General features: G+C 38.3%; 2 protein-coding genes and 2 pseudogenes across 7 annotated transcripts; 2 read left to right on the top strand and 2 right to left on the bottom strand.

The window, feature by feature from the left end:
• Positions 1–39,451: 39,451 nt before the first annotated feature.
• LOC144308764 (thymosin beta-4-like) lies at positions 39,452–39,637 on the bottom strand (annotated as a pseudogene).
• A 40,528-nt stretch (positions 39,638–80,165) lies between these two features.
• On the top strand, positions 80,166–509,590 carry EDA (ectodysplasin A). Of its 6 annotated transcripts, XM_077890358.1 has the most exons (9): positions 80,167–80,873; positions 382,348–382,450; positions 489,785–489,808; positions 498,216–498,395; positions 499,801–499,835; positions 500,781–500,832; positions 503,499–503,629; positions 505,488–505,719; positions 506,599–509,590. In XM_077890358.1, exons 1-9 carry the CDS (start codon positions 80,490–80,492, stop codon positions 506,613–506,615), a joined length of 1,158 nt encoding a protein of 385 aa, XP_077746484.1. In that variant the 5' UTR covers positions 80,167–80,489; the 3' UTR covers positions 506,616–509,590. The 6 variants fall into 6 exon arrangements, with proteins under 6 accessions (XP_077746488.1, XP_077746484.1, XP_077746487.1 ...); XM_077890361.1 differs by having other exon boundaries at positions 503,508–503,623; positions 505,488–509,590; XM_077890360.1 differs by having other exon boundaries at positions 503,508–503,629; positions 505,488–509,590.
• LOC144308254 (SWI/SNF-related matrix-associated actin-dependent regulator of chromatin subfamily E member 1 pseudogene) lies at positions 176,692–178,381 on the top strand (annotated as a pseudogene).
• Positions 509,591–510,488: 898 nt separating the features above from the next.
• Positions 510,489–525,641, bottom strand: AWAT2 (acyl-CoA wax alcohol acyltransferase 2). Its single transcript, XM_077888228.1, has 7 exons — positions 525,455–525,641; positions 513,263–513,373; positions 512,819–512,889; positions 512,364–512,568; positions 511,960–512,134; positions 511,206–511,405; positions 510,489–510,985 (listed from the first exon to the last, which is right to left on the bottom strand). Exons 1-7 carry the CDS (start codon positions 525,540–525,542, stop codon positions 510,831–510,833), a joined length of 1,005 nt encoding a protein of 334 aa, XP_077744354.1. The 5' UTR covers positions 525,543–525,641; the 3' UTR covers positions 510,489–510,830.
• Between the last annotated feature and the right edge of the window lie 12,563 nt (positions 525,642–538,204).

Genomic DNA, 538,204 nt, shown 5'->3' with positions numbered 1-538,204 from the left:
CTTGCCCTGTAGCTGCCCCCTGAGCCCACACCCTGGTGCTCTCCCTTCTCAGGCAGACTCCAGATAGCCTCAGTCTCTTCCGGCTTCAGTATATGCAAGGAAGCGTGGGGGCAGTAGTTCAACAGAATCACCTGGAAAGCTATTGCTCTCCCTTCCCCCAGCAGAGATTCAGATTTAGTCTTCAGTATTGTTTAAGCAACTCCACAAGAGGTTTGAATGTGCATGTGTAGCCAGGCTTAGTGATCTCGATCTCGAGATGAAGAGGAGGAGGCTGAGGCTCCATGAAGTTCCTTGTCATTTGAGAATAAGTGGTGTTAGAAAGAGGCCACTTACAATTAACCCACTTGAAGTAGAAACCAACACTTCACAGTAGAGTGGGGGCAAAGGGGAAAAGGGTTTGACTGGGACTTTATCTGGAGAAATAAAATGGAAGACGTGGACAATACTTTTGATTTTTTGAAGTGTGTAAATAAGTGCAAATCTGTGCTAATTCTTAGAATGAACAAAGAATGACTCAAGCATGGGGGAGATAACATAATTTCCTGACCAAAGTGCATGGGAATACAATAGTGCCTCTTGCCACATCATCATAAACAGCTTTGTTTTGTTTTTCCAAAATTAGAGAGCATCTTCAATTATCCCAAGAACCTCTTATAATTTTTTGAGAGTTGAATCATTTGCTTTGAAGCCTTGATCCTGTTATTACCCAGGTCAATTTTCTCTTCTGCCAGTGGTAACTGTTCTACCTCTGCCAAATCACCATGTATCGAGGACTTCATATGACATTGGTGATGGTCTTTGACATCATTTTCATTGACTTCTTGAAACCCTGAATCTTCTTCAAAACTTGCAGTTTCACTATGAAATTCCTTTGCATCTGTGTAATGCTAACAAGTAACAAGAGGCTGAAAAGACCTTAACATACTGGGTACAGATAAACAATGGGCATGTGAAGTGGGGGAAGGAATTTATGTAGGACTTAAAGTCATGAGTATTTTGTGCTATGACAACTTGGCCTTTCATGAAGTCCCTTTCCTTTCTTGAGTTTTCAATCTGCTTATCTCTAAAACGAAGGAATGGGATTAGATGTTATAAAGATTAAACAAATTAAGTGAAGTAATATGTGTGAAATCATTGAGTGCTGTTCCTAACACAGAGGAGGGATTTATAATTCTGGCTTTCCTTCCCTCAAAACATTTTTAGAAGACGCTGGAGGACACAGAAGGGAAAAGGGAGAAGTATGTCAAAGTAACTAGAGGGACATGGGTGGCTCAGTGGTTGAGCGTCTGCCCTCTGCTCAGGTTGTGATCCTGGGGTCCTGGAATCGAGTGTCACATCAGGATCCTTGCAGGGATCCTGCTTCTCCCTCTGCCTATGTCTCTGCCACCCTCTGTGTGTGTCTAATGAATAAATAAATAAATAGTCTTTTTAAAAAAACAAACAAACAAGTAACAACAAAAAAGACCCAGAACTGCCGCCCCAGGCCCAAGTTTCTGTCTCAGTGCCACTCTCTGTTGTCACATTCTCTGTGGAAGGTCACAGATCTAGTCACTAACCAGTGAGCACCTATTAGACAAACTGCTTAGGGGGTAGGGTGGGAATGCAACCATCACTCAGTCAGGGAATCTACCCTCAAGAAGTTTCTGGGTCAGTTAGGAGGAAAAAACATGGACAGAAATCACTTAAGTGACTAGATTCTGACCATTTTTTCCCACCTCCATTGTTGCCACCTGGACCAGGCCCCCATCTCTCCTCTCTCTCTCTCTCTCTTCTCAACCTCTGTGATTGCCTCCTAACTGGTCTCCCTGCCTCCCAGTCTTGTCCCCTGCCTTCAGTCCACGCAGAGCTATCTTTGAAATGTGCAAACCAGATCTTGTGTCTCCGTGTCTCCTCTGCTAAAACCCTCTGTTAGCTTCCCATCTCAACTGGACTAGAATCCAAACTCCCTAACTTGGCCCACAAGGCCTTATATGACAATGAATGCATCCAGTACATTCCCTTCACCATCCTCCAGCAACCCTGCCTTCTTTCTTTTCCTCTCATATACTGAGTTTTTTCCTGTCTTGAGACCTTTGTAGGTGGCCTTCCTCAGCCTGAAATGCTCTTCCCCATGATTTTGCAAGGCTGATCGGCTCCTCTTCACTCTCCTTCAGAGATCATCAGATCTCAGCTCACATGTCACTTTCAGACAAAGGCCTTTCCTGACTACTCTACATAAGGTAGTCCCTTCTTGCCCCAGACACTCCATCATGCCACCCTGCTTTTCATATGATCTAAAGTTGATAACTATATGAAACCATCATCTTATACACTGGCTTTCTTATTCATTGCCTAGTTCTTCATTTGAGTGTAACCTCTGAGCCCACCAGGATCTTGTCTGTCTGTTCCCTATTTCCCCAGGGCCTTAGTAAAGGTTCACTGGGTAAACGGATATAGGTGGCAGTGAGGGATTTCATTTGCGTAGGAGTCAGTGGTGGTAGGATGTGTGGAGTAGATGGCAAAAAATTAAGCCTGAAAAACAGCCTGAGGTCCAACAACATGGAAGCCCTCGAAGGTCAAGCTAGGGAATGTGGGCTTTATACTGGGACTCCTTGGGAGCCATGGAAGAGTTTTGATTTTAAGAAGAATATAACCCGCTGACCAGGAGTAAGATTCATCTAGTGCCACGTGACAGATAGAATGGTGGGTGAAGAGAATGGAGGGGCTGGTTTAAGAGCCCATCAACTCCTGTGGACACCACCTTCATACTGGCCTCCAGGCCCTCCTCTGGGATCCCCGCTCCACTCAGCTCCCTCTCCTCTGGGGCCACTCAAGAGCCCTGACTGCCGTTCCCGGCCACCGGCCGCTGGGTGGCGCTGTGGCTCCTCCTACCCAAGCTGGAGGTACGGGGCGGGGGGAGGCGGAGACGCAGCCGAACCCCGCCTGGCGCGGGGGTACGTCGGCGCTCGCCGAGCGGGCTCTCCCCAGTCCGCCTCTTTCCTGCTTCCGCGCTTCCCGGGTGCAGGCCCGCCCCCGCCCCCACTCTGGCCCGTGTGGCCTGGTTTCCCCCGCCTCTGGCGGTCTTTGGCTTTCCGACCCGCCAAGCCGAAGTAGGGCCGAAGCCGGGGGGCGGGGGGCAGGGCGGGGTGCAGGGGCGGCTGGGGCAGGGTGGAGCCCTCCCTTTGCAGCCTATGCAGGCTTCCATCCTCCCTGGCCCCTGGGATGAGACAAAGCTTCCACCGCAGCCGCCCCCCTCATTCGCCCCTGCCGCCAGCCCCAGTCAAGTCTGAGCCAAGGCAAGGTCAGCGCTGCGAGGCCAGCCTTTTGATGAAAAGGGGCTACGGTCCTTAAGGGGCCAATTCACTGTGGGTGTGAATAGCCCTGCCTTTCCTCTCAGCCCCCGGTGCAAGAACACAGTTCTCTGGGACTCCTCCTTTGGTCCCTTGCACTCACTGCCCTACTGTATGACCCAGATATCCTGTATCTCTGTGTATGTTCTCTGTCCTAAACGGATCCCTTCATCCTCATTAGCTCCCCCTCCCCCCGCACCAAGTAGCCCACAGCCTCCAGCCTCCTGCCCTTGCAGCCCAGACTTCCCTGTATTGAGCCAGGAGCCTCCTGGAGCAGTGGCCTGGCATCCTGCCCCTGCAATGGTTTCCATAGCTTGGAAAAATTGAAAGCTGGTGTTCAAGACCCTCCATGCTCTGACCTCGCTATTTTGGCCTGACCCCAACTCACATCCAGAATAAAAGGCCTACCCTTGGTAGGCTGCCCTGGGTAAAGAAGGAGCTAGAACAGGAACTGAACGCAGTGGGAGGGCAGTGGGAGGCTCTGTGGGACTCTGTACAGGGCTGCATAGGGATCTATGTGAATAGTCTTTACTCACCATCACACTGTCACAACACTGGAGAAATACAGAGAACACAGCGCCTGCCTCCCCTGGAGCACAGGAACACACTTCTGTTTATTCCTTCGCCCTCTCCCTTTGTTTCCCCTGTCCCCTAGATCTGCTCTGCTCCACTCTGGTCTCCCTGTTCCTCCTTTCGTTGGTGTTGTCCACTCCCTTGTGACCCTCCTGCTGGTACATGAGGCTTATTCTCAACAAGGACACACCGTCCTTTCACAAAGTGGTTGATGACGTGAAAACCAGGTTTCTCTGTAATGTTAAGCCTTGCTTTCAGCCTGGTTCTTTTTTTCTTGAGAAGCCTAACATGCACAAATGTTAAACTATAGGTAGCTCTTTGTGAGCAAAGGTTTGAGACTTCTTTATTCAATTTAGCCTCTTGAACCCAACAGAAAACCTGTAAATTAACATGGAGAAGCATACAAATGAAGAAGAAAAGTCGGCACAGGCAAATGTATTGGCCAAGAAAGCGCTCATGGTTAATTTCAGGCTGCTCAGCCCGGGTGGCTCACGGTTTAGCGCTATCTTCAGCCCAGGATGTGATCCTGGAGACCTGGGATCGAGTCCCACGTCGGGCTCCCTGCATGGAGCCTGCTTCTCCCTCTGCCTGTGTCTCTGCCTCTCTCGCTCACTCTGTCTCTCATGAATGAATAAATAAAATTTTTAAAAAATTTCAGGCTGCCTTGCACCCTTGGACTCCAGGAAGCCATGCCCAGAGTTAGATATGTCTCATTCATGGCCTTAGAAGCAACCTGGTAGATGAAAGAGCTTGGGATCAAAAACAACCCTGAGAAGGGTGGGATAGGAAGAGACAGCACTTTCCCTGACTGGATCTCAGGGGTAGCTTCTTGGGGAGAAATGACAGCTTCCTATCCCCCAACCAAGTTCTACTGTTAAGAATATCCTCTTCCATTTGTACTGCACGTGCACAGTGTCGTGCTGCTCCTCGCAGTAATTCTGAGTGGTAGGAATTATTAGTCTGGATTTATAGATGAAGGAACTGAGGAACTGAGGAAAGGCCAAAAGACACCCCAGCCCAGACAAAATAAAAACCATCACCAAAATCGGCAGAGCAAAAGGCCAAGACTAGAAGCCAAGAATTCTGACTTCAAAACCAGCACCAGCAGCACCTTTTCACCCACAGTTTTGTGATTTGTTGAGGACCCAAAACTAGGCCGACTAGTTATCAAGAGCGATTGAGAATGCAGGGTATGTAACAGAAGCAGGGGAAAGGGCTTTCACCGGGCTCTTGGGCTGTGGTTGACCCCTGGCCCAGGTCTGAATGATGGCAGGGGGACTCAGTCAATGTTGAGGTTTGAAGGACCAGCTGAGCAACAATCAGCCTCATGCCAGATACCCTCCAGAGCTGAGGTTTCCAACCAGAGACTTTCAGAGACACTTTGTTTGGCTTGGCAGTATCGTTCTGTGCATTGCTTAAATCTGACTTAGGTTTCCTCAATACAAGACTTAATATGAGTGTTTACTAAAAACTCAACAAGAGAATAATCATTAAGGCTATGGCCTGAATTTGCATCCTGACCCTGCTACTTGTTCTATGTGACTCTGGGAAAGTTATTTAAACTCTGTGTGCTTCACTCTGCCCATTTGTAAAATGGAGGCAAACAATAGTGCTCCACCTCATAGAGGTACAGTCAAAGGTTAAGATATCTAAAGCACTTAGACCAGTACCTGGCACACAGTAAGTGCTCTACAGGTGTTTTTTTCATGTTAATGAGGCTAAATACAAAAAGGATTTATTTGATAAGACCAAGTATAATGATTTTTTTGGGGGGAGAGTTCTCTACGGGTGTTACAATTACTATCATCGTGGTATAGAAATTGGGACAAGTTCACCTAAAATCTGTATTTCCAGCTTCTTAAAAATTCAGAAGACCTGACAGTACTGGGCCCCATTGCCAGCTCAAACTGAATCTGCTGTCTTCAGATGGACTGTGTTTTCTCGTGGTCAGCCCCATCCCCACAACTCCCCATCCGGTTTATACAACTGAAGCTAGGTATCAGTTGCCATGTTCTGCCTTAAATGCAGCTGGTTTCATGGATTTCCATTTTCTGCCTGGTGTCTAAAACCAGTCAGCCATTTGGCCACTGCTTAAATGGTTCAAGGGGCAAAAAATGTCACCAAGGAAGAATTGCTAGCCAAGAAGGCACTGTTAACCAATGGGAGTTAAATTCCTACCAGTCCTTTTTTTAAAGATTTATTTATTTATTCGTGATAGACAGAGAGAGAGAGGCAGAGACACAGGCAGAGACACAGCAGGCTCCATGCAGGGAGCCCAACGTGGGACTCGATCCCGGGACTCCAGGATTGGGCCCCGGGCCAAAGGCAGGCGCCAAACCGCTGAGCCACCCAGGGATCCCCCCTACCAGTCCTTTGCCTACCTTCCTAATGTCCCAAAATGGTACTTGGTTGTACCAGCTTAAAAGTCAAGGAAAGCAACAAAGTGGTAAAAGAAGGCAGTTAGGCTTCTAAAGCATTCCAGGGTGTTCCCTCCTGCAGCCTCACAGGTGGGCTTAAAATCTGGCTCGAAGCATTCCAGGGTGTTCCCTCCTGCAGCCTCACAGGTGGGCTTAAAATCTGGCTCGAAGACTGTGTAGATATACCCACACCTCTACCAAATTATGTATGTTCAAGAATAGTTATGGGGCACCTGGCTGGCTCGGTCAGTAAAGCATCTGCCTTTAGCTCAGGTCCTGATCCCAGTGTCCTGGGATTAAGCCTCATGTTGGGCTCCCTGCTCAGCAAGGAGTCTTCTCCTCCCTCTCCCTCTGCCCCTCCCCCTCCTCATTCTCCCTCTCTCTCTCTCTCTCTCAAATAAATAAATAAAATAATTTTTAAAAAAGATGAGCACTGGGTGTTATACTATATGTTGGCAAATTGAGCTCCAATTGAAAAATATACAAAAAAAGAATAGTTATTGTAGCATTGTGAATAATAGAAATGATTAGAAGGAACCCAAATGTCATCAATAAAAGATAGGTTAAATAAATTGTATTGCATACATACAATGAAATACTATGCAGCTATTAAAAGGAACATGAAGAGCATTGTGTAAAGAATACTTCCATTTCTGTGGGAGGTCAACAAAAAACAGAAAAACACACATACCAAAAAAGAAAAAAAAGAAAAACACACATACATACAAATATATATTTGTTTGAATTTGTATAGATATATCTGGTATATAAATGTAGTACGGTTATAACATATCTGTGGAAGGATCTGTGTATCAAGAAACTGGTGACCATGGTTGTCTCTAAGGAAAGATATTATGTGACTCAGGAAAGGAGAGATACTTTTTTCCTCACTATATACCTTCGTATTCCTTTGGAATTTTGCACCATAAAACTGATTTTGTTTTCATTTTAATAAATTCTGCAGTGGATACAAAAAGAAAAATTAACAATAATCAAACAAAACTAACCAGAGTCTCTCGAGAGACAACCTGAAATCACCTGCCAGTCAAGGATAGCTGCATGGGAAGCAACCTGGCACCTGTAGTTCCCAATACTTTGTTTAGTAAACTGCTTCACAAAATCATTTCCACAGTCATATTCCATGTCCAAGTGTACTCAGATCAGTTTCCCTCTTCTCCTTCTTGCCCAGGCCACCTCCTCTACTCAGGCCAGCTTGGCTTTGCTCAACCTCTAAAAAACCCTGGTTTGGTCTGCCTTTTGGCACCCAGAAGTGAAACCTTTTAGAGACTGCAGCTGAAGTGAAAAGGAGCTTTACAGGAGTGATGTACCCAAAGACCACAACCTAAGCCCTCACTCTCCACAGGTGCTTCTCTCAGTCATGTGGGAAGGAGCTCTGAAGTGAGCAGAGCCCTTGTGTCTGAGTAAGGCACCCTCCCCACTAAGGCCCACCTCCTTTACCTGACAAAAGGTCCCCAGTTCAATCCAACACACTTCTTTTTTGGAAAATCTCTTCAAAGCCCCAGGCCAGGTGTCAAGGTCCCAAAGTACTAGGGACACAAGATAAAGGAGACAGAGTAGCCACCTCCTAGGGATACACAGTCTAGATTTTTAAAAAACCTGAGTTGGAAGAAATAGGGAGATAACTGAGGTAATAGCTTTCACTCAGAGTTCTATGGGGGCCCTTGAACTTTACAGAGGAACTTTAGGGGTTCTGTAAACATCAGAAGTCTTGGCAGATTGGCAGACAGCAACCAAGAGCTATGACCATTCATTTCAAACCATTGATTTGATCAAAAGAGACCCATCATTCTCATTGATTTACTTTACAATAAAGTAAATGACATAAATTTGAACTTAATAAACGCGTTTCTATTAACAAAGCAATTGCTTTTATCTGCTTTATACAGTAGGGTTCAGTTTAAGATCTCATCAAAAGGTGGTGGGGGATCCCTGGGTGGCGCAGCGGTTTGGCGCCTGCCTTTGGCCCAGGGCGCGATCCTGGAGACCCGGGATCGAATCCCACATCGGGCTCCCTGCATGGAGCCCGCTTCTCTCTCTGCCTGTGTCTCTGCCTCTCTCTCTCTCTCTCTGTGACTATCATGAATAAATAAATAAAATCTTTAAAAAAAAAAAAAAAGGTGGTGGGTTCAGCTGTTTCCAAAGGTTCTCCTTATTTGATAGAGGAGAAAACAGACCCAGAGAAAGGACAGGACTTGCCCAACATCACACAACTTAATGGAAGTAGAGCCTGGTCCAGAAGCAAGGCCCACTGACAACCAGTACTAGGCCATGCCCACTATACCTCTTAAGTATTGATACAAAATCTAAATGAAGAATTGAGTTGGGTTAGGAGCATCCTTCCCTGTGGGATCTTAACAGGGCTGGAACAGATATCCTAGGACAGGAGCCAAACCAGCCTAGCAAACCATTTTCTCCATCATATGATCCTCTATGGAGCCTGAGCTTTCAACAGGCTTTAGATCTAGGCTTTTCTTCTGTCAGAGGCACCACCCTCCTGCTTCTCTGTTCTCTGGTGCTTCCTGAGATTCCCTCAAGTCAGGGCCTGGGCTAGGAAAGCCAGAATTTATTACTTGCTAAAGTAATTTATCACTTGCTTGACTCCCAGAAGCTGGATCTGAGCTTTCAGCCTCTTGCCTGCCCTTACTGGGGGCTCACCTCCCTTGCCTTGCTCCCACTCATTTCACCCCCTCCTTCCCAGGTGTTCACTTGCTTCAACACTCATTTGCTGGCAGGCATTCTTGTGGGCCCTTCCCCTTAGTCACCACTCCTCCTGAAATCACTACTGCTGCCTCAGACCTCCTGCCTTTTATCTTGCCCCAGAAGCTGAGTGAGGCCTCCAGTCCTTTAATTGTTCAGGTTGCTCTTTTCTGAACTCACTCCAATTTAGGTCCATAAATTGAAGATAATTGGACTGTCTCACTCAGCTTATGAGCCCCTGGGGCAGTGTCTTCTTGGTCTGGTACAGCCCTGTCCAGAAAGGGGGGTGGGGGGAGGGAGAGGGGCACAGAGGAGGCCAGCCTAGGAGTCTGGCTCAGACCCCTGAGGAGAAGGCACAGGGTCACAGTCCAGACATTCCTCCACTGGCTAAGTTTTGCAGCTTTGATCTTTGCTGCCTGCTTTAGTGCTCACAGGTCAACTGTATGAGAGGCCAATCTTTCTCCACTGACAATGCTGGCAGCATTATCTGGTGTATTTTTTCAAATAGTGTCAAGGAAATTCTGTCAAGATTCTGGATAAAAGACCCTTATTTTAGGGCACCTGGGTAAGTCACCAGTGAAGAGCTAGATGCTTATGGAGGAAAACTAAGACTGAGGAGAATCCTGGGTAACTTGTCTCTTGGTGTACATATTCCATTCCACACAATAACATCTTCCCAAAGAAGTTTGTGCAGCTACCCATCTTGCGTACTGCTAAGAAGGTTGAGTTGGCCACATCCTAGGTATTCAGGGATATGGGGATAATTGCTGCTCTAAGGGATGGTTAGAGCAAGGAGTGAGCAGCTAAAGCAATAATCTTTTGTTCCAGACTCAGGATTTCCTCTTTGCCCAACATCTTATGATGTCCCATTGTCCTGGTGAAGCAGTGGGCCAGGACACATCCTGCAGCAGCTCTTTGGCCATCCTTCCTGGGCATGGGAGATGCTCTCTCCACTACCACCAAAGTCATTCTCCACAGGCATGACTTCCATTTCCCAATATGTCATAAGCTCCCATCATTGTCCATCAATACTCCTGAAGACAGTGGAGCCCATGATCATACCCTCAAGGCCTGGCATGGAGCCTGGCACAGAGTAAATTTTTGTTGAGTAAATGAATGAATTAATATATGCAAAAATTATTATCTGAATTCTTCCATACTTTAGACGTCTAAAGAATCTACCCCATTCCTTCCTTTCTGGATGTAATATCATAGCATTCCCTTATGGGAAGTGACAAAGGGAGGTCATATTGTCTGTCCTCTTGCCTCCAATTGGTACTGCATCCAAATGCTCCTAGCAGAAGGTTTTTTTAAGACTTTCATGAAATGAGGTTGAAAGGGCTGCTGGGCTATAGCTGATTCAAACTTGGAATCAGAAGACCTGTTGTGAGATCTGCTCTTGCACTCCCTAGCTAGAACCTAAATTGCAAGACAGAAAATGAGGCTGGAAAATAGAAAAGGCTTTGTATGGCACCCCAGGGAGCATTTGGACATCCATTCATTCAACGAAGCTTTGCTGTATCTACTATGTCCCAGATACTATTCTAAAGGCTTTTCATCACTCTGGCTATGGGATGAAGCAATCATTGAGGAGTAAGACTCCAGACAGGCTGAGAAATTAGGAGGCAGTAGGATCACTAGTCATGATGAGAAATAAAGACCTGAATGAAAGCAGTAGCAATGGACAAGAGCCACACTGGAGAGCCATTTAGGGAGTAGAATTAATAGAACTTGATGATGTGAGAGTTGAGGGAGAGAAGACACTCTAGATAACTACACCCAGGTTTCTGTTGTGACAGAGTGAGTGAATAATGGTGGAACTAACAAAGATGAAAATCACTGGGCTCTGATTTCATAGTTTGATAGGAGAGGATTCAGAAAGCCAGTGAACTTGTTTGGGGGCATGCAAAATTTAAGGAGAAAGAGAGATACAATAGATGATCTAGAATTCAGCCAAAAAGCTTGATTGGACATAGAGTTTTGGGAGTCCTCAGTATGAAGCTATCTAGGGAAAAGGCATATATAGAGAGAAGTGATGAGGGCTAAGGACAAGACTTTCAAATCTGCCAATTTTTGCAATACACATAAAAACCAATGAGAACTGAGAAGAAGCAATCAGAGAGATAAAAGGTGCAAATGGACAAAAGGAATCCCACAGCTAAAAAAAAAAAAAATCACAACTAAAAGAATTTTACCTTTAGGCTTCCAACACTGCTTATTAGCTGAATGTCAGTGACAGAATATGGACTCTGGTGAAGGTTAGAAAATAGACTGCGGGATCCCTGGGTGGCGCAGTGGTTTGGCGCCTGCCTTTGGCGCAGGGCGCAATCCTGGAGACCCGGGATTGAATCCCACGTCGGGCTCCCGGTGCATGGAGCCTGCTTCTCCCTCTGCCTATGTCTCTGCCTCTCTCTCTCTCTCTCTCTCTCTCTCTCTCTCTGTGTGACTATCATAAATAAATAAAAATTTTAAAAAAAAGAAAATAGATTGCAAGAGAGAATAGGCATTGCTGACATTAATTGGGCCTATGACAACCTTCTGCTCTGAGTTCGCTAAACCAAGCTCTATTTTAAAAGAAAAGATTCATGTAGTAGTGCCCTTCCTCCACCCCATGCTATACCTCACCATCAAAGCTATTTAGTTCAGATGAGGGCATCCAGCCCTAACTATGGGAAGGAATAACCAAATCACATTTTGCTTGGTGCTTAGCATATGCAGTGTACTAGTACCTACCATTGGCATGTACACATGTACCCATAACTGCTCTCAACTCTATATGGGACTTTCCATACCTGCCAATCCTCACTTGGACAAGACTCTAGGGCTAGGCCATTTCTGAAACCCAGGGGAGGAAAAGCTGGGTGTGAATGGTTGTTCCCAACATGTACAGAATTCTAGGATGGCACCCCCAATGAGCCACAAATCCTTATATAATTGCCTCCCTCTAAGTGTGGGTAGGATCATTAAATATGATGGGCTATCAATCCCATAACTATGATACCATATGGGAAAAGAGATGTTTCAAATATAATGAAGGTCCATATTCAGTTGATTTTGGGTAAATCAAAAGGATGATTATCCCAGGTGGGCCTGACTTAACTGAGTGAGCCCTTAAAAGAAACAAGAAATATTTTCAACAATTGATGTTGCTGTGTTTGGACATTCATAGGCAAACAAAACAAAACAAAACTTGACCTTATAAACTTTGTACCTTATATAAAAATTAACTCAAAGTGGGTAATAGATTTCAATATAAAACGTAAAACTATAAAACTTTTAGAAGAGGGACGCCTGGGTGGCTCAGCGGTTAAGTGCCTGCCTTTGGCCCCGGGCGTGATTCCGGAGTCCCGGGGTCAAGTCCCACATCAGGCTCCCTGCATGGAGCCTGCTTCTCTCTCTGCCTGTGTCTCTGCCTCTCTCTCTATCTCTCATGAATAAATAAGTAAAAAGTTAAAAATGAGGGAGGAAGGAATGGAGGAAGAAAGGGAGGAATGAGGGGGAGAAGGGAAGCCTCAGCAGATGCTCTCTTTTTGGCATTGTAGAAGCAAACAACCATGTTGTGAGCTGCCCGTGGAAAGAGTTGTGTGGCAAGGACCTCAGGGCCTCTAGGAGCTGAGAGTAATCCCTGGCCAACAGCCATTAAAAAATGTACACTTAAGCTCTACAATGGCAAGGAACAAAATTCTGCCAACAGCCAGTGCTCTTAGTAGAGAACTCCAAGCTCCAGATGAGATTGGAGCCCTGTGAACACCTTGATTTCAACCTAGTGAAATCCTGAGCAAAGAATCCAGCTAAGCTGTGCCCAAACTTCTGATGCATGAAAACCGTGAGATAATAAATTTATGTTGTTTTAATCCACTACATTTGTGGTAATTTGTTACACAGTAATACATAACCAAGCCACAGCCCCAAGAGTGAGATGGCGTTGAACAACTAGGAGTTTTGTTTCCAGGGGACACAGTTGGGACCCATACATTGTGACAAAAGAAACCAGCAACATCAGTGGGGAGGAGCCAGGCTACGAGTTAAAACAGATGCTAATGGTCTTTCCCCAAAAATATGTTTTTTTCAGTTTAGAGTCTTGAACTGCCTCCAAACCAACCCAGCTCTGCTGGCTGCTTGACCCTGCAGTCATCTGTCACATCCCAAATATGCTGCTCACATTCACAAATGAATTGCACATTGATGGCACTATGCACTTGCCCTGCTTCCTGCTTCAGATTTTCATCTGTAGCTAATTCCACTTGCAGCTTTCCTGGCCCTGCCTAGAGAGGTGGCCTCACACCCAGGGCCCCAGCTGTTCCAACAGCCCTGACCAATTACAGGCAGCTACCTTAGGCCAGCCTGAGTCTCAGAAACTGGTCCTTTCCCCTATCCTGCTAGTCTCCAGAACTGGGACCCAACAGGACACCCAGGGTGGCTCTCAGTGAATGCCAGAAAGGTCAAAGACCTAGAGTAGGATTGTACATATGAGGTGGGAAAAGAACTTTCTTTTGATCTTGCCTTCTGCTGCTGTATATTATGCACTCTCTTAGTCTACTCAGGCTGCCATAACAAAATACCACAATCTGCACAGTTTAAACAACAGAAATTTATTTCCCCACAGCTCTGGAGGCTAGGAAGTCCAAGATCAAGGTGCCAGCTAATTTGGTTCCTGGAAAAGAATGTCTTTCTGGGTTGTAGATGGCTGCCTTCTTACTACTGTCCTATTATAGCAGAGAGAGAGAATGCAAAAGTGAAGGAGAAAGAGAGAGAGAGAAAGCTTTGGGGTCACCTCCTCTTCTTATGAGTACAGCAGCAGCCTATGGGATTAGGGCCCCACACTTATGACCTCATTTAACCTTCATTACCTCTACACAGGTACTATCTCCAAATATAGTTGCATTGATGGTTAGGGCATCATCATATGAATTTTGGAGAGACAGAAACATTTAGCCCATAACAATTACCTTCCGCTGTGCAGCCAAAATTCACAAATACTATTCCAGTACAGATGGATAAGGTTGGGGAGAAGTGGAGACAAGAGCCATCAGTCATGCCCTCATAAGTGTGACCATCCTTATTTCCAGTATTGGAAGGTGCTATGGTATAGTGGCAAGAGCATGGACTTTGGTGTTAGGCACCTGTTTCCTCTTACTGGTTGTGAGATCTTGGAAGAGTCATTTAAACTCTCTGAACCTATCAACTGTAAATGAAGATTAGAATACATATTTTTCATGGGTGCTGTTAGATTTAATGAAATAATGCATGTAATACACCTATTAGCACCTAGTACATAGTGGGTATTCAATAAACACTAATGCTATTTCCCACTGGATCATCTCTCAGCGCATTCCCTATACCATCCACCTTCACCAGGTCCAATGCATGCTCTAGCTATTATACACACTGATTTCCTTTGTTCTGGGTAGATGATAGCAACATTCAACATTCCTGAATTAAAGATTGTGGTAGGTAGAATTTCTAAGAATGGCCCCAGGAGTCAATATTCTTATTCCAAGAACCTGTAAATGTGATGAGATACTGCTTTCATGGTTGTGTTAAATTATATGGTCCAGGTGACCTTTAAAAAGAGAGAGTAAGGGGTCCTGGGTGGCTCAGTGGCTGAGCATCTGCCTTCAGCTCAGGACATGATCCTGGGGTCCTGGAATCAAGTCCCACATGAGGCTCCCCACAGGGAACCTGCTTCTCCCTCTGCCTGTGTCTCTGCCTCTCTCTCTGTGTCTCTCATGAACAAATAAATAAATGCAGGAAGCCTGATGTGGGACTCGATCTCGGGTCTCCAGGATCACACCCTGGGCTAAAGGCGGCGCTAAACTGTTGAGCCACCTGGGCTGCCCAATAAAATGTTTAAAAAGAGAGAGAGAGAGAGAGAGAGAGAGAGAGAGAATGGATTATTATTATTCAGCCTTAAAAGGAAGGAAATTCTGACACATGCTATAACATGGATAAACCTTGAAGACATTATGCTAAATGAAAGAAGTCAATCACAAAAAAACACAAATATTGTGTGATTTCATTTATATAAAGTACTTAGAGAAGTCAAATTCACAGAGACAGAAAGTTAAAATAGTGGTTTCCAGGAGCTGAGGGAAGAAGAAATGGGTAATCATTGTTTAATGGATATAGAATTTCAGTTTGTAATGATACATAAGTTTTGTAGATCAATAGTGGTGATGGTTGTACAATACAAATGTGCTTAATGACACTGAATTGTACACTTAAAAATGTTTAAAACAATGCATTTTAAGTTATGTATATTTCTCCACAATTTTTTTTTAAAAAGGAGATTTTCTGGATGGCCCTAGTCTAATTACATGATCCGTTAAAAGCAGAGAACTTTCTCCATCTGGTGGCAGAAGAGGAAGGAAGAAGAAATTGAAGCTGACACATTGTCTCTGGTTTGAAGATGGAGTAAGGCAGATGAGAAGAAATGCAGGTGACCTCTCTCAAAGCAGTGAGCAGCCCACAAAGAAATGGGGTGGGCCTTAGACCTACAGCCACAAGGGAAAGTAGGTTTTGCCAACATAAATCAGTGTGGAGACTTACTCCCAGTCTCCAGATAGAGCCTAGGGCAGCTGAAACCTTAATCTTGATTTTATAAGACCCTGAGAAGAGAACCCAGTGGAGCCCATCCAAACTTCCAGACCAACACAACTGTGAATTAATAAATAGGTATTGTTTTAAGCTGCTAAGTTTCTATATACGTGTATGGCAGCCATAGAAAACTAATATTGAGGCTTTGGGATTTTAGTCATATGAGGAGGTCCCATCCCAGGCCCTACAAGTTTGTTGCTATAAGCCATATTCATCTAGATTTTTACACATACACTTTTCTACATATTTGTTGAGTGCCTCTTATGTACCAGACACTGCTAGGCCTTGAGGATATAGCAGTGAGCACAGACAAAGCTATGGAACTTCCAGTCTGGACCAGAGGCAGCATTCTCTCCCTCTGGCCAAATCTGATGCAAACACTCTGCCTTGTGATCAGAATTCCCTTGGGCCCTTCTCAGCACCTGCATGCTGGTGCCATTTCCAAATGGTTGTGATGGGAGTGGCAGAAAAGGGCATTGAGAGAAAGGTACAGGCTGGGAAAATCTCTCTGAGGCCCAGAGCCTGGGTACAGCAGCTCTGCTCCATACTATGCAGTCATTCTTCAAGGATGCTTGTGAAGCGTGGGTGGAGCTCTCAGCATCTGGGGACAAACTGAGGCCCAAACAACTTAAAATAAAGATTCTACCTGGGCCTCTGAGAGAGTAAGAGTAGGAAGGGGGGAGATGAAGTGAGTGTTATCTGGGGCCATTTTCAAGGTTCAGAGCAGGTATTTGGAAAGGAGGCCTGGAGAGGGAAGCATGTGGTGGTAAATATACTTGAGGAGTATTGGGAAAATGACTGGGAGCATTGAAATACTGGCAAGAGATGGCAGAAGTTCACTAGGGAGACCAGACTTGAGAAGCAAAAAGACTTGGAGTGGGATTCCAGGTGGAGAAGCCAAGGAGAAAGGGGCCACAGTGGCCACACTCAGGGCTTCCCTCAGCAACTGAGAGACTGGGTGGGGCCTGGGCTTTGGACACCCAATCCCTCTTCCAGGCCCTCCTGGGCAAAGCTGGGGCCTAAGTTTTGGGGGAATGCCAAGGGTGGGGCTGGGGACAGCTCAGCTCTCCAGCCCTTTAGCAGCCCTTCCAGACTCATTGGTAATCTGTTTATGTGTTTATTTACAAGATTGGTTTATGCTTCAGTGAAGGGGAGCTTGGCTGTCTGCTGTCAGGCCTCCAATTCTGAGTTAAACTCCCCTTCAGGGCAAGCTGCCTGCTCCCTGTTGCATTGGGCTGACTTTCTTCTGCTTTCTCTGTTCCTTTGGCCCCTGACTGGTAGACAAGGAAGTTTTAGGGAGCTGGTCTTCTTGGACTGGCTAGGCCTCTGGTTTCCTACAGACCCCAGACATCTGGGGTGGGGGCGGGTTGGGTCTGGGCAGGAACTCAGACTCCATAAGAACCCTGAGAAAATCACACTGAAATCCTGCCCAGGGAAATCTGCAGTTGTCCAACAAGAGCTTCACTTTAATACATGTGGTATTTTTGTGTGTGTATTTATTTAGACTGTAACAGCTGCAGAGGGAGAGGCCTGTGAAGGGGGCAATGAGACTGCGCTGGGGTGACAGAGTGGGGAGAAGGTAAAGACTAGGTTGCTACCAAAGGCCAGAACCTAGTTTAGGGTGAAGGGGAGAGGTACAGACAGTTGGGATGTAAGAAAGGGAATCATCAGGAAATGCAGAACTGTGTCTGAAGGGACAGAGGCAGGGGAGGTACAGTGGTAGCCAAGGAGTGTGGTGAGGGCCTGACTGGGGTGGCCTATGAGGTGGGGCAGGGGAAGGAGGGCATGAGAGAGCAACCCTTTTACTGTTGATGAATATTGGCTATTACTATAACTCAGCATGTGAAGTATTTTTCTATTGCAAAAATAGATAAAATTCTGGAAGGTCATTCCCAAGGATAGGAGAGGGGCACCTGAATGAATCAACAGAGAAACCCTGGGGAAGTGAGTAGAGTTCATAACCAGAACTGGGAAAAATCTGATAATTCACTGGGCTCAAGGTTTGTCAATCCTCTCTCCTCTACCAATAGACTAATGGGAGGGGTTCCTCAGACACTGGATCTCAGAGAGTGCTATAATAGGGGGAGTGGAGTGAGTTTCAAAACAGGAAAAGAAAAGGAGTATACAACTGAACTTTGAAAAGGCCTGATCTGAATTGTAGAACTAGGAAGGACCTAATGATCATATGATCCAACCTCTATTATTTTATACTCAAGGAACTAGAGCTCAGAAAAGGAAAGTGATTTGGCCAAGGTCACAAAGTTGTGATAGTGAGCTAGGCTAATGGACAGGCTTCAGAAAGAGACCATATAGGCTACCAGAGAGAAAAACTTAGAAAAGTTCTAGAAAAGGCTAGATAGGTTCTACAAATAGTTGGTATCACAGAACTACTACAAATACATAGTACCACTTAACCACTCTTCCACCTGTTGTGAACATTGCTAATTGGTCATTAGGACCCAACTTCAATGCTAACTCTACCTGAAAGTCCTTCTTAACTGAGTACTCTAGGCAATGGATCAACACTGACATAGAAATGAAAGCAATTTGTAATCTCAGGACTGGAAAAACAGCTGTGTGTCACAAAAGGGTAGAGTAGTACTAATGTCTAATCAGGTAGATATAATTATCTAAGGCTCTTTTGGTTGCAAGCAACAAAAGGAAGAGTTGTCCTCAGGAAGAGCAGGAACCAGAACAGCTCTGTAAGAAGTCTCTGACTCTTCCTCATTAGAACACTGCCACCTGTGGGATTCAGCTCCAATGACTGGTTCCAATGCTTTGTGTCTCCCATTATCAGTTTTAAATTCCCCAGAGTGAAGTTGATTGAACAACTTGGAACAGATTTCTAAACCTTGGAAAAATACATGAGGGAGGGAGGACAGGGTTATATAACATAGGTCCGACTTGCCACTGGGTCTGGGAATTGGGGCATTCCCAGAGATGCTTTCAGCTGCAATTAATAGAAAACATATCAAAAAGTGACTTAAGCTATAAGGGAAATCTATTGTCAATAAAATGTTGAGGGATATAGAGTTCTGGGAGTGGTTAATTCGTTATCAAGGATACAGCATATTTCCATCTGTTAGTAAAAGGAGTGTAGAAACAGTTATCAGGTAGACAATAAGTAGTGACTGTCACAGGAGTGCTGTTGTGAGCCCAACCACCATTCTCAGAGGTGTCTACCCCTGATATGCTTTAGGAAAACCAAAAGGGACCAAGAGAAACAGGCCGGAGTGAAGGTGAAGATGGGCTGTTCATGGACCAGAGCCATAAAGGCTCTATAAAAGGAGTTACAGAAACACCTGTAATGCAAGAAAGGCCTCTCTAGGGCTACCTGAGGAAGTGCTTTCATCACTCATTGGACCAGGAACCAGGGTATTTCTCTCAGGGGACCAGAAAAGCTACTTAGGACAAGTACAGACTTTCCCTGGACCAGGAGGCAATCTGGAAATGTTCCCCATATCACCCCCTCAAAGCTAAATTAATGAAGCAGGTTCTGGAAAAGACAGAAAATCCCACCAGCCCTAATGGTGGGATAAACCCAAACTTTCAAGGCAATGAGTCTGAGTAGTATGGTTGAGCATCCAACCGAGACAGGATTGAGGCCAAGAATAGGAATAGGGATTGAGTGCCCTATAAACTGTGCCAGCCAAGCCCATCAATGAAAAAAATCTGAGTTTCATTAGGAAAAGGAATCAATCTTCTGTAACCTCATTTATTTCTAGGGTTTTGTAATTTAAAAAAATTGTTGTGTTCCCCTTAGCTTCTGTGAAAAGTTCCTTTTGAAAACCCCCACCTTGTTTCAGATCAATTCAAGCAAAAAGGCAATTGGCCACAGATGAATCATAACACCTAGGAAGATTATTAATATCCTAAAGGGGAGAAATGGAGGTGGCCATTATGGGCCACTTGAAGTCTTGAGAAGATGAATTTGAGGTAGATCAAGAAGTGGTGTTTCTCTGAAGTTTAAAGCTCCTTCCTGGACTTTTCCCTCATGGAAAGGGGATAGAGATGACTATGGTCTGTAGACAGGACATAATTTGAGGGCTCTGAGCCTAAAGGTAAGATGAAGCTGGTGAGGATTCAGGTTGGGGCCCTTCTGAGGAAAGACTACCCCTAGGGAGATTCAATTCTTTTTTCTCTCTCTTTTCCCTGTGCTTTGACTATATATGGGAAATTGTGCATGTTACCAAATCTCAGTGCCAATTTCCTCGTTTTTAAGATAGAGATACCAGGTAGGGATTCTGTGAGGATTAAATGAGATCATATACAAAGTGTTTAACATTCTTGGCCCTGAGCAGGTGGTCAGAGTCAATAAAGTCAATAAAGCATACTTTTTTTCCTTCTTCAGTGTGTGTATCTTTGTGCCAGACACTGGACACTGGTCACTCAGTTAGGAGCTGGATATTCAGAGATGAAATTATATAGTCCCTTCCCTCAACTATCTTTCAGTCTAGGAGATAGTTAAGAAAACATCATTTCTAATAAAGTCTCTAGTAAAGATATACACATATAGGTTCATTGGGAATATGGGATAAGTGAGACCAAAGTTTACCTGAGGAATCCACAGAGGAGGTAGCATTTAATCTGGGCTCTGAAGAATGAGTAGAAATGCACTCAGAGTACAAGCATGGGGATAGTCTTCAAGGCAGAGAAAACAGCATGTGTAAAATACAGAGGTATGACAGAGCATACCTAATTTAGTACTCCTGGAGCATTACCTGTTACCATAGGTAACACAGAACGTAAATTTTTCTATTAAGTTTTTAATTTTAATTCCAGTATAGGTAATACACATTGTAATATTAGTTTTAGGTGTACAATATGGTGATTCAATAATTTCATACATCACCTGGTGCAAGTACAAGTACACTCCTTAATCCCTCACCATCACCTATTTCACCCATTCCCCTATCCATCTCCCCTCTGGTGACCATCAATTCATTCTCTATAGTGAAGAGTCTGTCTCTGTGTTTGTCTCTCAAAAAAGGTAAATTTAGTTCTACCGTCCAGGGCATCTTACTAAGAAATTTTGAGCATGAAAGTGGCTTATTACATTAGCAGTAATATTTAGGATGATTTTGAAGGATAGTGAAATTAAAAGTTAGATGAAAGATTACTGTTTTGGGCAAAATGAGACCTTACCTGGAGCATTGGGAAATGAAGATGAAGAAGAGGAGATGAATGAGAGAGTTATTGAGAAGAGAGGACCTTTAGAATTTGGTGATGAATTAGAATGTGAAGAATGAGAGAGGAAAAGAGACTGGTATTTGTCTGGTATATGGGCAACTGGATAGATTAGGGAGACATGCACTGGGATTGGCAACATGGGAGAAAGAGGAAATACAATAAGGGCAGGAAAGAGATAATGAGTTCCATTCTGAAATGTTAGTTTGACAAGCCTGTGGGATGTCCAAGTAGAGATGTGCAGTAGAGAAACCTGAGCTGGAAATGGAAATTTAGAAAATACCAGCAATAGTTAAGAGGAGAAGAGGTAAAACAACATTAAAAAGGTGGACAGCAGGGCAGCCTGGGTGGCTTAGCAGTTTAGCGCAGCCTTAGGCCCAGTGCGGGTTCCTGGAGACCCGGGATGGAGTCCCACATCGGCCTCCCAGCATGGAGCCTACTTCTCCCTCTGCCTGAGTCTCTGCTTCTCTCTCTCTCTGTCTCTCATGAATGAATAAATAAAATCTTAAAAAAAAGGTGGACAGAAAGGGCACCCGGGTGGCTCAGTGGTTGAGCATCTGCCTTCAGCTCGGGTCATGATCCCGGGGTCCTGGGATTGAGTCCTGCAACAGGCTTCTCTGCAGCGAGGCTGCTTCTCCCTCTGCCTATGTCTCTGCCTCTGTGTGTCTCTCATGAATGAATAAATAAGATCTTACCAAAACGGTGGACAGAGGCCCTTTGAAAGACAGACTGAGAGTTCTTCAAAAGGTTAGACATAGAGTCACCATTTGACCCAGCAATTCTGTTCCTAGCTATATACTCAAGAGAATGAAATATGTTCATGCAAAAACTTGTATATGAGTGTTCATAGCAGTACCATTCACAATGGCCAACAGTTGGAAACCATTTAAATGTCCCTCACTGGATGTATGGATAACCAAACTATGGCATATTCATACAATAGAATATTAATCAGCCAAAAAAGAGGAATGAAGTGTGGAGGCCGAGAAAATTAAGGCCATTCCACTTTAAATTCAGCGTTAGCACAAGTACAGCCATCCCAGGCCCCTGTGAATAAGAGCTGAACTTTACCTTACTTCAGTTACAGGAAGAAAACAGCATACAGCTTAAAGCCCTAGAAAGCCCCATTATTAGAATAAGAACAGAGCCCAAGCCAAGGGCAGGAAGCCCCATATTAGAGTAAGAACAGAGCTCAATGCCCTTGAAAGCCCCATATCAGAATGTAAACAGAACTTGAGAAATTCCTCCACCCCTTCTGGAGGTCCCCTAGACCAGCCCATAAAAACCCAGCTGTAACCCACCTCGGGGTCCAAGTCCCTGCTCCACTGTGTCGCTGTGTCGGGTATACTTGGACCCAAGCTCAAGCTTGTAAATAAACCCTCATGTACTTGCATTGGTGTCAGCTCCTTGGTGGTTTCTTGGATTCGCAATCTTGGGCACAACAGAAGTACTTACACATGCTACAATATGGATGCTAAGAAGCTAGATGCAATTACGCTAGACACAAAAAGCCATATATTGCATAACTCTGTTTATACATGAAATATCTAGAATAGGTAAATACAGAGGGATGGAAAGTAGATTAGTGGTTACCTAGGGCTGGTGAGGGTTGAGAAATTGGGGCGGGTGATGGCTAAGGGGTGTGGAGTTTCTTTTTGTGATAATGAAATGTCCTGGAATTAGTGCTGAAAGTTCTACAATTTGGTATATACACTAAAAGCCATTGAATTGTACACTCAAATGGGTGAGTTGTACAGTATGTGAACTATATCTCAAATAAACTGTTGCAAAAATTTTTTAAAGATAAGCACAGAGAGAAAGGCCGTCAGAGAAAATTATTTAAAAAAAAGAAGAAAAAAAAAGAGAGAAAAAAAAGAAAAAGAGAGAAAAAAAGAAAAAAATAATAATAAAAAAAATAAAAAAATAAAAAAAAGAAGAAGTCTAAGAGGTAGGATAATCCAGAGCAAGTGCCAGGGCAGATACATGGAAAATCAGAGCAGATCAAGAGAGTATTCCAAAACAAGGCTCAAAGGCCATGGATAAGCCATGTAAGATCACAACAAACTTTTTTCTTCCCTCCTTTTTTTTCTCCTGTCTGGATAAAGAGATGTCTCCACTATGGTCCCTAGAAGGCCAGACGGTCTGGGCCCTCTCATCCTCAGACACTAGGACCTGTATTTATGCAAAAGGCTAAGAGTGTATGAACAAAACAGAAACTTGTTTAGACAAAGACAATGATCATATGAGAGAAAAGGACAAGATCTTTACTAATGAGAAATATTAGGATAATCATCCACTGACCAGTTTTTTCCTGGAAGAAGTATGAATTTTGTCAGCTGCTGTTTCCACAAAACTAAGTATCTGTGGGGTATGGTATGATGAGCTAAAATGGCCCTTGAATACCTTTTACTTTGATAAAGTCATCATCAAAGAACACTGAATAAGTCATTTTCTATGCATGACTCTACATAAATTGTTTTAACTAAGTGGATCTTTTGCCTTCTATTCTTCCTTGAAAGAACTTACAATCCAAATCCATGAAGGATATGTGTACACTGAACCTTGAGTTCCATTACTGAGAAGATCACTTGTGGGGCATCAGGGTGGCTTAGTCAGTTAAGTGTCCAACTCTTGATTTCAGCTCAGGTCATGATCTTAGCCTTAGATCACACCCCGCATAAGGCTCCACACTCAGCATGGGGTCTGCCCCTCACCCTGGGCTTCTCTCTCTCTCTTTCTTTCTCTTTCTCTCAAACAAACAAATAAAATATCTATAAAAAAAAAAGATCACCTGTCATTCATTTCCTTATGTCCAGCATCCCACAGGGGACCTGACATAATATAGATGTTCAGTAACGATTCCTTAACTGACCAATTGACTGAATAGATAAATGAAGCAAAGTGACATACATTGACAAAACAGCAACGTGTGTAAAAGTTGGAAGATAGGAGAAATTAAATTCCTATGGTAGAGGGGTAAGGAAGTGAGGGAAGATAATGAAAGCTCCAGTTGTAATTGGAGAGCCTAATTCGCTTTGCCAGTTGGACTAGGCAGGAAAAATTCCTGAGTGTGGCTGACCTAATCTGAGACAGCAGAGAGTGATGGGCCTGGGGGAAGCAGAGAGGCATGCTTATTCCACAGGCACTCCGATTCCAACTTTTGAAAACATTATGCCCAACAAATAAAACTACAGGCCTAAGGGCATACTTTGTAACCTTTGGGAAGGCTTCTTAAGAGGAGGTGGCGGGTCGAAATGTTGGAATGAAGAAAGCAAGCAAGCTCTTAAATTGCAGGGAATGTGCATTAGAGGGTCGAGTTGGGACAGATTGCTCAGAGAAAGGAGTATTTGAGTTAGGGACACTGAGAGGCCATCCAAGGGAGCAAGAAGAGTCTGAAAAAATGAGGTTAGCTGGAGCTACTGGATAGGAGATAAAGTTCCAGTAAGGGAACAATGAAAAGCTATCCCAGAAGACAGAGGCAGAATTTTACACTCCCTCCACTGGACTCCAATAGCACTTACAGCATAATATCAAAGTTATTTGCTGAGGTGCTTGTCTTATCATAGACTTAGCACAGGGCCTTTGTCTGATTGTTCTGAGCATGTACCCAAAGGCTCTGAAAATGCTTGCAGACTGCATGAATGGTTGGATAAATGGATGACTGGATGAGAAGAAGAGGTGTATTTAATGTGTAGTTTAGGAAACTATCCAGAAGAAGAAAAAGCTCTATGTGTAAGGATGTTTATTGCAGCATTATCCATAATAGTGAAAAATTGAAAATACTTAAGTAAATGATGATGTATCCTCTCAATGGAATATTATGTGGCCATTAAAATAATTATGAAGATGCTGTAGCAGCACAGCAAATTATTATGATATAATAATGCTAAGTGACACAAGCAAAGTATGAAATTGCATCTATGCTATGATTGTATGTAAAAATGATGTACACATATGGCCAAGCTATGGAGAAGAAAGACTAAAAAATAAAAACAGATGACTGATTGGGTAGAAGGATTATCAGTGGATTGTTTTTTTCTCTTCTTTTGATTTATGTTAATGTCATTTAGGCCATTACAAAGGATAAAATAAAGTTGATAGTTAAGAAAGAAACTAAATTATGACCTTGAAAATTGGACAGAGAAGGCAGATACCAGAAACAGGAATCCCCACAAAATGATATTGTCAAGGTAAAAGATAGCTGAGGCTGAGGCTGTTGGCATAGAAAAGAAGGGGTGAGTTTGGGAAGTGTATATTGTTATTGTTTGCCTGCACCCACTTTTGCAAATCTGTGGCCTAAGCAGGCTGTACTTGTGCTGGAATCAAGAGAACAGGGCATTTGAAATCAGAAAACCAAAGTTCTACTGCTTACTAATTTTGTGATCTTTGGGGCAGGTTTATTAATCTCTCAGTTTGATAATCTGTAAAATGGAGCTCATAATCATTAACCCACAGAGTTCTTGTGAGGATTAAGTGGAAGAGAATGCATATGAAAGCCTTTTGTAAATGACAAAGCCTCTACAGCCATAAAGAGTTGTTATTACTGTTAACATCATCATAATAGTTCCTATTATGTCTCCCAACTTGGCCCGAAATTCCACCTTTAATTCCACCTTTAATTCCATCTTTAATTCCATTAAAGATTTATTTCCATAACAAGCAAATGCTTCTGGAAAAATTTGAAGGAGAAGCTCAGTCATTCAAGATTCTCAATAGCCTAGTCCAATGGGTCTCAACTCTGGCTGCTATTAGTATCACATGGGAGAGGGTTTTTTTTTTTTTCCTTTAATTGATGCCCAGGCCCCACCTCTAACAAATTAAGGCAGAGTCTCTGGAGGTGAAACCCAGACAGGGGTATTTTTTAAAGCTCCTAATTTGCAGCTGGGATTAAGATCTGCTGGCAAATGGGCCCGGAAGCCAGAGAGCCCTGACTTCAAATTCCAGTTAAAATTTTGTCTCCTCCATTTACTCAGTGTGTGACCTTGGAGTAGTTTGATAATCTCTCTAAACCTTACTTCCTTTATCTTTGAAATGGAAACAATAGTATCTACCTCAGTATGGTTGTGCTGAGGAGTAAATGAATTAAAACACATGAACCACTTAAGCACAATGCCTGGCACACAATACGTGCTATGAGGTGTTAGCTAGTTTTGTTGCTGTTTGTAGGCTCTGCTCCAACCTCATCCTGAAGAACAAATCTTGACCTTATCAAGGGAAAGAGAAACTACAGCATAGAGTCGGCTTCATCACCAGTCTTGCTCTGACTTTTTAGCACCAGGTTCCCAGGGACTAGCCTCTTGGCTCAGATGTTCTAACACCTGGGGCTTGGGTCCCTAGCAAATGACTTTTACAGCTGGCTCTCCTTAATGAAAATTGGCTTCCGCTGGAGATCTCACATGCCCATTTTTCTCAATATCTAGGCCTACCATGCATTATACACTCTGTAGTGCCCAAGATTACGTATCCAAGAAACCACCAAGGAGCTGACACCGATGCAGACACACGAGGGTTTATTTACAAGCTTGAGCTTGGGTCCAAGTATACCCGACACAGTGGAGCAGGGACTTGTACCCCGAGGTGGGTTCCAGCTTAGTTTTATAAGCTGGTCTAGGGGACCTCCAGAAGGGGTGGAGGAATTTCTCAAGTTCTGTTTACATTCTGATATGGGGCTTTCAAGGGCATTAAGCTCTGTTCTCATTCTATTTTTTTAAAAGATCTTATTTATTTATTCATGATAGACACACACAGAGGGAGGCAGAGGGAGAAGCAGGCTCCATGCAGGGAGCCTGACGTGGGACTCGATCCCGGGACTCCAGGATCATGCCTGGCAGGCACCAAACCGCTGAGCCACCTAGGGATCCCCTCTGTTCTCATTCTAATATGGGACCTTCTACCACGGGGTTGAGCTCTGTTCTCATTCTAATATGGGGCTTTCTAGGGCGTTAAGCTGTAAGCTGTTTTTTCCTGTAACTGAAGCAAGGTAAATTTCAGCTCTTATTCACAGGGGCCTGAGATGGCTGTACTTGTGCTAAAGCTGAGACCCACTTAATGTGGAATGGCCTTGGGATCCCTGGGTGGCACAGCGGTTTAGCGCCTGCCTTTGGCCCAGGGCGCGATCCTGGAGACCCAGGATCGAATCCCACATCAGGCTCCCGGTGCATGGAGCCTGCTTCTCCCTCTGCCTGTGTCTCTGCCTCTCTCTCTCTCTCTCTGTGACTATCATAAAAAAATAAAAATTAAAAAAAAACAAAAAAAAAATGTGGAATGGCCTTAATTTTCTCCGCCTCCACAACTCTAGAGTTGGTTGTTACTTAAATAACAAGCAATAGAGCTTGTGTGTTAGGCCACATCCCACCTGCCCACTTTCACCTAAGTCTAGCCCAGTCAGGTCCCACTCAACCCGAATCTTGCTTCTGAAGCATTTCTGAAAAGAAAAACTGCCAGATTTGTATACTCTGTCTTTCTGGAACAAAAGACAGAGATAAGACAAGTGACCTCAAATTTCTCATTTTCATAGTAGAAAGAAGCTGAGCATCTGTCTTCACTGTGTATAATTGATTGGTGACAGTATCTGCAATAACTAAAACTGCCGAACATGTTTTATACTTTATTAAATTCCTGTAGTTGCTATAACAAGTCACCACACACTTGGTGATTTAAAACAAAATACATTTATTTTGTTCACATATCTATAGATCAGAAATCCAAAATCACTCTCTCTGGGCCAAAAGTAAGGCATCAGTAGGGCCATGCTCTGTCTGGAGCCTCTAGGAAAGAATCCAGTACTTTCCTTTTCCAGTTCTGGTAGCTACCAGCATCCCTTGACTTGTGGCTACATCACCCCAATCTTTCCATCCCTGGTCACGTGGCATTGTGAGCATTTTCTCTGATTCCCACTTATAAGGATACATGGGATTGTATTTTAGGGCCCACCTAGATAGTCCAGGAAAATCTCCCCATCTCAAAATCCTTAACTTAATCATATTTGCGGTGTCCTTTTCTGCCATATATGATTACAAACATAGCTTCAGGGGGTTCAGATGTGGATCACTTCTAGGCGCCATTATTTAGCTTACCACAGACTCCAAGGTGCTTTCTCCTCAAGCCCTCTGCTGGTTCCCTTCTACCTGAGAAATGAAGCCATTCAAACTTTGTGGATTTTGTGTATTTTCTGTGTTTATGGTCTGTTTGCTTCCTGTTATATGTTTGAATGGCCACTGCAGGGCCCTGAGCACTCGGTAGCCTGGGAATTTGAGCATTTTTATAAGAAATTTCCTTTCTTGGGCAGCCCGGGTGGCTCAGCGGTTTAGCGCCTGCCTTCAGCCCAGGGCGTGATCCTGGAGACCCGGGATCAAGTCCCACGTCAGGCTCCCGGCACGGAGCCTGCTTCTCCCTCTGCCTATGTTCTGCCTCCCTCTCTCTCTCTGTGTCTGTCATGAATTAATAAATAATTTTTTTTAATAAATAAAATCTTTTTTTTTTTTAAGAAATTTCCTTTCTTTGGCCGTATGGATCTGGGTCTCACTGGGGTGGAATTTGAAGGAGCTGAAAGGTTTGTTTCTCTGAAGAAACTGGACAATTGCTAGCCTGCGACTTCCTGCACCTTCCTGAGTCCCATGCCCTATCTCTTTGATTCAACTCCTTCCTGTTAGTAACCACTTCTGAAGCATAGCCCAATAGCCCACTCTGTGCCATGCACTAAGGCTACTATGCTGGGGAGATAGATGAAAGATAGATAGATAGATAGATAGATAGATAGATAGATAGATAGATAAATAGATAGATAGATAATAGAATCAACAGGGGGAGAGAGAGAGTCAGCATGATGCTAATCCAGAATGCTGAGTATGATATAAGGAATCTTAAGGTATTATGACCCCACAGAGGAGAGACCCCCTGACCCAGAAGGAAAGTGTGTGCAGGTTATCAAAAATGCCTGAGAGGCCTCAAATAGAATGGGTATCTCACTTGCCATGATTCTCCCTGCTCTGAGATGCTCCAGGGAATAATACAAGTATAGACACTTGAAGTGGAATCCTGGCTTTCTCATTAGATTGTTGCATGACTTGGCCAGATTATTCTATCTTCTGAACCTCAATTTCCTCTTGTGCTAAAATTGAGAAGGGAACACTTACTAATAATAGCTATATTATCAGGCTGTTGTGAGGATTCAGTGAACAGTATATGTGAAGGGCTTTAGTAAATATAAAAAGTCATAACCTGTTCTAGTTGTTATTCTTAGTTCACAGTCTTTTCCTTCCTTCCTTCCCATTCTCCATCTTCCTTCAGGCTATTTAATGCTAATCTTTTGTTTTAGCTAATTCATTCCTGATTCTTTCATTGTTTCCTGACTCATTTCTTGCTCTACACACAACAGAGAACAATTTGTTTCTCACCTATTTTTCTGCTTTCAATCAATCTCTTGCCATTCATACATTAACATTTGCAAACAACCACATTTATAGAGAAGTACTACTTCAAAGGGGGTTATCGGCCTTCCAAATTTATGACCAGTCTAGATAAAGATTTTCTCTTGGGTTCCAGCCATTCATGCAGTCATCCAATACTATGTACCAGGTACTGAGTTAAGCACTATGGGCACAAGTGAGAATAAGAGAGTCATGGTCTCTGGCCTCAGGGAGCTCATAGACTAGTGAAGGAGTCAGATGAGAAAACAAGTGATTGAGGTTTAGTGTGAAGGGTGCTGTTAGAAGAAAGCACAAAGTCTTGTGGAAGCAAATTAAAAGGCAGCGGAACTCAGACTCAATGGGTAGGGGCAAGAGAAAGGGGGGGAGAGAATTTTCTGAGCAGAAGGAATGGCCTCTATTCTGGAGGAATTGAAAGAAGTTTAGTATGAGAGGAGTGTGGAGTGTGAGGAGTGGGCTGGTGGGTGGTGACCAATTGAAGATGGGCAGGAGCGAGTAGAAGCAGCCTGATTGTAAGGGTCCATATTCAAAGGCATATTTTGACTTTAATTCAAGGGAAACATGAAGCCATTAAGGAGTTTTCAAGGTTATATATCATATCTACATTTAAAAAATCCCTTTCACTGTTTTATAGAGAAGAGATTGAAAGGAAGCAAGAATTAGATGCAAGGGGACCAGTTAGGAGGCCCATGCAGGGAACCAGATGAAAGAATATGGTGACCCAGATAAGATAATGGCAGTGGGGCAAGAGCAAATTAGAGCAAGGCAAGGGAAATTTCGGTGGTAGGATCAACAGGATCTGCTGGGTGATCATTAGATATTGAGGCTAAGGGGCATCTGGGTGGCTCAGTCAGTTAAGTGTCTGCCTTCAGCTCAGGTCATGGTCCTGGAGTCCTGGGATCGAGCCCCACATTGGCTCTCTGCTCAGCAGGGAGTCTGCTTCTCCTTCTCCCTCTGCCCTTTCCCCTCACCTGTGCTCGCTCTCTTTCTCTCTCTCTCTCTCTCTCTCAAAATAAGTTGATAAAATCTTTTTAAAAAGATATCATGGCTAAGAAGGAGGAAGGAGTCAGAGTTCCCAGATATTTGATCCAAGCACCTAGGTGTACAACAATGCCACGCACTGGGATGGGGAGCACTGGAGAAAGGGCAGGTGCAAAGTAGAAAAAGTAATTAGAGTTTTGGACATATTGATTTAAAGTGTCTGTAAAACATCCAAACAAGGGGATCCCTGGGTGGCGCAGCGGTTTGGCGCCTGCCTTTGGCCCAGGGCGTGATCCTGGAGACCCGGGATCGAATCCCACATCAGGCTCCCGGTGCATGGAGCCTGCTTCTCCCTCTGCCTATGTCTCTGCCTCTCTCTCTCTCTCTCTCTCTGTGACTATCATAAATAAATAAAAATTTAAAAAAATAAAAAAAAAACATCCAAACAAGTTTGTGGATATATAGAACTAAAGATCAGGCAAGAGAGTTGTGGCATCATCTGAATAGGGCTGGTCATTGAAGCCATGCAGGTGAACGGGATGGCCCAAGGAGAGTATATAGAGAGAAATGAGGAAATGGGCTGAGGACAGAGTCTTCAGGAGCCCCAGTCTTTAAAGAATGAGGCAAAAAATAAGAGCATAGAAACTGCTTCATGGTAAATACATAATAAATGTTGCTGCATGAATGAAAGGAGACTGAGAAGAATAGGCTAGAGATAACTCACCCTCTTTAGGATGGGGAAAAAGAGAGACAAGGCTTCAGAAGGGAGGCCAGACTTGAGCTAAATTGGGAAGGATAACAAGGAGTTCACCAGGAAGATAAGGGAGAAAATTTTCATTTCAAGAAGAGTAAAGAACATGTTCAAAGGTACAAAAAACATAAAAAGTCATGGCCTTTGCAAATGGATTCCTCCAGATTCCACTCGTATCTTTTCCCCTTCTGACCTGGTTGTGTATATTTAATAAATCTTAACATCCTTAACAAATCCTTATAATAAATCTTAGCCATGAGTGTGAAAAGAAGTCATGTTGTACTCAATGAAGATTTTCTGATCTATGGTAATAGGTGTCTTACTTTTCTTTTAGACCTGTACTCGTGGCTCTCTCCATAACCAAAAGAACCTGGATTTTCAAGATAGTAAATACACTTGATTCTGTGCCCCAACTGAATGGTAGAGATTGCTTACAGTGATATGCTGAAAAGGAGTCTGAGGCTGCAAGTGGACTTAGTGGTAGAGTGCCATGATTGATTAGTGATGTCTGCCATGGATGAAGGATAAAGAAGTTGTAGTACGTGTGCCTTTTAAAAAGATTTTATTCATTTATTCATGAGAGACACAGAGAGAGAGGCAGAGGGCTGGGAAGGCAGGGGCCACCTTCCAGGAATTTAAGGTAGTAACAGTCTCCTTTGGCCACTTGTCAGAGACTGATCTGGAGTTTTCTATAGACCCAGAGGTGGGGAAAGATTGGCCACTGAAGGAAACTCCCAGCTAGGATTATGGGTGTCTGGGTGACTTGGCACATAAAGTCCTCATTCTACTTTGTCAGTCATGGCATTATTATTCCCTGGCCACATCCTCAGAGAGGGTCAAGGTATAAATAAGTATTTTCAAGACCTTGCTTTGGCAAAAAATGCAACAAGCTTTGATGCTATTGTTTAGAGGAGAGATGTGAAGAGGTAAGAAAATAGCTATAACTTTACAATAATTGTAGTTAATTATATTTTCAAAGCAATTTAATGAATTTAATACAGCTAATAAAATTACATTTCCTTATTCTACTCAGATCCTGGTGAAGAAGTTCAAATTTTTCAAATTTTTCAAATAAAATAATTAAGGACATTATGGTAGTTTTTTTTTTTAAGAAATTCATTCTCTTCTGTCTTCTAGAATGCCCCTCAGCCCCAGTTTCACCCTTATTCCTCAAAGATGAGTTACTATGGAGAAATCTTTTCGGATCCCTCCTAGCACCCAGAGTACTCTGTTAATACCTTTTATGGCAGGTACCCTTGAAAAGCACTATGAGTTATAAATGCCTGCTCTTGGGGCACCTGGGTGGCTAAGTTGGTTAAGTATCTGCCTTCACCTCAGGTCATGATCCCCGGGTCCTGGGATCAAGCCCCACATTGGGCTTCCTGCTCGACAGGGAGTCTGCTTCTCCCTCCCCCTACTCACCCTCTATCTCTCAAATAAATAAATAAAATCTTAAAAAAAATAAAATAAATGCCTGCTCTTCCCATTAGATGGGCACTACCATTAGTACTGATATAGATTTAAATATCTACCCCACCACCAATCAATTGCATGCCTTCCAGCTAGTTATTTAATTTCTCTGAGCTTCAGTGTTTCCTTCTGTAAAAGGATAACATTATTTATCTCATAGGGTTGTTGCAAAGATTAAATAAGATAATATAAGAAATCTTCTGCACACTGCCTGGCACAAATGGGTCTTTGAAAAATGTTAGTTGCCTCCTTTTCCCCCTTCTTTGAGGAAGGAACTTTTTATTTCTGGGTCTCCAATACAGGGTTTGGCACACAGTGTGCCTCAAGTGTTTATCAAGTTGAACTGTCAAAGAACCATGGTCTTATTGGAAGATGATATTAAACAAAGGATCAGTTACAATGACATGGTATAAAACATGGTAAACAGAAGTGGAAGCGAGCACAAATCCATTAGCAAAGTTTAACATAAGCCATATCCAACTCATCAATTTCTGTCTTTACTGGTTCAGTACTGTGGCTTTAAAAAAAGGATCTTATTTATTTATTTATTTATTTATTTATTTATTTATTTATTTATTTATTTATTTGACAAAGAGAGAAAGAGCAAGAACATACAGGGAGAGGCACAAGCAGACTCCCCACTAAGCAGGGAGCCTGATGCAGGACTCGATCATGAGAGCCAAAGGCCACCCAAGCACCCCATGCTATGGCTTTTATTCACTTTTTGTTCACATTGTACTACTGGAATACTTGTGTCTTAGCTATTGTCATATTATGATAAAATTATATATTTATACTTTCTCTCCCCCAGCTGAATTATAAATCCCTCAGGTATAGAGAATGTGCTTTATGCATCATTGTGTCTCTTATACCTAGAATAGGCACATTTTTTTTAAACAGTTGAGCTGTTTCACTTACTTCAACATACCTACCTTTGGTGACAAACTTCTCCCGAATATGCATTTTGTCTTTTCAACCAAATTGAAAGTTCTTTCAAGGTTGGAAGCCGTGTTTCTCCTATAAGGCCTAGTACAGAGTCAGACCCACAGTGGGTATTAATTGTGTATTTAGTTGACCAATGCATATTCTCTCACAATAGGCAGATGTCATTTCACATGATAAAGAACATTTCTGTATGAATTTAAGATATACAAGATTCTGATATGGCCCATTAATGTCATGCCATATCAGATAAAATTTGATTCCAATACAGCCAAAGAACAAACACAGTTTTCTTTCTTCTGAGGAAAGAGAAAGAAAGTGATATTACAGTTTTTATAAAAATAAAAAAGCAACAGATCGCCCAAAATTCTTTTATTTATTTATTTATTTTATTTATTTATGATAGTCACACAGAGAGAGAGAGAGAGAGGCAGAGACACAGGCAGAGGGAGAAGCAGGCTCCATCCACCGGGAGCCGACGTGGGATTCAATCCCGGGTCTCCAGGATCGCGCTCTGGGCCAAAGGCAGGCGCCAAACCGCTGCGCCACCCAGGGATCCCTTGCCCAAAATTCTACTGTCCATAAATAATCAGTGTTAATATTTTGTGAACATTATTTTAGATATCTCTCTATGTGCATATTCAGAAAAGAGATGGATGGATGGCCAGATAAAAATGATTGTATGAAAATAGGATCATAGTGTGCAGGACAGTTTTATTAAAAATATTCAATCTAATTTTACTTGAATCTAATAGAAGACTAAAATGAAACCAAAGGAATTGCTGACCTTTGGATAAATATTATTTCACCTCAAGAGATATTGACTTCACACTAGGAAGATAAGATTATCACTGTTATACCTCCTCTCATCTCTCTTCTCCAACCTCCAGATTTTTATTAGTTATATCATTACTCTGTCAATGTTATTAACTGTTACATCTTGCTTTGCCACCAGCATTACCTCCATTATTTACAGGGTGTATATGTAGTATAAATACTTACTTAAATGAATTCAATGCTCCACCTGTGTTCTTCTATCATGGTTTATCTGTTGCTTAATTTTTTAAAATTTTTATTTATTTATGATAGTCACAGAGAGAGAGAGAGAGAGAGAGAGAGAGGGGCAGAGACATAGCAGAGGGAGAAGCAGGCTCCATGCACCGGGAGCCCGACGTGGGATTCGATCCCGGGTCTCCAGGATCGCGCCCTGGGCCAAAGGCAGGCGCCAAACCGCTGCGCCACCCAGGGATCCCTGTTGCTTAATTTTTTTAATTTCATTTTTTTTCTTGGTTGGCTAGATTTTGTAGAAGGTTTTGTGAGTGCTGCATTCCCTGAGTTCTACATGTTGCCTTTTTATTTGAAAAGGTAGTTGGCTGGGTATGATATCTTTGAGTCTCAAAGTTTCTTTCAACATTTTATAGGCCTACTTTATTGTTTTTTGGTATTGAATGTCACTGTGAAGTCTGAAGCCAGGCTGATTTTTCTTTTATATAAATATCTTGCTTTTTTCTGTCTATACACCTGAAGAATCATTTCTTTATCCTTGATGTTCAATCAATCATTTCTTTCTTTCTTTCTTTCTTTCTTTCTTTCTTTCTTTCTTCCTTCCTTCCTTCCTTCCTTCCTTCCTTCCTTCCCTCCTTCCTTCCTTCTTTCTTTCTTTCCTTCTTTCCTGGAGCACAGTATGTCTTTTCTGTCTACAGATTTGGTTCTTCTATTATTTCAGAGAAATTATTCTCTATTATATTCCTAAATACCTTTTCTGTACATTTCTTTAATTCAGCATAGAAATTAGGAACCCTGGCCTGCCTAGATAGATTTTCTTCATTTTCTTTCTTTCTTTTTTAAGATTTAATTATTTATTCATGAGAGAGAGAGAGAGAGAGAGAGAGAGAGAGGCAGAGACACAGGCAGAGGGAGAAGCAGTCTCCATGCAGGGATCCCAGCATGGGACTGGATTCCAGGTCTCTAGGATCAGGCCCCGGGCCGAAGATGGCGCTAAATGGCTGGGCCACCGGAGCTGCCCAGATTGTCTTCATTTTCTATGACTTTTATCCTATAAGTGAATTAATCCCTTTGTCCTTTAGCTTTGATTCACTATGATTATCACAATACTTCCTTTCATATCAGTGATTCTATTTTTAGGTATGGCTATTTTGAGCTACATTGTTTCTAATTCATTTATTAGTTCTAAAGTAGTATTGTTTTCTCTCTTACTATGTTTCTTTTTTAAAGATTTATTTGTTTTTTAGAGAGAGAGAGCACAAGCAGGGGTAGGGGCAGAGGGAGAAGGAGAGAGAGAATCTCAAGCAGACTCCCCACTGAGTTTGAAGCTCCTGTTTTATTGAGTTCTAACATGCAAAATACTCAGAATTTTTTGTGTTTTTTGGTTATGTTTTCTTCCATGTGTTTTTATTTTAATTGAACTTTTTATGAAACTCATTGTAGTTTCACATGCACTTGTAAGAAATAATACACGGAGATCCTGTGCACTCTTTAGCGATTTATCCCAAAGGTAACATTTTGTATCTTACGGTACAAATCACAACCAGGATATTGACATTGATACGATTAGTCCATTTTATTCAGATTTCCCCATTTTTACTTATATTCATTTGTGTGTGTATACCTTTATGCTATTTATTGCATGTGTAAGTTTGTGTATCCACCACCATAGTCAGGATATAGAATAGTTCCAACATCAAAAGGATCCCTTGTGTTGCCTTTTTATAACCACACTCTCCCTCCTGACCTTCATTATCCCTAACTTCTGGAAACCACTAATTTATTCTCCATTTCTATAACTTTGTAATTTTGAGAATGTTTTATAAATGGAATTATATATATGTGACCTTTAAGGATTGGGTTTTTTCATTTAGCATGATTACCTGCAGATCTATCCGAGTTATTGTGTATACCAACAGTTTGTTTCTTTTATTGTTAAGTAGTATTTCATAGCAGGGGTCTACCATAGTTTGTTTAACCATTTGCCCATTGAAGTACATCTGGGTTGTTTCTACTTTGGAGCTATATGAAGAAAACTACTATGGAACATTTGCGCACAGGTCTTTGTGTGAATATGTTTTCATTTCTCTGGGATAAATGCCCAAGACTGCAATTGCTACTCCATATGGATTTAATCTCTTGTTTGCATGCTATATTTCTTCCCTTTTCTTCCTTTGTTGTAGTGGTATATTGGCATGGTAGCCATGTCATTTCTTTTCCCTTGCTTGTACTTTCATGATTTTGCCAGGGCTTCTATTTGCTTTGATATAATTTAATTGAGTCTTCCATGACAACCCTCCCAGTGTATCTAGGACCTTTTCACATACCTTTCCAAGATCTTGTTTGGAAGCAGAATGTTCTGTCCATTATTCTGTACCCTTCAGGTAAATTATGGAAAGGGGAAACTCAGCTAAAGTTGTGCCTTTCTTGCTGAGGGGCCTGGACTCTGATCGTTATCTTCTGATGTTTTATTGAATGTCTATACATGGCCCATTTAACCTGCCAGGAGTATATTCCACTCCCAAAGCTTTGGCTCAACACTCTTAAGATATAAGGAAGAAGGGAACCTCTAGAGAATGGCAAACTGATAGTACCCTCTTCCTTGGCTGAAATCCTACAGTAACATGCAGAAGTTCTTGAAGGTATATTCTGGACTTTTCCTCAAATGCTGTGTTCCTCAACCCTTTCATCTGCCCATTTCAAAATACTGTTGATTACTTGCCAAATTGGTGGGGTTTAGTGATGACTTACAAGATTTTGTCGACTTGCTTTTTCCCTAAGTGCAGTTTCTGGGGGTTGGAACAGTTAGGAATATTTTAGCACTGTCCCAAGATCTTCAGTTTTCTTCCTTGGCTGCCACTTTTGGAAATTTACATTTTGAAGTTTTACTCATTTTTTGAAGTTTGTTTATTGTTGCTGAAATTGTTAGTGTTTTTTAAAATCATGACTTATCTTTTTTCATTTTATTAGGTATTTGGCAGCAGTGATAAGAGATTGAGTAAGAGTCTGTAGGTCAACATTATTCTATCAACTTTCCCAGAAAATTTCAGATGGTGTTTTTTTTAACTCCTCTTTTGTGCTAGAGGGCCTCAGTCTGGAGAAGAACAGCACATTTGGGAAAGCAAGGAAGCATGACAGAGTTAGGCAGTCACTGCAACCAGAACTAGGAAGAGAGAACATAAGTTAGGAAGAGTTGGCATGGCACACTCAAACATGGAACTAACCTGGGATCCCTAAGTGTATATGAGCCTTCCTTTTCTTCACTCTCTTTACCCAACTCTTTCCAAGTTCTGTCAATTTGCCTCAAGATTTTTCTCATGGGTGTCCCTTCTCCATCTTATTGTCATTGCATTTTGTCAAACTTCATGTTTCTCCTGGATTTCTGCAACATCATCCTAACAGGGCTGCATGCCTCTAATTTCTTTCCCATGCAGGGTATCCTTCCCATACCGCCATTGAGTCAGTGTTCCCAAAACACTACTTTGTGTATACTGTCTCCATTCAAAGGCCATCAGAGACTTCCCAATTGCCAAAAAAATTTCAAACTTATTAATATTGATATGTCTAAAAGCAGCTGACATCTATATATTTCCTTAATGCTAAGAACTTTCTAGTTGATTTTTACATGAGTGATTTAATCTTCAAAACTTTGAGGTAGTTGTAATTATCTTCATTTTGCATATGAGAAAACTGAGGTAAGGGAGATCCATAATTTTCCTAAAGTCACACTGCTAGTAAGCTGAAGAAATGGGATTCAAGGGCTAGCAACGTGGATCCAAAGTTCATGCTCTTAAACCACCTCCCAAAAAACAAAAACAAAAACAAAACTATCTCACAATATTGCCCCCCTACAAGTCCCTTCATTGTCTGATATTCTAATGATCTTTGTAGCCTTATCACTGTCTGATTACCACCCATACATGAACTTTCTGAACTTGCTGTTCCTTGAACTAACCATATTCTTTTACACCTCTGTCCCTTTTCACATGCTGTTCTCTCCATGGACCACTCTCATTATACCCTACTAAGTCTACTTGGTAAACTCCCATTTATATTTTTTTCTTCTGCTATTTTTGCTAAAGTACAAATCTAATTTTGCAAAAACTGGTTTGCCCTTCGATGAGCACTCATTGCCTCCAGGATACACCCAGCCTTCTCAGTACAGTAGATAAGGCCCTACAAGATCCAGGCCCTGTCTATCACACAACTGTCACCTTTTCATTTTTCACTTCACACCTCAAACTCCACCCATACCAAACTACTTCAACTTTCCTAACCACACCATTCTGTTCTATGCCTCTGTGCTTTTTGTCCATGTTCTTCCTTCTGATTGGAACCCCCTGTCCACATGAAAGACTCCTACATTCGCTTCAAGACTCAGTACAATCATCCTCTCTGTGAAGCCTTCCCTTCCCTACCACACATGCACTCTTTTATTTTCTTTTTTTCTTCTCCCTTTTACCTTCTTTAAGCAGAATTGGCTATTCCATTCTCAGTGTCACCCATGCACCTTGTACATTCCTTCTATTGTAGCATTTATCACACCATTGCACAATTTTTTTGCACAATTATTTTTTATACAGCAGCCTCCTTTATTAACTTTCTTGAGGAGAATGCAGTATTTTTATTTTTTTAAGTTTATTCTAACTTGTACCTGGCACATAATAGACATTCCCAAAATATTTGTTGAATGAATGAATCTTTTTCTTCAGGTTTTAAAACTTTTTATTTGCATATTTTAAAAATTGTGCATTCTAATAATTAAAATCATTCTAACAAAAAAAATGACACTCTAATTAAACTACATTTTACAGCCTGCAGAACACCATGAACCATCTTGGTTTTTACTCTAGATTTCACTGTCATCCCACCCAGCTTCTTCCTTCACCAATATGCAAGTTCTTTTCCTTCTCTGCCAGCCAAACAGGTAGATGAGAGAGAAGGTATGGCTTGCATTGTCAGTAGTTCTTGATCCTTCAATGTGAAAAGGGGAAGCACAGTCATTTAAACTTGATTCAGCATCTTTGCATTTTGCAAAATTCAACAGCTAAAGAAGTAAAATAAGAAGGCAATGCTTGTGGAATGTACAGTGCATATAGGCAGTGCATGCCTCATTAGGATTCGCCTGCTTGCTTCTCCTGTTCAGTTGTTTCTTTTGAAGGCAGTGGATTTTTCTCTTGCATTTCTGTCATCTTCAATTTCAACTTTCTCAATCTCAGCCATATTGGGTTTGTCAGACATGGTTGCAGAGGAAGCAGAGCAAGGCTGGCAAGCTAGTGATGCCTGGTCTGTGCAGTGGCCACCGCCAAGTCATGAATGAATCTTAATAATATCCAGTGCCTACCACAGTTCTAGGACACAATAGGTGCTCAATAAATAGCTGTTTAATTAACAAATAAATGTTTATGCTCTTTCTTTCCCTGTTATGTTTTCCTTCCAGATATTCTCCTATTTCTTCAAACAAATCCTTTAGTGGGAGCTTCCAGTGTCTCAGAGCCAGCTTGTGGGTTTATTTTTTAGAGCCAAGGGTGACCTTGAAGAGAACAGCATGACCTAAGGAAGCATGGCTAGGGAATAGGGGCTGGGTCAAGCTGGGAGGAGTGGAGAAAGGTAGAATATGTGACAGGCCTAATAGGCTTGAGTGTATGAAGGTAGCTCTGTAGATATGGCTGAGTCTTTTTGGGGCAATGATTCTCAAACTTGAGTGGCCATCAGAATTATTAGAAAATAATTTTCCATAGATCTAGACATGTCTTGTAAATAGAGGCACTGACTGACTGCTTGTGCTCCAGACATTCTTTCTAAGGGTGTTAACACAGTGATTGTATCCCCTTCCAGAACAAATGACAAGGTTTTTTTCCTGTCACATATAATAAAGAAAATCTCTCCTTCTAGAATTAAGATCAGGCATACTTATTACCCATTATAAAAAAGATTAGGTTCTCTAAGCTTGATGTTCTCTTTTGTAACACAACTATGTTCTTGCATCACTTGGTCCTTCTTATACTATCCTGTGAGAATTAAGGTGTGGGAAACTGACACACATGCTGATACTCTGGCTGCAGGTATTGCTGAGTGATAATAATAACTACATAATAATAATAATAACAATAATAACAATAAACTCCTGTTTCTGACACAGGAATTTCATGTGTTCTCTCAGCATCCACAAAACCGTGATAAGCTAACTTGGTAACTTACAAGTAGAGTAAAATCTTACAGTTCTTGACAAGAATCACTAGAAGAACTTGTTTAAAATTCAGGTTCTTGGTTTTCCTCTAGTTATGATTTGATGGTTCTAGAATGAGGCCCAGAAATATGCACTTTGGATAAATGATTCTGATGTTAGAGGTCCTTAGACCTTCCTTGAGAAACATTGTTATCAGGATTATGCTAATATGTAATCTACAGATTTAGCTATAGACAGAAGATAACAATTTCTTCTTGCATACATAGAGGTAATCCTAGATTAGCACAGGAGCTCCTTTGGTAATTATTCTGGTTCAAAAGAAACTTAAGATAGAAAATGTCTGCTCACTATAAGCAATATATAAGAGAAAGTTAATGTACTGGCTAGAGTAAAGTTGAAAGAAATAGAAATGCAAGTATAAACTTGTACCTCTGTCACTTAACTCAATTGTTTAATCACTGTCAAAATTGAACTTGAGCTTTTCTTTCTCTTCTGAGAAAAAGTGGGAAACGGTTTTTCACACTTACCTCTATTGGACTGATTATTTCATTCTGAGTTTCGAAAAATGTTTAATGAACACCTATTATCTGTTGAGCACTATTTTAGGAGTCAAAAATACAGTGATAAATGAGGCAGGACACAGAAACTGATCTCATAGACAAATACCTCACATATTTTCAAATGATGAAGAAACCAAAATAGAGTAATGGGATAAAGAATAACATAGTGAGTCATTGGTGAATGTTGAGGGACATTTTAGCTACAATGATCAGAAAAGGACTTTCTGAAGAAGTAACATTTGAACTTAAATCTGATTAAAGGAGACATGTAATGCTAGCTGTCAGTGTCTGCCTACTAGAGAATTACCCATTTGTAGGAACTGAAGCTCTTTAGCCTTCATGGTCAGCTCATACATCTCCTGCCAAACCCAAATACATATAAGGAACTTCTCACTGGTGGCTTAAATTTGAAATAAGTTTGCTGCCTGAGGGATTGAAGATGGCAGCAGAATAGAAGGATCCTAGGCTCTCCTTGACCCATGAATACAACTAGACAATTATTGAATCATCCTAAATATCTCAAAAATTGACCATAAGACTGGCTAAAGAAACTCCACAACTAAAGCTAGAGAAAAGGCCACATCAAAGAAGTTAGGAAGTATGGAGATGTGCTTTGGGACAGAAGCAGATCATGGCTGCTATAGTGGAGAGGGAGCCTTAGTCATGGAGAAGGGCAAGAGACAGACTAGCACATATGAGAATCAGGGAAACCTTATCCCCATATCATTTGGCTTGGAAAATAAGAGGGGCCAAATTTTATGATGTCTGGCAGCCAGCAGAGCTTAAAGCCTAGAGTTTTAAAGGTCAGAGAGCTTGACTGGAATAGAGCCTAGCAGGCATTGTACTGCTCTTGGAAAGAAGGCAGGCAAACAATCATAAACATATAATGTGGAAACAGCAATCTGAAGAGTGCCTGGGGAACAGAGTGGGGAGGTTATTTGCTCATTTCAGAGCTGTCCCAGACAAGCAATGTTCACAGAGAAACCTCTCTGGGAGCAAAGAAACAAGCAGGCTCCATTTCCCTCCCCAATTCCACAGCATAAGCACAGAGCCATCTACTGGAACCAGTGCAGCACTGACACTTGCTACCTAACTTGCTTACACCAAGACCCACCCCCACAAACACTGCTTCCCAGTCATGCTTGCCTCAGTCCCAGCATGACAGGCTCCCTCCCCCAGAAGACTGTCCTAAAGCCCTGCTCACACTCATCCCCTGACATGGGAGTTTTGTGGAACCTCGGGTCCAGTGGTGGTAGCAACAGGTCTCATTTCACAAACATACCAGAGCACATCTAGTTAAGATGCACTACATTCAGGGCAGGGACCAAACACTGCCCACAACAGGCGAAGAGAGCCTCTGTTGACACCTGGTCTGAAGGATAAAACAGCCAGGACAAAATACCAGAGCACATTCAGCACACTTTGAAGACATTCTGGAAGCAACAGATCCTGAGGAAAAGGAGACAATATGTGGCAGGACACTACAAGACCTGTTCTTCATAAGGTCATTACACTCAGGTACAAGAGATGTAGGTGATGTTCCTAACACAGAGAAAACAGGCACAAAGACTTAGATAAAATTAGAAAACAGAAAAAATTATCCTAAATGACAGGACAAGGCATGGCCAGAGATCTAAGTGAAAGAGATAAAAGTAACATGCCTGATGGAATATTTAAAACAATGATCATAACCATACTCACTGGACTTGAGAAGAGTAGAAGACATGAGTGAGATCCTTTTTTTTTTTTAATTTATTTTATTTATTTATGATAGGCACACAGTGAGAGAGAGAGGCAGAGACATAGGCAGAGGGAGAAGCAGGCTCCATGCACCAGGAGCCCGATGTGGGATTCAATCCCGGGTCTCCAGGATCACGCCCTGGGCCAAAGGCAGGCGCCAAACCACTGCGCCACCCAGGGATCCCCCCCCCCCTTTTTTTTTTTAAAGAGAATGCATTTACAGTATTCTACTGTATGCATTTATTTTTTTTAAGATTTTATTTATTTATTCATGAGAGACACACGCACAGAGAGAGGCAGAGACACAGGCAGAGGGAGAAGCAGACTCCATGCAAGGAGCCCGATGTGGGACTCGATCCTGGGTCTCCAGGATCACACCGGGGCTGCAGGTGGCACTAAACCACTGCGCCACTGGGGCTGCCCCATGAGTGAGATCCTTATCAGAGATGAGGAATAACATAGAGATATAGGGCTCCATAAATGAAATGAGAAACATATTTGATGGAAGGACCAGCAGGTTGGAAGAAGTAGGGGAATGAATTAATGATGTAGAAGACAAAATAATGGAAAGTAATCAAGCTAAACAAAAGAGAGAAAGAATTAAACAACATGAGAATAGACTTAGGGATGTCAGAAACTCCATCAAACATTTGTATTATAGAAGTTCCAGAAGAAAGGGGGCAAAAAGTTTATTTCAGGAACTATTAGATGAAAATATCTATAATGTAGGAAAGGAAAGAGGCATCCAGATACAGGAAACACAAATAACTCCCATCAATATTAACAAAAGCAGATCCACACCAATCATATTCTAATGAAATTAGCAAAATATAATGATAAAGAAAAAAATTTATTTTATTTTTTTTTATTTTATTTATGATAGGCACACAGTGAGAGAGAGAGAGAGGCAGAGACACAGGCAGAGGGAGAAGCAGGCTCCATGCACCGGGAGCCCGACGTGGGATTCAATCCCGGGTCTCCAGGATCACGCCCTTGGCCAAAGGGAGGCGCTAAACCGCTGCGCCACCCAGGGATCCCAAGAAAAAACTTTAAAAAGAGCAAGAAAAAGAAGACAGTAATATACAAGTGAAACCCCATAAGACTAGCAGTAGATTGTTCAGCAGAAACTTTGCAAGACAGAAGAGAGTGGTACTATATATTCAGCATGCTGAATGGGAAAAACCTGCAGCCAAGAACACTATCTAGCAAGGCTATTATTCAGAATACAAGGAGAAATGTTTCCCAGATAAACAAAAACTAAGGAGTTCATGACCACTAAAGTAGCTCTACAAGAAATGTTAAAGGGAAGTCTTTGAGTGGAAGGGAGAGACCAAAATTGACAGTATAAAGATAAGAAACATAAAAGCAGTAAAAATTAATATTTCTATTTAAAAAATCTCTCAAAGAACTCATCAAGAAAGGATATAAAATATAATAACATATACCCAAAATGTGGGGAGGAGAGGAGAAAAGAATGGGTTCAAACTTAAACAACCATCAACTTAATATAGCCTGATATTTGCAGAAGAGGTTATATATAAACCTAATATTAACCAAATATTAAAAACCACTAATAAATATGCAAAGAATAAAGAGAGAGAAATCCAAATACATCACTAAAGAAAATCAGAGAGGAAGACAAGAAAAGATCAAAGAAAATCTTCAGAAACAACCACAAAACAAGTAACAAAATGGTAATAAATCTATACCAATAAATACATTGACTGCAAATAGATAAATATAAAAAGATATAGAGTATCAGAATGGATTTTAAAAATGAGACCCATCTATATATTGCCTGCAAGAGACTCATTTTAGACCTAAAGACAAGTGAAAACTGAGAGTGAGGGGATTGGAAAATCATTATCATACAAATGAATGTCAAAAGAAACCTAGCTTCTTTTGCAATATTTATATCCAACAGAATAAACTTTAAAACAAACACTGTAACAAGAAATGAAGAACACTATATAATAATAAAGAGGAAAATTCAACAAGAAGACACAATGATTGTAGGTATTTATGCGTTCAATATGAGACTACTCAAATACACAAAACAATAACAAACATAAAGGAACTAATCCGTAATAACACAATAATAATAAGAGACATTAACACCTCACTCAAAATAATGGAAAGATCATCTAAACAAAATAAATAAGGAAACAATTGCTTTCTATGACACACCGGAACACATAGACTTAACAGATATATTCAAAACATTCAATCCTAAAAGATCAGAATACACATTCTTTTCAAGTGCATATGGAACATTCTCCAAGATAGATCACATATTAGGTCACAAAACAGGCCTCAATAAATACAAAAAGACTAAAATCATAGCATGCAACTTTTCTGACCACAACTCTATGAAACTAGACTTCAGCCATGACAAAAAATGTGGAAAGACCACAAATACATAGAGGTTAAATGACATGCTACTAAACAATGAATGGATCAACCAGGAAATCAAAGAAGAAATTTAAAAATGTACATGGAAACAAATTAAAATGAAAACACAATGGTCCGAACCTTTATAATACAGCAAATGTGAACTTAAGAGGGAAGTATATAGCAATAGGGTCCAACCTCAAGAAGCAAGAACAAGCTCACTCAAATAAATGATCTAACTTTACACTTAAAGGAGCTAGAAAAAAGAACAACAAATGAAGACTAACGCCAACAGAAAAAAGGAAATAAGATTACAGCAGAAATAAATGTTATAGAAACTAAAAACAAAAACAAACAAAACTGTAGAACAGATCAATGAAACCAGGAGCTACTTCATTGAAAAGATCAATAAAACTGATAAACCTCTAGCTAAATGGATCAAAAAGAAAAGAGAAAGGACTTTTCAAAAATAAAATCACAAATGAGAAAAAAAGGAATAACAACCAACACCACAGATATATAAACAATTCTAAGAGAAGATTATGAAAAACTATATGCCAACAAATTGGACAACCTGGAAGAAATAGATAAATTTCTAGAAATGTATAAACTACCAAAACTGAAATGGGAAAAAGAAAAAAGAAAACTAGGACAGATCAATAACCAGCAAAAATATTGAATTAGTAATTAAAAAAAAAAGTTTTGTTTCCCAACAAAGTTCAGGACCAGATGGCTTCACAGGCAAATTCTACCAAACATTTAATGAAGAGTTAATATCTATTCTTCTCAAACAATTTCAAAAAATAGAATTGTAAGGAAAACTTCCAAATTCATTCGATGAGGCCAGAATTAACCTGTTACCAAAACTAGGTAAAAACACCATTAAGAAAGAGAACTACGAAGAGAGAGAGACAGAGAGAGAGAGAGAGAGAACACTACAGACCAATATCCCTAATGAACATAGATGCAAAATCCTCAACAAAATACTAGCAAAAAATATCCAACAATATGTTAAAAAATCATTCACCACAATCAAGTGTGATTATTTGTAGGTTGCAAGGGTGATTCAATATTTGCAAATTGATCAACATGATACATCACATCAATAATAGAAAGAAACTATACGATCATTTCAATAAAGGCAGTAAAAGCATTTGATAATATCCATTCATGATAAAAATTCTCAACAAAGTAGGCTTAGAGGGAACTAACTCTACATAATAAAGGCCATTTATGAAAAACTCACAGCTAATATCATCCTCAATGGGGAAAAATTGAGAAATTTTCCTCTATGGTCAGGAACAAGACAGGGATATTCACTCTCACCATTGTTATTGTTCATAGTATTAGAAGTCCTAACCACAAACAATCAGAAAATGAAGACATAAAAGGCATCCAAATCTGCAAGGAAGAATTAAAGCTTTCACTATTTGCAGGTGACATGATACTATATACAGAAAATCTGAAAGACTCCACCAAAAAACTGCTAGAACTGATAAAGAAAGTCAATAAGTAGCAGGATGCAAAATCAATGTACAGAAATCTGTTACATTTTCTATCAACCAATAATGAAATAGTAGAAAGAGAAATTAAGAAAATAATACCATTTACAACTATATCAACAATATTAAGATGCTTAGGAATAGATCTAACAGACCTGTACTCTGAAAAATGTAAAAAAAAATAAAAATAAATAAAAAACAATGAAAGAAATTCAAGACAACGTGAAGAAATGGAAAGACATTCCATGCTTATGGATTGGAAGAACAAATATTGTTAAAATGTCTATACTACTCAAAACAATCTGTACATTTAATGCAATCCCTTTCAAAATGCCAACAGCATTTTTCACAGAACTAGAACAAACAATTCTTTTTTTTTTAGAACAAACAATTCTAAAATTTGTATGGAACCACAAAAAACTTCAAATATCCAAAGCAATCGTGAAAAAGAAAAGCAAAGCTGGAGGCATCACAATTCCAAACTTCAAGTTATATTACAAAACAGTAATAATTAAAGCAGAATGGTATTGGCACAAAAATAGATATATAGATCAATAGAACAGAATAGGCAACCCAGAAAGAAACCCACAACTATTGGTTAATTAATCTTTGATGAAGCAGGAAGGAATATCTAATGGGAAAAAGTCCGTGTTTTCAACAAATGGTGTTGAGGAAACTGGATAGCAATATGCAACAGAAAGAAACTGGACTGCTTTCTTATACCATACACAAAAATAGATTCAACACATTTTTTAAGATTTTATTTATTTGAGAGAAATAATGAGAGAGAGTGAGAGAGAGAATGAGTGGGGGAAGGGGCAGAGGGAGGAGCAGACTCCCTAGTGAGCAGGGAAAATGACATGGGACTCCATCCCAGGACCCTGGGATTATGGTCTGAGCCAAAGGCAGATGCTTAACCCACTGTCCAAGGAAAATACAAATCAAAACCACAATGAGATGCCACCTCACACCAGTCATAATGACTAAAATTAACAAGTTGGGAAATGACAGATGTTGGTGAGGATAGAGAGAAAGGGGAAACCTCATACACCGTTGGTGGGATCGCAAGCTGGTGCAACCACTCTGGAAAACAGTATGGAGGTTCCTCAAATTTGAAAATAGAGCTATGCTATGACCTAGCAATTGCACACCTGGGGTAATTACCCCAAAGGTACAAATGTAATGATACGAAGGGGCACTTGCAGCCCAATGCTTATAGTAGCCATGTCCACAATAGCCAAACTATAGAAAAGAACCCAGATGTCCATAGACAGATGAATGGATAATGAAAAGGTGGTATATATATATACAATGGAATACTACTCAGCCACCAAAAAAATGAAATCTTGCCATTTGCAACAATGTGGATGGACTAGAGGATGCAAAGTGAAATAAATCAATCAGAGAAAGATAATTATCATATGATCTCATTCATATGTGGAATTTAAGAAACAAAACAGAGGATCATGGGGAAGACATGAAAAAATAAAACAAGACAAAATCAGAGAGGGAGACAAACCATAAGAGACTCTTAATCATAGCAAACAGGGTTGCTGGAGAGGGGTGGGGGAGCAGGTAACTAACTGGGTGATAAACATTAAGGAGGGCATGTGATATAAGGAGCCCTGGGTATTGTTTAAGACTGATGAATCACTTACTTCTACCTCTGAAACCAATCATACATTAAATGTTAATTAATTGAATTAATATAAAATTTAAAAATTAAAAAATAGATTCAAAATGGATTAAAGACCTAATTGTGATACCTGAAACCATAAAAATCCTAGAAGGGAAGACATGCAGTAACCTTTTTGACATCAGCTGTAACGATTTTTTTCCAGATATGTCTCCTGAGGCAAGGGAAACAAAGCAAAAATCAACTACTGGGGCTACATTGAAATAAAAACTTTCTGCGCAGTGAAGGAAATATCAACAAAATTAAGAGGCAACCTATGGAATGGGAGAAGTTATTTGCAAATAATGTATCTCATAAAAGTTTAGTATCCAAAATATATAAAGAACTAAACACCCCAAAAACAAATCATCCAATTAAAAGTGGGTGAAGACATGAAGAGATATATCTCTAAAGAAGACATACAGATGGTCAACAGACACATGGAACGATGTGAATCACCACTTACCATCATGGAAATACAAATCAAAACTACAATGAAATATTCTTTCACACCTGTGTGAATGTGTAAAATCAACAACAGAAGAAATGACAGATGGCAAGGATATGCAGAAAAAGGAACCCTTTTGCAGTGCTGGTGGAAATGCAAACTGGTACAGCCATTCTGGAAAACAGTATGGAGGTTCCTCAAAAAGTTAAAAATAGAATTACCCTATGATCCAGCAATGGCCCTACTGGATATTTATCCAAAAAATACAAAAACACTAGTTCAAAGAGATACATGCAGCTCTATGTTATTAGCAGCATTATCTACAATAGTCAAGATATGGAGGTGGCCCAAGTGTCCATCAACTGATGAAACTTGGTGCCCTAAGGACATAGGGGAAAATCATAATCTGAAGAACTTTATTTGATACATATACATGGTATATATACCTGTGTCAAAATTTGTTCTGGGCAGTGAGAATATGTCAGTCAGTGTGTACGGGACTCCAACTCTCTCAGGGCTTCTAAAAGTTTCTATGGCAATTGTGGATTTAAATTCCACCAGCATAGATCTTGCCTAGTCTCTATCCCTAGATTAAGAGGGGAACTTAATCATGTCATGATTCTCCAACTGCGAGTTTGAATATTCTCCAGATTAACTCCTGGAATTTAGAAACTTCCACTCAAATTTCTGTGATTATTACCAATACGTAAATATTATTGTTCTGGTCCACAGACTCCAAACTGGCTCTCAAAATCAACGCAAATAGGGCTTGAATTAGCCCCATCCCTTTGGAGTATGTGGTTTGGACTTTTATTCATCTCCCTTATTCAGGTTGGGCCCTATACCCCAGAGTTTTACTTTTCCCCATTACTGCCTGCCAGTCTGCCCTGCCCTTCTGCTGTTAAGGTTCCTTTTGCTGTGCCTGTACCCATGTTTGTTACAGTGGTTATGATACTAACTCCCAGAACTGCTTCTAGCTTGCTTGTTCATTGCCTGATGATCAAAGCCAAATGAAAACAAAGATGATGGAGGCAGCAGTGCCTGCATCAGCAGCTCCTCACTAGTGTAGTGCTCCTTCCAATGAGGAAGAGGTTGCTCAGGCAACCAGACTTCTCATTTCTAACCTACTCTAATCCCTATCTTATCAATTCTGATTACAAGTGAATGAGTTTTGTTTCATGAGATAACTTTCAACCATTTTTACAACCAGCTTTTTGGCACCAATTAGCCCTTTCTTAAAGGGAAAAAAAACTCTTTCTCTTTCGGAATGCTTTCCAATAATTATTTCAGTGTTTATTATATGCAAGGCAGTGTGGTGGACCTTGGTGGTAGATATAATAATGGAAATACATGATATATGGGAAAGGACACTTATATTTGGAGTCAGAATACTTGGTATTATTAAACAACTTTTAAAATTCATAGAAGTCATGGAAACACATGACCAAAAGCTAAAATAGCACAGAGAAGCATATAGTGAAAAACAAAAGTACTCACCTCTCCATTTCATTCCTCATATATAAGTAATATTTTTTGTGTTCCAATAATTTTCTGTACATATATAAGCATATGTTTTTCTTGTTTTATTTCACAAATAGGATAACTATAGTACATATCATCCTATTTTACATTTTGCTTTCTGTTTATTGATCTTTTTCTCCATCAGCAAGTATGTATCACATTCTTTTTAAAGGTTACATTGTATTCCATTGTATGGATGTATAGTCCCCTACTAATGATCATTTACTTGTTTGAATTACTTTTATTGGCAGCCCGATTGCCCAGCAATTTAGCACTGCCTTCAGTCCGGGGCGTGATCCTCGAGACCCGGGATCGAGTCCCACATCCAGCTCCCTGCATGGAGCCTGCTTCTCCCTCTGCCTATGTCTCTGACTTTTCTCTGTGTTTCTTTTGAATAAATAAATAAAATCTTTTAAAAATTTGCATTTCCCTCTTAGTAATCTTGTGCACCTTTTCATATAGCTTTTATCCATTTGTATCATATCTTTGCAAAAATGTATATTCAGGAACTTTGCACATTTATATATTTTATTTTTAAGTATTTTGGTGCCACTTAGTTAACATACAGTGTAATATTATATTCAGTTGTAAAATGTAGTCATTTAACACTTCCATACAATACATAGGGCTCATCACAAGTGCACTCCTTAATCCCCTTCACCTATTTCACCCATCTACCCACCTACTTCCCCTCTGGAAACCACCAGTTTGTTTTCTATAGTTAAGAGTCTGTTTAAAAAAAAAAAGAGTCTGTTTCATGGTTTGCCTTTCTCTATCTTTCTTTTTCCCTTCGTTTATTTGTTTTATTTCTTAAATTCCACATATGAGTGAAATCATATATATGATATTTATCTTTATCTGACCTATTTCTTTTTTTTTTAAAGGAAAGTTTTTTTTAAGATTTTATTTATTTATTCATGACACACACACACACACACACACACACACACACACAGACACAGGCAGAGGGAGAAGCAGGCTCCATACAGGGAGCCCGATGTGGGACTCGATCCTGGATCTCCAGGATCACACCCCAAGCTGCAGGCGGCGCTAAACCGCTGCGCCACCAGGGCTGCCCTATCTGACCTATTACATTTAGCATTATACTCTGTAGCCCTATTCATGTTATGCAAATGGCAAGATTTCTTTCCTTTCTATGGCTGAATAATATTCCATTATATGTATATATCACTTTTTTTTATTAATTTGAAATAGATTATTTTATTTTATTTTTTTATAAATTTATTTTTTATTGGTGTTCAATTTGCTAACATATAGAATAACACCCAGTCCTCATCCCATCAAGTGCCCCCCTCAGTGCTCATCACCCAGTCTCCCCCTCCCCACCCACCTTCCCTTCCACCACCCCTAGTTCGTTTCCCGGAGTTAGGAGTCTCTCATGTTCTGTCTCCTTTTCTGATATTTCTCACTCATTTTTTCTCCTCCTTTTCCTATATATCACTATATAAGCCTCCTTAACCAAGGAGGAAAAAAAAATCTGTAGACTGAAAACTATAAGATATTGATGAAAGAAATTGAAGAAGACAAAAGTAAATGGAAAGATATCTCATGTTTATGGTCTGGAAATTTAATAATATGATGCTTTTTTTGATGTGTCAATTTGGCTAGGCTACAGTTCCCAGTTATTTAGTGAAACACTGATCTAGGTGTTGCTGTGAAGATATTTTGCAGGTAAAACTAAAGCCTCTAATCAGTTGGCTTTAAGTAAGGGATTTTTCCCCTTGAATTATGTGGGTAAATTTGACTGAATCCATTGGAAGCCCATAAAAGCAGAGCTGATATTTCCCTGGGATAAAAAACAATTTCTACTTGTGGATCACAGCTTTGGCTGGTATGACCATAGAGTTCCAATGTGCTTATGATCATCTTTTCCTAACTGCCTAAAGACATTTGTTTCAGCCCGTGTCATGAGTTCTAACCTGCCTGCAATCTTCTTCTTCTGACTGCCTGTTCTATGGATTTTGGATCTGCCTAGCCTGTTCTGATAACTTCATAGTTGTGTTAGCCAATTCCTTGTAATAAATTTCTCTCTTTCTCTCTCTTTTCACACACACACACACACACACACACACATCCTACTGATACTGCTTTCTGATATCAGTCATCCCAAGTCATCCTTCCATTTGAGTGTAGTCAGACAGCTCTGCATATAATTTATGACTCCCTCCTCCTCTCTAACTTTTGAAATCCTCCACTATGCTTTGTGGAATTTATGGACAATCATCACCAAATTCCCTCTATCTGCAACTGCTTCTCTGTATATTCCCTTCATCTTCTTGCTTAACTGACATCAATCTGTCCTCTAAAGTCCTTAGTGTTCCTGAAACCCTCTTAAGTGGTGTTTGTTATCTTCTCTCCCATACCTCTAGCACCACACAGCCTGAAGGTGGAAAAGGTGTCTCTCTTGTCACTTCTAGGACAACTCCTCTCTCCTCAACCCCCCAGGTTGAATCTCATGTCCCTAGGTCGCTATCTGTCCTCAGGGTGATCACTGACCCTTGGATCACTCACTTATTCCTTGAAGATTTTAGCACCTCATTCACTGTTACTCCCTGTAATACTATTCCTGTATAATTCTTAGTTATTTCAGTATCTACATGGATGATTTTTATGATAGTCTGGCCTCTCAGTTCCTTGGCCTCTTCTCCCCTAAATGTCTTGTCTTTCACCATACATTATCATCCATTAACCCACTAACCACATGGCCAAACCATTGACCTTATAATTACTAAAAACAAAACAAAATTATTCCTCTCTTTTCTCAATTTCAAACATCCCATTCTTCAACTATCACCTTATTCTTTCTAACCCATTCCTTATCATTCCCCCACTCTAATAAATCTTTAGCCGCACTCATTGAACATACTACTTTCACTCCCCTGCACATCCTCACTACCTTCCCTACCCAATATAAATTCTGTGGTCAATCATTACATTAATGCCTCTACCTATACTCACAATTCCTTTGTCTCTCTTTCACTTATTCCAAAGGCCAAACCTCAAATCTGGTTAAATCCAACTCTCCACCTGTTATGCACCTACATAACTGAATTTCAAAAAACACATAGCCATGTTGACTGGTTTCATTTGATGTTCATGAGGAATATTTATCTGTAGTTTTCTTTCCATGTAGTGTCTTTGCTTGGATTTGGTATTAGGGTAACCCTGTTCTCATATTATGAGTTAAGAGATTCTTTTATTTTTTGGAAGAGATTGTGTATGATGATATTACTTCTTTCTCAAATGTTTAGTAGAATTTGTGAGAGAAACCATCTGGGCCTGGAAGCTTTTTAACTACAAATTAAATTTCCTTAACAAATATGAGACAATTCAGGCTTTTTCTTTTTGAGTGGGTTTTGTACTATAATTTGTACTATAAAGACATAAAGTTGTTTGTAGTATTTCTTTATTATACTTATAACCTCTAAAGAGTCCGCACCCATAATAAAACAAAGAGTTATAGCCAATAATCTAAAAAAGAAGACAAAATGGATAATAAAAATTATTTAAATAATCCAGAGGAAGGCAGAAAAGGGGGAAAGAGGAAACAAAATACAGATGGAACAAATAGGAAAAAAATAGCAAGATGGTAGATTTAAATCTAAGCACATATAAAATTATATCAAATGAAAATGACCTCAACATTTCAGTGAAAAGGCAAAGATTGGTAAATTGCATAAAAAATCAATATCCAACTATATTTGCTGCCTACAAGAAATACACTTTAAATATAAAGCTACAAATAGGTTTGTTAAAAGCAAAAGAGTAGGGAAAAAATACTGTGGTAACCCTGGTCAAAAGGAATCTGGTGTGGCTATTAATATAAGAGAAAACAGATTTTGGAGCAAAAGCTATTCCTAGGATTAAGAAGGTTGTTTCATAGGGCACATGAGTGGCTCAGTCACTTAAGAATCTGCCTTCAGCGGGGATCCCTGGGTAGCTCAGCGGTTTAGTGCCTGCCTTTGGCCCAGGGTGCGATCCTGGAGTCCTGGGATCGAATCCCATGTCGGGCTCCCGGCATGGAGCCTGCTTCTCCCTCCTCCTGTGTCTCTGCCTCTCTCTCTCTCTCATGAATAAATAAATAAATAAATCTATTTTAAAAATCTGCGTTCAGCAAGAGAAACAAAAGCAAAAATGAACTATTGGGACTTCATCAAGATAAGAAGCTTTTGGGATCCCTGGGTGGCGCAGCGGCTTGGCGCCTGCCTTTGGCCCAGGGCGCGATCCTGGAGACCCGGGATCGAATCCCATATCAGGCTCCCGATGCATGGAGCCTGCTTCTCCCTCTGCCTGTGTCTCTGCCTCTCTCTCTCTCTCTCTGTGACTATCATAAGTAAATAAATAAAAAAAAATAAAAAAATAAAAAAAAAGATAAGAAGCTTTTGCACAGCAAAGATACAGTTCACAAAACTAAAAGACAACCTATAGAATGGGAGAAGATATTTGCAAATGACTTATCAGATAACCGGCTAGTATCCAAGATCTATAAAGAACTTATGAAAGCAAAGAAACAAACAATCCAATCATGAAATGGGCAAAAGACATGAACAGAAATCTCACAGAGGAAGGCATAGACATGGCAAGCACATGAGAAAGTGCTTCGCATCACTTGTCACCAGGGAAATACAAATCAAAACCACAATGAGATACCACCTCACACCAGTGAGAATGGGGAAAATTAACAAGGCAGGAAACTACTAATGTTGGAGAGGATGCGGAGAAAGGGGAACCCTCTTGCACTGTTTCTGGGAATGTGAACTGGTGCAGCCACTTTGGAAAACTGTGTGGAGGTTCCTCAAAGAGTTAAAAATAGATCTGCCCTACGACCCAGCAATTGCACTGCTGGGGATTTACCCCAAAGATACGGATGCAATGAAACGCCAGGACACCTGCACCCCGATGTTTCTAGCAGCAATGTCCACAATAGCCAAACTGTGGAAGGAGCCTCGGTGTCCATTGAAAGATGAATGGAAGGGACACCTGGGTGGCTCAGTGGTTGACCGCCTGCCTTTGGCTAAGGGCATAATTCCAGAGTCCTGGGATCAAGTCCCGCATCAGGCTCCCTGCATGGAACCTCCTTCTCCCTCTGCCTGTGTGTCTCTGCCTCTGTCTCTAATGAATAAATGAAAGACGAATGGATAAAGAAGATGTGGTTTACGTATACAATGGAATATTACTCAGCCATTAGAAACGATAAACACCCACCATTTGCTTCGACGTGGATGGAACTGGAGGGTATTATGCTGAGTGAAATAAGTCAATCGGAGAAAGACAAACATTATATGGTCTCATTCATTCACTAAAAATAGTGAACGGGAATAAAGGGGAAAGGAGAAAAAATGAGTGGGAAATATCAGAAAGGGAGACAGAACATGAGAGACTCCTAACTCTGGGAAATGAACTAGGGGTGGTGGAAGGAGAGGTGGGCAGGGGGTGGGGCTGACTGGGTGACGGGCACTGAGGGGGGCACTTGATGGGATGAGCACTGAGTGTTATTCTATATGTTGGCAAATTGAACACCAATAAAAAATAAATTTATATAAAAAAGCACATGAAAAAGAAAAGAATCTGCCTTCAGCTCAGTTCATGATCCCTGGTCCTGGGATTGAGCCCCACTTTGGGCTCCCTGCTCAGTCAGAGTCTGCTTCTCCCTCTCCCTTTGACTTGCTCTCTCTCTTGTAGACTGCTTGTTCTCTCTCTCCTGCATGTTCACGTGCTCTCTCTCAAATAAATAAATACAATCTTAAAAAAAGAAGGCAGTTTCATAATTGTAAAGATTCAATTCATCAGGAAGAAATAACATTTCTAAACATTTATGCATCTAATGAAAGAGCTTCAAAATACATGAAGCAAAAACGGATAGAACTACAAGGAAAAAAAAAAGAACAAAAAAAAAACTACAAGGAAAAATAGACAAATCCATGATTTTGATTAGAGATTTCCATACCCCTCTATAACACTTGGATAGCAGAAAATCAGTTAGGATACAGAAGATTTGCACAGCACTATCAACCAATTTGAACTAATTAACATTTATGGAACACCACCAGATGACAGAAAAATCTCATTCTTTTCAAGTATACATGGTATGTTCATCAAATAGACCATAGTAAAGGCAATAAAAGAAAACTTAAGAAAATTAAAATGATTCAAGTCATACAAAGTATGTAGTATCACTATAAAGGAGTTAAATTAGAAATCAATAACAAAAAGATACCTGGAAAATCTCTAGATATTTGAAAGCAAAATAATACCTTTATAAATAACCCATGAGTCATGTGGAATTTAAGAAACAAAACAAATGAACAAAGGAAGAAAAGAGAGTGCGAGACACCAAGAAACACTCTTAATTATAGAGAACAAACTGATGGTTATCAGAGGGGAAGTGGGTGGGGGCATGGGTGAAATAGGTGATGGGGATTAAGGAGTATGCTTGTCGTGATGAGCACTAAATGATGTATGGAACTGTTGAATAACCATATTGTACACCCGAAACTAATAAAACAGTGTATGGTTTTTTAAAAAAGTAATTAGAACATATTTTAATCTTAATGAAAATGAAAATAGAACATATCAAAATTTGTGGAATGCTGCTAAAGCAGGAAAAAGGAGGAAATTTGTAGCATTAAAATAGCTATATTAGAAAAGAACATAAGGTCTAAAGTCAATGACCTCAGGTTTAACCTTAAGAAAGTAGAAAAGGAAGAGCAAACTAAAGAGCAAACTAAAACCAAAAAAAAAAAAAAAAAAAAAAAAAACCACAGAAAAATGAAATAATAATCATCATCAATAAAATTGAAGAAGACATGCTTTACTAATAGCAGAAACAAGAGGTGGACATCACTACAAGTCCATGAAATGCTAAAATGACAATAGAATATTATGAGCACCTATATGTGCATAATTTTGACAATTTAGATAAAATGGACAAATTCTTTGGAAAAAAAAAACCTACTAAATCTCACATAAGGAAAATTAGATAATCTAATTAGACCTATATTATTGAAATTGAACTGGTAGTTTATAAACTTCCCACAAGGGTATCCCTGGGTGGCTCAGCGGTTTGGCGCCTGCCTTCGGGCAGGGCGTGATCCTGGAGTCCCCGGATCCAGTCGAGTCCCCGGATCCAGTGGAGTCCCTGGACCCAGGGATCCCCTAAAAATTAATTTAAAAAAAAAGAAAGAAAAGGGCAGCTTGGGTGGCTCAGCGGTTTAGCGCCTCCTTCAGCCCAGGGTGTGATCCTCGAGACCTGGAATCAAGTCCCACAACGGGCTCCCTGCATGGAGCCTGCTTCTCCCTCTGCCTGTGTCTCTGCCTATCTCTGTCTCTGTGTCTCTCATGAATAAATAAATAAAATATTTTTTAAAATTATAAAATAAATTAAATAAAAAAAGAAAGAAAAAATTTCTAAAAAATAGACAAAAAGCAACAACCTTTCCACACTCACAAAAAAATGCAGTTCCCAAATTACTTCACTGGTAAATTCTACCAAAAATTTCAAGAAGAAACAGTACCAATTCTACACTACCTGTTCCAGAAAATTGAAGAGGAGGAACTATTTCCCAACTCATAACAACTGATAAAATATTTTTATATGGCCACCCCTATCTTGATACAAAAGTTTTCTAAACAAAATTTCATCATATTGAATCCAACAATATATATAAAGAATAATAATACATCATGATGAAGTAGGGTTTATTCCAGGAATGCAAAGATGGTTTAACACTTGAAAATTGGTCAGTAGAATTTGCTATATTACCTAAAAATGACAAACCACATGATCATGTCAACAAACACAGAAAAAGCACTTGATAAAATTCAATATCCATTTCTGATATAAATGCTTAGCAACACAAGAGAAGCGAATTTCCTTCAACCTGATGAAGAATATCTACCAAAAAACCTTACAGCTAGTATCATTTTTATTGGTGAAAGATCAGGAATAGGAAAAGGAATACTCACTTTTACCCTTCTATTCAACATTGTATTAGACATTCAAGCCAGTACAATCAGGCAGCACAAAGAAATAAAAGACATCACATTGGAAAGGAAGAACCAAAATTGCCTTCATTCACAGACATAGTCATCTGTAGGAAATCTGAGAGTTTTCATAAAATGTTTTTAAACCATGAAGTCCATTTATCAAGATTGCAGAATACAAGGTCAACACATAAAATTGTATTTTTATATACTAGTGATGGAAAATCGATAATCAAAATTAAGAAAACAATACTATTTACATTAGCACCAAATGCATAGTGATAACTAATCTGATAAGTAATCCAAAATACATAGGGATGAATCTGACAAAAAATATGAAAAATCTGAGCATTGAAAACTATAAAATATTGCTGGGAGAAATCAAAGAAGACCCAAATAATTGGAAAGCTATATCATGTTTATAGTTCAGAAAACTCAGCATTATTAATATGTCAACTCTCCCTAAATTGATATATAGATTCAATTGCAATCCCAATCAAAATCCCTTCAGGCTCTTGTAGAAATTAATAAACTTATTCTAAACTTCATATGGGAATGCAAAGGACATAGAATAACTAAAACCACTTTAAAGAAGAATAAAAAGGACTAATATTACTTGATGTCAAGGCTTCTTTTAAAGCTATGGTAAGGGACACCTGTGTGGCTTAGCATTTGAGCTTCTGACTGTGGCTCAGTGTGTGATCCCAGGGTCATGGGATTAAGTCACGCATGAGGTTCCCTCCAGACACCCTGCTTCTCCCTCTGCCTATGTCTCTGTCTCTCTCTCTCTCTGTGTCTGTCATGAATAAATAAATAAAATATTAAAAAATAAAGTTATGGTAATATAGATAGTGTGATATTGTTTCAAAATAGATAAATAGATTAATGGAACAAAATAAAAAGTCTAGATATGGACTTAAACATATGTAGACAATTGATTTTTGACAAAAGTGAGTATGCAATTCAGTTGAGAAAGAATCATGTTTTCAATTAATGATGTTAGAACAATTGGATGGATGTCTATATGAAACAAAAGAATGAACTTGCATACATACCTTGCACATATAAAAAATTAACTCAAAATGGATTATAAACCTAAATATAATACTTCTAAATATATCATAAACCTAAATATAAAACTTCTATGAGAAAATATGAAAAACTCTGAACTTGGGTTAGGCTATGATTTCTTAGATATGACACCAAAATAGAATCCATAAAAAATTGATAAATTGCACTTCGTAAATATGAAGAACCTCTGTTGAAGAAAATAGACAGTCCAGAGAATGAGAGAATGTATGTGCAAAGTATATATCCGACAAAGGACTTGTACCCAAAACATATAAAACAACTGCTGAAATTTATCACTAAGAAAACAAACAACCCAATTAAAAAATGGACAAAAGATATAAACTGACATTTTATCAAAGAAGATATATGGATAGCAAGCTTTAGCATATGAAGAGATGTTCAAACATCATTAGTCATTGGGGAAATGTTAATAAAATTTCAGTAAGATACAGACTATTAGAATAGCTAAGATTAAAAAATTTTTATTTTTTTTATTAAAAAAAATTTTTTTTTCATATCAAGAGTTAGCAAGGATGTGGAGGAACTGGAACTCTCATACATCACTTATGGGAATGAAAATGTTACAACCATTTGGAAAGCAGTTTGTCAGGTTTAAAATGTTAAACATACATTTGCCATATGATCCAGCAATAATATTCTTAGATTTTACCCAAAATAAGTTAAAGCATGTGTCAAAATAAATACCTGTATGTGAATGTTCATAGCAGCTTTATTTGTACTGGCCAAAAACTGGAAACAGCTCAAATATCCCACAACTGGAGAATGAACAAACAAGCTGTAATAGGCTCATATAATAGAATACCACTTGGCATCAAAAAGGAATAAATTATTCCATATGATTCCATTTATGTGAAACTCGTAGAAATGCAAACTAATGTATGATGATAGAAATCACATCAGTAGTTGCCTTGAGACAAGGCTGAATGGGGAGGGATTATAAAGAGGCATGAAGAAACTTTGGAGAGTGATGGATATGTTCAATATTTTAATTGTGGTGGTGTGTACATATGCCAAATCTTATTAAATTGTATACTTTATGTATGTACGATGTATGTATGTATGTTAATACCTAAAAATTGTATTAAATTGCAAATGAGGGCAGCCCGGGTGGGTCAGCGGTTTAGCGCCATCTTCAGCCCAGGGCGTGATCCTGGAGACCTGGGATGGAGTCCCACGTTGGGCTCCCAGCAAGGAGCCTGCTTCTCCCTCTCTTTCTCTCTGTGTCTCTCATGAATAAATAAATAAAACCCTTTAAAAAAATTGCAAATGAAAAACACTTACATTTTAGAAAATGTGAAAAATAGAGAAAAGTATAAAGAAGAAAACAGAAATCACCTAGAAGTCTGCTATTGTCATAGTTATACTTTCAGTCTTTTTCTATGGATATAGAGATGATAAATTGCATACTTTAAAAATGTGCGATTTTATTGTATGCCAATTATATCTTAACAAATCTGGTAAATTAAATGATCCAGCAAAGGTTTTTCTAAACATAGATAAAATTATTCTAAAATTTATATGGATTGGCACTTGGGTGGCCCAGTAGTTGAGTATCTGCCTTTGGCTCAGGTCGTGATTCCAGAGTTCTGGGATCCAGTCCTGCATCATGGTCCCTGCAGGGAGCATGCTCCTCCCTCTGCCTATGTCTCTGATTCTTTCTCTGTGTCTCTCATGAATAAATAAATAAAAGCTTTTTTAAAAAAATAAAATTTATATGGAAACACAAAGGACCTAGATTAACTAAAGCAATCTTGAAAAATAATGAAGTGCAAGAAATCACTCTACCCAATATTAAGGCCTACTAAATAGTCACAGTAATCAAAACAATGTGACATTTAAAGAAAAATAGGCACCAAACCAATAGAAACGAATAGAGAACCACGTGAATATGCTCAACTGAATTCTGACAAAGGCACAAAACCAATTCAACTGAGAAAGCATAAAATTTTTCAACAAATAGTGTGGGAACAATTGAACATACACAGACAGAAAAATGAACCTCTATCTAAACCTCACGCCTATATAAAATGAACTCAAAATGGATCACAGACACCTTTTACAAAATTAACTTATTCAATGATATGGATTACCACAATTTGTTTAATAATTCACCTGAATGCTATCTAGGTTGGTGAAAGTTATCTAAGTCATTTCCAGGTTTTCACTGTTATGAATAAAGCTGCTATGAACAGTAGTGTACAGATTTTTTTAAAAAATTGAGATGTAATTGAGATATAATGTATCAATTTTAGGTGTACATGATTTGGTATTTTTATATACTGCAAAACAGGATACTACTCAGAAATAAAAAGGAATGAACTATTGATACACACAACTTGGACAAATCTCCAGGTAATTATCTGGAGTGAAAAGCTAACCCCACAAAGTTATATGCTATCTTTTCTTTTTAAATAATATTCTTGGGATCCCTGGGTGGCGCAGCGGTTTGGCGCCTGCCTTTGGCCCAGGGCGCGATCCTGGAGACCCAGGATCGAATCCCACATCGGGCTCCCGGTGCATGGAGCCTGCTTCTCCCTCTGCCTGTGTCTCTGCGCCTCTCTCTCTCTCTGTGACTATCATAAATAAATAAAAATTAAAAAAAAAATAAATAAATAAAATAAAATTAAATAATATTCTTGAAATGACAAAACTATAAAGCCAGAGAACAGAATTATGATTGCCAGGAATTTGGAATGGGATGAGGGAGGGTGTGTGTAGAAAAGATAGTGTGTGTGATTTTAAAGAGACAAGATGAAACATTCTTGCAGTGATGGAAATGTTCTATATATTAACTTTGGTGGCAGACACAAGAACCTACATATGTGATAAAATTGCACAGAGGTAAATGGACATACAACTGAGTCCAAGTAAAATTGAGATACCTGAATACATTTGGTGGAGTGTATCCGTGTTAATATCAAGGTTATGATAGTGCACTATAGTTTTGCAAGATGCTGCCTTTAGGGGAAATTAGGTGAAGGGTAAATAGGAACTCTCTGTATTATTTTTACAATTGCATGTGAATCTACAATTGCCTCAAAATTAAAAGTCTAATTTAAAAAAGATCTGTGCTTAAAACACTTCCAAAAGAATTAAATAATAAAAGTTATGTAAAAGTGTCTGGCACATTTTACATACTTAGCAAATATTCAGGAAATGAATCAGAATCATTACAGATCATCCATTCAATCAATTATTTGGCATATATTTATTGAGGGTACGCTACATGTCAAGGATTGTCCCAGGCTCTGGGTTATAGAGCAATGAAAAAAATTAAAATGGTTATCTGCCCTTATAGAACTTACAGTCCAGAGAAAGAGACTGAAATAAATCAAAAAGAAAAAAAAAATTACAAATTTTGAGACATGCTCTGAAAGAAATGGACAGGATACTGTAGTAGAGAACAATATGGGTAGACATCCTTTTGACAGGGTACTCTGAAGAGGCCTTTATAAGGAGACAATAATGAGGCTGAGAGCTGAAGGGCGAGAAGAAGCTATACTCTCTCATATAGACAGATAGGGGAGAGAAGTGAAGGAGACTAAAGGGAAGTCAAGGCAGAGGGAATAGCAAGTGCAACAACGCCGAAATAAGAGAAGTTCTATAGAATTAGGGGGAAGGGGTACAGAAAGAAGACAGTTGAAGCAGAGGATATCACCAGGGAGAGGAGATGAGTTTAGAGATATAGCTAAGGTAAAGATAAGGTAGTGCCCTATAGACATTGTAAGGCTTTTGGATTTTATTCTGATTGAGATGGAAATCATTAGACAGTGTTACGGTGGGGAGCACCATGATCTGCTTTATATTTTAAGCAGATCATACATGCTGGTATATAAACAGAAGAAAGAAGAAAGTGGAAAGGCCAATTAGAAGGTTGCTGCAGTTCAGGGATGGTTTAGCCTAGGGTGAGAAGGACTTAACTCCTCACTTTGAGGAATGAGGAAATGGCCAATATTGTGGATATGTTAAGGTTTCTTTTTTTAAAGATTTTATTCATTTATTCATGAGAGACACACAGAAAGAGGCAGAGACAAGCAGAGGGAGAAGCAGTCTCCCTGTGGAGAGCCTGATGGGAGACAATCCCAGGATTCTGAGATCACGCCCTGAGCCTAAGGCAGACACTCAATCACTGAGCCACCCAGTTATCTCTATGTTAAGGTTTCTTACTAATAGATAGAAAAGGTGGTGGTGAATGTGAAATAGTATCAAGTACTTCCAGATGGAACTTTCCAACAGGTGGCTAGAAATCCAAGAGATCAGCATGGACTAAAGATATAGATATGGGAGTCATTATCATTAACGGTATGATTGAATACATGGAATAGATGACATCACCAGAGGAGAAGAGAGGCAAGAGTGCACATAGAAGACAAAGGGTAGAATTGGGGAAAGCACACACATATATATTTTTTCTAATAAAAGCTACTTTTTAAAAAAATTTTTATTTATTTATTCATGAGAGACACACACACACAGAGAGAGGAGAGACACAGGCAGAGGGAGGAGCAGGCTCCGTGCAGAGAGCCTGATGTGGGACTCGATCCTGGGACTCCCAGATCACGCCCTGGGCCAAAGGCAGGTGCCAAACCGCTGAGCCACCCAGGGATCCCCCATTTTAGCATTTGGAAGTATTTCTTCCTCCTAGGCTTTTCAGGGCATCCCCAGTGGTGCAGCAGTTTGGCGCTGCTTGCAGCCTGGGGTGTGATCCTGGAGACCCTGGATCGAGTCCCACGTCAGGCTCTCTGCATGGAGCCTGCTTCTCCCTCTGCCTGTGTCTCTGCTTCTCATTCTCTCTGTGTGTCTCTATAAATAAATAAACAAAATCTTTTAAAAAAATCTCCTAGGCTTTTCATATACATCTTTTAATTAGTGTGCATGTAATCTTAAATCCTATTTCCTCACTTAACAGTTTCAGAATAACCTACTACTGTAAATGGGAGAAGAGGCCCCAATAAAGCCAACAGAAGAAGTAGTTAGCAAAGGAGAATAAAGGAATAAGTGACATTCTATTTTTATTGGTGACCTTGTAGAGGAAATACAGATGTGTGTGAGATGACAAGATTTTAGTTTGGTGGCAAAAGGAAAGGAAAGAACAAAATCTTGGAGTGGTGACTGGATCTGGGGAAAGTTTTTAGAATGATAAATATCTGAGTATGTTTATAGACAGCGGAAGGAAGCAGAAGACAGGGAGAAATTAAAAATGTTGTTGACAGGATATAATTAATGGTCTCAGCCTCTACAGAAGTGGGAGGAGTTGGGATTAAAAGCAGGGAGCGAGACAAACTTCTTTCTCTCACATAGGAGGGAAGAAGAGACTCTAACATCTTCTAGTTTAGTTTCTCATTTATAGATGGGGAGTTGAGGCCCAGTTTAAGAGAGCTGCACCAATTACACAGATAGTAAGAGCTAGAGCTGGGATGTGAACTTAGATCTACATAAATCCCTGTCTGGTCCAGGGAAAGCAAGTTTAATGCTTTCCTTCTGATCTATCCCATAGGAGAGACATTCCCTCATCTAGTCAGACAGAATAGGCCAAAATAGCAGCAGCTTTATTACAACTGTCAGTACTCTCCAAAATTTATATATTGGCTTCCATCTTTCTAAGAGTCATCTTAGTGGACAATGCATGGTCTAGATATTGGAAAGCCAAGTACAGGCTTTCAAAAAGGTGGGGAGTTGGAAGTCTTTTTACCTTAATAAACTAGATAATGCTTCTTAAAAGAGCTTCTTTCTTCTTCCTCAGAATGAAAAAGAGGCTAGCAAAAAATTGGAAACAACCCAGGGTGACCAACCTTAGGGACATGGTTTAATAAATAATGATCCATCAACAGTAGGGAATACAATGCAGTCATTAAAATTATAACTAGAGGGAGCCTGGGAGACTCAGTTGGTTAAGCATCAAACTCTTGATTTTGGCTCAGGCCATGATCTCAAGGTCATTAGATCAAGCCCCACATTGGACTCCATGCTGATTGTGGAGCCCGCTTGAGATTTTCTTTCCCTCTCCCCACTAGCAGTTGCTTGCTCACACTCTCTCTCTCTAAAAAAATAAAATAAAATAAAAATAAAATAAAATAAAACTTTAAAATGATAGCTATGAAGACTATATAAATGAAAACATGTTTATGATATAATGGTAAGAGAAAACATAAGATTCAAAATAGGATGTGTACCATAATTGCAATATGTAAAAATCATATGCTCATCGCAGCTAACATTCGGAAAGGGAAAATTGTTTATGTGATAGAATTATAAATGCTATGATTTTTAAATGTGCTTTATTCTTATAACTTCTATTCAAATAAACATTTAGTAAATAAAAAGTAACTATTATGTCCTCTGCAAAAGAAATACTTATTTTTACAGTTGCTGAAAATAAATGTATTTTATTGTTGAATAAATATAAATGGAGGCACAGAGGAGAACCTATTCCATTGGAATGCTCAACTTCTTCAACATAGTAAACTGGGGCATTTAGCAGTAATAAATCTTGTGGCTGTCACAGGCATATTTTCTTGGGTTCCTCTCACTTAGCAACATTTAGAAACATTCAGAAAACTCCTCTTTTCTCCTTTTTCTTCCTGCAGGATTAGAAGCAGATGGTAGGAGCTGGTAGATCTGGAAGGACAGCCCAGGTAAAGAAGAGGTTCTAGTATTTGACCAGCACCAGTTTCATTTATTTATTTGCTTTAAATTTATTTTAAATTTACTTTTTAAACTGTACTCCAGGGTACCTGGGTAGCTCAGTTAAGCATCTGCCTTCGGCTCAGGTCATGATCTCAGGATCCTGTGATCCCGTCCTGCGTTGGGCTCCCTGCTCTATGGGGCGTCTGCTTCTCCCTCTCCCTCTGCCTGCCACTCTCCCTGCTTGTGCTCTTTCTCTTTCTCTTTAAAAAAATAAACTGTACTCCATTAATGGAAAAAGAAAGAAAGAATTTTTATCTGCAATCCCACTACCAAACACAGTTGTTTCTGGATATATGTTTTTATAAAATTACAATTGCAATTCATAGCTATTTTTAGCTATTAGAAAATGGCTATACAGTTGCATGTTTTATTTTTTCCTCTCAACGTCTTTTTTTTCAACCTCTTAATGTTACTGTATTTAAGCTTTTCTATTGCAGTCCTCAGAATTATGATTTTTATTGCCTACATAATATTCCATTCAATATATGTGTCTTAATTCACTTAATCAGATTTTGTTGGATATTTGGCTGTGACCAGTTTTTTTTAGATTATTCATAATGGCATATGAAATGTGTTTTGTATGTGTAGTTTTGTCTTTCTTTTGAATGATTACCTTACTGACAAATTTGCAGGAGCGGAATTACTGTGAGAAAGGGCGTGAATTTTTTTTATGACTTTTGATATATACTGTCAAATTGCCCTTCAAAAGGGCAATTCCTAATTTCTCCTACTATTGGAACACATGTAGATCTCTTTTCATCTTTTCCCTCCAAACCAAATCAACATCATGTTTGATAATATTTGCTACTTTAGTAAGTGTAATATGGTTACTGTTCTTTAGTATCAGTGTGATTGAATGTGTTAAATCACATCATTTAAGAACCAGGAATTTTAGATCTGGGATTAGATCTGGGTAGTTCCTGAATTATAATCAAGTGGTTTTCTTTTTCGTGTGTGTGTGTGTGTGTGTGTGTGTGTGTGTGTGTGTGTAAATCTGCCTCACGCCTTTTACAATTGCCTAATAGAGTAGGTTGTTGCTAGATGGGGGCAGGGGGAAAGCAGCAACTACGAAGTGTTCATATTACTCTGTGCCATATGTTGTTCTTTCATACTATCTAAGAGATGCCAGGATGCTGGGTATCTCCAGGCTAGTCGATGAAGGACTAAGAAAAAAGCTAAGTTGATGAGTATTGCCAAAAAATGGATAAAACTGCCAATGAAAAGACTCCAGTTTGCTTTTGATTTCTGGACCTCTACTGGTTTTCAGGCATACATATAACCAAAAGGTGTACAGGCACTTAATAGAAAATTGGTTACACAATACAAGAAGTGCTTGAAAAATTGGCATAATTCTTCACAATCCTCCCTAATGTGTTCCTGAAGTTTCCCAGTGGGGCTGCTCATGGGGATTGTATTTACTTGTACTTTGTTGCTAAGCAAGAATCAAGGTGTTGTATTTCAACCAGATGTCCTGAGTTGGGCCCTGCAAGATAGAGTAGCAAAGGGAGATATGTGTTTTGCCTTAAACAGACCTTCTCAGGCCATCACCATCTGTGTTCAGTCTCATGGGTGGATCTCTCCACTTGTCAGATTTACTAGCTCCTGAGGCTTTGGAAAAGCCACCTTGGTATCCTTAATCATTTAGTCATTGCTAATTCTCTTATAAGTGTCATATTACACTTCCAACAGTCTTCTTAGGCCATCCTCCTGGTTGCTTCCTGATCAGGGCCCCAAGGGTTATGGGGCCTGCAGACCTTAAAGCAGTCTGATTGCAAAAGTTCTTTCTAATGTCAAGGAAATTTTTGAAAGACTGAATGAACAAAAAAGATTACCAGGTTTCCTGACTTCTGTGTTGTGCTTTTCGTTGGCTTTGAGCTATTCAACAACTCTATAAATTGTAGAAAACCAATAGTAATGCAAAATATTCTTACCCATAGAAATGTAAATGAATTTTGTCAGGTGTAATGCAATTGGTTATTGTCCCATGGATATTGACCAGTTTTGCATCTATTTGCAAATTCATTCTAGCATTCATAATTGCCTAGGGGAATCTGTCCTTTGAGTTCTCCTTTAAACTGGTTTTAACATTCACTGCTTCCCTAATTAATTGAGATGAGTTAAATAAAATGTTTGACATGTGTTCCTTTTATATTTGCATGAGAGTCAAGATTTTAACTTTAAAAAATTATCATTTAACAGTAGTTTGGCTTTCTACGGGGGCTTTACAAGCGCAGATAAGTTTCTCTTTTTGCCTGTTTGTCTGAACTGGAAGCATTCAGCTCTGTTCACTATAATATTTTCAATTTAGCTTTTTTAAAAAAAATTTTTAGCTTTTTTTTTAAAGGAGAAGAATTCAAAACAACTATGTTAGCTATAACTGCAACCAATGCTTCCTCCAGCCAGCTCTTCTCAGAATTGTATTCTCTAGCTTTCCCAAAAGACATATTTGGAAGAAGCAAATTACTTTGACATCAAGTTTTTGGCCTCATCAGAATCTGCAGAAAGAAGTTCCCTGACTTATGCAGAATAGGTCTGATCACCCCCTTGGAGGTTGGGGCTTCTTATAACAAGTCAAGTGGTAATTTGCCAGTGAGGAACTTTCCAAAAGGGGAGTTTTATGTAGAAACCATTTGTAGCAGAAACTTTTCATTTCTTCCTCAAATTTAAAAATGTTAAGAGTATATTTAAGGAGCAGCTTAACAGCTACTTCTTCAAAAATAAATGCTACTAATTAAAGAATTAAGATGAGTTGCACAGTCATTTTTCGTGGGGGGATTCTGAGACAGTCAAGGTAAGATTAAGATTTGCATTCAGGTGAACACAGGAATAAGACTGGTTATAATGGAGGACTACCCCAAGGCAAAGTACAAACTAGGCAAATTGTTGGGGGTTGGTCCAACAATTCTCATAGGACTAGAACTCAGAAGCAAGACCAGTGATTTTTAGTCAATTTTTTGTTTCATACTTTGAATTCAGCAGAAGTTAAACATAAGTAATTCATGTGCTTTGAAAAAGCTTTAAGATTATCAGGTATAGATACATAAGCTAGTGATTTAGGGGGAAAGCAGGGAGGAACAATTGGTTCTAGTTTAATTAATTCATTAACTGATGGGCATGATTGTTGATCCTTCTGGGCTTCAGTGTCCTCTTCTGAAAAATGAATGGGTTGGACAAGGTGGTCTCCAAAGGGCCTTCTAGTTCTGACCTCTTAAGTCACCTGTACAGGCTGAGAAAAGAAAATGGTCATGATTTTTGGAACTGTGGAGGTTAAACAAAGTGAAGATATGCTAAACTAGGGATATCATACCTGGTCTTGCAGGTGTAAGAACTTTAGGCCCAAGGGTGGATAATAGTGATACTTAGGTCATCTACCTTCTCTGGGTTGCCACCTTCTTCCCTGTCAGAGGCCAGTCTCCTTTGCTAAGCAGTTTGGCACATTCCTAAGGAGAAGCTTCTTTCCCTCAGGCTAGGCTTGGTGTCCTAACTTCTGCTTATGTATCCCACTTTCTGTTGCTAGATAAAGCTCAGCTTCCAAACTCCTCCCCCAGACTCAGTTTGTAGATTTTATTCTTCAGTGGTCATTACTATAAAGCATATTTCAATCAAGCAAAACCTGTATTCCAAGAGTCAATCAGTGATAGGTTTCACAGGAAAAAACAAAATCCCTAAATTGACTGAGTTGAACTGAACATGTATGAAAAAAAAAGCGTTAAGATGGTGGTTAGGACTGCCACAGACCTATGAACTGCTGACTTAGGCCTCCTGAGTATTCATTCACTACTTCACAATGTTTACAGAAGTTCTGTGAGCTGTGAGTGCCTATAGCCAGTGCTCAATAACTCTTTGAAAGGTGGAAAGGTAAATGAACGAAGTAACAAATTACAAATGAAAGAATCAATACAAGGTCTTCTGGGAAGTTTCACTGACTGTGGTAATACTTTGCAGAACCCCTCTGCCACCAGACGCACCACCATTTGCCCTTGGTGTTCTGTCATCTGATCTCCTGAGTATTTTTTGCTGCTAGAGTTTTCTTATTTGGTTTTGTTATTTTCTTTTTTTTAAAGATTTTATTTATTTATTCATGAAAGACAGAGAGAGAGAGGCAGAGACACAGAAGGAGAAGCAGGCTCCTCACGGGGAGCTGGATGTGGGACTCAATCCCGGAACCCTGGGATCTCGCCCTGAGCCAAAGGCAGATAGATGCTCAACGGCTGAGCCACCCAGGCGTCTTGGTTTTGTTATTTTCAAGATCAGCTTGGCTTGGCTACAGTACTGTAACTTTCCCATTAAACTGTATGATTAAATTAGGATGAAGAAATGATACCACTATTATCTAATAGATTCCAGCTTGAAATTTTCTTTTCTTTTTTTTTTAAAGATTTTATTTATTTATTTAATCATGAGAGACACAAAGAGAGAGAATCAGAGACACAGGGCAAGGGAGAAGCAGACTTCCTGCCAGGAGCCGGATGTTAGACTCGATCCCTGATCCCAGGATCATGCCCTGGGCCAAAGGCAGAAGCTCAACTGCTCAAGGCGTCCCCAGCTTGAAAATTTCTGAAAAATTTACTTCTTGGGTTTCTGAGTGTGTAAAATATATTGTTTATTGTGGCATAATGGAAAGAATGTGGGCTTTTCGGTTAGGACAGACCTGGATTTTAATCCTAACACTACCATTTACTAGTTGGGGGATGTTAGGCATGTATTTAGTATTTCTTCACTTTTCTTTGGGTTTGGTTTTTTTTTTTTTATTTTTATTTTTATTTTTTATTTATGATAGGCACACAGTGAGAGAGAGAGGCAGAGACATAGGCAGAGGGAGAAGCAGGCTCCATGCACCGGGAGCCCGACATGGGATTCGATCCCGGGTCTCCAGGATCGCGCCCTGGGCCAAAGGCAGGCACCAAACCGCTGCGCCACCCAGGGATCCCGGGTTTGGGTTTTTTTTAAATTTTTTTTTTTGATTTTATTTATTTGACAGAGAGGGAGAGGGAGAGACCATAAGCAAGGAGAGAAGCAGGCAGAGGGAGAGGCAAATGCAGGCTGTCTGCTGAGCAGGGAGCCTGATGTGGGGCTGGATCCCAGGAATCTGGGATCACAACCTGAGCCACCCAGGCACCCCAGGCTTGTTTTCTTTTTTTTTTTTTAACATGTAGGAAAATAAGCAAATTATCTCAAAAAATTGTTCCTGAAGATTAAATGAGATAAACACATGTAACTTTGCCTAGCATAGTACCTGGCACACACTAGGGACTCATATAAGGTAGCTATTATTTTTTAAAAATATTTATTTATTTATTTATTTGAGAGAGAGAGCACATGTGCACACATGTGCACACATGAGTGGGGGGAGGGGAAGAGAGAGAAGCTTTAAGCAGACCCCTCATTGAGCACAGAACCCCATGTGGGGCTCCATCTCACTACCCATGAGATCATGACCTGAGCCAAAACCAAGAGTTGGATGTTTAACCTGATTGAACCACCCTTTTTTTGTAAATAAAATAAAAATTGTACTTGTGAAAAATAGAGTTCTTACTTTTCAATTATAAATTATATAAATTTTTTTTGTCCATTGGTTTATCCCCAGCATTTGGAATGGTATCTGGCATATAGCAGGCACTCTATGAATATTTGTTGAATGAATGTAATATTTAACCATGCAAATCCAACAGTACTCCTTCAATATAACCTAGTGGGTGAAGGAAGCTGGTGTAGGACTGGGAAATTTATAACTCTAAAGTCTTCCAAGTCCTGTCTCAGGTTGCTTATCACGGTGCCAATATTGTATGCCAAAGGTGTCTGACTCTCTTAGGCTCAGATTCCCTTAATCTGCTCCCTAATACTCATGATGAGAAAATGCAAATTATGAGCACAGTCAATAAACTCTTTGGCCATATCTACTAGAAAACATAAGTATAATGGACAAATATGAAAGTTTGTTATGAGAAAGGATCCTAGGCTGAGTCAGTTACCCTGACTGTGTTACCTTGGACCAGTCATCCTATCCCTTTTTAAATGAAGGCAAATGGCCAATCTCTACCATACATAGTTGTTTGGGGGATGTGAAAACCTGTAAAGACAATCACTGCCAAAGATTCTCTTAAAGCCCTACTCTGCCAAAAACTAAATCTGCGATCTTACTACAATCCTGATGTAACATGTAGCAATAGCTCTGTGGAATATGCAGCCTGTTTCTAGGCTACTTGGTGGCCTGAATGCTGAGACTGACATACATTGCAGGGGATGAATGCAAATGACTCTCTGCCAGCAACAAGGTTTTCTATTTTTGAATGAAAATTCCTTTCATGAAGTGAGAGCCTCCCCATATGCTCAGCCACCCATGAGTAGCCAAAGACTTTATTGCAAAAATGAATATTCCACCAAGAAGAATTTTTATCTCCTTATCATTGCTTCGTGGATTTCTGCAAACATTCCTACATCAGCCATGTCTATAGTCACTTCCTCCAACAAGTTAGAGGTCTGCTGCTCTTCCCCTTCTTCATTGCATGTTTTACTTTTTTTCAATATGAAATGTGCTCAGCATTCTATTTTACTCTACTTTCCATCTAGAATAGTTTTCTCTCCATCAGACCCTTCTTCCTTCAAACCCTTGCTTGAATTAATCTCTGCAGAGTCTTTAGCCATTAACAAAGATTTGGTAAGCACCTACTCAAGGTAGGTCCTATGGAGGCTAAGACAAGGTCCTACCCTTTGAAGAGCATTGGCTATAATTTGGGCGAAGTGAGACATTTACACAGAATGGTGGAAGGATTTGTAAGTGTGAGTGGCATATTCTGAGCATCAGAGATATATAGGCAAATTGTCCTGGTTGAGAGCACTGTGGGCAGGCAGGATGGGGAGGGAAAATCCGAGCTGGGCTTTGAAGAACATCCTGAGTTTATTTTATTGTTTTAAAAATATTTTATTTATTTATTCATGAGGCACACAGAGAGAGGCAGAGACATAGGCAGAGTGAGAAGCAGGCTCCCCATGGGGAGCCTGATGCAAGGCTCAATCCCAGGACCCTGGGATCATGACCTAAGCCAAAGGTAGACGCTCAACCACTGAGCGACCCAAGTGCCCTGAACGTACTGATTTTAAATGGCAAAGGGGAAGGTACAGGATATTGGAAAGAGGAAGGAGAGTAATGTCAGCAAAAGGTAAAAAGGCAGGAACATAGACTTTTGTTCCTGGACAATGAGACCTACAGTCAGGCAGAGACCACATTTTGTCAAGGCCTAGCAACAGTATGGCTGCAATGGTAGTTTAGGGCCAGATTGGAGGGCCTTGGATGTTAGGCTAAGAAGTTATATTACTGTTAAAGAGTCAAGGGGAAGTGAAGGATTTATTAAGGATTACTGTACAGTAGAATGACCTGATGGGCCCAGACTTAAGCACATTCATCTAATCAATAGTATACACAGTTGTCATAGAATTGGGGCAAAAGGATGGTTGTGAGCGGCAGCCAGGCTGGTGGGAGAAGAAACTCTGACTTACAGCTTGTTTATCACTCTGCCATTCAAGGAATCCCCCAGTCTCTGTATGTCCAGTTCTATGAGGCTGAATTTTGCATCTATCTGTCAATAGTTGGGAGGTAAGTTGGAGGCCAGAGTACGGAATTTTTGAGCCAGGCAGACCTAGATTTTGAATTCAGACTCCACCATGTAGTTACTATATGAATTTAGGCCAGTCATCTAACCTCTCTCTTAAATGCCTCAGTTTCCTTATCTGTGAAATGTTTGTAATACAAACCTCCCACAAAAGTTAATGAGAAAGGCTAGCACATAGGAGATAAATATTCAACCAAAGTTCCTTTCCTTTCTTACCCCCTCCTCTAGTTAGTTGTGTGATCTTTTGCATGTCTTTCCCTGGGGGAAGTTGCCTCATTATACAATGAGAGAGGTATTCTTTCTACTTCTATGCTGGAAGCAAAGTCCTTGCCTATTGAATAACACATCTGACCTGTCTTCCTTTCTCCTTTCTCTTACTCCACTAGGGGAGGAAGTCACCCCATCAAAAATATTTGTTGAGATTCTAGTGTGTGTTGGGTACTGTTCTTGGCCTAATAGATAAAGCAGTGAACAAAAACAGACAAAATTCTCTGCCCACATGGAACGGATATTCTAGCTGTGGCTTCACGGGAGTCACACAATCAGCAAATGCACATATAATATGTCATATGGTGATAAGTGCTAGGAAGGAAAACACAGCAAAGGAGGGAGACAGGGAGTGATGGGAAATTGGTCAGGGAAAGGTTCTCTGATAAGGTGACACCTAAGAAGAGACCTGGAAGAAGTAAAGGAGAAGTAATGTAGCTCTCTGGGAGAATAGCATTCCAGGCAGAAGGAAAGACAAGTAAAAAGACCTTTAAGTGGGAGCATGCTTTACAAGTTCAAGGAACAGCAAAGAGATCAATGTGTCTGGAGCAGAGTGCAAAGAGAATAGGAGCAAGAGAGGAACCCAAGAAGTTTCCATCAATCACATCATGTGGGACCAAGGCAGGGATTGTGTAGGAGGTGGGGAGCCACAGGATTTGGAACAGAGGATTGATAGGCTCTGACTTAACATTTTAACAGAAAGCCTCTGATAACAAGATAGAGAATAGAGTATAGAGAACAGGAAAAAAGCAAAAAGCATGGAGACCCGGGAGACTGCTAAAATAGTGATCCAGTGAAAAAACATGGGAGCTTGGACAAGGGTGGTGACAGGGAGGTAGTGAGAAATGGTCAGGTTCTAGGTATATTTTTGTTGTTGTTGTTGTTGTTGTTGTTGTTGTTTTAAGTAACCTCTACCTATTATGCTGAGTGAAGTAAGCCAGTCGGAGAAGGACAAACATTATATGTTCTCATTCATTTGGGGAATATAAATAATAGTGAAAGGGAATATAAGGGAAGGGGGAAGAAATGTGTGGGAAATATCAGAAAGGGAGACAGAACGTAAAGACTGCTAACTCTGGGAAACGAACTAGGGGTGGTGGAAGGGGAGGAGGGCGGGGGGTGGGAGTGAATGGGTGACGGGCACTGGGGGTTATTCTGTATGTTAGTAAATTGAACACCAATAAAAAATAAATTAAAAAAAAATTAAGTAACCTCTACCCCCAGCATGGGGCTAAACTCATGATCCCAAGATCCAAGATCAAGAGTCCTATGCTCTACTGACTGAGCCTGCCAGGCACCCCCTAGGTATATTTTGAAGGCATAACTGACAGCATTCGCTGACAGATTGGATGTGAGGTGTTCAAAAGAGAGAGGATTCAAAGGGTGCCTGGGTGGCTCAGTTGGTTAAGCATCCAACTCTTGATTGTGGCTCAGGTCATAATCTCAGGGTCATGAGACTGAGCTCCATGTTGGGCTCTCCACTGGGTGTGGAACTTTGTTGGGATTCTGCCTCTCCCTCTCCTTCTGTTCCTCCCTCTCCCCCTCTATGATCTATCTCAAAGAGAGATCTCTCAAAGAGAAAGAGAGAGAGAGAGAGAGGATTCAAGGATAACTTCACAGTGTTTGACTTGAGCAGTGGGAGGATGGACTTGACATATGCTGAGATGCATAAGACCTAGGGATAAGCACATTTTGGGGGAGAAAAGTTTTGGGTTTGGTTATGTTGAGCTTAAGATGTCTACTAGAGAGAATCCCTGAGGGGCTCAATGGTTTAGCACCTGCCTTTGGCCCAGGGCATGATCCTAGAGTCTCAGAATCGAGTCCCACATCGGGCTCCCTGCATGGAGCCTGCTTCTTCCTGCATGGAGCCTGCTTCTTCCTCTGCCTGTGTCTCTGCCTCTCTCTCTCCTCTGTATCTTTCATGAATAAATAAATGAAATCTTTAAAAAAAGATGTCTACTAGACACCCAAGTGAAGATGGAGAGGAGGAAGTCGGATACATGATACATGAATCAAGGGTTCAGGAGAAGGTGATGGGAATATAAGGGTCCCATCTCAACTTTTTGAATGCAAAAAGAAGGGGGCAGGCATTTGGCAAGGGCAAAGCACATAGATGCTTTTCTGCATTTTTATATGTTTTTGAGTACTGTTATATAGTTTCCCTCTCATTTCCTTTTGGTGGAAGTCTCTTGTATAGCAGGGATGAACATTTAGTGTGCATTTATTATGTGCCAGACACTGTGACATACAGCATCTCATTTAAGCACAGCTATCTCACAAAACATATGCTGTCATCTACATTTTACATATGAGAAAACTAAGGCTCTGTAAGACAGGCAAAAATTATCTGTCCTAAATCACACAGCTGGTAAATGAATATGCTGAGATTTAAACCAAGATCCACGTTGTAAGCCCATGTCCCCCCTTACTTTCTATCTGCTTATCATCAGGTGGGTCAGAGGGTCAACTCTGTGATTTCTATGTCAATGATTTGTTCTGTAGATTATCCAGAGGTAAGAGGTATTTAAAACCAGCCCTTGGCCAACTCCTTATGATATTCTGCCAGAGGCTGTCAACTTGTTTTGAATGTTTATTATTCAGGCATTGTCAACTATATCATTTTATTATTAGGCCCAGACAAAACTAGGAAGGTAAACTTGATGGGACAAAAAGCCAGTGAAGTATTATAAACCAATTATATTTGAATTTATAGGTCATTTACTTTTCTAGATTACCCACAACTCCAACAGTAAGTAGTACAAAAAAGGAGGATAATTACACAATTGTCATTTGGTTCAATTTCCTTTATATCTATCCATAATGTGTTACACAGTAGGTGCTTCATAAGGGGTACTGGCAGGCCTCCCTTGGCCCACTTCCTTTTTTTGAATTCTAGGTAACCTAGTTTACCATACCAGACTTGATGCCCCATTAATTTGATAAACAATACTGGTGCCTATATGTAATGGGTGCTGTGCTAGTTCCTGGGAGTACCCAAGTGGAAAGGGTGTGATTCTTTTTTTAAAAAATATTTTATTTATTTATTCATGAGACACAAAGAGAGAGAGAGACAGAGACAGAGACAGAGACATAGGCAGAGGGAGAAACAGGCTCCAGGCAGGGAGCCCGATGTGGGACTTGATCCCAGGGACTCCAGGATCATGCCCCATGCTGAAGGCAGGCGTTAAACTGCTGAGCCACCCCAGCGTCCCAAGGGTGTGGTTCTTACCATCAGGGAGCTCATAGTTTATTGATGAGAAAGCATGTGAAAAAAGAAAACTACAATGTGGTAAGTGATATCATTGAGACATGCTCAGGGTACTACTGTTAAAGCATAAAAAAAGTCTGCTTTGAGTGAGTTGTAGGTCTTCACCAGAGAGAACGTGTGATTTGATTCTTGAGGAAGTTATCAGGTGTCCAAGGTGGAAGCATTCAGGCAAAGAAATCAGTTTGTCCAAAGACACAGATGTGTGAGAAGTGTCAATGAATTTAATTTTGTGGGAGTATAGGTTTCTTGTCAGATGGTGAGAGATGAAGTTGGAAAGGCAGATTATGGATTATGATAAGGAGCTGATATTTTGTCTTCTGGAATTCATGGGGCCAGACAGGTAAGGTAATATGTGATAAGGGCAGTAATGGACACTGGAGGAAAGAGGTAGGGATGACTGTGTGGAACTGGATTGTTTGCACTTGTTTCGGTTCTAGTTGACTGTAGCCATATGGGAATGTGGGTTCAGTGTTAGCAGGTTTTTTTATTTTTCTTTTAGAGATACAAGCAGGAAATCTGATTTTTTTATGTGAAACGTCCTAATTTCTAAATGCTGGTAATTAATTTTTTTATTCAAAGTTTTAGCCAATACTGCACCAGACACATCTGTTTGTTGGATGTGGCCTGTAGGCTGTCAATTTGAGACCTATGCTGTAGGAGATGGGGTATTTATGAAAGCATAGAAGTGAACTGAAGTAACACTTCAAAACACTTTTCAAAAATAACCATGCATATCCCTCACTGGATGGCTCCATTTCAACATACCTACTGCATATGAAGACACATGTTCTTTCTCTGGGGAACCAAAAAGGGATTCTAGGTCAAAGTGACTTGCAGGTCTTCTGAGGGCAATGGTGCAACCCAGGATCTCAGTCTGGCTGTTAAAAGCCTGGTAGAAGAGGGTAAGCTGAGACCAGTAAGGCCTGCGACAACCACTACCAGGAGATGGCCATTACTTGTTTCCTTTTCACTTTAAGGAAATCAGGGGTAGTCTCTTTGAATTGTATATACAACCAAATCAACATAGCCAGCAATAACACAGACAAAACATGTTATAGCTGTTCAAGTCCAAACTCCTCATTTTGCAGTTGGAGAAACTAATGTTTCTGGCCAAAAAGTCACTGGCCAAAAAAACGTGAGTTGCTCAGAGTGACCCGGCAAACCAGTGGTAGGGTCAGGCCTACTGATTCCTATACTTAACATTCTTTCTAATAAGCTTATGCTGTGATAATTAAGGTAAATCAGCTCCATAGTTCCCCTAGCACCAGGAATTTCTAGACAGAACAAGCAGGACTTGAAATTAGCTTAGCTGGTAAGTGCCCTTTTAAATCTTCTCATGGGCATGGTGATGATATTCTTTGCAAACTTTATACTTCATGGTTAAGGACCAATGAGGGGACAAATAGATCTTTCTGAAGCACTGAGGTCATTCACAAAGTATCCGGAAGAAAAGTTGGCTGTGGCTAATATATGTAAGGTTTATGACTCCTGTGCTTTTTGGACTGACCTTTCCAGTGCATGTTTTGCTTTTGCTTCACAGTTTCTTTTCTATATCTCCCTATTCTTCTTCTTTCCCATCAGCCTAGGTCTCAGGCCTACCCTTGACAAGTCAATTAAACTGCTAATTATTTATAGCATGGGAATAGGAGTACATAGTGACCAAGAAGCACACATATTTCCCCTGCTATGGTCATTTAGCTCTCTATAATCTCAGACTAGTAACTCTTGTTGATTGTGACTCAACTAATCCTTTCCATACTTCATTTCAGGGTCTATTGTTCTGACATTTGTCTTTTTATTTTTTTTTTTTTGGTTTTTGCTCTGAAACTTTTTCTCATTGGTTCAGCTGTTGAAGATGCTGCAGTTGCAGCAGTGTACATCTGGAACAGTTGGCTGACTTGTTGAACTTCCCCCAGGGACTACTCCAGGGAGAGGAGGGGAGGGGAGAGGTGGAGAGGCCAGAACAGTTGCCTACAAACAGAGATGCCAATATTGCCTGGCCGGTTCTGTGGACCACCCTTGTAAAAATGCACCTCACCTGGCCCTCAATATCCCCATTTATTCATTGAAGGCACATATTCTCTGCTGAAAACTGGTTGCAGAGGCAGGCGAGAAACTCCTCTGGCTGTGGATTATCTCATACAGCACTTTCTGCATTGTAAAGGGACCCACACATATTTGTTGAATTAATTAATAGATCAAGAAATCTCAGGAGACTGTTTGAACCTGCATGGGGCAACATCACCTCAGCTCCACCTGGCTTACCTGCACTTTTCGGCCACTTAGATTGAGGCTCGAGACTCACTCCAGGAGTGGGGCTGCCTCATTTCCACCCCAATCTCACTCCCTTTGGCTCCCAGGCTCCTGGGTTTCCTTTTTCCTTTGGCGCGCCACAGGATTGCAAACACTGCAGGCATGGTTTCATTCCAAACCAAGAACTGTTTTAATTAGTTTAACGTCTGTTAAACGCTTTGAAGATTGAAAGCAACAGATAAGTGCTGGATGATGTTATTAACAACTGCAGTTAATTGCAAACATTTCTATTAATTCTAGGTTCTGCCTCCTTTTCTTTGCTCCACTTTCTTTCCAAGGTTCCCAAATTCTCGGCCTCCCCCTTCTTCCCTCCTCCTGCCGGTTTGGACGGTAGGGGGTTAAATTGGGGCGGAGTCCAGGCATGAACGACAGCGGCGGTCACCAACTGGAACAGGCGCAAGCGGGAAGAACTGGGTGGGGCAGTCAGGCAGAGGCGAACCCCCACGCCCCCAGGCCCCGCCCAGTGGCTGGAGGCCCAGGGTGGAATGGCAGGGGGCGGAGCGCCAAGGGCTGGCTGGCCGGTGGTTGGGCGTTCGGGCAGCCGCCCGGGGGATGGGGCGGGGTCGGCTTGGGCCACCTCCTTCATTCTCCCCTCAGGCCGAGCCGCCCCTCTCCCCCGTGCCTCCTCCTCCCTTTCCCACCCCTCAGAGTGGAGCTGCACATGCGGCAGCTCCCTGCTCCGTTCCGCCCAGCCTCCGTTGCTTTGGAACGGGTCCCTGCAGCCCCTAACCGATGGCAGGGCAGTAGCTGCCTGTCAGGGGTCCTGAACGGCTGAGGCAGACGCGGCGGCTCCAGGGCCTCAGAGAGTGGGTGTCTCCGGAGGCCATGGGCTACCCAGAGGTAGAGCGCCGGGAACCTCTGCCCACAGCAGCGCCGCGGGAGCAGGGGAGCCAGGGCTGCGGCTGTCGCGGGGCCCCTGCCCAGGCGGGTGAAGGGAACAGCTGCCGACTCTTCCTGGGTTTCTTTGGCCTCTCGCTGGCCCTCCACCTGCTGACGTTGTGCTGCTACCTAGAGTTGCGCTCCGAGTTGCGGCGGGAACGGGGAGCCGAGTCCCGCCTTGGCCCCGGCACCCCTGGCACCCTGAACAGCCCCGGTGGCCTCGACCCTGACGGTCCCATCACTCGCGACTCCGGGCAGCCATCACCTCAGCAGCAGCCGCTGGAAGCAGAAGAAACCGCACTCCCCCCACACTCCCGGGACGGGCACCAGGTGAGTCACCTAGTAGGGGCGGTGGCGGCGGTGGCGGCGGCGGAGGCCCCCTTCCCTTGTGGGCAGGGCGGGAGCCCTCCCCCACAGGGCCCTGGGGAGGACTCTGCCACCTCCAGCCAAGTTGCAGGGCCGGACCGGGGAGGAGGCAGGCGAGCCGGGGAGAGGTTGCCCCGGGGCAGGTTGCCCTCGGTCCTGGTCTAGTTCCCCCAGACTCTCTCAGGACCCCTGGACTTGGGAACCCTGGCAGGCGCCCGCCGCCCCCGGCTACCAGCTGCCTTGGGGAAAGTTGGCGGCTCTCCCGGCCGCGGAGGTGCGGACGCTGCCCCTCCGGAGGACTAACGGCAGCAGCTTAGCCCTTCTACTCCTGGTGAGATTCTCTGCCCGCGGTGCTTGTTTTTTCGTGTCCAGAGCTGATGCCAGCACAAGCAGGCTCTCCTTTGGAGTTGGAGCGGTAAACGGCTGTAGTAACTGCTCCCCAGTTGAAACAACTTTTAATCGTATATTTAGCGCGGGTCCTTGTACGCTGACCACAACGTGGGCTTGGTCACACTTACCTGCAATTTGAGACTGATTGTCCTCAGTGTTCTAGTGAGGATCAGCGCCCCGGTGGAATTCTGGTAGAAGTATGCCGTCTTGCTAGACAACTTTTGAACAGCAATTTAAAAAATCTATGAAAATAAAACTCACCCTTTGCATGCCGGTTCTGACTCTTGGGGGTGGGGGTGTGAATAGGGTAAGTGTGAAGTCTCTTCACTACTGCTAGTTCCAGAACAAGAATCCACTGATGGTATAATGAATTACTCAAGAGTAATCTTTCAAGAGCAGTTTTTGTTTTGTTTTGCAGTCTTTATAGTTGGCAAACTATTAGCTTTGGTGATTGTCTTCCACTTTTTCAGCTCTTTATTCAACTAACTTTAGTGCACTTAAAATAAGTATTCTCTTAACTGCCCTATTTTGTCGTGAAATTTAAAAGAGGCAAGTGTAAGAGAATCTTTTTGAGGTGGTTAGAGAATAATAGTGAATTTGTTCCTTTTGGGGAAGAGGGCAAGTTGTGCCAATAAGTTTCTTGAAATGAGGGACCCCGGATTTCTATATTTACTACCACATTCAGAGTCATTGTCATACTCTGTAAACATCATTTCTGCTCTTTGACTACCCATCCAAAGCTGGCATCACATTCATGACGAAACTGTAATGTTGGGACTGACATATATTCTACATTGTGCATTGTAAAATTACCCTGAGCCTAAAAATGTCTTGCTAGCACACTCCAACATACTTATATAACAGCTTATCAAAGAAGAGAATCAGTAGACATGCTTCTCATACTTGAAACTTTAAACACTGTAGCTAAATGATAATTAACTAGGATTCTGGCTCCCTTTATCTATCCACCCCCACCCCCACAGTGCCCAGTAGAAATACTTAACAGCTGAACATTGATATTCTGTGAAAAGATGAAGTAATTGAACTTCCTTAGTCAAATGGTAGCCAACCCTTTTCAGTATTTAGGATGGACAGACCTATGTTTATAGACTAAGGATTATAGCAGGACAGCTGCACTCTTCTGTGGTGGTATGGGGCTCTCACTGGTCTACAGTGGCATTTAGTTGCCTATTGTTTGCATGGCACTTCAAATAGTTCTGTCTAGATTTACATACAGCTCCTCATTTTCTGTCCTTTACTTCTGTTTTAATCTTTTTTGAGCAGTCACGACAAGCAAACTGGCTCTTTAGATTTGCTGGCATCAATTGGAGTCAGACACTTTTACAATTGTAAGGGGCCATATGAGTCCATTTTGTTTGATCTCCTTGGATAGCACATAGGTCCTGAGGGAGGGGAATGATTTATCCAAGGTCATTTACAGCTATGGTCAAGGGTAGATAGGAAGTTGGCCTCTTGACTCCCAGTTCAAGAAAGTTCATTTGTTCCCCTATAGCAGGCAACTCCTGGAACTTTTGGGAGAAAGTGGGATGGAGCTCCGTAGTACAATTCTTACAATGTACAGGGCTCAGGTTTGCGTCAATTTCTTTTATTCTACCTGCATTTTGGCCAGACTAAGTTTAACATGTATCTTTACTCTTCCTCACTGTTACTTTCAGGAGAATTGAAGTACACTTTCAAGGAATTTTAGCCCAGATTCAAATTATGTTTCTCTTGAGAATATTAGTTTTACTATACCCACTCTCCCCACCCCCAAAAGTTTGGCTATTAGACTTAAATTGATATGGCTAGATCTTGGGTAAAATTTCTAGTGCCCTGGTGCACCCTCTGCTGGCTTTGCAGGGACATTTAATTGCAGTATCTGCTGACAGTCAAGATTCGAAGTTGTGCTGACAGATTCTGATTCATAAACAAGGAAGTAAACAGCCTTGTGGGATTTGGCCACGTAGGTCATATTTTTATATTTTAGTTTTTCAACACAAACAGCTGCAGTTACAGCAACTCTTAGATGGAGAGGAAGAAAGATAAAAATATACACCCTTCAGTGGGCAGAATATTCAGGTTTCTCACCAGTTTGTTTGCAAGGAATAAAGACAAACTGGTGAGAATAAATTGCAGAAAGATCTCATGAGACCAAGTGGGCAAAGCAGAGTCAGTTCATTATATAAGGCTATACAAACCTATCCGTGTTTATGAGATGATGGGCTCAGTTACAACTCAAGAAAGGGATCTAGAGATCACTGAAGAGTGTCACTTGTATCCCTCAATTTAAAAACATTTAAAACAAGGTACAGAAAGAAATTAGGGCAGTCAGGATACATAGCAGAAAGATCAGCAAAGTTCTCCAGGGGAATTGTTAGAAAAGCCTCCCCAGTAGGGACGTTGTTAATGATAAAAAGTGAGAGGGTCACCTCAGATCTTTTGGAATCATAACTGTCTCCTTCAGCTGGAGTAGCCAAGGAGTACCTGTAGATTAATCTGGCAACTCGTTAGAGATTATACGAAGATCATCAACTTCTGATTTGGACAGTACACAATTTGATTGTTAAAGTAAAAAATAAAAGTCACTGTTGATCATTCTATAAAGAAATTAGCCCAGTTGTGTTTATGGTCCTCAAAGCCAATAATATGGTAGACATCAGCAGGATGGATGTTGAAAATAATGACAAAACAAAACCCTTATCTTTTCCATGTAAAAGACTAAGAGTAGATTTGCATCCATAATCATATAGAAAATTCTGGTTGCTGCTCCTCAAGAAAAACCTAACAGCTGATAAAAGCCCTTAGAAACCCAATTAAATTGATCAAAAGTATAGAGAGATTTTCTAGTTTTTTTCCCCTGTCTGGAGAGAGAGAGAGGTTAAAGGAAGGATATGATCAAAGTCTACAAAACCATGAGAGAGATGAATAAGGTTAATATATTAGTATAATTTAACAATTTAGCTCAATAAATAGCCTGACTCAGCCCGACACTATGTTAGGTATTAGATATCTTTTAATGCTTAAAAGATTCTTTTGGAAGAGAGGCAAGTAAAGGTAGTATCTCATTCAAATGATTGCCTAAGAGATAATCTAAATTGGAATTCTAAGATTTAGGAAGAGTTTAGGAAAATAGAAATGGGTAGATTAATGAGAATTTATTTGAGACTGTTGGGGATATTTGGAAAATGTTCCTAATTATTTGAGGTGATGACCTAGAAATCAACTTTTTTTTCACAAAACATCTCTTGGTTTAAACTATAGATAGAACATTAGTATATACTGATTTTACATTGCTTGTTAAGGCTGGTTGATCAAGAAAATGACTAGGAGTCATTAAATCAATAATTTTTTTTTTAGAGGAATGGGATCCAGATGAAACAGCCTTCTATAGGGTTTAAATCTAGTGTTTTCAGTTTGACATTGAAGGCTTTTGATCGACTGGCTCCATTATACCTATCGCATTTTCTCTCTCACTAATTCTACTCCTGCAACGCACCCACCATATCCTGTCTTGGGATCATTCTATAGTTATTATTGCTGTTTTTCGTTTAATAACTCTTGTGTCTTTATATAGAACTCCTCAGAAATCTGCCTTCTTTTTTTTTTGTCTTGTTCCACAGTACTAATTCAATGCTAGTTATAGTAAGGGACTTAAATACAAGCCTGCTTTCCTTAAGTCTTGCTAAGCCTGTGTCAGCTATGCTTAGGTGAGTAAATTGTTCCACTAGCAACGTTTCTGGTTTCTAGAGTTATTAGAAAGTGAAATAGAGAGGAGCCCTAACCACATTACCTTTAAAATGATGTAAAAAAGCTTTCTGTAATACATAATTTGATGTTTTGTTTTATTTTGTATCTAAGTCTCATCTCGTTCTCAGATTTTGTGAAAAAATAATCTATAATTTATCTGTAAATACCTTACAGGGAAGATCTCTTTATAATAGAGAAGCCATTAAATACCCAAGAACATTACCAAGAAAACCGTTTGCCTTGCTTGTTAGGGTGGCCCTCATAGAGGACCGACTTTATATCTGTTGTACTTAGTTGTTCATCCTCCCCCCTCACTTTTCTATTGAAGTATTGCATACATACAGAAGAGGTGACAAATTTTTTTTTTTTGGTGACAAATCTTAATTGTGCAATTTGATGAATTATTACACAGTGAACACACTAATGTTACCAGAACCCAGGTCAAGAAGTAGAACTAGCCAGGTGCCTGGGTGGCTCAGGTCATGATCTCCAAGTCCTGGGATGGAGTCCCATGTCAGGCTCCAGGTTCAGTGGGGAGTCTGCTTCTCCCTCTCCCTCTGCCTCTCCCCCTGCTCATGCGCACTCTTTCTCTGTATCTCTCTGTTTCAAATGAATAAATACAATATTTTTTAGAATTTAAAAAAGGAAATAGAACTAGCATCTCATAATCCCCACATTATGCTCCATTCTTATCACTGTACCTTCTCCCTCCAAAGTTAATAATTATCTTGACTTTTAACATCATAGGTTAGTTCTACCTATTTTGAAACTGATATAAATTAGTGTATATTTTGTAGGGGGTCTGGTTGTTTTTCTCAACACTGTGTTTGTGATATCCATCATGTTGCATGAAGCTATAGTGTTTTATTTTTATTTTTGTATATTATTCCCTTGTTTGAATATACTACAGTTTATTCATTTTATTGATAATGACTATTTGGATTGTTTCTTGTTTGGGTTATAATAAATAATGCTATGAATATTATGCATATCTTTTGCTTATATGTATTTGAATTTTTTAAAAGATTTTATTTATTCATGAGAGACAGAGAGAGAGAGAGAGAGAGAGGGGCAGAGACATAGGCAGAGGGAGAAGCAGGCTCCATGCAGAGAGCCTGATGTGAGACTCTATCCTAGAACTCCGGGATCACACCCTGAGTCGAAGGCGGACATTCAACTGCAAAGCCACCCAGGTGTCCCTGTATTTGAATTTCTGTTGGGTATATACCTAGGATTAGAATTTTTGGGTTGTAGGGAATGCATAGTTTCAAATTTATTGATAATGATAGTTTTTCTAAGTGATTATACCAATTTACATTCTACCAGCAGTATATGAGAATTCAAGTTGTTCCACATTCTTGTTAATACTTGTTATTATCATTCTTTTAAATTATAGCAAATCTAGTGGGTGGGCTTGTAATACTATCTCATTGTAATTTTAATTGACATTTCTCAGAAGACTAATGAAGTTGTACTTTTACACATGTTTATTTATTTGGATAGCTTCTTCTATGAAGTACCTATACAAGTATTTTGCTCATTTAAAAAAATTGAGTTATTGTCTTTCTCCTATAGGTTTGTAGGAATTCTTTATATACTCTGGCTATGAACCATTTTTTGTACTTTTTATGTTGTAAACCCTTCCCAAATCTCTTTTTAGTATTCTTTGAGGAACAGACCTTTTAAATTTTAATGTATCTAGTTTTTCAGTATTTTCCTTTATGACTAGTGTTTTTTTATGTTTCATTTAAGAAGTATTTTCCTATCTTGATATCATGTAGATATTCTTCCATGCTTTCTTCTAGAAGCTTTATGTTTTTGGCATTCACATTTAGATCTACAGTCCATCTAGAATTGATTTATGTGTATGGTGAGATATTAGGGGCCAAGCTTTATCTTCTATGTATAGACACTCAACTGATCCAGGCCATTTATTATAAGGAATGTCTTTTTTCTTCACTTCTTTAGTGTCACCTTTGTCATAAATTGTCTGCATATGTGTGAGATTGTTTCTGAACTGTTTGTTCTGTTCTATTAGTCTATTTGTCATTGTAACAATACCATAGCCTTAATTACTGGACTTTTTAATAAGCTCTTGATATCTGGTAAAGCAAGTCCTTCCACCTTGTTTCTCTTCTTTAAAAGTATCTTGGATGTTCTTGGCCCTTGGCATTTCTCTATGTATTTTAGAACCAGCTCGTCATATTTCACAAAAAGAATAATTTTAAAGGGAGTGATGTCAGCAGGATAGATTAGGAAGTCCTGAACCCTCCTCCTTTCCCCCCAACACACTCATTTAGCAATGATTCAAGGAAAAATTCCCTTTGTGAGAAATTAAGGGACTAATTCAAAGAATTCTATAACTGGGGTGAACATGAAACCAGACTCACTGATGCTAGCAGGGAGATTTGGGACACCCTATCACCGGCTCAGCACCATATGATAAGAGACCTTCTAGCATCCAACTTCTTCCAGAGGGGGCAAGGGGTTGGTTCACATGTCTAGCACTCCCGAGTTTTCAGAGGACCTACTTCTGTTTTGCCAGTCTTGAAACTCTGAGAGGCCTGCCTAGGAGAAAACAGAAACAGTGTCTTGGGCTGGTAGATATCCTAGATCATCCCTCCTGCTGAGCACAGAGCAAGAACAAAAAAATCCCAGCTGTCATTATTTCCTTGGGGAAGAAACGTTTATCTGTGCATCTGATGCTCCAGGGCTGCCCAAAGCACTGGCATCTGACTTGTCAGTCTAGAAGTGGATGGATTTGACACAGTTTAGTTTCAGGGGAGAACAGAAATGATGGCTAGGACTGATAGATGCCATAGATCCTCTCACCCTGCTCATCACAGAGTGGGTAGATGAAACATTTCAGCTTTGAGCTTATTCCTGGAGATGGAAGAATTGATCTGTGGATTCAGTGCCACAACTTCTCCAGGGCTGCCCAAAGAACTGGCATCTGTATTGCCAGTCTTGGATCTCTGATGGGTCAGGCATAGTCCATTCTCTCTGGAGGAGAATGGAGATGGCAGTTTGGATTGGTAAATGCATAGCCACTCTACTCTACACAGAGTACATAGAAAAAAGCCACAGTCATTTGCTTATCTTTAGGGAGGGAGAGAATTGATAGAAGCCCCCAGAATTGCTGATTGGTGAAGGTCTTATATACAAGACCAATCCATGGAGCTTGGAAGAGGTGCTTTTTTGTGTGTAATGTATAGACACCAACACAGTCAAATGAAAATGAAAAATCAGCAAAGATGTTCCACACAAAGGAATACATTATATGTCCAGATACCCTAAAGAAACAGATCTGAGATTTGACAGAAAATTAAAAATGACTTATAAAGATGCTCACCAAGATCAAGAGAACAGTGCATAAATAGAGAATTCTAACAAAAGAGACTGAAAATAGAACCAAATAAAAATCATGGAGCTAAAGAACCCAGTAGTAAAACTGAAGAAATCATGAGCAGGATTCAGCAGCAGATTAGGTAGAGCAGAAGGATCAGTGGACTAAAATTGGTCTTTGGAAATAATTCAGTCAGTGGAAAAAGAAAAAGAAAAATAGTGAGAAAGCTTAAGGGACTTCTGGTATACCATCAAGCAGATCATTATAGATATTGGGGAGTCCCAGAAGGAGAAGAGAGAGAGAAAAGACCAGAAAGTTTATTCAAAGACATAATGGCTGAAAACTTTCCAAATCTGGGGAAGGAAATGAACAACAAAATTCAAGAAGCCCAGAGATTACTAAATAAATAAACCCAGAGAAGCCCACACCAAGACACATTATACTCAAATTGTAAAAAATCAATAATATAATTTTGGAAGCATCATCAAAAGAAAACCTATTTATCATATACAAGGGAACTCCCCACTAAAACTGTCAGTAACATTTAAGCAGAAATCTTTCAGGCCAGAAGGAAGTAGGATAATATATTCAAAGTGCTGAAGGGAAAAAAACTGCCAACCAAGAAGACAATACCTGTCAAAACCATTCTTAAAAATAAGAAGAGATTCAGACATTCATAGAAAGATTAAAAGCTGAGGAAAGTCATCATCACTAGACCTGACTTAAATGCTTCGGGAAATGTATTGCTTTGAAATGAAAGGATACTAAAGAGCTATGTGATAGCATAAGAAAGTATGAAACTTATTGGTAAAACTGAATATATAGACACCTATAGAATACTGTATTATGGTAATGGTAGAAGATAAGTCACTTTTATTTCTAGGGTAAAGGTTAAATGGCAAAAATATTAAAAATAACTGTTAAAAATATACACTATGAAAAAACTATGGATGTAAAATGTGACAAAAATAATTGTGTATGGAAAATAAGAGTTTTTAAAAGATTTTTAAATTATTTATTCATGAGAGACACACACACAGAGAGAGGCAGAGACACAGGCAGAGGGAGGAGGCCCCATTCAGGGAGCCTGATGTGGGACTTGATCCCGGGATTCCAGGATCACGCCCTGGACCAAAGGCAGGCGCTAAACCACTGAGCCACCCAGGGATCCCCGAAAATAAGAGTTTTTATATGCAATTGAACTTAAGTTATCAGCTTAAAATAGACTTAGAAATTAAAAGATATCAACACAAAAACAAAATACAAAGGAAGACAGCAAGAGAGGAAATAAAGACAAAAGATTCTCAAGACTAACAGAAAACTGACAAAATGGCAATGGTAAACTCTTCCCTATCAATAATTATTTCAAACGTAAATATACAAAACTCCTCCAATCAAAGTTATATAGTGGCCAAAAGGATAAAACCAAGACCCAGTCATGTTTTCTACAAAAACTCGCTTTAGATTCAAAGACACAGATAGACTCAATAAAATATAAAAATCATATGGTATTTGTCTTTTTCTGACTTTCTTCACTTAGTGTAATACTTTTTACCTCCATCCTTGTCATTGCAAATGATTTCACTCATATGTGGAATTTAAGAAATGAAACAAAGGAAAAAAAAAAGTAAACCAAGAAACAAACTCTTAATTATAGATAACAAACTGATGGTTACCAGAAGGGAGGTGGGTGTGGGTGGGTTAAATAGGTGATGAGGATTAAGGAATGCACTTGTGATGAGCACTGGGTGATGTATGAAATTGTTGAATCACTATATTGTATACCTTAAAGTAGTATTGCACTGTATATTAACTACCTGGAATTTAAATAAAAACTTAAAGAATAGAAAAAGTTCATGCAAATGATAAACAGAGCAGAATTGGCTATAATTACATAAAAAGAAAAACTTTAAGTCAAAAACTATCAGAAGAGACAAGGAAGGACATATATTTATATATTGATATTTATATAATGATAAAATAGTCCATTCAGTAGGATGATATAATAGTTATATATGCACCAACATCAGAAAACCTAAATATATAACATAAACATTGACAGAACCAAAGGGTGGAATAGACAGCAATACAAAAATAGTAGGAAACATCAATGCTTCAGTTTCAATAATGGGTAGAACATCTAGACAGAAGAACAATAAGGAAACAGAGGACTTCAACAATAGTATAGATCAATTGGACCTAACAAACATGCAGAACATTCTACCCAATAGCAGTATAATATACATTCTTCAAAGGCACACATATCTTTCACCAGAAAAGATAACCTGTTAGGTCACAAAACAAGCCTTAACAAATTTAAGAAGATTGAAATCATGCCATGTATCTTTTATGAACAGATTAGAATGAAACTAGAAATCAGTAGCAGAAAAAAAAACTGGAATATTGACAAATACGTGGAAATTAAACAACACATAAACAACCATTGGGTCTAAGAAGAAATAAGAAATTCGAAAATACCTCACGAAAAACAAAAACAAAAACACAACCTACCTAAACTTATAGGATGCAGCAAAAGTAGTACTAAGAGGGAAGTTAATAGCAATACATGCCTACACTGAAAAAGAAATCTCAAAAAGATGACCATACCTTTAAGGAGTTAGAAAAAGAACAAAATCCAAAATTAAAAGAAAGAAGGAAATAAAGATTAGAGCAGAAATAAAATAGAAGATAGAAAAAAGAGTTTTTTCAAAAAGATAAAAGTGACAACCCCTAGCTGGACTAAATGCAAGAAAAAAGATGACTCAAAATCAGAAATGAAAGGAGACATTACAACTGATGGCACAGAAATAAAAAAGGATCATAAGAGACTACTATGAACAATTATATGTCAACAAACTGGTAATCTGGAAGAAATGATAAATTTCTAGAATAGAACCTACCAAGACTAAATCATGAATTAGAAAGTTTGAACATAACCTGTAACTAGTATGGAGATTGAATCAGTAATCAAAAAGGTCATAACAAAGAAAAGACCAGGACCAGATGGCTCCACTAGTGAATTCTACCAAATATTTAAAGAATACATAATACCAGATTTTCTCAAACTCCTCCAAAAAATTGAAGAGGAGGATACTTCCAAAATTATTTTATGAGATTAGCATTACCCTGATACTGAAGCAAGGCAAAGACAACAAAAGGAAAGAAAACTACAGGCCAATATCCCTGATGAATATGAGATGCAAAAATCTTCAGCAAAATACTAGCAAACTGAATCCAACAGCACATTAAAAGGATCGTACACCATGGCCAAATGGGATTTATTCCTGGGATGTGGGGATGATTCAACATATAAAAATCAATTAATGTGATACATTAATAGAATAAAAGATGCAAATTACATCTCAATAGATGCCTAAAATCATTTGACAAAATTCAACACAATTTTATTGTAAAAACTCAACAAAATAGAAATAGAAGTAAAATACCTTAGCATAATTAATATATGAAAAGCCCACACTTAACATCATACTCAATGGTGAAAAACTAAAACCTTTTCCTTTTAGATCTGGAACGAGGCAAGGATGTTCACTCTTACCATTTCTGTTCAACATAGTACTAGGAATCCTAGCTAGAGCAATTAGGCCAGAAAAAAGCCATTCAATTAGGAAGAAGTAATATTGTCCTTGTTTGCAGATGTCATGAATAAACAAATTCAGTAAAGTTGCAGGTTACCAAATCAACATACAAAAATCAGTTGCATTTCTTTTTTTTTTTTTAATTTTTATTTATTGATGATAGTCACACACAGAGAGAGAGAGAGAGGCAGAGACATAGGCAGAGGGAGAAGCAGGCTCCATGCACCAGGAGCCTGATGTGGGATTCGATCCCAGGTTTCCAGGATCGCGCCCTGGGCCAAAGGCAGGAACTAAACTGCTGAGCCACCCAGGGATCCCCTCAGTTGCATTTCTATAACTAAAAATGAACTATCTGAAAAGGAATAAAGAAAATAACCACAGTTACAATAGCACTCTGGAAAACAGTATGGAGGTTCCTCACAAAGTTAAAAATAGAGCTACTCTACAACCTAGCAATAGCACTACTGGGTATTTACCCCAAAGATACAAATGTAGTGATCTGAAGGAGCACCTGCAGCCCAATGTTTATAGTGACAGTGTCTACAATAGCCAAACTATGGAAAGAGGCCAGATGTCCATTAACAGATGAATGGATAAAGAAGGTGTGGTACACAACACACAGTGGAATACTGCACAACCATCAAAAATGAAATCTTGCATTTCCAATGATGTGGTTGGAACTAGAGGATATTATGCTAAGTGAAATAAGTCAGAGAAAGATAATTATATGGTCTTACTCATATGTGCAATTTTTTTTTCATATGTGCAATTTAAGAAACAAAACAGAAGATCATAGGGGTAGAGAGGAAAAAATAAGAGATCAGAAGGGAGATGAACCATAAGAGACTTGATCATAGGAAACTAAGAGTCCCTGGAGGGGAGAGGGTGGAGGAATTAAGGAGGGCATGTGATGTAATGAGCATTGGGTGGTATTATATAAGATTGATGAAGCACTGACCTCTACCTCTGAAACCAATAATATATTAGGTTAATTAATTGAATTTAAATAAAAAATTTAAAAATTACATAACTGAAGTAATAAGTGGAAAAATTCAGAAAAAAATGGGCTAAGGACTTGAATAGACATTTCTCCAATACATACATGAAAAATGTTCAATATCAATAATTATCTGGGAAATGCAAATCAAAACCACAATGAGGTATTACCTCACACCACCAGATAATAACCATGATTATCAAAAAGAATATAGGGGGGATCCCTGGGTGGTGCAGCGGTTTGGCGCCTGCCTTTGGCCCAGGGCACAATCCTGGAGACCTGGGATCGAATCCCACGTCGGGTTCCTGGTGCATGGAGCCTGCTTCTCCCTCTGCCTGTGTCTCTGCCTCTCTCTTTCTCTCTCTCTGTGTGACTATCATACATTAAAAAAAAAGAATATAGGGAAAAATCAGAACCTTTGTATGATGTTGGTGAGCATGTAAAGTGGAGCGGCCACTATAGAAAACAGAATGGAAGTTTCTTAAAAATAGAACTACTACATGATCCAAATTTTGGGTTTTTATCTGGAAGAATTGAAATCAGGATCTTGAAGAGATGTTTGTACTACCATGTTCATTGCAGCATTATTTACAATAGCCAAGATGTGGGAACAATCTATCCATCAATACATAAGTAGAGAAAGAAAATGTGTGTGTGTATGTATGTATGTACATATGTATATGATAGAATACAATTCAGCCTTTACAAAGAGGGAAAATCTGCAATATGTGACAACATGGATGAACCTTGAGTGAAATAAGCCAGTCACATAAAGACAAATACTGCATGATTCCACTTATATGAGGCTTAAGAAAATAGAATCATAGAATCAAGGAGTAGAATGATGCCTGTCTAGGGCTGGGGCTTGGTAGTGGTGGTAAATGTGGAGTTACTAACCAATGGGCATTAAGTTTCATTTAAGCAAAAGATGTTCTAGAGATCATCTGTACAACACTGTACCTATAATCAACAATGTTTGGTATGCTTAACATTTCATTAAGAGGGTAGATCTCGGGATCCCTGGGTGGCGCAGCGGTTTGGCACCTGCCTTTGGCCCAGGGCGCGATCCTGGAGACCCGGGATCGAGTCCCACATCGGGCTCCTGGTGCATGGAGCCTGCTTCTCCCTCTCCCTCTGCCTATGTCTCTGCCTCTCTCTCTCTTTCTCTCTCTCTCTCTCTCTCTCTCTCTCTGTGACTATCATAAAAATAAAAAAACAAAAACAAGAGGGTAGATCTCATATTATTATTTTTACTACAATAAAATAAAATTAAGGGAAAAAACCCTCCTGACATTTTAATTTTGATTGCATTAATCTAAAAATCGGTTTAGGGGCAACATATTTTTATAATATTGAGTCTTCAAATCCATAGAGATGCCACCTTTCAGGGCATCCCACATCCAGCGACTGACAATTAGGAAGTATAAAGGCTTGCCCCTCCCAGCTAAATCCAGAAAACTTTGAAGGACCATACCAGCTCCAGAGCTCCCTATGAGTTTGCCTAGGGCCTTTGGGGATTGCTTTTTTCTGTTCTCTTGCACATATGTTGAACCTCCCCAAAATTAGGAAATAAAAGTCCTGCATAGGGCAGCCCGGGTGGCTCAGCGGTTTAGCGCCGCCTTCAGCCCAGGGCCTGATCCCAAAGACCTGGGATCGAGTCCCACGTCGGGCTCCCTGCACGGAGCCTGCTTCTCCCTCTGCCTGTGCCTCCGCCTCTCTCTCTGTGTCTCTATGAATGAATAAATAAATAAAAATCTTTAAAAATTAAAAAAAAAATAAAAGTCCTGCATAGTAATTTATGTCTTCCAGTCGTCTGCTTCACAGGAAAACCAACCTGGGACCATATTTATTTTATTTATTTATTCATGAGAGACAGAGAGAGGCAGAGGCACAGGCAGAGGGAGAAGCAAGCTCCATGCAAGGAACCCGATGTGAGACTCGCTGCCGGGTCTCCAGGATCAGGCCCTGGGCTGAGGGCGGCGCTAAACTGCTGAGCCACCAGGGCTGCCCCATTGAGGGTCTTTGTATCTATATACATGACTGAGATTAGCATGTAATTTTCCTTTCATACAAGGTTTGGATAAGGTTACAATGTTCTTATAAAATTACTGAAAGTGTTTTTTAAAAAATTTTTTGTCTATAAGAGTTTATATAATATTAGTAATATTTCTCCCTTCAATGTTTGGTAGAATTGGTGAAACACCAGGGCCTGGAATTTTGGGGGGAAAGGAGAGATTTTAAACTCTAGATTTGATAACTTAATAGCTATAAGATTTTCAGATTTTGCTTTTACTTATGTCAGTTTAAATAAGTTTTATGTCCTAAGAATTTGTTTACTTCAGTAAAATTTTAAGTTTAATCACATGAAGAGTTTCATGATATCCTATCTGTTTAATGGTGGTAAAATATATGTAACATAAAGTTTACCATTAAGCCATTTTTAAAAAAGATTTTATGTATTTATTCATGAGAGAGAGAGAGAGAGAGAGAGAGAGAGAGGCAGAGATACAGGCAGAGGGAGAAGCAGGCTCCCTGCAAGGCGCCCGATGTGAGACTCAATCACGGATCCCGGGATCAGGCCCAGAGCTGAAAGCAGATGCTCAACTGCTGAGCCACCCAGGCATCCCCCATTATAGCCATTTTTAACTGTACATGTACATGAAGTACATTCACAACATTGTGTATCCATCACCACAATTTTCAGAACTCTTTCATCCTTCCAAACAGAGACTCTGTACACATTAAACAATAACTCCCTATTCCCCTTCTCCCAGTCCCTGGGAACCTCTATTCTACTTTTTTTTCCCCCTCTTCTAATTTGCATATTCTAGGTACCCCATATGAGTCAAATCATACAGTATTTATTTCTTTGTTTTCAATAGTTATTTTATGTCTTATTTTACTTAGCATAAGGTTTTCAGGATTCATTGATGTCACATTTATCAGAATTTTACTCTATGGCTGAATAATATTTCTGTGTGTATATATACCATATTTTGTTTATCAATTCATTTGTGATGGACACGTGGGTTGTTTGTAATTTTTGGCTAATATGCATAATGTTTTGCTTTGAATGCTTTGAATATTGGTCTACAAGTTTCTGTTGCAGTCTCTGCTTTTTAATTCTTTTGTGTGGAATTGGCTGGATCTTATCTTAATTGTTTTAAGAATTGCCAAACTGTTTTCCACAGTGACAGTACCATTTTACATTATTTTCAGCAATCCACAAGAGTTCAAATTTCTCTACATTCTCACCAACACTTGTTATTTTCTATTTTTTAAAAATAACTATCCTAAAAAAATAAAATAACTATCTTAATGTGTATGAAATATTTTCTCGTATGGTTATTACTGCATATTAGTTTCAAGTGTAGGATTTAGTGATTGGCCCCTTCATACACCAGGTGCTCATCACAAGTGCATTCCTTAATCCACTCACCTATTTAACCCATCATCTCACCCATCTCCCTTCTAGTAACCATTATTCTCCATAGTTAAGGGTCTGTTTCTTGGTTTTCCTTTTTCCACTTCCTATGTTCATTTTTTTTTTGTTTTTTAATTCCACAGATGAGTGAAATCATATGATATTTGTCTTTCTCTGACTTAATTTCTCTTAGCATAATATTCTAGCTTTATGGACATCATTGTAAATGGCAAAATTTCATTCTTTTTAAATTTATGGCTGAGTAATATTCCATTGTATATTATTTTTTTTATTTTTATTTATGATAGGCACACAGTGAGAGAGAGAGAGGCAGAGACACAGGCAGAGGGAGAAGCAGGCTCCATGCACCGGGAGCCCAATGTGGGATTCGATCCCGGGTCTCCAGGATCGCGCCCTGGGCCAAAGGCAGGTGCCAAACTGCTGCGCCACCCAGGGATCCCTATTCCATTGTATATTATACCATCTCTTCTTTGTCCATTCATCAGTCAATGGACATCCAGACTCTTCCTTAATTTGGCTATTGTTGATAATGCTATTATAAATGTTCTGGTGCATGTATCCCTTTGAATTAGTATTTTTTTATTCTTTGGGTAAACACCTAGTAATACAGTTGCTGGATCATAGGGTAGTTCTTTTTAAAAATATTTTATTTATTTATTCATGAGAGAGAGAGAGAGTCAGAGACACAGGCTGAGGGAGAAGCAGGCTCCATGCAGGGAGCCTGAAGTGGGACAATTTAAAACCCAGGTAATTTACATAGTTATAAAGTATGTGTATGCTTCTATCATTTTATGACATGAAAACTTTTGTAACCACCATTGCCATCAACATACAGAACTATTTTATCACCACAAAACTATCCCTTGTGCTACCCCTTATATTCACCTATCTTCTCCCCATCGTTTCGAACCCCTAGCAATGAATCTTTTCTCCATATCTACAATTTTGTCATTTTGAAAATAGTACATAAATGGAATCGTATAGTATGTAATATTTTGAGATTGCACTTTTTTCTCAGTAGAATGCCCTTGAGATTCACCCTACTTGTTACATTTGTTAACAGTTTATGTAGTATAGTGTGTTTAAATTATTGGCTTCTAATCTGTATGATCTGTAGTTTGGTCCCCTTTTCATTTCAATATTATTAGTGTGCACTCTTTTGGTTAGTCTTACCAGAGATTTATCAATTTTATTAGTTGATCTACACTATGGATTGTTTGTTTTCTATTTCATTAATTTCTGTTATCTTTTAAATTTTTGAATTTCTATTTTTTTGGCTTTATTTTGCTTAAAAAGATATAGTTGAGAAATAAAATCTTTAAAAAATTTTTTAAATTAAAAAGAAAATAATGATTTCAGTATTTGAGTGAAAGAGCATACACAAGCAGAGGGGAAGGGCAGGGGGAGAAGAAGCAGAATCCCTGATGAGCAGTGATTTTTTTTTTCCCCGCCCCCCTCCCCCAATGTGAGGCTGGATCCAAGGATCCTGAGCTGAGATCATGACCTGAGCTGAAGGCACTTGCTTAATTGGCTGACCTACCCAGGTGCCCCAATCATTCTTTTTCTTCTTTATTTTTTAAGAGATTTTTATTTATTTGTCAGAGGGAGAGAGTGTACAAGCACAAGCAGGGGAATTGGCAGGCAGAGGGAGAAGCACGGTCCCCACTGGACAAGGATCTCCATGTGGGACTCGATCCCAGAAACCTGGGATCATGATCTGAACTGAATGCAGACATTTAACTGACTGAGCCACCCAGGCATCCCCATTCTTCTTTTTAAAATGTGCATTTAAAAAAATATTTTATTTATTTATTCATGAGAAACACAGAGGATAGGGAGAGAGGCAGAGCCACAGGCAGAGGGAGAAGCAGGCTCCATGCAGGGAGCCCCACGCGGGGCTCAATCCCTGGTCTTCAGGATCATGCCGTGGGCTGAAGGCGGCGCTAAACCGCTGAGCCACCGGGGCTGCCCATAAAATGTGCATTTTAGAGTACAAATTTCCTTCTTGCAGGTCACATAAATTTTAATATGGTATGATTTTATTCAATACAAAGAATATTTTCTATTTTTCATCATGGCTTCTTCTTTAGTCATTTTAAGTGTATGCATTAATTTTCAAACATAATTTTCTAGTTATCTTTTTGTTATTTTTAGCTTAATTCCACTGTGGATATTGAATATCTCTATATGATTTAAAGTATTTGTTATTAATGGTGACTTTATGGCCCAGCATGTAGTCAGTTTTTATAAATGCTCTGTGTACTTGAAAGAATATATATCCTATAGTGTAGTGCTATTTATTTACCAAACAGGTGAAATTGTATTCTTCAAATAATTTTTGCCCTCTCTGATTTTGTTTACTCTTCTATCAGTTGCTGAGATATTTGTGGGAAAAATCTCTCATGATAACCATGTATTTATCCCTCTCTTTTTTTAGTTCTGATAATTTTTGATTCACATATTTTGAGATTATGTTATTAGGTGAATAAAATTTAGCACTGTTATATCATCCCTTTGAATGCAACCATTTATTATGAAATAGCCCTCTTTTTTTTTTTTATGATAGTCACAGAGAGAGAGAGAGAGGCAGAGACATAGGTAGAGGGAGAAGCAGGCTCCATGCACCGGGAGCCCGACGTGGGATTCGATCCCGGGTCTCCAGGATCGCGCCCTGGGCCAAAGGCAGGCGCCAAACCACTGTGCCACCCAGGGATCCCGAAATAGCCCTCTTTATAGTAATGCTTTTTACCTTAATGTCTATATGGTTTGATGTTAATATTGCTACTTTATTTGGACACCTTTTGCATGATATAATCTTCCATCTTTTAAAGTTTTAACCTTTCTATATGTTTTAAATACATCTCTCATACAAAGACATAGTTTTCTTTTTAAATTTAGTCTATGCAATTGGCACATTTAATCAGTTTTAAATTAATTCTATATTTGGATCTAAATATGCCATCATATTATTTGTATTCTATTTTTACCCTTTATTCATCATTTCTTCCTTTCTTCCCAAGTTTCAGTTTGGGATAATTTCCTTCTACTCTAATAACACTCTTTAACATTCACTTTAGTGTATATCTGCTGCTGATAATTTTTTTCAGTTTCTGTTTGTCTGAAAATACGTTTTTTTTTTTTTTTTTTGTATTTTCACTTTTGTCATTTCACATTTAAAGTGAATGTGATTCACTTTAAAATTTATTTATTTTTAAAGTTTTATTTATTTTTAAAGATTTATTTATTTTTAGAGAGTGAGTACGTGAGTGGGGGGGTAGGGGGAGTGGGCAGAGGCAGAGGGGAGAGAGAGAGAAACGGACTCCACACTGAAAACAGAGCCTGATGTGGGACTTGATCTCATGATCCTGAGATCCGTAATCAAGAGTCAGACACTCAACTTAGTGAGCCACCCAAGCTCCCCTCACCTTTATTTTTGAAGTACATTTTTTACTGGATATAGAATTATAGCTTAGTTATTTTTCTTTCAAAATTTTGAAGATATATCAATGATGAAAGCTCTCCATTATTTCTGTTGGGAAATCAGCTGAAATTTTTATATTTGTTTTTTTGACTTACTGATTTTGAGGTTCTCTTTAATCTTTGTATTTTATTTGGTTTGGGCTTTTAAAATTTTTATTTTAATTCCAGTTAGGTAACATACAATGTTATATTAGTTTCCGGTGTACAATATAATGGTTTCACAAATTCATATAATACCCAGTGCTCATCGCTACTATGCACTACAGTGTACTCCTTAATCCCCATCACCTATTTAACCCATTCCCCCCACCATCATCCCCTGGTAACTCTCAGTTTCTTCTTGTTTGTTTTGGTTCTTAAATTCCACATATGAGTGAAGTCATAAGGTATTTGTCTTTCTTTGACTGACTTGTGTCATTGCGGATGGCAAGATTTCATTCTTCTTTGTGGCTGAATAAGGTTCCATTACATATGTACTATATACATACTTTATATATACATATATATATACATATACAGTTATATACATATATTCCATTATAAACATATTTACAGAAACATATCACTTCTCCTTTATCCATTCATCAATCGGTGGACACTTGGGGATGCTTCCATAATTTGCTATTGTAAATAATGGTGTGATAAATATAGCGATGCATGTATCCCTTTGAATTATTGGATTTTTATTCTTTGGTTAAATACCAAGTAGTGTGTTTGCTGGATTGTAGGGTAGTTCTACTTTTAAGTTATTGAGGAACCTCTATAATGTTTTCCAGAGTGGCTACACCAGTTTGCATTCCCACCAACAGTGCATGAGTGTTCCTATTTCTCTACATCCTCACTAACACCTCTTGTTTCTTGTGTTGTTGATTTTAGCCATTCTAATAGGTGTGAGGTGATACCTCATTGTAGTTTTTATTTGCATTACCCTGATGGTAAGTAATGATGAACAGTTTTTCATTTCTCTATTGGCCATCTGTATGTCTTCATTGGAAAGATGTTTGTTCATGTCTTCTGCCCATTTTTTAATTGGATCATTGGGTTTTTTGGTGTTGAATTAAGTTCTTTGTATATTTTTGATACTATCTCTTCACCAGATATGTTATTTGCAGGTATCTTCTCCCATTCTGCAGGTTGCCTTTTAGTTTTGCTATTTGTTTTCTTCACTATGCAGGAGCTTTTTATTTTGATGTAGTCCCAATAGTTTATTTTTGCTTTTATTTCTCTTATCTCAGGAGACATATCTACAAAGGAGTACCTATGGCCAACATCAAAGAAGTTACTATCTCTGTTTTCTTCTAGGATTTTCATGATTTCACTTCTCACGTTTAGGTCTTTAATCCATATTGATCCATCTATTTTTGTGTATGGTGTAAGAACGTGGTCCAGTTTCATTCTTTTGCATGTTGCTGTCCAGTTTTCCCAGCACTGTTTTTTTTAAAGATTTTATTTATTCTTGAGAGACCGAGAGATCCAGAGAGAGGCAGAGACACAGGCAGAGGGAGAAGCAGGCTCCATGCAGGGAGCCCGACATGGGACTCGATCCCGGGTCTCCAGGATCATGCCCTGGGCTGAAGGTGGCACCAAACTGCTGTGCCACCGGGGCTGCCTCTCAGCACTGTTTTTTGATGAGAATATTTTTTTCCCATTGGATATCATCTCCTACTTTGTCAAAGTTTAATTGACCATATAATTGTGAGTTTATTTCTGGGTTTTCTATTCTGTTCCATTGATTTATGTGTCTATTTTTGTGCCAGTACTATCCTATTTTGATTACTACTGCTTTGTGTTATAATTCAAAGTCTGGAATTGGATACCTCTACCTTTGCTTTGCTTTTTCAAAATTGCTTTGGCTATTCAGGGTCTTTGGTGGTTCCATAAAAAGTTTAGCATTGTTTGTTCTAGCTCTGTGAAAAATGCTGTTGGTATTTGACACAGATTACATTGAATGTGTAGATGGCTTTGGGTAGTATAGACATTTTAATATTTGTTGTTCCAGTCCATGAACATGGAATGTCTTTCCACTTTGTGTCTTTTTCAATTTCTTTCATCAGTGTTTTATAGTTTTCAGAGTACAGGTCTTTTACCTCTTTCATTATATTTATTCCTAGGAATCTTACGGTTTATGGTGCAATTATAGATGGGATTGATCTCTCAATATCTCTTTTTGTTTCCTCATTATTGGCATATAGAAATGTAACAGATTTCTGTACATTGATTTCATATCCTATGACTTTACTGAATTCGTTTATGAGGTCTAGCCGGTTTTTTTTGGTGGAGTGTTTTAGGTTTTCTGTATATATTATCATGTCATCTGAAAATAGTGAAAGCTTTACTTCTTTCTTGCCAATTTGTCTTTTATTTTTGTTGTCTTACGGCTGTGGCTAAGACTTCCAGTACTATGTTATAGAAAAGTGGTGAGAGTGGACATTTTTCTTTTGTTTCTGACTTTAGGGGAAAAGCTGTCAGCTCATCCCAAAGATTTTGGATCCTTGCATTTTCACTTTCATTTGTTTTTATGTACCTTTTTTTTTTTGAGAGAGAGAGAGAGAGAGAGAGAGAGAGCGAGCGCTCATGAGTTGGGCGGGGAGGGGCAGATGGAGAGAGAAAGACAATCTTAAGCAGGCTCTATGCCCAACATGAACCCAACATGGGGCTTGATATTATGACCCTGAGATCATGACCTGAGCCAAAATCAAGAGTCCATCATTTAACCAGCTGAGCCCCCCAGGCGCCTCTCTATATGCTTTTTTTACTTCTTGTTTTATTTCCTGGTTAACCTATTCATTTTTTTAGTAGCATGTTATTTAACCTCCATTTATGTGTGGTCTTTTTTTTTAATTTTTTATTTTTATTTATGATAGTCACACACAGAGAGAGAGGCAAAGACACAGGCAGAGGGAGAAGCAGGCTCCACGCACCGGAGCCCGACGTGGGACTCGATCCCAGGTCTCCAGGATCGCGCCCTGGGCCAAAGGCAGGCGCCAAACCGCTGCGCCACCCAGGGATCCCCTTATGTGTGGTCTTTTCAGGATTTTTCTTGTTTGGTTTCCAGTATCAACATTGTGGTCAGAAGATATACATCTTCTTCAATTTGTTGAGGGTTGTTCTGTGACTTAATACGTGATTTATTCTGGAGACCGTTCCATGTGCACTTGAAAAGAATGTGTATTCTTCTTTTTTAGGATGGAATGTTATGAATATATCCGTTAAATCCATCTGGTCCAGTGTATCATTCAAAACCACTGTTTCCTTGTTAATTTTCTGTGTTGATGATCTGTTTATTGATGTCAGAGAGGTGTTAAAGTCCCCTATTATTTTTTTTTAATATTTTATTTCTTTATTCATGAGAGACAGAGAGGCAGAGGTAGAGGCAGAAGCAGGCTCCATGCAGGGAGCCTGATGTGGGATTCGATCCCGGGTCTCCAGGATCACGCCCTGTGCTGAAGGTGTTGCTAAACTGCTGAGCCACCCAGGCTGCTCAAGTCCCCTATTTTTATTATATTCTTATCATTTAGTTTCTTTATTTTTATCATCAACTGTTTTATGTATTTGAGTGTTCCTATGTTAGGTGCATAAATACCTACAATTGTCATATCTTCTTGTCTGGTTGTCTCCTTTATTATTATATAGTGCCCTTCTTTGATTCTTCTTTCAGTCTGTTTTAGAATCTACTGTCAGAAATAAATTTTGCGACCCTGGGTTTCTTTTGACATCCCTTTGTGTGATAGATATTTCTTTGTCCCCATACTTTCAATCTGCAGGTATCTTTAGGTCTAAAATTAGTCTCTTGTTGGCAACATATAGATGTGTCTTGTTTTTCATTAATTCAATCACCCTATTTATTTTGATTGGAACATTTAGGTCATTTACATTTAAAGTAATTATTGACATGTATTTATTGGCATTTTTATTATTTATTTTGTTGTTTCTGAAGATTTTCTTTGGTCTTTTTCTCTTTCATGGTTTGCCCATATTCTTTAGTGATATTTATGCATTTCTTTCTTTGTATTCTTTGCATATTAGTGTTTTTGGTATACGATTATCATTAGGTTTGTATATAAACTTTTATGCATATAGCAAGTTATATTAAGTTGATGGTTGTTTGAGTTTGAACCTATTCTTTCCCCCACATTGAGGAGTATGTTGTCACACTTAAATCCTTTATTCCTTTTTTTTTTTTTTTTTTTTTTTTACAGAAATAATCCTTTTTACTGCTTTTATGTTTCCTATTTTCATACTGTCACTTTTGGTCTCTCCTTGACACTCAGAGTCCCCTTTAATATTTAGTTTTTAAAATTTGATATTTCTTGCAGGTCCAGTTTAGTGGTCATGAACTCCTTTCATTTTTGTTTGTCTGGGAAACTTTATCTCTCCTTGTATTCTGAATACTAGCCTTGCTGGATATTCTTCCCTGCAGATTTTTCCCATTCAGTACTTTTATTTTTTTAAGATTTTATTTATTTGAGAGAGAGTGAGCACATGAGCAGGGATAGGGAAGAGAAACAGACTCCCTGCTAAGCAAGGAGCTGATGTGGAACTCAATCCTAGGATCCAGGGATCATGACCTGAGCCAAAGGCAGCTGCTTAATTGATTGAGCCACCCAGACTCCCCCTAATTGGATACTTTTAATATGTCATGCCACTCTCTTCTGGCTTCTAAAGTTTCTGCTGAAAAATCCCCTGCTAACCTTATAGGGTTTCCTGGTATGTTACTGTTGTCTTTGGTCTTGCTGCTTTAAAATTTTTTGCCTTATTGCTATGTTTTGCCAATTTAATTATAGTATGTCTTGGTGTGGATCTACTTTTATTGATTTTGATGGGGATTCTCTGTGCCTCTTGGTTCTGGATATGAGTTTTCTTGCCCATATTAGGAATGTTTTCACCTATTATTTCATGAAATAAATTTGTCTCCTTTTCTCTATTTTCTCTTGGGACTCCTATAATATGAATGCTATTGCATTTGATGGAGTCACTAAATTCTCTGTTTTTGTTTTAAAGAATTATTTTTTTCTCTTTTGGTCAGCTTGAGTACTTTGCGTTACTTTGTCTTCTAGATCATTAATTTGTTCCTCTGCTTCTTCTAGCCTGCTTTTCATTCTGTCAAGTATGTTTCTAATTTTATTTATTGAGCTCTTGATCTCTCCTAAGTTAAGGATCTTATCTCTGTATTAAGGGTCTCAGTCATATGTTTCACTCTCAAGTGTAGTGGGTATCCTTATGATCATTACTTTAAGCTCTCTGTCAGGCATGTTACTTATATCTGTTTTCTTAGATCTCTTGCCATGGCCTTGTCTGTTCTTTAATTTGGGATAAATCATTCTGTCTTCTTATTTTGTCTAATGAAGAATGGGTTCTGTCCTGCCATTTAGTGTCCTCTCTTCCACAGGGCCTGGTGCTTCCAAGAGTTTGTCCTGTGTGTGCTGTGTGTGCTCTGCTCTTTTTTTCCTGGCTGCCTTATCCTTTAGGCCAGTTGTCTCAAGGCTCTCTTTCCTTGTTATGGGCAGTGTTTAGTACCTGGGCTGAATGTGGTACATTTTAAATAGGTGTGCTGTGGTCAGTTTTTGAAATGAGACCCATTGCTAGTGCCCCTGGAACCAAGGCTCTACAAAATTCCTGCATTAGGAGACTTGTTGTGGGGCAGCCCTGGTGGCGCAGCGGTTTGGCGCTGCCTGCAGCCTGTGGTGTGGTCCTGGAGACCTGGGATCGAGTCCTACATCGGGCTCCCTGCATGGAGCCTGCTTCTCCCTCTGCCTGTGTCTTTGCCTCTCTCTGTGTGTCTATGAATAAATAAATAAAATCTTAAAAAAAAGAGAAAAAAAAGGAGACTTGTTGTGGGAAGAGGTTTGCGCCAATATTCTGGGGGTGGGGGCCTGCCACACTGGGGCTGAGGCAAGTGTGACTGGAATGGGCGATTCCACTAGAGCATGAAGAGCAGGGACTTGATGTCCATAAGTTAAGTAACAAGTGTCAGCACTGCACTGGTTCCTGCAGGTGGCCCTGTGCTTATGCTGAGGGGTGGGGTAATGAAATGACACCTGCCATTTCTCTCCATGAATGCTGGAACATACTGAGATGAGTAGATAACCTCCCTACTCTGTACCCCAGGCACTCTTCAGATCACCTTTTCCACCCTGTATGTCTGTGGGTCATTTGCCTGCTTTCTCTCCAAGAGTAGTATGATTGCCCTCCAGGCTCTATCACAGCCAAGCCTCCTGACTTAAAACTCCAGGCTCTGAGCCCTGCTGGTTGCAAGAACTCACAAAATTCACCCCTCTTACTTTCCCAGCCAATTGCTCTTGGGGTTTATTTTCCCCATGTGCTAGTCTGTGTCCTAGTCTGTTTCTCCCTTTTTCATGATTGCAGCTCCCTCCCATCACAGTGGGCACTATCTGTTTGCTAAATGTAGAAATGTGTTTCCACACTTTTTACCCTTTTTTAAGATTTATTTATTTACTTGTTCCTGATAGAGAGAGAGAGGCAGAGACACAGGCTGAGGGAGAAGCAGGCTCTATGCCAGGAGCCTGACTCGGGACTTAGTCCCGGGACTCCAGGATCATGCCCTGGGCCAAAGGCAGGCGCTAAACTGCTGAGCCACCCAGGGATCCCCTACTTTTTACCTTCTTCAGTGTGGCCTCTTCTCTACCTTTAGTTACGGAGTTTGTTCTGCCAGACTTCAGTTCAATTTCTGGGACATTAAGGTGATTTGATAGTTATCTACTGGTGTTTATCAGACAAGGTGACCCTAGTGTCTTCTGACTCTGCTGTTAATCTTCCAAATGAAGATCACTTTATTTTTACCTTTTAGTCATTTTTCTATGATATATTTAGGTGTGATTTTTATCTTCATTGGGGTTCATAGTACTTGAATCTGTGGCTTGATTTTTTTTGTCAGTTTTGAAATATTCCCCTTCTCTCTAAATGTTGTTCCTGTTTTATTATATCTCTAGGCTTCAGGTACAATTTTTTAATTTTTAATTTTTAATTTTTAATCTTTAATTTTTTAATGCATTTTCTCTTTATTCTTTGTGTCTCTCATGCACTTTTTTCTGTATTTTGCCCGTTTTCTCTCTGTGTCACATCCTGGTTATTTTCTTCTGACCTATCTTCCAATTCATTGATTCTCTCTTTAGATTTGTCTACTCCCCTGTGAACCTTACCCATGGTGTTCTTTTTTAAGTTTAATTAAAATACTGTATTATTAGTTTCAGAGATAGAATTTAGTTGCATTATTTGCATACAACACCCGGAGTTCATTACTTCAAGTGCTCTCCTTAATGCTCATCACCCAATTACCACATCTCCCCATCCACCTCCCTCCAGCAGCCCTGTTTGTTTCCTATAGTTAAGAGTGTTTTATGGTTTGCCTCCCTCTCAATTTTTGTCTTATTTTATTTTTCCTTCCCTTTCCCTATGTTCATCTTTTTTGTTTCTTAAACCCCACACAAATGAAATCATATGGTATTTGTCTTTCTCTGACTTATTTCTAGAATTTCCATTTTGTTCTTTTTTAAAAAAGATTTTATTTATTTGAGAAAGAGAGAGAGAGAGAGTGCATGTGCAAACAAGGGTTGGTGCAGAAGGGGAGGGTGATGGAGAGGGAAAGAATTCCAAGTAGACTCCATGCTGAGTGTAAAGTCCAATGCAGGGCTCAATCCCAGGACCCTGAGATCATGACTTAAGCAGAAACCAAGAGTCAGATAGCTCATTGACTGAACCACCGAGGCACCCCTACCATTTTGTTCTTTTTTTTTTAAGATTTTATTTATTTATTTATGAGAGAGAGAGAGAGAGAGGCAGGCAGAGACACAGGCTGAGGGAGAAGCAGGCTTCATGCAGGGAGCTCAATGTGGGACTCCAGGATCATGTCCTGAGCCAAAGGCAGACACTCAACCGCAGAGCCACCCAGGTGTCCTCTTTTTTTTTTTTAAGATTTTATTTATTCATGAGAGAGAGAGAGAGAGAGAGAAGAGCACATTTAATTTTGTTCTTTTTTAAATTAGTGTTCAGATCTTTGCCAAAATTTAGTTTAGTCTTGAACATATTAGACACAATTACTTGAAATTCTTCATTTGGCATCTCGATTATCTCAATCTTTTAAGGTATGTTTCTATTGTCTGTTGTTCCTCTTGATTTTCTATTACTTTGTCTTATTTGCTCATATGCCTGATTAGTTTTGAATGGCAGACAGTGTATACGATAAAATATATTAGAGGTGGTTTGAAGGATCATATTTTTTAATACTTATGCATAATGGATTTATGTTCACTTCTGGTAGGTGGTTAGGATGCTAGCAATTCCATATCACCTTAGTCCAATTTGAGATTGAGAGAATTTGAAGCTGGCCATGTGAAAGCTGATTTACCCTTCCTTTCAGTATTTGTCCTTTCTCAGAACCCAACATCTGAGGGCTTTTCTACAGTTCACCTCAGTGTTAGGTCCTAAATTCTAACTCTTGTTATTTTAGCTTCATGAGCCTGTTAAAAGCTCTGCTCTCAGCTGACTCCTGTGATCAACCAGTGACCTGAGAACAGAAATAGTCTGAGTTTTTTTATTTTGCATCTTGGCTCCATAATCATTGCCTTGTTAGATCTTAGATGACTTCAAATATATACTATTTATATCAATCTGGTTTTTTTTTGTTTTGTTTTGAGCAGGATATTTTGTCTGAATTACTTAGTCTTCCATTATTAGAAGCAGATCACTTTATCACTTCTTCAAGAAGCATTTATTGATCATCTCACATGTATCAGGCATTATACAGAGCAGTGGAGATATAACTATTGAACTGGTTAGAGAGGATTTTTGCCATCATGGACCTTACAGTCACATGAGCAGGCAGATATAATACAATGTGATAATGCAGTGTTAAGGTTAATCATAGGATGAGCTAGAGTATTAAGGAATACCTGACACAGGCTCTTTTTTTAAAAATTTAAAAAGATTTTATTTATTTATTCATGAGAAACAGAGAGAGAGAGAGAGAGAGAGAGAGAGAGGCAGAGACACAGGCAGAGGGAGAAGCAGGCTCCATGCAGGGAGCCTGATGTGGGACTCAATCCCTGGCCTCCAGGATCACACCCTGGGCTGAAGGCGTCGCTAAGCCGCTGAGCCACCTGGGCTGCCCCCTGACACAGGCTCTTGAAATCAATGAACAGTTTCCGGACAAAGCATCTTCTGAGCTTAGACCTGAAAAATAAGTTAGAGTTTTCTATGACAAGACTGTTTTAGGCACAAGGAATGGCCTCTGCAAAGACCTGGGGGTGAGAGAGAACATATTGTATTTAGGGAACTGAAAACTCAGTTTCTATGAAACTACAGTTGTTAAGGCAGTGTGGTACTGGTACAAGGACAGGAATATAAATCAATGGAACAGAATTGATTGCTAAGAAACAACTCTAACATTTATAGTTGATTGATTTTTTTTTAAATAAATATACCAAGACAATTCATTAGGAGAAGTAAGACTCTACTCTGTTCAACAAATGGTGCTGTGACATTTGGATATCCAAGTGCAGAAAGATCAACTTAGACCCTTGCTGTACACTATACCCAAAAAATAAACTCAAAATATACAATAGCTTTAAGTGTAAGTGCAAAAACAATAAAACAGAAGAAAATATAGGAGAAAATCTCCAAGACTCTGGGCTGGAGTCTAGTCTAGAGTACATGTGGTATCAAACAAGAGTTTGTTTTAAAAAAATACATACCAGAACACAGTGCAAAAAATAGTAAAATCAATAAACTGACCTCATTAAAATGTAAAAACTTTTGTTTTAAAAAATTAAAAATGAAATGTAGCAGATGAGGAGAAAATATTTACATAACACAAATTCAATAGAGAATTTTATCCAGAATTTTACAGAGGACTCTTGGAACACAATAAGATAACCCAAACACAAAATGGTCAAAAGATATAAACAAATATTTCAGCTCAGAAGGTATTCAAATTGCTTAATAAACACATGAAAAGATACTTGACATCATTATCCATCAGGGAAATGCAAATTAAAACCACAATGGAGAAAATTACCACATGATCTCACTTATATGTGGAATCCAACAGCAACAACAACAAAATCCAAGCTCATAGATATAAGAACAGATTGGTGGTTGCCAGAGGTAGAGGGTGGAGGGTGAGCGTAATGCGTGAAGGAAGCCAAAAGGTACAATCTTCTACTTATAAAATAAATGAGTCATGGGGACTTAATATACAGCATGGTGACTATAGTTAATAATATTGTATTTCATATTTGAATGTTGCTAAAAGAATAGATCTTAAAAGTTCTCATCACAAAAAAAATTTCCGTAACTATGGTGGCAGATGTTAACAAGACTTATTGTGATCATTTCACAATATGTACAAATATCAAATCATTATGTTGTACAGATGAAACTAATATAATGTATGTCAATTATACCTCAATAAAAAAAATAACCATTTTTAAAAACCACAGTAGTGATGCCATTTCATATTCACTACAGTGGCTATACTGAAAAAGACAACATGTGGAGATATAGAGTAATGAAAACCTTAAGAATTAATGGTGGGAATGTGAAATGATACAACTGTTTTTAGAAAACACTTTGGCACTTCCTCAATAAGTTAACATAAAGTGACCTCACGATCCAGCAATACTTATCCTAGGTATATACCCGAGATCAATGAGAGCATATATGGTCACACAAAAACCTCTAAAGAAATGTTTATAGCAGCATTATTCATGATAGCCTGAAAGTGTAATCAACCCAAATGTCTAATGGATAAATATAAAGTGGTATAGCATTTTGTACAATGGAACATTATTCAGTTATAAAAAGGAATGAAGTACAGATACATGCTACAATATAGGTGAACATCAAAAATAGTATACCAAGTGGAAGAAACCAGTCATAAAACAAATAATGTATGCTTCCATTTATATGAAATATCTAGAATAGGAAGACCTGGTGCCCAATTGGGTTTCTATGTTGTAAATGGAAATAGTCCCCTGGATTTTGGGACAAACAAATACGTACAGACAAATATTAGATCAGTGGATACTTGGGCCAGCTGGTTGGAATGGGAATTAAGTGAATATGGGCATGAGAGTTTATTGAAGGAACATCTTGGAGAGATTAAACTATTTTAAAACTGATTTACCACAGTCAGGGTGGTAGCAGTGAAACTAGAAGAAAAGAAAAGGTGCAAGAGATATCATGGTTACAGAATTTGTTAAAGTTACTATATATTTTTTAAGATTTTATTTATTTATTCATGAGAGACACACAGAGAGGGAGAGAGAGAAGCAGGCTCCATGCAGGGAGCCCAATGTGGGACTTGGGCTCCAGGATCACGTCCTGGGCTGAAGGCAGACGCTTAACCGCTGAGCCACCCAGGCATCCTGGTACAGTTACTATAAATCATCATTGAATTGTACACCTAAAATGGGTGAATTCTATGGTATGCAAATTTAATCTAAATCTGTTATTTTATTTTATTTTTTAACATTTTATTTATTTATTCATAGAGACACAGAGAGAGATGCAGAGATACAGGCAGAGGGAGAAGCAGGTTCCATGCAGGGAGCCTGATGTGGGACTCGATCCCAGGTCTCGGGGATCACGCCCTGGACTGAAGATGGCGCTAAACCCGCTGAGCCACCAGGGCTGCCCTAAATCTGTTATTTTAAAAAGTGGCACGTGGAATATGGTCTATAAATATGTAGGAGGTGGTTGTTTCTGAGTGATACCTATCTTTAGAGGATGAGAATCTTCAAGACTGTTCATCCCAATGACCCTCAGAGTTATCTCATTAATCAGTGTGCTCAGTATCCCAATATAGATTCAACTCAATTAGAAGCCTTAGGGGTGGAAGTTTAGTCATTTATAAGTTTTAATAGCTTTGTAGGTAATTCTGATGTGCACTGTTGGGTGTAAGAATCTGTGATTTATGAAATTGTGAATGGTTGGGTATGGTTAGAATCTAGAGTACATGTGGTGTCCAATGGCTTCTTGCACTAGAATGGGCATACCAGAAACAAGGATCTTGGCCCACAATGATCTCTGTCTCTCTGTCTCATTCTTTCTGATAGAAATATTCCTAGATTCTACTTATAATTTTTTCCCATAATTGTAGGGTTAAAATATACAGGACAGCCGGGGTGGCTCAGCGATTTAGCACCGCCTTCAGCCCAGGGCATGACCCTGGAGACCCAGATCGAGTTCCCTGCATGGAGCCTGCTTCTCCCTCTGCCTGTGTCTCTGCCTCTCTCTGTATCTCTCATGAATGAATGAATGAGTAAATAAATAAATAAATAAAATCTTTAAAAAATATTATACAAATTGTCAGTTGTGGTGGTTCTTAACCTCAGGTTCTTAATGCATGCATTAAGGATATTTTTCAAATGCACATGTCCCTGGCCATACTCAGGTATACATCATCAGAGCTGTTATAGTGGAAACATGCTTATATATTGTATGGGAAAAGAAAAGCCTTCTTCATTGATGCTGATGCTCATTCCATTTGAGAACTAATGCTCTAAAGGAAGAAATAAAGCAAGGAGTATAAATGAGATAACAATTGTTTTCCCATGCCTAACTTCGGTTCCCCTGTTATGGCTTATGTAGTCTTTATCATCATGATATTGGGACTACTTTTGAAGACCCTGGCCGTGATCTTGGTTTGTAGTGGATATTTAATGAACATCTTTATGGAATACCATTTGGGAAATCAACTTATAAACTCTGTATTTGGGGAGAGAGGGGTTTCAGTTGTTAGTTTCTGAGCTAGATGATAGTCCTGTGTGCTTGGAATAGCCAAAGGATGAGAGTGGTTCCCTGTCTCCTGTGGCTTCATGGAGACTTCCCTGCTGGTAGCTGCTGAAACCATTTTAAAATAATAGACTGCTGAGTAATCTTCTCTATGCACATCCATCTGTCAATGGGCCTGCACTTCAGAGATGAAGAGTAATTTTTATTGGAGTGATGGCATACAACAGGGGGTTGAAGCTAAACAGCCACAATGAAATTGATTTTCAAAAGGAGATTACTTCTGAATTTTATTTAGTGTTTTGTGGATTATTATTCTTGTTTTATTCTGTAATACCATTGGTTTACAAGGGCAACAAAATATTGAACATTAGTAGGGTTTTGGATCAATTCACAAGGCTCTGTGCCTAGAAGCATTGCATGCTTCTAAAGCACTTTTTGCTTGGGCTAGGGAAACTTTTGAGGGTTTGTTATGGAAGGAAGAATCTTAACATTTGTCATAGTCAGACTTGAGGAGAATGAAGAGGAGCAGAGCAGAGTTCAGGGGTTCCCTAGACTCAACCACCACTTCACTGAATGCCTCTTATGCACAAGGCACATTGCTAGTGGGGATTCTATTCCTCAAAGCTGATTTAGCTAACAAAGAGTCAACCAAGGAATGCAAAACTTTTTTTTAAGATTTTATTTATTTCCTCATGAGAGACAGAGAGAGAGAGAGAGAGAGGGAGAGAGAGACTCCATGCAGGGAGTCCGATGTGGGACTCGATTCCGGGACCCCAGGATCACACCCTGAGCCAAAGGCAGGTGCTAAACCGCTGAGCCACCCAGGCATCCCCAAACTTTTGTTTTTAATGACGTTAGACAAATCCTTTTGCTACAGTTTGTTGCTGCTTGGATTTCGAGCTGAAATCTCAAATCCAATAAATTAAAATTTACTTATCTCCATTCTTCCCACCTCCCACCATATACACCAAATTTTACAAAATTAAACTCTAGTTTCATTCTCTCATTCACTCAGGCATAAAGCCTTGGAGGCTTTTTTAAATTTAGCAATCAATTGCTAAGTTGATTCATACTTTGTGGAGTTGATTTATATATTTATGATGTCTCTTGCCTCACTCTCTTTCTTTCTTTTTAGTCCCACTGCTACTACTCTGGTTGTATTTGGCTTAGATGATCTTTACAGTTCTACCCAATCAAGAAAAATCTATGATTCTACCTTAGTTCCTTATTACCTCACTTCTGCAGTGGTTATCCAGTTGAGAGTTGCTTTCTTCTCTACTCCATAAGCCTACCTCAGTGAGATTGTTTTTTTTTTTTTTCAAGTGCTACTTTGTCCTGTCACCCCCTTCTCAGAAATCTTTTAGATCTCCCACTGCCATGTTCAAACTTTTTAAACTGGCATTTCAAGCCCCTCTGCAGTCAGGCTTGAGATTCCCTGCCATTCTTTTCGCTACTCTCCATATGGATTCCATCCAGATTGGTCTGTTCATAGACCTCCCACATTCTGGACTTGGTTTACCCATTCTTCAAAGTAGAATGTCCTTCTCAGCTCAACTTAAACCTTACCAGTTCAGTAAATTCTTCCTTATCCATCCATCTCAATACTTCACTACATGCCTCTTTTGCCTTAGTGTTGTATTGTGGGCTATCTTTACTTAGCTGATTAGCATACTTTCTCAACTAGAGAGAAGATTTTGAAGGCAGAGACTGGTATCTCCTATAACTATACTGATCTGTACTCTTTTAGTTAAAAATGAAAGTAAATCTTTTTTTTTTTTGAATAGGCCCCTCCCTCGGGCCTGATTTTTTTTTATAATAAATTTATTTTTTATTGGTGTTCAATTTACCAACATACAGAATAACACCCAGTGCTCATCCCATCAAGTGCCCCCCTCAGCCCGTCACCCACTCACCCCCACCCCCCGCCCTCCTCCCCTTCCACCACCCTTAGTTCATTTCCCAGAGAAACGAGTTAGGAGTCTTTATGTTCTGTCTCCCTAAAAATGAAAGTAAATCTTGATACTAAAACATTATTCTTAATATTGAACTCTAAAACACAGTTGTACATATTCATTGAGGGGAATATTATGCTACCTTAGGATCTGGTGATTTTTAATAGGATCTGTCACTAAAGCTTCTTTCCTTTTAGAGCCCTGCTTAAGGTCAAACACCCTCACAAAAAGCATATTAGACCCTAGAGCCTCCACACTCAATCTTTCCTCTTCTTTTTTAAAAAGATTTCATTTATTTATTCATAAGAGACAGAGAGAAGCAGAAACATAGGCAGAGAGAGAAGCAGGCTCCATGCAGGGAGCCCGATGTGGGACTCTATCCTGGGATTCAAGGATCAACCCTGAGCTGAAGGCAGGTGCTTAACCTCTGAGCCACCCAGGAATCCCAATTTTTCCTCTTCATTCAATTCTTTAAAAGACTCTCACTTAGCAGTCATTCATATTCCACTTTGACCTGCTGTGTGCTTCTTGATTTCCTCAATCTAGGAAGTCCTTGCCTTTACAATGCTTTTGTCATTAATTTTCTACACAGACAGTAAAGTTACCTCAATTTCTTGACCTTTGGATTCTAACGGATTTGCTAGGTCACTGGAGGCTCCTTACCCAAGTTTCCTTTAAAGTTGAAAGCCCTCCCCCATCATGCATCAGAGTTCCTAAGCTTCTTGTTTGTATTTTTAACAATATCTCATTTAATGTGTAGCTATAAGTAAATACTTAAGGTGTCTATATCTTATATAACACAAAATATGCCAATGTTCCAAATAATAAAGGCCTAAAGAAAAATCAGGGTTGTGGTTAGGTGTGTGTGTGTGTGTGTGTGTGTGTGTGTGTGCGCACACACACACATACTTGTGAGAGAAAGAGAAAAAAAGTGAGAATAGACTGTGTATACGTCTACTAGGAGATGTATTATATATCACAGCCCTGTAGGTAATATAATTTTGCCTTTTAAAGATTTTCATTTATTTATTCATGAGAGACACAGAGAGAGAGGCAGAGACACAGGCAGAGGGAGAAGCAGGCTCCATGCAAAGGAACCCAATGTGGGACTCAATCCTGGGGACCCAGGATCACACCCTGGGCCGAAGGCAGGTGCCAAACCACTGTGCCACCCAGGGATCCCCTGAATTATTAAATACATAGTTACTCTGTACCTACTATGTACCAAGAATTTCTGGGAGAGATGTGATTCAGTTAAAAACAACACCAAGTAGTAGTGCTATCTCATAAACCACCCTCTCACCCTTCCAATTAACCTATTTTCTCCTCAGTCCCTGCCTTTCCCTATTCAAACACAAAGCCTTGCTTCCACCTGCTAAACCAAAGTAATTCATGCTTGTTATTTCTATTTTGGAGATTTGCATTGTCCTGGAAGTTGTGGAAGGAGTACTGGAATGAGTTCTGGCTCTTCACATAGCCAATGAGCACATTTTAATGTCCTTATTTGCAAGATGGGAAGGGTAATACTTTCTCTATCTCCTTCATGGTGTTTTTCTAAGGGTCAAACACAAATATATGGGAACAATATAAAGCTGTGGATTGTCCTATTTTTAGAGGACTTATCAATTAAGGTGTCTCTTTGTCTTATTTGCATAAAATTTTTATTCTGATCATTCCTTTATATATTTTGTCTAGTTGTGCTGTTATCATAACTTCACAGAAATTGATGGTATTGCAATTCTTTAAGTTAAATGCCTTTACGTGTACTTCCTTTTTATACTTACAAATTCTTTCAGCAGGGCCATATGATAGTTTCTTTCCATGTATGGTAGAAGAACTAGGTTGAAAATTGGGAGACAGGGCAGCCCACGTGGCTCAGTGATTTAGTGCTACCTTCAGTCCAGGGTATGGTCCTGGATACCCGGGATCGAGTCCCAGGTCAGGTTCCCTGCATAGAATGGAGCCTGCTCTCCCTCTGCCTGTGTCTGTGTCTGTCTGTCTCTCTCTGTGTCTCTCTCATGAATAAATAAATAAAATTAAAAAAAAATTGGGAGACAGGGATTCTGGTCCCAGGTATAAATCTAGTTATTTTCCCCTAGTTAAGTTGGGTCAACTTAGGTAGGTCACTTCATCTTTCTGGTTCTCAATTTCCTCATCTGTAAAGTGTTAGAAATTGAAGTCAATGACCCGTAAGTCTCATAATGCTAGCATTTTATCCCCACAGCTAAATAAAAGCCCCATTGCTTTTTTCCTCCAGATTTTCTTACCCTGTTCCCCCCTTGAGAATCATTGGCCTAATATATATAGTCCAAATGTTTGAGCTGGCCATTCAAGACCAACGTCAATGTTGGTTTGCCAGCGTTGTCTACTGTTCATAATAGGAACCCCCACTTAGGTATATATTACTTTTCTTACTGCATATTCCTACCTTCATTGTCACTCCTATTAAAATTATCTTTTTGGTGGTGGAATACTTCTAAGGACAAGTTTAAATTTCACACTTTCCTGTGAAACCCTTTCTGATTACATAGCCCTTAGTGATTTTTTTCTATTTCATTTGAACTCAAATCAGTACTTATGACATGTCAGCTACTCTACTTGGCATTGTAGGGGATAGAAAGATTTTAAAAGTCCTTGACATTAGAGATAGCCTGAAATTGTGAATGAGCATTCTGAGCAGAGGGAATAGCATGAGTGAAGACTTGGAGACAGTATAGAAGAGAGTAAAGGCTTAGAGTCCATGAACCTTACTTATTTGGTCTATATACTATCTTTTTTTAAAAAGATTTTATTTATTCATGAGAGAGAGTGGCAGAGACACAGGCAGAAGCAGGCTCGAAATGCAGGGAGCCTGACCTGGGACTCTATCTATGCTGCTGTATAATATAAAATTATGGTTCAAATGTAACACTGTATGTTAACTAACTGGAATTAAAATAAAAACTTAAAATTATAGATTCATTAGTTATTTATTGGTCACCCAGCTTCCATCCTTTTCTTAATAGCACTGCATTTTCTTTTGGAGTAGTCCATATTATTGAATAGTTTTGATGGCATGAGGAATCTTGGTGCCTGCACCCCACAATAGAGGTCAAAAGGATCAGGTCGGTCTTTTAACTACCCCAACAATGCTGCAATGGTGGCCATGTGATGTAAGATCAACCAGCTTACATTCTCTTTTGAAACTGGACTTTTTACCTTACCAGTCTAGAACCTTTTATCCATTTCTCCAATTATCATCTTGCAGTTACTCTCAAGCCTCTTGGCTCCTTATTTTCAGTTCTTCCTGCCTTAACAGAACTCGTAAAATTGCAGTTATTCCATTCTCCTCACTCACTGGAATCTACAGGTTGAACTCCATTTGTACCTACCTACTCCTGTGCTCCTGTTTCCATAGTAGAAGTGTTTCTTTGGTCCAAGACCAGTCCTTTCAACCTGGGCTTTGGATAATCTCCCCTCATGCTTTTTCATGGTCCTTTCTCTGTCAGTCACTTTCATCCTCTCTTGTATCTTTTTTCCTGTCTCAGATGTTTTTTTTTTTCTTCTTAGCATGTAATCATGTTTATATCTCATCTTGGTGGAGGAGCGTTCTTTGAGCCAGTGTTCTGGTATTTATTTATTTTTAAGTAATTTCTTATTATATGCCTGTATATATTTTGTTTGTAATTTCTTATTATATGCCTGTATATATTTTGTTTCCTCAGTGAACATCCATTGCTGTTATATTTATTTTTAAAGTTATCCCTTAACTTTCTTTGACCCAGTATCTTCCTAAAACTACTCTATTTCCCGTTTTTCTTAATAGTCAAACTTCTGAAAGGAATGGAATAAACTTGCTGTCTACAGTTTAACAACTCATTGATCTTCCTATGGTTAGGTTTCTGTACTCCCCTCACTATTTAATCTTTTCTCTTAAGGTCTCTAGTGACTTTCATATTGCAAAATTTAATGGAACTCTTTTGTTATAATCATATTTTACTTCTCTGTCATGTTTGATATTGCCCAATCCTTTATTTTCTCTTTCAGCTGCTTTTTAAAAAATTGATAACAAGTACAGAAAGCTGCTTGATGTTATGAATTTACTGGTGACAGAATAGAGTTATTTCAATTATTAATGTTCCTTAGTGAATATATTGAATGTAAAGCTTAAATTATGTTTTGTTTTAAAATTGTTGAGAAGTAATTCATACACCATAAAATTTGCCCTTTTAAAGTGGTGGTTTAGTATATTCACAGAGCTGTACAACAATTACCACTGTCTAATTCCAGAATATTTTTATTACTCCCCCAAATATGTATCCATTGGCAGTCACTCCTCAATTTCTCATTTTCCCCTGGCCTCTATCAACCGTTAATCTACTTTCTATCCCTATGGATTTGCCTGTTCTGGATATTTCATATAAATAGAATAGTATGTGTCTGGCCTCTTTCATTTAGTATTTTCGAGGTTCATTCTTATTTTAGCATGTATCAATATTTCTTTCCTTTTTATGGATGAATAATATTCAATTGTATGATCATACCACTTTTATTTTTCCATATACCTACTGATGGACATTTGGATTATTTCCACCTTTTGGTATTATGAATAATGCTGCGAACAATATTGTACAAGTTTTTGTTTGAACACCTGTTTTCACTTTTAAAAAAAATGATTTTGTTTGAGAGAAAGCATGAGCAAGAGAACAGGAATGGAGTGGAGGGGTACAGGGAAAGGGAGAAACAGGCTCCCCACTAAGCAGAGAATTTGAAGAGACTGTCTTGTCCAGGACCTCTACCTTCAAGGAGGTGAAATCTAAAGCATTCATGACAAATGGTCATTCAACAATATGCAATGTGAATAGGATGAAAAAGTATAAAGAACACATATAAAAATGCAAAAATAGGTATACCAAGTAGTTTACAGTTGTACTTCAATATAGAGAAGAGATCAATTAGGAAATGACTATCTAAGGTACAACTTTATATCTAGAGCCCTGTTTTCTCATTGTCTCCCATTAACACATGAAAGATTTCATTCCTCAAAGAACTGAGCACTTTTTCTGGGGTGGGGTCAAAGAAAAGAAGAAATCAGAGAGCAAAGACAGACTCAAGTTGTTTCTAGGATATGGGCAATCCCAAGGAAGTGATCCAACTGCCTTGGGAAAGATACATGAGTTACACTGATTGGGCTGTTTAATTAATAAGATTGAATTCTCTAACTCATGAATATAAAATCTGAAGACTAGTTTAAAAAGGCATAGCAGCCCTATGTTTATTGCAGCATTATTTAACAATAGCCAAGATATAGAAGCAACTCAGGTGTCCATTGATAGATGAATGGATAAAGAAGATGTAGTGTATACACATATCTACAATGGAATATTACTCAGCCATATAAAGGATGAGATCCTGCCGTGGGTGACAACAGGATGGGCCTAAAAGGTATTAGGCTAAGTGGAATAAGTCAGACAAAGATAGACAAATATCATGTGACTTCACTTATATGTGGAATCTAAAAAACAAATGAATAAACAAAAGGACACACTCAAATACAGAGAACAAGCTGATGGTTGCCAGAGGGCAGGGTTTTGGGGGGATGGGCAAAATAGATAAGAGGAAGAGATACAGGTTTCCAGTTATGGAATAAATGAGTCAAAGGAATAAAAGGTACAGCATAGGGAATATATTTTAAAAAAATGTCTGAAGACTGAGGTTGTAAAAAGCGTTGTAAAGCATTGTAAAAAGACTTTGCATTCTAAGTGGTGGATTATGGAGAGGTAGTCCACATGGCATTTCAGTAGATGGACTTGGCAGCCTGAAGTCGGGATTTGAATCTAAACTCTAATTTCCTACTAGCCTTTTCCATTTCTTCATCTGTAAAATAAAAATATCTACTTCATAAAGTTATGAAAATCAGATGAAATGCGTATGAACCTTAGAGCATAGTGCTTGGCATGTAGTAAGTGTTCACTAAATGTTAGCTAGTAATAGTAGTAATAGCAGTAGTAGTAATGTGTTAATTATTATTGTGCTGTACGGAAGAAGCAAAGGGGGAAATATTGGTCATTCTTAAGTAAATGAAATTCTTAGTGATTTTGTGGTGGTAGTGCTGGTGATGGTGGCGAAGAAGAAGTACAGTATTATACCAATAATGTAAATGCCTAGAGAACCTTCTCATGCGTACCTGGATTCAATCATATTTCCAATACTAGACAACATTTGCCCACTATATGTGGGTTACAGCTATAACATGAGATTTAGCATAAAAAACATTTCCATTGTCTTAATACTTTAGACTCTGCCTCTCCTTCCAAAAATCAATAAAAACCAAAAAAATAACTGGAAACTCTATCTTACATTCTTTTTCTTAAGAAATAGGATACCCTCCCCAACATTGACACTTTGCCAATGAATTAAACAAAAAAGGAGAAAAGACTAAAAGAAATAATCATGTTTTACCAGAAGCAGCCATTGTTTTCATCTGATGGGTCTATGACTTAAAAGCAAGAGAAGTTCATGAATAGTTCAGTATTTGGAATCTGATTGCTAGATTGGGAAGACTCATGTAACAGGTTTTACACTCTTCCCTCTACTCCCCCACACCCCCATCTCACCTCTTGTTAGTCATTTTAAAAACAAGTTCCTGCTAATCATTTACAGTCGAGTTAGCTATTTTCCTATTTGTAGTACAAATTTTTATTCATCCTGGCTCATTTAAAATTGGTTTTCAGTAATGCATTTGGGGCTTGATAACTGCATAAATGGTTTTGTCAAACAGCACTGTGATGAAGCCAAGTGCTTCGTGTGCTTTTTATGGCTTCACCACAATTTTACATTTGAACCTGAATATGCTGAACCAAGCTTTCTCTGGGTTAGTCTAAGCAGCAATTCCTAGCCACTGTACAATAAGAGTTAAGAGTATAGACTGAAGAGTCATGGACCTGCTTTTTTGTTTATTTTTTTACTGTAATAAAATATCCATAAAGTTTACCAATTTAATCATTTTTAGGTATATAATTCAATGGCATTAAGTACATTCACAATGTTGTACGAACATTAACCGCTACCCATTTCGAGAATGTTTTCATCCTCCCAAATTGAAACTCTGTGCCCATTAAACAATAGCACTCCATTTTCCACTGCCCCCAACCCCTGGCAACCACCATTCTACTTTCTGTTTCTGAGTTTGGCTATATTAGGTAACCATTTTAGTGGAATCATACAGTATTTGGCCTTTTATGACTGGCTTATTTCACTTAGCCTGTTGTCCTCAAGGTTCATCCATGTTGTAACTTGCATCAAAATTTCATTCCTTCGGGATCCCTGGGTGGCGCAGCGGTTTGGCGCCTGCCTTTGGCCCAGGGCGCGATCCTGGAGACCCGGGATCGAATCCCACATCGGGCTCCCGGTGCATGGGGCCTGCTTCTCCCTCTGCCTATGTCTCCGACTCTCTCTCTCTCTCTCTCTGTGACTATCATAAATAAAAAAAAAAATTTCATTCCTTCATAACTTTGTACAATATTTCATTACATTTTGCTTATCCATTCATCCATCATTGGGTACTTGGATTGCTCCTACCTTTTGGCTGTTATGAATAATGCTGCTATAAACACGGATGTATAAATATCTATGCAAGTCCCTGCTTTCAGTTCTTTTGGGTATATACCTAGAAGTGGAATTGCTGGATCACATGGTAATTCTATTTTTAGTTTTTTAAGGAATCACTATTTTCCATAGAAGCTAAACCAGGTTACATTTCTACCAGCAAAACACAAGGGTTCCCAGTTTCTCCACATACTTCACAATACTTAGGGGTTTTGTTTGTTTGTTTGTTGTTGTTGTTGTTTTATAATAGTCATCCTAATGGGTGTGACGTGGTATTTCGTTATGGTTTCGATTTTTTTTTTTTAATGACCCATTGAGCATCTTCTCTTGTGCTTCTTGGTCATTCATTTGTATGTCTTTTTTGGAGAAATGTCTATTCAAGTCCTTTGGCCATTTTTAAACTGGGTTGCTTGGTTTCTTTTGAGTTGTATGAGTTTTTTAAATATATTCTGGATATTAAATTCTTTTTTTTTTGGATATTAAATTCTTATCAGATAAGTGATTTGCAAATATTTTCTCCCATTCTGTCGGGTGCTTTTTCATTTTATTGTTTCTTGATACACAAATTTTTAAATTTTTAATGTAGTCCAATTCATTTTTTTCTTTTATTGCCTATGCTTTTGGTGTCACGTCCACAAAATCACTGCCAAATTCATTGTTGTGGAGTTTTTTTCTCTTATGTTTTCTTCTAAAAATCTTATAGTTTATCTCTTTTATTTAGGCCTTTGCTCCATTTGAGTTAATTTTTGTATATGGTATATAAGGTAAGGGTCCAACCTTATTCTTTTGCATGTGGATATCCAGTTTTCTTATCACCATTTGTTGAAAGACTGTCCTTTACCCCATTGGATGATTTTGTCACCTTTGTCAAAAATTGACTATGTGGGGTGCCTAGGTGACTCACTCGGTTAAGTGACCAATTTGTGATTTTGGTTTAGGTCATATTCTCATGGGTTGTGAGATTAAGCCCCACATCAGCCCCACTCAGCAGGGAGTCTGCTTGGGATTCTCTCCCTTGCCCCTCTCCCCACTTGCTTGTGCTCTTTCTCTCAAATAAATCTTTTATTTATTTATTTTCTTTATTTAAATCCAGTTTGCCAACACAGTATAGTACCCAGTGCTCATCACATCACATGCTCCTTAATGCTTCCCTACCAGTTTCCCTACCTCCCTACCAACTCCCCTTTAGCAACCTTCAGTTTATTTCCCAGAGTTAAGAGTCTCTCATGGTTTGTCTTCCTCTCTAATTTTTCTTCATTCAGTTTTCCCCCTTCCCTTATGGTCCCTTGCACTATTCTTTCTTTCTTTTTTTTATTTTTTAAAAAGATTTTATTTATTTATTCATGATAGTCACACACACACACACACAGAGAGAGAGAGAGAGAGAGAGAGAGAGAGGCAGAGACATAGGCACAGGGAGAAGCAGGCTCCATGCAGGGAGCCTGACGTGGGATTCGATCCCAGGTCCCCAGGATCGCGCCCTGGGCCAAAGGCAGGCGCTAAACCGCTGTGCCACCCAGGGATCCCTCTTTCTTTTCTTTAAAGAAAAAGGAACCCAGGATCAAGACCTGAGCCAAAGGCAGATGCTCAACCACTGAGCCACCCAGATGCCCCAGATTGTTTGTTTTTTGGGTATTGAGTTTTTTTTAAATTTTTTTATTTATGATAATCATACAGAGAGAGAGAGAGAGGCAGAGACACAGGCAGAGGGAGAAGCAGGCTCCATGCACCGGGAGCCCGACGTGGGATTCGATCCCGGGTCTCCAGGATCACGCCCTGGGCCAAAGGCAGGTGCCAGACCACTGCACCACCCAGGGATCCTGGGTATTGAGTTTGATAAATTCTTTATAGATCTTGGATACTAGCCCTTTATCCGATAGTCATTTGCAAATGTCTTCTCCCACTCTGTAGGTTGCCTTTTAGTCTTGTTGACTGTTTCCTTTGCTGTGCATAAATAAATCTTTTAAAAAATTGTGAGAATTTATTTCTGGGCTTTGTTTTATTCACAGGCCTGCTTTTGAACCGTGGCTTTGTTACTTATGAAGTAGTAATCTATGGGTTACTTGGCCTCTCTGATATCTCCCCATGGTAGAAAAGTAAACTCCATGAGGGCAGAAATTTTTCCCCCAAGTTTTTATTTAAATTCTAGCTAGTTAACATAGAGTGCAATATTAGTTTCAGGTGTAGAATTTAGTGATTCATCACTTATATACAATATTTGGTGCTCATCACAAGTACCCTCCTTAATATCCATTACCTATTTAAGCCACTCCTGTCCCAGCCTCCCCTCCAATAACAATCAGTTTGTTCTCTGTAGTTAAGAGCCTGTGTCTTAGTTTTCCTTTTTCCCCCGTTCATTTGTTTCTTAAATTACACAAATGAATGAAATCATATTTTATTTATTTTTCTCTGACTGACTTATTTAGCTTAGCATAATAGTCTCTATCTCTGTCCACTTCATTGCAAATGGCAAGATTTCATTCTTTTTATGGCTGAGTAATATTCCATTGTGTGTGTGTGTGTGTGTGTGTGTGTGTGTATACCACTTCTTCTTTATTCATCAGTTAATGGATATTTGGATTCTTTCTATAATTTGGCTATTGTTGATAATGCTGCTATAAACATTGGGATATATGTATCTCTTTGAGTATTTTGTATCCTTTGGGTAAATACCTGGTAGTGCAATTGCTGGATCATAGGGTAGTTCTATTTTTAACTTTTTGAGAAACCTCCATACTATTTTCCAGACTGGCTGCACCAGTTTGCATTCTGACCAACAGTATAAGTGGGTTCCCTTTTCATTTCATCCTCACCAACACTTCTTGTTTCCTGTGTTGTTAATTTTAGACATTCTGATAGATGTGAGGTGATATCTCTTTGAGTTCTGATTTGTATTTTCCTGATGATGAATGATATTGAGTATCTTTTCTTGGGTCTGTTAGCCATCTGGATGTCTTCTTTTTTTTAAGGATTTATTTTTAAGTAATCTCTACACCTAATGTGGGGACTTAAACTCATAACCCTGAGATCAAGAGTTTCATGCTCTACAGACTCAGCAAGCCAGGTGCCTCAGCCATCTGTACATCTTCTTTGTAATAATGTCTATTCATGTCTTCTGCCCATTTATTTACTGGATTATTTTGATTTTGGGTGTTGAGTTTTATAAGTTCTTTATATATTTTGGATACTGAGAGGGTAGAAATTTTTATCTCTTTTGTTTACTATTATTTGTATATAGAGTAATCGCTATAAAATTTTTGTTAAGTGAATGAACAATAACCTCCCTCGGAAGGCTGTTACAATGGATGGAACTAGATAGAGGGTATTATGCTAAGCAAAATAAGTCAATCAGAGAAAGACAATTATTATATGATTTAACTCATATATGGAATTTAAGAAACAAAACAGGGGACCATAGAGGAAGGGAGGGAAAAATAAAATAAGATGAAATCAGAGGGAAACAAACCATAAGAGAGAAGACTCTTAACTATAGGAAGCAAACTCTGAAGGATTGCTGGAAGGGAGGTGGGTGGGGGATGGGGTAACTGTGTGATGGGTATTGAGGGCATGTGATGTAATGAGCACTGGGCGTTACATGCAACTGATTAATAACTGAACTCTACCTCTGAAACTAATGATATACTATATATTAATTGAATTTAAAATAAAATAAAGAAGGCTGTTATAAGAGTTAAATGAAATATGTAAAGCATTCAGCATACTTCCTGATAAAAAGTGTGTAAGAAATGATAGTTATTTAAAATATTTCAAATATATAACTTCTAGGGATTAAATGACTAATATCAAACAGATACTATACTTTGGTGGGTCTCTCTTCAGATGTAAGGCACAGGTTGTGGGTATGGAGTTATTTGACTTGACTGGCCCTCAGTTGGGAAGCACACAAGGCTCATCACAACTATCTTCTCCCCCTTCTAAATTGCTGATACCGACTCCCTTATTTCTGGTACTAGAGACAAAGGCTAGATGAACACTGCTTCTTGGATGTCAAAAGAGAAAATGAGGACTTTATGGTAAAGTGGAGGGATGAAAACCAGCAGCTCTTTAGGTCTGAAAGGACTGAAATTAGCATCACTATCATTCTGTAATCATTTTGTACTAACACCAGTCCTGGCAGGGGGATTAGAGGGATTTGGATCATTAAGGGTATTACTATGTTCTACATGTTAACCATTGGGTTAAGAGATTTATAGTTATTCTAAGGTATTCTCCACAATTTTTCTGCAAATTGGTTATTATCCCTATTTTATAGATGAGGAAGCAAGCTCTGAGAGATTAAATAGCAGTAAATAGCATAACTGGGGTTTAAACACACATCTATTTTGACTCCAAGGCCTCTGAGCTGAAGCAACATAGATTTTGTTTAGTTTCCTTTTCAAATTCCATCCCTTCTGGTAAGGGTGGGAACAGCTAATAGTAATTTTTGGACTCATGTAATGTATTATTTTGTTGTTATTCTGATACGTAACTACTTAGCTTTTACATTATCTTTACATCCTGGTCTTTACATAACTGGCAAGTTGGAGGTTGCAAAACTACTAGCAAACAGTTTTTCTGAGAAATGTAAAATTTTCTAAATTATAAGACTGTGCATTTAAAATTTTTTTAAATTTTTTTAAGCATTTAAAATTTTTAATTTGCAGTAGAACAGCATAAGTAATTATAAATTTATGAATAATAATTATTATAATTGTCATGTTATTCTGGTGCTAAGTCTTGGACCAGTTTGTTTTACTCTGCTTCCAAGCCAGACCAATCATTTTTATAAACTCATACTACTGTTTACCAGGTAATAAGGGCAGGAAATGTGGATGGTTCATCAAAAAGTCATTACCTTTGCCATAAGTTGACATGAAGGGATATCTTTCGGGGCAATTAGTGCCATCTTCATAGAAAGAGAGGCTTGGATGTATGCATGTATATATATTATGGTATCGTAGGAGTTATGCCAGGACTTCAATGAGTGCATTCCATCTGGACTGTAAGAACTAGTGCTCAGACTTCAGAGTTGAACTTCATGGCTTTGAATCCTTGTTTTGACCCTAGCTTTTGGGACCTTGAGCAGTTAACTTTAAGGTAACTGAGACTCAAAGTTTATGTGAAACATAAGAATAATAACAGGCTGTCCTACCCCATGGGGTGGTTATTAGAATAAAATAACCCAGTTGACCCTTGAGCAACATGGGTTTGAACTGCATGGGTCCACTTACATGTGGATTTTTAAAAGATTATTAATTAATTAATTCATTCATGAGAGAGACATACAGAGAGAGAGAGAGAGAGAGAGAGAGAGAGGCAGAGACACAGGCAGAGGGAGAAGCAGGCTCCATGCTGGAAGCCTGACTTGGGACTGCATCCTGGGTCTCCAGGATCAGGCCCTGGGCTGAAGGTGGCGCTAAACCACTGAGCCACCTGGGCTGCCCCATGTGGATTTTTTATATATATATAAATGTAGTACAGCACTGTAAAGGTAGTTTCTCCTCCTTATGATTTTCTTAATAACATTTTTCTTTTCTCTAGCTTACTCTATTATAAGAATACAGTATATAACACATATACAAAATATGTGTTAATGAGTTGTTTATGTTACCAGTAAGACTTCCAATCAACAGTAGTGTTACTATTTAAGTTTGGGGGAGTCAAAAGTTATACACGGGTTTTCAACTGTGTGAGGGGTTGGTGCCTTTAAATCCCACCTAGTTCAAGAGTCAACTGTACATGCAAATCACTTAGAAAAGTTCCTGGCAAAAAAAAAAAAAAAAAGAAAAAAAAAGAAAAGAAAAGTTCCTGGCTTACACTAAGTATTCAGTAAGTGTTAGCTTACTGTTGTTATTGTTGATTACTGTTGTTCTTATTACCATTAGTAATAGTAGTAGTATAGATACGTCACACATTGATAATGGTTGAGGAAGTAATACCATATATCCACAAAATTTTAGCTTTTGAGGCTGGAAAGCCTAAGTTTGATTACTGCTTTTACTTAGAACTTCTCTAATTATTCTTTCATTTGTAAATGAATACAATCATACTACTAATGTTTATGTTGGAGTATTGTGAACACCAAATTGAAATTACCTTATAAAAGTACTTGGTAAGGGAAATACTATATGTTATATGTGTATTTTACCATCAGCTAGTTTCCTTATAAAGAACCCAAAAGCATTGAGAATGACATTTAAAATAACAAAGCATTGATGCTGCTGCAATTAGTACCATATTAAAGATAAAACAGGCATACAAAACTTTGAGTCATTGCTTCTATACTATTTGTTGAGTATTTTCTTTGTACTAAGTACTATGATATACACTTTATAAATCTTTTTTTTAATAAAATAATTTTTTATTGGTGTTCAATTTACCAACATACGGAATAACACCCAGTGCTCATCCCGTCAAGTGGCCCCCTCAGTGCCCGTCACCCTACACTTTATAAATCTTGCTTCATGTATTCCTTGCAACAGCTCTGTCAACAGAAGGGTGAGGAAAGAACATCTCAGGAAGTGAGAACATGTGTGAAGGCCCTGGTGCAGGAGAGAGATGGCACATTTAAGTAGAATTGCAGATAAAATACTAAATGCTCAGTTAAATTTGCATAATTTTAAAGCAGAATTTATGTCTCATATAATATTGGGACATAATTCTATTAAAAATACTTGTTTATGTTCTGTTCAAATTTAGGTGAGCTTTCTATATTTTTATTTACTAAATCTGGTAACCCTAGTTTAAGAGACTGAAAGATTAGAATGGCTGGATTAGAGAAGGTAGGCAGACAGGAGATCATGCAGGCCTTTGAGAAAGCCTTGAGAAGGATTTTGGTCTTCATTTTAAGGGTAATGAGAAACTTAACGGTAGAAGAGGAAGTTGATCAAATTTGAAGGGTTTTTTTTGTGTGTATTTTTTTATTGGAGGTCGATTTGCCAACATAAGTATAACACCCAGTGCTCATCCTGTCCAGTGCCCCTCTTAGTGCCTGTCACCCAGTCACCCTATCCCCCCGCCCGCCTGCCCCCTTCTACTACCCCTTGTTCGTTTCCCAGAGTTAGGAATCTCTCATGTTTTGTCACCCTCTCTGATTTTTCCCACTCATTTTCTCTCCTTTCTCCTATGATCACTTTCACTATTTTTTATATTTCCCGTATGAGTGAAACCATATGATGGTTGTCCTCCGATTGACTTACTTCACTCAGCATAATACCCTCCAGTTCCATCCATGTCGAAGCAAATGGTGAGTATTGAAATAGTACTGTAGCTGCAGTGTGAAGACCTCAAAGAAAAAAGAACTGAAATTAAGAGGTTGATTTACCTATGAGCAACAAAACCAGTGATATGGTCAAGATTGGAATCTAGTCCTAATTCCAAACCCTATTCTTTTTTTTATGGTTCTATTTATTTGAGAGAGAGCACAAGCAGGGGGAGGGGCAGGCAGAGGGAGAGAGAGAAGCAGGCTTCCCACAGAGCAGGGAGCTGGAAAGTGAGGCTCTATTCCAGGACTCTGGGATCATGACTTGATCTTAACTAACTGAGCCACCCAGGAGCCTCAAGCCTCTTTTTGGAACTGATTGGAAGATGATAATGGGATGTAAAAAGATATTAAAGAAAATACTATAAAAGATGGAGTAGAAGCTGGACATATATAGAATTATTGAAGATAGTGTGATGTTGTAATTTATAATAAGAAATATATATTTGGTCTCTGTCCCAGTTCTTAGCACAGAGCTCCTAAAACCTTTGGAATTTCCTAAAAGTTGAGAGCCATCAAGTGTCTTTTGTTATGTTAATTAGGTGACTTTTGGAAAGCCCCAAGGTAACCTAAGGATGGAGGCTTATTGCTAGTGGAGCCAACCAAGGGATTAGAGGAACTTTAACTTCCAGTTCCACCCCCAGACCTCCTGGGAGGGGAGAGGGTCTGGAGTTCAGTTACCAATGGCCAGTGATTTAATCAATCATGACTAGGTAATAACACTTCCATAAAACCCCAAAATGATGGGGTTCAGAGAGCTTTGCAGCTGGTAAACCCATGGATATTCTGGAGGAGTGATTCAGAGAGGCCATGAAAGCTCCTCTATACCCTATGCACCTCTTCTGTCTGGCTGCTCCTGAGTTATATCCTTTTATTTAAAAAACAAACAAAATGGTAATCTGGTAAGAAAAGCGTTTCTCAGTTTTGTTAGCCATTGTAGGCAATTAATCAAACCCAAGTTTTAAAGACCTAGTTTATAGCTGGTCGGTCAGAAACACCAGTGACAACCTGGATTTGCAATTGGCTTCTGAAGTGGGGGATTGTTTTCTAGGATTGAACACTAACCCATGGAAATCTGATTCTATCTCTAGGTAGATAGTGTCAGAGTTGAGTTAAATTGTAGGGCACCTAGATCATGTCAGAAAATTGCTTAGTATGAAAAAAAAAAAAAAAAAAAAAAAAGAAAATTGCTTAGTATGGAGAAAGAACCTGCACACTGAAATTGGTTTCTGAGTTGTAGATTCCACAGATACCCTTAATAAATGCCTTTCTCCTTTTAGAATAATGCCTAGTACATAGTAGACTCTAAAGAAATAATAGCTATTACTTTTTTGTATAAAATATATTGAAGGGCAGCCCCGGTGGCGCAGCGGTTTAGTGCCGCCTGCAGCCTGGGGTGTGATCCTGGAGACCTGGGATCGAGTCCCGTATCCTGCATGGGGCCTGCTTCTCCCTCTGCCTGTCTCTCGCTCTCTCTGAATGAATAAATAAATCTTTATAAAAAAATAAAATAAAATATATTGAAACACATAGCAATACAAAGAGCTGGTTATATTTTGAATTCTTATGATATAGAATATTAGATAATGCATATGATAATTCCTGAAACTATAGTGAATTTTGTTTATAAATGTGAAACTTGCTAAATTATAGCCTGGCCTATTTAGTTCAATTGTCAGGGTCATCAGGAAAATGGTTAACTCTATTAACTTCTATAAACAATGAAATTGTGGTATCGATCTGGAGACTAGATACTGGGAACCTACTTAGTGACAGATTTAAGAGGTAGGACTATTGCTTCTTTACTTTTATTAGCTTATAGCAAGCTCCACAGTAGAATCATATTACATGCTATGAAATAAGCAAAGTGAATATCCAAACGTATTTCCTTTGTTTCCTTGTAGTATGTATAGTCTTTTTTTTTTTTTTTTTTGAGGGTCAGGAAAGAGGTAGTACTTATCTCAGAGAAATTCTTCAAAGACCTGAAGTTGAGGTTACCACATCTTTATGGAAAATGTAACTCAATGAATTTATTATAGTTTTTGTGTTCATACAACAAAGAACATTAATGTTTGGTAAAGTAGTATAAAACGAGAAGTTTTTTTTTTTTTAAAGAACATTGAATTTGGAGTTAGACGACTTTAGTTCTACTACTTACTGTGTGACTCTCTACCTATAATATGGTATATCACCTTGCTTATCTGATAGTATATTGGGAAAATCAAAAGGAAATGATGGATGTTTGTTAATATATTCCTTCCAAAGATATTATTGAGTTACTAGCTTATGTGAAGTGTTATGTATTAGATGTATATGGCAGTGAACAAAGCAGATAGTGTTCCAGCCTCAATGTAAGTTACAGTATAATGTCAGAGATAGCCAATATATAGGTAAATATATGTTTACAAAGGGGTCTGAAGTGTGCTGTGAGAGAATAACCAGGGAAGGCTTACTTTCATTGGAATTAACAGAGAAGGACTTGCTACTGATACTGATGATGAAGTTTTGGAATATAGGTGAGGTGCAGAGCCAACGACCAAGAAAGAATTCTTGAGACATCTTTGGCTTTTTGTGTCTAGCGTAATTGCATCTAGCTTCTTAGCATCCATATTGTTGCATGTGTAAGTACTTCTGTTGTGCCCAAGATTGTGAATCCGAGAAACCACCAAGGAGCCGACGCTGATGCAAGTACATGAGGGCAAATAAGCCCAAGCTCGAGCTTGGGTCCAAGTATACTCCATACAGCAGAGCAGGGACTTGGACCCTGAGACTAAGAAGCATAGTAGTGTTATAAGGGTCTGTGGCCAATGAGATTTTAACATATGTAGAAAGTTGCACAGTCATGTCGGTCCACACACAGGTGGCCAATTGAATTACGATTCACCCTATAGTGACCATTTGAACTAGCCTATTATTCTGGTTAGAATTGTTGTGCAGGTTTGGGAGGCAAAAGGGGGGGGGTTTCATTCCTTGGCGGTTAAAGGTCAGAGGTCCCGCATTCCTATTTGTGCTAGTTTCTGATAAGGGTGTGCTTAATATCTAAACTAGGGTGAGGGAGTGCCTTAAACAACAGGCAGGTCGTGTGGGGGGTTTTACATGAGATGGCGGGTGTAGCACAAAATGGAGTTAATCCTGCTCTGCTTGTCCAGGGGTAGGGGATTTTCTTAAGATCTGATGCAGGATTCTCTGCTGTGGGCATTCTGAGCTTTATTGTCTTTCCCATATGGGATTCCCTGCCTAGGACAATCTGCAGTTTTTCCTGTAAAGTTCAGCTCTTATTCACAGGGACCTGAGATGGCTATACTTGTGCTAATGCTAAACTTAGGTGGAATGGCCTTAATTTTTCTTGGCCTCCACACAAAATGGTGGTTTTATTAAAGCATGGGGACAGGACCTGTGGGCAGGAAGAGCTGCTGCCCAGGCCTGTGAGGGGTGGCTGATACCTGGGAGTTGGGAGGGTTTGAGGATAGCATACTCTCTAAGGAATTTTGGAAGCAAGGTTTCCAGGACCTTGAGGGGGCTAGATATTATTGGGAAAAGGTCACTTATTACCGTCTAATAAACCTGATTCATGAGATCCTTCAGATGTGTATTGGTGGGCCATGTGCTTGGAGGATGATTGCCAACACGTATCTTGGGGGTTTAGAGATAAAGGAAATTTCTAAAGGAATTTTAATATGTTACAGTAGACTTACAGGCTCCTGGGAGTTGGGCTAAGATTGCCGTCTGCCCTTAGCAAAGTATTCACATCGAGGCAGTTGAGTCCAGAGAGAAATGTCACTCTCCCTGTTTCAAGGACTTGTCAATGTGCTTTGTCTTCGGCCAGTCCTCTTTTCCCCCATCACGGAGACATAGAATGAGAAGAGGATTGGGAGGTCCTGTGTCAAGTAGTGAGAAAGCTTGTGTGGAGATTGTGAAACAAGGAAGGTCTTGGAATGTTGAAGGAACTGAAAAAAGAGCAGTGTGACTGAGAAATAGTGAGTTAGGTAGAAAGTTATGCAAGATGAGGTTGTAAAGTCAAGAGGATCCATATCTTCCTAGCCATAGTTAGCAGTTTGGATTATATTCTAAGTACAAAGTTCTGAAACAGGAGAGTTTGGCATGTTCAAAGTACAAAAGGATGCCAGTGTGATTAGAGCCTAGTGTGAGTGAGAGTTTGGTGGGGACAAGGAGTTTGGATTGTTTTATGTTAATGCCTGTGGATAATCTACAGAGCACGAAAACCAAAGAGGTCAAGTCTTGGAAAGATGGTGTAGGTGATATTTTTTGAATGTTGGTGAGGTTCAGAACTGATGGCAAAGAAGGAATTCTTGAGATGTCTTTGGGGCAAAAAGGTGATTTTATTAAAGCTTGGGGACAGGACCCGTGGGCATAAAGAGATGCTGCACTGGGATTGTATGGAATGGCTGATTATATACCTGGTATTTGAGAGTAAGGAAAAAGGGAGGTATCCAAAAGGACTTTCATATGCTAAAGAAGACCCTCAGAATATTGGAGACCTTGCTATTATCAGATTAAGGTTGTTTTTCCCTCATTAACATTAAGATAGTTGGAAGTTTCCTTCAAGTTAAGTTACTGATAATGCTGTTTTTTCTTGTAAATCACTAAGATATTTGTAAACTTGAGGAAGACTCAAGTCCTACAGGACTATAATCTCTAGAAGTTAACTGTGTTTTTTCCTTCCTTTAGATTTAGGGTAGCCAGGAGTGCCTGAGGAAAGTCACACATATCACACCTGGGAGTGGGGGGAGGGGATTGCAAGGTGTCAGCTTGTGCTTTGTCCTCAGCTTTCCTTCTGCTCCCTCATCACTGGGAGAAAATGGGATACATAGTACAAGTGGAAGGCTTGACCTTTGAGAGGAAGAAGAGAAGTGCATCTACCATAACAGGAAAAAGAAGAGAAAATGTGCGGATGGAGATCAGCTGACATATTTGGGGGTGGGAAGAAGGGAGTGCCCACTTCTGAAGGTACACTTCTCAGTGAAGTCTGGGGCAAGATCATCAGCGTATAGGGCAGAGGAGAGTGGAAGGAGAGGTTTGAGGAGAGAGAAAACAATTGTCCTGGAACAAATAGTTAACAGAGAAAAGGAGTAGGTTTCAAACAGGCAGCATTTAGTACTTGTCTGATGTCTGTGATCATGAATTTAAGTGTAACCTCTGAGCAAGATTGTGGGATATTTCTCTAGGAACATTCAGCTGCTCAGATGCAAAGTCAGAGCAGATAAATCCTTTATCCAGGATCAAGGATTTGCCAGACTAGTGTGTACTGACTGAGAGAGGGGCAGGGACGTTGAGGAAGTGATAATAATGGTAAGGCCATTGAATATGCTAGATAAGGAGTTGAGAAGACAGGAGGAGGTGAGAAACTGACAGGCTCAATATATTGTTATCTTAATGAAGTCTATCCATTTATTCATCAAAGCATTTGAAAGGTTAACATATACAGTAAACATAAAAATGGAAAATATTAAAAATAAAAATAATTAAAATTAAATATAAAAATAAGATGCATAATAATAAATATAAAGGATTACTGACTCCAAGAAGACAGAAAATATAATCCATAATATTGACCGCGGGAGTAAGAGGCAAGTAGAGGAGGTAAAGGGATCATTAGGGACAGCAGGAACATATTTTTTGGTGCAGCGAAAAAAACAAGCTTTTAAACTTCTCAACGTATTTCATACATGACTACATAATCTTTTATCTTGCCCTTTATAGTAGGCTTCCAACTTAAATATTACCAATAGAAAGTAGCTTCAGTATTCATAAAGTTCATTCCTGCTTTTGACCTTTTTGCCTCTGGCTTCCACGAAGCTGATCCGGGAAATAATTTTAGAATTAACACTTAAACTCTCCAACTGTCCTGTTGAGCTACTGCCAGTTCCTAACTATCTCCTAAGAAAGAAATAAGAGATAGTACTTAAAGATATGTATCAACATGTTAGAAAATTTTATATTGCTATAATTATAGAATCAGCTTTCATTTATATGAATTATTATTAAGGAGAAAAGTCCACATTGGATATTTGTGTAGTGTTCTTGGATATAAAATCACTTTCCTATACTCATTCACCTAAATATTCATAAACTCCTGCTATTTGCCAGGATAAGTGCTACAGATACACTAGTAAACAGGATAGTAAAGGTCCTTGCCCTCTGGAATCTTACATGCATATGCACAGACCTTATGATTATGTAGGGAGAGGTATGATTACTTTCTTTTCGGATAATGAAAGTGAAGCTCAGATTATTCAACTTGGACTAGAAGCTACATCTTCAGACCCACAGTTTTGTCTTTCTTCTACTCTGTATCATTTCCTTACTAGCATGATGATATCTACCTTTAGTGATCACTTTTGGGCAAATTTGGAGGATTTTTTACCACATATTTTCCCCATGGGTCTGAATTCATTGCAGTTGTGTGTATGTGCATGCAGGGCATCTTGAGAAATTTTTCTACCATCATTTACATTGTTAGAATAAATATTGTATTTTGTGATTTAAATTATGTTGCAAAAGGTAAGGGAGGGACAAACCTAATCATACAGAACAAAATACTTGCACCCCTGTCCATTTGTCCATTCTTCATTATTGATCCTGTCCTAGGAGCCCATCTGCCCATCTGCCTCTCTACCGTACTATCACTTAGGTGATAATCTACTCCATTGTCTACTGACATTGTCCACCATCAAATCTATTGCCAACTCAGGCAAAATGACCTTTGCCTTCCTCTCCTAATTTCCCTATCCCACTATTTGCTGGGAAGTTGCCAGGTATTTTGCCTTGTCTGCATATCTCAAGTGGCTCAGCACTACTTGAGGAAATCTAGGACTACTTCCACCTTTGCAGTACTTCGTGTGCAGCAAGTGTTCACGTGATATTGCCTGATTAACACCTATGTCAATGCATTTTTGAGCCTTTCATGCACCTTAGCTAAATCCTACCAACCTGGTCTTCAGAGAATCTCATTCTTATCCTTTTTTATTTCTACTGCCACCACTCTAATGCAGGCCCTTGGTCTTAACCCCCTTGCCTCTTCTCACTTATTTTATTCACTTGACAAAATTACAGTCCTGATAATTTTCTGCCTACTTGGTGCTTGTACCTATGTACTGAAGAGGCTGGAGAAAAGCACATGCCCACACTGCCTGGTCCTACTTTGAATTCATGACCACCGAACTCAAGTCAGACCCTTAGTGCTGTCCTCCCAGTCCATTTCCTCCCTCCTGTTTCTATAGTTTTTTTCATACTTTCTCTCTCCTTAAATCCCCCAAACCACTATCCCCATTCTCACTCTCAACTGAGAATTTTGCTTCCTATATTTGATAGTACTTAAAAGTTTACAAAGTAGTTTTGCATGCCTTTTCTGACTTAATATCTTCCCTCTTCTGCCCTAGGAAATGGCTACTTTGAGTAGCATTCTTGTTTAGAGCTAGGAACTCTTGGTCATTCAGTTGGTTCCAGTATTTAGTTTACCTGGCTACATTTCAGAAGTCCTCACCATTTAAGCCGCACAGATCAACCTGTGCCTGCATTTCTCATTCTGAAAAAGGAGGATCCTCATACCTGCCTTTTTCACTCACAGGAGCATTGCATGAGCATTTATCTTGTCTGCAAGATCCTTTTAAATCTTACAATACAAAGTAACAGACTTGCTATCCACATTTCTTTGCTAGATTAATGCACAGCATGACAAAAGATAACCACCTTGGACTGGAGATTCAGCGATTACTGTGCTTGGCTCCAAAGTATATGATCTGCAGTTTAATATTCCGGAAAAATACCATTCGCACTATAACCTAGACTAGCTTCTTACTTAAATCTTAGTGTGCCCTGTTTTAATGTCTCCATGTATTAAGTTGAAAATTTCAGAATAAAATAAGAATGAGCTTTATTTTTCTAAAAGTATTCCTTTCATTACTAAAGGGTTCATTTTAGGTTAAGCAGATCCTTGATAAATTTTAAATGACTTGACTGATAGAAATTCAGTTTGTACCACTTTTTGGGGACATACCTTTTATGAAAAGTGAGCTACATTGTTACAGATTGGTTCTGATTTTCACCACTGTGGTGTTCCTGCAAATGGTTTCATGAAATGGTCATATTTCCCACAGTAATAATATTATAACTGACACGTTGTGTTCCTGACCATAAACTCAGCCTCAAATAAATCATAGATATAATTGACAGTGTGGCATAAAAGCAAAGATACAGAAACTAGAAATCTCTAATCATTCTAAATACTTAAAAATTATGCTTCAAGTCCCATAAAAATGGACATAAATTTAGTATATGCGATCATGCAAAGGACACCCATGGATTATAAAGTATGCCTAAAGCTCTTAGAATACAACTCTATTGTATAGTAATTTTATTTTTTTTTAAGATTTTATTTCTTTATTCATGAGAGACACAGAGAAAGAGAAGCAGAGACACAGGCAGAGGGAGAACCAGGCTTCCTGCAAGGAGCCCGATGCGGGACTCAATCCTGGATCTCAGGATCACACCCTGAGCTGAAGGCAGATGCTCAACCACTGAACCACCACGCAAGCATTCCTGAAAAACATTTTAAAAGTAAAGAATGTCTTGAATTTTGAAAAGTATTTTAATAAGCCAGGACTAACTCCACATTTCTCTACTCACCCACTCCTATCTGTAGCTTTGAAAAGTCTCAGGGCTTGCAAGAAACACATGCTCTTACATCATATTTTTGGAGGTGGCAGTTTTTTGATAGCCATCAGAGTTCTTCACAGTTGATTGGGAAGCAATAAGAATCACTAGGTCATTAATTACTAGTCTTTTTTAAGGGGCTGCACATGTCCCCTATTAGAGATACTTGTTTAAAATCTTTTTCCCCTAGTAGATTGAAAGCTCCATGAAGGCAAAGACCAGGTCTCAATAGCCTTTATTCTCCCCCATAAATCCCAACACACAGAAGGAACTCAGTAAATATTTATTGAACCTTGAGTATAGCACCTCCCCCAGATGAGAAGACAAGCATCAGATGGTATTTCCTGGCTACTGTTTTTACACTCTTAAGAAAATCTTTCCCTGGACGGGTTGCATTCATAGGTCCTGACATGTCAACCTAAATTTTATTGCCATAGCACTTAGAGCTGGAGGACACTTAAATAATATTATGTACCTACCTCTTTTTTAAGAGAAGAAAAGTGAGGCCTAGAGAAAAGGAAGTGCTTTGTTAATGGTTATCATGTCAAGTTTTTCTTCTTTTTTTGTTTTTATTCTTTTTCCCCATTAATCATATATTTGAGTACGTGCTATGTGCCAGCCTTAAGGAGCTAATGGTCTCTTTCTTTTAGGACGTAAGAGGCAAGGTCATTTTCCCTTTAAAAAGGGATAGAATTGGAGGTTAGTACTGAGGAGAGTAAAGAAAATGTGAAAAAGCTATGCTAGAGAGTGAAAAAAATGTATTGACCAGAGAAACACAGCAAGATTTGTGAACATTGTTCAGGGCCCAGATGTAGGTCATGACTTTGGTTTTATGTATTGAAACCCATCTGCCTATTGTGTAACTTTGTCCCATAATTAGCTACTAGATATTGGTGCAAAGAAAGTGGATAGTATGAATGATCAGTGGTTGGACTTTGGCTATGTGAGTATAGAAATGTCATCATCCTCATCACAACAACATCATAATGAGGCAAAAATTTGTGATTTTGGCAACAGTGTTACTGCCGTGATGCACTATGGAACCTAAGCTGGATAAGGAAGGAAGTGAAAATTCTGATGAAGAGGGAGAAAATAGAGGAGGAAGAAGGATCAGTGAACTGGAGATCTTAATGAGCTCAAAAAAAAAAAAAAAAAAAAAGATGATAGTGGGAGTAGTTGAACGAGCAGCCCTGAAGGTTGTGGTCAGAGAATGTCATATTTGACTTAGTGATTTTGGAGGTGGAGTGGTAAAGGGTGATGATAATTTCCAAGGTGTGGAATGTGAGTGGCTGATGTGGAATGGAAGAGAAAGTCATTGGAGATGAGGAGGGTAAGGAACTGAGAGGTCTCAGTGTATTAGATGTGCTATACCACACTTTGATTAAATTATCTTCCTTTTAAATGGTAATAAAAATATACCCTAAATCCAGCAAATTTTTTATCTATTAAAAAATCATTTAAAATCAAAATTTGTGAAGTGAGGTGAATACATTCTATAATCTGAGGCAATTCATGAGAGCTATTAACATTCAGTAACTATTTTCTCCGCATTTAGTAGTTTTACTATGAAATTTATTATCTGAATCAAGTTTTCTTTTTTTTTTTTTTGGAATCTTGATTAGTGTTCGCAAGAGACGTATTTAAATGTCAGCTCTAGGACAGCTATTCTAGGCTATTCAAAGTCTATTCTCCAAGGAATTTGAAGAGCTCTCAGAATGGATATGTTAAATTAGCTGTGGCAGTAAGAAGGAAGTGTGGATTTTCAATCTCTGCCTCTCTGCTATCTCCTTTGTCTTGGCACAAACTCATTTCCTCTTCTGAAAAACATTTCCTCAAACCCTGCTTCCCACTCAAGCTACCCTGTCAATGCTCTTTTCATTGCTGTATTTACTTTCCTTTTTATTGAAAAGAGCTATTTTTCTTGAAATATACTGTATGGAAAAGAGCTGTAATGCTTCCATCATAACATACAGCTTTTGTCATTTGAGGATATACTTTTCTCTGCATGTTGGTATGTCTTTTTTCACAGTTTTTTTTAAAAAAGATTTATTTATTTTAGAGAGAGAGCATGTATGCACAAGTGAACCAGCAAGGGGGCCGGTGGGGGGGGGGGCAGAATCTCCAGCAGACCCTCCTGCTGAGCACAGAGCCAGATATGAGGCTCAATCTCACAACTCCCACAGAGATTGGGACCTGAGTTGAAATCAACAGTGGGAAGCTCAACCAACTGAGCCACCCAGGCACCCTGTGTCTTCAGTTTTGATCACAGACTGTTAGGTCTTATGAGGGTAGAAGACCTGTTTTATCTGCCACTGTATAGCTAGTATGTGTGTAAAATATTAGGAAGAGCTCCATAATCAAATGTCAAATAAATAAATGGTGTATACTTTAAATTTATATTTTGATTTTTTTCTATTTAACATATCAAACATTTCCTATTATTCTTAATATTCCTTATAATATTTAATAAGCATTTTATTGTTTTAATATAACATAAATTACTATTTTCCTATAGTTGGATATTTCAAGTGGTTTATAATTTTTTATTATAACTGACAACAATGAAATGTATATCTTCTTGTGTTCATGTATTTGTTTACTATTATTCTTTTGTTGAACCAGTTTTTGATTCCAAAGAGTGAGATTATTGGGCAAAAAACTAAGAGCATTTTTTTATTCTATTGAGCTTACTAAAAGAATTGTACATTTCTTAAATGCCTTGGAATTTGGCTTCTACCATTGCCACTTCAATGAAACACCACTTTTATTTTATTTTATTTTATTTTTTTTTAAAGATTTTATTTATTTATTCATGATAGTCACAGAGAGAGAGAGAGAGAGAGGCAGAGACACAGGCAGAGGGAGAAGCAGGCTCCATGCACCGGGAGCCCGACGTGGGATTTGATCCCGGGTCTCCAGGATCGCGCCCTGGGCCAAAGGCAGGCGCCAAACCGCTGCGCCACCCAGGGATCCCGAAACACCACTTTTAAAGGTCACCAATGGCTTCCTAATTGCCAAATCAACCTACCTGTTCTAAGAACCCTCTTGACTTCTTTTTTTTCCCCCTCTTGACTTCTCTTGCAATATTTAATACTAATGTGCTATCACTTTCTTGAAACTCTCTTCTTTCTTGGCTTGATGACATAGCATTATTTTGGTTCTCCTTCTGTCTCCCTGATTTTTTTGCTTTGAACCTCCTAAAAGTAGCCTTTCCCAAGTTTCTGTTCTATCTGCTTTAACACTATTATCTCTATATTAATAACCCCCAAATCTATATCTTTAGCTTTGACTTTTTTTAAGCTCTAGTCTTGCATTGCTTGATCTCTCATTAATGCCCCCATATCCTATGTTGTCATGTCTAACAATGAATTAATTTCCCCTCTCTAAAAAGTTTCCCCTAACAGTTTCATCTCTGATAATGCTACTGCCATCTCTGGAGTCTAAAAACCATGAAGATATTTTGATCATTTTTCCTTCCTTGCATCCATTGCATCATTTCCCCTGTTACATAAATTCTAATTCTGCCGTATCCCTTGTTTCTTTCACTTTGTTTTTCCTGAATTCATTCATTCATTCATTCATTCATTCAACAAATACTGAGAATTGTCATATGCCTGGCACTATTTAAAGCATCAAGGATATAAGCAGTGAACACAACAGACAAAAAGTTTGGGCCATCATGAATTTGATATTCTAGTGGAAGAAGACATACATATAGATGAGTAAAATATATAGAATGTTAGATAATGAAAGTTACTCAGAGAAAAATTAAGGAAGTTGGATAGCGAAGATTGGGACAGAGTGTGTATGTGTGCACAATTTGAAATGGTATACTCCAAGAGGACTAGTGAGAAGGTGACATTTAAGCAGAGATTTGAAGAAGGTCAGGAAAGAGCCAAATATGGGGGTTGGGGCACAAGTGGAGCATCTAGGCAGAAGGACTAGCAAGTGAGATGGGGGAGAACATAAAGTATTCCAGAAATAGCAAAGTGGCAGTATGAGGAAACAGAATGAATAAAACAGTCATTGGAAGTGTGGTCAGAGGGGAGGGGAGAGGATCAGATCTTGGCTTTTTTACTGTGAATGAAATGGGAAGCCACTGGAGAGTTTTGAGAAAAGTATCAACCCGATTTGACTTTTTTTTTTTTTTAATTAGTAGGAAAGCTCTGGCTGCTGGGTTGAGATTAAACTGTAGTGGGGAAAAGGTAGAAATAGGGACTAAGTAAACAGACTATTGAATTAAGCCAGGAGAGAGTTGATGGTGGCCTGGATGATGGTAGTGGAAGTGAAAGTAGTGAAAAGTTGTTGGATTCTGAATTTAATTTTGAATGGATGTGGGATATGAGAGGAAACAGGAGTCAAAAATGGCTCCAAGGTTTTGGACTGAACTGGGGGAGAATGGTTTTTATCTCATTCTTGGAACTCCCATAAATTATTATGTTGTCTGTGACATTATATTCCTTAATTACTTTTTACCTGGGCTATGTCAATAGTCTTAGTAAATATTCAGTGGTAAATCTGATCTCTCCTAGCCTTTTTCCTCACTCTAGTTCATCCTTTATAAAGTGAGGCACTAATCTTATGTCCATCTTTGATGACTCCAAATTGCACTTAATTCAGCAGGCAGATTCCTCTGTCTTGCATTCAAGGCCCTCCATAGTATGAGCCCAACCTAGTTCTTTAGCTCTGTTCTTCATTATTCCCTTATATATTTTAAGTAAACTGGCTTACTGCTCCTTGAATATTGTTTAAATTGACATCTAACATGTTATAAATCATATATATATATATGTTTACATAATGGTTAAGATCACAGAATCTATAGCATGGACCCCAGGTTTGAATTGTGGTTCCAATTTCTTATTGTGTACAGTTTATTTAACCTCTGTGTCTTAGTTTTGTATCTGTAAAATAGGAGTAATAGTAATATACTTCCTAGAGATGTTTTGAGGATGAAAATATTTTATATGTAAATCACTTAAACAGTGCCTGACAAAATTGTTCTAATGTTTTGGCTGTTATTGCTGTTATCATTTTTGTTTCTTCTCATTCTCCCCTCTCACTCTCTCCTCACCCCCACCACCATAATATCAGTTCTATGAAGGCAGGAATTTTTGTTGTATTTACTGGTCTATTGCCAGTAACTACAGTAGTGACACATAAGAAACACTCAGTAAATATTTGGAGAATGAATGATTGCAGTTTCCTCAGCCTGAGATGCCTACTATTATTGCCTCTTCCTCCTACTCTCTTTTCTTAAAAACCCATCCAACTTGTAAGACTCATCGTGAATGCTGTTTATACCATGGAACTCCTTGTTATTTTCTGATCCTTCTCCCCAAACTAAATTTAATCTCTTGTTTCTTTGAATTCTCATTGTTTATGCATTTCTTACATCCCTTACCTTTCTTTGCCTTTTATCTTAGTTATTTGTATCTCATCTTGCTTACTAGATAAGTTCTTAAAGCACAAACTGTGCATTTCTCATTTTTATATTTCCTGTAGTGTTTAGTATAATGCCTTGAACATGCTAGATGCTTAATAAACATTTGCTAATTCAATTGAATTTGTTCTATTTATATACTTCATTTTATATGAATTTTCAGATTTCTAAGGCATGCTTCAAAGTATTAAACCTCTGCAATTTATTTCTTAGGTATCCCACGTGTTCAAATTTTTAGAAAGACTATACTTTAAAAAAAAAAAGACTATACTTTTTTATGTTCCATTGCAGAAGAAACACATTTGCTTAATCAAATCTTATTTTAATTGCCTAAGGACTTTGTGCAGATCATAAATTGTTCTAATGGAAAAAGAGAGGGTTTATCAAATATGGTATCATACAGCTGGAATTCAGTGGTCTAGTAACTTCCCCTAAGAACTAGGATGAAGAAAAAAAGCTTTGTGAAGATAAAGTATGTGTCACAAAATCCATGCATTTAAGCTCATGTACTTTATAGGGTAAGCTCCTCAAATCCTCACTCATAATTTATTTACTCATCATTATGCCTAAATCATGATTATGGGATTTCCCAGCCAACAGCTGTGGAGAGGCAATTTAGAAATGTTAGAAAGGCTCATAGAAGATAGGAGGGAGAGACAGCTGACTGTAAGGAAGACAGTGGGGGGGAGGAGTGGGGAGGGGTGGTGTGGAGAGAATGAAAAACAGGCCAAGGACTCACAGCAATGTGGAACTAACAGCCCTATATTGCTTAAGTAGGCCTGGAGGGCATCAGTATGTTATAATATAGTACAGTAATTGAAGTTCATAATAATGACCTAAATTCATCAAAAAACGATTAAATTCTGATCACCATATTCTATTTATGAAAATAAGCAGCAAGAATTGTGTTTACATTCCTATCCATCATATTAAATTAAAAATGTTTTGTTTACATGGTAATAAGCCTTTAATTAGCTGGACAGTGTGGATAATTCATTCCTAAGAGGTTATAGATAATCAAGGTTTTCCTGCATTTAGTATATACCTTTTTTTTTTTTAGATTTTATTTATTCATGACAGACACAGAGAGAAAGAGAGAGAGGCAGAGACACAGGCAGAGGGAGAAGCAGGCTCCATGCAGCAGCCCGACGTGGGACTCCATCCCTGGTTTCCAGGATCACACCCTGGGCTGAAGGCAGTGCTAAACCGCTGGGCCACCAGGGCTGCCTTAGTGTATACTTTCTTGTTCAGGTTCTTCTAACTAGAATTGAAATATAGTGAGGAGGCCCCATGAGGCAGTAAATCCATAAAAATGAATTCTTCATTTACCCTACATTTATAACATAAGAAATACGATTATAGAGCAGATGTTGACTGATTGAAATGCTGTATGCTCAATCATGTTAGTGTTTATTTGATAAGGAATGCCATTTGTTTAGCTTTGCTCATTTATTCAGTGACTATGGCCTGAAATTTTATTAGGTGCTGTATAGCTGTACCCACTAGAATGCTGAGATTGAATGGGATTGGATAAGAACTTGGAACTCTTTAGCTTGGGAAATGAAAATGGAAAGAAGTCTTTAATTTGGAAAGTTTTCAATTTTAAACCTCTTGGTTTTGTTTAATTTATATGTGGGTACTGGAACACAGAAGCGACAAATAGTTTGACAATATTCATTACTTTTTAAGCTTTTTTTCTGAAAACTTGCATTTTCCTAAAAGTCCTCAGTGACTACCCAGGGAGAGAGCCAAGAAAATTTCCTGAAATGGAACCATTTACAACTAATGTGTTTCTGAATAATGGAGAAAACTAAAATTCAATTTTAAAAGTACTTAAATACTAAACAGCTCTTATATTTAAATAAATTATTCAACTAATTTTTTATTTTCCCTTGGAGCCAGTTAGCAAATATCTTTTGTGTTGTAGCAAGACTATAGCAAATGATTTCATGGGAACATTTATTCAAATGTTGTATTTTATTAGCTGGTAATATTTGGGCCTTTGTGATATAGAAGCAAGTACAATAAATATTTGAATAGATTTCGGACCTAGGGAATCCCTGGGTGGCGCAGCGGTTTGGCGCCTGCCTTTGGCCCAGGGCGGGATCCTGGAGACCCGGGATCAAATCCCACGTCGGGCTCCTGGTGCATGGAGCCTGCTTATCCCTCTGCCTGCGTCTCTGCCTCTCTCTCTCTCCTCTCTGTGCATTCTCATGAATAAATAAATAAAATCTTAAAAAAAAAAAATTTAGGACCTAGATAATTTGAAAGAATCATTTCAAAACTTGGATTAACTATGACATCTAGAACTAGCATTTTAGGTCATTTTGCAACATATTGTACAATTCAAGATACAGTGCAACAGATTTTAAAAATTAAGATCTTAAGCAATGTATTTTATTTTTTAAAAAGACTTATTTATTTTAGGAAGAAGGCATGTGCAAGAGTGGAGGGGGGAGGGGCAGAGAGTCTCAAGCAGACTTCCTGCTGAGCTCTGAGCCCAATGCAGGGCTCAGTCTCCTGACTCTGAGATCATGATCTGAGCAAAAATCAAGAGTCAGACTCTCAACTGACTGAACGAGCCTCCCATGCACCCCATTAAACAATGTATTTTGGAAAGAACTTTATTTTTAAGAATAATGTAAATAGGTTTCTAACACCTCCACCCCAATATTTTTGTGTATATTTTACACTCTTGAGAAAGGCAGAAGAGGATTTTTAATTGTTGCCATTGCAGGTCAAGATTTTTTAACCTTTACAAGCTACCCAACCAAACTGAAGTCAGTTCACAGGATGTGGCATGTTATACAAGTATAATATGTTATGCAGCATTACAAGTTTCTTATGATCTGTATAAGTAGCCTTTTAAAAATGTATTAATTTATTTAAAAATAACAATCACCCCAATGCATGTTAACATAAATAGCATTTTTTTTAAAGATGTATTTATTTATTCATGAGAGACAGAGAGAGAGAGAGAGGCAGAGACATAGGCAGAAGGAGAAGCAGGCTCCTTACAGGGAGCCCGACGCAGGACTTGCTCCCAGATCCCGGGATAACGACCTGAGCCAAAGGCAGGCGCCCAACCACTGAGCGACCCAGGCGTCCCTTATAAATAGCATTTTTAATGAAAAATAACTGTAATTTCTGTTGCTTCCTTAAGAGCATTCTTAAGTGAGATGGTATTTATTTTCCTGCAGGTGCACAGTGGCTGCTAGTGGGGCAGCCTGGGTGGCTCAGCGGTTTAGCGCTGCCTTCAGCCCAGGGCATGCATGGTCCTGGAGACCCGGGATTGAGTCCCATGTTGGGCTCCCTGCATTGAGCCTGCTTCTCTCTCTGCCTGTGTCTCTGCCTCTCTCTCTCTCTCTCTCTCTCTCTCTGCCTGTGTCTCTCATGAATAAATAAAATCTTAAAAAACAAACAATGGCTGCTAGTGTAGTTTGGTGCCTTGCCTTAATCCATGACAAGGTGCCAGCAGTTTTACTCGTCACTGCTTTTATTTTCAACAAGTTATATTAAGATATAATTCGCATACCATACACTTCACCCGTTTAAAGTGTACAGTGGTTTTTAGTATATTCACAGAATTGTGCAATCATCAAAAACCATTTTAGAGTCACAAAAAAGTTCCAAATCTGTAATCACTCCTATTTCCCTCTAATTTTCCCCTCCTCCAACCCCCCAAAACCATTAATCTACCTTTTGTCTCTATAGATCAGACTATTCTGGACATTTCAAATAAATGAAATTATATAATGTGTGGTTTTTATTATCTTTTTCACTTAGCATAATATTTTCAAGGTTCATTCATGTTGTAGCCTGAATCAGTGTTTTATTCTTTTTATGGCAAAAGAATATTCCATTCCACGGATTCTATATTTTGTTTATCTATTCATGAGTGGATGAAGGTTTTTGAGTTGTTTCTACTTTGGGCTGTTATGAATAATGCTGCTATAAACATTTGTGTACATGTTTTTGTGTGGACATTTGTTTTCAGTTCTTTTGAATTTATACCTAGGGGTGGAATTTCTGGGTGTATGCTAAATCTATGTTTAACTTTTTGAGGAGCTGTCAGACTGTTTTCAAAAGTGACCGCAGCATTTTCTGTTCTCACAAGGAACGTATAAGTGTTCCTATTTTTCCCCCCACATTTTCACCAACACATTATCTGTCTTTTTTTATTTTAAGGTTTTATTTATTTACTCATGAGAAACAGAGAGAGAGAGAGAGAGAGAGAGAGAGGCAGAGACACAGGCAGAGGGAGAAGCAGGCTCCATGCAGGGAGCCCGACATGGGACTTTATCCCAGGTCTCCAGGATCAGGCCCTGGGCTGAAGGTGGCGCTAAACCGCTGAGCCACCCCGGCTGCCCCCATTATCTGTCTTTTTAATTCTATCCATCTCAATGAATCTGAAGTGTTATTTTATTTGTGATTTTGACTTGCATATCCCTAAAGGCTAATGATATTAACCATCTTTTTATGTGCTTACTGGCTAATTGTATATCTCCTTTGGAGAAATAATCTGTGCAAATCCTTTGCCTATTTTCAAATTGAACATTCATCTTTTTATTGTTGTAAGAGTTCTTTGTGTAGTCTGGGTATGAGTGCCGTATCATATATATGTGACACAGAAATATTGCTTCCAATTCTGTGGATTGTTTATTTCACTTTCTGAATTGTGCCCTTCGTAGCACAAAACATTCCAATTTTGATAATGTCCAATTTATTAATTTATTCCTTTGTTGCTTGTGCTTTCAGTGTCATTTCTAAGAAACTATTGCCTAACCCAAGTTCACAAGGATTTTTACTCCAGTGTTTTCTTCTAAGGGTTTTGAGTTTTAGCTCTTACATTGAAATCTGTGATCCATTTTCAGTAAAAATTCTTGTATATATAAAAAAAAATTCTTGTATGAAGAAGGGACCCATTTTCATTCATTTGCAGGTGGGTATACACTTGTCCCAGCACCATTGTTAAAGACGATTATTTTTCCTCATTGAATTGAATTGTCTTCTCACCTTTGTGAGAAATCAATTGACTGTAAATGTCAGGGCTTACTTCTGGACTCTCAAGTCTATTCCATTAATCTGTTGTCTGCCCTTAGGCCAGTCCCATTGATAAATATGTCTATCCTTATGCCAGTACCACACTGTATTGATTACTTTCTAACTTTGTAGTAGGTTTTTAAATCAGGAAGTGTGAGTTCTCTGTTATTTCTTCAAATTGCTGTGCCCTATGGATTTCCATATGAATTTTAAGATCAACCTGTCAATTTCTGCACAGATTCTGAATGGGATTTTCATAGGGATTATGTTGAATCTATAGGTCAATTTGGAAAATATTGCCATCTTAACAATATTAAGTCTTCTGGTCTGTGAACATGGAATGTCTTTCCCTTAGATCTTCTTTCCTTTCTTTCAACAATATTTTATAGTTTTTGGTGTAAGTTTTACACTTCTTTTGTCAAATTTATTGCTAAGGATATTATTTTATTTCAAGCTTTTTTACAATATAATTGACATAAAATTATGTAAATTTAAGGTGTACAACTGATGATTTTATGTACATATATATTTCAAAACAATTACCATAATACGGTTAGTTAACACGTATATTACCTTACATAGTTACCATTTTTTGGTGTCTGTGGAGAGAACTTAAAAGTATTACTCTCTTAGCAACTTTCAAGTATACAAAACAGTATTGTTAACTATAGTCACCATCCTATACTCAGTCCCTAGAATTTATTCATCTTATAACTGGAAGTTTGGGGGCACCTGGGTGGCTCAGTGGTTGACAGTCTACCTTTGGCTCAGGTCGTGATCCTGGGGTCCTGGGATCAAGTGCCACATTTGGCTCCCTGCAGGGATTCCAGGATCATGCCCTGGGCCAAAGGCAGGCACTAAACAGCTGAGCCACCCAGGGATCCCCAGGTTTTTATTTTCTTAAAGAGTTTATTTATTTATTCATGACAGACACAGAGAGAGGCAGAGATGTAGGCAGAGGGAGAAGCAAGCTCTCTGCATGATCCTGGAATCCCGGGATCAAGTCCCACATCCAGCTCCCTGCATGGAGCCTGCTTCTCCCTCTGCTTGTGTCTCTGCCTCTCTCTCTGTGTGTCTCTCATGAATAAATAAATAAAATCTTTATTGAAAGAAACCTGGAAGTTTGTATCCTCCCCCCTCCCCTGGCCACCATCCATTTCTCTTTTTCATAAGGTCAGGTTTTTTCAGATTCCACATATAAGTAAGATCATACAGTATTTATCTTTCTTCGACTTGTTTCATTTAGCATAACACCCTTCAGGTTCATCCATGTTGTCACAGGTGGCAGGATTTCCTTTTTTTCATGACTGAATAACAACATTCTATGATATGTATAGAACATCCTATATTCTATATAATATTATACACACCACATCACATTTTCTTCATCCATTCATCCACTGAAGGACAGTTAAGTTGTTTTTATGTCTTGGTTATTATAAATAATGCTGCTGTGAATGTGGGGGTTGCACATGCCTTCGAGATGGTGATTTCATTTCCTCTAAATATATACTCAGAGTGGGATTCCTGAATCACAAGTTCCTTCTATTTTTTAAAACTTTTTATTTTAATTCCAGCTAGCTAACATATGGTATTATATTAGTTTCAGGTGAATGATAGTAATTCAGTTCCATACATTACCCAGTGCTCATCAAGTACACTTCTTTTTTTTATAATTTTTAAAAAATTTTTATTTATGATAGTCAGAGAGAGAGAGAGAGAGAGAGAGGCAGAGACACAGGCAGAGGGAGAAGCAGGCTCCATGCACCGGGAGCCCGACATGGGACTCAATCCCGGGTCTCCAGGATCGCGCTCTGGGCCAAAGGCAGGCGCCAAACCCGCTGCGCCACCCAGGGATCCTCCTCAAGTACACTTCTTAATTCCTATCACTTATTTCCCCCATTCCCCTAACCCACCTCCCCTCTGGTAACCATCAGTTCTCTATAGTTAAGAGTTTCTCTTTCCAGGTTTGTCTTTTTCTCTTATTTTCCCTTTGCTCATTGGTTTTGTTTCATTATATGTACATAAAAGCAACTGGTGGACACTTGGGCTGCTTCCATATCTTGGCTATTGTAAATAATGCTGCTATAAACATAGGGCTGCATGTATCCCTTTAAATTAGTATTTTTGTATTCCTTGGGAAAAGAACCAGTGGTACAATTTTGCTGGATCTTAGTGTAGTTCCATTTTTAACTTTTTGAGGAACATCCATTCTGTTTTCTAGAGTGGCTTCACCAGTTTGCATTCCTACCAGTAGTACAAGAGGGTTCCTCTTTCTCCACATCCTTGCCAACACCTGGTGTTTCAAATCCCATATTGGGCTTCCTGAATGGAGCCTGCTTCTCTCTCTGCCTATGTTTCTGCCTCTCTTTCTGTGTCTCTCATGAATAAATTAATAAAATCTTTTTAAAAATTAAAAAAATATAAAATAAACATTAGAAATTACCTTTTCTCCTAAAGTCTAAAAATATCCTTTTCTGCTTTATCTGCCTATCATAAAACCAAGTTGATTTTCATTTTCACTAAGACTCAGGGACACATCAATTTCTTTTTTTTATTTTTTTATTTTTCTTTTTTTTAAATAAATTTATTTTTTATTGGTGTTCAATTTACCAACATACAGAATAACACCCAGTGCTCATCCTGTCAAGTGCCACCCCCCCCCCCGACACATCAATTTCTGAATGTAATCAGGTGGAACAGTGACAGTCTAATATTAATCTGGATGACTCTAAAAGCACAGCTGAGGGTAGCCCCGGTTGCGCAGCGGTTTAGCGCCGCCTGCAGCCCGGGGTTTGATCCTGGGGACCTTGGATTGAGTCCCACGTGGGGCTCCCTGCATGGAGCCTGCTTCTCCCTCTGCCTGTGCTTCTGCCCCTCTCTCTCTCTCTGTGTCTCTATGAATAAATAAAATATTTTTTAAAAAAAGCACAGCTGAGATCCTATATAATAAATTATTATGCTCCATATTATTTTCATCTTTTTTCTCATTTCATTAGTAATTTCATTTTTCTACCAAATATCTATAGAGATAATCTCTTTCTTGAAGGGGAGCATCATCTCTAAGATAACTTTAACATTTTTGAGAGACAATTATGACCTTTTAATGAATTTTATGATAACTTATTACTGTTACAAAGTTATCAAAACTCCTTTCAAATTGTGACATATGATTTATTTAAAGAAAGGGAGCTCTGCAGTGGTGGCGGGGGGTGCTGAAGAAAGGTACCTCTGATCCAATTTTACTTTTTATTAAAAGTCTCTACATCCTGTTAGTAGAATTTGCATGCTGTCTTTCCTGAGTATCCTTTGGCCTAATCTCCTCCATATGTACGTACTCTCATTGCTTGCTAATAATTTGAGGAAATGACATTTTTCTTACAAACTTTGAGTCAATGAATAGCATCTTTAGAAATAGGAATTGAATGTTATTGTCACAAGTAAGAACTCAGTTTTTGGCCTAGATGTTTTACATTCTTCTGAAATGAGGAAGATTTGATAATACCTCACTTCACATATGTCTGGCTAGCTGTGGTAACATGTATATCATGACCTTTACCCTGTGGATAACCAACATAGCTGGAAAAATTGAATTGGAGAGCAGGGTTATGGTTAAATTATGATAAGATCTCTGTGGCCCACCCTGACACAGGTAGATCACAAAATGATCATGATTCTAGCACTGATAATAGGAAAGCACACTATCCCCTCAGGGCCCTTATCAGTAGAGTTCCCAGGAGCAAGTTCTCATCTCAATAGATCCCCAACTCCAGCCATAAGACATTTTTCTTCCTGTGGAATATAGATGGTGAAGACTCCTGAATGGTTAAGAATTCACTCCTAAGAGACTTCCCTTTTAGACAATTCATGTACTTTACTAGCAATGTGATCTTAGGCAAATTATTCAACTTCTCTGAGTTCAGTTTTCATATGTATAAAGTACAGGTGGTGATAAGAGGGTGGTTGTGAAGTTTTAAGAAGATGAGTGTAAAGCACTTAACCTAGTGCCCAGTCAATTTAAGGAATCTTTGTTAGAGCAGGAGGGACTGGAAGATTGTCCTATTCATTCTCTTCATTTTACAGAGGAGAAATTTCAACCTAATGAAGGTAGGTGGACAAGATCTCACAGGACTAATAGAAATTCTGTCCCATGGAGCCTGACAGAGTAATTCTGTTTCATGTTCTTTAGATCAGTACTTTTAGTGTTTAAGATAACTTTTATAATTTCTCTTAATTTTACATTTATCCCAAAATCCCCACTTTTTTCATTCCTTCTTTGTATGAATGATTTACAGGATTTGTATTACTCTAGAAACCCTACTTGGAACCTACCTTCAGTTGTTTATTTCCTTCTTTAAAATGGGGCACACAGAACTGAACCTCATACTTTAGAGGTTATTTGTCCAGCCCAGAGTACGATGGAATTATGCCTTCCTTTAATTCAGTCATTAGAGTTCTGTTAGTATAGACTAATATTAATGTAGTCTTTTCTTTTCAGCAGCTATTTTATGAATCGTGGCCAAGTAAAAGGAATCATTTCTAGGGCAAGAGACATTTCTGAAATCATGCTTCTGAACCTCTAATTCAGGACTTATTTTTTTCAGCACTGAATATCTACATGATGGTTTCATCAGTAATCTATTTGTCTACAGACTCATTTAGTAGAAAAATGATATAGTATTTTTTAAAGATTTTATTTGTTTATTCATGAGAGACACAGAGAGAATGAGGCAGAGACACAGGCAGAGGGAGAAGCAGGCTCTATGCAGGGAGCCTGGACTTGATCCTTCATCCTTAGGATCTCGCCCTGGGCCAAAGGCAGTGCTAAACCGCTGAACCACCTGGGCTGCCCTGATATAGCATTTGTAATTCTGTTTAGATATTTTATTTTTATACCTGTATATGCATACATTTGACTAATTTATATGCACCAACATTTTCCACATTTGCCATGGAAATGGACTTATCTAGATGGACTAGCTTATAGACCATTGACTTCTAATGTAATTGTGAAGCTAATTCTTATCTGAAGCCCAGGTGATTAAAGGCTATCTTTCCCAAACAAAACTACTGATACCCCTAAGTTAAATGAAAATGGCTTAATTGGAAACCTAGAGCATGTTTCCTCTTCAGCATTGTTTTCTTTGCTCCCTAGGAGGAAGGCAGAGGGTACTGTAGCCTGTGTGAAAAGATTGCAAGAGTGAGAGTAGCCCACCTACAGCTATCCTGGACAATATCATTGAAAGAAAAATAAATTGTAGAATGAAGACAGGATCAGTTTCGATTACACCTTTACTTGTCCTTGGATTATTCAAAATGGATTTTTAAAGAAGAAATCTGAAAGAATAAGAGGGAAGTACTAAACATTGAACAATTTTACCCCACTTTAGATGATATCACAATTATTTTGTTATGGGGCGCCTGGGTGGCTCAGTTGGTTAAATGTCTGACTTTTGATTTCTGCTCATGTCATGATCTCAGGGTCCTGAGATTGAGCCCCATGGGGCTCTGTGATCAGCATGGACTCTGCTTGGGATTTTCTCCTTCTCCTTTTGGCTTTCCCCCCACCCATGCTCGAATGCTCTCTTTCTAGTGCGCTCTCTCTCTCTCTCTCTCTCGCTCTCTCTCTAATGAGTGAATAAATATTTTTAAAAATTTATTTTGTCACATTAATGTTTTAACACGTAAATGTTTACTCATTGTACACAGAACTGTCATTTGCAAATATTTAAGGTTTTTTGCCTTTGAAAAACCTTAGTTCCCAAGACTATATGTTCTGTACCTCAATTTCCTTATTTATCAAATGAGGATAAGAGTACTTAGAATGCTGTCTAGCTTCCCAGTCACCCCATACAGAAATTCCTCTGTCTTTCTACTTAACTTTTCTACTGCTTCAAGCTACTCTCAGGAACTCACATATAAACTGTATAAATTAGGGATCCCTGGGTGGCTCAGCAGTTTAGAGTCTGATTTAGCGTCTGCCAGGGATAGATCCTGGAGTCCTGGGATAGAGTCCCATGTTGGGCTCCCTGCATGGAGCCTGCTTCTCCCTCTGCCTGTGTCTCTGCCTCTCTCTCTCTCTTTGTATCTCTCATGAATAAATAAATAAAATCTTTAAAAAATTGTATAAATTGTGGCTACATGTATATATGTTTTATATTTCCTGCTAAATTACAGCCTTCTTCAGGTCAGGGGTTAGTTGGGTTTTCATCTTTTTTGACCTTCATAGTTTCTGCTTTAGTGCTTATCTATTAAATACACTTAAATATTTCTTGTAATCATTTTAGTTGCCTTCTTTAGATTATGATTTTTGTCTTATCTTTTTTTTTTTAAAGATTTATTTATTTATTTTAGAGAGAAAGAGAGAGAGGCAGAGAATCCTCAAGCAGACTCTTTCCTGAGTGTGGAGCCCAGCATGGGGCTTGATCTCAGGACACTGAGATCATGACCGGAGTCGAAATCAAGAGTTGTCATTTAACCAACTGAGCCTCTCAAACACCCTTGTCTCAACTTTAGTAGAACACCAGGAATTTATTTAGGCATGTGGAGCAGCATAAACAAGAAACAAATAGGAAAAAAAGGAAAAAAGAGAACAAAATAAGTATATTTGATGTAAGAGAAGAACCAAGTTAGGAAGTAGACAAGGAATGAAAAATGTGTATGATTTAAATTTTAGGCAGAAAAGCATCAATGATTATTTTAAGGAGTCTGAGGGAGAAGACTATGTGACATTACTCTTAGTTATAAGTGAAAATCAACTTGATTAGGCATGATAAGAGTGTTGGAGAGGAGCAAAATTAGAAGCAGCGAGATGTGAATCACCAATGTGAGAGAGCATTCAAGTCATAGTTCTTTTTATCTCTATTAATTAGTAATAGTTTTCAAGTGCTCTGAGTCTGGAGAAATCCAAGGAAAGCAAGTGTTTTGAAATCAAACAGCCTGACTTTGCCACTTAGCTGTATGAACTTGGCCGAATTACTTAATTTTGTTTAGATTCAGTTTCCATTTAAATAAAATGAATTTTATAGCGTCTACTGCAGAGGATTGTTGTAAAGATCAGATAAGGGAGTATAAGTCTCAGTGTAATGCTGTTAAGCATTTAATAAACATCAATTGTTACTGGTTGTGTCATCATGAAGTTTATTTACAGTGGGGAAGTGAAAAGGAATAATGAAGTAGGAGGTACTATGTCAGAGAGCTGGGTGACAGAGAGAGAATGAAGTTGGACTGGGAAGAACTATGTGGAATAGTAATAATAATATTATGTAATTATTATTATTATTATTGATAACATATGTTTAGCACTTAATTTATAGTGTTTTCTAGTACTTTATGTCATTTGGGCGAAACTTCATTTTAACCTACTTGAAACCTCTAGAGATCTGATTGATTTTGGCATATGTGGGAAAGCTGTTATTAGACAAGATGGTTTAATAACCATCGAAAAGAGTAGTGATTATCAAACCTGTCACCTTCTCCTCCTCACCCCCTGCCCCATACTCATTGCTGTAATACCTATTATTAGAAGGGTGTTGACCTTAGTCAATTTGCTTACCAGAGGATGTAACAAACTCATTCACTTTTTCTCTTGGTCTCATTTTTGTAACTCACACACACCCTTTACTCTTTTGAGCAGCACTTAAATGGAGCAATGTTTTAGAGTTTACATGTGGAATATAGTCTTGGAGGCTTAGGTTTGAAACTTCAGTGAAACCACAAAGTAATCAGAAGCATAATTGAGCAGGTGGAACAGATTTTTTAAATCTGTTTTGTAGGAGCAAAAATCTGTTTTGTGAAAACAATAACTGGTTTTATTTATTTTATTTTTTAAAAGATTTTGTTTATTTATTCATGAGAGACACACAGAGAAAAAGAGGCAAAGACACAGGCAGAGAGAGAAGCAAGCTCCATGCAGGGAGCGCATTGCGGGACTCGATCCTGGGTCTCCAGGATCACACTCTGGGCCAAAGGCAGTGCTAAACCGCCGAGCCACCAGGGCTGCCCCAATAACTAGTTTTAAAGTAATAAATCAGCCTTAGGTTTACTGTTCCATAATCAGGGTGGGAACAAGGGAGGAAAGAATGTATAGGTTTTCTGAAGACATCTGAGAATATAAGTGTGCTCTCTATATGGCAGATTCCAATGGGGTAACAGAGGAACCTCTTCCTATTCACATCTAGAAAAACTGGGAAGTTTGTCATCAGTTCTACTGTGTGGCAGCTATGACTTCAAAAGAACCTGTTCACTTCATCTTGTATATATTTTAGTAGATAACAGTATTTCAAACTATCACAAAACAAGGAATTTGGGAGATTAAAGTCTAATATGTACTACATGGAGAGACATAATTTATTTTCTTTTACTTAAGATAGAACTGGACAGAGATATTTAGTATAGGACTCATTGGAAAATATAGATTTCCCCTCCTTTATCTAAAAAAAAGACCAAAAGTATCAGAATATATGTGTTAGAAAGGACATAAGATCATCCAGCTTAAGTCCTTATCTCCTCTGTAAATCCCCTCTACAACATCTCTATCAAGTGGTTGACACCCTAGGCTTGAAATATATCGGTAATGAAGACTATGTCCTCTCCAGAAATAGACTGCCATTTGCAGTCTAATCTAGTTGTTATTAAAAGCCTTTCTTATGTAATTAATACTGCAGTCAGTTACCCTGTGCCTCCCTTCTACAAACGCACAAACTCTTTTCCACTAGACAGCCATTCAGATAGAATACAGAAATCACCACATCCCAGTCAATTATCTCCCACCTGTTCTAGACTAAACATCTTCCAACTGTTCCTTTGTTACTTTGTTGCACTTCCCACACTGTATTGTGGTCATAATTTTAAAGCTGTATTGTCACACATCCTCTGAGTGGTGAGCTCCATAATGGCATGAACCATATCTTAAATTTGAATGTCTGTGATATCCAACAAGTATTTGAATGAGACAAACATGGTATTAAAGTCTTTCTAGCCTACTTTTGTTTGGATGTTCTCTGGTTTATTCTTCATTAAACAAATACTGAATACAACTATGCCAGCATTTAGGAATGTAACAATGAAAGAGACATAGTCCCTGACTTCCTGGAACTTAAAATCTATTATAAGATGTAGACAAGGACATGAACAGTACAAAATAAGGTGATAAGGCTGCAAAACAAAACACAGCACATGGCTTCCAACCAAGGCTTTTTGGGGTCAGAGAAGGCTTTTGTGTTTTATTGGGAAATAGTCTATTTTTCTATAAAATATTTTATAGGAAAAATATTCTAGATGTGATCTGAGCAGGCCTAATGATCACATTCTTCATCTGGATATGTCTGCTGTCATAGTTTTAGGTGATATGGGCCTTTTTAAAGCTACTTCATAGCTTTGGAATCAAACAGCCTGGCTGTTTGAGCACTTCATAGGGGCAGCCCGGGTGGCTCAGCTGTTTGGCACCACCTTTGGTCCAGGGTGTGATCCTGGAGACCCAGGATCAAGTCCCATGTCAGGCTCCCTGCATGGAGCCTGCTTCTCCCTCTGCCTGTGCCTCTGCCTCTGTGATCTGTGTCTCTTATGAATACATAAGTAAAATCTTTGAGAAAAAAAATAAAGCTACTACATATTTTTTCATTTAATTTATATTGAACACCCACCGTGTATGAGGAGCTGTGCTAGGAACTGGTACTACAGCAGTGATTAGAGGTAGATTTTTGATGAAGCCAATAAAGCTTAAGTTTTAAGGTTCCTCATTTGCAGGTGCCCCTTCTAAGGCCCTATAGCTAACTCTTTATTTGTAATTTTGTATTATTTTTCTTAAAGAAGATCTTGTAATTTGTACATACTTGAAGTCCAACAAAATCTATTATCTGTCTCTGGCTAGTATTCCATGGTATGGTTGTACCATAGTTTGTTTAATCTTTTACTTGTTGAAGGACATCAAAGTTGATTCCAGTTTTAGGCAGTTACAAATAAGGCTGCAACAAACATTCATGAACAGGTTTTTATATGAACATAAGTTTTCATTTTCCTGAGATAAAGGCCACAGAAGTATAGTTGCTAGGTTCTCTGGGAGTTGTATATTTAGTTTCCTTTTTAAAAAAGAAATTGCCAAACTATTTTATAGAGAGGCTGTACCATTTTACATTCCCATCAGCAATGTGTAAGTGATCCTGTTTATCCACATACTTGGCCAGCATTTGGTGTTACCACTATTTTTTGTTTTTGCTATTTGTATAGGTGGGTAGTGATAATCTTTTTTAAAAGATTTATTTATTTGTTTGTTTGTTTGTTTGAGAGAACAGAGGGAGAGGGAGAAGCAGATGTGGGGCTTGAGCCCAGGACCCTGGGATCCTGACCTGAGCCGAAGGCAGACATTCAACCAACTGAGCCACCCAGGCGCCCCATGTAGTGATAATCTTATTATGGTTTTAATTTTCATTTTCTTAATGGCTATAATATTGAACATTTTTTCAGGTACTTCTCTGTCATCTTTACATCCTCTTTAAGTGTCTTTTAAGTGTCATGTCTTTTTCCATTGTCTAAGAGGATTTTATTTTTACTGTTGAATTTTGAGAATTCTTCGTATAGTCTAAATATGTCCTTTGTCAATTATGTGGTTTGCAAATGTTTTCTCCCAGTCTGTTACCTTGTCTTTTTATCTATTTACATAGTTTTTCACAAAGCAAAAGTTTTTAATTTTAATGAGGTTCATTTTATCAGTTTTTCCTCTTATGGATCATGCTTTTGGTGTCATGTCCAAGAACTCTTTGCCTATCTCTAAGCCCCAAAGGTTTCAATGTTTTTTTTCTAAACTTTTTATAATTTTAATTTTACATGTAAGTCTATAATTTATTTTGAATTAGTTTTTGTGTAAGGAATGAAGAATAGGTCAAGGTTAGTTTCTTTGCCTGTGGATATTTGTTGTTCCAGCATCACTTGTTGAAAGACTATGCTTTCTCTATTGAATTGATTTTGAACTCTTGTCAAAAATCAGTTGAACATATTTATCCATTCCTATTTCTGGGTCCTCTGTTACATGGATCTATATGTTTAATTCTCCACCAATACCATACTGTTTTGATTGCAAGAGCTATATAGTAAGCCTTAATAAGTGGTGAAATAATTCATTCCACTATTTTATTCTTTTTGAAGGTTGTTCTAGCTATTCTAGGGCCTGTGCCTTTTCAAATAATTTTGGGTAAGTTTACCTGTCTACAAAAATCCTTTCTGGGATTTTTTTTTAAAGATTTATTTATTCAGAGAGAGCGTGAGAGAGGCAGAGACACAGGCAGAGGGAGAAGCAGGCATCATACAGAGAGCCTGATGTGGGACTTGATCCAGGGTCTCCAGGATCACACCCCGGGCTGCAGGCGGCGCTAAACCGCTGCGCCACTGGGGCTGCCCCTTTTCTGGGATTTTGATAAGAATTATAATAAAACTGTGGATCAATATGGGGAGAATTGACATCTTTACTATATTATCTTCCAATCCATAAACATACTATATTTCTCCATCTATTTAGGTATTTGATTTCTGTAAACAGCATTGTAATTTTCATCCTGTACATGTTTTGTTAAAATATATATCTAAGTAATTCCATTTTTTTCAGAGCAATTGTAAGTGGTATTGTGTTTTTTATTATTTAAGTATAGTTGACATAGAATGTTTCATTGGTTTCAGGGGTATAATATTGATTTGACCTCTGTACATTACTCAAGGCTCACCATGTTAAGTGTTGTCACCATCTGTCACTGTATATCGTTATTACAATATTATTGACTATATTCTCTAAGCTATACTTTTCATCTCTGTAGAGGAGAGGGGATTGCAGAGTAAAAGGGATTAAGAGGCATGAACTTCCAGTTATAAAATATGTCACAAGTTGTATTATGTTTTAATTTTGGTTTCTGCATGTTCATGTTAGTATATAGAAAAGCAATTAAATATTTGTATGTGAGACACCTAACTCTGGGAAACAAACAAGGGGTAGTGGAAAGGGAGGTGGGCAGGGGGTTGGGGTGACTAGGTGACGGGCATTGAGGGGGGCAGTTGACGGGATTAGCACTGGGTGTTATGCTATATGTTGGCAAATGAACTCCAATTAAAAAGAATAAATATTTGTATGTTGATTTTCTATAATGTGACCTTGACCTTGGTGAACTCAATTAGTTCTAGGAATATTTCTGTACTTTCATTGGGCTTTTCTACATACATATGGTATCTGCACATAGAGATATTTTTCTTTCTTCTAATCTACACACTTTTTTTTTCAACTTCCAGTACTTTGTCAAATAACGGTATTAAGAGCAGATAACCTTGCCTTGTTTTTATCTTAGGAGTAAAATATTCAGTCTTTCATCATTAAGTATGATGTTAGCTGTGGGATTTCAGTACATATTTTTATCAAATTGAAGTAAGTCCCTTCTATTCCAAATTGATAAGAGCATTTTCTTTTTTCATGAATGAATTTTGAATTTTATCAGGTATCTTTTCTGCATCAATTGATATGATCATATGATTTTCTTCTTCAGTATGTTGATTATGGTCAATTATTTTGATTGATTTTTGAACATTGGACCAGCCTTAGATAGTTGGAATAAACTCCACTTGGTCATGGTGTATAATGCTTTTTATATACTGTTGTGTTCAGTTTGTCTATATGTTGATGAGGAATTTTACATCTAAGTTCATAATATTGGCAAATTTTCTTTTTGTATTGTTTTTTGTCTGATTTTGTTTTTGTTTTTAAAGATTTTATTTATTTATTCATGAGAGACACAGAGAGAGAGAGGCAGAGACACAGGCAGAGGGAGAAGCAGGCCCCATGCAGGGAACCCGATGTGGGACTCGATCCTGGGTCTCCAGAGTCACGCCCGGGGCTGAAGGCGGCTCTAAACCACTGAGCCACCTGGGCTGCCCTTTTGTCTGATTTTGGCATCAAAATAATATTAGCCTCATGAAATGAGTTGGGTAGTGTTATCTCCTCTTTTCTGAAGGAGATTTCATAAAATTGAAATTATTTCTTCTTTAAATGTTTGGCAGAATTTTTAAGTGAATCCAGCTAAGCCCAGAGCTTTCTTTGTCAGGAACTTTTAAATTACAAATTGAATTTTTCTGTTGTTTGTTAGGCTATCTAGATTGCTTATTTCATCTTGGTTGAGGCTTAGTAGTTTGATTTTTGAGGAATTGGCCTGTTTATTCTCAGTTATCAAATTTATGACCATAAAGTTATTTATAGTATTCCTTTATTATCTTTGTAAAGACTGTAGATATTAGTGATATACTCCGTCTCATTTTTGACATTGGTAATTTGCCTTTTTTTACTTTTGTCAGTCTTGCTAGAGTTTTGTCAATTTTTTTTAGATTCAATTTGTTTGATTTTTCTATTTTGTTTTCCTATTTTCAATTTCATTGAATTTGCTCATATCTTTCTTTCTTTCTTTCTGCTTTCCTTAGGTTTATTTTGTGCTTTTTCCCTTTCATTTCTCAAGGCAGGAATATAGGTTATTCATTTGAGACCTTTTTTTATTTCTAATGATAGCATTTAGTGCTGTAAATTTATTTCTCAGAACTGCTTTAGGTGAATTCAATATTTTGCTATGCTGCATATTAATTTTCACTCATTTCTATGTAATTTTGATTTCTTTGATATTTCTTCTTTGACCCATGGATTATATAGAAGCATGTTGTATAATTTCCAGTTATTTAGAAATTTCCCATTGTCTATTATTGATTTCTAGTTTCATTCCATTATGATTAGATAATATAATTATTATGATTTTAATGTCTTTAAATTTTTTTTTAATGTCTTTAAATTTGTAGAAGTTTGTTTTATGTGTCAGGATATGGTCTGTTTCATTAGCATGTGAAAAAGATGTGTATTCTATTAAACAACGAGTTCTATATACAGAAATTAGATCCTGTTGGTTGTATTTTTCCTATCTTCTATATCCTTGTTAATTTTCTCTTTTGTAGTTCTATCATTTGCTGAACGTGGAATGTCTAAGTCCTTAACTATAATCCTGAATTTTTCTATTTCTACATTTATTTCTATCAGGCTTTTTTTCATGTATTTTGAAGTTCTGTTGTTTGTTACACACATTCAGAATTGCTACATCTTCCTGGTGGATTGGTCCTTTATTATTATGTAATATCCCTGTTTGTAGTAATTTTGTTCTCTGTGAAATCTACTTTATCTGATTAATATAATCGTTCTTTTTAAAATATACTATTTGTATGGTTTATCTTTTTCAACCATTTTACTTTCAACTTACTTGTGTTATTGAATCTGAAGTGAGTTTCTTGTAAAGAATATATCATTGCGGGGGCATCTGGCTGGCTCAGTGGTTGAGCATCTGCCTTTGGCTCCGGTCTTGATCCTGAGGTCCTGGGATTGAGTCCCCGCATCAGGCTCCCTCCAGGGAGCCTGCTTCTCCTTCTGCCTATGTCTGTGCCTCTCTGTCTTTGTCTCTCATGTATTTTTAGCTCCTGTGTAAGTCTTTGTTTTTTAATTGGTATATTTAGACCATTTACCTTTAAGGTAATACATTTAATAATGGTGCCTAAGCCTGCCATTTTTAATTTTTTAACTTAAACTTTTACTTAAATTCCAGTTAATGTACAATGTTATATTAGTTTCAGGTATACAGTATAGTGATTCAACAATTCCATACATCACCTGGTGCTCATCATGAGTGCACTCCACATGGATGGAGCTAGAGAATATAATGCTATGTGAACTAAGTCAGTAGAGGAAATCTTCCATTTTATTGTCCATTTTATCTGTTTTCTCTTATTCTTCTGTTTTTCTTGTCTTCTCATGGGTTGCTTGAACATTTTTAGCTTGATTTATTTATAATGTCTTTGAGTGCATCTCTTTATATAATTTTTGTAGTGGTTGGTCTGGGTATTACAATATACATATGTCATTAACAGTCTACTGGTAACATTTTACCACTTCAAGTGAAATTTAGAAACTTCATTTACTTTTAGGTCTCTTTACCTTCTCCATAGTTAAATATCATTGTCTAAAGTGTCAGATGATCTTATAATTTTTGTTTCAATTACCAAAAAAGATTTTTACAACTTGGGAGAACAAGGATAGTTTACAGTGTTACATATATTTCTGGTCTTTCCATTGCTCCTTTTTCCTTCCTAATGTTCCAGGGTCCCTTCTTTTATCATTTTCTTTGTGAAGGAAAGAAGGACTTCTTTTGGCCAGTCTTTTAGGGTAAGTCTGCTGCAATAAATTGTTGTTTTTTCTTCATCTGAAAATGTGTTATTTCCCTTTCCCTCTTGAAGATAGAAAATTCATGATTGACAGTTGTCTTCTTTCAGAACTTGAAAAATATTGTGACACTTTCTACTAGCTTCTGTGGTTTCAGTATAGAAAACCTTGGTCTTTAGATTGATACTTCCCTATAGGTAATCTGTCATTTCTTTCTTTCTGCTTTCAAGATTTTTTTTGGGGGGGTTTAGCTTAAAAATTTTTAATTATAATTTGTCCTGGCATGGATTATTTTTTCTTGAGTTTATCCTGTTTAGAGTTCACTCAATTTTCTGGATGTGTGTCCTTTACTAAATTTTGGAAGTTTCAACCATTATTTCTTCACATATTCTTTCAGCCCCACATCCTTTCACCTGTCTTTCTGGGACTCCAATGATACAAATTTTAGATCTTTTGTTATTTTCCCACAGGTACCTGAGGCCTTGTTCATAACTTTTCAGTCCATGTTTTCCTTGTTGTTCATATAGGGTGAATTCTACTGTTCTGCCATTACTATCCCTTATCATCTCCATTATTCTATTGAGCCATCCAGCAATCTTTTTTGTCCTCTCATTATATTTTTCAGTCCTATAATTTCCATTTGGTTCTTATAATTTCTGCTTCTTTGTTGATGTTTTCTATATTTTCATTTGTTTCAAGAAAATTTGTAAATGATTTTTGAAGCATTTTTTGATGGCTGCCTTAAAATAGTGTCAAATAATTTCAACGTCTGATTCAACCCAGCGTTGGCCTTGTCTTTTCTCTTTCAAGTCATTATTTTCTTGTTTCTTGGTTAGAGGAGTGATTTTGTTTTTACTGTATCATATATATAGATATGTATCATATTAGGAGACTCTGGATCCTATTTGTTTTATTTTAACAGCCACATTGTTAAGGTTTAGCATGAAAGTCTTGGCCTACTTTTGTGGGTTCCAATGGTAGCTTGGTTTTCACAGACTTTGTGGTATGATTTTGGTTTGCTTGGCTTATCTGGTGCTACTGGGCTCCCACTGGTCCCTGTTGGTGATACCTGATGGGAGAGAAAGGGTTTTCCCGGGCCTACCACTGGATGTCTCTGAGTGAAAAATGGGCACAGTGGGTTTCTCTACCAATGTCCCCTACCCTCACACTGATCCAATGTCTCTGGGCAGGGGAGGAGCTATTGGGTTTGTGAGATAGAGAAGCTTCCTGGAACTGGGGTGTTTCTTGTGACCTGAGTCCTAAGTCTGGTTCTGTCTTCCCTCCCAGTGTCTTTGGGTAGGGGTAGAGTTTTGAGCCCATAGGGACAGAGACTTTCAGACCAGACTGCCTGCAATAGCTAGGTCTTTCTTGTATGCTCTACCTGCCAGCCTCAGTATTTTTATGTGGGCAAGGAGAGTCTCAGGCTTGGTGCAGAGAGAGTGAGTACCTTTTTTGGCTACTTATTTCTGGTGAGGACCTGTGATTTATAAGGAATACATATTCAGTCACCCAGATGACTAAAATATAATTCTCATATACATTTGGTATTCATTTATGGTTCCTGGCTCACAGCTCCCAAAACCCTTGGAATTTCCTGAGTGATAAGAGCAATCATTGGGAGCATCTTTTGTCATAATATTTAGTCTCTTGTCTTTAGTTCCTGAAATTTCTTCAGAGCCATGAAGGTGAAATGGATATCTTGTTATTTATAACAAAGACCTTTCCACCACAACTGGATTTAAGTTAATGAGGTAACTTTTGGAAAGCACCTAGGGGTGAGAGCTGGTTGCCAGGATAACCAACCATGATTAGAGGATTGGAATTTTCAATCCCACCCCTTGATTTCCAGGAAGGAGAGAAGGGCTGGAGGTTGAGTCAGTTACTAATGGACATCGATCTAATCAATCATGCCTATGTAAAGAAACTTCCATAAAAACCCCAAAACAGGGGCACCTGGGTGGCTCAGTCAGTTAAACATCTGCCTTTGGCTCAGGCCATGGTCTCAGGGTCCTGGGATCAGGCTCTGCATCAGGCTTCCTGCTCAGCAGGAATCTGCTTCTCCCTCTCCCTCTGCCCCCTCTCATGTGTGTGTGCTCTCTCTCTCTCTCAAATAAATAAATACAAAGCAAAAGGGTTCACTGATGTTTTAGGTTGGTGAACACATAGTGATGTGGGGATAATAGCATGCTCAGGGAGGACATAGAAGCTCTGCATCCTCTCCCCATACCTTGCCCTGTGCATCTCTTCCATCTGGCTGTTCCTGGGTTATAACCTTTTAAAATAAAGCAGTAATCTAGTGAGTAAAATGCTTCTCTGAGTTCTTTGAACTTCTAGCAAATTAATCAAACCCAAGGAGAGAGAGGGTCACTAGAACCTCTGGCCTGTTGGTCAGAAGCACAAGTGACAACCTGAACTTGTGATTTGCATCTGAAGTGAGGAAAGGGGCAGTCTCCTGAGACAGAAACCTGAACCTGTGGGATCTAATGCTATCTCTGGGTAGATAGTGTCAGACTTAAGTTGAATTCGAATTCTCCAACAGGCTCCTGGTGTTGGAAAATTGTTGATATAAAAACACCCTCCTTCCCTACATGTTAGAATTAGGTCCAGAACCCCTTTAGCTCCCAACTGATTCTGTGTAGTGTTGATGTTGGGCTTGCCTAATGTTTTTAAGTGTACTCCTGTTTGATTCAGGAAGGAATGAGTCTACCTGGGCTGATCTCTTCCTAGAGTGGAGGATATGGAAACATTGGGTCTGAATGGCCTTTCTCTGTTGGGTGCAGGTATGCAAGACATCCTGGTATACTGTTCTCTAGTTCTGGAGCCCCACAACTGTTCAGTTTATTCTTACCACCTTTCAGAGTTCTTTTTTTTTTGTACCATGTCCAGGTTTTATTCTTGTGTTTAGCTAGGAGAAGTAGGGAAAAATACCATTCTACTCATACCAGAAGTCTTTTTCTGTAATAATGTGTTCCATTCAACTTGCTTAGAATTGAGATTAAATTCACCAGTTTACAAACATGACTATCTTTTTCTTTTCTTTTCTTTTTTGAAAATCAAGACTACATTTGCCTCTCTCCAGAATTCTCTCCCTCTCTTAATATGCACAATTCTGTCTAGACAGCAGTTTGAAAATCTTAGCCCAAGGTCTTTCCGGTATCCCGGAATGTGATTATTCTAGGACAACTGCTGCTTAATCTCTTCTCGTGTCTCTGTTTTCATTTTTTTCTACTAATATTTTAAGTACGCTTAATTGGTCTTCCAATTTTCTTAGAGGATACATGGATATAAGCAGGGATTTTTTTCCCTTTCTCTGTGTCACTTAACATTACATTTCTTTTTATTTCTGATGGCAATTTGAAATAACCATTTCTTATGCTCAGAGTATATCTCTTTCTAAGACTCAGGTTATTCTGAACCTTAGCTTTTTTAGTGTTTTGCCAGCTTGAGACTTGTGTTTGAATATTACCTCTACTTTTTTCTAGATGTGTGATTTGAGATTTGTTATTTAACCTCTGAGCTTTCATTTCCTCATCTGTAAAGTAATGCTACTAATAATAGGAACAACAACAATCCTATAGGATTGTTCTGAGGATTAAATGAGATAATACACTTTAAGCATGTAGCATAGTTCCTAACAGAGTAAATACTAAACAAATGCTATTGCTCTTGTTATATATTTTTAAAATCTAAGATTATAAGGAACTTTTATGGCTCTTTTGATACTTATTATTTTCTCCTTCTTTGCAGTTTTATAGTCAGAATTTCATTTTTGAAAGCCTTTCAGAGAGCCTATGTAAATTAAGTTCTCAGGGAATGAGATTGCATATCCTTTTAATTGTGAAATTTCATCTAATTTAATTCCAACTTGCATTCTTATGCTAGTACTGTGATGGTCCTCTTACTTGAGTAGTAAATGCAAATATTTCATAGCTCTGTCTCCATGCATTTGATGTGTAGGTGTTAAATTAGCCTTTCTGGTTAACCATCCATAAACATTTCAAAATACATACCTCATGTGAGTACCCAGCTTGCTTTTACATGCTACAAAAATTCTTGCTCGTTAGACGTTTCACATTATCATATGTCCTACCAGTATTTCTTGCTGTATTTTAAAAGAAGTTTATGGTTGTAGTATATTTTCATACTTCTCTGGTGAAGTATGAAGTTTATCAGACACTTAATTTGAGCTCTCTGAACAAGAATCATATCTAATTTTATATTTTATTCAGTGTCTATTGTAATTCAGGTGTTTCTAAATGATGTAGCAATTGTAAAAAGGTCAACAAATTGACATTATTATGAGTGTATTCTAATTAACCTGATTTTTCCATTGTGTTTTTCCCCTGAGTTAAAGTTGGTAATTATTTTAATCTTGATAAATTCCTTAGGTATCATATTTGATAGCTATAATTCTGGAACCTCCCAAAACTATCTTAATTAGAGGCATGTTGGAATGTGTTTGAAATTTTTCTGCTGCAGTTCAATTACTTAGGAGCAGTATTATGTAATCTTAAAGATGTGAGTTTTCTTCAGGGATTCAACTTTCCTGCTTTCTTCCACCTATATTTTTAGCTCTCCACCTCCTCCCCTGGCAAGAATAGGAATCCAAATTGTGGTTAGTCTTTTGGAGATGGTTGGAACTATGGTCTAGCTAACTCCAACCTTTGACTGTTTTAGATTGTTTTTGAGGGCCAGCACTGGTATTATGGCCAAATTCTAACTTGCGTATTTAGATTCTGGTATCAGAAATCTAATTGAAATGGCACAAGTTCTAGTGTTTTCCTTCTTGCTATCGTGAAATGGTGGTATGCAGTGGCAATGTACTATGCTTTCTCAGTGCTGTTTCATTGGTAAATGATTGGTAGATATAATTTGTTTAAATGCTTGTAGAGTGTTGTTGAGGCCTTTGTGGGGAATAAAGGATTGACTAGTAGTTGTTGGGTATGCTTATGTTAAGTTACAGAATTGTAACTTGCCAGCAAAAATATAGATTAAGCCCTTGGGCCTGAAATGAGGATGAGCCCTCTCTGTGCTTTCATGGCCCACTTCTCTCTTTCCTCATCTCTTCCTTTAGCCCAATCCATGACTTTGCTTTTCTTAGAGAAACTAATCTGGCTTCTTCTTTGTTCAGGATCCTCTTACTTCGACTGTTTTCACATTCATTTCCACGTTTCTGGAAAAATGCCCTCTCCTTTGTCTGCCAAACCCTTTTTGCTGCCGTCAGCCTGTGAGAGCTAGAAATCACATCTTCTTCATTAAACTCTGTTGACCTGAGTGTCACAGAAGTGACGGCACCCTGAGGCATAAATCATGTAAACACTTTTTCTTGTCAATTTATGCAGATGTTTGGTGTTTTTATACTGCTGTCTTGGTATCTTTGGGGGATAGTTATCTGTGTTGTCTGGTATCTTAGATTTTTAAATCCAAGGGGAAACTCCTATCAGACTTAATTGGGTATTTAGCCTCACAAGTAAGTAGGCATTAATAGATTGCTGTTTGATGGCAATGTCATTAAGGGCAATAGTTGACAAATAGCCTCTGAAAAATTAGAACTCTTGTTGTTGCTTGTTGAACTTTCTAATAGGTAACTGAGCTTATATGCTCAGGAATCATTTCAGTTCTTAGCTACGTAGTATTTACTACAGTGTTTCAGAATTTTTTTTTCTTATAAACTAGTCAGGTGACTCAGACTTTATTGCTTAGTAATCCTACTACATTGCTTAAGCATGATAATGCTGCCTTTGAATTTATAAGCCATTGACTAAAGAAGTCTTAAATTTCTGTTGTTGAGTTCTCTATGAATCTGACTGAACATGTGGTAGATTTCTACTTCTGGGTATTTCATTATCCATAAACTACCTAAATAATAACTTTTAGGGCAGAGACAGAGCCCTCCACAATCAGAAATCTGCCTACATTACCTCCTTTATGTTCTACCACACCCTATCACTCATCTGGTTCCAACAGTACCAAACTGATTGTAGTTTCCCATGTGTACTGCCATACCTTTACTCAAATGTTACCTCCTCTTGAAGTACCTTTCTTCTCTTGCTCCCACTCCTTAATAACCTGGCATATTCTTGACCTACCTCATATATCTTCTATTCTGTGATAACTGATTCCTGCAACCAGATGAAGATAGTTACTTTCATTTCTTCTTTATAGTATCTTCTGTACACCTCTAGTTGTAAACACTTCAGCATTGTATTTTCACTATTTATGTTGGTAGTCTTACCCCCACTGATTTTACTGTGAATTTCTTAAAGACAGGACTTTTTGTTTTCCCAGAGTTTTTTTTTTTAATTTTTATTTATTTATGATAGTCACACAGAGAGAGAGAGAGAGGCAGAGACATAGGCAGAGGGAGAAGCAGGCTCCATGCACCGGGAACCCGACGTGGGATTCGAACCCGGGTCTCCGGGATCGCGCCCTGGGCCAAAGGCAGGCGCCAAACCGCTGCGCCACCCAGGGATCCCTGTTTTCCCAGAGTTATCGACACCTACCATGTGCTTATTAATACATGTTGGAATGAGGAGATGAACCAAGGACAAGCATTTCAATGGAATTAGAAACCATGGATATGGGAACTTGTGCTTTTGGCTTTGAAAAACTAAATTGTATCAGGCTAAATATCCCTCAAGAAGAACTAGAAAAGCTGGATAAAATTATAAAATAGTTGTTTGAAAGCATCAGAAAGCTACCAAAGCAACTAGAATTCTAAATCCCAGAGAAGAGAGATGTACTGAGGTAAGCCCAACATTCTGAGTGACATTTCCTTTGAAGGCATTTGCCAATATAAGTGGTATAGGTAGAGAGACTGAGAAGCCAATCTGAAAGTAATAATTAAGAGACAAAAAGGATGAGCAGAGGTTTTAGCATCTCACAGAGCTTAGAGACAAAAATTGGAGTTCAGGGCTATCATAATGAAGACTTTGAGGGCCTAAGATGCCATAGATAGAAATTACAATAAATTTAGTCCAATATTTTACACTGCCTTTCTCTTGTGTCATTTGCTGATTTCTAGGTGGCATAGGGCAAAGGATTTGAGAAATTAAGCAGAAAGGGACATATCTGAGTAGCTAAGCAGGGCTTTCAGCAAGTTTCACAGTGCTGGAGAGTCAGAAATTGGAGTTTAGAGCCTGCCAAAGAGCAGGGACACTGGTAATTACCTCAGGTTTTCATTTGGGATCCCCAAAGGGCTAAACTCCAGGAGAAAGGATAAACTATAAAAATGCCATTCCTCACAAAGAGTAAAGCATAGCTTTGAATCAGCTCAATCTCATGCAGGATTAATGTGTTCTGTCCTTCACCACCTGGCAGGAACAAAAGTAAATCTTCTCTGAAGGAAGATAATATCATCCAGATCTTCTCCAACTTTTAATATGCAGTGTCTGGCATTTAATCAAAAATTACTAGGCTTATCAGTATGAGTTTTCTAGGACTGCCATAACAAAGTACTACAGACTGGGTGGCTTAAACAACAGAGGTTTATTGTCTCCCAGTTTTTGCATGCTAGAACCTTAGTGAAGGATTTATTCCAAATGTCTTTCATTGGCTTGTAGATGGTCACCTTTTACCTATGTCTCTTCACACTGTCTCCCTTCTATGTGTATCTCTTTGTGCAAATTTACTCCTTTTTATAATAATACAATGACCTCGCTTTAATGTGATTACTTCTATAAAGACTCTCCAAATAAGGTCATATTCTGTGATTTTCTAGGTCAGTAGAAAATATTTAGACTGAAGAAACAAGAGGAAAAAAGGCAAAAAATACAAAAAAAAAAACCCAACCCCCCCCCCCAAAAAACACAAACCATATCAACAATTCCTTGGCTTCATTTTAGTGTACTTGTTGGGAAGCCATGAAAATGTCAACTCAGCCTGTATAGTGAATAATAGATTTACAGTCATACAGACTTGGGTTAGAATCCTAGCTCTACCTCTAACTCTTTTACTATGTGGTGTTGGATTAATGATTCTCTGAGCCACAATTTCTTTATCTGTAAAAGAGGGACAATAAAACCTACGTGACAAGATTGTTGTGAGAATTAAATGAGATAATACATGTGAAAGTGCTTTGTAAATGCAGGACCACACATATGACAACATTTGCTCTTTATTGAGCATATTATATAACACTTTGGGAAATTTCTACTGTTCTGAGCAGAAGTCTACAGATGACTTATTTTCTAGAATCAATATCTGCCTTAAAAACACTTCAGAGTAAAGCTTATTCCATCTGTTGTACATACATGGTGAAAAAAGAGTGATGTTTGCTATGCTATGCCTTACTCCATCAGGTCTCATTTTATCATCTTTGTGAAAGGTTGATTCTGCTTAAGATTACTGAGATTTTCTGTTTTTTTTCCTAGTCCTAAAACACTTTATAGAAATACATCTTGTTTTAGTATGTTAAAGAATTTTTATTTGTATTTCATCTGTCAACTTATATTTTTGTTTTATTGCTATTTCTAATCTCTTAAATTCTACAGTTAACTCAGTAAACATCTGTTAATATACTATGTGCCAGGCACTGTGCTAAGTGCTTATGATAAAAGATGAATAATATATATAGTGGGGAAGTTAGATACATAAATACTTTTGATATAGTAAGATGAGTGCTATGGGGGAGGCATGTAAGCATAGAAAAGAGGTCACCTCTGCATGTGGTGACACTGAGAAGTTGACATTTGAGTTACGTTTCTAATGATTGGTAAAAAAAAAAACCTTGTTGAGCATTTCAGATAGAGGAAATAGTATGCACAGGGGAATTGAATGATTTGATGTATTCAGGGATCAAATGTAATTTGGCATGGCTAGGGTATAGGACGTAAGGCAAGAGAAGGACATGAGTGAAAGATTCAGCTGGAAAATTTTGCAGGTCCTTCAAGAGAAAAAGGAAAGGGATAATAAGGGTTTTAAGCAGGGGAGTTAAATACATTTCCATATCAGCAGTGGACTGGAGATAGGTGAGGAGAAAGGTCAAGAGATGAGTTAGGAGGCTGGTACAAAATCCCAAGTGATAAATTATGAAGGCCTCTAAACTAGGGCAGTGGCAGTGGAGATGGAAAGAAGAGCACAGATTTGAGAGGTGTGACAGAGCCATGCCTCTTGGTGTAGAGGTTTCTCCTCACAATGGAGTGGATAGTTTGTCTCTATTATTTCTCTTTCTAGTAAACTATAGAGTACCCCCCTTGTATGAGGATTTATTGAAGGAACCAGAGCAAATAGAGAGTGTAGCTGAATATATACCAGCTAAAGAAAAATGAATCCAACAGTAGGAATTTATGTGGAGGTGCTAGGATTTGGTAAAGTCAGTCACTGGATATGGGTCAGTTTGGTCAGAAAGAATATCCTTGGATGACTATTTCCTGGCCTCTTTTATCTCATTAAATCTTCATTGCATCTTTCCTTTTTACTCTTAGTTCCACATTTCTCCTTTCACTAAGAAAAGATAAGGCATCAGTTGTGAACCTCCAAAAGTTCCTACTCCTACACTTACCTACTTGCATCTGTGCCTGTTTTCTCTATCTTCTTTCCTGTTACTATAGATAAATTGTTTATGCTTTTATACAAAATCAACCCCTCCACTTATGCACTAGATTCCATCATCTCTTGCCTACAAAAGGACATTACTCCAACGTTTATACCCTAGGTCTCCTCTTTCTCTCACACTCCACAGCCACAGAATTTTAAATATATCCAAGCTGCTCCTCATCCTTTCCACTGCTACCAACCTGATATAAACCATTACCTCCGAACTAGATTATTTCAATACCCTCATAACTGATTTTTCTGCTTCCACCCTTGTATCTTTTTAAATTCTAATCTCCATACAACATCCATATGCTCCTTTTAAAAGATAAGTCGAATCAGGTTGCTCTTCTGCTCCCATTGGCTTCTTATCTAAATGGTCCTCAATATGGCTTACATAAAGCTACCTTTTGGACCACATCTTCTACCATTCCACCCCTTACTCTTAGTACCAAACATGCCAAGTATTCCTTGGGGTCTCTGCACTTTCTGATCCCTCTGTCTGAAATGTCTTTCTCCACCTCCACAGATAGGCACTATATGGTTTTCTCCCTTTTCTCATCACAAATATCCTTCCAGATAACCCTTTATAGCACACAAAAATCTCCTGCACACCATCCTTGTTTAATGTCCCTTCCTGCTTAATTTTCCTTCATATCATTTATCTACTACTTTACATGGTTTTCATTTATTTGTTTAGTGCATATTCTTCCCTTAAAATGACATAGTTCTTTGAGACAGGGGATTTTGTTTTGTTTGCTGCTGTATCCACAGTACCTAGATGTATTAGGTGCTTTATAAATATTTCTGAATGAGTAAATGAATTAGTGAATCAGGAGGGGAAGAGTCTTGAGGAATATTTTCAAAGCAAGAAGGGATATTACTTGGTGGAAAAGAGGAAGAAGGGCATTCCAGACAGAGGCAGTATCATTTACTAAGATAAGACTGTAAGAATGAGCTCTTGAGGTCTGGGAGATAGAAAACATTGTCTTTTACTACTATGAAATGGCTGTTAATATGTGACTGGGAGTAGGTAGCATTATCTTATTGCTTTTTAAATCCTATCTGGTCTTCAAATCCTGAAACTATACCTCTCTGGGGCCTCATTTGACACTACAAGTTTTACTTTCACAACTATACAATTATTTGGAGGCATGAATTTTAGTTAGTCCTGCCTTAAAATATGTGTGTGTGTGTGTGTGTGTGTGTAACGTTGGAAAAGGAAGGAGTGTTGTGAGTGCTTTAGTAAAAGAACGTGTCTGTGTTTTACGACTTTTGATCAGTGGACCATGAAAAATATTTATGAACTTAACCTACTCACTTTATTGCTTTATGTAAGGTAATGCATTTGAACATGTATAAACTCTCAGACATAAATTTTCTGCTTTTTATCCTGTAAGATAGTCATATATGTCAAACCTCATCAAATTATTCATTTAAATTGGTAGAACGTTCATTATAATTTAATTCTTCTATAAATATTTAGTAAAACTTGCCAGTAAAACCATGCCAACCTGGTGTTTTCTTTGTTGGGAGGTTTATAACTATAAGTTAAATTTATTTAGTTGATATAGAACTGTTCAAGTTACCTACTTCTTTTTGAATGGCTTTTATTATTTGGAATCTTTCAGACAATTGGTCTAATCCAACTCCATGTCAAATTTATAGAGTTATTCATAGTATCCCCTTTTTGTATTTTTAATGTCTGCAGGGTTGTTTTGTTAGCCCCACTTTCATTTCTCATGTTGGCAGTTTGTTTCCTCTTTTTTTTTTCTTGGTTTGTATAGCTAGAGGTTTATCAATTATATTCATCCTTTTAAAGAGTCAACTTTTTATTTCATCTGCTTTTCTTTTTTTCTTTTTTTTGTCTGCTTTTCTTAATTAAAAATATCATTGAGGCACCTGGGTGATACAGGTGGTTAAGTGTTGGACTCGGGGGATCCCTGGGTGGCGCAGCAGTTTGGCACCTGCCTTTGGCCCAGGGCGCGATCCTGGAGACCCGGGATTGAATCCCACGTCGGGCTTCCGGTGCATGGAGCCTGCTTCTCCCTCTGCCTGTGTCTCTGCCTCTCTCTCTCTCTCTCTGTGACTATCATAAATAAATTTAAAAAAAAAGTGTTGGACTCAGGTTTTGGCTCAGGTCAGGATCTCAGGGTCATGAGATTAAGCCCTGCATTGGGCTCCATGCTCAGTGCAGAGTCTGCTTGAGATTCTCCCTCCTACTCCCTCTGCCCCCTCCCACCTCTGCCTGCTTGTTCTCTCTGTCTCTCTCTCAAATAAATAAATCTTTTTTAAAAAAATCATTGATTTGTCAATGGAATTGAATTGAGATCCCAGAAGTATACCCATGCTTATATGGGCAATTACTATACAACAAAGGAGGCAAGAATATCCAACGAGAAAAAGAGTCTATTCAGTAAATGGTGCTGGGAAAACTGGACAGCTACATTTCAAAAAATGAACCTCAAAATGGATTAAGGACCTAAATGTGAGACCTGAAACCATAAAACTCCTTAGAAGAAAAAACAGGCAGTAACGTCTTTGACATCAGCCCTAGCAACATTTTTCTAGACGTGTTTGCTCAAGCAGGGGAAACCAAAGCAAAAATAAACTGTTGGGACTATACCAAAATAAAAAGGTTTTGTGCAGCAAAGGAAACCATCAACAAAATGAAAAGGAAACCTATTCAATGGGAAAAGATACCTAGAAATGATATATCTAAAAAGGCATTAATATCCAAAGTATATAAAGAACTTATACAACTCAACACACAAAAAAACCCCAAATAATCTGATTAAAAAATGGATAGAGGGCCTGAACGGACACTTTTCTAAAGAAGACATGGAGATTGCAAACAGATACAAAAGATGTTCATCACTAATCATCAGGGAAATGCAAATCAAAATCATGAGATACAACCTTACACCTGTCAAAATGGCTAGTACCCAAAAGACAATAAATAAGTTTTGGCAAGGATGTGGAGAAAAAGGAACCCTCATGCACAGATGGTAGAAATGCACATTGGTGCAGCCACTGTGAAAAACAGTATGAAGTTTATTCAAAAAATTAAAAATAAAATTATCATATAATCCAGTAGTTCCATTACTAGGTATTTGCCCAAAGAAAATGAAAATATGAATTCAAAAAGATATAGGCACTTCTATGTTTATTGCAGCATTATTTATAATAGACAAGTGTCCATGTATAGATGAATGGATAAAGATGTTGGGGTAATAAGGCCAGAGCTGTGGGTGCTTTTTCTGCCTGAGGTATCTCAGATTCATCCTTAAGGAACAGAGAAATTAATACCCCAAAATATCAAAGAGACCATCTTATGCCCCACCTCCCAACCCAGCTCCTGCAAACAAATGCTCAGCATACCATCCATACAGTCATCTCACATATAACTACAGGCTGGGAGGTAACCCAGGCACCAAGGCAGGTCATGGCATCCTCTAGTATTATGATTCCGAAACCCCCAAAGCCACCAGATAAGTCACTGATGCCCTACCTGAGGTACAGCAGAAAAGTCTGGGACAAAGTAAAAGCCTCCAATCCTCACCTAAATTTGTGGGAGATTGGCAAGTTTATTGGTAGCATTTGGCAAGATCTCACTAATGAAGAAAAACAAGACGATTTAAATAAAGATGAAGCAGAAAAGATAGAGTACAATTAATCTATGAAGGCCTATCATAATTCCCCCACATAACTTGCTTACATATATGCAAAGTCATGCAGAAGCTGCTCTAGAGGAAGAAAGTCTAAGAGACAGACTTGCATGGAGAAAAGAGAACTTTACATGAATATTCAGCCTGCTGAAGATCCAGGTGATTACAGTAATGGCTTTTCAGTGAAGCATACAGCCACAACTCATTTCCAGAGAAACCACCACCTCATCAGTGAAATCCTTAGTGAGAGTGTGGTGCCAGACTTTCAGTCAATTGTCACAACAGCTAGAATGCGGGTCTTCGAAGGATAGGACCAGTACTTAACAGTTCATCAGGGAAAACTAGAAGCAGAACTTCAAATAGAGGAACAACACCAGGAAAAATAAGGAAATTAGTGGAAAGTACAGATTCATTTAACAATAAACTTAAAGGTTTGTGTGGTTTGAAAGTAGAAGTGGATATGGATATGGATATTGCTGCTGAAGTTGCATAGGCAATAGAACAGGCTCAGAAAAGACAGGAAGAAAGGCGAAAGTGGCAGCAGAACAAGCTGAACGCTGAGCAGCATGGTTCCTGAGGAAAAGCAAGCTGCAGAAGACATGAATAGACATTTTTCCAAAGAAGACCAACAGATGGCCAACAGACACATGAAAAGATGTAAGTCATCACTTTCCATCAGGGAAATACAAATCAAAACTACAACGAGATATCACCTGACACCTGTCAAAACTACAATGAGGTATCACCTCACACCAGTCAGAATGGCTAAAATTAACAATACAGGAAACAACAGGTGTTGCAAGGATTTGGAGAAAGGGGAACCCTCTTACATGGTTGGTAGGAATGCAAGCTGGTGCCGCTATTCTTGAAAACAATACAGAGGTTCCTTAAAAAGTTATAAGAAAGATTGCCGTTTGCAATGACATGGGTGGAGCTAGGAACTGTCATGCTAAACAAAATAAGCCTATAAGAGAATGACAAATACCCTATGATTTCACTCATATGTGGACTTTAGAAACAAAACTGAACATAGGGGGAATAAAAGAGAAAACCAAGAAGGGAGACTCTTAACTAAAGAGAAAAAACCGATAGTTACAAGAGGGGAGGGTTAAATAGGTGATGGGGATTAAGGAGGGCACTTATTGTGTGAGCACTGGGTGTTTTATGTAAGTGTTGAATCAGTATGTTGTACACCTGAAACTAATATTATAATGTATGTTAACTGAAATTTAAATAAAAACTTAAATAATGTTTTTCTGAGTTTTAATGGTGTTATGTGGTTGTTTTATTAATATTTTTCTTGTCCATATCATACCATCAAAGGCTTTTGGAATATTTAGCATCATGAACCAAATGGCACCATCACCTTTTTTATGCCATTGTGAAGATAGTACTTTTCTTTGGGTTTTATTTCTATTCTTTTTTTTTTTAATTTTTTATTGGTGTTCAATTTACTAACATACAGAATAACCCCCAGTGCCCGTCACCCATTCACTCCCACCCCCCGCCCTCCTCCCCTTCTACCACCCCTAGTTCGTTTCCCAGAGTTAGGAGTCTTTACGTTCTGTCTCCCTTTCTGATATTTCCCACACATTTCTTCTCCCTTCCCTTATATTCCCTTTCACTATTATTTATATTCCCCAAATGAATGAGAACATATAATGTTTGTCCTTCTCCGACTGACTTACTTCACTCAGCATAATACCCTCCAGTTCCATCCACGTTGAAGCAAATGGTGGGTATTTGTCATTTCTTTTTATTTATTTATTTATTTATTTATTTATTTATTTATTTATTTATTTATTTATTTATTTTTTATTGGTGTTCAATTTACTAACATACAGAATAACACCCAGTGCCCGTCACCCATTCACTCCCACCCCCTGCCCTCCTCCCCTTCTACCACCCCTAGTTCGTTTCCCAGAGTTAGCAGTCTTTACGTTCTGTCTCCCTTTCTGATATTTCCCACACATTTCTTCTCCCTTCCCTTATTTTCCCTTTCACTATTATTTATATTCCCCAAATGAATGAGAACATATAATGTTTGTCCTTCTCCGACTGACTTACTTCACTCAGCATAATACCCTCCAGTTCCATCCACGTTGAAGCAAATGGTGGGTATTTGTCATTTCTAATAGCTGAGTAATATTCCATTGTATACATAAACCACATCTTCTTTATCCACTCATCTTTCGTTGGACACCGAGGCTCCTTCCACAGTTTGGCTATCGTGGCCATTGCTGCTATAAACATCGGGGTGCAGGTGTCCCGGCGTTTCACTGCATCTGTATCTTTGGGGTAAATCCCCAATAGTGCAGTTGCTGGGTCGTAGGGCAGGTCTATTTTTAACTCTTTGAGGAACCTCCACACAGTTTTCCAGAGTGGCTGCACCAGTTCACATTCCCACCAACAGTGTAAGAGGGTTCCCCTTTCTCCACATCCCCTCCAACATTTGTTGTTTCCTGCCTTGTTAATTTGCCCCATTCTCACCGGTGTGAGGTGGTATCTCATTGTGATTTTGATTTGTATTTCCCTGATGGCAAGTGATGCAGAGCATTTTCTCATATGCATGTTGGCCATGTCTATGTCTTCCTCTGTGAGATTTCTCTTCATGTCTTTTGCCCATTTCATGATTGGATTGTTTGTTTCTTTGGTGTTGAGTTTAATAAGTTCTTTATATATCTTGGAAACTAGCCCTTTATCTGATATGTCATTTGCAAATATCTTCTCCCATTCTGTAGGTTGTCTTTGAGTTTTGTTGACTGTATCCTTTGCTGTGCAAAAGCTTCTTATCTTGATGAAGTCCCAATAGTTCATTTTTGCTTTTGTTTCTTTTGCCTTCGTGGATGTATCTTGCAAGAAGTTACTGTGGCCGAGTTCAAAAAGGGTGTTGCCTGTGTTCTTCTCTAGGATTTTGATGGAATCTTGTCTCACATTTAGATCTTTCATCCATTTTGAGTTTATCTTTGTGTATGGTGCAAGAGAGTGGTCTAGTTTCATTCTTCTGCATGTGGATGTCCAATTTTCCCAGCACCATTTATTGAAGAGACTGTCTTTCTTCCAATGGATAGTCTTTCCTCCTTTATCGAATATTAGTTGACCATAAAGTTCAGGGTCCACTTCTGGGTTCTCTATTCTGTTCCACTGATCTATGTGTCTGTTTTTGTGCCAGTACCACACTGTCTTGATGACCACAGCTTTGTAGTACAACCTGAAATCTGGCATTGTGATGCCCCCAGATATGGTTTTCTTTTTTAAAATTCCCCTGGCTATTCGGGGTCTTTTCTGATTCCACACAAATCTTAAAATAATTTGTTCTAACTCTCTGAAGAAAGTCCATGGTATTTTGATAGGGATTGCATTAAACGTGTATACTGCCCTGGGTAACATTGACATTTTCACAATATTAATTCTGCCAATCCATGAGCATGGAATATTTTTCCATCTCTTTGTGTCTTCCTCAATTTCTTTCAGAAGTATTCTATAGCTTTGAGGGTATCTTTGGTTAGGTTTATTCCTAGGTATCTTCTGCTTTTGGGTGCAATTGTAAATGGGATTGACTCCTTCATTTCTCTTTCTTCAGTCTCATTGTTAGTGTATAGAAATGCCACTGATTTCTGGGCATTGATTTTGTATCCTGCCATGCTACCGAATTGCTGTATGAGTTCTAGCAATCTTGGGGTGGAGTCTTTTGGGTTTTCTATGTAGAGTATCATGTCATTGGCGAAGAGGGAGAGTTTGACTTCTTCTTTGCCAATTTGAATGCCTTTAATGTATTTTTGTTGTCTGATTGCTGAGGCTAGGACTTCCAGTACTATGTTGAATAGCAGTGGTGAGAGTGGACATCCCTGTCTTGTTCCTGATTTTAGGGGAAAGGCTCCCAGTGCTTCCCCATTGAGAATGATATTTGCTGTGGGCTTTTCATAGATGGCTTTTAAGATGTCGAGGAATGTTCCCTCTATCCCTACACTCTGAAGAGTTTTGATCAGGAATGGATGCTGTATTTTGTCAAATGCTTTCTCTGCATCTAATGAGAGGATCATATGGTTCTTGGTTTTTCTCTTGCTGATATGATGAATCACATTGATTGTTTTACGGGTGTTGAACCAGCCTTGTGTCCCAGGGATAAATCCTACTTGGTCATGGTGAATAATTTTCTTAATGTACTGTTGGATCCTATTGGCTAGTATCTTGTTGAGAATTTTTGCATCCATGTTCATCAGGGATATTGGTCTGTAATTCTCCTTTTTGGTGGGGTCTTTGTCTGGTTTTGGAATTAAGGTGATGCTGGCCTCATAGAACGAATTTGGAAGTACTCCATCTCTTTCTATCTTTCCAAACAGCTTTAGGAGAATAGGTATGGTTTCTTCTTTAAACGTTTGATAAAATTCCCCTGGGAAGCCATCTGGCCCTGGACTCTTCTACTGAAAGACAGAGTTTAAGTTAATTTAGAAAATGCCCACTTCTTTTAGAGTTATCCTTTGATGCTTCACAATCTATTCTTACAAATGCCTTTCTACAGCTCACCGGGGTGCTTTCCAAAGCGATAGCCATAAACCTCCCAGTTTCCATCAACAACTTACTGAAAGTCCCCTTTCCTGTATACTTCCACAAAGACTAGCTTCTTGAAAACATGATCATATATGAATATGTATTTGTTAGTTTACCCTTTTTAATTTAAATTCAATTAGCCAACATATAGTACATACTTAGTTTCAGATGTAGTTGTTCGATAACTTATCAGTTGAATATATAACACCCAGTGCTCAGCACATCACATGCCCTTTTTTTTCCACATGCCCTTCTTTTTTTTTTTTAAACATTTTTTAAAATTTTTATTTATTTATGATAGTCACAGAGAGAGAGAGACAGGCAGAGACACAGGCAGATGGAGAAGCAGGCTCCATGCACTGGGAGCCCGACGTGGGATTCGATCCCGGGTCTCCAGGATCGTGCCCTGGCCAAAGGCAGGCGCCAAACCGCTGCACCACCCAGGGATCCCCCCACATGCCCTTCTTAATGCCCATCACCAAATTACCCTCCCCACTCCCTTCCAGCAACTTTCAGTTTGTTTCCTATAGTTAAGAGTCTCTCATGGTTTTTCTCCCTCTCTGATGACTTCCCATTCAGTTTTCCTTCAGTTACCATATGATCCTCTGCACTGTTTCTTATATTTCACATGTAAGTGAAACCATATGATAATTATCTTTCACTGATTGACTTATTTCACTCAACATAATACCCTTCAGTTTAATCCATATCGCTGTAAATGGTATTCGTCCTTTCTGATGGCTAATATTCCATTGTGTGTGTGTGTATGTATGTGTGTGTATGCATGCCACATCTTCTTTATTCATCTGTCGATGGATATCTTGCTTCTTTCCACAGTTGGACTATTTTGGACATTGCTGCTATGAACATTGGGACAATTTCTTCAATAAATGGTGCTGGGAAAATTGGACAGCCACATGCAGAAGAATGAAACTGGACCATTTTCTTACACCATACACAAAGATAAACTCAAAATGGATGAAAGACCTAAATGTGAGACAGGAATCCATCAAAATCCTAGAGGAGAACATAGGCAGCAAACTCTATGACCTCAGCCAAAGCAATGTCTTGCTAGACACACCTTTTTAAAATTTTTTTAAATTTATTTTTTATTGGTGTTCAATTTGCCAACATATAGAATAACACCCAGTGCTCATCCCATCAAGTGCCCACCTCAGTGCCCGTCACCCAGTCACCCCCACCTCCCGCCCACCTCCCCTTCCAACATCCCTAGTTCGTTTCCCAGAGTTAGGAGTCTCTCATGTTCTGTCTCCCTTTCTGATATTTCCCACTCATTTTTTTCTCCTTTCCCCTTTATTCCCTTTCACTATTTTTTATACTCCCCAAATGAATGAGACCATATAATATTTGTCCTTCTCCGATTGACTTACTTCACTCAGCATAATACCCTCCAGTTCCATCCACGTCGAAGCAAATGGTGGGTATTTGTCATTTCTAATCGCTGAGTAATATTCCATTGTATACATAGACCACATCTTCTTTATCCATTCATCTTTCGATGGACACCGAGGCTCCTTCCATAGTTTGGCTATTGTGGACATTGCTGCTGTAAGATCGGGGTGCAGGTGTCCCGGCGTTTCATTGCATCTGTATCTTTGGGGTAAATCCCCAACAGTGCAATTGCTGGGTCGTAGGGCAGATCTATTTTTAATTCTTTGAGGAACCTCCACACAGTTTTCCAGAGTGGCTGCACCAGTTCACATTCCCAGCAACAGTGCAAGAGGGTTCCCCTTTCTCCACATCCTCTCCAACATTTGTAGTTTCCTGCCTTGTTAATTTTCCCCATTCTCACTGGTGTGAGGTGGTATCTCATTGTGGTTTTGATTTGTATTTCCCTGATGGCAAGTGATGCGGAGCCTTTCCTCATGTGCTTGTTGGCCATGTCTATGTCTTCCTTTCTGAGATTTCTGTTCATGTCTTTTGCCCATTTCATGATTGGATTGTTTGTTTCTTTGCTGTTGAGTTTAAGAAGTTCTTTATAGATCTTGGAAACTAACCCTTTATCTGATAGGTCATTTGCAAATATCTTCTCCCATTCTGTAGCTTGTCTTTGAGTTTTGTTGATGGTATCCTTTGGTGTGCAAAAGCTTCTTATCTTGATGAAGTCCCAAGAGTTCATTTTTGCTTTTGTTTCTCTTGCCTTCATGGATGAATCTTGCAAGAAGTTGCTGTGGCCAAGTTCAAAAAGGGTGTTGCCTGTGTTCTTCTTTAGGATTTTGATGGAATCTTGTCTCACATTAAGATCTTTCATCCAGGGCAGCCCTGGTGGTGCAGTGGTTTAGAGCCGCCTGCAGCCCAGGGTGTGATCCTGGAGACCCGGGATCAAGTTCTGTGTCAGGCTCCCAGCATAGAGCCTGCTTCTCCCTCTGGTTGTGTGTCTGCCGTCCCCCCCTCCCCCCCGCCTCTCTCTGGGTCTCTTATGAATAAATAAATTAAATCTTAAAAAAAAAATCTTTCATGCATTTTGAGTTTATCTTTGTGTATGGTGCAAGAGAGTGGTCTAGTTTCATTCTTCTGCATGTGGATGTCTAATTTTCCCAGCACCATTTATTGAAGAGACTTTTTTCCAGTGGATAGTCTTTCCTGCTTTGTTGAATATTAGTTGACCATAAAGTTGATGGTCCTCTTCTGGATTCTCTATTCTGTTCCATCGATCTATCTGTCAGTTTTTGTGCCAGTACCACACTGTCTTGAAGACCACAGCTTTGTGGTCTGAAATCTGAAATCTGGCATTGTGATGCCTCAGCTCTGGTTTTCTTTTTTAAAATTCCCCTGGTATTCAGGGTCTTTTCTGATTCCATACAAATCTTAAAATAATTTGTTCCAACTCTCTGAAGAAAGTCCATGGTATTTTGATAGGGATTGCATTAAATGTGTAAACTGCCCTGGGTAACATGGACATTTTCACAATATTAATCCTTCCAATCCATGAGCATGGATTATTTTTCCATCTCTTTGTGTCTTCCTCAATTTCTTTCAGAAGTGTTCTATATTTTTTAGGGTATAGATTCTTTACCTCTTTGGTTATGTTTATTCCTAGGTATCTTCTGCTTTTGGGTGCAATTGTAAATGGGATTGACTCCTTAATTTCTCTTTTCAGTCTCATTGTTAGTGTATAGAAATGCCACTGATTTCTGGGCATTGATTTTGTATCCTGCCATGCTACCGAATTGCTGTATGAGTTCTAGCAATCTTGGGGTGGAGTCTTTTGGGTTTTCTATGTAGAGTATCATAGACACACCTTTAAAGGCAAGGAAAACAAAAGCAAAAATGAAGTACTGGGACTTAATTAAGATAAAAAGGTTTTGCATAGCAGAGGAAACAGTTGACAAAACTAAAATGCAATCTACATACTGGGAGATGATATTTGCAAGTGACATCAGATAAAGGACTAGTATGCAAGATCTGTAAAAAAACTTATCAAACTCAACACCCAAAGAACAAATAACCCGAACAACAAATGGCAGAAGACATGAACAGAAATTTCTCTAGAGAAGTCATCCCAATGGCCAACATGAAAAAATGTTTCACATCACTTGGCATCAGGGAAATACAAATCAAAACCTCAAAACCTCAATGAGATACCACCTTACACCAGTCAGAATGGCTAAAATTAACAAGACAGGAAACAAATGTTGGCGAGGATGCAACAAAAGGGGACCCTCTTACCCGTTTTAATTTTTAATCAATATCAAATATAAAGAGTTGTGTTAAGGAATTGACTACAGCTCTGCGTGGATCAGAATGATTCAGAAGTAGTCTCCATAGTTAAGAGTAGTTACTACCTTATGAAGTAGTCATTAAAGTGAACATGGAACATACACATTATGTGTACTGCTTTTTGTTATAATTTATATTTAGTCTCCTTCTCCCCAGCCCTTAGCAATCACCGTACTATTCTTTGTTTCTATGAGTTGACACCTTATATACAGTATTGGAATTACGCAGTATTTGTCTTTTTGTGCCTGGCTTCTTTCACCTAGCATAATGTCCTCAATGTTTGTTCATGTTTTAAATATTGTAGAAATTCCTCCTTTTTAACAAGCTAAATAATATTCCATTGTGTGTATATACTACCTTTTCTTTGTCCATTCATCTGTCAATGGACATTTATGGTGGTTTTCACATCTTAGCTGTTGTAAATAGTGTTGCAGTGATTCACATTTTTACTTTGTCCTGTAGAATCCTGCATATATTTCAACCACAAAACTTTGTGCTTCTACCCAGTCTTCTTCCAACTCTAGACTTAATATATATGTGCATACACATACACCTCAAAATTAGCTATTTATCCATAATTCTAGGTACATAAATTAGAAAGTTAAATAAATTGATTGCATATCTAAAATAGATAGTATTGTGGTCTTGATGTGTTTACTCTTACTGAAGTTTTAAGCCAGAGAAAAGGCTTATGTATAAGTAATTAAGCCAAAATTTTTGTGCCTAAGATTGCGAATCTGAGAAACCACCATGGAGCTGACACTGATGCAAACACAGGAGGGTTTATTTACATGCTCGAGCTTGGGTCCAAGTATACCCGACACAGCTGAGCAGGGACTTGGACCCCGAAAGTGGGTTACAGCTGGGTTTTTTATAGGCTGGTCTAGGGGATTTTCAGAAGGGGTGGAGGAATATCTCAAGTTCTGTTTACATTTTGATATGGGGCTTTCAAGGGCATTGAGCTCTGTTTTTATTCTAATAGGGGCTTCCTGCCCTTGGCTTGGTCTCTGTTCTTATTCTAATAGGGGCTTCCTGCCCTTGGCTTGGGCTCTCTTCTTATTTTCTAGGATGTTAAGCTGTATGCTGTTTTCTTCCTGTAAATGAAGTAATGTAAATTTCAGCTCTTATTCACAGGGGTCTGGGATGGCTGTACTTGTGCTAATGCTGATCTTGAGGTGGAATGGCCCTGATTTTTCTCCACCTCCACAAAATGTGTTGATAAAGGACTGGCATGCTTTTGTAGTGTTACTTTAAATAAATAAGGAATATGATGTCACTCTAAAAAATAATATTTGGCATATACTAATAAGTTCATCCTTATTGCACAGAAAATTACTTTTTTTACTATGTTTTCCAGAGACTGAATAGATCACAAAGCTTAAGGAATTGAGTTTTTTTGCAGTGGACTATGTAACTTTAAAATGATTAGTTCATTCCAGAAAGAAAACAGCTGGGAGTTAAGTTCATCCACTTTAAATTGTTCTACAGTAATCAAACCATCCAAAACCTCTAGGCTCAGGATACCATAGATCAGAGCCTACTTTTTGATAAACTCTTAGTAAAGTCTTGGAGACTAGAAGCAAGATAGTTTGTCACACATATGCTTCCCAAAAACTAGAATAGATTTTTCCACTATAATAATAGTCTATCTGATGTTATATGTTTTTTTAAAAAGATTTATTTATTTTTATTAGAGCATTGAGTTGGGGGAGGGCAGAGGAAGAGAATCTCAAGCAGACTCCTCACCAAGCACTGATCCTGACACAGGGCTCCATCCACGACCCATGTGATCATGACCAGAGTTGAAACCAAGAGTCAGATGCTCAACCAACCAAGATACCCCAGCACCTCTGTTGTTATATGTTTCTTAAAAGTCCAAATGTAATAAGTAAGTGGAGAAAAAGAAGATGTGATCTATGTATACAATGGACTGTTATTCCCTCTTAAAAATGAATGAGATCTTGCCATTTGCAGCAATATGAAAAGACCTAGAGGATTTATGCTTAGTGAAATATGAGACAGGGAAAGACAAATGCTATATGGTTTTCACTTATATGTGGAATCCAAAAAACAAAACAAGTGAACAGAGAAACAAAAAGCAGAAACAAAGCATAAATACAGAAATCATGCTGATGGTTGCCAGAGGAGGGGAGACTGGAAGATGGGAAAATGGTTGAAGAGGAGTGTGAGATAGAGGCTTCTAGTTATAGGATGAATAAGTCTTTGGATTAAAATGTATAGCATATGGGGATCCCTGGGTGGCGCAGCGGTTTGGCGCCTGCCTTTGGCCCAGGGCGCGATCCTGGAGGCCAGGGATCGAATCCCACATCGGGCTCCCGGTGCATGGAGCCTGCTTCCCCCTCTGCCTGTGTCTCTGCCTCTCTCTCTCTCTCTCTGTGACTATCATAAATAAATAAAAATTTAAAAAAAAAAAAAAAAAAAAAAATAAAATGTATAGCATATGGAATATAGTCAATGGTATTGTAATAGTGTTGTAAGGTAACAAATGGTAGCTATACTTTTGGTCAGCATAGCATAATGTATAGACTTGTGTAATCACTATGCTGTACACTCCTGACAGTAATGTAACATTGTGTGTCAAGTAATATTTTAAAAATGATTGATTTCTTTATTTTTCATTTTACTTACTTTGAACTTCATTTGCTATTTTTTGTCTAGTTTTATTTATTTTTATTTTTATTTATTTATGATAGTCACAGAGAGAGAGAGAGGCAGAGACACAGGCAGAGGGAGAAGCAGGCTCCATGCACCGGGAGCCCGATGTGGGATTCGATCCCGGGTCTCCAGGATCGCGCCCTGGGCCAAAGGCAGGCGCCAAACCGCTGCGCCACCCAGGGATCCCTTGTCTAGTTTTATTAAAGTGAAAGCTTAGACTATTCAATTAAGATCTTTTGTGTTAAAAAAAAAGATCTTTTGTGTTTTCTAATGTAAGCATTTAATGATATAAATTTCCCCTAAGCACTGCTCTGTAGCTGTTGAATAGGAATGATAAGAATGCACATCCTTATTTTCTTCTTGATCTTAAGGGGGATTTATTAACTTTCTCAGTATTAATTATCTTGTTAGCTTTTGGGGCACCTAGGTGGTGCATTTGGTAAGGTGTCAGACTCTTGGTTTTCATTGAGGTCATGATCTTAAGCCCTGTATCAGGCTCCACCTTCAGCATGGAGTCTGCTTGAGATTCCTTCTCCCTTTCCCTCTGCCTCTCCCACCCATTCTCTCTCTCTCTCTCTCTCTCAAACAAATCTTTTAAAAAAGGTATCTTGTTAGCTCTAGCGTTTTCGTAGATGCTCTATTAGATGGACGAAACTGTTTTCTATTCTTATTGGTAAATAGCAAAAATTCAACTGAATAAATTTAAAGATCAAATTGGCTCCATTCCAACAATTCATTAATTGGACAGCATCACGTCTATCAAATAAAAAAGGCGCTCTATCGAGTTGCAAAAAATGAAAAAAAATTAAAGACAGAGAGGGAACAGAGAAAAAGAAATTATTAGCCAAGAATATTGTTTTAGGCAAGGTAACCCTCCCTAAGGAGAATCCTACCAGTGGTTACCTCTTAGTGCTGACCAGGAAATTCCAGGTTAGCTGGTCAAGGTTATATTTCTAGGAGAAACTGAAGCTGCAATTAGGTTAGGCATTAAGTCTTGGTGGGGTTTAACATAACTGTCTCTATTTAGGGCCTGCTGTCTCCTTTTTTTTTTTTTAATTTTTTTTTTTTTTAAATTTTTATTTATTTATGATAGTCACAGAGAGAGAGAGAGGCGCAGAGACACAGGCAGAGGGAGAAGCAGGCTCCATGCACCGGGAGCCTGACGTGGGATTCGATCCCGGGTCTCCAGGATCGCGCCCTGGGCCAAAGGCAGGCGCCAAACCGCTGCGCCACCCAGGGATCCCTGCTGTCTCCTTTTTAACACTAGTTTGTTTAATGTTTTTATCAAGAATAGATGCTAAAATTTATCAAATGCTTTTTTTGTCCCTGTGGAGATGATCATCTGCTTTTTCTTTATTCTGTTTATATGGTGAATTCCATTGATTAATTTTTGAATACTTTATTGAAGGTTTTTGCATCTCCGTTCATAGGTGATATTGGTCTGTAGTTTCCTTGTAATGTTTTGTTTGGCTTTGGTATCAAGATAATACTATTTTCATATGAAATGAGTTGGGACATTTTATCTTTTATTTCCTGGATATTTGTGTGAAATTGGTATTATTTCTTCCTTAGATGTTTGTTAGAAGTCACCAGTAAAGCCATCTGGGCTTAAAGTTTTTTTTGTTAAACGGTTTTAAACGACAAACTTAAAAAAAAATAGATATGTGACTATTTAGGTTATCTATTTCTTCTTCAGTGAACTTTAATAGTTTCTGGGTTTTTCTTAGGAATTGGTCTATTTTGTCTAAGTTGTCAAACTCCATAGGCATAGAGTTATTTGTAGTCTTACCTTTTTATCTTTTTAATGTTTGTGAGGGTCAGTAGTGATGCCCCCTTTTTTATTTCTGATATTGGTAATTTGTGTCTTCTATCCTATTTTCTTGGTTAGCCTGTCTGTGTAGGTTTATTAATTGTATCCATCTTTTCAAAGGACTGGATTTTGATTAAAAACAAAAATAACAGACAATTTCATCAATTTCTGCTACTGTCTATATCCTTCCTTCTTGCTTTGAGTTTAATTTGCTTTCTTTAGTGTTTTAATTTTAGAGGTTAGATTACAGTCCTTTCTACTCTTCTAATGTAAGCATTTAATAGTGTTATTTTCCTTGTTCACACTGCTCTAACTATATCCCAGAAATTTCGATACCTTCAATTTGCATATTCATTAAGTTCAAAATATTTTACAGTTTCCTTGAGAATTCACCTGTGACTTATAGGTTATTTAGATACATATCATTTAATTTCCAGATAGTTGGAGGATTTTTTTGCATAATTTTATGTTATTTCTGGTTTAATTCCACCGTGGTTCGTGAACATACTTTGTATGGTTTCAGTTCCTGGAAAAACTTTTTATTACACCTAGTAGGGTGGCTACTATCAAAAATAAAAATATTTAGTATTGGTGAAGATGTAAAGAGATTGGAAGTCTTGTGTAGTGTTGGTGGTATTGTACAATAGTGCAACCACTATGGAAATTAGTATGAGGTTTTCTTAAAAAATTAAAAAATAGAAATACCATATGATATACCAATTCCACTTCTGGATATATAACCAAAAGAATCGAAAGTCTTAAAGAGCTATATGCACATCCATATTCATAACTGCAGTATTCACAATAGCCAAAAGGTAGAAGCAGCCCAAGTGTCCATTTATAGTTATAGATAAACAAAATGTGGTATATACATACAATGGAGTATTATCCAGCCTTAAAAAGTAAGAAAGACCCTGTGGTACCTAACATTGTGTTGGTTTTGTAGTCCCCATGCTTATATTTAAATATGGTGAAATCAAAGTTTCAGAGATATGATTAGTTACCTGAGGATTTCACTATATTAGATATATTTGTTCAACTGATTTTCTAAGAAGCAGTAGCATACAAAAATTAGGCTGGGAAGCATACTAGCTAGATTTGAGTCTCAGTACAGATATTTACCATTTATAGTATATCGAAGATATTATTCACTAAGTTTGGTTTCCATGTTTATAAAACAGAGTACCTATTTTATAGAACTGTTGAGAGAATTGAGCAAACTGAAGCATATAAAATTACAAGCATATAATCTGATACACAGTAAGTGTCCAATAAAGGCAGCTCTTGTTATAATTATTGATAGTGGTGTTGGTGATATTACTGTTGAAATGTAATTGTGCATGCATATTAACATTCATTGTTACACTTTATCTCAGTTCTTTGGACCTATTGCTCAAATATATTTTGAATTTGGAGCATGTAATTTAGTTCCATTTAGCTGAGTCATCATCTTACAAAAGAAAAAAGGCAAAGAAATCCTGCTGTCACATGCTACAACATAGATGGACCTTAAGGACATTATGGTAAGTAGAATAGCCAGTCATAGAAAGACAAACACTGTATGATCCCACTCATATGAGGTATCTACAGTAGTCAAATTTATAAAAACAAAAAATAGAATAGTGATTACCAGGGGCCACAGGGAAAGGTGGAAAGGAGGAGTTGTTTAATGGATATAGTGGGTATAGAGTTTTGGATTTGCAAGATAAAAAGCTGGAGAACCATTGCTCTACAATGTGAATATACAACACTACTGAACTGTACCCTTAGAAATGATTAAGATGGTAAATTTTTTGTTATGTGGGGGTTTTTTGTGCTTGTCGTTTTAAATAATTAAACTTTAAAAATAGCCAAATTATAAAAAAATAAAATAAAAATAAAAATAGCCAAATTATGGAAACAACCCTAATGTCCATGGACTGATGAATGGATAAAGAAGATGTTGGTTTATATATGTACACACACACACACGCACATGCGTGTACACACACACTAGACTATTAGCCACAGAAAAGAATGAAATCTTGTTATTTGCAATGACATTGATGGGGCTAGAGAGTTATGCTAAGTGAAATAAATCAGAGAAAGACAAATATCATATACCTTCATCTGTGGAATTTAAGAAAGAAACCAATCATAGGGAAAAAAAAGAGGGGCAAACCAAGAAACTTACACAATAAAAAACTTGATGGTTACAAAGGAGAGGTGGCTGGGGAATGGATTAAATAGGTGATGGCGATTAACAAGGCATGTGTCTTGATGAGCCCTGGGTATTGAATGTAAACATTGAATCACTCTATTGTACACCTGAAACTAATATACTGTGTGTTAACTAACTGGAATTTAAATAAAAACTTAACAAAAAAAAGAAACATGGGAAGATTCCCTACAATTTGGGAGCCATTTAGGGAAGCAAATATTTACTATTAAGCAAAAAGCGTTAAAAATGGAAAATACTCAAATATAAGGAGAATGCCTGTTCAAGTCTTTGTGCATTTATATGAATGTGAGAATAAAAAGTAATTTAAAAGAAATCAAATCCAGGTGCTCACCTTTTCCTCATATGTGATCTCCTGTCTTGCCTTCATTTTGACTACATATACCCCTCACTACAGAGCTTCATCTGCACTGACCTGCTATTTCCAGCACAGCATGATCAGCTGACTGTGAAGCTATCTAGGTCCCATTCTATGTGGGTTTTTTTTTTTTAAACTACAACTTAAAAACCTTTTTGAAGTTTGTTTTATGGACCAGAATATGGTCTGACTCAGTAAATATTACTTGTGCAATTGTAAAGACTATGTATTTTGCTCTTGCTGGGTGGAGTGTTCTATAAATGTCAATTAGGTAGAGTTGGTTAATAGAATTGTGCAGTTCTATTTCCTTACCGATTTTCTATCTGCTTGTTTTATTGATTGCCAATGAAAGAGTATTAAATTCTCCAAGTATAGTTATTGATTTTCCTATTTCTCCTTTTCAGTTTTATCACTTTTTGCTTCATGTACCCTGAAGATCTGCTGTTAGCAGCATGCACATCCAGGATTATTACGACTTTTTTGTGTGAATTGATCCTTTTATCATTGTGCTTTGTCCCTATTTATCCCTGGTAATGTTCCTTGTTCTGAAATCTACTTTGTCTTCTTTTAGTATAGCTACTTCAGCTGTATTTGAATTATATTTCTTTATATTTAAAGTGGATTTCTTGTAGACAAGAACATGTAGAGTTCTTGTATTTTTATTTTAATTTAAATTCAATTAGTCTCAGAGGTAGAGGTCAGTGATGTATCAGTCTTATATAATATACAATGCTCATTACATCACATGCTCTGCTTAATGTCCATCACCCAGTTACCCAATACCCCCACCCACTCTCCTTCAGCAACCCTCAGTTTGTTTAAGAATCTCCTATGTTTTGTCTCCCTTTCTCATTTTGTCTTTTTATTTTTTCCATTCTTCCCCTATGATCCTTTGTTTTGTTTCTTAAATTCCACATATGAGTAAAATCGTATGATAATGGTCTTTCTCTGATTGCCTTATTTCGCTTTGGATAATACCCTATGGTTTCATCCATGTTATTCCAAATAGCAAGATTTCATTTTTGTTGGCTGAGTAGTATTCCATTGTGCACACACGCACACTCATACCACATCTTCTTTATCCATTCATTTATCAGTGGACATCTGGGCTCTTTCCATAGAGTTACTATTGTGGACATAGCTGCTATAAACATTGGGGTGCAAGTGCCTGTTTGGATCACATTTGTATCTTTGGAGTAAATCTCTAGTAGTGCAATTGCTGGGTCATAGGGTAGCCCTATTTTCAACTTTCTTAGAAACCTCCATACTGTTTTCCAGAGTGGTTCTACCAGCTTGCATTCCCACCAGCAGTGTGAGGGGGTTCCCCTTTCTCCACATTCTTGCCAGCATCTGTCATTTCCTGATGTTAATTTTAGCCATTTAGACTGGTGTGGGGTGGTATCTCATTGTCATTTTGATTTGTATTTCCCTGATGCCAAGTGTTGTGGAACATTTTTTCATGTGTCTGTTGGATTTGGAGGTCTTCTTTGGAGAAATATCTGTTCATAAATTCTGCCCATTTCTTGTTTGGATTATTTGTTCTTTGGGTGTTAAGTTTGATAAGTTCTTTATAGATCTTGCATACTAGCACTTTATCGGATATGTTGTTTGCAAATATCTTCTGCCAATTTCTAGGTTTTCTTTTGGTTTTGTCTGTTTCCTTTGCTATGCAAAACCTTATCTTGATGAAGTCTCAATACTTCATTTCTACTTTTGTTTCTCTTGTCTTCGGAGATGTGTCTAGCAAGAAGTTCTGTGGCCAAGGTCATACAGGTTGCTTCCTGTGTTCTCCTCCAGGATCTTGATGGATTCCTATCTTACATCTAGGTTTTTCATCTATTTTGAGTTTAACTTTGTGTATGGTGTAAGAAAACGTCCTGTTTCATTCTTCTGAATGTGGCTGTCCAGTTTTCCCAACATTATTTGTTAAAGAGACTGTCTTTTTTCATTGGCTATTCTTTACTGCTTCATCAAAGATGAGTTGTCCATAGAGTTGAGGGTCCATTCTGTGTTCTCTATTCTGTTCCATTGATCTATGTGTCTGTTTTGGTGCCAATATGTTACTTTCTTGATGATTACAGCTTTGTAATAGAGCTTGAGGTCCAGGATTGTGATGCCACCAGTTTTGGTTTTCTCTTTCAATATTCCTTTGAATATTTGGGGTCTTTTCTTGTTCCATACACATTTTTAGGATTATTTGTCCCAGCTCTGTGAGAAAAGTTGAGGGTATTTTTAGAGACTGGCCTAGGTAGCATAGATATTTTAAATAATATTTGTTCTTCCAACCCATGAGCATGGAGCGTTTTTCCATTTCTTTGTGTCTTCCTCAATTTCTTTCTATAGCTGTCTGAGAACAGATCCTTTGCTTCTTTGTTTAGGTTTATTCCTACATATCTTATTGTTAGTGGGATCAACTCCTTAATTTCTCTTTCTTCTGTCTCATCGTTAGTATATAGAAATGCAGCTGATTTCTGTGCATTGATTTTATATCCTGCCACTTTGCCCAATTCCTGTATAAGTTCCAGCAATTTGGGGATAGAGTCTTTTGGGTTTTCCACGTGGAGTATCATGTCATCTGTGATGAGTGAGAGTTTGACTTCTTTGCCAATTCAGATGCCTCTTATTTCTTCTTATTGTCTGATTGCTGAGGCTAGGATGTCTAGTACTATGTTGAACAACAGTGGTGATAGTGGACATCCCTCTCATGTTCTAGACCTTAGTGGAGAAGCTCTCAGTTATTACCCATCATGTAAAGTTCTTTTAAAATAGTTTGACAGGGAAGCCCCTGGTGGCCCAGTGGTTTAGCACTGCCTTCAGCCTGAGGTGTGATCCTGGAGACCCGGAATTGAGTCCCACATCAGGCTCCCTGCATGGAGCCTGCTTTTCCCTCTGCCTGTGTGTGTGTGTGTGTGTGTGTGTGTGTCTGTCATGAATAAATATATAAAATCTTAAAAAAAAAAACAGTTTGACAATCTTTTATCAAGTATATTTTGACAATTTACTTTCAGTGTAATTATTTATTTTAAAAGATTTATTTATTTATTTATTTATGATAGACAAAGGGGGGGCAGGCAGAGACACAGGAGGAGGGAGAAGCAGGCTCCATGCCGGGAGCCTGACGTGAGACTCGAACCCGGGACTCCAGTATCGTGCCCCGGGCCAAAGGCAGGTGCTAAGCTGCTGAGCCACCCAGGGATCCCCTCAGTGTAATTATTGATAAGGCTGGATTATATTCTAACATTTTATTATTTGTTTTCTGACCTCTTATTTTGTTTTCTATTCTTGCTTTCTTTTGGAATATTAATGTTTTCAGTGGTTCATTTTAATTTATCTATAGGTGTTTTGCTATATCTCATATTTGTATTTTGGTCCTTGCTTTATGGATGGCAAGTCACATAGCATTGTCTACTTTGAGTTAATATTGTACTACATCAAGCACAATATAGACACCTTACAATTCTATGGATCTACTTACCCTGCTCCACTTATATCACTGACATGTGTTAAATCTACATACATTGAAAATTCCACATAACATGAGTTTTGCTTCCAGTAATCATACAGATTTTACAGAACTTGAGTAAATTTTTAATATTTACCAGATATATACAATTTGTCACTTTTCTACCATTCTTAAAGTTTTAAGTTTTGTGTTATATCATTTCGCTTCACTTAGAAGAATTTCCTTTAGAGAAGATGAGCTGGCAATGAATTTTTATAGTTTTCCATCATCTGAAAATATTTTTATTTCACCTTTATATCTGAAGATTATTTTGGTATATATAGAAGTCTTGGTTTATAGTTTTATTTGTTTTTTTTTAAGATTTTATCCATTTATTCATGAGAGACACAGAGGCAGAGACACAGGCAGAGGGAGAAGCAGGCTCCTTGCAGGGAGCCCGACGTTGGATTTGATCCCAGGACCCCAGGATCATGTCCTGGGCAGAAGGCAGGCACTAAACCGCTGAGCCACCCAGGCATCCCTATAGTTCTATTTGTTTAGCATTTTACATTTGCTTTTTTGATGTTCTCTGACCCTCGTGGTTTTTTTTTTTGTTTTGTTTTTGTTTGAGAAATCCATGGTTCTTTGAATCTTTGTTCCCCTATATATAATGTTTAATTAAAAAAAAAACTGTTTTCAATATTTAAAAAAATCTTTGGTTTTCAGCACTTAAGTTATGATATACCTAGGCATAGTTTTCTTTGAGTTTATTATGTTTGGTGATCTTATAAGCCTGTCTTTTTGCCAAAATTTTGGACGTTTTTAATCATTATTTCTCTCATATATTTTATTTACCCATTTCTTTCTCTTCTGCAATTTTAATGACAAAGTTAGAATTTTTGATGTTGTTTCACAAGTATGTGAGCATTTGTTAATTTTTTTCAGTATTTTTCCTCTGTTAACTCTTGATCATTTCTGTTGATCTCTCTTAAATTTTACTGACTCTCTGTTCTGTCATTTATATTACACTATGAACCCATAAAGTCATGTTTTTAAAAGAAATTTGAGATTTTTATTTATTTCTAAAATTTACATTTTTGTTTTTATAGTTTCATTTTTTTTTCTACTGAAATGACTATCTTTCCATTCATTTAAAGTGTGTTTACCTTACTTCATGGAGCATAATTGTAGTAGCTGAATATTCATTTTCTATTGCTGCATAACAAATTTCCATGTTCTTAGCAGCTTAAAACAACACACATTTGTTATCTCTCAATTTTTGTGGGTCAGGAGCCTGGACATGGCCTAGTTTCTCAGTGGCTCACAAGGCTGTAATCAAAGCATCACCTGATCTATATTTTCATCTGGAGCTTTGGTTCCTCTTCCAAGCTTACATGGTTGTTGGCAGAATTCACTCCTTGCAGCCTATAGTTCCCCTCTCACATGACCCTGTCCACAGGTAGCTTACATTATAGCATCTTGCATCTCCAAGGCCAGCAAAGAATCTTTGTAGTCTGCTAAGACAGAGTCTTATATAAGAGGACATAATCGCTGAAGTGATATCTCATCAATTTATTATGTAATGTAATCTAATTAAGGGAGTGATATATTATATTATATTCTCTTGCTTAGAAGCAAGTCCTCGGTCCTGCTTGCACTCACGGGGAGAGGATTACATAAAGCTGTGTCTACCAGGAAGCAAGAAATCATTAGGAGGTCTTCTTAGGATCTATTTGCCACAAACTGCTTTCATGTCTTTGATAATTCCAACATCTAGATCATATAGGGTATGGCATCTGTTGATTGGTTTTCCCTTGAGAATTGGTCACATTTTCTTGGTTCTTTGTATGTTGAATAATTTTGGATTGCATCCTTGGTATTGTGAAAATTATGTAAGTAAACCGTATGTCAAACTATAATCCTCTAGATAATTTTTTTAGAAGATAGCCAGTTAGGGTCAGACCACATGTTTAATCTTGCTTTCTGTGGATGGAAATTCTAGTTTTAGTTCAGTTCTAAGTCATTGGTTTGCTATTTTATTTCTGTTCTGTGCATTTGCCACTTAGGTTTTTGAGTGTTGGGTGGTAGTTTATTTATTTTTTTAAAGATTTATTTATCTTAGAGACAGAAAGAGAGAGTGCATGAGCTGGAAGAAGAACAGAGGGACAAGCAGGGAGGGAGGGAAGAAAGTGGGGGGAGAGAGAGAGAATATGAATCTCAAGCAGACTCCCTGCACTGAGCAAGGAATCTGATGCAGGGCTTGAACTCAGGAACCTGAGATCATGACCTGAGCTGAAACCAAGAGTGGGATGCTCAACTGACTGAGTCACCCAGCTGCTTTTGGGGGGTAGTTTAAATCTTAGTTCATTCCTCATGCCTTTTAGTATGATCTTTTGAGTCTTTCCTGTACCTGTAGAGTTTCACAATGAGCACAGGACTTGTGTGGTTCCATTCAACAGAATTAGGAGATCCTTTTCTGTAGCTCTCTCCTATATAGAATTTCCTTTACAAGCCCACTCTTCAGGCCAAGATGCCCCCTTTCTTGGTTCCTCTGGCCAGAAAGACAGAGTATCCTTTGGATATTTGGTTGCTTACCCAGCCATCACTGCCAAACAACTCCTTGACTGGGTTGAGCTGCTAGAGAAAATAAAACTCAATAGAATTATATCATTTTTAGTTATTTTTCAGAAGAAGAGAGAGACTATAGTTGGCTTATTCTATTTTGGTCAGAACTGAAATTTGTCCTTTCACTTGGAAAGTATCTATATATTTATACTTTAAGTAGGTTTCTTATAGACAATGAACAGTTTGCTTGTGCTTTTTAAATCCAATCTGGCAATATATGGCTTTCAATTGGAATATTTATATGATTTTCATTTAATGTAATTATGGCTATGTTTGTTTGGGTTTGAATCTACCATTTTGGTATTTGGATTCTATTTGTTCTATTTGCTCTTCAGTTTTTTTTTTTTTCCTCTCTAGGTTGCTTCTAGAGTAATTGAATTGTTTTAATGTTTTCACTTTATCTCCACTATTGGCTTATTAGCTATACCCCTTTGTTTTTAGTGGTTGCATTACGTTGTTCTTATTTTAACCACTCTTAAAGTAATATTACACTATTTTACTTACAGTGTAAGAACCATATAAAGATGTACCTTAGTTTTGCCTTTTCCATCCTTTGTGCTATTGTTGCCATAAATACATTTTACTTTTATACATACTATAAACCCCACAATGGATTATTATTTTATTTTAACAGTAATTTATCTTTTAAGGATATTTTTTAAATGACAAAGGTATTATCTTTAGCATTTATGGCACCTTGTATTCCTTTATATAAATCTAAGCTTACTTCTGGAATAATTTTTCTTCTGCTTGAAGAGCTTCATTTAATTTTTTTATAGTGTAGTTCTGCTGTTGATTAATTCTCTCAGCTTTTGTTGCCTGAAAATCTCTTTATTAAGTACTCAATTTTGAAAGACAACTTCACTGGGTAAAAAAATTCCAGGTTGACAGATTTTTCTTTCATCACTTTGGAGATGTCACTCCACTGCCTTGTAAATAGTGTAGTTTCTGATGAGATGTTTATGATCATTCTTACTTTTGTTCCTGTATATAATATGCCTTAATTTCAATTCTTTTTGCATTTTTTCTTTATGACCAGTTTAATGGAATCAGATTATGGGGACTTAGTGTGGTTATCTTTGTGTTTATCTTGCTTGAGATTTGTTGACCTTTTTGAATTTTCAGGCTTATCATTTTTAATAAATTGAAAGAGTTTGGCTATTTTTTGTTTCTGAGAGTCTAATTACTTGTTTATTTTAAAATTTTTTACTCATTTTGCTATTGGTGCTTCATTTGGGATGATTTCTATTGCTTAGTCTTCAAGTTTACTGATCTTTTCCTTCAGTATCTATTGTTAATTCCATTCACTATTCTTTGTGTTGTAGATATCATATTTTTAATCTTTAGACATTCTATTCTTTATTTCTGTAAAGTCAGTAGTGATGTCCCCCATTTCTTTCCTGATCCTACTAATTTGATTATTGTCTCTCTTTTGCTTTGTCAGTCTAGCTAAAAGTTTTTCAATTTTGTACATCTCTACAAATAATCACCTTTTGGTTTTATTCATTTTCCCCTATTATTTTTTATTCATATTTGAATAATCTCCATTCCTTTTTTAAAAGATTTTATTTATTTATTCATTTGAGACACAGAGAGAGATAGAGGCAGAGACACAGGCAGAGGGAGAAGCAGGCTCCATGCGTGGATCCCGATGTGGAACTGGATCCCAGAACTCTAGTATCCTGCCCTGAGCCCAAGGCAGAGGCTCAACTGCTAAGCCACCCAGGTATTCCAAGTAATATCCATTCTAATCTTATTTCTTTTCTTCTGCTTGTTTTAGGTTTAGTTTGCTTTTCTTTTTCCAGTGTCTTAAGATAGATTATGGATTTGAGATCTTTTCTTTTTAAATAGAGTCATCTACAAATTTCTAAGTATTATTTTAGCTATGTCCCATAAGTTTGCTATGTCATGTCTTCATTTTTATACACCTCAAAATATTTTGTAATTTCCACTGTGATTTCTCCATTGACCTATGTATCATTTAAAAGGGTGGTCTTTAATTTCCATATTTGTGAATTTCCCAAATTTCTATTACTGATTTCTAATTTTATTCCACTGTAGTGAGAGAAGATTATTTGCATGATTTATGTCTTTAAGTTTATTGAGATTTGTTTTATGGCCTACCATGTGATCTAACCTGGAGATGTTCCATGTACATTTGACAAGAACATATATTCTGCAATTTTGGGATGGGGTGTTCTATCTAAGTCTGTTATGCCTATTTGGTTAATAGGTTTTTTCAAGTCTGTGTCTTGGTTGATCTTCTACCTTACTGTTTTTAGTTATTGTTGAAAGTTTAGTCATTGTTGAAAGTGTTGAAGGCACCGGCTATTATTGTTGAATCACCTGTTTTGCCCTTCAATTCTGTCAGATTCTGCTTCATGTATTTTGGTACTTTCTTGTTAGGTACATACATTGTTTATGACTTTTATGTTTTCGTGATGGGTTGACATTTTTATCATTATACAATGTCCCTGTTTATCTTTAGTAAATTTTTAATTCTTAAATCTATTTTGTTTGATATTAGTATGGCCACTCCAACTTCTTATATTTGCTGTTTGCACAATATGTATTTTTCCTTTCTTTTAATTTCAAACAATTTATAGTTTTCAATCTAAAATATATGTCAAAGTCAGCACCCCAAAGTCCAAAAAATCCACTCAAGAAATGGGCAGAAGCTTGAACAGACATTTCTCCAAAGAAGACATACACATAGCCAACAGACACGTGAAAAAAATGCTCAACATCACTCATCATCAGGGAAATACAAATCAAAATCACAATGAGATACCACCTCACCCCAGTCAGAATGACTAAAATTAACAACTCCAGAAAGAACAAATGTTGGCAAGGATTCGGAGAAAGGGAAAGCCTCTTACACTGTTCTTGGGAATGTAAACTAGTGCAGCCACTCTGAAAAATAGTATGGGGTTTCCTCAAAATGTTAAAACTAGAGTCACCCTACAACCCAGCAGCTGGGTATTTATATAATAGGTATTTATCCAAAAGATACAAATATAGTGACCTGAAGTGGCACCTGCACCCCAGTGTTTATAGCAGCAATGTCCACAATAGCTAAATTATGGAAAGAGCCTACATGGCCACAACAGATGAATGGATAAAGAAGAGGATATATATATATATATATATATATATATATATATATATATATATATATATATATACATGCAACGGAATATTACTCGGCCATCTAAAAAATGAAATCTTGTCATTTGCAACAACGTGGATGGAACTAGAGGGTATTATGTTAAGTTAAATGAGTCATTCAGCGAAAGACAAATACCATATGATTTCACTTATATGTGGAATTTAAGAAACAAAACAGGTAAACACAGGGGAAGGGAAGGGAAAATAAAAGATGAAAACAGAAAGGGAGGCAAAGCATAAAAGACTCTTAACTATAGGAAACAAACTGAGGGTTGCTGGAGGGGAGGTGAGTGGGACTATGTGGCAATTGAGGGATGGGTGTTAAGGATGGTACTTGAAGTAATGATTTCTGCGTGTTGTGTGCAACTGATGAATAACTAAATTTTACCTCTGAAACTAATAGAACAGCATATGTTCATTAAATTGAACTTAAATAAAAAATTTAAAGAAAGATATAGCGACACCTGGGTGGCTCAGCGGTTGAGCATCTGCCTTTGGCTCAAGGCATGATCCCAGAGTCCTGGGATCAAGTCCCACATTGGGCTTCCTGCATGGAGCCTGCTTTACCCTCTGCCTCTGTCTCTGCCTCTCTCTCTGTGTCTCTCATGAATAAATAAAAAAATCTTTAAGTTAAAAAAGAAAGATATAAAGTATATGTCCTGTAGATAGAATATAATTGAATCTTATTTTTTAATACAATATGGCAATCTCTGATTTTGGATTGTTTAAATAATATTTAATGTTGTTATTGATGTAGTTGAATTTATATCTGTCACTTTACTTTTGGTTATTTATATTTTGTGTCTTTTTCCACCTCTATTTGTATTTTGATTCTTTCATTTGATTAAAATAGTGTGTTCTAGCATACTATTTTAATTTTATGATTTTTTCTGCTATATTTTAGTTACTTTCCTGCTTGTTGCTCTAGAGCTTACCATTACATCTTAATTTATCATAATCTAGTTCATATTTTTACCAATTCAATTCCTTTGAGAGATGGATATCTTAACCCATGTCTCCTGCCTTCCCTTTTTGTTCTATTATTTGTTATACATCTATATGCTACAAACCTAACAATATGTTATATTTATTATCTTATAGAATTTATATTTTTAAAGAAGCTGAGAGAATAAAGACAAGGAAGTATATTTCTATAGAGTTATCATATTATTCTTTATGTTGCTGTTCTTATTTGCTTCATTTTTTCCTATAGGTTCAGGTGTCATTTCCTTACTTCAATACAGCTTGTTCTCACCTACCTCCCTGGTACTGATTTTGTCCAACTTATTATATTTCTCTATGTTATATTCCCAAGATTCCATAACACATGTATATTCTCATAAAAATAAATTAATTAAAAGAAATGAGAAAAATATACATTTCACTGTCTTTTATAATTATAGAATTATCTTTGTCAGTGCTCTGTGTTTTTTATTGTGGGATCAAATTACCATCAGGATCACTTTCTTTCAGCCTGAGTAAGTTCTTTTATTCAGTTATTTTATTCAAGTATTTCTTGTCAGGGAGATTTGCTAATAACAAATTCTCCGTCTTTGTTTTTCTGAGAATGTATTTTACCTTCATTTTTGAAAGATAATTTTTCTGGATAGAAGATTCTTGTTTAACAGTTTTTCTTTTAATATTTTAAAAATATCATCCTACTGCTTTGCAGCCACCATTGTCTTTGATAGGACTTCAGCTGTTAAGCTCATTGGGTTCCCTTCTGTGTGATAAGTTATTTTCCTCATGCTGCTTTCAGGATTTTAACATTTTGTCTTTCAACATTTTTGCTATTTGTGTGGGTGTAAATCTCTTTACCTTTATTGTAGAGTTTATTGAACTTTTTGTATGTGTAAATCTTTTCACCAGATTTAGGGAGTTTTTCAGCTATTACTATTTCTAATATTTTTCTGCTTTTTTTATGTCTCATTCTATTACTGTGTTACATATATGTTGGCTTATTTAATGGAGTCCTGCATTATGCTGATGTTCTGTTCATTTTGGTTTGTTTTCTCTCTTCTTTGGATTGTACAATTTACCAGTCTTTCCTCAAGTTCTCTGATTCTTACTTCTGCCTATAAAATCTATAAAAACCCCTCTACTGAATTTTTCACTTTGAGTATTATAATTTTAAACTCTAGAATTTCCATTTGGGTTTTTAAAATTCTATTTATTTAGATTCTGTATTTGATATGGCATTGTTTTTTGTGTTGTGTGTGTGTGCATTCAATTTTAATTTTAGTGAACATACAGTGCAATATTGGTTTCTGGGATAGAATTCAGTGATTCATCACCTATATACAACACTCAGTGCTCATTACAACAATGCCCTCTTTACTATCCATCACTCATCTAGCCTGCCTCCCATGACATGGCATTGTTATGATAGCTTCCTTTATTTCTTTAACCATGTTTTCTTTTAGTTTTTTAGACATATTCATACTGTCTGCTTTGATAATTGTATTTGCTAAGTCCAATGTCTGAGCTCTCTTAAAGACAATTTCTATTGCATATTTTTTCCCCTTCTGTATTAGTCACTTTCCTGGTTCTTTGCATGTCTTGTATTTTTTATTGTTTTTGAAAACTGGACATTTTAGGTGATTTATTATAGAAACATGAATATGGACTACAGCCCCTCTCCCGTCCCAGGCTGCTTCTTGTTGTCTTCTGTTGATTTGTTTAGTAACTTGGCTATACTAGTTTATTACAGTCTATTTCCCTTACATTGTCAAGCCTCTGATATTTCCTTAGAAGGTACAAGTTTGGTGTATGCATAGTCACTTTGGCATGGCAGTGATTTTAGCAGAATCTATTTAACAGTTTCTTTCTCTGGTTTCTCTGTTGGTTGTCTATTGGTATAATCAGCTGTTACCACCACTAATTGCTATCTAGTTGTTTTATTGTTTTTGATAATGTCCTACGGCATAAATTGTTCCATCTGATCCAATTAAATTCAGGCCCATTTGCAGGGGTAGTTTTTTATGATATTTATTTATTTATCTATTTATTTATTTATTTATTTATTTATTTATTTATTTATTTATTGTTTACTTATTTATTTTAAAAGATTTTACTATTAGAGAGAGTAGGGAGAGGGGCAGAGAGAGAGAGAGAGAGAAAGGCAGACTCTCTGTTGAGAAGCAAACTGAATGCAGGTATCAATCCCAGGACTCTGAGATCATAAACTGAGCTAAAGTCAGATGCTTAACCAACTGAGCCACCCTGGCACCCCTTATTTATTTTAAAGAGAGAGAGACAGAGAGAGCGAGAGACACACACCAGGAGAGGGAGGGGCAGAAGGAGATAGAGGGAGACTCTCAAGCAGATTTCATACTGATTATGGAGTCCAACTTGGGTCTCAATCCCAATAATCCTAAGATCACAACCTGAGCCAAATTTCAAGAGTCAGGTACCTAACCAACTGTGCCACCCAGGCACCCCTGCAGCGGTAGTTTTGAGAACAGTATTTGAAAAAAAATATTTTTTGACCCTGGGAAGCCTCTTCTTAGCTATGTCTTTTTCTGATTCTTCAGCTTCTAGCTCATGAGTGGTTTTGTTATTATGGAGCAACGAACCTCTCCTTAAGTACTCACTACTGAAAGTTCCATTGTTTTTTATAGTGTTCTGAGGTTTGAACTTCCTCATGCTCTGTTCAAAATAAAGTCAGTTCCCTTTGGAGGAGTTATAGAGTTTTCTATTCTTATGGTCTTCCTGTTCTGCTGGAAAAACATCTATACCATTTCTCCAGAGCTCGAGGTTAAGACAGTGGCCTGCTTCTCAGTTATATCCTTGCTTTATTCATAATGTTCTGGGTAAAGGTGATAGCTTCTGGACTTCTTGGCTTTCCTCTCTGGAACCTCATCTTATAAGCAAGCTAAGGTGAGGGCATTCTTGATCTGCCATGCCTAGAGTAGAGCTTCTGCCCTATGAGTAGTAGCTGCATAGAGAAAGGGGATCCCAGACCTTTCAGCCATGCTCACTCAGATTAGAGCTTCTGAAACACAGGGTTAGAGGATGATTAAAGTGTGTATCCTGCCACACTCCATGTGACATTGTAATCCTAGGTTTTGAGTTGGGGGGAAAACCCTGTGTTGTTGGCTACAATTGCCAAAGCAGCTTCTGTCAACACTGAATTGGGGAACTTGGGGGGGGGGGGGGCAGGGCCGAGGATGAATCATGTCTTAAATGCCACAGACTATCATCATTCTTACCAAAATTTAGATTTTCTTGAAGAAATGTTTCTTGGTTTGCTGTGTGTCCTTAGGACAATTTCCAGAGAGTTTTAGTGGTTGTTACTTTTTTATAATTTTCACCAATTATGATTCTTTACTGGGTTGTAAGTCTGTCAAACTCTTCATGCCACTATTCTATAAGTCATTCCTCCTATTCCTTTCTCATGGTTTTATCCCCAGCTATGAGTAACTTTCTCTCATGCATATGAAGATTCAATAATTAGCCAGAGACTCAAGGAGACCTCTTAGTACTATCTCTGGAGCTCACACACTCATGTCTGATACTTGAGTAAAGGTTGTTTTACTTGTTTTGTTTTGTTTCATTTTGTTTTCTAGTCACTTAAAGAAGTAGAATAAATCTAGCCCCTTTTACTCCATTTTGGCTGGAAGTGGAATTCACCTTCTAGTGCTCATCTGCTACTGACTTTTTGCATGGTGATTAAGAGCCAAAATTCTAGGTTTGATTTCTGACATTCTAGTGGTTAAGGTAGGTCACTTCACTTTTCTGTGCCTCATTTTTCTCTTCTACAAAGTGGAGATAATAAAAGTACTTCCCTCTAGTATTGGGAGGATTAAGTGAATTAATGCTTGTTAAGTGTTTATAATAGGATATGGCCAATAATAAGTTGAAATAAATTTTATCTACTATTATCACCACCACCACTATTGCTATTACTAATATCTTCATTTCCAACATATCCTTGGGGAAATTACCTAAGGAATTTCTTATGCAAGGGATATAGAAGAGGACTAGATCAAAATTTCTACTCGTTATTGCTAAATATTACACACTATATAGCAGCTGGATTTTTTGTATGAACTCTTATTTCAATTAATGTACAAACTTAACATGGTAGACTCTTATGGATGCAAGATATCATGTATATCAAGACACTTATTTTGCACAAAAATAATGTTAGACCTGTAGAGATGATTCCCTGAGCTAAGATTATATAAGTCAGTCTCTGACTTCCATTAAGTGCATTTGGTGTCTCACCATGATATTACTTGTCTTTTCTATACCTAATGAATTCCTTAATCACAATCCAAGCAAAAATGGTGCTAGCAAATCTCTAAAATTATGTAATTTAAAAAATGATGTATAACCAAAGATAGTGTTAATTGCCCACATGAAATCTTTGGGTAATTCACCCTAGGAGTAGGTGAATATGTTCAGTACCCAGGCATTAGCAGGATATCCATGGCCTGTTTCTATTTTAAGAAGATCTGGAAATCGTTAAGGTGGCTAATTTTGGAAATGTGTTGCATTTCCATATGGTCTGAATCAATGAACTTGATTGAACCTTATGCTACATGAGATAGAGACATTTTATTTTTTTAAGTTTTTATTTAAACTCCAGTTAATATACACTGTAATATTAGTTTCAGGTGTACAATATAGTGATTCAACACTTCATACAACACCCAGTGCTCATCACAAATGCAGTCCTTAATTCCTATCACCTATTTAAATCTTCCCCCTACCCCAACCCCACCCCTAGTAACCATCTGTTTTTTTCCCTGTAGTTATGAGTCTATTTCTTGGTTTTCCATTCTCTCTCTTTCTCTCTCTCTCCCCCTCCCCACTCATTTGTTTTGTTTCCTAAATTACACATGAGTAAAGTCATACGGTATGTATTTCTGTGACTTCTTTCTCTCTAGCTCCATCCACATTATTGCAAATAGTAAGATTTTACTCTTTTTATGGCTGAGTAATATTCCATTGTGTATATATACCAACACTTCTTTATCCATTCATTAGTCAATGGACAGTTGGACTGTTTTCATAATTTGGCTATTGTAGATAATGCTGCTATAAACATCAGAGTGTATGTATCCCTTTAAATTGGTATTTTGGTATTCTTTGGGCAAATACCTAGTAGTGCAATTGCTAGGTCCTCAGTTCTATTTTTAACGTTTTGAGGAACCTTCATTCTATTTTCCAGAGTATCTGCACCAGTTTACTTTTGTGGAGACATTTTATGAGACACCAGGTTTAGAGATTGTTATATAATGTTCCCAGAATCTTCTATTTCTGTTAGAAGTTTAATTACTTATCTAGGCACTGATAATGGGGTATCCATGCGATCTGGTGAAGAAAGCAAGTGAATGACTTGCTTTGAGCAAGTCAAACCTTCCATGTATAAATGATGTACTGTGTCAGAAGAACAGTGCATTTGATGCTATACTGTAATGCTCTTCACCATATCAAGGTGGTATTATAATAAAACTAACAATCTTATTGAATATCTGTGCCAGGCATCTTTCTATATCCTTTACATACATTATCTCATTTACTCCTTACAGAAACATCTGAAAGTAGGTGTTATGTTCCAGTTTTATAGAGGAGGAGACTGAGACAAAAAGATGATGTATCTTTTCCAAGATTACATAGCAAGCCAAAGGTAGATATGGAATTCTGACCCTGGGTATCTTACTCTGAAGTCCAGTGTGCCCCAGAAGACTTGGAATTATATTACTGTGATCTTTGGTTATAACACAGCTATCTAATACATGGCTCAACTGCATGAACTCTTAAAGGCAATGTTATAAAGATACTCCAGCTTTTCTTTGCATCTCCAAAGAATAACAGAGGAAAAAGTAATTAAAGGTTGCATGTTAGGTAAGATTTTGGTGAAAGAATGCAAGAAACTAAAGAAATACCATGAACTCAAGCTTTGAATGATATCCACCCATTGGTTTTACCAGCCAGCAGGTGACCTTCAAGGAAAGAGGATTGTAAGAGGCTTAGCAAAAGGAGTTTGTGGTCGTTGTGGTTGTAGGGGTGGGAGGATAGTGCTGCTAGGTGCTTTATATATTTATGATCTGCATAATAGTTCTTTAAAGTATGTTTTATTACCTCATTTTCAGATAAAGTACTTGAAACTTAATAACTTGTCTAAGGGCACATGCTGGTATATTCTTTTTTTTTTTTTTAAAGACTTTATTTATTCATGAGAGACATAGAGAGAGAAAGGCAAAGACACAGGCAGAGGGAGAAGCAGGCTCTATGCAGGGAGCCCGACGTGGGACTCGATCCCGGGTCTCCAGGATCAGGCCCTGGGCTGAAGGTGGTGCTTAACCACTGGGCCACTGGGGCTGCCCACATGCTGGTATATTCTTGTTGTATTATGTGGCTGTCATCCTCCCAGGTTCACCCACTCTACAGTTCATGTTTTTTTTCCTCCCTCATTCTGCCTAAAGTGGTATCCACATAGCACCAATCCTGTGAGTAGCCCCTCTTTCTCTCTGCTTGGGACTTCTGGATTATTTTTCAATGGATGGAAAGATGTGTTTTCCCATCGCTTAATTTTTTTTTCTCTGGAGAGCTATGTGGAATTCTTTAAACCAAACTTAATTCATCTGGAATCTATAAAGGGCAGGAATGGGGCTCTTTGAGTACTTTTATCATGCTAATTAGCATGTCCATTTTCAATGCTTTATCTTGGAATTGTGTCAACTTGTGATAATACTGAGCACAAGTTCTGATGGGTGGCTATATGTTTTCAATTGTTAAAATCTAAAGAATAATTAATTGATTCCATTTGTTTGGGAGGTTAGACCTTTCAGAAATTGAGTCCTTTGCAGGGGGAATAGAATTATTAAAAATTGATGAAAAGGTTTAGAAGCCACTGCACTAATAGATCAGATTGGCAATTCTTGTAGTTAATGCTATTTGAGATTGGTGATCTTGCCTGTTCTGCCTCCCGTCTTCCATTAACTAACTTTTAATCAGAGCTATCAAAAGGAAAAAAACCAAATGCATGGCTTTGAGCTCCAAAATCTTTTGGCTTTGGCTCTCCTGTGTTCTGGAGCATATAAGCAGTCTTTTTTTTTTTCTCATTAAAAAGGAAGGGACCCCACAAATAAAATACTAAAAGCCTCACTAATGGAATTGATTTATCAGTGTTCCAAAATATTGAGTGCCCCACAAACATCCAGTCATAAAAGCTACTCCCTCCCCTTCCTCTTCCCTTCTTTTCCCATTTCCCCTCTCATTGTCTTTGTTTCCTTTCATTCTTTTTCTTTTTTGTTCTCTTATTTTTTTCTTTCTTTGGTTGTCTCCCCTCTCATTCTCTCTCTCTCCCTCCCATTATTTGTATTATATCTGCCTCTCCTTTATGGAAATCCTAAGCAAGAAGTATGTTTGCTTCAGGTTGCCATGGAAATGTTGCAAGTAAGCCTTTTAAATAAACTGGCCTGTTCCATTAGTGAAATTACCCAGATCTTCTAAGGTTGGTAATTTAGGGACAGTTTCTACATAGAAATTACAGCTCAGAAAAAAAAATAAAAAAAAATAAATAAAAATAATTAAAAAAAAAAGAAATTACACCTCAGGACTCTGAAATTAAGCCACCTCTTCCAACTTGAATTTCTGTCCCGTTGCATAGATTTGGGTATAATTATATTAAGGGAAAGAGTGGATTTCTTCACGCATCTGTTATGGTTTAATTTTTCTTAGTCCACAAAACATCTTTTGTGACTTCCAGTATGCTCTTTTTCAGAACAGAAAAGAGGGTACCAGAAAAGAGGGTACAATTTGAAGTGCTGGGCATAGAAAACCTGGTTTGGAGTAGGAGCAAAAATGTTTTCCAGTGAGGAGAGGGAAGTCTTAACTCTCGTAAGGAAAGGCATATAGAAGATTTTTGCTGGGAAAAGGGGGTTCCTTTCCCATCTTTTGCCACCAGAAAAAAAAAATTGAAGAGAGGCACCAGCTTCTAAATGATGGGAAAAGAGATGGGCCGTTTTTTCCTGGCCTGTACAAATGAAATGAAGAGAAATACTTGGTACTGCTATGGCCCCAAGTGTGAATGGATTTGATGTCCAGTATAGCCATAGAGAAGGGCAAGCTCAGGAAAGCCCAAACTCCAGTAAGAAGTGTCTAATACCAGCACAGGTTTTCTCCATGCACTGCAATAGGCAGCTATTTCCTCACTTTCAAAAATGTGTTCTGAGAATTTAGGTACTGGAGATATAACTATGAATGGACATAGTCCCTACCCCCCTAGAATTTACAGGTTTACTGTTCAAGGGGGTGCAGGGAACAAATACCAAAAATAGTTTAGAAAATGTCAGATGGTAATCAATATGAGGAAGAATCAGCATAGTAAGATAAAGATAATGATGAGAAGTATAGTTAGGATAGGATAGTTAGAAGGCCTCTTTGAGGAGATAACATTTAAACTGAGCCTTATAGATGAGATGAACTAGCCACACAAAGAGCCTGGAAAAAAAGAGTGTTAAAGGTGAAGGAAAAGGTGAGTTCAAAAGCCCTGAGATTAGGAAGGGTTTGGCCTTTCTTAGAACCCAAGGGAAAATATGAGTGGTGTGACACATCAGCAGAGGCCAGGTTACTCAGATGGGATTTATAGGTCATGGTAAGCAATTTGGGTTTGTTCTGAGTTTAGTGGAAGGCCACTGGAAAATTTTAAGGAGTGTAATTGGTTACATTGTACTTTAACATGATTATTGTCTATAGAATGGACATTGGATTGTAGGAGGTCAAGAGTAGAAGCAGGGACACTAGTTAGGATACAACTACTTTTATCCTAGGGAGAGATAATGTGGTCTTAGATTAGTATGGTAATGATGGAGAATGGGAAAAGTAAGAAGTGGGAAGATTTGGGATATAATTTGAAGATAGGGTCAACATGGCTTGCTGATGGATTGGACGTAGAGCTACAGAAAGGAAAAAATTAAGACTGTCCTCTCTAGTTTTAGTATTTGGGGAACTCAAAATAGAGTGTTGGAAAGTTGGTGATCAGGAGTAGCAGGTGAGACAGTGATTTGAAAAATTGGAAACCGAAATGAGACAGTCAGAGCCCAGACATAGACAGACTAACAACAGTCAGTTCAATAGCTGCCATGCCAGTAAGGAGAGCAAAAGCAGCAGGATGAAAGGAGCTCTTAGAGGAGACTGGTGGTAGGAAGCTGCTTATACCACTCCTGTGGTTGGAGGAGCAGTTAGCAGGTACCTAAGAGATCCTGCATGGCCCAGGAGGGAATGGGAAAACTTGGAGATTAAGAATAGGGGGGATGCTAGTTTGATGTCTCTTGTCTTCATTGTCATCCAGATATCTTAATTTTAGCCCCCAGTCTACTAGGAGCCCTAGAAACACCTGTTAAATCTGTAATAGAAAAATCTTTGGACATGAAAAATAGACTTTTCTATTTATAAAATGAGTTGATTAGATAAAGAGATTAGAAATAAGGTGATTTTCAAGCTCTGGTTCTGCCCATCTCCAGGAGTGTGCAAGGCTTTATTACTAAGGACTGCTAAAAAGGCCTGTCATGTGATATGTTGTAATTGTGCATCATGTAAATGGTGTTAGGATTAGTGATGCTGATTGCCTTTAAAGACTATGTTTTAAAAAAGGAAAGCATGGGATCTTTAGGATAATTGGTAAACCAAGAACCATCATTTGTCTCCTTTGTGAAGACAGCATAGTATAGTAGCTAAAAGTGTGGACTTTTGAGATGTCTGGGTTCTAATCTCTGCTCCACCATGTATTTGCAGTATGATCTTTTGGTCAGTTAATTAATCTTCTCTAAGCCTGAGTTTTTATCATGTATAAAATGAGGATAATGTAACTTCTCTCATAAAGTTTCATCGATGATTAGATGTGTTGATATTTATAAAGTGCTTAAAACAACACCCATATTACTGTTTGTTAAATAACATTAAATAAACAAGCATTTGGATAGGAGGCTAATCAAAAAATGTAAGACTGGCCCAAAATATGGTCATTGAGTAGAGTAGGCAGGACAAAAAAAAAGCAATTGACAGGGAGTTCAGACAGATTTGGAGTGGCTCTGAAGTAGGATTGGGAGTGCCTGTTACTACTTGATTAGTCTTCTCCTGGCTACAAGCCAGGAGTTGATGTAGACCTCTTGAGGTCGAGAGATAGGTGAAGATTCCCTAAGAACACTGAATTATACACAAAAAATAGAAATAGTGCCATGCTGATATTAGCTCTAATAGAATCTTCGTCCCTGAAAACCAGTTTTTCCAAAGCTAAATGTAACTACTGTGTCCTTTTAGAAATGATTCCTCTTACTGAGTGCTTGCCCACGTACTCTCTCTCTGTCTACCCTCCCCTCCCCTACCCTCCCCTCTCCTCTCCTCCCCTCCCCTCTCCCTTCTCCTCCCTTCCCCTCTCCCCTCCTCTCCCCTTCCTTCCTTCCTTCCTTCCTTCCTTCCTTCCTTCCTTCCTTCCTTCCTTCCTTCCTTCTTGGAGGAGAGGGAGCTATCATCACTTTTGTCAGGAAAAGGGATGAAATAAACTTTGAGTTTATTTTTCTCTTGAAGTGACTTTAAATTTTTTATTGCTATACATAATTTGTTTACTATTAACCAAGACATTCCCTCTCCCTCCCATTTTATCCCAGTTATTCCCATCCAAAATACATATAATTGCATTCTTTATATATTATTTTTTTTAAGATTTTACTTATTCATGAGAGACACAGAGAGAGGAAGAGACATAGACAGAGGGAGAAGCAGGCTCCATGCAGGGAGCCTGATGTGGAACTACATTCCAGAACTCCAGGATCACACCCTGAGCTAAAGGCAGATGCTCAAGCACTGAGCCACCCAGGCATCCCTCATTCTTTATATATTATACTGAGTAGTACTTTATGAACATCAAATGGCAAAAGTCAGCCTCTGAGGATGGATAATAATAGTAATTATAAGTGGCACATTTATTTTATTCTGTCTGTAGAATACACAAAGTTATGACCCTTTTTAGAATTATAGGGCTGCATGGATTTGGAGAGATCTTATTCATCTTCCTCCATCTAGGCTCAATTCTAACTAAAACCTTTCTAGAAAAATTTTTACAGGGCCCTTGGGAATGAAATTTTGTAACCTCCTTCTAAGTCCTTTAAGTCATGAATATAGATGCAAAAATCCTCAAAAAAATATTAGCACTGAATCCAAAAATATATTTTAAAAAGCATACAATCAAATGGGATTTATTCCTAGGATGCAAGGGTGCTTCAATATTCACAAAACAATCGACTTGATATGGCACATCAGTAGAAGAATAAAAATCATATGATCATTTCAATAGGTGCAGAAAAGGCATTTGTCAAAGTATAACATCAGGTCATGATTAAAACCCTCTGCAAAGTAGGTCTAATGGGAACATATTTCAATAAAAGGCCTATATGAAAAACCCACAACAATATCAGACTCAATGGGGAAAAACTGAGAGGTTTTCCCCCTAAGGTCAGGGAAAAGACAAGGATGTCTACTCTTAACAGAAGCAAAACTCTCACTATATGCATATGACATGATACTATATCTAGAAAACCAAAAAGACTCCACCCAAAAACTGCTAGAACTGAGAAAAGTTGCAGGATATAAAATCAATGTACAGAAATCTGCATTCCTATAAACTGATAATGAAACAGCAGAAAGACAAGAAAGCAATCCCATTTATAATTGCACCAAAACAAATAAATATCTAGGAATAAATCTAACCAAAGAAGTGAAAGAACTGTACCCTGAAAACTATGAAACACTGATGAAGGAAATTGAAGAGGAAACAAAGAAATGGAAAAACATGTCATACTCATGGATTAGAGGAGCAAATGTTGGCCCAATGGGCAAGGTGGCAGAAGAGTAGGGTCCCCATGTCACCTGTCCCCACCAACTTACCTAGATAACTTTCAAATCATCCTGAAAACCTACGAATTCAGTCTGAGATTTAAAGAGAGAACAGCTGGAATGCTACAGTGAGAACAGTTTGCGCTTCTATCAATTACAACTTGTTTTTGGCCTCTCTGCACTGAGCAAAATTATGAGAAGGAAAAACTCACCTCAAAAGAATCAGAAACCGTCCTCTCTCCAACAGAGTTACAAAATTTGGATTACAATTCAATGTTAGAAAGCCAATTCAGAAGCACGATTATAAAGCTACTGGTGGCTCCAGAAAAAAGCATAAAGGATTCAAGAGACTTCATGACTGCAGAATTTAGATCTAATCAGGCTGAAATTAAAAATCAATTAAATGAGACTCAATCCAAACTAGAGGTCCTAACGACGAGGGTTAACGAGGTAGAAGAATGAGTGAGTGACATAGAAGACAAGTTGAAGGCAAGGAGGGAAACTGAGGAAAAAAGAGAAAAACAGAAGATCATGAGGATAGGTTAAGGGAAATAAATGACAGCCTCAGAAGGAAAAATCTATGTTTAATTGGGTTTCCCGAGGGCCCTGAAAGGGACAGAGGTCCAGAATATGTTTTTGAACAAATCCTAGCTGAGAACTTTCCTAACTTGGGAAGGGAAACAGGTATTCAGATCCAGGAAATAGAGAGATCCCCCCTAAAATTAATAAAAACCACTCAACACCTCGTCATTTAATAGTGAAGCTTGCAAATTCCAAAGATAAAGAGAAGATCTTTAAAGCAGCAAGAGACAAGAAATCTCTAATTTTTATGGGGAGAAATATTAGATTAAGAGCAGCCCTCTCCACAGAGACCTGGCAGGCCAGAAAGGGCTGGCAGGATATATTCAGGGTCCTAAATGAGAAGAACCTGCAGTGAAAAATCTTTATCCAGCAAGGCTGTAATTCAGAATAGGAGAGATAAAGAGCTTCCAAGATAGGCAGAAACTGAAAGAATATGTGACCACCAAGCCGGCTCTGCAAGAAATACTAATGGGGACTCTGTAATAGAAAGAGGAAGCCCGAGGGAACACTCCACAAAAACAGGGACTGAATAGGTATCATGATGACCCGAAATTCATATCTTTCAATAGTAACTGTGAACGTGAATGGGCTTCATGACCCCATCAAAGGGTGCAGGGTTTCAGACTGGATAAAAAAGCAAGACCCATCTATTTGCAGTCTACAAGAGACTCGGTTTAGACATAAGGACACCTAGAGCCTGAAAATAAAAGGTTGGAGAACCATTTACCATTCAAATGGTCCTCAAAAGAAAGCAGGGGTAGCCATCCTTATATCAGATAAATTAAAGTTTATCCCAAAGACTGTAGTAAGATGTGAAGAGGGACGCTATATCATCCTTAAAGTAAGTATCCAACAAGAGGACCTAACAATAATCAATATTTATGCCCCGAATGTGGGAGCTGCCAAGTATATCAATCAATTAATAACCAAAGTAAAGACATACATAGATAGTAATACACTTATACTTGGTGACTTGAATATAGCGCTTTCTACAATTGACAGATCTTCTAAGCACAACATCTTCAAAGAAAAAAGCACTTTAAATGAAACACTGCACCAGATGGATTTCACAGATATTTACAGAACTTTACATCCAAACGCAACTGTATACACATTCTTCGCAAATTCATATGGAACTTTCTCCAGAATAGACCACATACTGGGTCACATATCAGGTCTTAACCAATACCAAGAGATTGGGATCGTACCCTGCATATTTTCAGACCATAATGCTTTGAAATTAGAACTGAATCACAAGAAGAAGTTTGGAAGTATTTCAAACACATGGAGGTTAAGGACCATCCTGCTAAAAGATGAAAGGGTCAACCAGGAAATTAAGGAAGAATTAAAAAGATTCATGGAAACTAATGAGAATGAAGATACAATCGTTCAAAATCTTTGGGATAGAGCAAATGCTGTCCTGAGGGGGAAACACATTGCAATACAAGCACCCATCCAAAAACTGGAAAGAACTCAAGTAGAAAAGCTAACCTTGCACCTAAAGGAGCTGGAGAAAAAAGAGCAAATAGGTCCTACACTGAGCAGAGGAAGAGAATTAATAAAGATACGAGCAGAACTCAATGAAATAGAGACCAGAAGAACTGTGGAACAGATTAACAAAACCAGAAGTTGGTTCATTGAAAGAATTAATAAGATAGATAAATCATTAGCCAGCCTTATTAAAGAGAGAAAAGACTCAAATTAATAAAATCATGAATGAGAAAGAGAGATCACCACCAATACCAAGGAAATACAAAATATCTTAAAAAGTTATTATGACCAGCTTTACGCCAATAAATTAGGCAATCTAGAAGAAATGGACACATTTCTGGAAAACAACAAACTACCGAAACTGGAACGGTAAGAACCAGAAAACCTGAACAGGCCAATAACCAGGGAGGAAATTGAAGCAGTCATCAAAAACCTCCCAAGACACAACAGTCCAGGGCCAGATGGCTTCCCTGGGGAATTCTATCAAACGTTTAAAGAAGAAACCATACCTATTCTCCTAAAGCTGTTTGGAAAGATAGAAAGAGATGGAGTACTTCCAAATTCGTTCTATGAGGCCAGCATCACCTTAATTCCAAAACCAGACAAAGACCCCTCCAAAAGGAGAATTATAGACCAATATCCCTGATGAGCACAGATGCTAAAATTCTCAACAAGATACTAGCCAATTGGATCCAACAGTACATTAAGAAGATTATTCACCATGACCAAGTAGAATTTATCCCTAGGATGCAAGGTTGGTTCAACATGAGTAAAACCATCAACGTAATAGATCATATCAACAAGATAGAAAACAGGAACCATATGATCCTCTCAGTAGATGCAGAGAAAGCATTTGACAAAATATAGCATCCATTCCTGATCAAAACTCTTCAGAGTGTAGGGATAGAGGGAACATTCCTTAGCATCTTAAAAGCCATCTACGAAAAGCCCACAGCCAATATCATTCTCACTGGGGAAACACTGGGAGCCTTTCCTCTAAGATCAGGAACAAGACAGGGATGTCCACTCTCACCACTGTTAATCAACATAGTACTAGAAGTCCTAGCCTCAGCAATCAGGCAACAAAAAGAAATAAAAGGCATTCAATATGGCAAAGAAGCAGTCAAACTCTCCCTCTTCAAAGATGACATGATATTGTCCATAGAAGACCCAAAAGACTCCACCTCAAGATTGCTAGAACTCATACAGCAATTTGGCAGTGTGGCAGGATACAAAATCAATACCCAGAAGTCAGTGGCATTTGTATACACTAACAATGAGACTGAAGAAAGAGAAATTAAGGAGTCAATCCCATTTACAATGGCATCGAAAAGCATAAGATACCTAGGAATAATCCTAATCAAAGAGGTAAAGGATCTATACCCCAAAAAATTACAGGACACTTCTGAAAGAAATTGAGGCAGACACAAAGAGATGGAAAAATATTCCATGCTCATGGATTGGAAGAGTTAATATTGTGAAAATGTCAATGCTAACCAGGGCAATTTACACATTTAATGAAATCTCTATGAAAATACCATGGACTTTCTTCAGAGAGTTGGAACAAATTATCTTAAGATTTTGTGGAATCAGAAAAGACCGTGAATAGCCAGGGGAATATTAAAAAAGAAAACCATAGCTGGGGGCATCACATTGCCAGATTTCAGGTGTACTACAAAGCTGTGTTCTTCAAGACAGTGTGGTACTGGCACAAAAACTGACAGATAGATCGATGGAACAGAATAGAGAATCCAGAAGTGGACCATCAACTTTATGGTCAACTAATATTCGACAAAGCAGGAAAGACTATCCACTGGAAAAAAGACGTCTCTTCAATAAATGGTGCTGGGAAAATTGGACATCCACATGCAGAAGAATGAAACTAGACCACTCTTTTGCACCATACACAAAGATAAATTCAAAATGGGTGAAAGATATAAATGTGAGACAAGATTCCATCAAAATTCTAGAGGAGAACACAGGCAACACCTTTTTTGAACTCGGCCACAGTAACTTCTTGCAAGATACATCCACGAAGGCAAGAGAATCAAAAGCAAAAATGAACTATTGGGACTTCATCAAGATAAGAAGCTTTTGCACACCAAAGGATACCATCAACAAAACTCAAAGACAAGCTACAGAATGGGAGAAGATATTTGCAATTGACCTATCAGATAAAGGGCTAGTTTCCAAGATCTATAAAGAACTTATTAAACTCAACAGCAATGAAACAAACAATCCAATCATGAAATGGGCAAAAGACATGAAGAGAAATCTCACAGAGGAAGAAATAGACATGGCCAACAAGCACATGAGGAAAGGCTCCGCATCACTTGCCATCAGGGAAATACAAATCAAAACCACAATGAGATACCACCTCACACCAGTGAGAATGGGGAAAATTAACAAGGCAGGAAACCACAAATGTTTGAGAGGATGTGGAGAAAGGAGAACCTTCCTGCACTGTTGGTGGGAATGTGAACTGGTGCAGCCACTCTGGAAAACTGTGTGGAGGTTCCTCAAAGAATTAAAAATAGACCTGCCCTACACCCAGCAATTGCACTGCTGGGGATTTACCCCAAAGGTACAGATGCAATGAAATGCCAGGACACCTGCACCCCGATGTTTCTAGCAGCAATGTCCACAATAGCCCAACTGTGGAAGGAGCCTCAGTGTCCATTGAAAGATGAATGGATAAAGAAGATGTGGTCTATGTGTACAATGGAATATTACTCAGCCATTAGAAACGACAAATACCCACCATTTGCTTCAACATGGATGGAACTGGAGGGTATTATGCTGAGTGAAATAAGTCAATCGGAGAAGGACAAACATTTTATGGTCTCATTCATTTGGGGAATATAAAAAATAGTGAAAGGGAATAAAGGGGAGGGGAGAAAAAATCAGTGGAAATATCAGAAAGGGAGACAGAACATAAAGACTCCTAACTCTAGGAAATGAACTAGAGTGGTGGAAGGGGTGGTGGGCAAGGGTGGGGGTGACTGGGTGACGGGCACTGAGGTGGGCACTTGACAGGATGAGCACTGGGTGTTATTCTTTATGTTGGCAAATTGAACACCAATAAAGAATAAATGTATAAAATAAAATAAAAAATAAAATAAAAATCCAATTCCCTCCCCTCAAAAAAATCCTAGAGGGGAACATTGAGTGGGGTACTTGATGGTATAAGCCCTGGGTGTTAAGCCCTGCGTGTTATGCTATATGTTGGTAAATTGTACTCCAATAAAAAAAAAATAAGAGAAAGAAAAGAGAAGCAAGTATTGTTCAAATGTTATTACTACCCAAAGCAATCACACATTTAATGCAATCCCTATAAAAATACCAACATAGAAAAAAAAAAACCTAAGCTCTCATTTTTCAAACTGGAACAACCAATCGTAAAATTTGTATGAAACCACAAGACACTTGGAATACCCAAAGCAACACTGGAAAAGAAAAGAAAAGCTGGAGGCATTGCAACTCCAGACTTCAAGTTATATTACAAAGCTGTACTGGTCAAAACATGGGGTATTGGCACACAGATAGATATAATGGAATAGAATAGAAAACCCGGAAATGAACCCACTACTATATGGTCACTTAATCTTCAACAGGGGAGGAATGAATATCCAGGACAGGCTTTAAACAATGATATTGGGGAAACTGGACCCCCACATTCAAAAGAATGAAGCCAGATCTCTTTCTTTCACTACATACAAAGATAAACTCAAAAGGGATTAGGGTCTGAATGTGAGACCTGATATTAAAATCCTTTCAGAGGGCACCAGGAGTAATCTCTCTGACATCAGTGCTGTCAACATTTTTCTAGATAGGTCCCCTGGGGCATGGGAAACAAAAGCAAAAATAAACTTTTGGGACTACATCAAAATAAAAATCGTTTCTGCACAGCGAAGGAAATAATCAAGACTAAAAGGCAACTATTGTATGGGAGAAGATATTTGCAAATGACAAATCTAATAAAGGATTAGTGTCCAAAATATATAAAGAACTGATTCATCTCAGCACCCAAGATACAAATAATCCAATTACAAAATCGACAGAAGACATGAACAGACATTTCTCCAAAGAAGATATACAGATAGCTAATAAACACATGAAAAGATGCTTATAATCATCCTTGATCAGTGAAATACAAATCGATACTACAATGATATATCAACTTACAACTGCCAGAATGGGTAAAATAAAAGACACTGGAAACAACAGTGTGGTAAAAAAGGGAACTCTCTTGCAGTGTTGGTGGGAATGCAAACGGGTGCAGCCACTATGGAAAACAGTATGGAGTTTCCTGAAGAAGTTAAAAATAGAACTACCGTATCATTTAGCAATTGCATTACTGGGTATTTACCCCCCCCAAAAAAAAAACACATTAATTTGAAGGGATATATGTGCTTCTATGTCCCTATGCTTATTCCAGCATTATTTACAATATCCAAAATGTGGAAGCAGTCCAAACGTCCATTGATGAATGGTTAAAGAAGTGATTATATGTATATGTGTATATATATATATATATATACACACACACACACACACACACACATACATACATACACACACATACATATATATAATGGAATATTATTCAGTGGAAAAGAATGAAAATATTAACATTTGCAACAATATGGATAGAGCTAGAGATTATAATGCCAGGTGAAGTAAGCCTCGCAAAGAAAGAATATACCATATGATCTCATTCATATGTGGAATTTAAGATATAAATGAGTAAAGGGGAAAAAAAGAAACAGACAAACCAACAAGCAGACTCAACTCTAGAGAAGGAACTGATGGTTACCAGAGGGGATGGTGGTGGAGGAATGGGGGTAATAGGGGATGAGGATTAAAGAGTACATTTATCATGAAGAAAGTTTTAATATATTTTTTTAAAGAGTCTAAACAGATAACTCTGTAATTCCATTCTTAGGTATATACTTGAGGAATCAAAACCTATATCCACAGAAAAACTTGTACAAAGATAGTTATAGAAACATTATTCATAAAAGCCAAAAAGAGGAGACAACCTTAAAGTTCACCAAAAGATATCTTAGTAAACAAATTGTGATGTTACCATACAATTGATTGTTATTTGTATAAAAAAGGAAAAGTTCTGATATATGCTACAACATGGATGAGACTTGAAACATTCTAAGTAAAAGAAGCTTGTCAAAAAAAGACTATATGTTATATTATTCCCTTTATATGAAATGTCCATAATATATAAATTCATACAGACAGAAAAGTAGATCAGTGACTGAGGCCAGCACAGGGATGAGGGCTGCAGCAAGAATGAGGGAGGAATGACTGTTAATGAGTAAAGGTTTCTCTCTGGGATGTTAAAAAATACTTGGATATTACTTTGTGGTGATGATTGTACAACTCTGTGTTCTGAAAGCCACTGAAGTGTATAAACTATAAATAAGTGAATTTTATGGTGTATGGAATCTATCGCAATAAGAACTCTTTAAAAAGGAAAAGAAAAAGGAAGAAAAGAGAAAGAGGCAATCCAGCTATCCTACTGGAAGACTAAATGAAGAGGCCGCATGAAGAGAAGAAAGCCTGGAACTACATAGGGAAGGAGAGATGCCCAGCCTTACGAGTATTAAAATCAAGCCTTTAGATAACTCTAGCCTCTGCCATCAAGTACTGTAATTGTGCAAGAGAACCTAAGCAAGATTAGCAGAACCACTCAGCTGAGTCAAATCTACATGTGAAACTATGGAGACAAAACAAACCTTATTTTAAGCCACTTAGTTTGGGGGTAGTTGATTATACATCAACAGATAACCAGTACAGCTATTTGGGAAGAGATACCATAGACTCCAAATGAGTCAGGGTTTTTTTTTTTTTAAGATTTTATTTATTTATTCATGAGATACACAGAGCGAGAGCAATAGCGAGAGAGAGAGAGAGAGAGAGAGAGAGAGAGAGAGAGAGGCAGAGACACAAGCAGAGAGAGAAGCAGGCTCCATGCAGGGAGCCCGATGCAGGACTTGATCCCAGGACTCCAGGATTATGCCCTGGGCCGAAGGCAGGCGCTTAAACCGCTGAGCCACCCAGGGATCCTGAGTCAGGGATTTAAATGCAAAGGTTGAAGCAATACAAGTTTTAGAATATGGGTAAATTATTCTATAACCTATGTATAGGGAATTTTTTTTCTGATTGTGTCTCAAAATAAAGATGCAATAGAAGATTGATACATTTAATTACTTTAAAAAAATTGAGGTTTTGCAGGGCAAAAACTCTATTAATAAATAAATGGGGAAAAAATAAATGGAGAGACACTGCACACCTGGGACCTGGAACTGTTCAGAGGAGGTAACAGTTCTTCAAGCCTGCAATAAGAAAAGACTTCAAGCCTTCATTCCAATAAAACTACATTGCAAAAAAAAAAAATGGGAAAGAGACAGAATGGAAGGAGTAAAATAGTGAAAGAGCAGATCCTGAAAATTTTGTGGTAGAAAAAGTATTGAACTGACTAGTAGTGAATGGGAAGGTGGAGTATTTACTGAAGTCGAAGGGATTTACAGATACTGACAATACTTAGGAACCTGAAGAAAAATGTGATTGTCCAGAGTTAATTGAAGCATTTCTTAATTTTCAAATAGCTGGTAAAGAAAAACATGGTACAAAAACAAAATCTATATCTGACAGTGAATCTGATGACAGCAAATCAAAGAAGAAAAGTGATGCTGCTGATAAACTAAGAGGCTTTGCCAGAGGTCTTGATCCTGAATGAATAATTGGTACCACAGACAGCAGTAGAAAATTAATGTTTCTCATGAAATGGAAAGATTCAGATGAGGGTATACTTGGTATTGGTAAAAAAAAAAAAAGAAAAAAGGCAAATATGAAGTGTCCTTAAATTGTAATTGCTTTTTATGAAGAGAGACTAACTTGGTATGTCTAGAAGATGAAGGTCAATAATTATTTGTGTTGCTTTTTATATATATTATATGTATAATCTAGGTCTTGGTTTTTGGATTTATTAGTATGAGGAAATAACATTCTAATGAGAATCAAGTTTGATATGTTCGTTTTGAAGATAGTATTGGGGGAGTTGCTGGGGTTTTTTTTTTTTTGCATCTAGAACACTCGTTTTGAACAAATAAAAAATTTCTGTAGTTGCTTCCTTTCACAGAAAAGGATATATGAGATCATGGTATATAATTCTTCTGCATTAGAGAACACCTTTTCTAAATATTGGGGGAAATCTTTATAATTATTACTCAACCAGAATTTGTATTTAACTCCCACATGCCTAAGGACCATTCTTGGTTTTCTGTTTGTTTAGGTTTCTTGTGTGTGTATATATACATAAAAGTACACACATAAATGGTTTTCTTTCTTTTTAAAATATATTCACCAAAACAGAAATAGCATTTTATAATAATGGATAAGCCTGTGTTTCTGAGTTACCATCATTTTCACCAACCTAAGAAATCACTTAAAGTTGAATTGAAATTGTTCCTGAATCCTTAACCTTTCAAATTTTGTAATTAATTGGACACAATTTATTTTTTTAAGATTTTATTTATTTTTTTCATGAGAGACACAGAGAGAGAGAGAGAGAGAGAGAGAGAGAGAGAGAGAGAGGCAAAGACACAGGCAGAGGGAGGAGCAGGCTCCATGCAGGGAGCCTGACATGGGACTTGATCCTGGGTGTCCAGGATCACACCCTGGACTGAAGGTGGTGCTAAACCGCTGAGCCACCAGAGCTGCCCTAATGTAAAGAATTTAAAGTGGACAATTTTAAAGCAGGGCACATCAGAATCCATATCCCTATCTACAGTTATATAAATGCAAATTTGTTTGTAAGATCACCAAATGGAAAATTTTATCACTACCAACAACTTCCCCACCCAAATGAGAAATTTAGACAAGTCCTGGTGTTTTTTCATTAGGTAAGCAAAACTTAACTGAATATTTACAGTTCCTTTTCAAGAAGTTGAAATCCCTGTGTTTGGGATTCCTGGGTGGCTCAGTGGTTGAGTGTCTGCTTTTGGCTCACAGTGTGATCCTGGAGTCCTAGAATCGAGTCCCAGGATCAAGTCCCATATCAGACTCCTTGCATGGAGCCTGCTTCTCCTGTCTCTGCCTCTCACTGTGTCTCTCATGAATAAGTAAATAAAATCTTTAAAAAAAATCCCTGTGTTTCATTGATTAAAAGACCATGGTTGTCTAAGACTTTGTTCACGGAAACCTAATCATTGTCAGATCGTTACAGATGTTGGCAATTTTTAGGACCTACTGGAATAAATGGGTTAACAAACTTCTGTATTCTAAATTCTTTGACTTGCATGTTTTTCTTTACCCTAACTCATTCCTTACCTGTAGGCTCAATCTTCTTAGTATTTGAGTTACTAGTTCAGCAGAAACCAAGAAAAACAATAACTTTGTAGTAATCAGAATGTTATTCGACTATATATCTTTTGCAGTACTGTAAATAATGGTAAACAGTTGCCAATAAATAGTTTTTTGGGCTATTTTTTGTTTTGTTTTATGTAGGCTCCATGCCTAGCATTAAGCCCACTGTGGGACTTAAACTCAGGACCCTGAGATCAAGACGTGAGTTCAGATCAAGAGTCAGACACCTAATCAACTGAGCCACCTAGGTCCCCCAATAAATAGTTTTATATTCCTTTAAAATAATAAAGGGCCCTTGAGAATGAAATTTTATAACCTCCTTCTAAGCCATTTCTGTGTTTAGGACTTTTACTCTCAGGACGTCTTTCCTTTTATTCAAGTAAAATCTCATTACGGAGACAAAGATATTTCCATACTCTCTTGGAGGCTCTATCATAATGGTGCTTTTTTGCACTGACTATAGTGAACTACATTACTACAAATAAACCTATATAAGAAAATGCTTTTGGGGGGCTCTGATTTAGTAGCAGCTTGTTTATAATACAAATATCTGCTTTGTTTTTGTATCTGCTTTGTATGGGGAAGAAGAGGATAAAACTCTAGAAAAGGAGGTTTGTTTTTATATCCTTTCCTTGTTAATGCTAGGTTGTGATCATGTGGTAATTTACCATTACCATTCTTGTTTTCTGGTCCTATAGGTTGGGAATGTGATTTCTGCAATTATTTTTAAAAATTCTACTCACACCAAAGAAATGTGAGGGTTACTTGAGGGCAGAACAATTAGTTGTGAACTCTTACCTGCATTTAACATGAGTCTCCTTTCCCTTTCCCAGTGGTTCTTAGTCTCCTGGTCCTTTTGACTTCCTAATTTTTCTGAATGTAGCCCAAGAGAAAGTCCTGGTAGATCCTACTGAACTCAGAAGAAACTAGTTAAGCTAGTTAAGTCTCCTTAGTAATTAAAGAGAGTACTAACCAAATATGGCTGGTCAAGTGTTATAGCTCATAGTTAACATTTATTTAACCAAATTAATTTTAAGATTGAGCATGAAATCTCTCTTTTCTCTCTACTATACCTTATAGTATTGATTGTATGATCCTGAGTATTCAAGGTTAAACCATGTTAATCCAATATATCTCTTTTAGGAGGTAAAAGGTTATCTTCTGGTATACATTTCATTTATTGTTATTCATACTTCTTACCTTAAAACTGAAAAGATATTCTAACCTCATTCCAGCAGATACTATGTTAGCTGCTTAACAGAAACATGTTCATAAGGAAGAAAATCTTACACATTTAATTCTGCCTAGAGGGGTACTGCAAAGCATTACGAACAGAAAGCTGAAATTTCATAATTAAAGCCATTGTAGATAGAGTGTCAAGATGTCATTTTTATAATCCAAATTTTAATTATCTTGACTTTACCTGTCACATCATATTTTATTTTCTATTATCCATACACCTCTGAAATGCTCACTAAGGGGCATTGGTGATAGAATCTACACCTGTCTTGATATGTTTGCACTGCCAGGATTTGATGGATCTTTGTGCAAAGATCTACATATGGGCTCAGTCTCTGTGGAAAAACTCTTTATGTAGCTACAGATATGAACTTAATAGCATCTCTTGGCTCTGGAGTCATCCTTCTCAAGCAATTTGTTTGCATTTTTGTTGTATATCACTCTGAAGGAGGGTTTATATTGAAATGTAGTTTAAATGCTATAATAATTCATGTTTGTATCCCTCCAGTTCTACTGCCATATACTCTTGTTTAGAACTTTAAGACTACTTAAGAATGTCAGGTACAAAAAAAAAAAAAGAATGTCAGGTACAGTGTTTAGAAGGTGTCCATTTCCATCTATACAGAAAAAGTAAGGATTAGGCATTGTGATTCATCCAGATAATTGAGCATAAGCCAAAAACTCCAGTGGGGTGGAAAGTGAGACTATAGGCCGTAAATAGAATTAAATAGGGACCTTGTAGGAAGTGCTCCAATGATGTGGACTAGATTTTCCTAAAGAAAAAAGATTCAAATTGTTAGCTCTATGTTTTTAGAAAGAGATAGTCTGACAATCATGATTTATGGATTATTTTAGTGCGTTTGCTTCTCCTTTCATTGCCCACATTTGAACTTTTTTTTAAACTATTGGTTAAAAGAACCCCAATGTTTATGAATTTATAAAACAGTATTATTATTCAGTATTTATATTCAAATATTTTTTGAGCAGTAGTTTGAAACAAGTTTGTCAAAAAAAATAAAAGACCTCTTTTTCTCTCCATGTTGGTACTTATAAACCAATTGCTGAAGGGGATTTGGGATTATATCTGACTCCTGGTTCCACACAACTTATGTACCATCTGATCTGTTTATCCTCTATTGCATTTTTATTTTTAAAGTTTACTTCAGGTCATTAAATGTTTGTATTAATTGAAAAATGGAATTTATTATTCAGTAACTCTGTGTATCTTAGTTTCTTTCTCTTCTGTTTGTTTTAAGGAAATCAATGACTATTATTTTTTTTTTTTTTAGCCAGCATTGTTTCCCTGATACAGTGTTGTAACTAATGATAGCTGGAATATATTCAATTCCAAGTGGACCAGTGTCATTTTTCTGTACAGCAGGAGTAAATAAGATTATTTGTAGATTAGCCAGAAGGAAAATGGCTTTGTGTTTTACCTCTGTAGCAGACTCTTGGAAGGTATTTAATTCGATATTGTTATCTGTAAGAAAGAGAATAAAGCAGGATGAAGCATGTACATTCAAATGTGTACCTGATGGCATTCTTGAAAGCAGAAAGTGCTAATTTTTTACTTTTAAAAAAATCTGGAAGAGGGCCTCAAATAATTCGGAGGAAGAAAAATGATGCCCAAGTGAAATCACATGACTAAGTAGATAATTCCAGTGAAACCCAGGAAGAACCGCATTAGTAATAGTCTGTAAGTATACACAGTACTTTACAATAGGTTGATTGCACTAAACAAAGAAGAAAATCCTTTCTCTGAGGAGCTTACAATCTAAAGATACAAGTTGGTGCAATGCAATATAGAATGAGAATAATAAGTGAGCCCCATAGTGGGTGGTCTTCATAGTTGAAATGCTTCAAAAACAAATGCCTTCTTGGAAGGGTAGAGGTTTGAGAGGGAGTGGTCTGGGCGTGCAAAGAAATGGAAGGCTGTTCTTTGGGGGCTGGGAGGTGAGGAGAAGGAAGGGAGGGTTGTATTATATGTCTGAAAAGAGGCTCAATTTAAGAATGGGTAGAGAGATCAGACTAACATTGGCATGGTAGAGTTTGATGATTTAAAGAACAAGATGAAATATAAGTAGAGGAGGATTTAGAGAGAGGGGACAAACAACATACCATACAACTTTCTATTACAGCAAATACCACATCTTTAAAGACCCAGATATGGAGAATGCTGCTTGCAACAGCTTCTTGCCAGTGTGAATGGCTTCTACAACAGAATAGTCCGGATTGGTTCCATTGAGATACTGTATGTGAAAGGGCTTTGTAAGCAGCAAAGCAATACAAATGTAAGTCATCATCATATTCTGCTTAGCTTTAACTTCATTAAGTTTTTGTTTGGTAATGTATTTTAAGATAAAAGGTTAGCAGAACTATTTTCAGAGATGTCAAGAATAGATTTGTCATTATAAATGCTTCATTTTATTTCCCTGTTAGATTATTACAAATGCTCATAGTAAATGTTCATTACCTTATAGTTGTTGAACTAATATTTATATCAGTGAAGATCATTCTCATCCTCATTCTTGCTCCCTCACTTGCTACTCAGTCTTTTTTTCCACCTCTGTTCATATGGTCATGTATTTTTTTAGGCTCACAATATCATTTTATACTCTCCTTCATTCTAACAGGATTTGAGTTGGTTTACTGAGAAACTTAATACAGTAACAGGATGAACAAATTGATAGGGAATGAGTGCAAAGGGAAAGTAAATGTAAGAAACTGAAACGAGACCATTGTTAAGATTTAAACTGAGTACACAGTATTGGGGACTTTATAGCTGTGTCCTAAGTTTGACTCTGTGTGTCTTAGCAGACAGATCAAAGAGGGAAATATTAGCTATAAGATTTGCAGGGGTCCATGAGGTAAAAATGAACCAATTTCTCAGACGATGCAAGCACAGATTTTCTTGAGACCTGTGAGTAATTCTTCCCGTGGGTTTTTATGAACACCAGTTTGGTGAATTTGGATTTTATCCTGAAGGCACTGGAAAGAAAGTGAAAGCTTTTGATCCGGGGTATGACATACATGAAACTGTCTTTACAGCAGCTATAGGAAAGCTCAAATGAATTGGGGGAAACTAGATATAAGAAAACCAGTTAGAGATGAGCTCTAAAAAAAAGAGAGCAATGATCTCTAAGGGTCTGGACAAGGATGTATCAGAGTGAATGGAAAGCAAAGGAAAGCTATGTAGGAGGGGTTAAAATAGGCCAGGGTCACTGATTACATAGGAATGGAAAGGGAAGAATTAAGGATGTGTATAGAGTTCAAGTCTACCTAGAGTGATGGTATCATAATCTCTGGCCAATATAAGAGGAGAAGCATGTGTTAAACAAGAAAGCACAAAAAGTTTTGAAAAGAGTAAGATAACCACTATGGATTCTTAGAGTTGTATTTTGTAGAAAGCAGAGCAAAGTGAATGGAAAGCTACCATTTTTTAATACTTTATGTTTTATGAATTGCTTTTATAGACAATACATGTCTTATTTTGTTATTATGACAATCCTGTAAGGGAAATAGTAAGTATCCACATTTTACAGACAAAAAAATCTGAGATTTAATGATTAACTGATGTATCGGAGGCCATATGACTAGTTTTCTCCCCCCACTGACACTAACTCAAGAAGGCTTTCTGCTTGAAGCGGTTGGTGTAATACTGGATGACAAAATCAGGACAAGGTTAGAGTTTTGCCAACAGTATGAACCTCAAGTTTTTGCTTTGCTCTACTAAAACTGTTCCACTGGGACACTTGATATGAATATAGCTGCCCCTACACTAAACGTACCCAGACGGCTGTTCTTTTTAAATTTCATATCTGCTTTTTATAGTTCTTTAATCTCTTCCACTGCTGTCAGCTGTTACTACTTGATGTATTTGGTAGTTCCCCATTCCTAATTAGTGTGCTCCTGGAACCAGATAAATATGCTTGTTATTTTTAGACACAATTTTAAAAGTGGCTATACATTGAAGACACAGACAATCCTCTTATGAGAACCTAACCCTAATGCTATGTTTTGCTATAATTTTATGAGCAGAGAATATGCATCTTCATGCTTGGTCATTCTTAGAATGTATATTATTGGCTGTCTTCTAGATTATTGGCTAATTCTGTATAGTTGAAGGTATTGGATAAGTTACCTTGAAAGGTGAGGTGCTGGTGTGTGTGTGTGTGTGTGTGTGTGTGTGTGTGTGTGTATTTATTTATTTATTTATTTATTTTACTGTATAATCCCTGAGCATTACTTTTTTAAAGCAGATGCTATTGGTGGCAACAGCAAAATGTAGCAATGCTTTCTTTATACACAAGAAATTGTGTATTCTTGGTGCATAGCAACCTAGTTGCCAAAGGATTGAAATGACTACCCAATCCCTTTTATTTCCAGAATGATTTGTGGCTATTTCTCTCAGTTCCCACTGCCCTCTGCTAGAAAGGTTACAGACATTCCTTTTTGTTTCCAATAAGTCTTCCCTCCTGAAACAGCTACAGAAGCTTCTAACCAGCCCTCCCCTGATTCACTTGTCTCTCCCTTCTTTCTCTGTGAGGAAGGCTTTTAATAAAGATTTATTGACAATCCACAGGGGCATTGTTCCTATAGGAAGTACTGTACTCTTTAGTGTGAAATCTGTGTTTCCAACTGGCTTAATAAAGCATTTTGTGACACTTGGTACAGTGTGTGCAAAATTCAGATGTGTGGACTGTGAACAGCTTGGGCTTTATGAGTGCTCAGTCTACCTCCAAACACGAGGGATGTTTTTTCCAAATCTGCTTTTCAAATTAATTTTAAAGATGATGGACAGTTAGTAACAAATCAGTACATTCATTAAGAAAACTGGACTGGATGGAAATAATAGAGAAGGAAGAAGAAAGGTGATTTTCCTTTATATTCTACTGAAGGATGAAACTAATAAAAGTTGTTATCCTTTGAACTCAGCAAGGTCAATAACTAAAATTCTTGGCCTTTTAGACATTGATAGGTGAGATTGTATTGTTCATGGTGTTAGGAAGGGAAAGTGTTTATTTTTTTTGCATAGGTACTTTGGGACAAAGAAGCTACTTTTATTGTTAGCTAGAAATACCTGCACATCACTTGTGCTCAGAAAAGTGGGAATGACTTTGGATTTGCTTTGGCCTATGGAAAATACAGCTGTGATACTAGCATCTTATGGCTTGTAATTGGGCTTTGGTAGAAAGCTTCTGGTTTGATGGCTTGGGAACCCAAGACCACAGATAAGATTTACAAAGTCCTTCAGCATTGTTCTTTTTCTTTTCTTTTTTTAAAGACTTATTTATTTGAGAGAGAGAGAGAGTGTGAGTCAGGGAGGAGCAGAGGGAGAGAGAGGCAGAGAAGCCGACTACCCACTGAGCCTGAAGCCCAGTGCAGGGCTCAATCCCAGGATTCTGAAATTATGACCCGAGCAGAAATTAAGAGTCAGAAGCTTAAATAACTGAGCCACCTAGGTGCCCCACATTGTTCTTTTTCAAAACTGTTTTGGTTATTGTAGGTGCTTTACATTTTATTATAAATTTTAGGATCAAATTGTTAATTTCAGCAGACATTTCCTCTTATTCATATTTTATTTGTTCTTATTTTACTACTTAATGTAGAAAGCTGAGGTCATTGGTTTTAGAACTTTCACTTTTATTTATTTATTTTAGAGAGAGAGAGAGAATGAGTGAGGAGAGGGTCAGAGGAAGAGAATATCCTTAAGCAGACTCTCTGAGCAAGGAACCGGACATGGGGCTCAATCCTAGGACCCTGGGATCACACCCTGAGCTGTAGGCAGATGCTCAACCACTGAGCCATCCAGGCGTCCCAAGAATATTTACATTTAATGTGATTGTGGATATGGTTAGGTTTAAGCCTGTCACCTTGTCATTTGTTTTCTTTTTATCTCATCTATTCTTTGTCTCCTTTGCCTGTTTTTCTTTCTTTTGGATCAAATGAGTATTGTTATGATTCTGTTGCATGGGCTATTAAGTATAATTGTTTTATTACTTTAGTGATTACATTAGGGTTTATAGTACACACAATAAGAAAACAATTTTGCATATTTGTCAATGTAATTACCATTTCTGGTGCTCTTTATTCCTTTGGAGAGATCCATTTTTCTCTCTGCTGTTATTTGACTTTCTACTGAAGGATGTGCTGTAACATTTTTTATGCTTTGAGTATGCTGGTAATGAATTCTTTCAGCTTTTATATGTCTGAGAAAGTCTTTTAAATTGAAATTGCCCTTTTATTTTGAAATAATAGTAGATTGTGTGTACACATAAGAAATAATACAGAGAGATAATGTGTACCCTTCACCTAGTTTCCCCCAATAGTAACATCTTGCAAAACTGTAATACAGTATTAAAAAACAGGATGTTGACATTTATGCACTAAAGATACAGAAAAATTCCATTACTATAATCCTGTTGATTGCCCTTTTATTAGCCACACCCATGAAAACTTTCACTCATGATAATCATTAATCTATTCTTTATAATTTTCTCATTTCCAGAATGTTACATAAAAAGAACCATACAGTATATGTCCTTCTGAAATTGGCTCTGTTCATTCAGCTAATCAGTTTCAAGCTAATGTATATATCAATAATTTGTTCATTTTATTGCTGCAGTTTAACCATTTACATTTTTCAGAACATCTAGTCTTTTTCCAGTTTGAAACAGATACTGAATTAAACTGTTACAAACAATTGTACACAGGTTTGCGTGAACATAAGTTTTTATGCCTCTGGGATTATTGCTCAAGTGCAAGTGTTAGTTGCCTGGTTTACTTTTATAAGAAACTTTAAAATTGTTATCCAGGTTAGCTGTATCATTTTGCATTCCTACCATCAATGTATAAGTGATCCAGTGTTTCCAAATATCCTTTCCAATATTTGGTGGTATCATTGATATTTATGTTACCCATTTGAATAGGTATATAATGACAGCTCATTGTGGTTTGAGGTAAAAATCTTTTGATGTGTTTATTTGCCATCAGTACATCCTCTTCAGTGAAATGTCTCTCTCTTTATGTCTTTTTCTCTCATTTTCTAATAAGATTTTTTTAACTATTTCATTTTAAGAGCTCTTTATATATTCAACATACTAGTCTTTTGTTGGATATGTATTTGCAAGTATTTTCTCCAAGTCTGTAGCTTATCTTTTTATCCTCCTAACTGGGTCTTTTGAAAAGCAAAGTACTTAATCAGGATGAAGTCCAATTTACCACTTTTCTTACTGGTTCATGCTTTTGGTGCCAACTCTAAGAACTAATTGCCTAGTCTTAAATTCTGAGGATTTGTTTTTTTAAATTTATTTTTAGTTTTTAAATTTTATAAAATCCAATTTGCCAAGATATAGTATAACACCCAGTGCTCATCTCAATATGTACCCTCCTTAATGCCCATTACATTTACCCCATTCCCTCATCCACCTCCCCTTATGCAACCCATTGATTGTTTCCCAGAGTTAGGAGTCTCTCATGGTTTGTCTTCCTCTATAATTTTTTCCCCACTCAGTTTCCCTCCTTTCCCTTATGGTCCCTTTCACTATTTCTTATATTCCACATATGAGTGAAACCATATGATAATTGTCTTTCTCGGACTGACTTATTTCACTCAACATAATACCCTCAAGTTCCATCCATGTTGAAGTAAATGGTAGATATTCATCCTTTCTGATGGTTGAGTAATATTCCATAATGTGTGTGTGTGTCTGTCTATCTATCTATCATCTGTCTATCTCACATCTTCTTTATCCATTCATCTCTTGAAGGATATCATGGCTCTTTACACAGTTTGGCTATTGTGGCCATTGCTGCTCTGAATACTGGGGTGCGGGTATCCTGCTGTGTCACTACATCTGTATCTTTGGGGTAAATACCCAATAGTGCAACTGCTGGGTCATAGGGTAGCTCTATTTTTAACTTCTTGAGGAATCTCCATACTGTTTTCCAGAGTGGCTGTACCAGCTTGCATTTTCACCAGCAGTGCAAGAGGGTTCCCCTTTCTCTGCATCATCACCAATATTTGTTGTTTCCTGAATTGTTAAATTTAGCCATTCTCACTGCTGTAAAGTGGTATCTCATTGTAGTTTTGATTTGTATTTCCCTGATGACAAGGGATGTGGAACATTTTTTCCTGTGCTTGTTGGCCACGTGTAGGTCTTCTTTGGAGAAATGCCTGTTCATGTCTTCTGTCCATTGCATGACTGGATTGTTTGTTTCTTGGGTGTTGAGTTTGGTAAGTTCTTTAGAGATCTTGGAAGTAGTCCTTTATCTGATATGTCATTTGCAAGTATCTTCTCCCATTCTGTAGGTTGTTTTTTAGTTTTGTTGACTGTTTGCTGTGCGGAAGATTTTTATCTTGATGAAGTCCCAATAGTTCATTTTTGCTTTTGTTTTCCTTGCTTTCATAGATATATCCTGCAAGAAGTTCCTGTGGCCAAGTTGAAAAGGAGTGTTGCCTGTGTTCTCTTCTAGGATTTTGATGGATTCTGGTCTCACTTTTAGATCTTTCATCCATTTTGAGTTTATCTTTGTGTATGGTGTAAGAGAATGGTCCAGTTTCATTCTACTGCATTTGGCTGCCCAATTTTCCCAACACCATTTATTGAAGAGATTGTCTTTTTCCATTGAATATGCTTTCCTGCTTTGTCAAAGTTGACTTGACCATAGAGTTGAGTGTCCATTTCTGGGTTCTCTATTCTGTTCTGTTGATCTATGTGTCTGTGTTTGTGCCAGTATGATACTGTCTTGATGATCATAGCTTTGTAATAGAGTGTGATGTCAGGCATTATGATGTCCCCAGCTTTGGTTTTCTTTTTCAATATTCCTTTGGCTATTTGGAGTCTTTTCTTGTTCCATATAAATCTTAGGATTATTTTTCCAACTCTGTGAAGAAAGTTCATGGCATTTGGATAGGGATTGCATTGAAGGTGTAAGTTGGTCTGGGTAGCATAGACATTTTCACAATATTTATTCTTACAATCCATGAGCATGGAATATTTTTCTGTTTCTTTCTGTCTTCCTCGATTTCATTCATAAGGGTTCTGTAGTTTTTAGTGTAGAGATTCTTTACATCTTTGGTTAGCTTTATTCCTGGTTATCTTCTTGTTTTGGGTGCCATTGTAAATAGGATTGATTCCCTAATTTCTCTTTCTTCAGTCTCAGTGTATACAAATGCAACTGATTTATGTACATTGATCTTATATCCTGCCATGTTGCTAAATTACTGTATGAGTTCTAGCAATTTGGGGGTGGAGTCACTTGGGTTTTCTATATACCGAATCATGTCATCTGCAAAGAGGGAGAGTTTGACTTCTTTGCCAATTTGAATGCCTTTTATTTCTTTTTGTTGTCTGATTGCTGAGGCTAGGACTTGTAGTACTATGTTGAATAAAAGTGGTGAAAGTGAATATCCCTGTCATTTTCCTGATCTTAGGGGTAAGGCTCCCAGTGTTTCTCCATTGAAAATGATATTTGCTGTGGGCTTTTCATAGATCATAGATGGCTTTTATGATAGTCAGGTATGTTCCCTCTATCCCTACTCTTTGAAGAGTTTTGATCAGGAATGGATGCTGTATTTTGTCAAATGCTTTCTCTCCATCTATTGAGAGGATCCTATAGTTCTTATCTTTTCTTTAATATGTGATCTATCATGTTGATTGATTTACAAATGTTGAACCACCATTGCATCCCAGGGGTAAATCTCACTGGGTCCTGGTGAATAATCCTCTTAATGTACTGTTGGATTCTATTGGCTGGTATCTTGGTGAGCATTTTTGCATCCATGTTAATCAGGGATATTGGTCTGTAATTTTCCTTTTTGGTGGGGTCTTTGTCTGGTTTTGGGACAAAGGTAATGTGGCCTCATAGAACAAGTTTGGAAGTATTCCTTCCATTTCTATCCTTTGAAACAACTTTAGTACAATAGGTATTATTTCTTATTTAAATGTTTGGTAGAATTCACCTGGAGGTCATCTGGCCCTGGACTTTTGTTTCTTGGGAGGTTTTGATGACTTCTTCAATTTCCTTGCTGGTTATTGGCCTGTTGAGGTTTTCTATTTCTTCCTGTTTCAGTTTTGGTAATTGTAGGTTGCAAAGAATACTTCCATCTCTTCCAGTTTGTCTAATTTGTTGGCATGTAGTTGCTCATAATACGTTTTTAAAATCATTTTTATTTCCTTGGTATTGGTTGTGATCTCACCTCTTTTATTCATGATTTTATTAATTTGAGTCTTTTTTCTTTTCTTTTTAATAAGTCTGGCTAGAGGTTAATCTATCTTATCATTTCTTTCAAAGACCCAGCTCCTGGTTTCACTGATCTGTTTTATAGTTCTTCCGGTCTTTATTTTAGAGTTCTGTTCTAATCTTTATTATCTCTCTTTTTCTTCCTGGTTTAGGCTTAATTGCTATTCTTTTTCCAGTTCCTTTATGTGTTAGGTTATCTTGTGTATTTGAGATTTTTTACAATTTTTTGAGGGAGGCTTGTATTGAGAAGTGTTTCCATCTTATGACTGCCTTTGCTGTATCCCAAAGATTTTGAATAGTTATGCTTTCATGTTTGTTAGTATCCATGAATCTTTTTAATTCTTCTCTAATTTCTGGATTGACCAATTCATCTTGGAGCTTTAACCTCCAAATGTTTGAGTTCCTTCCACATTTCTTCTCATGATTGAATGCATTGGTGTCTTAAAATATGCAGGGTATAATCCCAATCTTTTGGTACCTCTCAACTGAGGTTGAGGTCTGATTTGTGACCCAGTATGTGGTCAATCATGGAGAAAATCCCATATGCTTGAGAAGAATGTGTATTCTGTTGTATTAGGAAGGAATATTCTGTATATATCTGTGAAATCCATTTATTCCAGTGTGGCATTCAAGGCCCCTGTTTCTTTGGTGATCTTCTGGTTAGAAGATGCATCATTGGGGCAGCCTGGGTGGCTCAGTGGTTTAGCGCCGCCTTTAGCCCAGGGCCTGATCCTGGAGACCCGGGAGCAAGTCCCATGTTGGGCTCCCTGCATGGAGCCTGCTTCTCCCTCTGCCTGTGTCTGTGCCTCTATCTCTGTGTGTGTGTGTGTCTCATGAATGAATGAATGAATGAATGAATAAATAAATAAATAAATAAATCTTTTAAAATAAAATAGAAGATGTGTCCTTGCTTATCTATGTATCTCTTTACTTTGGTTATTAAATTGATATGATTGGCTGCTGCAACATTAGGGACATAAATATTCATAATCATTAGGTCTTCTTGTTGGAATGACCCTTTAAGTATAATAGTTTTCCTCTTCCTCTCTTATTACAGTTTTTGGCTTAAAATCAAATTTTTCTGAAATGAGTTTTGCTACCCCAGCTTTCTTTTGAGGACCATTTGCATGGTATATGGTTCTCCATCCCCTCATTTTCTGTCTGAAGGTGTTCTTAGGTCTAAAATGAGTGTCTTTTTTGATAGCATATAGATGGGTTTTGCTTTTCTACCCAGTCTGTTACCCCATGTCTTTTGAATGGATCATTTATCCCATTTCTGTTCAGAGTAATTATTGAAAGATATGAATTTAGTGTCCTAATATTACCTATATAGTCCTGTTTCTGCAGATGTTTTTCTGTGCTCCCTCTTTGTTTACAGTTTCCCCCTTAATATATTTTGTAGAGCTGTTTTGGTGGTCACATATTCTTTCAGTTTCCATCTATCCTAAAAGCTCTTTATCCCTGCTTCTATTCTGAATGACAGCACTGCTGTATAAAGTATTCTTGGCTCCATGTATTTCTTGTTTAGTACCCTGAATATATGATTCCGACCCTTTTTGACCTGCCAGGTCTCTGTGGGTAGGTCTGATGTTAATCTGATCCTTCTCCCCATATAATTTAGGGATCTCTTTATCTCTAGCTGCTTTTAGGATTTTGTCTTTATCTCTGAAATTTGCAAGCTTCACTATTGTATGTTGGGATGTCAATCAGTTTTTGTAGATTTTGAGGGTGTCCTCTCTCTCTCTTGGACATGCATGCCTGTTTCCTTCCCCAGATTAGGGAAGTTCTCAGCTTTGATTTGTTCAAACATACTTTCTGGTCCTCTCTCTCTCTCTCCACATCCTCTGGATTCCCAATAATATGAATATTATTCTTTCTCAAACTGTCACTTAATTCCCAGAGTCTCTCCTCATGGGCTCTTAGTTGTTTTTGTCTCTATTCCTCAGCTTCCTTTCTATCAACTTGGTTTCTGTGCCACACATTCTCTCTTCTGCCTCATTAACCCTAAGTGTTAGAGCTTCCAGTTTAGACTGCATCTCAGTTAACATATTTTTAATTTTGGCCTGACTAGATCTCATTTCTGCAGTAAGAGAATCTGTAGAGTCTTTTTGCTTTTTTCAAGAGCCACCAGTAATTTGATAATTGTACTCCTGAATTGTATCTCTGACATCTTACTTAAATCCATATCCATTAGATCTGTGGTAGAGAATATTACTTCTTTTCTTTCTTTTTTGGTGAGTTCTTCCTTTTAGTAATTTTAGCCAGTGAAGAATGACTGTCAAAATATCAACTGCAACCTAAGTAAAGTACACCCTAGACAATTCCGAATTGGTTAGGGATCAGAAAATAAAAGAAAAAAGAAAAAAAAAAGACCATGAAAATGAAGAACAAATTTTAAAAAATAGTAAAAATTCAATAAGAGATGGGTGGAGGAAGTGGTGGGGGAAAGAGTATATAATCTCACACAGTGTACCAAGATGGTGATCCTCTTGCTTCTGAGTATATTTTGGTCTGCATGTTAGAGGATGCTAAATTCCAAATTTATATAAATAAGCAAAACTTACATAGAGAAACAACAGCAACAAGAAAAACAAAAGCAAGAAGTCAAAAGAGGGGCACAGAATGGGAAGGAAGAGGGAATATAATCTCACAGAGCGGGCCAATACGTGTTCCACTTGGTTTTGAGTGTATTTTCTTCCATATGTTAGAAGATACTAAATTCCAAAATTGTAAAACAAAGGAAAACAAAACCAAAAAAACCCCCAACAAATCCCCAAAACTTATATATCTACAAAAATCAAATTGAGTACGCTGAAACGAAGCCAAAAATGAAGAATGTGTCTCTGACATTCAATTGTAAAAATATGAAAGTCAAAAAGAAAAAAACACTTAAAAATGAAGAGTTGATAAAATGTAAAGGCAGGAAAAAAGAAAGAATATTGGAAATTTTTATACTGAATGATAAACGAATCATAAGGAAAAAACCTCAAGTTCTATATACTATTTTCGCTCAGTCCTTAAGCTTTCTAGTGCTGCTTTGTCAGTAAACTTGCTCTTCTCCTGTTCTTCCAGCTCTTTTGGGGGAGGGGCGTACTGTGGTGATCCTCAGGTGTCTGTGCCTTGGCAGAGATGCCCCGCCCTTGCCAGGTGGTGGGGCTCAGTGTGAGCTGTTTGCCCTGTGAGATCTTTGTTCCCTAGAGGCTGGGCCTCTCCAGGGTGAAAGGAGAAAAAAAATGGCAGCAGGCAGATCTCCAGCCCTGGAGCCAAGATCTCCCATTGTCTAAGTCTCTGAGTGGGCACTTGCTCAGATCTTCTTGGAGGCAGACCTGAGGGCACCGATTCCTATAATTTGAAGGGCATCAGGCATCTCGAGAGCTATTGCTGTCTTGTGCTTCCTGGCTCCAACTCTCCCAGATGCTCAAGGAGGGTTGCTGTATTCCATTCCTTTACTGGGACCTACAACAGCAGCAGTCCCCCTATCTAATTGCAGTTTGCAGTTTATGGCACAAGTTCAGCTTTCTCTGGGGCACCCCTATTCTTTCTGTGTCTCTGGGAATATTGAGACTTCACCTCCCTTCCTGCGATTCTGCCCTTTTTCAGCACTGAGCAGTTTTCAGACAGGGAGGACTCTCTCAGGAGCAGATTTCTAAAGGTTCCAATTGTGTGCTTTATTCCTTTCCAGCAGCCTGTGTACAGAGGTTCCCTCCTGTTGCTCTTTATCTTCCAATGATAATATTCCCTCCTTTTCTCTTCTCCACACTCCTACTTTTTAAGAAGTGATCACATTTCTATCTGTATCATTCCAGCTGTTCTTTCATCTCAGGTTGAATTCATAGGTGTTTAGGATGGATTGAACATTACCTAGCTAAATGTGGGCTACCAGATGAAATGAGGACCCCTACTCTTTCACCATCTTGTCTAGTCTCCTGAAGATTTGCTTTTTTTTTTTTTTTTAATTTTTATTGATTTATGATAGTCACAGAGAGAGAGAGAGAGAGAGAGAGAGAGAGAGAGGCAGAGACACAGGCAGAGGGAGAAGCAGGCTCCATGCACTGGGAGCCCGATGTGGGATTCGATCCCGGGTCTCCAGGATCGTGCCCTAGGCCGAAGGCAGGCGCCAAACCGCTGCGCCACCTAGGGATCCCTGAAGATTTGCTTTTATCATTTTTTTAATCTTTGATAATTTTTTCTCCTAAAATTTTTTTAAAAAATTAGTTAATATACAATGGTATATTTGTTTCAAGTGTACAGCATAGTCATTATTTTACATGTTACATTCATAGTCTGTATTGATGTAAGTTTGTATAAGGCTGAAGTTAAGTTCAAGACTGATATTTTCTAAATCTGTGGATGTTCAGTCGCCCCAGCATCATTTGTTGAAAGACAGTATACTTGCCCCATTAAACTGCTTTGCTTCTTTATCAAATATCAGTTGTGCCATAACAATTAATAAAATATTTATACATTTATAGATAAATTTGATCTAATCTTGGAAACATGCTAAGTGAAAGAAGCTAGATGCAAATGGCCACATATAGTATCCAATTTATGTGAATTCTTATAGTATTCAGTTTGTGTGAAATGTCCAGAATAGGAAAATCCATAAAGACAGAAAATAGATGAGCAGTTGCAGTGGCTAAGGTGCTAAAAGAGTGAGAAGTGACTATAATAGGGCATAAGATTTCTTTTTGGAGTAATAAACATGTTCTAAATTTAGATGCTGGTGATGGGTGCACAACTATGTGAATATAGTAACTACCACTGACTTATATAACTAAAAGGTGAATTTTCTGGTGTGTGAGTTATATCTCAATAAAGGTGTCATAAAAATAATTAGGCTTTTTTTTGTAATTCTATATGGGGTTCTTTATTCTCTTGTATTGATCTGTGCATGTATTGCTCTGCCAGTGTCACACTGTATGATGTTAGCTGTAGGTATTTTGTAGATGTTCTTTATCAAGTTGAGGAACTTCCTCTGTATTCCTAATTGCTGAATTTTTTCATATTTATCTATTGATATGGTGGATTACGATATTAATAATACAACCAATCATATTAATTGATTTTCATATGTTGAACCAGCCTTGCACAAATGGAATAAGACCTACTTGGTCATGGTGTATAATTTATTTTATACTATGTTATTTTCATTTTGCTAATATCTTTATTGAGGTAAACTTAATATAATATAAAACTCACTATTATAGGTATACTAAGGTGTACAATTCAGTGGTTTTTAGTACATTCACAATGTTGTGCATATATCACTACTATCTAATTCCAGAACAGTTTTATCCCCCCCTCAAATAAACATGGTAGCCATTAGTCATTTCCCATTTTCCCCAGCCTTAGGCAACCACTAATGTACTTTCTATATCTATAAATTTGTTTCATAGATGTTTCATATAAACAGAACCATGTAATGTCTTTTGTGACTGGTTTCTTTCACTTAGCATAATGTTTTCAAGGTTCATCCATTTTTTAGGATGTATTAGAATTCCTTTTTTTTTTTTGTATTAGAATTTCATTTCTTTATAAGACTGAGTTGTATTCCATTATTTCAAAATTCCACATTTTGGGATGCCTGGGTGGCTCAGTCAGTTAAGTGAAGACTTGATTTTTGACTCAGGTCATGATCTCAGGGTCCTGGGATCATGCCCCACACGGACTCTGCACTCAGAGGGGTTTCTGCTTGAGATTGTCTCTTCCCTCTGCCCATCCCCCTATTCACTCATGTGCTCTATCTCAGATAAATATATCTTTTTTTAAATGTCACATTTTATTTGTCCTTTTATTTATTCATAGTCATTTAGGTTTCCACCATTTGGCATATTTGAATAATAATACAGCTATAAACATTCACATACAAATGTCTATTTGAATCCCTACTTTTATTTCTTTAGGTTATATATCTAGGAGTCACACTGCTGAATCATATGGTAATTTTGTGTTTAACTTGTTGGGAAACTGCCAGACTTTTCCACACTGACTATACCATAAATGCACAGTGTTTCCAATTTCTCCATATCTTCATCAAAACTTATTATTTTCTGTTTTTTTTTTAATTTAAATTTTAATAATCATATAGCACAATATTGGGTTCTGGAGTAGAATTCAGTGATTCATCACTTACATACAACCCCAGTACTCCTAAGAGCAACTGCCCTCTTTAATACCCCTCACCCACCTATCCCAACCCCCACATACCTCCCTCCATCAACCCTTAGTTTGTTCTCCTTCATTAGCTGTCTTTTATCATTTGTTTCCCTCTCCTTTTTTTCTTTTTCCCCTTCCTCTTTGTTCATCTGTTTTCTGTCTTAAATTCCACATATCAGTGAGATCATATGGGATTTTCTTTTCTGACTTGTTTCATTTAGCATAATGCACTATAATTCCATGTATGTCTTTGCAAATGGCAAGATTTCATTTTTTGATGGTTAATATTCCATTGTGTGTGTGTACATACACCACATCTTTTTCATGCATTCATCAGTCAGTGGCCATTGGGGCTCTCCCCCACAATTTGGCTATTGTTGATAATGCTGCCGTAAATATTGGGGGAGAATGCAATCCTTTGAATCTGTATTTTTGTATCCTTTGGGTAAATACCTAGTAGTGCAGTTGCTGGAACATAGGGTAGTTTTATTTTTTTAAACTTTTTGAGAAACCTCCATACTGTTATTCAGAGTTGCTATACCAGTTTACATTCCCACCAGTAGTATAAGAGGGTTCCCCTTTCTCCACATCCTCACCAACAACACTTGTTGTTTCTTGTGTTCTCAATTTTAGCCATATGGACTGGTCTGATGTGGTATCTCCTTGTGGTTTTGATTTGCATTTCCCTGATAATGAGTTATGTTGAGCATCTGTTCATGTGTCTGTTAGCTATCTGGATGTCTTCTTTGGAAGTGTCTATTCATGTCTTCCCATTTTCTTAACTGGATTATTCTTTGGATGTTGAGTTTGATAAGTTCTTTATAAATTTTGGATACTAACCCTTTATCAGATATGTCATTTGCAAATAGCTTGTTCCATTCAATAGACTTTTAGTTTTGTTGATTGCTTCCTTGACAGTACAGATTTTTATCTTGATGAAGTCCCAATAGTTCATTTTTGGTCCAGAGATATGTCTGTTAAGAAGTTGCTACACCTGAGGTCAAAGAGATTTCTGCCAGTACTCTCCTCTAGGATTTTGATCATTTCCTGCCTCACATTTAGGCCTTTCATCCATTTTGAATTAATTTTTGTGTATAACATAAGAAAGTAGTCCAGGTTCATTCTTTTGCATGTTGTGTCCAGTTTTCCCAACACCATACTAATGTTGAACAGCTTCATGTATTTATTGACTATATGTCTTTGGAAAAATATCTGTCTAAGTCTTTTGCTGGTTTTTAATTGAATTGTTTGGTTTTGATGTGTTGAGTTCTAGTAATTCTTTATATATGTTCAATATAATTTTCTGGGTGCTAGATATTTTTGTATTCCATTATATATTCTTTATGTTCTGGGCTACAGTTAAATTTCTAGGAAATTGATCCTTTTAAGTACTGCTTTTTTAAGATTAGTTAGATGTGCACAGACTGAGCTCAATCTGGAACTACTTATTCACTACTCTTTAGGCAATGCCATATTCGTTATTCTATTCAGTGCCTTATAAATTATGACTTTTTCCATCCTAACTGGCATAAGCAGGCATTATTCCTGGGCTCTGTGTGATCACTAGGTGCTATTTCCTCTAATCCTTTTGGATGTTTTTCACCCTGGTCTTGGGTAGTTTTCTCACATTCATGCACTTACAGTGGTATCTATTAGACACTCAAGTGAGAACCTTTAAAATCTCCAGAATATTCTCCCTGTGCTGCTCTTTCTTCTTTCTGGTACTCCATCCTCCATCCTATGAATAAGAGTAAAATACCCTTTGCCTTCTCATATTCTCAGTTCTGTCTCCTCAATTTCAGTCTTCCATCCTGTAGCTGGGTTCTTCCTACACTGCAGTCTGGAAACTCTCATAGCACTAAGCTGGGGAAATCAGTGGGCTTACTTCATTTGTTTCCAGTCTCACCAGGACTATTCTCCTTTATTGTCTGATGCCCACAGTCTTGAAATCCTTAGTTTTATAAATATTGTTTTTTAAAAAATCTTTATTGGGATCCCTGGGTGGCTCAGCGGTTTAGCGCCTACCTTTGGCCCAGGGCATGATCCTGGAGTCCCGGGATCGAGTCCCGCATTGGGCTCCCTGCCTTGAGCCTGCTTCTCCCTCTGCCTGTGTCTTTCCCTCTCTCTCTCTGTGTGTGTCTCTCATGAATAAATAAATAAAATCTTTTAAAAAATCTTTATTACTTTGCTTTGGTTATTACTTTTACTCCATCTTGACCAGAAGTGAAGCTGTCATTTTGTTTTAAATTCTAAATATTTACTGGTATCTCAGAGAAATCTCTGACTCCAGTAGACCTTCCTAATATAATAGGTATAATAGGGAAATGAACCTAATCATCTCAATTGTTCTCTCCGTTTTCCAACTCTACTTATTCAATTAACTGGAAACCTCTGTCTCCTTGCAAGGTACCCTCTCAAATTATTATTTTTCATTGAATAATACTTATTATTATATATTGAACAGAAGTATGTGGAATGTATTGTAGAAAGGCATGATTGATCCTGCTGTTCCCAACCTCCCATGCTTTTTTTTTTTTCCTCCCATGCTTTAAATAAATTCCATGCCTCCTAGCTCTCCCAGCAAAATTCGGCTCCATTATTTGTCAACTTAAACCTTTAAAATACATGATTTATATTTATAATTTAAACCATCTTTTGAGAGTCTCTTAAGTTTATTGCTCACTGCAGGATGTATTCCTTCTGATTTTCTTAGTGTCTCCTAAATTGAAGCCTCTAAAATTTCAAACAGAACTCTATTCTTCTAGTATTTTTGACAGACATGTTTGAGTTCATCTCCCGCATGCTGTTTATGTTATGGTTTATGATAATATCTCATTTTGGTCATTATCTTTTAAAACTGAAGAGACCTCATTCATCTTTTTAATCTTTTATTACCAAATAGTAACCTTCCTTCCTGTCTGCATACTACTCCCTTCAATTTTTTCTCCATTTCTATTCTATATTAAGATATACCTCCCAGAACCACATTATAATATTCTATAGTATATCTAAAATATTTATATCATAGGATGACAGAGAAGAATAATATCCCACTTTTTCCCTTTCTTGAAAACTCCCATTATTTAAAAAAAAAGTTTTAATGTTTATTAGACATAACATAGATTTGATATCTTCTGAAAATATTCTCACATTACTTTTTTGGCTCATATGAGTAACTCAAAGCAATCATATTATAAGTTATTTATATTAATACTTACCAGGTTCATTTCATTATCTATGTAAAACTCATCTAATTGGTATAATTTATTATATATGCTCAATTTTTATCTTTTGGTATAAAGTCAATAAATTAGGGTAACATTGTTTCAATGGACACCAAACTGAAATAAGGAGATTATAGATGATAATTACATACTGTATCTGTCTCAGGACCTATTATATTTCTTTATTTTGGTTTCAGTGCTTAGTATGGAGAAACTCTTAACCCATACAGATAAATAACTAAATGCCAACAAATTTTAATAGTTCATCTTACAATCAAAGTTTATTACTTAGTTAACTAATCATGAAGCCTAAAAGGAGAGTACTAGGAACCATTTGCTTTGAAGTTGAATCATTAACTATCTGACTAGTGCTCATATTCTCTATTAAAAATGTAAGAGAAACATCCAAAGCTCACAAATAAGTACATTAATGATAATGCAGTGTATTAGCATCTTTACTTGTTATTTCACAACTGATTCTTATAATGTGAGAAAGGCATATATATGTTGGATAGATGTACCCAAGCTCAATTTGATGCCAGACAAGTCTTAGGCACATATACCATAGTACTGTACTTGCTTTAAACTTTATATGAGCAGAAATGCTTTGTCCTGAATAAGAGGGAAACTGAACTCTGGAATTAAACCTACTCAGAAGAATTTAAATAACTGTACAGAAATGGCAGGACAAGATTTATTCTGAAGTTTGAACAAACAAGTTAATAACTAGGTGGTCCACAACATTATATATTTGGTATGAAACCTAATCAGGTATTTCTGTTGATAGTTCATGATTTTTATTATAGATTTTAAAGTAGATAAAAATACTTTCAAATGATTTTCAATTAAAGTATTGGTGGAATCCCTGAAGCGCCTCTGAATCCTAGAGTTTTGGTGAATAGTTTTAAAACCAGTCAAAATATAAATATTTATTATTATCCTTTGTCTAACTTATTTTTATTGTTATTCTCAATAAATTCAAATGTTTCTAGTCAGGGATTATTTTTCTATACAAAAACTGTGAGCCTTTTCTCCAATAGCTTATGGCAGTGGTTTCTTTTATTCTATTTTTTTAAGGCAAGTTTTATAAACTTGCCCAATACGGAGGTTAAACTTGCTAGTTTATGCTTCTGTAGAGATCTCTAATGAATGTTGGAGATGGGTGGGTAGGTATTTTGTCGATAGTTCCTCAGCCATTTGGTATGATGCCCATAAACCATAGCAAGGTGTACTTTTATAAGTGGTAATTTTGGTTTCTCACCTGTGTTTCTTTAAAAATCTTGCATGAATGAGACCTCAATTATTTAAATTATGTGTAGTTTGTTGTTTTGAGGTTAGGAAATACCATTAGTGAATTTAGTACATCTAACCTGTGTGTTTCATAAGCCAATTTGGGAATAAAAGACTATCTAATATTCTCTAAGTAATGACTCAGAATTTTTGTTTAATCTTTCTGATAGTCCTTTTTTATCTCAGACTATCCTTTTCACTGTGATCTTCAAGTGGACCCATTTTTTTCTTGTATGTCATGTGGTAGGACCACAGCCATGTATCAAGATACACTACATTATTTTACCTGTAGCTGTAAGTGGAGAAAGAGAAGTTTCGTGAAACTACCCCCAAATTAAAAAAAAAAAAGAAACTACCCCCAAATTAAGCACAAGCCACTTCCATACAGCATAGTTTTGCACCATTCAGCATACTCACACAGCTACGTAAAGGAAGGAGCACAGCACTGACACTGGCTGATTAACTTACTTACACCAAGTCCTCCCCCCCCCCCCCGCAGTCCTGTGGAATTTGTCCTTCTCCATCAAGCTTGCATTAGTCCCAGCACAACATACCCCTTCCACAGAGGACTACCATAAACCCCTGCCCATACCACCTCTCCAAAGCTTGGAATTTTAAAGGTCAGTAGCCTTGACTGGGATAGAGCCAGATGGGAACTGTGTTACTTCTGAAGAGAAGTCAGGCAGAAAAATAAAAGAAGAAGGGAGAATTGACACAGTGATCTGAAAAATGTCTGGGCCACATAGAGGGGAGATTATTCCCTCTTCTAGAACACTTCCTTGAAAGACAGCACTCACAGAGATACCTTTCCAGAAACAAAGGAGCTGATAGTGCCACTTTTCTTTCCTGCCCCTCAACAGAAACACAGAGCCACCTGAGGGAAGCAGCTTTGCCCAGACACGGGCTACCTAACTTGCTTACACCAAGCCCTACCACTCTGTGCTCTGGCAGTACTACCCTTCTAAGTCCAGTTTGCTTCAGTCCCAATGTGGTAGGCTCCTTTCCCAGAAGACCAGCACAAAATTCTGCCCTGCTCACACCAACATTCCTAATCAGAGAGTTATGCAGGGCCTCAGTTCTGATAGAATTGCTGTCATGTCTCATTTCACAAGCACACCAGAACACACCTAGTTAAAACTAACCAAATTCAGACCAGGGACCAAAAGCTGCCCACAGCAGACAAGGAGTGCCCCTGCAGGTGATTGGCCTGAGGGAGTGAGCAGCCAAAACACAATACCAGAGCTCACACAGCATACATCAGAGACACCACCTGAAGTGCCAGACCCTGGGCACTATAGGACCCCTTCTTCCTAAAGCCATTATTTTTAGGAACAGGTCACTTAAGAAGCTTTCCTAACACAGAGAAGAAAACAGAGACTTAGACCAAATGCCAAAGTAGAGGAACTTAATCCTGAATGAAAGAACAAGATAAGACCACAGCCATATATCTAAGTGAAACAAATATCAGTAACATGTATGATGGAGCATTTAAAGCAACAATCATAAGGATACTCACTGGGCTTGAGAAAAGAAGACATCAGTGAGACCCTTCCCACAGTGATAAAAGAGTTCAATAAGAATCAGGTTGAAGAATATAATCAATGAGATTGGAAACAGGCTGAAGCAATGAACAGCAGATTAAAAGAAGCAGAAGAACAGATCAGAAGACAAAATTATAGAAACTAATGAAGCCTGACAAAAGAGAAAAGAATTATGGAACATGACAATAGACTTAGGAACTCAGTGACTCCATGAATAATAATAACATTCATATTATAGGAGTCACAGAAACAGAGAGAGAAAAGGGAGCAGAAATTTTAAGGAATAATGATGGAAAACTTCCCTAATTTGGGGAAGGAAAGAGTCATCCAGAATGAAGTAGAATGGAGAACTCCCACCAAAATCAACAAAAGCAGACCAACACCCAAGATATATTATAAGAAAATTTACAAAATAACAGATCTTAAAACCAGCAAGACTTATGAGGGAAAACCAATAAGGGTAGCAGGAGATTTCTTGACAGAAACTTGGGAAGCGAGAAGGGAATGGCATGATATACTCAGTGTGCTGAAAGGGAAATATCTGCAGCCAAGAATACCCAGCAAGGCTATCATTCTTAATAAAAGGAGAGATAAAGAGTTTCCTAGACAAAAAGAAACTAAAGGAGTTTATGACCATTAAACCAGCTCTCCAAGAAATATTAAAGGGGACTCTGAATAGAAAGGGTAGACCAAAAGTGACAAAAATAAGAAAGGATTGGAGAAAATCTCCAGAAACAAGAAACCAAGTGATAACGTGGCACTAAATACATATCTTTCAATAATTACTTAAAATGTAAATGGACTAAATGCTCCAATCAACAGAAATAGAGTGTCAGAATGGATAAAGAAAAAACAAGTCCCATTAGGAGACATCTTTTAATCCTAAAGACACCTGGAAATTGAAGGAGTGTAGAAAAATTTATCACACAAATGGATGTCAAAGGAAAGTTGGAGTATCAATAGTTACATTGGACAAAATAAAGATTGTAAAGAGACAAAGAAGGGTTCTATATAATAATAAAGAGGATAATCCATCAATAAAATCTAATAATTCAAAATATGCACCCAAAAAGGGAGTACCCAAATATATCATAAACATAAAGGCACACTAATTGACAACACAGTAATAGTAGGGGACGTTAACACTCCACTTACATTAATGGAGAGATCATCTAAAAATCAACAAGGAAACAGTGGCTTTGAATGACACACTGGAAAAGATTTAAGAAATGTGTTCAGAACATTCCATCCTAAAACAGCAAAATACACTTTTTTTCCCAGTGCACATAGAACATTCTCCAGAACAGATCACATATTAGGTCACAAAACAGGCCTCAACAAGTAGAAAAAAACTAAAATCATAACATGCATCCTTATTAACAATAATGCTATGAACCGAGAAGTCAACCACAAGAAAACAATTGGAAAGACCACAAATACCTGGAGGTTAAACAACATGGTACCTAACAATGAATGAGTCAACCAGGAAATCAAAAAAAGAAATTAAAAAATGCATAGAAACAATTGAGGATGAAAACAGTGTTCCAAAATCTTTGGAATGGAGCAAAACCAATTCTAAAAGGGAAGGATATAGCAATACAGGCCTACCTCAAGCGGCAAGAAAAATCATAACCTAACTTTACACCTAAAGGACCTAGAAAAAGAAGAGTAAACAAAGCCTAATGCCAGCACAAAGAAGGAAATAATAAAGATTAGAGCAGAAAGAAATGATATAGAATTTAAAAAAATAGAAAATTTCAGTGAAAGCAGGAGCTGGTTCTTTGAAAAACTGAAAAAAATTGATAAATCTCCAGTCAGATTCATTAAGAAGAGAGAACTTATATAAACAAAATCACAAATGAAAGAGGAGAAATAACAATTGAGACCAGAGAAATACAGCAATTTTAAGAGATTATTACAAAGAAAATTATATGCCAACAAAATGGACAACCTAGAAAAAAATGAATAAATTTCTAGAGACATATAATCTACCAAATCTTAAGCATGACAAAATGGAAAATTAACAGTCCAATTACTGGTAAGGAAATTGAATTGGTAATCAAAAAACTCCCTACCATCATAGGTGACTTCTTCTCAACTGTTATAAAAAATAGAAAAGGAAGGAAGTTAATTCTTTGAGGCCAACATTACCCTGATACCAAAACCAGATAAAGAATACACTAAAACAGAGATCCATAGGCCAGTATCCCTGATGAACACGGCTACAAAAACTCAATAAAATACTAACAGACCAAATGCAACAATATATTAAAAAAATAATTCACCATGCAGGATCAAGTGGGATTGATTCCTGGGTTGCAAGGGTGGCTCATTTTTCACAAATCAATCAATGTCATATACCACACTAATAAAAGAAAGATAAGAAACGTATTATCATTTCAATAGATGCAGAAAAGGCTTTCGATAAAGTACAACATCCATTCATGATAAACCCTCAACACAGTAGTTTTAGAGGGAACATACCTCAACATAATAAAGGCGATATATGAAAAACCCACAGCTAATATTATTAATGGGAAAAAAGTTAGTGCTTTTCCTCTGTGGTTAGGAACAAGACAGAGATGTCCATTTTTACCACTGTCATTTAACACAGTACTGGAAGACTTAGCCACAGCAATCAGAAGACAAAAATAAATAAAAGGCATCCAAATTGGCAAGGAAAAGTAAAACTTTAACTATACGCAGATGACATGATACTTTATATAGAAAATCTAAAAATACTCTAACAAAAATTGCTGGAACTGATAAATGAATTCAGTAATGGAATACACAATCAACATACAGAAATCTATTGTGTTTCTATACATTGAAAATGAAGCAGTAGAAAGTGAAATTAAGGAATCAATCCCATTTACAGTAGCACCAAATCCAACAAAATATCTAGGAATAAACCTAACCAAAGTGGTGAAAGACGTGTATTCTGAAAACTATAAAATACTGAAAAAGAAATCAAAGATGACACAATGAAATGGAAAGACATTCCATACTCAACAATTAGAAGAACAAATATTGTTAAAATATATATAATACCTAATGTAATCTACACATTTAATGTAATCCCTATCAAATACCAACAGAATTTCTTACAGAACTCGAACAAATAGTGCTAAAATTTGCATAGAATCACAAAAGATCCCAAATAGCCTAAAGAACCTTGAAAAAAAAAAAGGAAAGCTGAAGGCATCACAGTTACATATTTTGTTATGTTACAAAGCTGTAGTAATCAAAACAGGAGGATACTGGCACAAAAATAGACACATAAATCAGTAGAACAGAATGGAGAACCTAGAAATGAACCCACAACTATATGGTCAATTAATCTTTGTAAAAGCAAGAAAGAGGGATCCCTGGGTGGCGCAGTGGTTTAGCGCCTGCCTTTGGCCCAGGGCGCGATCCTAGAGACCCGGGATCAAATCCCACGTCGGGCTTCCGGTGCATGGAGCCTGCTTTCCCTCTGTCTATGTCTCTGGCTCTCTCTCTCTCTCTCTCTGGGTGTGACTATCATAAATAAATTAAAAAAAAAAAAAAGCAAGAAAGAATATCCAATGGGAAAAAGATAGTGTCATTAATAAATGGTTTTGGTAAAACTGGACAGCAACATGAAAAAGAAGGAAACTGGACCACTTTCTTACACCATACACAAAAATAAATTCAAAATGTAGGTCAGCCCCAGTGGCACAGCGGTTTGGCGCCGCCTGCAGCCTGGGCTGTGATCCTGGAGACCTGGGATCGAGTCCCACATTGGGCTCCCTGAATGGAGCCTGCTTCTCCCTCTGCCTGTGTCTCTGCCTCTCTCTTGCTGTGTTTATGAATAAATAAATAAAATCTTTAAAAAAAACACAAAATGTATTAATGACCTAAGTGTGAGAAAACTACCAAATCCTAAAGGAATACATAGGCATAAATCTCTTTGACATTGGCCATAGTAATTTCTTACTAGATATGTCTCCTGAGGTAAGGGAAGCAAAAGCAAAAATAAACCTTTGGGAGTTCATCTAAATAAAAAGCTTCTGCACAGGTAAGGAAACTATCAATAAAACTAAAAGGTGACCTATGGGATGGGTGAAGTTATTTGCAAATGACATATCTGATAATGGCTTAGTATCCAAAGTATACAAAGAGCTTATAAAACTCAACACGCACAAACCAAAAACTCAATTTTAAAATGGGCAGAAGACATGAATATACATTTCTTCAAAGAAGACCTAGAGATGCCCAACAACTGATCATCAGGGAAATGCAAATGAAAACTATAATGAGATATCACCTCAAACCTGTTAGAATGGCTAAAATCAACAACATAAGAGACAACTAGTTTTGGTGAGGTTGTGGAGAAAAAGGAACACTCATACACTATTGGTGGGAGTGCAAACTGGTGCAGCTACTCTGGAAAACAGTATGGAAGTTCCTCAAAACATTAAAAATAGAACTACCCTGTGACCCATCAATTGCACAACTAGGGATTTTACCCAAAGAATACAAAAACACTAATTCAAAGGAATACAGTGCCCTGATGTTTATAGCAGCATTTTCTACAATAGCCAAATCATGGAATCAGCCCAATTTTGCACTGACTGATGAATTTATAAAGAAGAGGTGGTATATATTTATAGTGGCATATTACTCAGCCATTAAAAAAGAATGAAATCTTGCCATTTGCAATGACATGGGCAGAGCTACAGAATATTATGCTAATCAAAACAAATCAGAGAAAGAGAAATAGCATATGATTTTATTCATATGTGTAATTTCAGAAACAGAATAAATGAGCAAAGGTTAAAGAAGAAGGAGGCAAACAAAGAAACAGACTCTTAACTATTGACAACCAACTGATAGGTACCAGATGGGTGGAGGTGGGGGGGATGGGTTAATAGGTGATGGGGATTAAGAAGTGTAATTGTTGTGATGAGCACTGGGTGTTGTATAGAAGTGTTGAATCACTATACCATACTGGAATTTAAGTAAACACTTAAAAAAAAAGATAAATTAACATTTTAGGAAATTTTTCCAAAAATGCATGTCAATGTTGAATGTGCAGCATATTAAAAAAGTTTATACCTTTTCTTGTTTAGGGAATGAATTTTACATGGGCCCCCAATAAGTAAGCATTCTTGTAGATTAATTCTTCTGTGTGTAATTTACAACTCCCATCATAAGAGATGCTGGTGGTTTTTTATAACAAAGCTTAAATTCCTATACTTGTCCAATCTATATAATAACCATATTTAGTTGAGTTTCTGAGGGTTATTTTTTGATACAAACCTTTTGTATAATCTTGAATGTGTAAGTTTTTCTCAGTGGCATTTAGATTTAATTATAGCAGCGTAGTATAAAAGTCAAGCTTGATATGCTAGGATTTTAGAAATGCTGACAATATTATTTTGCTTCCTTGATAATAGTTGAGGCTTTCATTAAACATTTGAATTCAAGCTGGTGAGCCAAAGCAATAATTTTTATAGCTACAATAAATGAAAGGAAGTATTTTATTATTAGTCCATAATATTATTGATTGAGGAAAAAATAACTGGAGGCAGGGTATGAATCAGGCTACTAAACAGTGATTAATAGTGATATGAACCTCATACCACTAAAGATTTAAGAGTCTGAAAGTCATGAAGTACTTGTTAAATGTCTCTTCCATTATGTATTTAAATGGTTCTGGCTTGTGTGGTCCCTTTATTTCCTTTCTTGAATATCTTGCTAAGTAAACCTTCTAAAACTTCTTGTGGTAAACCATGATTACATCCTATGGTTTCAACAATTGAAGGGTTCATTGGATTTTTATGCTGCTGTTAAGTACAATAATCATTAGTTCATACAAAGTGTAAGAAGTCTGGCTGTCTATTTTCCTTTAGTTTTAAATTGCAGTTAAGGCAGCCTCCTGTTTGAGCCTGCATCTTGCTGTTCCAAATTTTCTTGGTGATGAAATTGAGCAAACCAGTAATTGACCCGTGAACCTTTAGAATAATGCAGCAAAAATGCTGCCTACAATTTTCTGGCCCAAACTTCTACCTTAGGAATCAGGAAATATTTTCTCTAAAGGACGACATCATAAATGTTTTGAGTTTTGTGAGCCATAAAGTTTCTATCACAACTACTTGACTATTTTCTAGTATATACATAGCCATAGACAGTACATAAATAAATGAGTATAGCTGTGTTCCAATAAAACTGTATTTACAAAAACAAGGAGCAACATTTCTCCAAATAATATATACAAATATCCAACAACTACATGAAAAGATATTCAACACAATTATTAGGGATATACAAATAACAATCACTTTGTACCCCACTAGGATATATATAATTTAAGAAAAATGGAAAATAATAAATGTTGGTGAGTTTGGACAAATTAGAATCCTTTTATTTATTTTTTAAAGATTTTGTTCATATATTCATGAGAGAGAGAAAGGCAGAGACACAGGCAGAATGATAAGCAGGCTCCCCTCAGGGAGCCCTACATGGGACATGATCCCCAAACCCCAGGATCATGCCCCCAGCTGAAAGCAGGGCCCAATTGCTAAGCCATCCAGGCATTCCTAGAATTATATTGCTGGTTGGAATGTAAAGTAATACAGCCTCTGTGGAAAACAGTTTAGCATTTCATCAAAACGTTAAACATAGGATTATCATATGACCCAGCAATTCTATTCCTCAGTATGTGCCCCAAAGAATTGAAAACAGGTATTCAAATACTTGTACACAAGTGTTCATTAGAATTACTGTTCACAATAGTCAATGGGTAGAAAAGACCCAAATTTCCGTTGTTGGATGAATGGATAATGAAATAGTAGTATATCCATATAAAGGAATGTTATTCAGCCATAAAAAGGAATTAATCTCAAAAATATTCTGTCAAGTAAAAAAAAAAGCCAGACATAAAAGGTCATATATTTTATGATTCAATTTATATGCAGTATCCAAACAGATTAATTCATTAAGGCAGAAAGCAAAATAGTGGTTGTTAGGAATATGTGAAGGCAAGAATCGGGGATGACTACTTCATGGATATGGGGTTTCCTTTGGTAATGATAAAATGTTTTGAAACTAGTTACTAGTGATGGTTTTATAACATTGTGAATGTACTAAATGCCACTGAATTGTACATTTAAAAATGGTTAATTTTAAATTAATTTCACCTCAATAAAAAATGCAGAAGTCAGTGATCCTGATTGGCTATAGTTTGCTAATCCCTGCTCTATCTAATGCATAAATTCCTTCCATTTTCTATCACCGTGAATTATCTTCTTCTCTGATATCAGTTTTGTTACTTGAGAATATGTTGTGAAGTAGTATAAAAGGCTTTTATGGGCTTGGTGCAACTTGATTACCACAAACTGCCAAAGTATGTAATACCAAATTTTTTTTCTGAGAACTTCGTGAGTCTCTTTATTATTTGTTATTTAAAGATAGAAACAAAACTGTGGCTTCCGGTCTTAATCAAAAATATTTATTAAGCTACCTATGTACATATATGTGTGTGTCCCATCCCCTGACAACCACTATTCTGCTTTATATTACTATGGATTTGTCAATGATGGACATTTCACACAAGTGCAGTCATTCAATATGTGGTCCTTTATGACTGACTTCTTTCACTTAGCATAGTGTTTACAAGGTTCATCCGTGTTGTAGCATATATCAGTACTTAATTTCTTTTTATGGCTAATGAACAGTTCATTGTATGAAAGTACTAGATTTTATATATCCACTCATTATTTCATGAACATGTGGGTTGTTTTCATCTTTGGGCTATTACTAATAATGCTTCTGTGAAAATTTCTAAGTTCTTGTGTAGACCTTTGTATTCATTTCTGTTATATAATTGGGAGTAGAATAACTGGATTATATGGGAACTATTTGTTTAACCATTTGAGGAACTGTAGATTGTTGTTTTCCAAGGGGGGCTGCACCATTTTACTACCACCAGCAGTTTATTAGGGTTCCAATTGGTTTCTCCACACTCTTACCAACACTTTATATCTGTCTGTAAATAAAGTGTTATTGAAATAACACACTTGACCACACTTAGTCATTTACATATTGTCTATGAATACTTCAGAATACAGTGACAGAGTTGAATAGTTGTAAAGATACTGTATGGCTTGCATGGTTCAAAATATCTATCTAGCCCTTTGTAGGAAAAAAATGCCAGCTGCTGCTGTGGACATATTCATGCAATGTTGAAGTTCATCATGTTTTGAATATGTTAGCGACATTTGCTAATTAGAGGAATTCTCTAGTGCATTTCTTTGTAGGACTCTCAAGTGATCTAGAGAAATCTATAGTTGCTTAAAACAAAGTATACCTGAATAACAAATATCTAAGATATCTAGGGCAGCCCCGGTGGCACAGCGGTTTGGTGCCGCCTGCAGCCCAGGGTGTGATCCTGGAGACCCAGGATTGAGTCCCACGTCAGGTTCTCTGCGTGGAGCCTGCTTCTCCCTCTGCCTGTGTCTCTGCCCCTCTCTCTCTCTCTCTCTATGAATAAATAAATAAAATCTTAAAAAAAAAGATATCTAATTATATCTATTAGGCAGAAAAATAGTGATTCAAAAAGATAATTCAGTTTATTATCAAAAGCTTTGTGATAAAAGGTAAAAATTCTAGAAAATATTAGTATCAAAATATTAGATTATAAACATGATATCCCAGAACATGTAAAATAATTTTCTTGGAGTATCATAGAATAGGGAGAGCAAGGTTAAGTTTTTAAAGCGTGAATGATTTGGGGAAGGAATTCTCAGGGAAAACACATGTTAGACTTTTAAGGATAAGGCAGGTGCTAAATCTTAGAAAAATCTTCACCCCTCACTTGTTCCCAGAAGTAGCTACAGCCATGCACCCCTGCCTTGTTTTCCATTAATGGAGTCTAGTACATACTGGGGTAGCTGGAGATTTGGGAAGCTGCTATCTAGACCATTCCTGTTTTTGATAAAGGAAAAGACTATAAATTTAGGAGTACCACCAAGATGGAGAAGAGTGGGAATGGGGGAAGGAGTAGAAAGGTGAATCAGTAGCACAAAAAACTTGATTTCTTGACTCCTAAACAGTTTTGTTCACTTTCAATTGTGTGTAGACAAATAACATTAAATTTGCTAGAAAACATCAAACAGGAGCCTTGGACTGAAGGGAGAGGGAGAGGTTAAGAAGCCTTGCCCACATATTATTTTGTTCTCTGTGGCCACACACATATTTAGCTTAGCAACTCTGTTCAACTGTGAGGCACACTAGTAGTCCTTTGTGTGATTACGAAATGGTACTTGTTTTAAACAGAGGCAATATCATTGTACAGGAACTGTATTCCTGGAGGATTTGTTAATTGAGGTGTCCCAGTGATAGAGTTCTATCTCAAATATATTGTAAGAAATCACAGGCCTAGGGAGCAAGCCAATAAAGCACATGATACCTGGCTTCTCTGTTGTCAATTAACTGGTGAAAAGACCTTTGAAGCCAACCCAGGACTGGGAGAGCTTGACAACATATCTAGAATATAACCTGTCTAAACTCTCAAACTATTACAGGAGCGAAACAACATGTATATTCACCCTCAAAATGAAAACAGGTTTGAGTGACTGATATGGGTTATTTTAACTTCCCTTACTTGTACTGCAAAATTATTCCTTGTATAGAATGAAATAAGGCTACACCAACAAATTATTTTCTGTGGATTATTTACCAGGTCACAGAAATAGTTCTATAATTCAGAATTTAAATCTTGCTTTGATAGGCATAAAATATAAATGTACCTATAGATCAATAAAGAATTATAGAATAAGGAATTAACATCATTATGTGTCAGAAATAAGTTAAAATTAAACAGTGGGGTTGGGGTTGAACACACTATAGTCATTGGAGTTAAAAGTTTAAGCAAAGCAGTTCTCATTGGATGAAATAGGGATGGCTTCTGGAGAAGCTGAAAATTTATAACATTCTGGAATCTCAGAAGAGAGTTTTGGTGAGCCACTGGGGTGTATACAACCCAATCTTGTTTCTTAGCAGAACCAAAGATGGCAGCAGAATGACCAAATAGAAGGATTTGTGAAATTAACAAGGATATTGTGTGAAAAAGTCATCTCAGATTCCATGGGGGCCAATTTTTCAAATGAATGCTCTAAACTAGCTATCTCTATTTCCTCTCTACCTTCTTCCTTGATATTTTATAGTATAGCATCCATCCACTGTCACCATTCTATTACAACCAGTGTCAATGTAATCTCAGGCTACATTCTGAAACCTACTGGATTTTACTCAGTCCTTATGCTTCATGATCTCTTTGCCATAGTTAATGCAACTTCTACAAAACTAATTGTCTTGGTGATATTGTGCTGAGCTTTCCTTCTGCTTTTAAAAAATATATATTTCTTCTGTATCCCTCCGTATCTCTTTTCTCCTCTTTTTCTGTATTCATTCTCTTATACGGCCATCCACCTTTCAGTTTGTAGTTATATAGTCTTTTGTCATAACTTCAGAAAGTAGACAGATGATTTGTTACCATAGTTAAACATACCAAGCAGCTGATGGCACAGCTTTCCCAAATGAAGAGGTAGAAATCAAGTCAGATAAGTGCTTTGTATTTTGCTAAGTGTTAAAATAATGTATTAATGTTGGATCTAAATTGAACATGTTTCTGATACCCAGACCTGTTTTAGAGACCTTTAAAAGATAATTTTCCAGGTTTATTCTATTATCATCCTGATCATTTTGATCATCCTGAGCATTTTTGCTTATCAGTGGGGTGGCTGCTTGACTAAGTTATCTAATCCTTAATGTATCTTAATAGCTCTAATGAGTGAGTATTCAAATGAATTTGGTGAATGAAAAAGTATTTTTAAAAAAGCCTAGTAAGTCAATATGACCTGCACCATGAGAAAGCATTTTATGTCTTCTTTTGTCAGGAAGTGTGTGTGTGTGTGTGTGTGTGTGTGAGAGAGAGAGAGAGAGAGACAGACAGACAGACAGAGACAGAGAGTTCAGATTCTACTTTTGCCCATTAAGTTGCTTAGCTTTATAATTTATTTAATCCTAGTTCTGTTGATAGCACATTAATCAAGAAAGAATATTCAGTGTGAGAGCAACTCAATGACTGAAAATAGCCTGCTGCCAGGAGTTCCTTAATATATGTAGCATACTTTCTATATTTAGTACGGATATTTATGCTCACAAGTATAGCAGAACAAAGGATGAGTCACCTGGCAACCAACTTTTGTTGTTGTTGTTCTCAATTTTGTGTTATATTTTAAAATTATATGTTTAACATGAACCAGTATCTGACTCTTCTTGGAGTAAGTGGAGCAAAACTTCTAGATGGTTTGCTCCACACTATGATATTTAAACATACCACTAGTACCAGCTGTTCACCTGTATTCCAAAGTGCCTTATAGAATTTCTTGGATGATTTGTCAATTTTGGCAGCCAATAAATTTCTTGTTACTCATTTTTGGTTTACTTAGCAAATGCTCTAAAATTCAGCAAATGAAGTAGGGTGATGAGTGAATTAGAGTGTTTTGCTTTTCTTTTTCTTTTTCTTTCTTTTTTTTTCTTTTCATTTGAATAAAATATTGCCCTTTGAAGGGCATATACGCTTAATTTATGACAGGGAAGATGTACCTCATTTAAGCTTCTTCAATTTTTGTTATGGAAATTTTAAACATGTACACATAATAGTACAATGGCCACCCTATGTATGTATATACATCATAAAGCTTCAACAAGTATCAGCCCATGATAATTTTTTAAAAGAAAATTTGCATTTACAAAATTGGGAAATTAATTATGGATTCTCTATTTACTCTAGGAACTTGATAGAATTTAGAAAAAATTTGGAAAGTCCTGGAGATTAAAAATAATAGCATTTAAGTATTTGCCTATTGGTCCATGCCCTTTTTAAATGCTTTACTTATATAAGGTACTTAATTCTCAAAAAACCCCATATTACAATTTTACAGGTAAAAAAATCATCTGAGGCACAGAAAGATAATGTGTCTAAGGTACCCTACTTGTGACACAATTGGGGTTTGACCTCAGGAAACCTGGCTGAAGAAATCTATGTTCTCTGCCACAAAAGGGAGAATACAGAGAAGATAAATGTGAAATCCAATTGAAGGAGAGTCAGAAATGAAGGCTGTATTCTATGAAATTATAATGTATGCCAATAGGCAAATTATACTTTTATAAAAATTTGATTAAGTCAACTTTTTAGGGCTCTACCTGGTTCACAAAGGCATACCTGTAGATTGAAGGGGAACCCAATTAAGATGGCAGAAGTCATCTAATAGGAATTTTATTTTTGTAGTCTGCATTCTATCATGTTGTATCATCTTTATTAGTGATACTTTTGGCTATAAGAAACAGAAAATCCTCTCCACGTGGCCTTAACAAAATAAAGTATCTTTACATATATCTTGATAAGGGGCTCATTATTTATACTGTACCTCCTGTATTTTTTTACTCAACAAATATTTATTGACTGCTTTTCACTCAGAAATGTGTGAGTTGAAATCTGAAGGATGATGAATAGTAGTTAACCAAGCAAACAAAGCAGTTACTAGGAGAGATTTTGGACAGAAAAAATGCCCTGTGCCAAGACTCAGCATAAAAAAGCATGTTATTCAAGGGTCTTAAAGAAGACTGGTGTGGCAAGTACAGAGCGTAAAGGGAAGACTGATTTTTTTTTTTTTTAAGAATTAGGTTTGAGATGTAGGCAGAGGTCAGACTGCAGGGCATTGTAGGCCATAGTGAGGGTTTTAGCCTTTAGCCTAAAGGTTAAAGTGATCAGAAGCTATTTAAAGGCTTTAAGTAGGGGATACTGTGATCAGCTTCACATTAAAATTTTTAAAACTTTTTATTCATAAATAATTTAGACTAATAAGTTTCAAAAACAGGACAAGGAGTTTCAGAATACCCTTTACAAATATTACCCCGATGATAAAATCTGAAATAACCATAACACAATTATCAAAACCAGGAAAGTAACACTGGTAAATACTAATAACTAAAGTACAGACATGTTTTGTATTTCACCAGTTAGTTATAAGTGTTTAAGAGATCCTTCTGACTGCAGTGTAGAAAATGCTTTCAAAAAGTAAAGTGTATATGGGGAGACCAGTGAAGAAGCAAACGAAATTGGTGAGGTGAGATGATGTTAGCTCAGAATAGGGTGTTGGCAATGAAGATGTTGAAAATTAGCTTTACCAGATATTTAGGAGATAAAATAAACAAGACTACATGATTCATTTTATAGGATGTTGCAGGGGGGAAGTTAAGGATAACTTCTAGGTCTCTGGATTGGGGAGCTGGATAAAAGGTGGTACAATTCACTGAGATAAGGACTAGATTTATAGGGAGGGGGAAGTCAGAAGCTGGCCCTTGGATAGACAGAACTGCTCAGTAGGAAGTTGAATGTTCTGAAGCTCGGAAGAGGGGCTATGTAGTATTCTACAATATGAATGTACCATGACATACTTAGTAACTGTATCTTATTAGATATCAGAATTGTTTCCAAGTTTTTTCTTCTACAAACAGTGCTACAGTAAACATAATTGTAGCTAAACCTTTGTGTATGTCCTTAATAATTTCCTCAGGATAAACTTTCAGAAGAACAATTTTTGGGCTAAAGAACATGTACATTTTATTATTAATACTAATCATTAAAAATAGATACCTCATTAGCAATTTTTAAGCTAGAGTACTTAATGTGAGAAGGTATTGACAAGTTCTGGTAGACTGTAATATTGCTTCTAAGCAACAAGAGACATCATAACACCTCAAATAAGTGTCTGTGGAATAAGTGGGTAGTCAGGCATGGGACAAAATTCAGTATTTTAAGAGTGGCTAGAGGCTGATCAATAACAGAAAGGAACTGAGACTGTGGGAATTTGGGAAGATGATGGAGTAGGAGGACTCCGAGCTCTGCATTTACAAGTAGATATCATCCATATCAAAGTAAATAAAGCAGAGTGATCCAACAACTGACAGAACAAACTGCCACAACTACCTGTGGAGAAAAATCTGCATCTGAAAGGTTAGGAAGTTCAGAAAGGTGGAAGGAAGCTACCCACAGGAGGGAAGGAGCTGCACAAATGGACAGGGCAAAGAAATGGGCCCTTTCACCAGGGAGCTCACATGAGGAAGATTAATCCCCATAATGTTTGGCTTTGAAAACCAGAGAGGCTAAATTCCATGAGTTCATATAATCAGTGCGACTTGGAGCCTGGAGTAAAAAAGTCAACTGATTGGGTACCGGGTGAGCCCAGAGGGTGAGTGGTATCCACACCCTTAAAGAGACAGCAGCCTGTGTGGAGAGGCAACATAAAAAAAAATGCCAGTTTAGTAATGCTTGGAGCAAATAGGAGATATATCTATTCATACTGAATTTGGAACATGTTTGGGGACTTCCCCAAAATGAAGGGAGCTAGCAGGCAGCATTTTCCTACCCCATTGCCTGGTATAAACACAGGGCCACCAACAAGATGTAGCATTACAGACACTTGCTACCTAACCATCTAGCAGTGCACCATACCCATGAATTCTCCTGGGGACTTGTCCACTCCATGCCTGCTAGCCTTGGCCCAGGGTTCAGGGAAAACTTTGACAGTGCCCAGCTACCACCACACACTGCAGCCACTAACCAGATGCTCAGCTGCCACTGGACACCATGTCTAACCACATGCCACCACCCACCACTGCACACTGGGCTCAGCTGCACCAAGTCATCACTACACACAGTGCCCATCCTTTCACACCCTAGCTTCCCTGACATGCAGTCCATTGCTGTCTCAGGGCTTTGGGAGATCTGGGATAGGACTAGTGGCACAGCACAAATTTTGCTAATACCACCCTATTCCCAAGTTCCCTGCCAGGCAAACACCCTCAGAGCTGGCCTGCCTGGGTCCCACTGACATTGTAGAGAGCAAGCTCAGCCCATAACAGGCAGAGTCACTGCAAACAACTGCACTGAAAGGAAAAGTGACTCAGACATAATAACAGGGCAAAAGCAACACACAGGATACTCTCCTGATGTGCCAAGTTCTGGTGAACAAGGAACACACTAACACCTCTTCTTCACAAAGTTACTACTTTCAAAAGCAGAAAACATAGCTGAATTTCATAATAAATAGGAACAGACACAGAGAGGCAGACATGTTGAGGAGACAGAGAAATTTACCCAAATGGAAGAATAGCACAAGGCCATGGCCAGAGAGCAAAATAGATATCAGTAGCATGTCTCATAAAGAATTTAATGCAATGATCAAATATTCTCTGGATTTGAAAAAAAGAGTGAAAGATGTGAGTTAGACTCCTAATAGATAAGTAATAACATAGCAGAGATAAAGGCTCAATAGACAAAATGAAAAACACACTCAATGGAATGAACAGCAGACTAGAAGAAGTAGAAAAACAGAATTATGACCTAGTAGACAGTAATGGGAAGTAATCAAGCTGAACAAAATAGAGGGAAAAAAAGGTATTATGAGAATAGACTCAGTGGCTCCATCAAACATAATAACATTCATATTCCAGGAGTCCCAGAAAAAGGAGAGAAAGAAAAAGGGGCAGAAAATTTATTTGAAGAGATAATAGCAGAAAATTTACTAATCTGGGGAAGGAAAGAGACATCCAGATCCAAAAGGCACAGAGAACTCCTATCAAAATCAACAAAAGCAGGTCTACAAGAAGACATATTGTAACTAAATTTGTAAAACATAGTGATATACCTTTAAAGCAGCAAGAGATGTCAATAACTGACTGGAGAAAACTCATCGAACTACCAAAAGATTTTTCAGCAGAAACTTTGTAGGACAGAAAGGAGTGACATGATATACTAAGAGTGCTAAATGGGAAAATCTAAAATAATAATAATAATAATATAAAAAAATAACTAAATAAAAAATAAATGGGAAAATCTACAGCCAAGAATATGCTATCTAGCAAAGCTGTCATTCAGAATAGAAGGAGAGTGAGTTTCTCAGACAAACATTAAAGCAGTTCATGACCACTAAACCAGTGCTGCAAGAAATATTAAAGGGGACTCCTTGAGTTGAAAGGAGAGACCACAAGTGACAGTATAAACATAGGAAACAACAAAAGCAGTAAAAAAAATATTTCTGTAAAAAAAACAGTCAAGGAACTCACAACAAAAGGCATATGACACCATATGCCTAAAACCTGGGGATGAGAGGAGAAAAGAATGGATTCAAACACAAAGGACTATCAATATAGACTACTATATGCAGAAACCATCACATACAAACATAATGCTAACCGTATATCAAAAACCACTAATAAATACACAAAGAATAAAGAGAAATCCAAATATATCACTAAAGAAAGTCAGCATACCATGAAAGAGAAAGATAAGAAAGAATGTAAGTAAATCTTAAAAAATAAATGCAAAACAAGTAATAAAATGGTGACACATACATACCTATCAACAGAGATTTGAATGTAAACAGCCTAAATGCTCCAATCAAAAGACATAGGGTGATAGAATGGATAAAAACCAAGACCCATCTATCTGCTGCCTACAAGAGACTCACTTTAAAGACACCTGCAGATTGAAAGCAAGAGGATAGAGAAACATCTATCATGCAAATAGATTCAAAAGAAAGCCTTAATAGCAATACTTACATCAACCAAAGTAGACTTTGAAACAAGGACTATATCAAGAGACAAAATGGCTATATAATAATAAAGGGAACAATGCAACAAGAAGATAAAACAATTGTAAATATTTATGAACCCCACATACACAGAGCACCTAAATACACAGAACAGTTAATAACAAACATAAAGAAACTAATTGATAAAGATGCAATAACAGGGGACTTTAATTCCCCACTTACATTAATGGATAGATAATCTAAACAGAAAATCAACAGAGAATCAATAACTTTGAATGACACACTTTACTAGATGGATTTAACAGATATATTCAGAACATTTCACCCTAAAATAACAGAATATACATTCTTTACAAGTACACATGGAACATTCTCCAGAATAGATAAAAAATTAGGTTGCAAAATGAGCCTCAACAAATTAAAGATCAAAGTCATACGTTGCATCTATTCTGACCACACGTTGTGAAACTAGAAAAAATCTGGAGAGACCACAAATATGTGGAGTTTAAATAACATGCTACAAAACGGTGAATGAATCAAACAGGAAATAAAAGACGATATTTGTAACACTACATGGAAACAAACCATCATCATAACACAATAGTCCAAAATATTGGGGATGCTACAAAAGTGGTTCTAAGAGGGAAGTTTATAGCATTCAGGCCTACCTCAAAATGCAAGAAAAGTCCCAAAGAACGTAACCTTACACCTAACGGACCTAGATAATGAACAACAAACAAAACCTAAAACCAGCAGCAGGAACATTAGAGTCAAAATAAATGATATAGAAACCAAAATGCATTAAGTAGATCAGTGAAACCAGGAGCCAATTCTTTGAAAAAATTAAGAAAATTGATAAATCTCTAACCACACTTGTCAATAAAAAAAGAGAAAGGACTCAAATAAGTAAAATCACAAGTGAGAGAGGAAAAATGATGACGAATGCTACAGAAATACAATTAGAATTTTATGATAAACTATATGGCAACCCATTGGACAATCTAGAAGAAATGGATGCATTCCTAGAATTAAATTAACTACCAAAACTGAAACAGGAAGAAATAGAAAATTTAAACATACTGATAAGCAACAAAAAAATTGAATCAGTAACTTAAATTCCCAACCAGTCCAGGGCCACATGGCTTCACAGGTGAATTCTACCAAACATTTAAAGGAGAGTTAATACCTACCCTTCTCAAACTATTCCAAAAAAACAGAAAAGGAAGAAAAACTTCCAAATTCATTCTATGAGACCAGGATTATCCTGATATCATAACTGGATAAGGATACCACTGGAAAAGAGAACTACAGGCCAATATCCCTGATAAACATAGATGCAGAAATCCTCAATTTACTAACATGCTGAATTCCAACAATACATTAAAAAATTATTCACCATAATCAATTGGTATTTACTCCTGAATTGCAGTGGTGGTTTAATATTCACAAATCAATCAGTATGATACATTGTATCAATAAAAATAGTATAAAAACATCATTTCAATAGACACAGAAAAGGCATTTCACAACATACAACATCCATTCATTTTTTAAAAAGATTTTTATTTATTTATTCATTAGAGACAGAGAGAGAGGTAGAGACACAGAGGGAGAAGCAGGCTCTTCACAGGGAATGCGATGTGGGACTCGATCCCATGACGGGGATCAGCCCTGAGCCAAAGGCACTCAACCGCTCAGCCACCCAGGTGTCCCTACAACATCCATTCATGATTAAAACCCTCAACAGGGATCCCTGGGTGGCGCAGCGGTTTGGCGCCTGCCTTTGGCCCAGGGCGCGATCCTGGAGACCTGGGATCGAGTCCCACGTCGGGCTCCGGTGCATAGAGCCTGCTTCTCCCTCTGCCTATGTCTCTGACTCTCTCTCTCTCTCTCTGTGTGACTATCATAAAAAAAAAACCCTCAACAAAGTAGGTTTAGAGGGAACATACCTCAACATCATAATGGCCATATATGAAAAACCCACAAGTAACATCATCCTCATAGGGAAGAACTAAGATCTTCCCAAAGTTCAGGAATAAGACAAGGATGTCCATTCTCACGACTTCTATTCAACATAGTTTCTCCAAGTCCTAGCCACAGCAACCTGAGAACAAAAAGAAATAAAAGGCATTATAAGAAGTAAATGTTCACTATTTACACATGAGATGATATACTATATAGAAAACCTGAAAGACTCCTAAAGACTGCTAGGACTGATAAATGAAATCAGTAAAGTGGCAGGATACAAAATCAATGTACAGAAATTGGTTGCATTTCTAGACATCAATAATAAATTAGAGAAATTAAGAAAATAACCCCATTTACAATTTCATCACACGTAATAAGATACCTAGAATATACCTAACTAAAGGAGTAAAAGACCTGTGCTCTGAAAACTGAAAAACATTGATAAATGAAATTGAAGACCACACAAGCAAAGAAAAGGCATTCCATGCTCATGGACTGGAAGAACAAATATTATTAAAATGTCTATACTGCCCAAAGCAATCTACACATTTCATGCAATCCCTATCAAAATACCAACAAGTTTTCTCAGAGAAGTAGAATAAACAATTCTAAAATTTGTATGGAACTACAAAAGACCTTCAATAGCCAAACCAATCTTGAAAACAAAATGCAAAGCTAGAGTCATAATTCCAGACTTCAAGTTATATTTCAAATCTGTAGTAATCAAAACAGTATGGTGCTGGAACAAAAATAGACACATTGTTAAATGGAACAGAATAGAAAACCCAGAATTGAACCTATAAATATATGGTCAATTAACCTTCTATAAAGCAGGAAAGAATATCCAATGGGAAAAGGGCAGTTTCTTCAACAAATGGTATGTGGAAAACTGGACCACTTTCTTACAGTATACACAAAAGTAAATTCAAAATGGATGAAAGACCTAAATGTGAGACCTGATATCATAAAAATCCTTGAAGAGAACCCATGCAGTAACCTCTTTGGCATTAGCCATAGCATCTTTTTTCTAGATATGTCTCCTAAGGCAAGGGAAACAAAAACAAAGTATTAGGATTACATCAAAATGAAAAGCTTCTGCATAGTGTAGAAAATTAGGCAAACTGGAAGGCAACTTATGGAGTGGGAGAAGACATTTTTAAGTGACAGATAATGGGTTAATATCCATAATAAAGAACTCAACATCCAAGAAACAAAAATCCAATAAAAAATGGGCAGAAGACATGAGTAGACATTTCCCCAAAGCAGACATCCAGATGGCCAACAAACACATGAAAAGATGTTCATCATCACTTAGCATCAGGGAAATGCAAATGCAATGAAATATCATCTCACGCCTATCAGAATGGCTAAAACCAACAACACCAGAAAGAACAGGTGTTGGTGAGGATGTGGCAAAAAGGAGCCCACTTGCACTACTAGGGGGAATGTAAACTGGTGCAGCCACTCTGGAAAATAGTATGGAGGTTCTTCAAAAAATTAAAAATATAATTGTCCTATGATTCATGACTTCCACTACTGGATATTTACCAAGGAATGTGACAACACTAAAAGGAAGGGATATATGCACCTTTAGGTTTATTGTAGCATTATTTATAGGGACGATATAGAAACAGTCCAAGTATCCATTGATTGATGAATGGATAAGGTGTGTGTGTGTGTGTGTACGTACAGTGGAATATTATTCAGCCATAAAAAGGAATGAAATTTTACCATTTGCAACAACATGGATAGAGCTAGAAAGTGATAACACTAATCAAAGTCAGTCAGTCAAAGAGACAACCCAGAAACAGAAAATTATAGAGAAGAAACTAATGGTTACCAGATGGGAGAGGGGGGATGTTGGGTTAAATAGGTGATGGCGATTAAGGAATGCACTTGTTGTGATAAGTACCCAGTGATATATGGAATTGTTGTATCACTGTATTGTATACCTAAAATGAATATAACACTGTATTTTAACTAACTTGAAGTAAAATTTAAAACTTTAAATAAACAAACACATGAAACAAGGAAACTTAAGCCATCAAAGATTCAGTAATTTCTGTTCTTTTAAGATTTTTTTTGGTTGGCTGAAATAATTATGTAAAGCTGATACAGATACTAAGATTTCTGAGATGCATTCATACCAATACTTCTGTTAACATTCTCTGAATTAAATGCTTTTTGTCTTTTTAGCATCTCAAAAAGATAATTCAAAGATGATTTTTAAACTTATTTTAGAATTAATGGTTCTCATACCATGCTTGATAACTAACATCAGTGAATTCTGATGCTTGTAATCATCACTATCTTAACTTATATCATCACTATCCTTACCTAACTTATATCAGTTATAAAGGGTATGCTTTACTAGTATTTCTTTGATATAAAGTAGATATGATTTCTTATTATTTCTTTTGAGTTCTATGACTCAAAGGATCATTGAAATCACAGTTAAAAACACAGTTTACTCTGCTGACAAGGCTGAGGTTATGATTTAATTTGTCTCCACATCTATGAAGTACTATTACAAATGGATGCCAATCAACAGTTCTCTTTCTCTCATGTGGACAAAGCAAAAAGAAACAGGCTTAAAGTATATTGGGAATGTTAAAACAGGCTTAAATTTTATTGAACATGTTAGGTTATGTGTAAGGAAGAAATGCTAACAGGGCTTATTAAATACTTAATCAGTCAACCAAGGGAGATAGCTGAATCTCACTTCTGAGGAAAACCTTATGAAATAGGATGGGCAATCATCTTACATGATGGAGTAGTGGGAATGATGTTCATGTAACTATATGGTCTCTAAAGACTCCTTCCAAACTTTGGATTTTGTAAAAATAATTAAAATCTGTTACCAAAATAAATATGTAATTTTTAATAAAGGGTAGCATAATTTAATAAATTTATAGTAAGTGTTTACCAAATTCTCATAGAAATCTAGAATAACTTGAAGCCTTATTATAATGTTGTCATAGGATCTATGTTATTGATATTGTTATTAAGTTGTAACAGCATTCTAAGAGATGAGGAAACTACGGAACACAGGTTAAATAGCTTGCCTAGGTCATAATGTGGCACAAGACTAGAACGTACCTCCATTTTTACTCCTAATTCAGAGATTTCTGTCTCATTGCCCTAGTGACCCTGGACTTTCTGTCTTGCAACTGCTTTGAAATAAAGATTTCTTTTAACAAGGACTTTCTGAAACATCCTAATTTCCCTGAGAAATGCCTGGACCAACTTATTTAATGTCTACTTCTGATCTATATCAGAGCTACAAAAAGTGTAGAAGCAACCTTAAATTAAAAAACACTCTGGCTTTCTCTGCCTCTGGAGGGGCCTTTGCAGTTAAGTATAGTCAGCCTCCCCCACTACACTCAAAGGACCCATATCTGCTTTTGCTCACTATTGAATCTCCAGAGAAGATATTCAAGTATCTGTTAGAATGAGTGAATGTATATGAATTAAATTAACCTTTTTAAGAAAATTATTAATCAGACATGTATTGTGGTACTGGACCACTCACTGTTTTTAAAGTGAGTACATTCTCTCTTTTGTTTTTTCAAAATGCCTTGCCAAGATACATCATTTTTATTTTTTATTTTTTGCCCTCTGTGCTTATAAAAGTGAAACAAAGGTAAACTAAACTAAAAAAACTGTTTTATTTTTTCCCAGTTAAGAGCCTCCATGTTGGTTTGCCTTTATGATAAAGCCAAACTCACTACAACAATTAACAACACATGCTGTTAAACTCCGTATCAACACAAAATGCTTTAATTAAGCAAGCACCTGCCCAGGATGCTGGTTGAAATTATTATTATTATTTTCTAAGATTTTATTTATTTATGAGAGAGAGAGAAAGAGAGAGGCAGAGACAGAGACACAGGCAGAGGGAGAAGCAGGCTTCATACAGGGAGCCCGACCTGGGACTCGATGCCGGGACTCCAGGATCATGCCCTGGGTTGAAGGCAGGTGCTAAACCACTGAGCCACCCAGGGATCCCTGCTGGTTGAAATTAAGCAGCTGTGGTTCCTGCTTAAACTCAAACAATCCTGATCAGGACATGCTATATCTGCAAAGGTAATCAAAACTGTACAAATCACAAATAGGTATCCTAAATTATTTTCACACATATGTTTGACTTAGTATATAGTATGGTCTAATATTAGGAAGGCCCAAAACACAAAAATTTGAATTTTAAGATATACAAACCAAGGTTTAGTTTACAGCATAACTATCATTTATTGAGTAGCTACACTGTGCTAGACATTATGTTGGCGGACTCTGTGTGTTTTTTCTTTTCTAACTTTCACATAAACCCTGTATGATAGACATTATCCTCAATATTCAGACAGAGAAATGATTTGGGAGAAGTCAAGTATTAAAAAAAAAAAAAAAAAAAACGAAGCAAGTATTTACCCATTACCCATTTGGGAGAAGTCAAGTATTTTACCCATTTGGGAGAAGTCAAGAATTTTAGGCCAGGTTACCTCATTTGATAATGTATGTTTTTTCTATTGTACCATCTACCTTGTGTGATGTAGTAGAGGGAACACTAGAAATGTAATAAAAATATTTGAATTTTAGAACTTACTCTGCCTTGAAGAAGTCACTTAATCACTCTAGACTTTAGTTTTTTCCATGTATATAATGGAAAGGATAATTATTGTCAATGTGAGGGCATGCTTTTGGGGGCAGTATTTCCAAAATAGTCTTAACTTGTTCTATGAACAAGAGAGAATATATAATATCAACATAGCTAAGGCCCCTATTTTGATGGAAGTGCACGTTTGTTCATCCAACAAATATTGATTGAGTACTTAGAATATGCAAGGTACTGTGCTAAATGCTGGAATGGTGTGGAGAAAAAAAAGATCCTATCTTCACTGAGCTTGTAACAATTTAGGGGGAGATATACATCAGAAATCACCAATAGATGTAAAATTTGCAACCATGTTACATGCTTCAAAAGAGAGAAACATAATGCCATTAAACCATATGATAGCATGCCTTGATTCAGACATGACAGCGATCAAGACTTTCCTGAGGAAGTGATAAGAGTAACATCTGAAGGAAGAGTAAGAGTTAACTAGACTGGGAGGGGACTAGGTAAGAGAGTTCCAAGCACAGGAAATGATATGTGCAAGGTCCTGTGGTAGGAGGAAGCCTGGTGAATTTGGACAAATGAAAGGATTTAAGTATAGCCAGAGTAGAGAGGAAGAGGGAGAGAGTGAAGCAAGATGAGGCCTTAAGGATAGGTAGACCAAACCATGCCAAGACTCATAGGCCATGTTAAGAATGAGGTTAGGTTCTGTTTAAATCCAGCTTCCTTTGGACTTTATGAAAAAGAAATTATGCAATTTTTATTGTATACTTATGTTTACCCAGTGGTTTTACAGAGAAATCATTTAGTTATATGCCCTCCACACCTCAACCAATTAAGAGTAAACAGTAGTTGGAAATGTGACTGAGTAATGATTAACATGTCGTTGTAAATGAGAACAAGTAAGAAAATTCTATTTAGATAAAGGGAATTAAAATCCATGACACATAGTATTTTAAGAGGATTCAATGCACTAAGGAGGCAAAATATAAAATATGTGTTTTTTGAACAACTGTTATACAAGATACTGTTAGATAAGAAAAATAATACTGTGTATGATTAAGAGCTAAAGTGACTGGGAAAGAGAAGTGCTGATGGAAGCAAGAGAGAGAAGAAATGTCTATGGGCTAGCATAGTCTGAGTAAATATAATCAATATGATTGGATTTGAATTCAGCCCTGAATACTGGGTAGAATATAAATTACTAGAGAAGGGCACACTAGATACCTCTACCATGTCCCCAAAGCACAAACAATAAATTCAGATTTTGGAGCATAGAAGGGAATCAAGTGATTTCTTAGCCTTTACCTCTACTACCATAATTCACCCATCCAGACTAGATAATCTAAAGACAGTTGATGAGTTATTTCCCAGAACAGACCTTATGTATGTATCCCTATCAATCCGTTCTAATGCCAAACACTTTCAAAATACAAAATTTCCTTAGGTCTACTTCCTTAAATGAATAGATTGTGAAACAGGCTCCTGCCATGCATTGGATCAGGGCAACCAGTGTCCACCTATCTGATCATTAACAGAGAATACTCAGAAAAATAATCATTTAAAGAGGGAAGTGGTAGCATGAGAGCATCAGTGTAAAGATTGTGAACTTTGAAATCAGAAGACCTGGCTTCTCATTCCTGGTATTGCCAAAGACCTTTGAACAGGTCACTTATCTCTGAATTTAACTTTCTTATTTTTGAGAAAATCTCAAACAACCTAAACTTATACCTAAAAGAACTAGAAAAAGAAGAATCAAAACTCCAAACCAGTGAAAGGAAGGAAATAATAAGGATTACAGAAGAAATAAATGATGTTGTAAAACCTAAAAAAAAAAAAAAAAACAACAGAACAGATCAATGAAACCAAGTGCTAGTTGACTAAAAGATCAACAAAATTGATAAAACTCTAGCCAGACTCAAATAAAAAAGGGGGGGTGACTTAAATAAACAGAGTAATAAATGAAATAGAAATAACACCACAGAAATACAAACAATTATAAGAGAATATTGTGAAAAATTATATACCAACAAATTGATCAACTTATAATAAATGGATAAATTCCTTGAAGTATATAACCTACCAAAACTGAAACAGGAAGAAACAGAAAATTTGTATAGACTGATTTTCAGCAAGGAAACTGATTCAGTAATCAAAAACCTCCTAAAGAAGCAAAAGACCAGGACCAGATGTATTCACAGGTGAATTCCACCAAACATTTAAAGATGATTTAATACCTATTCTTCTCAAACTATCCCAAAATATAGTAAAGGATGGAAAACTTCCAAGTTCATTCTATGAGGCCAGCATTACCCTGATACAGAAACCAGATAAACATACCACAAAATGCAGGCCAATACCTCTGATGAACATAGAAGCAAAAATCCTCAACAAAATATTAGAAAACTGAATCCAACAGTACATTAAAAAACATTATTCACCATGATAAAGTAAGGTTTATTCCTGGGTTGCAAGGGTGGTTCAGTATTTGAAAATCACTCAATGGGAAATCAATAAGAGAAAGGATAAAAATCATATCATTTCAATAGATGCAGAAAAGGTTTTTGACAAAGTGCAACATCCATTCATGACAAAAACCCTCTGGCATAGGCTTAGAGAGAGCAGACCTCAACATAATAAAGACCTTACTTGAAAAACTCACAAATAACATCATCCTCAGTGGGGAAAAAACTGAGAGCCTTTCCCCTAAGGTCAGGAACAAAATAAGGATGTCCATTCTCACCACTTTTCTTCAACATTTTACTCGAAGTCCTAGCCACAGCAGTCAGACAACAAAAAGAAACAGAAGTCATCCAAATTGGTAAGTAAGAAGGAAAATTTTCACTACTTGCAAAAACCCTAATGACTTCAAAAAACTACTAGAACTGATAAATGAATTCAGGGTACAAAATCAATACATAGACATCTGTTGCATTTCTATACACTAATAATAGAGCAGCAGAAAGAGAAATTAAGAAAACAATCCCATTTACAATTTCACCAGACATAATTAGATACTTCAGAATAAACCTAACTAAAGAGGTGAAAGACCTGTATTCTGAAAACTATAAAATACTGATAGAATATATTGAAGGTGACACAAAGAAATGGAAAGACATTCCATGCTCATGGATTGGAAGAACAAATATTGGTAAAATGTCTTTACTACCCAAAGCAATCAACACATTTCATGCAATCACTATCAAAATGCCAATATCATTTTTTCACAGTGCTAGAACAACAATCCTAAAATTTGTATGGAATGACAAACACCCCAAATAGCCAAAGCAATCTTGAAAAGCAAAACTGGAGGTGTCACAATTCCAGACTTCAAGTTATATTACAAAGCTGTAATGGCATGGTATGGTAAAACTGTATTATACTGGAACAAAAATAGACACATAGATCAATAGAACAGCATAGGAAGCCCAGAAATAAATTTACAACTATATAGTCAATCTTCAATAAAGGAGGCAAGAACACCAGATGGGGAAAACACAGTCTCTTCAAAAATGGTGTAGGGAAAACTAGACAGCTACATGCAAAAGAATAAAATTGGACCATAATCTTACACCATACATAAACACAAAATGGATTAAGGACCCGGAGAGACTGAGTGGCTCAGTTGGTTGAGCATCTGACTCTTGATCAGGTCATGATCTTGGGGTCATGAGATCAAGCCCCACATGGGGCTCCACATTGGGCCTGGAATCTGCTTAAGAAACTCTCTGTTGGGGGATCCTTGGGTGGCGCAGCGGTTTGACGCCTGCCTTTGGCCCAAGGTGCGATCCTGGAGACCCGGGATCGAATCCCACCTCGGGCTCCCGGTGCATGGAGCCTGCTTCTCCCTCTGCCTATGTCTCTGCCTCTCTCTCTCTCTCTCTCTCTCTCTCTCTGTGACTATCATAAATAAATTTTAAAAAAATTAAAAAAAAAAAAAGAAACTCTCTCTCGGGCAGCCCTGGTGGCGCAGCGGGTTTAGCGCCGCCTACAGCCCGGGTTGTGATCCTGGGGACCCTGGATCGAGTCCCACGTCGGGCTTCCTGCATGGAGCCTGCTTATCCCTCTGCCTGTGCCTCTGCCCTTCTCTTTCTCTGTATCTCTATGAATAAATAAATAAAATCTTAAAAAAAAAGAAACTCTCTCTCCCCCACTGTCCCTACCCTGTCCCTCAAAAAATAGACAAGGACCTAATTGTGAGACCTGAAACCATTAAAATCCTGAAAGAGAGCACAAGCAGTATTTTTTGTGCTATGGGTCACAGCAACATCTTTCTAGACATATCTTTGGAGGCAAGGGAAATGCAATATTGGGACTACAGAAAAATAAAAGTTTTCTGCACAGCAAAGGAAACAACCAATAAAAGCTAATGACTGAGAGATGATATTTGCAAGTGATATATCCAATAAAGCATTGCTACCCAAAATATATAGAAATGTTACACAACTCCTCACCAAAAAACCCCAATAATCTAATTAAAAATGGCAGAAGACATGAATGGACATTTTAAAAAATATTTTATTTATTTATTCCTGAGAGACAGAGAGAGGCAGAGACATTAGGCAGAGGGAGAAGCATGTTCTCTGCATGGAGCCTGATCCGGGACTTGATCCCACAACCCCACAATCTCGACCTGAGCTAAAGGCAGATTCTCAACCACTGAGCCACCCAGGTGCCCAAAACAGATATTTTTCAAAGACCTACAGATGGCCAATAGACACATGAAAGGGTATTCAATATCACGCATCATTAGGGAACTACAAATCAAAACTACAATAAGATACCACCTCATACCTGTCAGAATGGTTAAAATTAATACAGTAAAAAAAAAAGATGTTGGCAAGGATGCATTTGTTCTCTACCATTAAGTGTCTTTTATATAAAAACGTATTTTATGGTTTCCTTTTCTCCTTTTTTTTTCTTTCCCCTTCCTGTATGTTCATTTGTTTTCTGTCTTAAATTCTACATATGAATGAGATCATATGGTATTTGTCTTTCTCTATTTCATTTAGCACAATACATTCTGGGTACATCCATGTTGTTGCAAATGATAGGATTTCATTCTTTTTGATGGCTGAATAGTATCTTCTCTCTCTCTCTCTCTCTCTCTCTCTCACACACACACACACACACACACACACACACAGAGCACATCTTCTTTATCCATTCATCATTCGATAGACATTTGGGCTCTTTCCATAGTTTGGCTGTTGTTGACAGTGATGCCATAAATATCAAGGTGCATGTACCCCTTTGAACATGTATTTTTCTATCCTTTGGGGAAAAGCCTAGTAGTGCAATTGCTGGATCATAGGGTAGTTCTATTTTTAACTTTTTGAGGAACTTCCAAACCATTCTCCAGAGTGGATGTACCAATTTGCATTCCAACCAACAGTTCAAGAGGGTTCCCCTTTCTCTGCATCATTGCCAACACCTGTTGTTTCTTGTGTCCTTAATTTTAGCCATCCTGACAGATGTGAGGTGGTATCTCATTGTAGTTTTGACTTGTATTTCCCTGGTCATCCTGCACCCCTATGTTTATTGCAGTATTATTTACAATAGCCAAACTATTGAAGCAGCCCTAAATGTCCATTGATAGATGAATGGGTAAAGAGGATGTGATTATATATATATATATATATATATATATATATATATATATATATAATACAGTATTAATCATATAAAAGAATGCAATATTAGGATTTGTAAGAACGTGGATGTTTCTGGAGTGTATAATGCTAAGCAAAATAAGCCAGTCAGAGAAAGACAAATAACATATGATTTCATTTATATGTGGAATATAAGAAACAAAACAAACAAAGGGAAAAAAGAGATACACCAAAAAAACAGACTTAACTATAGAGAACAAACAGATGATTGTCAGAGGTGGGTCGGTGCAGATATAAGTGAAATAGGTGAAGAAGATAAATATCTTTATGAGCACTGGATAAAATATGGAATTGTTAGATCACTATATATACACTTGTAACTAGGATAACACTGTTTACTGAAATTAAAATTTTTGAAAAATAGAATATTAAAATTCCCTCCAGTGTAAGAATAGGAATAAGAACAAAACTTCTTCTACCAATGGGTATAAGGAGCAAGTAAAATTATAACTAAAAGTTTTTATAGTATAAAAATATTTTGTAAATTATGAAACCTTATGCAAATATAAATTGCTATTGTGAGAGGATACACCAATCCACATTGTATAACCAATGACAGAAACTGTACTGACCTTAGTGTTGTATTTTGGCTTAATATTTTTTCTTCTCCCTATTTTAATTTCACTACTTTTATTGTTTTTATAGTGTATTTTTTTTTATAGTGTATTTTTTGTCTGTCATTTATAGAGGGATAGTATACAAATTACAACTAAAGCAAAAGACCCATATAGCAGAGTCAGGGAGGGCTCCAAACATAAAGCTTCCATTGTCGTAACGATGAGTTACCCTCCTGGCATCAATATGTATCAACACCAAGTATTGCAACCCGGGAAATCTCGCCTAAGTTTCTGTGCTGAGATTTTTTACTTGGTCTTCATTACATAGACCTTATTGATTGTTTGCTCATGTGACTGAACTCAGTCTTACATCATCCAATACTGCATGGCCCAAAGCCTCATCCTAAGTGATATGGTTGGTCTTTCTAGCACGGCCAGCTTCCATTCTAAGATTCTCAGGTATGTCATATCATACCTGCACTCCTTGAAAAAGTTGGATGCTATTAAGGTCTTGCTGACAAAGATCTTACACTGGGGCTATTGATGTACCCTATGAGTAGCCAGGTAAATGTGTATTGTATCTCTTTGAAAGTGAAGACAAACTGCAGTTGAGGGGATATTAAAATTGGTACTGAATATTAACAAAATCCATAAAAGCAAAATATTTTCCAGTTATTCCATCAGTAATTTTTATGTTATTGTGTGTGGTGGGGAGCTTAATTAGGAGTACTACGTCAGCAGGGTGGTAGTAATCCACCGTTAAATGTCATTCATTTTTATCAGGTATAGGCATTGGCCAAACTTGGATATTTAAAGGGAAGACAGTAGGAATAATGGCCTCTTTATCAGTAGATCTTGTGTAATGGGCTTAATTCCTGTAGGCCTTTTTAAAATCCTATTGGGCCATATTAACTATTTTAACTATGGGGGAATGGTCCTTTTGGTATGGTTTGACAAGCTTATTGTAAATGCTAAATAATTGTATTTCAGTATATTACTCTTTAAGTTAGAGCATCAATGTCCCATCAATATTATGGGATATTTTAGGCCAGGGAGCATTATGACCATGAGGAATTTAGGCAAGGTAAGAATTTCAATGGTTAAAGTGAGGCATACCTGTTTGTCCTCTATTTTATATTGGGTAATTCCCCTTAGGGGCACCTTGTTTCTATTTAGTGGGATCTTCAGGTATAATTACAACTAGAGATGCAGTATTGGTTAAGTCTATGATGATTTGCCAAGTGGTACATCCTCATAGATGTTAAAGTTAATTTAGAACCTGTTGTAAAGCAAAAGCCAATTGATACCCTGTTTACCTTTGTATTGCAGAAATTGCTTTCAGCAAGTTTTAGATTTCTAAATGTGGTAAAACCATGGACCTCTATTTTAGTTTGTTTCCTTCCCCTTTATGAAGGTTTTTGTTTGTTTTTGCCATTATTGGACATACTTTGAGGGGGAGGAGGTTCTGTCTGCCCTGATTGTATTTATAAGTTTGATTCTCCAGAGTCTCAATTTGGTAACACTAGGGTCAAGGGCCTCTTCCAGGGTGATTATTGATTTACTAGGGTTAAGTACCGTAGGCTTAATTCACGTTTGAATTAACCTCTTGGTGTGTTAATAGGCCATGGCACTCAACTGAACCAGACTGTTGTTCCCTTTTGCAGTTTTCCAATAGGGTGATGGTGTCCTCTGGACCTTTCAAAAAGGTGGAAGTAAAGCACCCAAGGCTGATTTGCATAATGACCTATGTCACTGGGTGCTGTGGTTTTCTTCTATTACTCTAAGGATCAAGATATTCTTTGGTAACATAGAAGCAGAAGCAGTGGCAAAGATACTTCAAACCAAACTAGTGAGCCATCTGATTTTCAGAGTAGGGACTTCAGCATGCCACATGGTGACTACTCTTTTTCACATTACCACCCACCTAATGATCTAGTTTTTCTCCTAAATACTTTATAAAATGAAGCACAATCTTCATTAAGACGTACAACCAATAGTCGTAGGGTAAAAGTCATTTCCTTGAGCTATGCCTTATGCTAGAATCAAAACACATGATTCAATATTAAACTCATAGATAGACCCTGGCTGATATATACAACCCAGATCTACTTTAAGGAGGGCCCCAAACCCATACTCCTATCCTTAAATGTCACTTACTGAAACTTATGCTTTAGGTTGGTTAGATCCATGACAGAGTCTCAGAAGTACTTGGTAAATACAGTATAGCACAGCACCACACACAACACAAGTCAGATGGCAGGTAATAGGAGTGCTCAAAGTGCACCCTGACCAGCAATTAGAAAGCCAAAAGCAAGAGAAGAAGGATTTCCAGGTGGTGATGGTTATTGCCTCAACATCCTGCTCATGGTACTAGTTGTCTTGTGTCCACTTATCTCAAATGTGGTTTAGGTGTCGTTGATGCCACATATACACTAAAAGACTATGAAAAGGTTTATTACTCATACAGTGAGGATAGCAAGCCTGAGTCCCAAGCCAGTCTGAAATGACTTGAGTAAAGGGAGAGGCAAGTGGCTTTGGTTTTGATGTTGGTTAGGTGATAGGACCAAGATGGAGTTTACTATGCTGACTATGATTTGCATGGTTTGAACATCCCTGTCAGCACCATGAGAAGGAGTGCTCAGGCCTTTCTTATTAGTTTGCCCTGATGTGGGGCAAAAAGAAAAGAAAGAGCGATGAAGCTCAAAAACTATCATTGGTTATACATAGAAAAGGGTGTCAGATTTTATTATGATTTCCATTCCTAAAAATAAAGTCCAGCACTACCAGTAGAAGGCAGAGTTGAAGCTTGCAAGCTAAACAAAAAGGCTAGAATGAAAATAAAAACATGGGGATGAAAAAAACAAAACAAAACAAAAAAAACATGGGGATGTGTGGGTGTCTCAGTGGTTGAGCATCTGCCTCAGGCACAGGGCCTGATCCCAGGGAGCCTGCTTTTCCCTCTGCCTATATCTCTGCCTCTCTCTCTCTCTGTGGGTCTCTCATGAATAAATAAATAAATAAAAACTTTTTTAAAAAAGAAAGGAAGACATGTGCAGAAGCTTTTTATTTTTTATTTTGAAGTCCCAGTAGTTTATTTTTGCTTTTGTTACCCTAGCCTCAGGAAACTTATCTAGAAAGAAGTTGCTTGTGCCAATGTCAAAGAAGTTATTGCTTGTGTTATCTTCCAGGATTTTTATGGTTGCAGGTCTCACATTTAGGTCCTTAATCCATTTTGAATTTATTTTTGTGTATGTTATAAGAACGTGGTCCAGTTTCATTCTTTTGCATGTAGCTGTCCAATTTTCCCAATACCATTTTTGAAGATAATTTTCCCCATTGGATAGATATTCCTTCTTGCATTGTTGAAGATTAATTTACCATATACTTGCGGGTTCATTTCTGGGTTTTCTGTTCAGTTCCATTTATCTATGTGTCTGTTTTTGTGCCGGTACCATACTGTTTTGATTACTATTCACTTTGTAATATAACTGGAAGTCTGGAATTGTGATGTCTCCAGCTTTGCATTCCTTTTTCAAGATTGCTTTGGCTATTCAGGGTCTTTTGTGTTTCTATACAAATGTTAGGATTGATTGTTGTAGCTCTGTCAAAGATGCTGTTGTATTTTGATAGTGACTGCATGAAATGTAGATTGCTTTGGATAGTATAGACATTTTAATAATATAATTCCAATCCATGAGCATGGAATGTCTTACCGTTTGCTTGTGTTATCTTCAACTTCTTTCATCAGTAGTTTATAGTTTTCAGAGTATAGGTCTCTCAACTCTTTGTTAGGTTTATTCATAAGTATCCGCACAGCAAAGGAAACAATCCACAAAACTAAAAGTCAACCTCTGGAATGGGAGAAGATATTTGCAAATAAGATCTAATAAAGGGTTAGAATCCAAAATATTAAAAAATTTATAAAACTCTACACTCAAAATATGAATAATTCAATTACAAAATGAGCAGAAGACACAAACATTTTTCCCGAAGAAGACATACCAATGGGCAACAAACAAGTGAAAAGATGCCCAACATCACTGATCATTGGGGAAATACACATCAAAGCTACAATGAGATAGCACCTCACACCTGTCAGAATGGTAAAACCAACAACACAACACCAGCTCTTTGCAAGGATGTGGAGGAAGAGGAATCCTGTTATACTATTGGTGGGAATGCAAACTTGTTTAGCCACCCTGGAAAGCAATGTGGAGGTTCCTCAAAAAGTTAAACATAGAACTACTGTATAATCCAGCAATTGCACTATTACGTATTTACCCAAAGTATACAAAAATGCTAATTCAAAGGGATACATGTACCCTGATGTTTATAGTAGCATAATTCACAATAGCCAAATTATGGAAGAATCCCAAGTGTCCATTGACTGATGAATTAAGGAAGAAGATGTGGTGTATATTTTACTCATATGTGGAATTTAAGAAACAAAACACATGAGCAAAGGGGGGAAAAAAAGAGGGGCAAACCAAGAAACAGACTCTTCACTATAGAGAACAAACTGATGTTTACCAGAACACTGGTGGGATGGGGGACTAGGTGTTGGGAATAAGCAGTGTGCTTGTTATAATGAACCCTGGATGTTATATTAAGTGTTGAATCACTGTTGTACACCTGAAACTAATATTGCACTGTACTGTATGTTAACTATCTGGAATTTAAATAAAATCTTAAATATAAAACATGTTCAATTTATTAAAAACTAGTGTTTTAATGTACTGAAATTAATAATCTCAGATTTCTTATTCATTCACCCTTCTTTGCCATTATATTGAAAATTAAAATGTAGTGGTGATACTTATTTCCCTTCCACTATGTAATTTTCTTTTTAGAAGTCTTATGTTGCATTAATATTATCCTTTATCTTGAAAATATATGGTTTCATTTTTAAATATTTCCTATCTATCTTAAAGTCAAATACTGTCTCAAAGAAGCCAAGACCTCTGGTCTGCATGGAATGTACTTTATACTACAAACTAGTATAGCATAGTAGTATGTGCAAGCTTTTTATTCTATGTTTCAGATTTTCTTCTCTAAATTGATCCATCCAACAAAAATTTTTTAAGTATATTGTATGTTGAATGAGGTGCTGAGGGTATAAAACTGAATAAGTCATGGTCCCTTCTTAAAGAGCTTACTGTCTGATAGGGGACATGTATGTCTGCAATTGCAGTATAGTATGGTAATCCATATTAGCAGTATTCACATGGTGCTAGCAATAATAATTATAAGGATAATAATCTTTACTATCCTCTTCACTAGGAGAGAATAAATTGAGAACAACCATATTAAATACTTTGGGATATATAAAGCTAATCACAAATACAAATACCCTGCATCCCTTCCTCTAATTTATTCATTTTGAGCTTAAGTATTTAGAGATTTTGGTACTCTTAAAATATATTTTTGGAGTTTGAATTACTTTCGGGCAATATTTAATGTATTTCTAATTAAAATTCAATTTTAGTTTCCAGTATTACATTCTCCAGATTATGGAACTGTGTATTCCTCTTATTATAATGGCTGAATGCTGCTACAGCAAATGACACAACTGTGCTGATTGTTAATATTATAAAATTATGGTTTCTAAAGACCTCAACTGGGCCCTTAACATACCATTTAGCAATTCTTGTATCTATCTTTAATTATTCCCCTCTCCTTTTAGCAGTGGTTGCCATTGAAAACTTTACTACCTTTCTCCTGACCACTGCTCCATGCATTCTCTTTGATATAACCCCTGCCAGCCTCATCAATCTTACCTCCTACCATTCTCTAAGACACAATTATGCTCTATACTTATCTAACTATTGAGTGGGCCATGTTGCTTTAGGTATCTGTATTAGCACATGCTAGTCTTCTGCCTGGAATCTACCCTGAATATTAAAATTCTGCTTTTGTCCAGATTCAGCTTCCATATCTCAACTCTGCAAGGTCTTCTTTGACAAACCAAGCTTAGCTGGTGACTCCATCCTTTGTACCACCACTAGATAGGATAATTTCTGCTAGTATAGAATGTATTATGCTCTATTGCACTTGTTATTTTTATAACTATCTACTCTAATAAACTGTGAAATCTTAGAGAGCAGGGACTATCTCATTTATTTTTGAATACCCAGACTGCCACAAATACTGAGGGATGAAAGAGAAAAAAGCAAAATAAATATTAGAAGTATACAACCTCTTTGAGAACACAAAACCACTTTTTAAATTACTTTCAAACTTTTAATTTTCTGTGGTATATCCGTTTCCTTTTTCTCTCAACCTTAAGGAAAATTTCTTTCCATTTAATAGATACTGAAAAGTTGTTTTTTTTTTTTAAGAACTTTAACAAAGACATCTGTCTGACAGCTGTATACCATCTGTGCGTTCAGGCCTGGGTAAAAACATCTGGCTACTTGAGAATTGAAGCTCTGTACAAAAAGAGTTTCCCAGCATGGTGGTGATTAGTATTCTACAAATATGCCTTGCATTGTCCCACTTTGACATGATAATGTATACAACTTGTCCTTCTAAATTATAAAGTTTCTTTTCACTTGTGTAACACAATGAAGGCAAAAAAAATGTATTCACATGTTGCTACATTTTGTCCATAAAAATTGATTTTATAGTAAAAGAAAACATCACAGTAAAGTAGCTGATTAATGCAGAGTTGAATGTACATGTGTACGCACTCATTTATGCTGTTAGGCAACAACCTATACTACACAGAAATCTCTCTTCAAACAAATAATTAAAGTCCAAACATCCTTTTCTTTATTTCTCTGATTTGGAACTAACTCAGGGAGTATTTCCATAAAAATTACTTGGAATAAGTGGAGTATAAAAGACCTTATTTTCTGTGTCAAAATGCCTGCACTGCTGTCTAGCTATATTTAAGTCTCCTTGATAAGCCTCCTCTAAACTTGTACAGACCAAGTCTGGAAAACATCTTATTAGTTACCATGAATAGCATTACACACACACACACACACTCACACACACTGTTTATTCCAAATGTTCTGCCTTTAATAAACTGTGAGTAGCTATCAATGATAGTGTTTGAATTTCCAAAATTGTGTTCTAATACCATATATCTCAGATTTCACAACTGTGATCCAGGTTCATCCAATATAATTTATGTTATCTTATGTAATTTAGGAATACAATATATCTTAGGGGCATCTGGGTGGCTCACTTGGTTAAGTGTCTGACTCTTGATTTCCACTTAAGTCATGATCTCAGAGTTGTGAGATGGAGCCTGCTTGAGGTTCTCTCTCTCTTTCTCTCCCTCTCCCTCTGCCCTTCCCTCCTCTGTAAATAAATAAATATATATATACAAATATATAAGTATAATTTTTATATATATAAATGATCATTTAAGCTCTTAAAAGATTAGGCTCACTAATAGTTTAAGAGAAACATGAATTTGGTAATTACCCATTATTAGTTTAATTTTAATATTAGCACAGGATTGATAGCAATTCAAATTTTATTGCCATGATTCTGACATGTGTGCATATGTGTAAAGGTTAAGTAAGCATACAGATGGAAGTCTGATATATCAACATGGTTAATAAAATGAGATAGAATGACAGTGATGCCCATTGCAACTCATTTTTTCTTCTGGGTGCCCATTATGTTGTATTATATACCTGTTATAGAACACTTAAGTCTATGACTCTTGCTTCCACCAGAGTACAATTTTTTTGAGAGACCACTTTTAATTCAATTTTAAATCTCCCTACCACCTAACATCATGCTTTATATATATCAGGTGATCAGTAGATGACTGTTGAAGATGTTTAGTTGAGTATACCACAACTCTGTTATTGAGAATTGGGGCCCTCCCTAAACAATGGTTGCAGACATGGGTCTGAGAGCAGAGCACTGAGGGGCATTATAATACTTGCTTTTTAGTATCTGAAAAGGAAGAGCTAGAGTCAATAAGGGAGATTGACAACATACCTATTTCAACTCCGATTGAGAAAAGCTTTCTAGTATCTGAGATGCCTCACAATTGAGTGGGATGCTTCAAACACTGAAGGTGTTTAAGCAGTAGAACAATGACTATCTATGTGGAATACATTGGGAGATTAGACTAAATGAATTTTAACATCCTTCTGTGCTTCTCTTAATGTTGAAAAGTGGTGGTCATGTCTCCTCTCATATTTTTATTAGCCCAAAAATGAAACAGTCTTCTTCATTTTTTGGATTGTTACATTATCTTGTTCAATGACAGCTAGTGGACCCTTTACCTTTTTCTCTTTGCCCATAGTATTCTTCTTCTAGATAAAGCTTCAAATAACAGTGCCATTTTTTTTTATCACCCATACCTCAGGTCAAATGCCATTACTACAAAAAGGCCTTCCTCAACATCCTATATAAAATTGCACCCCCATCATCATCCCCCATTACTCTATTATTTTCACCTTATTTCAGAGAAATAATTATACTCTGTGATTTTCTTTTTTTGCTTTTTATCTGTCATTGCTCAAATATAAGTCCCATGAAGGCATGAACCTTGTCTATCTTATTCAAGAGTAAATCCCTAGATTCTAGCACAGTGCCTTACATAAAGTAGGACCTTGATAAATATTTGTTATATAAATATATGAAGACTCTTTCTAAAATTGTGTTTTAGCCATTTGGGGCTGGAAAGTCCTTGTTCACAAGTGTTTTGTACTTTTCCACCACCCAAATTTAAGTATTTGGATGTCTAACGTTGGTAATTTTTTAATTTTTATTATATGTCAAAAAGTGGCCCTTTTTCTGACACTGCTTTTAATGATGCTAGGCTTTCTAAAATATAAAGACAAGTAGAGGATTGATGGGAAAGAATGATATTGCAATTAAAATTTTGTGTTTAAGAATTTAAGAATAAATGATGGCCATATGAGTTGGTTGTTTGGAAAGATACGTGAGTGCTTCCTTCGTATGCTTCATCCAGTGATTTACTATAACTTAATTACTTAACTGATGGAATGAGAAACACCTGAGACATTATAGTAGCACTTATTTCTGAAACCACTATGAAAGTGGTCTTTATGACGTTTTCTCCCATGGCCTAGTGAAGCTAACCATCTCCTTACCTTGGCTTGTCCTTACTTCAGTGATCACTAGTCATGTTTCTTTTGTGTTTTTTCCCCACTCATAACTTCAATGATTTTTAAAGATAATTTCATCAGTAAAATGTGGGCACTACTAACATCAAACTGCATTTCTCTAAAAGCATTTTTTTTCTTTTTTTTTTCTTTTTTTTTTCTTTTTTTTTTATTGGTGTTCAATTTACTAACATACAGAATAACACCCAGTGCCTGTCACCCATTCACTCCCACCCCCCCGCCCTCCTCCCCTTCTACCACCCCTAGTTCATTTCCCAGAGTTAGCAGTCTTTACGTTCTGTTTCCCTTTCTGATATTTCCCACACATTTCTTCTCCCTTCCCTTATTTTCCCTTTCACTATTATTTATATTCCCCAAATGAATGAGAACATATAATGTTTGTCCTTCTCCGACTGACTTACTTCACTCAGCATAATACCCTCCAGTTCCATCCACTTGAAGCAAATGGTGGGTATTTGTCATTTCTAATAGCTGAGTAATATTCCATTGTATACATAAACCACATCTTCTTTATCCATTCATCTTTCGTTGGACACCGAGGCTCCTTCCACAGTTTGGCTATCGTGGCCATTGCTGCTAGAAACATCGGGGTGCAGGTGTCCCGGCGTTTCATTGCATTTGTATCTTTGGGGTAAATCCCCAACAGTGCAATTGCTGGGTCGTAGGGCAGGTCTATTTTTAACTGTTTGAGGAACCTCCACACAGTTTTCCAGAGTGGCTGCACCAGTTCACAGTCCCACCAACAGTGTAAGAGGGTTCCCTTTTCTCCGCATCCTCTCCAACATTTGTTGTTTTCTCTAAAAGCATTTTTAAATAAATTCCTTTTATAAATTCTCTCAAAGGAAATTTTTATCCTCTTAGTTTGCAATGAACTGTGTTACAATGCTATTACTTTATTTTCTATATTTGATAGTATTGCCTAATGTATTTTGAGCAGGGTTTTTGATCAGATTTTTGCTAACAATAACGAGCAAGTATTTTCATGTCTTAGTCTTCCTACTCCTTTAATTCTGTATTCTTTTTCCTATATTTTCATTTTGTTTCTTCCTAATACATTTTTTCTATTTATCTTAAAAATATTGTTCTTCAAAAAAATTTGTTTTCTTGGGCTTCCTGGCTAGATCAGTCAGAGGAGCATGTGACTCTTAATCTCAGGTTGGTGAATTCAAGCCCCCTGTTGGGTATAGAGATTACTTAAATAAAACTAAAAAAAATTTTTCCTGTGTGACATGACATTAATTGCCATTGACAAAATACTTTCTATCAATAAATGCCTTCTTTAATTTACTCCAAATTTTAACTGAATCATTCAGTGCCAGAATGATGTCTTGTTTCCTCCCAAAAAGGTATTTGTGTCCACAGTATGTGGCCTTTTAATCTGAACCTTGGATTCTTGATCCTTTGAATGCCACAAAGCAGTGTTAAGCAAAATTTGTTTTTTTCTAAATGCCAGAATACTGGATGTTGATGAGGTAATGATTAGTCAACTTAGTCACATGTTGTATGTTATCATTAATGGCTGTTAAAGCTCCAAGTATGAGAAATCCTGGAAGCTGAAAAAAAAATAATTCTGAATAAACCTCACAATATTAAATTTTCATAAACATTATTTGCAGAGATGCCATGTAAATTGCTTTTGAAAATCAAAAACTGCCTGGCTGGCTCAATTGAAAGAGCATGCAACCCTTAATCTTGGGATGCTGAGTTCAAGCCCCACATTGGGTGTAGAGATTACTATAAAAAGGGAAATGAAGTACTTAACTATGCTACAACATGGATGAACTTTGAAAATCAAAAACGAAGGAAAGAAAGAATTCAAGAAAAAATAATACTTGTATAACATAAGTGACATTTAATCACTCAAAAAATAAAAAGTATGATAACTGATAACAGTTCATATCTTTCAGGTATCCCATGGAAATTTTGCTTGAAATAAAGAGTAAGACAGTGTTTATTGTGAAATAAGCTTAGAGAAACCAAGAGGCTAACTAGATATTTGGTGAAATAGAATGTTTCCAAAATGCCAGCCTCTGGCGGATATTCTGAGGCCTTGAATGTGTATGTTTGTAGAGCAGCTTTTATCAGACATGGTTCTTCAGAACCCTAGTGTAACATGAGATATGAATAATTTGGCTTGAAAGAAATAGAGGATTTTATATCAAAAGAAGTTTGGGGAACACTACATACTGTATTTTCTCCTTGGATCCTTGTAATACACATTAATATATTAAAAGTAGTAAAAAAAAATACTGTTGTTTGGCTTTATTTCATCCACTGCTTCCAAACTTACTTGAAGAGAAATCCTTTTATAATGGGTCAACCAGCCATAAATAAACCATGAGACGCTAGTTTTTCTCAGAGCACAGTTTGGAAAATTCTGTTTTAGAATACACTCCAAAATTTACTAGCTGGATAAGCCATTCTCTTAATGCTCTAACTGGAAACTTGCCATATCTTTTCTTTAGCAAGTTTGAGAATGTTTCTGAAGTACCTCATTAGCAAACTGTAAAAATAAAGTCTATTTTATTTTAAAGTCTATTAGTATATAACCTATATACTAAATATGAGTATATAGTTGAATCAAAGGCTGCAGTCAGAGTTATGGCCCAGTCCAGGTTTCTGTTCCTTATCTCTACCATGGTGTTGCCACAGAACCCTGTGCCACGCCACAAATCATGGCTTTTATTTTGGATTCTTTTGTTTTCGTTTTTCCATGACACTTTTCTTTGTATTAAAGACAGACTGAATTACCTGACACTGCTTAAGAGACTCATAAGCCAGACTCAAATGAGGGTTCATAGAAACTATAAAAAATGGAGTTGTAATTATTTTTCTATACAGTTGACCCTTGAGCAACGTGAGTTTGAACTGCTGGTCCACTTATATACATGGATTTTTTAGAGTACTCTAAATGTATTTGCCTATAATTTTCTTTAACATTTTCTTTTTTCTAGCTTACTTTATTGTAAGAATATAATATAGAAGTATATAACATATATAACATACAAAATATCTGTTAACCTGTTTATGTTATCAGTAAGTCTTCCAGTAACAACATTAGGCTATTAGTTACATTTTTGGAGAGTCAAAAGTTATAATCAAATTTTCTATAGGGATTGGGGGAGGCAGTCAGCACCTAACCCCTGCATTTTTAAAGGTCAACCTAATTGTAACACAGCTTTTTCTTTCTTTGTTTTTTAAAGGTTCATTAATTTGAGAGAGAGAGAGAGCAAGAGAGAGGGCACACAAGCAAGGCAGAGGGAGAGGGAGAAGCAGACTCCCCTGCTGAGCAGGGAGCTTGATGCAGGGCTAATCCCAGGACCCTGAGACCATGACCTGAGCCAAAGGCAGGTGCTTAACTGATTGAGCCACACAGGCACCTCTAACACAGCTTTTTCTAAAGATCATGTTTCTCTTTCTATGCTTCAAGGCACATAGGAATAAATCCTGTTTCAATTCATTCTATAACATGCTACAGAAAGTTGTCTATGTACAAGTAGCTGAACTGAAAATCAATGCCCACAATTTGAAGTGCCTGCCACGTGACTTATGAATAATCATGGAAATACCCACTCACCAGGAAATGCATATCTTTGAAAACAAAGGGATCATCTAAGGGAATTGGTGGTGTCTGCAGAATTAATTGTGTGCTTTACCATTCCCTGTTGGAATCTGCTGTGGTAGGACCTAATACTAAATTCCATATATTGTTCCTCGAATTAAGCTTTCAGGGTACCTGAGAACTCAAGAACTGATTCTAATATCATCTTACCATTCCATCTTTAAGCTGTCCTTTCCATTTCAGAGCTTGACAAATGGTGACACATTTCAGACATTATCCAGATGTTAGATTTCTTTAGGGCTTTTCTTTAAAATTACTGTTTGCTTTCTCTATCATAGTGTTTCAATACTGTAAGAGAGATCTCTTAGTTTTGATAGCCACATATATCTGCATATTGAATTTGAGGCTACCTTTATGGTAAAGAATAGGCTCTCCCTTTCAGTAGGCATATAGCCTCTTAATGGAACTCTGTTTTATCTACTATGGTAGATGATGCTGCCTTGCACTGGGTGTTCAAACATTGCATATATTAAGCAGCAGTGGCCCTTGAAAGGGCATGCTGTACTTCCTTTTTAATCAACTACCAAATAATCTTCTTATCATATATTTCTTTCCTTTGCCCTCAAAACTGCCTTTCTCCCATGTTTGGCCCTTAAGTGATTATTAGTTTTAGACTGACTTTCAGATTCTCAAAATTCTCTGCTTTTAGTTTTTGCCTATTTGTCCATTTTTAAAATGGCATTTTTTTAGCCAAAGTTCTTAATTAAAGACACAATAACAAAATTAAATCCAATATTGTAAATATTTAAAAACTTCCTCCCACTCATGTTAGATATAGAAACTGTAAATTTGTGAATCCAATTAATCAGCATTTTAAAAGAGATACATTCTAGCCTATATATTATGTCAGACAATACCAATTTTGTAGAATTGTTGAGTTTCTATCCAGGTGTTTTCAGTAGTATGGTAACAAATAGGCTGAAAGTTCCTTTTTTATTTAGAGAGATTATGTCCAAAAGGTTTCAAAGCCATTTACCAAAGTACTTCCGACATTATAATTTCTAATGGTTCTGTTCATCATCTATCCTTCCCTTCCCAGTGAAATGGATTTATCTGTCCCCTTCATCTTTTTAACCTACACCCACAGTTAAACCTTTCTACAAAATATAACTTGGGATTTGAACTTCCAACCCTAAATACCCTAGCCTCTTCCCTTCATTCATTCAGGAAGTTCTTGAAATCTCTACATGCTTATTTGATTGCATGGCATTATCTAACTAATTGAGAGAAAGTTGATGTAACTTTTGCACACTTTAGTCTAAAACTACTGGGCCTTAATTTGTTATATTACAGCATGCACTCATTCCATTGCTTAGTCAAAAGAATAATGTTTCTTCCTTTTAAAAAGATTTTGTTCAATACTCAGTTATCTATATGCTCTTCATGAACATCAATTTAAATTATTCCTTTACTTTTTAGAGACTATCTCACAAATGTTTGCTTTGGGAAGTAACAAGTGATCAAACTGACTATAAGACCAAAACTGTTTCAGAGTTAGAATGGACTGACTCTACTGATGTTTCCAAACTCTGCTGAAGTGTTTTTAAAAAAGGATGAGACACCTGGCAGCTAAGGTGGTTGAGCATCTGCCTTCGGCTCAGGGTGTGATCCTAGGGTCCTAGGATCAAGTCCCACATCAGGCTCCTGCAGGGAAATGCATGAATTCCTGCTTCTTACTCTGCCATTTCTCTGCCTCTCTCTCTCTGTGTCTCTCATGAATAAATAAATAAAACCTTAAAAAAAGGGAGATGTGATGACATGTTTAACTTGCTGCATTTATGCTCAGCTGGGAATCTCCTTAAGATTCTCTTCCTCTACCTCCCCTGCTCACACTTTCTCTCTCTAAAATAATTAAGTCTTTGAAAAAAGACTATGTTTAAAAATGTATATAAATACATATGCATATATATATACATTTATATCCATATACATAATATATATGGGTATATAGTATATATCGGTGATGTATATGGGTATACATATAGGTAATGTGGGGTATATATGTATAGTATACATGTGTCTATGTACATATAAGGTAGATTATATATATCTGCTACAGGTTTTGTGATTTTTGCTTTCAGCTTCTGAAAGTTTGTAATTTTTTGTCATTTCTTTCCTCATTCTAAATATTCACTGTGTACCAAAAAATGATTATAATTTAATTGATGAAGTCAGACACAGAAATAATTTAGTAAGTGTTTTAACAGGTGCTAAGATAGAAGTGTGTATAGGGAATAGTGGAGACACAGATGACAGAGGAACGATCAGGAAAAGCTTCAGCTTGTAAGAAGTACTTGCTCAGAGCCTTTATTTATTTTTATTTTTTATTTTTGGATATTTTTTATTGGAGTTCAATTTGACAACATATAGCATTCACCCAGTGCTCATCCTGTCAAGTGCCCCCCTCAGGGCCCATCACCCAGTCACCCCCAACCCCTGCCCACCTCCCTTTCCACCACCCCTTGTTCGTTTCTCAGAGTTAGGAGTCCCTCATGTTCTGTTACGCTCACTGATATTTCCCACTCATTTTCTCTCCTTTCCCCTTTATTCCCTTTCACTATTTTTTATATTCCCCAAATGAATGAGACCATATAATGTTTTTCCTTTTCCAATTGACTTACTTCACTCAGCATAATACCCTCCAGTTCCATCCATGTTGAAGCAAATGGTGGGTATTTGTCGTCTCTAATGGCTGAGTAATATTCCAACATATACATATAGCACATCTTCTTTATCCATTCATCTTTAGATGGACACCCAGGCTCCTTCCACAGTTTGGCTATTGTGGCCATTGCTGCTATAAACATTGGGGTGCAGGCGTTCTGGCATTTCACTGCATCTGCATCTTTGGGGTAAATCCCCAGCCATGCAATTGCTGGGTCGTAGGGCAGGTCTATTTTTAACTCTTTGAGGAACCTCCACACAGTTTTCCAGAGTGGCTGTACCATTTCCCATTCCCACCAACAGTACAAGAGGGTTTCCCTTTCTCCACATCCTCTCTAACATTTGTTGTTTCCTGTCTTGTTAATTTCCCCATTCTCACTGGTGTGAGGTGGTATCTCATTGTGGTTTTGATTTGTATTTCCCTGATGGCAAGTGATGCAGAGCATTCTCTCATGTGCTTGTTGACCATGTGTATATCTGCTTTGGTGAAACGTCTCCTCATGTCTTTGACCCATTTCATGATTGGATTGTTTGTTCCTTTGCTGTTGAGTTTAATAAGTTCTTTATAGATCTTGGATACTAGCCCTTTATCTGCTACATCGTTTGCAAATATCTTCTCCCATTCTGTAGGTGGTCTATTAGTTTTGTGGACTGATTTTTTTTTTTTTTTTTGCTGTGCAGAAGCTTTTTATCTTGATGAAGTCCCAATAATTCATTTTTGCCTTTGTTTCCCTTGCCTTCATAGACGTATCTTGCAAGAAGTTGCTGTGGCCAAGTTCACAAAGGGTGTTGCCTGTGTTCTCCTCTAGGGTTTTGATGAATTCTTGTCTCACATTTAGATCTTTCATCCATTTTGAGTTAATCTTTGTGTATGGTGTAAGGGAATGGTCTAGATTCATTCTTCTACACGTGGCTATCCAATTTTCCCAGCACCATTTATTGAAGAGACTGTCCTTTTTCCAGTGGATATTCCATAAAGTTGAGGACCCATTTCTGGGTTCTCTGTTCTGTTCCACTGATGTATGTGTCTGTTTTTGTGCCAGTACCACATTGTCTTGATGATCACAGCTTTGTAGTACAGCTTGAAATCTGGCATTGTGATGTCCCCAGCTCTCGTTTTCTTTTTCAAAATTCCCCTGGCTATTCGGGCGGGGTCTTTTCTGATTCTACACAAATCATAAGATGATTTGTTCCAATGCTCTGAAGAAAGTCCATGGTATTTTCATAGGGATTGCATTAAATGTGTAAATTGCCCTGGGTAGCATTGACATTTTCACACTATTAATTCTTCCAATCCATGAGCATGGAATATTTTTCCATCTCTTTGGGTCTTCCTCGATTTCTTTCAGAAGTGTCCTGTAATTTTTTGGGGTATAGATCCTTTACCTCTTTGGTTAGGTTTGTTCCAAGGTATCTTATGCTTTTGGGTGAAATTGTAAACGGGATTGACTCTTTAATTTCTCTTTCTTCAGTCTCATTGTTAGTGTCTAGAAATGCCACTGATTTCTGGGCATTGATTTTGTATCCTGCCACACTGCCGAATTGCTGTATGAGTTCTAGCAATCTTGGGGTGGAGGCTTTTGTGTTTTCTATGTGCAGTATCATGTCATCTGCAAAGAGGGAGAGTTTGACTGCTTCTTTGCCAATTTGAATGCCTTTCATGTCTTTTTGTTGCCTGATTGCTGAGGCTAGCACTTCTAGTACTATGTTGAATACCATTGGTGAGAGTGGACATCCCTGTCGTGTTCCTGATCTTAGGGGAAAGGCTCCCAGTGTTTCCCCATTGAGAATGATATTGGCTGTGGGCTTTTTGTAGATGGCTTTTAAGATGCTGAGGAATGTTCCCTCTATCCCTACACTGAAGAGTTTTGATCAGGAATGGATGCTATATTTTGTCAAATGCTTTCTCTGCATCTATTGAGAGGATCATATGGTTCTTGTTTTTTCTCTTGTTGATATGATCTATCACATTGATTGCTTTACGAGTGTTGAACCAGTATGCATCCTGGGAATAAATCTACTTGGTCATGGTGAATAATCTTACTGTACTGTTGGATCCTATTGGCATAGTATCTTGTTGAGAACTCTTGCATCTGTGTTTATCAGGGATATTGGTCTATAAATGTCCTTTTTGGTGGGGTCTTTGTCTGGTTTTGGAATTAAGGTAATGCTGGCGTCATAAAATGAGTTTGGAAGTGTTCCATCCCTTTCTATCTTTCTGAACAGCTTTAGTAGAATAGGTATTGTTTCTTCTTTAAATGTTTGATAGAATTCCCCTGAGAAGCTATCTGGCCCTGGACTTTTGTGTCTTGGGAGGTTTTTGATGACTGCTTCAATTTCCTCACTGGTTATTGCCCTGTTAGGGATCTCTTGTCTCCTGCTGCTTTAAGGATTTTCTCTTTATCTTCGGAATTTGCAAGTTTAACTATTAAATGTTGACGTGTTGAATGGTTTTTATTGATTTTAGGCGGGGTTCTCTCTATCTCCTGGATCTGATTGCCTGTTTCCCTCCCCATGTTAGGGAAGTTCTCAGCTATGATTTGTTCAAATATACTTTCTGGTCCTTTGTCCCTTTTGGCACCTCTGGAACCCCAATTAAATGTAGATTGTTCCTTCTGAGGCTGTCATTTATTTCCCTTAACCTTTCCTTATGGTCTTTTAATTGTTTTTCTCTTTTTTCCTGCGCTTCCTTCCTTGCCATCAACTTGTCTTCTATGTCACTCACTTGTTCTTCTACCTCTTTAACCCTCCCCATTAGGACCTCCAGTTTGTATTACATCTCATTTAATTGATTTTTAATTTTGGTCTGATTAGATCTAAATTCTGGAGTCATGAAGTCTCTTGACTCCTTTATGCTTTTTTTTCCAGAGCCACCAGTAGCTTTATAACTGTGCTTCTGAATTGGCTTTCTGACATCAAATTGTAATCCAAATTCTGTAACTCTGTGGGAGAGTACTGTTTCTGATTCTTTCTTTTGTGGTGAGTTCTTCTTTCTAGTCATTTTGCTCAGTGCAGAGTCGCTAAGAATGAGTTGTACTGGAAAAAGGAAGAAACAAAAAAAAAAAAAAGTAAAAACAAACAAACAAAAAAAACAATGTGTGGTATCCTCTGGTTCTATATACTATAAATCCCTCGACTTCCCCTGGAGCTTTCCAGTGATGCTCGGCCAAAAACTTGCTCTTCCCTTGTCCTTCCAGCTGGTCTTCTGGGGGAGGGTCCTGCTGTGCTGATTCTCAGGTATGTGCACCTAGGGGAGCTGCCCGCCCCTTGCCAGGTGCACGGCTCAGTGGAAGCTGTTTATCCTGTGAGGCCCTTGTTCCCTGGTGGCCCCGCTCCATCCGAGGCACAGGGTGACGCCAGCAGGAACAACCCCACTGGTGGCAGCCCGCTCTTCTGCTCTGGAGTCACCTCCCACAGTAAGTACCACAGTCTCCCAGTCTGTACTGGCCTGGATGCTCCTGGGGAGCAGGGAAGTCGCTGAAGTGCACAGCTCGGGGGCATTTGGCAGCAGGAGCGGCATTTGGCAGCAGGAGCGTCCTCACTGCCCTGGGCCCTCCCCGCCTCTGCCTGTTCAGAGGGGAGTGCAGGATCTTAGGCTGTGTCCCCCAGCGCCACTGGAATCGGGTTCCCCGGGGCTGTGCAGCCCCCTCCATCTGGAGCCAGGGCCTGATCTTCTCCTGAAGCCCTGCCAGCACGTTCTCCAGAGGCTCCATTTCCTCGCCTGAGATCCTGCCGAGTTCCCTGTGAGTGCCTTAGCCCCGGGAAGATTCGGTGCGGATTTTTAAAGTTTCTGCTTCTTCGGGCCTGGGCTTTCCTGTCCCGGAGGCTTTCATTGCCTGGCCTTAGCCTGGTTCCTCACGGGCCCCTCCCCCACTTATTTTTTATTTATTTATTTTTTTCCCCCCGTCTTCCTACCTTGTTAGATGTGCAAACTCTTCTCCCTGTAGCATTCCAGCTGTTCTCTCTTTAAATCTCAGGCTGAATTCGTAGGTTTTCAAGGTGATTTTAAAGTTATCTAGGTAAGTTGGTGGGGACAGGTGACTTGGGGACCCTACTCCTCTGCCATCTTGCCCCACCCCCCTGCTCAGAGCCTTTATGAGGTAGGATGGCAAGCTGGGGAAGGCCATTCCAATTTACAAAAATCTGTGTGTTAAAGCCATGGATGCATGAAACAGCATGGTTTCATCCAGGAAACTAATTCATTGTGGCTAGAGAATACAAAAACAACTGTCCTTGGAAGAGTCTGGAAGGTTAGGAAGGGACCAGAAACTGAAGGTCTTGGGTACCATTCTAAAGACTAGATTTTATCATTTAAGCAGTGAGAGTCACAAAGGCATTTTAAGCAGGAATAACATGATTCCCTTGCAAGGCATTGTGTAAGATGTATTAGAGAGGCAGAGGAGACTGCAGGCAGGGAAAAAGTGAATGCTGATGAAATAGGAAATTCTGAAAGAAGGCAATAGCAGTAAGAATGGACTGAAGATATATTATAAGGCTAGATCATATAGGACTTGGTTCCTGATTGGATTAAATGAGTCAAAAGGAAAAGTTAAGAGTGATTTGTAGATGTGTGGGTTTGATAAGAAGCCTCTAAGTCAAAGAGAATTTCAGAACATGACAGGCTCAAGCCTTTTCTACTTCTTTGAACCTTGTAAAAGGGCAACAAGTCCATTGTCCCAGGTACCCTTTGAAGCAGAACTCTACTAACAAGCCACAGCAGTGCTATTTACTTTTATCCTGACCTTTGAAATATAAGGCCATATCCATGTGTATGGAACCAACAGACCGAGGCACTAGCCATCTGTTTTCTAGGATGGACTTAACAACCAGTGGGACTCATCATATGATGGATTCAGCCATAGTAATTAATATTGATTATAAAGTTGGCAAAATGAGCCGTTTGGGCATATTTCGCACAGATCAGTATGCAGGTCAAGTATAGATATGGCTTCCATCATATCCTTGCATTATGAGCCATTATCCACTACAGTTTTTGAGCACATTTATAAGAAAGGAATGAAAAATACTATTTAAAGTTGTGTGTCATGTCCAGGTAGATCTGCTTATATATAATACTTATTTTACACTAGTTTCCTCCTTACTAACTTTGTGGTATTCTCTACCAGTTTTCACCAACAGTTGTGTTTACAAAGATCAATGTATTGCTACAACTCCTTAATTCTTTATCCATTCATTTCTTCAGTGTTAGAAAAGTATCAAAATCAAGTTCCCTAAACAATGGACCTTTCCTAGATCACAAAATAAGACACCCACCTGTAGAAAGCTAAACACTGTAAGAGTTAAACAGCAAAACAATAGTATGCTACCAGGCAATCTGTCTGTTAGTGTCAAATGAGAGCTGTAGCCAGGAGATACTAGAACTTCACAGGCGGGAGAATTTCTCTTGGCCTTGAGTGGTAACAGGAAGTTTCGGAGGAGGTGGAAATTGCTGTGGGACTTGAAAAATGGGAAAGATTTGGGTAGAAAGGGAACATAGTATATAAAGTTTTGATGGTGTAAATAAAGTACTGGGGAGGAAGTGAAAAAAAACAAATGGTATATTTCAGGAACCATCACACTTGGCTAGTCAACACACTACAAAAGCAATGAGACAATGCTACCCCTTCATATCAAAAATAAGATATTTGTATGTGTCAGTAGGATGTTTAAAGCATTAATTTGACTTAGCACTATGAGTAGAAAATATATGAAAGGCAAGATTCCCAAAGCTTTAAATCATCATTGTTCAGAGGTAACTATGCCTTTGAAAAAATTATTAGAAACAATTCTTGATCTTTTGAACCTCAGAACTCTACTACAGAAAGGATAGAAATGATATATCCAAATTTTGATATCTATAATGGAAAGTTAGTGTGTCTTCATATTTCACCAAATTCCTAACACATTTAAAGTACTTTGATGCACGACAAGGCATGTGGCCCCCTTTCCCAGAAGGATGTACTAGTTTCACTTACTGTACATAGAATGTCCTTTTCTAGCTACTGAGTATATACATATGACTTGTGCTTATTTTCTCAAGGGACTGAGAGGTTCCAGATAAAAGGCAAATTAAAGAAATGAGTAATGGAAAAGGGAAAAGTATATATAAGATTTCATTATATAGACAGGAAATTTGTGTGTGTGTACATGTGTGCACATGCTTATGCTTTATTTTCTCTTTCACTGTCTTTTTCTTACTCTCACATTCTTTTATTTACATTTTTTAGCCCAATTCACTAAAAATATGTATATTAAGACTTTGTGTATTATGTTATATTGTGCTACATGTTAAATAGGTCATGAAAATAATCCCTATCCTTCAGTGGATTATAAGATAAATCATAATATTGGGAGGCCTTGGTGGCTCAGCAGTTGAGTGTCTCCCTTTGGCTCAGGTCATGATTCTGGGATCCTGGGATCGAATCCCACATAGGGCTCCCTGCATGGAGCCTGCTTCTCCCTCTGCCTTTGTCTCTGCCCCTTTCTGTGTGTCTCTCGTGAATAAAGAAATAAAATATTTTTTAAAATAATAAATATATTATGATATTTAATATTAAAATCACAAAGTAACAGAAGAAATGCCAAAATGAATGCTACTGAAAAATTGAAGTAGGAAGGGAGTTTAGTCGTCTTTTCTTTTGAAGGTGAAATCACTGGACTGGGAGTCACATAGGATAGCTTTACTGAGGTAGGACTTCAGCATCTAGTTTCTGAATCTAGATTCAGGTGTTCTCATACTTAGTTGTGACTAAGGATCATACATGGAACGTTTGTCAAAATGTAGATTCCTCGGGTCCATTGCCAGAAAATTTAGTTCAATAAGGCCAGAGCAGGACCCAAAATCCGCATGTTTAGAGCAATTCCAGATTATTCAATGCAGATATCCCTCCAAGTACACATTGTGAAACACTGAGTAAAAGATAAAATCTCATAGGAATAGTAGAAAATCCCTGTGGAAAGCCATTGGTAAAGTGGTTGGCATTAGGTGATTAAGATTCTGATAAAAACAGAAATTTATTATCCTATCTTCATGTAGTAAAACACATACTCATACAGTGTTTTGTGTTTGTATTTCATGATATAAAAAAAAGGAAGTTTAAAAATAATCCTGAGGAATAAACAGGATTTGAATAGGCTTTTTGGACATTCATTGAAGGGTGAAATTGTGATTCCATTGGAGACAGCTAAGTGAGGTTGCTGGTAGGGGAAATGGTAGAAGATAAAGCTAAAAAAATGGTAGTGGGAAGAAAAAGCATGAAGCAACTCAGCTGTCATGCCATAAAGTTTACATGTGACTCAGTAAATGCTATAGAACCAGTGAAGAATTATCTAGTAGGACTCTTCAGTAAGCGAAACTGATTACAACTGATCCATGCATTCTTAAAATAATGCCAATGCCAAAATAATAAGTCTTGGACTGTATGGCTCCCAAATGCTTGTCAGTAGACCAGTGTATAGTCACAATCATATCTCAACTAATATCAGGTAAAATGAAGCATATTAAGACAAAATAGTGAGCTTTTGAGAAGCTACAGTTATTTACTTTTCTTATACTAAAATATTATTTATATTTATTAAATGTCCTTTACAAAATAAAAAGTAGATGGTTGAGTGTATTAAAAGATGTTCAACATCATTAGCCATTAGGGAAATGTAAAACTAAAGTCTCTATGAATATACAATTACATAGCTATTCGATTGGCTAACACTTTTTAAAAAATGAAAATATGAAGTGGTGGCAAGGATGTGAACAAAGTACTCTCATACATTACTGAGGCAAATGCAAAAGAGCATTGCTACATGGAAAACAGTTTTGCATATTCTTATGAATAAAAGGATACACTTGCCATACAACCCAACAGTTGTACTCCTAGGTATTTACCCCAGAGAAATGAAAACTTATGTTCACACAAAAATTTGTACATGATTGTTTATTAGATCTATTCATAATCATCCCAAACCGGAAATAAGTGGGGTGTCCTTCAATGTGTAAATGTATAAACAAACTGGCATATCATACCAAGGAATACAACTCAGTGAAAATGGATTGAGTTCTTGTTACAAGCAAAATGTTAGATGAATCTCAAAGGCATTATGCTAAATGAAAGAAGCCAGTCTCAAAAGGCTACCTGCCATATTTATGCATTTATGTATATGTATGTAATATTCTTGAAAAGAAAAAAGTATTGTGATGGAACAAATCAGTAATTGCAAGGGATAAGTGGAAAGAGGAGGTTATGACTTGCAAATAGGTAATATAAAAGAGTTTTTGGACTAATGGGAACTTTTGTGTACCCTGATTATTGTAGTAGTTCAGTGAACCTATACATGTATTAAAAAGCATGGAATGGTAAAACTCCCCCCTAAGACACGTACATTTTACTCAATGTTATTTTAAAAATTTAGCAGTAAGTATTCACTTATCAGTTCCCTTAATATTTTGGAAATCATACTTTCCTAAACATCTGGTATGTCTAGCCTAGGCCATCGAGGGCCAGATATACTTAGGAACCTTGCTCGTTGGTGCTAGAAAGTTACTTAGATTTGTTCATGTTGTATCTCTCAGTAAGTACCAATAACTTATATTACAATACTAGGGTGCACTTTATTCTTCCAAATTCCATACACATGACTTATTCTACAGGGCAATCCGCCTATCAATTCTTCAAAATACCTAGTTTTCTACCCTCATGGACATCTTACCAAGGCTACTTTAGTCTCTACCACTTTTGCATACTCAAAATTTTCTGCTCTCTTCCTTCAAATTTGCCGTGAGGATTATTAGGTAAGAGTGATAGAGTGTTAAAGTTTGAGGCTGATATCAATGATACCAGAGCACATTTTTTCCTGGAACCTGAAGAGAATAAGATTGCCTTTTAGTATATCCAAGGAATTAATTACACAAATGTTTCTTAAGACTTCCCAGGTGTCCAGAATCTCCCAAATATTCCTGAGTTATATTTGATATTATGGGAACAAACCTATATTCCTTCTTCTCAATACTATCAAGTAAGTGGGGGAAGGGCATGCTACACTCTTGTTTCTAAACACAGGTAATAATACCTTCTCAACTTTTTTTCTTTCCATTTTGGCGACTAATGGAATAAACACAAACAATAACATGAAGAAGAAGTGAAACTTTCATGAACTAAATTTCTCTTTAGCCCTCTGTTTTCAGGAATAACCCTTTTTTTAAAAAAAAAAAGATACTGTTCATTTGAAAACCTCTTCATTGAGCCTGGCTATTAGTAAACTGGGGCATGTTTGAATTTCATAAACTTTGACTCCTGTATTAGTTAGCTTTGCTGCTTAATCAGTGACCCCAAAACTTAAGTGTCCTGAAACAGTAAACATTTATTACTTCACAGTTTCCAGGGTCAGAAATTTAGGAACAGCTTAGCCAAGTAGATCTGGCCTGGGTCTCTTATAAGATAGTAATCAAGGTGTCAGCTGGGGTTGCAGTCATCTGAAGACTTAACTGGGGGAGTTAAGGAGGAGGAGGAGTCTTCTAAGATGGTGCACTCACACCATCACACCAGTGCATGTGGTGCACTCACATGGCTATTGGTAGAAGGCCTCAGGACTTCAGCTGCTGCTGGCTATGCATAGGAGGCCTTAATTCTAGGCTTTCCACAGACTACTTGAGTACTGTCATTACCTGGTATTGGCTTCTTCAGAACAAGTGTCCAGGAAGCAGCAAGGTGGAAGTCCCAATTCTTTTATGACCTAGCCTTGAAATTCATTCTATCATTTCCACAATGTCCTACACAGATCAGTCCTACTCATTGTGGGAAGCAGCAAAAACGAAGGCATTAAAATGCCATGAAATAGGGATAAACAAGGGACTTCTTGGAGACGGGCTATCACTACTCTAGATGAAGGAAAGTGTTTCATAACTTCTCAAGCTAATAGATTTGATCAAGGCCAAAGGCTAACCAATTATTCCTGGCAAAAAAGGCTAACACAGAAATGATATCTAGGGTTAATAATTGTTCATTCTCATTAGAATGTCAAGTAATTGACAGATAAAGTCTTGTACAGGTAAGGCTGAAGCTATAATTAGGCAATAAAAGACAAAAGTACATCAAAGAGAAAAATGGAGAATAAGTCTCCTGAAAATCCACAAAAGAACAGAGAACAATTTACCATAATATATGAACATGCTTGAATATGTCTGGAGTTTGTAGGAGAATAACTATGGTTGAATACACTCTGCATGAGTACCATGGAAAGACAAGTTTATGAGGTTACCAACTGGTGATAATTACTTATTTTCCTTTTCTTTTTTATCAACTCATCAAGACTTTAATTACACATTCCATGAGAATCAAATTTAAGCCTGAAGAGGAGAAATGTACTTATGCTGAGGTCACTGCTGGGAAACAAGGAGTAGAAGTAGACTGTAGATTATGCCAATTATATCAAGCAAGAGTGTGAAAGAACCCAGTGGTCATCATTACAGTAGGTTCCATCGTTCTCATTTCATGCCATTTTTACATAGGATTAAATTTATTGTGCTTTTGGGACTTTGGAGACAAAAGCAGCTGTTGAGTGTTCTAAAGAATGTCTGCAGAGGGAAAACATATGCAAGAAGTGACCAAATTTACACAGATCCAATCTATAAGTCTTGAGAGATGGACACCTGCATTATAGAATAAGTTCTGTTATCTAGGACTAATAATTGTGAAATTTGGTAGACCAGTAAATTTATTCCAATGCACATCAGAGATGAGGTATGAGAGATAGGAACACATACTTAAATGTACTAGGTGGCTCTGCCAAGACAAAGAAAACTCACCATGCTTAAATATAACTCTCCATGGGAAATGCAAACACGTTAATTTCTAAGATTACCACAATAGCAACCTTACAAAAATATCCTTTATTTTCTAACACTTATATAAAAGGGGCTAATCAAAAACCCATTTGGGAAGGCTGGGAAGATGGCAGAGTAAGAGGACTTTATGCCCACCTCATTCCACAGATACAGCTATATAACACATCAGTGTGAATAACCCAAAAAATGACCCAAGGACTAGCAGAACAAACTCCACAACTACAGGTGGGTAATAAGCCACATTGAAGAAGGCAGGAAGAGGGGAGATGCATCAGGCAGCCAAATGGACCACAGCTGTCTAAGGTGAAAGAGGTAGTCGAGGGCACAGAGAAAGGAGAAACAGACTAGCACATTAGGAAGCCCACACACACAGGACAGACCAATCTGCACAACATTTGCCTTTGAATGCAGGAGGGGCTGAATTACATGAGTTATTACAACCAGAGGGACTTAAAGCCTAGAATTTTGTTTTTAAAATTTTTTTCATTAAAAAGTGAATTTAAATTTTAGTTAACATACAATGCAACATTGGTTTCAGGAGTAGAATTCAGTGATTCATCACTTACATACAAAGCCTAGAATTTTAAAATTCAGCAAGCTCTGCTCTGGGAAGGCTTGGAAGACAGGGTTAGGAAATGGGAGTGCCCTCCTCACCTTAAAGAGACAGCACAAGAAACAGCCATCAGAGAGATACAGCATGAAGCAGCAATTTGAAAAATGCCTGGGGCACACAGGAGGGAAAGCTATTTACTCATCTCAGAGGGGTGTACCAGAGGGGCAGGATCACAGGAAGATATCTGCAGGAACAAAGAACTGGCAAGTCCATTTCCCTCCCCTGCCCCTCAGCATAAACACACTGCCACCCGTGGGAACCAGCACCACCCTACCATGCACTACCTAACTTGCTTACACCAATCCTCCTGCTCCATGCTTTAGTGGATCCACCATTTCCAGTCATACTTGCCTCAATCTCAGCACTGTGTCTCCCCTTCCCCCAAGAAAACCAGTGCAAAGCTTCCCAACACTGCATCATTTGTGGGGCCCTGGTCCTGGTGGTGGTGGGGGTGGCAATAGCAGGCCCTTTGGAAGCCTGAGGGACACCTTGTTAAAATTGCATGCCCCACCCACACAGCTCTGGTCCCCATGGCAACAGCTACAAGTCTTGTTTCACAAGTAGACTGGCATGCACCTTGTTAAAATTGCATGCCTCACCCCAGCCAGGGACCAAACACTACCCATGAGGGGCCAAGAGAGCTTCTGTGGATGACTGGACTGAAGAAAAAGGTGGCCAGGACACAACAGCAGGGCATATGCAACATACATAGAATACACCCTGAAACACCAAGTTCTGGGGAACAGAGGACAACTACTGCAGGGTACTACAGGACCTCTTCTTCATGAAGCCATAACCTACAAGAGCAAGAGACATAGCTGACTTCCCTAACACACAGAAACAGACACAGAGTGTTAGACAAAATGAGGGAACAAAGGAATATGTCCCAAATGAAAGACCAGGACAAAACCACAGCAAGAGACCTAAGCAAAAAAAAAAAAAAAGAAAAAAGACTATTTTAATAATACACCTGATAGATACTTTTAACTAATGACATGATACTCACTGAACTTGAGAAAAGAGTGGAGGACATCGGTGAGACCCTTAACAAAGAAATAAAAAAGGATCAATCAGAGATGAAGGGCACAATAAATGAAATTTAAAAAACACTAGGTGGAATAAATAGGCTAATAGAAGCAGAGGAATGAATTAGTGACCTAGACAGCAGAGTAATGGAAAGTAATTAAGCTGAGCAGGTGAGAGGAAAAAATTATGCAAAATGGGAATTGCATAAAACATATGCAAAATAGCCACTTAGGGAATTCCATCAAGTGGCTCCATCAAGCATAATAACATTTCCAGTATAGGGATTCCAGAAGAAGAAGAGAGAGAAAGGGGGATCAGAAAACTTCCCTAATCTGGAGAAGGAAACAGATATCCAGGTCCCTGAGGCAAAGAGATCCCCCAACAAAATCAACCCAAGGAGTCCACACCAAGACACATAGTAATAAAGTGGCAAAAAATAGTGAAAACGAGAATTTTTAAAGCAGCAAGGGAAAAGACAGTTACATACTAGGGAAACCCTCATAAGGCTATCAGTGGATTTTTCAGCAGAAACCTTGCATTGCAGGTCAGAAGAGAGTGGCATGCTATATTCAAAGTGCTGAAAGGAAAAAAAAACTACAGCCAAGAATATTCTATCCAGCAAGTCTGTCATTTGGAATAGAAGGAGAGATATAGAGTTTCTCAGACAAAATCTAAAGGAGCCCATGACCTCAAAATGGCCCTACAAGAAATGTTAAAGGGGACTCTTTGAGTGGCAAGGAAAGAAGAGCACAAAAAGTAGGAAACTCAAAAACAATAAAGATAAGCATATCTGTAATAATCAAAGTATTCATAAAATAAAAGGATATAAAACATGACACCATATACCAAAAACATGGTGTCAGGGGAAGGTGGAGAGGAGTAAAGAATGTGTTCAAACTAAGCAGCCATCAATTAATATACACTGCAGTATGTCAAAGATGTTACATACAAACCTCATGATAACCACAACTCAAAACCAGTAATAGATATGCAAAGAATATAGAGCAAGTAATCCAACTGTATCAGGAAAGAACGTCAGCAAACCATGAAAGAGAACAAGAAGAGAAAGGATCAAAGAAAAACTGCAAAAACAACTACAAAACAAGTAACAAACTGGTAATAAATGTGTATCTATAAGTAATTCCTTTGCATGTAAATGGACTAAATACTCCAAAGATATAAGGTAATGGAATGAATTTTTAAAAATCACCCATTTATATGCTACTACCTACAAGAAACTCATTTCAGACCCAAAGACACATGCAGATTGAAAGTGAGGGAATGGAGAAACATCATGTCAAAAGAAAGCCAAGGTAGCAATGCTTACATCACACAAAATAGATTTTAAAACAAAGACTGAAACAAGAGACAAACATATATCATGTAATAATATATAATAATAAAGGGGACATTCAAACAAGGAGATACAACAACTCTAAGTAGTTATGCACCCAACATGGGAGCACCCAAATACCTAAAACAGTTAATAAAAAACATAAAGGAACCAATTGATAATAAGACAATAATAGTAGGAGACTTTGTAACACCACATTTACATCGATGCACAGATCATCCAAACAGAAAATCAACAAGTAAACAGTGGCTTGAATGATACACTGAACCAGATTTAACAGATATATTCAAAACATTCCATTGTAAATCAGCAGAATAGCATTCTTTTCAAATGCACACAGAACATTCTCCAGACTAGATCACATAGTGTGCCACAAAACAAGTCTCAACAAATTTTAAAAGATCGAAGTCATACCATGCATCTTTTCTGACATCAGTGTTATGAATCTAGAAATCAACCACAAGGAAAAATCTGGAAAGAGCACAGGTACATGAAGGCTAAATAACATGCTACTAAACAGTGAATGGTTCAACCAAGAAATCAAAGAAAAAATCAAACATTACATGAAGAGAAGTAAAAATGAAAACCCAAAATCTTTGGGATGCAGTGAAACCAGTTCTCAGAGGGAAGTTTGTAGCAATTCAGGACTACCTCAGCAAGAAAGTCTCAAACAACCCAACCTTACACCTACAGGAGCTAGAGAAAAAAAAACAAAAATCCCAAAACCAGCAGAAGGAAGGAAACAATAAAGAGAACAGACTGATGATACCAGAGGGGAGGTGTGTAGGAGTAATGGGTTAAATAGGTGATGGGTATTCGGGAGGGCATTGTTGTGTTGAGTACTGGGTGTTGTAGATAAGTGATGAATCACTAAATTCTACACCTGAAACTAATATTGCCCAGTATGTTAACTGGAATTTTAACGAAACCTTGGAAAGAAAAAAAAAGGTTAGAGTAGAAATAAATGGCATAGAAACTGAAAGTAATCAATAGAACAGATCAATGAAACCAGGAGCTGGTTCTTTGAGAAGATCAACAAAATTGGTAGACCTCTAGCCAGACTCATCAAAGAATAGAAAAGAGACCAGTCTTAAATAAGTAAAATCACCAATGAAAGAGAGAAATAACAACTGACACCACACATATACAAACAATTGTAGGAGAATATCATGAAAAATTTTTATGCTAGCAAATTGGACAACTGGAAGAAATGGATAAATTCCTAGAAACCTATAACCTACCAAAACTGAAGCAGGAAAGAGTAGAAAATTTGAACAGACGAGCAAGAAAGCTGAATTGGTACCCAATAAACTCCCAGCAAACAAAAGTCCAGGACCAGATGACTTCATGGGTAAATTCTACCAAACATTTAAAGAAGAGCTAATAGCTATTCTTGTCAAAATATTCCAAAAACTAGAAGAGAAAGGAAAACTTTCAAATTCATCCTATGAGGCCTGCATTACCCTGATACCAAAACCAGATACAGACACTGCAGAGAGAGAGAACTATAGGCCAATATCTCTGATGAACATTGATGCAGGCATCCTCAACAAAATATTAGCAGACTAAATCCAAGAATACAGTAAAAAAATTATTCACCATGATCCAGTGGGATTTATTCCTGAGATGCAAGGGTGATTCCGTATTCACAAATCAATCATCATGGTACATCACATCAATGAGAAAGGATAAAAAACATGTGATCATTTCAATAGATGCAGGGAAATCATTTGACCAAGTTCAACATCCATTCATGATAAAACCCCTCAACAAAGTAGGTTTAGAAGTAGCATACCTCAGCATAATGAAGGCCAGATATGAAAAACCCACAGCTAACATCATACTCAAGGGGAAAAACCGAGAGCTGTGTCCCTAAGTTCAGGAAGAAGACAAGGATGTCCACTCTCACCACTTTTCTTCAACATAGTACTGGAAGTCCTAGCTGCATTAATTAGACAACCAAGGGAAATAAATGTCTTCCAAATTGGTAAGGAAGAAGCAAAACTTGCACTTTTTGCTGATGACATGACACTATACCTAGAAAACTTTAGAAATCTTATCCAAAAAACTACTAGAACTGATAAATGAATTCAGTAAAGTCACAGAATACATAATCAGTGTATAGAAACCTGTTGCATTTATATACACCAGTAATGAAGCAGTAGAAAGAGAAATTAAGAAAAAAAAACCCATTTACAATTGCACCCAAAATAATAAGATACCTAGGAGTAAACCTGGCCAAAGACATGCAAGACCTGTACTCTGAAAACTATAAAACATGATCAAATAAATAGAATACAACACAATTAAATAGAAAGATGTTCTATACTCATGGATTGTAAGAACAAATATTATTAAAACATCAATAGTACTGAAAGCAATCTACATCTTTAATGCAATCCCTATCAAAATCAGTATAGGGAATTAAGAATATACTTATCTTGAACACAAATGCGTAAGTTTTTGCAGAAAGTTATTCAATTCCTATCAAAATACAATAGCATTTTTTAAGGAACTGGAAGGAAAAACCATAATATTTGTTTGGAACCCCAAAAAAACCATATGCCAAAGCAATTTTGGAAAGAAAAACACAACTGGGGTTATACAATTCTAGACTCCAGTGTGTATTATGAAGTTGTAATAATCAAAACAGTATGTTACTGGCGCAAAGATAGACACATAGATCAATGGAGTAGAATAAACAACCCAGAATTACACCCACAATAATATGGTCAATTAATCTTCAACAAAGGAGGAAAGAATATCCAGTGGGAAAAAGATGGTATATTCAATGAATGGTATTGGAGAAATTGGTGAGCCTAATTCACAAGAATGAAACTGGGTCAGTTTCTTTCACCGTGCACAAAAATTTAGCATGGGTTAAGGACCTATATGTGGGACCGGAAACCATAAAAATCCTGGGAGAGATCACAGGCGGTAATTTCTCTGACATTTATCATAACATATGATATGTTTCCTGAAGCAAGAGAAACAAAGGCAATATTGGTACTGTCAAAATAAAAAGCTTCTGTGCTGCAAAGTGAAGAACAAAACTAAAAGACAAGCTACTGAATGGGAGAAGATATTTGTAAATGCCATACCCAATAAAGGGTTAGTATTCAAAATATATTAAAAAAAAAAAAACATTTACAACTCGACACCAAAAAGGAAAAAAACCCACACAAAACAATTCAATGTAAAATTGGAGGCAGAAGACATGAACAGACATTTCTCTAAAGAAGACATGCAGATGGCCAACAGAGACATGAAAAGGTGCTCAACATTACTCTTTAGGAAAATGCAAATCAAACTGCAATGAGATATTCTCACACCTGTCTGACAAAAACCAAAAATTCAATAAACAGCTGTTGGTAAGGATGTGGTGAAATAGAAACCCTTGTGCACTGGGAATGGGACCTGATACAGCCACTGTGGAAGATAGATAGTATGGGGTTTCCTTAAAATCTTAAAAATAAAACTGCTATACATCCCAGGAATCACAGTACTGGGTATTTTCCCAAAGAATATGAAAACACTATTTCAAAGGGATTTATGCACCCCTATGTTTATAGAAACATTATTTACCATAGCCAGAATATGGAAGCAGTCCACATGTCCATTGATAGATGGATGAATGGAGAAGAAGTGATATATATATGCAACTTAATATTATTAAACCATTTAAATGATTGAATTCTTTCCATTTGCAACAACATGGATTGCTCTAGAAAGTAATTGGTAAGGGAAATAAGCCAGTCAGAGAAAGATAAGTACCATATGATTTCATTCACATGTGGAATTTAAGAAACTAAACGAAAGTATGAGGGAAAAAAAGAGAGAAACCAAAAAACAGACTCTTAACTATAGAGAACATACAGATGGTTACCAGAGGAAAAGTCGATGGGGCAATGGGTGAAATAGGTGAATGTGGTTAAAAGTACACTTAACTTGCTTAGCACTGAATAATATATAGAACTGTTGAATCAGTGATACTATACACTTGAAGCTATATGTTAACTACACTGAAATTAAAATCATATTTCAAGCCAAATTCAATAACCCATTAAAAGAATCACACTCTGTGTTCAAGTAAGGTTTATCATTTGAATGACAAGATGATTCACTAGACCTACATCAATTAATAAGACACACCACACTAACAGAATGAGGGATAAAAATCATACGATCATCTCGATAGATGCAGAAAAAGCATTTGACAAAATTCAACACTTTTCTGAACAGAGTGGCTTTAGATGGAATTTGCCTTAACGCAATGAAGGACTTATATTACTGTGTGTGTATGTGTGTGTGTGTATGTGTGTGTTTTACAGCATATCCATTTTATTCTTTGTTATAGTTTCCATCTCTGCCAGAATTACCCATGTGTCCTTGCATGCTATCTTTTCCAGTAAAGTCTTTAACTTATTAATCACAGTTGTTTTAAATTCTCTAATTTCCCACATTTGAGCTTGGTTCTGTTGTTTTGTCACTTGACAATGAGTTGTTTTCTTCCATGTTTATTTGCCTCATAATGGTTGATTGAATGCAGATCTCTGTCTCTCTGTCTCTCTGCCTCTCCTTTTTATCATCTGGACCAGTGCCTTTTGTTATTTACTTTTAGTTTCAGGTATCTCATGTGTAGAACGATAGATTGACATAAACAATCATCATCTTAAAAGGGGACACTTCACTGTTGCACTTAGCAGTCAATGATTTAAATTTTTGTACAGCTATTGTTAAATTATACAAAACTGCTTCTATTGAAGGATGGTATTTCTGTACTGCGCTTGACTAATCTTAATGAATTAAGATTCATTAAGATTCATTAACACCTTTCCATGTTCATTTTACTTCAGTGTAAGTTGACTACAATTTACAGCATCATATTAAATCTTTTAGATATAATAGTAAAGATAACGGCAGCTATAGTGAGGAGTAATGAAATGCAAAGTGACATCTTTGCTGAGATAGTTGTTTGGCTTTAGCTATTATAATTAATATGCGAAACCAAATACGTAAGGAAATACTGTTGAGAGACACATACATGAAATATTTCTATTTTCTCTTCTTTGCTCTTTTAGAATTATGAAGTAATTCACTTACCAAGTGATTGGTGCATTTAGAGTATGCAATTCATTGAGTTTTAGTATATTTGTTTAGTTATGCAACCATCTCCACAATCTAATTTTAAAATATTTTCATTTCCACAACAAGAAACTCCATGTCTATTAGCCCTCATTCCACATTTCCTCATCTCCCTCTCTATCCCTAGACAACTATTAATCTACTTTATATCTTTATAAATTTTCCTATTCTGGATATTTTATATAAGTAGAATCATATAAAATGATGTCTTTTGTGATTGACTTCTTTCACTTAGCATAATTTCTTTTTTCATTTTCTTTTTTTTTTGTCAGTTTCTTTTTTAATTGAAGTTCAATTTGCCAACATACATTATAACACCCAGTGCTTATCCCATCAAGTGCCCTCCTCAGTGCCCATCACCCAGTTACCCCATCCTCCTGCCCACCTCCCCTTCCACAACCATTTGTTCATCTCCCAGAGTTAGGAGTCTCTCATGGTTTGTCTCCCTCTCTAATTTTTCCCACTCATTTCCCCTTAACTTAGCATAATATTTTCAAAGTTTCTCCAAATCATATCATATACATGTACTTTATTCTTTCATTTGGATATTTGAATAGTGCTGCTCTGAATGTTTGTGTACAAGTTCTTATTTGAATACCTGTTTTCAATTCTCTTGGGTATATGTCTAGTAGGGGAATTTCTGGGTTATATGGTTACTCCATATTTAACATTTTGGCAGAACTGTCAACTGTTTACCAAAGTGGTTGCAACAGTTTCTTTCTCACCAGCAGTATCTGAGGATTCCAGTTGCTCCATTATCACCAAGATTTGTTTAAAGATTTTTATTTCTTTCTTTATTTGAGAGAAAGAGAGAACATGAGTCAGGGAGCAGGGGCAGAAGGCAAGAAAGAAGTAGACTCCCCACTGAGCAGGGAGCCTGATGCGAGGCTGGATCCCAGGGCCCTGAGATCCTGAACTGAGCAGAAGGCAGATGTTTAAATGACTGAGCTACCCAGGTGTCCCCATCATCACCCAGATTTATTATTGTACATCTTTTCTATTACAGCTATTCTAGTGTGTGTGTAGTGGTATCTCTTTGTGGTTTTGATTTACATTTTCCTTATGACTAATGATGTTAAGCATCTTTTCATATGTATATTGACTACTTGTATGTCTTCTTTAGAAAAACATTTGTTTAAATCATTTGCCTAATTTTTCACTGTTTTATTATTTGTCCTTTTTATTGTGGTAAAATATATATAACAAAATTTACCATTTTAACCAGTTCTGTGGTATTAAGTACAGTAAGTACATTCACAGTGTTGTGTGATCATCACTGTTATCCATCTCCAGAACTTTTTCACCTTCCAAACTAAAACTCTGTACCCATTAAACACTAACTCCTTTTCCCCTTTCCCCTCACCCCTTGACAATCACCATTCTACTTTCTACTTATATATAATTGATTACCCTTGGTTTCCCATGTAATGGAATCTTACAGTATTTGTCCTTTTGTGACTGGCTTATTTTACTTAGTATAAAGTCTTTAAGGTTCATCAACATAGCATATATCTAAATATTCTATCATCGTAAGGCTGAATAATATTCCAGTGTATGTGCACATCACATTTTGTTTTTCCATTCTTCCAGTAATGGAAACTTGTGTTGCTTTTACCTTTTGGCTATTATGAATAATATTGATATAAACATGAGTGCTATAATATCTGTTCAAATTTTTATTTTCAATACTTTTGAACATATATACAGAAGTGGGATTGCATGATCATATAATTCTATGTATACCAGTTTCCACAGAATCTGCACTATTTTACATCCCCACCAGTAACACTCAAGGATTCTAATTTCTCCACATATTCATCAACATTTATTTTTTGTCTTGTTTTGTTTTAATAACTGTCATCCTAATGAGCATAGTGGTATCTCACTGTTGTTTTGATTTGCATTTACCTAGTGATTAGTAATGTTCAGCATCTTTTCATGTGCTTTTATTGGCTGTTTATATATATTCTTTAGAGAAACATCTACTCAAATTCTTTGCCCAGTGTAAAAATTTTTTTTGTATTTTTATTGATTTGTAAGGATTATTTATGTATTTTGCAAACAAGTCTCTTCAAGTACATGACTATAAGTATTTTCTCCCATTCTATGGATTTTCATTTTACTTCCTTGTGGTGTTTTAATTTTTTAAAAAATTTTTTGTATATATTTTTATTGGAGTCAATATGCCAACATATAGCATACACCCAGTCCTCATCCCGTCAAGTGCCCCCCTCAGGGCCCGTCACGCAGTCACCCCAACCCCCCAACCATCTCCCTTTCCACCACCCCTTGTTCGTTTCCCAGAGTTAGGTGTCTCTCATGTTCTTTCACCTTCACTGATAATTCCCACTCATTTTCTCTCCTTTCCCCTTTATTCCCTCTCACTAATTTTTATATTCCCCAAATGAATGAGACCATACAATATTTGTCCTTCTCTGATTGACTTACTTCACTCAGCATAATACCCTCCACTTCCATCCATGTTGAAACAAATGGTGGGTATTTGTCATTTCTAATGGCTGATATTAGATATGATATTATTCTAATGGCTAATATTCCATTGTATACATATACCACATCTTCTTTTTTTTTTTTAATTTTTATTTATTTATGATAGTCACAGAGAGAGAGAGAGAAAGGCAGAGACACAGGCAGAGGGAGAAGCAGGCTCCATGCACCGGGAGCCTGACGTGGGATTCGATCCCGGGTCTCCAGGATCGCGCCCTGGGCCAAAGGCAGGCGCTAAACCACTGCGCCACCCAGGGATCCCTACCACATCTTCTTTATCCATTCATCTTTCGATGGACACCAAGGGTCCTTCCACAGTTTGGTTATTGTGGACATCGCTGTTATGAACATCGGGGTGCAGGTGTCCTGCTGTTTCACTGCATCTGTATCTTTGGGGTAAATCCCCAGCAGTGCAATTGCTGTATCGTAGGGCAGATCTATTTTTAAACATTTACTTATTCATGAAAGATACAGAGAGAGGCAGAAACATAGGCAGAGGGAGAAGCAGAGTCCCTGTGGGGAGCCTAATGCGGGACTCAATCCCAGGACTCCAGGATCACACCCTAAGCCAAAGGCAGTTGCTCAACACTGATTCACTCAGACACCCCATATTATGGTGTTTTTAAAGACAAAAAAATTCCTTCTGATGAAGTCGAATTTATCTTTCTTTTTTGGTACCCGTGCTTTTAGTATTGTATCTAAAAATCCATTGCCTAGCCAAAGAGTATGAAGATTTATTTCTGTTTTCTGCTAGCAATTTGATAGTTTAGCTTTTTAATTTAGGTCTTTATAATCTTCTTTGAATTACTTTTTGTTTATGGCATGACACAGCAGTCCAGCTTAATTATTTTACATGTGGATATTCAGTTGTCCCAGTACCATTTGTTGAAAAGACTGTCATTTTCTCATTGACTTGTCTTGGCATCCTCTTCACTTTTTAAAAAAAATCAGAGTGTACAAGGTATATGTGTTGTTAGAAAAGACAGGAAAAAAAATTCTTATATGCTGGTCTTTATTTTTTTTAAGATTTTATTTATTATTTATGATAGTCACACGGAGAGGGGGAGAGAGAGAGAGAGAGAGAGGCAGAGACACAGGCAGAGGGAGAAGCAGGCTCCATGCACCGGGAGCCCGACGTGGGATTCGATCCCGGGTCTCCAGGATTGCGCCCTGGGCCAAAGGCAGGCTCCAAACCGCTGCGCCACCCAGGGATCCCTATGCTGGTCTTTAGAAGCTCAGCTTTAAGCTTGTTAAATCTTCATATTTCTAATGAGTATAATATGATAATGAATTTAGTAAGATACCGTTTCAATACAAAGTATTAGAGGGTATGTATCACATTTTTAGAAAGTGTTTATTTAACTTCACCACTTGCAGATATAAGCCACATATATGCTTCTTGGATAAATACCTGCCAATAATATAAAGAAAATTAACTGAGTTTTTGAATGCCTTTTTTGCTAAACAGGATTGATTCAAGTGTAAATGTTTTTTGCCAGTTGTGATCTAATATTACATTGTCTTTCGGTTTCTTTTCCATACCCAATAAGGTTTTTAGTAAATGGGAATGATGCAGATAGAGACCACACTTCCTGGGATTTCTTTTAATAGGAAAAGTTTCTGACTTCTCAATTTTAAATAATCCTAGGAAAGAAATGTTTGCCATGCTTCTCCTTTAGACATGAACTAAAAACAAAGTCACACTTATGCTCTGATCACTGCTACTATTGTCCCCACAATGCTAAGAACCAAAAAAAATAATCTTCCAGTCTTAATAACATATTACAATGATAAGATGATCTAATTGAAACATAGACAACTAGAGCAGTAAGAACATTAAAGATTATCTAATATTTAGTCCTCAAATTTAGGGATTTTTTTGACACATAGTGTTTTATTTTTTATTGTTTTTAAATTTATTTATTCATGAAAGAAACAGAGAGAGTCAGAGACACAAGCAGAGGGAGAAGCAGGCTCCATGCAGGGAGCCTGACGTGGGAATCGATCCCGGGTCTCCAGGATCACACCCTGGGCTGAAGGCAGGCGCTAAACCACTGAGCCACCCAGGGATCCCCCGACATGTAGTGTTTTAAAAATTAAGATTACAAAAAAAAAAAATTAAGATTACTTTCCTTTTTTTTTTTTTTTACTTTCCTCATTTTTAAATGGAGAATTTCAAAGCAAAGATTGAACTTCAAACTTTTCTTGAATTCTAGTACCTCTGGCAATACTGGGCCTACATTCCCACAGGGTGATGATAGACTGGAACTGAAGAGTCATTCACTGTTTTTCTCTCTGACACCAAAATAGTTATTTCACTTTTATTAATCATTGCATTTACACTTGTGTTTCACGTAGCACCTCATTTCATTCGTTTATGTTACCTGCCTGTACCCTCATACCTGATCCCATACTCTCTCACTGTGTTAGTTTTCTAAGATTGTCATTATAAATGACCACAATTTTGGTGGCTTCAAACAACAGAAGTTTATTCTCTCATATTTAAGAGACCAGAAGTTTGAAGTCAAGATGTTGGAAGGTTTAGTTCCTTCCAGAAGCTCTGAGTTCAATCCTTTTCTCCTAGCTTCTAGGTAATATAAGCAATTCTTGACATTTCTTGGTCTATAGATCCATCAATCCAGTTGCTGCTTCTGTTTTCATGTCACTTCCTTATTTGTGTCTGAGTGTCTCAAATCTCTCTGCCTTTTATTGTAAGGATATCTGTCATTGGATTTGAGGCCCACCTTAAATCCAAGATGAACTAATCTCGAGATCATTAATTACATCTTCAAAGACTCTTTTTCTAAATAAGGCTACATTCACTTGTTCCAGTGGTTAGGACTTGGGCATACCTTTTTGGTGGCCAATATTCAAACACCATACCCTTGTTTTACAGGTAGGAATACTGAATCCAGGATAGATTAGTTTACTTGTCCAAAATCATACAACTAGTTTGTGGCACAGAATTGATTCAAGAACCTAGTCTTCTGACCCCCAAATGAGTCTCCTTTCTACCATTTTATGCAGCTTTTTAACTTCTGATTAGTTTATATTCCAAACAAAATAGAGAAGAAACAAATAATAAGTTAACTCCAGCTCTATTGCTTTGCAATTTTGTTATTTTGGCTGATGGAGACCTTTAAAAGTCACAGTCCTTTGGAAGTTTCTATTACTTTATATAAAAACAGCAAAAATTAGTAAAGAAAAAGAAGAAAGAGGAAAGGAAACCAGATACATGTTAATTTAAAACTGTCTGAAGAATACATATTTTGGGTTCAAATTGCAGCTCTGCTGCTACCTTGTTATATGACCTTGGGCTGTTCTCTTCTCCCTAGGCTTCAATTTGCCATTGTAAAATAAGAGAAATGGACCACATGACTTCTAAGGTCCCCTTTAGCTTCAACTTTGTGAAATTCTGTTTTTGCAGAATTATTCTGAATGTGGTTAGTCAACCACTTTGACATCCAATTGTCCAGATAAGCAGTCAGTAAAAATTTTTGTCAGTAAAAATAGCTTCCAGCAGAGAACACCTATTCTGCTACCACCCCTATTTTGTTGGGGTTACTTGAAAGTTTAGTTTTCAGTGATGAGGATGGATTTGTACTGAGCTGCACCTAGCCATCCTCCCCCAAACCTTTCTTTGTAGCCTTCCCTGACCTCAACAATATATACTAATTCACACACTCTCTCATCATCATCCTGCTCCAGTCTATAGCCATTGAAGAAAAAGCCACCTGACAGATCAAGATAGTGAACTCTGATTTGGACACATTAACACCATCCTGAAACCAAAAAATAAGGCAAAATTTTTTATTATAATTTAGGTAAAAGTAAAAATAAAAATATGTTACATTATATAAATTTTGTTCTGATAATCTGTTCTCACCCTGGTTTCTCTTTATGATGTTCTAAGGTTTCAACTCTCTTGACACTTAACTTTGTAAGCTACAACTTTCCACAATGGCAATTATGATTTGTTCTGTGACTAGTTTGGGAAGCCTACAGGTTCTGAACTTAGGAGCCAGAAAATTTGAACTTCAGCAAATTCACCCCTAGTACAATTTATTAGCTTAGATGTAAAAACTTACACCCTTTGGAATAAATTATTTGAGTTTTTACTCAAATGGTGCACTGTATTCATTTGCTATGGTTGCCTACAAGATACCACAAACTGGGTTGCTTAGACAACAGAGATTTTTTTTCTCATAGTTGTAGAGGCTAGAAGTCTAAGATCAAGGTGTTGGTTGGGTGGCCTTTGTTTGAGGTCTCTTGTCTTGGCTTAGAGATGACCTCTTCTTACTGCCATTTCACACAATCTTTTCTCTGTGGGCATGCATTTCAGGTATCTCTGTGTTTTAATCTCCCCCTTTTATAAGGACAGCACTCATATTGAATTATGGCCTCATTTTAACTTAACTACCTCTTTAAAGGCTCTATCTCCAAATAGTCACATTCCAGGGTGCTAAGTATTTGGACTTCAACATATGAATTGGGGGGAGAGGGACACAACATAACATATACCATTTTATTCCACACATTTTGAAATATTAGAGGTAGAGTGGACTTTAGAAACTAGTACAATACCCTCACTTTGCAGGGGGTACAGACAGGCACAGGGAGGTTAAGATACTTGCTTAAGCAAACCACATGGAGTTAGTGGCAGAAACTAGGTTAGAAATCGTGTCTCTTCTGGCTCCATGTTCCATGCCCTTTCCACCATATGATGTTGCTGCTTTTGTTCATTTGATTTATTCATACCTTTAATCTCTTTCCCTCCTTTTCTTCCTCCCTCCCTCCATCTCTCTCTTTCTCTCTTTCTTTCCTGACTATTGAGTATAGATTTGTCAGGAAAAAAACTATGTTTAAAACTATGTTTGTTTTTATTTTCCCATATCTACTCCTCTCTACCATTTACACTTTGAAAAAAATTTAAGGGATTTTTTGCTTAATTTCTTATTACTTTTCCACTTTATACATACATTTTTCATTCTTGCTTTAAAATAACAAGATTTATTTCTAAGGCAAATGATCTTGTCCTTGCCTGGAGAAACAAAGAACTAAAATCAAAGGAACCTCAGCCTTTTTTTTTTTTTCCACCTTCTCGGGATCTGATGTGGAGAAAGCAAGCACAAACCTATACTTCTCCCCTTCATTTTTGCCCATCTTCTTTCCTTACAGTAGAAGTCAAGCCTTCTAGAAACCTTGGTATGCACCCATCCTCTCCATCTACCCTCACATCTCCCCCAAGATTGAACTGGTATTGTAAAAACTGCCTGATTGTTCTTGTTTAGCCAGAGGTATTTAAGCTTAAACTTTGGAACCTGAAAGAAAATTCTGAATGCAAATGTATCTTTCTTCACTTGTAAATCTTCACTCTGCCTTTTTAGAGTGAAATATCACGAGAAAAATAGAAGAAATTTTGAGTTACAATGTGCAGGAACTGAACACTTAAAAGATCTTTTAAAATTAGGTGTACTCTTCCATTTAATCCTTGAGGGTTTTACTTAAACTACTGGTGGAAGCTATTCTCAACAGTCAGCTAGTTACCTCAGCAGATGAGGGAACACTTTAACTCCCCAGTTGTTTGCTTCTTGAGAGATAGATGTTTAATGACCATAAGTCATTCTTTTTTTTTTTCATGTTTGAGGCTTTTTAATAATCTCTCTAAGCTTTCCATTTTTTCCATTTTATAAAATGATGATAGTGAATAACTTATAATTATAATAATTGATAATTATTGATAATAACTGGTAGCTGATAATGGTGATGCTGACCTCATAATGCCTCTGTGGGAATTAAATGATTAAATGTGCATAAAATGCATAGCAAAGCACTTGGCACATGGTGAATGCTCAATTACGGTTATTGTTCTTTTTACCATAATCTTTTTTTTTAATAAATTTATTTTTTATTAGTGTTAAATTTACCAACATACAGAATAACACCCAGTGCTCATCCCGTCAAGTGCCCCCCTCAGTGCCCATCACCCATTCACCCCCACCCCCCGCCCTCCTCCCCTTCCACCACCCCTAGTTCATTTCAAGTTAGCAGTCTTTATGTTCTGTCTCCCTTTCTGATATTTCCCACACATTTCTTCTCCCTTCCCTTCTATTCCCTTTCACTATTATTTATAGTCCCCAAATGAATGAGAACATATGTTTGTCCTTCTCCGATTGACTTACTTCACTCAGCATAATACCCTCCAGTTCCATCCACGTTGAAGCAAATGGTAGGTATTTGTCATTTCTAATGGCTAATATTCCATTGTATATATAAACCACATCTTCTTTATTTATTCATCTTTCGATGGACCATAAGTCATTCTTAAAATGAGTCTATTTGAGTAACATAGTCCCCATGCTGCCCTTACCATCCTGATTAAGAAGGGATCCATTCGGGCAGCCCTGGTGGCACAGCGGTTTAGCACCGCCTTCAGCCCAGGGCGTGATCCTGGAGACCCGCATCGGGCTCCCTGCATGGAGCCTGCTTCTCCCTCTGCCTGTGTCTCTGCCTCTTTCTCTCTCTCTCTCTCTCTCTCTCTCTCCCCCCCTTTCTCTCTGTATCTCTTATAAATAAATAAATTAATTTAAAAAAATAGATAAAAAAAATCAGGGATCCATATGGTTAAGCCATCCTCTGTGGACACCTGAGAAGGGCAGGGATTCTTTCCATACTGCCTCCAGTGCAATGTGTCAGAGTTTCATCCTGTTGCCCACTTAATTTAGTACCGACCAAAACATTGGAAATAACTAAAATATTATAGGTGCCTTTGCCATTTAATTATAAAAGGCAAATAAATCCATATCTGTCAAGCAGATCTATATGGTACCACAATCTTGATGATTTTGACTCTCCAGGAGATAGGGACATAGACTGAATTTGACTGGCATGACCTCAGACTAGATGTGAATATGAATATGAAGGTGAACATAAGTACAGGATTATATTATTTATTTATTTGGATCATATTATTTATTTTTTTTAAAATTTTTATTTATTTATGATAGTCACAGAGAGAGAGAGAGAGAGACAGAGACATAGGCAGAGGGAGAAGCAGGCTCCATGCACCGGGAGCCCGACGTGGGATTCGATCCCGGGTCTCCAGGATCGCGCCCTGGGCCAAAGGCAGGCGCCAAACCGCTGTGCCACCCAGGGATCCCTGGATCATATTATTTAATAAGCAATGTGGACAACATGAGATAATAAAGCAGTGATTTCTTTTTCAAACTGTATTCTAGAAATTCCTGATTCAGTAGATGGTGTTTGGCTACATGGGTCTAATTCCCCCCCTACTCCCCCTACTCAAGTCATTTCAACCGTAAGTTCCAATACGTTTCAATATGTTATTTTAATATATATGTATACATATATATGTATATATTAAAATAATATATTATGTATATTATATATTATATATAATACATTATATATAAAATGTATATATATAATTTTAAAACATAGATATTATTTTAAAACATGTATAATTTTAAAACTTATAAAGTTCTACTTTTTATGTTTTAAAATTTTCAGTTCTGTTTAATAGTTCATTTGAACAAAAATTCCCCACCTAAAAAATGTTCTAACATACTATGAAAGAATTTCTTCCTGATTTGTGAATATATTTATATAAAAATTCTTGAATATATGAAATATAAATAAGTGTTGTTATAACCTTAAATATTTTTTACTCAGAAGAATAAAATTAGAACTGCTGGTTGCTGTACCTACTGAATAATTTTCCTTCACACAGCGATGATTCATGTGAGCCATCAGCTGTTCCCCATTCTTTTTCAGCAGTCAGAATACAAGTGCCACTGTGTTGTGTGATGTATTTGGAGCCGGACTGTAGTAGAGACAGAGTTCTACTGATTTCTTCTTTTGCAATTACTTAGGCTTTCAGCAGACACTTATACCCCTGTAACCTGGTAGCTGCCACTCTTACTGTGATTTTTTAAAGATTTTATTTATTTATTCATGAGAGACACACACACACACACACACACACATACAGAGAGAGAGAGAGAGAGAGGCAGAGACAGGCAGAGAGAAGCAGGCTCCATGCAGGGACCCTGATGCAGGACTCAATCCTGGGACTCCAGGATCATGCCCTGAGCTGAAGACAAGTGCTAAACCGCTGAGCCACCCAGGCATCCCACTTATTGTGATTTTTAAGTGCTTTCCTCTATTATATAGTCCTGAAAAAGAGCTATGGTGTAGTGACATAGAACTGTTGAGTGCATGGTTCTTTTGTGAGATCATGCCATCCAGTAAGCCACAAAGGAATGTATTGAAGGGAGATATTTGAGAACCACTTCTATCCTTTCCCAGCACTACTGCTCATCACAAGGGATAGAACTAGTTCTGTGAAAGACACACAATGCAAATACATATACTAGACTAGATTTGCTGCAATGGCCTTATCAAATGGTCCATGTTAATCATAGCAACTAGTAATTGCTTTACCATTGCTACAGGTTGCCATTTGCAGCAGTCTTTGATGGTTTAGTAACTAACTATACTTAGCCTAACTGTAGACCTCAGAAATACACTATTCCTAGTAGAATAAAATTCTAAAAGACCATGTTGCAAATATAAGGGAGGTCTTAATTCCTAAGTACTATATATTCTGATTATTACACATAATATTTCTTAACTGGTTTTACCCACTTGCTTTATTAATTTCTTAAAATTATATAGCACTTTACATTTTCCAGAGTACTTTCACATACATTCCTGTTCAATCCTTACAGTTAGCCCTGTGAGTTAAACATTGCTATTTTATAGATAAGGAAAGTGAGTCTAAGAGAGATAACATATCATTGGTGTAAATGGAAATTCATACAGCCACTGTGGGAAACAGTATGGAAGTTCCTCAAAAAATTAAAAATAGAAATACAATACCAAATAATTCTACTATTGGGTATTTACTGAAAGAAAACGAAAACACTAATTTGAAAGGATATATACACCCCTCTTTTTATTGGAGTATTATTTGCATTGGCCAAGATATAGAAGCAAGTTTAGTGTCTATCAATAGATGAGTGGATAAGGAAACTGGTATGTATATATAATATGGAATGTTATACAGCTGTAAAAAGGTTGAGACCATGCCATTTGAGAAAACATGGATGGACCTAGAAGGAATTATGCTAAATGAAATAAGTCAGACTAAGAAGACAAACACCATAGAACCTACTCATAAGTGGAATCTTTTAAAAAAATGAACAAACAAAAAGCAGAATTAGGCCTATAAATACAGAAAACAAACTGACGGTTGCCAGAGGGGAGAGGGTTGAGGGATTGAACAAAATGGATGAAGGGGAAAGGGAGATCCAGCATTACAATTATGAAGTGAATAAGTCATAGGAATCAAAGGCACATGGGACAAATACTATATTGTTGTAAACATAACATAATGTATAAATTTGTCAAATCACTAAGTTGCACACCTAATGTAACATGTGTCAACTATACTCAAATTTTAAAAATAAATAAAATACATATGAATAAAAAAAAAAAAGAGAGGTAACATCTTGCAAGATTTCGGAGCTAGGAAATAGTTGGGCCTGACTTGTTTTTCTGAACTCCTAGTTTACTGCTTTTGCCTGTTACACCCCACCTACTTTGTTACAGAGGCAGTGTGTTATAACAGAGCTGGACTACCTGAATTTGAACCATAGAACATTTACTTCCTAATGCTGTGACCACAAGTTATTAAGCCTCTCTGTGCCAAAATTTCTACATTTAAAAAATGGGAATAATAATATCTACCTCATAGGATTCTTGTGAGGATTAAATGAGTTGGCCTACGGAAGGTACTTAGAGTAGTGTCTTAAATAGTTAGTTATATTAGTATTTGTTGCCATTATTACTTTTATTATTATCATTCTTGTCATAATTAGCAGCAGCCTTATTGTATAACATGGCACTTAAGATCTCAGTCACTGAATGCAGACTGCCTGGATTCAAATCCAAACTTCATCAGTAACTAACTATATGACCTTGGGCAAGTTACTTTGGTACTCTGGCTTCAGTTTCCTCATATATAAAATGCTTGTCACACAAGAAAAGCTGCTATGACTATTAAATGAGTTAATCCATGTAACATGCTTAGCCCGGTGCTTGATACGTAGAACTCCCACTTGCCTTATTCCTGATATCTTGGCTGCAAACTCAAACCCCTGAACTATCTGTATGGCAGTTGTATATTGTATATGGCATATGTAATTCATCAGTCCTCTATAGTCTAATCACACAAGCCAGTGGTTTGGTTGTCATGGTAATTCTTCAGTAGGAATGTATTTGTCATATAAAAGCTATTTTTGGTCAATCAGTGCGGTAGGGCAAAATAAGCATTCACTGGAGGTATGGTTCTATTGCTGAGTAGTCTTCCAAATGAAATTATGGAACCTAGCAAAACTATTTTAACAAGAGTAAGCAATAATAATATCCCAGTCATCCTCTTTTCTCTCTGCTGCTAATGCTGTGATGCTATAGTTTCCAGCCAATAGTGGAGTAGACCTATATTGTGTTATATCATTATATTTAGAGACAAAAAATGTTTCTAGTTTGAATTTTTTTCTAGTATTATACTATACATCAATTGGAAAATGAGATTTATTTAACAGTTACTTTATAAGTGACTTTTAAATCTCATTCATTAGGCACTGAAGGGAATTCTATGTACAGTTTCACAGTCAAACCCTCAGTTTATGAGATGACTTCATTCCAAAAGATCATGTTTGGCAAGTCCGTTGTTTGGCAATTGTATGTTTTCTTGTAGAAACAATGTTACTATGGTGGGGAAGATCTCAGGCTAGCCCACAAAATTGGATTTAACCTGTGATAGGACTGAAATACCATACATGCAGTTCATAAATCATGCACAACAATGCTGTCTCAGTACTAGTAATTAAAGCAAAAATATAATTGAATAAGAAGTAGCACCTTGAATGCTAAAGCTTGAGAATAGCAGAGTTAATTACAGGTTGAGATAGTTGGAAGCTTTGGGAGATTTTTCTTAAGAGCACTTCTGGTTACTTCCAATGGATGTTAGAAGTTGATGGCACAGGTTTTATGTCTAATTTCACTTAGAAAAAGACAGCTTTCCTTTTCTTGATACACAGGTATCTCACTAATAGTTTTCTTACAACTGTCAGTCATCATTATGGTTATTTGGAGTTCACAAATAGAACAAAGGGACTGAGAGAGAGTTTATTTTGAAGTAACTGGGCAAGAGAAAGGGTAAGAAAGAATGACTTAAAGGGGAAATATGAATCCATGTGAGAACATGTGATTGCTTAAGTGGAGTGAACTAACCATAGTGAATGATAAGAAGGGAATAGGACCTCAGGTTGTGTACATGATCTCAGCAGAAAGAAAGTGAGAAGTTTTCTATAATACTGGGGTATCTTTTTTACTTGTATTCACACATTTTTCCTATACTGCAGTTCTTTGTATGTGTCCTCTCTCTCCTTCCAGACTACCTCTTGGAGAGCAGAAATGCTCCCATCAATACCTAGCACATAGTAGGTATAGAACACTATGTATGTTGAAATAAAATCAGATATGCTTTTTATTTGATCAGGGCATTAAAAAGCTCTAAAACTGTACACTCAATCACCATGTAGTACATGATACTGGTATATTTGCCAGAGTTGAATTCAGAATTGGGAAATCACAGATAGAGAATTGAGAATCCATGCATGCACTGTCTGGTTATAGACATATTCTCTTCTCCCCATTCGTGGTTGACACATTTTACTCAGCCATTCTTTCTTTATCTCCCAACCTTGGAGCAGGGCCTAGCCAAATTAGATTAGCAAATACTTTATACATGGAGCTTTGGAGGTTCCCTGATTGACAAAGCTCTCTGCAGATACAGAATTTATAGCTTCCCTCAGGAACATACATGATTGTTCTGAAGAGGTAATATAGAGTTTGACTATTGATTCTTTGTCTTACTTTTTGCTTTTGTCTGTTTGATTCCTTCCTTGATTCATTTCTCCTGGAGACAAAGCCACATGCTGAAACACAGGGGAATAGTCTGTAATGAAACAACAAGCTGCTCTCAATTTTAAATATTGCATGTTGGGGCAAAGGCAGAGTTCCTTTTCCTCTAAAGCTATAACATTAAAAAAAATTCTGTTTGATATTCAGACTTATTTGATCTGGCAGTTTAACAACTGTTGATGTTTTAATTGCTTCTTTAAAGGATTTCATCTACATTTCTAGATTTATTTTTATTTTACTCTGAAGGAATGTCAATATTAGCCATCACTTTGCCCAGTAAGTTACTACTGTAGGAACTTGGAGTAAAATCCAGTAATTACTGGAGCTGGTAACTTAAGACCCTGCTGAGAAATTTGGCAATTTCCCTTTTCCTGAGGAGGCATCTCCTCCCTGGGAACTAGCAATCATTTGTTGTTCTGAATCAGTTTTAAGCAGGTGTTGTACCTTCAAGATCAGCTTTCTATGTTCCTTTGGAAGAAATTGAGGTTATTCTATTCTGGTTGAAAGGAGAATGTTATGCCACTCTTAACTCAGACAAATGTACAATTTTAGGATGTGCTACCAAGAAAGGCTTAGTGAGCTTCTAATCTCTTAGGGTCTTACTTCATGTTTGTCTATTTGTATTCTTCCAGGACCAAATTGAGTAATTTGTTGGTATACTACTTAGATGTATGGAACTGGCCATTTAAACGCCCTAAACAAAGCTACTTATATTCAAAGCTCTTTAGAGATAAAAAGGTCTTCTTAGATCATCTAGTCGGTCCCCTATAAATGCTTTAAGTTGTATTTATTAATAAAAGGGGGGCTGGTTGAGCTTACAATCTTTGTTCTTTTATTATATATCCTTTGAGTTATTCCCATCAAAAAATGGTTGTTAAGTGCTCACATGCTGAACCCAGTCTGAAGCAATCTGGTTCAAATGATACGGTTCTTAGAGTTTTGTATTTCACATGCTAAAACTAATAGCACTGACATATTAACATATTGACTTTCACATATTCTCTTCTCAAATTCCTTTACACTCCCTCCCTCACCACTACCACATCCAACACACATACATTTTGAGGTGATGGAAACAAATCTCCTAAACATTTATTTTTCTGCTTTGAAGCAGAACTGCCAGAAGAGGCTTCCTTTTGCAAGACATGTATTATCCTTGTCAGGGGTAATCAAGGTTAAGTGAAAGGATTGGCCAACTGATTGATAGGGGTGGGGGCATTTAGGATGGTTGAAGAGGTGTGGACCTAAGCACTAGGTATATTCTTCAGCTGCCCATTATCTTTTCCTGCTTTTACCTTCCCTCCCAATCATTGGGAATACAAGATTTAAGAATATGCTTACAGGGCAGCCCTAGTGGCTCAGCAGTTTAGGGCCACCCAAGGTGTGATCCAGGAGACTCATGATCAAGTCCCACAATTGGGCTCCCTGCATGGAGCCTGCTTCTCCCTCTGCCTGTGTCTCTGTTTCTCTCTCTCTCTCTCTCCTCTCTCTCTGTCTGTCTTTCATGAATGAATAAATAAATAAAATCTTTAAAAAATATATACTTACATGGGGTTCCTGGGTGGCCCAGTCCGTTAAGCGTCAGACTCTTGGTTTCAGCTCCAGTCATGATCTCAGGGTTGTGAGATCAAGCTCGATCCTGGGAGTAGAGCCTGCTTAAGATTCTCTCTCTCTCTCTCTCTCTCTCTCTCTCTCACACACACACACACACACACCTTCCCCATCTGCCTCCCCCCCCCCCAAAAAAAGACTATACTTACCCAGTACATCAGTAAACTTTTTTGGGAAATGAAACCAATTACTAGTTCAGCTGTTTGGTTCCTCCTCTAAAATACATTTTTTAAAAGTGCTTAGAACTAGAAACTTTCATTATAAAGCTCCCAACTTTTTCTACTGGTAATTCCTTGTGCCACTTCACTAGGCTTAAGTTCATCCTCCTTTTTGGGCTGTGACTTTATGATTGTAACTCTGGATCATTCTTTCTCCTTTTCAGAAAAATAGATACCACATACTCATTGAAAATTTAAGAGACTACTACCATGTAAGGAATTCCAGAATATAAATTATGGCATATGAAAATTATATATACAAATGTCAAAATTTGTTTTTTACCTTGATCACTTTTACTGATTCTGCCTCTTTCTGTCAGTGTGAACCCATTCTAAGTCTTCTCATCCCAAGCATTGTTTTATTTCCCCTAGACTTCACTAGGCTATGATCTTCAGGAGAGAAGAGACTATCCTGTCGTCTTATTCACTGCTATAAATCTGTATATTTCATATGCCTAACACAGTCCTTTATATGTAGTAGGTACTCAATAAATATTTATTGGCTGAATTAAGCAGTTGATACTCTTATCCTAGCTCCTATATTTGCTTTTATCACAAGCCTAGATAGAGTCCTTTGGCTGAAATCTACCTGGTATTGATGAAGAACCTCTATTGCTTTCTGTTTACCTTTGAGTATAGACTACACTCCAGCAACACTCTACTACCTTCCTGTTTCTAATGGCAATATTTTTCTGGTCATCCACTCTTGAAGCTTCTCAAGTGCCTTCTTACACCAAATTTCTCTACTAACCATCATCTTTCATTTCTGACTCATTCTTTCCTTTATTTATTATACACTGTTTTTTTCTCAAGATTACCTGGTTTCAAAACATTTCATGCAGTGGACATCCTTGCAGTCAGTCTCCTGCTTGATCTTCGACAGAGCACAAATTTACATTTATACTTCTATTCACTTTAGGGGCAAACTTCTTTCTACCCCTCCCCAAAAGGGCTACCTCTGGTCAAAACAGTGGGAGGGATCTTTTGAGCACAAGGACACAACAAAGAAGCAGGGTCTGCCTCTTCTTTTTTTTTTTTTTTCAAACACAGGAGGGTTTATTTACAAGCTCGAGCTTGGGTCCAAGTATACCCAACACAGCGGAGCAGGGACTTGGACACCGAGGTGGGTTTCAGCTTAGTTTTTTATAGGCTGGTCTAGGGGATCTTCAGAAGGGGTGGAGGAATTTCTCAAGTTCTGTTTACATTTTGATATGGGGCTTTCAAGGGCATTGAGCTCTGTTCTTATTCTAATAGAGGCTTCCTACCCTTGGCTTGGGCTCTGTTCTCATTCTAATAGGAGCTGTTTTCTTCCTGTAACTGAAGTAAGGTCAAGTTCAGCTCTTATTCACAGGGGCCTGGGATGGCTGTACTTGTGATAACCCTGAACTTAAAGTGGAATGGCCTTAATTTTCTCGGCCTCCACATTTCCCCCTCTCAGAGGAACCTAAGGAAGGACCCAATCATAGGTCTAGGTTGCTCTCAGAGTGGGGGGGGGGAGATGATAAACCAGGATTCTAACCAACCTTGTTGCTATTCTCGCTCCCATTTACATTCCAGGGAAGAAGGGACATCTTACGTTTAAGGCAGCACGTAACCATCCCCACCCCACCCTTTGTTGTAAGAAGACTAAATCTAATCCCCTTCTATTTTGTTTTTTTTTTTAAAGATTTTATTTATTTATTCATGATAGTCACACAGAGAGAGACAGAGAGGCAGAGACACAGGCAGAGGGAGAAGCAGGCTCCATGCTGGGAGCCCGACGTGGGATTCGATCCCGGGTCTCCAAGATCGCGCCCCGGGCCAACGGCAGGCGCCAAACCGCTGCGCCACCCAGGGATCCCTCCCCTCTATTTTGAAAGACAACCTCAGACTAGGTAGTCTTGGAGGTGGGAAATAAGTGAGAACGGTGCAGACTTAGCTTTAGGGGATTGTCCTTGTTCTGTTGGCTTTTCCATTCTGGAACAAAGTCCTTGAGAACGGTCAGCTGGCCGGACGTGGGTGTAGTGGACCCAGGGAGTAATCCCGTCGACCTTGAGAGCGGTGGGAGTGGTCAGCATCACGATGTAAGGTCCCTTCCAGCCAGGTTGAAGTGTCCGGTGTTGGTATCTCCGCACGTACACCCAGTCACCTGGCCGATATCGATGGGGGTCCGGGGGTGGCCCAGTCTCATAGAGGGCCCTCAGCTTAGGCCACACCTGCTCATGGGTTCGTTGTAACATTTGGAGGGAGAAAAGAAGTTGGTGATCATCAAGTTCAGCAAGCACCTCAGGTTTTAAATTGGGGATAATAGGTGGAGGAAGACCGAACATGATCTCGTAGGGAGTCAGTCCCATCTTATATGGGAAGTTCCTCACCCTATATAGGGCAAAGGGGAGGAGAGTCACCCAGTCCCTGCCAGTCTCCGGGGCTAATTTAGTTAAGGTCTCCTTTAATGTTCTGTTCATCCTCTCTACCTGTCCTGAGCTCTGGGGCCTATATGCACAATGTAATTTCCAATCTGCCCCAAGTACTAGTGCCACTCCCTGTGTTACCTTAGAGACGAATCCTAGGCCATTGTCTGACCCAATCTTAACAGGAAAACCATACCTCGGTAAGATGTTTTCCAGCAGTTTCTTGGTCACGGTCTGTGCCGTTTCATGTTTGGTGGGATATGCCTCTGTCCATCCTGAAAAAGTATCTATGAACACTAGTGAATACCTGTATCCGTATTTTCCAGGTTTTACCTCAGTGAAGTCCACTTCCCAGTAGGCTCCTGGGTGGTCCCCTTGGAGCTGGGTGCCTGGGTTAGATCCATGGGCGGTGGCATTAGTTAACTGGCATGTGTGGCAGCCGCATGCCACAATCTGCTCAATCTTTGCTCGAGAGTCTTTTTTTTTTTTTAAGATTTTTTATTTATTCAGAGAGAGTGAGAGACAGAGGCCGAGGGAGAAGCAGGCTCCACGCAGGGAGCCCGATGTGGGACTTGATCCCAGGGCTCCAGGGTCACGCCCTGGGCCGAAGGCGGCGCTAAACCATTGAGCCACCAGGGCTGCCCTCGAGAGTCTTTAATAGTGATCTTTGCACGTCGTATGAGGTCTTCCATCTTCCTTGTTCCCATGTGAGTACTCCGATGTATTTTGGATAGGACTCGCTGTCCTAGTTCCTCTGGCAAGATGATGCTGGAGTCTGCAGCCCTCCACCAGCCACACAAGCACTGGGTCACAGGCAAGCGTTTGATCCAGTGTAAGTCAGCATCAGTATAGTTGAGGGTATCAGGCAGGATCGGTGCCCCTGGATCAGGTAGCATGGTTGCTAAGACCTGGGTCACCAGAAGGGCTGCCTCCTTTGCTTTTAAATTGGCTAGCCGGTTTCCCCTGGCTACTGGCATGTCTGCCTTTTGGTGCTCTGGACAGTGGATGATGGCTAGGGCCTTGGGCAGCCAGAGGGCCCTCAGGAGTTCAAGAATCTCCATTTTGTTTTTAACAGTCTTTCCCTTTGCTGTCAGAAGCCCTCTCTCTCTGTAAAGGGCTCTGTGGATGTGAGCGGTGGCGAGGGCGTACCTGCTGTCGGTGTAGATGTTGATCCGTTTACCTTCCCCCATGGTCAGCGCCTTGGCCAGCGCGATCAGTTCTGCCCATTGAGCCGATGTTCTGGCTACCAGTGGCTCTGCCCAGACGGTCTCCATCTCCGTGGTTACAGCTGCTCCTGCATTTCTGACTCCTTCTCGGGCAAAACTGTTGCCGTCCATGTATCAGGTGACGTCCGCATTCGGCAGTGGCTGGTCCTGGAGATCAGCTTTTTTTTTTTTTTTTAATTTTTTTTAAATTTATTTATGATAGTCACAGAGAGAGAGAGAGAGAGGCAGAGACACAGGCAGAGGGAGAAGCAGGCTCCATGCACCGGGAGCCCCATGTGGGATTCAATCCCGGGTCTCCAGGATCGCGCCCTGGGCCAAAGGCAGGCGCTAAACCGCTGCGCCACCCAGGGATCCCCTGGAGATCAGCTTTGATTCCATGCACCTGTGCCAAAATTTCTTGACAGTCATGCAGAGGGGGGTCACAGTCTGGGTTAGGGAGTCGAGCTGCATGGGGTATTGACGGACCCTGACAGGGTCTGCCCCAGCTTTAGTTCTATGTATATGGCTGATTGATGCCGGGCCAGCCCGATTCCCCCAGTTTCTGCCCACGCTTGGGGAAATTCCCGCAGCCAAAGGTCAATGTCAGTCATTGGGGCTGAGGGCATTTTGTGGAGACGATAGAGAAGATATTCGTCTTCTAAACTCAGGACAAGCACCTGAATAGGCTGCCCCTTCTTGTTTAGGACTTTTGCCCCTTCGGGGTGGAAGCAAATTTGTGCCCCCATCTTCGTGAGCAAATCCCGACCTAACAATGGGTAGGGACACTCAGGGATGACCATGAAGGAGTGGGATACCCGGCCCGTGCCGAGATCCACAATTCTTCGGGTAGTCCATGAGTATTATTTGGTGCCCGTGGCCCCTTGCACCCATGAAGTTTTGTTTGCCAATTTCCCTTGGGGTTGTAATAAAACCGAATGTTGTGCCCCAGTGTCCGCTAGGAATTCAACAGGTTGCCCCTCCACTTTAAGAGTTACCCTGGGCTCAGGGAGGGGTGCCGAACCCTGACTCCCCTAATTGTCCAGGTCCTCCATTTCCAAGATCTTGGCAGGGGCCTTAGATCTTTTGTTAGGGCAGCTTTTTACCCAATGGCCCTCCTCTTTGCAATAGGCGCATTGGTTTTTGTTCATCTTAGGGCACTCCTAAGGGGGACCAGGGCCATCCTCCTCTCTAGTCCCTGAAGCCAGCTTCTTGAGGTACCTCCGTCTTTCCTGTGGGTCATCCATGGTTGTGGCCAGCAGGATCTTGGCCAGGTTTCAGGTCTGCCGGTCACTTAGTTTGGTTTGTTGTTCTTCTGGACTTTCTCTATTATTATAGACTTGTTCTGCTACTATCACTAAGTCCTGCAAGCTCTTCTCTCCCAGTCTCTCTACTCTTTGCAATTTCTTTTTAATGTCCGGAGCGGCCTGGTTATCAAAAGCCATGATAATTGCAGCCTTTGTTTCCAGGGCTTCTGGTTCATAGTGGTGTACTGCCTAAAAGCCTCTATGACTCTCTCTAAGAAGGCTGCTGGACTCTCATGCTTACCCTGTCTCACATCATAGACTTTGGCCAGATTGGTAGGCTTGCGCGCGGCAGCCTTGAGACCTGCCATTAGAGTCTGGCGGTAGACCCGGAGTCTCTCCTTACCTTCAGCTGAGTTGTAGTCCCAGGTGGGGCAGGATAAAGGGAAGGCAGCATTTATGAGGTCCGGGTTTTGAGTCGGCTGTCTGTCCTCGGTGGTGAAGAGAACCTACAAGAGCTGTTGGCAGTCATCCCAAGTAGGCTGGTGGGTAAAGAGAACAGTATCTAAAAGCTCGATTAGATCTCTCGGATTATCAGAGAAGTTTGCATTTTGGGTTTTCCAATTATATAAATCACTGGTGGAGAATGGCCAATATAACATTAGCTGTTTGCCAGTCTCCTCGGAGGGCCCCATGTTGCGGAGAGGAAGGGCGGTGGAGCCAGCTGGCCTCGCATTCAGAGGTGGGGCCGTCCGGTGGGTCCGACCGCATGTCCCCGCTGCTGGCCCGCACACAGGGACTCCCTTGTCAGGGAGGGGTGGCGCCCCTTCTGCAGCCCCCAGTGTCTCCAATGGAGGGGCGGAAGGGGGAGGGGGTGCCCAGTAGGGCGGCGGGAGAATCAGGTCCCCTGGGGAGGAATCCTGGAAGACCAGATAAAGGGGCGCTTGGGGCATAGAGTCGGTCTCCTTCTCAGCTTTCTGCAGGGCTAGAATCTCGGTGGGTCCTGCTTTGGGGGGTAAAAATGGTTTTAGCCAAAGAGGGGGACTCTCGATCATGTCCTGCCAGATCAGGATGTAGGGCACCTGGTCAGAGTGGCCGTCCAGTTTGTCCCTGAAGATCACGGCCTTAACCTGTAAGATAATAGATAGGTGAAAAGTTCCTTCTCGGAGCCATCCCACATCAAAGGTTGGCCATTCTGATATGCAATAAATTTGGAATCTCTCTCTCTGTATGTCTATGCTCAGAATACGAGCCCTTTCCCTAACATCCGAGAAGTGGAAGAGCATAAGAGATAGGGGAGTGGTTTCTGTCTCCCCCGTTATGTCCCCAATCCACACCAAGACACAGACAGTAAAGACAATTAACAAGGACACAACAACACAGACAAATGCAAAAAAAGTTAACAAGGATATAGTAACACAGACAAACGTTCCAGTGTGGCTGCAGAGACAAAACAGAAAGCAACCCGAAGGGCTGACAGTCAGACCTCCTTACAGATGAGGACCCCCATCCTCCTTACAGATGAGGACTCCTGTCCTCCTACAGATGAGGACCTCCGTCCTCCTTACAGATGAGGACCTCAGTGCTCCAGGCAGGGGCAAGGGATATCTCCTCAAGATCCCCGGTCAATGGCCCGCCAGTGGGTCTGCCTAAGCCAATGCCAACCTAATACAGATTGGAATTCCTACAGGTACAGTACAGTTTAGAGCTGTCAGAAAATATGCACGCAAAAGGTGGAAAAAGCTGAGTGCACTCACCATGCGTGAAACCCTCCGGATGGAGTCCTGGAGGTTTCTTGGATCCCGGATGAGCCCCCAAATGTTGTGCCCAAGATTGCGAATCCGAGAAACCACCAAGGAGCTGACACCGATGCAAACACACGAGGGTTTATTTACAAGCTCAAGCTTGGGTCCAAGTATACCCGACACAGCGGAGCAGGGACTTGGACCTGCCTCTCCATTTTTTAAAGCAATTTTTAAAATATCACATTGAGATGATGGTATAAAAGTACTTTCCTAAAGTTAAATTTGCAAGTGTCTGCCTTCTTGTCTCCTCAGGATATCACACTGACACATCTGCTATTCGAATTGGATTTTGTGAAGCTTTTGAATTGGGAGTGGTGACACAGAATGCTGTGGCTTTTGGAATGTCTTTCTATTGTTCCCTACTGAGAGCCAGGATGATGGGATATATTACAGTGATGCTGTCTGTATTCCCAATCCTCAGTGCAAATTGACAGCAGCACCATAAAGTCAGGTTTATTGGCAAAAAAGGCCACCACAGATAGTGAATTCTACACTATTTATGTAAAGGAGAAAGAAATACTTTTAGCTGAAGATAATGTCTTGTCTTCCCTGTATTACCACAAGAGCTGGGAACATAAAAGACATTCAGTGAGTATATGACAAAGATTAAATTGTTGCCTTGATGACAGTTTCATTTCACCGGATGTAGAAAAATTCAAGCAAGGAATTGTTACTTTGGTCATAATTCTGAACAGGAAAGAAGAGCTGGTTGGTAAGATAGTGGTGATAGGAACCTTGGGAGAAAGTGAGTGTGTTATCTTAGAGTTTGTAGTAATGAAGGAAGGAAGTGCTGTTTATGTCCCACATCTATTACAGGCTTTAGAAAAGCACATTTCAAAAAATTAGGGAAATGAAAGATAAGTATGACCCACTTGTCCTGACATAGAACATTTTTTAAAGGATGGGAGAGTCTCAAAATCAAATACTCCTAATTTTTAGGTGATAGAAAAGGGAAGGAAGTGTCCCAAACAGTCATACCCAACCTTTCTTATGCCCCAACACACTAGAAGGGACATACACCAAAAGGAACATGACACATACCTAGAAATAGTGCTCACTTTAGAAACTACAAGAACACATATCTCAATTCACAGAGAAGGATATGTAGTTTGAAACCCCACCCAAAATAGCATTCTTCCTTCCCTAGCCCCCAAACAGTATCATTGATTGAGAGACTGCACAGGAGGTTCTTTGATAAGTTCAGACTTGACAGGATAATTGGAAGACCATAGAATCAAGTACACATTACAGGGGACATAATTGTAAAAATCGTATCATGAATGCCAAAGCCTTGTAAAAACAGTGCTAAGGACCACTAAATGTGTGCATATATTTAGTTCCATTTAGAGCCAAGAACAAGGAAGAGTTAAGCCTACTTGGCTAGGCTATTAAAAGTGACAGCTGACAGAACTATTTGCCCAGACTTCTTCGTCAGTGGGAATAATGTTCAAACAGAAGAGGGTAGATTGAACATGGTTAAGAAGGAATTTGAAGCTCAAGGGAGATGAAGAAATTAGAGGAGATATATCTATTTCCTTTGGGTAGCTTAGATCTACAGGCTCAGGAGAATTGGATCTAAAAGCACTGGAGAAAAGCTGCAGAAGTAATCACAAAGCTACTATTACCAGTTTTTGAGACATTAGAAAGCACAGGTTCGACAAAACTAAAAGTGAACAAATGCCCTGATTTTTTCAAAAAGTATGTATTAGGGATGATAATTTGCTAAAACTGTGGATCTGTAAATTTAACAATTATTCCCAACATAATTCTAAAATAAATTTTCAATCAAATAGTTTATAGGTATTCAGTTAAAGAAAATAATAGTCATCAAGATCTTCAAGGTTTTCTAAGAATAAGTCACTAAGAAAAGAATATGTGTAATTTTTTATAGGGTTACTAAATTAGACTGTAAGGGAAAGACATCATAAAATTGAGATCCAAGGACAATTAACCCTATATATCTTGTTTTATCCTTGTGGACAAGAGGGAAAAGAGAAGTTTGATGGCAATTAGGGGATTTATAGTTAATTGAACTCTGTATATTTATTTCTACTTTGAGAAAATTATGTAGTGGTTTACCATAGAGCTCTACCCTATTCAACATTTTTATCAATAACTTGAAAAAGATATTGAAGGTATACATACTAAATTTTTCAGTCATGCAAAGCTAAAAACAATAGCTAATATGTGTGACAAAATCAAAACTCAGAAGATTAAGAAGGCTTGAAATATACCCAATAAGATTAAAATCAAAGTTGCCATATTTTTTTTCACTGACCAGTCTGGTACTAACCAAGGCTGGGTACCATACTTCAAAAATATTGCAGAAGAAATAAACTGGAGAAAAGTTTATTTAGGGGCTATAAACCATGTCCAATGACAAAAGGGGATTTTTAGCCTGGAGAATAAGAGATTTCAGTGAGATATGGTAGTGGTTTTTAAGTATTTGAAAAACTGGTATATATAGGAGAAATTAGAATGAGGGAAGAATTGAGACCAGATGGAGGAAATATAGGAAGGAAGGTTTTAGCTTAGTTTAAGACAAATTTTCTGACAATTTTAGGTGTTAAACACTGCAGTGGTTTCTGTAGTAAGGTAGTGAACTCCCTATCAAGAGAGGAATTCAAGCAGAAATTAGATGACCATCTTTTGGACTATTAAGATAATTCTCTCATTGGAAGAAAATTTAGAAAAGATGAGTTCTAAAATCCCTTCAACTTTGATATTTCTATTTCCTGTCTATATTGGCAGTTTTCTTTGTTAACAATTGTTTCTATCATAATTTTCAAAGGGAAACTTGTAATTTTGAAAGCCTCATCACAGGTATCTATAAAGCTTTATTCCCCAAATGTTTATTTTCCCTTTTCTCATGCATTTCCTCCTTTATTTCCTTCCCACGTACCTACTTAAAGATATACTAAATTATTAATGTATCCATAGTGGTAATCAGAGCCCTACTTGTTTATACTTTGCACAAAAGACTATTTGTGCCATCAGAATAAATATAAATATTCTTGTTCTTTTTTATATACAGGCATACCTCATCTTATTGCACTTCACTTAGTTGTGCTTCATAGATACTGCATTTTTTTTTTTACAAATTGAAGATTTGTGGCAACCCTGCCTCAAGCTTGTCTAGTGATGCCATTTTTCTAATAGCATTTGCTCACTTCATGTCCTTGTGTCACATTCTGATAATTCTCACAATATTACAAACTTTATTATTATTATCAGTATTGTATTAGTTGTAGCGATCAATGATTACAGCTTCTTAAAAGCTTAGATGATGGTTAGCATTTTTTAGCAATTAAGTATTTTTAAATTAAGGTGTGTACATTGTTTTTTAGGTGTAATGCTATTGCACACTCAATAAAGTACAGTGTAGCATAAACATAACTTTTATTACACATTGGGAAACCAAAAATTTATTTGACTCACTTTATTGTGATATTTGCTTGATTGCAGTGGTCTGGAACCAAACCCACAATATCTCCAAGGTATGCCTGTATGTGTGTGAGGAAAAAAGAAATCTTCACAACCACATTTTTAAAGAACTAAATCAGTAATTATTTTGTAGATGTAGTATATTGCTGTGTCTCCACCATATATTCAGTGAAATAGTCCATTTTATATATATATCAAGCACTGTTTTTCTAACTTAGGATGTCACCTGAAAAGATTAAGGCTATAGTTCAAGCATTCCAGTATCCCCTATTAAGCCACTGTGGGTTTCTCTCTTACCTACAATTGTACATAAACTTCTCTTGAACCTTTTTTAAAACATTTCCATCCCCAGTCTAGATAATTTCTTAGTATAATGATAGTGAATTCACAAAGTGTGAGTAAAGTAATATGTATTTTCTTTGGCACAGATGTTTAGTATTGTTGTATATCTCTTTTAAGTGAATAATTTAAGAATTATTGAGCTATATTCTAGTTATTACCTATATGCTAGGTAGTTTTATACCCATTATATATTTTTCCTTTGAAAAAATGCTTGTGAGGGGCACCCGGGTGGCTCAGTTGGTCAAGCGTCTGCCTTTGGCTTGGGTTATCATCCCAGGGTCCTGGGATAAAGCCCCACATCAGGTTCCCTGCACAGCAGGGTACTTGCTTCTCCCTCTCCCATTCCCCCTGCTTGGGTGCTCTGTCTCTCTTTCCCTCATTCTAATAAATAAAATCTTTAAAAAAATAAATAAAAAATGCTTGTCCAAATAAGTCAGAGAAAGACAAATAAATGATTTCACTCATGTGGAATTTAAGAAACAAAACTGATGAACTTAGGGGAAGGGAAGGAAAAATAAAATAAGATGGAAACAGAAAGGCAGACAAACCATAAGAGGTTTTTATCTCTAGGAAACAAACTGAGGGTTGCTGGAGGGGAGGTGGGTGGGGGGATGGAATAATTGGGTAATGGGCATTAAGAAGGGCACTTGATGGAATTAGTACTGAGTATTATATGCTACTGGTGAATCACTAAATTCTATAGCTGAAACTAATAATACACTATATGTTAATTAAATTGAATTCAAATAAAAAAATTTTAAGGGGATCCCTGGGTGGCTCAGTGGTTTAGGCCTTTGGCCTAGGGCGCGATCCTGTAGACCCGGGATCGAGTCCCACATTGGGCTCCCGGCATGGAGCCTGCATCTCCCTCTGCCTGTGTCTCTGCCTCTCATTCTATGTCTATCATGAATAAATAAATAAAATCTTAAAAAAAAACTTTTTAAATAAAAAATTAAAAGTGCTTGTGAAGCAGATGTTATTACTCACAGGCTTTAACCTTAGCTTTCAGCACATTGTCTTTGAAGTGCCTAGGTAGGTAGCATGTGTGTGTGTGTGTGTGTGTGTGTGTTATCCTGCTAGGGGTTTACTGTACCTCCTTAATATTTGAATCTATAAATTTGTATCTTTGACCAATTTTGGGTCAATTTTAATCATTTCTTCAAGTATTTTTCTGCTTTATTTTCTCTCTCCTCTCCTTCTAGGATTCTAATTTCATTTATAATATGTAAGACCATTTGATGTTTCACATGTCTCTGAGGTTTTGCTTACTTTCTCTAATCTTTTTTTTCCTCTCTCTTATTCATATTAGACCATTTTTTATGAGTCTATTATCAAGTTCACTATTTTGTCATTTCTATGTACTGCTACTGTTAAGTCCAGAGAGTGAATTATTATTCCAGATATTAGATATTTCTGTTTTGGAACTTTCATTTGTTTCTTTTTTGTAGTTACTATTTCTTTGTTGAGATTTCCTATACTTTCATTCATGACAATTATATTTTCCTTTATATCCCAGAGCATAGTTACAATAGCTATTTTTAAATCTTGTCTTATTTCCACTTTTCTAAAGAAGACATACAGATGGCTAACAGGCACATGAAAAGATGCTCAACATCATTCATCACTAGGGAAATACAAATCAAAACTACAATGAGATACTACCTCACACCTGTCAGAATGACTAAAATTAACAACACAGAAAACAACAGATATTGGTGAGGATGTGGAGAAAAGGGAACTCTTTTATACCATTTATTGGGAATGCAAAGTGGTGTAGCCACTCTGGAAAACAGTATGGAGCTTCCTCAAAAAGTTAAAAATAGAACTACTCTATGATCCAGCAATTGCACTACTAGATATTTACCTAAAGGATACAGAAATACAGATTTGAAGGCATGCATGCACCCTGATGTTTATAGCAGCATTATCAACAATAGCCAAACTATGGAAAAAGCCCAAGTGCCCACCCATCAACTGATGAATGGATAAAGAAGCAGTGCTATATATACAATGGAGTATTACCCAGCCATTAAAAAGAATAAAATCTTACCACTTGCAACCATGTGGATGGAGTTGGAGTGTAATATGCTAAGCAAAATAGTCAGAGAAAGACAAACACCATATGATTTCAGTCATGCACAATTTAAGACAGAAAACAGATGAACATATAGGAAGGGGGCAAAAGAGAGAGAGGGAAGCAAACCAAAAGAGACTTTTAACAATAGAGAACCAACTAAAGGTTGATAGAATGAGGTGGGTGGGGGATGGGCTAAATCGTTGATGGGTATTAAGGAGGGCACTTGTTATGATGAGCACTGGGTATTATATATAAGTGGTGAATCACTAATTTAAAAATCTTGTCTGATTTCAAAGAATGTATTATTTTATAGTTGATCTCTGTTGTCTTTTCCCTTTAGAATGGATATTTTCCAATTTTTTAATATCTTAAATAATTTTAGATTGTATACTGGATATTATAGAAGATTATGTTGTAGATTCTCTGGATTCTGGTATTTTCCTCCAAAGAGTGTTTTTTTAAGTAAGTATTTAACTTTGCTAAACTCAAACTGTAAATCCTATCTTCTCTGCAGTAGGAGGCAGCTCAAATCTAAGTTCAGTACTTTTAGGGTTAGGCTTCTTGTAGCCTACCCTGCACATGTATGATTCAGAAGTCAGCCAGGTCTTCTACGTATAATTTGGGATACTTCTCTGGCTTTCTCTATTCCAGGATTTCCTCTCATTTTCCAATGACTATGGTTGCCCATTGAACTCTGTCCTCTAGTTCTTCAAGCCAGTGAGATTACGGATCTCTGAATTTAAGCCATCCCATGAAGTGCTTAAAGCTATTTTTTTTAATGGGAAATTCATTCATTTCACTCCTTTTAAGTGTCAGATCTCTCCATAAATGCCATCTGCCTGCTTTTATTTTCCAGTTCCTTCAGATAGTTTTTCCCCTATTTTGTTCAGAGTGTACAGTTATTATGCAGGAGGATTTGGTCTGATGGGAGTTTACTTGGCCATTACTAAAAGTGGAACCATCTTGCAATGTATCTACTCAAACATTTTAGAAGAGGAGACTGAGACTCAGAAATCTACAGCCTAAATGTAGATTTTTCTGGATCCAAATCCAGAACATCTCTGTATGTTATTTTAAAATATTGATAGTACTCTTCCTCAAGCATTCTCCCAGATGGGTGAGTCCTGACTTTGTTGTCTTCCTCATGTAATACCTATTCCTCCCATCACCTTAATTCATTTTTCTTGTAAATGTCCATTAAACATTTCCAACTTCCTGCTAATATCTTGTAGGTTCCCACCATATTCCTCTGGTGGGTTTCACTGCATAAGAGGAAGAAACTTGCTTTTGCCTTTCTTTGTAATGATCTTTCTGAATAATCCCTCAGCGATGTTTTCATAGAATAGTTTGTGATACTCTTAAACATAACTTCTGTGTTAAAAGTAGAAGCTCAGAGACTATAATCTTACATAATTCAAATTATTCTCCTTCCTCCTAAATATGTTACCCTTCAAATCCTCATAGGAAATTTCCTACCTTCTCTTAGGTCTCATTACACCTTTCTTCTTGTAATGTTTCCCTGTTGTTATATCAACTTATGAGAGGCCTTTGTTTCATCTACAACCCTAAACCATACTCTTCCAGAGCATAAGCAAAAATCTTAATAGACTCTGGTATAATGAATAAAAAGAACATCACAACAAGTTTACATTCATGCAAAAACTATTTTCTGAGTGCCTACTCTGTCTTCGTCACTTTGCTGAGTGCTGGAGATCCAATAATGAGCAAGCTTTCCTAGGGTTTTTATAGTTTAGTAAAGAAGTCAGACAACTAAATAAGCAATAATAAAAAGAACTAAGTATATATATGAAGGGAGTACAGGGTACTACTTTCATAGAAAAATTTAAGAAGCACTGTGTGAAAATACCTAGTATGGTGCAAAACAGGTACAAAACAGGAGCTCAATAAATGATATAGTCATATCAACACAGATCTGGTGAGTGTTCATCATTTACATTTTTTTTTTAAAGATCTTATTTACTTATTCGTAGAGATGCAGAGAGAGAGAGAGAGAGAAGCAGAGACACAGGCAGAGGGAGAAGCAGGCTCCACGCAGAGAGCCTGACGCGGGACTCGATCCAGGGTCTCCAGATCACGCCCCGGGCTGCAGGCGGCGCTAAACCGCAGCGCCACCGGGGCTGCCCTTACATTTTTTCATCTAAAGCAATATTCTTTGTTTACTATCTTTAAAATTGTTCTCGTTTTACAACTCATATGTTAACTCATTTTTATTTTTAAGTAATCTTTGATGTGTGATCTTGAAAAAAAACTTACTGAAAACACAAATTGCATCCATTAGTTTTGTGTTGGCCAGATTCTTATTTATCTTCCCAAAGAACACTTATAAATGAAATAAGCCATGATTTCTGGATGCCTGGGTGGCTTAGTGGTTGAGGGCCTCCCTTCAGCGCAGGGCATGATCCTGGAATCCCAGGATTAAGTCCCACATTGGGCTCCCTGCATGGAGCCTGCTTCTCCCTCTGCCTGTGTCTCTGCCTCTCTCTGTGTCTCTCATGAATAAATAAATAAATAAAATCTTTTAAAAAAGCCATGATCTCTTTTTTAAAAAAATTTACTTATTTATTTGAGAGAGAGAGAGAGAGGGCAGGGGGAGAGGAGAGGGAGAAAGAATCTCCAGCAGACTCCCCACTGAGCACAGAGCCCAACTTGGGGCTCAATCCCATGATCCCAAGATCATGACCTGAGTGGAATCAACTGACTGAGCCACCCAGGCACCCCAAAACATGATTTCTATTTATAGAAAATATGTTGCCTTTTCCCCAATAGGTTATATTTCCATTTGTACATTTGATCTCATATAGATTAAGATGTTTGAATTTAAAACTAAGAATATTTCAGGACCACAGTAAGCTTATTAAACCCAATTCTTAGTGTCTGTGCTAATAAGCGAAATATTATAATATCATGGATAAATATGATCCACAGATAATCCTCAGACTTTCCTTTTAGCTATTGTTTGAAAACATTTTCTCATCAGAAACTACATGCCAGAAGAGGAAAATTGACTAATTTTACTTTTTATTTTCTCTATCAAGTCATCCTAGATTAACTCTATGCTAATCACTCCTTTATTCCTAATTCCCCTGCCACTGAGGTTTTCTATTTTTTAATAATAGCATTTTTAATGTAATATGTTTTCAGTCAGTCTCAGGTTTTTATATGCCTTGTATTTTACTACCCTGAAAAAATCACAAACCCTTATATAATTATGAATTGTGTTTTGGGATAGCCTATTCTGTAATGTCTGGTAATTAACAAATTTTGGACAATATTAACTAACTGCATACCTTCTTGTTGGTGTAACTATCTATCCTGAAAAAGGCAAAGGAGTATCAGGAGGAAGGAAATAAAAGGGAATTATTAATGATGGTAAGTACTTGTGGGGATGAATTACTCCCAAATTGAATTATTTCCCAAAATCAAGAGTAGACTAACCCATTGTTTCTGCTAAAGGAAGATGAATACCTATTGAATGTGAAAGGTAAGTTGAACTCTCTGGAAAGAAATCATTATTCTAAAATAATCTGCCTTACTGTGAAGTGACAGTTTTCTAAAAATGTATTCTCTTCTTTCCTACAAAAAGAACCTTCACTCCTTTAGCAGTCGAGTGAGTTAATTTCCTTTCGGTTTTTTCAAAACCATTTCTAAACTTCATCTTAGTTTCTCCAATGAAGGCAGTCAACTTTGGTGGTATTGGTTTACACAGACTTGTTTTAAAAAAATATCTGTGAGAATTAAACATAAGGTTCTTTTGAAAGTAACTGGTTGGATTCAATCAAAATAGATTTATTTTTGACAGATACTTAAAGTATTTGTGACTGGTTAACAGCAGGAACTATAATAGATCCTATAATTAGCAGGAGCTGAAACTTGAGAAATGGCCATTGATAATGAAAAGCCATAGTTGAAGGATAATTAACCATTTGGAGTACCAGAAAATGGGGCAGAAAAGCCACTCTTAATGTATTACAATTTTTGTACCTATTACAAAAGACCCTTTGGTGCACTTACAAACACATAGACACCAAACATATCTAGGATCACACCTGGACTATTCAGCTTCTCCAAACTCATTAACTGAAAAGATATAGATTAATTGGAGAGAGTTCAGAGAAGAGTAACAAAAATGATTATGGGGCCAGAGGGATTGATTTATGAGCAAAGATTAAAAGAATTTTGTCTATACAATTTAGCTAAGTGATGACTAAGGGGGAAGAGGGTGGGGATACAACTGTCTGAAGGGTGTAAACACCAAGGAGAGAGGAGAATAATTTATTATGCAACATGAGAGTATAACTAGGGCTAATAAGCTATAATTACCCAAAGGAATAACAGAATAAATATTTCAGGGAAATTCAGAACCATAAGACTGCCAACTTGTTTCTCAAGGAGACAGTTACAGACACTTATAACCCTAGTCTCACCCAGATCAACAAGTATATATGTAGTATGAAATAATCATCTGATGCCACTGATCTCCCTCCCCCACCCCCACCTACCCTCTCCAAACTCTTGCCTCTTACATTACTATGGCATATTTCAAGTCCAGCCTCGCATACAGGACTACATAATTTTGTCTTTATTGGTTCTCATGAGTCTTTCAAAGTTTAGTTCCAGTAATGGCCATAGAAGAGTCCTTTCTTTTGGATTTATTGTGAATTCCACTATAGAGCATGAAAATAAGGAACTAAAAGCTGGAGGTGAAAAAATCTTGGATTCTACTTGGGATTGTAAACAAATCAAAAGTCATAGTGTTTGTGTTTGGAATCTCCACTAAGGAACTTTCAAATTGTATTCCGTGTCCTAAAAAGTTCAATTTTAGCATTATCTGAAGGAAAAAATAGGCACTAAAAAAATCTTTGTAGGCCTCATGATTTGTGTAAACTTTGGAATGTGGTTCTTCAGAAAACAAATTAGTCTGTGGGTAACTGCAGGCTAAGTTATTTAGCTAATTCCTATTGTGCTATCATGACATTCCAGAGCATTGCTATTTAACCTTGCCAGATAAGATTTTACTTGTCACTGCAGTGAAAGCTGCTTCTTTTGTATGCATACTTTTCTCTTTTTCCTTTGTGTTGAGAATCTTCTTAGGGTGATCCCTCTCATGAAATATCTTTTTCTTCACCATTGCTCTGACAGGTTCTTTTGGTTTTTATCTTAGATTATATACTTGTGAATTTATTTCCTAGGTAGATATCTCAATGCAATATTTTAAATAAACTTCTTATTTTAGAGTAGTTTTAGATTTACAGAAAAATTGCAAAAATCATACAAAGGTCTCATATACTCCATCCTTAGTATCCCAGTATCACTTATTCCATTAACATGGTACATTTGACATAACAAATGAACTAATACTGATAATAATATTAACTAAAATTCATATTTTATTCACATTTCCTTAGGTTTTTTTTTTAAAGATTTTATTTATTTATTCATGAGACACACACACACACACACACACAGAGGGGCAGAGACACAGGCAGAGGGAGAAGCAGGCTCCATGCAGGGACCCCAATGCAGGACTCGATCCTGGGTATCCAGGACCAGGCCCTGGCCTGAAGGCGGTGCTAAACCACTGAGCCACCTGGACTGCCCCCACATTTCCTTAGTTTTTACCTAATGTCCTTTTTGTCTTACAGGGCCTCAACTAGGATGCCATAGTACCTTAGTCATCATGTCTCCTCTCCTCTTAGCTATGGCAATTTCTCAGATTTTCCTTGTTTTCAATGACCTTAACAATTTTGAGGAGTACTAGTCAGCTATTTTGTAGAATGTCCATTGAATGGAATCTGCTTGGTGTTTTTCTCATGTTTAGACTAAGGTTATTTATAGGTTTTGGGAAGAAAGACCAAAAAGGTAAAACATCATTTTCAACACATTGTATCAAAGGTAAATACCATTAACATGACTTATCAGTGTTGATGCTAACCTTCATCACTTGGCTGAGGTAGTGTTTTCTGCTCTAAAATTATTAATTTCTCCGTTTTCCTGCTATATTCTTTGTAAGTCATGATGTGCACCCCATGCATAAGGAGTGGAGAGTTAGTGTCCACCTTCCTGAGGGCAAAGTATCCACATAAATTATGTCAGGTTCTTCTGCATTGTTGGTTTTCTAGTCTTGTTTGTTTGTTTGCCTAATCATTTATTTATGTAAATAAAGACATAAGGGTATTTTATAATTTGAATTGTAATACAATACTTATTTATCTTGTTGTTCAAATTGTTCTAGCCTTGGCCACTGGGAGCTCTTTCATTTGGTTCCTGTGTCCCTTTGACATATAACTGTCCATGTGAAGCTTTACTAAATATTTCTTTATTTTATGGCACTATAAGATGCTACTATAAGATGCTACAGGCTCATATGTATATTTCTTGCTCCAGTCATTCCTATCAATTAATTCTCCAAAGATTCCATTTTTTATTGAAGAATGGTATTAGAAAGCAAGATCTGAATGGTAGATGTGCTTGTTGCTGCTGCAGTATTCTTTTCTAGACCTTCTCCACTGACAGAAAGAGGAAATATATGAGTATATACTAGCCTGCATTTATACACATATCTATAAACATTTCTAAATGTAGCTATTTGTATTTACATTAAGCTACATATGAGTTCATACTGATGTCTCCAACTCTAATCCTTTAACACGTGGATCATTCTAACCTTCTCCCCTGCTTGCCCTTATCCCACAACAACTTAGGTTGTTTCATACACATGTAATGTAATTAGATTCTCCTGTCACATTCTGCAACTCCATCCTGAAATCAATCCCCTTTTAAATTTTTGCATTAATTGAGGTTTACTCTTTGTGCTATAAAGTTCTATGGGTTTTGAAAAATGTAGTATCATGTATCCACCATTACAGTATCATACAAAATAGTTTTACCACCCTAAAAATCCCCTGTGCTTTACCTATTCAATCTTCTCTCCTCCTCCTCAAACCTCAAACCACCAATCATCTCTTTATCCTCTCTATAGTTTTGTCTTTTTCAAATGTTATATAAATGGAATCATGCAGTATGTAGCCTTTCCAACTGGCTTTTTTCACTTTGAAAGTTATAGATTTATCCACATTTTTGTGTGACTTGATAGCATATTCTCTCTTTTATCAGTAAATAGTAATTCATTACATGTATGTGCATGCTTTGTTTATACATTTACCTATTGAAGGACAACTTGGTTGCTTCTAGTGTTTAGTAATTATGAATAAAACTTCTATAAATATTCACATGCTACTTTTGTGTGGAAATTAGTTTCAAATCATTGTGTAAATATTTAGGACAGAAGTTGCTGGGTTGTATGTTAAGACTATGTTTTTTTTTAAAAAAAAAAAAGACTATTTACCTTTTAAGAAACTGCTAAAGTGTCTCCCAAAGTGGCATTGCCATTTTTGCATTCTCAATGGCAATGAATGAGGGTCCCTGTTGCTCTGCATCTTTGTCAGCAATTAATATTTTCAGTTTTTCGGATTTTAGCCTTCCTAGTGGGTGTTTAGTAGTATATTATTATTGTTTTAATTTGCACTTCACTAATAGCAACCTTGGCTGCTTTTGGTTGGCAGTCTACAGGTGTTTTAAACAATAGTTGTGATTTTATTTACCAATCCTGCCTTTATTGGAATTGATGGAGCAAATTTTATAAAGTGTTAGACTTTATTTATATGGAAACATGTTTTTTTTTAATTTTTATTTATTTATGATAGTCACAGAGAGAGAGAGAGGCGCAGAGACACAGGCAGAGGGAGGAGCAGGCTCCATGCACCGGGAGCCCGATGTGGGATTCGATCCCGGGTCTCCAGGATCGCGCCCTGGGCCAAAGGCAGGCGCCAAACCGCTGCGCCACCCAGGGATCCCAAACATGTTTGAAATTCAGGCAACTACTTTTTTATAAATGTGTATGAATTAGCTACAACATAGGCAAACGAAGCATCTGCTAAAGTAAATGCTAAGTAACTAGTGGCACAGAGTCAATTTAATATGATTGTTGTACAGAAAGTAAAAGGAATTTTATTGGTAAGCAAGATGACTATAAGGTAATTTTTTTCTGAATATTTCCAAAGCTTCCCTTTATTCTTCCCTCCCTCACTACCATCACCATACACACATACCCTAATGTCTATCCTCACCACCTAATGCATGATTTCTTCTTGCTTTAGGAACAGATAACCAGAGTGACTTAAATTCTTTTTCCCATCAGAATGTGATTTGCAGATATATAATTTCCTCTAAAACTATTAGTTACATCTGATTTTTATTGCCGTTGTACCCCTAACTTCTGTCTTTACTTTCGGATTATACCCAGTACTGCCATGTTGCCTCTATCTCTCCCAGGCTACAAACTTGTCTTTCCCCATTCACTCCCGATTGTCCCTTAATTCCTTCAGGGTCACACTAGCTGAAAAAAAAAACTTATTGGTTAGATCAACTTTATTTTTTAAAGATTTTTATTTGGGGTCCCTGGGTGGCTCAGCGGTTTAACACCTGCCTTTGGCCCAGAGCATGGTCCTGGGGTCCCAGGATCAAGTCCACATCGGGCTCCCTGCATGGAGCCTGCTTCTCCCTCTGCTGTGTCTCTGCCTCTCTCTCTCTCTCTGTGTATGTGTGAATAAATAAATAAAATCTTTAAAAAAATAAAGATTTTTATTTATTTATGAAAGACAGAGAGAGAGGCAGAGACCTAGGCAGTGGGAGAAGTAGGCTCCCTGTGGGGATCCTGATGTGGGACTTGATCCCAGGACCCTGGGATCAGGCCCTGAGCTGAAGGCAGAAACTCAACCACCGAGCCACCCAGGCATCCCTAAGTCAACTTTATTTTAAGTGTGCTAAAGCAAAGAATGCCACTAACATTAACTGAACATTTATAACACACCAGGTACTTTCATACATGTTCTCATTTTATTCTCTCAATGACCCAATGAGGTGACTGTTTTTCCCATTTGTAGGTGAGAAACTTTGGAGTTAAGTGCATGTAGTAATACTTTTGCACATGCTATTCCCTCTGCTTAGGATATCCCTTGAGTTCTATCTTTATCAAACTACCAAAACTTCAGAAGCCACTTCAGATATTACTTCCTCAGGTGGTGGTCTTAGCACTGCATATGTCAATTTTGAAAAGACTCTATAAGTAATTCTTTTGTTTGTTTAGTGCCACTGCCTTTTTAAATAACATTGTATAAGTTTAAGGTATACAAGGTAATGGTTTGATACATGTATATATTGCAAAATTATTAACCACAACAAGGTTAGTTAACACGTCCATCACCTCATATAATTACCATTTTGTTTGTAGTAAGAATCTTTAAAATCTACTCTCTTAGCAACTTTCAAGTAGTGTATAATACAGTGTAGCTAACTATAGTTACCACACTGTACATTAGATCTCCAGAACTTATTCATTTTATAGCAGTTAGCATATCTGTTTTTTAGATTTTATTTATTTATTTATGAGAGACACAGAGGCAGAGGGGAGAAGCAGGCTTCCTACGGGTAGTCCAATGTGGGACTCAATCCCAGGGCCTCTGGATCACAACCTGAGCCAAAGGCAGATGTTCAACCACTGAGCCACCCTGGTGCCCCAGCATATCTTTTTTTGAGTACAGTTGACACAATGTTTCATTCGTTTCAGGTATACAACTTAGTGAATTGACAAGTTTACACATTATTATGCTATGTTCACCATAAGTATAGCTAGTCTGTCCCATTATATCACTATTACAATATCACTGACTATATTCTTTATGCTCTGCTTTTAATTCCCATAATTTACTCATTCCATAACTGGAAGAGCTGTATCTCCCTCTCCCCTTCACCCATTTTGCTCCACCTCCCTACCTTCTGGCAACCATCAGTTTGTTCTCTGTATTTATAGTTCTGATTCTGCTTTTTGTATATTTATTCATCTTTTTAGATTCCATTTATGAGCAGAATCATATGGTATTTGTCTTTCTCAGACCAACTTAATTTACTAAACTTAATACTCTCTAGGTCCATCGATGTTGTCTTAAATGGCACAGCCCCATCCTTTTTATGGCTGTGTATTATTCCATTGTATATATATAACATTTTCCTTACCCATTCATCTATTGATAGACATGTAGGTTGCTTCCATGTCTTAGCTATTGTAAATAATGCTGCAATAAACAGAGGGGTGCATATATATTTTTGTAGTAGTGTTTTTGTTTTCCCTGGGTAAAAACTCAGCAGTGGGATTAACTGGATCATAGGGTATTTTCTTTTCTTTTTTTTTTTTTTTTAATTTTTTATTTATTTATGATAGTCACAGAGAGAGAGAGAGAGAGAGAGGCAGAGACACAGGCAGAGGGAGAAGCAGGCTCCATGCACCGGGAGCCCGACGTGGGATTCGATCCCGGGTCTCCAGGATCGCGCCCTGGGCCAAAGGCAGGCGATAAACCGCTGCGCCACCCAGGGATCCCCCCATAGGGTATTTTCTAAGCAATTCTGATACTTGCCCCTGGTTAAGAGCCATCATGCTAAACTATGATGATGTTGGCCAGGGCCATATCTTACTGATATTTGTATTCCAGTTAAATTGCATAGTGTCTTTTGCATTTCACAGTATTTTATCAGTCAGTATTTATTAAATGAATGATTTAGGGTTTTATGGAAATGTAGACTTTGTTTATGTCTCGTACTGGGTTGGTTGGTAGATTTAGAACCATCTGAGTAAATTTATTCTGATAACTGCTAGTCCTTTAAAGAGTAATAGAAAGAAATGAACAAACAAATAAAATAAGAGAAAACCAAAAAAGACTTAAATATGTAGAACAAACGTGGCTGCCAGAGAGGAGGTAGGTGGGGGGATGAAAGAAATAGATAAAAGGAATTAAGAGTACACTTTTCTTGATGAACATTGAGAAATGTATGCAATTGATGAAACATTACTTTGTGTACTTGAAGCTAATATAACACTGTATGTTAATTAAACTTGAATAAAACAAGAGAGGTGGTAATAACTATGAATGGAACCCATATAGACACTGAGGTGATTATTTTTAGAATGAAGAGAATGCTTATCATATTTTCTTTTTCAGAAACAAAAAATACTATCTAATTTCCTCATAATGAAAATTACAAAAAGTAAAGCTGTAAGAGACTTAAATATAGAGAACAACCTCAGGGTTGCTGGAAGTAGATGGGGGAGCTGGGCTAAATGGGTGATGGGCATTAAAGAGGGCATTTGTTGGGATCAGCACTGAGTATTGTATGTGGGTGATGAATTACTGGATTCTGCTTTTAAAACTAGTGCTGCACTGTATGTAAACTAACTTGAATTTAAATACATACATACATACATACGAACAGATGGGGAAAAAGAGAGACAGACAAACAAATCAGACTCAACTACAGAGAATAAACTAATGGTTACCAGAGAGGAAGGGGGTGGATGGGTGAAACAGGCGAAGGGGATTGAGAGTACACTGATCTTAATGAGCACTGAGCAATATATAGAATTGTTGAATCACTATTTTGTACACCTGAAACTAATATAACACTGTATGTTGACTATACTGGAATTAAAAATACTTTTTAATTGAAAATGAAAGTAAAGTCTGATGAAGTCTATTTAGCTGGTGCTGATTTACACAGCAGATATTGGTAAACCATTCCTTGGTAAGTGAGTTGCCATCAGAAAGAGAGATTGCACATTGTCACAAATGGCATGATCTCATCCTTTCTTATGGCTGACTTTCTAATATTCTGTTGTGTATATATATGCCACATCTTCTTTATCCATTCATATACTGATGAATGCTTGGGTTGCTTCCATATTTTGGCTATTGTAATAATGCTACAGTAAACATAGGAGTACATATATGTTTTTGAATTAGTGTTTTGGTTTTCATTGGGTAAATACCCAGTAGTGGAATTATTGGATCATATGGTATTTCTATTTCTAATTTTTTGGGGAACCTCCATACTGTTTTCCACAGCAGCTGTACTACGAACAATGCACAAGGGTTCCTGTTTCTCTACATCCTCACCAACACTTGTTATTTCTTTTATTTTTGATTATAGCCATTCTGACAGGTATAAGATGATATCTCATTGTGGTTTTGATTTGCATTTCCCTGGTGATTAGTCATGAAAATATTTTCATCTGTTTTTGGCCATGTGTATGTTTTCTTCAGAAAAATGTCTATTCACTTCATGTGCCCCTTTTTTAGTTGATTTTTTTTTTGGTGTTTTGGGCCTAAAGGGTATTATCCTAAGTGAAATAAGTCAGAGAAAGACAAATACCATATGATTTTACTTATTGAAATCTAAAACAAAATAAATGAATAAACAAAAAGCAGAATGAGACCTATAAATACAGATAACAAGCTGATGATTGCCAGAAGGGAGAGGTGTTAGAAGATGGGCAAAATAGGTGAAGCAGAGTGGGAGTCTGTCCCTCTCCTTCTGCTCCTCCCCCTGCTTGCGCACTCTCTCTCTTCCTCTCTCTCTCTCTCTCTCTCTCATAAATAAATGAATAAAATCTTTTAAAAAAATAAAGTGCATAGCTTAAAATTTTAAATATCCCAAATGCACTATGGTAGAAGATCATAAAAGTTTTGGTCACCTAACACCCTTTACAAAAAGCAAAATCCTCATGATTTATATCCTTTGGTTGCCTTGAGCCCTATTGTATTGAATGTTGCTAGAAAAATAAATGTGTCACCAACTTACACCTAGAAGTTTCTTATTTCTACAAAAGCTTCCATTTTATGTTAAGGGTATTTGTTTTAACAGAATTTTACCTTTATTGGCAAGAAATAATACAAAACATTGCTAATCAGTTCTCAAGCAGGATATGGCAGCACTTTTCACATAACAAGTGTCAGCCAATGAGAGATGAGGTTTCTTGATTATGATTTCAACAGTTATCATTAGTACAAGTCAAAATGAAAATTTTGAATTGCAAGTGGTCAAGGATCTCAGTACTAACATAATTTCTCATGTTATATATTGTTTAAAACTGGGCTCTGCCTGGTCCCAGTGCAATGTCAATTGAAGACCCCAGAAAGATACTGTAGAGTTGACTTGCCAAAGAAATTTGAAGACTTGTTTAAAACTATTAAAAGCATTCTTGCTGTTTTTTGGCAGTGCTAGGTAGAACTTGGCTCATCATGGAGCTGGGGTAATCAGAGAGTGAGCAAATGGTAATTTAAGTCCTTAGGCAAACATACAAGCTTTGAAGCTAGAGTATTTATAATTGCATACCTAATGCTTGATTGACATTATTCTGAGATTAGACAACTACCCCAAGAAGCTGTTCCTAGTTTCTGATTGTTTACCAGTGACTCTCAGGTCCTTCACACAGAGCTATACTTCAGAAACTGGAAATGGTTTGCCAGTGTCCAGAATTTGTCTTTCTGGAGCATAGACTATACTATGGGTTAAAGAAAATCATTATAGGGATGCCTGGGTGGCTCAGCGGCTCGGGGCATGATCCTGGAGTTCTGGGATTGAGACCCACATCAGGCTCCCTGCATGGAGCCTGCTTCTCCCTCTGCCTATGTCTCTGCCTCTCTCTTTCTGTGTCTCTCATGAATAAATAAATAAAATCTTTTTTTAAAAAAATAAAATCATTATATTTAAACAAATACATATTGCAATAGAATGCAAAATTATTTTTAAGTGGGCAGGAAGGGCATTGGGAAGAGTGGAAGAACTAAAGCACTGCTGTAAGTCATGGCCTCTTTTCTGAAATGTACTTCTCTCTCACCTCTCCCTAGAAGTCTCCTGCTTACATTTTTTTTAAAAGATTATATTATATCAATTATACTCCTATATACTAGCAATAATCAGAAATGACATTTTTAAAATAACCTTTTATGATGGCAACTCAAATATGAAATAATGTTAACATGTCAGTTTTCCCCAACTTGATCTACCCTAATTTTTCTTGTAGAAATTGACAATCCAAATCTAAAATTTATCTGGAAAGGCAAAGGATGTAAAATATCCAAAACACATTAGAAAAAGAAAAAACTTGGAGGACTTATGCTACCTGATCTCAAGGCTTATTAGAAAACAACAGTATCAAGATATAATGTTCTTAATATAAAAATAGTATAACCATTCAAATTGGTGTTTTCATTTTCTTTGAATAAATACCCCATAGTGGAATTACTGGGTCATATGTTTATTATATGTTTATTGCAACATTATTTACAATAGCCAAGATACGGAAGCAATTCAGGTGTTCATTGATAGATGGATGAAAACAATGTGAGATATATAGGAATATTAATCAGCCATAAAAAAGAATGATATCTTGCCGATTTACAACAACATGGTTGGACCTAGATAGTATGATACTAAGTGAAAAAAGTTAGAGAAAGACAAATGCCATATGATTTCACTTATACGTGAAATATAAAAACAAAAAAAAAAGGAGATTCAAATACAGAGAACAAACTGATGATTGCCAGAGGGGAAGTGGTTATGGGGATGGGTGAAATAGGTGATGAGGATTAAGGAGTGTATTTGTTGTGATGAGAACTGGGTGATGTATGAAATTGTTGAATCACTATATTGTATACCTGAACCTAATATAACACTGTATGTTAACTAACAAGAATTAAAAACTTAAAATATAAGAAATTGAATAAGTCATCTAAGAACTGAAGTAGCTAGTGTGAGCATTTGTGCCCCAGAGCAAAGATTTACATTGTGAAATTTGGAGGTCCTCAAGCATAATGGTTCTAGTGCACATGGGTGGGCCTTACAGGCCTCATATTTGGGGTAGCCAGTCATTTTGCTCAGTCCCTAGACACATTATGAAACTTCAGAACATCAACAATAAAAAGATCCCAAGAGCTCCCGCAGAGGAAAAACATTAACAGTTAAAGGAACAAGAATTGGAATAGATTGTTAATCTCATCAGCAACACTGGGTGTTAGGACAGTGGAGAAATGCCTTCAAAGTTCTGAGGGAAAATTATTTTGAGCCTAGAGTTTTATTCCTAGCCAACTATAAATTAATCTTGATAATAAAAGATGCACATTTCTAGATTTCAAAGACTTAAAGTTCAACTCTCACCTTTTTCTAAGGAAGTTACTTAGGGATATACTCCAGCGAAATGAGGTAGTGAAGAAAGACAAAGATATACAATGGATTCTGGAAACAGTGGACCTAATACCAGAAACAAATAAAAGTAAATCCAAGTGTGACAGTTACAAAACAGGCCTAAGGAGCATTCTGTCCAAATGAAAGAAAGGAGGGCTCTGTTCAAAGGCAAAAAAGGAAAAGCGGGGGCTCAAGATTTTATCCACCTTTCAGAAATTATAGAAACTATAGATGCTGCATACAATGCAACAAAAAAAAAATGAAGGCAATTAGAAAATCTAGAAGACAATAGCACCTAAAGAAGAAAGAAAAATTCTAGATAGACACAACAATATAAATACTGCATACTGATTTTCAATGTTTGTAAATAACCAATATACAAAAACACAAGATACTTAATTATAAAGGTAGTTATTTGCAGATAAAAAGCAAAACATAAATGTTATCCCTCTTGGCAATGTGAAAAGTAAAAGTACAAATGACAAGTGTTAGTAGGTAGAATAGATGAGAGATAAAGGGAAGAGAAGGAAACTAATGGCTTTATATTACAGAGTTAGGGATACTGTCTGTAGTTTATGGAACAAGGCTTAGTATATCGCTCAAATAAATGAATATAGGAACTAAAAATCACAGTAACTACATGGAATGAGAGGTAGAATAATTGAGGTAAAGCTTCATTTATCACAGCACAAATCAATAGACAAAATCTAAAGTAGATAAATCAAATAATAGCAATATGTATGGAAGTAATCACCAGAAGAACTAAGCAGAAACAGTTAAGAGAGTTAAAGATAATGACCTCAGAGTACTAGGACTGGGGGTAGGGAGAGTTAGAACAATGAAATGTTGCTTGCATTACCTGCTTTTATATACATACCTCATATTTTTTTTTAAAACACCATGTGTGTATGACTTGGCTACTTCAAAAGCAACCAGAACATTGAAAAACAAATCTTGTGCCACTACTGAACTGAAACCAGCATCTGAGAATCCTCACCTGAAAAAGAGTGTTGATAAGAGGCTGTCTAAGCAAAGCTCCTGACTCCATTGTTCAACTTGCCTCTCTCGTCCAACTCCTGCACCAAAGCCCATGTTCTTTCTCTAATGACAGAAATTTAACACAAGCTAGGGATTAATTATGACCTGCTTCATTCTTCAGCCACGGAAATTCCTTTTTATGGCTTTATGTAATTTAATTAATAAATAATATTTAATGGTCCAACTTTTTAAGTTTTGGCATATGTATTACATATGTGTACACCGATGAAAGCAGTCAAAATATATGTCAAAATATCCATCACCCTGAAATGTTTCCTCGTACCCCTTTGTAATTTCTTTCCACTCACTCTAGTGTCCAGTGACCTCTGCGTTCCCAGGCAACCACGGATCTGCTGTCACTATTGTCTAGTTTTTATTTTCTAGAGTTTCATATAAATAGAACATACAATGTTTTCTCAATTTTTGGTCTGGTTTCTTTCACTCAGTATACTTATTTGAGATTCATGTTACAACATGTATTAACAGTTAATTCCTTTTTATTGATAAGCACTATTCTATTGTATGGATGTAACAGTTCATCCATTCACCTGTTGATGGACATAATGGGTTGTAGTTTGGGTTTGCATTTCCCTGATGGTAAGTAATGATGAACATCTTTATTCGTGTCTGTTGGCTATCGGTATGTCTTCTTTGGAGGAATATGTGTTCATGTCTTCTGCTCCTTTTTTAGTTGGATCATTTGGGTTTTTTTGGTGTTGAATGCCAGAAGTTCTTTATATATATATATGTAAAATATTAACCCTTTATCAGATACATCATTTTCAAATACCTTCTCCTATTACATAGGTTGCCTTTTAGATTAGTTTCCTTTGCTGTGTAGAAGCTTTTTATTTTGGTACAGTCCCAATAGTTTTATTTTTGCCTTTTTTCCCGCTTGCCTCAGGAGACATGTAGGAAAAAGTTGCTATGGCCAATGCCAAAGAGGTTACTACCTATGTTCTGTTCTAGGATTTTTATGGTTTCAGGTCTCACATTTAGGTCTTTCATCCATTTTGAATTTATTTTTGTGTATGATATTTGAAAGTGGTCCAGTATAACTCTTTTGCATGGTGCTGTCCAGTTTTCCCAACACCATTTGCGTCCTTTTCCCATTAGATATTCTTTCCTGCTTTGTTGAAGATTAATTGAGTATATAGTTATGGGTTACTCAATTTCTTTAAAAAAGAACCTTCTGAATTTTTTTTTTTTTGCCTAGGGAATGAATGCCTGAATACTGGGGGTTTTATGCACAGGAGCAGAAGATAATTCGGTACACAGGGTTTCAATAATTTTTCATGTTTTAATCTCATTGACTCCCTTACTTAGCATTTCCAAGTGTCAAAGTTCTCTAGGGTCCTACAGAGCAGACCAGCATCATCCCTGGTTGTAAGACCTCTCTGTCATTTCTCTGACTTTCTCTATCAGTCAGCATATCTACTTTCTGTCTTTAAGAAACATATTGAAATCTATTTTCTGCTAATTCCATCTATTATACTCTTCATTATTTTTAAAGGATTTTATTTATTTATTCATGAGAGACACAGAGAGAGATGCAGAGATATAGGCAGAGGGAGAAGGAGGCTCCCTATAGGGAGCCTGATGCAGGACTTGATTCCAGGATTCCAGGATCATGACCTGAGCCAAAGGCAGATGCTCAACCACTGAGCCACCCAGGTGGCTCTTCATTTTTTTTTTATTTGTTTAACAGGATCTTGGGAGAAAGAGGAGATAAAACCATTTGGTTAGTCAGCTCCCTTGATCCACAAGTCTATATACTTGTCAAATTTTAAAGTTTATAAGTATTTTCTGAATTTGGGGGTATATTTGTAATTAGAAGCAATTAGCTATAAACTGGACAAACCTTATATTGTTTACCCATTAGTAGAAATTAGAAGATTCATTAGAGTTAAATCTCTGTGAAAGAGATTAGTAGACAGTAATGAAATCTAATTCTCCATTGCTCCATGGAAAAATGGCTTTAGTCCCTAAACTGACAATCAAATAATGGATATGCATAAAATTGACTCTAATGAGTAGAGTATTTTGCTCTACTTCATTTCATTTGTTTATGTTTTATCCTAATTTCTTTTTGAGTGGATACCTCTGTTGAGATGCTATGGAAAAGATTTATGAGACAATACTCAGCATGAGGCTTTCTTCACTCACTGTCATGGTCATAAGCAAGAGTCAGGAATTTTCCTCTGAGAAAAGAGGATTTCCATAGAAACACTCTAATGCTGGATTCTAATCAACAGCCATATTGAAATTTTTTTTCTCTCTCAGTTTTATAGCTACTGAAACAGTATCAGTCTGCCATTATGTCACATAACCAGTTGTTTTGTATTTACCTCAAGGGAGGGCCTAGCCACACTTGGATACAAGAGGCACTAAAATGCCAAGTTATCTAAGGACAGCATTACAATTCTAGATTTATCTAATCTCACAGTGAAATGGTTTTCCTGGCCTCCCAGTTTTCTTGGCAGTCCTTTTCTCCCCCTTGATGATTGTAGTTTTACAGTGTTTAACGTTCTGAACCTGTGTCCCAGGCCCTATTTTTCCCCACAGTGATTTGTGTTTCACCATTGATTAACTTCCCCGCCTCTAAGATACTTGTATCTTAGACTCTCCTTTGAATTAAATTTACTGACCTTTTCCTATGGGCTGATCTCTGAGATTCACTTTCTATACTCACATTCCTATGAGCCAATCCTACTAGCCAGGTACCTATTTTCATATTCTCATCCATCAACCTCATGGGTATGTTTGGACTCATTGTTTCTAACCTTTCTTTTTTTTTTTTTTTTTTTGTTTCTAACCTTTCTTTCATCATCTGAGTCCTCGGTGTAATAGTTGAACTTTTGTCCACAAGATATTTCAGCATCAACTTAAACTGATAATGCATCTTTCCCTAAAATCCTTTCCACTGTTTAATTTTTCTACATTTAGAACATTTTCACCCTCTTACAACCAATAGCCATCTGTTTCTTAATTTGCTTCTTACCTGTGTCCTATCCCTTCCCCCCTCAAGTTCTACTGTTGCAACTTTCTTTTCACTAGCTAGTTCTCTTTTACCCTTCCTTATACTTGTTCTTGAACATTGTGTTAAAATATGGCTTAGAGGTAGCTTATGTGATTTAGGCCACCAGAATGGATTTTGTAGAATGCTGATGATAGTGAAATTTTGGACAAGAGAAAAATCCTTGTTTAAACTAAATAGAGGGAATCCCTGGGTGGCTCAGCAGTTTAGCGCCTGCCCCTGGCCCAGGGCATGATCCTGGAGTCCTGGGATTGAGTCCCACATCGGGCTCCCTGCATGGAGCCTGCTTCTGTCTCTGCCTCTCTCTCTCTCTCTCTCTCTCTCTATCTGTGTCTCTCATGAATAAACAAAATCTTTTAAAAAATAAAAATAAACTAAATAGATAGCACAGGCAGTCTCATTTTGGTCATAATCTTACTGCATTAGTCCAGCTTTGTAAAGGTAAACTAAACATTGATATAAAATTATCAAAAGCCATTTAAGAATTCATAATTAAGAGGATGTATTTGGGGTAATGTTTTCTGAATCCAGAGCTCAGGGTTGCTGGAATGGTTTTATCTGGAATAGTGCTTCTATAAATTCCATAGGTACATTGTAATTTGAAACTGATTCTATTCACAAATGATAGTCTTTAATAATTTCCAGGTATTACAAGTAGAAGTGTATGTTTTTTCTCCTTATGTATCAAAGTGTCTTAAGCTTTAGAATAATGAGGAATTACAGATTAAGCAGACACTTCCAAGGGAAGGCAATGACATCCAGGATGTACATATTGCCACCCTTCTTATTCAAAGATGTTACTACTGATTTTACCCTATGGAACAAAGACTAAATCTTCAACCAGATGTCCTTTCTATATGACATACAATCAAACTGCTTTTTGACTTGTGACTACAGCTGCTACTTGTAGAGCCTGTCACCATTGGTATTTCTGTGTTCAACAGCTAAAAAACCTTTGCTCAAAAAGTTTCCAAATTCCATATTCTTGCATTCCAAGCTTGTCTCTGCTGCTGTTTTCCCAAGCATCCCACAACTACATCATGTTTTTTGAAGCTATGCTTTAGTGCATCCTTTAGAATATTTCTTATGCCACCCTTGCTGATGGTTATGCCACAAAGCTCACCATACCAAAGATGATTGGTTATTCTTATGTCATTGCATCTCTGCAAATGTCAGCAATGAACATTCTTTAAATGCTCATAGACCAGCTGACATACAGAATCTCAGTAGTGGTGGTTCTCTCTTGCTACTTCACGTTAAACATGATTCCAACTCTGACAATAGAACACTGCAATGAAGTAGATGTGACTTCTGTGGTGGTTATGGATTTCAAAGACATACAAAAGCTGGACACAACTTCATTGTCCATTGATGAGAATCAGCTCAATAATATTCTATGCTTCCAGCTTTGTTCTGGTTGTTAGGAATAGAACTGAACCTAGAAATAGATGATTAGAGAAGCAACCTATTTTCCCCCTTTGCATTAGTAGTTGTGTGTTTGAAATAACTCATCCTTCCCTTTGATGTGCATCTTACACAGATTTCGCCTTGTTCAGAATACAAGTTCACACAAGTTCTGAACCTACAAATATAGCTACCTTTAAGGAGCTTATTACCAATGGAGGAAAATTAATATTAAAGATATGTAAGGGGACGCCTGGGTGGCTCAGCGGTTGAGTGCCTGCCTTCGTTCCAGGGTGAGATCCTGGAGTCCCAGGATCGAGTCCCGCATCAGGTTCTCTTCATGGAGCCTGCTTCTCTCTCTGCCTGTGTCTCTCATGAATAAATAAATAACATATTAAAAAATAAAAATAAATATATGTAAGGCATTATTTGGCAAGTATTAGGTGATCCATACAGCGCAAAACTGGAAGGTAAGAAAAACCAGAGATTGAACTGGTTTGTAGTATAATTTCTGGCTGACACCACACTACGGTAATCTTCTCAAACAAAGATACTGTTCTTTTTTATTTTCTTTCTACTTTGCAGTCACTTTGCATTGATGGACAGTGATTTTTAAGTCAAACTACCTAGGAAGCAGAATTCAGTAACTGCTTTTAGCTCTATGTGAAAACTGTTATATTTAGGTTCCATGTTTAGTTTTACTACATAATTTCAGTCATCATCTGACATATTTACAACAGGGGATCGCAATCCCTGGCATTCACACCAGAGATGTCCAAGGTACCAATTTCATTTGGCATCTGGGCTAATTGCTGTCATATCTAGCCCCCACCCTGCTGGGAGGCAGCTCCCATGAAATGCTGTGATCAATGTTGAATGTTCTTGTTTGCTTGCTCTCAGGAGCTGGCACACTCCATTCAGCAAACAGAACATATTGTGCTTCCCCTCTTGTCACACTGCTTTTAAAACACTACTGCCCCTGTTATGTAGTGCTATGATTGCCCTGAAAAGCAACTTGGGATTGTGTGTTGTTTGTCTGTATATGTTAAAGATATTATCTAATTCACTGCCCTCCATATGGTAAGACTCAGGGCTTGTTCAGCACCCTGAGTGACCCTCTCCAGACCTTTTGTTGAAAATCAGACCGTGTTAAGGGTTTTTATAAGATTGGAAGAGTGTTCAGTACCAGTTTCTGTATTCATTTTATATCCATGACATACTCAAACTATTTTGGGCAATTCTACTTCACTTGGTTGTACTGGGATGCTCATAACTTGCTATGGTAGAATCACATGGAGATTTTGTTAAATACCTCAGGGTATAAATGATTTTATTTTATTTATTTTAAGGTCCCTGGTAATTACTTACGGGTGATGGTAGTGATGGCCATGGTTGCAATAAGCAAAATAGACTTATTTAAGAACATTGAAGGATAAATCTTTTTAAAGAAATCAGTGATTTGCCAGTTTCAGAAAGCCTGGTAGGTACCTGCCTCCTCTTGAGAGAGATGACGTACCAGTTTCTATAAACAAATTAACTCTAGGAATGACAGAATAAAATGACAGAATAAAACCATAATCTATGTGAGAGCCCTATTTTATAAGTAGCAAAAAAAGACAGACTTTTCAGTCTCCAGATAACAAACCAGTTAAAGAATGAACAATATAGCAGTTTCTTGAAATACGGTTCAGAGACCTCCTGCATCAAAATCTCATAGTGAGCAAGTTGAAAAGTCAGACTCTAGGATCTCACCTTAGCCTACTCAATCTAAATTTGAGGAGGAAAAGGCATAGGTTTCTACATTTTAACACTCATGCCTAGTGATTCTGATGCACAACAAAGTTTGAGAGCCTCTGACCCACCAAGATCCCTTTGATTTAATTACTGCCAATAATGTAATGAGTCCTTAGTCTACCTCTCCGTGGTTAATCCTAAGAAATGATGTCCAATCAGACCCAATAAAATTCTGGCTTTTAGGAATGGTTTACTGATAGTCCTATTATTCTTCCAACAGATAGATATTTATTAGGGGTCTACTGTGTGCCTCTACTTTCAAGAAGCTTATGAATAATTTTCTATGCATAATCTAATACAATCAAATACATCAACCATAAAATATAAAAATGAATTAAATTGACTCTATGTCTTGGTAAAAAGAGAAAAAAAGTATCAAATAATTTTGTTGGTTTAGATATTAGAAAAAATATGTAGCAATATCTAGAGAGTCACTAGCTGTAATGGATATATCCCTCATGTCTCACTGTTAACGAATTGTTTCCAGCTGAGACCCCTATAATCTGTAGGTGCTGTTTACCATGTAACTTTACCATAGGAAACAAGGATGTAATCAGTTAATAAAATGTAAAGAATTAATTTTTTCCCTTGAGCAAAATGTCTGGCTGTGGCCAACATTCCTGATGCCTCCTCTCTTGTGCAATAAGAAAGCAATATTGAAAGAGAGAAGGCTGTTTTGTTCATATTTTGCAACTCGCCTCTGGAGGTCATGCTGATGGATGCAAAATTCAAGCTAGAATTTTAGACTTTTTGTATGAGTAGCCACTGATTTTTGTCTTTGCAATTATATTAAACAGAGGATAGTTTCCCATCTTATCTCTGACTCAAATAAGGGTATTATGAATAGGGATCCTCTTTCAGTTGAAGCAGTGTTTCATGTTGTTTTCATCTGTTTTTTATTAAGAAAATAGAAACTATATTAAAAAATTTTTCATGTATAGGCAATCCCCTTCTAATAAACACTTGATTTATGAATGTTCTGTACTCCTCAGAGCCTCTCTTAAGGGACTTGAAGCTACTCCTACTACCCATGGGAGCTAAGGTTGTTTCTGCTATATGAAGGGGTTTGTTTCTCCCTTAGCCTTCCTCCTCTGGGAGCTTGAGTTCTCACCAACTCCCATAAGACCCTTTGGAAAAATTAATATATGATCTTATTTTCTTACTATTGCCACCAGGACACAAAAACATCCTAGAGGCCCTACCAGAACACTCAGAAACTGAGACTGTGAAGGAACACAAAAACTGTAGAAAATTCTGAAATTGTAGTTTGTGATAGCAAGGAGGTTCTCCATTTGGACTTCAAAATTTCTTTTTCCTAGAAATAGCATTATACTGTAATAACATACCTGTGTAAAACTCAGTTTCCTGGACAAATTCACCTATCCAGACCACAACCAGGAATCAAGCAGTAAACAAATGGCCTTTAAAGTGCCAGAGAGGGATCCTTGGGTGGCACAGCGGTTTGGTGCCTGCCTTTGGCCCGGGGCGCGATCCTGGAGATCCGGGATCGAATCCCACGTCGGGCTCCCTGCATGGAGCCTGCTTCTCCCTCTGCCTGTGTCTCTGCCTCTCTGTCTCTCTCTGTGTGGCTATCATGAATAAATAAATAAAATCTTTAAAAAAAAATAAAGTGCCAGAGAATATGCATCTTACTCATTGGAAAAACCATTCAAAAATGCACTGACTCCCTGTTTATTCTGTTTGTGCATGATTCTAATAAGTTTTAACAAGATGTCAATCCTATAGCAGATTATAAACAGTAAATTTTTTATGAGCAGTAAATTTAAAGGGATTGGAAAAGATGTTATAGTAGGTGAAGTGAAATCAAATAGTTGATGGCAAGTTAAGAGGAAAAAAGCCTTTTTAAAAAGTTAAGAATTCAAAGACCAACCACAATGAAACACTACAGCCACAAGAATGGTTTAAATAAAAAATATTGACAATGTTAAGTATAGTAAAGGTGCACAGCACTTTAACTCCCATACATTGCTGGTGGGAGTATAAAATGGTATAGTCATTCTCGAAAACCGTTTAGCAGTTCCTCACAACAAATACATACTGTATAACCCAGAAGTTCTACCCTGAGGTGTTTACCCAAGAAAAATGAAAACATGTCCCCAGAAAGATGCATACATGAATGCTCACATCAGCTTTATTCATAATAGCCCCAAACTGGAATTAACCCAAATGTCCCTCAATAGATGAATGCATTAAAAAATTATGGTATGTCCATATAATAAAATACTATTTAGCAATAAATAGGAAGGAACTACTGATACCCAAAACAACATGGATAAGTTTCATAGACATATTGAAAGGAAGACATACAACACACAAAAGTAATTCAATCATATTGTATGATTCCATATGCTTGAAGTTCTAGAATGAGAAAAACTAAGCTATGGTGATAGAAGTCAAAAGAGTGGTTTCCTGGATTAGGGAATATTGCTGAGGAATGACTGGGAGGGGCACAAGGGAAAATTCTGGAGTAATGTAAATGTATTAAATCTTGATTTTGGTGGTGATTACAAAGGTGTGTGTGTTTTTCAAAATTCTTCAAACTGTGTGCTTAAAATGTGTGTATTTTGCTATATATAAATTATAGCTCAGATTTTCATAAGGTACGAACACTTACAGAGGAAAAACCTTCAGAGGATACCCCTCCTGCAGGATAAAGCCTAAATTTCCTAACATGATTTGGCTCTTATTTAATGTCTCTTGGCTCATTTTTTGCCATCCCTCCTTCCCTCCCACCATTTATTCTAAGGTACTTGAGTTTTTAAAAAATGCTATTCTCTTTCCCCTGAACCTCTAAACACGATGCTCTTTTTGCCTAGAATTCCTTTTTGGCTTCCGATTCACAACTGAATCCTCAATATCCTTCAGGACTCAGAGGTAGCACCTCCTCCAAGAAGGCTTGTTCCCTCCCAGTCTGTATTAGATGATTTTCTCTTGCTCTCAGAGAACTGTACAATTCTAACAAAGCATGTATTGCTCTGTAATGTAATTGTACTTTTTCAAACCTAAAACCATAATGTACTGGGGCCTTTTACTGTACAAACAAATAGTCTTCCATGTATTCAGTAAACCCTCAATTAAATCATAGATTATAGACTGGTTTCTATCCAAATAGCTGAAGTTTCAGCGAAGTTGTCAAGAAAACTGTTTTATCCAGAATGACTTCTTCTAGAGTTCCAAATGATTGAGATTTTATTATAAATAGCAGTTTGGATTTATATTAATAGTATGAGTGCTTATTCATATTGTAGGTTAAGTAACTGTCTATGGGCTTTATGTGGAAACCCAGCCAGACTTTATTAAGCTGATTCTATGGGGAAATCCATTTTAAATTCCAATCAAGTGATTTAAAAATACTGCTTAGTTGATCTGTGTGAAATTACTGATATTCAAGCATTTTGGACACAAAACAATAATTTCATATAGTTCAATCTAAATGTTTTTAAATACAGCCCTATGGCAAGTTGGAGATTATCTATACATTTTTATATTTGATACATGAATATATTCTACAAGACACTAATCATGTACAGTAAAGCTATTGGGTGTAATTGTTCTATATAAACAGTAAATCACACAATTTTGAAGTAAGTTAGCATAGAATGGTAAAGCCTTTTTAAATTCTACCCATTTTTTTCCAATTAGAGATGCAGCAGATATGAGGATTCTGGAATTGTATTTTGCACTAATACTACGATGAAAATGCAGATTTGTTTCTTCATTTTTAACCCTCAAAGTATCCAACCAGTATAATTGGAGATTAATTTTAATATAGTAATACTAGCATTTATTGAATGTATATTAAATGCTGGATGCTGTACTAAACCTACAACTACTTTATGACCAAAGTACTATTATTATCCCCTATTTACAGATAAGAAAATTAAAGATTATGTAACTTGTCCAAGGCTATAAAAGTGTCAGTCGGGAGTAGAGTCACTCTCAGTCCTACTACTCAGTCCACAGTTTACTTCAAGCACATTTTTTTAAACCACAAAGAAGCACTCATGCTGCAAGATTATGATTGACCCAAACAAGTATATATGTAAGTTATGATTATCATTAGTGAAACCAGGGCCATTCACTTATAAAACATTGTATTATTATGAGAGATCATTGGAAGACAGTAGAGGATAAAGGATCAAAATGAGTCTTACAGACTATGAGCGCTGTAGGAGTTCTGTAGCTGTCTAGGAAAGGAAGAAGAATGGTTGTGTGCTTTGTCATGGCTAACTCCCAGAAGAATTTTGACATAACTGGTACTATCCAATTATAATTGGATGCATAGGATACTGGCAAACCAAAACTTCAGCAGAAATAGGAATGTGAAAAAGTTGTGGATGTATAATAATGAAGTCCCAGAGGGAGGAACAACCTGCAATTTAATTCTGGGCAGACATCAATATAGTATGTGTGGGAAGTTAGAAATTTATGACTGAGCTCTCTGAACCCCAGAACTATGTGGACAAATGGGACTTGAAGGATAACTTAATAGATAATTTGAAGCAGAAGAGAGGGGACTCAGAGATTAACCAAAATTTCTTGGTTGGAATGATAGAAATAATACTTCAAAAGTAAAAGGATTTGGGGTAGAGAAGGAGTTAAGATGATGGAGTAGGGGGGGGGTACCCTGGGCTTGCTTCATCACTCAAACACAGCTAGATCAACATCAAATCATTTTGGACAACTAGGAAATCAATTTGATAAGAAAACAATCTGTACAACTGGAGGAAGAGAATATGTCAGATGCAAGGTTCAGAGATGTGAATTGGGGGAGAAAAAAGCATAGTGCCATGGAGGGGAAGGAGCCCTTTTCATGAAGAAAGCGAGAGAGCAGCACGTAGGGTTCATGCAAGGGACCATGGTATGGGGATTCCCTTCGGTCGCTCTGGGAAAGAATCTTCCCCTTCCTGGAATACATTTGGGAAAAGGTATGTTGCCTAGTTAAGGACAAAATCCCCGCCTGGTGCCATTCAGCAACAATTCCACAGCAGGGGACAGAGATGCACTGAGGGCAGATAACCTGGTTGCAGCTTTTTGCTATACTTCACCATAGACTCCAGGCACTTGGGTGACCACATGACTGCTTTTCCGGGACAGAATGATGCCTGCCTGGTGCAGTGCTGTGAGTCTCTCCCTCCAGGGAGGGGAGCATGTCCTTCCCTTGCCAGGCCCTTTAAGAGTTGGAATTCTGAATACCAGCTGCTGGCCAGAGATAAAACATAGAACTGTGGCCAGGCATGTTGATGGCCCAGTTACAGGCAGGTTGGGTGGGTGCAGGGATCTGATGAAAGCCTAGGACACTGGAAGGGAGATTGTTCACTTTTCTGCGAGGGCCTCCTGAACAGCAGCAGCCGGGAGTTCCCCTACCTGGGGACAAAAAGGCAGGGCGATACCATCTTCCCCCAACCCACTGGCACAGTTGGACTTCAGAGAGAAACACAGCACCTCCAGTGGAGGCTGGACTCATACCATATGCTGCCCCCAGCACCATACATCTTTACTAAGGCATATCTGACTGTGAGGCAGCACAGTGGGGGCCTCTCCCTCAGAAGACCAACACAAGCACCCTGCATGTACAAGTCATCATAGAGTGATCCAAAGTGTCAGTTTCAGTTCTGGACCAAGCTCGTTCGTTTGTTCTTTCTTTCTTTCTTTTCTTCTTCTTCTTCTTCATCTTCTTCTTCTTCTTCTAGTATTTATTTTCTATTTTTCTTTTTTCTTTGGAATCAGTCTTTTAGTGTTTTTTTTCATTTGTTGGTTTGTTTCCTTTTCTCTTTTTTTGGATTAGGCTTCTTTATTTTTTCTTTTCTTTTTTCCTCATTTTTTTTCTTTATAATCAGGCTTATAGTTTTTTGTTTGGTTGTTTGCTATTCCTTTTACTTTTTTCCTGGATCAGGCTTTTTTTTTTTTAACAGACTTTAACAAACAAATAAAAGGCCACCTAGTTAAAAGTGCAAATGCCCACTGCAAGCAACGAGGAACTCTGCAGAGGACTGAATATAGAAAAGAGCTGCCAAAACACAACATCAGAGTGCACACAGCTTATACTAGAAACACTTCATGAAGTGCCAGGCCCTGGACAGTGTATGACCCCTTCTTAATATACTATTAATCTCGGGAGCAGGAAACATAACAAACTTTCATAACACACAAAAGACAGAAACCAGGACATAATGACAAGATGGAGGATTTCTCAAAAGAAAGATCAAGAAGAAATGACAGCCACGGATTTGCTCAAAACAGATATAAGCAATATAGCTGAAAAAAGAATTTAGGGGGCAGCCCCGGTGGCTCAGCAGTTTGGCGCCACCTTCGGTCCAGGGCGTGATCCTGGAGACCCGGGATCGAGTCCCATGTCGGGCTCCCTGCATGGAGCCTGCTTCTCCCTCTGCCTGTGTCTCTGCATCTCTCTCTCTCTCTCTCTCTCTCTCTGTGTGTGTGTGTGTGTGTGTGTGTCTCGTGAATAAATGAATAAAATCTTTAAAAAAAAGAATTTAGAACAATAGTCATAAGAATAGTAGCTGGACTTGAAAGACATATAGAAAACACCAGAGAACCCCTGAGGGTAAAGATAAAAGACCTAAGAACTAGTCAGGCCAAAATAAAAAATGCTATAACTAGGTGCCAGGGTGGCTCAGTGGGTTAAGTGTCTGCCTTCAGCTCAGGTTATGATCCCAGGGTCCTGGGTTCAAGCCCCACAGTGGGTTCCCTGCTCCTCGGGGAGTCTGCTTCTCCCTCTCCTTCTGCCTGCCACTCCCCCTGCTTGTGCTCTCTCCCCCTCTATTAAATAAACAAAATCTTTTAAAATTTAATTTTTTTAATGGTATAACTGATATGCAAAACGAACTGGATGTAATCACAATGAGGATGAAAGTAGAGGAATATAAATGTGATACAGAAGATAAAATTATGGAAAATAATGTAGCTAAAAAGAAGAGGGAAAGAACTATTAGGTCATGAATATAGACTTAGCTAACTCAGCAATTCCACAGAGCACAATAATATCCATATCATAAGAGTACCAGAAGAAGAAGAGTTGGGGGGGGGGGCAGAAGGTTTATTTGAACAAATTATAGCTGAAAACTTCCCTAATCTGAGGAAGGAAATAGGCATTCAAGTCCAAGAGGCACAGAGAATTCCCCTTAAAAATCAACAAAAATAGGTCAACACAAAGATACACTATAGTGAAACTTGAGAAATAAAAAAAAAGAATTCTGAAAGCAGTGAGGGACAAAAGATCATTAACCTTCAAGGGTAGAAATAAAAGGTTAGCAAACAGACCTATCCACAGAAACACGGCAGGCCAGAAGAAAGTGTCATGATATATTCGATGTGTTCAATGGGAAAAATATGCAGCCAAGAATACTATATGCAGCAAGGTTATTATTCAGAATAGAAGGAGAGATAAAGAGTTTCCAAGACAGGCAAAAACTGAGGGAGTTTATGGACACTGAACCAACTCTGCAAGAAATATTAAAGGGGATCCTTTGAGTGGGAAAGAGAGACCAAAAGCAAGAAAGAAAGGAACAGGGATTATCTAAGGAACAGTGGCTTTACAGGTAATAGAATGTCAGTAAATTCATATTTATCAGTAATTACTCTGAATGTAAATGGACTAAATGCTCCAATCAAAAGACAGAGAGTATCAGAATGGATTAAAAAAAAATAAGACCCGTCATTGTGCTGCTTAGAAAAGCAATTTTAGACCCAAAGACATATCCAAATTGAAAGTGAGGGAGTAGAGAACAATTTATCATGCTAATGGACATCAAAAGAAAGTGGAAATAGCCATACTTAATCAGACAAACTAGATTTTATTTTATTTTATTTTTTCAAACTAGATTTTAAACCAAAGACTGAAATAAGAAGTGAAGAAGGGCACTATATCATAGTAGAGGGTCTATCCAACAAGATCTAATGATTGTAAATATTTATGCCCCCAACTTGGGAGCAGCCAAATATATAAATCAATTAATAACAAACTTAAGGAAACTCATTGATAATAATGCAATGACAATAGGGGACTCTGACACCCAAATCACAGCAATGGACTGATATTCTAAACAGGAGGTCAACCATGAATTGATGGCTTTGAATGACACACTGGATCAGGTGGACTTAACAGATATATTCAGAACATTTCATCTTAAAGCAGCAAAATATATGTTCTTTTTGAGTGCACATGGAACATTCTCCAGAATTGATCATGAACTGGGTGTCATGTCAGGTGTCACCCGGAACAAAAATATTGAGATCATACCATTCATATTTTCAGATCACACCACTCTGAAATTTGAAGTCAACCACAGGAAAAAAAATGGAAAGACCATAAACACTTGGGGGTTAAAGAATATCCTTCTAAAGAATGAATGAGTTAACCAGGAAATTAAAGAAATAAAGCAATTCATGGAAGCAAAAGAAAATGAAAACACAACACCCAAAAACCTTTGGGATGCAGCAAAGACAGTCATAAAAGCAAGTATATAGCAATATAGGCCTTCCTCAAGAAGCAAGAAAAGTTTCAAATATACATAAAACTTACACCTAAAGGAGCTGGAAAAAGAACAACAAATTAAGCCCCCAGCCAAAAAAAGGAGGGAAATATTTAAGATTAGAGCAGAAATAAGTGATATAGAAATTTCAAAAACAATAGAAAAGATCAATGAAACTAGGAGCTGGTTCTTTGAAAAACTTAACAAAATTGATAAACCCCTAGCCAAAGAGAAAATATCCAAATGAATAAAATCACAAATGAAAGAGGAGAGATCAGAACAAACACTGTACAATATACAAATACAAATACAATTATAAGAGAATATTATTATGTGTAAATATATGTGAACAAATTGAACAATCTGGAAGAAATGAATAAATTCCTAGAAACATAAACTACCAAAACTGAAACAGGAAAAAGTAGAAAATTTGAACAGACCCATATCCAGCAAAGAAATTGAATCAGAAAAAAAAAAAAAAAGAAATTGAATCAGTAATCAAAAATCTCACAATAAACAAGAGTCCAGATGGCTTTCCTGGGGAATTCTACCAAACATTTAAAGAAGAATTGATACCTATTTTTCTGAAATTGTTCCAAAAAAACAGGAATGGAAGGAAAACTTCCAAACTCATTCTAGGTGGCAAACATTACCTTGATCCCAAAATCAGACAAAGACCCCACTGAAAAGGAGAATTACAAACTAATATCCATGATGAACATGGATGCAAAAATTCTTTTTTTTTAATTTATTTTTTATTGGTGTTCAATTTACCAACATACAGAATAACCCCCAGTGCCCGTCACCCATTCACTCCCACCCCCCTCCCTCCTCCCCTTCTACCACCCCTAGTTCGTTTCCCAGAGTTAGGAGTCTTTACGTTCTGTCTCCCTTTCTGATATTTCCCACACATTTCTTCTCCCTTCCCTTCTATTCCCTTTCACTATTATTTATATTCCCCAAATGAATGAGAACATATAATGTTTGTCCTTCTCCGACTGACTTACTTCACTCAGCATAATACCCTCCAGTTCCATCCACGTTGAAGCAAATGGTGGGTATTTGTCATTTCTAATAGCTGAGTAATATTCCATTGTATACATAAACCACATCTTCTTGATCCATTCATCTTTCGTTGGACACCGAGGCTCCTTCCACAGTTTGGCTATCGTGGCCATTGCTGCTATAAACATCGGGGTGCAGGTGTCCCGGCGTTTCATTGCATCTGTATCTTTGGGGTAAATCCCCAACAGTGCAATTGCTGGGTCGTAGGGCAGGTCTATTTTTAACTCTTTGAGGAACCTCCACACAGTTTTCCAGAGAGGCTGCACCAGTTCACATTCCCACCAACAGTGTAAGAGGGTTCCCTTTTCTCCGCATGCTCTCCAACATTTGTTGTTTCCTGCCTTGTTAATTTGCCCCATTCTCACTGGTGTGAGGTGGTATCTCATTGTGGTTTTGATTTGTATTTCCCTGATGGCAAGTGATGCAGAGCATTTTCTCATATGCATGTTGGCCATGTCTATGTCTTCCTCTGTGAGATTTCTGCTCATGTCTTTTGCCCATTTCATGATTGGATTGTTTGTTTCTTTGGTGTTGAGTTTAATAAGTTTAATAAGTTCTTTATAGATCTTGGAAACTAGCCCTTATCTGATACGTCATTTGCAAATATCTTCTCCCATTCTGTAGGTTGTCTTTGAGTTTTGTTGACTGTATCCTTTCCTGTGCAAAAGCTTCTTATCTTGATGAAGTCCCAATAGTTCATTTTTGCTTTTGTTTCTTTTGCCTTCGTGGATGTATCTTGCAAGAAGTTACTGTGGCCGAGTTCAAAAAGGGTGTTGCCTGTGTTCTTCTCTAGGATTTTGATGGAATCTTGTCTCACATTTAGATCTTTCATCCATTTTGAGTTTATCTTTGTGTATGGTGCAAGAGAGTGGTCTAGTTTCATTCTTCTGCATGTGGATGTCCAATTTTCCCAGCACCATTTATTGAAGAGACTGTCTTTCTTCCAATGGATCGTCTTTCCTCCTTTATCGAATATTAGTTGACCATAAAGTTCAGGGTCCACTTCTGGATTCTCTATTCTGTTCCATTGATCTATGTGTCTGTTTTTGTGCCAGTACCCCACTGTCTTGATGACCACAGCTTTGTAGTACAACCTGAAATCTGGCATTGTGATGCCCCCAGATATGGTTTCCTTTTTTAAAATTCCCCTGGCTATTCGGGGTCTTTTCTGATTCCACACAAATCTTAAAATAATTTGTTCTAACTCTCTGAAGAAAGTCCATGGTATTTTGATAGGGATTGCATTAAACGTGTATATTGCCCTGGGTAACATTGACATTTTCACAATATTAATTCTGCCAATCCATGAGCATGGAATATTTTTCCATCTCTTTGTGTCTTCCTCAATTTCTTTCAGAAGTGTTCTATAGTTTTGAGGGTATAGATCCTTTACCTCTTTGGTTAGGTTTATTCCTAGGTATCTTATGCTTTTGGGTGCAATTGTAAATGGGATTGACTCCTTCATTTCTCTTTCTTCAGTCTCATTGTTAGTGTATAGAAATGCCACTGATTTCTGGGCATTGATTTTGTATCCTGCCACGCTACTGAATTGCTGTATGAGTTCTAGCAATCTTGGGATGGAGACTTTTGGGTTTTCTATGTAGAGTATCATGTCATCGGCGAAGAGGGAGAGTGTGACTTCTTCTTTGCCAATTTGAATGCCTTTAATGTCTTTTTGTTGTCTGATTGCTGAGGCTAGGACTTCCAGTACTATGTTGAATAGCAGTGGTGAGACTGGACATCCCTGTCTTGTTCCTGATCTTAGAGGAAAGGCTCCCAGTGCTTCCCCATTGAGAATGATATTTGCTGTGGGCTTTTCGTAGATGGCTTTTAAGATGTTGAGGAATGTTCCCTCTATCCCTACACTCTGAAGAGTTTTGATCAGGAATGGATGCTGTATCAAATGCTTTCTCTGCATCTAATGAGAGGATAATATGGTTCTTGGTTTTTCTCTTGCTGATATGATGAATCACAATGATTGTTTTTCGGGTGTTGAACCAGCCTTGTGTCCCGGAGATAAATCCTACTTGGTCATGGTGAATAATTTTCTTAATGTACTGTTGGATCCTATTGGCCAGTATCTTGTTGAGAATTTTTGCATCCATGTTCATCAGGGATATTGGTCTGTAATTCTCCTTTTTGGTCGGGTCTTTGTCTGGTTTTGGAATTAAGGTGATGCTGGCCTCATAGAACGAATTTGGAAGTACTCCATCTCTTTCTATCTTTCCAAACAGCTTTAGGAGAATAGGTATGGTTTCTTCTTTAAACGTTTCATAGAATTCCCCTGGGAAGCCATCTGGCCCTGGACTCTTGTGTCTTGGGAGGTTTTTGATGACTGCTTCAATTTCCTCCCTGGTTATTGGCCTGTTCAGGTTTTCTATTTCTTCCTGTTCCAGTTTTGGTAGTTTGTGGCTTTCCAGGAATGCGTCCATTTCTTCTCGATTGCCTAATTTATTGGCGTATAGCTGTTCATAATATGTTTTTAAAATCGTTTGTATTTCCTTGGTGTTGGTAGTGATCTCTCCTTTCTCATTCATGATTTTATTAATTTGAGTCTCCTCTCTCTTCTTTTTAATAAGGCTGGCTAATGGTTTATGTATCTTATTAATTCTTTCAAAGAACCAACTCCTGGTTCTGTTGATCTGTTCCACAGTTCTTCTGGTCTCGATTTCGTTGAGTTCTGCTCGAATCTTAATTAACTCTCTTCTTCTGCTGTTTGTAGGATCTATTTGCTGTTTTTTCTCTAGCTCCTTTAGGTGTAAGGTTAGCTTTTGTATTTGAGTTCTTTCCAGTTTTTGAATGGATGCTTGTATTGCAATGTATTTCCCCCTTAGGACTGCTTTTGCTGCATCCCAAAGATTTTGAACGGTTGTATCTTCATTCTCCTTAGTTTCCATGAATCTTTTTAATTCTTCCTTAATTTCCTGGTTGACCCTTTCATCTTTTAGCAGGATGGTCCTTAACCTCCACGTGTTTGAGGTCCTTCCAAACTTCTTGTTCTGATTTAGTTCTTTTTTTTTTAATTTTTATTTTTATTTATGATAGTCTCACAGAGAGAGAGAGAGAGGCAGAGACACAGGCAGAGGGAGAAGCAGGCTCCATGCACCGGGAGCCCAATGTGGGATTCGATCCCGGGTTTCCAGGATCGCGCCCTGGGCCAAAGGCAGACGCCAAACCGCTGCGCCACCCAGGGATCCCGTGATTTAGTTCTAATTTCAAGGCATTATGGTCTGAAAATATGCAGGGGACGATCCCAATCTTATGGTATCAGTTCAGACCCGATATGTGACCCAGTATGTGGTCTATTCTGGAGAAAGTTCCATGTGCACTTGAGAAGAATGTGTATTCAGTTGAGTTTGGATGTAAAGTTCTGTAGATATCTGTGAAATCCATCTGGTCCAGTGTATCATTTAAAGCTCTCGTTTCTTTGGAGATGTTGTACTTAGAAGACCTATCGAGTATAGAAAGAGCTAGATTGAAGTCACCAAGTATAAGTGTATTATTATCTAAGTATTTGGTTAATAATTGATTTATATATTTGGCAGCTCCCACATTCGGGGCATATATATTGAGGATTGTTAAGTCCTCTTGTTGGATAGATCCTTTAAGTATGATATAGTGTCCCTCTTCATCTCTCACTACAGTGTTCGGGGTAAATTTTAGTTTATCTGATATAAGGATGGCTATCCCTGCTTTCTTTTGAGGACCATTCGAATGGTAAATGGTTCTCCAACCTTTTATTTTCAGGTTGTAGGTGTCCTTCTGTCTAAAATAAGTCTCTTGTGGACAGCAAATAGATGGGTCCTGCTTTTTTATCCAGTCTGAAACCCTGCGCCTTTTGATGGGGTCATTAAGCCCGTTCACGTTCAGAGTTACTATTGAGAGATATGAATTTAGTGTCATCATGATATCTATTCAGTCCTTGTTTTTGTGGATTGTTCCACTGAACTTCTTCTTAAAGGGGAATTTTAAGAGTCCCCCTTAAAATTTCTTGCAGAGCTGGTTTGGAGGTCACATATTCTTTCAGTTGCTGCCTGTCTTGGAAGCTCTTTATCTCTCCTTCCATTTTGAATGAGATCCTTGCTGGATAAAGTATTCTTGGATGCATGTTCTTCTCATTTAGGACCCTGAATATATCCTGCCAGCCCTTTCTGGCCTGCCGGGTCTCTGTGGAGAGGTCTGCTGTTACCCTAATACTCCTCCCCATAAAAGTCAGGGATTTCTTGTCTCTTGCTGCTTTAAGGATCTTCTCTTTATCTTTGGAATTTGCAAGCTTCACTATTAAATGTCGAGGTGTTGAACGGTTTTTATTGATTTTAGGGGGGGATCTCTCTATTTCCTGGATCTGAATGCCTGTTTCCCTTCCCATATTAGGAAAGTTTTCAGCTAGAATTTGTTCAAATACATATTCTGGCCCTCTGTCCCTTTCGGCGCCATTGGGAACACCAATTAAACATAGGTTTTTCTTCCTCAGGCTGTCGTTTATTTCCCTTAATCTATCTTCATGGTCTTTTAATTGTTTGTCTCTTTTTTCCTCAGTTTCCCTCTTTGCTATCAACTTGTCTTCTATGTCACTCACTGGTTCTTCCACCTCGTTAACCCTCGTCGTTAGGGCTTCTAGTTGGATTGCATCTCATTCAATTGATTTTTAATTTCTGCCTGATTAGCTCTAAATTCTGCAGGCATGAAGTCTCTTGAGTCCTTTATGCTTTTTTCTAGAGCCACCAGTAGCTGTATAATAGTGCTTCTGAATTGGCTTTCTGACATTGAATTGTAATCCAGATTTTGTAACTCTGTGGGAGAGAGGACTGTTTCTGATTCTTTCTTTTGAGGTGAGGTTTTCCTTCTAGTCATTTTGCTCAGTGCAGAGTGGCCAAAAGCAATTTGTATTGGGAAAAAGAGAGAAAGAAGGAAACAAAAGAGAAAGAGAAAAAAAAAGGAAGAGAAAAAGAAAGAAAAAGAAAGAAAGGAAAAAAAAGGGGTGGGGGAAGGAAACAAAAAGCAAAACAAAACAAAACAAAACAACAACAAAAAGAAAAAAGAAAAAAAGAACCACGGGGGAGTATCTTCTGATTCTGTGTACTTTAAGTCCCTTGGCTTCCCCTGGAAATTGTCCATCTAGCTGGTCTTCTGGGGGAGGGGCCTGTTGTGCTGATTTTCAGGTGTTAGCACTTGGGGGAGCTGCTCTGCCCCCTGCCTGGTGCAGGGCTCAGTGGGGGGTGTTTACCCCGTGAGGCCACAGGAGGAACAACCCCTGTGGCGGCGGCCAGCTCTGGAGCCCTGGAGTCAGCTCCCGCAGTAACTACAGAGCTCTCTGTCTGCAGGAGCCTGGAGGCTCCGGGGGTGGGGCCGCTGATCTGCTCAGCTCTGGCAGGAGCGTCCTTGCTGTCCTGGGCCCTCCCGGCCTCTGCCTGTCCCGGGGGGAGGCCGGATCCTGGGCTGTGTCCCGGCGCCCTGTGCTCTGGGGCCTGCATGTTGGATTCCCGCTCCCGCCCCGCATCCCCCTTCACTGAGCCGCCCCCGAGCCCCTCCGAGCTGCTCCGGATCCCGCCGTTTGCGCTGCAGCCCTTAGGGATCTCGGCGCACTCTCCTGGGTGCGCAGTTGCTCTGTTACTGTCCCAGGGAGTCCGAAGGCATCCTCGCCCTCCTGGGGTCCTGCTCCAACTCCCTGCGAGCCCCTTTCTGCCCGGGAAGGTTGGTGCAGCTCCTGCTTCTCCGGGACGGGGCTCTCCTGTCCCGAGGACAATCGCCCGGGCCCCAGCCCGGCTCCTTGCGGGGCCCTTCCCCCTTGGATGCCTTTTGTTTCTTTATTTCTTTTTTCCCCCGTCTTCCTACCTTGATAGAAGCCGAACTCTTCTCACTGTAGCATTCCAGGTGTTCTCTCTTTAATTCTCAGGCCGAATTCATAGATTTTCAGGATAATTTGAAGGTTTTCTAGGTAATTTGGTTGAGACAGGTGATTTGGAGACCCTACTCTTCCGCCATCTTGCCCCTCTCCCCGATGCAAAAATTCTTGACAAGATACTACCAATATGATTAAGTGGGATTTATCGCTGGGCTGCAAAGGTGGTTTAACATCCACAAATTGATGTAGTGATGATGCACTACATTAATAAAAGAAAGATCATGAACCATATGATCCTCTCAATAGATGCAAAAAATCATTTAACAATGTACAGCATATTTTCTTGATATAATCCCTCAAGAAAGTAGGTATACAAGGAACATAATAAAATAAAGGCAGTAAATGAAAGACCCAAAGATCACATCATCCTAAATGGTGAAAACTAAAAGGTTTTCCCCTAAGATCAGGAATACAACAAGGATGTCCACTCTCATCACTGTTGTTCAATATACTACTGTAAGCCCTAGCCTCACCAATCAGACAACAAAAAATAAATAAATAAAAGGCATCCAAATTAGCAAGGAAGAAGCCAAAACTTTCACTCCTTAAAGAAGACATGCTACTCTATGTAGAAAACTCAAAAGACTCCACCAAAAAATTGCTAGAACTGCCTCATGAATTCAGCAAAGTCACAGGATATAACCTTAATGTATTTCTGTACACCAATGATGAAGCTCCCGAAATAGAAATCAAGGAGTACACCCCATTTACAATTGCACTTAAAACCATAAGTCACCGAGGAATAAATGTAACCAAAGAGGTGAAAGCCCTGGACTCTGAAAACTATAAAATGCTGATGAAAGAAACTGAAGAGGACACAAAGATGTGGAAAAACATTCCATGCTCACAGATTGAAAGAACAAATATTGTTAAATGTCTATACTACCCAAAGCAATCTACAGATTTACTGCAATCCCCATCAAAATACCACCAGCATTTTTCACAGAATTAGAGCAAACCATCCTAAAATGCGTATGGAACCACAAAAGATCCCAAATAGCCAAAGTAATGTTGAAAAAGAAAAGCAAAGTGGAGGTATCACAACCCCAGGCTTCAAGCTGTATTACAAAGTTGTAATCATCAAGACAGTATGGTTCTGGCACAAAAACAGACACATAGATCAACGGAACAGAATACAGAACCCAGAAATAGACCCACAACTATATGGTCAACTAATCTTCAACAGAGCAGGAAAGAATATCCAATGGGAAAAAAGACAATCTCTTCAACAAAGGGTGTTGGGAAAACTGGACAGCAGCAACACACAGAATGAAACTGGACCACTTTCTTATACCATACATTTAAAAAAATTCAAAATGGATGAAAGACCTAAATGTAAGACAGGAAACCATTGAAATCCTAGAAAAGAAAACAGGCAGTAACCTCTTTGACCTCAGCTGCCACAAATTCTTTACTAGACACATCTCTGGAGGCAAGAGAAACAAAAGCAAAAATGAACTACTGGGACCTCATCGAGACAAAAAGCTTCTGCACAGCAAAGGAAACAATAAAACTAAAAGGGAACCAACAGAATGGAAGAAGATATTTGCAAATGACATATTGGATAAAGGGTTAGTATCCAAAATCTATAAAGAACTTATCAAAATCAATGCCCCCAAAATAAAAAAATCCCAGTTAAGAGATGGGCAGAAGACATGAACAGACATTTCTCCAAAGAAGACATCCAGATGGCTAACAGACACATGAAAAGATGCCCAACATCCCTCATCATCAGGGAAATATAACTCAAAACCGCAATGAGATACCACCCCACACCTGTCAGAATGGCTAAAATTAGCAGCATAGGAAACAACAGATGTTGACAAGGATGCAGAGAAAGGGGAACCCTTTTGCACAGTTTGTGGGAATGCAAACTGGTACAGCCACTCTGGAAAACAGTATGGAGGTTCCTCAAAAAGTTAAAAATAGAACTACCCGGGGATCCCTGGTGGCTCAGCGGTTTAGCGCCTGCGTTTGTCTCAGGGCGCTATCCTGGAGTCCCGGGATCGAGTCCCACGTCGGGCTCCCGGCATGGAGCCTGCTTCTCCCTCCTCCTGTGTCTCTGCCTCTCTCTCTCTCTCTCTCTCTCTCTCTCTGTGTCTATCATAAATCAATCAATCAATCTTTAAAAAAAATAGAACTACCCTACCACTCAGAAATTGTACTACCAGGTATTTATCCAAAGGATACAAAAGTGCCGATTCCAAGGAGCACATGCACCCCAGTGTTTATAGCAGCACTATTAACAGTAGCCAAGTTATGGAAAGAGCCCAGCCCAAATGTTCATTGACTGATGAATGGATAAAGAAGATGTGGTATATATATTCAATGAACCACTACTCAGCAATCAAAAAGAATGAAATCTTGCCATTTGCAACAATGTGGGTGGAACTAGACTGTATTATACTAAGTGAAATAAGCCAAAGACTTAATCGATATCATATGATTTCACTCATATGTGGAATTTAAGAATCAAAATGGATCAGCATAGAGGAAGGGAAGGAAAAAAAATAAGATAAAAACAGAGGGAAGCAAACATGAGACCCTTAACTACAGAGAACAAACTGAGGGTTGCTGGAGGGGAGGTTGGTGGGGAGGATGGGCTAAATGGGTGATGGGCATTAAAGAGAGAACTTGTTGGAATGAACACTGGGTGTTCTATGAAAGTGATGAATCACTAAAGTCTTCTGAGACAATGCTACAGACTATGTTGAAAAAATAATAAATTAAATTAAATAATAAGGAATAATAACTGATGGCGATGATGGCACATCCATAGCATGAAATTCAATGTAGCTATTAATAATAGACATGTATCTATTTGGACCATAGAAAATATATGGTTGAGTGGAGAAAGCAGGCTATAAGCAGTATAAAACTAAATGAAAATATTCTCACTTAGGTAAAAAATATATATGTATAGAAATATTATGGTGGTTATCTCGGAGAGACAAGATTTTTGTGACTTTATATTTTTATATTATTTAAAGTTTTGCAATAAAAATAAAGCTATTTTATGCCCACAAAAATGAAATATATTTGTACAATGGAGAAGATGGGCTCAGGTTTTAGACACACAGATTTAAGGTGAAGGTAGACTGTCTAAAGAAAGCCAGTTTTTTTTTTATGTTAGCTATGGTTGACTAGGGTCAACCTTTGACTCATCTACTTTTTATTTTTGTAGATGGCCCTTCTGAATTTCTTCTTCCCTGAGGAAAAATCATACTCTGAAGATGAAAGGCGTGTTCGCCGCAATAAAAGAAGCAAAAACAGTGAAGGAACAGATGGTAAGTATATTTGGGTGATCTTTTATCACACGTTATGATAAATGAGAAGTACACTTGTGAGAGCTATCTTCTCAAATGTGCTTCACTATCTCACATATTGTCCATAGACCAAAGGTCACAGAAATTTTTTTCCAGCCTAATCTATGAATCAGTCCATAAAACTTGACAATAAAGCTGAATATACAAAGATCCTCTCTCCTCCAACCCTAGATGTTTTCAGTCCTTTCACTGTATATCTGAGAGCCATGGTAGCATTTATATCTCTCAAGGTCACATCCATAAGGACTTCATCTTTCTTGGACACCCCATATCTACTAAATCCAAGAGGATTCAGTCCTATTCTTGGAATTGAGAGTGTCATGATGGCACTTATATGATGTGTTAATCCCAATGGTAATTATGTCAATGTTAGTATCAGCTACGATGCTCAAACATGAATTAGAACTTTTAGAACTCATCTGTAAGATCCTTGAGGGCAGGGGTTCATTTCCTTTTATATAACTCTAGAATCTAGCTCAGTACCTGGGAAACTGTTGGTGTTTGTAATGTAAGTTGATGATGTTGATTTACCCTTCAGCAAGGTTATGATGTGCCATTAAAACCCTTCTTACTGAGAGTGACACAAATTTGAGTTAACTAGCAATGCATTTTGTGGAGCATAACAAAATGTTGCATTGGTTTCTGGGCAGGGTCCTTGAATTGCTGTTTCACCATCACTCTGTCGAGTGACAAATGTACCTCCTTCACACAAGAATTTGTAGAATACAGAGCTCTTGACTACTGCAGAGACATCTGGATTTAAAGACAGTATGTGTCTGGCTACATCTGCCAAAGCTATATGTCAGGTGGGGGTTGCAAAACAATATGACTATATAAAGATAAAATGAGATTTTTAAGCTGATATTGTCAATATCAGTAAGGGCCAATGATGTATGCTGTTCCAGAAGGCATTTGCTATTGAAGAAATGGGCCCAGGAATTTGTCAGTAGGAGCAAGAATTAGAACTAAATGAAGTCTCACAACAAGGGCTCACAACAAGGACTCACAACAAGGGCTCTGTAATAAAAAGGGACAGTCAGAGAAATAAGTAGGATGTTCTAGTCTCTGGAGGTGACAGCATTGTTGAGTCCTTGAATAGAGAACTGGACTAGTAGGACCATTCTTTAAAGCAGACACTTTACCTGTAATCAGTCACCAGGCCAATCCTCGGAAATGTGGTCCACGAAGTAAAAGGCAGCCATTATTCACATACTTCTTGCAGCCAGTTTCCTGGCAGTCATCAGAAGGCTATTGTTGAAGCTGAGATCTGAGAATAATTGTCCTTTTCCTCACCTAATCATCTCACCCTTGATACATGTCAGTTTTTCTATCATTAACTCTTCCCCTGAAGCTACTTCTAGAACCACCAAATCTTTCATATTCCCTGGTTGCTAAGGAGGAGAGGGGTGAGGTGGTAAGAGCAATATCACTTTCTGCAGTGGGCATGGTCTTCCTTTCTCCCTCCAAGTGGGAAGTCTAATAGATTCTAAAGTTTGCCTCTTCATCTGGTCTCCCAAGTTTTCTCTTAAAGAAGTCAGTATCCGGGGCAGCCCGGTGTTTATCGCCGCCTGCAGCCTGGGGTGTGATCCTGGAGCTCCGGGATCGAGTCCCACGTCAGGTTCCCTGCATGGAGCCTGCTTCTCCCTCTGCCTGTCTCTCTCTCTCTCTCTCTCTCTCTCTCTCTGTGTGTGTGTGTGTTACAATAAATAAATAAATAAAATCTTTAAAAAATATATTAAAAAAAAAAAAAAGAAGTCAGTATCCTCCTCTCTCCCAAACTAATTTCTCTGGATCTGGCTACTGGCATCTCTGCTATTGATATTCTTTTTTTTCAGATTTTATTTATTTATTCATGAGACAAAGAGAGAGAGAGAGGCAGAGACACAGGCAGAGGGAGAAGCAGGCTCCATGCAGGGAGCCCGATGTGGGACTGGATCCTCGGTCTTGAGGATCACGCCCTGGGCTGAAGGTGGCGCCAAACCGCTGGGCCACCCAGGCTGCCCTGCTATTGATATTCTTTAGTGTTTATTCTATATTGGTACAAAGTTTTTTTTTTTTTTTTTTCCTCTCTGGACAAGGTGGAAGCTTCTCTTCTTAATTTGTAACACTCCTTATCTCATTTCCTCCTGGTTTGATAGTCACTAGATTCTGGTCACTTTGTGTGAATGCCAAATTTCTCATGCAATACCAGATATTTTTCATTTTTCAATTTAAATTCAAGTTAGTAAAAAAAATAAAAATAAAAAATAAATTCAAGTTAGTTAAATATAGTATAGTATCGGTCTCAGGAGAAGACTTTAGTGATTCATCACTTTCATAGAACACCCAGTGTTCATTCCAACAAGTTCTCTCTTTAATGCCCATCACCCATTTAGCCCATCCTCCCCACCAACCTCCCCTCCAGCAACCCTCAGTTTGTTCTCTGTAGTTAAGGGTCTCATGTTTGCTTCCCTCTGTTTTTATCTTATTTTTTTTCCTTCCCTTCCTCTATGCTGATCCATTTTGATTCTTAAATTCCACATATGAGTGAAATCATATGATATCGATTAAGTCTTTGGCTTATTTCACTTAGTATAATACAGTCTAGTTCCACCCACATTGTTGCAAATGGCAAGATTTCATTCTTTTTGATTGCTGAGTAGTGGTTCATTGAATATATATACCACATCTTCTTTATCCATTCATCAGTCAATGAACATTTGGGCTGGGCTCTTTCCATAACTTGGCTACTGTTAATAGTGCTGCTATAAACACTGGGGTGCATGTGCTCCTTGGAATCGGCACTTTTGTATCCTTTGGATAAATACCTGGTAGTACAATTTCTGAGTGGTAGGGTAGTTCTATTTTTTTTAAAGATTGATTGATTGATTTATGATAGACACAGAGAGAGAGAGAGAGAGAGAGAGAGAGAGGCAGAGACACAGGAGGAGGGAGAAGCAGGCTCCATGCCGGGAGCCCGACGTGGGACTCGATCCCGGGACTCCAGGATAGCGCCCTGAGACAAACGCAGGCGCTAAACCGCTGAGCCACCAGGGATCCCCGGGTAGTTCTATTTTTAACTTTTTGAGGAACCTCCATACTGTTTTCCAGAGTGGCTGTACCAGTTTGCATTCCCACAAACTGTGCAAAAGGGTTCCCCTTTCTCTGCATCCTTGTCAACATCTGTTGTTTCCTATGCTGCTAATTTTAGCCATTCTGACAGGTGTGGGGTGGTATCTCATTGCGGTTTTGAGTTATATTTCCCTGATGATGAGGGATGTTGGGCATCTTTTCATGTGTCTGTTAGCCATCTGGATGTCTTCTTTGGAGAAATGTCTGTTCATGTCTTCTGCCCATCTCTTAACTGGGATTTTTTTATTTTGGGGGCATTGATTTTGATAAGTTCTTTATAGATTTTGGATACTAACCCTTTATCCAATATGTCATTTGCAAATATCTTCTTCCATTCTGTTGGTTCCCTTTTAGTTTTATTGTTTCCTTTGCTGTGCAGAAGCTTTTTGTCTCGATGAGGTCCCAGTAGTTCATTTTTGCTTTTGTTTCTCTTGCCTCCAGAGATGTGTCTAGTAAAGAATTTGTGGCAGCTGAGGTCAAAGAGGTTACTGCCTGTTTTCTTTTCTAGGATTTCAATGGTTTCCTGTCTTACATTTAGGTCTTTCATCCATTTTGAATTTTTTTTAATGTATGGTATAAGAAAGTGGTCCAGTTTCATTCTGTGTGTTGCTGCTGTCCAGTTTTCCCAACACCCTTTGTTGAAGAGATTGTCTTTTTTCCCATTGGATATTCTTTCCTGCTCTGTTGAAGATTAGTTGACCATATAGTTGTGGGTCTATTTCTGGGTTCTGTATTCTGTTCCGTTGATCTATGTGTCTGTTTTTGTGCCAGAACCATACTGTCTTGATGATTACAACTTTGTAATACAGCTTGAAGCCTGGGGTTGTGATACCTCCACTTTGCTTTTCTTTTTCAACATTACTTTGGCTATTTGGGATCTTTTGTGGTTCCATACGCATTTTAGGATGGTTTGCTCTAATTCTGTGAAAAATGCTGGTGGTATTTTGATGGGGATTGCAGTAAATCTGTAGATTGCTTTGGGTAGTATAGACATTTAACAATATTTGTTCTTTCAATCTGTGAGCATGGAATGTTTTTCCACATCTTTGTGTCCTCTTCAGTTTCTTTCATCAGCATTTTATAGTTTTCAGAGTCCAGGGCTTTCACCTCTTTGGTTACATTTATTCCTCGGTGACTTATGGTTTTAAGTGCAATTGTATATGGGGTGTACTCCTTGATTTCTCTTTCGGGAGCTTCATCATTGGTGTACAGAAATACATTAAGGTTATATCCTGTGACTTTGCTGAATTCATGAGGCAGTTCTAGCAATTTTTTGGTGGAGTCTTTTGAGTTTTCTACATAGAGTAGCATGTCTTCTTTAAGGAGTGAAAGTTTTGGCTTCTTCCTTGCCAATTTGGATGACTTCAGATATTTTTCTTTAAACAGAATACTTAGGAGAAACACAAGAGCCCTTAGTGGTTGGAGTATAGAATGTCTAGAGGTCCTGGGATTCAAATAAATCTCTAGCTTTTCACCTAGGAAGCTACAGATCCATTTCTTTATATGGGTTAAGTGATTAATGAGTTAAAGAATGAGGAGCCAATCTAAATATTGTTTACTTTTGCACCATTCCTATTATTCTATTGAGTCTATGCTATTTTCATTCAATGCGTTCCTCAGATATTTACTGAGAAAATATAGCAGCTTATATAATTCTATAATGGAAATGCCAGAAGTATAGTGGTATTATCTGTTTTATTCACTTTTATATCCCCATGTCTAGAAAAGGACATGGCACATAGTAGACTCTTAAAATACATTTCCTTTTTTTTAATTTATTTATGATAGTCACAGAGAGAGAGAGAGAGGCAGAGACACTGGCAGAGGGAGAAGCAGGCTCCATGCACCGAGAGCCCGACGTGGGATTCGATCCCGGGTCTCCAGGATCGCGCCCTGGGCCAAAGGCAGGCGCCAAACCGCTGCGCCACCCAGGGATCCCAATACATTTCTTTTTTACCTCTATGAGCTTACCTTACAATGTAAAGAAAATGGACAATAAATAAAATTGGTGGTGTTAAATGTTGTGGAAATAGAGCTGGGCAAAAGGAGAGAATGTGATGTGGTGTGTGCTATAAAATTATCAGGGAAGGCCCCTTTATTAAGGAAACATTTCAGAAGGGATCTGAATGAAATGAAAGTATGGGCTCTTCATATTATATTTTGAAGAGGAGAGGGATAGAAGAAATAATAAATACAAATGCTCTGTTACAGAAAAATTCTTGGTATGTTCTCGAAATATCAGTGTGGCTAGGAGCAGAGTGAGCAAGGAGGAGAAGGAGATGAGTTCAGTGGGCAAACTCAAACATAGACCCTTGTAGGACAAGGTAAGGACTCTGAAGTTTATACTGTGTAAGATGGGGACCAATTGGAGGATTTTGAGCAGAGATTTGACAAGATCTGGCCTCTGTTCTAATAGAATCCTTCTTCCTGCTGTATTGAAAATAGGTGCAAAAAAAAAAAATAGCTGCAGACACTGTTGGTGGGAATGCAAACTGGTACAGCCACTCTGGAAAAGAGTATGGAGGTTCCTCAGAAAGTTAAAAATAGAACTACCTTATGATCCAGCAATCCCACTACTGGGAATTTACCCAAAGAATACAAGAACACTAATTCAAAGGGATACATGCAGCCCTATGTTTATAGCAGCGTTATTCACAATAGCCAAACTGTGGCAGTGGCCAAAGGGTCCATCAATTGATGAATGGATAAAAAGTTATGGTATATATATACAATGGAATATTTTTCAGCCATAAAGAATGATGAAATCTTGCCATTTGCAGTGACATCAATGAAGCTATAGAGTATAATGCTAAGTGAAATAAGTTAAAGAAAGATAAATGCAGTAGGATTTCACTCATATGTGAAATTTAAGAAACAAAACAAATGAGGAAAGGAAAAAATGAGAGAGACAAACCAAGAAACAGACTATAGAGAACAAATGATGGTTACCAGAGGGGAGGTGCCTGGGGAAGTAGGGATTAAGGAGGGCCCTTGCCATGATAAGCACCAGGTGGTGTATTGAATTATTGAATCACTATATTGTACACCTGAAACTAATATAACATTTAAGTAAATTGTACTAGAACTAAAATTAAAAATTAATAAAATATTAAATAAATGAGAAATTAGATACAGTGAGAAAGAACAGAAGCAGAAAGACCTGTTAGGGGAATATACCAATAATCCAGGGAAAAGATGATGGTTTAGACCAGGATGGGAACAATATGAGTAGTGAGATATAGTGGTCAGATACTGGATAGATTTCAAATAATCACTGACAGGATTGTCAGATTGATTATATAAATGGTATGAAAGACAGAAAAGAGCCAAAGATGACCCCACAGTTTTGGACCTAAGGCACTAGACTGTAGAATTGCTATTTCTGAGATAAGAAAAAACGGGGAGATACAGAGTAAAGCGGTACAGAAAAGGATTCAAGAATTCAGGTAGGTGGAGGTGGAGGAGCCTGAGATTGAGAATGGGTCAAACCTATCAACTTAATATAGACTGCTATATGCATGAGATGTTATATATGAACCAATAGTAACCAGAAATCAAAAACTCTTAATGGATACGCAAAGAAATATAGAGAAAGGAATCCAAGCATATCAGTAAATAAAGCCATCAAACCACAAGGGAAAAAAAAAAAGAGAAGAAAGGAAGAGAAAAGAACTACAAAAGGGGGGCCTGGAGTGGCTTAGTCAGTTAAGTGCCTGACTTTTGCTCAGGTCATGATCTCAGGGTCCTTAGATCAAGCCCCGCATCAGGCTCCCCACTCAGTGGGGAATCTGCTTGTCCCTCCACCCTTCCTCCCACTCCTGCATGCCCTCTGAAATGAATAAATTTTTAAAATTTAAATAAATAAATAAATAAATTAACTAACTAAAGAAACACTTAAAACAAGTAACAAAATGGTAATAAGTATATACCTATTTATAATTTTAATGTAAATGAACTAAATGCTCCAATCATAAGATATAGGTGACTGAATGGATAAGAAAGCAATGCTGCCTACAAGAGACTTACTTCAGACCTAAAAACTCATGGAAATTGAAAGTGAAGAGATGGAAAAACATTTGCCATGCAAACAGAAGCAAAAAAGAAACAAAGGTAGCAGTAGTTCTATCAGACAAATCAGACTTACAAAGATTGTAACAAGAGACATAGAAGAACACTACATAATAATAAAGGGAACAATCCTACAAGAGGATATAACAATTTTAAATATTTATGTACCCAATATAGGACTACCCAAGTGCAAAAGACAATTATTAACAGATTAAAAAAAGAAACTGACAATAATACCATAATAGAGGACTTTAACACCCTACTTACATCAATGAATAGATCATCCAAACAAAAAATCAACAAGGAAACAGTGGCTTTCAATGACACACTGGACCAGATGGACCTAACAAATATATTCAGAACATCCCATCCTAAAGTGGCAGACTACACATTCTTTTCAAGTGCACATGGAACATTCTCCAGAATAGATCACATGTTAGGCCACAAAACAAATCCCAGTAAGTTTTAAAAGATTGAAATCATGTTGTGCATTTTTTCTGACTACAGTGGTACAAAACCAGAAATCACAAGAAAAAAATCTAGAAAGAACACAAATACATGAAGGTTAAATGACATGCTTATAAACAATGAATGGGTCAACCAAGAAATCAAAGAGGAAATAAAAAAATACATAAAGACAGATGAAAATGAAAAAGCAGTGATTCAAAATTGTTGGGATGCAGCAAAAGCCATTCTAAAGGGGAGATTATAGGAATACAGGCCTACATCAAAAAGCAAGAAAAATCTCAAATAAACAACCTAACTTTTAATCTAAAGGAGCTAGAAAAATAAAAACAAATAAGGCCCAAAGTCACTAGAAGGTTGGACATAATAAAGATTAGAGCAGAAATAAATTAAATAGAGGCTGACAAAACAATAAAACAGATCATTGAAACTAGGAGCTCATTCCCCGAAAAGATAAACAAAATTAATAAACCTTTAGCCAGACTCATCAAAGAGAGAGAGAGGGATCCCTGGGTGGCGCAGCGGTTTGGCGCCTGCCTTTGGCCCAGGGCGCGATCCTGGAGACCCGGGATCGAGTCCCACATCGGGCTCCCGGTGCATGGAGCCTGCTTCTCCCTCTGCCTGTGTCTCTGCCTCTCTCTCTCTCTCTGTGACTATCATAAATAAATAAAAATTAAAAAAAAAATTTAAAAAAAAAAAAAAGAGAGAGAGAGAAATGACTTGAATAAATAAAATCAGAAATGAAGGACAAATAACAGCCAGCACTAGAGAAATGCAAACAATTATAAGATAATATTATGAAAAATTATATGCCAATAAATTGAACAACCTCAAAGAAATGGATAATTCCTAGAAACATATAAGCTTCAAAATTTGAACAGGAAGAGTTACATAATTTGGATAGACCTATTACTCGCAGTGAATTTGAGTTAGTAATTAAAAAAAAGACCCAACAAGCAAAAGTCCAGGACAAAAGGGCTTCACAGGTAAGTTCTACCAAACATTTAAAGAAGAATTAGTACCTATCCTACTTAAATTATTCCCAAAAATAAAAGAGAAAAGAAAGCTTTGAAATGAACTCCATAAGGGCAGCACTATCCTGATACCAAAACCATAAAAAGACACTACAAAGAAAGAAAACTAGAGGCCTATACTCTAATGAACATAGACACAAAAATCTTCAACACAATATTAGCTAACCAGATATAACAATTTAAGAACTCATTCATCACGATCAAGTGAGATTTATTCCAGGGATGCAAATGTGGTACAATATTCATAAATTATGTGATACATCAAAATAACAACAGAAAAGAAAAAGAGCAAAATCAATGCAGAAAAGCTTTTGACAAAGTACAACATCCATTTATGATTAAAGATTCTCAACAGGGCAGCCCCGGTGGCCCAGCGGTTTCGTGCCGCCTGCAGCCCGGGTCGTGATCCTGGAGACCCGGTATGGAGTCCCACGTCGGGCTCCCTGCATGGAGCCTGCTTCTCCCTCTGCCTGTGTCTCTGCCTCTCTCTCAGTCTCTCTCTCTGTGTTGCTCATGAATAAATAAATTTTTAAAATCTTTAAAAAAAATTCTCAACAAAGTAGGTTTAGAGGGAACATACCTCAACATAATGAAGATCATATATGAAAAACCCACAGCTAATATCATTCTCAATGGAGAAAAACTGAGAGCTTTTCATCTAAGATTAGAAACAAGACAAGTATGTCCAATCTCTCCACTTTTCTTCAACATAGTACTGGAAGTCCTAGCCACGGCAATCGGACAACAAAAAGAAATAAAAGGTATCCAGATTCAGCAAAGAAAAAGTAAAATTTTGTTCTCTGAGGATGACATGATACTATATATAAAAACCTAAAAGACTCCACCAAAAACCTGCCACAACTGATAAATGAACTCAGTGAAAGTCACAGGATACAAAGTCAATGTACAGAAATCTGTTGCATTTCTATACACTGACAATGAAATAGTAGAGAAATTAAGAAAACAATCTCATTTGTAATTGCACCAAAAATAATAAAGTACCTAGGAATAAACTTAACCAAGGAGGTGAAAAACCTGTACTCCAAAAACTACAAAACATTGGTGAAAAAATCTGAAGATGACACAAATAGATGGAAATATATTCCATGCCTATGGATTTGAAGAACAAAATTGTTAAAATGCCCAATGATGCCCAAAGTAATCTTGACACTCAATGCAATCTCTATCAAAATACCATCAACATTTTTCATGAAACTAGAACAAATAATCCTGAAATTTGTATGGAATCACAAAAGACCTCAAATAACTGAAACAGTCTTGAAAAAGAACAAAGCTGGAGGTATCACAATCCCAGATTTCAAAATATACTACATAGGTGTAATAATCAAAAAACTATGCTACTGGTACAAAAATAGACACATAAATCAATGAAACAGAATAGAGAGTCCAGAAATAAACCCAAGCTTTTTTGGTCCCAAGCTTGAGGGAAAAGCAGTCTCTTCAACAAATTGTGCTGGGAAAACTACATGGAAAAGAATAAAACTGGACCACTGTCCTACACCATACACAAAAATAAGCTGAAAGTGGTTTAAATATCTAAATATGAGACCTGAAATTAGAAAATTCCTAGAATAAAGCATAATTTTAATAATTTCTTTGAAATTGACCATAGAAACATTTTCTAGATATGTGTCCTCTGACAAGGGAAACAAAAGCTAAATTAAAGTATTAAGAAATTAAGAACTAGAAAAAAAATAAAATCTTTTGCATAGTGAAGGAAACTATCAACAAAACAAAAAGGCAATTTAGTGAATGAGAGTAGATATTTGCAAACAATATTTCCAGTAAAGGGTTAATATCTTAAATATATGAAGACCTTATACAACTCAACACCAAAAAATTTTAAATGAACAGAGATGGTGAATAAATATTTTTCAAAGAAGACATACAGATGGCCAACACAAATGAAAAGATGTTCAACATCATTAATCATCAGGGTATTGCAAATTAAAACTACATAAGTATCATTTTATACTTGTCAGAATAGCTAAAATAAAAAATAAAAAAAAATAACAAGTGTTGGCAAGAATATGGAGAAAAAGGAAATTTTCTGTGCTGTTGAAGGGAATGCAAATTGATACGATTGTGGAAAATACTATGGAGATTCTTCAAAAAATTTAAAAAAGAATTACAATATGATCCAGTAATTCCATTGCTGGATATTTACCCAAATCAATTGAAACACTAATTCAAGAAGATATTTGCACCCCTGTGTTTATTGCAGCATTACGTATAATAGCCAAATTATGGAAGCAGCCCAAGGTGTCCATCAATAGATGAATAGATAAAAAAGATGTGATATATATATATATATATATACACACACACACACACACACACACACACACACACATACATACAGTGGAATATTACTCAGCCACAAAAAGAATAAAATCTTGCCATTTGTAACAACATGGATGGATCTAGAGGATATAATACTAAGTGAAATAAATCAGAGAAATACAAATACTATGTGATTTTATTCATATGTGGAATTTAAGAAACAAAAACTGTACAAAGAAAAGACAAAAACAGATGCTTAAATATAGAGAACAAATTGGTGGTTGGCACAGGAGGGATGGGTGAAACAGGATTAAGAGCACACTTTTTAAAAAGTTTTTATTTAAATTCCAGTTAACATACAGTGTAACATTAGTTTCAGGTGTACAATTTAGTAAAATCCCTATCACCTATTTATAACCTATCTTCTTTTTTTTGAGTAATTTTAAAATTTTTGTTTAAGTTCAATTAATTAACATGTAGTGTATTATAAATTTCCGAGGTAGAATTCAGTGATTTCCTCAGTTAAATATAGGACCCAGTATCACCTATCTTCTTTATCCATTCATCAGTCGATGGACACTTGGGCTATTTCCATAATTTGGCTATTGTACATAATGCTGCTATGAATACTGGGGTACATGTATTCCTTTGGATTAGGATTTTTGTATTCTTTGAGCAAATACCTAGAAGTGGGATTGCTGGGTCATAGGTTAGTTCTATTTGTACTTTTTTGAGGAGGAATCTCCATACTATTTCCCAGAGTGGCTGCATCAGTTTGCATTCCCACCAAAAGTGCAAGAGCATTCCCCTTTCTCCACATCCTTACCAACACCTGTTATTTTTTTTAAAAGATTTTTTAAATTTATTTATTCATGAGAAACACAGAGAGAGAGAGAGAGACAGAGACACAGGCAGAGGGAGAAGCAGGCTCCACACAGAGAGCCCGATGTGGGACTCGATCCTCTGACCCCGGGATCATGCCCTAAGCGAAAGGCAGACACTCAACCACTGAGCCACCCAGGCGTCCCAACACCTGTTATTTTTTTGTGTTGTTTTTAGCTATTCTGACAAGCGTGAGGTGGTATACCTTACAGTTTTTATTTTAATTTCCCTGATGGGGGCGTCCCTGGGTGGCTCAGTGGTTTAGCGCCTGCTTTTGGCCCAGGGTGCGATCCCGGAGTCCCAGAATCGAGTCCCGCATCAGGCTCCTGGCATGGAGCCTGCTTCTCCCTCCTCCTGTGACTCTGCCTCTCTCTATATATATGTCTATCATAAATAATAAATAAATATTTTTTTAAAAAATTTCCCTGATCAGTGATGTTGAGCAACTTTCAGTTGGCCATCTGTATGTCTTCTCTGGAAAAATGTTCATATCTTCTGCCCATTTTTATTGGATTACTTGTTTTTTGGGTGTTGTGTTTTATAAGTTGTTTATATATCTTGAATACTAACGCTTTATCAGATATGTCATTTGCAAATACCTTCTCCCATTACACAGGTTGCCTTTTAGTTTTTTTTTTTTAATTTTTATTTATTTATGATAGTCACACAGAGAGAGAGAGAGAGAGGCAGAGACACGGGCAGAAGGAGAAGCAGGCTCCATGCACTGGGAGCCCGACGTGGGATTCGATCCCGGGTCTCCAGGATCACGCCCTGGGCCAAAGGCAGGCGCTAAACCGCTGCGCCACCCAGGGATCCCTGCCTTTTAGTTTTGATGATTGTTTCCTTTGCTGTGCAGAAGCTATCTGTTTTGATACAGTCTCAATGGTTTATTTTTGCTTTTGTTACCTTTGCCTCAGACCTATCTAGAAAAAAGTTGCTATGGCTAATGTCAAAAGGTTACTGCCTATGTTCTCTTTCTAGGATTTTCATGGTTTCATGACTCACATTTAGGTCTTTCTTTTCTTTTTTTTTTTTTTTTTTACATTTAGGTCTTTCATCAATTTTGAGTTTATTTTTGTGTACAGTGTAAGAAAGTGGTCCAGTTTCTCTCCTTTGTATGTTGCTGTTCAGTTGTCCTAACACTATTTTTTAAGTGATGTTCTTTTTCCCATTGGATATTCTTTCCTGCTTTGTTGAAGATTAATTGACCATAGAGTTTTGGGTTCCTTTCTGGATATTCAGTTCTGCTCTACTGATCTATGTATCTATTTTTGTACCACTACCATCCTGTTTTGATCACTACAGCTGTCTTATAACTTGAACTCCAGAATTGTGATGCCTCCAGCTTTGCTTTGTCTTTTTCAAGATTGTTTTGTCTATTTGAGTTTTTGTGGTTCCATTCAAATTTTAGGATTGTTTCCTCTAGCTCTGTGAAAAATGCTGGTGGTATTTTGATGGGGATTACATTAAATCTGTAGATTGCCTTGGGTACAATAGACATTTTAACACTATTTGTTCTTCCAATCCATGAGCATTCATCTCATCTTCAGTATCTTTTATCAGTGTTTTATACTTTTCAGAGTACAGGTCTTTCACCTCTATCATTAGGTTTATTCCTAGGTATCTTATTATTTTGGGTGCAATAATAAATGAATTGTTTTCTTAATTTCTCTTTCTGGTGCTTCATCATTGGTGTATAGAAATACAACCAATTTCTATACATTGATTTTGTATCCTGTGTTACTGAGTTTGTTGATTAGTTCTAGTTTTTTGGTGAACTCTTTCAGGTTTTCTGTATAGAGTATCATGTCCTCTGCAAATAGTGAAAGTTTTATTTCTTCCTTCCTGACTTGGATGGCTTTTATTTGTTTTTGTTGTCTGATTGCTGTAGCTGGGACTTCCAGTACTATGCTCACTAAAGGTGGTGAGAGTGGATATCCTAATCTTTTTTTTCCCGAACTTAGGAAAAAAAGCTTTCAGTTTTTCTCCATTAAGGATAATGCTCCATTAAGGATAGGTTTTTCATATACAGCGTTTATTATGTTGAGGTATATTCCCTCTAAAACTACTTTGTTGAGGATTTTTATCATGAATGGATATTATAACTTTGCCAAAATCTTTCTCTGCCTCTATTGAAAGAATTACATGGCTCTTCTCCTTTCTTTACTAACATGATATATCAATTTGATTGATTCACAAACATTGAAATACCTTTGCAACCCGGAAAAAACAAAGCCCACTTGATTGTGGAGAATGATTTTTTTACTGTATTTTTGGATTTGGTAGCCAGTATTTCCTGATGATTTTTGTTATCTATGTTTATCAGGAATATTGCCCTGTATTTCTTTTTTTTTTTTAAGTGAGGTCTTTATCTGGTTTTGGTATCAGGATAATGCTTGCCCCATAGAATGAATTTTAAAGTTTTCCTTCCTTTTCTATTTTTTGGAATAGTTTAAGAGGGATAAGTATTAATTCTTCTTCTAATATTTGATAGAATATGCCCGTGAAGCCATCTCTTGGGAATATTTTGACTACTGATTCATTTTTGTTACTGGTGATTAGTCTGTTCAAATTTTCTATTTTTTACTGTTTCAGTTTTGGTAATTTATATGTTTCTAGGAATTTATCCATTTTTTCAAGGTTGTCCCATTTGGGGACATATAGTTTTTAATATTCTCTTAGAATTGTTTGTCTGTGGTGTTGGTTGTGTTGGTTATTATTTCTCCTCTCTCATTTGTGATTTTATTTATTTTAGTCCTTTTCTTTTCTTTTAAATAACTGGCTAGAGCTTTATCAATTACGTTGATCCTTTCAAAAAACCAACTTCCCATTTCATTTTATCTGTTCAATTATTCTTTAGTTTCTACATCATTCATTTCTTCTCCAATCATTATTATTTCCTTCATTCTGCTGGTTTTAGATTTTATGTGTTCTTCTTTTTCTAGCTCCTTTAGGTGTAAGATTGTTTGAGATTTTTCTTGCTCCTTAAGGTTGGCCCGTATTGTTATGAACTTCCCTCTTAGAGCCACTTTTGCTGCATCACAAATGTTTTAGATTGTAGTGTTCTTGTGTATTTTTTTATATCTTCTTTAGTTTCTGATTAACCCGTGTGTTGTTTAGTAGCATGTTATATAACCTCAATGTATTTGTGGGCTTTCCAGATTTTATTTCTGGTTGATTTCTAGTTTAGTAGTGTTGTGGTCAGAAAATGTGCATGGTATAATTCCATTCTTAAATTTGTTGAGGCCTGTTTTGTGCCCCAATATGTGATGTATTCTGGAGACTGTTCCATGTACACTTGAAAAGAATTGTATTATGCTGTTTTAGGATGGAATGTTCTGACTGTATCTGTTAAGTCCATCTGGTCCAGTGTGTCGTTCAAAGCCATTTTTTCCTTGATTTTCTTCTGTTTAGATAGTCTGTCCATTCATGTAAGTAGTGTGTTAAAGTCCCCTACTATCATTACAACATTATCAGTTTAGTTCCTTTATGTTTGTTTTTGTTTTATGTATTTGGGTGCTCCCATGTTGGGCAAATAAATATTTAGAATTGGCATCTTCTTGTTGGATTGTCACCCTTGTTATTATATACTTCCCTTCTTTGTCTCTTGTTACAGTCTTTGAAAGTCAGTTTGTGCAATATAAGTATTGCTACTCTGGCTTTTTTTTTACATTCATTTGCATGATAGATGTTTCTCCATCCTCTCACTTTCAATCTGCAGGTGTCTTTAGATCTATAGTGAGTCTCTTATAGGTAGCACATGGATGGAACTTGTTTTCTTATCCATTTTGACACCCTATGTCTTTTGATTGGAGCATTTAGTACATTTACATTCACAGTAATTATTGATATATATGTATTTATTGCCATTTTATTACTTGTTTTGTTGTTTGGGGAGATTTTCTCTGATCCTTTCTTGTCTTTTTCTTTCATGATTCGCTGATTTTCTTTTGTGATATATTTAGATTTCTTTGTCTTTATTCCTGGCAAGTTTATTGGTGGTTTTGGTATATGGTTTCCATTAGGTTTATATGTAACCTGTTCTGCATACAGCAGTGTATATTAAGTTGATTATCATTTATGTTTGAGCCAATTCTTTTCTCCTCTCATCTGCACATTTTAGATATATGTTCTTATATTTTATGTCCTCTTCTGTGTGTGAGCTCCTTAATTGATTTTTACAGAAATATTCATTTTACTACTTTCTTATTCCCTACCTTTATACTCTCACTTTTGGTCTCTTCTTTCCACTCAGAGTCCCTTTTAATATTTCTTACAGGGCTGGTTTAGTGGTCACAAACTCAGTTTCTGTCTGAATGATAGCCTTGCTAGATAGAGTATTCTTCACTACAGGTTGTCCCATTCAAAACTTTGAATAAATCATGCTACTCTCTTCTGACTTGCAAAATTTCTGTTGAAAAATCTGCTAGCCTTATGGGTTTTCCCTTGTAAGTCACTTACTTATTTTGTCTTGCTGCTTTAAAATTTTCTTCTTTATCACTATATTTTGCAAAAATTATTATGTCTGGCATGGGTCTGCTTTTGTTAATTTTGATAGAAGTTCTCTGTGCCTCTGGGATCTGGATGTCTGTTTCCTTCCCAAGATTAGGGATGTTTTCAGCTATTAATTCTTCAAATAAATTTTCTGCCCCCCTTTCTCTCCTGCATCTAGGACTCTGGTAATACGTATGTTATTACATTTGATGGAGTCACTGAGTTTTCTGAGTCTATTCTCATTTTTCAGCTTCATTGACTCCACTACTTTGTCTTCTAGGTCATTAATTCATCTTTCTGCTTCTTGTAGCCTGCTATTCATTGCATCAAGCATGGTTCTAATCTTGTTTATTGTACTCTTCATTGATTCTTTTTAAATTCTCTTATCTCTGTGGTAAGGGTCTCACTGATGTCTTCAGTTCTTTTGTCAAGCCCAGTGAGTATCCTTATGATCATTGCTTTAAATTCTCCATCAGGTATGTTACTTATATCTGTTTTGCTTAGATCTCTCGCCATGGCTTTATCTTATGCTTTCATTTGGGATGAATTCCTCTGTTTTCTCATTTTTGTCTACATCTCTGCATGTTCCTGTGTTTTAGAAAAAACAGTTATACCTCTGCCTCCTAAAAGTAATCTTCTTATGAAGAACAGGTCATGTAGTGTCCTTGGCTTGGCACTTAAGGGAATGTCCCCAGTGTGTGCTGTGTGTGCTCTGCTGCTCCGGCTGCTCCATCCTTTAGACCAATAATCTGCAGAAGCTTTCCTTGTGTGCTGTGGGCAATGTTTGGTCCTTGGCCTGAATATGTGAGTTTTAATTAGGTCTCCTTTGGTTTGCTTCTGAAATAAGACCTTTTGCCACCTTCACCAGAATTAGGGCCCTGAAAAACTCTGGTGGGGATATGTGGTATGGGCTGGGGTTTATGCTGGTCTTCTGGGGGTAAAGCTTGCCACATGGGGACAGAGGTAAGTATGACTGAAAAGGGCAGTTCCACTGTAGCACAGGGGTGTGAGGCTTAATATAAGCAAGGTACGCAGCCAGTGTCTACACTGTGCTGCTTCCCACAGGTGGTTCTGTGTTTATACTAAAGAGTGGAGGAGGGAAATGGTTCTGGCCAGCTCCTTTGTATCTGGAGTTGTATCTCCATGAATGCTGCCTCTTAGAGTCTGAAAAGAGCAAATAATTTCCCCACTGTGTCCTAGGTACTCTTCAGATCACTCTTTCAATGTTGTATGCCCATGAGTTGTTTGTCTGCCTTTCCTGAAGAGCTTCACAGTGCCCTCCCAGTCAAGCCTACTTACCTTTAAACCTCCAGGGTTTAAGCCCAACTGATTGTAAGAACTCGCAAAATTCAACTCTTCTTGTTTTCTAAGCCAGTTGCTTTAGGGAAAGATTCTTTTTGTTCATTCCTCTGTATGTTCCTCTCTCTCTCACCCTTCTGCACAACCATGGCTCCCTGCCCTCTACAGCAGCCAGGGTCCGTTTCTCTCCTAAACCAGATCTCTGCACTTCCTAATTTTTTTTTAAAGATTTATTTATTTATTAATGAGGCAGAGACACAGGCAGAGGGAGAAACAGGTTCCATGCAGAGAGCCTGATGCGGGACTCAATCCCGGGTCTCCAGGATCACACCCCGGGCTGAAGGCAGCACTAAACCGCTGAGCCACCTGGGCTGCCCACTTCCTAAATTTTTTTATGTGACCTCTTATCTCTCTTTAGTTGTGGAGTTTGTTCTGTCAGTCTTCAGGTTGATTTCTGGGGGATTTTGGATGATTTGGTAATTATCCAGTTGTATTCATGAGACAGGGTGAGCCGAGATTCTCCTACTTCAACATTATCATCCTGTCTCCAAGAACACACTTATCTTGATGAATACTAAGAAATGTACAGAATTGTTGAAACATTATATTGTACACCTGACATTATTATAACTCTATATGTTCATTATACTTGAATTCAAAAAAAAAAGAATTCAGAAGATAGAGTATTAGGAGGATCCTAGTCTTGCCTCATCCCTCAAACACAACTAAATAAATATCAAATGATTCTGAATACCCAAGAAGTCAATCTGAGAACTGACAGAACAAACTGCACAAATAGAGGGAGAAAGAGGCCACATCATGGAAGGTAGGACATGCAGAGATGTGGTTTGGGAGAGAAAAAGATTGCAGCTGCTGTAGAGGGAAGGGAGCCCTGGTCATGGAGAGAGGTGAGAAAGAGAGGAACACACAGAGGATTGGACAAGGAAAACACTTCCCCAAAGTCATTGACTGGGAAAATGTGGGGCTGATTTTCGTGAGTTTTTACAACTAGTGGTGCTCAAAGACAGGAGTTTTAGGAGGTCCACAGCCTGGCTTCTGTGGAGCCCTGAGGATGCTCTAGTGTTCCTATGGAGGAGAACAGATAGCCTGGGGGCATAGGGCACAATCTGAGGATCCCCTCAGATGCACTGGGATACAGTTTCCCCATATTAGAGTGCTTCTGGGAGAGGTGGCATTGCTTCTCCAGGAACAAAAGAGTTAGCAGGTACCATTTCCCTCCACTACCTCTCAGCATAGGTACAGAGACACCTGCTGAGGACAGCTAACCTGGATGGTAGCTCTTTGCTGCACTTTACTCCAAACTCCATGTCTCTTTGCTGTACTTTACTCCAAACTCCATGTCTCTGCCCTTCTGGGATAAACCTGCACTAGTCCCACTACAGCAAGACCCTCCCACAGAGGACCAGTACGGGCCCCTGCCATGCCAGGTCCCTACAGTTTAGAGTTTTAAAACTCAAACACCCTGCCTGGGATAGAGCTCAAGGTGTACTGTGCTGCTGGGCACACAGGCAGTGTGGACACAGATAGGGTGAAGGCAGTGATCTGAGGGATACCTGAGACACAGAAGAGAAGTTTCTTTGCTCTTCTGGGAGTGCTTCCCAGATGGCAATGGGTGCAAACTCCCCTCTCTGGAGACTGGGGAGCTGGCTGGCCCCATTTCTTTCCTCCACCATTCAACATTGACTAACTCCAGTAAGCAGCACATTGCTAACTAACACTGGTAGGCTAAACTGCTTTCACCAAGCCTTGCCCCGCTGTGCCCTGCTGGTGCTGTTTTCTGGGACAACTGTGCCTGAGAACCTGCACAGCAGGCCTCTCCCCCAGATAATTAGCACAACCATCTCCATGCACACACCACCTATAGGTACCAGAGTTGTACAAAGCTTCAGCTCTAGTGGAAATAGCATCATGTCTCTTTTAACAAGCAGACCAGAGTATACCTAGTTAAAACTTGCCACACTCTGGCCAAGGTCCAAACACTTTCTACTGAAGGCAAGGAGAAACACTGCAGAGAACTTATCTGAAGGGAAGGACAGCCAAAACACAGCAGCAGACTACATACTCCAGAGTACACCATAGATACTTACTGAAGCACCAGGCCCTGTACAATATATGATATCTTCTTTATAAAGCCATTTCTCTCAGGAGCAGGAAACATAACAGGATTTTCTAACACATGCAAGAAGATAGACACTTAGACAAAATGCCAAGATGGAGAAGTTCACCACAAAAGAAAGAACAAGAAAAGGTTATGGCCACAGATCTAATCAAAACAGATAAAAGTAATATGCCTGATCCAGAATTCAAAGCAACAATCATAAGGATACAAACTGGGCTTGAGAAAAGCATAGAAAACATCAGGGTGTCCCTTACTACAGAGATAAAAGACCTAAAAATTAGGCCAAAATGAAAAATGCAATAACCAAAATCCAAAACCAGCTGGATGTAATGACCACAAGGATGGAAGAACCTGAGGAATGAATAAGTTATAAGATAAAATTATGGGGCACCTGGGTAGCTCAGTGAGTTAAGCATTTGACTCATGCTTTCAGCTCAGGTCATGATCTCAGGGTCATGAGATTGATGCCCACAATGGGCTCCAGAGTGTGGAGCCTACTTAAGATTCTCTCTCTCAGGACGCCTGGGTGGCTCAGTGGTTGGGTGCCTGCCTTTGGCTCAGGTAGTGATCCTGGGAACTGGGATTGAGTCCCACATTGGGCTCCCTGTGAGGAGCCTACTTCTCCCTCTGTCTGTGTATCTGCCTCTCTCTCTCTCTTCTGTGTCTCTCATGAATAAATAATAAATTTTTTAAAATATGTAAATAAAATCCTTTAAAAAATAAGGTAAAATTATGGAAATGGATGAAGCTGAAAAGAAAAGGGAAAGAAAAATACTAGATCACAAATGTAGACTTTGTGAACACAGTGACTCTGTAAAGCATAATGTTTGTATCATTGGTGTCCCAAAAGAAGAGAGGGAAAAGGGAACAGGTTTATTTGAGAAAATTATAGCTGAAAACTTCCCTCATCTGGGGAAGGAAACAGACCTCCAAATCAAGGAGGCACAGAGAACTCCCATCAAAATCAATGAAACCAGGCCAACACTAAGACATATGTTAGTTAAATTTGGAAAATATAAAGATAAAGAAAAAAGTCCTAAAAGTAGTAAGAACAAAGAAGTCCTTAACTTATAAGGTAAAACAAATAAGGTTAGCAGATCTCTCCACAGAAACCTGGCAGGCTAGAGAAGCATGGCATGATATATTCAAAGTGTTGAATTGGAAAAATCTGCAGCCAAGAATATTTTATCCGACAAGTCTATCATTCAGAATAGAAGGAGAGATAAAGAGTTTCCAAGACAAACAAAAACTAAAGGAGTTTATGATGACTAAACCAGCCCTCCAAGAAATTCTAAAGGGAATTCTTTGAGTAGGAAAGAAAGACCAAGCACAACAAAGACTAGAAAGGAACAGAGAAAATCTCCAGAAACAATGACAAAACATGTAATAAACTGGCAGTAAATTCATATCTATCAATAATTATTGTGAGTCTAAATGGACTAAATGCTCCAATCAAAAAACAAAAGGGTATCAGACTGGATTAAAACAACCAAGACCCATCTATATGCTTCCTGCAAGGAAATCATTTTAGACCTAAAGAGATGCACGCAGATTGAAAATTAAGGGATGGAGAAACATTTATTATGCTAATGGACATCAAAAGAAAGCCAGAATAGCAATATTTATATCAGACAAAATATATTTTAAACCAAAAAGGAGTACTTCAGTCAGTTGAGCATGCAGGTCTTCATCTCAGGGTTGTAAGCTTGAGCCCCACATTGGATATAGAGATTACTTAAAAATAAAATCTTTAAAAAATAAAATAAAGTCTGTCACAAGAGATGAAAAGGGCACTATATCTTAATAAAGAGGTCTGTCCAACAAGAAAATCTAACAACTGTAAATATTTATGCCCCCAACTTGGGAGCAGCTAAACACATAAAACTATAACAGACTCATTAATAATAATACATAATAGTAGAGGATTTTCATACCCCACTTATAGCAATGAACAGATCATCTAAACAGCAAATCAACAAGGAAAAAATGGCTTTGAATGGCACACTGGACCAGATGGACTTAACAGATATATTCAGAAAATTCCATCATAAAGCATCAGAGTACACATTCTTTTCAGGCACACATGGTACATTCTCCAGAAGAGATCATATACTGGGTCAGAAATCAGGCCTCAACAAGTACAAAAAGATTGAGATCATTACATACATATTTTCAGACCACAACACTATGACACTTGAAGTCAATAGCAGGGAAAAAAAATTGGAAAGACCACAAATACATGAAGACTAAAGAACATCCTACTAAAAATGAATATGTCAACCAATAAATTAAAGAAGAAATAAAAATACATGGAAACAAATGAAAAATGAAAACATGATGGTCCAAAACCTTTGGAATGCAGCAAAAGTGGTCATAAGAGGGAAGTATATAGGAATGCAGGCCTACTTCAAAAAGCAAGAAAAATCTCAAATACACAACCTAATCTTACACCTAACAGAGATAGAAAGGGACAACAAATGAAACCTCAAGCCAGCAGAAGAAGGAAAATAATAAAGATTAGAGCAGATATAAATGATATAGAAACAAACAAAAGAATAAACAGTAGAGCAGATCAATGAAACCAGTAGGTGGCTTGTTGAAAAAACTTAATAAAATTTATAAAGCACTAGCCAGACTTATCAAAAATAAAAGAGAAAGGTTACAAATAAATAAAATCATGAATGAGAGAGGAGAAATCACAACCAACACCACAGAAATACAAACAATTATAAGAGAATATTATGAAAAACTATATGCTAACAAATTGGATAACCTGAAGAAGTGGATAAATTCCTAGAAACACAGAAACTTCCAAAAGTGAAACAGGAAGAAATAGAAAACTTGAATAGACCAATAATGAGCAATGAAATTGAATCAGTAATCAAAAAACTGCCAAGAGGGACACTTGGGGGCTCAGTCAGTTAAGTGTCTGCCTTCAGCTCAGGTCATGATCCCAGTGTCCTGGGATCAAGCCCCACATCAGGTTCCCTGCTTCTCCCTCTCCTTCTACCTGCTGCTCCCCCTATTTGTGCTCGCTCTCTGTCTGTCTGTCTGTCTCTCTCTCTCTCTCTCTCAAATAAATAAATAAAATATTTTTTTAAACTGCCAAGAAACAAAAGCCCAGGGCCAGGTGGTTACACAGGGAATTTGACCAAACATTTAGAGTACAGTCAATACCTATTCTTCTCAGAGTATTCCAAAAAATAGAAATGGAATGAAAACTTCCAGACTCACTCTATGAGACCAGCATTACCCTGATTCTAAAACCATACAAAGACTCCACTAAAAGTGAGAAATACAGGCCAATATCCCTTATGAACGTATCTGCAAAACATCAACCGTAACACCTTCTCCCTAGAGACATCCTCTGGAAGCAAGGGAACCAAAAGCAAAAATAAACTATTGGGACTTCATCAAAATAGAAAGCTTCTGCACTATCAACAAAACTGAAAGGTAACCTACATAATAGGAAAAGGTAATTGCAAATAACATATCTGATAAAGTATTAGTATCCAAAATCTATAAAGAAATTATTAAACTCAACACCCAAAAACGAATAATACAGTTAAGAAATGGGCAGAAGATATGAATAGACATTATTCCAAAGAAGACATACAGATAGCTAACAAACGTATGAAAAGATGTTCAACATCACTCATCATCAGGAAAATACAAATTAAGACCCACACCTGTCAGAATGGCTAAAATTAACACGGGAAAGAACAAGTGTTGGCAAGGATACAGAGAAAGGGGAACTCTCTTAGTGTTGGTGGGAATGCAAACTGGTGCAGCCACTCTGGAAAACAGTATGAAGGTTCCTGAAAAAGTTAAAAATAGAGCCACCCTGCAACCCAGCTATTGCACTACTAGGTATTTATTTACATAAGGATACAAAGATACTGATTCCAAGGGATACATGCACCATGATGTTTATAGCAGCATATCAAAAGTAGCCAAATTATGAAAAGAGCCCAAATGTCCATCAACTGATGAATGGTTAAAGAAGCTGTGGGGTGTGTGTGTGATGGAATATTAGTCATAAAAATGAATGAAATCTTGACATTTGCAATAACATAAATGAAGCTAAGTGAAATACATGATGCTAAGTGAAATAAGTCCATCAGAGAACTATAAATACCACATGATTTTCACTCATCTGTGGAATTTAATAAATGAAACAGATATACATGGCAGGGAAGGGAGAAGCTAATTAGATAACTGATTATTAATTAATAGAACAAACAGGATTGCTGGAGGGGAGGTAGGTGGTGGGATGGGTTAAATGGGTGATGGGTATTAAGGAGGGTGCTTGTGATGAGCACTGGATGTTGTATGTAAGTGATGAATCTCTAAATTCTACATCTGAAACTAATATTACACTGTACGTTAACTAACTGGAATTTAATTTTTAAAGATTTTATTTATTTATTCATGAAAATCAGAGAGAGAGAGGCAGAGACATAGGCAGAGGGAGAAGCAGACTTCCTGCAGGGAGCCTGATGTGGGACTCGATTCCAGGACCCTGGGATCACAACCTGAGCCAAAGGCAGACACTCAACCTCTGAACCACCCAGATGACCCACTAACTGGAATTTAAATAAAAACTTGAAACTAAAAAAATAAAATAAAATAAATTTAAAAATTTAAAAAAAACTTGAAACTAAAAGATAATTGAGCTAGGCATGCTGTGTTTGAGGTTTCTATTATATAACCAAGTATATATGTTAAGGAGGCAGCTGGAAATGTAAGTCTACAGTGTATATCACCATGTCTCAAGACAATAAGCTGATGGTTTTACAAAATTAGATAACTTCTCTTTGAAAAACTATATTTATAAATGATCTGGACAGAGGAAGAGGTAGGATGGTGTAAGTCAATCAGAGTGGTTGTGTTAATAAAAAAAAACTAGCAAATGTTGATTTGAAATCCAGAAGTTACTGATATATTATGATAAAATTTTAACTGTCCAGCTCATGTTTGCATAAATGTCAAAGAAAAAGTCATTTACTTTGAACATTTAAGAACATGACAGAGATTTTAGGAAGAAAACATTTTTCAAAGGTCAAAAATAGGGATGTTTTAAAAGAGCAGGAAAATTCATTCTAGTTCCTTTGTAAATTTTTGGATCTGTTACTATAATTTGTCTTCAGTTCCCAAAATTTTATGTTATTATTATTTAACAAGCCTCTAGGCACTAACAGAAAAGTATGAAAATAAGTAAGACTCTCTGAAAAGCTTATACTTTAATGAGGGAGCTTATACTTTAATGAGGGAGCAGATACATTTATAGACAATAGGTAAAAATGAAGCAAAGGTAGAGTGATGAAAGCAGGTCCTGGAGTTTACCTTACACAGCACTAGTACATAGAAGACACTGAAAAATTTGTTAAATGAATGACTGAAAAAAAGGGGGGGAAGGGAAGGAATCTGGATTTTCTATTTAGGAACTATACAAATTAAGCTTCATGATCTTCACTAATCCCTGCAGTAGAAAAATATTTGACATATAGTTCATTCACATTAGAGAGAAGAAAGGGATGTAGTGATCCTCAGGAGCCTGCATAAGGTCACCAAGAATGAATCAAGCTATAGAAGTCTTTTTCCTTGTTTTCACTGAACCACTAAACTAGTTAATTAGAGGCATAATATAGGCATGGTATATACCTTGCCTTTAAAAATGTCATTGGTATGAGGTATCCAGGCATATCCAATCTTTCTGACCCACCATTCAAGAAATTCTCATATTCATCTCAGTTTCTCATTTGCATTACTCTATAAATGAAGGTGTTTGAATAGGAAGCAGGAGTTCCAAACACAGGGTTAGTTCCCCAGCATAAATCTTGGTGCTATATATCTTCAACTCTCAGAAAATGAGTGATATCTTTTTCTTTACTACATCTTAAATTAACTATTCTGGTTTTGAGTTGGCCAGAAGCATCTGATACAGGTTTTCAGTTAATTTTGCTAATTTTATGAGATCTTTTAGCTGTGTTGTTCTGTGAGGAAAGCATGATCCCTTCATTGCAGGTATTGTGAGTCACAACAATTCTGGAAATCTATGCCAGGATTTCCTGCTGTGACCCATTCTTGTGTTTCTGAAGTAACAATAGTAATAATAGCTCTAGGTAACCTGCTTGGTCATCTTTTGCAAGGTTCTCCAGAAATCTGTAGACCTTTATTTTTTAGTTGGAATGAAATGTAAAATACATTCAGACTGTCATGAGGTCTTAGAATCAGATAATATGAACTCAGAATTCCCATGGAGGTGTTTTCTATATTTTATAAATATTGTGAAATCATCTGTTCTCTTCCTGTAGGATCATTTTCAGGAATCAATCAGAATATTAATAACTCTCCAAACCTGCCCGCCTCTCATATTTCTGTCCTTGTAAAAGAATAAAAATTAAAGTGCAGCATGGTGTCATAGATAAGATACTACACTGATTCACTACTTCTGGATCCCAATCCTGATGTCATTACCACCAAAGCAGCCATGTGACCTTGGAGGACCTATGTCCTTCTGAGCTTCCGTTTCCTTAGCTTTAAAATGGGGGAAATTAGCCTTGTTCACCTCATGCTGTTGCTGTAATGATCAAAAGTGTAAATGTACACAAAAATGTTTCAGAAATTATTACTTTTTAAAGATTTTATTTATTTATTCATGAAAATCAGAGAGAGGGAGACAGAGACATAGACAGAGGGAGAAGCAGGGGAGCCTGATATGAGACTCCATCCCAGGACCCTGGGACCTTGACCTGAGCCAAAGGCAGATGCTCAACCCAGGTGCCCCTGTTTCAGAAATTATTAACTGCTATTACTATATTCTCTCTAGAAAACAGATGCAATAGCATGATCTCCCAGGCATTTTAGGTACTCATATTCATTAATTTATTGATGGTCCATTATAATTTTTGCAAAGATACTCTCTTTCAACCAGATTGTCTTTTTTTTTTTTTGCTCACTGATAGTATCCAAGCCCATTAGAAGAAGACTCTAGGGATCCCTGAGTGGCTCAGTGGGTTTAGCACCACCTTCAGCCCAGGGCCTGATCCTGGAGTCCCAGGATTGAGTCCCACGTTGGCTCCCTGCATGGAGCCTGCTTCTCCCTCTGCCTATGTCTCTGCCTCTCTCATTCTGTATCTTTCATGAATAAATAAATAAAATTTTTTTAAAAAGCTAACTCACATTTAAAAAAAAAAAGAAGACTCTAAGCCTTAAACCATGGCCTACCTCATAACAACAAACAATCACATCTGTACAGTTCTGTGTCACTCTCTTACTATCTGCCTGGCTGTATAGGTGTTCCTTTTTGTTAGTATCTCTTCTTTGTAGTTTACTTTTGGATAGATCAAAAAAGTATTCCTTTTTGCTATTATGAAAGAGTAAAGCAGAGAAACAAGATCGTAGTATATCTTTTCTCCTTTGTTTCGTAAAAACAATAATGAAGTAGGGCATAGCTACCATTAAATTGATACAGATACACATGAAAAGCTATAGCTTCAAAGAAACAGAATTTCTACCTATACAAATGTTAGCTAGAATTAATGTGCCCTCATTCTAGTATTGCTCTTACACTAATTGCTTTTCAGTGAGGCATCACTGTGCTATTATCAAACAAGAAATATTAAAATCATTTTGAGAGCTTACAGGGGTTTGTTGACAAGACTAAATTAAAGCTTTTGAGAGTTTACCATGTGTGTAGAATTGAAAAGGATTGTTGATTTCAGATGTAGAATCCCCAAGGTTGTCTACTGGTCATGGAAGCCAACAGCATAAATGCCCACAGCAGAACCCTCTGAAAAATGGCTTTATATCAAGTAAGACATTAAGTAAGCTAAAATGTCTTAGCTTGCTCATACTCCAAAATGCCCTTTAAAGGTTGATTTTTTATTGATGAATTAGCTCTGCATTAAATGATCTCAACAAGCTTTTACCACTGATACTTGGTTAACAAACATTTTTAGAATGCTAACTACTTATAAGACATAGTACCAGGCTCTGCAGTTAGTAAAGCTACCAAATTCCTGTCCTCAGTACCCTAAGTCCTAAAGTGAACTGGGTGTAAAAATTAGTTGAAGATTAGGCTGCTTGAAAATATTTGTGGAATTTTTAAATTATAAAAATAATACATACTCATTATAACAAACATAAGCAATACAGAATCATGTAAGGTAAAATGTGAACATGCCTGATTGAAAATCATCTAAGGAGGTTTTTTTCAAGGTATACATACCCTTGAAAATTCTGATCACTCTGCCCCATTAAGAACCCTATAGTGAAATAGTACTCTTACTGATGAGTTTATATCATAGCCCTCAGATATATTAAAGTAAGAAAAAGATGTTGAACTACTAGAATAGATGATCTAATTGTTTCCTTCTAATTCTTTTATAATTATCTCCTAACTATTCCTGATTTCTATAATATAATTATAATACCTAGGGTAGTTTTAACCAATTAAATGATGTCTGCATGATTAAATACTCAGGGTTTCAGTTTAGATGGTCAAATAAGCCTTTTCATTAACTTCCATAAAAAGGCTCAGTAAAGATTAAGAACATGCATATGATTTTAAGAAGTGTGAAGGCTCTAAGAAGGTTAACCCGTTGGCCAAGTGGTAAACTGTCAGCTCCCTTTTGTATGGCTCCTTGAAATGTCACAGTCAGATGTAGATATGTAGGTAGATGGCTCCTGTTGGATCTGTAGTGAATTACTTGTGCAACCCTGACTTATTCTAGATTCTACTCCTGAACCTGTAGGGACTCTTTTCTTACATGTGGAGAGCTACAAAGGCTTCCTTTTTTTCATTCATCCATTCATTCAAATGTTCATTAAGTACCAACTAGCTGTTGAATAAATGTTTATTGATCTCTGTTTGGACCACTAGGGACACAGAGTTGAACAAGATAAGACCCTACCCTCATCAATCTCACAGTTGGATAGTCTCAACACAGTATAGTAAGTGATGTAATAGTATATAGAAACACAGCTGATTTTCAAATGTTCATTTTGTCTCCTGCAACTTTACTGAATTTATGTATTATATCTAACAATTTTTTTGGTGGAGTCTAGAGTTTTTCATTTATAGGTTTTTATCATCAGCAGACACAATTTTACTTTTTCCTTTCTAATTTGGATGCCTTTTATTTCTTTTTCTTGTCTGATTGCTCTGGTTAAAGGATTTCAAGTACTATGTTGAAAGAAGTGGCAAGAATGGGTATCCTCATCTTTTTCCTGATCTTAGAGGGAAAGTTTTCAGGTTTGCACTGTTAAGCATGATGTTAGCTGTGGGTTTGTCATATATAACCATTCTTATATTGAAATACATTCCTTCTATACATAATTTGTTAAGAGTTTTATCATGAAAGAATGTATTTTGCCAAATGTTTTTCTGAATCTATTGAGATGATCACATGATTTTTATCCTTCATTCTGTTAATGTAGTATATCATATTTGGAAATATAAATTATTACACCCATTTTGGATAGTAATATACCTCGCCAGTCAAATTAAACATTAGAATACCTTTATAATCTAGCATTTACACCTTGGGGAATCTATCATACAGAAATAAGAATACCAATACATAGGTCATATATACAAGGATATTTACTATAGAACTACCTTCATGGCAAAAAGAGGGATAACCCTCATATCTATAAATAGGGAAATGGTTGAATAAATTATGACATAGCCATACTATTGAATGATGTGGAGCTAAAAAATGAATATGTTGCAATTTCATATATAGACTGAAAGAATAGCCACGTTCCTTTGCTAGGTAATAAAAATTAAGTTTCAGAGTAATGTGTAAAATATAATCACATATCTATTTTAAAAAGAGAAAGATTTTGGGGGGCCTGTGTAGTTCAGTCAGTTAAGCATCCTACTTGATTTTGTCTCAGGTCATGATCTCAGGGTCCTAAGGTCAAGCCCCACATTGTGCTCTGCACTCAGGGCAGAGTCTGCTTGGGATTCTCTCTCACCCTCTCCCTCTTCCCCTTCTCTGTCTCTCTCTGTCTCTGTCTCTCTCTCAAATAAATAAATAAATAAACAAATAAATAAATAAATAAATATCTTTCAAAAAGAGAAAGATTTTAACCCCCTAAAAATGTTTAATAGATATAGATATATGGATATAAACATAGAAACAGATGTGAAAAGGAGAAGCACCAAAATGATTTATTGATTATATCAGCTGGAAAGAGGTTGGATGGGAAAGGGGTAATTCTTAAGTGGTTATTTATATCATTCTGTATTGTTTGAGTTGCTACAATAAGTATATGTTACTGTAATTTATTAAAAATATAATGAAGAAAAATAGAAAAATGGACTAGAAGGGGCATAAGGGAGACAAAGAAGGCAGTTAGGAGGGTGATGCAATGATATACATAAGAAATGGCATAATTAGAGTAGCATAAATGGAAACAGAAGTAGACAGATTTATTTAGTGGGTAGAAAAAATATTAGGACTTGGTCATTTGATTGAACAGAGTAAAAGAGGAGTCAAGGAAGCCACTCAGGTTTCTGGCAAAGTGCTATACTATTCACAGAGATAATGCTCAGAAAAGGATGATGTGTGGTTTTAAACAGGTTTTGAGTTTCAGGTACCTGTGGGAAATTCAAGAGGAGAAAACTTGTAAGCAGTTGGGGATATGCATCTGAAGTCAGGAAAAATATCTGGGCTGGAAATATAGATATGGAGATCGTTCACTAGGTTAGGACTTTCTCAGTTGCAATGACCAATAGCTGGCCTAACCTGGATTAAGATTTTTATTTAAAGAAGAGGGAGGGCATGTGGGGGCACCTGGATGGCTCAGTGGTTGAGCGTTTGCCTTTGGCTCAGGTCATGATCCCAGGGTCCTGGGATTGAGTCCCACATCAGTCTCCCTGCAGGGAGCCTGCTTCTCCCTCTGCCTGTGTCTCTCATGAATAAATAAATAAAATCTTAAAAAAAGAAGAGGGCATGGAGTTTATTGGCTCATTTAATTGTAAAGTCCTTCATGAGGCTGGCTTAAGATATGGCTGAACCTTGGAGTTCAAATGATGTCATCAGGACTCACTCAGCTCTGCTTTCCTTTGTATTGGCCTCATACTTCAGGCAGATTCTTCCCTATAAAGTGGCAAAAATAGCTACTCACAGCTCTAGCTTAGAATTATCCAACTTAGCAAAACCAATGGAAAGAGTGTGTCTCACCCATCTACTAAAATCAGTAAGAAGGATATTGTTGGCAACATTGGTGAGAGCAGTTTTAGTAGAGTAATAGGAACAGAAATATTAAGAGTCAATTGATATGAATAAGTATAAAATAGCAATATAAATGAAAGGATGGGGGACAGAGTAATAGCTGGAGATTTACTAACCATCTACTATGTGCAAGACACTATGCTACACACGGGGATACAAAAATAGGTAAGATGAAGTTCCTTAGTTCTGGAAGGCCATGGTTTTCATAAAAGAGAGAATCTTATAAATAATTCCCAGAGTTGATAAGTACTTATATGGAGTTATAAGATTCCAGTGGAAGCATAGAGGAGGGGGCACAGAATGACCAAATACATTAAATACATCTCCAAGGAGAAGTGCATAATGGCTGGCACATATTAGACATGCATACATGAATGGATAAGGGGACATTTGAATTAGATTTTGTTTTTTTTTTTTAATTCATTTTATTTTATTATTTTTTTTTATTGGTGTTCAATTTACTAACATACAGATTTTGGAGGATGAATAGGACTTTAATGAAAAGAAGTAGAAAGTGTATTTCTGACTAAGGTAACATCAAGTGCAAAGGCTAACCAAGTCCTCTAGGTATGTTGGCTTTCCTTATGGCTTAAAAAGAAAAACCTGATATGTAACATAGGAGCTTAGAAGAAGGACTGAGGGAAGCCACAATCATTGGGCAGAATAAATGCGACAAGAGCCCAGAATACCTGAGAAATTTTCAAATGCCCACGCAGGCATTTGATATATGGCATTTTAATCCCAAATTATCTTGGCTACCCTCTCTACCTCACTGTATCTCTCTTCTACCCTCCATACACTTGAGAAAGAAATATTAGCAAGGCCAACACAACTCTTCCTTTTTACTAAATACAAGATATATAAGCCATGTGTAGTGGTTTTTATCTTTGGTAGCAGTTTTAATTTCCCTGATATTCTACTTACAAATCTCTCTGGTACAAGGTAGCAAAATATATTTAGAAGGTCAATATAATTTAGAGTCATTGATTGATCCTACTTTCTTTCTTGTTTAGGACTCCAAGCTGACTTAGAAGACATAGATCCTATGGCATTAACATGTTCAGAAATGCAGACAGAGCTATTTTTGAAATAATTAGGCACCAAGGATGCTTTGCTACAGACTTATGAGTCTTGGCTGCATTTTAGTACTGTGTCCCATATACAGAGCCTTTAATTAATCTAGTTTTGTGGTGCTTTAGGTCAGTTCTTGAGTGTCTAACCTACTTAGGTTTTATATACTCCAGGCAAGGGTTCTAACCAATCTATGCTAATTGTCAAATGGTGTACTAGATAGAAGGTGGCTTTGTGCAGATCTCTTTTCCCTATAGCAAAACAACTCATGGGCCTGGACTGCTGCCAGAAAGTTAGCAGTGTCATCTTTATCGATTAAATTCAGTGCATCATTATCTTACATTGTGCCAGTAGAGCGGGAAGATTGACTTGGTAGTTCACTATGTTTTGATCCTAATCTATTTAGAAATATGATTTCTTAAAAAGGAAATGGGAAAAGAATGTGTTTCTCATGATAGCTTCACAGTATCTCCTGAGAGAATTGTTATTGTAAATACAGCAATTTGATTTTCTCAAGTTTCAGATGTATTTCATGTTTTTAAAAAAACAAACTACATTGAAATGATCAAATTTTAAAGTATCATTTGCATGCTTTCAAAAATGAAATTTTACATTTCAGGTTGCACATTTAAATCTCTGTTTTGTTCAAAAGAAAAAAACAAACCTTTTGCATGAGTCACAAAGTCATTGGTTTGTATAATGCATGATCTTTACAAGTTATCTCCAAAGCTTTTTATAAACAGAAATTTACACTGTAACCTATTTAAAGGAGAAGGGTATATTTGTGGTACAAATATTTTAACTCAGAGGTTGTTTTAAAGTTTCAGTTCAACATTTTTAATCTAATCTGTTTTCCCATCCCCTAGCATAGTATGCAAAATCCAGAAGCTATCAGAAATAAAGCCCAAGTTTAGTGTAGTAAAGCTCCCGGTGCATGGATAAAATACACCTACAAAAAAGAAAAACTCGGTTGATATTAACAAGCAATATTTCTGACCCTTGATTTCTCTCTCAGATTGAGGTAAAGAAAAAGCATAGAAATTTAAAACCACATGGACATGGACCTGATGTCAAATTTTAAATCACAGAGACCTGGGGCACCTGGGTGGCTGTTGGTTAAGCATCTGACTTTTGATTTCAGCTCAGGTCATGATCTCAGAGTCTTCAGATACAAGCACCACATCAGGTTCTATGCTCAGTAGGGAATCTTCTTCTCTCCCTCCCTTTCCCTCTGCCCCTACTCCCACTCTGTCTCTCTCTAAAATAAATAAATAAATAAATAAATAAATAAATAAATAAATAAATAAATAAATAAATAATTTTTTTTTTTAAATCACTGAGATCTAATTTTGAATCCTAGCTCACTACTTTTAGCTTTATGACCTTGGTCAAATCATGTAGCCTCTCTTAACATAAGTTTTCTCATTATATAAAAACAATAACGATACTCTCTTTGATAAACTATCATAAGAAATTAGAGGTAATATAAAATTCCTAATGCAATGCTGGCACATAACAGGTGCTCAGTAATTGGTAATTATTAGTATCAACTGTAAAATGAGAGTAGTACTAATCCATCTACTTCTCAGGTTATAAATAAAATAAGTGAGAATGCTTTTTTCAAACATTACAGTCTCTTAGCCATTTTTATAGTTGAGAAAAGAAGCTATTCAGCTTATCTCATAGGATTGTGATGATCAAAGGAGATAATATATACTAAAGCACTTAGAAAATATAAAGTTCTATTAAAGATCAAGGTGGAGTTTTTAATTTAATAAGGCTTGTCTTAAGAGTTCTTTTTCTTCTCCCACCAATGAATTGAGAATTAAAGAATAAAAATTGAATACCACAAACTGCTATTACTATCGATAGTTTGTTACATCTGATTTTGTCCATTTGCAGAAATATATAGAATATGAGTTTTATAAATAAAACATATTCTCAGTATACCCTGATTATTCAAAGGTTTTTTTTTAGCAACTTAAAACATCCAGAACACAGCGTGGACACCCAAAAGGAGGTAGGATGAAAGCCCTATGATCTGCAAACAATGCCAATGAGGCCTCTCACTCTATACCTGTAAGAAAGTAGTACCAACTTATTAAGCATCTTTTTTTAGTGTTGTATATAAAATAAAGGTTGCTTACTGATATAATGAGCTTAATTGTCTGGCAACCAATTAAAATGAGAGAAGGGGTCTACTATATGTGAAAAAATTGATATTCTAAGAAGGCACAGTTAGCAATGTAAAGAACAGAAAATTTCTAAAAACAGAACTAGAAAAATGGAGTCATATGGACCATTCATGTAGGAGTTCAAACTTTGCTGTATGCCTTAGTAGACACTGAGCGCCTCATTATATGGTCCAGTAGGGAATTCTCATAGTGATCCTTAGTCCTCAACAGATAACTATATCTGATGTGACAAACAAAGAAGTCTCAAAATGTTTTAGAAAGATTTCTGTTGGATTTCAGAGTTTGCTGGCTTAAAGTAAGTTTTAGTTATCCAGAAAACTCATTTCGGTACACCCACTTCTATGGTGCCAAGTAAGTGAGGTGTTAACTATGCATAAAGCTACTAGGTGGAAACTATATAACATTGTAACTATATATAAATCTGACTTTTTAAAACATCTGATTTTTAGTATTTAACCAACTCTACTAGAATAAATTCTAAAATATTTGACATGAGTTTTAAAAAATGTGAATAACCAAACATGCTTAACATAAAAATGACCCATGACATAATTTAATAATTCCTGATGCAAGAGATACATCAGCATCTTATAGGATCTTAAGCATATCACTTGTAAATATCAGTTGTTGGTCAAAACTATACGTGTGGATGCTGAAGATTGAACTGAATCAAATCTGAGTTGAAGTTGTGAGCTGGACATAGTGGTTTCCACTTACTGGTCCTCTAATTTGAGGCAAGTCAGCATCCATGTCATTTCATGGGATTGTGTAAGGGTCAAAAAATGATGGAGATGCAAATGCTATGTAAACTATATAGTGATGTACAAATGTGAAGTATTATTTCTCATAAAAGTTGAACACAGAAAAAAAGTGTTTTATAAGAGGTAATTGGTTTGGAGATTTCAAAGCAATAAGGGATAATAAGAAAAACAAGTTCTACTTATTCTTAACATATCATATAACATTTCCATGAGATGGCAACCATAGCAGAAAAATAAATGGTCTTACTTTTTTCACCAAACTTTGCTAGGTACAGCCTCTTGCTTTTACTCTATTAGTCACCTCTCCTCCATCTTTTCTTATCCATCTTTTTAGAATCCAGCTCTGAAGTTTCATAGCCTTTAAGAGACCTTAATGAATTTCTCTCCAGATAGCCCACCTTCCTAGTTTATATTCTCCCATGTACATGTTTAAGATATTTACATTTTCTAGATTACTTTCATGTACTTCTCTCATCTTCTCAGCTCGATAATAAGCCACAAGAGGTTAGTGATCCCTTCTAACTCAGTGTGGCAACTAGCACAGGATAAACAAACAGTCAAATCGTTAATGATGTTTAAAGATTGAAAGAAAACATGCCACAGGTCCATATTGATATAATATAATTAATATAATATAATATAAAAGAAAGCTATACAGTTGACCCTTAAATAACATGGGTTTGAACTGCATGGGTCCACTTATATGCACATTTTCTTTGATTAAACACAGTACAACACTGTAAATGTATTTTCTCTTCCTTATAGTTTTCTTAATAACATTTTGTTTTCTCTAGCCTACTTTATTATAAGAATTTAGTATATAATACATACACAAAATATGTGTTAATCTACTGTTTATATTATCAGTAAGGCTTCTGGTCAACAGTATGCTACTAGTAGATAAGTTTTGAAGGAGTCATAAGTTTTACACAGATTTTCAACTGTGCAGGAGGTCACCCCAAAACCCCATGTTGTTCAAAGGTTAATTGTATTTGAAAGACCTTAAGATACAGGCAGTAGACAGTGGAGATGTCTATGAAGCCACAGACATTGTAAATTATTAGTTGATGAAGGATCAACCTACAGGTCCCTTCTAGTTCTATTCCTGTACCACAGTAACCATGCTGTCCACAAATGGCTTCTTCAAAGTGCAGTTGTGTATACTACATGTAATGTTCCATTCTCACATTTAAACAAAGAAATAAAAATTACATTGTCATTTATCATTATATATTTATTATTGCACCCTTCATTCCCCAGATTTCATTACTTCTCTGACTGCTGTGGTATAGTATGGCAGATCTTGACCTTTTGTTGCCATAATTCACAGCTTGGACCGCATTCACATGCGGGACTTCTTCCCTGGGGTCCATGGAGTTCTGGGCATTTTTTTAGTATGCTGGCTATAACCAGGCCTATTTCTTTTTTGCTCAAGAAAACCTATCAGGGGATGCCTGGGTGGCTCAGCGGTTTAGTGCCTGCCTTTGGCTCAGGGTGTGATCCTGGAGTCCCCGGATCAAGTCCCACATCAGGCTCCCTGCATGGAGCCTGCTTCTCCCTCTGCCTATGTCTCTGCCTCTCTCTCTCTCTCTCTCTCTCTCTCTCTCTCTCTCTCTGTGTCTCATGAATAAGTAAATAAAATCTTTTAAAAAATAGAAAAGATCAATTAAACTAATGAAGTTTTTCTAAAAAAGAAAACCTATCAGAATACAAATGAGAGTGACACTATTATAGAAACACCATGGAATCCATTTCAGTATCTTAAGTACTTTTTTTAAAAGATTTTATTTATTCATTCATGAGAGACAGACAGAGAGAGAGAGAGAGAGAGGGAGAGAGAGAGAATGAGGCAGAGGGAGAAGCAGGCTCCATGCAAGGAGCCTGGCGTGGGACTCGATCCTGGGACTCCAGGATCACACCCTGGGTGGAAGGCTGGCGCTAAACTGCTGAGCCACCCAGGGATCCCCCAATATCTTAAGTACTTTAATAGCAACAATTCCTGCAACACACTTCAATACATTAGTTGTAAATCACTGGGGTAGGATTGTTTTCTCATTTAGGGACCTGGGTTCAAGTTGCAGATCTACTATGTTCTTGTTATGAAACTTTGAACATGGTAATTAGTCTCTCAGCCTCATTTGCTATAAAATAGCATTAATGGCAATACCTACTTCACTAGGTTACTGTGAGGATTAGATATGTGATTTGAAGAGAACTTTTCAAAATTGAAAGCTGTGGACAAATCTGAATTCTCTATCTTCATATGCACCTGTTTAATTTTACTTTTCCTCATTGCCAGGCCCTTGCCTTAGGACCTAAACTATCTAGTACTTTGTATCATTTTTCACTTTATACAAATTCCTTAGCCCCTCTTCCTCCAAAATCATTCACTTGTAGTCAATCCAGCTAGCAGTTCCAGATTTATGGTTTTCTGTTACAACCAGCTATGCTAAGCCCTAACTCCTAGAAGTTATTCTTACTGTGCTCATAGTGATGAACTTTAACACAGTCTAGGACAGGAAAAAAAAACCCCTAATTCTACAATTCTGCATCTTTTTGCCACTCCCATAGAATGTTGTCTTATATACCAAAGTCAAGCTCTTCTCTAGCCTTGTCAGTACATCCAGCATATACCTGCATATAGCCCAGTGCAGAAAGACAACTGGAGGGATGCAGAGGAAGGGAACTAACCACCAATAAGAGGGCAAGTATGTAGGGTCTAGGTAAGACAGGACCCAAGTTCTCAAGATATGGTGGCATTGTCAAAATTTGTTTGGGAACTTTCAGCAGTAAGGCCTGGCGATTCCCACTCTCACAAGCTTGACCTCCATATGCTACATCCCCGTAAAGCAAAACAAGATTGGAAAACTAGGACCAGCTGCTACCTGCAATGTTTCTTGGGACTCCACAAGCAGCCCCATCCCTGCCAGTTGCTCTTCCTACTGGTTTTAACCCATATTGGAACTCCCTCTGGCTGATCTCCATTGCCTTCTTCATCCATTACATAGTTGTTTCAGTTGGGTGAGAATTATGAATTCTTATATCTATACCCAAAAGAAACTCTTACATAAATACAATAGCAGGCTTAGACAAGAATATACAGTAGCAAAATCTAACAACCCAAATGCCCATCAACAAATAGTGTATAGATAAACTGACATATTCATGCAATGAAATATTAAACAACAGTCAAACCAATGAACCGCAGCAAAACTTACTGGTATGGGTGAACCTTATCAATATAATTTTAAGCTTATAAAAAGTAAATCCCCTATGTTGAAGTTGTCACTAAAAAGAAAAGTGTGTGTTCTGGGTATGTATATGGTGGAAATAAAATGTCTATCTCAAAGAGATATCTACACCCTTGTGTTCATTGCAGCATTCTTTACAATAGCCAAGACATGGAAAGAACAAGTGTTCATCAACAGATGAATGAATAAAGAAGGGGCACCTGGATGGCTCAGTGGTTGAGCGTCTGCCTTTGGCTCAGGTCATGATCCTGGGGTCCTGGGATTGAGTCCCACATTGGACTCACCACGGGGAGCCTGCTTCTCCCTCTGCCTGTGTCTCTGCCTCTCTCTGTGTGTCTCTCATGAATAAATAAATAAAATCCTTTAAAAAAAAGAAAAAGAAAATGTGATGTGTATACACAATGGAATATTATTAAGCCATAAAATAGAAGAAAACCTTGCCATTTGTGACAGTGTGGGTGGACCTTGAGGGCATTATACTAAATTAAATAAGTCAGGAAAAGACAGAAGTTGTACAATCTCACTCATATATGGCATCTAAAAAAGAAAACAAAACAAAAACAAAGCCTCCTAGAAACAGAGAATATATTGGTTGCCAGAGGCAAAGAGTAGGAGAGTGGGAAAATGGGTGAAGATGGTCAAGAGATACAAACATCCTGTTATAAGATTAATAGGTCCTGGGAATACAACTTAGAGCTTGCCAACTATAGTTAACAATACTACACTGTATATTTAAAAGTTGCCAAGAGAATATATCTTAAAAGTTCTCATCATAAGAAAAAATATTTATAACTATGTGTGGTAATAGATATTAACTAAAATTATTGTGTTAATCATTTACAATATATACATATATCAAATCATCATCTTGTGCACTATAAACTGATGTTATATGTTAATTATAGCTCAATAAAACCAAAAAAACAAAAACAATATGTATGTATTAAATGCATTTACGAAACAAATCACCTTGGACCTATCATAATGAAAAACCTAAAGGGTTTTTTTTTTTAAAAAAAAAGCTTTTTAGGAATACATATATATAGGATACAATTATATGAAAAGGAAGTTGAAAGAATAATGAACACAGGATTCAGGATAGTTTACCTTGGGTGGGGGAAAGATAGGGAGATGAGAGTGAGAAGGAAGTATATGACTGGATCTAAGTTTTTATAAAGTCCTAGTTTTTGTTTTGAGTGAGTGGTTCCCAGGTGCTTATTACATTGTTTTTTAAAACTAATTAAATAGGGGAAGGGAAGGAAAAATAAAGTAAGATGAAAATTGAGAGGAAGGCAAACCATGAGAGATGCTGAACTCAAGGAAACAAATTAAGGGTTGCTAGAGAGGTGTGGGGATGGGAAAGGGATAATTGGATGATGGGCATTAAGGAGGACACTAGATCTCATGAGCCTTGGGTGTTATTTGCAGCTGATGAATCACTAAATTCTACCTCTGAAACTAATTTAAAAAACTAAATACAGTGAGTTACACATAGACAAAGATGAATTAAGATATGCTGTAAATGTAAAATACATATCAGATTTCCAAGACTTAGTATCAATAAGAGCAATGTAAAATTGGTTACATGTTGAAATTATGATAATTTGGATATGTTGAATTAAAAGTTATTATTAAAATAATTTTTTTTACTTTTTAATATGGCTAATAGAAAATTTAAAATTACATATGTGGCTCAAATTTGTGGCTTACATTATATATATATGTTGGACAATGGTGGTGTAAGAATTCTATAGCACTAGTCTTTATAACCAGCTGTTTTCAGACTTAATGCTATTTAGTTTGTCTTTTTAGGCTTAAATTCTAATTTATCTTATCTTTGGCTTCTGAAATCTTAGTCGAAAGGGTTTTTTAAGATTTATTTATTTATTAGAGAGAAGAGCATGAGCAGGAGGAGGGGTGGAGAGAGAGGTAAGTAGGCTCCCATGGAACAAGGAGCCCAATGCAGGGCTCAATCTCACAACCCTGAGATCTTGACCTGAGCTGAAACCAAGAGTCAGATGCTTAAGCAAGTGAGCCATCCAGGTGCCCCTCAATTGAAAGTTTTAATAAATATGAAAGCAATGCATGCTCCTTCTAAAACAAAGTTAGGCATTAGAGAAATTTGATTTAACACAGGGAAAGTAACACCACAACCTCATTTTCTAGACATAGCCACTATTAACAATTAAGTAGCTTTCTAGGTATGTGTGCTTTTAAGATTTTAGAACCTGAGCATCAGAGTTATCCCTCTCAAGCATTCTCTGTGACCAGAGAAGCAATGGTAGTTTCTAGCTTGGTTTTGTGCCAAGCAAAGAACTAAAGCAGTGATTCCCACCTCTTGAGTGGGAATACTCCCATGCTAACTGGATTTTGGATTTCTTTCCCTGGCTAAGACTCTTCTCCCCACAAGAAAGGCCATTTGGCATATATTTAATACTAAAAACTAAGTGAACTGAAATTAATTCTTCAAGAATTTCCTAATATTCTTGGAAAAAATTAGAAAGCCAATGGGATATTGTAAAACCAGAATTAAGAATCACTGTTTTAGCGTATTGATCTCCAACAAGATATCTGATCATTTCTCTCAGTGAGTATGAATCAGGCTCCTAGTGGGAGTGTAATGATCTGAAGAAGACAAGATGCATCCATTTCTCTTCTGTCATAGGTTCCTCTCTTCTTAGGAAACAGTTTAATGGGAGTAGCTGTAAGGGGAAAAAAGAATACAAAGGTAAGATTTGGATTATATGCTAAATCTTGAAAATGTTTTTCCTATATTGCCTGAGGCTTCATATAAAAATGATTAATAGAGAAATACCTTCTCTTGTTTTGAAGTGTCATAGAGATTACAGAAGCTATTTTCTTTGTTCACATTATTGATTGATAAGTTCAAAGATTCTGGATGCATTTCTTTAAAAAATAATAAATACTTTGACATTTTTCCTTATTGTCCATTCAATGAAGTGAATTCACACAATGTTATATTCTTAAGAAACATACCAATGAACTTTTAAATCATATGATTTCATTTTTTGCATTTGTTGAGACCTGCATGAGAAAAATAAATACGAACTGCACCCTTACTGCTATTCTGATTGGAATCTCTTTCCTCTCCCTTTTACAGTGAAATGACAGACTTGAAGTAGGCATTCCAACCATGGCTTTTCTGAAACTCTTTTGAGTCATTGTTCAAAGCCATCCTGTTCTAACTTCCAGTCCATTATCATTTTTCCTCTCACCTAACTCTCTTTACTCTTCAATTCCAATTGATTTGTTTTCTTATTGGTCACATATTTGTTTTTGTTTTACCTCCTCCTCCTGCTAGATTGGCACTTCCTTGAAATAAGAGACCATGTATAGATCTATTGCACATATCCAGAAAATACTTACCAACAATATTATTACCTAGAACCCATTTGCCCTAAACCTTGCCTGGGTTTATCTTATGCTATTCGTGACTTTCTTTAAAGGTGTAAGTACAAATAACATAGTAAACTTGTCCAGAGATCACAAAACAATAAAGTGGAATTAAAAACAAATGGACAACCTATGAGAGTTTTAGGTATTAATGGCATATGTATATATTTTTCGCATTTTTAGTTTACTTTTGCTATACGGAAATGTATCCTGTTTGTGGAGCACAGTGTGATCTAATTGGCTGAACAGAATGGTAGATTAAACAGAGCAATTGGCAGAAAACAGATTTAGAATTCAGATCTAGTCCAGCTACTAACTATGGGACTTAGGTAGATCAAATCTCTGCTTAATTTTTTGGTTATGGGAGTTAGATGGCCTAACACTTCTCTTGATCACTTCACAAGGGTAATAACAGCATAAGTACATCGGAAAATATATCAGGAATGGATAAAGAAGATATGAGATATATATATATATATATATGTGTGTGTGTGTGTCTGTGTGTGTGTGTGTGTGTGTGTGTATACACACCATGGAATATTACTCAGCCAACAAAAAATGAAATCTTGCCATTTGAAATAACATGGATGAAGCTAGATTGTATTATGCTAAGTGAAATAAGTCAGTCAGAGAAAGACAAATCCCATATGATCTCACTCATATGTGGAATTTGAGAAAAAAAGCAGATGAATATACGGGAAGGGGGAAAAGACAAAAAGAAGAGAGGGAAACAAATCATAAGAGACTCTTAACAATAGAAAACAAACAGGGTTGATGGAGGGAAGTGGGTGGGGGATGGGCTAGCTGGGGGATGGTATGAAAGAGGGCATTTGTTATGAGCACTGGGTGTTGTATGTAAGTGATGAGTCACTGAATTCTGCAGAAATCAATATTGCACTATATGTTAACTAAGTAAAATTTAAATTAAAAAAGATATCAAAAAGTGCTTTGTAAATTAAATACCATATAAATATGACGTTCTTAAGATGTGATTACATTTGTACTTCCAACATTCGGAAGAAAATTCATTTCCTGTTAGCTTTCTTTGTAGTTTGCAGATGTAGCCACAAAGTACTTCAGCCTTTGTCAGTATAGTAAAAAAAAAATGCTAGCCTTTAGACAGATGTTATTTAATGGATAAAATAGTATTAGCTCACTTTTATCTTTTTTAAAAAAATAAATAAAATAGAATGTTTTATTAAAATAGCTAAACCTAATAATATGAGCATTATATTAAATATTATACACACAACAAAATTCCAAAGCACCTAAGCAATACATTGCTTACTAGTTATTGACTGTTATAATCCTCATTATTGTTTTAAAGTTTATTTTTTTTTTAATTTTTTATTTATTCATTATTGTTTTAAAGCAGCTTTATTGAGATATCATTCATGTACTATACACTTCACCCATTAACATGTACAACTGTAGTTTTAGAATGTTCACAGAGTTGTACAACCAGCAACAAAAACCAATTTTAGAACATTTTCATTACCTCAAAAAGATACTCTTCAGCTATAATTCCCCAACTCCTCCATTCCCTTCCCCAGGCCTAGGCAACCACCAATGCATTTTCTGTCTCAGTAGAATTGCCTATTCTGGACATTTCATGTTAATGGACTCATACGATGGTCTTTTGTGTCTGACTTCTTTCTCTTAGCATAATGGTTTCAAGGTTCATCCATTTTATAGCATATATCAGTATTTCGTTCCTTTTTTATTGTGCCAAAATACATATAACATAAAATTTGCCATTTAACCATTTTTAAGGATACAATTCAGTGGTATGAAGTACATTCACATTGTTTTGCAACCGTCACTACTCTTCATTTCCAAAACTTTTTTATCCTTCCAAAAAGAAACTCTCTATCCGTTGAACTATAACACCCCTTTCCCTCTCCCGTCAGCTCCTGGTAACCACTCTTCTAATTTCTGTCTCTATGACTTTGCCTATTCTAGTTACCTCATATAAATAGAATCATACAATATTTGTCCTTTTATGCCTGGCTTATTTTAATTAGCATTATGTCATCAAGGTTCATACATATTGAAGTATATAGCAGTTCTTCATTCTTTTAAGGGATGAATATTATTGTAGGGATATACCATATTTTATTTATTCATTAGCTGATGGACATTTGAGTTTATTCTACTTTAGGCTGTTATGAATAATACTAAGGTAAACTTCTATGTATACATTTTAATGAAAATATGTTTTCATCTCTCTTAAGTAGGGTTTCAGGATCAAATAGTAACTATGTTCTACCTTTTGAGGAACTTCCAGACTGCTTTCCAAAACAGATGTACCATTTTACAATCCCACCAATAGTGTATAAGGGTTCCAATTTCTCCATATCCTCACCAATACTTATTATCTGTCTTTTTTATTATAGCCATCTAGTGGGTGTGAAGTGGTCTCTCATTGTGGTTTTGCTTTATATTTTCCTGATGACTAATAATGTTGAGCATCTTTTTATGTGCTTGTTGGCTCTTTGCATATCATCTTTGGAGAAATGCCTATTCAGATCTTTTGCCCATTTTCTAAGTGGATTATTTTTCATTTTATATTGAGTTCTTTTTTTTAAGATTTATTTATTTATTTCAGAGAAAGAGAGAGCATGAGCAGGAGGGACAGAGGGAAATGGAAAGAAAATATCAAGCAGACTCCACGCTGAGTGTGGAGCCAGAAGCAGGGCTTGACCTCATGACCCTGAGATCACGACCTGAGTTGAAACCAAGAGTCGGATGTTTAACCGACTACACCATCCAGACGCCCCATCTTTTTATTTATTATTGAGTTCTATATATATTCTGGATTTGATTCTTGTAAGATATATGATTTGTAAATATTCCCTCCCATTCTTTGGGTAGTCTTTTTACTTTCTCATTGTTATCATTTGTAGCACATAAGTTTTTAATTTTGGTGAAGTCCATTGCATCTATTTTTTTTCTTTTGTCACTTGTGTCCATTATTACTTTTATTGCTTCTGGTATAACTTATAAAAGAAAAATCCAGGGTATGTTTTCTGCTCCCCAGGTGATTTGATGTTCAGTCACAATTCAAATGGCTATAATTTTACTATAATTTTAGGTCTCCATAGTTTCTTTGACAATGATAGTCTACCTTTGTCACATTACTTTCCCTACAGAACTGAGTGGTCTAAGCTGGGAAACAAGAAGTCAATACTTCCTCTCCCTCCCCCCTTTTTTTAAAAAAATATTTTATTTATTTATTCATGAAAGACACAGAGAGAGAAAGGCAGAGATGTAGGCAGAGGGAGAAGCAGGCTCCAGGCAGGGAGCCTGATGTGGGACTCAATCCTGAGACCACGGATCACACCCTGAGCCAGGGGCAGGTGCTCAACCGCTGAGCCACCCAGGAGTCCGTCCCTCGCCCTTTTGTAAGGACCATTTTTTCCTATCTTTTAGTTGGCAAAAATGGAGCAAGATTACAGTCATGTTGATATATCTGTACTTTAACATCTAACCAATATACTTCATCTCTTTATTAAATTTTGCCTACAAAGACCTGCCATAATAAGTAATCTGTAACACTTAACTATGATGTTAACTGTTGAGCTCTAATAATACATGTTTTTTCTTAATGGCTTAGTTATAGAATACCATAGCAAAAGAATTTATCTGAGCTGATGACTACATGACATCAAATTTCTGCCAGAAGGAAACTCTTACACATTTAAATCAAAAACCTTAGATGAGGGCAGCCCAGGTAGCTCAGCGGTTTAGCGCCGCCTTCAGCCCAGGGCCTGATCCTGGAGACCCGGGATCGAGTCCCACATCGGGCTCCCTGCATGGAGCCTGCTTCTCCCTCTGCCTGTGTCTCTGCCTCTCTCTCTCTCTCTCTCTCTCTCTCTCTCTCTGTGTCTCATGAATAAACAAATAAAATCTTAAAAAAAAAACCTTAGATTACCTCTAGGGTTTCTTTAAGCTATGAAATTACATTCATTTTAGGCTGACTTGAAATTATTTCATAAAACTATTTATCATATCTAATTTATTTATTATGGACTAAACTAAACCAAGCGCTGTGATATAGACCTCAGGCTCAGTTCTAAAAATAACTTCCATGTATTGTATTTCTACTATGTCTTGGCATTGTGTTAGGCATTCTAATCCTCACATTATTCCTGCACATGAAATAGAAGTTATTCTCATTTTATTTACAGACAGAACATCAACCTCAGAAATGTTAAATAATTTGAGCAGAGGGTGCAGGTAGTGAGAAAACATAAGAACAAAAATAAAGTCTTCCTTGTCTTAGTTTGCCCCTCTTGGCAGGTGTTCATTTTGCCTTTGATGCTTCCAGACATAATCTTTTGTTTTGTTTTTGTATATTTTTTATTTGAGTTTGATTTGCCAACATATAGTATTAACACCCAGTGCCCCCGTCAAGTGCCCCCCTCAGTGCCTGTCACCGAGTCACCCCATCCCCCCCCCCCCCCCCCGCCCACCTCCCCTTCCACTACCCCTTGCTCATTTCCCAGAGTTAGGAGTCTCTCATGTTCTGTTACCCTCTTCCAGATCTAATCTTAACCTTAAAGTATTCATGTTGACCTGTTCTTGCCTGAGTCTTGGTATCCTGGGCTTTTTTAAAGAGTTTTTTTTACTGGAAACTTTTTCTAGCCATAAGCATTCCACCAGAGGTTAAGGGCATCAACTTGCTTTAGTGTCTCTGGGAGGAAAAAGGTAAAAGGGAATTATTTTTAAAGATTTTATGGGGCAGCCCCAGTGGCTCAGCGGTTTAGAGCCGCCTGCAGCCCAGGGCGTGATCCTGGAGACGCTGGATCGAGTCCCACGTCAGGCTCCCTGCCTGGAGCCTGCTTCTCCCTCCGCCTGTGTCTCTGCCTCTCTCTCTCTGTCTCTCATGAATCTTTAAAATAATAAAGATTTAATGTATTTATTCATGAGAGACAGAGAGAGAGAGGCAGAGACATAGGCGGAGGGAGAAGCAGTCTCCAGGCAGGGAGCCCAATGCGGGACTAAAAGTGAATTTTTCAAGTTTTAAAATTCCAATTAGTTAACATACAGTGGGGGATCCCTGGGTGGCGCAGCGGTTTAGCGCCTGCCTTTGGCCCAGGGCGTGATCCTGGAAGCCCGGGATCGAATTCCATGTCGGGCTCCCGGTGCATGGAGCCTGCTTCTCCCTCTCCCTGTGTCTCTGCCTCTCTCTCTCTCTCTCTCTCTCTGTGACTATCATAAATAAATAAAAAAAAAATTTTTTTAAGTTAACATACAGTGTCATATTAGTTTCAGATGTGCAATATCCGGTGTATATCCCTACAATATTATTGTATAGTATAGTGATTCAATACTTCCATACATCATAAAAGTGAATTTTTTGAATGAAAGTTTAGAATCTTAGTAAAGCCACAAGACATAGACTCATCCCCAAATTACTGTCTTGATGATGTTCATCTTTCTTTGCCATTAAAAGGTTGGTGGGATAAAGCCTTGGACATTATTACCAGTGGTATACAGTATTATTATTACACCACTATAACTCAAAATTTAGGCCCAATTTCTCTATTTCTGTGCCATAAAAGTAATCTTGTACTATAGAAACAAACCTGTACTATAAAATATAAGAGAGTTGAGCAAGAAATATTTCAGTTGCATTGCAAAAATTTTTTATTTTTTATTTATTTTTTAATAGTTCTTTTTTCTAAGATTGTATTTATTTATTCATTCTTGAGAGACACACAGAGAGAGAGGCAGAGACACAGGCAGAGGGAGAAGCAGGCTCCATGCAAGGAACGCCACGTGGGACTCAATCCTGCGTCTCCAGGATCAGGCTCTAGGCTGAAGGCAGGCACTAAACCGCGGAGCCACCTGGGCTGTCCCGCAAAAAATTTTTAAATGTTTTTTCCTTTCTTTGAGCATCTTGGGCTTCTATTCTGGAAACTTGGGGTAGTAACTAATTATAAATATCAGGATAAAATGAGCATATCATTCTTTAAAAAAAAAAAAGATTTTACTTATTTGATGGCAGGAATGGAGGGTGCAGGGCAGGAGTTTCTAGAGAAAAAGCACCAGTATGGGGAGCAGCAGAGAGAGAGAGGGAGAGCTGACTCCCCTCCCAGCAGGGAGCCCAACTCGGGACTTGATCCCAGGACCCTGAGCTGAAGGCAGATGCTTAACCAACTGAGCTACCAGATGTCCCTCAATATTTTTCTGTTCCAAATGAATGATGAACTCTTTGTCCCACAAGCTATAACATGCATAAGTACAGAGATTGAATTTAAGGCGTGGAAGAAGAAGGAGACAGTCATTACATGGTCAAATGGGAGAAATATTAAATGAATGTAGACATAATTGTCAGACATAATTGTCATGTTCTTTAGAACCTTTTTTCAGAGTTTTTGAGCACCAAATTTAGGCCTTTACTTTATAAGTTTTATGTTTTTGAACTCTCATAACAATCCTGTAAATTCAATAGTATTGTTCTCATTTTACAGATGAGCAAACTGTGGCTTAGAAAGATTAAGTAATTTGCCCAGAGCTATACAACTAGTTAGTGGCATATTCAATACTTAATCCAAGGTCTTTTTGACTCCAAAGTTCTTTCAAGTATACTGTCTCCAAGTGACTTAGCATGGTCACACATTTGTCGTCTCCTTATAATATTCAGTGCTATAATCAGTCTGGTACAAGTAATGCAGCAACATCTGAAGCATACTGTTTTGAGGGGGAGGGGAAAGTTTAAGGACCAGAAAATGGCATCTAAGACAGGGGTTGTAAAGTGAAGATATTGGCCTCTTCTGAAACATTGAATTTAAATTATATAGTTTACAGCAAGAATCCCAACAAGTAAAAATCACTATTACTTTGAGTTGAGAATGTGTATATGGGAAAATGTTCTGCTATTGCTTTTAAGACTTTTAAGCAGCTGTTATGACAACCCTTCAGGACAACCTACTTCCACCAGTCTTACTTTTACTTAACAATAACTGTGAATGTCAAATATTGTATTAGGTACAAGGAGCCAAAGTTTCCCTGCCACTTAAATCTTTCCCCCAAGAAACAAAAAGTTTTATAAGCTCACAAAGGAGCATTGTATAGAAAGATAACTTGTGCCACACTGACAGTGATCAGTTTAACATTCCACAGATTTCCCTTGAAATTAGGAAAGGTATTTTGCACTTTGCTTTTCATAAACCTAGTAAATCTCCATCTCTTTAAGTTTTCCTAGACACTCTTTCACTATGATTTATTCCTTAAATCATTACTACTGTCAGAAATCCCCTTACATGTCAAAAAGTTCCATTTTTGAGGATGCTGTATGTTCTGCTGTTTTTTTCTTAAAATAGAAGGACTTATGTTTCTGCCAAGATGAAGAAACCTCATTCCTTCGACATCCTCCCTCTTACACTAACATCCCCTGGGCATAACACAACAAACAAGATTCTGAAAAGTGGAAAGAACAGGCAGACTGCCTCAGAACATGAGAAAGAATAGAGTGGTACACTCCCTGGGTTTCATTTTTGCCTCCCATATATCTCCGGTCACTAGAGAAGCCTCCAATCCACAACTGCCAACAGGCACAGAAAAAAACGTCTCTAAAAGCCTGATCCCCATATCTAAAGGAAAAGAGGAAAGGATTGCCTAACAACAGAAAACTTTTTGGCAATACTTGCTCTATTCTAGCCAAACACCAACAGAGAAATCACACCCTCTCTACTGCCCCCCTGTTTCAATGGAGCAAATAGGAAGTAATTTTTCACTCCATCCTTCCCACAAAAAAGGCAGGCAGTATGCTCCTATCCCACTGTTGGTGTGGTGTTGGCAGAATTGGGCAGGCAGTCCTATTTAGCAGAAGTAGATGGTGCTCCTATTCTCCTTCCAGAGTATTGTCATCTTAGTCCAATGACAAGCTAAGCTGCCTCACTCACACCCACAAGCAAAAAGAGTTAACAACTAGGTGCAAAGCAGGGCTAGTCACCCCTGGACTTCATGACCATCTCCATGTCCAGTCAGCCTAATGGGGAGGCTTCCATCACCTTCACATCAAAGAAATTGAATAAAGGGTTGTATATCAAGGCTAGTAAACACTCTGCTTTTCCCCCACCCCTGTTGCCAGGGACACCTAGTGGGAAGCTGCACCTATACATACACCCATCTGGCAGCAATGAGGCCTGAAAGAAGTAGTGTGAAGCAGGGCTAGTCAGCCCTCCTATTCCCCACCCCACCCCCATTTCAGTGAGGCCCAATGGAGAGCTGAGCCTTTATCCCCAGTCAGCATCAATGAGTCTTAATTTAATGAGGTGGTAAGAGGTAGAGCTAGTTGGTACTTTTCTTTCTCTTCCCCTGGTGTTAGTGGGTCCCACCAGGGAGCTGAGCTTATACTAACATTCAAAGATAAGAAAAACCAGGAAAAAAGATAAAACAAGAAGCCCTGTGGATCAGTGCCCCACTTTCACTGGGATAGTGCCAGCAGAACCAAAGAGGTAGCTGAACTTCCACTCCACCCATTTGCAGGAAAGAAGTATGAGTCAGTGCCCCACATTTGCCAGGGTCATGTCAGTGAGATGCAGCAGGAACATACACACATGCTCAACCCTCATATTATACCTTGACACTGCCTCCTTTATTTTTTTTAATAATAAATTTATTTTTATTGGTGTTCAATTTGCCAACATACAGAATAACACCCAGTGTTCATCCCGTCAAGTGCCCACCTCAGTACCCGCCAACCAGTCACCCCCACCCCCCGTCCTCCTCCCCTTCCACCACCCCTAGTTCATTTCCCAGAATTAGGAGTCTTCCATGTTCTGTCTCCCTTTCTGATATTTCCTACCCATTTCTTCTCCCTTCCCCTCTATTCCCTTTCACTATTATTTATATTCCCCAAATGAATGAGACCATATAATGTTTGTCCTTCTCCGATTGACTTATTTCACTCAGCATAATACCCTCCAGTTCCATCCACGTCAAAGCAAATGGTAGGTATTTGTCATTTCTAGTGGCTGAGTAATATTCCATTGTATACATAAACCACATCTTCTTTATCCATTCATCTTTCGATGGACACCGAGGCTCCTTCCACAGTTGGGCTATTGTGGACATTGCTGCTAGAAACATCGGGGTGCAGGTGTCCTGCCATTTCACTGCATCTGTATCTTTGGGGTAAATCCTCAGCAGTGCAATTCCTGGGTCCTAAGGCAGATCTATTTTTAACTCTTTGAGGAATCTCCACAAAGTTTTCCAGAGTGGCTGCACCATTTCACATTCCCACCAACAGTGTAAGAGGGTTCCCCTTTCTCCACATCCTCTCCAACATTTGCTGTTTCCTGTCTTGTTAATTTTCACCATTCTCACTGGTGTGAGGTGGTATCTCACTGTGGTTTTGATTTGTATTTTCCTGATGACACTGCCTCCTTTAAAAAGAAAATTAAATATAATCTTAAATCTAATAATACAGTATCCAAAAACCTCCCAGTTTAAAAAAATAACTCATGAATGAGAACAGACACCAACATTCAGATGAATCAGGTTTTATCTGACAAGGATTATAAAGCACTCGTAATAAAAATGATCCAACAAGTAATTACAATTTTTTTGAAACATACAAATCTGAGTAAAGAAACAGATATTATTCTTTAAAAAGAAGCAAATCAAAATTAGAGAACTAAGAAAAAAACTCAGTGAATGGGCATAATAGTTGAGTGGAGATAACAGACGATAGAATCAGTGAACTTGAGGTCAGAGCAGTAGAATTTACTCAGTCTGAACAACAAAGAGAAAATAGGGAAAAAATGAACAAAACCTCAGGGAATCTGTGGGATAATAACAAAATATCCAGTATTCATATCATCAGTGTCCAAAAGGAGAGGAAACCAAAAAAAGTACTGGAAGAACACTCAAAGAAATAGCTGATTTAAAAAGGATAGAAATTCTGACATACTAAAATATGGATGAATCATAATGACATTATACTATGTGAAATAAGCCAGTCACAAAAACACACTATGACTCCATTTATATGAGGTACCTAGAATAGTCAAATTCAGGGAGAATTGGATAATTACTGACAGGGGCTAGGGGTAGAGGGGAATGAAGAGTTGTTTCATGAGCATAGAGTTTTAGTTTCACAAGATTAAAAGAGTTTCGGAGATTGTACAACAGTGTGGAGGTAATTAACACTACTGAACTGTAGTGTTAAGATGGTAAATTTTGTGTTATGTGTATTTTATCACGATTAAATTATTTTTTTATTTTTTTATTTTTTTATGATTAAATTTTTAAAGAAATTTTTAAAAAGTAATAATGGCTAAAAGCCTAAAATTGGTAAAATACATATTCAAAAACATAAGTGAAACCGAAATATAATAAACCCAAATAAATCCATGCTTAGACACATGATAGTTAAACCTCTGAAAACGAAAGGTATTTTTAAAATTTTGAGAGCAGCCAGGAAAAAAATGATGCATTACTTAAGGGAACATGAGTTAGACTGGCAACAGATTTCTTATTTAAAAGCTTAGAGGCCAGGAGGAAATGGTACAATTTTCAAATGGCTAAAAGAAAACTCAACCACAGATCTGTATCAAGAAAAATCCCTTCAGGAATTAAGGGAAAATAAAGGAATTTTCAGATGAAGAATACTTGTTGCTAGCAAACCTAACCTTAAAGGTTGGCTAAAAGTTCTAAAACCAGAAATGATAACAGAAGAAGGCTCAGTACTTCAGAAAATAAAGAAATACACCTTAATGGTGAAAATAGGAATTAATACAATAGAATATGCTAGTTCTCATGAGCTTCTTAAATCATTTCTGATGGTCAAAGCAAAAATTATAATACCATATAATGTGGCCCAATGTATGTAGAGGACATACTTAAGACAATTAAGATATATTTATATTGAAAAAGTGGGGTACTCAACATCATTAGCCATTAGGGAAATGTAACTCAGAACCATAGTGAGATATAACTTCATACGACTAGGGTGGCTATAATCAAAAATATAATGTAACAAGAGTTGGCAAGGACACGGAGAAATTGGAACTATCATAAACTGCTAATGGGAATGTAAAATGATGCAACCCTTCTGGAAAAAAAGTCTGGCAGTTCCTTAAAATGCTAAACATATAGCTACCATATGATCCAACACCATTCCCAAGTATAACCAAATAATTGAAACAGATATTCAAATACTTGTACATAAATGTTCATAACAGCATTATTCATAATAGCCAGAAACTGGAAACAGCCCAAATATTCATCAACTGAGAGATGGATAAATAAAATGTGGGATATTCATACAATGGAGCATTATTTGACAATAATACTAATGTATGGCATGACATGGATGAATCTTGAAAACATTATGCTAAGTGAGAGAAGTCAGTAATATATTCTATGATTCCATTTATATGAAGTGTCCAGAAGAGGCAAATCCATAGAGAGTAAGTAAATTAGTGGTTCCTTGGGGGTGGAGGAAGTTGGACAGAAACGAGGGTGACTGTTAAGGGGTATAGGGTTTCTTTTGGGAATGACAAACATGTTCTAAAATTAATTGTGGTGAGGTTTGCACATCTCTGAAAACCATTAAGTTGTACCTGTTAAAAGGATGAATTCTATGTGTCAATTGCATCTCCTTAGAGCTATTATCAAAAAACTTAAAATGCAGAGTGTAAATGGACCTAAATGGGAGTAAGATTTCTGTGCTTCATTTGAAGTACTAAATCTTCAATACCAATAGAGTGTCATAAGCTGTGTATGTATTATAACACCTAGAGTAACCACTAAGAAAACTATATTGAGTGTAATTCTCAAAAGCATTATAAATAAAAATATAATCTTTAAAAGATATTCAAATGACCCACAAGAAGGCAGTAAAGAGAAAACAGGATTGTAAATAGAGGAAATAAACAGAAAACAAAATATAAAATGTCAGATGTAAGTGCTAACAGATAAAAAATTACATTAAATGTAAATGATCTAAACATACCAATTAAGACAGAGATTAGCAGAATGGATTATAAAATATTCCCCAACTATATGTTGTCTACAATAAAATCATTTTGAATACAACAAAATAGGTAGATTAGAAGTACAAATGGCAAAAAGTATATCATGTAAAAATTAATGAAAAAAAGCAGGAGTGATTATATGGGTATAAGACAGTGTAATTCCAAGCAAAGAAAACCACTCTAAACAAAGAGGGACATTAATATGATAAAAAAGATCAATCCATTGGGCTAATGTAACAAGCAAAAATGTGTACACACCAAACAGAGCCTCAAAATACATAAAACAGAAATAGACACATTGAACCCACGAAATCACCAAACTACACATATTTTTAAGCACCATGGAACATTTATCAAGGGCTGTATATACTGGGCTGTAGAACAAACCTCATCAAATTTGAGAATTGTAATAATAGAGTATGTTCTCTGGTCATAATGGAATTAATAAGAGAAAAGCAATTAGAAACCCTCGGAACACTTAGAAATTAAATGACATGCCTCATAATCACGAATCTAAGAGGAAGTCTCAAATCAAGTTACAATATACACAGAGCTCAATGTAATTAAAATCTCCTTAAAAAGGAATATCCAAGCCCAGATGGTTTCACGGAATAACTCTACCAAATATTTTTAGAACTGGCACCAGGGGATCCCTGGGTGGCTCAGCGGTTTAGCGCCTGCCTTTGGCCCAGGGCACAATCCTGGAGTCCCGGGATTGAGTCCCACGTCGGGCTCCCGGCGTGGAGCCTGCTTCTCCCTGCCTCTCGCTCTCTTTCTCTCTCTCTCTGTCTATCATAAATAAATCTTAAAAAAAAAAAAAGAACTGGCGCCAATTTTACACAATCTGCTCCAGAAAGTAGAAGAAAAGGGAACATTTCCCAACTCACTTGATGAGACCAGTATCACCCAGGTAACAAAACAGCACTAAAAAGAAAAACTAAGGGCCAATATCTCTTATAAAATTAAATGCAAAAATCCTCAACAAAATATTAGCAAATCAAATGCCACAATATATTAAAAATTATATATCATGGCTAAGTGGGATTTATTCCAGCCTTTAGTGAAAAATTAATGAATTTAGTCCCACATATCAATAGGCTAAAGAAGAAAAATTATATGATCATATCAACTAGTGCTGAAAAAACATTTGACAAAATCCAACACCCATTCATGATTCAGTCAGCATACTAGTAATAGAGGCGAACTTCCTCAAATTGATCAAAAGCATCTACAAAAAACTACATCTAACCTTTTTACCATAAGTAAAAAAATGAATACTTTCTTCCTAAGATTAAAACAAGTAGAGAATATATGTTCTCGCCATTCTTAATCAACACAGTATTGGAAGTGCTTTCCATACTGATCAAAAAGAATTACTGTTTAGACCATTTACATTTAAGCTAATTATTGATATGTTTAGACTTTTAATCTGTCAAATTTTTTCTCTTTCATTTATTCTCTGTTTTTGGGTCTTCTTTCTTTTCCTGTGAAGTACTTGAACAATTTTTAAGAATTCCATTTTTTTAAAAAGATTTAGGGGCACCTGGGTGGCTCAGTCAGTTGGACATCTGACTCTTGGTTCTGGCTCAGGTCATGATCTCAAGGTCATAGGATTGAGCCCCCACATTGGGCTCCACACTTAGTTTGTGGTCTGTTTGGGATTCCTTCCCCTCCCTCTCCCTTCCCCTCTGCTCCTCCCCCAACTCATATGTGTGCTCGCTCACTTGCTCACTCTCTCTCTCAAATAAATAATAAATAAATAAAATCTTTAAAAATGAATTCCATTTTAGTAGAGCTTTTGAACATATCTCTTTGTGTTGTTTAGTGGTTGTTCTTGGTATTACATGGTGTGTACATGATTTATTATTCTACTGATACTGACATTTTACCAGTTCGAGTAAACTGTAGAAACCTTACCTCTCTTTAAATACCTTTACTCTGCCTTCTCCTCCAATTATAATATAATTGTCTTTAATATCACTCCACACATATTATGAAACACATAAGACAATGTTATAACTTAATTTTATTGCCAAATGCAACTCAGAAAGTCGAGAAGAAAGTCTATTTTATTTACATTAATTTTGTTCTTTTACTCTTTCTTCCTGATATACTAAGATTTGCTCTTTCTCACTTCCTTTCTCTTCCAGAACTTCTTTTTGCCATTATTTAAGGTGAGGCCCACTGGTGACAAATTTTGTTAATTTGCTAGTACCTGAGGTGTCTTGATTTCCCATTAGTTCCTGAACAATATTTTCGCTGGGTATAGAATTCAGTGTTTGACAGTTCTTTTCTTTCAGCACTTGAGAAATATGCCACTTTCTTCTGCACTTCCTGATTTCTTATAACAGATTCATTGCCATTTTAATTGTCTTTCTGCAAAAGGTAAAGTTTCAATTTTCTCTGGCTGCAAAGGTTTTCTCTGTGTCTTTTGTTTCCAGAAGTTTAATTTGATGTGACTGCTGTTTGAGCCCATGAATGAAACTTTTAATTTCAGTTTTCTTTTTCACTTCTAATATTTCCATTCGGTTCCTCTTTATATCTTCCATTTCTTTTCTGAGACTATTTCTTTGTGAGGCTTTAAATTTTTTTCATTTATTTCAAGAGTTTTCATAATTACTCATTGAAGCATTCTTATGATGGCTATATTACATTTCTTTGTCACAGAATCCTGTCATCTCATTATCTCACTGCTGGCTTTTATGGATTAACTTTATTCATTCAGTTTGAGATATTCTTGGTTCTTGGTATGACAAGTGTTTCCTTTTTATAAAAACTTCAGCATTTTACATTTCATTTTAAGGTTCTGGATCTTATTTAAACCTTCTGCTTTAACTGGCTTTTCATGACATTGCTCTGTCAGGGGGAAGAGGGATTTGCTACCTCATTATTGCCAGATAGAGATTGAAGTGCAGACTACACACTTGGTTTTCTTTGATATCTGAGGGAGAAGGGGCTCCTCATTACTGCCAGGTAGGGGTGAGAGTTCCAACTCACCACATGGTCAGTCTCTTCTGACATTGCAGATGGGGGAGTCTAGTTACTTACTTCTGGGGATGAAAATCCCCATCTCCTTATTTGGCTTTCTCTGACACCACATCAGCAGGGGATTGGAGCACTTTGTTATAACTTCATGAGGGTGGAATTTTAGGGTTCCCATTTGGCCTTTGCTGGCATGAGTGGGATAGAGGGACAAGTGTTTTTCTGTAGTGTTGGCTGGAGTAGAATGGTTATTGTCTAAAGGTTTTCTTTGATGCCAGATTGCTCCTTTTCTGGCTCTTTGGCTCAAAGAGGATTTTGTTACAGCCTTTTCTTTGCTCCTGTTGGTATTTCTGGGCTGCTGGCTTCTTCAGTTCCAGGTTTGGGGTATATGAAGCACAAAGAAAACCTGGAAAACTTACCATTCTGTCATTCCTTGGGTTCCAAACTTCCTAGACAGTTTGCCATTTTCTCTCCACCTTTCCAAGTCTTCTTGTTTTTGTTTCATTATATAATGTTCAGGATTTTTTGTTGTACTTAGTGAGAGGAATAAGGAAAATATGCCTACTTCAGGAAACTTATTAATAGCTACAGGATCTATAGTGATCCCCTGTTTTATTCCTTATGTTGGTGATTTGTGTCTATTCTACTTTCTACTTTTGTCAATCTTGTAAGAGTTTTATCAATGTTATTGATTTTTTCCAAAGAACCAGAGTTTTATTTCATTGATTTTCTCTTTGTCTTCCTGTTTTTAATTTCATTTATTTCTTCTCTTGCCTTTATTAATTTCTTCCTTCTGATTATTTTGGGTATATTATGGTCTTCTTTTAGTTTCCTGAGGTAGGAATTTGAATAATTTCCTTGAGACCTTTCCCCTTTTCTCAATGTAAGCATCTAGTGCTATAAATTTCCCTGTCAGCACTGCTTTAGTTACACCCATAAATTTTGATATGTTGTGTTTTTATTTTCATTAACTTCTGTGTATTTTTTGTTTCCTTTGAGACTTCCCTTTGATTTATTGGTTGTGTTAAGTGTGCTTTTTAAGTTTTCAAGTGTTTGTAGATTTTCCTATTTTCCATGTGTCACTGATTCCTTGTCTGATTCTTTTTTTTTTTTAATTTTTATTTATTTATGATAGAGGGGGGGGGGAGAGAGAGAGAGAGAGAGAGAGAGGCAGAGACATAGGCAAAGAGAGAAGCAGGCTCCATGCACCGGGAGCCCGACGTGGGACTCGATCCCGGGTCTCCAGGATCGCGCCCTGGGCCAAAGGCAGGCGCCAAACCACTGCGCCACCCAGGGATCCCCCTTGTCTGATTCTTTTTGCTCTGTGAATGCACTCTGCATTCTTTCAGTGCTTCTAAATTTGTTGAAATTTGTTTTTTGACCCAGGATGTAATCTGTCTTGATGAATGTTTCATGGGTGCTTGAAAAAAGTGTATTCTGCTATTGTTGAGGGAATGTTTTTTAAATGTAAATTAGGCCCTCTTGGATGATTGTAGTGTTCAGTTGTTCTATATATTGTCTAATTTTCTATCTAGTATCTCTATTGATTGCTGTGGGTGGAGTGTTAAAGTCCCTAACTATAATTTTGGATTTGTCTGTCTTTTCAATTTGGTTTTGGTTTCATGTATTTTGAAGCTCTGTTGTTTGATGCATACACATTTAGGATGCTATGTCTTCTCAGTATATCTATCCTTTTATCATTTTGTGATAACCCTGTCTCTGGTCATTTTCTTTGCTCAAAATTTATTTTAGACTAATGTTAGTCTAAAATTTTTTACTAGTGTTAGTAAATATATCTTTTTCCATCCTTTTGTTTTTAACCTATATCATTGTGTTTGCAGTGAGTTTTTGTTAATGACATTGGATCATGTTTTTTAAATATACTCTGTCAAGCTCTATCTTTTAATTGATGTATTTAAACTATGTTGAGACACCTGGGTGGCTCAGCAGTTGAGTGTCTGCCTTTGGCTCATGGTGTGATCCTGGTCCTGGGATTGAGTCCCACATCAGGCTCCCTGCGAGGAGCCTACTTCTCCCTTTGTCTGTCTCTGCCTCTCTCTGTGTCTCTCTCATGAGTAAATAAATAAAATCTTTAAAAAACAATAAAATAGTGCAGCTCTGGTGGTTCAGCAGTTTAGCGCCACCTTCAGCCCAGGGTGTGATCCTGGATCCTGTGATCCCAGCATGGAGCCTGCTTCTTCCTCTGCCTGTGTCTCTGCTTCTGTGTGTGTGTGTGTCTCTCATGAGTAAATAAATAAATCTTTAAAAAAATAAAATAAAATAATACACTATGTTTAAAGTAGTTATTGATACGTTAGGACTTAGATATGCCATTTATTTCTCTATTTTTGTTTCTTCTTTTTTTTTCTCTGCTTGCCTTCCTATGGTACATTTTTAAGGATTATATCTTGTTTTATTATTACAATTTTTAGTCTGTTACTTAGTATAATTTTCTTAGTGGTTACTCTAGATATTTGTGTTAGTGTGTGTGTATGTAACTTAACACAGTCTATGCATATCAACAATTTACCATTTTGAAGTATTAAAATCTTGCTATATTTAGGAACGTTTAAATCTGTCCTACTTTTTAAATATAATTGTGTCAAGCATTTTTTTTCTCTACATACATTGAGCACAATAACAAATACTGTTAAAAATTTTCACTTCCACTATGAAATATGATTTAGGAAACTCATGAGAATTAGGATAATTTATTATGTTATATTATTTATTTTTACCCATTCCATTGTTCTTTTCTTTCTGAACTTTGAGCCTTTTGTTATCCTTTCCTTTTTGTTTAGAGAGCTTCTTTTAGCTATTTTAAAGGACATATCTGCTAGCAAAAGATTCCTCTAGTTTACCTTTGAGAATCTCTTTAATTTTTTTCATTCCTAAAGGATAGGTTTGCTGGATATAGAATCTCTTTGATAGGTTTTACTTTTAATATATGAATAATATTGTGCCACTTCTAACCTCTATGCTTTGAGATAAGAAATCTTCTGACCTTTAAATTTATTTTTTTATTGATAATACACCATTTCTCTCTAGTTGCTTTTAAGATAATTTCTTTGTCTTTAGTTTGCAGGGTTTAATTATGATGTTTATTGGTGTGGGTGTCCTGGGTGTATCTTATTTGATGTTCACTCAGTTCATTGAATTAGTAGATTTGCCTAAAATATGGGGAGCTGTCAGCCATTAGTTCTTTGAATATGTTTTTAGTTCCACTCTTTCTCATCCGTCTGGGCCTCCCATGATATTAATGTTAGCTATATTGTTATTGTTCCACAGGTCCTTAAAGCTCTCCTCACTCTTATTAAGTATTTGCTTATCTGTTGTTCAGGTTGAATAAACTCTATTCATCTGTCCTCAAGTTCCTTTTTTCTCTCTTCTGTTATCTCCACTCAACTATTGAGCCTATTTAGAGAATTTTTTATTTTATTTATTTTTATTTTTAGTTCTAGAATTTCCAGTTCATTTTTTACAACTTCTTTTTTGAGGTTTTCTATTTCTTTTTCATTTGTTTCAAGGGAATTTGTAATTAATTGTTGAAGCAATTTTATCGTGGCTGCTTTAAAGCCTGTGTCAGATGATTACAACAGCCTTATCTATCTCAGCATTGCATCACTTAATTTTCTTTTCTCATTCACATTGCGATTTTCCTGGTCCTTAGTATGATTAGTTATTTTACTGTATCTTTGGATATTAGGAGATTCTTAATTCTATTTAAATTTTCTATTTTAGCAAGCAGCAAGCCTGGTTAGATGTAGTTTGTCAGTTCTGGCCTACTTTGATAAGCTAGAATTCCAGTACAATTTACTTTTCTGAGTCCTTATACTGCCACCCTGGCCTGTTTCCTGCTCTGGCACTACTTGAACTCCTGCTTGTTCTCTGCTGGTGCCACTGGTGGGAGAAGAAGGTGCTTCCATTTAGAAGCAGCCCAGTGTCATAAAGTAGAAGGTCAGAAATGCCAGAAATATGGGACAGAGAGCATTTCCTTTGCCTATTCTCTGGCCATCCAATGCTGGTGGGATCTCTACTCCATCTCTCCTGGTGATTAAAGAGGAAGAAATCACCTAATAGGTTGCCTTCTATTAGGTAACATAGGCTCTGTATAGGTCTTTGCCACTCTGTTGAGGTAGAGGAACCCTTGAGCCTGATTCATCTTCTGCCACATATTGCAGGGCCACAAGATATTTTGAATAGGAATGGATTTCATATATTAAAAGTACCTAATATAATGCTAATGTATTATCAGTCCTTGTATGATTTTTTTCATATTACTACTACTGGACACTGGTTTCTTATTGACCTATCATTTTTTCCCTTTTTTTGAACTCCATGTCCTTTACTTTTTGAGACTTCTGAAGAAAGTTGTAATAAGTGGCTAAAATGAGAGATTTGGCGTCAAATAACTGAGTTTGAGCCTTGACTCTGCCTTTGGCTGAGAGATCCTAAACAAGTGATCTTCTCTTCCTTGAGCTTCAATTTTATTCCTTGTAAAATTAACACACTACCACTCACCCACAGAACTAATGTGAGAATTAAATTAATTGTAAATTCACTTTGTGAAATGATATACAAAGGAAAGCAGCACTTTTCTTACTCATCTGTTGTTCTCTATAATCATTTCTGTTTTTGTCATATCTACTGTACCACCAGCACCCCACTAGATTAACCTTAATGCACCAACCCTAACTAATAATCCTGTTTTAAACCTCTAGTCCTTGAACTGGTGCCAGGCTGACTACATAAGAATCACCTAAGGCTTGCTTTTGAGATACAGATTCTCTGGTTTTACCCCAATATTTTACTTTGCAGATCTGAAATGAGACCCAGAAATCTATATTTTTAAAATTATATCCAGATAGTTCTTTAAACACAGCCAGATATGGAACCCACTTTTCCTTAAACACTTAGAACTATACCTTGCACATGGCAGACAATCAGAAAATGGTTGATAAATTAAAGAAATTCTGAAAAAAAAATGAAAAAAAAGAAAAAAAAATTCTGGAAAAGACCAATCTATATGACTGAAAAGCTAGAAAGTTGGTTCTTGGGAGGAGAGGAGAAAGGAGCTAAAGTATATGAGAACAAAGACGGGACAGTTCATGGCTGTTTTCTATCACACAGTGAGTTATTTTGAAGACTGGGACAAAATTTTCTCCATTTGTGCAGTAAACTAAACAACAAGCAATGAGTTTAAATGGTAACAAGAGCAACTTCCATATATACTAGAAAGAATTTCTTGACACTTGATGGGATTCAGGGTTAAAGCAGGTCACAGTAAGAGGTTGCAAACCAGCCTTTCATGTTCCAAACACCTACTCCCTCCTATTTCAAAGAGGATCTAGCCACATGATCTCTTAACATTCTCTTCCACTACTGTGATTCCAGCTACATCTTGGCTCCTTAGAAGCAAAGCCTGGTAAATTAAACCAGCAATTATTGCCTTTTAAAATGCTAGCGATTTTAAAGGTTTCTTTGAAAAGTCTTAGTCAATAGAAGCATAAGACTATAATACCAAAATATTTAGCTGTCTATTGAAAATTCTTTACAGTATCAAATAAAATGGGAACAGATGCAACTAGACCAGAGCTTGATTAGTAGGTAACAGATTTATTGGACTTGCTCATTTTAAAAATTAAGGTTATAAACAACATATGTTAAAAATCCTATAAAACTGCTCTGGAAATCATCTTCCTGGAAAGCCAAAATCCCTGCTAATGTTCTAAATTTACTTTTCAGAACTGAACGATGACATCGTATACATCTGAAACAATGCTTCTTTGAAACAGAGCTTACTCTGTGTGGGTGTGCATTCAGTAGCAACCCCAAAGTTTCAAACACCTGGTCTCTTCCCAGGATATAACCCATCCAATCCCTTGATAAAATACAGCTTTTCTATTTACAGATACAGGTGGTGTTGCTATGAGTTACGGTTTTCAGGAGGTTTTCATACATAGTTCATGATTTTATTTATTTTTTATTTTTTTTAACATTTTATTTATTTATTCAAGAGACACACACAGAGAGAGATCAGAGACACAGGCAGAGGGAGAAGCAGGCTCCATGCAGGGAGCCCGATGTCGGACTCGATCCCGGGTCTCCGGGATCACGCCCTGGACTGACGGTGGCGCTAAACACCCTGAACCACCAGGGCTGCCCTAGTTCATGATTTTAAGCAAAAACAAGTCATATGAGAGTGAAATCAACAGATCTTTGGTTGATACTGAGGCTAGAAACTTGAAGAGACTCTCAACTGGCTCTTTTTATTTTTGCTGTCATGTATGCAAATGTCCTGTTGAATCTCTCTGGTCCACTGTTCCCTCTAATGAAGTCATGTTCTGTGCTCAGGGCAGTAATATCCTCAGAAGCAGATGTCTCCCATAAAACATGACCTCATTCCTTGGAATGGAAGAGCCAGCAGTAGATTGTTGGGGTAATGTGGGGGGGGAAGGGTTTTGTTTAAAAATAGTTTTCTTAAATAATTTGTTCAACTTTTTTTTATAAATTTCTGTTAAAAGGCAAATCTACTTTGTTGCTTTTTTTTTAACCTCACTTCTCAATTCCAGAAAGGGCAACCACTAGGTCAGAAGGAACAGAATCTTCACAGAGCACAGTCACTTCCATCCAATGTTTGTCAAAGAGAGAGTGACAGATTTGAGGATGAAGGATAAAACATGGGATTTTCCAGATGTTAAATCTAGGCTCCATATCAGACCCCACTGAATCACAGCCTAGATTTCAACAAGCATTTTATAACAGTCCTGGGGCTCAAAGGATATATATAAATTCAAGTGCCCAAGGAGAGTTACGGACCCAGATGCTCTCAGCAAATTAGGCAAGTTGGAACATTGCTAAAGAAGGAAAAGATAGGGGAAAACAGTGGATCAATTAGAAAGATGCAGTTTGAAGCCAATCCAAACTTTCTCGTTAAGATGGCTATTCCTGTTCCAGATGTAGGGCAGTTCCTAAGCACTAACTTCTCAGATCATTAGGAATAACCAAAATTCATGACATTCTGCACTCACTGACATCCTATAACCAGGCCTTTCAGTCCCAGCCCACATGTCCTAGTGTGCTCCTCACTTTTGTTTGTATCTATGCAGTAAGTAAGCACTCTAAGAAAGAAAAGGTCTGAAGAGCTAATTTCCTAAAGAAAAAAAGGAAAGAAAAGCATCACAAGGAAATATAAGGTACTTACCATCTGAGCTCAGCATCTGCAATTTGTAAATTTGATCATTACATTCCTATTAAGAGGTTTGTTTCCATTACACTTGTGCATTAAAAAATGAAGACATGCTGTAAATATTAATTGATGGTGATAAATACTGAAATTAGATTTCCTTCTCCAACTCCCTCATTAGTTGCCTTGGCTGGCAACTAATCATCCTTCAAAAAGTAATTTAAGCCTCATCCCTGCCATAAAGCAAACCTTTCCAGAGAAAATACCCCAGACTTCATTTCTCATGCTGCTTGAGGCCATTCATCCTCTTCCCTCCTTCCACACCTCATTTTCATCCTTTCTACCTCTGATTCCTTTGGAGGCATGACATTGGTACCTAAAATGAAAGTACACAAAAGACAGATAAGAAATCAATGGACTTTTTTGGGGAAAAAATAAAATTGGATTGGCTTCTTCCTAAATCAAATTATTGAGCATAACTTCCATCCTAGGGAAGGCACTAACGTAAATGACCAGAGTACACACAAACTGAGCATTAGAAATCCCCAGTTTGTTACATCATTAGAAAAAATCCAGTGTGTCTCAGGTTGAGCCCCATCTCTAACTAAAGGGGCACCGCATGCACAATAGCACAATAGCTAGCCATCTTGAACTATTCTGGGAACCAAGCTAGAGCCATGTTGCAAATATGTAATTATCAATGTAACTGCTGTTTGTAGTTTGGCTGGCCAACTGTTGTGGCTGCACTCCTCCCAAATAAAGGGAAGCCAGAGGACCACCTACCCATCTTTAGCAAGGCTGACAGAATTGCTTCTGGGAACAGCACATGGCACCTGTGGGTGCTACATGCCATGAAGGGGTTGACCTGCCCACAGAAGGATAGTGTATCTCTGAAGATTTATATTGTATCCCAAATGTAGACTCTCTGACTCCTCTCCTCTGCTCAACCAAAAGGTTAAGATGATAGAATTGTCAGTGTAAACTTCAACATGTTTAATGAGTTAACACATCTGAATTACTAAAGCAATCTACTTAATTCTTTTTTGTAAAGTAATTCATATGCACAAAGTAATTCCTTACATTTTCTTAAAATTTCACACTTTCCAAAATTCTATTTTGTTTCTCTTATTTCATTGATTCCCATAGCTGAATATTGAATACCCCTGATTTCAAGCCCAAGTGAAGAGAAGAATAGTGCTACCACTAACAGAAATGAAGGAACTGACACAGATTGACCTGGAGTAGTAGTTCTCAACCTTTGCCACACATCCAAATTACCGGGGGGAGCTTTAAAAAATTCTCATGCCCATGCTTGGCTCCAGAACAGAATCTCTAGGCATTTTTTGAAGCTACCCAGGTGATTTCAATGTATAGCCAGATTTAAGAACCACTAACTTAAAAGATGACTTCAATCTGATATATGTGAATTCCAGGTAACAGGAAAGCATTCAAGTGGCAATGTCACATAGTCAGAGACGTGGGTTGTGATTTAGGGACTGGGATTCTTCACAAGAGTTGAAGCCCTGGAAAGAAATATACTTGTGAGAGAGTGTGTAAATAGAGAAAAGGAAGGGCCTGAAGGCTAACCTTTGATATTCCTAGTGTCAAGATTTCTGTTAACCTAGCTTTTTTTTAAAGCCACATATTTTCATAATTTAAAAAATGTGACTAATAGAAGCTTTTGTAGAAGAAACTGTGCATGTATCTAAAGGGACCAATGGGTGTGATTTATTTAGACACTAGGAAAACCTTTAATTAAAGTTCTGCCACAAAAGTTACTGTGCTTTAAGTTGTGTCACCATGTACCAGGGAATTAGAGGAATCATCCTATGAAGAAGACTTGAATGCAGGGATAAAGGGTAGTGATCAATGCACATCTTACTAGGTTGAGAAGCATAAACCGTAGAGTTTCTGTAATAGCTGTTTTGGGTTTCATTTGACATTTTATATATGGTCTAAGGGTAGGCTTCCAGTGAAATCTCTAAGCTCATAGATGATGAACCATTTATCCACACACTCATTCAAAGCTCTGCCACTTACTATCTGTGTGACTTCTGACAAATTACTTAACCTCTCCTGTTTCCCCAGCTGTAAAATAATGAAACTGAACATAAATGTCTCAGCTAGAAATTCTATAGCTTAGCTTAACTCAGCTCCTCATTCTGTGTCTACAATGAAAATAACACATAATCAAGTTCTTAGTTGATTAGAGCAATGTTAGAGAGTGACAATTATGGGGTCAAGGACCAGAGAAAGCAATTGTTATATAGGACTACTCACTATACAGAGTTCATTGTAACCAGATTGGCAAAGCACTGTTTCTGCCAGCCATCTGCTGGATCATAAAAATAGCTTTGTTATATAGGACTATCCTTTATAATTGGATTTAACCTGTACCACAGATTTCTTCAACAATAAATTTATAAATCTCTTATATAGCATTTTAGAGCTGAGGTTGATAAAATTTTGGAGTAAGGAATTGCCTAGTCCATACCTATATTTGGCAGAAGGAAAGAGGAATGCAGACAAGTGAAGTGATTTTCCAAGGTCAGACAACAAATAATAAGTCATAGACCTATATCTCTGAACAATTAGTCCAGTTCTCTTCTTCCTATACTCAGTTCCCAACATAGTCAGAAATACAGACATTTGACACCTCGGCTAGACCTATTTTGAAGCTGTTTTAGCAAGCCTGTCAGATAGGCATATGACTTGATAATAATAGTGATGAAAAATAAATGTGATGATTATATCAGTATTTACTAAATATCTATATGTGCCAGGCATTGTGCTAAGTACTGTACATTATCCCATTTTATCTTCTTGATATTCCTTTTGAGATAGATATTATTATCCCAATTTTCATAAACAAATAAATTGATTTGAAGAAGTGAAGTAATGTGCCCAAGGTTACATAGCTGTTGAGTGTTAGATCTAGAATCCAAATCCAGTTTTGAAAGAATAACAAATCTCATGCTCTTTCCATAATCTCAGTTTTTCCAAATAGCATAATCCAGAACATTACTTCAACAAGAGACAGGTATTTCTCATAAAAGGTTCTGTGGTCAAATCAGATTAGGAAATGCTGAATTTCATAGTTTCTTTTGAAGAGTCACATTTCCCATTTGTGTATTAAAAGATCTGAGAAGTCTCCAGTGAAGAAATATGTTTATTCTTCCTTAACCCAGTGTTTCCCAAAATCTTTTTGACAAAGGAATCCTTTTTCTAAGTACAAATGTTAATATTACAAAGGACCCTGATGTTCCCTGGGGCATAGTAGAAAAAACACTACGCGAGGCCACACAATCCGTTCCATTCATCTTTCCAATCTTCTTCTGAAATTGCTGCTTTTAGGCCTGGCTTTTCCATCCTAACCACTAATGTAAACAAAGACTCAGTATTGCAAAATATTTCATTAGTAAGAACATACACCTGTAACTTTGAGAACACTATTGGTAACATGAAGAAACCTATATCTCATGGAACATTGAGAGATCATTAAGCTTCTGAAATGTCAGCAGCTAGGGGTACTGTTTTATGTTGCCTGAACCACAGTAAGAATTTTTTATATTTTTGAGTCTTTCCCAAACCATGCAGTAACTGAGCTAGAAAAGTTTCACCTCTAAAGAAAAAAGAAAAGAAAAGTTTCACCTCTGATCATAACTTTAAGTCTTGCTTGTGGAGCCTGAAGCCCCAACAGTGAGCCTCTGCTGCTAGGGCTAGAGAGGAAATCCTTGGATGAAGCACACAAGCCTTCTCATATTGGAAACACTTTAGAGATTGGGATGGGATGGGGTTGGGTGGGAATCAACTTACACAGCCCTACCTTTCCTTGCCTTTCTGTCATGCTTACAGCAGATGTTGGGAATGTAATCTGGGCTCTGAATATGGGCATTCCGTGTGGTTCTCATTCAAAATTCTCAATATTCTTTGAAACTAATGGTTTCCATCTTCAAATGTATTGAACATGCCACATGTCTTTGCACATTCTGTTTATGATTTTAACTGTGTGAGAACATAAGATAAACTCTTAAGGTTACAGATTTGAAAATACAAACTATAGAGTAGGCGTGGGAGTTAGAAAGATGGCAGAAGAGTAGGAGTGCTCAACTCACCGGTGCCACCAACTTACGTAGATAACTTTCAAAACATACTAAACACCTACGAATTCAACCTGAGATTTAAAGAGAGAACAGCTGGAACGCTATAGAGAGAAGAGTTTTCACTTCCAGCAAGGTCTTCATTTTTAAGTTTCTTCCTTTTTGACTTTCATATTTCTACAATTACATGTCTTAGAAATATTTGTCACTTATGGATTACTTTCCACATACTCAATTAATTTTGGGAGATATACAAGATAAGTTTTTTTTATTTTTTTAAAGATTTTTTAAAGATTTTATTTATTTATTCATGAGAGACATATATATAGAGAGAGGCAGAGACAGAGACAGAGGAAGAAGCTGGCTCCATGCAGGGAGCGCAACATGGGACTTGATCCCGGGTCTCCAGGACCACGCCCTGGGCTGAAGGCGGCACTAAACCACTGGGCCACTGGGGCTGCCCAATATAGGGGTTTTTGTTTTGTGTTTTTTGTTTCTTCTGCCTAGTTTTGTTCTACAATGGTGAAGTTAATACCTTCTAAAACATGACCAGCATACACCCAGAACCAAGTGGAATACCATGCTGGTTCATTCTGTTAAAATATATTCTCTCTTCACTCTCATTCTGCCCCCCTATTTTACCTAGTTTATGTTTTGGTGGTCAAAGGTGGGGGCATTCTACAAGTATTTCTGGTTTATATAAATTTGGGACTGAGCATCTTCTAACATACAGACTTAATACGTTCAAAACCAAGATGATCACCCTCCAGGACCCTCATATAGACTACATTCTCCCTCCACTACAACTCTTGACCATCACCATCTCGCAATCCCCCACTACCTTTTTTTTCTTTTTTCTCTTTTTACATTTTTTTTTCTTTTTCTTCTTTTTCTCTTTTTCTTCTTCTTTGGCATTTTTTGGCCTTTTCTTATTTACTACTTGGTTTTAAAATTTGTTTTTCACTTTAATGGTCCTTTTGTTTTATTTTATTCTGATCTTCATAATCATTTTGTTATCTGACCTCATCAGAATCATCTAAGGTGAAATTGACTTAGGTCGTGGTTGATATTCTTGACTCATCCCACTCATACAGCCACTCTGCACTGATTAAAATGGCTAGAAGGAAGAATTCACCACAAAAGAATCAGAAATAGTACTCTGTACCACGGAGTTACAGAATTTGGATTACAATTCTATGACAGAAAGCCAATTCAGGAGCAAAATTATTAAGCTACTGGTGACTCGGGAAAAAAGCATAAAGGAATAAAGAGACTTCATGACTGCCGAATTTAGATCTAATCGGGCTGAAATTAAAAATTAATTAAATGAGATGCAATCCAAACTGGAGGTCCTAATAACGAGGGTTAATGAGGTAGAGGAAAGAGTGAGCCACATAGAACAAAAGGTGATGGCAAAGAAGGAAGTAAAGAAAAAACAGAAAAACAATAAAAAGAACATGATAAAAGGTTGAGGGAAATAAATGATAGCCTTGAAAGGAAAAAATCAACATATAATTGGGGTTCCAGAGAGCACCAAGAGGGACAGAGGGCCAAAAAGCATATTTAAAAAATCATAGCTGAGAACTTCCCTAATTTGGGGAGGGAAACAGGCATTCAAATCCAGGAGATAAAGAGGTTCCCCCCCAAAAAAATCAATAAAAACTATTCGACACCTCAACATTTAATAGTGAAACTTGCAAATTCCAAAGTAAAGAGAAAAAGCTTTAAAGCAGTGAGAGACAAGAAATCCATAACTTTTATGGTGAGAACTATTAGATTAACAGCAGACCTCTCCACACAGACCTGGCAGGCCACAAAGGGCTGGCAGGATATATTCAAGGTATAAATGAGAAGAAGATGCAGCCAAGAATACTTTTTTTTTTAACCTTTCAGAAACTAGCAGCCTTTATTTTTATTTATTTTATTTTTTTATTGGAGTTCAATTTGCCAACATATAGCATAATACACAGTGCTCATCCCGTCAAGTGCCCCACTCAGTGCCCATCACCCAGTCACCCAAACCCCCCACCCACCTCCCCTACCTTGTTCATTTCCCAGAGATAGGTGTCTCTCATGTTTTGTCACCCTAATGGAGATTTTCACTCATTTTCTCTCCTTTCCCTTTATTCCCTTTCACTAATTTTTATATTCCCCAAATTAATGAGACCATGTAATGTTTGTCCTTCACTGATTGACTTATTTCACTCAGCATAATACCCTCCAGGTCCATCCACGTCGAAGCAAAAGGTAGGTATTTGTCGTTTCTACTGGCTAAGTAATATTCCATTGTATACGTATACCACATCTTCTTGATCCATTCATCTTTCGATGGACACCGAGGCTCCTTCCACAGTTGGGCTATTGTGGACATTGCTGCTAGAAACATTGGGGTGCAGGTGTCCTGCCATTTCACTGAATCTGTATCTTTGGGGTAAATCCCCAGTAGTGTAATTGTGGGGTCGTAAGGCAGATCTATTTTTAACTCTTTGAGGAACATCCACACAGTTTTCCAGTGCCTGTCCCAGTTGCATTCCCACCAACAATGCAAGAGGGTTCCCCTTTCTCCACATCCTCTCCAACATTTGCTGTTTCCTGTCTTGTTAATTTTCCCCATTCTCACTGGTGTGAGGTGGTATCTCATTGTGATTTTGATTTGTATTTCCCTGATGGCCAGGGATGCGGAGCATTTTCTCATGTGCTTGTTGGCCATGTCTATGTCTTCCTCTGTGAGATCTCTGTTCATGACTTTTGCCCATTTCAAGATTGGATTGTTTCTTTGCTGTTGAGTTTAATAAGTTCTTTATAGATCTTGGATACTAGCCCTTTATCTGATATGTCATTTGCAAATATCTTCTCCCATTCTGTAGGTTGTCTTTTAGTTTTGTTAACTGTTTCTTTTGCTATGCAGAACATTTTTATCTTCGTGAAGTCCCAATAGTTCATTTTTGTTTTTGTTTCTCTTGCCTTCATGGATGTATCTTGCAAGAAGGTGCTGGGGCTAAGTTGAAAAAGGGTGTTGTGGGTGTTCTCCTCTAGGATTTCGATGGATTCTTGTCTCACATTTGGATCTTTTATCCATTTTGACTTTATCTTTGTGTATGGTGTAAGAGAATGGTGTAGTTTCTTCTGCACGTGGCTGTCCAATTTTACCAGCATCATTTATTGAAGAGACTGTCTTTTTTCCAGTGGATAGTCTTTCCTGCTTGTGGAATATTAGTTGACCATAAAGTTGAGGGTCCACTCCAGGATTCTCTACTCTGTTCCATTGTTCTATATGTCTGTTTATGTACCAGTATCATATTCTCTTGAACACCACACCTTTATAGTGCAACTTGAAATCTGGCATTGTGATGCCCCCAGCTATGGTTTTCTTTTTTAATATTCCACTGGTTATTTGGGGTCTTTTCTGATTCCACACAAAACTTAAGATGACTTGTTATAACTCTCTGAAGAAAATCCGTGGTATTTTGATAGGGATTACATTAAATGTGTAAATTCCCTTGGGTAACATTGAAATTTTCACAATATTCTTCCAATCCATAAGCATGGAATATTTTTCCATCTCTTTGTGTCTTCCTCAACTTCTTTCAGAAGTGTTCTCTACTTTTTAGGGTATAGATCCTTTACCTCTTTGGTTACGTTTATTCCTAGATATCTTAATGCTTTTTAGTGCAATTGTAAATGGGATTGACTCCTTAGTTTCTCTTTCTTCAGTCTCATTATTAGTGTAGAGAAATGCCACTGATTTCTGGGCATTGATTTTGTATCCTGCCACACTGCCAAATTGCTGTATGAGTTCTAGCAATCTTGGGGTGGAGTCTTTTGGGTTTTCTATGTACAGTATCATGTCATCTGCAAAGAGGGAGAGTTTAATGTCATCTTGGCAAATTTGAATGCTGTATTTCTTTCTGTTGCCTGATTGCTGAGGCTAGGACATCTAGTACTACGTTGAATAGCAGTGGTTAGAGTGGACGTCCCTGTCTTCTTCCTGATCTTAGGGGAAAGGCTCCCAGTATTTCCCCAGTGAGAATGATATTGGCTGTGGGCTTTTCGTAGATGACTTTTAAGATGCTGAGGAATGTTCCCTCTATCCCTACACTCTAAAGAGTTTTGATCAGGAACAGATGCTGCATTTTGTCAAATGCTTTCTCTGCATCTATTGAGAGGAGGTTGGGAGGTTCTTGTTTTTTTCTTGCTGATATTTCCAAACACATTGATTGCTTTACAAGTGTTGAACCAACCTTGCATCCCGGGGATAAATCCCACTTGGTCATGGTGATTAATCTTCTTAATGTATTGTTGGATCCTATTGGCTAGTATCTTGTTGAGAATTGTTGCATATGTGTTCATCAGGGATATTGGTCTATAATTCTCCTTTTTGGTGGGGTCTTTGTCTGGTTTTGGAATTAACGTGATGCTGACTTCATAGAGCAAGTTTGGAAGTATTCCTTCCCTTTCTATCTTTCCGAACAGGTTTAGTAGAATAGGTAGGGTTTCTTTTTAAACATTTGGTAGAATTCCCCTGGGAAGCCATCTGGCCCTGGACTCTTGTGTCTTGGGAGGTTTTTGATGACTGCTTCAATTTCCTCCCTGGTTATTGGCCTGTTCAGGTTTTCTATTGCTTCCTGTTCCGTGTTGGTAGTTTGTGGTTTTCCAGAAATGCGTCCATTTCTAGATTGCCTAATTTATTTATGTATAGCTGCTCATAATAAGTTTTTAAGATCGTTTGTATTTCCTTGGTATTGGTGGTGATCTCTCCTTTCTCATTCAAGATTTTTTTAATTTGAGTCTTTTCTGTCTTCTTTTTAGTAAGGCTGGCTAATGGTTTATCTATCTTATTAATTCTTTCAAAGAACCAACTCCTGGTTTTGTTGATCTGTTCCACAGTTCTTCTGGTCTCTATTTTATTGGGTTCTGCTCAAATCTTTATTAATTCTGTTCTTCTGCTCGGTGTAGGATCTATTTGCTGTTTTTTCTCCAGCTCCTTTAGGGGCAAGGTTAGCTTTTGTACTTGAGTTCCTTCCAGTTTTTGGATGGATGCTTGTATTGTGATGTATTTCCCCCTCAGGACTGCTTTTGCTATATCCCAAAGATTTTGAACAGTTGTATCTTCATTCTCATTAGTTTCCATGAATCTTTTTAATTCTTCTCAAATTTTCTGGTTGACCCTTTTATCTATTAGCAGGATGGTCCTTAACCTCCCTGTGTTTGAAATCCTCCCAAACTTCTTCTTGTGATTCAGTTCTAGTTTCAAAGCATTCTGGTCTAAAAATATGCAGGGAACGATCCCAATATTTTAGTACTGGTTAAGACCTGATTTGTGACCCAGTATGTGGTCTATTCTGGAGAAAGTTCCATGTGCACTTGAGAAGAATGTATATTCAGTTGCGTTTGGATGTAAAGTTCTGTAAACATCTGTGAAATCCATCTAGTCCAGTGTATCATTTAAGGCTCTTGTTTCTTTTGAGATGTGGTGCTTAGAAGATCTGTCAATTGTAGAAAGCGCTGTGTTCAAGTCACCAAGTGTATTATTATCTAAGTATGTCTTTACTTTGGTTATTAATTGATTGATATACTTGGCAGCTCCCACATTCAGGGCATAAATATTCATGATTGTTAGGTCCTCTTGTTGGATAGATCTTTAAGTATGATATAGTGTCCCTCTTCATCTCTTACTACAGTCTTTGGGCTAAACTTTAATTTATCTGATATAAGGATGGCTACCCCAGCTTTCTTTTGAGGACCATTTGAATGGTAAATGGTCCTCCAACCTTTTATTTTCAGGCTGTAGGTGTCCTTACATCTAAAATGAGTCTCTTGTAGACAGCAAATAGATGGGTCTTGCTTTTTTATCCAGTATGAAACCCTGCATCATTTGATGGAGTCCTTAAGCCCATTCATGTCAGAGTTACTATTGAAAGATGTGAATTTAGTGTCATCATGATACCTATTCTGTCCCTGTTTTTGTGGATTGTTTACTTGGACTTCCTCTTTCTTTTACAGAGCCCCCCTTAATATTTCTTGCAGAGCTGGTTTGGAGGACACAGATTCTTTCAGTTTCTGCCTATCTTGGAAGCTTTTTATCTTTCCTTCTATTCTGAATGAGAGCCTTGCTGGATTAAGTATTCTTGGCTGCAGCTTCTTCTCATTTAGGACCCTGAATATATCCTGCCAGCCCTTTCTGGCCTGCCAGGTCTCTGTGGAGAGGTCTGCTGTTAACCTAATACTTCTCCCCATAAAGCTGAGGGATCCCTTGTCTCTTGCTGCTTTAAGGATCTTCTCTTTATCTTTGGAATTTGCAATTTGGTTTCAGTATTAAATGTCGAGGTGTTGAACGATTTTTTATTGATTTTTGGGGGGATCTCTCTGTTTCCTGGATCTGAATGCCTGTTTCCCTTCCCAAGTTAGGGAAGTTCTCAGCTATGATTTGTTCAAATACATTTTCTCGTCCTCTGTCCCTTTTGGTGCCCTTGGGAACCCCAATTAAACGTAGATTTTTTTTTTCCTTCTGAGGCTGTCATTTATTTCCCTTAACCTATCCTCATGATCTTTTAATTGTTTTTCTCTTTTTTTCCTCAGCTTCCTTCCTTGCCATCAATTTGTCTTCTATGTTACTCACTTGTTCTTCTACTTCATTAACCCTCATTGTTAGGACCTCCAGTTTGGATTACATCTCATTTAATTGATTTTTAATTTTGGCCTGATTAGATCTAAATTCTGCAGTCATGAAGTCTCTTGAATCCCTTATGCTTTTTTCTAGAGCCACCAGTAGCTTTATAATTGTGCTTCTGAATTGGCTTTCTGACATTGAATTGTAATCTAAATTTTGTAACTCTGTGGGAGATAGTACTGTTTCTGATTCTTTCTTTTGTGGTGAGTTTTTCCTTCTAGTCATTTTTCTTAGTGCAGAGTGGCTAAAAATAAGGTGTGCTGAAAAAAGGAGAAAAAGAGAGAAAGAAGTAATAAAGGGGGGGGGCAGTAAAAAAACAGGAAACAAAAAACAAGGCGGGGGGTATTCTCTGATTCTATACACTGTCAATCCCTCGATTTCCCCTGGATCTTTCCAGCGCTGCTTGGTCAAGAACTTGCTTTTTTCCTGTCCTTCCAGCTGGTCCTCTGGGGGAGGGGCCTGCTGTGCTGATTCTCAGGTGTGTGCACCTGGGGGAGCTGCCCCGCCCCCTGCCAGGTGTAGAGCTCAGTGGGAACTGTTTATCCTGTGAGGCTCCTGCTCCCTGGCGGCCCTGCTCAGTCCCAGGCACAAGGTGACACCAGGAGGAACAACAACAGTGGCGCCGGCCAGCTCTCCAGCCCTGGAGTCAGCTCCCGCAGTAACTACCACAGTCTCCTAGTCCGCAGGGGCCTGGATGCTCCAGAGGCAGGGGGCACCGATCTGTACAGCTCGGGGCCACCTGGCAGCAGGACGTCCTTGCTGTCCTGTGTCCTCCCGGCCTCTTTCTGTCCCGGTGGGAGCGCAGGATCCTGGACTGTGTCCCCTAGCGCCCTGGGCTCCAGGGCCTGCACCACTGGAATCACACTCCCTGGGTGCACAGCCCCCTCTGTGCAGAGCCGCTGCCCCAGCCAATACTTGGGCTCCTCCCGGACCCCGCGGGGCTCGTGCTCCAGCCCTTTCTCGTACCGGTGGTGTGGCCCACTCTCCCCCGACGGGCAGTTCCTCTGTTAGTGCCCCTGGGATCCTGAGGGCTCCATGCCCCTCCTGGGGTCCTGCCCAAGATCCCTGCGAGCACCTTTCCATCCAGGAAGGTTGGTAAAGCTCCTGCTTCTCTGGGACCGGGCTTTCCTGTCCTGGGGGCCCTCACAGGACGGCCTTAGCCTGGCTCCTTGCGGGGGACCCTCCCCCTTGGATGCTTTTTTATTTATTTATTTTTTCCATCTTCCTACCTTGATAGAAGCGTGAACTCTTCTCTCTGTAGCATTCCAGCTGTTCTCTCGTTAAGTCCCAGGCCGAATTCGTAGGTTTCCATGATGATTTGAAAGTTATCTAGGTAAGTTGGTGGGGACGGTTGACTTCAGGAAGCCTACTCTTCTGCCATCTTGCCCCGCCTGGATCAAAAACTAGCAGCTTTTCCCCTCACGCAACGCACGTTCGTGGGGAACCTGGCGCTAAACCATTCGTAGAGGACCTATTTCTGGTTTGGGGTTTCGTTCGTAGCAGAGCAGCTCCCTCGCTGAGATCTATTGAAAGTCAGCCCTCGACACAAGGGTTTGGGAAAAGAAAAAAATTAAAAACAAAAAAAATTAAAAGAAAAAAAAACTAGCAGCTTTTAAAAGTATTAATTTCTACTCCAGATAATTGGAAAGGACACCTGGGTGGGTAGGCAATATTTGTTATGGGATTGCTCTGTCAGGAGCTCAGATTGTCTCTGGACTCAGCAATGATCAGTTAGCACTAAATGACAGTGAATCTTGCAAATAGGTCTTCCTAGATGATGTTTGCCATAAATTACCAAAGTCGACTCCCCTCAAGGTCATCCAAGGCAGGTATCAAGTGGCCTTCGTGGGGACCCGGAGTGGTCCTCGGGTTTCTCATAAATGGACAATAGTTGTGTTGGCTGCCATAAAATCAACTTAATTGACTGAAAACATAAATTACCATCAAACTTTGACAACCGCCTCCCTACATTCAGACACATCTCAATGATCCTAGATTATCTGGTTGGTGGATATTCATTCCATGGCCTACTCACCACCACCTGTCCTCTTGGCTTCTTCTTTGCTTGTTAGCACCTTCCAATCCTTATGCTTCTTCAGAAAGTTCTGAGCCTGTATCATGGAAGTTTTCAAGAAGAATATGTGCAGTGACTTCTCTAATATCAACGCATTTCAAGTCTGGCCAAGGAAACTCCTGAAGCGGACATCAGAAACACCATCAATAAGGGAAGACACCACAGCTGGAGCCTCTGGGTACCTGCTTATCTCTGGGTCCCCTGGAGCGGCTCCCACATTCCCGGTGGCACTTGGTCCTATAGTTTCAGAAGCCCGGGCGGGGGCTCCACTGAGAGCCAGCCCCAGCCAAGAATACTTTATCCAGCAAGGCTCTCATTCAGAATAGAAGGAGAGATAAAGAGCTTCCAAGGTAGGCAGAAACTGAAAAAATATGTGGCCCCCAAACCAGCTCTGCAAGAAATATTAAGAGGGATGCTGTAAAAGAAAGAGGACACCTAAAGAAATAATCCACAATAGAGGGACTGTATAGGTATTACCATGATGCTAAATCCATATCTTTCAATAGTTACTCTGAATGTGAATGGGCTAAATGATCCCATCAAAAGACGCGGTGTTTCAGACTGGATAAAAAAGCAAGAACCATCTATTTGCTGTCTATAAGAGACTCATTTTAGACCTTAGGACACCTAAAGCATGAAAAGGAAAGGGTGGAGAACCATTTACCATTCAAATGGTCCTCCAAAGAAAGCTGGGGTAGCCATCCTCATATCAGATAAAGTTTATCCCAAAGACTGTAGTAAGAGATGAAGAGGGACACTGTATCATACTTAAAGGGTCTATCCAGCAAGAGGACCTTACAATCATGAATATTTATGCCCCTAATGTGGGAGCTGCCAAGTATATCAATCAATTAATAACCAAAGTAAAGACACACTTAGATAATCATACACTAATACTGGGAGACTTCAACACGGCACTTTCTGCAAATGACAGATCTTCTAAGCACAATATGAAAGAAACAAGAGCCTTAAATGATACACTGGGAGAGATGGATTTCAGATATATACAAAAATTTGCATCTGAACGCAACTGGATACACCTTCTCAAGTGCACATGGAACTTTCTCCAGAATAGACCACATACTGAGTCACAATCAGGTCTCAACTGATACCAAAAGATTGGGATTGTTCCCTGCATATATTCAGACCACAATGCTTTGAAACTAGAATTCAATCACAAGAATAAATTTGGAAGGAACTCAAACACGTGAAGGTAAAAGAGCATCCTACTAAAAGATGAATGGGTCAACCAGGAAATTAGAGAAAAATAAAAAGATTCCTGGAAAGTAATGAGAATAAGATAAAACCGTTCAAAATCTTTGGGATATACAGTAAAAGTGGTCCTAAGAGGAAAATACATCACAATCGAAGCCTCCCTCCAAAAATTGGAAAACACTCAAATACACAAGCTAACCTCAGACCTAAAGGAGGAGAAAGAACAGCAAGTAAAATTTGCACCCAGCCGAAGAAAGAGAGTTAATAAAGATTCAAGCAGAACTCAATGAAATAGAGACCAGAAAATCTAGAACAGATCAACAAAACCAGAAGTTGGTTCTTTGAAAGAATTAATAAGATAGATAAACGATTAGCCAGCCTTGTTAGAAAGAAAGAGAAAAGACTCAAATTAGTAAAATCATGAATGAAAGGAGGAGAAGGACAAACATTATATGTTCTCATTCATTTGGGGAATATAAATAATAGTGAAAGGGAAAATAAGGGAAGGGAGAAGAAATGTGTGGGAAATATCAGAAAGGGAGACAGAACGTAAAGACTGCTAACTCTGGGAAACAAACTAGGGGTGGTAGAAGGGGAGGAGGGCGGGGGGTGGGAGTGAATGGGTGACGGGCACTGGGTGTTATTCTGTATGTTAGTAAATTGAACACCAATAAAAAATAAATTAAAAAAAAAAAAAAAAGAAAGGAGGAATCACAACCAATACCAAGGAAATACAAGTGATTTTAAAAACGTATTATAAGCAGCTATATGCCAACAAATTAGGCAATCTAGAAAAAAAAATGGATGCATTTCTGGAAAACCACAGATTACCAAAACTGAAACAGGAAGAACTAGAAAACCTGAACAGGCCAATAACCAGGAAGGAAATTGAAGCAGTCATCAAAAACCTCACAAGACACAAAAGTCCAGGGCCAGTTGGCTTCTAAAGGGAATTCTATCAAACGTTTAAAGAAGAAATAACACCTGTTCTACTAAAGTTGTTCTGAAGCATAGAAAGGGATGGAATACTTCCAAACTCGTTTTTTGAGGCCAGCATCACCTTAATTCCAAAACCAAAGACACCACCAAAAAGGAGAATTATAGACCAATATCCCTGATGAACTCAGATGCAACAATTCTCAACAAAATACTAACAAATAGGATCCAATAGGATTAAGAAGATTATTCTAAAAAAAAAAGAAGAAGAAGAAGATTATTCTCCATGGCCAAGTGAGATTTATCCCTGGGATGCAAGGTTGATTCAACACTTATAAAACAATCAACGTGATAGATCACATCAACAGGAGAAAAACAAGAACCATATGATCCTCGCAATAGATGCAGGGAAATCATTTGACAAAATACAGCATCCATTCCTGATCAAAACTCTTCAGAGTGTAGGGATAGAGGAAACATTGCTCAGCATCTTAAAAGCCATTTGAGAAAAGCCCACAACCAATATCATTCTCAATGGGGAAACACTGGGAGCCTTTCCCCTAAACCAGGAACATGTCAGGGATGTCCACTCTCACCATTGCTATTCAACATAGTACTAGATGTCCTAGCCTCATCAATCAGACAATAATACGAAATAAAAGGCATTCAAATTGGCAAAGAATAAGTCAAAATCTCCTTTTTTACAGATAACATGATACTGTACACAGAAAACCGAAAAGCCTCCACCCCACGATTCCTAAAACTCATACAGCAATTCGGCAGTGTGGAAGGTTACAAAATCAATGCCAAGAAATCAGTGGCATTTGTATACTCTAACAATGAGACTGAAGAAATAGAAATTAAGGAATCAATCCCATTTACAATTGTACCCAAAAGCATAAGATACCTAGGAATAAACCTAACCAAAGAGGTAAAGGATCTATACCCTAAAAACTACAGAACATTTCTGAAAGAAATTGAGGAAGACACAAATAGATGAAAAATATTCCATGCTATCCAGGACAATACACGTTCAATGCAATCCCTATCAAAATACCATGGACATGTTAAGATTTGTGTGGAATCAGAAAAGGCCCCGAATAGCCAGTGGAATATTGAAGAAGAAAACCAGAGCCGGGGGCATAACAATGCCAGATTTCAAGTTGTACTACAAAGCTGTGATCATCAAGACAGTGTGGTACTGGTGCAAAAACAGACACATAGATGGATGGAACAGGACAGAGAACCCAGACATGGGCCCTCAACTCTATGGCCAACTAATATTCGGCAAAGCAGGAATGACTATCCTCTGGAAAAACAACAGTCTCCCCAATAAATGGTGCTGGGATAATTGGACGTCCACATGCAGAAGAATGAAACTAGACCATTCTGTTACACCATACACAAAGATAAACTCAAAATGGATGAAACATCTAAATGTGAGACAAGAATCCATCAAAATCCTAGAGGAGAACACACGCAACACCCTTTTTGAACTTGGCCACAGCAACTTCTTGCAAGATACATCCATGACGCAAGGGAAAGAAAAGCAGAAATGAACTATTGGGACTTTATCAAGATAAAAAGCTTCTGCACAGCAAAAGAAACAGTTAACCAAACTAAAAGACAACCTACAGATTGGGAGAAGATATTTGCAAATGACATATCAGATAAAGAGCTGGTATCCAAGATCTATAAAGAACTTATGAAACTCAACAGCAAAGAAACAAACAATCCAATCATGAAATGGACAAAAGACATAACCAAATTTCACCAAAGAAAACATACACGTGGCCAACAAGCACATGAGAAACCGCTCCGCATCCCTGACCATCAGGGAAATACAAATCAAAACCACAATGAAATACTACCTCACACCAGTGAGAATGGGGAAAATTAACAAGACAGGAAACAACCAATGTTGGAGAGGATGTGGAGAAAGGGGAACCCTGTTGAACCGTTGGTGGGAATGTGAACTGGTATAGCCACTCTGGAAAACTGTGGAGGTTCCTCAAAGAGTTAAAAATAGAACTATCCTATGATCCATCTAGTGCACTACTGGGGATTTACCCCAAAGATACAGATGTAGTGAAAGACCGAGACACCTACACCCTAGTGTTTATAGCAGCAATGTCTACAACAGCCCAACTATGGAAGGAGTCTCGTTGTTCATCAAAAGATGAATGGATAAAGAAGATGTGGTCAATATATACAATGGAATATTACTCAGCCATTAGAAATGATGAATACCCACCATTTGCTTCAATTTGGATAGATCTGGAGGGTATTATGCTGAGTGAAGTAAGTCAATTGGAGAAGGACAATCATTATGGTTTCACTCACATGGGGTATATAAGAAATAGTGAAAGGGATTACAGGGGAAAGGAGGGGAAATGAGTGGGAAAAATTAGAGGGGGTGACAAAACATGAGACACTCCTAACTCTGGGAAATGAACAAGGGGTGGTGTCAGGGTAGGCAGGTGGACAGATGGGGTGACTGGGTGATGGACACTGAGGATAGCACTTGATGGGATGAGAGCACTGGGTATTATTCTATATGTTGACAAGTCGAATTTCAATAAATATGTATATTTATTTATATTTATATATGAAAATACAGACTATAATGAAGATTGTTTTGACTTTTTTAAGTAAAAAATTCCAGTCCTTAAAAAAAAAACTCCACTCCTATATCTTCTCATCTGCCAGCCATTGCCTCTAATTTCTTCCTTATTGCTTCACTGTGGCCCTAAAGAAATATTGGCCATGTCCAATTCTCTGGTGTAGCTCTCTATATCAAGGAAGGAAAGCATGAAAGCAAGAAACCTTCTGCTTGTAGAATCAAAGAAGCAATGAAATTCAATAAACATTTACTGATTACCTAGCATAAGCACATTATTTTTACTCCTTTAGACTGCAAAACAACTCTATAATGTGATAAAATTATTCTCCCTTTTCAAACTGACCATTTTTGAAGCTACTATTGTTGGTATTTTTAGCATGACTACGATTTTGTAAAAGACGTGATGAACTTGGAGTCAGAAGAATCTTCATTCAGGGGTACCTGGGTGGCTCAGTCAGTTAAGCATCCCAATCTTGATTTCAGCTCAGTCATAATCTCAGGGCTGTGAGCTGAGCCTTGCCACCCCGCCCCTTCCTGCCCTGCCCTATCAGGTTCCATTTGGGCAATGGTGCCTGCTTAAGATTCTAATCAATATCATATTCTGGAAAAGGCAAAACTAAGGGGATAGTAAAAAGATCACTGGTTGTCAATGGTAGAGGAAGAGAGAATATATGGGAACTCCCTGTTTCTACTGAATTTTCTTGTAAATCTAAAACTTCTCTAAAACATAGGCTATTATGTATATAATGTTATAAAACTCCCACTAATTTAAAAACAACAACGAATTGCATGTAGTTCAACACAGACATCTAAGCCCTGGCTCTATATCTACCACACTCTCCTACACCTCTCTTGCCTTTGTTCTTTTCTTCATTCAGTTGTAGGTTCTTCTGTGCATCTTTCAATGCCTATTTATCCTTTAAGACAGCTCAGGCAACAATTTTCCTGTGTTCTCATTATAAACTGTTGCACTTATCAAATTGTAATTTTCTGATTAAGTGATTTCTCCATTTACTAGATTGTTGACATTTTGAGGGCAAGGGCTATGGTTTATTCATCTCTGTATCTCCAGCACCTAAAGCATTTCTTTTATAATAGGTTCTCAATACAGTTTTTGCTGAATGGATACATGAGTGACTAAAGGAAGTGGTAAACTTGGAATATGAATGAAGATTGTTCTTTTTTTAGAGAAAGAAGAGAGAATGAGAGAGAGAGGTGTGGGAGAGGAGTAGAGGGAGGGGGTGAAAGAATCTTAAGCTTCCACTGGGATTACTGGAACATAGGGCAGTTCTATTTTAGCTTTTTGAGGAACTTCCATGCTGTTTTCCAAATGGGCCACACCATTTGGCATTCCCACCAACAGTGCAAGAGTTTTCCCCTTTTACTACAACCTTACCAACATCTGTTGTTTCTTGTGTTGCTGATTTTAACCATTGTGACAGGTGTGAGGTGATATCTCATTGTAGTTTTATTTTTTTTTTTCATTGTAGTTTTAATTTGTATATCCCTGGTGATAAGTGATCGTGACCGTCTTTTCATGTGTCTGTTAGCCCTCTATATGTCTTCTTCAGAAAAATGTCTATTCATGTCTTCTTCCCATTTCTTAACTGGATTTTTGGGGTTTTGGGTATTCAGTTTGATAAGTTCTTTATAGATTTTAGATACTAACCCTTTATTGGATATGTCATTTGCAATTATCTTCTCCCATTCTGAAGGTTGCCTTTCAGTTTTCTTGATTATTTCCTTTGCTATGCAGAAACTTTTTATTTTGATGAAGTTCCAACAGTTTCTTTTTGCTTGAGTTTCCCTTGCCTCAGGAGACATACCTAGAAAGAAGTCGTTATGACTGATGTCAAAGAGGTTACTGCCTACGTTCTTCTCAAGAATTTTTATGACATTGTGTCTCACATTTCAGTCTTCCATCCGTTTTTAATTTATTTTTATGTATGGTGTAAGGAAGTGGTCCAGTTTCATTCTTTTGCATGTGGCTGTCCAGCTTTCCCAACACCATTTGTTAAAGAAACTGTCTTTTTCCCATTGAATATTGTTTACTGCTTTGTCAAAGAATAATTGACCATATAGTTGTAGGTTCACTTCTGGGCTTTCTATTCTGTTCTACTGATCTATGTGTCTATTATTGTGCCAGTACCATCTTTTTTTTTATCACTACAGCTCTGTAATATAACTTGAAGTCTGGAACTGTGAAGCTGCCTGCTTGTTTTTCTTTTTCAAGGTTATTTTGGCTATCTAGGGTCTTTTGTGGTTTTATATAAATTTTAGGATTGTTTGTTCTAGCTCTGTGAAGAATGCTGGTAGTATTTTGATAGGGATTGCATTAAATCTATAGATTGCTCTGGGTGATATAGACATCTTAACAATATTTGTTCTTCCAATTCTTGAGCATGGAATGTCTTTCCATTTCTTTAGTCCTCTTCAATTTCTTTCATCGGTGTTTTATAGTTTTCAGAGTATAGGACTCTTACCTCTTTGGTTAAGTTTATCTCTGGGTATCTTATTGTTTGGGGTGCAATTGTAAGTGGGATTGATTCCTTAGTTTCTCTTTCCACTGCTTCATTATTGGTGTATAGAAATACAACAGATTTCTGTCCTTTGATTTTTGTATCCTACAACTTTATTGAATTTCTTTTTTTTATTGAACTTCTTTATCAGTTCTAACAATTTTTTTTGGTCGTCTTTTGGGTTATTTATAGAGAGTATCATGTCATCTGCAAATAGTAAACATTTTACTTCTTTCTTATCAGTTTGGATGCCTTTTACTTCTTTTTGTTATCTGATTGCTTGGCTAGGACTTCCAGTACTATGTTGAAGAAAAGTAGTGAGAGTGAATATCTGTCTTCTTCCTAAAGGAAGAGAGGAAAAGCTCTTAGATTTGCCCCATTTAGGACGCTATTGGCTGTGAATTTTTCACATATGGCCTTTATTATGTTGAGGTATGTGCCCTCTAAAACTACATTGTTAAAAAAAATAAAAAAATAAAAATAAAACTACATTGTTGGTAGCTTTTGTTATGAATGGATGTACTTTGTCAAATACATTTTCTGCATCTATTGAAATGATCATATGGTTTTTATCCTTACTTTTATTAATATGGTATATCACATTGGTTGATTTATGAATATTAAACCACACTTGGAACCCAGGGAAAAATTCCCCGTGTTCAAAGTGAATTATTTTTTAATGTATTTGGTTTGCTAGTATTTTATTGAGAATTTTTGCATCCATGTTCATTAAGGATATTGACCTGTAGTTCTCTTTTGAGAATAGCTATTAAGTCTTCTTTAAATGTTTGGTAGAATTTACCTGTGAAGCCATCTGGTTCTGGACTTCTGTTTGCTGGGAGTGTTTTTGGTTTTTTTCTTTGCTGGTTATCAGTCTGTTCATGTTTTCTATTTCTTCTATTTTCAGTTTTCGAAGTTTATGTTTCTTTTTTTTAATAATAAATTTATTTTTTATTGGTGTTCAATTTGCCAACATACAGAATAACACCCAGTGCTCATCCCTTCAAGTGCCGCCCTCAGTGCCCATCACCCATTCACCCCCACCCCCCGCCCTCCTCCCCTTCCACCACCCCTAGTTCATTTCCCAGAGTTAGCAGTCTTTATGTTCTGTCTCCCTTTCTGATATTTCCTACCCATTTCTTCTCCCTTCCCTTCTATTCCCTTTCACTATTATTTATATTCCCCAAATGAATGAGACCATATAATGTTTGTCCTTCTCCGATTGACTTATTTCACTCAGCATAATACCCTCCAGTTCCATCCACGTTGAAGCAAATGGTGGGTATTTATGTTTCTATGAATTTATCCATTCCTTGCAGATTATCCAATTTGCTGTCGTATCATTTTTCATAATATTTTCTTAGAATTGTTTATATTTCTGTGTTGTTGGTTATATCTCCCCTCTCATTTATGATTTTATTTATTTAGATTCTTTCTCTTTTCATTTTGATAAGTATGGCTAGGAGTTTATCAATTTTTTAATACTTTCAAAGAACTAGATCCTGGTTTTATTAACCTGTTCTACTGCTTTTTTTAAGTTTCTATATCACTTATTTCTGCTCAAATCTTTATGATTTCCCTCCTTCTGCTGGCTTTAGGCTTTATTTGTTGTTCTTTTTCTAGCTCCTTTAGGTGTAAGGTTATGTTTTAATTTGAGACATTTCTTGCTTCTTCAAAAGCCTGTATTGTTGTATACTTCTTTCTTTGGACTGCTTTTGTTGCATCCCAAAGGTTTTGGACCATTGTGTTTTCATTTTCATTTGTTTCCATGTATTTTTTATTTCTTCTTTGATTTCCTGGTTGACCCATTCATTCTTTACTAGCATATTGTTTAACTTCCATGTAGTGTGGTCTTTCCAAATTGTTTCTTACAGTTGATTTCTAAATTCATACTGTTGTGGTCAGAGAAGGTGCATGGTATGATTTCAGTCATTTTGTATATCTTGAGGTCTGATTTGTGACCTGATATGTGATCTATTCTGGAGAAAGTTCCATATGCACTTGAGAAGAAGGTGTATCCAGTTGCGTTCAGATGCAAATTTTTCCCTATATCTGAAATCCACCTGGCCCAGTGTATCATTTAAGGCCATTGTTTCTTTCATGATATTGTGCTTAGAAAATCTGTCATTTGCAGAAATTGCCATGTTGAAGTCTCCCAGCATTAGTGTATTATTATCTAAGTATGGCTTTACTTTGATTATTAATTGATTGATATACTTGGCAGCTCCCACATCAGGGGCATATTAATGATTGTTAGGTCCTCTTGCTGGATAGACCCTTTAAGTATGATATAGTGTCTCTCTTCAACTCTTACTACAGTCTTTGGGATAAACTTTATCTGATATGAGGATGGCTACCCCAGCTTTCGTTTGAGGACCATTTGAATGGTAAATGGTTCTCCACCCTTTCCTTTTCAGGCTTTAGGTGTCCTTAGGTCTAAAATGAGTCTCTTGTAGACAGCAAATAGATGGTTCTTGCTTTTTTATCCAGTCTGAAACACCGCGTCTTTTGATGGGATCATTTAGCCCATTCACGTTCAGAGTAACTATTGAAAGATATGTGTTTAGCATCATTGTAATACCTATTCAGTCCCTGTTTTTGTGGATTATTTCTTTGGGCATCCTCTTTCTTTTAGAGTGTCTCCCTTAATGTTTCTTGTAGAGCTGATTGGTGGCTACATATTTTTTCAGTTTCTGCCTATCTTGGAAGCTCTTTATCTCTCCTTCTATTCTGAATGAGAGCCTTGCTGGGTAAAGTATTCCTGACTGCATATTCTTCTCATTAAGTCCCTGAATATATCCTGCCAGTCCTTTGTGGCCTGCCAGGTCTTTGTGGAGAGGTCTGCTGTTGATCTAATATTTCTTCCTATATAAGTTAGTGATCTCTTGTCTTTTGCTGCTTTAAAGATTTTCTATTTATCTTTGGAATTTGCAAGTTTCACTATTAAATTTCAAGGTGTTGAATGGTTTTTATTGATTTTTGGGTGGAGGAACCTCTCTGTCTCCTGGATCTGAATGCCTGTTTCCCTCCCAAAATTAGGGAACTTCTCAGCTATGATTTATTCACATATGTTTTCTGGCCCTCTGGCCCTCTTGGTGCTCTCTGGAAACCCAACCCAATTATAAATACAATTTTCCTTCTGAGGCTATCATTTATTTCCCTTAACCTTTCCTCATGGTCTTTTAATTGTTTTTCTCTTTTTTCGTCACTTCCTTCCTTGCCATCAACTTGTCTTCTATGTCACTTACTCTCTTCTACCTCATTAACCCTCTTCGTTAGGACTTCCAGTTTGGATTGCATCTCATTTAATTAATTTTTAATTTCAGCCAGATTAGTTCTAAATTCGGCAGTCATGAAGTCTCTTTATTCCTTTTTGCTTTTTTCCAGAGCCACCAGTATCTTTATAATAGTGCTTCTGAATTGGCTTTCTGACATCAAATTGAAATCCAAATTCTGTAACTCTGTGGTACAGAGTACTGTTTCTGATTCTTTTGTGGTGAGTTCTTCCTTCTAGTTATTTTACTCAGTGCAGAGTGGCTGTATGAATGGAATGAGTCAAGAATATTAACCACGACCTAAGTAAATTTCACCCTAGATGATTCTGACAAGGTCAATGACCAGAAATTGAAAACAAAGATCAGAACAAAATAAAAAGGATCGCTAAAGTGAAAAACAAATTTTAAAACAAAGTAGTAAAAATATAAGGTCAAGAAACCCAAAAAGAAGAAAAAAGAGAAAAGAGGAAAAAAATAAGAGAAAAAATTAAAGAGGAAAAAAAAGAAAAAAGAGAAGAAAAAAGGGGGGTACTGGGAGATGGTGGTGGTGATTAACTTGTAGTGGAGGGAGAATGTCATCTACCTGAGGGGTCCTACAGGGTGTTCCTCTTGGTTCTGAGTATATTAAGTTCTGTATGTTAGAAGATGCTCAGTCCCAAATTTATATAAACCAGAAATACTTGTAGAAAGCCCCAACATTGACCACCAAAACATAAATGAGATAAAAGGGGGGGCAGAATGGGAATGAGGAGTCTCACAGAATGAACCAGCATGGTATACCACTTAGTTCTGGGTGCATGCTGGTCATGTTTTAGAAGGTATTAACTTCTGCCATTGTAGAACAAAATGAGGCAGAGGAAACAAAAAACACATACACACATACACACACACACACACAAACATATCTTGTATATCTCCCAAAATTAAGTTGAGTATGTTGAAGGGAATCTAGAAGTGGGAAATATATCTAAGACCTATAATTGTAGAAATATGAAAGTCAAAATGGAAGAAACTTAAAGATGAAGAGGTGGTAAAATAGTTAAGGTGGGGAAAGAGAAAAAAATTGGAAATTTACAGTCTGATATAAAAACGAGTTGTACTGGAAAAAGGAGGGGTACTCTCTAGTTCTATATACTATAAATCCCTTGACTTTCCTTGGAGCTTTCCAGCGCTGCTTGGTCAAGAACTTGCTCTTCCCCTGTCCTTCCATCTGGTCTTCTGGGGAAGGGAACTGCTGTGCTGATTCTCAGGTGTGTGTACCTGGGGGAGATGCCCCGCCCCCTGCTGGGAGCTGATTTCAGTGGGAGCTGTTTACCCCAAGAGGCCTCTGTTCCCTAGCGGCCCCGGCCCTCCCAGGAACAAGGAGGAACAACAACAATGTCAGCCGCCAGATTTCCAGCCCTGCAGTCAGCTCCCCCCTAGCAACTAACACAGTCTCCCAGTCCTCACTGGCCTAGATGTTCCTGGGGCAGCATGGGTGCGCTGATCTGCACAGCTTGTGGGCACCCAGTGGCAGGAGAGTCCTCACTGTCCCGTGCTCTCCCCACCTCTGCTTTTCCCCGGGGGAGTGCAGTTGTTGATTTTTTTTTTTTTTTTTTTTTAGGGAGGGAGTGGGAAGGAGTAGATGGAGAGACAGAGAATCTTAAGCAGGCTCCACACGCAGTGCAGAGCCTGATGTGGGGCTCAATTTCACATCCCTGAGATTATGAAGAGATGCTGGAACACCTGGGTGGCTCAGTGGTTGAGCCTTTGGCTTAGAACAGGATCCTGGCGTCCTAGGATGGAGTCCCATATCAGGCTGCCCGTTAGGGAGCCTACTTATCCCTCTGCCTATGTCTCTGCCTCTCTCTATGTGTCTCTCATGGATAAATAAATAAATAAATCTTTAACCGAAAAAAAAAAAAAAAGAGTCAGAGGGTTAACCAACTGACCCACCCAGGCACCCCATGTTGTTTTAAATTTTGATTGGAATTCTTTGTGTTTTAATTGGATTTTTTGTTTCTGATTATTGAGCTTTACAAATTCTTTATCTATTTTCGGTACAAGTCCTTTATCAGATATGTGTTTTGCACATATTTTCTCCCATTCTGTGGCTTGTTTTTTGGTTCACTTAACAGTGTTCTCAATGCAGAAGTTTTTAATTTTAATCCAACTTATCCACTTTTTTTTTTCATGCTTTGTGGGTTTTTTAAAGATTTTATTTATTTATTCATGAGAGACAGAGAGAGACACACACAGAGAGAGACAGAGATAGAGACACAGGCAGAGGGAGAAGCAGGATCCATGCAGGGAGCCTGATGTGGGACTCGATCCTGAGTCTCCAGCATCAGGCCCTGGGCTGAAGGCGGCGCTAAACCGCTGAGCCACCCAGGGGGCTGCCTGGTTTGTGTTTTTAGATTGCTACCTAGAAACCCATTGCCAAACCCAATGAGTTTGGCAACTAAATTTTATCCTATGCTATCTTCTGGGAGTTTTAGCATTTCTGATCTACTTTGAGCTCATTTTTGTGTGTGATATAAGGTCAGTGTCTAGATTCATTTTTTTCATATGTGGATGTCCAGTTGTTCCAGGACCGTTTGTTGAAAAATTTATCCTTCCTCCATTGAATTGCCTTTGCCTCTTTGTCAAAGATCAGTTGAATATATTTGTTTCAATCTATTTCTGGTCTTTATATTCTGATCCATTTATCTATTACTCCACTAGTACCACAATGTTTACATTACTATAGCTTTATGCTAAGTCTAGTGTCAGCCTTCAAATTTTGTTCTTATTCTTCACATTGTGCTGGATATTCTGAATCTTTTTCCTTTACATATAAACTTTAGAATCAGTTTTGTTATATTCACAAAGTAACTTGCTCGGATTTTCACAGGCATTGCATTGAATCTATAGATCAAGTTGGGTGGAAAATGACATCTTAATAAGATTGGAATATCCTTTTATTTATTTAGACTTTGATTTCTCTCATCAGAGTTTTATAGTTTTCTCCAAGTAGATTTTGTACATATTTTATTTGATGTATACTTAAATATTTCTCTTTTTTATGGTAATGCAAATAGTGTTGGTTTTTTATTTCAAGTTCCAGTTGGAATTCATTGCTAGTATATAGGAAGGCAATTGACTAATATATATCGGGCTTGTATCCCACAGTTTTATTATATTTGCTTATTAGTTCCAGAAGCTTCTGGACTTTGGTCAATTCTGGACTTTTTCCATAAAAATCATGTTATCTGCAATAAAAACAGTTTTATTCCTTCCTTCCAATTATGTATACCTTTCCTTTCCTTTTCTTGTCTTATTGCATCAGCTAAGTGTTCCAGTGTGATGTTGAATAGGAGTGGTGAGAGGGGATATCTTTGCCTTGTTTTCAGTCTTAGAAAAAAGGTATCTACTTCTCACCATTAAGTGTAACATTAGCAGTAGATTTTTTTATAGACTTTATCAAATTGATGAAGTTTCCTTCTGTTCCTAATTTGATGAAACTATTTAGCATGCATGGATGTTGGATTTTGTCAAATTATTTTTTTTATCTATTGATATGATCATTTGATTTTTCTTCTGTAGCCTGTTATGTGTGTAGGATTAAGTTAATTCATTTTTTAATGTTGACTCAGCCTTTGCATACCATGAATATATCTCATTTGGTTGTGGTGTATAAATCTTTTGATACATTGTTGGATCTGACTTGCTAATATTTTGTTGTGGAGTTTTACATCTGTTTTCAAAAGAGATGTTGGTCCATTGTGGATGGAACTATAGTGGATTATCCTAAGCAAAGTAAGTCAGAGAAAGGCAAATATATGATTTCACTCATATGTGGAATTTAAGAAACAAAACAAATGAACATAGGGGAATTCTATTCCTCAAACCAATACCACACTATATGTTAACTAACTTGAATTTAAATCTAAAAGAAGATGAAAATGGATAAACAAATTTTGGTATAATCACACAATGGACTATTACTCAAAAATTTTAAATATTGTCTCCTGTAATGTTCTTTGATTTCTTCAAAATTTATATATAAATGTTTTTCTAATTTTATTTTACTTTTTCCTCCTTAATAAATGAAATTTACTAGTGTCATTTAATTGAAAAAAAGAGATGTTGGTCTGTAGGTTTCTTTCTTGTAATGTCTTTGGGTTTGGTACTAGTGTAATGTTAACCTCATGTAATGAGTTAGGACGTATTCCATCTGCTTCTATTCTCTGGAGCAAGTTGCAGAAAATTCGTATAATTTTTCCCTTAACTTTTTGGTAAAATTCACCAGTGAAACTATCTGAGCCTGTTTCCTTCTGTTTTAGAGCATTACTAACAAAAAAAAAGAACATTACTAACTGTTGAATCAATTTCTCATAGATAAATAATCATTTATATATTATGGATTCAAATTATATGTGTTGTGTGAGTTTTAATAGGTTGTGACTTACAGTGAATTAGCCAATTTCATCTAAGTTATCAAATTTGTGGGCATAGAGTTGTTCATAATATTATTTTATTATCCTTTTAATATCCATATTACTATTTTTTAAAGATTTCATTTATTTATTCATGAGAGACAGAGAGAGAGGCAGAGACATAGGCAGAAGGAGAAGCAGGTTCCCTACAGGGAGACTGATGTGAGACTCAATCCCAGGACCCCAGGATCACAACCTGAGCCAACGGCAGACACTCAACCACTGAGCAACTCAGGTGCCCCAGTAGTAGTATTTCTAATACTAGTAATTTGTGTCTTATCTCTCCCTTTCTTGGTTAGCCTGGGTAGAATTTTATCAGTTTTATTGATCTTTACAAAGAACCACTTTTTGGTTTCTTTGATTTTTTTTCTATTGCTTTCCTGTTTTCAATGTCATTTTCTTTTGCTTTTATTTTTATTATTTCTTCTTCCACTTACTTTGAATTTAATTTGCACTTCTTTTTCTAATTTCCTAAGTAAGGTAGAAGCTTAGATATTTTCCAAAATTTAGCTCTTTCTCTTGTTCTAATATGTTTTCCAGCTATCTTTTCATTATTTATTTCTAGTTCAATTCCATTGTCATGTGAGAACATAGTTTTTATGATATCTATGCTTTTAAATTTTTTAAGGTGTGTTTTACAACAAAGAATGTTTCCTGGTGAATCTTCTATGTGAACTTGAGAAGACTGTATTGTTGGATCAAGTATTCCATAAATGTCAATTAGATCTAGTATATTATAGTTCTCTTCAGCTCAACTGTATCCCTACTGATTTTCTGCCTGCTGGATATTTCAATTACTAATTGAGGGATGTTGAAGTCTAACTATAATAGTGGATTCATTGGTTTTTGGCTCATATTTTTGACACTCTGTTGTTAGGCACATACACATCAAGGATTGCTATTTTCTTGGAGAATTGGCCAATTTGTCATTGTGTAATACCCCCTCTTTATCCCTGATCATTTTTCCCTGTTCTAAAGTCAGCTTTGTCTGAAATATATATTTTTAGATACACACACACACACACACACACACATAGGTATATACACCTATGTATATATGATATAAACATAGCTTTCTTTTGATTATGATTAGCATGGTATATTTTTCTCCATCCCTTTACTTTTAACCTACCTGAGTCTTTAAAGTATGTTTCTTATAAACAACATGTAGTTGTTTCTTGGAGTCTTTTTTGTCTGCTGTGACAGTTTGTATCTTTTAACATGTATTTAGTACATTCACATTTAAGTGATTATTGATATAGTTGAATCAATTTCTACTATATTTGTAACTGTATTTGTATATATCTACTACACTTGCTTACTATTCATTGCCTTTTCCTTTGTTTCCTTGTCTTCTCCTTTTCTGACTTCTCTGATTTTAATTAAACATTTTATATGATTCCATTTTCTCTCCTCTTTAAAGCATATCAAGTATACTTCTTCAAAGATATTTTTCTAAAAAAAAAAAGATTTTTTAGTGGTTGCCCTAGAGTTTGAAATAGACATTTATGGGGTGCATTATGGGCCGCACAGTCAATTAAGTGTCTGACTCTTGGTCTCAGTTCAGGTCATAAACTCAGGGTCTTAAGATGGAGCCCTGCATCAGGCTCTGTGACCAGCATGGAGTCTATTTGGAACCTCTCTCTCCCTCGTCTTCTGCCCCTTCTCCCCACTCTCACTCTCTTTCTAAAATAACTAAGTAGGGGCAGCCCAGGTGGCTCAGTGGTTTAGCACCGCCTTCAGCCCAGGGCCTGATCCTGGAGCCTCTGGATCAAGTCCCACATCAGGCTCCCTGCATGAAGCCTGCTTCTCCCTCTGCCTGTGTCTCTGCCTCTCTCTCTCTCTCTTTCTCTCTCTCTCTCTCTCTGTCTCTCATGAATAAATAAATAAAATCTTTAAAAAAAGAGTCAGATACTTAAACAATTGAACCACCCAAGCACCCCAATTTTTTTGTCTTTTTGATAAAACCATTCTAACAAGTGTGAGGTAATAATCTCACTCTGATTTTGATTTGCCTTTCACTGATGATTAATGATGTAAAGCATCTTTCCATATGTCTGTTGGCCATCTGTATGTCTTTGGAAAAATGTCTATTCAGGGGATGCCTGGGTGGCTCAGCAGTTGAGCGTCCACCTTCGGCTCAGGGCATGATCCCAGAGTCCCGGCATTGAGTTCCACATTAGACTTCCTGCAGTGAGCCTGCTTCTCCCTCTGCCTATGTTGCTGCTTCTCTCTCTGTTGAGTAAATAAATAAAATATTTTTTAAATGTCTATTCAGATCTTCCACCCATTTTTTAATTGGCTTGTTTGAGGGCATTTTTTGCTATTGAGTTGTAAAAGTTCTTTATATATTTTAAACATTTACCCCTGGGCAGCCCCGGTGTCGCAGCGCAGCGGTTTAGCACCACCTGCAGCCTGGGGTGTGATCCTGGCTCCTGGGGATCGAGTCCCACGTCAGGCTCCCTGCGTGGAGCCTGTTTCTCCCTCTGCCTGTGTCTCTGCCTCTCTCTCTCTCTGAATTAAAAAAACAAAACAAAACAAACAAAAACATTTACCCCTTATCAGATAAATGATTTGCAAATATTTTCACTCATTAAGTAGGTTGCTTTTCATTTTGTCAGTGGTTTCCTTTGTTATGCAGATTTTTAGTTTGATGTAGTCCCACTTGTTTGTTACTTTTGTTATTTTTGCTTCTGATGTCAAATTCAAAAAATCTTTGCCAAGCCCTATGTCAAGGAGCTTACCACCCATCTTTTCTTCTAGAAGTTTTATGATTTCAGGTCTTACATTCAATTCTTAAATCCATTTTGAGGTAATTTTTTATTATGGTGTAAGAGAGGGGTCCAGTTTCATTCATATGCATATGGATATCCAATTTTTCAAACAACATTTATTGGAGAGACTGTCCTTTCCCCATTATATATTCTTCACTCTTTTGACACTATAAATAAATTATTATAGTATTATATTATAAGTTATTATAATATAATAATTATATTATTGTAATTATATAATAAATTATTATATAATTATAATAAATTATTTGACAATATATATGTATGGATTTATTTCTTGGCTCTTTATTCTGTTCCATTCATCTATATGTCTGTTTTTATGCTGATATACCATTTTAATAACTAAAGCTTTGTGATATAGTTTGAAATCAGGGAGCATTATGCTTCAAGCTTTGTTCTTCTTTTTCAAGATTGCTTTGGCTGTTTAGGGTCCTTTATGGTTCCAGATAAATTTTAGGATTGTTTGTTCTATTTCTGTGTAAAATACCATTGGAAGTTTTATAGGGGTTTCATTGAAACTGTATATTACTTGGATAGTATGAATATTTTAACAATTAATTCTTCTAATACATGAACATGGTATCTTTCCATTTAATTTTTTGGTTTTTTCCATATTTTCATTAATGTCTTCTAGTTTTCAATATATAGGTCTTTTACCTCTTTGGTTAGGTTTATTACTACATATCTTATGGTTTTTGGTGCAATGATTGTTTTCTTAATTTCTCTTTCAGATAATTCATCATTAATGTATAGAAATGTAACAGATTTTTCTGTATTGATTTTATATCCTGCAACTTTACTGAATTTTTTTTAAGATTTTATTTATTTTATTCGTGAGCCACAGAGAGAAAGAGAGAGACAGAGACACGGGCAGAGGAAGAAGCAGGCTCCATGCAGGGAGCCCGATGTGGGACTCGATCCTGGAGCTCTGGGATCACACCCTGGGCCGAAGGCAGGTGCTCAACTGCTGAGCCACCCAGGCGTCCCCTGAATTTGTTTATTAATTCTAAAAGTTTTTTTAGTAGTCTTTAGGGTTGTGATATATAATATCATATCAACTGCAAATAGTGAGTTTTATTTCTTCCTTTCCAGTTTAGATGCTTTTTATTTCTTTTTCTTGCATAATTGCTCTAGGTAGGACTTCTAATACTCTGTTGAATAAATGTGGTGAGTGTGGGCATCTTTGTATTGTTCTTGATCTTAGAAGAAAAACTGTCAACTGTGGGCTTGTCATATATGGCTTTATTATGTTGAGGTACATTCCCTCCATATTTGCTTTGTTCAGAGTTTTATCATAAATGGATGTTGAATTGTGTCAAATGCTTTTTCTGCATCTATTGGGATGATCTTATCATTTTCATCTTTCATTGTTAATGTGGTGTATCACATTAACTGATCTGCAGATGTTGAACCATCCCTACACCCCTAGAATAAATCCCACTTGATCGTAGCATATGATCATTTTAATGTATTGTCAAATTTGGTTTGCTTATATTTTGTTGAAGGCCTTTGTATCTGTGTTCATCAAGGATATTGTCAGGACACCAGCGTTGTGTCTGCCTTCAGCTCAGGTCATGATCCCAGGGTCCAAAGATTGAGTCCCTCATCAGGCTCCCTGCGAGTAGCCTGCTTCTCCTTCTGCCTATGTCTCTACCTCTCTTTCTGTGTCTTTCATGAATAAATAAATTAAATCTTCTTTAAAAATTTTTTTATTATATAAAGGATATTGTCACATAATTTTCTTTTCCTGTGGTACCCTTGACTGGTTTTAGAATCAGGGTAATACTGACTTCATAAAATAAGTTTGGAAGAGTTCCCTCCTCTATTTCTTGGAAGAATTTGATGGTATTAATTCTTTGAGTATTTGGTAGAATTCACCAGTGAAGCTGTCTGATCCTGGACTTCTATTTGTTGAGTTTTTTTTATTATGGATTCAATCTCCTTACTAGTAATTGGTCTGCTCAGATTTTCTACTTAACATGATTCAGTCTCGGTAGGTTGTATATTTTAGGAATTTATCCACTTCCTCTAATTTGTCCAAATTATTGGTATATAATTGTACATAGTAGTGTTTTATGATCCTTTGTATTTCTGTGGTATCCGTTGTAACATTTTCTCTTTCTTTTCTGATTTTATTTGAGTTATCTCCTTTCTTCTTGATGAGTCTAGCTAAAAGTTTGTCAGGTTCATTTATCTTTTTTAAAAAACCAGCTCTTAGTTTCAGTGTTCCTTATTGTTAATATTTTTTTCTTACTTTCATCTACTTTTTAAGAACATTTTTATGTTCACAGCAAGATTAAAAGGAAAGTAGAGATTTCCCATATATACTTGCCCCCACTGATGAAAAGCCTTCCCCCCATTGTCAATAATCCCCCACCAGAGTGGTACATTTCTTACAATTTTTGAATCATCATTGACACAATCACCCAGTTCATAGTTTACACTCCTGTTGTACATTCTATGGGTTTGGAAAAGTGTATAATGATAGGTATCCATCATTATATCATACTGACCTGAAAATCCTGTGCTCCATCTATTTATTCCCTCACCCCCAATTTCTAGAAACCATTGATCCCTACTGCTATATCATATAGAGTATGTTTAGTTTTATAAGAAAATACCAAATTGTCTTCCAAAGTGGTTGCACCATTTTGCATTCCCCCCAGCAGTTAATGAGTGTTCTTGTTGCACTACATTCTCAGCAGCACTTGGTATTGTCAGTGTTCCAGATTTTGACCATTCTAATAGATGTGTAGTTTTTTCTCATTGTTGTCTTAATTTGTATTTTCCTAATGACAAATGATGTGAAGTATCTTTTCATATGTTTGCGTGCTATCTGTATATCTTCTTTGGTGAGATGTCTTTTAAGGTTTTTGGCCCAATTTTTAAAATTGTGTTGTTTTCTTATTGTGGAGACTTAAGAGCTCTTTGTATATTTTGGAAAACAGTCTTTTACCAGATGTTTTTTCCACAAATATTTTCTCCCAGTCTATATGGCTTGTATTCTTGACACTGTCTTGACATTGTTTTTCAGAGAGCAGAAGTTTTTAATTTTAATTAATTCTAGCGTATCAATTATTTCTTTCATGGATCATGATCCTGTATCTAAAAAGTCATTATAATACTCAAAGTCATCTAGATTTTTCTCTTATATTATCCTCTAGGGGTTTAATAGTTTTGCATTTTAAATTTATGTTCGTGATCCATTTTGAGTTATTTTTTGTGGTTAGTGAAAGGTCTGTGTCTATGTTCACTTTTTCATATGTCAATGTCCAGCGGTTCCAGCACCATTTATTGAAAACATTTCTTTATCCTATTATATTGTCTTTGTTCCTTGTCAAAGATCAGTTGACTATATTTATGTGGGTTAGCATTTCTTTTTTATTTTTTCTTAGAGTTTTCATCTCTCTGCTTACATTCCATTTTTTATTGCATGTTGCCCAGTCTTTCATTAACACCTTTAGCATATTTATCATAGCTATTTTAAATTCCAGGTCTAATAATTCCAAAATCTCTGCCATATCTGAATCTGGTTCTGATGCTTGGTTTGTTTCCTCAGACTATTTTTTTTAAGATTTTTATTTATTTTTTCATGAGAGACACAGAGAGAGAGAGGCAGAAACATAGGCAAAGGAAGAAGCAGGCTCCATGCAGGGAGCCCAAAATGGGACTCAATCCCAGAACTCCAGGATCATGCCCTGGGCTGAAGGCAGACACTCAACCATTGAGCTACCCAGGCATCCCCAAACTATTTTTTTTTACCTTTTGGTATACCTTTTAAATTTTGACTGAAAGCTATACATAATGTACTAGGTAAAAGTAACAGAGGTACATAGGCCTATAATGTAATACTTTATGTTTATCTGACTAGGAGTTCAGCTGTGTTTACTGTTTGCTATAGCTGTAGCATCAGAGGCTAAAATTACCTCTTTTATTTTTTTGTTCTAGTCTCCTCTTGTTGTCTTTGGTTGTCCCTAGAAACTCCTTATATATGGTCTAAAACTTGCAGGGTTTTTAATTTATAATCCACTGGTACTATATAGAAGCTCTGTTGATAAGGTGGTAAAATATAAGTGGAGGGGAAGTATTTTGTAGTCCTATGATTATGTCCCAATCTTTTAGTGTGTCTGAGCTGGATATTTCCTGTTCCCCAGGTCAGTTAGGATCTGATAAAACTCAGTCAGTTAGATTCTGATATGATAATTTTTCTTGAGGGAAGTCCTTGTTAAGGAGAATAGAGAAATCTGGGTACATTTCAAAATGGCTACTTTTCCTCTCACTTTGCCATAAACACAAGGGAAATTTTCTCCTTCACAGCAAGAATCTGGTAGGTCTCTTGAAGGTAAAACTTATGAAAGTGTGGGGACCCACCTAAGACTGGACTCCCTTGAGGTTTTTAGCTTTTAAGTTAGTTCACACTGAGCCCATAGCAATCTGTCAATTACAATTTTAAAGTGTTCTTACTGATACTGGCTCCAGTTCCAGGCTTCTTCACCTCGTGAGCTGTGATTTTCTGTATCCATCAGAACAGCAGTTTGCCTTGTGACCTCAATTCTTTGATGGATCTAAGAGTTGATTTCAAGTTTTTTCAGCTTTTGTTAGTAATATGGGAGTGATGACTTTCAAGCTGTTGACATGTCAAACCAGAAATGGGAAATATACACATTTATTTTTAATTTTTCAAAAACACATCTAGAATAACATGAATCATTCTGAAGTTTCAGCTTATCTTAAAATACCCACAGGTTGAATGACCTTGTGAAATTTATTTAATACATCTCTTTATCTATAAAATAATAATAATAAAGATTACTTTGCTGGATTGTTTTAAGACCTAAATGAGATATGTAAAGCAACTACTGCAGTGCATAGCTCATATATGTTCAATAAATATTAGCTATAGTTATTACATTATTTATCTTCATCAGAACTCTAGGCCTTGAATGAAAACAAAATATTCAAAATGTTCCCTAATTTAGAAGATGAAGAACCAGAAGAAAAGTGTCACTTGCCCTATCATCAGTTTGTAGTTCAGTCAGGACTAGAATCTGGTTAGGACTGCTGCTGGCCTCCATGACCCTGATGCTGTTACAAGACCCCTTTTCCACATTCACATTGATCAAAACCTGTCAAATTTCAGTTGTAAAACTGAAGCAATCTTGGACTGGACAGCTGTCTGTCCCACTCTGATGCATTTGTGGGTTTTGCCTGCAAAAAAGCATGATGATTACAAATAGAGGGAATTGGAGTGACATAGAAATATAGCCTGTTACTACAGAAACAGACGTGTGACAGTGGTAGTGCTCTGAGTAGGTATGAAAAACGTTCTGAAGTACATACAGAAAATAAATCAATATATCTAAATATAATAAATATATCTAAAAGGATATAGAACTCAATAGAAGTTGCTGCTTTTGTTCTGGGTCAAGATGCTTATACCTAACATGGGATAGTTCTAGCTCCCTGGCATTTTCTCTCTAAAAGCTGGAAAACTACAGTGGTCTCGAGTGAAAGAAATGGGATGGTGGATATAGAGCCAGGACTTAGAGGTCCATGTTAAAACTCATAAGAGCTACTTACTAGCCATGGTGAGCTATATTAGAACAAGAAAGAAAGATGCCGTACTCACTAGCATTTGTGAGAAATATAATACAGTCTAATGACAATCTTGTCTATACCTTTCCATCCTCATTTTTTTCCAAGGGCTAAGCCAAATATCCACTGAGTAGAAGCTCTCTGATAGCCCTTCTGTGACACAAGTTGAAGAAGAAGGACTGCTTTTAGCCCCTTTTGCTCTTGGTACTCTATCTCATGGTCATTTAATATTCCATTGTATATATACACCACATCTTCTTTATCCATTCATCTGTCAATGGACATCAAGGCTCCTTCCACAGTTGGGCTATTGTAGACATTGCTGCTATAAACATTGGGGTGCAGGTGTCCCGGCATTTCACTGCATCTGTATCTTTGGGGTAAATCCCCAGTAGTGCAATTGCTGGGTCATAGGGTAGTTCTATTTTTAACTCTTTGAAGAACCTCCACACAGTTTTCCAGAGTGGCTGTACCAGGTCACATTCCCACCAACAGTGCAAGAGGGTTCCCCTTTCTCCACATCCTCTATAACATTGGTTGTTTCCTGTCTTGTTAATTTTCCCCATTCTCACTGGTGTGAGGTGGTATCTCATTGTGGTTTTGATTTGTATTTCCCTGATGGCAAGTGATGCGGAGCATTTTCTCATGTGCTTGTTGGCCATGTGCATTTCGAGTTTATTTTTGTGTGTGGTGTAAGAAAGAAGTCCAGTTTCATCCTTTTGCATGCAGCTGTCTAGTTTTCCCAACATCATTTATTGAAAAGACTGTCTTTCCTCTTCTTTAAATATTTCACAGAATTCACCTGTGAATCCACCTGGTCCTGGACTTTTGTTTGTTAGGAATTTTTTGATTACCAATTCAATTTCATTACTAATAGTTGGTCTGTTCAAATTTTTTATTTTTTCCTCTTCTGTTTTGGAAGATTATATATTTTTAGGAATTTATCCATTTCTTCTAGGTTGTCCATATTTTTGGTGTATAACTTTTCATAATATTGTCTTATAATTCTGTTTTGTAGTGTTGGTTGTTACTTTTCATCTTTCATTTTTTATTTTACTTATTTGAGTCCTCTTTTTCCTTGATGAGTCTGGCTAAAGGTATGTCAATTTTGTTTATCTTTTCAAAGAACCAGCTCTTGGTTTCACTCCTCTTTTATACTATTTTTAAGTCTTTATTTCATTTATTTCTGTTCTAATATTTATTTCCTTTCTTCTTCTGGCTTTGGGCTTTGGGCTTTGTTGATTATTTTTTTTCTAGCTCCTTTAGGTGTAAGGTTAGGTTGTTTATTTGACATTTTTCTTGTTTCTTGAAGTAGGCCTGTATTGTAGAGTTCTCTCTTAGAACTTCTTTTGCTGTCTCCCAAAGACTCTACACTATTGTGTTTTCATCTTCATTTGCCTCCAGGTGTTTTTGATTTCCTCTTTGATTTCATTGACCCATTTGTTGTTTAGCTTCCAGGTATTTGTGTTTTTTCAAGTTTTTTTCTTGTAATTGATTTATAGTTTTATACCATTGTCGTTGGAAAAGATGCCTGATGTGATTTCAGTCACTTAAAGTTATTGAGACCTGTTTTGTGGGATAATATGTAATTTATTCTAGTGCACCATGTGCACTTGAGAAGAATTAGTATTCTGCTGTTTTTGGATAGAATATTCTGTGCATATCTGGTAGGTCCATCTATTCTAAGGTGTCATTCAAAGCCAATATTTCCTTGTTGATTTCCTATCTGATGATCTATCCATTGATGTAAGTGGGTATTAAGTCCCCTATTATCATTGTATTGGTGTCAATTTCTTCCTTTATGTCTGTTAATATTTGCTTTCTGTATTTTAGAGGTTCCTATGTTGGGTGAATAGATATTTACAATTATTATATTGATCCCTTTATCCTTATGTAGTGCCCTTCTCTGCCTCTTGCTACTTTTTTTTTAAGTCTGTTGTGTCTGATATAAACATTAGTACCCTAGATTTTTTTTCTTTCACTTGTATGGTATTTTTTCCCCATCCATTCACTTCCAGTCTGTCTGTAAATCGGAAGTGAGTCTCTTATGGGCAGCATATAGTTGTGTCTTGTTTGAAAAAACAGCTTATTAAACTACCCACAAATAACCAGTATTAACATTTTAATGCATATCTAGAAAAATTTTAGGCATATGTATATGTATTTTTGCAAAATAAAAATGTTGTTTAATAACTTTTTTCTGTCAGTAACTGTATTTCTACATTATCATTTATAAATATGGATATACAAGCATTATAAAGGTACTTTTTCATATTTTTCTAGTTATTTTATGATTTTATTTTTTAACATTTAAATATTTAGTTAATTTGGTATAGATTTTAATATACAGTATGAGATAAAGAGCTAATTAAAATTTTTATTTTTCTTTTTCACTCTACAAGTAAAGGTAGAAAAGAGGCAGCATTGAAGAAGGTAGGAAGCTCAGAGACATAGTTTGGGAGAGAAATAGATCTTGGCCGCTGCAGTGGGGAGGGAGCCACAGATGCGAAGAAGGGCAAGAGACAAACTAACATACAGGGGAATGCAAGGAGAAAATGAATCCCCTAAATAAATAAAATGTTTTTAAAAAATAAAATCACGAACACTTATTTTGGGACTCCTGGGTAGCTCAGGGGTTAAGCGTCTGCTTTTGGCTCAGGGCGTGATCCTGGAGTCCCAGGATCAAGTCCCACATCAGGCTTCCTGCAAGGGAGCCTGCTTCTCCCTCTGCCTATGTCTGCCTCTCTCTTTCTGTGTCTCTCATGAATAAATAAATAAAATCTTTTAAAAAATAATAAAACCATGAAAATAAATCCCCATAGCAATTGGCTTGGAAAGTGAAAAGGCCCAAATTTTGTGAGTTATTGCAACGGGTGGGGCTTAAAGCCTGGGGTGCTAAAGGTGAGTATGCTTGTTCATAGAGAGCCCAGAGGCGTTGGAGCTACTCTTGGAGAGAAGTCAGGGCAAATAGCCTGCAGATATACAGTGTGGAAACAGCAACCTGAAAAGCACCTAGGGCACACAGTTGGGAGGTTATTTGCTCATCTCAGAGCACGTCCCAAGGAGGCAGCATTAATGGAGATACCCTTCAGGAACAAAGGAACTGGCAGGCACCGTTTCCCTCCCTCACCCCTCAGCATAAACACAAGAGCCACCTGCAGGAATCAAGGCAGAACTGATACTCTGTATTTAAGTTGCTTACACCAAACACCAACCCTCATGCTCTGGTGAAACACCCTTCCTAGACCCTCTTGCTTCAGTCCCAGCATGGAAGTCTCTCTCCCCCAGGAGACCAGCCCAAACCCCTGCCAACACAATGTCTCCTGACCCAGGAGTTTTTCAGGACCTCAGTTCCAGAAGCAGTGGTGACAGGTCTCATTTCACAAGTAGACCACCTAGTTAAGACACCTAGTTTAAACCCACCATATTCAGGCCAGGGACCAAATGTTGCCCACAACAGGCAAGGACATCCTCTTGCACATGACTGCCCTGATGGGTAAAGCAGCCAAGACACAACTGCTGAGCACATGCAGCACACATTGAAAACACTCCCTGTAGTGCTGGGCCCTGGGGAACAGCGGAGACTGCACCATGAGGTACTACAAGTCTTCTTCTTAATAAGGCCATTACTGTCAACAATAGGAAAATAGCTGACTTTCCTAACATGCAGAAGCAGGCAGAGTGACCTAGACAAAATGAGAAGACTTAGGAATTTGTCCAAATGAAAGACAAGGCCACAGCCAGAGATCTAAGTGAAACAGATATAAGTACATGCTCAATAGAGAATTTAAAATAATGATCATAAAGATACTCACTGGACTTGAGAAAAGAGTAGAGGACATCAGTGAGACCCTTAATACAGAGATAAAAAATAACAGAGATAAAGGGCTCAATAAACAAAATGAGAAACACGCTTGATGGAATGAACAGCAGGCTGGAAGAAGGAGAAATGAAGTAAAGATCTAGAAGACAGACTAATGGACATAATCAAGCTAGAAAAAAGAAAAATAATTATAAATAATAAGAGTAGACTTAGGGAACTCAGTGACTCCATCAAACATAGTAATATTTGCATCATAGGAGTGCCAGAAGAAGAAGAGAGAGAAAGGTGGGCAGAAAATATATTTGAAGATATACTAGCTGAAAACTTCCCTAATCTGGGGAAGGAAACAGATATCCAGGTCCAGGAGGCAGTGAAAACCCTAACAAAATCAACAAAAGCAGATCCACCCAAGACATATTATAATTAAAATGTCAAAATATAGTGATGAAAAAATTTTTAAACTGCAATATAGTCTCTTCAACAAATGGCATTCGGGAAAGAGGTGAGAGACCTGTACTCTGTTGGTGGGAACGTAAATTGATGAAACCACTATGGAAAACAGTAGAGTTTCCTCAGAAAATTAAAAATAGAAATAGCATACAATCCAGTAATTCTACTACTGGGTAGTACCCAAAGTAAATGAAAAAAATTCAAAAACCCCTATGTTTATTGCAGCATTATTTATAGTAGCCAAGATATGGAAGCAGCCCAAGTGTACATCCATAGATGATATGGGTAAAGAAGATGTGTGTGTGTATATATACGATGGAATATTACTCAGCCAGAAAAAATGAGATCCTGCAAGTTGTGACAACATTGATGGACCTAAAAGGTATAAATGCTAGGTGAAATAAGTCAGATAAAGAAAAATAAATACCATATGATCTCACTTACATGTGGGACCTAAAAAATAAAACAAATGAGTAAACAAATAAATAAAAAGAATCAGAGCTATAAATACAGAAAACAAGTGAGAGTTGCCAGAGGGGAGAGGGGTAGGGAGATAGGCAGAATAGGTGAAGGAGAGTGGGAGACACAGACTTCATTTATGGAATAACTAAGTCATGGGGGTAAAAGATACAGCATAGGGAATATAGTCAATGATATTGTAATAACGATATATGGGGACAGATGGTAGTAACACTTGGGGTGACCATAACGTAACATAATAGAGAATTGTTGAATCACTATGTTATATACCTGAAACTAATGTAACATTGTGTGTCAACTACACTTCAATTAAAAATAAAAATTCACTGAAAAAAATGAAAGGTTTTGTTTAAAAAATAAATTTTTCCTTTTTGCTTCCCCTTTTTATGTATGTATGCATGCATCTATATATATTACAATGAGTTGGTTCCTGGTATAAACACAATAGAAGTTCAAAAAAATTTTTTTAACTTCCCTTTCCCTCTTTTCAGTTGTTGATTTAGGTCAAACTTTTTCCAGGAAGTTTGGGTTTGTTTTTTTTTTTCCTCAAGTAGCCAATATAATTCCTTAAGTCTCACCCTCTTTAATATTTTTGTATGCAACTGCAAGTTCATTTAGGATAGAGTTATGTTTCATTATTTACCTTGCTACCTTCCATAGGCATGCTTGGTGAAGACTAGTTGTTGGTGATGGTTGATTTTCTCAAAACCTGCTTTGAAGTATGATGTAACAGTGCTAATCCTTTAAGGCAGCTGGAATGGTCAGAAACTTATCCAGGACCAGCACAACTTGTTTATGAGTGTAGTGTTGCTGCACTGGCTACCATCCCTCTGCTCTGCCAGACTGAGGTGGCTGACTAGCTGGCTGGTAGCTGGCTGATGGGGCTGGGCCTTTCTGTATAAACTCTTCCTCAAATAGCTTTTTTGTTCAAAGAGGTGGCCTTTCTCATGTTGAGTTGCTCCCTCTTAGCGAGTAGTATTTGTGCAGCTCTGCTTCCTTGCCAGAATCTCCATGCACGTTATCAAGAGCTCTCAATGCCATTAAAAACATAAAGAATAAGCAGCAAAGAAAGAAGACACAGGGGTGAGGGGAGAAAAAAGGAGGAAAAACGAGGATAAAAGAATGGAGATTTATGACCTTGAGTGTGGCAGGTTGCTAAACCCAACCTAAAACATCCCATGCACATAATAATACCTACTGTTACACATGAAATTTAGCAGAGAAACTATGAAAATGAAAATATTTTGCAAGGGAAGCCTACACAGTCCTTGGTTTTCAAGGGACGTATGCAAACTCTGATGGCAATACTGGAAGCCCTCCAGATTAGACACTTTGTTGACTTCAGATTGAGCCTGCCTCTGATAGAGCCTGCTCTTACAGGCAAAAATCATTCTAGGCATGTTGTAAAGATAAGATGAGATGATAAATAGAAATAAGTAGGTTTCATAGATTATAAAACAATATACAAATGCTTGGTGTTCTTTTTGTAAAGCTCCTGGGGGCATTGACAATGGTTTAATGTCCGATAGTGTCTTTCTTCATGGGAGTTTGGAACAGATTTTAAACACCTATGTCTAAAGAAAATCAAATCCACCTACAGAATGGAGAGAAGTGGGTCCCCAAGAGGGAGAAATATGTGTGGGAGATACCTAAATTATGGGTATCTGGGGAGTGGTTGTCACCTAACCATATAAGAAAAGCATTGGGTTTTCTGAGTGTCCTCAATTGATTAGAATTGTTTTCTTTAGAAGTAATTTCCAAGAAAATGCCTGTGATTTCATGTCAGTGAAACTGTTGATGCTTATTTTAAAGTGTCTGTTAACTTATAGTCAATTACAGTGGGAGTGCATGTGGTACCCATATGAACGTATTATGATCACACTGTTTTAATAACAATTTAAATCACAATATGTGACTAAAAAGTCAACTGCTGCTGCTTCTGCTCCTTCTATGAAAATGACCCTCTTTTCCATTTAGCTTCAATGCAAGAGACTTCATATCAGTTCTTCACCTGAATGCATGACTCTTCAATCTCAGGACTCGCAGAATTAATGGAATGCCGTCCTAAGGTTGGTGAGTTCTGCGTTTATGGGCATTTCATCCCTATGAAGAAGTCCTCATTCCCTCACTGCAACGACTGAGACTGAAAGAGTTTTCTAAGGGAGAATATTTCTTTTAACATTCTTCTTAAATGTTTCAGTCAAAAAACAGGAACAGACTGAGGACGTCTGATAGTTGGGAGATACCTTGCCAATGACCTGACCCTTGATGTGAGGCTCCCTCAAAATCTGCAGTGTCTTGAGAGTTTCTCCTATGACTATCTTGGAGAATAATCACTTTCTATTAATTTCCAGTGATTTAATTTTCCATTTTCTTTTTAACAGGTCCAGTTAAAAACAAGAAAAAGGGTAAGTTAAGCTCCTGATTATATAAAATTGCTGTCATATCTTTCCTAAAATAAGAAGAAAAAAAAACAAGGGAGTAGGATTTTTATATATTCTCTCAATGCTGGCTGTCATCACTTCTTGGCCTTTTGGCTAAGATCAAGTGCAATGCTGGTTGTCCATTGTTTTATTCGATCATCTATGGCCTCCTTGGGTATTGTGCTTCCATGAAACAAGAGATTGTTTTTCAGTGATGATCCATGAAATTGCTTCTCTAGCAGCATATGAAAGTTGTTTTTATTTTTCTTTCTTGCTCCCTCTTTTGTACAATTATATTTAGATCTCTTTCCTTCATTATTCTCTACCCTTCCCCCTATCCTTCTTTTTCCTTTCGTTGCCCTCCTTAATCAAATCAGTGATCACATACAAAGTCCTAAGACAGCTTGTGGGGACTACCTTCTGAGAGGTGTCAGTACCAGGGAGGCTTTTCTTGCTTTGGAGTTTCAATATCATTTTCTCTGTGGTAGAAAAAGAAAGCTGAAGGAATACCCTGATCTTTTGGTCCTTTCAAAGAAGCTTCTAGTTGAGCAGATCCATTATGCCATTGTTGGGTCAGTATGTTTCTGATATACTTGCAATAGGACTGGCCCAAGAGCTTGTACAAGCACTTGCATACTTGAAGAGGAGAACCCAAAGACAGAATAAGTTCCAAAAGACATAATAAGGCAATATGGTCCACTCCTTAGGACTTAAAAAACAAACAAACTACAAAACCAGTTGTAAGTACCTATTTGTTTCTGTGTTCTGACCTGAAAAGAAAATGAAGTGAAATTACTGATTTTTCATTAAAATTCTTTAAGTAGGGGTGTCTGGATGGCTCAGTAGCTTAAACGTCTGCCTTCAGCTTTGGTCATGATCCCAGGATCCTGGAATGGAGCCCCGGGATGGGATCCCCACTCAGCAGGAAGTCTGCTTCTCCATCTTCCTCTGCCCCTCCCCCTGCCTCTGCTTTCTCTCTCTCTCTCTCTCTCTCTCTCTCTTGCTTGCTCTCTCTCTCAAATAAGATCCTTCAAAAAATAAAGTTCTTTAAGTAAAATGATTCTGTTAGAAATTTCTGGAGCTTTATATAGTAGATTACCAATCCCAGATTAGGCCAAAGGGACTGGCTTCAGCTGCTGCCTGTCACTCCTCTAAGCACTAGGGTACTGTGGTGGCTTGAGGTACCATGGCCTACATGGAAAACCTATGTCCCTGTTGTAAAGAAGCTGAGGAATGGCCTGGCCTCCTGAGGACCTGATCTGAGCAAAGTTGGAAAACAGCCAGAGACCTGGGGTCAATGAGGAAAACTTTCTCTATTGGGCCTGGGCCTTCACCAAGATATTATGTATTTAAGAAAGTAAATTTGATTTTTAAGCATGTAGGTTTTTTCTAATAGTTTTTTTAGAGCAGTTGTAGGTTCACAACAAAATTGAGGGGAAAGTACAGAGCATTCCCATATATTCCATGCCCCCACACGTGGACAGCCTCCCCCACTATCAACATCTTGCACCATCTTGTACATTTGTTATAATTGATGAACATCCATTGATATATCATTATCACTCAAAGTACATATCGGCTTCATTTTGGTGCTGTACATTCTATGGGTTTTGATAAATGTATAGCGACATAGATTTCCATGGATTACAGTATTATAAAGAATAGTTTCACTGCCCTAAAAAGCCTTTCTGTTTTGCCCCTCGCAACCACTGATCTTTCTACTGTCTTTTTAGTGTTGCCTTTTCCAAAATGTCAGTATGTAGCCTTTTGAGATTGGCTTCTTTCACTTAGTAATACACATTTAAGTAACTCCATATCTTTTAATGGCTTGATAGATCATTTATTTTTAGTTTTTTAAGTATTTTAATTCCAGTTAGTTAACAGTGTTATATTAGTTTCAGGTGTACAATATAGTGATTCAATAATCCCATACATCACCCAGTGTTCATCACAACAAGTGCACTCCTTAATCCCTACCACCTATTTAACCCATCCTCCTGCCCCCTCCCCTCTGGTAACCATCAATTTATTGACTATAGTTAAGAGTCTGTTTCTTTTTTTTATTATTTATGAGAGACAGACAGAGAGGCAGAGACACAGGCAGAAGGAGAAGCAGGCTCCATGCAGGGAGCCCGACATGGGACTCGATCCTGGGTCTCCAGGATCACACCCTGGGCTGAAGGCAGCGCTAAACCACTGAGCCACCTGGGCTGCCCAAGAGTCTGTTTCTTAGTCTCTCTCTCTCTCTCTCTCTCTCTCTCTTCCCATTTGCTTATTTTTTCCTTTAATTCCACATATGAGTGAAATCATATGGTATTTGTCTTTCTCTGACTGACTTATTTCACTTAGCATAATACTCTCTACCTCCATCTATGTTGTTGCAAATGGCAAAATATCATTCTTTTTTATGGCTGAGCAAAAGTCCATTGTATCTATACACCACATCTTATTTCTCAATTCATCAGCCAGTGGGCGCTTGGGCTATTTCCATAATTTGGCTATTGTAGATATTGCTGCTATAAACATCAGGGTGCATGTATTCCTTTGAATTAGCATTTTTGTATCCTTTGTGTAAATATCTAGTACTGCAATTGCTGGATTGTAGGATAGTTCTATTTTTAACTTTTTGAGGAAACTCCATACTGCTTTCCAGAGTGGTGGCACCAGTTTGCATTCCCACCAACAGTGCAAAAGGGTTCCCTTTTACTCCACATCCTTGCCAGCCAACACCTGTTGTTTCTTGTGTTATTGATGTTAGCCATTCTGACAGGTGCGAGATGATCTAACTATCATTTTGATTTGCATTTCCTGATGATAAGTGATGTTGAGCATCCTTTCATGTGTCTCTTGGCTATCTGTCTGTCTTCTTTGGAAATGTGTCTATTCATATCTTCTGCCCATTTTCTAATTGGATTATTTGTTTTGAGGATACTGACTTTGAAAAGCACTTTATAGATTTTGGATACTAACCCTTTATCAGATATGTCATTTTCAAATATCTTCTCCCATTCTTTAGGTTGCCTTTTAGTTTTGTTGATTGTTTCCTATGCTTTGCAGAAGCTTTTTATTTTGATGTAGTTCCAATAGTGTATTTTTAAATTTATTACCCTTGCCTCAGGAGACATATCTAGAGAAGTTGCTATGGCCAATGTCAAAGAAGTTACTGCCTGTGTTCTATTCTAGGATTTTTCTGGTTTCAGGTCTCACATTGAAGTCTTCAATCCATTTTTAAATTTATTTTGTGTATGGTGTAAGAAAGTGGTCCAGTTTCATTCTTATGCATATTGCTGTCCAGTTTCACAACACCATTTGTTGAAAAGGCTGTCTTTTTCTGATTGGATATTTTTTCCTGGTTTGTCAAAAATTAGTTGGCCATATAATTGTGGGTTCATTTCTGGGTTTTCTATTCTGTTCTATTGATCTCTGTATCTATTTTTGTGCCAGTGCTGTTCCTGGTTTTGTTTTGTTTTGTTTTGTTTTTGTACCATTCCTGTTTTGATTACCATTTCAAGCATGTAGTTTTTAACTTTTGTCACATCCGTTTTTAGAATGGAAATTGTAATAAACCTAGAAAATTCACCATGCTTTGACATGGACACCTTCTAGTCCTAAACAAGTCCAGGGATGACCTCTTCTTAATAGGTAGACTTGGGAACACTTTCTAATTACAGCTACTAGTTTTGTTTTGTTTTGTTTTGTTTTGTTTTGTTCTGTTTTCACTCATTCACTAGACAACTAATAAAGCATTCTATAATTGTCAGGAATAGAGATACTGAGATAAATAAAAGTGGTGCCTCCCCTCAAAAATCTCCTAGTGTAGCTGGAATAGTGGAAGTACACACAAATAATTGCAGTGTAGTATGAAAAAATGCTATCATAAAAGCATGAACAGTGTGCTGTGGAAGCATAGAGAAAGAACAAGTAGTTCTCCCTGGGGGAGTAAGGAACCAAATCTCAGGAGGAAAAAAAAACAGTATTTAACCTGGACTTTAAAGGATGGAGGGAGGAAGAAGGGGAAGGACATTCCAGCAAAGGGAACAGCATACTCAAATCTCCCAGAAGTATGAAAAACATGGTGTGTTTAGGGAAACACCAAGTAGGCTAGTTATGTACCAGAGTGTAAGTCATGTGTGTAGTGGGGAATGGCGCCCAGGTGTAGTGTTATCCAGTGGCTGAGCACTGAGAGAGCACACTTGCTAATGGCAAGAGAATACAAGTATCTAGGCAAGAAGCCCTGTAATTACAATTCAGAGAAAAAAAATACTACAATTCAGAGAATCCAATGTCTCTTGCAGGGACTCAGATCACTGCCTAGCACTGCTACCTTGAATATGGGCCATTATTAGGAGAATGCACATAGGCCTTAAACATTTACTTTGACTAAAAGTGATTTAGAAGCCATTTAATACAGATTTCCTTGGACACAGTGAATAAGCACATGCCCAAAGAGGTAAATTGAGTTGTTCACTTAATTTCCATTTTTAATAGAATTTTCCTCTCCTATAACTAACTTGCTCTTGTCCATTCTCTCTCTCTCCCTCTCCCTCCACATTTCTCCCTCCCTCTCCCCCCCTTCACTCACTTGTGTTTATTTGTTCTTTCAACACTTTGTCCTTCACTAAAAGGTTAGAGAAATGCCCCCTCACAAAGTTTAGCTTTGAAAAGAATGTTGATTATTCTGTCATCTAAGACTGCACAGGACAATTTTCTTTTTTTTCTTTTTTAATTTATTTTTTATTGGTGTCCAACTTGCCAACATATAGCATAACACCCAGTGCTCATCCCATCAAGTGCCCATCACCCAGTCACCCCCGCACCCCACCCACCTCCCTTTCTACCACCCCTTGTTCGTTTCCCAGAGTTAGGAGTCTCTCACGTTCTGTTTCCCTTTCTGATATTTTTCTAAGTAGAGAAGTCTCTGGGCTTTTGTATCATGGAGTGTTCTGTTAAAGTGAGGAAATCTGGAGAAGGAATTCAATCCTCTAAAGTCATCCTCTTGTCCAGGAGTCATTTTGTTCATGCTTCTCTGGGCCAACTTTCTGTAAGTATGCAAGTGTGAGAAGCACACTTACCTAAACCTAGTTACAGAAGAGCAAAGAGGAACAGCTGCAGCACTAGAATACAGCAGGAGCTTTTTCCCAAATGCCTTCTAACATTTTCATAAGTGAACATCCTCTGTTTACACTGCAATCATTATTCTCTTTGACTAAAGGAGTTTCTGGGTATAATTCTTCCAAAATTATATTAGCAATCACAGGAGATTCACAGTCTTGACACTGAAGTTTGTACTACCCACAGAACACCCTCTAACTTGAAAATCAGTTAGGCCTGTTAATTCTGGGACATAGAACAATCTAATATGCACCCTCCTCTGTGTCTCTGCCAACCAGAGAACAATGAGGGAGAAGCAGACTTTACAAACAGGTTAGGGAAGTTTCCTGACTGCCAGGGGTAAGTCAGTCTTCCTCATGGAACCTTAGTCTTGGGAGGAAATTTAGAGAAATCATCAAGGCCAAACTTCATTTCACCAACAGAGAAATTAAGGCTCAGAGAGAGATAGAGATTTGCCCAAAGTACATCTGTGGCAGAGCTGGTGCTTACAGCCTTATCTCCTGTCTACAGATTTTGTGTTCTCTCCACTGCACTAGCTGGAATTGAAACTTGGGCACTAAATAAGGCTGACTTGGAAGCTGCCCAAATCTGAAGGGAGATGGCTTTCCTGTTCAACATCTTGAAATTGGTTAATCTAGAAACTGGACAGATCCAATCTTTTGTTGCTGCTATGTGCAGGGAAAATGGCAAAGCTCCTTCCTGCCTCTGGGTCTTTAAGGCTACAAGGGAGTCTCCAAGGGAAAGAAGCTCTGTGGACCTTCCTTTCTTTTCTCCCTGGGGAAGTAGCCCCATAATGACCCTGTTGTTTCAGTCCAAACGCAGACGTGGCTAAACATGGACAACAGGCCTCTTGAATGGCATTGCAATGGGGATTGAGTTTCTGGAACATGCAGCATTATTTTTAAAGGAGGTCCTGATAAATCAGGTCAGGATTCTCCTGCCTAAGAGTCTGGGGAACAAGGAGTCAGAGTTAAGGAAGTATTTAAGTGAGACTTAAGAGGGTTACATTTAAAACTAAGAAAGTACCACAGGTGGAGATACTGTCATGGAGTCTGGCCAAAGCCTTCTATTCCTGGGATTTCCACAAAACTGTGAGAAAGCAGTGAAGGGAAGAAGATGCCCTCTCCCCCGAGCCACCTGCGGTGCGTGAATTGGGCTGCACAGAGCAAAGGAAGTAAACTGGAGCTGCAGATTTTGGTACATGACCACAGTTATGACTTGTCAAATAGCTACATCCTGGTGGGAATGTTGAAAAGACTGGAATATAGAATAGATGGGCTGGGATTTCTCTGAAAAGATAGAGAGGAGGAAATGAGGAGGAGTTGGTGGGCTTACTTACATTGGAGAAGGGGTGCCTAGATGGCCCAGTCGGTTAAGTGTCTGCCTTCAGCTCAGGTCATGGTCTCAGGGTCCTGGGATTGAGCCTTGCATTGCCCCACACCGGGCTCCCTGCTCAGTGAGGAGTCCTCCCTCGCCCTTTCCTCCCTACCCTTGTTCCCTCACTCGCTGTTCACGCTCTCTCTCAAATAAATTTCAAAAATCTTAAAAAAAATAATATGTTGGAGAATAGGGCCTCAGAGGAAGGATGCTGGGAAGCCAGATTATTTAGCCTATAAAAATGGAGGTTGATAGGTGACTTAATGTCTATGAGCATATGAGGGTTATTATGTGTATGATGGTAACTATTCTTCTCTATCAACACAAAGATTAGAATAAAATCTTAAATTGCCTCAGGAGGAATTTCAGCTAAATATACGGAAGAACTTCCTAACAGTGAGGGGATGATAAACACTGGAACATGTTACCAAGGGAGTTTACAGAAATTGCCTTTCCCAGAGATCTTTAAAAATAGGGTTTAGAGAGGTCAGCTGAGAAAGAAAAACTTGCCAGCTGTCTCCTCAGCTTTTTCTACTCTCCACCTCTCCTTCTTTCATTCAATCTCTCTCTCCCTGCCTTCCTCTGCCCCCCTCTCTTCATGCCCCCTCACCTCTTATTTCCCCAATTCCTTCCCATTCCTCATTTCCAGCTACCACCACCTCTATACCAACCTGTAGTTCCTGTATATCTCGACTTCTGTAGGAAACCTTCCTAGTGTTGATATTATTCCCAATGTCAGGCTGTCCTCCTAGCTCTCTCTTCCTATCTGCATCAAGTCCACCAAATTGGGCAGTAAACATGAAAGCGACACTCTTCAACTATAGCCCAATTCTCAATTCAAAACAGTGACCCACACATCTAGCCACTTGATAATTCTAATCTCCTGGACTCAGGTGAAATGCAACCTCCTTTTTGAAGCCTTCTCTGACCTCTAAAGCATTTTGTCCCTACTACTAATATAGCACTTATACTATCTTGTGCCTGTATCTGTTTCCCCAGTAGACTGAGCTCCTTAGGGGTCCCTGGGTGGCTCAGACATTTTTGTTTGTTTGTTTGTTTGTTTGTTTGTTTGTTTGTTTGGCTCAAGATCCTGGGATTGAGCCCACATCGGGCTCCCTGCTCAACGGGGAGTCTGCTTCACCCTCTCCCTCTACCCCTCCATTCACTTGTGCTCTCTCTTGTGCTCTCTCTCTTTTTCTCTCTCAAATAAATAAATAACATCTTGGGACTCCTGGGTGGCTCAGCAGTTGAGAGTCTGCCTTCATCTCAGGGCGTGATCCCTGGGTCCAGGAATCAAGTCATACATCGGGTTCCCCGCAGGAAGCCTGCTTCTTCCTCTGTGTATGTCTCTGCCTCTCTCTGTGTGTCTCTCATGAATAAATAAAATCTTTTAAAAACAAACAAACAGAGATCCCTGGGTGGTGCAGCAGTTTGGCGTCTGCCTTTGGCCCAGGGCACGATCCTGGAGACCCGGGATCGAATCCCACGTCAGGCTCCCAGTGCATGGAGCCTGCTTCTCCCTCTGCCTGTGTCTCTGCCTCTCTCTCTCTCTCTCTCTCTCTCTCTCTTTCTCTCTCTCTCTCTGTTTGACTATCATAAATTAAAAATAAATAAATAAATAAATAAATAAATAAATAAATAAATAAATAAATAAATAAAAATCTTTAAAAAAAAGATTGAGCTCCTTAAGGGTCATTTATTTCTATATTGTCAAACCAGCTCTGTGAATAATTATTCATGAAAGAGGATAGGGAGTGTGTGTGTATGTTGTATAATAAAGGTGTTCACCTCTGTAACAGCAGAAGTCCCAAAGGACTGACTTTGTGTCTTCGGAAGTCTATAGAGAACAGTATGTTTGTTATCAGTAAATAACTACAAATTTAACACTGAATTTGTCTTTTAGGAAAGAAGGCAGGACCTCCTGGGCCCAATGGCCCTCCAGGTCCTCCAGGCCCTCCAGGACCCCAGGGACCCCCAGGGATTCCAGGAATTCCTGGGATTCCAGGAACAACTGTTATGGGACCACCTGGCCCTCCAGGTCCTCCTGGTCCTCAGGGACCCCCTGGCCTACAGGGACCTTCTGGTGAGTTCCTCTGTCTCTCCACCTGCCCCAGGCTCCTTGCAAGTACTTTAAAAGAGCAGGAGTGGGTGATCCTGAGAGCAGTTTCCAATGGTGGTGATGGCTTTGGTGAGCAATAAGAAAAGCAGGTCTCCCAGGTCAGTGGGAAGCTAGGAATTGGACAAGCCAGTAGGGCCTGACTTACTCTAACTTCTTGTGTATACCAACCTGTCAAGGACAGGCCACCTGTTCTTGACCTTCCCGTCGTAAGTCCTCCCTGATTCTGGGCCTCCCTGCAGTGAGCCAGTAAACTCATACATGCCAGAGCCAGTGGCCCTGAGGGTTTATACTAGATTTCCAGTGGGGGATGGATTTAGTTTGCTCTGATTTCCAACATCTAATACTACATGTTTATGTCTGACTGGAAACAGGGGAGGAATGTTGGGGACTGGAAAAAAATTACAAGCCCTAGAACAGTCTCATCCTATGAACTCTGAAATGCCTTTCCCAGAAAGGTAGACAAGTAGTCACTGGTGATCAAAGAGCTGGAAACTTTTCAGCCACTTGGGCTGTGGAAGAAGCAAGTGCAGCCACTAAGACTGAGCAGTCAAGTGCCTCTTGCACTACATCCCCACACACACATTGCCCATTCAGATAGCATTGGATCTCTGTGCATCTTTCCCCTTGGACCCAGAAGGGCATCCAAAAGGTATAGATGCCAATCCAAACCTGCCTAATTGGAACTAACAGGAGTCAGCCTGCCAGGGCTTAGGTCAGTTGTTATTTCCTTCTCCTGCTCCCCTCTTGCACCTTGGGGCTTTAAAGAAATGGACTCTTTATGCAGCTGATTTCTCTAGGTCCAAAAATTCTGTAGCAGGACTTGGATTCTTCGACTCATAGTTCAAATGGGGCTAATCAGCATTAGTGTGACCATAAGAGATGGGAGCTGGGGAGGGGGTTTGTTTGTATCCAATCTTTCCACAGATCTTGAGCACTTCCTATGTGCAACAGATATATTGATAAGTGGTCCCTGTTCTCATGAAGTTTATGTCCCAGAGGGGAGAGAGATGATTAAAGAAGTAAGATACTTACAAATGGCAATGCTCTCTCTGAAGAAAATAAAGGGAGCCAAAGACTAAAGCAAACGGCACAGTCTCGGGGTCACATAGTGACAGGAAGGCACTCTCACCTGTCTCTCCCAGCGCAGAGTGAAGCTTGCCCTGGGGCCAGCATTACCAAGAGGCCAGTTTACCTGCTGGACGCTGAGCCCACTGAAGAGGCAGGTCAGGGAGGAGTAAGAGAAGTGAGTGGTGTCCTCTCCCATCCCAGGGCTTGGCTGCCCAGAGCAAGTCTTACCACCACTCACTGCCTAGCTGAGGAGATAGGGAAGTAGAAGCATGCCCTCTGATTGCCCTGTCCTATTTTTCAGGTACTGCTGATAAAGCTGGACCTCGAGAAAACCAGGTTGGCTGGAAATGGCTCTCTTCTGGGGAGGAGGGAAGGCCACGAGGCTAGAGCCACCTTTGAGTGGCTCCCTATTAAGTTTGCTGAGACTCATAAAAAAAAAAAAAAGTTTGCTGAGGCTTTGTTTTGTGTGGATATCCTGGAGGTCCAGAGGTTGTTCACTCACAGCCCCCTCCCATGTCCAGGAACAGAAAAGCTTTGCCCCAGGGCCCGGCTGTAACTACCTGTAACTAAGGAATCGAAGCCTTGCCACAGACATTTTTTCCCATGCACAGAAGACAGTGGGTCACCATAGCCAGGCTCAGTCGTCCGCAGAAATGAGCTGCCAGTCAAGCCTAGCCACCTGAGCCTCCGACTTCCCACCCACACCAGACACCTTGTCAGCACTCAGACTGCCTGGGATCTGGAGCTTGAAAACCAGTCAACCAGCTCCAGGCCAAACCCCGCCTGGGTTTCTGCCTTAATGGCCTGAAGGGCTCCTGCCTTGTCTTTGAGCTTCCTAATCTGTTTCTATTGGCAAGTTCTGCTGCCTTTGCCTTGTCTCATGTCAGACTCTCTTACTACAGCTGTTTGGCCACAGTTAGAAATACACACAGCTGCACAGTGCTTGATGGCTTGCAGAGAATTTTATATCCATCACCTCATTTGATCTTCCAGTGTCCCCCTGTAAGAGAGGCCAGACAGAGATTCTTAAAATCCCCATTTCATAGTTAGGGAAATGAGGCTCAGTGGCATTCCACTCTCCTGAGGTCACCCAGCCAGGCAGGAAGTGACGGAGCTACAAATCACAGTACCAATCACCAGCAGATCCCAGGTCCCTGGCATCCCAGGACAGGAGAAAGGGATCAGAACTGGGAAATGAGATTGGAAGCCAGAGGGGGAAACATGTTAGCTGGTGGCTGAATGAGCATTCAGTGACTACTCTCTCTGTCCTTATCCTCCCAGCCAGCTGTGGTGCATCTACAGGGCCAAGGGTCAGCAATTCAAGTCAAGAATGGTAAGAGTCAAAGTAGGCTCTCCCCTAAGAGGAGCCCTCCGCCCTCCCTCCTCCCTCCGCCCTCCCTCCTCCTTCCTCCCTAGGGGCAGCAGTGGTCTTCAAAGAATCACAGCCTAGCTACTGCCTGGTCCCTGAAGGACCCTGGGTGGCAGGGGCCATTCTCTGCTCTCTTTGCGCTCTACTGGCTGTCCTGGGTAATTACTTGCACCTAGACCGGTTCTAAATGCACATAAATTGCATTTAGAATCACGGGGGGAAGAAGCAGAAAGGGACTTGATATATCACCAAGATGGGGAATTCTAGGTAGATGGAGGTTTGTATCAGAGTCACCAAGGAAATTTGTGTAGTTCGATTGACATTTTCACGGTACAAACTAGAGAAGGTAAAACTACAGAAAATTAAATTCTTCGTGTCTGATGGGTCTCCACGGAAAATGGGTGGAGGGAGCATTTCTAGGGAGGGGGGTGGTTGTGGAAGGGAAGGCATGCTAGACTCTCCAGGGGGTATGGGATGCTAGTACCTATAAAAAAAAAGGCGGGGACAGATTTAAGGGGATTAAGAAAACTGATTTAATGTAATCCCTGCATTTAAAAGCTGGGGAACCAGAGTCCCAGAGAGAATGGATCATACGGTAAGAAATCATACTGCCTTATATTTGTCCGGTACTTTAGAGTTTTCAACATGCATTCTTTTGTCTTTCATTTTATGGGATCCTCACAACAGCCAGTGATGTAGGTATCAGCTCCTTTTTGCAGAGACAGAAGCTGAAGCTTAGAGAGGTTAATTAACTGGCCCAAGATTTCAGTTGACTGTAGGAGCTGGCATTCAAAACTATGTCTGATTCTTTCCACGGCACTATGCTACTTCAGTGATGTGCGTACCACTCTACCGAATGATTAGGTTCATTTTCTCCCCCAAAGAAACATGAACATTCATTAAAGAACAGCACTTTGAAATAATGTCCAGTCCCCAGGGTGTACACAGCCTGGAATGCATGAACCCCCAGGAGCCTCGAGAAGCAGCAAGCCAGCCAAGATGCCAGATGCTTACAGAGCTTGAAGTGGGAGGGGCTTGGAGTGCAGACAGTAAATGAAGGCTAAGAAACCTGCTGCATGGGGACAGCTCCTAAGAGTCCAGTCAGTCCTGAACTGGCTGTGCTGAGCTTCCTTAATGATTGGGCTTAGCTACATCCAGGACTGCTACCTGGATGCCTGCACTTTAATTTCCTCCAGAGTATAAGTAGGGACAGAATAGTGGCAAAACCCAAGCAGTCCTGCTAGGACCAGGTGCCTGGGGCCCTGGGACCCTGGGGCCGTGGATGGGCCATGATCACCATCTGTCCATGGAGAAGTGAGGCTGCCAGGAAATAGATTTGCCTGGATGGACAGGTGGCCTCCATGCTTATTCTATGCCAGAAGCAACAGAGTTTGCTCCCACTACCACACAACAAGACCGGTTCTAACCTCTCTGGGCCAATCCCTTGGAGTAGCTTATGCTGATATTTAGCTCTACCAACAGCCAGAAGGAGGGGGGGAGGAAAGACATCATGCAGAGCAGTCATTTGGAGGGACAGACCAGGGCATCTCCTCCTAACTCCTATCCCACCCGCTGTCGCCTCGAGGGAAGATGGCCACCTATTCCAGGAGGTTCGTGTCTTCACATCTCAGAGAGGCAGGCCTCCTGAGACTAGCCATAGAAGGACATTCACAACTTCTCAGGTGAAGAATGGATGGTTTTGAGGGGTAAAGGCCCCCAGGGCTTGGACTCTCTCCTCTGGTGGTAAGAAGGAACATCCCTCTTTCTGCAGGATTGAAAGGGAAGCTTTTCCTCTGCCTTCACACACTGGCTCTCACTGTCCAACAAAGGTGACAGGACTTGCCCTCTGCCCTCAACGGGGTTGGGCTGACAGATGCTTCACCAGGGGTGCAACTCCCAGACCCCCTCACCAGCCCCTGAGCTGGTTCTAGTGCTGCTTAGTGGTTTATCTCTTACTCTCATAAAGATCCCCCTCTCCTATGGGGCCTTATTTCTGTCAGTCACTCATTCCAGCTGCTATGAAGTCTACCTCACACGCCCCCACCACCGATCCCTAAGGTTCTCCAGGTAGACATTTCCTTGGGCTGAGTGGTTTCATGGGGGACCCAGGGAAGCCTTCCAGAAAGGACTGGGCATGAAAGCACTGTGAAAAGGGAACTTTTAAGGAGATGAACAAAACCCACAAACGGATAAGACAAGAGAAGGACTCAGGAGCTATGGCTAGAGAAATAGAATACAATAATAAGACCTAGCCTGCCACTCAGTGTCTGAATTTTGCCTGTGCAGGCCCTAGAACAACAAAGAAAATAGGGCAGCATGCCTACTCTCTTCTTACCCTCACCCCCAATTCCAGCTAGAAAGTGTTAGTTAAGGACCCTTCCAGATAGAGGGGTCAGGAAAGGAGAGAAGGAGACAGATAAGTGGACCTTGGGGGCCTGAGACATGCCTGGCAGCCGCTTGACAAACAGAATACTCTATCTGCTTCCACATGCTGTTCTTAAAGCTTGGCCTCCTGGCCTAGCCACTTGGTGTTGGCACTGGGATGGGGGAGGTGCCACTCGACATCTCTTGTTTCTGTTGCCCAGATTATCCTGACATGTACTGAGTGACTGCCCTTCTCTCATACTGAGATCTTTCAGGTGGAGTGCTCAATGACTGGTCTCGCATCACCATGAACCCCAAGGTGTTTAAGCTACATCCCCGCAGCGGGGAGCTGGAGGTACTGGTGGACGGCACCTACTTCATCTATAGTCAGGTAGAAGTGAGTACGGTCTTAGGCCTAACTCTTCTTGTATCCAGAATGCAGATCCGTTGCAGGCCACATAGGGGCACTGTGGAGCCAGCCAAGACCTGCTAACCTCCTGCTTTCTGGGGTGACTGGGGTGGGGGCCCTACACTGGGAGGGAGTGGAAAGGAGAAAAGAGAGAAGGGCCAGTTGGAGTTGGGGTTTCCTACCGTCCCCCTCCCCACCACGGCCAGTTATTGTTGAAAAACTGCAAAGAGACCCCTCCCACACTCTGCCATCTGACATTCCCCTGCTGAGCTCCAGGCCCTGATTTCCGACACTGAGCTGTTGAGCTCCAGGGCTAAACTTGATCTCTGATTCAGTGTATATCCCTTGAAAGTCACTGGCAGAGCAGCTGAGCACCCCTTAGCCCCCCAACACCGCTAGCTTTACATTAAATAGTGCTCCTGCAAACTGTCTCTCCACCTCAAAAACATTTTTGACAGGGTTTCCTTCCTCTTTCTCCCATCTGCTTATCTCCCTCTCTGGGTCTCTGTCATTTCTTCTTCCACCCCATCATCACTCTCCCGGCCCTTTTGGCCCTTGGTTTTTGTCCTTTGCCTGCCCAGCCACTTCTACCCCTGTTGTTTGCTTCCCCTGGGGTGCCTCCTCAGAGCTAGAGGTAGATGAACCCTGAGGTTGAGCCTTCTGTGGGGCGGGCAGTAGCAGGCAGATGGACAGGACTACGGAGTCAACAGAAGGGTCTCACGGGAGAGTGGCTGGAGAAGGTGGGTTAACAAGCATTTGCTCAGCCCATCACCAAGCATCCTGGCACAGCTTGGGACCTGACCCAAGAAATCATAGGCCACCTGGATACACTACTTGTCCTGAAGAGCCAACGGAGGGAGCAACCTTTCATAAAGTGATTTAGGATGACACTTTGGAGGGGTTCCCAATCCCCAGGGGGGATATGGGTGTAATCCAAATGTCCTATAGGCCATTTCTCCTAAACTCTTTTTATTGGGGGGGGGTGGATCAAAGCTTGGGGTGGGATATTTTCTGGACCCAGAATAGAATTGGGAGTGGCCTCATACCTTGAGCCCCATGAAAGCTCGGAAAATCCTCCCCCTTGAAACCAGGCCATTGAACGTATGTTAGCACTTCCTTTGAGCCACAAAGTAAAGTTAGGGGCCTGGGTTTTGTCCTTCCAAATTCTGCAGCTCATTTGTGGTGGATAGCACCACCATTCCCCTCCCCTGTCTCCCTGGATCTGTTTCTTTAATCATCAGAGGGCCAAGGGGCACTGTAAAAATCAGTGAGAGAAATTCAGTCATGGGGGAGGGGGAGCTGCAAGCTGAGTGAGAAGCTGTCCTTCAAGAGTTTAAGAAATGGCAAGTTGTCACAGTGACCTCTCTGGGGAATCAGAGACTTCTAAGATCAGACACAAAAAGTCCTTGGGGCATGGCACTGGACGTTCATGTGTGTTCATTCATCTGTAGCACTGATTGAGCACCTAACGCGTGCAGAACACCCTGCCTCCTGCCAGGGCTGAGCCGGGTGGAGGGCAGGAGAGCTACCCAAGACAGAAAGATGTGGTTCCTGCCCACACAGAGTGAAGGACTGGTGTGCTATTCAAAAGCGATTTGCTTTGCCCCCTGAGCCCCACCGAGTAGGGGAAGCGCAGCGTATAAGCCCATCATCACCTTGCCTTCCTGTTGAGCAATGAACACCCCCTCAGGTGGCACTGGCACCGCCCCCCATACACACACAGTGTGCTGTGCTGTGCCAGGAGACAGCTCAGCTGAGTCTGAGCTGGTCCTGTCTGTTGGTTGCAGGGAAGGGCCCCACCCTCTGCTTCCCCTCCCCCCATCCCTTCTTGTTGCCTCTCACCCAGGTATACTATATCAACTTCACTGACTTTGCCAGCTATGAGGTGGTGGTGGATGAGAAGCCCTTCCTGCAGTGTACCCGCAGCATTGAGACCGGCAAGACCAACTACAATACTTGTTATACTGCAGGCGTCTGCCTCCTCAAAGCCCGGCAGAAGATTGCGGTGAAGATGGTGCACGCCGACATCTCTATCAATATGAGCAAGCACACCACCTTCTTTGGGGCCATCAGGCTGGGTGAGGCCCCAGCATCCTAGACTCCCTCCTGTTTTCTGCCCCTGCCCATGCCCCTGTCCCAGGTTTGGGAGCCAGGACTCCCAGAACCTCACAGTGCTGCTGTGGAGTGAGGTATGTGGGTGTTGCAGCCACAGAGATCAATACCCCAGTGCTATTTATTCCCCAGTGACTCCAGGATGACAAGGCCTGCTTAACTTTTCAGAATGACCTTGGATTAACAGGATGGTTGACGGGGCCCCAGGGTTTGCAGGAAGCAGGACCCTCTTCCTCTGCTCCATGTCAACTGGATTATGGCATGACTCTTCAACCTTCAGGTCCCTGTGGTCAGAATTACAGTTTCTTGCACTAAAATGGGGTTCCAGGGCAGCAGGCAAGAGAAAGCAAAGGTGTACTCCAGACTGTGGGGGCAAGCCTCTGATCCTAAGGGGCTGTTGTTCCTCTCTTGGGTAGGGCTGGGGTCAAGAGTTGGGGGGAAGGAGAGTGTTGAAGCCAAAGCAGAGGGGCAGGGAGGGGAAAGGCAGCCACTTGCGGCAGAGACCTAGGGAGAAACCGACCAAGCAGGCATTCTGGGAAGTGGAAGCCTTGCTGATCCACGAGGTGGCCCTGCTGGAGGGTCAGAGGGTCGGAGAGCTCTTCCTACTCAGGCTGAGAGCCACTTGGCAGCTTGCCGGGCTTTGGGGACAAGGAGGTTTGCTCTTCTCCAAGCAGTTGCAGGGAATGGCCACAAACCCTCCTGCACAAGAACCTGAGGGCAAATTTGGGGCCACACGTCTTTCACTTTGTTTACAGCCACGTTCCATGCTCAGAAAAATCTCTGGGTCCCCTCCTGATCGCCCCCTTTCCCAGCCTGACCAGAATTCCTGTCTTCTTTCTCCACAGAGCCTACCTCTGTCTAAGACAGGTGCCTCATCTGGGACTTGTGCTTATGTGAGTCTGGGATACTCTTTCAATGACCTGGGCACAACGAGACTTTTCTGTTTATTAAGCAATGCAAATATTCATCTAGTCAACTTGTGTCTGGGGACAAAGTGTTGGACTGGATGACCTCTGGGAGTCCCTTCAAATTCGAATATCTAGGCAGCTTCTATGATAACCTAAGAAAATTCACAACCCCTAGCCTGCTCCTCCTAGGCATCAGCAAGGCAGAACTTTTCTGCCTGACCTCAAAAGGGCAAGAAGTGAGATAGGACAGTGGGGTTTTGTTTTGTTTTGTTTTTTGTTTTTTTGTTTTGTTTTGTTTTGTTTTGTTTGTTTTGTTTTTTGAGTTTGCTGTGACCCAGTGGCCATTAGCCTAGTCCCTACCCAAAAGGACAGCAGCTGATGTCCTACTGACCCACCTTGCTTCACTCTGGCTTCAGAAAGCCACAGCAGAGTCACCAAAGATTCCAGTGCTGGTGGTCTGATTCTAGGCTCAAGAGAAGCCAGCATCTAGGCATTGGGCAAGGCTCTGCCCTGTAGTCAGATCCAAAGACACCTCCCCACCCCCTGACCCCAGCTTCCCCACTGGATCATATAATGGGACCACTCAAGGGCCTTATCTCTAACTGCCTGGGGCCAGCCTGGTTTCTGGATGACGGGTCTAGCCCAAAGCTGGGACAGGCCAATCTTGTACAGTGTGCTACTTTAGCTCCCAAAACAAGTTACCTTTGAGGGGATGGGCAAAAGCCCCTTCAGGCAGCTAAAATCCACCAAGAACAGGTACTCATTTCTCCACTGTGCCTTCCCTTTCCAAACAATTGTAATGCTCAGCCCTTCACAGGTCAGGGCCCAAGGTGGTGGGCTATGCCTCCATTGCCTGGTTGCTAATGACAACCTTGCAAACCAATTTGGGGTGGACTTTAGGCATGTGTCTGGCCCAGGCTCCTGTAAAGTGCCTTAGGCAGTCCTCAGTTGTAGCAAAAACGGAAGGGAACCTCTCCTTCATATTTGGAAAGTACTTTCTCTCTCATTATCTCCTTTGATAATATGATGAATCCCATTGTTTAGACAAGGCTCTCAGAGGTGAAGTGCTTTGACCAGGATCTTAACCAGTTTAAGCCTCAGACCTGGCAGGTCTAACTCCAAAGCTATGCCATTATGCTGCAGCATTGAGTTGAATTTGTGGTCTAGAGAGAACCAATAAAAATGGGAATAAGGACCCAAAATTCTTCAGTGTCCCAGAGAGAAATGCAGAAATGCTCATTTTCATTTCTTGATGTTCTTTTGGCTGCCAGGGGCTTTGTGGCAAAAGAGTAGGACATTTCTTTGGGAAACACCCATAAGCCTTAGAGCTCTTTTGGTCAGAGGAATTGTCTTGGTACCATGTCTAAGCAGCAGGCCTCCAGTACCCACAGAACTGTACCCCTTATGGTCTTCCACCCACCCAATGAATGACCCAACCACCCATGGTGTACAGAAACCCCTGCCACAGGCAAAGTTGTCCACTGGTTCCCCTACAGACAGGTTATGGGAGCTAGTCCACTTCCCACAGCTACTAAGGGACTCCTTAGCCCTTTCTCTCCATACCACAAAGAGCTTTGTACCCCCAGGATGTCTCCTAATGGAGGAAAGACCTGAGAGAGGACTGGCTCTAAAGCCAAATGTGTGTGAGGAGAGGGAAGGAAAAGGCTTCTTAATTGTACCCCTAAGGAACAGTCTGACACCCACCCTGTTGTCCAGGCATGGAGGGGATCATAGTGGGAATAGAATTTGCACAGGGAAAAAAAAGAATTTGCACAGGACCCTTTAGCCATTATGAATCCTCAAAAGGAACTAGAGGGGGGGAAGGTGATGAAGGAAGCAATAGACAGCTAGGGAGCCCTGTTGCAGTGAAGTCATTGACAAAGTGATGAAGCAATTTACTAGTAAGAGGATGTGGAAATAGATTTACAGTCTGGAATTGCGCTGACCTGAGTTCACCAGAGGGCCAAGGCTAGCATAGAGAATGGGGATGAGGACATTTGTGAGCAAGCAGATGGCAGAGGTTTGAAGGAGAATTGCATGGCGGAGGCCTTTGCCAGCTGCTTGGGCTTCGGCAGCCAAAGCTGGCATAAAAGGCAGCCATTGGGGGCTGCTTGGCCACTGGTTTCTTGGGAAATGTAGTCTTTGCCTTCTGTTCCCCTGCATCCATCCTGAGCCAAATTTCTTTTGCTAATCAGGAAAGGCCCAGGAACAAAGACTTTGATCCATGTGTGAGTATGTGTGTTTTATGTAACTTCCGGTGGATGCAGATAGATTTCAGAGAAATTTAGAGCGAGAACCAGAGGCCCAGAGATGGAAGGCGACCTGTCCAAAGTGAACAAGCCGTGACCTACAGACTCAAAGGAGTGAGGGGGTGGAGCAGTCTCTGTCCCACGGGGACCCCTCCTTTCTTCTGCCCAGAGACTCAAGGCTAGAAGCACTCCCTTTCAGGAGCCCGGCAGGGCAGGGAAAAGAGCAGCTGCAGCTGCCACCAGAACTCTTATTCCCGAGACATTCTCCCTGCTCCGGTCTCTGGACTGGAAGGCTCTGGGCTGGCCCAATACCAGGAAGTTCTGAGGCTCCCATGGCATTGCCTCAGCCTCCCTTCCCTGCCCAGAGGCTCCCCTAGGCCATGTGAGCACAAAGAAGGAACCTATCGTTTCTTTTCATTCCTGTCAGGGCTTTCTCCAAAAGGACTTGGGGTATGTCATTTCTTGATCCAAAATACTTCCACCTGGGGTGAGGGGGTGAGCTTTGTGGTAAGAATGGCCTGGAGTAGGCCCAGTGCTGCTTTGGGGGGGGGGGTTCTTAATCCAGTGTGAGATACTATGTATATAAACTATATATAATGTATATAAACTGGGATGTAAGTTTGTGTAAATTAATGGTTTGTTCTTTGCAAATAAAGCTTTTTCCCCCCTTGTTCTTGAAATGGACTTAAATATGCCCTATATGGCAGGTGCTTCTTTGCAAGCATTGCCACACATGAGCTAGGGGAAGGACCAAGGCACCTACTTCAGAGAGCACAACTGAAGGAAGGAGGTCTGAAGATCCTGTCAGAACATATTACATCCTCTCTGTGTCCCAGACCACACACACCCCCATCCCCATACCTTAGGTCTTTTCCTGTAACTGCCTGTCCAGTAAGCTCTAGAGGTCCGCAAAAAAGAATCATTGTCCTGAGCCAGAGACATAGCATGGAAGTACCCTCAGCCTGATACTGTGGCATCATCTGTAACAGACATTCCAGGCCTGAGCCCAGAGCAGCTTGGGGAGACCCAGCCTCCAGCTCCCCATGATGTATCCTTCCACTTTGCAGATGAAGAGACAGTGCTCAAGGAGTTCGAGTTAGCTAACCCAAGGTCACCCAACTATAGAAAGGTTACTTGAACATTCAAAGGGCTGTTGACAAGATATTATGCTGTAAGCTTTCTTTTAAACACAGAGATGCCATGAAATTTAGGGCAGAGGTTGCTCAAGGATAGGAAATGGGCAAAATTATCAGAGGAGAATAATTGTAGGGTAGCTGTCCAACTTACAAAGGTCAATCACATTCAGTACAATCAATCTTCCCGGTAGCCTCTGAGGTAAGCAGGGGAGGAATCCTTGGTCCTGTTTTATAGGGGAGGAAGCTCAGGCTAAGAGATGACAGATTGCTCCATGTCACAGGGCTTGAAGCCCCAAGAGCCTGAGCCCCAAGTGTGCTGGATCTCAAGGCACTCAGTCCTACGGGAGCCTTGATGCCAAAAGATGGGGCTGCTTGAGAGTAGAGAAGCAGAGCCATGAACACGGATTCTGGGCCCTTAAAACATGAGCTGTACCACAAGCAGTATCCAAAGAGAAGCTTTTTATTCTGTCCATTGTTTTCCTCAGCACTGCTGCTGAGTGATCATAGGTGAGGGAAACTTCAGGATACCTCTCACCTAGGGCTTTCCCTGCCTTTTGGGTCTACTTCTCTTGCAGCCCCAAGGTAAAAGCAGAGAAGAGCTGGAAGCAGGAGAGAGATGAAGGAAGAAGAGGGGTCTAGAGAATAGCCAAATGGACAGCCAGCCCTCCTCATACTGAGGACTGGCCAAATCAGGAGCAGGAGGCTCAGAGGTGACTTTTGTCCTCCCATTTCACAGGTTCTGTGCCTTCCAGCCAGGCTGCTGAGAAGCTGCTGGCGATGTCTGTCAAACTATCACCAGTTCCTGGGTCTCCGAGATGCCAAACTTGGCCTTATGCTGGTCATACAGTTTGCGTAGGGCATCGATATAGAGCACGTGGTATTTAGCCACAGTCTCCTGGCTCGGGTTCTCAATCTTGGGCAATGGTAGAGGCTTCCCAACTGCCAGAGGAGACAGAGAGGGAAAAGGGAAAAGCATCAGAACAGCTCACTTCCTGGACTAGGCCTCAGCCCTCAAGCCCAGATTTTCCCCATCCTTCCCCTCACCATGCCCCTCATCCTAGCCAGCCTCTCCGCCTCTGGACACAGCCAGAGCCAAGGTGCAGCCTCAGAACTGGATCCTGTATCCTAGACATGGCTGCCAGTGGAAGGGCTCACTCACCAACAGTGGTTACAGGACGAGCATAGGGCAGTAAGCCCCAGGAGTTCTCCGTGAAGCCACGCCCATAGAAAGCACAAGGGTAGATGTGTACCATACGCTGCACCCACTTCTGGAAGCAATTCACCAAGCCCCCTGGAGTGAAAATGTGCTGATTGTAGAGGTCTGTCTCCCCAAAAGCATAGGCAGGAATTAGAGGCACTCTGCAGAGGAAAGACATATCCTTTGATAGCCACTCTGACTACCAGCAGTCCCTGGGTGGGTCTTCCCATAGGCTTCTCAGCCCATGACTTAGCTGGGCCTAGGTCCAGATGAAGTTGAGGACCCTGTTGTCTACCCCAGGCTGCTTGTGGGGGTGAAGTAGCAACAAGCAAAAGGAAGAGAGTCCCAGACCCTCCTGTGAACCCACGGGTCTGAAACACTGGAAGAGAAGACCCAAGGGCCATTTCATTTCACTTTCTCCCCTTTAACCCACACAGTAATTTTGGTTCTCCCTGACATGAGCTTGCAGCCAGTCACCTTTGATGGAGGGACCAGCCCAGATGAGAGGCTAGCATGAGGGAGAAGAGCTGAGGGCTAGCCCTCTAGCCCTGTCTCATAAGCAGAAATGCCTCTAGGACCCCATCCAGGCTTTCCTCCAACACAAAAGCAGCTTTCTACCCCCCAATTCTAGATATCCTTTCCTCAAAACCCCTTACTCCTTATGTGATGGGCTTTTGGAACCCCTCTCCCCATTCTGGACCAGAGCTCTCCTTACCCATGCTGAAGGGCCATGCGTACAAAGCCAGTCCGATTCTTCAAGACCAGGGTGGTAGAGCCTGGCAGGCTGTATCTGCATTCAGCCAGGCCACCAACCACCACAATCAGCATGTTGCCTGTGCCTTTATGTGTGAGCAGAAAGTCCATGGAGGCTCGGCTCACAGAGCAGGCCCCTGGTGGGCAGAAAACACCAAAAGCTCATTGGCCATTACCCAAGCCTCTTAACTTTCCTCCCTATCTCTTCAAAGGATGGGAGAGCCTCATGTCAGGCAGGTGAGCCTAAGGTAGCCTTTTAAGACCAGAAAGGACCACCAAGTTGGCCTTGCTCTCACCCATTCCCCCAACACTTTTCCCTCAGGGAGCCATGTTTCCTTTGTCCTCATGTCCTAGGAGCTAACTCACCTGAAGACATGACATACTCTCTGAGCAACGGCACCCAGAAAAAAGCTCCCAGTGTGAGAATATAAGGGGTGATACCAGGAAAGATCTTGGAGAAGCCTGAGGTGTCCGTGGCAAAGTGGCCAAAGCATGAGTGGGACAAGAGCCCATGAGGGTGGCACGCAAGGATGTAGTTGTGGCTGGGGGAGATATCATGAGTCTTCAAAAGCTGTGGAGGAGAGTGGAGTCAGAAGGGGGATAGCCAAGGAAGAGTACTCCTCTTCTGGCCAGAGACCTGGAAGGGAAAGGGCTGCCATGTCCAGCCATGTGGATTGGGTAACACACAGCTCCAGGGGGCATCAGTCACATGGGTCTCAATGGAAATGATGTCCCCAACCTCCACCCTGGCCCAACTGCTGGCATTGGAGTTGGAGTTGGGGCTGGGCCCGGGACCCAAGTGGGGACCTAGGGCTACTTACCTTGAGGGGAAAGTAATCACAATACTGTTTCCACAGGCACCAATTCCTCACACAGGCAAGCCGGCGGCCACCTGAATACAGAGCCAACATAGCCAGGTTTTGCCCACCCCCGTTGTCTTCTTCAGACCCCCTTTGGGCCAGCCACAAGGTGGCTCCTCACCCCCTGCTGTCTCCTGGCCTTGTAACTGGCAACCAGGATGAGCTATGTCACATCAGGGCCAATTTAGGATGGGCCTAGCTTTCTGCCTTACTAGCTGCTTTTCCCCTAACCCACTCCAGTTCTGATCTGGGCCTTCCTGGCATTTGGAAAAGGCCCCTTCCCTCAGCTTCTCTAACCTAGGGATGAACAGGTTAAAAATCTGCCTGGGAATTGGCCAGAGCCTCTCAGGACTATAAGAAAAGAGCATGTGATGGCTGGCAACCCAGCCTCAGAGGGGCCCTTACCTCGCTCTGGGGTCTTCCAGTCAAAAGCCAGCCAGGTGAGAATGAGCGCAGTGACAGGCCAGTATGGGGTGAACACCACCAGGTAGAGGTTGACAAAGATTACGGTGATTACTGGAGGGAGGCCCGCTCAGAGTTAATGACTTGTGAGCACACTTGCCCTCCCTCTGGGGTCTCTCCAGCCCAAGGTTGTACACACTCTCACCCATGCTCACTTAACACTCTCACTTCCTCACCCTAGCACGTGGTATGCATGCCCACATCCCCTACTCCATCTCCTCTCTGTCCTTGGGAACCTGTTTCTGATCTGGAAAGCAAGATGTTTTCCTCTCAAGGTGTGCACCATGCAGCAAGCCCTCTACTCCCCAGGAACTGCTCAAGCATTGCTCTGGGCTGTGTTCAATGGCAAGGAGCCAATGATGGGTCACTCTGATCTGGCTGTTGGAGGTTGGGAGTCCTGGCAAGACAGCCAGGAACAGATTTCCTCCAGCTCACATTTTCCTGTCCAGATCTTCACTGTGAGGCATCAGTGGAGGGAATACCAGAGAGAGTACCCAACTTCAGCCAGGCTGGGAGCACACAAGTTGGCAAATGAGAAACAAAGGATGATGCAAGCTGGGACAGAATAAGGTACTGGGCTGTGTCAAGCCCCAGTAAGAGAGGAGCATTGTAGGGTAGAATAGTTAGGATGGACTTAATGGAGATGAGTCCTAGGGAGCCACACTCAGAGTTATTACGGAACTCGGTTTTAGAAGAGCTGTGATTAAGACTGTGTGAGAGAGGAACGCCTAGGTGGCCCAGTGGTTTTTTAAAAAAAAGACTGTGAGAGAAAGTGGGTAAAAGTAAAGGCTAGAAAAGACAGAACACACTTCTAATTGAGCATGGCAGATGGAAGAAAGTTTTCATCTTGACTCCTTGCCAAGGCCTCATGAAAATTACCATAAGAACATTTTAAGGGGCACCTGGGTGGCTCAGTCGGTTAGGCATCTGCCTTCAACTCAAGTCATGATCCCAGGGTCCAGGGATCAAGCCCAACGTTGGACTCCCTGCTCAGTGAGGAGCCTGCTTCTCCCTCTCCCTATGCTCTTCCCCCTACTCATGCTCATGCTCTTTCTCTTGCTCTCAAATAAATAAAATCTTTTTTTTTATTTTTTAAAAGACTATTTATTTATCCATGAGAGACACAGAAAGAGAGGAAGAGACATAGGCAGAGAAAGAAATAGGCTCCCTGCGGGGAGCCTGATGCAGGACTTGATCCCAGGACCCTGGGATCACGACCTGAGCCAAAGGCAGGTGCTCAACCACTGGGCCACCTAGGCGTTCCTCTCTCACACAGCCACCCAGGTGCCCCAATAAAATCTTTTTAAAAAAATAACATATTAAAATCTATAGCTCTTCAATGAAAAAAAGAATTAGAGAGATACCAACAGTGGACAAGAGATACCAACAAAATGTTTGCATGCTGGAAAGCAGATGAAGGAGGGAGTAACTGGCTTTGAACAGAGAAAACAAACCTGGTTACCCACCAGGGGAATGGCTACAAGAGCAAGCCTGCTTGTGCTGGAGAATCTAGGAAAGACTCGGAATCTGGAGCCACCAGGTGTGACAAGAGGCAGTGTGAGGCACGGGGCTTGATTGAAAGTCTATCAAAGAGGCAGTCAGAGCTCCAGGTGCACCCCCTTCCCCTATACAGCTGGACAATGGGAGGACCACTCTCTGAAAAAAAACTGAACCAAAGAGACTAGACTCAGATGCTTACACAAGGGACAGCTAAGGCACTCTACATGGCAGCCAAATTATTAATCAAGCATGAAAGTAGGATAAAGACAACCTCAGACATCCAGTCTCAGATGGTTTGTCTCCCGTGTTGCTTTTTCAGGAAACTCCTGGAGGGTGTGCCCCATCAGGATAAGGAAGTAAACCAAGACAGAGGAAGGTATGGGATGGGGGGAGAGGAGCCAATGAAGGAAGGAAGTAACCAGGGCAAGCACTATGGTGAAGCAAGCAAGGTGCCTATGGGACAACATTTAAGAAAACACTCTCAGGGTCAAGCAAGTACTAACCCAACACTTGCACAACCTGGAGAGTGAACAGCTTCTTAAATTGTGCACCTGTGGTGCTTCAAGGGCCCCAGAGGTGAGAGCTGTGTGTAAGAAGACCTAATTGTGTAACAGGAGGATGCCAGGCTCTAGTAGTGATGTCCTCCAGAAAATAGTGCAGGAGGGGAGAGGACCTATAGGTTCCTAATACTGAGAGATTAATATGTCTGTGGATAGTTTGCAGATGAATTGGTGTAGCTAAGAGACATCCGATAGATAAAACAATTTTAAAATGAGGCGACCATGAGTTCCAGGGAAAACAAAAGGCTGTACCAGCAAGGAAATACGCTCTCAGTACACAAAATGGCTCCACTATGGATATTCCTAGTCACAGTCAAGCATTTAATCCCAACCTGTGCTATAACCATCTTGAAATGATGGAGGAAGAGGAAAGATCTAGCAATAGTGTATAGAGTCAAAATCTCATCTTCTGTATTAGCAAGTCAGTGATGACATCTAAAGCTGTTAAATCAGAAATACTATAGTAATCTTTAGAAATGTTAAGTAGTGGGATCCCTGGGTGGCGCAGCGGTTTGGCGCCTGCCTTTGGCCCGGGGCGCAATCCTGGAGACCCGGGATCAAGTCCCACGTGGGGCTCCCGGTGCATGGAGCCTGCTTCTCTCTCTGCCTCTCTCTCTCTCTTTCACTGTGTGCCTATCATAAATAAATTAAATTAAAAATTTAAAAAAAAAAGAAATGTTAAGTAGTAAAATGTAGACACAGGATATCAACACCAGAGGAAAGAGCTAACAATGTTGAATGTGGCTGCTTCTATGGAAGAGATCTAAGGCCAGCAGTTTTAGGATTTTGATATGCTCCTTATAAGACTATTCAAGGGGCGGGGGGCGGGGCAAGATGGAGGAGTAGGGTCCCCAGGTCACCTGTCCCCACCAACTTACCTAGATAACTTTCAAATCACCCTGAAAACCTATGAATTCGACTTGAGATTTAAAGAGAGAACAGCTGGAATGCTACAGAGAGAAGAGTTTTTGCTTCTATCAAGGTAGGAAGGCGGAAAAAAAATAAAAAGAATAAAGTCGGGGAGGGGCCCCCATGGGCTGCCAGGCTAGAGCCGAGCCCGAGAGCCTCCCGGAGGGGAAAGCCCACCCTCCAAAAGCGGGAACTTTAAAAATCCGCACGGGCTTCTTCCTGGAGGGAAGGTGCTTAGCTGGGAACTCGGGCAGGATCCCAGGAGGGGCAGTGGAGCCTCCAGTCTCCCGGGGTCACTAACTGAGGAAGTGCGACCGGGAGAGAGCGAGGTAAAGGGCTGGAGCACGCGCCCGGGGGGGGCCTCGGGAGCAGCTCAGGCGGCGGCTGCGGGCGGAGGGGGCTGATACCTGCTGCCTTGGGGAGCCGTGCACCGGAAGCGCGATTCCAGCAGCACTGGCCAGGAGCCCAGGACTCTGAGTGGACACAGCCCAGGATCCTGTGCTCCCCCGGGCCAGGTGGAGGCACGGAGGGCACAGGACAGCGAGGACGCTCCTGGCACCAGGCACCCCAAGCTGTGCAGATCAGTGCCCCCCGCCCTGGGAGCATCAAGTCCAGTGCAGACTGGGAGACTGCAGTAGTTAGTTAGGGAGCTGACTCCAGGGCTGGAGAGCTGGCCACCGCCACTGTGGTTGTTCCTCCTTGTATCACCCTGTGCCTGGGAGGGGCGGGGCCGCCAGGGAACAGGGGCCTCACCGGGTAAACAGCTCCCTCTGAGCCCTGCACCTGGCAGGGGGCGGGGCAGCTCAGGTGCACACTCCTGAGAATCGGCACAGCAGGCTCCTCCCCCAGAAGACCAGCTGGAAGGACAGGGGAAGAGCAAGTTCTTGGCAGAGCAGCGCTGGAAAGCCACGGGGGAAGTCGAGGGATTTACAGTATATAGAACCAGAGAATACCCCTCCTTGTTTTTTTCTTTTGTTTTTCTTTTTCTTTTTTTTTCTCTTCCTTTTTCCATTACAACTCATTTTTAGTCACTCTGCACTGAGCAAAATGACTAGAAAGAAGAACTCACCGCAAAAGAAAGAATCAGAAACAGGACTCTCTGCCACAGACTTCCAGAATTTGGATTACAATTCGATGTCAGAAAGCCAATTCAGAAGCACAATTATAAAGCTACTGGTGGCTCTGGAAAAAAGCATAAAGGATTCAAGAGACTACATGACTGCAGAATTTAGATCTAATCAGGCCGAAATTAAAAATCAATTAAATGAGATGCAATCCAAACTGGAGGTGCTAACGACGAGGGTTAATGAGGTAGAAGAAAGAGTGAGTAACATAGAAGACAAGTTGATGGCAAGGAAGGAAGCTGAGGAAAAAAGAGAAAAACAATTAAAAGACCATGAGGAAAGGTTAAGAGAAATAAATCACAGCCTCAGAAGTAAAAATCTACATTTAATTAGGGTTCCAGAGGGCACTGAAAGGGACACAGGACAAGAAAGCATATTTGAACAAATCATAGCTGAGAACTTCCCTAATTTGGGGAGGGAAACAGGCATTCAGATCCAGGAGATAGAGAGGTCCCCACAAAATTAATAAAACCGTTCAACGCCTCGACATTTAATAGTGAAACTTGCACATTCCAAAGATAAACAGAAAATCCTTAAAGCAGCAAGAGACAAGAGATCACTAACTTCTATGGTGAGAAATATTAGATTAACAGTAGACCTCTCCACAGAGACCTGGCAGACCACAAAGGACTGGCAGGATATATTCAGGGTCCTAATGATAGGAACATGTAGCCAAGAATACTTTACCCAGCAAGGCTCTCATTCAGAATAGAAGGAGAGATAAAGAGCTTCCAAGATAGGCAGAAACTGAAAAAACATGTTGCCACCAAACCAGCTCTGCAAGAAATATTAAGGGGGACTCTGTAAAAAAAAAAAGAGGACACCCAAAGAAATAATCCACAAAAACAGGGACAGAATAGGTATCATAATGACACTAAATTCATATCTTTCAATAGTAACTCTGAACGTGAATGGGCTTAATGATCCCATCAAAAGACACAGGATTTCAGACTGGATAAAAAAACAAGACCCACCTATTTGCTGTCTACAAGAGACTCATTTTAGACCTAAGGACACCTCCAGCCTGAAAATGAAATGGTGGAGAACCATTTACCATTCAAATGGTCCTCAAAAGAAAGCTGGGGTAGCCATCCTTCTATCAGATAAACTAAAATTTACCCCGAAGACTGTAGTGAGAGATGAAGAGGGACACTCTCTCACACTTAAAGGATCTATCCAACAAGAGGACTTAACAATCATGAATATTTATGCCCCGAATGTGGGAGCTGCCACGTATATCAATCAATTAATAACCAAAGTAAAGACATACTTAGATAATAATACACTGAGACTGGGAGACTACAACACGGCGCTTTTTGCAAATGACTGATATTCTAAGCACAACATTTCCAAAGAAACAAGAGCTTTGATACGTGGACCAGATGGATTTCACAGATATTTATAGAACTTTACATCCAAACGCAACTGAATATACATTCTTCTCAAGTGCACATGGGACTTTCTCCAGAAGAGACCACATATTGGGTCACAAATCAGGTCTCATCTGATACCAAAAGATTGGGATTGCCCCCTGCATATTTTCAGACCATAATGCTTTGAAACTTGAACTCAATCACAAGAAGAAATTTGGAAGAATTTCAAACACGTGGAGGTTAAAGAGCATCCTGCTAAAAGATGGAAGGGTCAACAAGGAAATTAGAGAAGAATTAAAAAGATTCAGGAAACAAATGAGAATGAAGATGCAACCATTCAAAATCTTTGGGATACAGCAAAAGCAGTTCCAAGAGGGAAATGCATCGCAATACAAGCATCCCTCAAAAAAATTGGAAAAAACTTGAATACCCAAGCTAACCTTGCACCTAAAGAACTGGACAAAGAACAGCAAGTAAAACCTACACCAAGCAGAAGAGAGTTAATAAAGATTCAAGCAGAACTGAATGAAATAGAGACCATAAGAACTGTGGAACAGATCAACAAAACCAGGAGTTGGTTCTTTGAAAGAATTAATAAGTTAGATAAACCATTAGCCAGCATTATTAAAAACAAAAGAGAATAGACTCTAATTAGTAAAATCACGAATGAAAAAGGAGAGATCACAACCAATACCAAGGAAATACAAATGATTTTAAAAACATATTATGAGCAGCTATACGCCAATAAATTAGGCAATCTAGAAGAAATGGATGCATTTCTGGAAAACCACAAACTACCAACACTGGAACAGGAAGAAATAGAAAACCTGAACAGGCCAATAACCAGGGAAGAAATTGAAGCAGTCATCAAAAACCTCCCAAGACACAAAAGTCCAGGGCCAGATGGCTTCCCGGGGGAATTCTATCAAACGTTTAAAGAAGAAACAATACTTATTCTACTAAAGCTGTTCCAAAAGATAGAAAGGGAAGGAATACTTCCAAACTTCTTCTATGAGGCCAGCATCACCATAATTCCAAAACCAGACAAAGACCCCTCCAAAAAGGAGAATTATAGACCAATATCCCTGATGAACACAGATGCAACAATTCTCAACAAGATACTAGCCAATAGGATCCAACAATACATTAAGAAGATTAATCACCATGACCAAGTGGGATTTATCCCCGGGATGCAAGGCTGGTTCAACACTCGTAAAGCAATCAATGTGATAGATCATATCAACAAGAGAAAAAAACAAGAACCATATGACCCTCTCAATAGATGCAGAGAAAGCATTTGACAAAACACAGCATCCATTCCTGATCAAAACTCTTCAGAGTGTAGGGATAGAGGGAACTTTTCCTCAGCATCTTAAAAGCCATTTGAGAAAAGCCCACAGCCAATATCATTCTCAATGGGGAAACACTGGGAGCCTTTCCCCTAAGATCAGGACCACTACAGGGATGTCCACTCTCACCACTGCTATTCAACATAGTACTAGAAGTCCTAGCCTCAGCAATCAGGCAACAGAAAGAAATAAGGCATTCAAATAGGCAAAGAAGAAGTCAAACTCTCCCTCTTCGCAGATGGCATGATACTGTCTATAGAAGACCCAAAAGACTCCACCCAAGATTGCTAGAACTCATACAGCAATTCGGCAGTGTGGCAGGATACAAAATCAATGCCCAGAAATCAGTGGCATTTCTAGACTAACAATGAGACTGAAGAAAGAGAAATGAAGGAGTCAATCCCACTTACAATTGCACACAAAAGCATAAGATACCTAGGAATAAACCTCACTAAAGAGGTAAAGGATCTATACCCTAAAAACTACACTTGAGGAAGACACAAAGAGATGGAAAAATATTCCATGCTCATGGATTGGAAGAATTAATAGTGTGAAAATGTCAATGCTACCCAGGGCAATTTACACGTTTAATGCAATCCCTATCAAAATACCATGGACTTTCTTCAGAGAGTTGGAACAAGTCATCTTAAGATTTGTGTAGAATCAGAAAGAACCCCGAATAGCCAGGGGAATATTGAAAAAAGAAAACCAAAAAAAAAGAAAAAAAAGAAAACCAGAGCCGGGGGCATCACAATGCCGGATTTCAGGTTGTACTACAAAGCTGTGGTCAAAGACAGTGTGGTACTGGCACAAAACAGACACATAGATCAGTGGAACAGAATAGAGAACCCAGACATGGGCCCTCAACTCTTTGGTCAACTAATATTCGGCCAAAGCAGGAAAGACTATCCCCTGGAAAAAGGACAGTCTCTTCAATAAATGGTGCTGGGAAAATTGGACATCCACATGCAGAAGAATGAAACTAGACCACTCTCTTGCACCATACACAGAGATAAACTCAAAATGGATGAAATATCTAAACATGAGACAAGAATCCATCAAAATCGTAGAGGAGAATACAGGCTTGAACTTGGCCACAGCAACTTCTTGCAAGATACATCCATGAAGGCAAGAGAAACAAAAGCAAAAATGAATTATTGCGACTTAACAAGATAAAAAGCTTCTGCACAGGGGATCCCTGGGTGGCTCAGCGGTTTAGTCCCTGCTTTCAGCCCAGGGCGTGATCCTGGAGTCCCGGGATCGAATTCCACATCAGGCTCCCTGCATGGAGCCTGCTTCTCCCTCTGCCTGTGTCTCTGCCTCTCTCTCTCTCACACTCTGTCTCTCGTGAATAAATAAATAAAATCTTTTTTTAAAAAAAGCTTCTGCACTGCAAAAGAAAAAGTCAACAAAACTAAAAGACAAGCTACAGAGTGGGAGAGGATATTTGTAAATAAATCAGATAAATCAGATAAAGGGCTAGTATCCAAGATCTATAAATAACTTATTAAACTCAACAGCAAAGAAACAATTCAAAATGAAATGGGCAAAAGACATGAACAGAAATTTCACCAAAAAAGACATAGACATGGCCAACAAGCACATGAGAAAATGCTCCGCATCACTGGCCATCAGGGAAATACAAATCAAAACCACAATGAGAGCCCACCTCACACCAGTGAGAATGGGGAAAATTAACAAGACAGGAAAAAACAAATGTTGGAGAGGATGTGGAGAAAGGGGAACCCTCTTGCACTGTTGGTGGGAATGTGAACTGGTGCAGCCACTCTGGAAAACTGTGTAGAGGTTCCTCAAAGAGTTAAAAATAGACCTGCCCTACGACCCTGCAATTGCACTGTTGGGGATTTACCCCAAAGATACAGATGCAATGAAACGCCGGGACACCTGCACCCCGATGTTTCTAGCAGCAATGTCCACAATAGCCCAACTGTGGAAGGAGCCTCGGTGTCCATCGAAAGATGAATGGATAAAGAAGATGTGGTCTATGTATACAATGGAATATTACTCAGCCATTAGAAACGACAAATGCCCACCATTTGCTTCAACGTGGATAGAACAAGAGGGTATTATGCTGAGTGAAGTTAAGTCAATCGGAGAAGGACAAACATTATATGGTCTCATTCATTTGGGGAATATAAAAAATAGTGAAAGGGAATAAAGGGGAAAGGAGAGAAAAAGAGTGGGAAATATCAGTGAGGGTGACAGAACATGAAGACTCCTAACTCTGGGAAATGAACTAGGGGTGGTAGAAGGGGAGGTGGGCGCAGGGTGGGGGTGACTGGGTGATGGGCACTGAGGAGGGCACTTGATGGGATGAGCACTGGGTGTTATGCTGTATGTTGGCAAATCGAACTCCAATAAAAAATATACAAAAACAAACAAACAAACAAAAAAGACTCTTCAAGGGTGCCTGAGTGGCTTATCAGTTACACATCTACTTTTGGCTTGGGTTGTGATCCCATGGTCCTGGGATCAAGCCCTGCATCAGGCTCCCTGCTTGATGCGGAGCCTTCTTCTCCTTTTCCCACTGTCTGCTGCTCCCCCTGCTTGTGTGCTTGCTCTCTGTCAAATAAATAAACAAAATTTTTATTTAAAAAAGGACTATTCGACTTTTTCAAGAAATCTAGAGAGGCGTAAGTCTAGGCCAAACGAGACCTCTCTGTTTCCATGAGGCTTTCCTCAACTCAGACAGTGTTGGGGACATCTTGTGAGACATGATGTCTTGCCTGACATGTCCTCAGGCAGAGCGCCTGGGCAGTGAGATGCATCCTGATCTGCCATTTACCGTGAGTGTGATCTCAGACAAGTCACCGGACTTCTGCCAAGTGGAACTCACACTACCAACATCTGCCTTACCATGAGGGTCTTTTCTCAAGGCCCTTAGGGTCCAAAGACATGATTCCATGCACAGGGTGAAGGGCTTGGAAGGCTCCAAGGGGCCATGTGCCCCATGTGAGCTGGCAAGGGGAGGAGGAGCAGCGGAAACCCCATCTCCTGAAGCGCCAGCCTAGAGCCCTTCTGGCTGCTCTGTACTCCCTGTCTGTACACCCCACAGTCAGACCCTAACAAGAGCTTCCTGAGACTGTTTTCTCCCTGTACTCATGTTCCTTTTGGCCACCCTCCTCCTTCAGCCTCCTCTGCTCCACCTGCCCCTCTGCCAGCTCACACTGGGCCCTAAGCCCTCAGTTTTGCCTCTCCTGTTTCTCTCACTCATATGTCCTCATCACCAAGCCACGTTAATTCTATTCCAATTCTGTAAACTCTCCTTTCCCTCCCTCTTGTCTTCATCCTGATTGCTACCAGTCTGCTCCTAATCACCACATTTCTCACCCAGATGATTGCAACAGCCTCTTCCCGTAACTGATTCTCTATACAGAGCAAGAGTGATCTCTTGAAAATGCAAATCTTTTTTAAAATATTTTATTTATTTGACAGAGACAAAGAGAGCAGGTAAAGGGGCAGAGGGAGGGGGAGAAGCAGACTACCCATTGAGCCGGGAGCCTGACTCGGGGCTCAATCCTAGGACCCCGGGATCATGACCTGAGCCAAAAGCAGACACTTAACTAACTGAGCCACAAAGGCATTCCTTAAAAATACAAATCTGATGCTGTTGCCCTGTCCCAAACCCTATCATGGCTCCACATAGCCCTCAGGAAAAAAGTCCAAACTCTTTTCTTACTTTACAGTGCCCTGCACAATGGTCCCCAGACTGCTTCTCCAACATCCTCTTTCTTGTCTCCCATCCATTTACTTGTTATGTATTGAGCACCAATTCTGTGCCTCTCACTCCTCATCCTATTTAACTACTGGCGGCTCCTTGAATGCTTTATGATCTCCCTCATCCTACCCTTGTCGCATGCTACCCACTCTGCCCCGAACACTCCTCCTTCTTCACCTATTTCCTATGTGCCCTGCAAGAGTCAACTCATTCAAAAGGCAAAAAACAGGCAAAAATCATGAATGGGCAGTTAACAGAAATTTAAAATGTGGCAATTATGAATTAGAGCACACTCTGGCCTAGCATATGCTCCAGGAGCATGTCCAGACCAAACCTCCCAGATCAGCAGTGAATGAGTTGATGCAAGAGGTAAAGACCTCATGGCCTGGAATCAGGCCTTCATGGGCTCAACTCCCAGGCCAGCTCCTCTGCTTCCTAAGTTGTGTGATCTCAGACAGACCACTTAGACTACATGCACCTCAGTGTCCGTACAATGGGGGTCATTAGCTCAGAACAGTGTCTGACACACACCCAAAAAAAAGGGTGCAATTAATGTTAGCTAATATTATGAATGTTAGCACTCATTATGTGTGTGTAGCTATTAGTAAATATCATTATGCATAATGATAGCTTCTACCTCATAAGGCTGGCAGGAGTCTATGATGAAAGATGAAATAGTAGATGTGAAAATATCTGATACAAAATACCTAATACATATGAATTCCTTTCTGCTGGCCTCTTTTTAGCTCTTATTGCTAATCATTCCTAGGGTAACATGGCTCTTTTTCAGCACAGAAGGATGCTGGTGCCCACTCCAGGCAGGCCTCTGAGCCTCCCATTCACTGTCCTCTAGCCCACTCCTCCTATTCACTGGCAAGCCCCAGATTCCTAAGGCCTACCTGCATTCTTCCTTCCCAGATATCTGACAAGGTAATTTGGTTCATACCCTTGCCTCCTCTAGTACTCACCTAGATCCCCCTGTCAAAAGAATTTTTTTCCAGTTCTCCCCACCCCCCAAAACACACACACAGGGCTGCTTTGCTTTAGCACCTAGTGGTAGACAGTGGTCAGCCTATATGTAACTTTCACATAGTCTTTGTGGTGTAGACGGTAAGGGGAATTGGTTGAATAAATGGATGAATTGCTCTGGGCAAGAGGCTTTCAGAGGCTCCATCTGGCCCCTCAGATGCTCTGTTCAAGGGCATGAGGTTGTAACTAAGTCCTTTTCCTTGGGTAGCTTCAATGGAACTGCTCCCCACCTTCCCAAAGCATATCCTGCATGCCCCCGTGTAGACCCAGGAGGGCTCAGCACACACATCTGCATCAAGGCTCACTTGCACACATGCATATGCACCCCTGCATAGGCACACACCCGTATACACACACATGTCATCATGTACACTCAGAGATTCCAGGAGTACCATGCCTAGGAAAGTCAGGTGAGAGGCAAAAGTGACCAGTCATCCAAATCTGCCTGGAACAACCCAGGTTTTGGCATTCAAAACCCTGTTAAACCCTAAAACTTCTCCGTCCCAGGCATACCAGGGCAGTTGGTCACCCTACAGAAGGCTGAAGACTCACCAATAATAAAGGCACTTAGGGCCCACTGGAACACAGCAAAAACCTCCATGGCAGTCTTCAGGTCCTTCTTGGAAGGCAAAGGCATCATGCTTAGGGTCTCAGGGGCTCCAGGTAATTGCTGTTCCTTGGCTTCCCAGCTCCTATTGCTTAGGAGCCTTCGAGGGTTCCTCTCTTCATGCTTTCTTCTCCAGCCTCCAGCTAGACTCCACCCCCACCCCACCCCCACCCCTGCACATGACAGCAGGGACACATGTTGCCTCTGCTTGCCCAGCTACTTACAGCTGTCTACCCACTTGCACTTTTACCCACTTAAGCACAGCCTAGGCTGAGATTGTGACACCCCCTGGCACACCTGCGTAGAGAAACACGGATGAATCTCTGGTGTGGGAAGTGAGTGGGGGGGGCTTGGGGCTGATGTGAGGCCTCCAGAGCCAGGGTAGAAGAGGGGAGAGGCAGGCAGCGAGGTGTGCACCCTACCACCACCAGGTGGCCACCAGGTGGTGACGTCTGTTTCTGTGTGTATGGTCTCTAAGGGACAATGCACTTGCAGGGGAGGATAGAGGAGGTCATAGGTTGTGTGTAGAAACACCTTTGGTCACTTGCTCAGTCCTGGAGAACTTACTACTCCCCGTGAACAGACATCAGATGTAGGTTTATGAACATAATTTTTGTTGTTGAATGAATAAATAAATCTAAGTATAGATCAAATTATTCTGTGTACATGAAATTCCAGAACAGGCAAAAGCTAATCTATAGTGAAAAAATCAGAGAGCAGTGGTTGCCTCTGCTAGGAAGGGGCGTGGTGAAAATTTGGGGGATGACGATGTTCTCTATCTTGATAGAGCTTTGAGTTACGCAGGTCAAAAACTCATTTGTCATAGCTCAGCAAATGTACACTGAACACGCGCATTTCTCTACATTCTACCTAAAAAGCAAAGAGGGGATGCCTGGGTGGCTCAGCAGTTGAGCGCCTGCCTTTGGTCCAGGGCTTGGTCCTGGAGTCCCGGGATCAAGTCCCACGTCGGGCTCCCTGCATGGAGCCTGCTCCTCCCTCTGCCTGTGTCTCTGCCTCTCCCTCTCTGTCTCTCATGAATAAATAAAAAATAAATAAATAAAAATTTAAAAAATTTTAAAAAGCAAATAAATATTGAATTCTCGTTAATGCTGAAGTATTTAGGGGAAAAGAATACTGATAGCTACAATTTACTCTGAGATGCCTGTAAGATGTAATTGATGGATGGACAGAGAAATACATTCATAGATAGATGTACGATAAATCAAATGTAGCAATATATAATTTGTAAAATCTAGGTGTTGGGTGTTCACTGTGCAATTCTTTCAACTATTCTGTAGGTTTGAAATATTTTATAATAGAATTTTACCCAAAAAGGTGCCTCAAAGTCAAAATAAAAACTTAATTTTATTTAAAAAGTGTGATCTGTCCATGCCTGGATACATGTGACTTTTGCATGTGTGTATAGATATACAAAGGGAAAAATATCTAGTTGTCAACTTACAATTATATATCCACATCAGTAGGCTGCATCTCCAAGCATATGTCTGTGTGCTCTAGGGATGTGTGACTGTGAAAGCATCCAGGTCCAGCCAGGTGTGTGCTGTGGGCCAAGTGGATGAAATTGTGAAAGATTGGAAGGGTTTCGTAATGCCACATATAATTACTGGAGGCATAGTTTTTTTTTTTGCCAGGGACTGTTCTAGGCAGCTGGGTTAGATCAGTGAGCAAAACATATTTTAAAAATTCATGCTTTTGTGAAGTTTACATTCTGGTAGGCAAAAACAGATGATTGAAATTAATTAATTATATCATGTGTTATAAGAGGGTAGGTGCTATGAGAAAAGAAAAAGAGTTTGAACAGAGTAAGAAGGATCCAGAGTGCTGGTCAGGGTGGGGGAAGAATTAGGTAGGGAGAGCAAGCTTTACAATTTTAAAAGGGAAGGCCACATCAAAAAAGTGACATTTGGGCAAAGGCTCAAAAGAGATGAGGAAGTGAGCCATGTGGATGTCTAAACTGAGAATGTTCCAGGCAGAGGGCACAGCCATTGCACAGACCCTAAGGTGTGGTTTGTCCGACAGGTTTGAGGAGCAGAAGACTTCAGCTGGGTGAAGAGAGAAGAGGAGGAAGGAGAAGCCAGAGTTTGGTAGGGCCAGGTGGTAGGCAGACTTGGCCTTTTACTTTGACTTAAATGGGGGGGCCATTGTGAGGTTTTGAGTGACAGATTCAGAAAAAGAAACAGTATTGCCTTATGGTTTTAAAAGGCCAGTGAAGAAGGAGAAGACTTTTGAAGGGCTAGAGCAGTAATCCATGCAACAGAAGATGGTAGCTCAGGCCAGGTTGGTGGTATTCACGAGGATGAGAAGTGGCTGGATTCTGGATGTCTCTTCTGAAGTAGAGGCTCCATGCAGGCACTGTCCTCTCTGAAGCTCAGATGCCTCTACGGGGGAGTCCCATTGGTGAACACCCACCACAGGCCCCACCTTGGTCTGGGCACCTTCCTTGCATTCAGCCTTGTCCCATCCAGTCTTGCAGGAAATATGTGGAGGATATTAGGTACAGCTCACCTCCTTGGCTGGAATGGTGATTCCATGAAGGGGCTAGTAGGAATCGAGGCTACAAAGGGCAGCAGAGCCAATCTTCAAAAGAGTCTGGATGCAGAGACAGAAGTTTGGTCTTAATCCTGTGGGCACTGAGGAGGCAAGATCAGCTTCCGAGCAGGGATGGCGACTTGTGCCAAATGCTCCATGAGAATGAGTGTAGGGCATGGGGCAACTGTCAGGGCCCAGGGTCCCAGATGCTCCCGTGACTGATTCACAGGCTTACCTGTCTGTCCTTTCCAATGCAGACTTGTAGTACCAGCTCTACATCCCTGAAGAGTAAGCTGATTGGTTCACAGGGACCTTCCCCAGCCCAGAAAGGTCTGCTGGCCTAAATCTCTCTCTTAATTGAACTGACTTTATTGTTTGGGATAGAAGCATCCCACTGTTTATTTAGGCTCCTATTGGGGAATCTTTCTAAGACTATCCCCTATTGGGGAGCAAAGTCCCATGAATGTTGAACAGAGGTGAGAGGCAAGGGATGGAGAAGGCCTGACAGGAAATAGTCCAGCCTGGGCCTTTGGCATGGAGGTGTGGGGGAAAAGGAGTCACAGGTGAGGACCAAGGTTCTGACTCCATCCCTGGGTGGATCGTGAGGACGGGGAATATGGGAGGAGGAGCACTTCTTGCAGGGTGGATGGAGCACATTATGGCCTCCACTGAGCCACTCCTGAGGAGGTCGTCATTCACAGCAAGCCTGGCCCTGGGATTCATTTTGTTAGCCCTGTGCATCTGTCCATCAATCCTGACTCCTTACCCTCCCAACCTGGTCTGGGAGCTCTCAGGTTTTGCAGAAACCAGATGGGACTGAGTCTTACTGTTCTCATATGCCTGGCTCCTGACACAAGCCACACCATAAGCATATACCAACATTTGTTATAAAAATGCCCAAGTGGGTGGAAGCTCGACCTGTGTGGAAGGCACCAGGCAAATCTTTGGGGTTCAGTATCCTCAAAAGTAAATAAGAGATGAGTACTCCCCCTTGGACTTGTGAGAATACAGACAAGTGACTGATGGCCAATCACTTTGTGAACTGTGAAATGGTGTCTACATGTCGGTTGCTGCTGTCACTATGGTTGAGAGGAGTGGAGAGGGGAGGGCAGGGCACTGAGGAAAGCCCAGAGTTCAGCTGGGCTTGCCCTGGGATGCACTTTTCTCCAAGCAGTGTTACTTCGGAGAAAAGATGTCAGAAATTCAAGAGCAGATTCAATAACAGTTTGAGCATTTGGAATATTCTAGAAGCTCTCACTCTCCATATGCACACAGAAGGCCATGTGCCCAGTTGATGTATCAGCAGCATGCACCCCACCATCCTAACAACCAAAGAGAGAAATAGTCTAGACTATTTGGGAGCTTCCAGTCCTCAGTCCTACACCCTCCATCATGTCCCCACCTTATCCTTTCAAAAATCTCTGGAAATTCTGAGGCTCAGAGACTGTCAGAGGTGGGGGCTCTCTGAGTTCCAAATTCCAAGCCACCCAAGGAGGGCTCCCTACGGCCTTCACTGAGCCCCCTGCCAAAGAAATCCTTCTTCCTGCTCTCAGAAGCAGGTCCAACTCCCCACTGGTCCTATTCTAGGCCTCTGGAAGCAGACAAAAAATAAAGTCAGTCCTTCCCTTAACAGCAGTTTTCACTTCACCCAGGTAGGTTACCAGATAAAATACAGGATGCTCCTTAAATTTGAATTTCAGCTGAGTGAAGTAAGCCAGTCGGAGAAGGACAAACATTATATGTTCTCATTCATTTGGGGAATATAAATAATAGTGAAAGGGAATATAAGGGAAGGGGGAAGAAATGTGTGGGAAATATCAGAAAGGGAGACAGAACGTAAAGACTGCTAACTCTGGGAAACGAACTAGGGGTGGTGGAAGGGGAGGAGGGCGGGGGGTGGGAGTGAATGGGTGACGGGCACTGGGGGTTATTCTGTATGTTAGTAAATTGAACACCAATAAAAAATAAATTAAAAAAAATTTGAATTTCATGGTGGCAAAGAATGATGTTTAAGTAGAGATATGTCCCAAATATTGCATGGGACATATCTCTACTAAAACATTATTTGTTGTTTATCTGAAAATCAAATTTAATTGAGTCCCTTATGTTTCTTTACTAATTTTGGCAGCCTCCTAACCCAGGATCGCATGGTTGGCAGTTGGCGTACTGTGACAGCCACAACCAAACCTTGTCTACCACATCCAGAGAAGAGAACCCACTCAGTGGTCCAGGAGGTCTGTGTGTCACCATAGATTTCTCGGCTGCCCCAGAAATCAGGTTAATGGTTAGTCAAATTCTCTCAAAGGTATTGCCACTATGCTAGGGGATTTTCCAATTTTATTTTATCTGCATTCAATTAATTAACATATAGTGTATTATCAGTTTCAGAGGTAGAGATAAGTAATTCATCAGTTGTATATAACACCCAGTGCTCATTCCATCACATGTCCTTAATGCCCATCACCCAATTACCCCATTCCCCCACTCCCTTTCCCTCCAGCAACCCTCAGTTTGTTTCCTATAGTTAAGAGTCTCTTTCAGTTTGTCTCCCTCTCTGCTTTTGTTGTTTTATTTTTGCCTCCTTATGCTCCTCTGTTTTGTTTCTTAAATTCCACATGTGAGTGAAATCATATGATAATTGTCTTTCTCTGATTGACTTATTTCGCTTAGCATATTATGCATCTTCTGCTCCAGTTCCATCCACATCATTGCAAATGATAAGATTTCATTTTTTGGTGGCTGAGTATTATTCCATTGTATATAAATACTACTTCTTCTTTATCCATTCATCTGTTGATGGACATCTGGGCTCTTTCCTTAGTCTGACTATTGTGAATCTTGCCACTATAAACATTAGGGTACAGGTGCCCATTTGGATCACTACATTTGTATCTTTGTGGTAAATACCCAGTAGTGCAATTGCAAGGTTGTAGGGTTTTTAACTATTTTTAACTTTTTGAGGAACCTCCATACTGTTTTCCAGAGTGGCTGTGCCAGCTTGCATTCCCAACGACATAAGAGGGTTCTCCTTTCTCCACATCCTCACCAACATTTGTCATTTCTTGACTTAATTTTATGTAGCTAGGGGATTTTTCCTATAAGCCTCACACTCACCCCCATTTCACCTATCTCTTCTGCTTGCTGGGCAAGTCTTTTAGCCATTCTGGCTCAAGTGCCAACTTTCCCTTTCTGTCATCTGGCAAACTAGGAATGATCAGGGGATAAGAGGCCTGACCAAGAAACCAGAATATAAGGTTAGTGATGGAGGACAGGAAAGGCCAAGACTCAGGCAGCTTGAAGGTGCCAGAGCCAATCTTTAATGCCTCAGAGCATTGGAGATAGCCACCCTCCTCTGCCCTGGGGAGCCACGGCAATCTTTCTTTCCTATTTCCAAACAGCCCCAATATTTGTGGCTCCACATGGCCATTTCTCCCAGATGACTCACCCTACCTCTTACCTTATGCCACTGGTGACAGTAATGAGTTTCAAACTCTACCATATGTATTCATGCAATCCCTTAGCAGATGTGGAAGGGAGACAGGAGAAGCTACTCTGAGTATAGAGACCATTGATGAGGAGGAACAAAGGGAGAAACAGCCTAGTCAAGAGTGAGATTGGGAACCTCTATCCAAAAGCTCAGCTTCAATTTTGCATGTCATTCTATAGTTACTTGTTGTTGTTGATTTTGTCTGTCTTTCCCTACTTGACCATAAGCTCCCTGAGGTTAGGGACCTTTGTCTATTTCCTTCACTGCTATATCCACAGTGAACAATACCTGGCATGTAGTAGGACAGACAAATGGTGACTGAATGAATTAATCCATTCATTCAAAACAAGTGAAGGGTAAGAACACGGTCAGGAACAAGGGGGTCAGTACAGAAACCAAGCAGGAACAGGGCAGGAAACTCATGTGACCTTCGATCCTTAAGGGCTAGGTGGGAGGAGGGGGAAAGTGTAAATCCTCAGTGATGAGTTAAAAAACCCTCAGTGACAGCTTCCCTATTGTCCAATCTCGCATAACTCCTTACACATTCCAACACCTATAACCCAGTGAGGTAATCCCTCATCAGCAAGTGTTGGGGAAAGAGTAATTCTCCAAATGTTCAGGACTTGTGAGCCCTGGACAAGATGAAATAATTTCTTCACGTTCTCTCTCTTTACACTGAAATATTGTAATAACAAATATAATGGCTTGTGTGTGACAGTTTCTCAACAGCTCTTAAGCTCACTGGAATGCTCCCTCTGATGTGAGCTGGGAACCCAGTCCAGACAGACACTCAGGGACCATTAAACTCCAAACTAATAAGGAAGCAGATTACCATGGAAACTGGCATCTCTGGTGGCCTCTAGAGGGGAGGAGAAATGGGGGTGGTGAAGCGGAAAGGGGGGGGTGTAAGAGAGTGGAGTGGGGAGAAGAAGCTGGGGGGTAGGGACTAAGGTACGGTAGAGGGAAGAAACTGCTGTTTATTACTATCTTCCTTGGTGCCAGGCACTGAGTTGGGTCCTTGACATACATTTGATCATCACAGCCCCTGTGAGATAGATAATAGTTCTCTGGCCCCTCCCACCTTACTTACTGGCAAAGCATATGCTGTTCATCAACAAGACGGCCTATAATCATTCCCAGAGCTTATTATTGGAAAAGGTAACCTTGAACTCCCTGCCATCTAATTCTTATCAAAAGCTCAACTGTGAGAAATGATATTCATAGAGAGCTGCCTGATAAGCAGGCAATCCATCCATTGTTGGAGATGTGTGGCATATGCCCTGGGAGTTGGATCATAATCTCCAGATAAGAGAATGTGTGTTGGGGGAAGATGGGAGAGGGTGTTATGGGGCGGAGGTAGAATGCAGAACTGGAAAAGGCACATTTGATATTATAATAGCTATGGTTTCCTTAATGCAAATTAGAGACAAAAGTGCAACATTTGCAAAGCTGGCTTTCCTTCACTTCAGGCCACAAAAACAAACCCATGCAATGGGGATTGACATTCAAAGGGACCTGCCATCCCTTCTGCAGAATCTGAAAAAGCAATCTTGATTGCAGCAAATAAGCACACTCTACATGACCATTGCTATCATGCTATCAAAGTCCAAAAGATGTCTCTTTCAGGATCAGCATAATGGTTTTCCACAATTATCATTGCTTTGATGCATTTTAAGTCACAGTATTTAATTTCTTTGAAACATGAAAATGACAGTAAAAGAGAGTGTGAAGTATTTCTGTCCATTTAAAATAAAAAGGGGGAGGATAGAATAGATGTATTTTGCCTATTCCTCTTGTTACAACTAAAAACCCTGGACATTAAGTACAAAACAAACATAAGGAGACTATGAAAGGTGGAGAAGGAGGCAGATCGCTTAGGTTCTCAGCATGGAAGGAATGACATGAATTTTCTCTGCCTCATATATCCCAGACTTGGAGTTGAAGAAGCCAACAACCCAGGTGTGCACAGACAAAAAAAACAAGCCCCAAAGTCTGTTCTCTCTAGTTAAAGGACTAGGAAAAGATCAACCTAGCAATATATAGTGTTTAGACAATAACCACCCTACTCCAACCAAAACCAGAGAACAACCTGTGGCCCTATCCCCACCCACACTAGCAAAGACTAAGTGGAGAGCTTAGACTTCCACCCTCATGAGACTAATGACATGACCCAGTAACCCCAACCCCCTCCCTGCTGGCATGGTATCAGAGAAGGCCAAATACACAGCAGGGACTTTCATTGCCACTGGCAGGTAACAAGCCCCACCCACATGCCATATTAGTAGAAACAATGTGGGGAGTCTAGAATTCCACCCCTACTTCACAGGAATGAGGTACCCCCTCACTTCTCTGACACGGATGTCAGACAAGACCTAGTGGAGAGTTAGGACTTTCACCACTGCCCAATGATAAAGGCGTCAGATGAGGTAGTGACAAAGGAAGCAGTAATTCAGCACTCCAAACCATCCCAGTCAAAACACTATCAGTGGAGGCCTAGTGTGGAGCAGAAACTCTCAGCCCTGCCTAGCTGTAATAAAGAGTTCCCTTTTGGATTAATGGAGGCCAAGTGGGGTACCTGGACTTCTACATCCATCTGGCAGTAATGATACAACACCCCTTTTTCCTAATGGCAGCAGTGTCAGAGGACACCAGATGGTGTCAGATGGTTTAAATGAGTTTCAGAGTCTCATGACATGATACCCCAAATGCCCAGGTTTCAATCAAATATTCGTTAGAAACCAGGAAGACATCAAACCAAGTGAAAAAAAAAAGACAATAGATGCCCAAACTGAAATGACAGAGCTAGTAGAATTATTTCACAAAGATTTATAAAGGGACCATCCTTTTTAAAATTTATTTATTCATGAGAGACACAGAGAGAGAGATGCAGAGACATAAGCAGAGAGAGAAGCAGGCCCCATGCAAGTAGCCTGATGTGGGACTCGATCCCGGGACTCCAGGATCACACCCTGGACTGAAGGCAGAGGCTCAACCGCTGAGCCACCCAGGCAAGAACCATCCTAAAGATGCTTCAACAAGCAAAAAAATGCTCGAAACAAATGAAAGCATAGAGTCTCAGCAGACAAAGAGAAAGAGAAAACTAGAGAAAAACAAAAAGAAATATAAAAATAGAAGATATAGGGGCACCTGAGTGGCTTAGTTGGTTGAGTCTGTGTTTGGCTCAGGTCCTAATCCCAGGGTCCTGGGATTGAGCCCTATGTGGGGCTCCCTGCTCAGCAGGGCATCTTGCTTCTCCCTTTCTCTCTGCCTGCTTCTCCTGCTGCTAGTGCTCTCTGTCAAATAAATAAATAAAATCTTTAAAAAAAGAAGTAAGAGATATAAAGAACGCCATGGAAATTTAAGAACTAAAGTACAATAACCAAACTAAAAAGCTCAAAAGACAGGTTCTACAGCAGAATGAAAGGAACACAAAAAGTAGTGACCTCAAAGACAGAAGAATAAAAATGACCCAATCTGAACAACAGAGAAAAAATAGACTGGGGTAAAAAAGGAATCAAGAGAATGAGAAGATAAGCCAAGCTGGTCAAGAAAGATTTGCAAAATACATACCTGATCAAGAACTGTTACCTTGGGCAGCCCAGTGGCTCAGCAGTTTAGCGCCACCTTCGGCCCAGGGCCTGATCCTAGAGACCCGGGATCGAGTCCCATGTCGGGCTCCCTGCATGGAGCCTGCTTCTCCCTCTGCCTGTGTCTCTGTCTCTCTCTCTGTGTGTCTCTCATGAATAAATAAATAAAATCTTTAAAAAAAGGAACTGTTACCTAAAATACTAAAAGAATCTTAAAATTCAACAATAAGAAAATAACCCAGTTTTTTAAATGGATGAAAGCTCTGAACAGACATCTCTCCAAAGAAAATATAAAGATAGCAAGTAAACATATGAAAAAGTACTCAACATCATATGTCATTAGGGAATTGTAAATGAAAATAATGAGATAGTACTATATACCTACTAGAAATGCCGAAATCCAAAACACTGACAATACCCAAACACTGGTATGGATATTGAGCCAAAAAACTTTCATTCACTGCTGATGGGAATGAAAAATAGTACAGCCACTTTGGAAAACAGTTGGCAGTTTCTTATAAAACTAAACATACTCTTACCATATGATCCAGCAATCACACTCCTTGGTATTTACCCAAACAAATTGAAAACTTAGGTCCACACACTAAAACCCACACATGAAAGGTTATAGCATGTATATAGCTATATATACCGTATACAGTTTTATTCTTAATTGCCAAAACTTGGAAGCAACCAAGATATCCTCAATATCTATGAGGATAAGCTATGGTACATCCAGACTAAAAAGAAATTATCTATCAAGCCATGGAGGAACTATAAATGTATAAGTCAAAGAAGCTAGTCTGAAAAGGCTACATACTGGATGATTCCAATTGTATGACATTCCGGAAAAGGCAAAACTATAGAGACAGTAAAAGGATCAGTGCTTAAAAAAAAAAAAAAAAGGATCAGTGCTTGCCAAGGGTTAGAGGGGAAAGAGGGAGGACTAAGTGGAGCACAAAGGAATTTTTTAGAAGGAGGGTGAAGGAGCAGAAGAGAGAGAACCTTAAGCAGGCTCTGCACTTAGGGTCACTCAGATCTCAGAACCCTGAGATCATGACCTGAGCTGAAATCAAGAGTGGGACACAACGGACTGAACCACCCCAGTGCCCAAGCACAGAGGGTTTTAAAGGAAGCAAAACTATCCTGCATGATACTGTAATGATGGATACATGTCAATATATTTGTTTCCAGAGCCATAGAATGTACAATACCGAGAGTAAACTCTAAAGGAAGCTGTGAGGGCACCTGGCTTGCTCAGTCAGTAGAGCATGCCACTCTTGATATTAGGGTCATGAGTTCAAGCCCCATGTTGGAGATAGAGATTATGTAAGAAAAATAAAGTAAGCTGTGAACTTTAGGTAATAATAATGTATCAATGGAGGCTAATTGATTGAAACAAGTGTACCATTCAGTTATAGCATGGGGAATATAGTTAGTAATATTGTAAAAACTATGTAGGGTGACAAATGGTAACCAGACTTACCATGGTGATCATTTTGTAATGTATATAAATATCAAATCACTATGTTGCATACTTAAATCCAATATAATATTAATGTCAATTATACTTCAACAAAATTTTCATTAAAAATTTTTTTAAATGGGGCACCTAGGTTTCTCGGTTGGGCTCTTAATTTTGGCTCAAGTCATAATCTTGGGGTCCTGGGATCAAGCACTAGCGTCAGGTTCCACAATCAGCAGGGAGTCTGCCTGAGATACTGTCCCTTTCCCTCTGCCCTTCCCATTGCTTGTGTGCATGTATGCACATGCACCCTCTCTCTCTCTAAAATAAATAAATAAATCTTTATTTAAATAAATCTTTATTTATTTATTTATTTTAAAGATTTTATTTATTTATTCATGATAGACACAGAAAGAGAGGCAGAGACACAGGCAGAGGGAGAAGCAAGCTCCATGCAGGGAGCCTGATGTGGGACTCAATCCCGGGACCCCAGGATCACGTCCTGGGCTGAAGGCAGGCGCCACACCACTGAGCCACCCAGGGATCCCCAAATAAATCATCTTTTCTTTTAAACTACCTTAAATATAAATGATCTATATATACCAATTGAGAGACAGAGATTGGCAGAGTGGATGAAAAACCATGACCCAGCTATGTGCTATCTATAAAAAACTCACTTAAAGTACAATAATATTGGGAGGTTGAGAATAAAAGGATAGAAAAATATATATCATGTGAACAGTAATAAAGAAAAAGTAGTGGTTATATTAATACCAAATAAAGTAGACATTAAAGCAAAGAAAATTACCAAAGAAAGAGAAGAGCATTACATGATGATTAAAGGAGTGAATCCACCAAAAAGACAAAGCAATCCTAAGTATGTAGAATTTGCAATAGAGGTGCAAAATATGTGAAGCAAAACCTGATAGAGCTGAAAGGAGAAATAGAAAAAGCCACAATTACAGTTGGAGACTTCCTAAATTCCTCCCTCAACGACAATAGAATTAGAAAATCAGGCAGGAAATAGAAATCAACACTCTCAACCAATGTGATTTGAAAAACATTTATAGAACATGTCATCCAACCATAGCAGAACACACATTCTTTTCTGATGCCCATGGAACATATGTCAAGATAGAGCATAGTTTGGGCCAGGAACAAACCCCAACAAGTTTTTTTTTGAGTAAGCACTTTGCCCAATATGGGGCTTAAACTCATGATCCCAAGATCAAGAGTCACATTGTCTACACACTGAGCCAGCCAGGCATCCCCAAATCCCAACAAACTTAAACCACTTGTGCTTAGATGCATATGTTCTCCAACCACAAAGGAATCAAAATAGAAACCAAAACCAGAAAGAGGGATCCCTGGGTGGCTCAGCAGTTTGGTGCCTGCCTTTGGCCCAGGGCGTGATCCTGGAGACCCGGAATCGAGTACCACATCAGGCTCCCTGCATGGAGCCTGCTTCTCCCTCTGCCTGTGTCTCTGCCTCTGTGTGTGTGTGTGTGTGTCTCTCATGAATAAATAAATAAAATCTTTTTTAAAAAACCCAGAAAGATAACAGGAAAATCTGCAAACACTTGGAAACTAATCATTCACTCCTAAA

The sequence above is a fragment of the Canis aureus genome, chromosome X (genome assembly GCF_053574225.1).
Source record: "Canis aureus isolate CA01 chromosome X, VMU_Caureus_v.1.0, whole genome shotgun sequence".
Lineage (NCBI taxonomy): Eukaryota > Metazoa > Chordata > Mammalia > Carnivora > Canidae > Canis > Canis aureus.
The sequence above is the reverse complement of the archived record's forward strand: the minus strand, read 5'-3'. Positions and strand labels throughout refer to the sequence as shown.

Excerpts from the sequence above, each read along its gene's own strand:
- AWAT2 (XM_077888228.1), bottom strand. The coding sequence starts at position 525,542 with ATGATGCCTTTGCCTTCCAAGAAGGACCTGAAGACTGCCATGGAGGTT. Across the intron at positions 512,890-513,262 it reads CTGGAAGACCCCAGAGCGAG|GTGGCCGCCGGCTTGCCTGT; the intron begins GTAAGGGCCCCT and ends CTCTGTATTCAG. Across the intron at positions 512,135-512,363 it reads AGAGTATGTCATGTCTTCAG|GGGCCTGCTCTGTGAGCCGA; the intron begins GTGAGTTAGCTC and ends TCTGCCCACCAG.
- EDA (XM_077890357.1), top strand. The coding sequence starts at position 80,490 with ATGGGCTACCCAGAGGTAGAGCGCCGGGAACCTCTGCCCACAGCAGCG. Across the intron at positions 382,451-489,784 it reads AAACAGTGAAGGAACAGATG|GTCCAGTTAAAAACAAGAAA; the intron begins GTAAGTATATTT and ends TCTTTTTAACAG. Across the intron at positions 489,809-498,215 it reads AGTTAAAAACAAGAAAAAGG|GAAAGAAGGCAGGACCTCCT; the intron begins GTAAGTTAAGCT and ends TTTGTCTTTTAG.